Source organism: Stegodyphus dumicola, chromosome 3 (assembly GCF_044657685.1).
Source record: "Stegodyphus dumicola isolate Sdum_Otavi_A_Nest chromosome 3, ASM4465768v1".
NCBI classification, from domain to species: Eukaryota; Metazoa; Arthropoda; class Arachnida; order Araneae; family Eresidae; genus Stegodyphus; species Stegodyphus dumicola.
Window position 1 is genome coordinate 46,842,731 of NC_140770.1, and position 520,714 is coordinate 47,363,444.

At 35.0% G+C, this 520,714-nt stretch overlaps 3 protein-coding genes, 1 long non-coding RNA gene and 1 pseudogene across 10 annotated transcripts; 3 read left to right on the top strand and 2 right to left on the bottom strand.

Moving 5' to 3' along the window:
• The first annotated feature begins 539 nt into the window (after positions 1–539).
• LOC118202040 (cytochrome P450 2J6-like) lies at positions 540–52,525 on the top strand (annotated as a pseudogene). Its single transcript, XR_015040185.1, has 6 exons — positions 540–965; positions 9,113–9,427; positions 16,399–16,598; positions 17,310–17,573; positions 41,325–41,501; positions 52,286–52,525. The product of XR_015040185.1 is annotated as a cytochrome P450 2J6-like (transcript).
• Positions 52,526–66,203: 13,678 nt separating this feature from the next.
• Positions 66,204–101,139, top strand: LOC118200988 (uncharacterized). Of its 2 annotated transcripts, none has more exons than XM_085812850.1 (5): positions 66,204–66,292; positions 72,847–72,944; positions 73,635–73,733; positions 81,408–81,574; positions 96,865–101,139. In XM_085812850.1, the coding sequence occupies exons 1-4, from the start codon at positions 66,230–66,232 to the stop codon at positions 81,442–81,444; spliced, it is 297 nt and encodes a 98-aa protein (XP_085668976.1). In that variant the 5' UTR covers positions 66,204–66,229; the 3' UTR covers positions 81,445–81,574; positions 96,865–101,139. The 2 variants fall into 2 exon arrangements, with proteins under 2 accessions (XP_085668976.1, XP_085668974.1); XM_085812848.1 differs by having other exon boundaries at positions 66,210–66,292; positions 72,847–72,977.
• Positions 100,644–257,721, bottom strand: LOC118200989 (uncharacterized). Of its 5 annotated transcripts, none has more exons than XM_085812844.1 (22): positions 257,595–257,721; positions 242,411–242,709; positions 232,920–233,224; positions 216,177–216,437; positions 200,731–200,991; positions 194,946–195,008; positions 194,753–194,818; positions 188,299–188,361; positions 188,116–188,181; positions 177,414–177,515; positions 176,073–176,156; positions 165,708–165,791; positions 156,822–156,905; positions 149,465–149,542; positions 143,512–143,562; positions 141,968–142,027; positions 134,561–134,701; positions 128,612–128,714; positions 123,908–124,005; positions 116,542–116,659; positions 107,121–107,208; positions 100,644–102,185 (listed from the first exon to the last, which is right to left on the bottom strand). In XM_085812844.1, the coding sequence occupies exons 2-22, from the start codon at positions 242,694–242,696 to the stop codon at positions 101,975–101,977; spliced, it is 2,673 nt and encodes an 890-aa protein (XP_085668970.1). In that variant the 5' UTR covers positions 242,697–242,709; positions 257,595–257,721; the 3' UTR covers positions 100,644–101,974. The 5 variants fall into 5 exon arrangements, with proteins under 5 accessions (XP_085668970.1, XP_085668969.1, XP_085668971.1 ...); XM_085812843.1 differs by having other exon boundaries at positions 257,471–257,609; XM_085812846.1 differs by lacking the exon at positions 100,644–102,185 and adding an exon at positions 102,192–102,456 and having other exon boundaries at positions 257,471–257,609.
• A 4,262-nt stretch (positions 257,722–261,983) lies between these two features.
• Positions 261,984–264,028, bottom strand: LOC146997979 (uncharacterized). Its single transcript, XR_015040186.1, has 2 exons — positions 263,761–264,028; positions 261,984–262,899 (listed from the first exon to the last, which is right to left on the bottom strand). It is a non-coding gene; the product is annotated as an uncharacterized LOC146997979 (long non-coding RNA).
• A 227,714-nt stretch (positions 264,029–491,742) lies between these two features.
• Positions 491,743–493,914, top strand: LOC118182959 (vacuolar protein sorting-associated protein 51 homolog). The gene is made up of 2 exons (XM_085812421.1): positions 491,743–492,497; positions 493,029–493,914. The coding sequence occupies exons 1-2, from the start codon at positions 491,743–491,745 to the stop codon at positions 493,912–493,914; spliced, it is 1,641 nt and encodes a 546-aa protein (XP_085668547.1).
• Positions 493,915–520,714: the final 26,800 nt, after the last annotated feature.

Below are 520,714 nucleotides of genomic sequence, written 5' to 3' on the forward strand. Positions count from 1 at the left end.
TCTTGTAATCAATGGAATTTTGGAGCCGTTAATAATAGTTATCTCTTGGGATGCCTCTCGCTATCGTATTCCATGAATCTGTTACTTTTTATTACATATTTTGTATATAATTAAATGACAGGTAAGAGCTATCTTATCAAGCATGGAGGGAAAAAATTTAATTCTTTCCGTTAATGGCATTTATGAATTTAAAGTATAAGAGAATAGAAATGAGGTCATTAAATTTTAACGTCAGCGAACTGAATGCGGGGAGTTTTCAGTTTAGACGATAATTTTATCTGTACATAAGATTTCAAACCAATCAGCGTTTTATTAGCGTCTGTTCCTCGTTCCAATGTTTGAAATAATACTGGAATATTTAGAATTAGTATCCAAATGGCAGCTGCTTAAACAAAACGAACTGATTGCCGTTATTTGTTTTTTAAATTTCAGTAATTATTGATTATAGTGAGAATGATAATTTTCGGAAAGTTTTTGTTTTTCTGAAATATGATAACATTATTAAGAGATTATGATTTACTTATCACAGGTTACTCATCGATAAATAAATGTATATGTAACAATGCATCATCTCTTAGTTAGTTTTAAAAACCTCTGTGTGTCTCTCATGTTCATCATGCTGTTTTCTCAGTATTTATCTCTGCCAATAATTTTAACCACTGTTGCAATCTTTCTGATATGGCTAACCGTGAATTGGTGGAAGAACAATCAAAATCTTCCTCCTGGTCCTTGGGGCCTACCATTCTTTGGTTACTACTTTTTCCTTTCTTCGAAACCTTATTTAGAATTTGACCATCTAGCAAAACGTTATGGTGATGTTTTTAGTTTCAGAACTATTGGTGGAAAGCTCTTTGTTGTACTTAGCGGTGCGAAGCTTATCAAAGAAATTTTAGTCAACAGAGCTGAAGAATTTATAGGCCGTCCTCAGGAGAGTAATTTGTTGGAATGGATATCAGATGGATTGGGTAAGTGTTTCGAGCATATCGTTTCCAATAAAATATAATTATTTTACATGTTGTACCTTGTTTTCTGGTTTTCTTTCTTTTTTCTGCAACATTCTTTATCTACATCAATCACTACATCTCGGAAAATTGTGTTGGGTTCTTTTGAAATATTTTATGGCTCTCAATGTTTAATCTTGGCCACTGTCAGCTTCGAAGTTCGTGGTATTTTCTAAATTATAGGTCGTGGTAGAAGAATTTTAGATGATAAAATATCAGTGAGAATTTACACAGTTAGAAAACATTATATATATATGTACTACCGAGCTAAAAGAAATGAATAGGGATTTAGTTGCAAATGTATATCATACTTCAAAATTTTATTCCTTGCTTAAAATTATATTCTAGAAAACAAAGAAAAGCATACAATTTCATTTTTATTTAAACAGTAGGTACAACTCTGATATACGCCCTAATTTCACCAAATGTGGCGATATGTGTTCTGCGCTGGTTTTTGGTGCGATTGCGTGTTGTATGGTAACCCTGTTGACATTGAAAAATCTTTCGCTGGAGTTCGTTGGTTCGCGTCATGTTCTGTGTCTGAGAAGCTAAAATGGTGGAAGTTGTTGAATTGAAGTTCGGCAAAAGGAAATATCGTCGTGGCCATCCTGTTAAGGGGCAGTGGGTATTTGGAGGTGTGGAAAGAGGTTCTGGGAGATTATTTTTAGTGGCTGTGCATGATAGAAGTAGGGATTTGTGATTATTTGTTATTTTATTTATTTGTGAACCATAGTATGAATTTTCTGGATAGTGTGCCTGGCTGACATATATAAATACCATAGTGATTACGTGGCGGCATGTTAAAGGTTTTGGTAATTCTGCTGTTCGAAAAAGCATTAATGGTAAGTGCATTTTATTTTGTTCTTGTTCTTATTTTGTAGAATGTTATGTTCATTGTTTTTTTAGTATGAATTTCTGTCGTTATTGTTGTTTTTTTTAACTGTTTGAAGTTTATTTTAGTTATTTTGTTGATTAGTGCGTACCGTCTAAATTGCGTAGATGTTTTTTAAAGTTGAAACAGAACGCTGTGTACATGGTATTCTTTGAAATGTATTGTTGTTATGTTCATTTATTAAGGTGAGGTGTGCGTAGTTCGTAGATTCGTTTGTTGCCTAATATGTGCAATTCATAGATGTTTTTTAAGTTGAAACAGAACGCTGTGTACATGGTATTCTTTGAAATTTATTATTGTTATGTTAATTTATTAAAGTGAGTTGTGCGTAGTTCGTAGATTCGTTTGTTGCCTAAATTGTGCAATTCGTAGATGTTTTTTTAAGTTTAATCAGAATGCTGTGTACATGGTATTCTTTGAAATTTATTGTTGTTATATTAATTTATTAAAGCGAGGTGTGCGTAGTTCGTAGATTCGTTCGTTGCCTAGATTGTGCCATTCGTAGATGTTTTTTTAAGTTAAGACATATCGCTGTGTACATGGACTCTTATCAAATAATTTTGGTTAGAAACTTCACGGTTTTTGCTATCTAAATTTTTTGTTTTTGTTTCGGATTTTTAGCTTAAATTGTGTGTTCAAAACGTGGTTTTTGCATTCTCGAAAACCGTGTTTTTGGAGACATTTTAGGCTTAAAGTTCGAAATGTAGACAAAAAATTTAGATAGCAATATGGCAGCGTGGAGTTTCTCGCCAAAAATATTTGGCGAGAAATTTGGCGACTTGAGGGCGCATATCAAAGTAGTTCCAAACAGTACTTTTACGTATGTATGATTATATCTTTATTTATTTTCTTAGATGTTATATATTATATTGTTCTATAAATACGACATGAATAATTTAGTCCTATTATTCTGTTTGTAAATGATTTCTCACAAGAAGCATTGAATTTCATTGTGTCTATGCATTTCAAGTTTTAAGTTTTATGTGTGAGAACAAACTCACATACTTGTGGAAAACAATGTTCTAAATCAGTAATTGTTGAGGTATATGTTGAAAGTTTTTTGTTCTTTTAAACCTAGCTCTCAGAATTGAGTAAAAAGTACACATGCTTTCAAAGAAAATTTTAAGCTTCATTCTGAAACTACACCGGTGCACTTAAGATAATAAAAAAGTACTTCCTACGTGCTAAAAAAATGCTGAATTGAAATTGGAAAGCATATACAATTAAACCACACTAATTTTAAATTATACCTTGATTAACTTTTGCTATGGATGATTTATCATCTTTGCACTAACCTGAAGTCTAGATTCGAAGAAACACGGACAAGAATTAAAACTTAACCGAGTTTATTTACACTATTATATTTAGGCGTAACTAATCTGGTTTCAATTATTCGCGACTTTAAAACACAAAGGTTATTAAAATACTGGAAACATTCACAGAGCCTAGTTCGCACAACAGGTGATTCTTTCACGATAGAAACAGTTTTGTTAGTGCATTATTACCAAATCGTCTCCACATTACTTAATCGCTTGCTATTTAAATACATCTAATTTGAATTCTGGGAGGTTAGCAAGAGAAAAAGAAGAAACAGGAAAGTATTAAGATAAAAATAGCATACCAATTAAAATAAAACTTGCAAATGTATGATCAAATAACAATGAAATAATCTAGATCAGGCGATTTGCGTCGAATATATAATTCAACTTGTGGCACTAAGACAGCGGTAGATCTGTAAAGCAATCTTTTGCGGTTTCGCTTTTACTTCATACACACAAGGGATAACGATGGCGTTTATAAAATTTTATTAAATAACGTGAGCAGTGAGGTAGAATGAGTAACCAAAAACGTTTAGATGACAGAATGACGTGGAGAATCGGCTGTAGATTACACGAAGGGATATCCCAAGTGTTAATTGAAAGAGATTTCAGTGTAAAATTTAGCTTCGTTTGAAAGTTGTAGAACAGTTTCAGAAGATTGGATCTATATCCAAGTATTCTGGCAAGAGAGTTCAAGGGTAACGGTGATTAACGGAGATAAAAAGACAGGCACTTCCAGCTGGAGCCCGAAGACAGCTACAATATACTGCTCTCTTGTGAGCTCTGTGCTGTCACTGAAACCTTAGTTTTAAAGGTTACTATTTCCCAAAGAATTGTTTTCTGCTCTTTTTATGTTGGATGCTGAATATAATAATTTATTATTCAAAATCTTTAAAACTATCTTTGTAATATTAGAATAAATGAAAATAGAAATATTGATTTTTCTAGGCTTAAAAACTATTTTTCTCTTAATCTAATAATAGTCAAGCAGAAGATTTATTATTTATTATTTATTTATTTATCAAATGCCTGGCCATTGACCACCAGGTCATTTGCAACGAGTTCTCTAATACTTCTTTACAATACAGTCCAAACTCTTAAGTGCATAGCACACGTCCAGATTAGCAGCGCCCATGACTTGTCCAGAATCACACAAAGCACATAAAGGTGAGGCAGTCAGATTAAAACGAAACAAATGAGCACCAAGGCAGTCATGTCTAGTCAATAGTCTAAATTCAGCCACAGCAGTAGCACAAGGAGAGATCGAGATACAGTCGGCTTTTAATAGGATCCTCCATGAGGTATTTTCAGTAGGACTAACAGCAGCATTACAAAGGGATTTTTTATAAATCCTATTGATTTCAAGTTTAGAAGAGGGAAGAGATAGGTATCTGGAAGACCTTTGGAGAATATCCGTACCTTGTTTTGCCAAACGGTCTGCCATCTCATTTCTCCAATAGCCACAATGTGATGGCACCCACTGGAAAGCAACCTTTATCTGAATTCTGCTCAACAGTTCTCTGCATCTCTGGACAGGAATACTTTGTTTTCCTAAGTCACTTGCTATAGCGTGAAAAGCAAAACTTGATCCCGATAAAATTACAGCCTTATCAAAAGGAGAGAGACGTGCAGAAAGCTGTTGAAGGGCTAAATGGATGGCCTCTACTTCACCGTCAAAATGGGTTGTATCAGAGCCAACATGTAGGTAAAAGGAAAACAGATCACAGAAGACACCAGCACCAGCACCCTGGATGAAATCCAAAATGTAACCATCAGTGTAAATATGAAGCCACTCGCCAGGAGGATACCAAGTATTAATGTTTTCCAAAGCGATGGCACGAAGAGCAGTTGTGCATAGGTCGTTTTCCCTCACATTCAAAGTCAAGTCCAGTCTGACATCGAGAACCATAAACTCCAGTGCATTTATGTGAGTTAACAATTCATCATTATATTGAACGTTATCCTGGACGTATTGAATGAAGCTCTTCTGAGTCTTTAGATTACGTACTCTGTTAAAATCGTATTGACGCCAAAAAGAAATATTTGGGAATCTATTAAGACTCCCAAATATTTATTTACTTAAGTCTATTATAAAGGATAGCTGCATTCCTCCGAACCAGGTTAGTCACTGGCTGTAGGTCACAAAGCAGATGCATAGTAAGTACGGGAGTAGTTTTAATACCTCCAGTGCGTAAAGCCTGGTCAAGCATAAGATGTTGCATCCCCTTGTGCGATTCATATCGTTCTATTTTTTAAAATTTAATCTGAATACAATTAATAACTTTTCACAATTTTTCCCTTACAATATACTTTTGCAATCATTTATTCAATATCCTTCTTAAAAAAATGCGTAAAATTTAGAAGCATTTTATTTCAATTGAATGGCAAGTATCAATCTTATGATCAACTAAGCAGTAATAACTTAATTCTTAAAATTAAACTAAAGCAAATCGAAACGGCAAATACACTCATATAAGTTATATTTATTTATTAATTATCACTAACTTTTTAATTTGAAAATATTATCGTCATTAAAGTTATTTTCAGCTTGCGTTATTATACTTTAGAGTTAATTATAGTTTTTTCATTTTTTAGATGACTTTATCAGTCCATTGACTTAAAAAAAATCTCTGCCCATTTTTCGAATACTTATGAATCCAACATTTATTAAGAAAGGATCGAAGCTATGGGTCTTTCAATACGTTATTACCTAAGGTAGTGGTTTCCAGTATGACGGTTACGTCCCACAAATGAACAGAAGACAAATTTTCTGGGATCGCAGAAAGTTTTAAAATTTTTATTATGCAATATAATTCTATATACTTGTTCAGAGTGATTAATTAATTTATACATTTATTTTCAAGATATCTATACACACACGCATTTACTATTATTTCACTATTCCATTCTTTCTTTCTTTACTCTCTCTCCTTTTCTTAAAAGAACTGCATGTATATAGGTCCTGACAAAACTGCAGTTACATGCATATGCGGTGCAATAAGTAAACATTTGGGAACCACTGACCACCATGCATCATAAGGGTTAATCGATATGAACCTTTCAGAGTGGGAAACAAAGCATGAACATTTGGGATTCGATTTTATGCGCACTAATGCTGAATTGTTTCTGCTAATCCCCATACAAACCGGTCAGCTCCTTTCAAGAGACTAATATACGTTATTTTTTATGCATATCTAATTAATAATTTTTGACAACATAAAAAGAACGAACCGAAAGTTTGCATGAACAGGTTTCATGAAGTTAGTTCGGATGAAAACACTGTTGATAATAGAAACGAGAAGCTATAAAAAATTATTCATGATTTAGGAAAAAAATTCAGTAAAGAGAAAAAAATTAAGACGATTACAGTTCTTGAAGTTTATGTTCATAAGTGGATATTAATAATACCTTAACATAATCGAAATTCTATAAAATATATTCTCCTCTCCAAATGTTAAGCAGCAAAAAGTTTTTCCTATAAATTTATCAAAAAGAAATGATAAGATTATGACATACAATTTACGATAAGGGGACTATCGGGAAAAAATTTACGACATTAAAGATAGTAACTCACATTTTTTTTTAAAATTAAGTTCATAATTTGTGAATAACGAAACTGATAATGTTTTCTGCTTAAACGCTTTGATTTCGAAAATGTCTTACTAGTTATTGAAACTTTGTGTTTGCATTAATTATGCGCGATATTTCAGCGAAATCGTTTACGTGATGGTGATTAAATGGCTGAGTAGAAAAGGATCTATTACAGGCTGAAATGGCAGAACAATTAAACATTAATTGTACTGCTGTTGATGGGATATGGAATCAGATTCTTAACAAGCCTGCCGTTTCGTTACCAACAGTCCCTTTAGTTCACTATAGCTACAGAGGTCCCTTATAATTTGTTATGAATTGATAGCGCCTGCCGTTAGGTGGCGCTCCGAGCATTCTTTCTGGAGTTATTCGATAAATTTATGTGTATTAATAACGAGGAGAATCACCACTTGCCTGTGGATTTGTTTTGGATGCATTTGTTTTAAAGAATGAGAATTACAGTTTGATCAGAGATAATGCATTGAAATTTTATTTTAGAAGTCACATAATTGAACTAGTGGTTTAACAAGTTTTGTCATAAAATAGTAAGTCATATGTGCATTTACAGTTTAAAATAGAAAGTCATATGCGCATTTAGAGTTCTACCTACGAAGACAGAAAGCTGTCATGTCCGCTCTTCCAAAATCACTGAACGGAGCATAATAGGAGTTTGGTTTCCAGGGCTTAATTTCTAAAATTAGTACGCTAGACCGTCAGAAAAGAGGAATAAGAATAAATAAGTAAAAAAAAAAAAAAAAAAAAACCCTGAATGTTTTCATATTTTATAATACACACAAAGGGACATTTTTTAACGTTTTGTGTATTACCTTTATTTATTATATATCATGTCCTTCGCACTTAAATCATAAAATTCAATTCAACAGCAATATCGAAAAATAATTTTAAAATTAGCATATCTTTAGTATTTCCGATACACAATCTCGCTCGCTGGAGATAAAACTCTTTCTTTTTTCTTCTTTCGTACAATGTTGCCATTACTCGCTTTGAAATCTTTGAGTTTGTTAATCAAAAATTCCTTAAAATGTTACAAAATATGAAATGTGATAAAACAAATTTCAGATTCCAAATTAGGACTTCCAGATACCCATATTCTATGGAAGCTTACCGTTACTAAGAATTTGATGGCTCTAGGTATATCTGTTTTACCTAGATGAGTCTAGGTCGAGAAACATATATACATTTATGCAGATTTTTCATTATTTAATTTCTTTAACTATAACATAGGGCTCTAATATTTGGTGGCATCAATTTGAAAAGTGAACAGACATTTATAGTGAACCAACGCAAAATGCCAAAGCGAAATTAATAGCCCTTCTGGGCTAACTCCCTTTTGGCTAATAATATTAATAATAAAATAGTTAATAATTAAAAAGTTAAAAAAAATTAATGATTTTAGTAACAATTTTATTACTAAAAATAAAATTTTCGACATCAAATTTCTACTGAAATTGTTGTTCAGTTAAATAAAAGAAGTGCCTGAGCTTTCTTATTTAGGGCTCCGGTGCGCTCCGGTTAGAATTACGATTTATCGCAAATCGATTTATCGCAAATTTCGGAGCCGGGCTCCAGTGGGCTCCGGCGCAATTTAAGCTCTGTTGGTTTCTCTTATTTAAAGTGTATGATAGAAGAATTGATAGTATGAAGAAATGTCAAGACTGCATTTACACTAGGAGTGAAAATATGCTATACTCATGTTTAGTTTTTCAGTTGTACTTAGAAAAGTTTATAAAGCCTTTTTTTCTCTCATGTGATGTTTTCAAAACAACATCTGGCAATTTTCAGAGCGTACAAGAGTTACGAAATATGATGAAAAATTGCATTATGTGTTAAAGTATCACATGTGTTAAATTTTATGTTTATATCTTGTTTGATCTGAAACAGCTATGGCATAAAATCTATTCCTTACGTAACTTTTGGAGGGAAATATATTTAAAAACACATTATTTATTTATTATGTATTATATGTATTTGTTAAAATTATCGATAAATGAAGTAGTAATCATTTTACTTTACAACAATTTTGAACGAAACCTAAAAAAATAGTTAGCAGATGTTATCTGTGATACCGCATTCGAACACCTTTTGGTTCCATTCAAAGTTGAATGTAAAGCAAAGCAGTTAAGATCTTTTATCTCATTTGCACTACATTTTTCTTATACATTAAATTTATTTTAATTAACAATTGCTTTGTACGTTTATTTCCTTAATCTTCATGTAGATAAACTTTATTTTGTAAACCCTTGCTTTGGACATGCACATTTATGATGAATATTATTGTTTACGAAAAGGTGTGACTCAAGAAGAAGGATCATCGTGGAAAGAACACAGACGGTTAAAAATTTTGGCTTTGGAAAACTGGAGATTGAAGAAAGCATTCACGACCAAATCAGAATTTTAACTGAGGATCTGAAGAAAATGCAAGGAAAACCAACTCATTTTGAATTTCATGTAGCTTATGCCGTTAACAGTATAATCTCTCAGATTCTTTTCTCCAGAAAATTCGAAAAAAATGGAGAATTCTTCCCTAAACTTGTTAAAGGAGTTCATCACCTAATCAAAATTTTTGCAGATAATCGCTTTATGTTAGTTGGACCATTTTTTCAGTAAGTTTGAATGAACCTTTTCTAAAGTTCTTGTATGTAAATAGAATTTTGATTGAATTATTAAATTTATACTGCTCTTTCTTAATTTAAGTAAAACTGTTTTTGTCAACTCTTTTCAAACTTTCATGATCCAGGATTCCTTTCGCTTGTGCATAAATTTAGCAAGCCCACCCATTCACACACACACACACACACACACACACACACACACACACACACACACAAAAAAAAAAAAAAAAAAAAAAAAAAAAAAATCTGAAATGTTTCAGATTTTAAATTACGTCCAAAGGGGCGTTTTTTAACATTTTGTGTGTTACCTTTCTTTATTAAATATCATGTTCCTCGCACTTAAACCATAAGATCCAGTGCAACAGCAATATCGCAAAATAGTTTTAAAACGAGCATATCTTTAGAATTTCCGAGCGCTGGAGATAAAAATGTTTTTTCTGCACAACGTTGCCATTGCTCGCTTTGAAATCCTTGAGTTTGTTAATCAAAAATTCGTCAAAGTTTTAAAAAATAGGAAATCGATCATAAAACAAATTTCAAATTTCAAATTTGGTCTTCCACATGCTCATATTCGTTGGAGGATTACGTTATTCAAAATTCGATGACTCTATGTACCGTTGTTTTATCACAATACGAGAAATATACATACATTTATGCAGATTTTTCACTATTTAATTTCTTCAAATATAATGCAGGACTCTAACATTTTGTGGCAACAGTTTGAAAAGTGAACCGACATTTATGAGTCCGACGCAAAATGCCAAAACGAAACTAATAGTCCTTCGGGATTCAAATCCCTTTGGACTAAAAAAAAGTTAATTAATTGTAAATAAATCCTTTAAAATGTATAAATTCGAAGTTTTTCATAACGCGACTATACACGGCTTGTGCGGTATAGTGACTGTTGCAGAATGTTTCATGATAAAAACATATTAAATTCATTTTTGTTATATCATCCACTCGTTAAAACTCCTTCTTCTCTGATCATTATAACGAATATCATTTATATATACGTAGCTGAAGATATATTTTACAGGGCTTGAGACTTTAATATGTTAGGGAAAATTTTTCTAAAATTCCAAAAATCTTAAGGGAAGAAGATAATTATTCAAACTATAAATTCATGCATGTTTATTTTATAGAAAATTATTTTTATAATCCTACAGTTCTAGATAAATTTTGTATAAAATCTGGCATTGAGGAGTAAGTGCGAGCTTTATTAGGCTTTCAAATTTCGGCCCTTTGTTTAATGAAAGTTTAGAAAATGCGACTTCAGAGTTCGTACGGTCCTTAAAATTCCTTAGGGTATTTTAGAAACTATTTTTGATTCTTAAAAAAATCTTAATTTCGGTCAAAATTGGCAAAAGATTTTTAATTTTACTCATCTAACTTTGCTGTCTGTTTTCTATTTCTGCCATTTTGAAGCTGAATCAACATTTTGGGGCAATATTTTAATGACAAATATGTATTTGATAGGTTATAGCTTAAATTCGTTCGTACTTCTAATATAAAGAGTGCGTTACTTGAGTTCGGTATCGCAATTGAAGAATAAATATTTCGAAATTATTTCTTTTCTTGGCAATCAAGAATTCATAGAATACATTAAAAGCACTTTTTGTGGTTTCGAATATAAATTCTTTTGTTATGTGTCGCTAAATTTGCGTTTTATCAAAAGTTCGCTGCTAAAATCATTTGTATACGAAATTTTGATTCGGAGATTTGCGAATTTTCCGACGACTTTTTTTTTCGGGAAGGGTGTAAATATAATAACATAGACAAATATCTTTAAAAGAGTCATAATATGTTGAATTTATACTTAAGGAATAACATTAAAATGAAACTTTTTAACTTTCTTCTGTCATATTTTAAAACTGCATTACTTTTTGGCGACTTAAGGACATTAGATTCTAAAAATAAGATAAGAAATGCTATTATTTTAAAATTCATTTATTTTCTTTTATATTTTTAAATGAGTGCTTCTGGGTGTAATTTCTTTGGAATATTCAAATGTATATCAACTTTGCTTTTAAAATTCAATTTATCCTTGTCTTTTCCGAATGGTTTTATACTATTGGTAGGGATAATTTTTCTTTTGAATTTCAGACCTTGCATCTCTGAAGGCTTAAGAAGGATTTGAATGCATGATTTATAGACTCGCGGTTCCAGAAGATTCGGAAAAATATGAATGAAATTTAGTGATAAATTTAACAAGATTCAGAAAAATATGAATGAATAATGAAAATTGCTTTCATGTATTAACATGGTAATGGACGTGTTCTACTGGAAGTTTGTAATGAATTTGTTATTTTGGGGAGAATTTTTGGAAGACCAGTGAAAACAAAATTATTTGAATTTTCTTCCTTTGATCTTTAAGTCTTAACATGTTCATTTTCCTTTTATTTCCTCTTCTTTTCACTAGACATAAGCTTGGAAATAGCAAAAAATTTTCTTATCTTGTTACATGGACAGGTATCTCTGTAAAGGAATTTTTCTGTTAATAAAGAAATTGAAAACTGAGAATTCAAAAGATTCATCTCATATATCTCAGTGCACTATATACAGTGATTTATTATGTTGTTCATTTTGCCGCTAGGTGAAAACTTCTACTGCTTAATGTCTATCCTAAATCATAAAATTTTTGCCATCCTTAAATTTTATTGATTGTTGATTCATGTAAGTTTTAAAAATTCGGTCACACCGGCTTTTACCATACACTATTTCATAGTTATATTTAGTAATGAAATAAAATTACTGTTCTCCTATATATCCTTAATAAGTGCAGTTTTCAGATTAATAGAAGTCTTTAATTAAATTTTAAAACGAAGAGGAAACTTACTGAGATGAAATTTAATTACATAAAAATATATATAGCTAATTATTCTTCAAATGTATATTGTCAAAATTTTAACAAATTAGGAGATGAAGCAGACACTACTGAGAACATTTATTTGTTTCTTGCAGTAAATAAACTTCGAAAAGATGCTAAAGAGAAGGAAAATGATATAAATTAACTAAAATATTTGAAAAATTTTCGAATTAAAAAGACACATAAATGTTTTTTGTGTATTTGTTGTTATGAAACACACGTTTTGTAGCTTTTAATGCATTATTTTCCTAATACGGTTTTACAATCAATGTCATAAATTACATTGTTGCGTATTTACGAGTTCGTAATGGATTGAATACACACAGAAACGAAGATAGCTCGGTAAAATTTATTTTCCCAAAAGAAACACTTTACACTATTGGAACATTTCACAAAAATACTCGTACAGCTCTTCTCAAGTGACAGAGTGCAATCAGTAGTTACCACTTCAAAGTACTAAGAACATTAAGCCCAGAGCAATGCAAAGTGCATCTAAAAAGACAAAGCTCAACGGAGCTCAACGCTCAGTATTCCGAAGTTGACTCTGAACTGAAAAATTGAGGGCCCCGGTTATCTATTGTTTTTTCTAGGCAACCTAAAAATGCCCCTTTCTCTAAATTACTAAAAGCCATATACTGGTACAGTTACATAAAAAGGCGGGGGACGGTTACAGTTAAATGTAAGGATCAATTACAATTATTCAATTACAATACGAATTATATTTATACAGGAACGGTACCCAAACACCACCAAATGTTAGCCAAGCTTCGCGACTTTTGACGATTTCTTACCAATTTTGGAGACTTAGTCGCCAAAACAATCGCCAGAATTAAATTTTTGGTTACTTCCTCTTCACTATTGTATAGAATTATGGGAAAAAATCTGACAAAAAATAGCTTTCAAATGAAATCTGGATCAGATACCAAAAGATGTTTCTTGCTGATTGGCGCTGAGGGATACTTGATATTCAGGAGGTCTATGTTTTAACTGTGCTGCTCAACTGCTTATGAAAGGGCCTAATCAATGAGGATAATAAGTTGTGACAATTGTCAACAGATATGAAATTTTTTATCTCCATATAAGTTATTTACCGTAAAAAATATGCAAATAGGAAAAGAATCTTTTAAATTTTCCTCTTACATTTTTCGGTCTTCTGTTTAAGGGTGTAATTTCATCTGATTACTGTAAAATGATGGTCTCATAGTTTGCCTAATATTTAAATCTCTCATTAACTAAGTCTCATTTTATAATACTATGAACTCTCGAATATTCGGCATTCAAATATTACTATCAGAAAATTATAACAGAAAACATACCAGAAATACAAAAAGGAAAATAAAAATTCATCGGATAATTGAAGTAATAGCAAGTAATGTCATAATCGTTTATTGGGTTTATCAAGTGTTTTCAGTTCTTATAATGTTTATTTTACCGTTATTCACAGTATGTTCCTTTTTTTTTTTTTTTTTTTTTCCGAAGGTTAATTTAATTTATGTAACCAATGAACTATTTTCTGGATTAAAATGCTTGAAAATTTAGCTGAATTGTTAATAATCAGGTTGTAGTTCTCTGTTAATTATGGTATGTGTTTTTTCCCTTTTCTGTGTTTCCCAACTACTCTTGAATGAACTGTTACTTCGAGTTAACCGTTGACATCCTCTTCGGCATTACCACGTTTAATCAAGAACTACGTTCTTAATGACAAACATAGAGAGACGTAGATGTCATATGCAAGACAATCAAGATATAAGGGTATATATATATAAACAGGTACGAATAGACATATTTAATTAAGCTGGAAACATACTTAATAAATATATTGTTACGTTTTTTTCTGACACCAGTTGTTACGTTACGTATATACGGGGTTCGTGAGGATTTGGAGTGAATAATGACGACACCACTTGATGCGTTACAGTCATCGAAGAACTACTATAAACACGCTGACACAATCAGCGACACAGCCTTCACACTATCAGGCTATAACGGTGGAGACAGCTTCATTGCAAAGCACCAGAGTACAGCTCCCGACTCTGCTAGGTCGTTCTCAGAACTCCACATACTCTCGAGACTCTCCACGCTACAATGCACTCGACGACACGCAGAGCACAGCTCCCGACTCTTCGGTTCAGTCGTTCCCGGAGCTTAACACACTCTCTCGACGATGCACTAACCGCGATACGCTAAGAGACTCTCGACGACCCACTCGGTACTCACTGGCCGGCTGTCAAATCGATCGTCTTCCGCACGGACTAACTAGATGAGACACACTAACCCGATACTCTAGACGAGGCACCCTCTGACTGTGGACCATCAGGGTTTATATAGCTTTCGGCTTGTGTTCGAGAACATTCTGGGCTAAATCGGTAAGAATTCGTTCCAGAAGGTTCTCCATCCATTCATGGCATATCACCAATTTTGTTGACAATCGTCGCCAAATAGGCGATTTCTCGCCAAATGTGGAAACCCTACCTTCTCTTGCCATTTTATGGCAACCCTAAAACTGCTTTGCGGAGAAGCTATCTTACCGCGCTTGTACAATTCGTAACAATATTTTTATAAATATTTAAATAAGCAACTACAACAAACTTTGAAACAAAAACATCATTTTCTACGTTTCGTGGAGCCTCCGATAAAATACTCCAATATTTCAAGAAGCTTCGACCCATAGTTTGAAAGCTACTGCTTTATATGGTGAAATAGTTCTGAATTTAAGCATTCAAATTGTTAAAAGATTTGCTTTTATTAGCGGTTGTCTCTATAGCTTTTATTCTATTCAATAGGAGAATTCTTCTACTATGCCAATGAAGACCTTTAAACACATTTTTCGCACTTACTGAGCTCCTTAGACTAGATGGATCCATATATTACAATTATTTAATCACTGCTATCTTAGTTTTCCTCAAATTTCACAATTTTGCTTCTTTAATATCATAGACAGTTTTGCTTTTTAATGCTTCAAGTTGTTCTAAATTATTCCTTCATTTGCATGAAAAAATTAAGAGAAGTAGAAAAGATACAAGCTGCCATACTCACGAAATTTTCTTTAAAATTTCCATCGTACATAAGAAGTATGTATTTTGTAAATTAGTTAAGAAATTAGTTATTATTTTAATAGTTAGTTAGTATTAGTAATTATTTTAATAGCAAATTAGTTAATAAATTAGTTCCTTTGTAAATAAGTTATTTCACTGAAGATCGATGATACATCATCTTCTCTAAGGTACGAAAAAACTATAAATATCTTAAAAAAAACTGGTCTAAAGGAAGAAGAGGCAAATTACTTTTTCATAAAGTCAACCCATACTTGCACATTTGCTGTAATTCATATAAAAATCCAATACCATACATAATTTGAAAAGGTATTACACTGAAGTTTCTATTATTCTTATGGGGATTATGTAGGAATCTTTATCTCTTCTCTTAAGGAAAGAAATTAAAAACAAAATTTTAAATTATCATAATAAATATTACTTTTTCCTTGCAGTACCTTAAAGTCCATTTCAACAGAAAGAGTGTTGTTTTGCGAGAATGAGTTTTGATAGGTCTTCCGATACTTGTCTGTAAGATATTAACTTGCGATATGTTATTGGATATATATTCGTTGTTTCTTGTAAACATCTATGTAAGTTTTAAAGTTTTAATATCATTTTAATTTAACTGAATTTTAAAAGCAGCGTAAGATTAATAGCTTTGAAAAATTTATATTTTATGGTTTAAGGGACCATTTTCGGATTCCGTTTATCTGATTCTCTATACATCCCTAATTTATTGATAAGGATAGTTACTTAGCATATTTCTCAATAAATCCATCATTTCAAACCTCTAGTGATTTAGAGAAAGGGGCTTTAAGTATGGCTTAAATATAAAGATTGTTCCTCCGTACTTTAATATGAAAAATTAAAAATCTTATATTTATCATAACAAATTACTTTCAGTTATTCTTTCTTTATCAAATCGTAAGTTACGCAGCACTTTAGTTGATTGTTAAATATAAAATGCAATCAATATTCATTACATATTAAGATTTAACAGCTCCAAAGTTTAGTTGGTTTTCAGTGATAGTGTATTTCATCTAATTATTGTTGTATTTAAGGTACATCGCAATGATGCTATTTCCGAGTTCATCTGAAGTTCGTAAGGGTAGGGCTCTCTTGAAAAGGACCGTGGAAAATATTATAGAAGATCATGTAAAGACTTTCAATCCAAGCCATCTTAGAGATTATGTCGACGTATATTTGGATCAACGGAGAAAGCTGGAGAAAAGTGAAGAGCTGCAAACAAGTTCTTTTACAAGTCAGTGTTCTTCTTTTTAAATTTTTTTTATATAAACTATCCACCTTAGTTTATAAATGACATGTGATATTGAATTCCTGAAAACTAAAACTGGTAGACAGATATAACTCAAATGCTTTAAATCAGCGGTCTCATACTCAAATTCTATGCGAATTGAATGCACGAACAGAGCATAACTTCATACTGGAAATGAGGCAATTTATTAGCACTTGTGGCAATGTTTCCACTGCTTCAGCAATATTTTGGAGGTTTCTGGGAGCGGAAAGGCGAATTGAAGCTGCCTTCACTACAGCGTCCCAGATTTGTGCTAAAGTGCTTTTGTCTAGACTGGTTAATCCTTCCGTTTAATATCCTCAATTTCACGAAAATCATCCACTTTAAGTAGTTTGCACTCGCATTATTTCCTGCAATAAATTATTTATTCATCTGACAAGAAGCGGAGAGAGGGTTTGATAAGGTGTTTTTTTACCGTTCCCCCCCCCCCCAATGACAATTACTCTATACGCATTTTAATTGGGCAAAACAGTATACAGGTAGCAGATGAAGCTCTTCGAATAAATCGTCATTATTAATTTAATATTCTAATTCATTATTTTTATTCACCATTAATCTCTTTTCAGATTACAATGCTTTCTGTATTTTATATTAATAATAAGCAACGTTCTTGATTAATGCCGTCTGAAGGCACACTCACAAACTATTATCTTTCAGTGGATAGACTAACAGCAATATCAATGAATATGATGATGGAAGGAACCGAGTCTGTAACTTCGGCTCTTACTACCCTGTTAACTGCTATCAGTAAACATCCAGTGGAGCAGAAATTAGCCCAAGAAGAGCTTGATGCTGTGGTTGGAAAAGAACGGCTACCTTCATGGTTGGATAGACAAAACTTGCCTTACTTGGAAGCAACGATACAAGAGCTCTACAGGACAGACATGCCATTTTATATATCTACTCATTATTGTAATTTTAGTGAGTATTTATTATTTTATTACTTCTACAGTTTCTAAAAAAATTACGTACAATTTACATTTAATTATTTTTACTTATTTTACTCGTACAATGATTTTGCCAATTCATATAAACAAATTCTGCTTTGTCTGAGAGAGCTTGTAATCCTTTCATTTTGGGTAACTCTGGATACAGCACATATGACAGCAGATGTTCAAATGCGATTAATAATAACATTTCTTCCGCTTTCACTTTTGACAAAAGCGATACTGTTACGAGTTCCAGATTTAGAGGAATTCTTTTAATAATTACGTCAGATGAGAAAGAAGAAATTGATATTTTGTTGAAATAAATCACACCTCGTACATCAAGGTAAACATGTAAGGATCCTAAGTTTTACTAACGTTTATTTTATATTAAATCTTTACTATCACTTCTTATTTTCTACTTCCGGCCAGAATTAAAAGCTTTAACTTATTTATGCAAATTTGTCTTGCGAACGCCAAGTACTTAAGTTGTGGCTTTTTGCCAAGCAAGAGAGAGGAAGGAGCTATTAGAAGCAGGCCGCTTGCCATAGTAGTGTTACTCGGTTCTGGTTGCCTTCCAGGCCAGAGGTTTAATCCTCTTGATAATTTTAAACGTATCGTAGTGTTAACAGTTCTCTGTACTACATACGGCTTCCTGTTAATATACGGCCAATCTTCTCGGAGGCCCTTGTTTGTTATTCCAAAGTTAAGTTAGAGTTTAGTTAATATTTTTATAATCTTACGTTCAGACCACAAGTGGTTGGTCTCTGTATTCCGAAGTCCGGAAATCATTGTAAAGAGAGAAAAATAAAGGGTTTCGTATACCGTTCCTGTGTGTATTGTCTACTTCCCAAATTTATTGAACATAGCTTTAGTAAGCTCCCTGTTCCGAGTCAGGACATTTAATGTTCCCAAAGCAAGTAAGGAGGAACACAGAACCTTATAGTGGCGCCCGACGAAGAAGAATAACCATGGTCGAGTTTCAAGAAGAACCTGTGCTGCCTGCAGAAGCGGCTCAGAATCCAGAAATGCCAGCTGCCGCCCTGGAAGGATTTGGTTACATCGTCCAGACCATGCGCGCATCGATGAAACCAGAAGCAACATTTAATGGAAACTCACCGGTAACCAGTTTTTTGGAAAAATTGGATGACCACTTCATGCTGTATCCAGTGCATGAGTTCCAGAAAGTCACCTTAGCTACCAGCGCTTTGAGGGGCCAAGCGCTTAATTGATTCAAACGTATAGGCAGAAGCCTCTTGGGTCAAGCGGGAAGTCCATACTTACGAAAATTTTAAGACCGCCTTAGTAAAAGCCTTCCCTGTCGTAAGAGATCGTGCAAGATTAGAAACAGAACTTTTCAGCATATATCAGCAACGAATCGAAAATTTTTCCACCTTTATTTTAAGAAAAATTCACGTCTTTAAACTCTTGTATGGAAACCGTCCGGATCCTGAGATAATTCAAGTGATTTTGCCGAGGTTACTTCCCCAAGTACAAGACTTTATTGAATTAAGGAATCCGACTACACTGGAAAAGTTATTTGAGCTAGCAATCCAGTTTGAAAGTAGAAGAACGGCGGACATTGAAAGAAAACGCCAGTATGAGCAACGAAGCCAATTTGGTGCGCCAAGACCACAGCAAAGTCAAGAACACGGCTACGGAAGCAAAGCGAATCAGTGGGCAAGGAAACTCGAGTATCCAAAAACAACCGGCGAACGTCGACAGTTCAATAGTAAGCCACAAAAAAAGTCTGAAGGCCAGTGGAAAAAGAAGGAAGGCATGGAAAGGAAGAAACAAGATTTAAACTAAAACGGATTTCTGCTGACGGGAGGGTGCGAAAATCCGAAGACCAAGAAAAACCCTCTTCCTTCAAGTTAAATACAGTGATGGTGAAAAATTTGACTCTTCCAAAGATTGAAGTGTAGGTGAATAACATCCCAGCCACCGCACTCCTGGATACAGGCGCGCAGTGTTCCTGTGTGGCAGAAGATTTTTTTAGGAAGTATTTCCGTAAATGCCGCATATATAATTCGGATAATACGACAGTGTTAGCTGCGCAGGGAGAAAGATGCAAGTGCATAGGTAAATTACCGTTATACGTTCGTATCAAGGACGAACAAGTAAAGATTATGTTTTTTATCGTAAAGAATTTGCAAGCACACGTCATCTTAGGGATAGACTTTCTTTCAGAGGCAGAAGCAACGCTAGATTTTAACGAAGCGTCCCTTAAGCTGACGATGAAACCAGTTCGAGAAGAAAAACAGAACCACCAACGTTAAACCTCGACCACCTGGCTAAGGAAGAGCAACAAAAAATTCGACAAGTGGTAAGTGAATTTGCTTCGTTATTTAGTGATATTCCAGGATTTACTCAAGTTACTAACCATAGTATCGACACCGGAGATTCACTGCCAGTTCGCCACAAACCATACCGATATGATAAGAATAAAGAAAAAATTATAGAGTGGCACATTAGAGATATGTTACGTAAAAAGATCATAACGCCCATCTCAAGTAGTTATGCTAGCCCGGTTGTGTTATGTAAGAAAAATAATGACTATTCGGTAACACATCCAAAAAGGTGGCGTTTTGCAATTGACTATCGTAAATTAAACTCCATGACTAAATATCCGGTATATCCGTTACCTAGTTATCGAAGAAATTCTAAGGAACATAACTTCTACCAAATACATGACTACTTTTACACTTAACGACTGGTTATTTTCAAATAGGGGTTAGACCGGATGATGTGCCTAAGACTACTTTTATAACCAAGTCTGGCACTTATGCATTCCTGCGTATGCCGTTTGGCCTTTCAGGGGCACCGGCAACATTTCAGCGATGTATGGACATTGTGCTAAGGCCTGTTCTTGGAAAGTCCACATTTATCTATTTAGACGATATCATTATTACTAGTGATAATCTGCACCAACATGTACAGGATTTAAGACAGGTGTTTTCATTATTAAATGACGCTCTAAAAGTTGATGTTGAAAAGTGCAAATTTGCAGCCCCTGAATTAAAATACTTAGGTTACAAAATATCTCAGAAAGGAATCGAGACAGACGAATCAAAAATAATCGCTGTACAAAAGTATCCGACTCCAAACACCGCGAAGAAGCTCTCTTCTTTTCTAGGACTTTGTTCATATTATAGGTCCTTTATAAAAGATTTTGCAGCTATTGCTGAACCATTGTTAAAATTCAAAAGGAAAAAGGCAAGATTGCTTTAACGAAAGCCCCTGTTTTGAAATTTCCTGAAAATGATGAGAATTTAGAAATTTCAGCGGATGCTTCGGATTATGCGGTAGGAGCGGTACTTTCCCAAAATCAGCAGCCCGTGGCATTTTTTAGTCGAACTTTAAATCAAACACAAAGAAATTATTCCGCGACTGAGAGAGAGGCACTTGCAGTTCTGTTAGCAGTGCAAAAGTTCCGAGTCTATTTTGGAAGGGCGGCAATAACAGTGTATTCTGATCATGCGGCGGTAACTAGATTGTACTCAGGGAAAAACTTATCCCCAAGGTTAATAAGATGGGCACTCAAGTTACAAGAGCATAATCTGGTAATCAAGCACACCCCCGGAAAGGAAAATATCGTAGCAGATGCCCTGTCAAGAATAAAAATAGATGAAGAAGGTAATACTGTAAAGGAGGGAATGCTCACAGCATGTACGATAAATTTCCGAGAAAAGGTAATAACCGAACTGGGTAAGGATCCTGAATTTAAAAACATTAATGAGTATTTAAAGGATCCTGAAAATTTTAGCCACCAAGATATTGTGGCGATAAGAAATAGGGCGGCCCATTACGAACTAATAGATGGTCTATTATTTTATACAAAAACTACAAATTCCAACAAAGAATTTCGACCTGTTATCCCAGCTAGTCTTAGATTAAATATACTGCAGGAGTTACACGACTGCCCTTTAGCTTCTCATGCTGGTATTCGAAAAACCATCCAACGCGTACGCGAAGCAGTTTATTTTCCTGAACTGGAAAAGTTAACAAGGGCGTATGTCAAGTCCTGCCCAACATGTCAAGCAGTTAATTATATTAATTTCCGCCCGTCCGGGTTTCTAAATAGCATTAAATCCGAATTTCCAAATGAAATAATTGGCATCGATTTATTGGGCCCTTTCCCAAAAAGTCAGTTAAATAAAAGTCGGTATCTCCTTGTTATGGTTGATCATTTTAGTAAGTGGACCGAAATTGTTCCCTTAAAAGGTGCCTCCGCGAAATTAGTTACTGATTCTATTTTAAATAAATATATTTTAAAATACGGGGCGCCCCTAAAAGTTATATCGGATAATGGTCCTCAATTTGTAAGTAATATATTTGAAGACATGTGCCAAAAAGTGGGCATACGTCATTTAAAAATGGTCCCGTATCGGCCGCAATCAAATATAGAGGAACGGGTCAATAGAAATATAGTGAAAATTATCCGTAGTTATGTTAAAAATTTTCATAAAAGCTGGGATAACTATGTCAATGAATTAGCTTTCGCCCTTAGGACCGCAAAACATGATACAACGGGCAAAACTCCTGCTGAGTTATTTTTAGGCAGAAAGATTCTAACGCCGTTAGATAAATTATTTTATGTTCAACAAAGAGCCCCAGAATTTAAAATGGGCGATATAGAAAAATTAATTAAAGAAGATTAAAAGAACACTGAAGTAGCACAGAGAAAACAGAAACTTTATTATGATATGAAACGACGGGGAGTAACTTATAATGTAGGAGATGAAGTGTTAAAAATTAAGCATTCACTTTCTTCAGCACCAGAAGATAAAACTGCCAAATTTTTTCCACGATTTGAAGGACCATATGTCATAGAAAAAATAACTCAGGCTGTAGTGGTGTTAAAAGCCAGGAATGGTGAAACATGCTCCGCAAACATTGACCAGATAAAACCATTCTATAATCGTAATAAAATGCAAATATTTAAAGATCTTTAGCAGGATCCGGCACGGCAGGCACTGCAGGCACAAGCTCCAGAGGTGGAACAACGACAATCACAAGGGTAAGCCATTAGGAGGCACAAGCAATTGAAAAGAAATTTTCCCCGTTGGAAAATTGAAGGTAAAAAGAAAAAGAAGCCGTTCCACCGACCAGAAAAGAGAGAGCACGACCACCCCCAGAATGAAGAAGGGAGAAGTACGACGAATGCAAAGAGAGCCAGGAGAAATGATGGCAACTATAACCCGGCTCCGAAACGGAAGATCTACCCATCGGACAGGACTCTACGCAGCAAATGTCGTCGAATTGATGAAGTAACACCAGCTGCGGTGGCAAAGAAACAAGGAAAATTTGAACAGCCAGCAACGAGATCCAAGCAGGAACGAGAGAGAGTTGTCCCGGTTCCGCCAAGACCAGCTGCCATCAAACGGCCGAGACCACAGGCAGAGGCTAAAAAGAAGGTTTTCAGGGGTGACCAAAATGGAAGGAAAAGAAAGCTCATGGAGGAAGGAACTGAAGGGCGAACCTGCACAAGAAGGAAGATAAACCAAACCGTAATCTTCGCTACCTTCCAGGACTAGGCAGAAAAAAGGATGTCCGAATATCACAAAGATAAGTAAAACTTTATGTTACTTTGAAACCTTAAGTTAATCTTTCATTCTTACTGCAAGTGGCAGAATTCAAGACGTTTTACCTCATGTGAGGTCTACCTTTATCGCCAAAAAGGCGAGAAATGAGTTGTTACCTGTTTTGGTATTATGTTTTTCAATTACTCGCGAGTAAAACTAAAATTAATGTATAATAGGAATGTGTAAATACTTGAATATTGTAAAAGTTATTGTATAAAATTTTATTTAAAAGATTCTGGCAAGAAAGAAGTTTTAGTCTGAAAGACTTTTGAAATGTAGTATTTCAATGTAGAAGAATTGGCACTTGCTTGGAAAAGAATAGAAGTTAACAATGTACTACTAATGTATGTTTTAAAATGCGTAAAATTAACGGCATGTTAATATGTCCTTATATACAATGTGAACTGTTATTTTAAACGTTAAGAAATACTGTGATATGTTAAAAGTGAAAGTAATGCCAAAAAATTTTAAGTTATTCGTGTGACTGTAATTATTGTGAATATGTGTTAAAGGTTGAATGAATGTAGTGAGGCTCTCTGACGCTACACTTCAGAGTTAGCCACTTTCAGAAAAGTACCTCAGGGTTTAGAGATGAATATAAGGTGTGTTTTGAGGTCTTGTTATGTTGAATTTTAACACGTTAGTGTTTTGATTGCAGGCGGTAGTGTTGAACACTTGTACATAAACACGTTCGTGTTTGGTGTTTTCCTTTACAACACATGTCAGAGAGCACGGGGAGATAATTAAATAACGTCATGAATGAAATAAGCATGTTAAGAGAAATATAAGTATTCATGTTATCAGGTTCAATGTTTCTTCTAACCTTCTTCGGAAACATACAATGACCTGACTAGAACAGAGAGCTTACTAAAGCTATGTTCACTAATTGTAGTAAGTAGACAGGATACAGACGAAGGGTATACAAAACCCTTTATTTTTTTCTTTATATACAATGACTTCCGTACTTCGGAATACAATGACCCTCCACTCGGGGTCTAACTTAAAAGATATCAAAATAAAACTAAACTCTAATTTAACTTTAGAATAAGATTGGCCTTATAATAACAGGAAGCGTATGTAGCACAGAGACTGTGAACACTACAATACGTTTAATTTATCAAGAGGATTAAAACCTCTGGCCTGGAAGGCAAAGTAGCAACTGCGTAACTTCTAAGGTAAGCGGCCTGCTTCGAACTCACGGCTTCCTCTCTTCTGCTTGGCAAAAAGGCCACACTTAAATACTTGGCGTTCGCCAGACAACTTTGCATAAACTCCTTCACGCTTATAATTCTGGCCGGAAGTAGAAAATAAGAAGTGATAGTAAAGATTTAAAATAAAATAAACGTTAGTAAAACTTAAGATCCTTACATACTTCCCGCCAGAGTTAATTAGTTTGAAACTGAGGTCTAAAACGACCTTGTTGAAAACTTTTAGCTCTAGAAACTAACGCGAGGCCAACCTTTTACAATCATAACTTAGCTAGAAACTAGAAAATTTTAAAAGAAAGAAATTTGTTACAATAGCAGCTCCCGGAATATACAACAATCTTTTTTCTTTTTCATCTGTACTGCATCAAAACAGGAGCTTTATTCAATTCTGGTTCCTTCCAGAGATCTGGAAGGAAAACTAGTTTAATGAAATGTTACAGAATGACATTGCAAATAACATATAGAATATACTTTTCTTAACATTCTTATTTCATTCATGACTATTTTAATTATCTCTCCCCGTGCTCTCTGACATGTGTTGTAAAAACACCAAACACGAATGTGTTTCTGTCTATGTGTTCAACACTTCCTCCTACAATCAAAACACTAACGTGTTAAAATTCAACATACGAGACCTCTTAACACACCCTAATTTCAACTCTAGACCCTGAGGTACTATTCTGAAAGTGGCTAACTCTAAAGTGTAGCGTCAGAGAGCCTAACTACATCATTCAACCTTTAACACATATTCACCATGATTTAATCTTTACAGTCACACGAATAACAAATTTTTTAACATTACTTTCACTTTTACCATATCACGGTATTTCTAAACATTCAAAATAACAGTTCACATGTATACAAGAACATATCAAGATGCCGTTAATTTTACACATTTGAAAACATACATTAGTAGTACATTGTTAACTTCTATTCTTTTCAAAGCAAGTGCCAATTCTTTCTACATTGAAATAATACTACATTTCAAAAAGTCTTTCAGACTAAAACTTCTTTCTTGTTAGAATGTTTTAAATAAAATTTATACAATAACTTTTTACAATATTTAAGTCTTTATACAACGCTATTATACATCAACTTTAGTTTTACGCGCGAGTAATTGAAAAACATAATAAGAAAATCGGTCACAACTCATTTCTCGCCCTTTTGGCGATAAAGGTAGACCTCGCATGAGGTAAAACTTCTTGAAATCTGCCACTTGCAGTAAAAATGAAAGATTAACTTAAGTTTGTAAAGTAACATAAAATTTTACTTATCTTTGTAATATTCAGACATCCTTTTCTGGGCCCAGTCTTTAAAGGTGCTGCAGACCGTAGCTTGGTTGATCCTCCTTCTTGTACGGGCTCGCCCTTCAGTGCTTTCCTCTGGAAGCTTCCGTTTTTCACCACTACGGCCACCCTTGAACATCTTCCTTCTGTCCTCTGCTTGTGGTCTTGGCCGTTTGAAGGCAGCTGGTCTTGGTGGAATCGGGAAACTTCTGTCGTGATCCTGCTTGGACCTCGTTGTTGGCCGTTCAAATTTTTCTTGTACTTTTTCCTCCGCCGCTGATGGCCCTTCCGCAGTTCGGCGACTTTTGCTGCGGAGAGTTCTGTCGGATGAGTCAATCTTCCGTTTCACAGCCGGGTTATAGTTGCCGTCCTTTCTCCCGGTCTTTTCCACATACGTCGTCCTTCTCCCTTCTTCATTCTGGGGGTGTTCGTGAACTCTGTTTTTTGGACGGTGGAACGGCTTCTTTTTCTTTGTACCTTCAATTTTTCCGCGGGGCAATTTTCTTTTCACTTGCTTCTGTCTCTCATTGGCTTGCCCTTGTACTTGTCGTTTTCCCACCTCTGGAACTTGTACCTGCGGTGTCTGCCGTACCGGATCCTGCAAAAGATCTGAAAAGATTTGCATTTTATTACGATCGAAGTAGGGCTTGATTTGATCCATATTTGCGGAACAGGTTTCACCATTTCTTGCCTTTAACACTACAACAGCGTGAGTTATTTTTTCTATAACATATGGTCCTTCAAAGCGTGGAAAAAATTTGGCAGTTTTATCTTCTGGTGCTGAAGAAAGTGAATGCTTAATTTTTAGTACTTCATCCCCTACTTTATAAGTTACTCCCCGTCGTTTCAAGTCATAATACAATTTTTGTTTTCTTTGTGCTACTTCCGTATTCTTTTTTGCTTCTTTTATTAGTTTTTCTATATCACCCATTTTAAATTCTGGGGCTCTTTGTTGCACATAAAATAGTTTATCTAACGGTGTTATAACCTTTCTGCCTAGAAATAACTCAGCAGGAGTTTTGCCCGTTGTATCATGTTTTGCGGTCCTAAGGGCGAAAGCAAATTCATTGACATAGTTATCCCAGCTTTTATGAAAATTTTTAACATAACTACGGATAATTTTCACTATATTTCTGTTGACCCGTTCCGCTATATTTGATTGCGGCCGATACGGGACCATTTTTAAATGACGTATGCCCAGTTTTTGGCACATGTCTTCAAATATATTACTTACAAATTGAGGACCATTATCCGATATAACTTTTAGGGGCGCCCCGTATTTTAAAATATATTTATTTAAAATAGAATCGGTAACTAATTTCGCGGAGGCTCGTTTTAAGGGAACAATTTCGGTCCATTTTCTAAAATGATCAACTATAACAAGGAGATAACGACTTTTGTTTAACTGACTTTTTGGGAAAGGGCCCAATAAATCGATGCCGATTATTTCATTTGGAAATTCGGATTTAATACTATTTAGAAACCCGGCCGGGCGGAAATTAATATAATTAACGGCTTGACATGTTGGGCAGGACTGGACATACGCCCTTGTTAACTTTTGCAGTTCAGGAAAGTAGACTGCCTCGCGTACGCGTTGAGTAGTTTTTCGAATACCAGCATGAGAAGCTAAAGGGCTGTCATGGAGCTCTTGCAGGATATTTAATCTAAGACTAGCTGGGATAACAGGTCGAAATTCGTTGTTGGAATTCGTAGTTTTTGTATAAAATAATAGACCATCTATTAGTTCGTAATGGGCCGCCCTATTTCTTATCGCCACAATATCTTGGTGGCTAAAATTTTCAGGATCCTTCAAATACTCATAAATACTTCCAAACTCAGGATGCTTACCCAGTTCGGTTATTACAGTTTCTCGGGAATTTATTGTACACGCTGTCAGCATTGCAACTTTTACGGTATTACCCTGTTCGTCTAATTTAATTCGTGACAGGGCATCTGCTACGATATTTTCCTTTCCGGGGGTATGCTTGATTACCAGATTATATTCTTGCAGCTTGAGTGCCCATCTTATTAACCTTGGGGATAAATTTTTTCCAGAGTACAATCTAGTTACCGCCGCATGATCAGAATATACTGTTATCGGCGCCTTTCCAAAATAGACTCGGAACTTTTGCACTGCTAACAGAACTGCAAGTGCCTCTCTCTCGGTCGCGGAATAGTTTCTTTGTGTTTGATTTAAAGTTCGGCTAAAAAATGCCACTGGCTGCTGATTTTGTGAAAGTACCGCTCCTACCGCATAATCCGAAGCATCCGCTGAAATTTCTAAATTTTCATCCTTTTCAGGAAATTTCAACACAGGGGCTTGCGTTAATGCTTGTTTTAATTTTTCGAAAGCACTATTGGCTTCGGCCGTCCACGAGAATCTTGCCTTTTTCCTTTTTAATTTTAACAATGGCTTCCGTACTTCGGAATACAATGACCCTCCACTCGGGGTCTAACTTAAAAGATATCAAAATAAAACTAAACTCTAATTTAACTTTAGAATAAGATTGGCCTTATAATAACAGGAAGCGTATGTAGCACAGAGACTGTGAACACTACAATACGTTTAATTTATCAAGAGGATTAAAACCTCTGGCCTGGAAGGCAAAGTAGCAACTACGTAACTTCTAAGGTAAGCGGCCTGCTTCGAACTCACGGCTTCCTCTCTTCTGCTTGGCAAAAAGGCCACACTTAAATACTTGGCGTTCGCCAGACAACTTTGCATAAACTCCTTCACGCTTATAATTCTGGCCGGAAGTAGAAAATAAGAAGTGATAGTAAAGATTTAAAATAAAATAAACGTTAGTAAAACTTAAGATCCTTACAATGTTACTTGCCATTTAATTGTGTAACATTTCATTAAACTAGTTTTCCTTCCAGATCTCTGGAAGGAACCAGATTTCAACTAAGAACTCCTGTTTAGATGCAGTACAGATGAAAAGTAATTGTTCAAGGAGTTGATAATGTAAAAACGACTTTTTTTAATTTCTAGTTTCTAGTGAGAAATGTTTGTTAAAGATTGGCCTCGCGTTAGATTCTAGAGCTAAAAGTTTTCAACAAGGTCGTTTTAGACCTCAGTTTCAAACTAATTAACTCTTCCGGGAAGTATGTAAGGATCTTAAGTTTACTAACGTTTATTTTATTTTAAGTCTTTACTATCACTTCTTATTCTCTACTTCCGGCCAGAATTAAAAGCTTTAACTTATTTGTGCAAATTTGTCTTGCGAACGCCAAGTACTTAAGTTGTGGCTTTTTGCCAAGCAAGAGAGAGGAAGGAGCTATTAGAAGCATGCCGCTTGCCATAGTAGTGTTACTCGGTTGCTGGTTGCCTTCAAGGCCAGAGGTTTAATCCTCTTGATAATTTTAAACGTATCGTAGTGTTAGCAGTTCTCTGTACTACATACGGCTTTTTGCTAATATACGGCCAATCTTGGACTAGGCTTTGATTGGAGTAGGCTTGGAGTAGGCTCCTACTTTGATTAATCTATAACGTTGCGCGCCTCTAACTAGCACGCAACCAAGAGGTGACTGTGAAAGCTTGTATAAACCACAGAGTCTTATAAAGGGTTTAAGTCCCTTTTTATTCAACGTAATAAATTACAATGGCGTCCTCTTGACGCTTACAGACTGTGCCCACTAGGCAGTCAAATAAAAATAAGAACCTGAAAAGAAAGTAAAGACAATATTCTAACTACGAGGCTCTCTAAAATAACTAACTCACCGCGTTTTACAAATACCGCAGCTAATTCAGCAGACTTGAAGCTCACTGGAACAATTGCAACTACTTCCCGCCAAGCACATAGGCCGCAACGCGGGGTTCTTCAATTCTCGATTTCTACCTCCGCGCTCACTAAGTAAGAATAACTCTCTCACCGAACTTGTTTCCTTCTATTTAAATCAGAATACTTCCGCTGATAATTTGAATCCTTGCGCGTTCTACTCAAATTTACATATTCTGGCATTGGCAATTCCAGGGGAAAGTAAGGCTTGACAGGAAAGATAGTTTAAACTTAAAATAAATGTTAGTTAAAATAAATATAAACCCTACATTTGCCGCTGCCAGAATTTGGAAAACTTGGAAGCAGGTCCTACAAACGACCTGTTGTAAGTTTATCTAATTCTGAACTAACTGGCGAAAGCCTCGTTTACACAAAAAAATCTTATGTAACAATTATATATTAAAATTCTGTTAGTCGTTACAAAGCTTTCTTCTTACAGCAACTTTTCCTGGACTTCATCAATCAATCTTGGTCTTTCCTTCCAGCATCTGGAAGGAATAAGTATCAGTATCTTTCTACATACATTATAATTTACACTTCTTGACACAATAAATTTTTGTTTTTAACGTTTCGTTTTTCTTAGTTATTGCTTACTTCACATTCATTCAATTTTTCAAGCATTAATTTAACTTTACCCTGGCTCTCCACCGTGTGTGGTGTCAAACGGGAATATTCGTGTTTTAGTCTTGCAACACTTCCCCTAACCACCATGATTTGTTAGAATTCAACAACCAAACAGACACACCTTACTCGACATTCTACAACTCAATGAGCTACTTTAATATTCTTAAAAATTCAAATGTAGGTGGAGAACCCTACAAAACACATTCATTCTAACTTCCCCCTCATTCATCTTTAAACATGCAGGCTTTCGCTCTAAAGCATGACTTTATAGTTTAATACTTAAATTTTGACTTCATTGCTTTTAAGCATTCACTTTTAGCATCTACAATTTTATGCTTCTAGACTAAATTCTACTTTTACATAACATGCAAGTATTTACATACATTTACAAAAGTTTAATACATATGCTTTTTACAATTTACCATAAAATGAATAAGAGAAAATAAATTTTTACTTTACTCATTCTTCGCCAAACTGGCGGCACTGAAACTAAAATTCTTATTAGTACAAGAATACGAAGTTATTTTTATCTCCGGCCAAATTTTGGCTTTAACATAACAGAATTAGTCTTTCGACCAACAGAAAATGCTTGTTTTTAGCTTTTACACTTAAAGAAAATAATACTTTTGCCTTAGCTAAATAAAGTAAAACAAAACTAAGTCTCAACCGAGACATATTGACTTTCGTCAAAACATAGAACTTCGTACTTATGCATAACATTTCGGAACAAAAGAGAAAAATATTTATAGAAGGTTTTAACTTATCTTTGAGTTTTCGATGCTTGAAATTCCGTCATCCGTTTTTGGCAAAATTGATCCCAAGTTAGAGGTTTCATGGATGTCAATCTTCTCCTTATTGATCTCCGAGTGTCGTCCCCGTTGCTTTTTCTTTTGCGTCCTCTACATGCTGGCCTCTTGACGGAGTAATCGTCTGGTTGTTGGCCTTTGCGTTTCTGCCTGGGACGGCTGGTCGTGACGTCCTCCGGTCTGGAGTACTTCTTGAATTTCTTCTGTTCGTCGTATTTTGGTGCCTCCTGTTGGCGTTTCAGTTTCCGGAACGGCGGCCTTGCTGGCACCTGACTCTGTGGCCGTGTGCGCGTTCTCCTTGATGTGTAATTTCTCCTGCCATCTTTTGTAGGTGGTGTTTTCGTCTTTACCACGGTTTCTTTACCCGGTTCATCTGTATTTTTGTTTTTCTTAAACGCCGGAGTTTGAAAATCCTTTTTTCTTTTTGATACCGACGTCCGGGTTGTAGAAGTGCTAGGTCTCTCTTCAGTTCTCCGTTTCTTGGGTGGTGGAACAGTTGTTGCAGTCTCTGGCCCTTCTATTTCGTTTAGACTTGAGTCCTGCAAGAAACTTTTAAGGATTTCAAAATCATTTGGATTATAGTATTTTTTCACCTGGTCGGGACTTGCTTTACAGATTTCCCCTCTCTCGTTTTTAAGATATAAGACTACTCCTTTGATTTCCTGAATTACATAGGGGCCTTCAAACTTTGGAGCTAGCTTTGCCATAAAATTGTCTGGGGCACTTGATAAAGAAAATTTCCGTTTCAATACTTTATCCCCAACTTTAAAATCTGCTTCACGGCGTTTTCTATCATAATATAACTTCTGTCTATTTCTTGCAGTATCCGAGGTTTTAAGCGCCTGTTCAATCAACTTTTGCACGTCTTGTTGTCTAAATTCCTGCTCTCTTTGTTGCACAAAGAATAATTTATCTAAAGGCATAATTAACTTTCTGCCTAAAAATAATTCTGCTGGAGTTTTTCCCGTAGTATCATGATGTACCGTTCTTAAAGCATAAGCTAATTCATTTATGTAGCCATCCCAGCGCTTGTGATGTGTGCTAACGTAACTGCGAATTATTTTTACAATGTTTTTATTAACTCTTTCTGCTATGTTAGCCTGTGGTCTATACGGAACCATTTTGATATGGCGTATATCAAGTCCATTGCATATGTTTTCAAATATTTGACTAATGAATTGTTTTCCGTTATCGCTAATGACTTTTATCGGTGCACCGTATTTTAAAATGTATCTGTGTAAGAATGCATCTGCGACTGTTTTGGCTGACGCGCGTTTAAGTGGAACAATTTCTATCCATTTTGAAAAATGATCTACTATTACTAAAAGAAAACGATTTTTATTTAACTCGCTCTGGGGGAAGGGACCAAGGAGATCTATGCCTAAAATTTCATTCGGAAATGTAGCGCGAATGCTATTTAAGTACCCGGCCGGGCTGTAATTAATATCATTTATTAACTGACATTGATTGCAGGACCTGACATACGCCGTTACTATTTTGTATAATTGCGGGAAATATACCGCCTCGCGTACCCTTTTTATAGTCTTTCTGACCCCGAGGTGGCCCGCTGTTTTTTTTTCGTGCAACTCCTTCAAAATGCTTAATCGAAGCGAGGCTGGGATGACTGGCTTATACTCAAGATTTTCGTTTGTTGTTTTCGTATAGAATAATAAATTATCTATTATTTCATAGTTTTTTGCTCTATTTCTTATCGCATCGATATCTGTATGCTCAAAGCTTTCGGGGTCTTTCAAATAAGCATAGATATTTCCAAATTCAGGATCAGCTTTCAGTTCAGTAATAACCGTATCTCTAGAATCTAAAATTTTTGAAGTCAACACAGCGCATTTAAGTTCATTACCTTCATCGTCCAGTTTTATACGAGAAAGTGCGTCAGCTACATTGTTTTCCTTACCCGGTTTATATTTTATTGTGATATTATATTCTTGGAGTTTTAAAGCCCATCTTATTAACCTGGGCGTTAGGTTTTTTCCCGGGTAAAGTCTACCAACAACCGCATGATCCGAAAAGACTGTTACTGGCGATTTGCCGAAATAAACTCGAAATTTGTGTACAGCCATTAATACGGCTAATGTTTCTCTTTCGGTAGCTGTATAATTCCTTTGTGTCTGATTCAATGTTTTACTAAACAATGCCAGCGGATGGTTATTTTGCATAAGAACCGCGCCCACCGCATAGTCTGATGCATCTGCCGCAATTTTCAGGTTTTCGTCCCCCTCAGGGAATTTTAAAACTGGGGCATTAATAAGCGCTTCTTTTAATCTTTCAAAAGCTGTGTTCGCTTCCGCTGTCCACGTAAATTTACTCTTTTTTCTTTTGATTACTAAGAGTGGTTCAACAATATTAGCGAAATCTTTTATGAAAGATCGATAGTAAGAACATAATCCAAGGAAAGACGAAAGTTTCTTGGCGGTGTTGGGCGGTGGGAAATTCTTAATAGCTTTTATTTTTGAATCTTGCGTTTCTATACCCTTTTGCGAAATTTTATAACCGAGATATTTAAGTTCTTTAGTTGCGAACTTGCATTTTGAGGCGTTAATTGTAAGACCGGCCTCTTTTAATAATTTAAAAACTTGTTCGAGGTCATTAATGTGTTGTTCCAACGTACTACTCGTTATAATTATATCATCTAGATAAATTAAAGTTGATTTTCCTAGGACAGGCTTTAGAACAATGTCCATAGCTCTCTGGAATGTTGATGGGGCCCCACACAACCCAAAAGGCATGCGTAAAAATGCATAAGTGCCCGATTTTGTTATAAACGCGGTTTTATGTATATCTTCGGGTCTCATAGCTATTTGATAGTAGCCAGACGTTAAGTCCAAAGTAGACATATATCTCGTCGATTTGATCTGTCTAATGATCTCGTCTATAACCGGCAAAGGGTAAACTGGAAATTTAGTTATGCTATTTAGTTTTCTATAATCGATAGCAAACCTCCAAGCCCTTTTATCCGAAGGAGGAAACTCGTTCTTTTTCCTACATAGTACGACTGGACTCGCGTACTCACTATTTATGGGCGTTATTATTTTATTCTTTAACATCTCCTTAATATGTTCTTCGATGATTAAGTCTTTTTGTTTATCATAGCGATACGGTTTAGTCCTACAAGGTTTTTCGGCATTTAATTGAATCTTGTGAGTCACGATCTGACAGTTTTCCGGTTTTTCTGAAAACAAATAAGAAAAATTACTCACCACTTGCTGTATTGCTTTACTTTCCTGGTCATTCAAATGGCTAAGGTCCAATTCAGGTGTCTCCACCGGTTCCACCACCCTCTGGTCCATCTCCAGCACCACGGAACTATCTTGAAAATTTAATTTGGCCCTCGCGGCCCTTAAAAAGTCCATACCTAAAATAAGAGAGTGTTGGAGGTCTTTCACCACAAAAATTAATACTTTGAGATTTTCCTCTTTTATCTGTAAGTTTAATGATACTTTCCCGATGCAGTGACATGTTTTTCCTTGCGCCGCTATAATTTCCGTATTTCTGGTTTTAAAGAGTCGTATCCTAAAAAAATTCTTTTTGAAGGACTTTTCACTCATGAAATTTCCTTCTGCCCCTGTATCGATGAGGGCTTCTACTGGTACATCGCCAACCAGGACTTGTATAATTGGTAGCTGTGAGTTTTTTACGATGACTGTATTTAGATGTCTATTTGAGGGTTTTTCTAAAACTTCCGGGGTCTGGACCCTCCCTTTCACAGGCCCCTCTAGTCGTTTAAAGCTTTCCTTTCAATCTGTGTCTTCTGGGTACGCGGATGCTTATTTTCAAATTTTCTTTTTGGGCCTTGACCTTCGAGTTTCGATGCGTTAGCTTGATAGTTCTTTCCCCCATACGAGCGATTTCCATTTCTGGTTTCCTCCTTCCTTCTGGTACTTTGAGAATATGTTTCCCCTCTCGCTCTTTCCGCTATTCTGCGATTTTGAAATTTCACCGCCAATTCGAAAAGTTCCTGCAATGTGGTTGGGTTTCTAATTTCAAAGTAGTCTTGAACAGCGGGTAACAATCTTGGTAATATTATTTCAATAATCTCCGCATCGGGTTTCTTGCCATACAGCATATCCGTTAGCTTGATTTTTCGTAAAATAAAGACCGTCAATTGTGCTGTATCCCGTTGATAGAAACTATATAGCTCGGCTTCCAGCCGTGCGCGATCTTTCACTATGGGGAAGGCCTTTACTAACGATTTTTTGAAATTTTCAAATGTATACGTCGGGCTTCCAAATTCACCTAGAAGAAATTTGCCTATATTTTTCCACCATAGCGCGGCCTGTCCTCTTAGTGCTGATATGGCAATAGCAACTTTTTGTCTTTCAGGCACAGGATAGAGCTGAAAGTGGTTTTCTATACCTTCTAAAAATACGGACACCGAATTTTTTCCGTCGAAATAGACGTTTGGCTTGATAGATGCTCTCAAAGTCTCGACCAGGTATCCAAATCCTTCTAACTGCGTTGTCATTTCTTGGTGTTGTCCAGCGGCTTCCATCCAGTTTTCGGTCATTTCAGTTCGATAAGTGTTCGGGCGCCAATATAACGTTGCGCGCCTCTAACTAGCACGCAACCAAGAGGTGACTGTGAAAGCTTGTATAAACCACAGAGTCTTATAAAGGGTTTAAGTCCCTTTTTATTCAACGTAATAAATTACAATGGCGTCCTCTTGACGCTTACAGACTGTGCCCACTAGGCAGTCAAATAAAAATAAGAACCTGAAAAGAAAGTAAAGACAATATTCTAACTACGAGGCTCTCTAAAATAACTAACTCACCGCGTTTTACAAATACCGCAGCTAATTCAGCAGACTTGAAGCTCACTGGAACAATTGCAACTACTTCCCGCCAAGCACATAGGCCGCAACGCGGGGTTCTTCAATTCTCGATTTCTACCTCCGCGCTCACTAAGTAAGAATAACTCTCTCACCGAACTTGTTTCCTTCTATTTAAATCAGAATACTTCCGCTGATAATTTGAATCCTTGCGCGTTCTACTCAAATTTACATATTCTGGCATTGGCAATTCCAGGGGAAAGTAAGGCTTGACAGGAAAGATAGTTTAAACTTAAAATAAATGTTAGTTAAAATAAATATAAACCCTACAAATCTAAAGTTAAGTTTAGTTAGAGTTTAGTTAATATTTTTATATTCTTACGTTCAGACCACAAGTGGTTGGTCTCTGTATTCCGAAGTCCGGAAATCATCGTAAAGAGAGAAAAATAAAGGGTTTCGTATACCCTTCCTGTGTGTATTGTCTACTTCCCAAATTTATTGAACATAGCTTTAGTAAGCTCCCTGTTCCGAGTCAGGACATTTAATGTTCCCAAAGCAAGTAAGGAGGAACACAGAACCTGATAAACATATGTAAATAGCTTAAAGCAAACAACAAAAAATAAGGCAAATTCTCCTTAGCGCACGAAGAATGTCGTAGATTGCAAGAATCATTTCCAAAGCAATGTCTAAAACAATGATCACAGAGCAGACATTGAGAATAGTAGCAAATTAATTATTCGGCTAAAACTAATTGAATAACTGGCCCTCAGATTCAACGTAGTCATATTTATATAAATCAGTGCTTGTTGTTAGTGCTCATATCTCAGGATTTAACTGAGCTATCTTTAAAATTCAAACGTTAATCGATACAAAATAATAACGCAATAAACACTCACAAGCGAGAACCACATAACATTTCCTTCCCGGGTGATAATTAGGCCATCCCTTGGCGATAGTATCACGTTACTAGTTAATGCTAGCCCGTAAGAAAAAAACGCACTCTCATAAAGAAGATCGAAAAAATGGATCGAGATAGAAACAAATATACATTACACGCACAAAGTTTTTTATTACTTAAAATCTATTAGTTGTGTCTCTTCTCTTTATGGTATTTATTTCACTTAACACGATTTTTGACACTGAATTTCGTCCACCAACATATGTACGTTAGACGCATAAGCTGAGGTTCCCGCATGCAAGCAATTGTCAAGATGCGAATCAGTAAGCTTATTCAGGTTCTTTGACTTGATAATGTTTATGGTTGAAAACAGATATTGGCGGAGGTGGGTAGACCCAAAATAAGATTTGATTTTACATGTAACACTTCTTAATAATGGAAATCTGTTCTTTTCCACAAGTTTCCAGAAGTCTACATCTGTGGCATTGTGCTTGCAAAATAATATCATTCTTCAATTCCAGCTCGAGGTTTTCCACTTCTGCGGCAATAATTCTTGCAGTTGCTGTGCCGGTTTCAGTTGCTTCGTGGTGAATGGGTTGACAAAAAGATCACAACTGGCTCCAGGCAACTGAAATCTTGGAATTTTTTTTCAAATTGGTCCAGAAGCGTCTCGAAATGTCCAGAAAATCACAAGGACCCAAAACTGTCGTCATTCGCCATTTTTTTTTTATATTTGGAAAATGAACCAGGGACTTTGATCTCATATGAGACATCCATAATGTCGATTTGGCAATGAAAGCTTTCACAGATTCCATCATCTGAGCCAGCTCCTTGTCTTTATCCTGAAACTCAAATCCAGATTTAAAATGTTGAGTTTCTCATTGATATTGGCGAGGAAAGCCAGATCAAGTAGTCACAAAGAGTCACTTAGTTTTTCAATGTGTTTACTGAATTTGTCAGGGTTAGATTGCATGAACTCTTTTGTCTGCTCGATTAGAGATAAAAACCTTGATAGAACTTTACTTCTGCTGAGCCATCTGACTTCTGCACGCAAGATGAGGTCGACTGTTTTATCTCCGGAGTCTTCCAGCAGTGCTTTAAAAAGCCGGTGTTGCGAAGGAGACCCACGAATAGAATTGATAATTGACGTGGCAACATTCATGACATGTTCAAATGGAAGTATCTTTGCGCACAACGCTTCTTGACGAATGATGCAGTGATAAGACATGAAGTTTAGAAAACACTCGTCTCTTTAACAGAAAAGTCGTTAAATACCATTCTTATCATAACAGCTAACTGCGACGAGTCGGAAATATCAGTGGACTCATCAAATTGGAGAGAAAACATTAACATGTTTCCAAGTCTGTCTTCAGTTGAGATTGCATGTCATCAGCAATTGCTTCTATTCTCCTTAAAACAGTGCAGTCCGATAGTTGAAGGTCCTGAATCGCATTGATTATTTCACGCTTGTTAGAGAATACGTCAAAGAGGCTTTCGGCACCTGCAAGAAATGCTTTCTTCAGCAACTCACCATCTTGAAATGTTTTTTCTTCTTCTCCAGCAAGTGAGCAATTTTAAACGGAGCCGTTGTTGCATTTTTGGACTTTGAAACTGACTTAACAAACACTGATTGCTGCGCTGAAAGCTTCAATTTCAGCTCACATGCTTTCTCCTTCCTAACTTCCGAACCCTATGGGTAGTTCGTTCCATGATTTGTCTGAAAGTGACATTCCACATTATATTTCTTGGCCAATGCTACAGAAGCACCGCACAGCAAACACATGCACTTCCCTTTCACAAAACCAATACATTTCTTCCCAGGTGAAATTGTAATTGTATATCTTCTGCCTTTTGCTGGCCACACTCATTGTGCTGCAGTGGTAAAAAAAAAAAAAAAAAAAAAAAAAAAAAAAAAAAAAAAAAAAATTGCTAAGCCCCGACAATGAGAATGCTGAACAAGACTGGGTGCACCACTAACACTGTCACTGCCAAAAGCTCAAAGAAGACTGGCGAATAAGTTGGTGAGTCAAAAGTAGCCCTTTGCACCTTGTTAAATCCTTAATGTAATTGTGTCATATAGTCGAGTCAAGGGTCGACTCTGACCTGCAGTTCCCTCCACTTTTGTCACTCTTTGTGAGGCCTTTTTGGTGTGGTGAGCCTTATAATATCATGCCCCCAATCTTAAAATTTTATCGTCCTATTAACCCGCGAGCACGCGCGTCGGGCCTGTCAGAACCCGTCGTTACTACAGAAATTACTCCTTTCGATGAAATAGTTCGAGCTTCTCAGTAGCTGCGTTCAAGGTCATGTACGTGTCATTCACAGGCATTTCCGGAATTTGGTATTTTTTAGAAATTGGGTAGCCGGGCTTCCCAGGCCGGAGGCACGCGTTCGCATTGTCATTTTAAACCAGACAGAGGCGATAAGAAATATCAAGTTAAGACACGCCATCACCCTCTATGTTTTCGAAACCCAAGACAAGGCAACCAAGTTTCTAACCTATTCAACCGTCGAACCCCTTCTACATGCAATCCCAAGAAACACTGTTGCAGCAAAAACCTGCAACCGAAGCTTAGCGGGCACTATGCAAGGTCACCTTGAGCACGGGGTTGAGTACCCAGCCTTAAGATATCTACAGCAAATCTAAAATGAAATTTCAGGACACAATGAACTGATATTAGTGATAGTTTTTTTTTTTTTTTTTCTTTTTCTTTTTCTTTTTTTTTTTTTAAACCGCAATGGCGGGCACTTGCCTATTACGGCATTGGCCATTACTAAGGCCAGAAGTAGTTATTGTGGAGGCACCTTATAGGCTGCCAGCCTTACCTCCTATAAGGGGACAGACAACCACGCCTTCTCCGGGATTAGAAACCAGGCCCTTCGGTATCGCAGTCAGGCTTCCCTGACCACAGTACCGTCTGGGCGGCTCAATGAAAGTTCAAAAGCGAGAAAGAATGCGTACTAATGAGATGCATTAGGATTTTAAATAGAAATGTAATTTCTAATCGAGTCTGAAATTATTGCTTATATATCAAGCTATGCTTACGTGTAAATGCTGCTGATTGTTCAAAATTTTTAGAAAGAATAATTGGAATGACATTAGTTGACAAATTGTATTCGTATTGAAAATTAGCTTAATAAGAACCTTAATTTTGTACATAACATGCTTCGTTTTGTGCAAAATACTTAGCGAAAATGACTAGATTTTTGACATTGCGTGCAATAATGCGTACTAGTTTGCTAAATTCCTATATATAGAGACTTCAAGATTCTAAAGTTAAAAGTAAATTGGAGTCAAAGCAAGATTATTTCTCAACAATAGTAATACGTGCATAAGAGGTTAACACAAAATCCAAACATATCAAAATTAAAATAAAAATTCATAGTAGTACAAACTCTAAAATTAAAAATGAAAATGCAAAATGGAAAAAACGCAAGATAATAAAAATATAAAAATAATAATTAATCTCTTTTTATTGAAACTCCAATTCAGAACTCATCAGGGGAAAATAAATTAAAGCTTCGCAAAAGTCACTTAGTATGTTTCGAAAACGTGTTTCGTTCTCCTGGTTCATTTGAGATCAAAAACCGAAAAAGAATCTATTAACGTTTCTTTTAAGACACTAAAACTCATATAAAAGCGGAAACTCGGATCTCAAATACGCCAGGATTTTCCCTATTTGAGAAATAGATTTTCCCTATATCCCGTCTCCTATCCCCCCCATACACCACAAAAAATTACTCTACAATTCATCTCAGACAAAGAAGTAATGTTTAAGAATCTCAAATACTATAGTCATCACCAACAGCCGAAGCTTTAAAACCCCTGAATGTTGGTAGTTCGACCCAAGATTAAGCCCAGATAAATGGGCTAGCCGCATGATTGGTTTTCGTGCTTTTTGTCATGTGTATCATGGATACAAGCTAGACTTCCTTAGAAAATTTTTCTCCAAGAAGGCATCCCTTTCCTTAGGTAGATAGCCCTGGTAAACGTTGCCATATTCAAACAGGCAAATTAAGTGTCAAGGTAATATATAATTGTTTTCTTACAGTAATTTAGAAATGCACCAATGAAAACGTTGAATACGCTTTAAAATGCGTCTTAATCTTTCCAGGATCGTATAGAGTAAGATACTGGGAGACATGGGAAATAATGTCAAATATTAGTAAGCATATTACCGAATATCAGAACGAGAAATCTCTTGAATGAAATTATTATTGAACATTTTAATATGAAATAATGATTTTAAAGAACATTAAGAAATAAACTTCTCAGTTACAATAACAGTAGTTCATTGTGAGGAGAAAGTTAATTATGCATTGTGTTCTTAAAAGTGCTAGAAAAATTAAAACGCTTTGATTTGAATATTTGCCATCCAATTTATTAAAATGAACGACTGATAATTTTGTGAAATATTAGGTTTACATTTTATGCTAAAGTGCAACATAAAACTCAAATAATTTTAGGAAAATTCCGAAAACGACTCCATACACGCAGAAATAATTACTTATATATTTTATGTATAGAGTAATTTTTGAAGATTTAAAGTTATCGCTTTAAATATTAATCAGATTCTTTTCAGTTTAGAACTAAATTGCTTTCTCATCGTACTTTCAAAAGTTGTTTTGTAGCAAAATTATAATTTTATAGTGGATAAGGAAAATGTCGGAACAATATATCGCAATGTAATTAAATGTAAAAATTTATTTTCACTTCTATTTTTAAAAAGTGTTTAGATAATTGTTTGAAATTAATACTAATATATTCTTCCAGATGAAACTAATATCAATGGTTACAGAATTCCACGACGAAGCATCTTGATTGTGAATTTGTATACCATCAACAATGATCCTGACATTTTTCCAGATCCAAAGCGATTTGATCCGAAAAGATTTTTAGGAGAAAATAACAAGAAATTAAAATTAGTTGGACCTTATCCCTTTGGGATAGGTGAGTAAAATGCGATAAGAAAGCATTTTTAAAAAAGAATTAGTAAGTTTGCTCTGATTAGTAAAATATTCACATATTAGCTTCTATATCTGTATGTAATATGCCAGCGTTTCCCAAACTTTTTTGACCCCGGCCCGGTACGAGGTTTTAGATTTTTCGCGACCCACCTTATATAAAAAAAATTATTTACAAAACAAATTTTATTTGTTAATAAAAATCAAAATTCAAAATATTTGTTTGTTTATTTCATACACAAAATTGCAAAATAATTATATAACAAAAACATAAGTAATTAAAGACAATCCATTATCTTCATTTAAAACTTAAAGTAAATTTTGTTTTACATATTTTGACCTTAGTGCGAAGGATGATGTTATTTTTCATCACATAGTAATTTCAAGTTAGGACTTAATGATGTTAATTTTATTCTCAAATTAGGTTCGACATCCAATCTGTTTCGATACTTATTTTTTAAGTACATCAAGGCTGAAAACGCAGTTTCACACGTATAAGTGGTGACAAAAGGCATTAAAAATTGTATCGCTTTTTCGCTTATGTTTAAATATTCCTTTTGACAGCGCAAACAAAAATTAATTGGTGGTACAGTTTCAAACACTGTTTTAAGATCGGTGTCGCATGAAATTTCAATTAAATTATCAACTTCTTGTTCACTAAGATTAAGCATTTCTTCCTTTTCAATATCGACAGAAAAAGGATTTTTAATCCACATATTATTTGAAGGAATATCCGGAAAGTAGTCTTTAAAACTATTTATTAGCTCCGAAAGATGGTCTTGAATTGAAGCTGATAATGTTTCAAGATATAAATCTTCTTCATCGTAGTTTGAATTGGTTTCGATAAATTTATGTAATGTTTCAAAAGATTTAAAATTTCCTTTTGAAAGTCGTTGTTTCCGCAGAGTCATTTTTTTAATTATTGTAGCGACATTTTCCGATACTTTGAAAGTATTTAAACCAGAGTCTTGCAAATTTAAATTCAATTCATTGAATGTAGCAAATATGTGGCCCAAATAAGTTACTTTTGTTAATCACTCGAAATCGTGGAATCTATCCTTAAATGGAAAAATAGCATCTTTTTTAGATGGTGGGTGTTCATTCAGAAATACCAAGGCTTCGTCTTTTAGCTCAAATAGACGTTTTAAAACGTTTCCTTTTGAAAGCCATCATGAATTACAATACAAAGGGAGATGTTTATGATCACTCCTCATTTACTTGCATAATTCGATAAAAAGTCTGCTATTTAATGGATGAGACTTTATGTAGTTTTCAAATTTGACGCATTCTTCCAAAGTCATGTTTAAATTTAAAGGCATTTGTTTTACCGCCAACGCTTGTTTATGGATATTGCAATGCACCCATACACAATTAATTGCTAATTCTTGAATTTGCTTAAACAAACCTTTATGACAGCTTGCCATTGCACGTGCTCTGTCGCTACTTAGCCCAACACGCTTCATCCAATCAATACCGTGACTAGTGGCAAAATCATTAGTAGCCTTAAAAATTTCATCTGAGGTCGTACTTGTCGGTAACCTTTTACAAAACAAAAAATTTCCTTGTATAGTGTCTTCATCAATATATCTGATAAAATACATTAGATATGCATTATCATTGATATCTGTGCTTTCATCTATTTGTAAGGAAAAAAAACTTGCTCTTTTTTACTTGAGCAACTAGTTCTTCTTCTATATGTTTCGCGCAATCATCAATTCTCCGTTTAACTGTATTATTTGATAATGGTATCGCCGAAAAAAAAAAAAGCATTTTTTTTTATTCCGCATAAATTATTTGAGACAATTTTCAAAGCGGGAAGTATTAATTTTTCTCCAGCACTAAGAGGATACCCAGTTTCAGCTATTAATTTGGAAATTTCAAAAAAAAAAGATGTCAAAGAGAGGTTTTTATTTGACTGGTGAGGTAAGAGTGTGTTTTTCATTTTTTTTTTTAGCAGCAATCAATTCCTTTTTCTTATCAGTAAAAAAGTTAATCGGCTTATCTGAGTACTCAGAATGGAGTGTGTTTAAATGCCGTTTCAACTTTGAGTGTTTTATACTTTCATTTGAAAGTTGCTCATTGCAAATAACACATAGCGGCAAATTATTCTGACTGCCGCCGGCAATGAACCCAAAGCGTAAATATTCGTCACAATAGTTGCGAGTGCAAGTAGCTTTACGCTTGTTATTTTTGGCGCTGTATATCTGCTTTAGGTGCTTCAGGCACAGTTTCTTCACGATCATGATGTCCAGCTTTGCTCGTGCTCGGTTGATCATCATCATTTAAATCTGTGGTTTTCTTGATTAACCATTTATCCATTTTAAAAAAGGTTGAAAGCTTTAATAAACAGAATTTGTTTATTAATGATTTATGAGAAAAAGTATTTTTATTACTTACCAATATGAAGTTGCTATTAATAATAGGTAATAATAATTATTGTCAAATAAAATAGGTAACAAAAATTCAAGCATAACCTTGTTTTGATACACGTGAGTTTACGGCGCATGTACCAGAGAAGGCATTGAATGACGAATCAAAATCAGCCAATCAGAGCATCCGAATTTAAATGGTCCGCTAGGAAACGGTGGTAAAGGCTTGCCAGCTGCAATACTTGAAAACGTTTCGAAAAATATTAAATTTAGAGCAAAATGTCATAGATTTTTTATGTTTTTACAATTTTTGCCACGAACCCAGCTGAATTTTTCTGCCACCCGGTGCCGGGTCGCAACCCATACTTTGGGAAACGCTGTAATATGCTACAGCAGTAGTGGCGGTTATGTGAATTAACACGCGCTGTGCAAAGTAAGCTAGAACTCAACCCTTATTTCGAATTTAATTCTTTAAGTAAGTAAGACATGCCAAATCAAATGAAAGAGATTGCGCAGCCCACTAGCGGGTGATTAGTTAAAAAATCTCACTTGTTATGAAAACAGAGAGAAGAAAATATTTAGTTATAAAAATCATACAGCATCATTTAATTATTATAATTAGCATTCAGATGTGCACTAATGCACAGTAGTTACCTATAATATGCCATCGAATGTAAATGAATTATGGAATGCATTACTTAATGCAAATATCGTAGCAGATATTAAAATCTTCCTCTCGTATCTGAAGATATTTCAGTTATGTGTTATAAAAATGATGCTCGTTCAAAATACTTCAAAATACAAGCTACTGAAGAGTTAATCTACATATCAGTCTTATCGTCCCAATGTTTAGACTTATAATGGCATAGGTATATTCACGACGGAAGAGAGTAGATTTGGAAATATTCGGAACTCCGAGCATCTAGACCTGTCAAGCGTAGTAGTCAAGCGCAGTACTACATTACGCATTTCCTTGAGACAGCGAACTTGGCGGAAATGTTCTCTGTCAGCTTTTAAAATTTTTGTGGTGCCAAACTTGCATTGCTTGTCTTTGAACTTAACGGCTGTCCGCAGAAATCACGTACGGTGACTGATGAGTTATCATCTCTGATACTACTTAATCACTAGTACACAAGTCATAAGGTAATTCAAAGTTAAAATCTAATATAAACTTAATAATCTTCTAATTCTAATATGAACCACGATTTTTGGATATTACAATTAAAATGAAAATAAACTTAATTTGAGACTTCTCTTCAACTTTCAGCAATAGCTGCTTACAGGTATACTAAGATTACAACGTCCTATCGATCTGATATATCTAAACATTCCCGTGTTCGAGTGACTATGAAGATTATGCTTCAAGATTTGTTTCCGTTATTCCATACTTGAATGCGTGAACTAAGACTTAAATGCATTTGGCAAATTTTGATCAAGCATAGTGTTCATCACATGCCACAGAAATATCCTTAAATATAATAGAAATTTACATATGATTTTATTGATATTAAATATATTTGTGCCAAAGTAATGTGTTTTATAATTAAATGCATATCAATGTATCAAGCATTGAAAGACATTGGTTATTCAATCATCAGCATATGTTGTTGTGTTGTTGCTTATCGTTGAAAGATCTGACATATGTCAGGTCAGCTCCAGAAGGTTGTTGACCGTCAAAACATCAATAAATCGAGCGAGGGAATCGGATGTTAAGTCCTTAGAAAGTCCGATGCAGCAAGTATGTGATCCGGTGAAGCTGGATGGTCACAGCATTTTTTACAAGCGGGGTGGATTTTTCTGCCACTATCTAAGGAAAGACATTTAAGGTGGCCTCTTGTTAGTTTAGTCAGAGCAGTCTGGGAGCCACGGTCACATTTCATTTCCAGTAGGGAATCCGGGGATGTTCCTGTGTACCATTGGCGCGTAGGTGGAACACGTCATATTATATTAAGTTTAGATCTTTCATTTGAGTAAAGTTCTTGGTAAGTGAGGAGCCAGTGACCGTTTCATTTTCACTACCCAGTTTTGTGAGTCTATCAGCGACCTCATTACCACTAATATTAACATGTGATGGGATCCACTGGAAGGGGACGTAGTGGGTGAGAGAATTTAGTTGTTGAACTTTAATTTGAGCAGAATAGATATGCTGGTTTCATCGCATGCCGACGACCAGCCATCACGATGTTGTAGTGCACTGCGGCTGTCCTATAAAATCCATAGTGCCCCAAAATCACAATCATATGCCAAGATGATATCAAGCACCACATTAATCGCAATTAACTCGCTCCTGAAGACAGAGCAAGTGTCAGGGTTGCGTTGCTTTACTGTAGTTTCAAAGTGAGGGGTCTTAATACAGATACCACTGCCAGTACGATCTTCTTTACGACTACCATCAGTATAGACCTGCATTGCATCTTTAGGAATGCAACTAATAATTTCCAGAGCCAGTTGCCTGAGAAGGTCTTCATGGTGAGTTTGCTTGTTTGCAGTGGATTTCAGATCAAAATGGAAGAAAACTCTCGGTAGTCCTACTGAGAGATCAATAAAGGATCTTAGAGATAGAAGTACAACCTCCCGAGAGATCAGGTTCTGAGTTTCTGCCAAGCTAAAATGGGTGTATTTTTTGAGTCTTTGATTATTGTGCCAAGTATGGAGATACAACGAAGTACGATGTTGAGGGCCGTAGCTGTATATTTTATTGAAATACTTAACTAAATTGGCTCTTCTTCTAATATGCAGTGGCTGTAAGTTGGTCTCGAACAAGGCTGTACCAGAAGGGCAGATATTTCTGAGTCCAAGAATAATTAGAGCGGCACTCAGTTCTACACATTCTAATTTCTGAAGATTGGTTTCAGACGCGTAGGGAATAAATTGGGTAGCCATATTCTAGAATAGGTCTTATTAGCGCAATATATGTGGTTCTAAGAGTGTTTGATTCCGCTCCCCAATCTCTGCCAGCTACATATTGAAGGATGTTTAGGCGCTTACGGACGTTCGAAATCAAATAGTCTATATGTCTGTTGCTATTAAATTCAGGATCAAGGATTAATCCTAGGTATTTGGGATGTTTTTCATACGTGAGCTTCGAAATACAACTTTGGTTTCTAGTTATACAGGTGTTTATTAGTAGTAAAAAAGGTCACTATTGATTTAGATTGCTGGATTGAAAGTCAATTTATGTTCTGTTGCAAACTCAGAGAATGCTATCAAATTGGTGTTAAGGATCGTTTCGATGTTACTCGCATCTGCGCTTAAATACCAAAGAACAATATCGTCAGCAAAGATAGCAATATCGACAAATTTGGGTTTCCTTTTCTTTACACCGGCCAAAAAGACGGAGAATAGAGTAGCGCCGACTGTCACGTATACGTGCCAGCAACGAACACACTTATCTACCCACCGACACGCAGGTGCCCATCCCATGCCCATCCCATAAGTGGCTGCACAACCTAACTGCTTTAAATACGTGTATTTAAATGTAAATGTCGCATCGGATGTACTGAACAGTCAAAGGACAATATCTTAGAATATGTATGCAAAAGCATATGTACAGTACAGTCTGCGCATACCGCAGTGACATAGCAAGATGCTCCTATGAACAGTAGAAATGTATACTCACATGCCCCGCCATGTCAGACATCCTAACCTCATTTGCATAACTGCCAGAGCAATTATATTGCTCAATATGTATCAAAATCTAATGTCACGTTGGACATAATAAAAACACTGCTGAATCCGAACGCTGCACAAACTGTAAATGTAATACCACGTAACGCAGGTGTAACGTCATTTCTGAATAGTAATGTAAAGTCATATGCAATGTTGTATTGAATTACGTAACATAATATAGAAAATACTTACAGTACCGCATTATATACAAACACTGTCATAAATAAGCATCTATGTGCCTGTACAAAAATCTCACAGGTACAGCAGGACCTCTGCCTTGAGCACCTATAATGTCTATATATCAGGTCTGCCTGTACGCCATCCTGAAGTTCAATCACATAAAAGCAAGAGCAAATATATGCAATGTTGCTCCTGACAATGTGTCTACAGAGTTGAATCTGCATAATGTAATTCGTAAACGTAATGTCAATAATGGTAATGTAATACCACTATTATCTCATACCTCATATATAATGTCAATGCCGTATCGCATAGTGTCTATATAAGACATGCAATGTCATAATTATGTAAATATGTATATGCACAGCACTATTTATACGTGCACTGAAGTAATTTAGTTGCAACCGCCTTCTGCACACATGTAGTGCATATGTACTAGCCCTGCATGAAAGCTCTCCCAAGTTCATTTGCGTAATTACAGGAATAATTATTATGTTCTATATGTACCTATATGCAATCTCTAGCCAACTTTAGATAAGGGTGGACGTGGTGCTGCACTGATTAATCTTTACGGCAAAGGGACAGTGCCCACGTCCACCGTCACTTATCACTTATCACCGACACGCAGGCGTGCCAGAGCATTGTTGCATTCTCTACCGACTGTCACGTATTTGTGCCAGTACCTTGGAACGTTTTTCAAACTATAATTTCTGCCACAAGATGGCCCTGTATGCCCATATGGATTCAGATACATGTACATTAGACTTTCTACTCGAAATGAGAGAAGCATGACTCACATACACGTGTTTTTGATTATATAAACAAACGGGGAACTAAATGTTTCCGAATGGCGTGATTTATGACGTCTCTTTAAATCGCACTTTATTCGCACGTGGTAGTTGTTTATTGTAAGTGGAAGTTTTATATGCGCTAAAGCGTTGAGTATTTCGGTTTACAGTTCAGTTTTTAGAAAATAATTAGATCTTGTTAGACATGAATTCTTTCTGTTTTTACCGTTTCAATGTCGAAGCGTCGAAAATGTTTAACACAGCATGAAATAGCAGAAATGATGCAAAATATTTCAGATATTGATTCTGAAATTATGATATTCTGATATTGATTCTGAAAGATTAACTGAAAGACATTTTCCAAAACTTTGTTCAGAAGAGACTGATAAGAAAATGAGACGACGATGCTTCGTTTGTTCACATTCCCGGAAAAATCCTCCAAAACGGCAAATGAGTTATTACGAGTTCAAGGAATGTAACGTAGGACAGTGTGTAGATCCCCGTTTTCAAATTTTTCATACGAAAAGAGAATTTTAAGTAATATATTTAGTTTTCAGATGTATAATGTTAAAAGTCATAAAATGGTGAGTAATTAAAATAAAATGTGTAAAATATGCATTTAAACAAGAAATAAGGTAATTAAAGTATATATATAAAAATATCTATAAAGCATAGGCCGTTTAAATACTCTATAGAGCATTATTAAACAATGCGTTGATACTTCGGAAATTTCATGGATTTAGGCTTAGTAGCAAAAAAGCCCCCGGCCCTGGAGAGACGCTCGCGGAAGACACTGCCGGCCTCCGCGATAAGCGCGCATTTTCGCTACCCGGCTCGAAGGGGTTAAGACTGATCCCTGAGGAACGCCCTGTCCCAATCTAAAAGGATCCGAGTAAGTCTTATTAAATTTAACTCTAATGGATCTCTAGTGCAGAAAAACAGCTATCCAAACCAAGGCAGAACTCTAAATGTTGAAAGTGTCGTTGATTTTAAAAATAAGTTTGTCTTTCCAGGCAGTATCAAAGGCCTTACATAAGTCCAGTAAGAATGCCACGGAATGTCAGGTTTTGGGCGTCCCTGATCTTTTGGCAAAAATAAAGCATTTGATCCGTGGTATTATACCCTTTTCTAAAACCATATTGTTCAGGTGGTAACAGATGATTGAGATCCATAAAGCAATGAAGTCTTGCAAGAATCATTTTTTCCATTAGTTTACAAGTCACACTGGTAAGTGCTATAGGTGTATAACTCTGAAGAGAGCTTGCTTCTTTGCCTTGTTTCCTGATAGGAATAACGGTGATCAACGGATGTAAAACCATCATAGCCTTACTACCAGCTAATTTTATTCTCCTCAGAAGATTACGAAATTCTTCGTCTTATCTACTGTTAACAGCTCTCATTACTGGCAATAGTTTATATGTTTGGACTAATCCAGAGATTCTGTCTTTCATGGGATACGCCTATGTCACTCCAAACCTACGAACATATATGACAAGCCTAGTACGTTGATTAGCATTTCAGTATCTATGGCAAATTTTTAATAGCATCTTATTAATTACTAATGATTAAACTGTTATCAGAAAATAGAAAATTTTTCTGAAATCATATTTTTAATAAAATAATGAATTAGCAATCGATTTTGTATTCGTTGAAGGAAAACTGGTAACTGGTGTTCCTTCGTACATTTCAAAATGCCGGTACAAATAAACTGATTTTTACAATCAACATGATAGTCAGTAAATTGAATGATATTTTCAAAATTTTATTATAAGCTTGTTGTTGAATGATTATGACAAACCGGTTATCTAAAAGTCTTCAAAGCATATTTAATTTTGTCTCGGATAGGTTATGATGCTCGGTACATTACGTGTGTGGTATTTATTGTCTATGTTTGACATTTCAACTTGTAATGACTTTATCAAAAAATAATTTGATTCTAGTCGAGGAATATCTGTATTGAAAATCTGTTCCTTCAATGATAAAATTATCGAAGTGCCTATTCATCGGACAAATAAGGTTACTGATTATTCTTACTTTAACAAAATAAATCAATGGATCTATTAAAATCCGTATGTTTTTGGACTTTAACGTGAATATTCTACTCAGCATCTGTTTCAACACAGTTTTGTCCAAAATGTACACTGAAGTGACAAAAGTCATGGGATACCTCCTAATATTTTGTCGGTCCTCCTTTTGCCCGGCGAAGTGCAGCAATTCGACGTGGCATGGACTCAACAAGTCGTTGGAAGTCTCCTGCAGGAATATTGAGCCATGCTGCCTCTATAGACGTCCATAATTGTGAAAGTGTTGACGGTGCAGGGTTTTGGGCACGAACTGACCTCTCGATGATGTCCCATAAATGTTCGATAGGATTCATGTCGGGCGATCTAGGTAGCCAGATCATTCGCTGGAATTGTCCAGAATGTTCTTCTGACAAATCGCGAACAATTGTGGCCCGGTGACATGGCGCATTGTCATCCATAAAAATCCCATCGTTGTTTGAGTACGTGAAGTCCATGAATGGCTGCAAGTGATCTCCAAGTAGCTGAAGGTATCCATTTCCAGTCAATGATCGGTTCAGTTGCACCAGAGGACCGAGTCCATGCCATGTAAAAACAGCCCAGACCATTATGGAACCACCACCAGCTTGAACAGTGTCTTGATGACAACTTAGGTCCATGGCTTCGTGGGGTCTGCGCCACACTCGAACCCTACCATCAGCTCTTACCAACTGAAATCGTGACTCATCTGACCAAGCCACGGTTTTCCATTCGTTTAGGGACCAACCGATATGCTCACGAGCCCACGAGAGTCGCTGCAGGCGATGTAGTGCTGTCAGTAAAGGCACTCGAGTCGGTCTTCTGCTGGCATAGCCCAAGGAAGACAAATTTCGCCGCACTGTTCTATCGGACACGTCCCTCGTACGTCCGACATTGATTTCTGCGGTTATTTGACGTAGTGTTGCTTGTCTGTGAACACTGACAACTCTAAGCAGACGTAACTAATCTCGGTCATTAAGTGCAGGTGGTCGGCCACTGCGCTGTCCATGGTGGGATGTTATGCCTGAAATTAGATACTCTCGGCACACTCTTGACACTGTGGATCTCGGAATGTTGAATTCCCTAACGATATCCGAAATGGAATGACCCATGCGTCTAGCTCCAACTACCATTCCGCGTTCAAAGTCTGTTAATTCTCGTCATGTGGCCATAATCACGTCAAAGCTTCTTCACATGAATAACTTGAACACAAATGAAAGCCCTGCCAAAGCACTTCGCATTTATACATTTTCTACGCGATACTACTGCCATCTGTATATTTGCATATTGCTATCCCATGACTTTTGTCACTTCAGTGTATATCTTTCTATTTCAGTGAAGTTGACGAGCCCTTCCGAAATTTTTTAGAAGTAGAACATACAGAATCTGCCGCTTTGCTATTCATCTTTCTTCTCAGTTGATTTAAAAATGTTTTATATTCAGGGAATAGTGTCGTTTCCCTTTCGTAAAAATCTGATATTGTTACTGCTACCTCTCATATTGTATCGGAAGTATGCTTCTTTCTGCAAATAGTTTTTGGAAATCTGTACTGATAATTTGCCAGCTTCATTAGGAAAAGCACATTATGCAAGTGCTCTTTGACCTTGCATTGAGTTTGTCCCTGATGGATTCATGTAATCTGAAAACATTAGAATGCGCTAACCATTTCAGACTTTCAACATATTTGGTAGAACTTTAATATAAACTTTTAACTTTTTATTTCAGGCAAACGATCTTGCATTGGAGAATCTCTTGCCCAGATGGAGGTATTTCTTATCATTGCATCTTTGCTTCAAAATTTCACTTTACTACCAGGAGATGGCAATGGAACACTAAGAGCTATTCCAAGGAATTAATCATTGAGAGGTTTTATATAATACGAACAAGGAAAATCTGAATGGATTATCAAAAACGTTTCTGTAACAATGAATACTTCACCTAAATAAATAATACTCTGGAAACAAATTTTCATAAGTTATGAATGTCTTTTATGCAATAAAATTTACATTTCATTTGGGTTATATAATCTAATTATATGCTGTTTTTTTCGCCTAGAACAATGTAAATATTTGCGTCTTTTAAATGAATTTCATATATATAAATATTTATATCATATTTTGTGCTTATGAATGAGTTTGAAGATTTAAATGCTGAGTTTGTAAAGTAACTATTACAAAAAATTCCATTTAATAGAATTTTAGTTAAAAAATTATTTTATTTGAGAGAGTTTTAAAGTTAGGATAAATAATATCCACAATAATAATAATAATACCAAAATTTAAAAAAATTTTCTTTTTCTGTGTGCGTGTTATGCTATTCTAGACCTAGAATTACGAACTTTAGCACAAATATTATAAAGGTGGTGAAGGTGTGTATCATGAAATTCGATTTAATATAATTTTCCCTCCCGGGGCTTGACGTAGAGATTCAGCGAAGCTACTGCCTCAGTCTCGGCTACGGGGGCTATACAGATTATGAACCTATGGTTCTGGAGGCCCCAGAAAGATCATTCATTGGTCGACCCCAGGGTCTGGCAGTCCTAGAGCTTAGGGATCAAGGATCAAGGATCAAGGAAGTTCGTGTTACGGAGTTCTTAGGCATAAACGCCTTTACCTCCACATCTCTGAAGAATAAAATGTCATCATCAAAAGAGGGAATATTCTAATAAGGTAAAAATTTTTGTTAAGCCGAAAAAAGCTTTTAAGAATAAGTGCCTTCACACTGAAAACAAATAAAAAACTCAGAAGGTCTAATTTTGCGCCAAAATAAGAGCCAGAATAAATTTGATAGGGGCAGTCATCTTAAACAAAATTTTTGCTAAAGACTAGAAAATAAAAGCAGGTGTTTCCTTGATACTTGATCTTTCTTTGCGAACGTCAACTTCGCGGAGGGGAAAGGACGGGGGGAACGCTCTTACGCGTCGAAAAAAATTGCTGTGTCAGTTGGTCAGCTGACGGAGGGAGCAGTTTCGTTTCCGCCCGCTATTCAGTGCGGTCTTTAAGGCCAAATGATTGACACCTCTTAAGGGGTGCTAAAAGCAAGTAAAAGCCCTTTTAGAACTGAAAGAGCTATTTTGAAGTAGAGAAATAGTCAATTGACTTTAGATTTAAAAAGTTAGGTTCAGTCGCCTGCGACTGTAAAGCTTCTTCTTAAAGAAGCAGGAGGGGTTCCTCTGGTCAATGACTTAAGCATTCAAGACTCGAGAGGCGGGAAGGGGAAGGAACGAGAAGTAATTATTCACATGCATGTCAGTGTGAGCATACCTTGCCCGTTTAAATGGGTTTGCAGCATAGTCCGGGTTGAGAACCGATCTCGGTCTCTTCCTAGATGAGGCGACTGCAGGATCATATACAGGTAGCATATGCAGCACAGGATTTGCAACATGTTGAATATTTTTGAAAAAGTTTTCCGAAAGTCGCTGTATAAAGCGATTAATGGGCATAATTTTGAGATCGTTATGAATCTTTTCGTTCCTTATATACCACGGAGCTTTGAGTATTTGCCGAAGCAATTTAGATTGAAAAGTTTGGACATGTTTTCTGTTAGTCAGTGCTGATGGGCCCCAAATGGGGCATGCATAGGTCAGAACAGGCCTTATGATAGACTTGTAGAGCAAAATCTTGTTGTCAATTGACAGGTCGCTATTTAAAGCGAAGAAGGGACGCAGATTGGATTTGACAGCCGTCGCATTCGCAATGACTTTTTGAATGTAAGGTTGCCAAGTTAATTTTGAATCAAGTAATACACCAAGATATTTATATGAAGAAACCCAGGGAATAGGTTCACCGAAGAGAATTAAGTTATCTAAACGGGGGATATTTCTTCGGATGAACAGAGTAGCAGCACATTTTGCGACATTGATTTTGATTTTATACAAACCGAGCCAGAGTTCTAAGGCTGAAAGGTAACTCTGTAGTGTAGAGATTACCGTGAAGGTGTTGGAATGTTGTGCGATGATGGCTGTATCGTCCGCATATAAAGCAAGATCGATACTAGGGGCCTTAGGAATGTCATTTACGTAGAGGTTGAAAACTGAAGGCGCGACGAGACTGCCCTGTGGACAGCCGGCATAGATTGGGCGGGGAGTGGAGAATTCGTGGTTAACTCGCACACGGAAACTTCGTCCGGTCAAGTACGAGTTAATAATTTTAATGAAATGAGCCGAGAAACCAAGCCGCATGAGCTTGTAGATAAGTCCGTCATGCCAAACCCTATCAAAGGCTTTGGCTACGTCAAGATAGACGATACCAGTTTTCTCTCGCTTGCGAAAGCCTTCATGAATGAATTCCACTACACGTAATAACTGGTGTACAGTGGAGTGTTTAGGTCGGAAGCCGAATTGTTCCGGGATGATCAAATTTTGATCTCGACAGAATTCATTCAGGCGATTAAGCAAGACATACTCGTAGATTTTTGAGAGAGACGAGAGCAGACTAATTGGTCTGTAATTGACGGGTAAGTTTAAATTTTGTCCCGGTTTTGGAATGGGCACGACAGCTGCAGTTTTCCAACAGTCGGGAAAATAGCTTCTCCTGAGCATTAAATTAATAAGGACCGTAATCCAGACAATAAACATTACGGGGAAGTTTTTGATCATGCGATTCGAAATTGAATCTATGCCGGGGGCCTTGTCAGGTTTAATTTTATCAATGTAAACCATGACTTCAGTTGGATCAGTTGGCCTGAGGTCAGGCGTGAAAGGTTGTGATAGAAAGTCTTCAACCCGTGAATGTATGCGCCCCTGTGTAACCGGGCGGTTACAGTAGGAGTCGTTGTTTGGTGTGAATTGAGAGCAAGGCTGTCAGCAATAGCTTCGGCCTTTTCTGAGTCTGTGTAGGCCATCTGTGCGCCATCGGCCGTTTCAAGGGGCGGAATGAGCTTGTAATGTTTGCGTAATCGGGCGGCTGCACGCCAAATCGATTTGTTTTCAGTCGTTAGGGACTCAATATAATTTTTCCACTCCGCTTGTTTTAATAAGCGGGTTTCAGTCCTTATCTCGTTTTGTATCTTGCGAAATTGGACGCGGATACTGGGATCGCGCGACCTTTGCCAGATTCTTCGCAAGTAGTTCCGCTGCTTAATTTTGAATTTAGTCTCAGGTGGGAGTCTAGCACCAGGGTGCTGAACAGGTTTTGAAGCCGCAGCTCTCGCTTCTTTAAGTAAAGACTCCAGATTTTTAATCTGCCTGTCAAAGTCCGCATTGCTGGAAATTTGTATGGGAGGGAGTGCAGTGTTTTCCAAAATAAATCGAAAATCGTCCCAATTTGTTGAGACTCGCTCCTGTAATTTTGAGTAACGATTTTGAACATCTAAGGTTATCAAAATAGGATAGTGATCAGAGTCTAAGTCTTGTATCACTTCAATTTCATGCCTAAAGAAAATATTATAGAAAGCAGCCAGATCGAGTACTGCAGGGGACCCTCTTACAGGGTAGTAAGTCGGGAGGGTAGGAGCTATGATCTGTACATGGTTACTCTGGCACCATGAATTTAGACTAATGCCATACCTGTTCCTGTTAGGGCAAAACCATGCGGTATGACGTGAATTTAGATCGCCAGCAATGATCAGGTGATTTGAAATATTCAAAAGTTTGTCAAAATCACTGACAGGGAAAGAAGGCCTTCCACGTGCAGTTGATTGTGGAGGTAAGTAAGCTGAAACAATTGTGAGTGGGGGAGAATTTTGAAGGAAAATTTGGATAATAGTCGCTTCCAAAGTATTTAAATCAGGGGACGGTATTATGTGATGTTTGATCGAATGTTTCACATAAATACAAGTGCCACCACTCGGATTTCTGCCTTGTGACACCCTGTCCGTCGAGTAAATGTCATAATTCCCAATTTTGGGAGTATTCCCTGAGTTTAGATGAGTCTCTTGGACTAAAAACACGTCAAGATCGTGTTCTACCACAAAGTCTCTTACTTCATGGATCTTGTTTTGAAGTCCATTGGCATTCCAGGAGCCAATGGTTAGTTCAGAGTTGGTAAATGAACTTTTTCTGACACAATTGAATATTAGGCCGTTTAAAAAGATTCCTGGCTGAAAAACAGAAGACATGGGTCTAATGAAGGTCGAAATTAATTTGAAAGCTCGATATAGCTTTCATATAAGTAAAAGGCCCTCATCAGAGCGTCTGCCTGCCTAAGCTTTGGCATAGCTCTTTTGAAGGCTTGGAGCAGAATATGCTTGTCTACCGTAGGGTCACGGGAGATTTCAATCAAGCATTTTAGTGTGGATGCGAAGACATCTTCGGAATCATTTGCACACTCTGCTGAGGTTAATACTGCTGGGGCTACAGGTTTTTCTGCGGCCGGCAGTCTTGGATTCTGAGCTCTGAATCCGTGCCCGGTGGCGTTCTTCACCGCCGTTGCATACGACGGTGAGTTGACGTCGTTAGGGGGAGCAGGCATGGGACGTGCTTTAGTAGCTTGTGCTTTGGGCTTAGAAGAACCTTGAGGGGGGCTGTCTGAGCAGCTTCCCTATTTTTAAGCGTGGTTTTCTTTCCACGAGACCGCTTATTAGCTGGGTGTCGAGGACAAGATTTATATGAGGCTGGATGACTTCCACCACAGTTGCAGCAAGTTGCAGGTACATCAAGCCCCTTGGTGCACTCACGTGCCCAGTGGGGTCCAGAGCATCTCACACAACGGATTGGCAAAGTGCAGAGTTGCGAAGAATGGAAAAATCCCTGGCACCTAAAGCATTGAGTAGGGCCCTTTCGGCCGCGATAACGCTCAATGCTGACCTCTGTGCCCCACATGTCAGTGACGGCAAACAGTTGGTCGAGGAAAGGGTGTGGGATGACTTGTACATAAACAAGTGGCATAGGATGTCTGGAGCCTGGCTGGTAAAGCCGAACGCAGCGATGCACTTTAAATCCCAGTGACTCGATTTCCTCTTTGACGTCCTCGACATCAGTTTCCACAGGGAGGCCTCTGACTACAATTTTGACTGGCCGGTCCTGTTTAAGATCAAAAGTTTTGAATTGGATGCCGGCTTGCTTCATCCAACGTGTGACCTCCCTGAACTCCAGTTCAGTCTGTACAGAAATTTTTAAATATGGTCCAGTGAGAGTACTCTTAAGGTTTGGGGCAATTTCTCTTAAGAAAGACACCTGGGTCTTCCAGTTCTTGCTACTCCTCATATGAATAGCCGGGATTTGATTTTGAGGCTGTGGTGGAGGGGGGGAACGCTCCGTGCCTGCTCGGAACTGGTTTCTCCCTCGGGGGTTTGCTCCTTGACGGGGTCACCGCCGTTGATGAGCCATTCTTTAATAGCTTCATACTTATTTTTACTGTTTCTTCTAGTAATATTAGTACTAGCTAAGTAAGAATTTGAAATAGGAGTATTTGAATTTTGAATAGTATTTTGGTTACTGTTACTATCCACAGTTAAATCAATTATGGGAGGTTTTCCCATTTTTCTGGTGGCGGGAGTAATAAACCCCTCAGAGTCCACTGTTTGCGTCTTGCGCTTACGGGCAGAAACAGGTTTTCCTCGGATCTCGTGGGTCGTTTTCGCCTCCGTTTGGAGAGGGAGAGGATTTTCAACGGCTGTAGCGGCCATTTTGGCTAACCGCTCAGTCTCGATGATTTTCAGAAATTCATCTCTGGTCGGAGGCAAGTGAAAGATAGGAACTTCTAACACGTTCGCTATCTCGTTGATCTTATGAAAAAGTACTTTACCAGCATTGTCAAGCTGATTGTAGCTGGCAGTATCCACAGGAGTCGGTGTTCGTCTCATGAAGTTTTTCTGCTTCTGAATTGATTCGAACTGATGTTTGAGTTCGTAAAACTGACTGACAAGTCTTCCCCGTTCATCATCCGGTGCAGGGGTGATTTGCTCTGGTTGCGAATTGCACACTGTAGTACACAATTGCACAGGCGAAGTATCCAATTTGGTATTTTGCACATTTTGCTGTGAAGAATCACAAAATTCCATAGTTGAAGGCTGTGTCGGCGGGAGCTCGCAAAGCGAGCGACCGTCCTCGTCCGCGTCCATACTCGGAATCTAGAGCTTAGGGCTCTAGTAGCCCGGAGGTAGCGTCCCGGGTCGTCACCATCGAGATAGATAAGGCCTGCGCGCTGAGTTACTACGTCACTGCTAGGGGACCGGTCTTCGCGCAGTTTAGCTTCCTTGCTAAACACCCATTTTTCTAAACCTATTCTATGAAATTGGTATCTAATACTATAAAATCAGTCTAAAACAAAATTACAAGCGGCAATATAATGTTTTATAAAGCTTATACGAATATGAAATATTTTCATTTTCTTTTGTTAGTATTTATTTTCAAAACAAAATTATTTGAGAATGGTGTGGTGCTTTTAAAAGCAAATCATTTCTTTGAAGAAAAATTGGTTTTAAAATTTAAGTAGCTAAAATTTTTACTTTGATTTTTCTGCACTGTCTTTGTGTCTCTCGTTGATTCTCATCACCGCATCAAATTTTTTTGTTTCACCCACTACTTTAACAAAATGTTTGCCAGTGGGAACACATGTTATCTCTCATTCTATAATTATTGCATATTTTTTATAACTATCTTATTAATGTAGCAGGATTATAAAACATCAAACGAAAGCAAGAGACTACTTAATATTTAGACTAACATTTAAATGCCTTATATCAGTCAGAAAATTTTTCTGAATGTAATAAATTACTAAATAGTTTAGTCTTAAAATTATTTCTTACTTACATATTGTATGTTAATCTGTATTACAGTTAATGTTTTCCTCTTAATGCTACATAATTATTCGACAGAATCTGTAGTTAAATTGAGATAATGTTTATTACATAGCTCTGAAGACTATCAATATTAAAATTCCAAATAAGACAGGAAAAAAGTTTTTTAAATAAAGTTATACACAATTTTTTGAAAATATTTTTAAAATATACGAAATACTTAAAAAACTTTTAGAAACTGAAATTTCTTGCAAATATTTACATCATACCTATTTAACTATAAGCGTTACCTCTGTTCTGAAAATATTTTTTCTATTAATATCCACATGAAAAGAAAATATAAATCCTAACATCATGTTCAAAACTTTTCTGTATAATGTAAGCAATTTTTTTAACTTAACTTACATAGCTTTTGGTGGTGCCACGTACTCAAATTAAAGATTGTAATTTAAAAGATAATTAAAAAAATTGTTTTTGAAATTGCATTGAATTGAAATACAATGAAAACAAGTATGTCTACATATGAATTCAATTACTACTGCTTCTTCAATAACTGTATATTTTTAAAATTTCATTTTGCAGTTTCGCAATTTAATTACCTTAATATGAATCTTACATACATTACTTTAGAAACTTTTCTATCATTCTCAGAAAGATTTATATTGCATAACAAATTTTAAACAAACTGATTGCATGATAATAACATATATAAAAGTGAACAGAAGCTATATTAGCTAAACATATGCATTTAAGTTTCATCATGATAAAATGATATTTAATTATTTGCAAAAAACATTGATATTTAAATTTAAGAACACAGTACTCAAGAATCAAATTTACTCTGCATTTGATATTCTACATATTATGTAATGAAATAAGTGTTATGCTTTTAACCCCTTAGGACAGTTATTTCATATAAAATTAGTTTCCAATTAAAATAAATAATCATAAATTTTGCTGACAATTTTTATATTACTAGTGTTAGTAATTATTACAAGGGATGATGCTTCAGGTGTCAAAAGTAAACATAAATTCAATTCTTAAAACATAATGAATAAAAAATTACAACTTATAAAAGCCAACAAAAAGTTTGCTGAGGGTCCCTTAACCGTGACGTCACAAGCCAGTTTCGTTTCAGAGCGCAGGCCTTATCTATCTCGATGGTGACGCCCGGGTACGCTGGGTATTGTTCCTCTGCGACGGGCAGCCTGAGCAACTGGTGGGTAGCAAATTGACGACCAGTGACACTCTGTGGTCTGTGTTACACCAGGGGTGTTTGCGCCAATCCCTCCAAGGTTACAGGACAGAGGTTGCCAGGAGGTGCGCAATCGTAGTGCTTTTTATTGCAGAGGAACGAGAAATGGCCTATAGTTAATAATATTTTCTTTAAAGTGAGTTTTGGAGAAATTTCTGCTCTATCTTCGCTTAACGAAAATGCTAATAATCTAAGACCTTTAGTGTATGTACCTTCGGATAGAGTAGGGGGAAGAAGTCTTTTAAATAATGTTTGTTATTAATATATTAACACAGTCACCGATGTTTGTCATTTTTTTCCAACTTTCCATGTAAATTATTTTAAAATGCATCCGAAAAGGTAGTAGTTCTAAGACTAATATTTTCAGATTACAAATCATAATTTTCTCCTTCTTTTAAAACAAGAACTGCAAAAAGATATTAATTAGGTAATTTTTCACATTACACACACACACATATATAATAGTTTCCGTGGATGATCTGGGGATTTGAATTGAACAATTGCTTATTATAAGAGAATGGAGAAAAAGCATTTTTAGCCTTGGCTGCTGATTTGAATATATAATTCTATTTTTCTAAACAGAACAAGCTTTGATACATATAAACAAATTCACGCAGCCTCATTTATGGGGGCGAGATCAAGGCCAACTAGATATCTAGTTGGCCTTGGCGAGATGCATCGCACAATTTTATACAGCTTACATTTCCAAAATACAGAACAACAGCTAGCACTAGAGCAACGGCTAGTTAAGTGACACCTTAAGCTGCGTTCAGACGGGGGCGTAAAGGGCATAAGTGGTTAAAGCCGAGCACCGTTGCCAAGGCAACCAGTCTGTGCTACGTCACAAAATCTGGTTTAGGGCTCGTAGCATAGGGTTCAAAGTTTTCAACTTTACGAAGAGTTTGGGATAAGCGTCGATCAATCAGAGTGAAGCTAACACGAAGCGGCGTTTTACAGAAGATTTCGCTGTCACAAAACAAGCAGAGCGAACGCGGGAAATTAATCGAGCAGGAGAACAGCGCTGGAAAGTTGTAGACACATCCACGCATGCGCAAATTTAGCTTCTCTCATTGGCCACGGCTTACACCCCGTTCTTGCAAAGTGTGAACGGAATTCTCTACTTTATGTTCTTATGACTATGCCTCTATGCCCTTTACGCCGCCGTCTGAACGTAGTCTTAAGCAGCAGGAAGGCGAAGTAGAAAAAAGAGGCTGCATAGTGGTAACAAGGGTACTTATAAACTCGATTCCTTTGTTAAAATTTTAAGCTCTGCCATTGAATAACAGGACAGAGCTGCCTTGCACTACGAGTTGCCATTGAGTAACAGAATTGATGCAGTTTAGATTCCAGGAAGGCGAAGTAGCCAAATTAAAATTAGTAATTTTGACTTTTATATTTTTTTATCTTACGTATGTATTATAATATGATTTTAACACAGCTTTGTGTGTGATCATGTGATATTAACGGAGAACGATTTTCAAGCCAGGGCACATGATTATAGATATTTTTTTCTCTCTTTCGCGTGTAATGTGAATTATTTAAATCTATTAGTATGCAATACCATTCTTTTCTTGTTCTAAGAACTTGCAAGATTTGAAGGTTTTCGCCGCTATTGTACACTGTGACCAGACCTCTGATAGATGTATCGCTATGTCTGTAAATGCAACAGAGACTTGGAAAAATGTATAAGATCCTTTATTTTAAACTAAAATAGATGAACAGAAGGCACACCAGGTGCTTACAAATCCACCAGCATTTGTGGTGAGAACTCAAAATAGAAATTCAAATGTAAAACTAAATTTAAATATTAATAGCCAAAGGCTTCACAGAGTAATTTAATCGCGAAGTTGACTCGCACTTCACCGGCGTCAATTTAACTATCGGTAAGAATAATGCAAAGCCGAACACAAGAACTCCTATCTTAGAATAGGAAACCTAATAACATCGCCTTCAAGAGGCGAAATACACTCTATCTTAGCAATCTCAAGCCCTCACTTAAATACACGCAAATTAATTTGCATTCTGGCGGAAAAACAGAAAGAAAGAAGCGACAATAAAGATTCCAAACATAAAACAGCTAATTAAAGAAATTATGCACACTTCATAAATTATTTTCGAAGAAATTACAATACTCATATATCATTTTATAAATGTAGGGTTCTTCCAATAATTCATTTTAGTAGTTGATTTTCTTAATTTTTTTTTATTATACACAACACCATTATATTTTTTTATTCGGAATTGAATTTTATTTATTTTTTATTTTTGTTTATTCACCCCAGTTTCAAGTGCAATGTGTCATTTTCCGACTTAATAGGCAAACAAACAGAATTTAAGGACTAACTAGCGTTAAAATGATTTTTCACTGAAATTTTTGCATGCCATTTATAAATTTTTCCATTGTATATATATGTGTGTGTGTGTATATATAAAATGTAAACTAAGAAAATAAGTTTCTAATAACTTACTAATTTAATTAGCAATAGCTTTTTTAATTTCTTTTGTGGCATAATTTATGTTTCTGTTCAATTCTACGATTGGAGAGCTCAAAAGTTTATTTTCGTCATACTATGCACTTTTACTTTGGAAAATTAAAGCCTGTTAGTCAGACTGCTCGAAATATTTGTGCTGTATATGGACAAAGTGCTATTTCTAATGACACAATTCGAAGATAGTTTGAAATATCAAAGTGCAGAAAATTCAGTCTCGATGACGATGCCCACGCTGGACGACCCTCCCTTGCAAACAATGGCCTATTAAAAAAAGCTATTGCTGGAAATCCACATTGTTATCATCTATTATCCACATCATTATTTCCAGCTACTGCTGAAAATCCACATTCCAGATAAATATTCCGACAAGTACAGTATACGATTATTTGGAGAAATCAGGCATGTAAATTGCAAAGTATGGGTACCACATACTTTAACAGAGCAGAATATGCTTGGTAGAGTTTTGGCATGTGATTCTTTGCTGAAACTAAATAATAAAGGAGCTCCATTTTTCAAATGGTTCATTACTGGAAATAAGAAATGGGTACTATACGACAACGTCAGAATGAAAGAATCATGGGCTAAGCTAAAAGAAACTCCGTTTTTACATCGAGAGGAGGTTGCATCTCAAAAACGTAATGTTTTAGGTATGATGGAATAAAAAATTAACTGTTACACTGTTAATTATTGCCACCGAACTAGATATTAAATTATGGAAAATACAGTTCCCAAATGGCAATTTAAAAGCAGAATCGAATCAAAGCTTCCTAAACTGATTAACTATCCTAACAATGCTTGGCTTCACATTTCGAAGAATGCCACACAAATGTTTACTGAAACTGAAAAAGTGCTTTATTTCACACCTTTTATTAACCAGTAATTCAGCCAATCTACTAAATACATGCCACTTTAAAACTCTTTTGCGGCTTCTTTCACACAGCAATGACGCCTGATGGATGTTAGTAAAACAGCGTTTATTACTAAATCCGAAGTATTTTCTTTTCATAGATTGCCAATCGAACAGTATGTAGATTCCACTGCACTTCGGAAGATAGTGGGTATTATTTTTAAGGCAATGCTGAGGAAATCCGTGTTTATTTATGGGAATGATGCATCTGATTATACAGTTGCCTTAATACTCATGCAAAATAATAAGCTTATCACGTAATTCAGTATGACTTTGAATGACATCCAAAGACGATATACAACAGCAGACAGAAAGACTTTCGCCTTCTTCATCTCGGTCCAGAAATTTGGAATTTATATCGGGAAGGACAAAGAACCTCTAAGTTCCTCTAACTCTTCCTTAAAGGTTCTTGGGGAAGGAGCAAGTGACATGTTTCATAGATCATTCGAGAAATTCTATATTCCGAGAAAATGTTTCCCCCAGGTTGATGAAGTCGAAGTTAAAAATACAATAAAATAATTTAATTTTAAGATCCAGCATATAAACCAGGAAATGAAAATACTGTTACCTACGTACATTGTAGAATCAAATTAAGTAAGGAGTGTAACCAACTTTAATGCTGGCTTCTACAAATTTGGACTCTCTTTTAAAGCATGACTGAGAGAGTTAATCTTAAATTGAGTTAAAAATTGTTCATGCATATCTAATGGATACGGATCAGTTTGAACATGTGGACATAACAAGACTTAGAATAAGGTCAAGCAAGTATGAAATAATTGACCGGCTCTTGTTTTCCAAGAAATATATAAATATTAATAGCGAAATTAAGTAAGTAATCCTAGTTAAGATTCAATATATTCCATGAACTGCGTGACTTTCTTTTGTTTGGCAGCGTAATCATAAGAATGACATTGGGAAGCAGTGTACTCCCTCAGTTTCATAAATTCTTCACTGAATACATCAAATCTTCAGCAATGTGTCAGTTCGTTAATGATTTTAATTATAGGCTGACAATATTTAAGCAAAATGAAATCTGATTTTGAAATGAATTAGATAGAATTAATTTGTTACGCACTTGTCCTAAAAATAAGTTAAATAAGCATAAATTTCTGTTAAACATCAATAATAGTTTTTAAAAGAGGGCAGAAAGGATTCTATTTCGCCTTGCTTTTCCCCAAGCAGTTTAATTTATTCTTTCCTAAATAAGTTAATTTTAAAATATAGATCTCCATTAAAAGTAATTGCAGATGATGATTATTAATCAAGTATTTAAGGATAATTATTAATCAAGTATTTAAGGAAATGCATACTGTCCTTGACATAAAGCATTTAAAGACGTTTCCATATTGGCCTCAGACCCACATTAGAGCACGTGAGTAGAAATATAAATAAAATTATCTACTCGTATGTTTAACGCTTAATGAAAGTTTGGAATGTTTAATGAAACTAACATAAATTAGTTTGCGTGTACATTAAAAATTGCAAATAACCATGGGGAAAACAATCGCTGAATTATTCTTGGGAACAAAATGAGTTACACATTTGAATTAGCTTTTCATAAGTTTCCAAGTTAATTTGTGTATTTAAAGGGTAGGGATGGTGTGAATTCATCACAAATAAAATCAAATAAAACAATTTTATGTTTCGAAAGCAATGTCTATGATAAAAGATGGAAATGGCAAGTAGCCCGGTATTTCGGCTAGGCTTTTTAGAGAAAAGTCCAAATAACGATATGGATCTTCTAGCTGGCAATATAAAAGAAACGGTCGCAGCCAAACATCACGAAGTTAACAAACCACCCCAGAACGAAGGCACCGAAAGGTAATATGTCAAGGCAAATGAATAACGGGTGAAAGCAAAATTGCAAAGCATAGAGCCAAGCAATTTACGACATCTAGATAATAGAGCCAAGCAATTTACGAGTGCTGTCTCACATTAGAGAATTAAAAACATTTGTTTTTTTTCCCTGTAAAATATTCTTTCACGAGTCATTTTTCAAAACAATCATTATAAATTTTTAAGAAACAATTATTTATGTTTTTCAGTCAATTAATCTCATTTCCAATTATATTGACTTAGTTGGCAATATATTATTCTCTTATTAAATAGCATGAGTCACATAAATAAACTTAGAGAATTCTTCGAAATGTTGTTTGTTCTGTGAAGGTCCAAAATACCAATATGGGAAAACTTAGTAGCTCTTTCAAAAGCTAAAATGAAGAAAGGTGGGGGGGGGGGGAGACAGCCTCCTGTTTTGCATTCAAAAGCAGTTGGTCATGCTACTTAATAAGGAACTAAACGATTACGTGATGATAGCTAACTTATAAAAATCGAAAATGCTTTCACAAAGCGATAGAAAGTATTTTGGTTGTAAGATCAGAAGCACTTGTTCAGCAAAGGTGAGAGAAATTCATTTAAAATATTTGTAATATTAATTTACTGTTCATTTATGAAAAAAAGTATATTTATTAAAATAATTTGGAATATTATTAGTCCAAAGGGGCAATTTGCCCCAAAAGGACTCTTAATTTCGTTTTGTCATTTTGCGTTGATTCACTTTTTAAATTGTTGCCACCAAATATTAGAGTCCTGCATTATATTTAAAGAAATTAAATAATGAAGAATCTGCATAAATGTATGTATATTTCTTGCGTTGTGATAAAATAATGGTACCTAGAGCCAGTAAATTTTGAATAACGTACGTTTCCACCCGAATATGGGGATTTGGAAGCCCAAATTTAAAATTTGTTTTATTATCTATTTCATATTTTGTAAAACTTTAATTAATTTTTTATTAACAAACTCATCGATATCAAAGCGAGCAATGGCAACACTGTACGGAGAAAAAAAGAAAAAAAAAAAAAAAAAAAAAAAAAAAAAACACTTTTATCTCCAGCGCGCGAGAGTGTGTATCGGAAATTCTAAAAATTATGCTCATTTTAAAATTATTTTGCGATACTGCTGTTGAACTGAATTTTATGGTTTAAGTGCGATGAACATGATATTTAATAAATAAAAGTAACACACGAAACGTTAAAAAAACGCCCCTTTAAGCGTTATATAAAATCTGAAATGTTTTCAGTTTTTTTTTTTGATACTATTATTAAACAATATATCTTAACCCTCTGACCGAAGCCACAAAAGTAATAAAAAGGAAAATTTGATCCAAAGGTAATCATAAATTCAATTACAAATTGGAAATGTGATCACAAATTGATGAAGAAATAGGGACTGTCGCATTAATGTACGTTGAGCAAAAAAAAAAAAAAAAAAAAAAGACAGTTCTACAGCTCCCGTTCTACTGGGCCGATTGACGAAATTAAAATTGTGTTTTTCTTGTCTCGAAAGCGCGACTTAGGATATGTATTAGATTTATATACAGAATTGTTCTAATACAGGTATTTTGACACAAAATCGGACATTTTCTGAAATAACATGCCAATTTTTTTCACATTTCGATCTACGACTCAAATTATGCCAAACTGCCAAGTTTTGTAAAAATCGCACGAGTAGTTTTTAAAAAATTACCTCTCAAACTTTTAGCTCATCAATGTTAATTGAATTTGATATATATTGATTAATATTTCTTTTTTTTATTAAACTTACCTGATTCCTTCTTCCAGAATTCGAAATTTAGGGTTAATCCAAATATAACTCGCAGATTTTTTATGATTTATTTTTATAACGTATATTTTTAATTATTTTTTATAAATTTTCCCAAAATAATTTGGTATTATAACCTATAAAATTTTTAATATCATCTTAAAGTAGTGTATTTCTAGGCACACGTGCAAAAAATTAGAGTTTTTTATTTTAAGATATACATTTATTTTTCATATTTAAATTTTAAGGTATACATGAATTTACATGTTAGAGAGTTTTGAAATCTAGCATCTTTTTTTTTTTTTTTTTTTTTTTTTTTTTTTTTAATGTTAATTCGCATTTCGTTAAAATTATTTGAAAGTATGAACGATGACTTTTTCCCCGGTGGTCTACAAATAAAAGAATTAAAGGAAAATAGGTTGCTATAAATTAAGAAATTCGCCAATTAAATTATTCTTGACGAAAACTGAAAAAAATATGCCAAGACAAATTCCTAATTTTTCTCCGTAAATTTCGCACCAAATTTTACAAAATTTAATATTTAGTCGTAGAATGTTATTATGTCGTTATTATGTCGTAGAATCGAAATATGGAAAAAATTGTCATGTCATTTCAGAAAAAGTCCGATTTTGTGTCAAAATACCTATGTTAGAATGATGCTATATATAAATCTAATATGTATCCTAAATCGCGCTTTCGAGACATGAAAAACGTAATTTGAATTTCCTCAATCGGCCCAGTAGAACGGTTGATATAAGAACTGTACAATTTTTTTTTCCCCCCTTGGTGTACCTCTGAATTTTAGTGCCGATGCGATAAGAACATTCTGATAAGATAAGAACATTATCATATTTAGTATAAAATGTTCACGGTTTCCCTGTCAAATAAATGCGTTCACGGTTTCCCTGTCAAATAAATGCGTTCACGGTTTCCCTGTCAAATAAATGCGTTCACGGTTTCCCTGTCAAAGCCTCAAAATGTGACATGAGAATCTTCAAAAGTTCTCACAACATTCAGTGCTTAATTATTGTTGACATTATTCATTTTATTTTATAAATTTCAAGTAAATTTTGAATCTAAGCTACAACAAAACTATGTGAGGAAGAAACTGTAAGTGTTAATAATCTGGTTAGATAACTTAATCGAAGAGTAATTCATTTGTTCAAATAAAGCTGCAAACTTGAGTTTCTCTCGACATCAACAAAAAAAGTGACGATTAATGAAAACATTGTTAATCAATACCTTTACAAACTTGCTTCCCTTCGATGTTATACTGGAATGGAATATACTATCTTATCTATAGAAATGGGAAATGTACGACTGCAACTGTAAAGCGAAATGAATGACGAATAAATAATTTCAATTGTTGAGATAAAATTTCAAGCTACAGATAAAGAAGCCCACAGTGGCCAGTCAAGAATGAATTTTAAAATATTTAATTACAACAAAAAACAAAACGCCGAAGAACAAAGGTTAAAGATACTATGGCAACAAGAATCAGCTTAAATTGCGTAAATTTTTAGGATTATAGTTTCCACAGCTGAGAAGTGAAAATGACGAAGGGTAAACATGTGCTCAAGCGATAAAAAAGCACAAAAATTCTCGAAAATTCCAGCCAAGGAAGAGGAGACGAAGACACTGGAGTAATCTATTGACAAAAAGTGAAAGTAACCATGAAATAATTTCTTCAAAAACTGAAGGTAAAAGCAGACTAGCATTGGGATTATTAACCAAAAGTGTAAGATTTTTATGAATGCGAAATGCTTCTAAGAAATCTAATTCTTCAACAGAAGATGTTTTGTGAACAATTTCGGGCTAAAAAAAGGGGGAAAATGGGATTTGCTTTGGCCAGCAGTTTTAGGAAATGGGGGTGGGTGGGTTAATGCTTTTTTTTAAACATATGCACTAAGAAGCATGAAACATATAACCTTATACCATTTTTGGGGACTAGAAACGTTCGTCTTCAGAACAGACTTTCAAAAATTTTTGCAACGATACATAACTTCATGGTTACCATTGCATTGTATTACGCTACTTTGTACTTATCATGCACCTATTTGGAACATTTTAAGGGATAAGGTGAAAATACAGTGCTGCCACTGCAACATATATTGCTGTGCCTTAGCTTGATGAATAAAAACTCACAGTCGTTGGTAATAATATGATTATGAAGGTTATGCTCCATTTCAGGCTACATTAGAAGAAGCGTTTTTTAAAAATCGCCCCATTTGAGGCTTCATTGCTGGAAAGGTGAGACTTCTCATATCAAACATTTCATTCAAGAACAATGTTGAATCCGAAAATGTGATCGGAGGTCACATAACTGTGAAATAGTATGAAATGTTATTATTGTCGTAATGTCGTGGGCGAAGATGACAACCTTGAACGTTGCCACTCATGCAATGTAAAACTGGAATTTGATGATCTAAGAAAACCGGACAAGATATGTATCCATTAGAACTTTGAGAATAAAATAGTTGCTGATAACTGATTCATTGGAATATTTCAAAAACTATGATTTATAATTGTCATAAAACCCTACATTTCGTATTATTATGATCCATCATTACTGTTTAGTTATTTTTTACTGTAATAGTGCAGTTATTTTTAATGTAGTATTGAATAATGGTCATTATAAGTAGTTATTGTGTTATTAATAAATTATATTTAATTTATGAAGTTATAGTTTATGAGGGGTAGGACGTTGTGAATTCCTTTTGATAGCTGTAAAGAAGTACCTCTGGTATCCTAACTCTTCGGAACACATTTTGAACTTTTGAGAGAGAAATGATGTTAAGAAACGAGAATTTTAAATTTAAAAATTCTGAAGAAGCATGTCCAATAAGTCTTGTTGTCAAATTCTGTATTAGTTAAACAAAATGAACATGTTTGTTAGTGAAATTCATCTGTAGATTAAACGTTTTAAATAAACTTTTGTGTTAGAAAAACTCAGAACGTCGTAAGACGCGTTGACAGAAATCGATTACCGTGGGTTTGTGTGACCCATCAGTGGTGTTCTACAGCTTATCCTTAGCAATGCATCGCATTGCCTTACGTTAGTAATCTTTTTATTGACCGCCAATACACACAGGTTACCGATTACCAATTGCTTTGATAGGCTGAAAGTTCTATAGTTTAATTACGATTTAAAACTTTTTCTGTAATCATAGGCGGCACAGATTGAACAGGTCAAAACTCAAAGTAGTTGTATACCTGAGGTGAATCAGACCTAAATGCCTAAAACATTGCTCATTTTCCCATCGGTGCCTTATATATTGAATACCAGTGACCATCAGCTTCTAGGTAACTTGTGACTAGAGCTGGATTAACCATTAAGCAAAACGAGCAAATGGTCAAGGAAAGAAGACACTATAAAAAATTATCATTCCTCGTTTTACCAAGGAATGTATAGCACAGCTACACTAAAATCCTGAAGAAATGGAAAAAAAAAAAAAAAAAAAAAAAAAAAAAAACAGGTGTTATACTGTAAATATTACGGGATACCAAAACCTTCTAAGCGCCTGCGGTCTCCATCAGTATCAATTCGGCCCTGTCTGTGACCAACAAAAGTGTCAATGACACCGGTGCACTCTGAATTAGATTTAATGGAAAAATCTAGTTAACTATATTGCAGCAACACCAATGATCTATGACTTGATCGAAGATGACAATTCTTCGCAAATATTGCATCGTCAAAAATGCAACAGCACCCATATACAACTTATTCGTTCTCACAGGTACACTCAAGCATTACTGTTGCAGTTTTTGAAATTGATATAAAAATATTTCATTTGAAGCTATATTCGTCATATCATTTCTTCCAAGAACTGATTTTCTCATAATTCAACTAATTACATATCTCGGAAATGCTTATTTCGGCGCTCTATTGAGGCTATTCGCTCTATTCGGCTTCTAGGTGTGATACAGATTTTAAACTCATAGAGTGTAACAGTCAAAAGAACACTGAGGAAAAAGCTACGCTGGATGCCCTTACTGGACTTAACATTCCTGCCAGAAAGGTCCAGCAGTTATCAAGAAAGAATCATGATGTACTCAAAAAACTCCCTATTTATTTTGTGGAGCTCTCACGTTACAGAAGGCCGAAAAATTTAGAAACCGTAAACTACTGAATAGAATCGAGAATTATAATGCCCGGTGTTTACTCATACAGTTTTTTAGATGTCAAAAGTTTGTTCATGGACATATAACGTGACGTGCGTTAACCTAGGTGTCTCAAGTGCTCTGGAGAACTTTTGACACAAACTTACTTGTGAACTGAAATGAAAATCTTACTTGTGAACTGATGAAGAGCCTATCCTCCTGAGATGCCATCTTTTCCATCCCAGAAATTTTCTGGATGTGAAAAATTACGTAAAAGGTCAAGATAACAGAGAAAATTTCCAAGAACCTCGTCTTCAATATTTACTACCTCTAGCGATAAAAAATGCTCAATCAAAGCTGAGGCACCCGATCTTACGCGAACCTAGAAACAAGATACACAAAGGCAAACACAACTGAGAATTTACTATAACAGTTCATCACAGAACCATCCTCAGAATAATCCTTCAGGCAAGCAACGTCGCCATTTTCGCATGCGCTGTGTTTGTTGTATTGCAAAGGTTTTTATACAGAAATCGTGATATTTTATGCCTTACGTATTTTAAAATATGCGCTTGGATTATTTGCAAACAACGGAAGAACTGCGGTAAAATTTCTTCAGGAATACAGAATTTTGATGCAAAATCTCTAAAGGGAAACAACGAGGAGATGCGGTTGGTAGATGGCCGATGTTATCGGAGTGTGTGAGATAGTTTATTCCTGCAGTTCTCTGCTGTTTTAATTGTAAACCGATCGCTAGGTACTTGGAGAGAAAGATAGTCCAAAAAATTACAGAAAGATTTAGAAAAAAAATCTCAGTTTTTATTTTTAATGTATCACGCAATACTTATCGAATTATTTAAATTTGGAATTTTAAATTACTGAAGTATATTTCCTTTTTACATATTGATAACGTTTGGCAACTTACCATAAATATCAGAAGTTTGGGAATCTCCATTAAAAAAATTCGCGAAAACCACTGGATTTCATCGATAAGTAACTTTTCATCTGCACAAAAGTTGCCAGATTGCGCCAAGGTGATTGCGTTAATACGTAAATACCAATTTTTTCAACCTCCTTGTTTATTTAATCCCCTTACTGCGGCACATGATGGACTCGATTTGCAGAAATCTTTTTCCCCCCTGACTGACAGTTCGACTGCCTTTCCCTTAGGTATGAGTTTATTATTTACTTAATATTAATTCTCCTAGGCATGGGTCTTTTATTACTTAATATGCATTTATTCTTTTAGAACTCTCATCTAAGGTTGTGTATTCATCGTTACTCCACCTGGCGATTATCTGATGCGCTGCCAGTCCATATCCAAATATCAAAGCATCGAAGTCAAAGGTCAGCTCCTGTTGACTCTGCATTAAAGCACTGGTAACTTTGTCTACTCTCAATTAATTATCAGCGTGTGAGTTACTGATGATTTTAAGACTGAAAATCTAAGTCTTCGATGACAAGTGACAAGTCTTCTTAAGACTGAAAGTCTAAGTCTTCTTAAGACTCTTAAGTTCTTTTTCTTAAGTCTTCTTAAGACTGAAAGTCTAAGTCTTCGATGACAGATCTAAGTCTTGACGGTCACCGATGGCGTTCAGTTTAGTTTGAATTTAGTGGTGTATCTAATGATGTATTTTTAATTTAACGGCGTACTGCGTTGCTTCACATTATAGGGCTAACTACAGGTGCCCAACGATCCTGAATGTCTTTTCCCGTTTAATGTTATTTTTAAAATCTGCATAAATGATGTAATTATAAATACCTTTAGTTTATAAAATGGTTTTAAATATATTAAATATTTAACATGATTTTAAATACATTTAATTTATAATATGATTTTAAGTACACTCCATTTTATAATTTTAATTACATTTAATTTTTAATAATATTTAAATGATAATTTGATTAGATATTTTCTAATTTTTTAATAGTAAACGATCTTTCTAACGTCATACATGTCGTACTTGGTTAAAAAAAGATTTGACTTTTAATTTACTCTTTGTTACACACTAATTCGGTTGATAATTTTTATTCTAGCTTTATTCTGCTAAAGTTAATTTTCTTTCTTCAAAAAGAATATGAAAAGTATGAAATTCTGTGCTGTAGCTCTTACTTTCCTTTTTATAGCAACATTGGGTAAGTCACTCCTTTTTTAAACTTTTAAATTCGTAATTATTTATCTAATGACTTCAAACTTAAGCAATGCTCTTAATACTTTATTTTGGAGAATTTATTTTAGAGGGGACCGAGATTAAAAAAAAAAATTGTAACGGAATATTAGTGCAGAAATCTTCATCTTCATTCCCTGCTCGTTTTTGAGCATGCATCTTTACATGGTCCCAGAGCTCGCCGATATGAATTTTTATCTATTTATAGGGCTATATAACTATTTATGGGACTGCAAATGGAAACGGATCAGCTTACATAAGAGATACACAAGAATAGTTCTATGTACCTCTTTTGAGTAGCTGGTCGGTTTTAGCGTAGTTGATTTTCAAGTGCTTGGAAATATGCTGCAAGCTGAATAAATTACTTTGTACAAAAGAACCTGAACTCAATCAAAATTAAGGTTTCGTTATAAATTGGTTTTTATGTAGCGGACTTGACTGTTAGTAATTTAAAATCAAGTGCAATATTTACAATGATACAATAGTCTCAAGTAGATAGAATTAGTGTCAATGATACAATAGTCTTAAGTAGATAGAATCTTGTTATATATGTTACTCTAAATCGACGCATAATCACACAGAAAGAAAAAAATATTTTTAATGAATTGCACAATTTATAAAGTTAACCAACATACTAATCTTGCTTTAAATTTGCTGTAGGAATTCTTCAATTTTCTAAAGAATCGAATAAGCGAACGCGTGAAACTCGCTGCAATAAAGTCCCGGACCCATTTTGATGTTTAATAACTCATAAAATAAAGAAGATATAAACAAACTTATCGCATTTATTGATGGAGTAACTTATATATTTTCCTTTTCAGGTTTGAATATCTTTACTTTTGTATATATCGTCTGCGCGTGTGGTTAATTTCAGATAATTTCATTTTTCATCTGTACTTTTCTAAATATCGTCTGCTTATTAATTGCATTTTCTCTCTTTTGTTTTTGGCAACTATTGCAATGTTTTATGTTTACTTTTGATGTGTTTGTTCTAGTACTTTTGCATGTGATGTTTTATTCGACCGGATATTAAGGAGAATGCATATACCACAACACATGCTTGCCGGTACCTGGCGTGAAATTGAATATCGACTTGATATTCTCCGTGCGACGAAGGGGGCACACGTGGAAGTTCATTGACAAGGGTCATAAAATTTTTGAGTCTATCTAACCATTTATGTTATTAATTTTAATCTATCTTTATTATTTTATGAGTTATTAAACATCAAAATGGGTCCGGGACTTTATAAGCATCCTGCATTTTGTGACTTGAAGATAAGATTAAACGAAAGTAAACAATAATAAATAAAGATTAAGCGAAGGTTGATCAATTGCTTTATGGTTTTACTAACAGCTTCGCTGCCAGCCTTCGTCTGACTTTTAAATGTACCGGGAAAATGGCTGAAGGAAACACCAAACGTTAAATTTAAAAACTGCGTAGAATTTTACTCTGCAGAACAACTTTATAAAAAAAAAGTTATTACATATAACAATATTACAATGAAATAAGCAATATCCCTTAATACAAATATTAATTATCCTAATAAATAAATTAACCAACTTCCCTTTGCAAAATCTTAAGAACTCAAATGGTATAAAGGAGGTTAAGAACTTTGTTTCCTAAAAATATCACTCAAAACTTTTCAATATCTTAAAAACAGTGAAATGAGCAATAAATAACATAAAAGAATACAAAAAACAAAAATTCTGAAGAGCAAAGTATAATTAATGATATTTTATCTTATATTTTCAAGAGAAAAAAATTACAATGAAATAAGTTATATCCCTAAATACAAATATTAATTATCCTAATAAAAAAGTTAACCAACTTTCCGTTGAAGAAAAAAAATCATGCAAAACTTTTCAATATCTTACAAATAGTGAAATAAGCAAAAAATAACATGAAAGTAACTCAAAAAACAAAAAAAATCCGCGCAAAATTTTACTCTGCAGAACAATTTTATTTAAAAAAAAATCAACAAAAATGTATTATATATATAAAAAATGACAATGAAATTTGCCAATCTCTTAAAAACAGTGACATAAGAAATACGATGAAAAATTGTTGCCAAACCCATATTTCTAAAAGAATGAAACTATTCAAAATGATGCGATTTCATCCACAATCTATCAACAACAATAAGACAGGAAAATTGTTGCCAAAATCACATTTTTAAAGATGTGAGAAGTGTACTCGGAAGCTTCGTTTAAAATTTTTTTTTAAAAAATATAAAATATTATCATTTTTCCAAAATTCTTTTTGTAAAAGCAGTCGCAAGGATGAAAGTTTAATGTGTCCAAAAATCAAAGAAAAATAAACTGTACATATTTAAAAATAAACTTTTTTAGAAAAAATCCCGTTAGAAAGATGTTAAGCTCCCTTTGTTAAATAAATTCGTATTTAATCGACTTATTGAAACACGAAATTTATTTTAAGTTCGTAAAATAGCTAAGTGCCTACGTTTCATGACGATGTGAAAATGGAGTGTGTAGAGTAAAATCTTGTTTTCCTATAGCCCATTATGTCTCAAAATGACGCGATTTCGTCACAAAACATAAAATAAAAAAAATTCGAATTCGAATTTTGAAAAAATCGCTTCGAGGTGCAGTGGCTCTTGTCAAGACTAGATGCACCTATGTACCAAATTTCGGGCGAGTCTATTAGCTTACGCGCAGCGCGAACGAAAGACACACACACAGACGCTTTCTTTTATTATATGTAGAGATTTTGCAACTCAAATTTTGCGCAATAATGAGCAATATAAAATTAACAAAATAAAGCAATTCATTCTAAAGATGTAGCGAATGAGTTGCGGACTTGAGTAGAATCGGAGCGTGGTGACTCTAGGAATGTAATCGTAAGTTCATTTTCCATGTTCGCTGGCGTTTCATTCACTTTGCCATCACTGCTCTCAAGACAAACGTGGGCTCTGACCCAGCGGAGACTGATATGGAAAGCTGCGTTTCATCTTAATCGTCTCTGGATATTTGTAATAAGTGGGGACAGCATTACAATTTGAGCAAAGAGATTCACTTCCAGCTTTTAGAAAATAATTAAGAATAAGTTAAAAATGATCAATTCTAACACAATTAAAGGGGATCCCTTCGTCCGGTTTCTATGGGTCATCCAATTTTCCATTCAAAACATTGCAGTTCTTAACTAGTTATGAAGTTACAGATGAAGCCATGGCCTTCATTCCTCATACTAATTTAAGATCTTCTACTCGATGGTAATGCTAATATCTCAGGAAGAAATGAATTGTCTAGACAGTTCCACAGCAAACTTTGCTGTGATATCTGATAGGTCATTACCTTTCACTCTTACATGCTCAGGAATCCAGCAGTAAAGAATCTGATATCTGTTTAAGTATAAATTTAGCTTTAAAACTTCAGGAAGGTTTAGTCCTCTGATCGTCAGAAAATGTTTGCGAAGTTTTAATGCACTAAACGAGTCAATATAAATTAAGAATTTCCTATGGCATAGCTTAGAAATTACAAAAAGAACATAATATACAGCAATTCATTCAAAAGTGAAAATTAAGCAGTCATTATACAAAGGTATGCTCTCCATATGACTGCCAATTGCAAATGATGCTCCAACATGATTAGTTCCTTTCAATCCGTCTGTATAAACAGAAATGCATACCAGCTGCAGTTTTGTCTGTGCCAAAGAAAGATCTGTTTATATGATCTTGTTAGCGTTTTTCCCCGAGAAGCTAAAAACGCGCAGAAGATGAACTAGTGGGTCCTTCTAAAGCGGAAGTTGTTTGTTTTTGCATAGCTACACAGATTTGTAACTAAACCTGTCAAATGCTGAAGTACTTTACAATTAATTAACGGCATTAATTATAACCAGCGAGGCACTTAAATAGCTTAAAAGCCACATTCCCTAACGAAGTCATATAGAAATTCATTTAAAACGTCTTTACATTCGTAGTTAAAAAAAATAATAAATAAATAAATAAAAACGGATATTTGGTTATCATTATAGATTATTTCTCAAAATTTATGGTAGTTCCCCTCAGAAAGACGTCCATTAAAATTGTTGCGAATTCGTTTTTAAATAAATATATATTATACCAGCAACAAGCAAATATATAAGTGATTTAAGTGGCAGAAGGAAAGCAAACAAACGACTAGACCAGTGGAATCAAACGTCCTTTGCAGTACGTGCTGTGCATTATTCAACAAGAACAGTGGTCTTCTATTACATTTTCGATCTCCCTGCCTCATGACTTGATATCCTTATTTTGCTAGGGAAGAGTGAGAGCATTAAAATTTACAAGAATAAAAAGCTTCAAACAGCTACTCTGTAATGTCATTTAAATCTCAGGCTCGGTGTTGCTGTTTGGAAGCAAATAGGAGGAACCGTTAAGGGGGCTCATACACCTTAAACCCCTTATGATCTTCGAATATGCAACTGTTGCAAGAATTGGCATATTTTATTTATTTTAAAAGCAATTACTTCCAACCTTTTACAGCTGACTACGTAATATAGCTGCTTTTGAAACTAGTAACCAGAAAGTTTGTGTTGCCACAAATATTTTTGTAATTTAATCCCCTTTGTGACAAAATATTTCGCCATGTTTCCACCTTGCGCGCATGATATTTTAAAAATGGCTAATAGTACATCCTTGAAATTGGATGGAATTTTTTATATAGGCACTATTTTCTAACTGAACCCAAAATCTGATGAATATTTTAATATTGAAAAAATTTATGGACGAAAACATTACAGATTTTTTTAACAAAATACATTTTATAAACTCAACTCAAAATAAAATAAAAATTTAACATAAAATTTTTAGAATTTTAGGTTTCCAATAGTTTCCAAATGTTATAAATGTTATATATTAAATATAGAATTAAATTATGCAACAGAATGTTTTAAACTGTGCGCGCAAGGTGGAAACAGGACGAAAACTTTTGTCAGAAAGCGGAGTAAATTATTAAAATATTTTTGGCAACACAAACTTTCTGATGACTATTTCAGAAAGCAGCTATATTATGTAGTCAGCTGTAAAAAGTTGGAAGTAATTGCTTTTAAAATAAATAAGTTATCCCTATTCTTGCAACAGTCACATATTCGAAGGTCTTGCTAGTTTTAAGGTGTATGAGTCCCCTTAAGGTATTGTCCTTGGAATAATGTCAGTTAATATCTTTGGAAGAAAGAAAAGCATGTTATCAAACACATGTGTAGAGTGTCGAATATATAATTCTGAGTAAGTTCCAAAGAAGGTAAAGAATCAAGATACCAATGAGAAAAAGAAATTCAACAATTAAATGCATCTCCGTTCTAAGAAAAAATAAAACACGTTTTAAAAGCTACTGGAACTGATATCATTAAACGCATTTATCTCCTACAGAACGTCCCCTCATTGCATTGCATTTAAAAATCGAACAATTCTGTATCAGACGCCTAATTTTTTGCCTTGGAATCATCAGTTATTAATAACGATTAAGGTGGATATGTTCATAAAAATTATCAATCGGAATTATTATTAATTAAATAAATTTAATTTAATCCAATTACAGCGTTATGAAAAATATATAAAATAAAAGTTTAAATTATCAAGAAATGCGTTTATGCCTTTTTAATTGCTTATATTACACGTTAATTACAGATTGATAATTTTTGCTGAACGCCAGAGCTATGAGAACTGATTATGCACCATGACACGTATATGATGAATAAAAGATTTTATTCTTCGCTCAGTGGTGCCACATTTCAGTATCTACGGATGTCATATGAATGATGCTTAACATAATGTAATGGGTTTTGTGGCTTAAACTTTTAGAAATACTGTGGTAAGGATATTTCTAACATCAATGCAATTGCTTACTTTTTAGGTTTTTGTAATATAGGATCGCTTAATGATGTACATATTAATTTTTCGATATAATTTTGTTTTTCAGGAACTGTCTGTAAATATTTTAAAAACTGATGAAGCATATTAATTAAAAGAATTATATTTTCAATTATACATTTAAATTTTAATATAATAATTATTTTATGTCTCACTGTACAACATTTTAAAACCTGATTTTAATACGCTGCTATCCATCCAAATTGTAGCAACGTTAAGAGCCGGAGTTATCAAAGCCACATTTACTGGACAGATAATAATGTACAAGGATGTATTCGATAAAATTACGGCCTGTTTGACTTGCAGAACATAAGGAATCAGTATTTTGTATAGCCACAATCGATGGCAGTTTTGACACAGTTTGGCAGTGAAGGAAAGAAGCTTTGCATATAGGCTTGGAGTCTTTCAGTCTTTATGCTGTTTCCATACGTTGCCAAAATTCATTTAGCATAGCTGAAGGTACTGTATGCTGGCATTTGTTTTCGGTAATTGACTTGATGAATTGGTAATTGGTAATTGCTAGTTGTCCTACTGAAATCTAGCCGCAGTCCAGCCTTGACGATAAGAGAGATAACTGGCTCCAGAACTTTAAAGATTAGAGATGGGTTCTGAGTGTGCTGACAATGCCTATTACACGGGTGTGGGAATAAACGCTCGTTATTCCCACACCATAAGTTCAATCACAGAACCGGTATGGCGATACAAAGAGCAAGAGTTATAATATTCGCAAAGCTCCGCCAGACTCGAATAACCATAGCGGTGTTATAAGCAGAATCGAGATTTGTCTGAAAAGACAATGTCGTGCCTTTCATTTGTCAGTGCCCGGTGTTGAACGCACTGATTGCAGCAGCATACGCTTATGGTACAGAGTCAACGGTAATCCCAGTAATAAATATCTTCAAAATATTCTCCTTTTCTGCAGACAGATCGACAAGGGACCGAATGGTGAGTGATTAAGATCGTCGATTACTGAAAGTTTGAGGGGAGTTCAAATCCTGGCTGACTGCAAGGACTTTTTCGTAGATTTTTCATAATGTAACGTAGATACGAACCATTTTCCCTCAGTAAGTCTTCGACGAATGCATCCCTCTGTTTAGGCAGATAGCCCTCGCGCACTTTAAGGTAAGTGAAAACTAAATCAATTCTATGGACAGCATCAAATGATACTAGCACAGGTTGTTTTGCAATAAATCCTAATTCCTGCATCAGGGTTCTTGATGTTACTGTGAGATCTTCCATTGCCATGCGCACAAGTCTGTCCTTTGATTCGCGATCGCATGCAATCGTTCTCTTCTGTCAATTATTCCGTCTTGAACTCGCCGATTCCATAGTCATATCTGTCCTGCTTTATTTCATCCAACACCAGCCCTGATTTCTTGGAAGGATCATTTCACTTATAAGCTACAATTTTTTTTTTCTGTCATACTCAGAAATGTTCTTACATGATTGCTCTTTTTTTCGGCAAGACATACTGAAGCTTATCACAGAATATGAACAGCAGAAAACTACATAATTCCAGTATTTAAAACAGACTTCTGATCTCCCTTTTTATAGTACTTCTAGGTTGCAGCACATGATTTGTATACACACAGTACACTGAATGCCCTACTGAAAGTCTATGCGTTGTGCAAATTTCTATAGGTTTTATGAAAACTTCCTTAGTGATGCTGTAATTTGGATGATCAGTAGTGTATTTTATTTTCTCACCTGCTGTTGTCAGGTCTATTTTATTGACATTATGCAAAGTAGAACAATTATCTTATGACGTTTTATAGCCATCATCGAAACTATAACAGCTTATCGATGCCATGAAGAAGAAAGGGACTGTATTGCATTCTGTATAAGGAACGATTTTCCCAGCGGTAGATGTACAGGTCCAACAAGATCGGATTGCGAGTGTTGTTTTTTTGACGATTGCCCTAAATGATATACAGCGAAACTGGTAAATATCTTCCAAACTAAAACTTTCAAATATTTTGGTAAAATATTGTAAATGTGTTTCTGTAACCTACTGTATTGAGCAGTGGCGGCTCGTAATAAGCACTGTGGAACTGCAGCACCCCCTATTTCCAGTTATCATTAATTTTATTATTTAATACAGTGTGTCCTTTAGTCTTTAATTCTTTCTTTATACTTTTAGAATACATAATCCTTAAGCTTAATGTCAGTAGCCATCCCCCACTTAGTGAGAAACGTACGAAAGTCTTTGGAACTGTGCGCTTCACAGTTCCAGCGACGTAATGTTTGGCTGTTCTGCGCATGCGTACACAGAAAACAGCACGCGAATCAGGCAGAGAGAATTGCACTGTCGCTGTTGCAGTGCCGAAATTCTGGCATGTTGTTGGAAGCGTGACTTCTTTTTACTCCACGCGTGTGGTATTTCTCCACAAGGAGGAACTTCATCATACGGACCACAGAGTTCATGAAAATTTTCAACCTTTAAAAAATTGCCTTACTGAAATTCAATCAACATCAAATGCAAAACAACAACAACAAATGAAACAATTGTTCCCATTGCAAAAGCAACAGGAATTTTAAAATATCTAAATGGTGATAATTTCAAGTTTTGGTTAGAGCTTTTTTATCAGATGCCTCATGTTGAAATAATATACAACTAAATGCAATCCAGAGAAATTAATGTGTTTAAAATTAACGAATATATAACAAATTTCAAAACTACTATTTTAGAATTAAGAATTTCAAAGTACTGTGAGAATTTCTGAAAGACATCGATGGCAGAAGCTAAGGAAATATGTGACTTTATAACTATGTATTGATATAATGCACAGATATTCTTCCACTAAACACTTATCAGCTGCTAAATTGTTAAACAAGAAATGTTTCGCTAGTTTTAGGAATGAACATTCTACAGAAGAAATAGTACGGACCACTAAAGCATATCCAATAATTGACAAAAAAAAAAAAAAAAAAAAAAGCTTGAAACTGAGTTAAAAGTATTCTGTTGTAGGTCTGATATCCATGAATACTGCGCTACTGAAATTTATCTTCGAAAATAATCTAGATGATGTTCTTAGTGAAATTACGAAACTAATAAAAATTCTCTTGAGAGGTCCCATGACTACATCTGAGGCAGAACGCTGCTTTTCAACATTGAAAAGAATAAAAACTTTTCTAAGAAGCAGTAGGAATTCGGAAAGACTAAATGCGCTTGCATGGCTTTCAATAAAGAAAAATTTCCTCAGTTATCATCCAGAGATCAAGGAGAAAATTATTGATCTTTTCGCGCAAATTAAAACAAGAAGAATGGATTTCATTTTTAAATGATTAGACAAACACTGAACTGTAACAATTTTGGTTAAATTAATTAAGAAATGTTTAATTTTTTTTTTTTGTAAGATTTCATGAAGTTTCAAAATAAATTTAGTTTTTATAAATGTTTGTTTCCTTTTAGACAATTTTAAAACAAAGGTTAAATTTTTTTGGAACAGCACCCCCATTAATTTTAGCCACGAGCCGCCACTGGTATTCAGAATTAAATGTCGTAACTTCTTAATTCGAATTTTTATATTTACCTCTATTGGAATTTCGACTGATAATTTTATTAAGCATCTGCCCTGTATGTAACAAATAAATAAAACTTATAAATTAAGTGAATGTCAGTATAAAGGGATGAAAGTAACAGTATTGGCTGAAACTCTTCATTAATTTCCTTAATTAAACTAATCGAGTTAATTCCTTTCACAGAATTTTTATTTCCTTCAGCCTCCGTATTTGTCTTGTTTATAAAAAGGTTAAGCTACTTTTACTGTAAAATTGATCAGATATGGTTAAACAGAAAATTATTATGAAATGTTTTTCAGAAGAATTTTTAATACTTCATATGATAAGAAAGTTACATGTTTTGCCCGTGTCATCAAAATAAATCTTTAAAACCATTTGACAATTTATAGGACTTTCATGCTATAGCAACCGAAATTTTGATATTGTCACTTGACACATTTTTGTATCTCAAATTCAGTATCGCTTAAAAAAGTGGTTCATTTATTTATTTATTTAAACTTTGAAAAAAGTAACATACAGTTACTGTCAGTGATTTAAATGCCAACAATGAAAATATCATGGAAAAAATTAATAATATCGCCTCTCAAACTCCGACCAAGTTACCTCCGTACAGTGGATTAAAAATAGGCTGTTATGCGGCGTAAGTACTTGGAATTGGAAAGATCTCTATTTTAATTATAATAATGACCATTTGGATTGTGGCTAAGTATGTGAGGGCTCTCTGCGTAAGGGAAAAGATACCTTTGTGAAGAGCTTTATAAGAGAAACAAGCTTGCATTTACGCTGCGAGGAGAAAATACAAGAAAACTCCTATGGAGACTGAACATTCGTCGGATCTGAACCTGGGCTATTCCGCTACCGTTGAGCATGAAAATGGTGCAGATGTTTGTAAATATCACCAATTACACTCATGTCCATAAATTAAGGATAATTCTGAGTCACGCAGAACTGGAACTCTAAAATAATTATATCACCTGTAAAATCACTACACACATCTTCAAGAATCATATGCAAATTTCAAAAAGTAACCAGATGACACCGGTACGTCACAATGACGAGAGTGTAAGAGTGTGATATATAAGGAATACAGGCAAAGAAGTAAAATTGTTCGCAGGCGCTTTATAAGCATTTCAGTGCAATAACCGAATAGTTATGACACAAAGGACGCATTTGGATGATTTTTTACGTGGTAGAATTATCGGCCGTCTGGAATGTGGGCGTATCCAACTGGAAGTATCAGACGAACTTGGAATTGCCCAGAGTGTCATCTCCAGGCTTTAGCAACGATTCCAAGATGATGGTAATGTGAGTAGACGTTACAGCACAGGTCGCCCCAGAGTTACAACGCCGAATGAGGGCCGGTATTTGGTAGTTACTGCCAAAAGAAACAGGCGGAGCACAGCCTCAGACCTGTCTCGTCAGCTCTCTTCAGCCACTGGTACGACAATTTCAAGGCAGACCGTGTACAGACGCTTAGGGCAGATTGGTTTATATGCTCGTAGATCTGTCAGATGCGTTCCACTTACTGCAACTCACTGTCGCCTGCGGTTAGCCTGGAGTAGAGAGCATGCATTGTGGACACCGCAACAGTGGGCTTGTGTGATGTTTTCCGACGAGTCCAGGTTTAGCTTGCAGTCTGATTCTCCCCGGACTTTCATATGGAGAGTTCCAGGTACCTGTTACCACCAAGAAAACATCATTGAACGACACCGTTACGGTGGTGCAGGAGTGCTTGTTTGAGGTGGAATTACGATGGCTTTCAGAACTGACCTGCATGTTCAACTTGGAACCATGACAAGCCAAATCTATCTGGACGTCATTCTGGAACAACATGTACGTTTGTTTCGGGGCGCCATGTGCACACAATTTGTGTTTATGGATGACAACGCCCGTCCTCACCGTGCAAACATCGTAAGCGAATGCCTTCAATCGGAGGATATCACCCGTATGGACTAGCCAGTATTCTCACCGGACTTGAATCCAGTAGAGCACGTGTAGGCCATGCTTGGCCGACGAGTTGCAGCCCGTCAACCTCCTCCTATATGTCTACCGGAACTTCGGAGAGCATTGCTTTTTGAGTGGTGTAATATCCCCCAAGATCAGATCGATAATTTGATACTCAGCATGCCTAGGCGTTGTACGGACTGTATTGCATCGTCTGGGAGACATACAATGTATTAACAATCATACCAACCATGTAATATTGGTTTTTTGTAAATAGGGGTTTTTTTTTTTTTTTATAATTTGCTCCAGGGAGAAAAAAGCGCTAACTTTTTAATAATATCAAACATATAGCGTATTTTTTTGTTCTTTACCTTTTGTTTAATACATAAGCTTTACAAATAAGTCAAATTTGTTTTGCTTCTAACTCTTCTTTTGCCTGATTATGCATTATCCTTAATTTATGGACATGAGTGTAGATGCGTTATAAATTTCATGCATTAAGTGCAATGTGAATAACATTAATTAGAGACATTAAAATAAAAGTATAATAAAAGTATGTTTGCTTTTTAACTTATTTATTAACATTTTATAATTTTAGACTTAACTATAAATTCGAAATTTTATGCCATTCTAATGGAAACCACCGTGCTCTTTCAGAATTGAAGTAAGCCATTGTGGCAGTTGGTAGGGCGAGGTTGATTTATAGCCCATTGTTGTTCGGTGCTTTCGGTGTTCCTAGAGGAGGCTTTTGCTCGTATCGACATCTGTAAAACCACATCCGAGCGGATTTCTTCACCACTAGCGCAAAAGAGCTCTTCCGCGCTAAATTCAAGAATTCCGAACCTTTCAAATTTGTGAACTTTGATCTGCTCTGGGAACGCCTGATACCCTTCCCCAGCAGCTGTATTCTAATGACAAGGGGCGATTTTTTTGCCATACTTCGAACCCATTGCGCTGATGTGATTGGTTGTTGCTTTTTTGAGATCTCCAGCTTCATTGGGCGTGGCTAGTTAGGCCAGGCTTGTGGAGTGAGGCGCCTTTGGTGGCGCAAAGGTGGCCGAAGGCCAAAAGAAATGTATTCTTGGGCCTCAGCCATATCCCAAACTATTAATATATACAGGGTGTTTCATAGATCATGAGACAAACTTGGAGGGGTAGTGCAGCGTACTGAAACATGCATTCTTTTATAGGAATGTAGGGTCTAAAGTGACGGGTTAAGGCAGGAACGCAAAAAAAAAAAAAAAATTACACGAGAGGAAAATGTGCTTATGTACAAAATCAACGCAAATCAACTTCTTTGTAGCAATACAGTATTCACAATAAATGTTCAAAATTGCGACCACCAGCAGTAATACTTGCTTGGTAACGTCGCAGAAGGGATTGACGAACATTTTGAAAAACGACAGGCATTTCGCGCATGCTTTCAGCCGCAATGGTTAGTCATGCAACGAGGTCCTCCAGTGAGTCAACGGGAGTTTCGTAAATGATGCTCTTCAGATGGCTCCATAAAAAAATCCAAGGTGGATAAATCGGGCGAACGGGGTGGCCATCCCGTTCCCCCGGAAATGTCCCATCCAAGTAATTGCGGATCCGCATGTGGTTATGGGCTGGTGCACCATCATGTTGGAACCACATGCGATCACGAACGACAGCCGGAACATCCTGCAGCAATTCCGGTAGCTTCACTTGCAGAAAAATATGATAACATAAGCCATTTGTACGTGCAGGTAAAAGATATGGGCCTATGAGGTAGTTGTTAACAATACCCGCCCACACATTCACGGAGAAGCGGGTTTGGAATGCATGTGGACGTGTGCCGTGTGGATTATGAGTTGCCCACACATGCATGTAATGGCTATTGAAGATGCCGTCCTGTGAGAAAGTTGCCTCGTCCGTGAATAACATATCCAATGGAAAATCCGCCTGTTATGCACACTGCTACAAGAACCAATGACAGAAATGAACTCGAAGAGGGTAATCTGTCTCTTGCAAGGCTTGGACTCTCTGCAAATGGTATGGGTGCAAACCATTTTCATGCAATACCCTCCAAACGGTGGAATGACTCAGCTGCAGACGAAGTGCAATAGCTCTTGTACGTGTCTGAGGTGATTCATGCACAATGTTCAAGATGGATTCTTCAATGCTAGGTTGTCGTGCACTTCTTCCACTCCTAGTGTCAAAGGTGGCTTCAAATGACCCATTTTCACACAGAGACCGATGCAACCTCTCGAACATTGTGTGCTTCCGCATACGCCTGTTCGGAAACCGTTCCTGGTACGACTGTAGTGCTACTCTGCCGTTCCCATTAGCAGCACCATACATGAGATGCATGTCAGCTCTTTCCCTGTATGTAAACACACGCATTATGCTCGACATCAGAGTTGCGAATGATCCTCTGATCTTATCTTATCTTATGAAACTGGCAAGAGCAGCCTTTAGTAGCCTCTGCTACTTTTACTGCCTAACTTGGAGATTGCCCGTAGGGCTGGGGAAACAAAATTATTCATAGGAGATAACCTCCCCGCCTAGAGAGGCGAAGCTGGAAAGGTACAATAGTACCTAAATTGAAACAATTTAGAAGCAGCATCTGAGAAAGCTGTTCGAGCTGTGAATATGAAAATACTTTTACAAGCTGATAGGCTTGTACTACAATGCGGGTAGCGCCCACCTTACTATTTTCAGATTGAAACATAATAAATTATTTACTTTAAATTCAGTTAGAAACTTACAAAAGTTCATTAAATAAATCATATAACACTTGAAATAAGGTAATTGATCAACGTGAATGGCACACTAGAGATGAATATGCACGAAATTTTCAGAGTTTTTATGAAGAACGCAAACGAATGGGCGGAGTCCGTCACGAGGAGGTCACTCTCTCGAGAACTGACCTCTACTGCTTCATCTTGATACTGAGGTAATGTTCTTGCTTCACAGAAGATTCTTGCTCACAGAAGTACTTGGAATCGTCAAGTACTTCTAACTCAATAGTAAAGCATATTTCTAACAGATTGTTCATTTTGTTACTTACTTCACAACGTAGTGGTGACGTTTTTAGCACAATATTATACATTAAAACAAAACGCACAGTCCAAAAGTCCCTCTTTGCAGGGTATAACATCGCAAAGTCCAAAATCCCTTCTGTGCAGAATAAGATAAAAATAAAGAAATACAAACACTAAACAAAACTACTAGTTGAGTTGAAAGCAAAGTCTATAAGTTCTTCTTTGCAGAGAAGTCTCTCATGGTCGGAAAAATGCACACAAAATTAGAAATTGAAGTTAAAATATATACATATATACAGGTCACCATTAATCGTTGTGAGAAATTTCACAACTTTTTCTCGAATTTTCAGTAGTAGGATCATAGTTTAACAGTTCCCTCAGGTGGTCGTAACTCGAATTTTCTGTCTTACTGAAGAAGTTGTGGCTTGTACTTAGAATTTGGTATGCTATCGGTCGTATTATAAGTTCCTTGTGTTAATTTGAAGTTTTGGTATAAACCATGGAGCGTTAACAATCTCGCGAAGAATTTTATTCTGAAAAACTTGGAATCGATTTCTGTAAGTTTTAAAGACAGTTGCCCAAACTGGAATGGCATATAAGAGAATAGGGCGTATCAAAGTGATATAAATTCTTTTCTTAATTCTGATGTTTAGTTTTGATTTTCTATTAATTAAAGGTGGACAGCAATTTTGGCAGTTGTAGCTTTTCTTAAAGAATATTCTGGCTGTTCCTTGAATAAAAGTTGGGAATCGAAATTAACTCCAAGATATTTAGTGATGGTTACAATAGGGACTGGATGGCCATTAATCTTGATATTGATAATAACAGGCTTATGTCTTCTGTGTCTCCTGAAAAGTAGAATTTGACTTTTGCTCGGATTGATGTTCAGTTTCCAGAAATTTAAGTAATGAAGTAATGTGATTTACTGCAATTTCGAGTTTTTTCACGGCCAATTGTGATTTAAGAGACTTAATGAAGATGGCTGTGTCATCCGCATATTTAACAATTTTAGAATTAAGAGGAACTGGCATGTCGTTTGTATAGATATTAAATAAACTAGGTCCGAGAACACTTCCTTGAGCGACTCCGCTTCTGATACATATTTTTAGTAGAGTAGCTATGGTTAATTTTGACTTGGAAGGTGCGATTTTTCAAGTAACTTTTGAGCAGCTTTATGCAATTGAGGGGCAGTCGAGCAAGGTGTAGCTTGTATAGCAAACCCTTATGCCACACCTTGTCGAAAGCGTTCTCTAGATCGAGAAAACAACTTGCAACTGTGTTCTTTTTCGAAAGAGAATCGGCAAGATATTCTGTGTTACATTTAGAAGTTGATGTGTGGTGCTATGTCCAGCGCGGAATCCATACTGCTCGCTTCTGATTATATTGCGATCTTTTAGATGTTTAGTAAGTCTAGTCTTTAATATTCTCTCAAAAACTTTACCCATACTTGGGAGAAGGCTGATAGGTCGATAAGAATTTAGATCTTTAGGATTTTTCCCCGGTTGCAGAAAAGTAATAATATTAGCGTGCTTCCACTGCTATGAAAAGTAATTTTGTCGGAGGCATGCATTAATAATATCTGTAAGTAAAACTATATAATTCCTTGGAAGCTTTTTAAGAATTCTGTTAGAAACTCCGTCAAACCCTGGGGCTTTGCGGTCTTTGAGATTTTTAATTATGTCTTTAACTTCGGTTGGGGAAGTAGGGTTAATATGATTAGCATCAATTCTATCCGCGAGATGAATGTTAAAGTTGTAGACTTCTTCCTTAGTATCTTGGTCTTGAAAACTGTTGTTCACAGTGAAGGTATTCTCTAGGTGGGAAGCTAAAGCCTCAGCCATATCCTTTTCAGAATAAATTAAGCCATTTGCGGAATTAAGAGGGCCTATATTATACTCGTGATTCTTCCTCAGGGCTTTTGAAATTCTCCAGACTGTGTTATGATTATATTCCGTATTGTCAAGTAAGTTGCCCCATTCTTCTGATCTGTATTCTTCGAGGGCAGCTTTGACTTCACGGATTTTCCTGTTTAAAATATTTTTAATGGCTGGGTCCGCGGTCCTGCGCCAAAGTTTCGCAGAACGATTTTTGTATTTAATTTTATTACGAATATTTGCTGGAAGTTTAGGCTTCTTAAATTCCTCAGTATGAGTAGATTTTTCTAGGGCATAGTTGATACTGCGGTTAATTTTTGTAATCTGCTCTTCAATGTAAGAGATATCGGTTAAATCCGGGTGCGCTGGTAATTTGTCCAGGTTTTCAGTAAATTTATCCCAATTGGTGATGTTTCTTAATGGAATTGAGTTCTCAAAACTGTAACAAATGAAGTTAACAGGGAGATGGTCCGACTGTAGTTGATTTTTAACTTTCAGATAAGGAATTTGCTGAATATTTTTGGTAATCACAATGTCCAAAACTTCACCCCTTCCTGTATGGTGATATCTCGTGGGGCTATTTGGGCCATAAATTTTTAGATCATTAAGAAGTGCATAATTATACAGAAAATTTCCGTTTGAGTTAGGTCGTCGAGAGTTCCATGTGTGATGCTTGGAGTTGAAATTACCTGCGATGATGACTGGAAGAGTAATATTGTTGAAGCAGCTTTTAGATCGCTGGCACTTACGGTGTTGTTAGGGGCATTGTAAGCAGAGACGAAAATCACTGGATCATTGGTGCGTGAATGCACGATAACTGCTGTAAATTCTATGCTGGTGATGCCTGTGAGGTCGTAACGTGTGGACTGCATGTAATTTTTAACCAAGATTAGAGTTCCACCTCCGCGGTTATGCTGGCGATCGTTTCTAAAGGTCTTGAATCCTTGTATTTTAAATTTATCGCTAGCGTTTAAGTGAGTTTCGTTGGCAAGAAAGATATCAATGTCGTGCTCATTAATATAGTTAAGGATTTCGGCATTTTTGTATCTTATGCTATTCGCGTTGAAATACGTGATATTCAGACTACTAAGAGCAAGTAATATGAAAACTTGTAATATTTCTATATGGTCTAGAATTCATAATTAATACTCGAAATAAGTTCAAGAACTTCACAGCCAATTTGGATTTTATGCATTATGGATTTTGCTTTAAAAAATCTTCGAAATAGTGTTTTTCCCTGGTTAATAAGATTTATGATCCATTTTAGGAACGATTGGACTGAGCTACTATTTTCATTTTCCTTGTTCTGTGTTCTTATTGGTGTTGTTATTTTCTTCCTCATCATCATTTCTTTTGTTGCTGTTAGCAGAAGTCTTGGTCAGTAACAATGGAAAATTTTCGAAGTCCTTGGCTGGTGGATTGTTTTTAGCATTTTTATCTTTGTGAATTGTTTAACTGATTTAATGGGAATCCCATTTTCTTTTAATTCCTCCATCATGATATCTTCCGGTTTGGTGTATGCGGACAATCTTTTAATAACTGCTCTAATGGGTTTTTCGTTAGGCAACGGAAAAGTATGGTACGGCATGGTTTTCTCATCCAAATAGGTAGTAGTATTCCTATAGTCATCCGAGGTTTTGACTTTAATGTGAAATTCATCACCTTTTAGATTAAATTCTATTTGAGTAGTTCACTTTTTAATTTCCTTTCTTAATTTTTTCCAGTTTTGTACATCTGAAACTATGATCGGGGTATCCTTTTTGTGGTTTTATAAGGTTTAATGAATTCTCCTGCTTCATTTCTCGTATCTTGTGAATTAATAACTTGTACCTCCATGTCATCCTCATTAGGCAGAAGCACGTATTTATTTTTAACCGAGGTAATTGAAATATCACTAGATTCACTTAAATTTCGTTTACGAGTCTTTTTTGGTTTAATCCACTCATCTTTTAGGCTACTATTTTCATCTTCCTAGCCGTTCGAAGTATTAGTTTATCATTAATGAATAACTTCGTTAAGTTTGGTTTTCCCCTTGAAAATTTCCTGAAGATCGTCAGAGTTAATTTTATCTTTATGTTTAATAATAGCTCTTCTAGAGCATGAATTTCTTCTACGCTATCATTAGCTACTATCGCTAATCCATTATCAATTTGATTACGTTTTATGCTAACATAGGCAATTGTGCCATCTATAACCTCAGGTGTGCCGTTGGCGCAAATATATAAAATTTTAGGTTTTTCCTGAGCCAAATGGAATTCAATATCTGCTCCTAATTTTTCTCTGCTATCCATCTTAAATATTTTACGCAAAATATTTAATCCTATCCTTAAGCAAAGCAATGTCTATCATGATACTCCTCCTAGAAAATCCTAGCAAAATCCAAACACAAAGAGATGCAAAGATATTTACGAACCTGAGACTGCTGCACCAAGTACGTCCTTCTCTCCGCAAATCCAAAGCTCGAATTTGATCGTGACCAAAGCGATCCAAAACCGCCAGGCCTCCTTTCAATTCACCAAGTCTCGAACAATCCTTATCTAAGATAGCAATCTAACTTGAGAAGCCGAAACGTCCGAAAAATTAGGAATGAAGGAAAAAACGTTTTATCAACTAAGTTAAGATGTCCTCGAGAGAGTAGACTCCGAACTGAGAGTATGCCGATGTGCGAGAGCGACCGACAGAGTGAGAGTGCGAGAGGCGTTTGATGATCCTCTGATGCATCGGATCGTGGTTTGTCCGGCTACCTACCGCTGCATTGCCAGCCAATCACAGATGCAGTTCTTATTACTGCTAGTGTTTCCTTCTTTGAACATTTATTGTGAATACTGTATTGCTGCAAAGAAGCACTTTACGTTAATATTGTACATAAACACATTTTCCTCTCATGTCGGTTTTTTTTTTTATGTTCCTGCCTTGACTCGTCGCTTTAGACCCTACATTCCTATATAAAAAATGCATGTTTTAGTACACTCCACCACACCTCCAAGTTTGTCCCATGATCTATGAAACACTCTTTATGTATTGAACGCAAAGATAGCATTTCAGATACTATATGATAAGCATTTCAAAGTGAAATAGCAATAAGGTAATAATAGGAATAAGTTTGTAAGTGTAAGACAAAAGTGCAAAAGTCAAAGTTCGGAGTAACAAAATGATGCAGGTAGATGCCGATGGGACTAAAGAGGGAAGGCGTGCAAGTTGGCAGGCGAGGCTTGACGGAAAAGACAACAGTGGAGTTGCTATGTCTATATCTTATCACTTAGTAAGAGGCAATCGGCCATTAACGGCCTTTATCAATATATTATACTTGACTTGAAGTGAATAAGTTGAAGAAGTGAATAAGTTGTATCCAATAATATAGAAGTACTTGTGCACATGCTGTGCTAGAACTCAGAGGTTACTAACGACGGAGACTCTTGTGCCCCCGTCTGTAGAATAAGTGAATTTTGAAGAACGAGTGATGTGGTCAGTTGTCACATGAGCAGTCGTGATAGGAGCTTAGCTATTGGCTGAAAGAGAGGGGAGTAACAGAGTAAGAGGAAACTACAGGTTTTGTTCCGGTAGTAAATGAAAATAAGCACTTTGCGAGTAATTTTACATAGTGTAACAGAATAAAAATGCAGTGGGTATTTAAGTAAAAACAACTAAACAGAATACTACAAGCTGAAAGCAAGTGGAATATAGAGAGGAGAAAGGCTCAATTCAGGTACCATACTCTTAGAAAGGGATAACCAAAACGGAGGGAATTAAAAACACTACATAAACAAACAAAATTAATCTAAATTTCTGAGTATGGCTCGTTTGCATACTATTATTTACATGTTATGGATCGTAATTTAACAGGAAACAGAAGTATTATTGACATAAGAGATTCCATTAAAGAATTTTTTGGCGACTTTTTCCGTAAAAATAGGTGGTTTTACACGAAACATCATCTTACATATGAATAACTTGATATCTGATGACAGAACAGAATTCCCGCGAACTAAAGGGGCAAGAGTAGATTTACACTTACGAAACTTACGAAATTACCTGTGCAATCCTTCTACGCTAATCTTTAATCTAGGATAACGCAAGATAGTTTACTTGCTTGGACCACAGTATAACAGTATTATACATACTGATATTAACAAGGATGACTCGTCGATTTACGAACCTCATTACCACCTTCTTGTCCACACAGATCTTGATTTTTCATCTCTGAAGGCAGATCTAAAGTGCATGTATATGATTTTTTAGTGCATGTGTAACTGAACACAAAGATGCATTTCGTACAAAGATCGCAATAACATAAGCATATATGGTAAGAGTAGTGTTGAGAGTGCGAGGTACATCGTTCACGAAAAGTAAGAATAAAATTGGGCTGATAATTGATCCTTGTGATACGCTAGCATTGATTTGCCGGCCTGTGGAGTACATATCTTTTAAGAGAAAGACAAAATTTCTGTCAGTAAGAAAGGAATTTTTTCTGTGTATAAACCCAGAATGATAAATTTGTATGTGATTCCTCCAGCCAAACAGCCCACCAGCGGCCGAGCGGTAAAGTCGCTGAACACTGGTAGTTCGGTCCGAGGTTCGAATCCCACGAACGGGCTGGCTGCATGGGTGTTTTCCCCATGTGTAACGTGTGTACGAGGGAGTTTCGCTTAGAAAGTCCTCCGCGAAGGCATTCTTTCTCTTAGGCAGATAGGACTAGTGTGCTTTGCCAAAATTAAATACACCAACACCAACCTCCAGCCAAACACGATCAAAAGTATTTGAAACATCGAGAAAGAGTTCACCATCTGATTCATGATTGTTAATTATTTGCGAATTGTTTTCAGTGACACTATAAGGTATTTCTCCCGCCTTCTCAGCATGCCTTCGTGGTCAGCACACTCGGCGCGTCTTCGATTGTTCCGATGTTCGATGCCCAGCTGCATAATTCAAAAATACACATCAGTATCGCCACTGAGGGGAGGGATTCCATTGTAGACCAATGAGCTTCTATTGCTCTTCAGATGCTGAATCTTTGAAACTGTGAATATGAGCGAATGTTGCTGTTTACGTTTTATTTTGCATTTGTTCCCCAGTTGTATTGTATGGCGTATAAATTCTGCTACAATTTTAGTAGAAAACCTCATAGTGAATTTATAAGTTTAACTTTTTTTCTCTTCTAACAAATTTCACTTTCGTGAAGCTTATCCCACACTGATTTTCAGATTAATGTTCGTGGCATATTATTGCTCTTAATATGGATTAAAATGACTCAAGATCCAATTAGCTTTCAATATTATTCGTTTACTAACACCTGAGTATTAAGAGAATTCAAGTGTATAATTTTTTTATTCAACTGAAAATAAAAGTTTTGCAATGACCCGAGTCTTACAATGAATCTAATATGCTTGCATTCCTTTGACTTTGAAAGTGTAAGATTCAAGTTATGTATTCCGAATGATTGGATTATAGCTATTGTTAAAAGTTATATATGAATAGATTAAAAATATTCGTTGTGAAAAAAGATACATCCATTCTGTTTGAACAGTATTTCTTGCGCATGAAATACATTTAAGAGTGAACAGTTACAGATGTGAAATTTACCACACTGAATATATACGATTGCAAATTATGAAAATTCACTTTGAATAAAACTGTGCATTGGCTATTATTATATCATATAGACTGCAATAAAAATTGCTAAGACTTTTATTATTTACATATGTAAATATGTTTACATTTGAGTTAATTTCACATTGAAAATTTTTACTAGAAATCTAAAATGCATTAATTATTGTACACAAGAAAACTGTGTAGAGAAGCATTTTCAACCATTTTGCTTAAACCACGGCAAAGGTCATGTAAAAGGCCAGAAATATTATTGGAAGCCCACTCTCTCGGTGGCTATACAGAAGTGCACTTACGAAATAAACTGCCCGCCGGCGAGGGCATTGCTCATTTTTTACATCTCCTGCTTCTAAATAGCCTAATGTATCCCCAGTGGCACCCGAACTAAAAAAGGGAGGTGGTGAATGATTCTCTAGCACCAATATTTGGCGATTCCCTAATCTCCAGTTGCCCTTTAAAAGGGGAAGTAGATATGGTATTTCTTTCACCTTCCTAGCATGCCTTCATGGCATAGTGGTCAACCATGGACCTCTTGAAGATGCGCCGAGTGGGTCCGGTTAATAGGGAGTTCACTATAATCGAAAAAGTTACGTATTTCAGAAAATCAGGAGGTCTGTCGATCTGTACTTAATAATAATAAGATTACATGAAATTAATAATAATAAAAGGAATGCAATAAAAGAGGAATGCAAGAGACTTCAAGAAGTCTGTGGTTTAAGTCCTGGAGAGGGCACTGCTCATTTTTCAACTCTTCAGCTTCGAAATATTCTAATGTCTTTAGAGTGCAAAGAAAGTAATGAACTGTAGAATGCCACAAATGAAATCCACGTTGTTCAGGAATGACGATTGCTCTATTCTGAGGGAAAGTCCATTAGGCTCTTATTCTATTACGCATATGGCGATCTTACTGAGTTCGGGTGGCAAGTTGATTGGCTGATATGAGGTAGCATTGTCCAATGGTTTGGGTTTCGGTGAAATAACAGCCGTTTTCCAGAATTAGGGGAAATATGCCTTTTCCACGATTAAATATACGATAGTCATAAATTTGGATAATAATAAACATTATATTAATTGGCAATGTGAAGTTTCTCCGCTTTCTTGAATCATAATAGTTTGAATCATACACTTTTAAAATCTAAAAATTCGTTCTCTGTAGCAGATGCTTTGTAAGTAAAATGAATATGCATTCAATGTTTTTGACAAGCATTTATTTGTATGTACCTGTTGCAATGTTAATTTCTTTTAATGTTCAAAATTCATAAAATGTTTTGCTTTTTCTTTAGGTGATGTGGAGAGAGAGTATATTCTCTAAATTCAGAAGACTGAATGGAGTGAAAAAATGCATGCTTTAATTAGGAATTTTTAGAAATACATATAGACTATCTATGAATAACCTCAGTTCATGATTAATCTAGTTAACTCAAATCAGCAAAGAGAAATAACCCGTACCGTAATTAACAGACAAATGATTTTAACAATTTACCTACATTTTAAGACAGTTTAGTCAGGAAGAAAGTTCCTTTGATTATGAAAATTAAATACGAATTCAAAACAAGAACACACTTTAAAATGGGAAGAACAATATTATAGTTTATATAAATTTTGTTAAAAATCAATCGGAAAGAAACAAGCTGAAGCTATATAATTATTTTATTTTTGTGATTCAACAATTCATTTTCAAAGTATTATTGAATTAATAAAAATAAATGAATATTTGAAAATGAGTACATATATTCATTTTCAAAGTATTTATATGTATTCCAGTTTATGTGCAATTAAATTACGTCTACTGTGAATAAAAATAATTTCTGAATATAATGACATCATCTGCTAACACTGCTGTTATTCAACACAATTTTGTCTACTTCTTGGATATCTATAGAAATTTTATTTTATTCTGATGATCTGCGTTAGTAATTTTTCCATCGTTCTGCAATAAACAAACCTAATTTCTCTAGTGATAAGGCCCTGTTAATCTACAGTCTAATTAATGGGGAGTTCACTATATTCGAACAAGTTATGTATTTCAGAAAATCAGGAGGACTGTCATTTTGATCTGTACTTAATAATAAGATTACATGAAATGAATAATAATAAAAGAAATACAATAAAAGAATGAATTAGTAAATTAAATGCACAAATTCTCACGAACATTGAAATAAAATTATTTTCATTATCATAATACTCAAATTAAGCAAAAACTACAAGTAACAGAAAAGAATAGTGGATAGTTTTAAAAATAACCGCAATATTCTTATCATAAGATTCCATTAGTTTGCTTTTTTACTTTACTGAGCAAATTTACAAATTTTATAGAACATATTTCATAAAATAAATAAGAGTTTGAGCATTACAGTTGAAAGGAAATGGCTATTTAACAAAGATAAATGGAAATATAAAAATTTATAAGCCATTTCAAGTAATTCAGTTGGCAGTAGGTTTTACATTTTTTCTGTAAATGAATAAATATTTTTTACTTTTGGAAGAATTTCTCAATTAAAAACTAAACTCAGTAGCCGTGTTACAGGAAACCCCAAGCAAAAGTCAAATTTCACTCTCTTATTGATGAGTATAGGCAAGAATTAAAGTGACTAAATATCTTGAATTGTGCAAAATATAATAGTGAATCTTAGTATAGTGGTCAATTTTAGAAAACAAATATATCCCCCCTTAACACCCTGCAATCTGTTCATTTTCCTGCATCCATATAAATAGTCTTTGAAGTTTTCAAATGATTTTTCACCATTTTTATAGGATCAAAACAGAAATGGGTTGAGTTTTACCTAACACTTATTTTATACAAGACAGAAATTTGTCATGTGTGTTCCATTCGAAATTCATCATACATTCCTTCAGGAATCATTATTTGATTAATAGTTCCTTCTGCAATGAAGTTCTTCATGGTTCTAGCATTGTGAGTGCTGCCAGAATTCCAAACTAGCATATCACTCTGTGAATACCAAAATACATGTAGTGTGTGCACTTTCTTAATTAGGGGCGGTAATGTATATCACAGAAGCTCCTTTCTGATCAATGGGAGTTTTAGACACTTGACCCATGAATACTGCAGTTTCATCCAGAGTAATCATGTTTGAAAGTTGGTACTTACCGACGTTAATGCCATCAATGAAGCACTTGAATGCAAATGCAAATTTAATCACTTCAGTATCTTTCAATTTGAATAGTGTTGTCAATCTTCTTAGAGACAGTTTATATCACTGAAAGAAGAAATCTACCCAGTGTTGTGATGCTTGAATTCATCTAGCGATATATATGTAGACCCATTACAAGGTCAAATGCTTGAATATCAGCATTGTGAACAACCAAACTCTTCTACTGGCAATCTGTTCATAAGTGATATGATCCAATTCAGGAAATAATGGTTGCCGATTTGATACACATTTCTTTGCATTTCCTTCGTCGATCTGTTGAATAAGGTTATTGTACTGTAACTGCCATTTTTGGACTATTCATAGATCCAACTCCTTCTCTTTGGGAAAAGCTGTATGATTTTTAACCCAGGAACCTTCCTTTTTGCACTCATTTTATCTGAGCATCGTATCTTCTAAATTTATAACTAAATCAAGTGCTAATACAACATACTGAAGATCCTAATTTGCCACAACCACATCTGTTTCAGATCTGCATGTGTGTTTCGTCTGCACTTGGTCATTTCGCAATAAGATGCCCATCTGGCTGGTGATCTTAACTATGGCTTAATTTAGAAGTACTCTGGAAAGTTATGCTAAGACTTTTTTTAGATTAGGTATTATTTTCAGGGAACCCTGGTGCACATAAATTCCCACAAATTTTGTACGATAGCAATTTACATCTTATGAATAAAACAAAGCGGCATGTTCGCTATCATCAGGCAAAATGGGAAAAAAAAGGAATGTGCAGTCACAATGGTATTTATGATAAAAAATTATTTAATCTAATTGACTGAGATTTTATTGCATTGCATGAGTGATTACATAACTGTACAGTCAAAAGTCGTTAATTCGGACACCCATAATCCGGACCTCAAAGCTACAAACTCTCTGTGCATGCGTCGCATTGACACATGCGCATAGGCGTTTATGCAAAAGACCTTTATGGCTGCGAATATGCGTTTGCGCATGCGCATAATACGGTTACACATGCGCGTTTAATGTATAACGGACGGTATAAGCTAGGCTAAAATTATCTAATTCAGTTAATGTTGCAGATTATGTTGTTCCTTAATCTTCGAATTGGATCCGGCTTATTATTTTTTGCAGACTGTTAGAGCAATTTTATAAAAGTAAGCTTGGTCGGTATTCTCGACACAGCAATTATAGGACTTGAACAGCAGAACTTTGTAACTGAACAAGAAATTATGTCTGTTTATAGAATTAAAGAGAAAGTATTATCACATAAAACGAAGCAACTTAAACAACTTACATTGAAAGAAATGTTTAATAAAGTAAACAAATAAATATTAAGCTTTCTCTTTTTGTAAATTTTGATACCCTTTAGATCATAATTGTTCTTTATTTCATAAATTACGGTTTTATATTTTTAATTTTGTAATTTCTGCATGCCATCTTACCAGATTTAAACTGATGACTGCAAAATGAATGTTTTATTTTTGATATTACCATAAATAACATGAGAACTAGTCAACAAAATTGTTAGAAGAAATCGTAAGTACATTACAGAAACTTCAGAAAATTGTTTATGGAAAACAGAATAAGAAAGTCTCTTTTTCTCGGTCTACATGTCTGCACTTTCTTTAATCTTATTTTCAGATCACTGTGCAGTCAGAATGAAGATATACACAATCATTGGTTAACAATTTTTAAATGAATAAGTCATAACTGTTAACAATAACTTTATGAGTTAAAACTATTTAAAATGCTTACAATTTTCTGAAGTCATCTGTATAGAAACAGACAAATTACTAAAAACCACTTTCTCAAGAAGCTTGTGGCTATAAGCATCTTTATAAAAAATCAGCATACAATATATAATTATTAAGCATTTGATTAAAAAATTCCTTTTTGACGAATTTTATAATTATAGGCACAAATACAAAAGCATATACTAAAAAAAATTTTTATTGATCGTACATAAAAGTAAAACTACAAGTTAAGCTGCTAATGACCATTCCAAACAAAAATTTTAAATCATTATTACAAAGATGAACTAACTGAAAAAATGGAATGTGACTGAATAATGACGTCAGAAAAGATCAATACCAATACCATTTTACAGGTAAAAGCTCTTACAAAAGAAAAACCTTATTAAAAATTTTAATAACAATTGCATTTAAAAGACAACACACCAGTCTATAAAAAGACACAATGTCAAATGTAAAACTACAAAAATTATTTCAAAGAATAAGCTTATATTAAATATTAACACACTACAGATACCAGTAGGCATATATTTGATACAAAATTTTTTTGAGCAAGGAATTATATAGCTCATATTATCTCAAATATCTATTAAAAACTTTTGTTTAAAACCTTTATATGTATGTTAAAAATTTTCGGCAAGATAATTAAATATAGAAAAAAAAAAAAAAAAAAAAAAAATTGAAATAAGATATTTTTGAAAAATGAATCATGTCTACAATGTTTTAGTTCAATTTGATTTGAACAGGTCTTTTCTGTGTATAAAGTACACACTGCACAGTTTTTTTAGCGTAATTAGCCAACTTCGCTATTTCCTTTAGACACTTAACTTTTTTTTCCTTCCTTTTTTTTTTCCCCCTTTCTCTCTCTCTCTCTCTCTTTTTTTTTTTTTAAATTAAAATCATTTCTGGTTTCAACACTTCAAAGCATACAGAATTTGTATTTGTGAACATTTAATATTGTTATATTTTTATTTGACAAAGTTTATTAGGTGATATCTGACTTTAACCCTCTCAGCGTTACGGCTGGAAAATTCCATATAGAAGACTGCCTTCTATATTTATTACAAATGAAAATTTCTGCTAGCTTTTAATGCATTTGATTTCGGTTTGGATGTATATTGGAAGAAAAGGGAATCAAGGTACAAAATGAGAGATTCATTTTTTAACTAAAATCACAAAAATACCACTTATTCATGACATTTTGAGGAACTTTGAAATTTCAGGGCTAAACTCGTAATGCTCGGAGGGTTAAAATGCTGTAACATATTCCAATTAACTCTTGATAATATATATATATATACACGCAAGCACATATACACACATATATTATACATATATATGTATATATACATATCCAAATACATTTAAATACAATAACAGAGTCCTTTTGATATTTTTTAAATCAGTAACAGACAGAAAAACAAGTAGTATCACTGTTAATTTTTATTACAACTGTCTGAAGCAGTACGAAAACATCCACGAATAACGTAACAAAATATGCAAGGAAAAAACTCCTAGTTAGCAAAATGGTCATCAACATGATACAGAAAGTATTTCTGAGGAAGGCTCATGCTATACAATCGACCACATATTGGGCACATTTGTTGCTGATGCACTTTTTCTAAATGCTTTACCATGTTTTCATTAAAGGTTGAAGATATTTTAATAGGGACTTCACAAACCACACATGGAACAGAATAGAAAATTTCGTCTTCAACTGCATAACTGGAAAAAATAAATAAATAAAAAGAGAGAGAAAGGTCACTTAAATATATAAAATACAAAAAGATACTTTTCTGTTCACAGGGCATCAATGGCAAATTGCACATCAGAGTGACAAAAAGTGGTACTTCTTTGTATCATGACATGAATGTGCAATGAAATTGTTGCAAGTAATGAGAAGAATGAATATCAATCTAGAAATTATCTCTACTAGATTTTCAGTTGCTTTGGTAGATAGATGACTCAGGTAAATGCAGCTGCCACGTACTAACATCTGCAAGTTAACAACAAATACAGCATTAATCTTGATATGTGATGACATAAAATAGCAAAATAACTATCAGGGCAGCACTGGCTACCACCATCTAGACTTCTGTCTCATCAGATTAATGTGGTAGTGACTATATGAAGGGATGCAAATATTTTTGGCAATGCTAAATGAAATTGGCTATTTTATGCCACCTGTGAACTCTGAAATCAATCCAATAAAATCTATTTAGTAATTGTCTTTATTTTTTGTATTTACTCTAGAATTTAATAAAATAGTCATTCTTCTCATGAAGCTTCCCAAATTATAAGTATTAGGGTTACCAACATAGGGTTATATTTCCAAGTCAATGTTTACACCACTTGGTGCCAAATTAAAAGGGGGAAAAAAAAAAAAAAAAAAAAAAAAAAAACTAACTTTACTACACATTTAAATGGGGGTAAAATTCACAATTTGGTTAGATTATTTTACATACTTGCCAACTTCGTATGAGTAAAAACTGAAGATTTTTTTAAAATATCCAGAAAAAGTTAACATTACAGAGAAAACTTACACATATTTGAATATTTTTAAAACAATTATATGGGGGGGGGGGAGTTTTCTTAAAAGTGGAAAATTAGACAAATCACAACAAAATTTAAAAATATCTGCAGCAACTTTTTTGTAATGCTAAAAAGTAATTAAAATACTCAGCTTTATATTATTTACTATCTTGCTTAAATTTCACAATCTACATATTCAATACTTGACAAAATTAAAGGCATTTTAAATGATGACAAATGGAAATTAAAATGTTTTATTTTAATATTGCTTTTCTAAAAAAATCTAATTTTAATATGCTATCACTAATGTAAAGACATTGCACAATAATGTTATTATGGTTGTTAAAAAACTGTCATGTAATTCCAAAAATAAAAATCCCCAAATTTAGTGACAAAATGAAAACATTTATATTCCAGAAAGAGAATAAGTCGTTTTTTATGTAATAAATTCAAATGCTTACTAAGAGCACATATTACGATATAAACCGGGTAACAAATCGGCAAACTGGTTCAACTTTGGCATGTTTATAGAAAATTTCAAAATATATAGAAAATAAATACTGCATGCAAGATCATAAAACTTCAACATTTTCTATGAAAATTATGGTTTCATATTTTTAATTTTATAATTTCTGCATACCATCTTACCAGATTTAAACTGATGATATATAATCCAGAAAAATGGATAATCAGGAATCGCCAAAGTCCCAACGAGTCCGGATTATCGACTTTTGACAGTATAACCTTTTTTGGCTCTAGTGTAGAATTGGGTGCCCCTTCGATTAGCGACAATTTTTTTGGTAAAATTTTGGCGATGAAATCTCATTTCTGGTTACCATGATAGTTGAACTTTAGCCTCCTGATTTTTTTTAAAATAAAAATAGATTGATGTGTACCTGGTGAAATTTAAAGCTGTGCGCAATGCCTAGTTTGTGCAATTCTGGGATTTTTTTTAAGTGAAAACAGATCGATGTGTACATGGACACAGAGCTTATGCAATTCTTTGGCTTCTTATTTTGGTTTTGTGTAGCAGCCATCTTGAAATTGTGTCTTCCTGGCATCGATTTTGGTGTCAAAAAAGAATCGCCAAAATACAAGAGGCACCCAAATTGTAAACTTTTTACCTTTTTTTTTTTTTTTTTTTTGTTTGTATTGCAAATAATTGAATTTTGTGTTTTGTATTGAATTCAGTCATAAATTCTCTTTAAAATGATCTATACAAGTTCGCATTTTGTGAAACGTAACATTTTCTGTACGCATACAAAGTTCAAAAACATAAAAATTTCCAAAAGTGTCCACAATTTTGGCCACCACTGTATACACTGCATTTTCCGTATTTTTTCAATTAAATCGGCTTCTATTTCCATTGTTTAGGATCTCACAAATGCAGCCATCGCCATATTGAAAATTACCCGTGTTCCTTCAGAAGCAGAATTTTCGTCCAATTGGTTGATCTCTATGTGGTACACAGCTGCGAATAAAACATTTTGGGAAAAGTTTCAAAATGTTCCTCATAGCCGGAACACCCCTTCCTCGGCTAGACGAAACATATCTCGGAAACCTCCCGTTTAAACCAGTCCTACTAGAATCTCGTTTTTCGGAAATGCCTCGCCTAGCCACTCGCGTCAACTAGATATGATTGCCCCTTTACAGGGAGAGATTCAGGGAGTTTCCAGAGAGCAACTGAGTAATCAGCAACGGCAAGTGAAAAGCCAAGGCATGAGGAGCCAGTAGCTAAAAGGCATTTGCAGTGATGAGAAAAGCATGGTAATCCCACCTGAAGTTCATGTGTGAAATGCCCAGTGAACAATGAGCTGCTGCAATGAAAAGTTCCAAAAGAGCCATACAGAGGTTCCATACACCTGTCAACAACAAGCCCAGGCAATGATGGCTCAAGAATGCCAAAGGAGGTTTCTAAACCAAGGCCAGAAGCCACAAAGCAACATCTACAGAATTTCCCAGTTGGTCAGAAATGGAACATGCACATGGGAGACTGATTTCCCAACACCAGCGCATGTGGAAGGTAAGCAAAGGCCCCCTCCATCGGAAAATAAGTATTCACCAGTCCATTACATATCCTTTCTGGAGTCAATTCATGGAGAAACTGATTAATAATTACCACCAAAGCAAAAGATAAATGAAATTTATTTTTTAAGTATTCAATTTTTAGTTTGTCTAAAGTACAACAATTGCTATTTACGTTTTTGCCTCAAGCAAGGACATTTTAGAATTACGTATAGCAAGAAGCTTTTAATTTAATTGTGTATTATTTCAATGATTTCATTTTTAGTATGAAAATGAGATTTTGATTTTAGTCCATGAGACTGTTTTGAGAAAAGTTTGACTTATTTGTCGAATAAATTCTAAGCAACTTCTGTGCATTTTGATGAAAAGTGCAAAGTGAATAATCTTTTCAATATAAATGAATTGTCTTATGAAGTATGTTTGCTAAATTAATGCTGTACACATAAAAGTTTTCTGTTAATTACATGTTATATGCAAAAGTAATCTCTTGGAAACTAATACAAGTTGAATCGACAATGTGTGTATGGGATACCAAGTTCAAGCTAGCAAAGGATAATGAATTAAAATAAAAGATAGTAGTCAAATGCCAGTAATTAAAAGTTAGGCTCTTCAGGCAATATTAAAGTTTTGCTTAGCACATTAGGAACAGTTTTTAAATTTAAGATGTTTGTGAAGCATAATGTGTCTAAGTTATTAACATGTGGATTTCAGTCAGGTTATTAGAGTTGGAACATATGTACAATGATACATGTTCTTACATTCAGTACATTGCTGGAGAGCTGGGGTGTGTGAAATAAAACTATAGAGAGTGTATGTGAGTGAGTTGAAATACAGTGTGAACTTTATGAAATGTGCAAGCTTTGGTTGCTAAAATGTTTTTCCCTCCATATGCCTGGAAGGAGAGAAGTTTTCATGGTTAAACTACTAGCACGCCTTAAGAAATCTTCCATGACTTTAATCTTCTGCAAAATTAGTTTTAGTTTAGAGCTAAAATTTTCTTACTCGTAAAAAGTTGGCTCCTGTTTAGGTTAAGAATTTAAAAATCTTACCAAGATTGTTAAGACCTTCGTTGTGATTACTTCAATTCCCGTGGGGGAACATTATAACATTCTATTATGTTTATTTAACCATTTTTATGATTTAGATATATACTGTCACTTTTAATTTTCCTACCAGAATGCACACTGAGTTTAAAAGTATTTAAGCTGAGGTTTTCGGGTTGTAAGACAAAGCAAGACCCCTCAAGGCCACATAACTAAGTTCTGTTAGCTCTAATAAGATTGTAATTCTTCGGCATTGCTTAATAGCTGCCAATATTTAGTTAAATAGATTTTGTAGTCTTTGGCTCCTAGACTTATTTTTAATTAAAATTTCACTGTTACTTTATGTTACTTCGCCACACGTGGTGGTGGTAAAGCTTGTCAAGCACGAGTTGTACATTTATATTAAGTTCTGATTTAATAAAAAGGTTGTTTTAAGACATTTCCAGGACTCTATAGTTCATTTCAGACAAAGCAATAATTTGCTCTCCGGCTGTTAGGAGTTTGATGCTAGTTTATATTACCACAGAAAACAAAACTCTATACAGCTTCTATTTATATTTGGTTCAGAGTTTATTTACAAATATTATCAAAGAATTGCAGTTATTGGTGTTCACAATAGCGAGTAGAGTGCATCTGTTTGTTTTAGTAATAAAAATCCATTTTTTAAAATCATTTACTAATGGCACTGGACATTAATTTGCTCTGTCCAAAAACTCATCTCCTCACAAAAACATTCGAGTTTTAATATTGCAGTTTGAAATTGCACAAGTAAATCATTTAATATTTGACCAGCTAACAGTTTTCAATATTTTATTTTAAATAATCATATTTCCCATATCAATTGAATGTAAACACAGTCATAAGTAGTTTTAAAATAACAACTCAGTTGGCATAATTGCCATGGAAAAATTGCTTAAAAAACTAATAAGAACCTTTTTGATAATTTTTTTAATTTGAATAACATTTCTGTTAAATTGATATTTTTTGCTTAACTTACGGAGGGCAATCAGAAAAAAATCATTAAATTGGAATTAATGGAGAAAAAATTATTTATAGATACCATGGCCTTTCTACACATTGTTCAAATGCTTTGTGGCAAGCTGATGAAGTGGCCATCTGCTGTATAACTACATCCTTTTTGGTGGTTTCTAAAAAATGAAACATATAATTAATACAAAATTTAAATTAAGAATTTAAAAAAAAATAGTTAAACAAAAAGAGGTCTATGTTAACATGAATGTCCATTATTATGCATGTGCTATGTTATTTATGTAATAACAAAGGGGATAAAATATTTAGTTTAAAAAAAAAATCTGTTACACGATGAAATTACTATTAATTTGATAATATAAGAAGGAAAAAAAAAAACTGTCATTCAATGCTTTCAGTCCCATAAGTTAAACAATTTTAAGATTTTATAATCTCAATGAAATGGTGAGCTTTTTATTTCTTAACTCTTTAAGGGGCATAGGTATATAAAATATACTAGGATGTTTGTCAATTTTTTAACCTCCTAAAAAAAAAAAAATGCTAATTTTTCTACACCAAAAGCTGTAATTGTAAGTTTCTAGTATTTCCTTTTGATTCTAAATGGCAGCACTACCCTATGAATGCTCAATATTTTGCAGTTGTGAAATAATATAACTTGCTCTATTGGAGGAAAACAAAAAAATTCAAAATCTACAAATCTGCAAATGACATACACATACTAAATTTTATATATTTACTGAATTTAAGTCAGAAATGATATTAAAAGAAGATTATTTATATGATTTAAAGATCAGTATATAACATATATCGGTGCCCAAACTGAGGTACCACGCCAATATATGGCAGCGCCAAACTTCTTTTCTACTCTGTGAGATGACAGAATTTCTTTATATTATAATAGTTTATGATGTAATACTTTTTACTTAAAAGTTATTTAGGAATTCAGTATTATGTTCATAGAGGGATGGGGAGTTTACTTACTGTGTTAGGACTGAATACAAGTATATTAGTTTCTTTTCATTCCTTGTTTATTCCACTCAAATTTCTCAATCGTCTCTGTTTAGCTAAAATTTTAATTTCAGCACTTCGCCCTTTCCCAGGAGAAAGACTCTCTATTTCAAAATAGTCGTCTGGCGTCAAAACCTTACACAATTGTAGGAGTTAAATGTGGCATGTTAGCCCCAAAAGATAGCCATTGCTTCACATTTTCCAAAATCTTAGAGTGCAGGGAAAATGAAATGAGGTGATTGACAACTAATTTGGCATTTAAGGGTCCCACCATCTTCACAAAGGGGCTGTGATAACATCACACAAAGGGAAAGTTAATTTAAAAATACGAAAAAAAGAAATGCACTTTAGGTCCATCTCCTGCAGGAACGGAAAAACTGCTGATTTGAAAGCCATGCTTTTATTCTTTAGGGTATCGTCTTTGTAAATTTTAGATGAGAGACTAGGGAAAGAGAAATCTTCCCCTGAGTTGGTTAGGATAAAAATAGGTGGTTTTTAAAATAAATTTTCGGTTGGTGAAAGGAGGGAAAATATTTCCAAGGCCAGTTTAAGATGCAAACCAAAATTGATCTAAAAGCTGAAAAGATGTCAAAGAGGCTGAAATTGAAATAATAGCTTTGAGGTGCATCAAATAAAATCATTTAACAGCATTTCTTTCTGAACAAAATGACATATTATAGCCTATATTTATAAAAAATTAAAAAGAGCTTGATAATAGAAAGTGTGTATTTGTGGGGGGGGATTTTTGGTATCATAGCATGAAGCATGCTCTTTTTTATATATTAAAGCATAAAACAGGGTTCGTAGCCACATTTTATTTAAAAAAATAAGCATCTATAAGCACTTTTCAAGCACATTTTAAGGAAAAAATAAGCACCTGTCTAATTACATTACACACAACTACATAACCTTAAAAGAAAAATTAGACTTGTAATTTAAAATATGAGCAATGCAATATTTATTAAGAGAATGAGAATTACTTCAAACGTGGAAAACAATTACCCTTTTTTTTTTTTTTTTTTTTTTATTTTTTATTTTAAATGAAAGTTCAATTTACAGAATTAGTTTACAATGAGAGGGAAAAAAAAAAACTATGCAGAACTTAACTATATTACAAGATTTAATGATGAAATTTCAATTCAAAATATAGAAAATAAATAATAATAAGTCACATTAATTGTATTCGTTTGACACCTAATAATAAATACAATTTATTTTTCCACTTATATTAATATTTAAATAATTTAATTTAAATCAAAATTCTGAACATTTTCGAAATTTTCATTGCATAGCAGTTTTCCCTTAACATATATTCCAAGCAAAGTAATTTAAGTAAAAAAGAGACACATTTCTGAAATCAGATGACAAGAAATTGCTTTATGCAGTCATCCTTTAACAGTAAAAGCTTAACTAATCCGCATACTTGGAAATTGCAGAATATTCCGGATAGTAACTGGAAAAAGAGGAGTAGGGAGATTGTAACCGTTCTTTAGATTTCTCTTCTCAGCTAAATAAATTATTTTGACATTTCGATATGTGCATCATATAAAAATAGACCAAGGGAACTGAGAAATATTCTGCTTAGAAAGCACAGTAAAACTCTTTTAAGTGTTCATAAACAAATTTCAGACTGAACATCAAAATTAATTATCTCTACAAAATACCGCAAACGTTATTGTGCAATACATGCCCAAACGTTATTGTGCAATACATGCAGCATAATCCTTCCACATGTGATATTACGCAATCGGAATCAACAGCTGTGGGTATTCGGAGAATAAACTTATAAGCAGTAACTTATAAGAACTTGTAAGGACCGTACTTGCAAACTTGCAAAAAAAAAAAAAAAAAAAAAAAAAGCAACGTACTTGTACTTTTTCAGCTGAGTCGTGTCCTTGTAACATTTATACTAGTTCAGTTACAGCATGATACAGTTTACACATGCAGTGATATATATTTGCTAAATTTTTTCATAAAATAATCATATTGAACTTAGATAAACTTTAAAAGCTTTTTGCCTATATTTTACATAAGTATGTTTAGCTGGGTCATTGAAGTGCCAGAATTTTAAATTTCTACGAAATTAAAAGTTTTTGTCTTCAGACTTGCATATCTGCATTCAAGCACCCATCTCTATAGACAAACATCAAAAGTACGCAAAATTAATTTTAAAAACAAAAATTAACAATTCGAAGTAACCTGGAAAAAAATATCTTAGAGGCACTGGTATAAAATATACGAGGGCCATCCAGGAAGTAGATTACGTTTCCGTCTGTGTCCGCTAGGGGCGGGGCTAGCGCGGCCATCTTGGGGTCAGAGCGTTGCGCAGCTCAGTCTGCATCTAGCCGTGCTAGTGAGAGGTTCGTGCTGTGCTCCGTTCAGATACTGTGACGGTTTGAAATGTCTGCGTTAATTGAAAATCCCGCGAGCTGCGAGGTGCGCTCAGTAATAAGGTTTCTGACTGCAAAAAACTGTAAACCGATAGAAATCTATCGGCAGCTTCGTGAAGTGTATGGGGACAACATTATCACTGAAGGTGGAGTGCGTCAGTGGGTCATAAGATTTCAAAATGGCCGAACCAATGTTCACGACGAAGATCGAAGTGGGAGACCCAGCATAGTGACCGCCGAACTTCTCGAAAAAGTCGATGCTAAAGTCCGTGAAAATCGAAATTTCACAATAACGGAACTTTCTTTGAGTTTTCCACAAATTTCGCGAAGTTTGTTGCACGAAATCATCAGCGAAAAGCTTGGTTACCACAAGTTTTGTGCAAGATGGATTCCAAAAATCTTGACAGAGGACCACAAAAATCAGCGAATGGCTGCAGCGTTGAACTTTTTGGACGCTTACCATAAGAATGGTGACTCTTTACTCGATCCCATCGTTACTGGTGACGAAACATGGGTGAAACATGTGAACTGTGAAACGAAATTGCAATCAATGCAGTGGGGGCACACAAGTTCTCCCCAAAAACCCAAGAAATGCATGCAAACAATGTCGGCAAGGAAGATGATGGTGACTGTTTTTTGGGACAGAAAAGGTGTAATTTTGGTGGACTTCCTGGAAAGAGGCACTACAATAAACTCTCAAAGGTATTGCCAAACTCTCCAAAAACTCAGAAGAGCAATTCAAAACAAGCGCAGAGGAATGTTGAGCTCTAAGATCTTGTTGATTCACGACAACGCCTGGCCCCACACGGCAAATGTCACTCGTAAAGTTCTTGAATCTTTTAAGTGGGAGTTGTTTCCTCATCCGCCGTACAGTCCCGACCTGGCACCGAGCGACTTCCACCTATTCCCAGCAATGAAGAAGTGGCTGGCTATGCAGCGTTTTGATGACGACGCACAGCTGCAAGAAGAGGTAACGAAGTGGTTGAAGGCGCAGGCGGCCAAATTTTTCGACGAAGGAATTTCCAAGCTCGTACATCGCTACGATAAATGCCTTAATTTGTATGGTGACTATGTAGAAAAGTAGTATTTGAGTGTGGCTTTCATCTGTATATAATAAAATTTGTTTCCTATACTTTGTTTATTTTTTTATTCCAAAACGTAATCTACTTTCTGGATAGCCCTCGTATACCGGCTCTCAAAATTCAGGATTTTGCTCTAGATTTTTTTAAGTCTCAATTTTGTATTCTAAGGGTCCATAAGTTACAATTCATGCAAAATTTTACCACAATTTTAATTGTTTTATATACTGCCCTTCAATGGGTTAATGCAGTGGCTCCCAAACACTTTCAGTTTGTATTACCCAAATTCAGAACATAAGCCCAGCTAACAGAATGAGGTTTTACTTGATTTGGAGCAGCTAATGAATCCAAAAGCCATTATAGACATGAAGTGAATTATCGTTATGTCTAAAATAACTACAAAGTCTTGGAAAAGTTTAAACAACCTTTTTATTTAAACAGCCCTTAGATGCACCTTCTTATGCTAACAAAATCTACCACACTTGTGGTGAAACAACTGAAGGAAGAGTCACTGAATCGCCTTAATCATCGAACCATTCTCTTGGGCTGGCATGCTAACAGGATGTTCTGTCTTATGGTGATGGGCAATTTGTTCTGCTAAGCCCAACTTCGGGAAAAATTTGTATAAATTAAATTTATGGTCCAATTGTTGGCACTTTACGTAATTGTCAGAAAAGATTTTAAAATTTTATATTTTCCTTACCATATAAGTACGAAAAAAAAAAAAAAAGAAAAGAAAAGTTTTCCTAAACTTGTTGGACAGTTTTTAACTTTAAGTACAAGTACTTGTTGGATAGTTTTTAAGAGGGGAAAATTTTTTAAAATGGCACCTAAACGGCACAGAAGCTATACTGCTGGTTTTAAGCTTAATGTAATTTCACGTGCTGAACAAATTGGAAATAGAGCAGCAGCTCGAGAGTTTGAAGTGGACGAGAGATGTATTCGATGTTGGAGAACTGAAAAAGAAGAACTTAAAAATATACCACAACAGAAATGAGCCAAAAGAAGTGGTACTGTAAGGTGGCCAAATCTAGAGGACGACCTTGCAAACTGGATAAAGGAGCAACGAAAAAAAGGAATGGCAATTTCGACTGTAAAAATTCGTTTACAAGCAAAATTTACAGCAAAGCAAATGAACATAAATGATTTCAAAGGAGGGCCTTGCTGGTGTAGCACATTTATGAAAAGAAAAAATATTTCTGTGCGTACTAAAACAACAGTCGGGCAACAATTACCAATGGACTGGAGGGATAAAAAGGCATCTTTTCTAAAATATGTGACAGATATTATTGAGAAAAGAAAACTTCTTTGGTCACAGATAATAAATATGGATGAAATGCCGTTAGCTTTCGACTCTCCTGCAAACAGAACTGTTGATGAAACTGGTGCAAAAACTGTATCTGTGCTTACGACAGGGCATGAAAGAACGTCATTTACATGTGTATTAGCTTGTGCCGCAAACGGTGACAAGCTAAAGCCAATGATCATTTTTAAACGGAAAACTATTCCGAAGGGAGATTTTCCTAATGACGTAATTATATGTGCAAACGAGAACGGCTGGATGTGCGAAACAATCATGCATGAGTGGCTACAAAAAGTTTGGCAGTATCATAAGGGATCTTTTTTCCACACAAAAGGGTTATTGATAATGGATTCCATGCGCGCGCATTTACTTGAGTCAGTGAAAACCAGATGTCAAAAACTGTCTATGACCGTAGCAATAATTCCTGGTGGTTTGACAAAAATCTTACAACCATTAGATTTGTCAGGTAATAAATCTTTCAAAGCTGAAGTCCGAAAGTGGTGGAAGTATTGGATGAGTGAAGGACTGCATACATATACCAAAAGCGGCAAAATGCGTAGACCATCTTATGAAGAAGTTGCAAAGCGGGTAGGAAATGTGTGGAAATCGGTAAAAACATCGTCAATAATAGCAGGATTCAAAGAAGCTGAATTTATATCTTTAGATAAAGAGACTGTAAACCAAGAGGATGAATGTGACGAACTGGAAGACTTGGACTTAGATCAGGATTTACTAAATCTTTTTAATTCAGAAAGTGAAGAATCAGATTTTGATGGCTTCATATGATGTATTGTTTGCTGTAATTCCTTTTGTAAGTAAAATTTAAAATTTCCTTTTGTAATCCAAATTTAATAGTTCGTTGTTGCAACATTTTTTATAATATAGTCTGAGTATTACAAATATGGACTTCTTTAATGGATATATATAAGTATATTCGTGAACGCAAATATATTTTCAACATTTCTTACCTTTAATTTATTTTTGAGTTATGATTTCATTTCATGCATTTTTCTTAACTTATATGTCATATATCCAGACATAGGTTGAGATTTTCCATCTATATGGCCCACGACGATGCCACGCACAATTAAATCTATTGCGGCATTTCTGTGTAATTTTAATTTTTTTCCTGCCATTTTTCTTGAGTGTGGCGTTTACGCTGATGTGGCCTTTCTTCCGGAAATTACGGTATATATTTTTCACAATCTGCACAGAAATGCTCGTCACATAATCTTTTAAGATAAACCTTTTCCCCTAAACAATATTTTATTTTTAGTTACATAAATATGTAAACAAATCTAAAATCTCTTCAAATATCAAATTAGCCCCTGAATACAATTCCTGATTATTATATTAAATATTTCGGTGAATTTTTGTTGAACAGGAGTCAACAACAACAACAAACAAAAAAAAAAAAAAATAAATAAATTGTGTTTTAATTTTTATAATGACAATAAAATTCTCCTAAAAATAAATATGGAGACTGGAAGAACATATAAAAAGTTAGATTTCATAATTTTTACAAAACTGATTTCTTGAAATTTAAAAATGCTAAAACAGAAATCTTTTCATCATTTTAAAATGTTTCTGTAGCTAGAAGTATGTGTCAATGACCAACAATTGTAAATATAAAGACCAGGTGAGGACTTTTGTGGACATGATGCGTGCTTAGATATATCTGACCAAAGTACTTCTACTAATTACATATTTGCTTTCTATGAAAACAGAAACATAGCATTCATGATTTTGCCATTGTCAAGTACTAAAAGATTTATTTAGTGCTTATTTTTCCAAATGAAAAGTTTTTATTTCTGCTTACTTACTTTTTATGTATGCAATAATAATTTTTTATAATTAATAGAATTTTATTTTTAATGCGAGGTTTCCAAAAATTAGGGTTACTTTATTGGCAGCTTGTTACAATGCAATATTAATTTAGATTTAATTTTTTTGGCTTTGTATAGAAGTGTTTTCTATGAATTAAAATTTTTCTCATTATAAGACACTGATTTTTTAAAAAATTCTTCAAATTTCATTTTGCAGTAAATTAAAAAAAATTCATAAAAATTGTTTAAAATGCAATTTTATTTCATATTTCCACACTTTACTTCCATTTTTTACAGTATATTTTCATTTCCACCCTGTTAGAATTGGGCTGGTGGATGGCCAGGTTATTTTTTTTATTTAAATTGTATATTAAGTTTAATAGTTCATCTATTGGCTCAAAAACAGGTTTATTCTTTTGCATTTTTCGAAATACCAGCTCACTGAAGGGATACAAGGAAATGTAAATCAGTACTCTTTTATTTGCTTATTTTACAAACATTATACGGTGGTATTTGTAATATTTATGCTATTTCTTTTTCACTTTAAACAAACTGAGTGTGATATTTGAATCTGCTTTACCACTTTATACAAATATATAAAATAAAACAATAAAGAGACTTCAAAAGTAAAATCCAGCACTAATGCAGCTGATATTGTTAAATAATTAAATTAATATTCCAGGATATTTAGTAAAAAAACAATGAAAAATACAGAACGTACTAAAATTACATGCAGTAACTTGTGTAGATGTTATACACAGCCTTTGATACACCTTGAATGTATTTTTTCAACATTTCTTGGCACCAATCGACAGGAGCCTTCTTTTGAGCATTTGTAAGATTATAAACAGATTAATTCTAATTCTTGTGAATTCGTTCTGCAGTGAACATTGACCATGATTGAATTTGTTATACCAGTTTTTTTACAGTGCTGTAGAATGGTGCTTTATTGCTGTATAAAGAACTAAGTTCACTGAAGCATTCTTGTCCTGATAATCCAAGTCAAAAGTTATAAAAATAATCACATAAAAATGTTCACAAGTCAATTCCATTTTTTGCCCGGGATGAATTTTTGAATTTACTGTAAACAACACAAATCATGCTAAAATGGCAAAACGTTCTGAAGAAGTTGCATTTAAAACTTTTGAGTGGAATTTTCTGCGGTTGCCTACCAATATTTACTGTTGCCAAGGCTAGAAGTAAAAATAGCAACCTTCATAGCATTTTAGGCCCCTTTATTAATATATATGTAACTCACAGTAAAATTTACATAATTTTTTAATCTTAATTAACATTTATTAATTAATTATTTTAATTTTAAGTAATCGTATTATTTATAAATCTAGAGCTCTAAATTGTTTTTATAGTTTTTAAGAATTTTTGCAATTTTTAGTCATGTTTAGTTTTTTTTTTTTTTTAATATTTTGTAGAAATGGTTACAATTATTTCTCAGAGTTTGTTATAAATATGTGTAAGGCTACTTAAAAGGCGCCACTTAAATTAAAATTTATTAACATAAAATATAGAATAAAGGAGTGACTTTCAGATATCGACACGGACAGAAAAGCTTTATAAAGGGTTCCTAGCAATTAACTTATGGAAGAACTTCAGATAAACACCTCCTGGTGTTTCTTGTGAATTTGCTCAATTGGGTACAATCATTAATTGTTTAACTTTTCAAACTTTCATTTGTTTCCTTTAAACTATCATCTTGAATCATTTTTAGCCAAAGAAGTTTAGCAGTTTGCATAAAAGCATTACATGCAATTTTAATAACTTTTTTTTTATTTTTCACTGTTTTTATTCCTGGGATGTATTAATTTAAGTATGTAATTTCATTATATATATATATTTCCTGGTTATTATAAAGAATAATATACTTTACCCGTAGAAGGACATGCATTTGATTCATTCACAATGCTTTTTTGATTGCTTGGCTTACAAGATACATTAGGTTGTAATTGTTGTTTAACATGCTCTGCTTCAGGAAAAATATTTTGAAACTGTGGGGAAAAAATCAATTTAAGAAAGAAAATGACACAAATACAAATCTAAAACAATCACATGGAGAAAAGAAAATAATGCAACTCTTTTTATATAACCATCTATAAAATAACAAATTTATAAAAATTTAATAAACAAAAGAACTGCTGAAGAGTTTTTAAAATTTCTGCAGAATATTGTCCATTGAGCCAGGTGTAAGTAGACAAATTTGGAGGGTACTAATCAAGTTATTCTTCAAGAAAAGTGCTTTGGTTAATACTTGAGAACTGGATAAATGTTAAACACCAATCTATATTCAGGACCATTAGATTACAAGAAAAATAACAAATGCTCAATTATGAACATTTGAACATAGAAAGCCTACAGCTTTTAGTTTGAGAATTTATATTTTCAAATGCTACTATCATCATATTATAGGAAGAAAAATGTTAGTGAGTTTAGAGACTTATTATGTAAAATTTTATTTCTTGTTACAAGAATTAGGTAATCAGATAAACATATTACAAAAACACTGTATGAAAAATCATAACTGTATGAAACAATTTCAACTGTCATTTTAAAAAATGCTATAACTTATTTCTGCAAAAAGCACCTTAGTAAACAAAATATAATCTGGACAAGACATTAGGCTAAATGTAATGAAGCATTACTGAGGAATTTGGGATCATAAAAACATATTACACTAAAAGATTCAAGTGCTAAAATGTGGTAAAACAGTGCTAAATTTTGATAGACATGGTCTGAAGATGATATAAATGACTGCTCCTTACACTAAATTCATAGGAATGGACTAATGAAATTCTGCTGGAAATTACTGCAGAACAGTTTCAAGTGACAGTCTAATCAGAGTTACATTTTGAGAGAAAATCAGAAGCACTTAATATTATAATATAATCTCCAATAGTTATGATAAAAGACTGTAACAGGCACTGCAACTGAAGACCCTTCATTCAGTGAATTAGGAATTAGATCAAGATTTAGATTTGTAACTAGATCAACCTAAAGTAAATGAAATTTTGGACTTTTCTTATCATTTTAACACTTATACCATTTCAATAAATTTAACAGATTTTAAGCCAGTTTTCTTAATACCAACACTCTTTTCTGATGAACTTAACATTGATATTTACAAAAGGAAACAAAATGATTAATAATTATATAACCTAGATGCTAATAAAAAATTCATAAGAAAGGATGTCATTTTTATATGAATGATTGTTTTTGTATGCATATCTTACATGATATTACTAAATATTTTATAATTTTCCTTTTTATACATTTTATAATGAGAAAGATACAAGTATGTGAGTTCAAAGGGCAAACAGGATAGTACACTTTTGGTTCGCAGAACAATGAAAAATGCAACATGTTTCCAAATTTTAGTTATATAACTTGAATTTATTCTTTTCTATCATAGTAACAAAATATACCAAAAAGTCCAAAAATAGTGAACATATATTTAATTCAAAAAATTCTCAATTCAGAAAGAATAAATAATAATATTTTGTAAAGGGCATACAAGTTTAAAGCCTAAGTATGATGTAAAACCTGTAGCATGACAAAGCAGTGAAATGGTTGCAACATCCTTGAAAGTATAAAAAAGAATACATACACAATGTTAATGAAAGCATACACAGCATTCTTAAAAAGCTGTTAAATATCAGTTAGTCAATGATAATCTGTTAATATGATAATTATTAATTAATGCCTAAAAAAAGATTGTCATAGTTAATATGATGATCTGTTAATCAATGATCAATCTCTTAATAATGAAAGTTCAAATATTGTTTAGTGACTAAGCAGACATAACAATTACTCATGACCACAAGGCTGCAGGGTGTGGTGATATGCAACATCTTCCTGTGACACTGTCTTAAGGTGGTCTCCCATGTTTAAACAGGGAACAGCACCACTCAAAAATAATCCCAGATCACGTTGCAAAATGGCTACGACCACAGAAGAAATTAGTGCTACTGCTCAGGAATACAAGGTAGGAAATATATGAAAGCGACAGTTTCTGAGAATAGGCATGTGTTCGATGAGTGGAAAAAATCTTGCATGAAATGCTGAAGATGTCAAAGGTCTGTGCCATATGCGTGCCCAAAATGCTGATGCCAGAAACGGAGAAGCATGTATCAAATATTCTCGAATTTTATTCATAGCTAATGGCAGGAGAATAAACATTGTTTCACTACACTGATCTTGGGGGAGAGAATAATGTGAAAACAATAATCTTCTCAATTCAACATGTCTGGAACTGTGTGATATTAAATATAAATTATGAAATACATATAAAATACATATTTGTGCCAATGTATGGATTTTAAATTGTTTTACTGCTGTTATTTCAGTACTTTCATCGAAGGGTCAAAATGACCCCTTACCGCCGTTCCAGTAGGTCAGATTTTCCCATGTTCTAGTGTTTAATCATAACAGGCATTTATGATGCTAGCCTGGTAACTCAAATTTGAGATGGCATTACAAACTCAGCTGAAAAGTGTTGCTTTTCCATGTCATTGATCTATCACAGAAGCTCAGATTTCCTATACAGCTATTCAAAAATGAAGGGAAGGTTTCAGTTTCTTCCCTAATCATCATATTCATTAGATTTGGCTCCAACAGACCTCTCTCTCTCACACACACACACACTTTTTTTCCCTTCAAACACTGAAGCAACATTTGTAAGGTTCACATTCTAGCAGCAATGATGATTTGAAGGATGCTGTTCAGGAATGCTTAGAAAAACCATGGCAAAATAATTTTTAAGCTTAAATTTGATGATTAATGGATTGCTAAATGCACTGAAATGAAATAGAACCAGGGTTCGTATACTTTTCGGCACACAGAAATTAAGTACTTTTAAGGACCATTAATGAAAAAATTAAGGACCTATGAGCAAATGGGAACTTTATAAATTCAATTAAAAATATTATCTATGCCTGAATTTCACTTTTGTAATACCATCCTAAAAATAAAATAGATCCCTAAGTAGTGTGCATCATTACTAAACATGAATTACTGAACATAATTATAATTAAATCTCAGAATAAAATAAACTTTATGCAATTTATCAAGCAACATTAAATATTTTACACTTATAATAGTTGGTCATATTTGAAAGAAGATACACGACATTTACGTTTTACTAACAGTTAGCTTTATGCTGATTTTTTTTTATTTTATTTATTTATTTATTTTTTTATTTTTTTATTTTATTTATTTATTTGTGTGTGTGTGCGTGTCTCATTTTGTCATATACTTGCTCAGTCTCGAGCAAGGTTTCTTAAACGTCTTTCCGTTGTGACCCCCTTTTATCACTGAGATTTTTTTGCGACCCATCCCAATACCTCATAATATTTACAAAAATTTTGTGGGACCCCATAAGTATTGCGCAAATCCGACACACGAGTGAGTGAAACTATCAATTTTTCACTTTACTGTAATATACTATTCCAGTTTTAGGTCATTAACTTTAATTTCTAATTTTAAGACATAGAACACTGTGAAAATATTAAATAAGTAACAGAAGAAATGACAGCGTCACGTGCAAAGCAAAGAAAATGAACATTTATATTATAAAAAGAGGGCATTGAAATACTTTTTTTTTTCCCATCAGCATTGTCTTCTTTATCTATTTTCAGATACATTGAGTAAAAATATTTGGCAACTGTAAAATTATTATAATAAGTTAAAGAAATATTAAAACTGCTAAAATTTTTGGCGACCCCCTGCTGCAGGTCCCGCGACCCTCTTGGGGGTCACAACCCACAGTTTAAGAAACACTGATCTAGAGGTTTAGTAAATAGCAGGTAGATTTTATGTCAAGCAGCATAGGTTAAAATAAGAAGTAAGATCATAATCAGGACGATTCATAACAAAAGACTGAATGTTGTCACCACTGTTGCTTGTCTAGAGAGAGAGACCTGCTGATTAGAATAAAAATGAAAGGCCTGATATAGGCACAGTTGGCAAGCGTTTAAAGTTAGTCAGACTCTGATGTAGTTAGTGTCAGAGCTTTGTGTAAAGTTCCAGGGGTTGTAACACAGTTAATATACTTTAAGGTTTCAATAAGACTAAACCAAGAGAGGTGATAAGTTGTTTTGTAATATTTTAAGTCTCAGCAGATGCAAAGAATAAGTTTTACATGAATTTTTATATTTTTGTATTTTATCTTGTGACCACAGTGAGTATTTATGAAAGACAATAACTTTCTTTAATATGTAGAGATACTTTTTAAGGGTAAGCAGTTAGTTATAAAGGTAGTTTGATAACCTTAGTCATTATGTATGACCACTATTAAATTTTATTTTTTTACAGTTTAAAATACATGTAATTTATGACATTGATTCTTAAACGATATTAGGATAATTACACATTAAAAGCTACAAAACATTTATGTTTTATAACAACACTCAACAAAATATTTATCCGTCATTTTAATTTGAAGCCATTCCAGACATTTTGGCTAGTTTATATCAATGTCCTTCTCTTTAAGCATCTTTTCTAACAATTAGAGGATTTGTCTCAATATGCATAGTCTTACTAGTTTCTTCGTGCTTTATCTCCTAACTTGTCAACCTCTACACAATGTACCTATGAGGGTTTACTTGATCTGGTAAAAGTTAAATAGTCCTAAACCCCTGACAGACGTGAAGCATATTATCGCTATGTCTGAAAGTAACTACAATATCAGAAAAGTTTAAAAAGAACTTAACATAAAGGCATATTCTGATGCTAACAAAATCAATTACAGCTGTTATGATGAATTAAACAAAATTGATGTAATTAAACAAAAGCAGTCATATTCAAACTAATAATGTGGCCTAGTGGTCAAAGATTATATAATTTAATTTTAATTTAATCTGGCTCAGTAACTCTATCATATGAGGAAATAGAAATGGGAAAATTATAGTAAAGGCTGAGATCATAAACAATTGAGTAATTTACATAATAATAACTGCACATATCTTTGAAGAATAATTTTCTTTATATATTCAGTTTCTTTCTCCAACATGTTTCCTTTTCCTTTTAGAATTTTTGGATTTAATTACGGATTTCTGTTATTCTAAAAAACACTAAATGCATTCAGAATGTACAGAAAATGCAGCTAATTTTATTTCTTTAGTAATATGAACATTCAGAAGAAATATGAAATATATATGATAAAGGCTGGTTACAGAGCTGACGTGGCAGAATTTTTAGAATTTAGTGACACACCGAATTACAAAATCTAGAAATGGAAAAATTTTAGAATTTAGAGCAGGCATTGGAAGCAGAATTTAGAAAGGCACTAGGCAGCAGAATTTAGGATCCACAGATTGCATCATGTGAGAAAATACCTAGTGCCAGCTATGTGTATGATGCATTAAGACATATTAGATGAATCTTTTAAATTGTAAGTTTTCAATTTCTTTGTAAAAAAAAATCCCTTTCTATAATGCCTGCCCATATGTGATAAGATTAGAAGGATTTTGATATTTTCCATGCTTGTGTCTAGTGAAAAGTAGAGAAAATAAAAGGAAGATAAACATGTTAAGATTCTAGTATCAAAAGTAAAACATTCAAATATTATGTTTTCATTGTTCTTCCAGACATTCTCCAAAAAGTAAGAAATTCATTGCAAACTTTCTGTAAAATACATCCATTACATGTTGATACCATGGAGACATTTTCCATTTTGTCATCACATAATTTTCGAATCTTCTAGAATCATGGATCTATAAATCTTGCATTCAAATCCTTCTAAACTTTCCAAGCTGCAATGTCTAAAATCCTTAAGAAAAATTATTCCTACCATTTCTGTAACAGCAAAAAGCCAGAAATATTTTGGGAAAAAAGGGAGGGAAAAAGTATAAAATTAATTTTATAGAGGAAACTGATGCCCATTCTGAGAATTTTGAATATTCTGAGATAATTACATGGGAAAATCTCTTACTATGAAAAAATTAAAAAGAAGACATTTTTAATTAATTACATAGCTAATTTTGCTTTTGCTAAGAGCTGTTTCGTAAATTGTGCTTTACAGCATTATACCTTGTTTATTTTTCAGATTCAAAATATTGTACAATAAGTTGCCAAAATGAAACTTCATAATATGACAGCGAAAAACAAAAATGTTTACTTTTAATGTTATTTTTTAAATATATTTTCAATATATTACCATTATTTTACTGAAATTTACGATGTTTTAAAAAAAAAATCGTCAAAAAACTCTCAGATCTCGGAATTAAAAAGTTTCTATAGAAACTGATCTTAAAATCGCCAAAATGTTGAAAAGTCGCCAAATTTTGAACTGTTTCATAAAAGAATTCACATCTCCAGAAACGAAAAGTTGTTTAAGAGCTCATTATTAGAAAAATTTACTTTCGAAATGCTTACGTTTCACTTCTTGCTTAGAAACGCAAGTATCCTATCATTTATATTAGAAATAGAAAAAAATCATAACTCATGAACACATTCAAAAGATAACCATATACCTCAATGAGTCGCCAAAAAAATTCCTCCAAAATGCTAATTCACACTCAAAATGGCAGTCGTAAAAACAGACAGAAATTTCAAATGATTAAAATTAAGGACCTTCTGCTGATTTTGGCCAAAATTAAGGACCAAAAAATCTAAGGACTCTTAAGGACTGTAAGAACCCTGAGAACCATGTAAAAAAGCATTATAAAAAAAAGATGTAAAACGTAATTTTACACCTTTATTTTAAACAAGCATGGCACACTTAAAACTTACTGAACTACCCTGTATTAAATTTGGGTAGGAAAATTTTAGGATATTTTTATGATTTTACAGTAGACTTCTGAAAAGATTTAAGGCAAATCAATCATCTGAAATATTTTACAGAGTAAGTAAACAGAAAGATCATTTTATTCAAAATATTTCAAGATTTTTGCCATTCAAGATGCCAACCACTTTGCATTACTATATATTCTAGAAAACAAAATGACTAAATAATGTATATATAAATGTATTTTACACCTCCCTTGCATGATATAAACTTGCATGATATAAATTTTTTCTCCCTGTTACACCATTTTCCACATGCTTCCCGTTTTTTAAAAAATAAATTATAGGAAAGAAAGTACTCATATACTGACAATTAAATATAATTATAGTATATCTAATGGCTCCATTATATATTATATTACTAATCAAGGATATTATCCTTGAATTAAGATTACTAAGTTAATTACATACATAAAATGCTGATGTGTTTTTAACAAACAGCCTACGAAAATACACACCTGTGGATATAAAGGAACAGTATTGCCTAAAACATGTTCTCCAGTATCAGAATCACTAGAGTCTTTCACAGACGGAACTTTCTTAGTTAGTGATCCACCTAAAAAGATAATTAATAAATATCAACAAAATACTTTCTCCACATGTTAGTCACAGAAACTGTAATTTATAAAAGTGCACTTTTGCCTTATCTATAAACTGCATGGGGGGACATTTACAAATCAAAGTCCTTAATACAAATTATTACATGAAAGAGAAGAAGTTTAATTATTTTATACACATATATATATTCATAATACATGGACTTTTTAAGTAAAACTGTCTTAATCTGAATAATTAGCATCAGTCAATTTTTGCTCTTTATTGCGATATTTACATTAGCAGTTCAATAATTTTACCTGACTATTAAAATAATTAATCGTGTAACTGATTGTGGCAAAGTACACAAGGACTATCTCCTCACAGGATGCTTTCATGGAAGAATTTCTAAAGAAAACAAGTTTATATTCATATTACAAAAAGAAAAAACATTAAAACATTCAAACAGCTCATTTGTTTGCCAGATTAAAAAGCTTGATATAATCTATATTCAATAATCCTATGAAACCATAAATACTAAATTGTTGAATTCACAATCAATGTTAACTTTTCTTCATGTTATATTCGTCATAACTTGATTTTTCTTTCTTTCTTTCCTCTGCTTTTATCATTTCAGCTTATCATAGTATGACTATATATTACTTTATCACACATAAAAATTCATGCATTTTTTTCCCTGTTAACTAGCATGCTGATCTCAACTTAAAAGTTTGGATTTTATCTACTGTAGCTGTTGGATATTCTTTTTAAATGAATCCTACAAAAATGTTACGAAAATACTACCATTTACCATATATTTCTGTGCATAAGAGGAAAATTTTTAGCAAATTTTTTGGTACTCATATCTGATAGGCTTACACATAAGTTCAAATGTCTTACTAATAATTTGATCAAAAAATGAATAAATGAAATATTAATTATTGAAATAACATGAAATTAACTGAAAAACACTACACATATTTGAATTAATCTTCCAGTAAATTAACCATACATCTAAAATCAGTAAAGATTTGGAATTTTCAAGCAATTCACAGAAATTGCTCTCTATTGCAGGTAAATGTGAATGGCACTGCCCTCCATTTCAGCATCAATAGCATCTTGAAGTTTACTTATATTACTGACACATTATTTTTTAACACGTTGAGCACCACGTCAGCCATCTGTGGTGGACACTAGACTTTCCGTTTAGGCTGCGTCGACCACCTCTGGCTGACAGTGTGTAACATGATATATAACTATAAAATTTACACTGTTTTATGGAATTACAGAAAATTTATTTAAAATTTACTTAATTTTGATTCATTACAGGTCTAATAAATCTCAATGAAACACTGTAAACATGAAAACGGTTCTCCATTACAGCTATTACAGAATGTGACAACTATCTTAGTCTTTTTTTCTGGCCATTACTGCACCAGCTTCTGTTGCATTTTTATAATAACATAATTTACAATATTTCCGTACTTCAGAGGCTTTTCCTGGTTTTTTTTTGGAGTTTATGTTGTTGATTTTAGATATTCATGCATTTCTGTTTGATGGAATGTCTTCTTTTTCACAACTTGAAATCGGAACTCAATAATGCTAATTTTCTGCTTCGTAATATATTTGTATAGAATGTAACTATTTATAAAACAGACTTGGTGCGTAATGTGTTGAATGAATGCCTATAGGAATCATGTTCCAAATGTAAACTATCTTCTACTGTGATAAGAATCACTAGCCCTACAATACCGGGGTTTTTAAGTGGCACGCGTGACCTGAACGATATTGCCTAAAAAATATGCGTGGCACTCAACGTGTTAACAAAAAAAATAATTTCTCCCCCATTCTATTAAAAAGATGAGAAGTTTGCACCTATCTTCAGCTCATTTCATAGATCTAGCTGCATTTTATGTTTGATTATTTTTGATGACACCTGGCTATGATTATAGCTTGATTTTAAATTTAACTTTTATGCAGGTTTTAAAGGTTTGCAATAAAATCACCTCTCTCAGTGTACATAGATACGCTTATGATCAGAAATATATGGCCTGTCTTTATACAACAAAATATATTGTAAGGATCCTAAGTTTTACTAACGTTTATTTTATTTTAAATCTTTACTATCACTTCTTATTTTCTACTTCTGGCCAGAATTAAAAGCTTTAACTTATTTATGCAAATTACCAAAATACTTAAGTTGTGGTTTTTTTGCCAAGCAAGATAGAGGAAGGAGTTATTGGAAGCAAGCCGCTTGCCATAGTAGTTTTACGAGTTTTCACTCGGTTGCTGGTTGCCTTCAAGGCCAGAGGTTTAGTCCTCTTGATAATTTCAAATGTATTGTAGTTTTAGCAACTCGGCGTACTACATACGGACCTTTGTTAAATAAAGGCCAATCTTAATGCTAGGCACTTGTATACTAATTCAAAGTTAGTTTTAGTTAGTAGTTTTATATTCTTACGTTCAGACCACAAGTGGTTGGTCTCTGTATTCCGAAGTTCCGGAAATACCTGTAAAGATAAAAAAATAAAGGGTTTCGTATACCCTTCCTGTGTGTATTGTCTACTTCACAATTTATTGAACATAGCTTGAGTAAGCTCCCTGTTCCGAGTCAGGACAGTTCATGTTTCCAAAACAAGTCAAGAGGAACCCAAGTCCATATAATATAAAATGCTGATATCTAGAGTAAAATGTTTTAAATACCTATTTAACATCAAACTATGATTAAATTAATATTTAAATATTCTACATATCCTAAAATCATTCAATCACAGGAAGCAGAAACATAGGCACAGGGCAGCACTAGTGCTTATTTCATAGCCAGCAGCAAACTGTTGATTTGCAGAGTTTATTAGAAAATAATTTTTTCGAGTTTTTATCATCCAGCAAAATAATCATGAAGAATAAATACTATGAGCTACTCAACAAACTCAAAACTCAATGTGGAAATTCACAAAAATCTGATTTTAGTCACTTGAAAGGATGTTGCCTACCCTATGTTGTAGAAATAGAGAGAAAATTTTCCAGACTACTTCTTTCAGTCTTTCATTTGTTCTGATCTCAGCAGAACAGTTTGAATGGTTAGAAATTTGATTTCATAGAAGTTGTCAAAAATTACTCACAACTTTTTGAAGAAAAACCAAGTAATTTCCAACAAGAAGAAATCTATAAGCTTGTAAAACTAAGAAGAAAACTGCTGAAAATTGAAAACAATTATACCATGCATAAAGAAACATATTTTCTATCAGATATGGCTGCCTGTACTTTTTATTCAAACAAGACCAAAAAAAAAAAAAAAAAAAAAAAAAAAAAAAAAAAAAAAAATCCAACTATTTATTAAAATTGGAACCCCTGGACATTATAAAAAAACATGAATTCATATTTCACAATTACCATAGCTGCCAACCTTGAATAATGAAAAACAAGGAAGTCCTCATTTCTCAAACCATGAGTTTCTGTATCGTGTGAGGATGCTACTTAAAAAAAAAACTTTAAATTGACTTCAATTAATTTTATAATACATGATTCATGGTTACTGAATTTCTTATAATATGACACTAATGTAAAATATACTAATTTAATTTTGTAATTTTACTTGACACTTAGAAAATTACGAGTAGAGAAAGAAAGAATTTTACTTTCCCTTTCAATTACTTTGTAATTTTTCTTAACACTTTTATACTGAGAAAATTCCGAGTAGAGAATTAAAAAATTTTACTTTCACTTTTAATTTAACACTTTTATACAATGAAAATAATAATTAATTATGCACTATGATGTGGAAAAACTTAGTAATGGAACCAAATATTTATGTAAAATAAATAATACAGATATTAACTGATTAAACATGGGTGAATCATCATATAAAATTTCAAATGTGTCTGCAGAGAGTTAAACGTTTCAGATCAAATAAAATTTAGTAAGAAATATTATGCTGAAAACCATTATGAGAAGGACAATGGAATTTGTACGATTTAAGTATCATTAATTCAATGAATTTCATTTACTGCAAGGGAATGCTTTCCTACGTAAAGGCTAAAAATTAAAAACCAGGAGATTTGTTAATTTGCCATATGCAATGAAAAATTGGGAGAACTGGTAGCTATGACTTATATCACATGCAGATACGATATTTAAAAAAATATACAAAATGCTGACATTATTTCTTTTAGAAATAATAATTCACAAAAATGTTTAAAATATATCAAGAAAACTGCCTCAATTACTGTTTAGCATCAATTGCTTTGCCAGTCACATTACAGTCTCCTTTGTATGTTATTAGAGAATGATAAGGTAATTTCTGATTATACATACCCCTTCCTTATAAGTTGTTAAAGGTTAGTAACTAATATTTTGGCAAGCTAAGAAGCAAAAGACAAAAGCCAATAAAAAGGAAGCATTAAGCTTGTGCATGCACCGATTACTTTATCCAATTAGATTAATAAACACAATATGTCAGACGAATTATAAATCATATAAATATCACAACTATTTTTTAACACAAAGGATTCAATTAACTCATTTCTTTAAATGCGCTACTAGAATTGAACATCGCATAATTTTTTTCCGAACTATTGAAAAATTACGCAAAATGCACTTTCAAAAAGAATTTATAAATTCATCATTACCTGGAGAAAATCCAGTGGCTTCAATAGAAGAAAAAGACTTCTCTTTAACTTCAACAGAAGAAAAAGATTCAGAAGCTTGGGAGCATGATTCTGATAGAGTTACCTAAAAACACACCCATTTAATGGACTTGTACAGTTTGTGAAATTAACTTTATATACAAATATTTTTATTAAATACTTAAAACGAACACTTTATTGCAAGAATGAATGTACAGTCTTACAAGCAGACTACTAGCAGTCAAAACTAATCATCAATCACAAAGTTTAAGAATTGAATCCTAGAATTTATTTAAAATGCTGAATATGTACAACATCACTTTCAATAGATACTGTAATATAATTTAAAAATATACCTTCCTCATCCCCTCCAAAAAAAGAAAAGGAGAAAAAAAGAGAAGTTTTTTAAGCATTAAAAGTTTTTAAATTTTTAACATACTAAAATATCCTTTAAAAACATGCAAAATTCTGTAGGGGCAAAAAACCTATCAAACCTTAACAGAGTTATAATGATTCACTTAGATGACAAAGCATGTAAGAGGTATGTATTTCTCAAAAGAAAGGATGCCTGCATGAAAGGCTTATTGAGTAAAACTAACTTGCATTTAATTTACACACAAACAAACAAACAACCCCCCCCAAAAAAAAAAAAAAAAAAAAAAATCCATGCCAACTTCTGCTCAAATTTGAACTGTCAGTGTTCAGCAGTCTTACTGACCAGGAAACTGGTGGGAACATAATTATTATAAAACACCTATCAATGAAGCAGTTTTAAAAATCTTCACACAAAAGAAAATACTATCTATTATGCATTAAAAAAAGGCTTAAGTAGCAGTGAGGCTTAGCAGGGTAACAGTTTTTGCAAGATATTATGAACATTCAATAAAAGGCTTATATGTTTCTTAGACAGGAAAAAAACTATTAAACAGAGTGATGACAAGAGCATTTATGACTTTTGAGCTCAATAAAATATACATATTCATACAGCAAAGTGACACCATGCATTCTTGGAGTGATCAAAATAACTGATTTATAGCTAGTAATCTGAAGAAGATGCACATAGTTATATTTATGATTACAGTAAAAAATACATATTCACAAAGTCATAGAATGCATCTGTAGAGTAACTAAAATAGTTGATTCATAGCTATTAATCTGCTGAAATGATACATGAAACGGTACTTACATGAATGTGTGATAATACCTTAATGAAATGGTACTTGATGAAGATACACACAAATTTACAAATACTGAGTTTGGTAAAAAAAATACATATTCACTTAAGAAAGTGATAGCATTCATTTGTGGAATAACCACAACAGATGATTTACATATAGTAATTTGCTACAATGATACATGGAATGGAATGGTACTTACATGAATATATGATATTATTCTAATAAACAGTAGTACAGTCAAATCCCAAAAATCCGCCGACCTGAAATCTGCGTTGCTTCTCAAAATATAAACATTGACTTTATAGGTTCCGGAAACCACAACATGCAGTATAAAATATCGAAAAAAAAATACTTACCGAATAATGACATCATAAGTACTGAATAATGAAATCATAATTACCGAATAATAATGAGTCATAACGTAAATAGTAAATTATCGACATTATGATAAAATAGAAGGGTTTTCCACTGCAATCTGCATCGAGGTAAAAAAGCAGACGATTCACTCAACTCTTCTTTCAACTTCATGATTCACGTTGTTGTATTTTCTGAACTTTGTTATTTCACGAGATTGTTTAGTGCTGCCTTTTTTTATCTGCTTATTTTGTGGATCAATTAAGAAAATTTTAAGTGCTTTACAATGACAGATAGGAAATGCACTCATGATTTTACTGTTTGCAACGTTGAAAAACGTATACACGTTGCATTGACGGTAATGCAAAAAGTGGAAATTCTGCAAAAGATGGAGGCAGGTGCTACTCCTCGCTTTATAGCAAAATCATATGGAATAGCGACATGAATTGTGTATGATATACAGAAAAATAAAGAAAAACTGTTGAAATTTTACAGCAACAGTGATTCTAACATTGGAATCCGAAACCAGAAATCTTTGCACGAGGTGAAATCAGCAAACCTCGATGCTGTCTTGTACGAGTGGTTCTGGCAGCGGCGGAATGATGGAGTACCGATTTCAGGACTGTTCCTGAGAGAAAAGGTGAAGCAGATTCATGCTGATTTAAAAATAGAAGAGCCGTGCAATTTCAGCAGCAGTTGGCTGAACAGATTCAAACAGAGACACGGTATAAGTTATCAGAAAGCATGTGGGGAAAAACTTTCAGCAGATAAAGATGTTGCAGAGGAGTTTATTGATGAGTTTTCTGTGTTAGTGGCAGAAGAAAATCTTAGCCCAGAACAGGTTTTTAATATGGACCAGACTGGACTTTTTTGGCGATGTTTGCCAAGAAAGACATTTGTGATAAGCTAAGAAAGTGCATCGTCAGGGGTGAAAGATGCTAAAGAAAGAGTTACCATTTTAATATGCAGCAATGCAGCTGGAACTTACAAAATGTAAACCAGTGGTAGTGGGTAAGAGCACCAATCCCAGAGCTCTGAAAGGAGTAAAATCCTTACCTGTGATTTACAGGAGTAATAAAAATTCCTGATTCACAAAACAACTTATGACTGAATGGTTCATGGAGCATTTCATTAAAGAGGCATTGTAAGAGTGTGAGGTTACCATCAAATTGCAAGATTTTACTATTGTTAGACAACTGCTCTGCACATCCAGATGCAAATATTTTAACACATGATAATGTCATGGCTCTTTTTTTGCCCCCAAATACTACATCATTGATCCAACCAATGGACCAGGGCATAATACACAGTATTAAATGCCACTATAAATCAGAGTTTCTGAAAAAAATTCTTTCATGTGATCCTTCTATTCCACTTTGTGATAATAATAATAAAAAAAAAAATTCACCATCAAATACTGCATTTATTTGTTAGCTGAATCATGGAATTCTGTTTCCCAAACGACATTAGTAAATGCCAGCATAATGTATGGCCATCTTCTCTGTTTATTGAAACTGAGAGTGATGACAGTGATTTTTCTGGTTTTAGGGTCAGTGCAGCAAGGATTAAAGCAAGAGAATTAATTGCTTTTATTTTCAAAAGAAAAAATAAATGAGGAGGCTTTGCATATTGTTGAATGGATGCTGTGTTCAGATGAGCTAACGCTGGCATATCAGATGACTGATGATGAAATCACTGGCTCTGTTTTGAACTTGCCACAGCAAGAAGACAATTCTGACACTGACACAGATAGTGAATTTGATAGAAGTGAGAAAATATCTTTTAATGAGAGTCTGGAACTTGGTGAAAAATACCTAAAATTTTTCGAACAACAAAGCTGTGTCACAGAGCAAGAGATTATGACTCTATATAATTTACACACACACACACACAAAAAAAAAAAAAAAAAAAAAACTTACTCTGGAGCACCCTAAAGTTTTAAAACAAACCTCCATCAGAAAAATGTTTGAAACATGCAGAAAAAAATGAAATATTTTATGCTTTATTACATGTCAGAACTATAAATTACTTATAAAATTTTTTTTATCATTTTCCAGCATCATATACAGTCAAAAGCCAATCCGGACTCGTCGGGACTTCGGCAATTCCGGATTATAGATCATCAGTTTAAATCTGGTAAGATGGCATGCAGAAATTAAAAAATTAAAAATATGAAACCGTAATTTATGAAATAAAGAGCAATTATGATCTAAAAGATAACAAAATTTACAAAAAAAAAAAAAAAAAAAAAAAAAAAAAAAAACTTAATACTTATTTGTTTACTTTATTAAACATTTTCAATGTAAGTTGTTCAAGTTGCTTCATTTTATGTGATAATACTTTCTCTTCAATTCTATTAACAGACATAATTTTTTGTTCAGTTAAAAAATTCCGCCGTTTAAGTCCTATAATTGCTGTGTCGAGAATACCGACTAATTTGTCGATTGAAATGTTTTTGTTTTCCATAACCTCTGTGTCACTTTCTTCACTATCGGAAGCGAATTATAATGAGGAATTTGATTTAAATCATATCAAAGATGGAGTACATAGAGATGAAATACTACATTTAGTAAGGAATTCTAAGCCAAATAAAATAAATCATCTGCCCTGAAGATAAGGATAGTGCTGACAGATCAACTTCCAATTCATTGTGCGCTGCGGCAGTTTATTCAACTTATCTCTGCCATTTATAAAACTCAAATTCTCAAATTTTTCATTGCTGTGTTATGTTACTTGTAGCATCACAGATTTTCGTAATTCATCCATTTAATGTATTGTGGACTATGGCCTAAATGTTAAGGTATGAATACATACCTTAATATTTAAGCCATGGTCCACAAGTACTGTACTCCAATAAAATGGATTTGACTGAAATTTTCCTAAACCCCACTCTCTGCATCAACGAGACACTGTTCTTCATTTGCACTGGATTTCAAAGCCACAGAATTTGTCATGAGCTTGACAAAAACAATCCTCTACAGCAGCAGTTCTCAAACTTTTCACTAATGCGACCGTCTAACTAAACAAAAATTGAAAAACTTTAGTACCACTACATTTTACAATGGTTATTTTCCAATTTCTTAAATATTAAAAAAAAAAGTATATTTTGCCATTTGCACAACCTGTTGGCTATTTGTATTAAATATGCACACATAATAATATTCGATTAAAAATTCGTTACCATTTTAATTATCAAAATTTAAGTCATAATACTTTAGTTCTAAAATTTAGTGTGAAATCTGGGCCTATTTAAGAGAGATCAATTTCTTTATGTTTGGTTTTCTTTCATTTAGCTTTAACTGTAAATTAGGATCCACTTTTAATTTTGTTTTGTATTTATTTTTCAAATACAACATGGAAGAAAATCCTTGTTCACACAAATAGGTTTCACAAAAAGGCATTAAAAATTTAATACCTTTATTCGAAATGCCTTTATTTTTTTTTTTCCTTTTCTTCCCCCCCCCCAGTTTAGTCAAAAGTTAAAAAGTCTTATTTTTGAAATCTTCAGTTAGAGTACGATCAAAGGACATTTTTATCAATTGTTCTTCTTCTTGACAAGATTTTTTGAATTTAATAGTGAAAACTACTTTGATTTGAGAATCGCTGCCCTACAGGCTTTATAAATGAGTGGAAGGATCCTTCTTGAATACCAGCTGATAGGAGGGAGAAGTGCAACTTCTGTATCCCATTTTTAAAAATTTCCCTGTTTTGGACTGACACAATATCATACATATTATAGGAATATCTTATAGGAAATTTCATGAAATGCTCCTTAGTACTACCATACATCAATAGTTTTTGAATAAAAGGAAGTGATGAAAAAGATTTATTTAGGATATAAATGTGCATTTATCTTAGTGGATCAGTTTGCATTGAAGCCACAAATATTTCCCTAAAGTCAGGATACTAAATCTACTTACAGGAAGCAATACTTAACCCTCCGAAATATTTCATTACCACTGATCCATAAAAATAATAATAAAATAAAAAATTGAAAATTTTTGAAAAATAATCTGGAAGTGCCCATACTATATTAAGCACTTAGAAACTGAGCTATGCTTGATGTCAGTAACCATGACATCAATGATACCTGCGAATTTTTGACATAAAAAACAACAATGTAGAAATAAAAGTTTATTATTTTTTGTGTATTAACAGTTTAAAACAGATAGAAATCTAATTGCATAGAGTTGTTCATAATTAAGACACAATAACACACCGAACGAATACTAATTCAGGAATAATAATAATAATAATAAAAAAAAAAAAAAAAAAAAAAAAAATCAGCATTATATTTTCAATCAGTGTTATATTCTAGTCCTGTGAATTTGAAAATATAACGCTGATTTTTGTTGTTTGACTTCTGAATTAGTTGTTCATAGTTTTTAGCAATTTTTAAAATTTTAAGCATTTCACTTACCTTTTGTTTTTTTCCACATTTATTTTTAAACTTTTTTTTCAGTTTCGAAATTTCAAGAAATTGCTTTTTATATAATTCCTCTGCTTCTTTTAACCTGCTCACAGATTCAGCTAAGGCTGCATGCACACTTGCTTCATTATTCTGATAATTAAGAAATACACAAAGAAATACAACAATTACAGAGAATAAAATGTTTTAAAACAAACGACCAATAACTTTTTCTTGTAAGTAAAAACAAAAATACTGGCATTTAATTAATACATATTTTTACATAGATTTCATATGCCTTTATAAAGCATGTTTGTTTTTTATGTAGCATTTATTTTAACCAGTCTTTTTTTTTTTTTTCTATACAAATGCAATAAAATCAAATACATTTGGTGCAACATGTAAATGCATAATATTGAAAAGTTTCATCACTCATAATGAGCAGGATAATTAGTTTTATGTGCAGTTTAACAATGCTCACTTATGCACTATAATCATGATTAGAAAATGCCACACTCATCACATTATTTTTGTATAACAGTTAATAACAATTCATCTCCATTATTCGTAGAGCAAAATATAATTATTGTAAACATAAAACAAAAAATATTTTTTATAAACTGTCAAGAATAGAAATGGAGTACACATAGTTATAAAAACTATGTGTTTTTTATTAACTGTCAAGTAACTGCAAAATTTTTTTATTAACTGTCAAGAATAGAAATGGAGTCACATAGTTATAAAAACAAGAAGGAAAATATTATTTATTAACTGTATATTAATATTTTTTATTAACTGTCAAGAATAGAAATGGAGTACACATAGTTATAAAAACAAGAAGGTAATCAAAATCTGTTGCTGTGGCTATATTAATAAATATATGGGTAACATTCAAACAAAATATACAACATGTACGTGGCAATAATTAAAATTAGAAAGACATGAATACTTCTTAATCCCTTGACATACAATGGTGTGTGGGAGACATCATTCATTGTAAACTCTGACATCTCCGAGAAAGCAAGAACATTCTTTGGCGAACGATGCACTGATGTTTCCGAAACAAGAAGAACTTTCTTCGGCGAATGCAGCACTGCAGCAGTCATGCTTTGATCCTGTTTCATATGTTTTCCCCCTCTCAACAGTACCGATAAACAAAAACGCATCGGCTAAACCAGTAAACAACACACGATAACAGTGGTAATCAGTAGAGTACTGACCTCGCACAACGAATGCTGTAGTACATATTTCAATTTAGTAAAAATTTGAAATAATGCTCCCAACATGTCTCAGTTGGATGAATTATATGAAAGTGACAATGGAAATTTATTAGGCGACTCTAGTGATGACAATGAGATTGAAAATGGTCATCAAAGTGTTTATACTTTTTTGCATCATGCATTATAATGTCGCAGATAAAAAAAATCTAAAATAGATATGTATTGTTCAAAGCAAAAAATAATAGAAACACCCATATCTATGAAAATTATGAATCATAAATGTTTTTCTGGCCATACTGCACTATCTTCATTTTGTGAATAATGAGATGGTTTCTCAAGAAGACAAAATACAAAAAGTTCGATCTCTAGTGGAGTGCTTGAATGCCAGATTTCAACAGTTATTCTGGAAGAAAAAATTGTCATAGACGAATCTCTAATGAAATTCACAGGTCAGCTAAAGTATACACAATTCATAGCATCCAAATGAGCCAGATTTGGAATTAAATTTTATAAATTGTGCAAATCCAATTCTGGATATTATTATCAATTTAAAATTTACACAGGACAAGGCAAAACTCCAAGAAGTGATGAAACCTGTATTGGAAAGTGTAGTATAAAAACTAGCTGAACACCTTTTAGGGAAAGGATATACTATGTTCTCGGATAATTGGTATTCGTCTCCTATATTATTCAAAATTTTGCATGAAGAAAAACACAAATGTTGTTGGAACAGTGAAAAAAAAATCGGAAAAATATGCCAAAGAAGCTGGCATAGTATAAGCTAAAAAAAAGGAGAAGTAAGAACACACTCTTGTACAGGTATTCTGTCCTTATGCTGGCATGACAAAAAAGATGTGTATATAATAAGCCAGAAAAAAAAAAAAAAAAAAAAAAGAAAAAAAAAAAAAAAAAAGAAAAGGGAGGGAAAATAAGAAGAAAGAAGGGAGGCAAAGAAGAACCTGTGCTGAAACCGACCTATGTTGTGAACTACAGTCAAGGAATGGGATGTGTCCAATACCAATGTCTTGCATGTTTCCCTCTCATGCAAAAGCATGTAAAAGCATATAAAAAATGCTTTTATATATTCAATATAGCTATTTATAATGCTTTCGTCTTATATTCGAAAAACTTTACAAAAGCAATCAATCGTGAACTTTCAAGACAATATTGCAGAAGATATGCTCTATAATTTGAATCTTCTGAACTATCTGACATCTGGAAGACCATCGCAAGGTAAATGCCCAACTCGGTTACAAGAAAAAAATTGCGCACATTTTCCTGAACATATACCTATGAAGGATAAAAAGCAACATCCTTCAAAGAGATGCCATGTGTGCATAATATAAGAAATGAACAACTTGGTAGTATAAAACATGTCTAGTTCCACTACATATTCCAAAATATTTTGAGATGTATCATGCTTTAAAGAACTACAGTCAAAAGCCGTTAATCCGGACTCGATGGGACTCCAGAGTATCGATTTTTCCGGATTATAGATCATCAGTTTAAATCTGGTAAGATGGCATGCAAAAATTAAAAAATTAAAAATATGAAACCGTAATTTATGAAATAAAGAACAATTATAATATATAGGGTATCAAAACTTACCAAAAAAAAAAAAAAAAAAAAAAAAAAAAAAGCTTAATATTTATTTGTTTACTTTATTAAACATTTCTTTCAATGTAAGTTGTTTAAGTTGTTTCGTTTTATGTGGTAATACTTTCTCTTTAATTCTATAAACAGACATAATTTCTTGTTCAGTTACAAAGTTCCGTTGTTCAAGTCCTATAATTGCTGTGTCGAGAATACCGACTAATTTGTCAATCGAAATTTTTTGTTTTCAATAACCTCTGTGTCACTTTCTTCACTATCGGAAGCAAATTATAATGACGACGAATTTGATTTAAATCATATCAAAGACGGAGTACATTGAGATGAAATACTACATTTAGTAAGGAATTCTAAGCCAAATAAAATAAAAACATCTGCCCTGAAGATAAGGATAGTGCTGACAGATCAACTTCCAATTCACTGCGTGCCGTGGCGTCCCTCCCCCTCCCGCAAAGCAGCATGAAATTGATAAACAGATTTCGGAATGGTTAGAGAAACAAAGGATATGCCTCTATCTATTTTTTGCAGCAATATTTATTAAGAGAATGAGCATTACCTCAACCATGGAACACAATTAACTTTTTTAAAAATTTTAAATGACAGTTCAATTTACAGAATTAATTTACAATGAGAGAAAAAAAAACTATGCAGAACTAAACTATATTACAATATTTAATGATGAAATTTCAGTTCAAAATACAGAAAAAATAATAATAAGCCATATTAATATTATTCCTTTGGCACATAAAAATAAATACAATTTATTTTTCCAGTCATGTTAATATTTAAATAATTTAACTTAAATCAAAATTCTGAACATTTTCTAAATTTTCATTGCACAATAGTTTTCCCTTAACATATATTCCAAGCAAAGTAATTTAAGTAAAAAAGAGGCACATTTCTGAAATCAGAAGACGGAAAATTGCTTCATGCAGTCATCCTTTTTAACAGTAAAAGCTTAACTAATCCGCATACTCGGAAATTGCCGAATTTTCCGGATAGTAACTGAAAAAAGAGGAGTGGGGGAGATAGTAGCCGTTCTTTAGATTTCTTGGCTAAATAAATGATTTTGACATTTCGATATGTGCATCATATAAAAATAGACCAACGGAACTGAGAAATATTCTGCTTAGAAAGCACTGTAAAACTCTTTTAAATGTTCATAAACAAATTTCAGACTGAACACCAAAATTAATTATCTCTACAAAATAACGCAAACGTTATTGTGCAATACATGCAGTGTAATCCTTCCATATGCGATATTACGCAATCGGAATCAACAGTTGCCGGTATTCAGAGAATAAAGAACTAAATAAAGGAAAAGAGACTTACTAATCTGGGGTGTTTCTGATTCTAATTTTCAACAGACTGCGTTAAATTTCCGGAATAGAATCAATCTTCGCTTGGGTTGAGTAGAGCGCAAAAACTTTTAGTCCTATTCAATCCAGATTGGACAGTGACAAAAAAAAAAAAAAAAAAAAAAGGAGTCTGCTCCTTCAATATTAGAGATTTGTGGAGAAAGGGGAGAACCTCCCAACCTCCGTACTGTATAATGTATTGGCAGGGAAAAAAAATGAAATTATTTTGACTATTCGATTACTTTCCTTTTATTTAAGCCATTCGAATATTATTCCTTAGAAAGCTAATCTGTGTAAAAACACACCCATTTTTTGGAAGTTTATCTATACTTCACCAGTTACTGCAACTATATTATTATAAATATTCATGCATATATGCTCATAATATAAGCATAACGATCATAACAAACACGAATATGAACTGACCATGCTGAACGAGAATGCAAATCTTGATAGAAATTCAAACGTGTGTAATATTTGGGTGGGAGGAAAATATTACCGAATGTATCGGAATTTTCTACCGTTTTCGTAATTCTTTGACCAATAGAATGACGTGCACCATAGGTTACGTTAATGCAGAGAAAAGGGGGAAAAGCAATTTCGGGAGTATGTTTCACCATCTAACGTTGCATATAAGGAAGAAAAGTGGTTTACTTAGCTTCGGCTTTGGTACAGGGAAAAAATGCGCGTTCATTAAAAAAAAAAAAAAGAAAGAAATTAAAAAAAGTACTAAAAGCAAAAAAAAAAGCACTAAAAACAAAACAAAAAAAAAAAAAAAAAAAAAAAAAATAAAAATAAAAAATAAAAAAAAGGCTTTAAAGAAAATGCAAACACCTATAAGGGCTTTATATTTTATTTTCAAATATAAGGACTTATAAGCACTTGTAAGGACCGCTACGAACCCTGCATCGGTTCTTCCAACATGCGAAATAAAAAATTGCAATGACACAGTCCACATCACAAATGTCTATTATTTCCAAGAAGAAATAATAGACTGCTACCAAAGGACGGGGAATTTTGAACCGAATGCTTTCCTCCCTTTAAGAAATCACCTCCTATTTGCAATGAAGATTCTTGTGTGTAGTTTAATGGATTCTCAGAGGGGTGCATCTATGTCGCAAAAGAAAGACCTTTGAAAGAGATAAGTGGTTAAAACCCTAGGGACGTCAAATTTGACATTTCACCCCACTTTTCAGCCTGGACGATGGGGGAAAAAGACATGGCCACGAAAGTGGACAACCCCGTCTTTTCAAAGAGGAATCTATGGCCACTATAATGGCCATCCCGTCTTCAAAAGGTTAAACTATTTCTCGAAAGCAAGTGCACTCACACCGGTCAATGACAAGATGAACAAAAATAACAGCCCTGATCTTAGTTTGTGTTCAATGGTTAATATATGCCAGATGATACGCATTGGTGCTCGATGCTGCTTGGAGAACTGGAACACAAAATTTTCGAACACATATGCTCTCACTCACAAAGCAGAAGCGTGGCATAATTTCTCACTGTTGAAACGGGTTCGGTTTTCTTTTAGATGTAATCGACAGAAAAACAAAGTGATGCCCAGAACAACTTTTTTTTGGCACAAAGAACGAAGTATTAAGCCAAGATATATAAAAATTGTGAGAAATTTTAAGAATAAGAAAAAGTCGGGAGAAATCTATTGAAAATTGGGTTGACGGGAGAATAGTCATAAATCTCGAGAGTTGGCAAATCTGCTTAACTATTGCACATTAGCATTATATATCAGCTTTATTAAATGTTATATAGCAATGTAAACTTGAAAATAAAACCTCCTTTTTTAAAAGCTTGTAAATGAGTGTCCACAGTTGAGCCAAATTAAATAGTATTCTTTGGACACGTCGTTGCACATTTTATTTGTATCTCAAGGGGTCAAAGCAAGTTCCCAATACGCTTTATGAAGTTTGTTAAATATATTTACTACATCAATAACTGATCAAAAGGTTTTCCTCATCGTTACTAACTGCTATTAGAAAAAGCAATTTTCTTTTGGTAAAATAGCCTCATCTTCCAAATTTCCTTCCACAGCATCTTGAGATAAATGTTTTGTGCAGGTCTCTAAAATTTTATACTTTCAGCAGAAGGATCTTCATTTAGAAAATATTGCACTAGTGGTTCAACTAAGTCTAGGCTTTTATTTATGCTGTTTAGGCAATTGTATTTGTATTTCAAGGGGTTAAAGCAAGTTCCCAATATCTTTGAAATTTCCTTCAACAGCATCTTGAGATAAATGTTTTGTGCAGGTCTCTAAAATTTTATACTTTCAGCAGAAAGATCTTCATTTAGAAAATATCGCACTAGTGGTTCAACTAAGTCTAGGCTTTTATTTATGCTGTTTAGGCAATTGTATTTGTATTTCAAGGGGTTAAAGCAAGTTCCCAATATCTTCGAAATTTCCTTCAACAGCATCTTGAGATAAATGTTTTGTGCAGGTCTCTAAAATTTTATACTTTCAGCAGAAAGATCTTCATTTAGAAAATATCGCACTAGTGGTTCAACTAAGTCTAGGCTTTTATTTATGCTGTTTAGGCAATTGTATTTGTATTTCAAGGGGTTAAAGCAAGTTCCCAATATCTTCGAAATTTCCTTCAACAGCATCTTGACATAAATGTTTTGTGCAGGTCTCTAAAATTTTATACTTTCAGCAGAAAGATCTTCATTTAGAAAATATCGCACTAGTGGTTCAACTAAGTCTAGGCTTTTATTTATGCTGTTTAGGCAATTGTATAATCATTTCCATCTGCATTATTTATTGTCTCTGAATTGATCTGTTTATCACAGATTTCATTTCTATCAAATCTGCTTCATCAATCTCTTCTTCCGATATCTATTCTTCAATATTTTTGGTAGACTTATTAATACAACTATCAAATATATAACATGACATATATTAAAAACTTTAGCAGTCTCATTAGTTTTATATATTATGCAAATTGCATTTACAGTTCCTATTAATTTAAGAAGAAATATTAAAATAACTTTTCTAAATTATATCAGAAAAGCACAAATTTTAAACTTCTGAAATTAACATGAATTTTAAATTTATAACTATATGACAAAATCTTATATTTTTTAACAATATTTCAAAATTTGTAGAGTTTAAAAACTGCACCAATTATGTAAGACTCTTAGAACACTTTTATGTATATAAAATTTTAAACTTTGATTACCCCCCCCCCCGCCCGAATAAAAAACAAACTTATACGCACCTCACTTAAGTCTTCAGACTGATTTCTCATACCTTGTAGCTGAGAATTTTCCATGCTCAGCTATAAAAATAATAAGATAAAACATGATTCTATTTCCATGACTCATATTTTAAATTATTTAAAACATTAAAATGGGTTAGCAATCTAAGAATTAATAGCACATCTATCATACTATTTTTCTCGGTTAATTTCTCTTTTAAAGTCTTCTTTACATTCATAACCATTTAAAAGGAAAAACGAGAGAGGAGACTTTTTTCATCATTAATAATAACAGACTTATTACCTGCAGGAGAGAAGGGCAGATTTTATAGGATAATACAAATTTAAATGCCAATGAAGTAAGAGAATTTCAATAAATTGTCCTAATTTTTGGATGTAAATAAAAACAAATTTTGATTCACAAAAATTTCAGAAACAGGTGCAAATAAACTTTTTTAATATAAAAGTAACAATGCATTTTTAATTTGTATGATTAACATATATAAGAAATTTAGGAACTTTGTGATTATCTGTACTACAAAAAAGTATTTATGAGGCAACGCATGATGTAGCCAAAAACAAAAAATATTTATGTGACAACACACTGATGCTGCCAACAGCAGTGGACTATATAGCTTTCTGCATGCATGAAGCTTAATGTGGCTCACTTTTTTCTTCTCATTTTATGATTCTGGTATCAGAAATGTATGTGATGCCACGTTTAAACAATTCTCTTATTTTTTTAAGCAGAAAAAAAGCACACAATACAGCACAATACAGCTGTGTACATGGCAAAAAAAGGGGGGTATAAAAAAATGTAGGTTGCGCTTGATGCATCACTGAAATAGACTCAAAGATGGTCAAACAAATGTTTCTCTCGAAAGCTGGCAATGACATTGTAAATGCTCGCCAAAGTTGACAAATGTGCCAAAAAGAAGTATTGGACCACCAGTTTATAGGCATAAATTCCTAAAAGTAACAGCTGAAGAAATTTTCCTTGTGTAAAAAAATGACAAAACAAAGAAAAGAGGGCTGAAAAGAGACCATTTTTTAAAAATAAATTCAAACTTTCAGTCCTAACCCTTTATATAAAATGCTAAGTATGTTATGTATTCAATTGCACATGCAAAGAACATAACTACAATATATGCATAAGGATTAATTTTAGGAAAATCCAACTTGCCTCAGATTGTTTGTAAATAATAAATTTGTTTTTGTTTCTGTTTAAAGGGGAAAAAAATTGTTTTTAAGTAATTTTGCATGTAAAAAATAATAATGAAATATTTTTAAAACTTTTCAAAAATAGATTTTTTTCCTCAAATAATTTCTCTGTCATTTTATCTCTTTCTCTCGACTATGTTTTGCCCTAATATTGACACTATTTCATATGTAATTGAAATAATGCAGAATTCTACACATTAAAGAGAGCACATTAAAATAAAGATTACAGAAATTATAACAAAAATTAAACAGACTTCAATAAAGCTGTTATATACTTTTAATTTAAAATATGATTATATCAATAACTAATATTAATAGCTTTATCTTTGAGTATTATTTACTACCTTTTTAATTAAGGCTTCTTTTCCTGCCACTTCTTTTTCAAAATCACTTTTCTGAAAAAACATACAAAGTATAAAATAAGTTTAACAACATTTCTCAGCAGCTAGAAAAATACTTTTATTATTAGTATTGGGAATTAACCAAAAGTGAGTATGTATTATTGTGATAATGAGCATTTCTAATTGCACATATTTTAAATTTAAAAAAAAGGCTGAATTACAAATATACTAAATGTAAATTTCTGTAACTATTTCAATACATTTGATTGCATTATTATTTTTTTGTATCATTATAATTTGTTATATTTTAGGTAACAATTTTAGTATGTACTTCTGCATAATTTCTACATTTTCTTAAGATATTTACATCTGCTAGTTGCATACAGTTAATTACAATAAACTGTCAATTTCTTTCTGCTGCCTGCAGTAATTAATTATATTAAGTCCACAAACATACGATCTGCATGTTCACAATATGGGTATGTATATATAGTATGTGTATATATACAAACACATACAGTCAAAAGTCTTCAATCTGGACATCCATAATACGGAATGATCTATAAACTGGACCTCAAAGCTACAAACTTTCTGTGCATACGTAAACGCATTATGCGTTTATGCATGCGCGTTTAATGTATAATGGACGGTATAAGCTAAGCTAAAATTATCTACTTATCTAGTTCAGTTAATGTTGCAGATTGCATTGTTCCTTAATCTTCTAATTGGATTTGGCTTATTATTTTTTGCAGACTGTTAGAACAATTTTATAAAGGTAAGCTTGAACTTTTGACTATGTCAAAAAGAATTTCCGGCTGCCAAAGGATCTACAAAGTGAAAGCATGTTTCGATGTCCATCAAACAAAAAGTGGAATTGCTGCAAAAAATGGATAAAGGCATATCCTTTGTTTCTCTAACCATTCTGAAATCTGTTTACCAATTTAACGCTGCTCTGCGGGGAGGGGGGGGGGACATTGCGGCACGCAATGAACTGGAAGTTGATCTGTCAGCACTATCCTTATCTTCAAGGGCAGATGTTTTTATTTTATTCGGCTTATAATTCCTTACTAAATGTAGTATTTCATCTCGATGTACTCCGTCTTTGATATGATTTAAATCAAATTCCTCGTCATTATAAATATCACAAATACACATCAAATAGTTTTCTGGTTGCAATTTTCTAATTTCGACGCATGTGCACGTTGAAAGAACTGTTTAATAAAGTAAACAAATAAATATTAAGTTTTTTTTGGGGGGGGGGTTGTAAATTTTGATACCCTTTAGATCATAATTTCTCTTTATTTCATAAATTACGGTTTCATATTTTGAATTTTATAATTTCTGCATGCCATCTTAACAGATTTAAACCGATGATCTATAATCTGGAATTGCCGAAGTCCCGACGAGTCTGGATTAGACTTTTGACTGTATATACTAAAACTCTCAAATGTTGGTCAGTTCTAAAAATGACTTGTATTTCTAAAAAGTATGCATAAACACTTGCATACTTGCCAACCAATGACACTCAAAAATCAGGAGATTTTTTTAAGAAATCAGATTTTTCACAATGTTAAAAAGACTTTTTAAATGATAAAAATATAGTTTTTAATAATGAATTAACTTTAAATAGTTACTAATTCTTAAATGCAAGCAACACAAAAATACCTTACATATAAAAAACATTTTTATATTATTTGCATCGTAAAAAAAAAAAAAAAAAAAAAAAAAAAGACACTTTAATCAGTTTTTGTACAAATGTTATGAACAGTGGCAGATTTTACTTTCGTTAAGAAAGAAACTTGATAGTTTTGTTCATAGCAATTGCCATGTAGGCCTGCTTTCGCTAATAAAAGTTTTTCTAATGTGTCATCACTAATATTAGATCTAAATTTAGTCCTCGTTTTCGCAATACTGAAAATCCTCTCACACTCTGCATTACTATGGGGAACTGTCAAGATGGCCAACATAATTCTAGACAGTTTCTTTATATTTTAAAATTCCATCAGCTCCTTTCAGTTTTCCAATTAAACTCCTTTAGGTGTCAATCCTAGCTGATTTTATAACTTCATCCAAGTTTTCTAATTGTAAACTGCAAAATTACGACTGCAATATTATCAGTGGCAACATCAATATCATGTTCCATGACTAAATGAAGTAACACAGGAAATCTGTTCAAAAATTTTTTGTTCATATAACCAAGTATTAAGCGAAGTTCCATAAAAATCGTGAGAAATTTTAAGAATAAGAAAAAGTCGGGAGAAATATATTGTAAATCGGGTTGGCAGGAGAGCGGTCGAAAATCGGGAGAGTTGGCAACTCTGCACTAGTATTAGATAATACATTATAATATTCTTCAAGAAGACTGACTGACTTGCAGTCATCTTGGCTTGTTCCACAGTGATAACATAAATTATTAATGATAAATACTATAATACCCAGTCTTTTACCATCCTATTCAATCAATAAAACAGACACTACTATTGAAGAAAATCAGAACATTTCCCAAAAAATTTAAACTTATGAATAAAGTTTCAACAAATTTTCTATTTTTCTGCCATCTAAACTAAAAGCAAATATTTTAAACAGTAAAATATATGCAAGAAATGTTTAAGAAACACACACAATCCTCCCCCCAAAAAAGATATATACATAGAGAGAGAGGGGGGGAAACACGTGGGAGGCATTAATCCCTTAAGAGAAACCTAACTGGAAAAGAAACAAGCGAACCTAAAATTTAAAATCAAGCAAAAACTCAATATTAAGATTTGTGTCCAATTACTCCTTAAATAATAGTTTTATTCAAAATCTACACTAATCTAAAATTGAATTTTTGCCAGTTTTAAACTTTTCAATAGTAATATTATTACAAAGCATATTTTTCCCCTCCTGCTCACTGTATTATAGGGTTCGTACACATTTCTGCACACGGGAATTAAGTACTTTTAAGTATTATTAATAAAAAATTGAAGGACCTATGAGTAACTGGGACATGATAAATTCAATTAAAAATATTATCTTTGCCTCAATTTCTTTTTTGCAATACCATCCCAAAAATAAAATAGATTCCTAAGTAGTATACATTATTACTAACTAGGAATTAATTAACATAATTGTTAATACGTTTGAGAATAAAATAAACTTTATGCAATTTATCAAGTAGCATTAAATATTTTACACTTATAATAATTGGACATATTTGAAAGAAAATAAGTGACATTTACGTTTCACTAACAGCTTTATGTTGATTTTTTTAATGTCTCATTTTGTCACATACTTGGTCAGTCTAGAAGCTTAGTAAATAGCAGGTAGATTTTATATCAAACGGCATAGGTTAAAATGAGACATAAGATCATACATAATCAGCATGATTTATAACAAAAGACTGAATGTTTTCACCACTACAGCTTGTCTAGAGAGATCTGCTGATTAGAACAAACCTGAAAGGCTGATGTAGGTACGGTTGGGCAAGTGTTGAAAAATCAGACTCTGTTTGATGCAGTTAGTGTCGTGGCTTCATGTAGAGTTCCAGGGGTAGTAACCCAGTTAATATACTTTATGGTTAAAATAAGCTATTATACAGCACCAGAGGTGATAAGTTGTTTTGTATTACTTTAAGTTACACTAGATGCTCTTTGCATCTTATTCTTTAAAAGTCTGCAACTTCTTATAAGTTTACAAACTTATTCTTTAAGTTTTACTTGAATTTTTACCTTTTTGTGCTTTATCGTGTGACCACAATGAGTATTAATGAAATGTAATAACTCGTTTTAATATGTAATGATAATTTTAAGGCTAAGCAGCTAGTTACAAATAATTGAATTATGTAGTTAGATAACCCTAGCCATTATGGATTTACATGGCCACTATTAAAATTTCACAGTTTAAAATACATGTAATTTATGATATTGATTCTTAAATGATATTAGGATAATTACACATTAAAAGCTACAAAACATAAATGTTTTGTTTGTAGCTTTTAATGTTGTTATGAAACATTTATGTTTGGTAACAACAACACTCTACAAAATATGCATCTTTTTAATTTTTAGCCTTCTCAAACATTTTGGCTAGTTTATATCGATTTCCTTCTCTTTAACCATCTTTATTTGATGGATCTTCGAAAAGCTCATCAATTAAAAAATCCTAATGTTTATGATGATCTAAAAGTTGATGATCTTGTATTAATTGAAGGCAACAATAAGTGCAAACTTTTGTGGAATTGTGGTAGAGTGATAAACGTTTTCCGTGGTCGTGATAAACGTTTTCCGTGGTCGTGATAACAAAGTTCGTTCTTGTGAACTGCTGATGGAACAATAATAAAGCGACCAGTTCAATTATTATATCCTTTAGAACTTTAAAAATATTTTTTATTGTTTAATAATATGAATAAGATTGAATATGTTTTTATGCAATTGTTTATTTTGTTAATTTAATTTCATATGATTAGATTAAGAATAGTTTAAATTTACTGTGTCAAATTATATTTGATAACATACCTTTTTTAGAATTTAGTATAGTGATTATAATTTGAATATATTTTCTATTCATTTAATATACTTATCAATTGTTTCATAATTATATGTTAAAATACTTATTGATATAAATTTGATTGTTGTTAGATTAATGTGAACTCTTGACAGAGTTCAGGTGGGGAGTGTGTGGAAATTATTTTGATTAATTGATAGATGGCGCTAGCGTTGCGTGTTAACACGACGTGCCTTCTGAATTTCCATAGGCTCTCCACCGGCAGTTCGCTAGATGGATGTCTGATGCTTCGCACACTATTTGATTAGGAACACTTCGGTTCCTATTTAAAGGATTTCGATTATGAAAGCATATAGATTTGTTTGTCAACTGAACCACCATATTTGATTAATGATCTGTAAATATTGTACATATTAAAACTTACATTTTAAAGTGATTGATGTTGATTTATAGGTCTTAGAATATTTTGAAACAACATGTATAGCATAGGCTTTTGGATCACAGCGTCTGCAATGCACATTACAATGTCTACTTATGAACAGTCCATAGGGCTAATATAGGCTGGATATGACTACTTCACATAGCCTGGATGTGAAGCACTGCACTATTACCTTAGTCAGCCTGTACAAGTATTAACAGTCAATACTGATTAAGTTTCGGTGGCCACCTTTTATCAACTCTTTTGGTACACTCATCATTGTAAAAAAGCAGCAGATGCAGTTTTTTTATTTATGACCATACAATAAAGTATAAATAATAAATTTTTAAATTCATTAAAACAGAAACAATTTTTTAACATTTGACAGTAACTCATTCCTTGGAAATATTAATACAGCTAAGAACTTAAGGCTTACATTAACAAGAAAAAATAATTTAATGTTTGTTGGCTTTACCAGTGACCAAAAAATACCTTTTTTTCTACTATTTACTTTTCAAGCAACCATAAACCAACATTAACTTACCATTATCAGCAATGTGATTTTTAAAATAGTGAACCAGCTGTCCAATTTTTTTTTTTTTTTTTTTTCCTGGTAGTTTTTCACACTATGTCTCTATATAACTTTAATAGTATATAACTCAATTTCATGTCCATTTTTGTAAATTCAGGTGGAGTGCAAAACACCTCTCTCTAGTAAAAATAAAATAGTGTTTTTTTTTTTTTTTTTTTTTTTGTTTGTTTGTTTTTTTCACTTGATGGTAAATTGAAAATTATCACCATTCTGAGCCTATTAAAAAAAAAAAAAAAAAAAAGAGAGAGAGAGAGAGAGAGATTTTATGAAGAAAAAAATGATTTCACAATTCTTATTATAAGGTTTTCGTTGTGGTTAACTATATGGTTTGTAATAAATATTGCTAAATTTGGCAATTAATCACTGGTAAAACCAACAAGTACCAATAATTTTCAATGCAGTCATAATTTTTACTGATTAAGTAATACAAACTGAAATAATGAAAAAAAAAAAACTAGTACCATTTGTTTTGATGTGTAATCCAGCATTAATTTTAAAGCAGTAATTTCATAGTCCTTTTCATTAGATAATTGTTTAAGCTACAAAAAGAAAAATACCATTACATTTATATCAAAATTCAAGTCTAGTAATAAAATTATATAAAATCAAATTACTATCATGCTATATATAAATGAATTCAAGATTTGTTTTAATAAAAGTTTATAAACAAGATCAATATTTGGGGAAGTTATTGTGAAACTTTACAATATAAAATGTCTTACAAAAAGAGGAAATTAACACTGTTATACAGAAAAATAAAGGCTTCTTCAGAAGTATAAACACCTAAAACACTGAAAATCTGTTTTACATTAATAAGCTCTTAACATTTTAAAGAAACAAAAATACAAATTGTAATCATATAAATTTACTGCATTTAAGTAAAACTTCAAAATTTAATACTATAATAATGATGAAACATTCAAACTCTCAGATCTTGAAAAAGATACAAAATTTGAAAACTGGAATGTCCATGCCTTTTTGTTATTTTCAATCCTAATGTTTTTTTTTTTTTTTTTTTTGAAATGTTTGAAAAATTTTGGAAAGATTAGTTCTATTCAAGTCCAATAAAAATATCCATTAAAAAAAGAAAATGACTGTTTCAATACCAACGGTCTTTGAATCATTAATATCACCTAAAGGCAATAATATTGTAAATACGCTTTTATAAAAATCATACAATAAATATACTTTTAAAAACTCTTAAAAAAGTGATTTTTCTTAATGGTTTATGGAGAGAATTTAGCATTTCATCTTAGGTGTTAAACTGGGCTAATTTTGAAATAATCCTCTTTATCCAACAATTGTTTTGATTTAAGTTTCTGGCAGACAATCACAAGTTTGAATTATTACTCAAAAACTGTCCTACCCAAAACTATGTTGAGAAAATGAATCTCAAGATTCAAGATACTGAATTTCATTTGCATCTTCTTAATTAATAAAGATGTATTTACACAAACTGCATTCTTAACCCACTGCACACAACTACACATATACACACTGAATGGAAACTTGGAAGAAAAAAAAGAACTAAATTGCTGTGATTGAAAATGATCATGCCCTGTATGATCATTTTCAGTCACAACACTTCAATTTTTTTTTCATTTCCAAACTTTCAGAACTTGACTTATTCATTAAATTTTACATCCTTTTTTTTATTACACTTCTTTTTATACAATGGAATTAGAGCCTATCCCTTCTAAATTGCAGTGCATGGACCTATCCGGTAGATGTTATTTTTGCTAGGTTGTTTCAGTAGCTTTTCATTTTTTTTTTTTTTTCCTTTTGTTACTTTCAAGAGACTATTTTTGTCTGTATTCAGCAATATTAAATACTAGGATAAGTACTTCAGAATGAAAATAAAATTTTATTTGCCACAAGACGAAATTTTGTTTAAGAACCAAACAATTTTGAAAGTTAACAGATAGGACAAATTATTATAACTTTATTTCTGGCTGATATCACAAAGTAAATGAAGACTACTTTGCAAATCAACACAACTTCAATTGATAAATTTTACACATATGAAGGGTGGCTGATCATTATAAAGGATCTCCTTCTTACTTGCCTTAGAGCCTCAGGATTAAATACTTACGTTATAGCATCAAAACTACGTTTCATGTGTTATATAGAAAAATATACACAGTATTAAATCAAAATAAAGACATCCACAAAATAAAGACATATACGAAATGATCTCTGGATCTTGGTTTATTAGCCAAAATATAAATAAAATGAAATAATAAATTCCTGCCCCCTCACAAAATTTAGGAATGCATAATACTCAACAAAAAGAAACAGGTATGCCATAAATGTGATTTTTCTCCTAAGTGAGATTCCTGCATATAATTTTCAAGCACCAAAATGGAAGTCACACTGTAGATAATGATAATGCATCGACTGTGTTATATTTATGTTGGCCAGGAACACACTTTCAGCTCGAGTGGTTGTCCGTGCGAGGAGCTATGCATTTGCTGCCTGATGCAATATCTGCAAATCCTAAATTCTGCTATTATCTCCCTAAAATCTAAAAACTTTTTTGTCCAGTTTCTGTCCTAAGTTCTAAAAATATTGTCATCCCTAATTTTTGCTGCTGGTTGTTCTTCTAAATTATATAATTGTTTCCTACTTTTGAATTCTGCTGCCCATTCTTCAGTCTGATCAAACAATAAGTGGAGCTGAAATGTTGCCATGTCTACATGTGATCTCATTAGATTTACACTGAGAAATTTCCGCAATTCGGAATTGCTAATGATTCTGGATCTTGAACTTTGTATTGTATTTCAACTAATAAAATGCATTTAGATAATTAGTACTATTTTTTTAAATCTTTCTACTTTAAACAATGGGGATAAGGGAAAGTGCATGCTTAAACTAATAAATTAAACTCTGAAGAAAAATAGCCAACCATGTGATTTAGCACCAATAATGCATAAGCACAACGTTACAACACAATCATAAAAAGTTTATTGCGGTTTAATGTAAATTTGATTAATTCTTGAAAAGACGATTTTAAATGTAGGTTTTTATTATTCAAGTTGGTAACAAATAAGACGACTTTTTCATAATTTTAGAATGGAAACTTTCCACTCTGATTTGTCTTTTTTGACATGAATTTCATTTTTTAGATAGCCAAACCATGTGATTTAGCACCAATAATGGATACGCAAAATGTTACAACATAATCATAAAACGTTTATTTTAAATGTTGGTTTTTATTATTCAAGTTAGTAATAAATAACATAACTTTTTTAAAATTTTAAAGCAAAAACTTCCCACACTTGTCTTTTTTGACATTTCTTATATGCTCAATAATCCGGAATTTTAACATGTCTGGAATTCAACATTTCCCAAGCTTTTAATGTACACCCAAATACAAATATAAACTCCAGCACACATAATTTTAAATGATCTAATTTATCTTCCGAAAGACATTTATAGAATATCTTCCAACAGATATTAATAGATTTGATTAGATCAATTTCTTTAAACATCATCATTTTGCAGATCAAACACTTTCAACTGAAGCTCTGACAAAAGTTCTGCAATTGTACAGTCAAACTGGTTTTGAAATATGAAAATGTATCAAAATTTAAAAAATTCTGTTTAACTGTAATTCAAGTTCAGAAAATATATCCACTGTGAATTTTGGGGGGAGTGGAGATTTTGATAATACACTGGTTTCCAAAAATTAAGGAAAAATCACAAAAGTACTTAGGATAATTCATTCAAACATTCAAAAATAAGCCAATCCATATAAAATTTTAATATGCTATCAAATAAGAATTGCTGGATAAAATTGCAGCATGCAAATTAGTGGTACTGCAATCGAAATATGTCATCTTAGAGCAGCATAAAATTGCATGCTTCAGAGTAAACCTACAAATTTTTCTGTAATACTGAGATAAGCAATCTGGGATAGTCAATTTATTACAATGACCTCCCCAAAGAATTGTGATGGAGAGCTATTGGGAATACTAAAGGCAGGACGAAGAAGTGGCCAGACAGCTAAATGTGAGTAGCTCTGTGGTTCATAAACTTCGGCAACAATTTTTAACCACAGATTCGACGTCCAGGAGTTTCAGCCAAGGACAGCCTAAGCTACAACAAGCACTGATGACCGTTATTTGTTGTTATGAGCATGAAGGAATAGAATCTCTACTCCAACTCAACTCAGATTCTCCCATGCTGCAGCCAATGGATAGTAGGTGTCAAAGTCAGCTGTGTATAGAAGGCTTCGCAAAAGAGATCTGTACACAAAGTGACCAGCCATTTGTGTGCCGCTCGTGTCATATCATAGAAGAGAACGCTTGAGGTGAGTCTATCATGTCCACTGGACAGCTGATGAATGGAGGGCTATTCTCTTTTCGGGTGAGTCCAGGTTTAGCCTCAAGGCAATAGCAGGCGCTATTTGATTTGGAGAGAACCTGAAACCCATTACCATCCCTCAAACATAAAAAAAAAAAAAAAAAAAAAAAAAAAAAAAAAAAAAAAGAGAGATGGACAAAATGCACTGATTGTGTTTGGGGTGGTATCTCTTTGGGTGGATGCACAGACCTCCCTGTCTTACCACATAGAACCATGAACACTCAGGCCTATAGAGATGCCAACCTTGATGCTTATGTGTGCTTTTAAGCTGGGTCAATCAATAAGTGATAATTTCTTGCTATAGGACAACACTAGATTGCACAAGGCTCACATTGTGGATAATTGTCTTCAGCAGTAAACAATTCAGCGCATGGAGAGCCAGTTTAATCACCAGACCTGAATCTATCGAGCATATTTGGGATGACATACAGCTGCTCTCAATTCCCCTCTTCAGACCTTTGCTATGCTTGCAACTGCTTTTCAAGAGCAATGGCTCTCACTTCTTACAGAACTGATAGATTGCATAGTTGACAGTGTAGTATATCGCTGTATGTGTTGTATATTGCTTCTACAGGGCATCATACTCCATATTGAAGGTAGTTTTCCTATACCAAACTGACACATCCAATTTGTTCATTTTATACTTAAGCTAATTCTATAACACCATAGTTCTCTAATAATTTCTTTGCATGTTATTTTATATCTTACTATGTGTTGTATACTGTGGGTCAGTTTCATTATATTCTACATGTTAACTTTTTGAGAAATTGCCATTTATGTGATTTTTCCTTAATTAATGATAGCCAGTGTATGTGAAATTTTTTACAGCATAGAAAATAATCAAACTTGTTCAATGGGATTTGTGATTAAAACAACGCAAATTTTCAGCAATATTATACATACATTTTACATACAAGCACTGTTTTTCCTGTAATTTTAACATAAATTCATTAAGATATCCCACATTGTCTGCAGCAAATGCCCATTTCCATAGTCCTTCATAATTCAATAATAATGGTTATGGGCAATTTCTCTCTAAGAAAAAATTACATTAATTCTCTGAATTAAAAAAATGACAATAAAACTTTCCATTGTTTACCCATTCATCAAACTGTTGCATGGTTGTGCAAGTCAGGATATTCAATTTTGATCTATAATTGGGGAAGGGGAACATGATCCTGATCACAGTTAAGTTCCTGAGAGCACATAAAATGTGTGTGTGTGATTATGGCAAAGCCTCGAGGGCTATCTGCCTAAGGGGAGGGATGCCTTCATGGAGGACTCTCTAAGGGAAACTGGCTTGTATACACGTTACACATGGGGAAAACCCTGAAAATGCCTATGCAGGCAGCCCGTTTGTGGGATTCGAACCTTGGACCGAACTACCAGTGTTCAGCGAATTAACCGCTCGGCCGCTGGTGGGCCCCACATAAAATGAAACGTCGACACAAAGCTGGTTCAGTAACATGACACATTAAGGTATTTGACACAGACTACCTGCTGTTGAATAATACAATGAGTTATCAACGGTTTTGAGCATTTAGTTTCTTTGCAGGCCATAAAAATCCATGAAACTTGATACTTTCCCCGTTCCACACATATTACTACCACTACCAGTTTTAACACATTTAAACAGATTCCTTTGAAAATTTCACCTTTAGTTTACACTATTGATAGATATTAATTCTTCAGTCATATCAAATTCAGTACTGACCATTCGAATAAACAGCAGCAATTGGTCAGTATCTGCAATATCTGTTAACAATCAACGAAAAGCACTAGAATATTTTTGCCTTGACATTTAAATTACTTTTGATGTGGTTCACAACTTCTTTAACACTTCTAACAATTGTCCTCGCTAAAAGACCGATAGATCAAAACAAATCTATTTTCTCCGAGCACATTTTTTCTGCTACCACAAGCAAACATTATGATTAAATCAATTCCCCACTTCATTAGTGATTTCCGTGATTCATAGCTAATGAGCTATTCTAAATTTGACTTACTGCTTTATTATAATTTTTTAGTTTTCTGAATTAATTGTACTGTGATGAAACACTGTTTTAAACTTTAAATTTTAGTGATAGTTCACTTTTAGCAACTTCTGAATACAGTACAAAGTCTGTCCATTATCCGGAGTCCATTAACGTCCATTATCCGGAGTGATCTATAATCCGGACATCAAAGTCACAAACTTGTGCATGTGCGTAAAGCGTTTATGCATGCGCGTTTGATGCGCACGTCCACTACGCATGCGCATAAAGTAAAGAGTTTACACATTCGCGCTTCCGATAGTGAAGAAAGTAACAGAAAACATTATTGAAAACAAAAAAAATTTCGATTGACAAGTTAGTCGGTATTTTCGACACAGCAATTACAGGGCTTGAACAGTGGAACTTTGTAACTGAACAAGAAATTATGACTGTTTATAGAATTAAAGAGAAAGTATTATCACATAAAACGAAGCAACTTAAACAACTTACATTGAAAGAAATGTTTAATAAAGTAAACAAATAAATATTAAGCTTTTTTTTTTTTTTTTTTTTTTTTTGTAAATTTTGATACCCTTTAGATCATAATTGTTCTTTATTTCATAAATTATGGTTTCATATTTTTAATTTTAGAATTTCTGCATGATCTATAATCCGGAAAAATCGATAATCCGGAATCGCAGAAGTCCCGACGAGTGCGGATTAATGACTTTTGACTGTACATACAGTCATTATTGACAAACTTTCAACTCTACTCTCAGGAGTTAAATTATAAAATGTAATTTGATTTACTTGAATTTTTTTTAATGTAAAAAATATTAATATGCTGTCCAGTGTTTGCTGACCCTGTTTTAAAGTAAACTCATTTGTGGCAGTCTTCACATAAATGAAACTGCTTTCTTGCCAACAAAGGGTTGCGAGAATCGGCAACACTTGTTCTACAGCAACTGTAGACAAAAATATTCGACATTAGTAGTACTATATGCTGTCATTATTTACAACTTTTCAACTCGACTACCAGCAGTTACATTAGAAAAAGTGATTTGATTCATTTTTTTTTTTCATGTAAAAAATAATATTAAGATGTAGACAGTTTATTACCAGAAATTTGCCAACCCCTGCTTTTAAGTAAATTCATTTTGGCAGTCTGCATATAAGTGAAACTGCTTTCTTGCTAACTAAGAATTAAACTTGTTTGGAACTGAATTTTTATTCTTTTCTTAAATAAAAAAAATTTTTATTTAAAAAAGAATAATCATATTACGTAATTTTTTTAAAATAGTTTTTATATGAAAGATTCCAGAGTTTCAAGAAACTTTTCTTATTTGGATTTCATAAAATAGGATTTGTCCCACCTCTAATAAATAACGTCAGAAAAGTTATTTAGAAAAATTTTATCAACATAAAACTTCTTGATAAGTTTAAAATTTCTATTATAGTTAGTTAGTTTATAATGAAATACCTCAGCACAAGTAAGAGTTTCTCTCTCCAGTTCTTCTTTCAGTCTTAAATTTTCAATCTTATACTCATCCAATGAATTAAGTACCTGCAAAATATAATATAAATATTTATATACACAAAAATCAAAACAGAAAATGAGTTAAAAGTACAAAAATCAAAACAGAAAATGAGTTAAAAGTACAAAAATCCTGAAGCAGATATCATGCAGCCAGCAAAAAGCTATATACTACTGTCTTCACCATTTTAATAATATGATTACATAATTTTTTTAGAGTTAATTTATGTTCACATTTTTTCCCTGTGTTTTCATTTGACTAAATTGCTTTTTTAATTGCCTTCAAAAGTTTTCAACTGGGTTTAGGTCAAGACTATTGCTTGACAATCCTAGCAGTACAAAATCATTCCTTGATGACCATTTTTTGAACTGACTGGAAATTTGTCAAGACACACAGTCCTGCTAATTAAATGTTATGGAACAGGCTGAGTAGTTTTAATTCCGACTAATACACTGTTGAAAGTGCCTCTGTTCGTATAAATTTCTCCCACTATTTTTTTTGTCATACAAGACTATAACATTAATTCACTGATTCACAGCAGACATTATGCATTCTTGCAGGTCTGAAAAAAGTAGAAGTCTCAAGGAGTAATGTTGGGGCTATATTGTGGGTGTGGCAAAAGATCTCATTTGAATCCATATCTCTTCCAGCCGCAGCAATCTCTTCCAGCCGGTGAATGTAGAAACATGTGGTCTTGCATTATCTTGATGAAACATTACCTTTTTGTGCCAAAACTCAGTTTGACATTTTTTCCTGGACAGCAGCATCAACACAGATTAGCATCTCGCTCTACACCTTATTGTCGAGGGTTTTAACTTTTTCCAGATACTCTTGTGGATAATGCCATGGCAATCCCACCAGATACAAAACATGACCTTTTTGTTAGTCAAATTGCGCTTTGTGATGCTGCCGATGGGCTCAACAGGTGCAGACCAACCCCTTTTTTGGCCTTTGTTAATCCACTGTTCGTCGCAAGTGATGATCCAGGTCAGAATTTTGTCCTTGCGTTGATATTCAAGCAGATTAGTGCAGGCCTGAACATGTCTGCCCTTATCTGCTTAAGTCAGCTCATGTGACCGCCAGCGATTGAACTTGAATGTCAAGTTTATGCGATGCATAGTGCTGCTAATGACATGGCACTAACGTCTAACTGTTTAGCAAGCTCTCTGATCTTTTTCCACAAGTTCTCGCAGGCAGGCCTCATCAACATCAGAGGCCAGAGCACTACCAAACCTTCACAGTGTCATACAATACAACATTAGTACCTAAAGCCATACACATGACTAGGCGACATTCTGTTGTTGACCATTTTGCAACAGAACTGAAGTAAATGATGATTCTAATCTGGTAGCACAAATTCCATTTTAGACAACTTCTACTTAATAATAACGATATGTTTTTACAAATTTCACAACACAGTGTTCTAAAGCAAATCTCTTTCAAATGCGAAAAATCGTTTGACAAAATATGATTAAACATGCCAATGTGAATTGTTCGCGTAGATGATATTTGCAATGGCGGGAAACTTTTGTTAAAACCCAATATTTTTTGCAATTCATTCTTAATTTGCCTCAGTTGATTTTTATCTTCCCCACCACCTTTCTTTTCCCAATTCTTTTATCACAGTGTTATATATCTTTTTTTTCCCTTCTTTTTTATTTATTTATTTTTAATGTTTAATAGTTCAATTTTCAGTCTAATACTTATCCCATAATGTTAAAAATATGAACTTCAATTCTATTATTTCAAACACAATTTAAAAATTTTTCTTGAACTGAATTTATATTTTTTGTGCCACTGTTTGGTTTTTATTCATGGCAACAGCACAGTTGCTCTTATCATAATGTAAGCATGTCTGCAGGTACTGCTCATGATTTATCATCATGTTTTACTTAGGCTGTGTACATTTAAATAAAATGTTTTTCAACGAAACACCCAAGTTATTATTTAGTTCTCATTGTACATTGTCAACTTTTAAGACATAGTTTACAAATTAGATTTTTGGTTAACCTACTTTTCTATCAATAATAATATAATTAAAAGTGTTACATGCTTTATGTAATGCAAATTTGTGTTTTTTCCCATTCAATTCATTTTACTTTTCTTGTCATTTTGAATTTAGCTTATGTAATGAAATTATGGTTAAAAGGAAAGTTACACCATAGTTAAAAACTAAATTATATTACAGTTAAAATGAACAACTTACTGAAAATTCTGGTAGCAAATTATGTAAACTCACTCATGTACTTTACAGGACACATTTTGTGGCATTGCAACACCTGCCAGTCACAATAATTGCTCTTAATTTCAATCTGACAGTTCTGCTTCTCTTCTGCCTTCAACATCATAATAACATCTTTAAGATTACAGAAAGTTTTAAGGCAATAAGACTCAGCATAATATTCATAAATTTGTAGGACTAGCTTTGAAGGTTTATATACAGAACTTTTTTCAGAAGTGCAATTCAAAAGTTCTATATTTAAACCTTCAAACTAGCCTTGCAAATTTATGAATATTATGCTTATTTTTGCTGCCTGCGCACCTCAAATAATCATTATCCGGAATTTTATTTCAACTCGGTTGTAATATACGATTTTTTGTAAATTATTCTAAACAAATTATCAAACTGCTCTCTCCCTGTAGTGATGGTTATTTGTGGTTTTACAGCATCTGTATATTCCTTTAGACCAAATATCTTGCCTCTCATTTCTTAACGAATATCACAATCTTCATAACAAATATTAATATAATAGTTTGAGCCAAGAATATTAAGATAATTGGAAGAATGACTAATAAGTTAAGACACAATAACACGCTGAATAAATACTAATTCAGAAGTCAAAACAACAAATTTTTGTTGTTTGACTTCTGAATCAGACTAACAAGTTGTAAGAAAAAAAGAGCTGTCTTCATGGAATTTTTCCCACATCAATTCACTTTTATGCTTTTTTGTTATAAAAGCTTTCCCTTTCCACTTGAATTCCTTTCCTGTTTCTATTACTATATCCTTGGCTATTAATGTGCAATAAGCTGCAGTGTTTTTTGGAAACACTGAATTTATAGAAATAAAGAAAATAAATTCAATACTAGTGTGAATGGCTCAACAAAAACCACTTTATTACGGATATTACTCCAGCCATCTTCAAATATGTAACAATTTTACAACTAATTTTCTTTACAGTTTCTGACTTCGATTGGTTTAGCAATTGTTCATCAGGTTTCCAACTAGTTACCTAAAGGGGGATGCATAATCTGATCTTAACTGTAACTAGTAAACTGATCACAAAAGTAAAAAACGGATGTTACTAGCAAAGAATGCAATTATTGTGGATGTAAAAGAATTTTGGGTATTTCCTTATTATTACAGCCCCCATTTTTTTTAAACAGCAAGTTCATATTTAATTTTCACATACATTTTGTGGCTGCCATATTTCTGTGATGGCTTTTAATACAGCATCAGACTTATGATGATGATGATGACGACAAACCGCGCCTCATTGATTTTTACTTTCATTCAGTGGAACACTACAGGTTTTCACTATCGCCGAGTAGCTGTTGCTGGATCAACAAACTGAAATTTGTGGTTCCCAATAAAATGTGTGTCTAGCTTACTTTTTTAGTTCCTCAGTTTTATATGCTATCCAATAGTATAAATATATCGTCAGTCTTTCTTGTGCATGATTAATGCTTTCTACCATGAGTACGGGTGTGCCTCTAAGTCAGAACTTGAGTGAGAAAGTCTGTAGTCCTATTTTCTTCTCCACAGCTTAATCCAAGTTAATTTCTCCGTCCAATGATAAATAAATTGCAGCACTGTAACAAACAATATTCTGAAACCAGTGAACCACCTATCACAGCAAATGCTTTTCCTTCATTTAACTTTACATGCTGCACCTACAAATGTTTTTGATGACAAGTATGAGGGTAAGTTGAAAAATAAGTTTCCTCTGTCGACTGTGGTCAGAGTTGTGTATGAAAGTCAAAAAATAGAATGAGACATTAAAGATATGATGTACCTTGATTTTTCCACATAGGTACCAAGTACATTGAGACATTTGTCATATCGCTTGATAAGCTTCAAAAAGCCCTCCAGGAAAAAATCAGGGCTTTGCATATGGAAGAAGCGTTGAACGGCTTGTTTCACTTCAGTATTGCTTCCAAAGCGCCTTCCCCCAAGATTTTTCTTCAAAGCCGGAAACAGATGGAAGTCGCTTGGTGCGAGATCAGGACTGTATGGCGGATGATGTAGGCGCTCCCAACCAAGAGTTGCAATATAGTTTTGCGTTGCCGTCACCGAATGTGGTCTGGCATTGTCATCCAACAGCAGAACGCCAGATGTGAGAAGGGCAGGCCGCTTTTTCCGAATCGCCCCTTTCAATTTCGACTGGGTAGCGCGTAGCATTGATGGTTCCAACCTCCAAAAAGTCCAGCAACAAAACTCCTTTTGCATCCCAGAAAACTGTGAGGAGCACTTTACCTGCACAGGGAGTTGTCTTGAACTTCTTTCGGACAGGTGATGACGGATGTTTCCACTCCATAGATGCAGCCTTCGATTCTGGCGTTAAATGGTGGACCCACGTTTCATCCTCCGTTAAAATCTGAAACAGAAAGTCATTGCCATCTTCATGGTAACGCACGAGATGTTCCAGGCTGACCCCCATGCATTTTTCCTTGTGTGTCGAGGTCAAATGTCGAGGCATCCATCGTGCTGACACTTTTCTGTATCGAAGAATGTCGTGGATGATGTTTTGAGCTCGCTCATGCGAGATTCCAAGTTCTTCCGCTACTTCATCGATGGTGATACGCTGGTTCGCTCTAATCATGTCATCCACCTTCCTGACATTTGCATCTGTAGTGGCCGTGCGCGTCTGTCCAGCTCTCGGTATGTCCTCCATTTGCTGACGTCCATCACTGAATGTGCGACACCATCTCCGCATCATTTGCTTCGACATCACACCTGGCCCATAGACTTCCACGAGGCAGTTATGAATTTCTGTTCCTGATACTCTACGTGCCCATTCATAGCAGATAACCGCTCTCACTTCCTCATTTGACCACGAATTCAAAATGCACCTTCTCTCCATACCTACCGGGGCTCAAATGAGAGGCTGGTCTCCGCTTTGCGCAGGCACTGCAACAGCGTCATCTGCTTGATTTGCAGCGACCTCTACCCAATGGTGTATCGGTGACTTGCGCGTTTTCCTGCTGTGTCGCCTTTCGCCCATAGCCGTTCAACGCTTCTTTCATATGCAAAGCGTGAATTTTTCTTGGGAGGACTTTTTGAAGCTTATCAAGCGATATGACAAATGTCTCAACGTAATCGTACGAGAATAATAAAATCAAGGTATTTCATACCTTTAATGTCTCATTCTATTTTTTGACTTTCATACACAACTCTGACCACAGTCGACAGGGGGAAACTTATTTTTCAACTTACCTACGTAATTTTATTTAATGACCATTTTTACACATTTGAATGTTAGGTTCTTAGAAGAAAGGTACAGCGTTCTCAGTAAATAAAGCATTTTAAATATTTTTAAAAAAGAAAATACATTACATGTGGAATAATCACAGCTGTTTTCATGACAGAGTCTACTCGTTACAAGCTAACTGAAAATAATAATGCTTAGGATTGACAGCCATTTGATGATGGTTTAGGTTGATAATTCATTAACAATCTTGGACCATTTACAAAATGGGGGCTGTAACAATAAGTACTGGATTTTCTTATTGCCACATTTTTGTCTTTGGAAGTTATTTTAGCGACAAAGGTCTCTCGGTCTCTCCGCTTGACCTACTGTGCTGAGAGTCTTGTGCAGCAGGAGAGCATTCAAAATACATGTCAAGCCAAAAGTCCTTTTGAGAGGTTGCTGGTAGGGAAAGAGGGGTGGAAGACCCTCAAACCACCTTTCAGGATGTTCTTCAAAACTAAAGAACCATTGGTGAAATTCTGGTGTCCTGCCAATTTCTACCTGCACCATTGTTGAAAGTCTGAAGTTTTGAGGTTCTATTTCCCTCTCCCTGTTTAATTTCTTTGTGCATGAAGTTTCAATAAGTTATTAACTCCATATTCCCATAACTTTTTTGTCAGAAGATATGTCCAACCAGTTCTCATTCTTACTTATAATTTGATAGTCAGGTGTTCACTGGCTCACATACAACACAATACTGGTGTTCATTGGCTTATCAGTAATACATATCAATAATACAGCTTATCTGATTGGTAAACTTTCGAGAGTAAGCTAATAAAGATCAATTTTTATTTTATTTTTTTAATATCAGGGATTAATTTCTAAAATCAGAAGTGCCGGAGCACTACATAAGACCATCACGTAAAAGGAACAAGAGTAAATAAATAAATGACTAAAAAATAAATAATATTAAAAATTAGATAATTATTAAGATAGCTACGTAATTAATTATTAGAACAATTAAATAATTTAAATTTAATAAAATGCAAAGAGATAAATAAAAATTTAATAAGTTATTAAATAAATAGTAAATAGTTAAATAATAAAAAAAAAGGGAATGACTTATTCGTGGTTCCAGCTAGAATTAAAAATTTCACACATAAACTAAGAAATAGCTCAACCGGTTTTTTGCTGAAATTAATATCTGGAATGATAGAAATAAAGGCCATTCTTTTTCCAGCACACCAATGAAAAATGTTAAAATATTTAAAGTATCATTAATGATACTAGAGAGAATGCTATAAACAGAACAGTATACAGAAAAACTTTTAGGAGATGGTGTACAGATATGAAAATAAAAAGAAAAGAGTCAAACATTTTCTGACCATCTCAATAAAATTCTACCTATCCAGCAGATGGTGACAGCAGAACAAAATTTCTCCAAATCTGAGGGTTGGCTGAAAAAAAAAGCAATAAGTGACAATTTTCAAACCCGTCTTTGGTTACACCATTCCAAAAAGCCTGCAGGTGCTTTTTTCCACAAGAAGACACGACGAGGGCAGTCCGATAAGTACTTAGCCTCACCGCCCGATGGCGCCACTATCGAAAGAGAAATTTATTATCGTGTAGTACATCCTTGTAGACGGCTACTGTCAAAATTTCAGCCAGATTGGATTTATAGTTTTTATTTGACCGCGTGTAGAAGCGGGCGTGTCCACGGATTTTAGAAAAATGGAAAAAGAGCAATATCGGTCGGTGATTCAATTCTTGTTTTTGGAAGGGAAATCGATGCGCTTGGATGTTGTGTACAGCGAATCTTCTCCTTCAACGGCGACCATCAAAAATTGGTATAACGAATTTCAACATTGTCGCACATCAGTTTTTGATGAGCCAATTGGGCATGAGAGAGCTGTCGGCTCGATGGGTGCCGCGTTTGCTCATTCCGGACAACAAGCGCATCCGTGAGACCACTTCAGAGTAGTGTTTGACACTGTTTAAGCGCAATCCGAAGGAGTTTCTGCGTTGTTTCGTGACCGTTGACGAAACATGGATTCACTGGTACACACCAGAGACCAAGGAACAGTCAAAACAGTGGACTTTGCCAGGCAAATGTGCTCCGAAGAAGGAGAAGACGGTCCCATTGGCCGGAAAGGTGATGGCCACCGTTTTCTGGGATTCACAAAGTGTGATCTACATCGACTACCTGGAGAAGGACAAAACGGTCACAGGGCTCTACTATGCCAAACTGTTGGGCCGATTCGACCTTGAATTGCAGAAAAAACGGCCCCATTTGGCGAAGAAAAAAGTGCTCTTCCACCATGACAACACACCGGCTCACACCTCCGCCATTGCGACGGCCAAATTGGTCGCATTAGGATAAGAACAGCTACCCCAACCACCGTATTCTCCAGATTTGGCCCCGTGTGACTTCTTTTTGTTTCCAAACTTGAAAACGTCACTCGCCGGGCAGAAATTTTAGTCGAATGAGGAAGTTATCACCACCACAGAGACCTACTTTGCAGACCTCCAGAAAACATTTTTCAGACGGGTTAAAGAAGTTGGAGCATTGCTGGGTCAAGTGTATCGAGTTGAAAGCAGACTATGTTGAGAAATAAATCGCCACTTTTCCAATATTTTCGTTTTTCTTTTGTAGGCTAAGTACCTATCGGACTGCCCTAATAGTGTTGGAATAAGAAAATTTAAGCACTGTCACAAATTCATTGTACTTTCTGGAGAATAAGCCTCTGAAATGTGGGTGGAAGCTTTTCTTACCTTAGAAGTCTCGACCTTTGTCCAAGGGTTTATTTTCCAATGAAGGAAAGGCATGCCTTCAGAAGTTAAAAATCGGTTTTTAGTACAATTTTATTATTAAAAATCAAATTTGAGATCAAATTTCTTCTGAATTTGTTATTCAGTTACATAAACATAATGGCAGAGCCTTCTTATTTAGAATTCCACTGCGCTCCGGCTAGAATTACGATTTATTCCCAAAACTAAGAAAGAAGTACTGAAGCCGTGCTCTGGTGCAAAGCCTTGTTTAATATTAATCTAATTCTTAACATGAATTTTTGAAGAAATATGATGACATTAATTAATAAAACTGAATAAATTTTGAGCTAATGTTCAAATTCAGCTTTGGTATATTGACATTATGATTCAATACATTTTGAGCTAGTATTCAAACTCGGACTTAAAATTTTAACAATGTGACTCAAAGTGCTTAGTTTCAAATTATTAAGTCTTTCTAAATAATAATTACACTTTACAAGCAACCAACTCCACATAAAAATCAAATCATCTCAAATGATGAATTGTCGCCTTAAAAAGATTTCCCTGTATTTAATTCTAAAAGCACTTTTGAATGATTCTCTAATTTTTTTGTCCTCACTAATACCTTTATTAGAAATAATTTAATATTACCTTATTAAGAGAAATAACTTTTTTCTCCAACTCTGACTTCAAGATCTGGTATTCATTTTTTAATATGCTGTAGGATTTCTTTTCCTAAAAAAACATATACACACATTTTATATGATAAGGAATAGCCTTAATTTTTTTCCATTTTATTGATTTCATTAAATAAAAAAAGACATTTAATAATCACAGAATGTTACAACATTAAATATCCCTGCATTATGAAAAATATGATATGTCTAATGACACATGCAATTACTTCACTGATGATTTTACAAATCTGCATAAACATTTGCATCATATTTCTACATATATTGGCACATAAAGTACTGATATAAATTTGTATTATATATGAAAAGAATGGAGCAATAATTGGCATATAAATAATAATGGGATGAGTTCTACATATGTTAACAGCTACATTAGTTTGTTCTATTGAAGGTTTAACAGATGCTAGCCCCTTTTGTCAGCTGGAACTTAAAACCAGTGTCTTCCTACATAGGTTTTCTTCCCTCCTTTCCAAAACCCTAATACAGTAAACAAATTCAAAGATCTAAACTTTGGGACTTCGGCGATTCCAGATCATTAGTTTAAATCTTATAAAATGACATACAGACACGATAACATTGGGACTGAACTTATTATTTAGGTCAGACAGAGAAACACCAATCCCCCACAACAACTGAAGAGCCAAAAAAGTGATCCCGGCAAACATTAATCAATGCATTGTCATCGGCCAGGATGATACATTCCTCACCAGCAGGTACTTGAATGCAGGGTTAGTCGGAAGAAAAATTGCATTTATGGCAGACCTGCTCTTTTTGTTGAGTATTATATTCTCCATTCCTAGACTTAAAGAAAGGGAGGGATTTTATTATTATTATATTATTTGAGTTGATGGTCTGAAGGGTCAAGTATTAAATCATTCCAGATACTGGACATTCAGTATCTGGAACTGTACTAATTAAGTTTGCAATTACAATACAAAGTATGATTGCCTACAGATTCCATCACCTTACTTAACCACTTCCCTTATACATTTTTTTGAAAAAAAAAAAAGCAAAATATCATCACTTTTTTTATTTTATTATTAAATACAAGGAAATGAAACAAAACCAAATATATAGGTTTTAAGTTGAATTTTTAATTTTTTACAGGTGTAAGAGCATTTAGTTTTAATATTACTTTACTATCCCGAGTTATCTCGGGCACATAAAAAAATTCAATATTAGTTGTTGCATGAGAGTTTTTGAAACAAGGGGCAATACAAAGTGATACCTCACATTCTATACACAGGGTTCATAGCCACACTTTAGTTAAAAAAAAGCACCTATAAGCACTTTTCAAGCACATTTTAAGAAAAAAAAAATAAGCACCTGGCTAATTACATCATACACAACTGCATAACCTTAAAAATTAGAATTGTAATTTAAAATATGAGAAATGAAGTATTCTTTAAGAGAGAATAAGCATTACCTCAACCATGGAAAATATTTTTTTTTTTTTTTAAATAATAGTTCAATTTACAGAACTAGTTTACAATGAGAGGAAAAAAAAAAAAAAAAAAAAAAACTATGAAGAACTAAACTATATTACAAGATTTAATGATGAAATTTCAGTTCAAAATAGGAAAAATAAATAATAATAAGGCATATTTATTGTATTGGTTTTGAACCTAATAATAAATATAATTTATTTTTTCACTCATATTGATATTTAAATAATTTAAATCTAAATTATGAACATTTTCTAAATTTTCATTGTATATCAGTTTTCTCTTAACAGAAATTGCAAGCAAAGTAATTTAAGTAAAAAAGAGGAACATTTCTGAAATCAGAAGACAGAAATTTGCTTCATGCAGCCTTCTTTAACAGTAAAAGCTTAACTAACCCGCATACTTGGAATTGGGGAATATTTGGACAGTCGAGCGTAACTTCAAGGAGTGGGGGGGGGGGTAGACTGTAGCCGCTCTTCAGATTTTTCCGCTAATAAATGCTTTTGACATTTCAATATGTGCATCATATAAAAATAAACCAACGGAACTAAAAAATATTCTGCTTAGCAAGCACAGTAAAACTCTTTCAGTTAGTAAGTAAGTGTTCATAAACAAATCTCGGACTGACCATCAAAATTAATTATCTCTGCAAAATATCGCAAACGTTATTGCGCAATACGTGCGCCGTAATTCTTTCCTACGTGATATTACGCAATCGGAATCAACAACTGCAGGTATTGGGAGAATAAACAACTAAATAACTGGGGTGTTTTTCATTCTAATTTTCAACAGACGGCATTAAATTTCCGGAACAGAATCATTCTTCGCTTGGGTTGGTAGACCGCAGAACTTTTAGTCCTATTCAATCGAAATTGAAAAGTAAACAGAAAAAAAGTCCGTTGCTTGTTTTGCAGCGAACTGTAACAGTTTCAATATTCAAGATTTTGCAGAGAAAGGTTAGACCTCCCAACCTTCGTACTGTATAATATATTGGCCAAAAAAATGAAATTATTTTGACTATTCGATTACTTTCCCTTTATTTAAGCCATTCCAAATATTATTCCTTAGAAAGCTAATCTGTGTTAAAACACAACCATTTTTGGAAGTTTACTATACTTCGGCAGTTACTGCAACTATGTTATTATAAACATTCATACATATGCTCATAATATAAGCATAACGATCATAGTAAACACGAATATGAACTGACCAAGCAGAACGAGAATGCAAATTTTTAAGACCTTGATAGAAATTCAAACGTGTGTAGTATTTGGGTGGGAGGAAAAAGAATGCCGAATGTAGCGGAATATTCTACTGCTTTCACAATTCTTTGACTAATAGAACAACGGGTACCAGTCTGTACTCTTCGTGCACACCAAAGGTTATGTTAATGCAGAGAAAGGGGGAAAAGCTATTTCCAGGAGTATGACTCACCATCTGACATTCCATATTAGGAAGAAAAGTTGTTTATTTAGTTTCGGCTTTGGTACGGGGAAAAATAGTGCGTTCATTAAGAAAAAAAAAAGCACTAAAAGCAAAAAATAAGCACTAAAAACAAAAAGATAAGGACTTTAAAGAAAAAGTAAGCACCTATAAGGGCTTTTATATTTTATTTTCAAATATAATTACTTATAAGCACTTATAAGGACCGCTACAAACCTTGTATACACTGGTATCTGGTCTCTTTTCTTACTGGCTTACCTCTAGAATCTCTTTTACGGGAGCATAGAGAACACTGTCTCATTGGATTTGATTTTTTTGTCAGTAGCAGGAATAACATCTGGAAAATGCCTTGAGGTTATAATCACTATCGGAAAAATCATCGCTTTCGCTATCTTGCATCATTGCCATTATTTTATTTTTTTTCAAGGCAACTATCATTCTTTATACATTACTAATCCACAAGCTACTAGACGTATACTAGACAAAACAAACACGTGAACAAAAGAAAACACGTGAACAGTCCCGCCAAAAGAACCGTGAAACCAACAAAACTTGGCGAACTTCCAACAAAAGCTGAATATTTCCTTTCATTTCCACCAGGTCGAGTAAAACCGTGATAAAACAAATCGTATTGACAAATTCTGCTTTGCCCGAGTTTTCTCGGGATGATAATTAACTGCAATATATACGAACACGAGATAATTCAGGATAATCAGGCAAGCGGTTAACCCCTTGGGTACGGATTTATTTGAGAAAATATTTGCATGTGGAACGGATATAATTTTAGTTGCGATTCATCAATAGCTACTTCACTATCAGGAGTATAAAGGTAACAAAATTTATTATTTAGGTAATACACTATATTTCTAATCTTTCCTATTCTGTTATCTTTATTTTCCTTTTCATTATCCGTAAAATGTAGAAAGCTTGAAATATCAAAAAATATATCGCGTGGCATAGTGCTGGCAAAAATTGGAGTACTTATTGCATATCTTTTTAACCAATACATATGCATTTTTGGCTTCTTCATTCGCGACATCAAGATGCATAATGGAATTATAAGCTTTCATTTATTTCATCAGAACTTACAGGAAACCACCTTTTTTTTTTTTTTTTTTTTTTAATACAACCTTTTTTTTTCTATCATTTGCCTGGCATATCTAATTGTCTCTTCTACTACAGCGTCCCAAAAATCTTCATTTAAGACACCTAAAGGTGTAGGATTACCACCTAGTCTACGCAGGTTCAAAGGATTAATTCCAGATATTTCAGAAAAACTTTTTATATCGGCTACATTTTCTTATTCTTCCCAAATCCATTCCTCTGATACTGGTTCACGATCACTGCTCGATAGACGTCTTGTGCGTCTTCGAAACCTTGGTCTTACATTACAATTGTCATCATTTTCTGGTTCACGAGAAGATTTACCATCACTGCTCGATAGACGTCTTGTGCGTCTTCGAAACCTCGTTTTTATATTACAATTGTCATCATTTTCTGGTTCACGAGAAGATTCACCATCACTGCTCGATAGATGTCTTGTGCATCTTTGAAACCTTGATATTATATTACAATTGTCATCATTTTCTAGTTCAATATCGTCTTCATCATCTTCGCTTTATATTTCATTGTAATTGTCAATTTCAGGATCACTAAACAATTCTTCTTTAGATTTCTTAAAGTCACTTTCGCTATCACTATCATAAAACATATTCCTTGTTTTTGACATAATGGGGCAGTGTATCACAAATAATGTTCACCGAAACACTGTAATTGCCTCTTCTATTAAGACTGATACAAGCTACAATGAAATGAACAGAATTGTGCCTAACCTTAAATAACATTTTAGACACGTCATCCACTCCTAGGAAAAACAAGTGAATGACGTCTCTCAGATGTCAAATGTACCCAAGAGTTTAATTTTTGGTTTGACGTCTTAGACACGTCATTGGCTCCTGGGGGGGGAGTGAATGACATGTCTCAGACATCAAATGTACCCAAGGGGTTAAGGACAAATGTAGCTTTACACAGGGTTCATAGCCACATTTTAGTTAAAAAAAAATAAGCACCTATAAGCACTTTTCAAGAAGATTTTAAGAAAAAAAATAAGCACCTGTCTAATTACATTGCACACAACTGCATAACCTTAAAAATTAGACTTGTAATTTAAAATATGAGAAATGCAGTATTTATTAAGAGAGAATAAGCATTACCTCAACCATGGAAAATAATAACCTTTTTTTTTTTTTTTTTTTTTTTTTTTAAAATTTAAATAACAGTTCAATTTACACAACTAGTTTACTATGAGAGAAAAAAAACTATGCAGAACTAAACTATATTACAAGATTTAATGATGAAATTTCAGTTCAACATAGAGAAAATAAATAATAATAAGGCACATTTATTGTATTCGCTTGGAACCTAATAATAAATACAATTTATTTTTCCTCTCATATTGATATTTAAATAATTTAAATCTAAATTCTGAACATTTTCTAAATTTTCATTGTATATCAGTTTTCCCTTAACAGTTTTTGCAAGCAAAGTAATTTAAGTAAAAAAGAGGAACATTTCTGAAATCAGAAGACAGAAATTTGCTTCATGTAGTCATCCTTTAACAGTAAAAGCTTAACTAACCCTCATACTTGGAAATTGGCGAATATTCGGACAGTTGAGTGTAACTTGAAAAAGAGGAACGGGGGGAAGGGGGTAGACTGTAGCCGCTCTTTAGATTTTTCCGCTAAAGAAATGCTTTTGACATTTCGATATGTAAAAAAAGGAGCGGGGGAGGGGGTAGACTGTAGCTGCTCTTTAGATTTTTCCGCTAAATAAATGCTTTTGACATTTCAATATGTGCATCATATAAAAATAAACCAATGGAACTGCTTAGCAAGCACAGTAAAACTCTTAAGTGTTCATAAACAAATCTCGGACAGAACATCAAAATTAATTATCTCTTCAAAATATCGCAAATGTTATTGCACAATACATGTACCATGATTCTTCCCTACATGATATTACGCAATCAGAATGAACAGCTGCCTGTATTGGGAGAATAAAGAACTAAATAACTGGGGTGTTTTTCATTCTAATTTTCAACAGATGGCGTTAAATTTCCGGAATAGAATCATTCTTTACTTGGGTTGGTAGACCGCAGAACTTTTAGTCCTATTCAATCCATATTGGGGAAAAAAAAAAAAAAAAAAAAAGACGTCTGTTGCTTGTTTTGCAGCGAACTGTAACAGTTTCAATATTCAAGATTTTGCGGAGAAAGGTGACAACCTCCCAATCTTCGTACTGTATAATGTATTGGCCAAAATAATTTCATTATTTTGACAATTCAATTGCTTTCGCTTTATTTAAGCCATTCCGAATATTATTCCTTAGAAAGCTAATCTGTGTTAAAACACAACCATTTTTGGAAGTTTACTATACTTCAGCAGTTACTGCAACTATGTTATTATAAACATTCATACATATGCTCATAATATAAGCATAAAGATCATAGTAAACACGAATATGAACTGACCAAGCAGAATGAGAATGCAAATTTTTAAGATCTTGATAGAAATTCAAACGTGTGTAGTATTTGGGTGGGAGGAAAAAGAATGCCGAATGTAGCGGAATATTCTACTGCTTTCACAATTCTTTGACCAATAGAACGACGGGCACCTGTCTGTACTCTTCATGCACACCAAAGGTTATGTTAATGTAGAGATATGGGGAAAAGCTATTTCCGGGAGTATGACTCACCATCTGACATTCCATATTAGGAAGAAAAGTTGTTTATTTAGTTTCGGCTTTGGTACGGGGAAAAATAGCGCGTTCATTAAAAAAAAAAAAAGTACTAAAAACTAAAAAATAAGGGCTTTAAAGGAAAAGTAAGGAATTATAAGCACTTATAAAGACCACTATGAAGCCTGTTTACAGTTAGAAAGTTAACAGAAATGATGACTAGGTCATAATGGAATATTTCCTAATTCTACTAATAATCCAATAATAATTTAATTTTCCATTAATAATTAAAATTATAACTTTCATTTAAGTTTAAAAGGCATTTAAATAGCTATTTTCAAAAATAAAATAACTGAGCCAAAGACAAACCACAAAAGGTAGTATGAATGAAGAAAGAAAAGAAGTTCAAAGAATAAAGAATGAAACAATGTATTTTACACAGTTGTTGGGCAATTCAACTCGAACACCTGTACCTGAAGTGTAAGACTTGATTAATGTAGATCGTCTTTGGATGGCAAAATTACAGTATTTTTTCTTCAAAATGTAATTACTATTCAATCATTAAAAGAACTTTTAACCATTCCCCTTCTAAAGTCAGTTCTATTTTACTTTATAACTGTGACATGGGAAAATGTTTCCAAACTTTGTTCTCTACCATACTCCAAACAGGCTCAATGGTTTTGAGACCATGTTATCATGCAAGATATGAAAGATATTCAAGTTCACCTTTATGCTCTTGAAACAACTCTTTCAACAGTTTTGTGCTAATATTCCATAAGTGGGGTAAGTTGGCGCCAAACTATTTTGGCAGATTTTTTTGGCGGCAATGAAAGCACCAAGATGTGATTTTTAAACGTAAACAGAATAGTAATTTTTAAGTGAAACATGGTTCTTTTATGTCAACAGAATAGTAAAATGAGATGATAAAATATTAGATGAGTAAAACAAAGACCAACAGCTTTGCGAGTAAAAACATAGTCCTATCTATGTAATTCATCATAAAATAGTAGAATGAATAATTCTTTTAAATAATTATTGAGTAGATAATATATTATACACTTATCAGGTCAGAGCACTGCAAAGTGAGTTTTAAATGTAAACAAAATAAATTTTTGTTTACAGTAGTGAACAGCGATTATGTGCAAACAGAATAGTAAATGAAACTGATTAAATGATAAAACAAGTGAAATTCAACACACTAAACAACTTTCGATTATGTGCAAACAGAATAGTAAATGAAACTGATTAAATGATAAAACAAGTGAAATTCAACACACTAAACAACTTTCGTTCAAAGCTTTAAATATTCCACATCATTCAATTGCCACATGCAAGAAACAAAACTAAAAAAAAAAAAAAAATTAATTAATAAAATTAAATGAAAACATTCATAAATTATAAACTTCATGTCATCCGACATCAAACGTTCTCCCATCAACATCCCCTTAACCTTCTGCAAATATTTATATAAATATAATATTAAACATATATATAATAATAATGTTAAACAGTATAACTTTTAAAAGCAAACACAATATTTCAAAATTAAATTAAAAAAAAATCTTCTGGCTTCACTAAATTCACACTCTTGCAATAACCGAAAAAAAGCTCTAGGTTTGCCACAATAAAACATACAGCCGGAAACCACAAACAAATCAAAAAATCGCGCCAAATAAAAATACTCTCACCAAGTTTGCCACTCGTCCCGATTACGGGATATTAACTCAGTTTTGCAGTGTGAACTAGATCATCCTGATAGACAGCACATCCATTGAGGTATAAAATTTGAACAAGATGGGCAAAATCCATATTTGAAAGTAATGTGACTTTTCAGAGAATTAATCAATCCTCTCAAAGAGACAATACTGAGGGCCAAAATCATCATCAGATATCACTTCTGTGCTCCACTTTGGGCTTCAGACTGCCCAGATAAGGGATTATTAACATTTTTCTCTAGCATGTAGTTATACAAACTAATCATAACACAGATAATTTAAAGATAACAATTAAACTATGATTATGAACAAAAGTTTTTTTTAAAAAAATAGTTTACTTGTATTCATTTATTATTTTTGGATTATTATTGTTTGTAATTTTACAAATATAATGAAATTTTCAGAAACAAAAATCACAGAATTTTATTGAACAAAAGTTTGATTTTAATATGGCTATGCTTGATATAAATAATTTTTTTTTAAACCTTGCCAAAAAAATTGCTTAACTTAAATTTTAAATCCCTTTGTTCAAAATATTCAATCTCCTTGTTTCCCATACTAAATTATTAACTTGACTAAAGCCTGCTTACACTAGGCGAAATGAGAGAAATGTCAATATGTAGATTTAATAACAACTTTAATTTGGGGAGATTTCTCTTGGTTGACTTCTAACTTGGTGTTAATTAAAAAAAATTAGCACACTCATGTTTCGTGAATCAGCTACACAGACGAGCCAAAGCATTACGACCATATGCACATTTTTCAATGAACTCATTTGGATCATGTGCAGGGCACATGATTAAGTGGGAATGGTATTTAACTGCTGTTGGAGAAGGTAAGGAATCATTCTTGCACTTACTTTTGTGAGTGACAGGAAAGGCTGCTGATCTAAGCGAATTTGATAGAGGATAGATTATAATGACTCAAAGACTCAAATAAATGAAAATTTTCAAAACCAGACAAATGGTAGGTTTTTCACGATCTGCCATTGTCAGTATTTATGCAAAGTGTATAAATGATGGTGAAACCAGCAGTAGACGACAAGATGCCATTAAAGAAAAAGACATCAGAGACTATCCCACTTAGTACATCAAAATTAGCAACAGACAGTGGCTCTGCTGAGAGACCAATGCAAGCCTAAGCATTTCAGAATACACAGTTCAGTGGACATTGTTGAATATGGGACTGTGCAGCAGATGTCCCACTCATGTGCCTATGTTGATTAAGCGTCATTGTCAACTATGCCTACGGCGGGCCTGGGAACCCAAAGACTAGACAACACATAAGTGGAAGACAGTTGCCATGGATACGTAGAAGACAGTTGCTCGAATCATGATTTTTCATTCATCACATCAATGGTTGTGTCAGTGCATGTTGACTTCCTGGTGAACAGTAGCTCCCTCCTTGTACAGAGGTGGTCATACACAGACTAGTTATGGCAGTCTAATGCTACGGGCAACGTTCTCATGGGCATGTTTGGGACCATCAGTTGTGGTAGAAGAGACCATGGAAGCTGTGTACTATCTGAACAAAACTGCAGATCAGTTGCACCCTTACCTTACACGATGTCCGTCTTTCCAACTGGAAACTAAATGTTCCAGCAGGACAAAGCCCCATGTTACAAGACTCATATTGTGTAAGGAGTGGTTCGAGGAGCATATGGATGCATTCCAATTAATGTCCTGGTCATTTAACTCGCCAAATCTTAACCCGATAGAGCACACTAGGATATCATTTGGCTCTTCAGAGGTCAAACCCACCATTTCGGAATATCTTGACTTTGCATGACCATTACGTTGACATTTTACTTTTTTGTGTTTGGCACTCATTGCATAAAAAATATCACTGATTTTTAAAATATATTAATTAATTTCTATATTCCCCTTATTTTATAGGATTTCTTCTTTATAGGGAAAAAAAGCTTTTTTTTATTTCTACCTCCAGGAAGTTTAGATTAATTAAAATATAACAAAATGTCAGTACTTCAGAAAGAGCAGTTGTTTTCTCTGACAATTTCAAGGCCAGACTCAAATTTTCACATTTCAACTCAAGTGCTGATTTTTCCTTCTAGAATGAAGCAGAAAAGTATAAAAATTAAAAACAGCCTATATATATATATATATTTAAATATAAAATACAAGATTCAGTGAAAGAATTATTATTTAAAAATAGGATCACATATATGTTAAGATAACTGTTATGCATATTATAAAATTTACGTTAAAGTTACTACATAACTTTCAACTACATCAATTAATTCCTTATTACATGCTTTTAAAGATTCCCAAAATGAAGAGCTCGGTTTCACACTTGCATGCTGCACAATTGAAATTTTCTCAATATATTTCCATTTTAGCAAATCAACGCAAAATTAATCAATTAGGTATCAATTTCTTCGATTTACAGGAATAAATCACACGTTTCTCCTGAAACACACTCCTGTTACATAAACCAATAATAATTCTTCACTTCTGGATAAAGGGTTTCAATATCCATAACATTAATGCGAGCTTTTAACTCCTTATTAAATAGTTTAGTCTTTAAATAATTAAGTGTCATTAATTTAATTATTCTGCCACAAGCATTCTCTGAATGCTCAAATAAACAACAAAATTCTTTCTTATTTTATTTTATTTATTTATTTATTATTATTATTATTATTATTATTATTATTATTTTTTTCAAATCCTTGTTTCTACTTTGAATTATTGTTTTAATTTTGCTTGATCATTTATGTTGGTAACCTCCAAATTTAAGCTCAATGCAAGATATCTCCTAAAAAAAGCTTCACTTACTAACACATCTTTAAAATTCAAACAAGTTTTTAGATGATCAAAAGTATTGCTCAATGTTTAATTTAAGCAAGTAATTTTGAAATGTTTTCTGATAACAAAGATGATTCTCATTAAGAATATCTTTATAAACATTTCTTAAAACAGAGCTTATTATATTTGGTTACTCAATAGGAATTTTACCAAACAATTTATAAATACTATTCAGACAAAATTTGTAAGAAATGTTTCAAAAACTAACTTTCTTACAAAGGCATTTAAAATAAACTTTAGAACAAGAAAATAATGCCTATTGGTTTCCAAACACATTTGCTAAATATCAGCAATAGTTAGAAAACTAAATTAAAACTACACACTGAAGTATTGATATTATACCAGCATCTGTAAATGAAAAATAAACTTTCATCAATGTATGCATTATAAGCTTAATTGATGAACATATGAAGAAAGACTATGCACAAAAGATATGTTGATAATCATATCCCTTATTTCAATATAAAATGATAATTTTATTTAAAAAAAGAGAAATTACGTTTTTTTCACAATATGACTTCACATCAAGGCTTAACGAAGGTTCTTCTCCAGAAATAATGTTTGATGATTCAGTATTAGTCTGGATAGCTTCACGGTACACCTTAAATGAAATAGCTATCAATTATGCATAATTCAATGAAGAAATTTTCAGATAACTTGAAAATTAAATCATTATATAATCAAGTATTAAACCTTATCTCAAGCTATTTCAAATTATCTATGAAAGAGTTAAATGTTTGAAATGAACAATATATTTTATTACCAGATATGTAATTAAAATAGATTAATGACAAAAAAGGAACTGAAAATTTTATATTTTAAATCAGTGATAGTCAGCTTTTGTACCCTTTATAGCTTGTGTGTCAGCTGCATATTATGCTATGCTTAACCAATATTGATATATACATTCTAAAATAACAAATGCTTATTTTCTCAAGATTCATATAATTTCTTCAAATAATCTTAATGTAGAAAATGTACATAAATGTAGTTCTAAAGCTACATCTAAATGAAGCCACATACTGTTAATTCTTCCAACATCCACAACAGCCTGCCCACACAGACAAACTCACTCAAAACATGTTGTCACTGCTTGCATCAACAATACTAACCAGGAAAAAAACAATGAGCATGTTTCTCACGATTTGACCCACCAGAACGCAAAAGCATACAAGAATCGTATGTCCAAACAGCAATGACAAATCCAGTTTCTCGCTTACTGAATAAATGCAATGAATTACTTGGGAGCTTTTTTCTGTTATTTCAACAGATGTAACTTATGGAATAGCATTCATTTTGGATAATAATCATGTAATTATAGTGTGAATAATAATCATAACCAGACTAATACTGAATCATTGTTACATTTTTTGTATTTATTTAGCTATTTTAGAAGAATTTGTAATTAAAATTGTTTTATATTCCCGTGCAATACACCACGAGACTTATTTGAAGAGAAAGCTACATCGGAAAAGTGAAAATACAAGAGCACGCACATTTAATAAATAAATTGTACTTGCTTTTGCTATCGAGAAAAATCGAGAATATTCTCATGCATGATTAAATAGGTTAGAAAAGTTGGAGGAAAAGATCTCAATTCAGTTGTTTACTTACTGCTTGTGATTGATTGCAGCGAATTTGCAGTGAGATCGGATTAGCTTGATCTGGAATAAATTTTTAAGAACATTTTTTTCCCTAGAATTTTTTTTATGAAACAAAAGTTATTTTATTATACTTTTTTTATATTTGAATTATTTAACAACACATAAAAATGTGTATCATGAAGAAGTTAGGATAGATATTCATCTTGCATACTTGCCAACCTATGACACTCAAAAATCAGATTTTTTAAAGAAATCGGGAGATTTTTCACAATGTTAAAAAGACTTTTTAAATGATAAAAATATAATTTTTAATAATGAATTAACTTTAAATAGTTACTAATTAAATGCAAGGAACACAAAAATACTTTACACATAAAAAACATTTTTATTTTTTGCATCATTTTTATTACTTGATTCGTTTAAGAAAACAAAACAAGAAAAGAAAGAAAAAGACACTTTAATCAGTTTTCGTACAAATGTTATGAACAGTGGTAGATTTTGCTTTCGTTCAGAAAGAAATTTCATAATTTTGTTCATAGCAATTACCACTAAGGCCTGCTTTCGCTAATAAAAGTGTTTCTAATGTGTCATCACTAATATTAGATCTAAATTTAGTCCTCGTTTTGCAACAATACCGAAAATCCTCTCACACTCTGCATTACTATGGGAAACTGTCAAGATGGCGAACATAATTCTAGACAGTTCACTATATTTTAAATTTCCATCAGCTCATTTCAGTTTTCCAATTAAACTCCATTAGGTGTCAATCCTAGCTGATTTTATAACTTCATCCAAGTTTTCTAATTGTAAACTGCAAAATTGCGACTGCAATATTATCAATGGCAACATCAATATCATCATCTTTTATGACTAAATGAAGTAACACAGGAAATCTGTTTAAAAAAAAAAGTACCTTATATCAGAAAAAGATGCATTTGCTAGAGCACCAAACATCAGCAACTTTAGCATGTATTGCAAAACATGAATTAATGGAATTCTGCTTTGTAGAACTGTGTTAAAAACATCAAATGATGGCAAAATGAATTGTAAAAAAAGCAAAAAGCTTTGTTAAGGTCTGAAGAAAAAAACATAAATATTCGTTCTTCACAAGATGTTGTCATTGATAATATTGCAGTCGCATTACAGTAATCGGAAAACGTACTCACACAACTCAGGACAAGATGAACGAAATAACTAAAGAAAATCCAAATAACAGCCTTGAGCTTGCTTTGTGCTCATTGGCTAATATATACAAGATGACGGGCAGTGGAGCTCGATGCCCATTGGAGCCTTGGAGAACGACGTTTTTGGATACGTATGCTTTCACTCATAAAGCAGAAATTCTCATCTGATTCAGAAGGTTTTGTTTTAGATATAATCCAGAGAAAATTCAATTGCTTTCAGACGCCCAAAATCACTTTCTTTTTGTTCATATAACGAAGTATTAAGCCAAGTTCCATAAAAATCGTGAGAAATTTTAAGAATAAGAAAAAGTTGGGAGAAATATGCTGTAAATCGGGTTGTCAGTAGAGCAGTCGAAAATCGAAGTCTCCCGCCTAAATCGGGAGAGTTGCCGACTTTGATCTTGTAATGGTTTTGATTATTTTCAGAAATGAAATTATTGTTTTATAAATGCATGCAATGCTTTTAAATTATTAATTAGGATAATTTTAAGATTGAACAGTTTTTTTGTTGTATTTCATATAACGAAGTATTAAGCCAAGTTCCATAAAAATAGTGAGAAATTTTAAGAATAAGAAAAAGTTGGGAGAAATATGCTGTAAATCGGGTTGTCGGTAGAGCAGTCGAAAATCGGGAGAGTTGCCGACTTTGATCTTGTAATGGTTTTGATTATTTTCAGAAATGAAATTATTGTTTTATAAATGCATGCAATGCCTTTAAATTATTAATTAGGATAATTTTAAGATTGAAAAGTTTTTTGTCGTATATACTGTAAGACAAAACACAAGCCTCATTTCTCTTCAGAAATTCTGCTATACTAAACAGTTTTAAATTGATACTAATTTGCTTATTTTAACAAAAATTTAATACTGAGGTAAAACTACTGAATAAAAGCTGTACAAAACTGTAATAAAAAAAATTACGAAAGAATATCGAATAAAAAATGTTATAACAAAAGAAATTATGATAATATTTTATAGAATAAATGTTTTTTCCCAGCTCAAAATTATCATTAACTTTCCTTCTAATTATTTTTTTTTTCATTTTTTTTAAAATCATACTCCTATATGCCTCCATTGAAGCCCCCTTTAGTATTATTACTACTACTACTACTACTACTACCATTACTTACTTTTTAAACTAAATCCTGAATTAATAAAAGTCAGTGTAAATTTTAAAAATCATGTCTACTCTTAGTGTAATGGAAGTTTCTTATTCAACAGAAATTAACTTCATACACTTTAACCCCTAATACTGGTTTAGTAAATCAGAGTAACTTCAGAGTATATCGCCCTCTGTAGGCATGATTTGCTGTTTTATGACAAAACTCTACGGCAAACAAACTACTAAACTGCAGGGACTACAGAGCAACAAATGATCTTTTGTAAATCCCGTTTCACCTTCTGAGCATTATGGACTTATAAAATCCCATAATGAAGGATGGCTTTCTCACTTCTTACACGTGAAAATTTTTGCCTGAACCTAATAAATCTAATTTCGGGGTGGATGTATAGTGGAAGAAAATAAGTCTATATACAAAGGGTCGTTTTAGAATTATAATCAAGAAAATGCAACTTATTCATGACATTTTTGGGAACTTCGAAATTTCAGAGAAAAACCTGTAATGCTGGGAGGATTAAGATGGTTAAAAGTATTAAAATATACAGAAAACTACAAATTTATTCAATAATAAACTTTGTTAAAGTAGCTACAAGTAACAGAAAAAGACCTCATGAACAACATGGCGCTAGCCATTACTGCAGTAAATAAAATAACAGCAAAATAAATGTAAGTTGTAAATAAATATTACAGTTGTAATACATGTTTATTTACAATTTACAATAAATAAGTGTTACAGTTATAAGTAAACAAATAATTACAAATATAAATTGTAAATAAATAAGTAAAACAGTACAAATCTCTTATTATACAGCAAAAAGGGAAAGGCCGAATTCTGGATTTGCAAAAATTCCAGATAGTTGAGCACATAAGAAATGGAATTCATGTAATGAAAGGAAAATTAATGGGTAAAATTTCAGTAAAATTATAAAATCAATAATCTTATTTGTTATCAACTTGTATATCAAATGCCTGCATTTAAGATTAAAATTTTCTGGAGGAGGGAGGTATTTTAAACATATAAAAGTCGAGGTATTTCACAAGCCTCACTAATTGAAATCCTGCTAAATATGAAAATTGGAAATGTTGCCAATCATTTTGGTAGATGTATATATAAACAGTTGTTTTTTATTAAGATAATAAAGAGATATAAATTATGGATATAGCATAAAAAATTAAATTGCCTATCATGATTTGTCATGTTACATTGCCATTGTCTATCTATTTTGAAAATGGCATATCATGGCTTTTTTTATGCCACACAATTTTGAAAATACCCCCATTTAATACAGTACCAAATATTAATCATACTTTTTTAAATGTAAGGGAAAAAATAGAATTTATATTCTTCTTTACAAAAATTAAACCAGCTTATTGAGAATTAATTGACTTTATGTTAAACCAAAATGAACTTTTTACGATTGTGTTGTGACATCATGCTTACTCATTAATGGCTCTAAATAACATTAGCTGGTGACAATCAGGGCTCGTACACTTTTCTGCACATAAAAATTAAGGACTTTTAAGGACAATTAATGAAAAAATTAAGGACCTATGAGCAAATGGGAACTGAACAACTTCAATTTAAAATACTATCTGTGCCTGAACTTTTGTAATACCATCCTAAAATTAAAAGTAGGATACATTACTATTAAACATAACTTAATTAACATAATTATTAATAAGTTATAGAATAAGATAAAACTTTATAAAATCCATCAAGTAACATTAAATATTTTACACTTATAATAGTTGAACATACTAGAAAGAAGATAAGTGACATTTTATTTACGTTTTACTAACAGTTAGCTTTATGTTGGTTTTTTTTCTTTTATGTCTCTTTTTGCCACATACTTGCTCAGTCTAGAGGTTTAGTAAATGGTAGGTAGATTTTATGCCAAGCAGCATATGTTAAAATTAGAGCTCTAGTGTAGAATTGGGTGCCCCCTTCGATTAGCAACTTTTCTTTTTCTTTTTCTTTTTTTTTTTTTTTTTTTAATCTTGGCGATGAAATCTTACTTCTGGTTACCATGATAGTTTTAACTTTGTTTCAGCTTCTTGATTTTATTTAAATGAAAATAGATTGATGTGTACATGGACAAATTTAAGGCAGTGCGCAATGTGTAGTTTGTGCAATTCTAGGATGATTAAGTGAAAATAGATCGATGTGCACATGGACACAGAGTCTGTGCAAATATTTGACTTCTTATTTTGGTTTTGTGTAACGGCCATCTTGAAATCGTGCCTTCCTGGCTCCAATCTTGGCATCAAAAACGAATCGTCAAGAAACAAGGGGCACCCAATTGTAAACTTTTACCAAAATTAGAAGTAAAATCATAATCAGCATGATTCCTAACAAAAGACTGGCTGTTGTCACCGCTTGTCTAGAGAGATACCTGCTGATCAGAACAAACCTGAAAGGCCTGATGTAGGCACGGCTGGCAAGTTTTGAAAATTAGTTGGGCTCTGCCTGATGCAGTTAGTGTCGTAGCTTCGCATAGAGTTTCAGAGGTTGTAACCCAGTTAATATACATTAAGGTTTCAATAAGCCAATAAAGCATTAGAGGTGATCAGTTGCTTTGCATTATTTTAAGTTTCACTAGATGCGAAGAATAAGTTTTACATTAATTTTTACATATTTGTGTTTTATCTTGTGACTACAGTAAGGATTAATGAAGGCAATAACTTGCTTCAATACGCAGATAATTTTTAAGGGTAAGCAGTTAGTTATAAATAATTAAATTAAGTAGTTAAACACTCTAACTCATTATAGATTTACATAGTCACTGTTAAATTTATCTTTTAAAAATATTTGTTAAAAAAGCACTATTAAAATCACAATCTATTAACATGTCACAGGTTAAAATATATGTAATTTATAACATTGATTCTTAAACGATACTAGAATAATTACACATTAAAAGCTACAAAACATGTATAGCAACAGTACTCAACAAAATATTTATGCGTCTTTGTAATTTGAAGCCTTTGCAGACACTCTGGCTAATTTATATCAATTTCATTCTCTTTAAGCATATTTTCTAACAATTAGAAATTTGTTTCCAATATGCAAACCTGTGTTCTCACTAGTTTCTGCATGCATTACCTCCTAATTTATTAGCCTATCCACAATGTACTATGAGGGTTTACTTGATTTGATAAAGTCCAAAACCCCAGACAGATGTGAAGCAAATTATCGCTCTGTGTTAAAGTAACTACAAAGTCAGACAAAGGTTTAAATAAACATCTTATTTAAAAAGGGCTTACAACATAAAGGCGTGTTCTTATGCTAACCAAATCAATTACAATTACAATTAAACGAGAAGCGTCAAATTCAAACTAAAAATGTAGACTTAGTGATCAAATACTATACAATTTAAATTTAATTTAAGCTGGCTCAGTAACCCAATCTTCATAACAAATTCAAATGTCAGAACCGATAATGCAAAGACGAAAAATTACAAATTATCAGAGCTGACAAGAACTAATGCAGCGAGTAAGTGGAGATAAAAAACACACTCTGTCTTACATTCCATATACCTCAGTTTAAAAACTATCTAAGCGATTTGCATTCTGGTGAGAAAACAGAAATGGGAAATTATAGTAAAGGCTGAAATTATAAACAACTGGGTAATTTACATAATAATAACCGTATATAATAATAGCAGTACATATCTTTGAAAAATAGGTTTCTTTTTTCAGCACATTTCCTTTTCATTTTAGAGTTTAAATTAAAGATTACTGTTATTCTAAAAACACTAACTTTAGAAAGCATAAAAAAAGCTGCTAATTTTATTTCTTTAGTAATATGAACATTCAGAAGAAATATGAAATATATATGGAAAGGGCTGGTTACAGAGACAGTGTGGCACAACTTTTAGAATTTAGTGACACACCAAGCAACAAAATCTAGAAATGGCAAAACTTTTAGAATTTAGAGCAGGCATCGGAAGCAGAATTTAGAAAGGCACTAGGCAGCAGAATTTAGGATGCACAGAAATTGCATCATGTCGGAAAATGCCTAGCGCCAGCCCTGTGTACGATGCATTCAGACATATTATATGAATCATTTAAATTGTCAGTTTTCAATTTCTTTACTAAGAAAAAAATCTTTCTATAATGCCTGTCCTTCTGATAAGAATAAAAGCATTTTTGATATTTTCCATGCCTGTGTCTAGTGAAAAGTAGAGAAAATAAAGGAAAGATAAACGTGTTAAGAAAAAGATTCTAGTACCAGAAGTAAAACATTCAAATATTATGTTTTCTTTGTTCTTCCAGACCTTCTCCAAAAAGTAAGAAATACATCGCAAACTTTCTGCAAAATACATTCGTTGCGTGTTAATAGCATGGAGGCATTTTTCTGTAATGTTCTAGAATTATGGGTCTATAAATTTTTCCTTCAAATCCTTCTAAACTTTCCAAGGTGCAATGTCTAGATTCCTAAAAAAAATTCTGTAACAGTAAAAAGCCAGAAATATTTTGAGAAAAAATATCACAGGGAAAAGATGTAAAATTAATTTTATAGAGAAAGCTGAATACTCTAAGAATTCTGAATACTCTGAGACAATTACATGGGAAAAACTCTTACCAAGAAAAAATTTAAAAACACGTTTTAAATTATTTACATAGCTATTTTGCTTTTGCTAAAACTGTTTCGTTAATTGAGCTTTAGAGCATTATACCTTCTTTATTTTGCAGATTCAAAATATTGCATAATAAGTGGCCAAAGTAGAACTTTATAATATGACTGCAAAAATTAAAAACATTTTATTTTAATGTTATTTTTTAAACATAATTTCAATATTTTACCACTATTTTAACGAAATTTATCCATGTTACAATGTTTTAAAAAAATTGCCGAAAAATTCACAGATCTCAAAATTAAAAATTTTTTACAGAAACTGATCTTAAAATCGCCCAAAATGTTGATAAGTCGAAGAATTCAGAACCGTTTAATAAACGAATTCACATCTCCAAAAGCCAAAAGTTGTTTAAGAGCTATTCATTAGAAAAAATGAAATAATTTTGAAATAGTTATGCTGCACTTCTTTAACTATAAAACTCGAAAATCTAACGATTTATATTAGAAATAGGAATGAATTATAATCCATTCACCCATTCAAAAGATAACCATATCTGTCAGTTGAATCACCAAAAATATTCCTCCAAAATGCTAATTCACACTCAAAATGGCAGTCCTAAAAACAGATAGCTATTTTAGATGATTAAAATTAAGAACCTTCTGCTGATTTTGGCCAAAATTAAGGACTTTTAAGGACCAAAATCGATTCCAAAAAACTTAATGACTTTTAAGAACTATTAAGGACCATACAAACCCTGGACAATGCATACATGTTTACAGTATTATAAACTCTATTATGGCATTATAAGCCTCTCATTTATTAATTTTTTAGAGTAAAAATTTGTTTTAAACATGCCAGTTGTTAAGAGTTTTCTGATCAGCTGAATACTGCACAGTTGGGATTTTACTATACTATAAATCCTTGATTAAAATAAGTAAAGATTTGACAAAAAATTTATTAGACATATCCTGTTTATTGGATATAAAAATTTTCAGGATCACAATTTCATGCTAACAAAAAGCCTAAATTGTACTATTCTAAAATTAATAGTAGTAAGGCAAATGAAATCTATTTATGTAACACTATACAGCATTTTCTTCCTCCTTTCCACATGCGTTTCTGATGTATTTGAAAGCATACTGTCAAGTATGCCAAATTATATTCGAGGAGTCCAGGATTCGAGTGCTGGAGAGGGCACTGCACATTTTTCATGTCTCCTGCTTCAAAATAGCCTTATGACTCTACACGCTAATTAAATACCACATTTTCTTAAACACACAGCCCATTAGCTTCATTTAGTAGGAAATACTGCAGCACAGGATTTTATCTACAAGCTGCATTGTATTTAAATTTAGAAGAAAGAATTTGGATATTTTACATTGCATAGCAATAGGAATGCTTTAGAATCTAAATTTGTCAGAAATGAAATATATTTCACTATTAAGACACGATGCAATTCTATGCGGTAATGCTGAATAGATGCAATAAACACAATCTAAAATGAATTATGTAAAATACTAAGCTTTTTACTTCATTATATTCAAAGTGAATTATAAAATTCTTATATTCAAGGCAAAGAAAAACACCCTGAGGATAAAATAAGAAAACTAGTGTTTATTCTTATTACTACTACTTGAAACAAAATATTGACAAGGATGAATCCATCTTTCAAATCCTTACAAAATTCTAGTAAAAACGTCTGAATGTGCATAAATGTGTTACAAAGATTACTGCAATACATACACTACTTAATGTTTAAATGTAATGAAATCTAAAATAAGCAATATCAAAATTTATGTTAACAGTCAAGAAAGACCTCATAGGAAACAGAAATGACTTTTTGACGAAAATTAAACAGATGAATATTTTACTGAGCAGAAGTAAAATTAGATCGTTAATTAAGACATATTTCTACCAAAATGATAAAAAAAAACGTATAGCAAAATTTATATGAAATATAAAACATGCCAAAAAATTATAAAAATATTTTAATAACATTTTACAGAATTTAAGAATTTTAAGAGTAAGTCAGATTATACAAATGATCCCCCCGAAAAAAAAGGATTGTTTCAGTGACACGATAATGAAGATTCAGACAGTAAGATCATACAATTTATTGCAATGGGGAACAAATTATGAAGCCTGAATGATTGTACCAATTTATAAAAATTAATTAATTTCCAAATAATGAAATATTATTAAGAATTTACTTAATGAAGACTAAGTAATGCAACAAGAAAGCAAACTTTTCCTATTTTAAAACTAGTTTAAAAATTCAAAAGGACAGGAAAGGCTAAAATCTTTAGCAATTTTTGCCATAGAATACTTTCAAACAGCTAGATTAGATATCACGGATTAATTTTCTGAAATGAAAATCAGGAAATACACTGTTTAAATCTTTAAGAAACTGATTAATTGTGATAATTTTACACATTTTTTCTTATACCAGAAACTGTTTTTGTTTATATTATCCATTTTTAATACTAATTTTAAATGACTATTTAAGATTTCATTAGAAGATGGCTCCATACTATAAATGGGGGCTTAATTTACATTTTGTCAAGGGCCAGCACTGAATGCTTAATCCAGCTGGATGGATGGGATGCTTAATCCAGCACTGAATTTTGACACTTGCACAATGGCATGTCACTAAAACTAATAACTAAACCTTACATAAAAAATTAATTTTTTATGTAAGGAATGTGGTACATACCTTGTCTGCGTGATCTTCGGAAGAATTTTTTATACTACTTTGCAGTGCTAAAATTTCACTTTTCAACTATAAAAGTGAAAAGAAAATTTTAAAATATTCCCACATCCAGTTTTTATTAGATTTTTAATATTTAACATCATTCAAAAATAAAACAAAAAAATCAAATAAGTTAAAGAATACTACCTTATCTATCAAAATATTCTTCTCATCTAGTTCTTTTTCTAAGCTATTTATTTTATTCTCATGCTAAAAATAAAAAATAAAAAATAAATAAATGCAACATACCTTGGTGATTAGAATATACTATGTATATCAAGCAGCAAAAACTGCTATATTACAGTGAACATCACATATTAACTTTTAAAACATTTAATAAAATTCTAATAACCCACAACTATTTTTACTCTGAAAATCTCTATAATCACACTCATTTTTTGATGAAAACTAATCTTTTTAGAAAATCTTGCAGGATAAATTTTAAATTTATTTTTTTCTGTATATAAAAGAGATTAACTTTTTTTTAACAAAACTATACTATGACATGTTTCAGCTGAAAAAGTGAATTATTGAAATTATTTAGCATTTTTGCATATGCATTAACACTTCTTTTAATATTAAATGCAGATTCTAACTTTAAGAAAATTTTCAGTTTTAGATAAACCATTACTTTTGGGTGCATGTTCTGTTGACTTGCAAAAAATATTGGTTTGACCGTCAAAGAAGAAAAATCTTATTAATTATAAATAGTTAAATAAAATAATATAATATAGGACCTCTTCTTAACTGGGGCTCCGTCTTGAATAACAGTTTCCCCCTGAAACTAAGAAACAGCTCCACAACAGTATGTATTACTTCAAGGGACGATAAATACAAAAAACATTCTTTCTGCAGCACACCAGTGAAAAAAGATAATAGGGTTAAAGTGTCACTAATGAGAATAGAATGCAATGATAATTTATGCAAAATGGTACTGAGAGACTGTTAAAATAGTACACATATTTCTTCAATTTTTGTCAATACTGAAGCATGCCTTTTCTATTTTTTAGCAATACTTCTGGACGTCTATTGTATGTCTTCTGCTGTTAAATTGAATTCTACGTGGTTTAAGTGCGGCCTTCTTATTTAATAAATAAAGGTAATATACAAAATGTTAATAGGGGCAACCTAAAAATTCCTTCCTTAATTCTGGTTTACTGCTCACAGAAAACAACATTCTAATTCTTTTCTACCTATATCCTTACATGAGATTATTCTTACAGTATGAGAATGCTAGAGAGAATAGTAGAAGAATATCAGAGAGAATGCTAGAAAAAATATGAAAATATTGGAAGGAAGTTTTAATGGAGAAGTGAAGCTTGAAAAAAAAAAAAAAAAAAGTTTTACTTAATTTGCTTCATTATTATATTCATTATTTTTAGAATCTTGTTTGTAATTTTACAAGCATAAAGAAGTTTTCAGAAACGAAATCACACACTTTTATTAAACAAAAGTTTAATTTTAATATGGCTGTGCTTGATATATTAATGCAATTTAGTATAAAATTGCTTAAATTTTAAATCACTTTATTTAAAAATATTCAGTCTACTTGTTTTTTATACTAAATGAGAGCTCACTATGTTGATTTGATAACAACTTTAATTTTGGGAGATTTCTCTTGGGTGACTTTCAAATTTCAAAACTTAGCACACTCATGTGCTATAAACTAAGGTTATGAACAAAAGTTTTGAAGGGGGGAAATGGTTTAGTCTGCTTTGTTTTGGGATTATTATTGTTTTTAATTTTACAAATATAAAAAAGTTTTCAAAGATAAAATCACAGACTTTTATTAAACAAAAGTTTGATTTTAATATGGCTGTGCTTGATATATATACATTTTTAATACCTGGCAAAAAATTACTTAACTTAAATTTTAAATCACTTTGTTAAAAATATTCAATTACTTAAATTTTAAATCACTTTGTTAAAAAATATTTAATCTACTTGTTTCCCATACTAAATTACTGACTTGACTAAACCCTGCTTGGTAAAATGAAAGAAATGCCAAAATGGTGATTTGATAATTTTGGGAGATTTCTCTTGGTTGACTAATAACCTGGTGCTAAATTAAAAAAATTACAGTCAAAAGTCGTTAATTCGGACACCCATAATCCGGACCTCAAAGCTACAAACTTTCTGCGCATAGGCGTTTACGCGTGCGCGTAATACCTTTACGGCTGCGAATATGAGTGTGCGCATGCGCGTTTAATGTATAACGGACGGTATAAGCTAAGCTAAAATTATCTAATTCAGTTAATGTTGCAGATTGCGTTGTTCCTTAATTTTCGAATTGGATCCGGCTTATTATTTTTTGCAGACTGTTAGAGCAATTTTATAAAAGTGAGCTTGAACTTTCGATTATGTCAAATAAAATTTCCGATATATATTTACTAATATGTAAAGGATCTACAAAGCGAAAGTATGTTTCGAAATCCGAAATCTGTTTATCAATTTCACACCGCGGCGCGCAATGAGTTGGAAGTTGATCTGTCAGCACTATTCTTATCTTCAGGGCAGAAGTTTTTATTTTATTTGGCTTATAATTCCTTACTAAATGTAGTATTTCATCTCGATGTACTCCGTCTTTGATATGATTTAAATCAAGTTCCTCGTCATTATAATTCGCTTCTGATAGTGAAAAAAGTGACACAGAGGTTATTGAAAACGGAAAAATTTCGATTGACAAATTAGTCGGTATTCTCAACACAGCAATTATAAAACTTGAACGGCGGAACTTTGTAACTGAACAAGAAATTATGTCTGTTTATAGAATTAAAGAGAATGTATTATCACATAAACAGCAAAGCAACTTAAACAACTTACATTGAAAGAAATATTTAATAAAGTAAACAAATAAATATTAAGCTTTTTTCTAAGCAGTTTTTAAATTTAACATTTGGTGTTCCCTTCTATTTTTCTGGTACATTTAAAAGCCAGACGAAGGCTGGCAGCGAAGCTGCTAGTCTGGAATGAATGTTTAAGAACATTTTTTCCCCTAGAAATTTTTTTATGAAACAAAAGTTATTATACTTCTTTTATATTTGAATTATTTAACAACACATAAAAATGTGTACCATGAAGAAGTAAGAGTAGATACTCATCTTGTAATGGTTTTGATTATTTTCAGAAATGAAATTACCGTTTTATAAATGCATGCAATGCTTTTAAATTATTAAATAGAATAGTTTAAAGATTGAAAAGTTTTTTGTTTGTATATCCTGTAGGACAAAACTTATTTCTCTTCAGCAATTCTACTGCTATATTAAACAGTTTAAAATTCTCTTCAGCAATTCTACTGCTATATTAAACAGGAATCGTTGTCTGATAACAAAGTTTTTGGAATGCCAAATCTGGCAAAATAATCATTTAAAGATTTTATGATGGATTGAGAAATGCAGTTGTTTAACGGAACTGTTTTCAAATATCTGGAATAATGATCAATGATAGTGAGTACAGTCAGAAGTCTTTAATCCGGACTCGTCGGGACTTCCGGATTATCGATTTTTCCGGATTATAGATCATCAGTTTAAATCTGGTAAGATGGCATGTAGAAATTATAAAATTAAAAATATGAAACCGTAATTTATAAAATAATGAGCAATTATGATCTAAAGGGTATCAAAGTTTACTAAAAAAGAAGCCTAATATTTATTTGTTTACTTTATTAAACATTTCTTTCAACACGCAGATGCGTAAAGCATACCTTACGCATAGCCGAAATTAGAAAATTGCAACCAGAAAACTATTTGATTTGTATTCGTGATATTTATAATGACGAGGAATTTGATTTAAATCATATCAAAGACGGAGTACATCGAAATTAAATACTACATTTAGTAAGGAATTATAAACCGAATAAAATAAAAACATCTGCCCTGAAGATAACGATAGTGTTGACAGATCAATTTCCAGTTCATTGCGCGCCAGGACGTCCCCCTCCCCCTGTGCAGAGCAGGGTGAAATTGATAAACAGATTTCGGAACGGCTAGATAAACAAAGGATATGCTTTTATCCATTTTTTGTAGCAATTCGTTTTTTGTTTGATGGACATCGAAACATACGTTCGTTTTCTAGATTCTTTGGGAGCTCCAGCATCGGAAATTCTATTTGACATAATCGAAAGTTCAAGCTTACTTTTAGAAAATTGCTCTTACAGTCTGCAAAAAATAATAAGCGGGATCCAATTCGAAGATTAAGGAACAACGCAATTATCAACATTAACTGAAATAGATAATTACATAATTTTAGCTTATACCGTCCGTTATACATTAAATGCGCACGCGAAAACGTATTCTGCACTTGCGCAGACGCATATGCCCAGTCGTAAATGTCTTGCGCGAACGAGTAAAACGCCGATGCGTTTTACTCGTGCGCGTCAATGCGGCGCATGCGCAGAAAGATTTTAGCTTTGAGGTCCGGATTATAGATCATTCCGGATTACGGGTGTCCGAATTAACGACATTTGACTGTACAATAAAACTTATTATCTATGAATCTTGGTAGTTTAACAACTATGTCTATAGCTATCATCTCTCCAAGAGCAAGATCTTTCTTAGAAATTAGACGTGGCAGTGTTGTGAGGTCTAGACTTATTTTGTAACCAATCTGAACAATTTTCTACAAAACTTTTAGTATCACTGTACTTACCTTTCCAACAATACTTTGCCTTTACAGACTCGTATGTCTTTTGAACACCAAAGTGAGGCGCATGAACTGTCTGTAATACATCTTTAATTAATGCCTTAAGAATTAGAATTTTATTCTGGATACTTCTGTCTTTCTTTCTAGCATTTACAGGTTTTAATTTTATCAACACTACATCTGTATGACTATCAATAAAGTATTGTTCTGCACTTTCTTTGTGGTTATCCTGTAATTTTTTTATAATTGATTTTATGTATGGATCACTTTGCTGTTTACTAATTATGTTTTGAATAGACAAATTATCATTGGTCCTAAATATATTTACATCGTTTACCACTACATCCTCTGAAACTCTTGACAAGTAATCTGCTGTGTTTTTTAAACCAGGAATATGCTCCATCATGTATTAAAATTCCTGTAGATATAACAACCAGTGTGCTACAATATCTGGCTGTTTGTCAAGATTAATATGGAAAGTCAAGAGGTTTAGCATCCGTTAATATTATAATTTTTTTTCCATACAGATGTTCATGAAATTGTTTTACTGATCTGAAGATTGCATAAAGTTCTCTCCTAATTGCTCTGCTCAGGAATACTGCTGCTCAGGATTTTATAAGCTGCATTGTATTTTAATTTAGAAGAAAGAATTTGGATATTTTACATTGAATAGCCACAGGAATGCTTTGGAATCTAAATTTATCAGAAATGAAATATATTTCACTATTAAGAGACTATACAATTCTATGCAGTAATGCCGAATAGATGCAATAAACACAATCTAAAATGAATTATGAAAATACTAAGATTTTTACTTCATTATATTCAAAGTGAATCATAAAATTCTTATATTCAAGGCAAAGCAAAACACCCTGAGGATAAAATAAGAAAACTAGTGTTTATTCTTATTACTACTACTTGAAACAAAATATTGACAAGGATGAATCCATCTTTCAAATCCTTACAAAATTCTAGTAAAAACGTCTGAATGTGCATAAATGTGTTACAAAGATTACTGCAATACATACACTACTTAATGTTTAAATGTAATGAAATCTAAAATAAAGCAATATCCAATATCAAAATGTATGTTAATAGTCAAGGAAGACCTAGGAAACAGAAATGACTTTTTAACGAAAATTAAACTAATGAATATTTAACTGATCAAGCAGAAGTAAAATTAGTTCCGCAATTAAGACAAATTTCTAGCAAAATGATCAAGGAAAACATATAGCAAAATTTATATGAAATGTAAAACATGCCAAAAAATTATAAAAACATTTTAAAAACATTTTACAGAATTTAACAATTTTAAGAGTATGTCAGATTATACAAATGATCCTCCCCCCCCCCAAAAAAAGGGATTGTTTCAGTGGCATGATAATGAAGATTCAGACAGTAAGATCATACAATTTATTGTAATGGGGGGAAAATTATGCAGCCTTAATGATAGTACCAATTTATAAAAAATAATTCATTTCCAAATAATGAAATGTTAATTTACTTAATGACAACTAAGTAATGCAACAAGAAAACAAGCTTTCTCTATTTCAAAAGTAATTAAAAAGTTTAATTCAAAAGGACAGGAAAGGCTAAAATATTTAGCAATTTTTGCCACAGAAAGAGTACTTTCAAACAGCTAGACTAGATATTATAGATTAATTTTCTGAAATGAAAATCGGGAAATACACTGTTTAAATCTTTAAAAAACTGATTGTGATATTTTTACACATTCTTTTTCATACCAGAAACTATTTTTGTTTATATTAATCATTTTTAATACTAATTTTAAACAACTATTTAAGATTTCATTAGAATATGGCTCCATACTATAAATGGAGGCTTTATTTACATTTTGGCAAGGGCCTGCTGGATACTTAATCCAGCACTAAATTTTGACACTTGCACAACACATGCTACTAAAACTACTAATTCTTTATGTAAGCAATAAGGTATATACCTTGTCTGCCTGACTTTCAGAAGAATTTTTTATAGTGTTTTGCAGAGCTGAAATTTCTCTTTTCAACTATAAAAGAAAAAAGAAAATTTTAAAATATTCCCACATCGGGTTTTTTATTAGATGTTTAATATTTAATATCATTTAAAAAATAAACAAAACAAAAAAAATCAAATAATTCAAAGAATACTACTACCTTATTTATTAAAACACTTTTGTCATCTAGGTCTTCTTTGAAGACAGTTACTTCCTCCTCAAGCTAAAAAAAAGAAATGCAACATATCTTGGTTATTAGAATATACTTCCAATGAATACCAAATATATATATATATTAAACAGCAAAAACTGCTATATTACAATGAATATCACATATAAACTTTTGAAAAATTTCATAAAATTCTAATAACCTACAACCATTTTTACTCTGAAAATCTCTACAATCACACTCATTTTTTGATGAAAACAAATCTTTTTAGAAAATCTTGCATGACAATTTTAAAACTTATTTTTTCTTATATATAAAAAGAAATTAACTTTTTTAACAAAACTATACTATAACATGTTTCAGCTGAAAAAGTGAATTATTGAAATTATTTAGCATTTTTGCATATGCATTAACACCTTTTTTTTTTTTTTTTTTTTTTAATTTAAAAGCAGATTCTAACTTTCAGAAAATTTTAAATAAACCATTATTTTTGGGTGCATGTTCTGTTGCTTTGCAAAAAATACTGGTTTGACCATCAAAGTAGAAAAATACTATTATAAATAGTTAAATAAAATAATATAGGGCCTCCTCTTAACTGGGGCTCCAGCTGGGATTAGAGTTTGCCCCTGAAACTAAGAAATAGCTCAGCCTCCGGCTGAATTCAAGCCTTGATTATACATTACGTATTATTTCAAGGGATGACAGATACAAAAACCATTCTTTTTTGCAGCACACCAGCAAAAATAAATAAATAAATAAAATGTTTAAAGTGTCACTAATGAGAAAGCTAGAAACAGTATGAGAATGCTAGAAAGAATAGTAGAATATCAGAGAGAATGCTAGAAAAATTATGAGAATATTGGAAGGAAGTTTTAATGGAGAAGTGTAGCTTTGAAAAAGAAGAGAGAGTCTTACCACTTTCTGACTGCCATGGCTTGCTGATATAATTCTACATTCAACTCCTGATTTACCAGGGGGCATTAACCAAGGCCTGGCTTTTAAAAAAAAAAAAAAAAAAAAAAAAAAAAGCACTTGTGGGGAAAATATTACAAGAATCATCAGCAGGCATACTAGTGAGAGAGAGAGCAGACATTGATATGAAATTTTAGTTGATGAATTTTCAGGCTTATTCCCCCTTCTTTCTTTCTAATATGTTTTCAACAAACTGTCTGTAGTTACAAATCCCTTCCTGTGGCCTGAGCTCTCCTTACAGCTGATAATAGGCACACTCTTAATTTGGCAATACAGTAATTGAAGAAGTTCTAGTTGGTAAATAATTTTTATACTTTCGCCGAAATAGAAATTGCAACTAGCTTGAATGCTTCAAGAGAATGCGGGTTTTACTTTTTCAATGACCAGGTGGTCGTGAATTACTGTAATCTGTATCGCCTGCAAAATGTCAGGAAAAGAATAGAAATGGTGTTGTTCTCTCCATTCATCAGAAGCTTGAAACAATACGTAAGTAGAGAATGGATCAAGTGTAAAATCACTGTCTTTGCAGTAAGGAGTTGGCAAGCAGATTGTGCAATTTATTAAGGGCATCCAATTCTGCCTGGAAATGAGGGAAAGGAAAACAATGAAAAAGTCAACCTACAAGAAATTGGATAAAGCCATGTTGGAGTGGTTTAGTCAGGAGGTAGCACAAGGAAACCCATTGATTTGTATAGAAAAAGTTAAATAATTTTTTTTTTAGCAATTAGGACTTGAGGGCGAATTCTATGCATCATCAGGATGACTTATTCATTTCAAACATGGTATTTGAGAGCTCTAAATACACAGTGAACTTTTGAGTGGTGATCAGACTGGAACAAGATTTTTGCAGTGATTTTAAAAACTTTATTTAGACTGAAAAGTTGCTTCCAGAGCAAATATACAATATTGATGAATCAGTTATTTTGGAAATGCTTGCCAATAAAGCTTCCTATGTCTGAAAAAGAAAAGAATGCTCCTGGTCACATGATCAGTAAATCTTGCGTGACAATTATGACCTGGCAGGAAAAACACAAATTGAAACTGTTTACCATTGGATAAGCGATCAAAAGGTCTTTTAGAGGCATGTTGCACCTTCATACACCTAGACTGAGCCTAAAAAAACAAAAAAAAAATTATTTTATTTTTTTTTTTTTATTTGAGGCTCAGACTAGATGCGTGAAGGTGCAGTTGCTCCTCACTGCTTATTTTTGACTTCGCTGATTTTTTCTTGCATTTTAGTCTACTTATTATATGTTTGATCAGATAGCCTGGCTCAGTAAAAGTAGGCGGCTAGTGTAACTCTTGATTCATAAGTCCGGTTGCAACCAACCACATGCAATGCTGATAACGAGCATGTATTTCTGAGACTCCTTTTGCCAATGCTTTATTTTCTTCTTCCCCCCCCCCTTTCTCGTAAATTAGTTCTGATGAGGAGAGACTTTTAGCTGCCCTCGAAATCGATTGAGTGTTGTAATATATGTACGCCAAACACAAGGTTGTTATTGCGATTTTAATTGTCACATTGGCGTGTTTCTCATCTATTCTAGTGGATTTGAAACTTTATTTAACCACAGTTCCTAAAAATATTGTACAAGTAAATTTCCTTGTAGTATTTTTTTTTTCATATATTATAGTTATTTACTTCAGCTTACTGTTTTACTGGCTTTGAATTTACCATAGTTTGAGTTAACCATGCATATCCTCCCCTATATTACTCAAATAAATTGGGAGTTGACTGTAGTTGTCGAACAGAAATGTTCTCTAAAGCCGATCCGATAACAATGTGAGAATAAATGTTAGGCTCCTCTGCACAAGTAACAATTGTGGTCCCCTATGTTTAGTTACACAGTTCAAAAAGTCTGCAAGATCTCTGCAGCGGAAGTTCCCTAGTGCGGCGCATGTAGGATCGTGGTGATTACCTTTTGTACTTTTAAGACTGAAAAATTTATCTGCAGTCATAAATTCACTGCACTTTCTGAAGAATAAGCTTTTGACATGCAGGTGGGGGTTTTCTCTCCACAAAAGTCTCAACTTCAGTCCAAAGTTTGTATTCTAGTGGAAGACAGGCATGCATTTAGAAGTTTATTTCAGAAAATCTATTTAAGGCATATTTATTATTAGAATAAAATTTGTCAGATGAAAGATTCAGTTGCATAAAAATAATGCCAAAGCACTCCAACTAAAATTATGATTTATTTCAAAAACTGAGAAGTACCAGAGCTCAGCTCTGATGAACTCTGCTGCAATTTAACCCGTTCAGGACCAGTGTCGCATATACGCCATGCAACGATTCCACTCCTACCAGCCTAGCGTCCCGTATACGCGACGCAACGATTGTGCTCCTACAAGCCCAGCGTCTCGTATATGAGATATTAAAATGGAACGAATTATTTGAATTGTTAAAAGCCAGTAAATGGAGCTAAGTGGTAATTGTTTTCACATAGATTGATTCATATGGCTTTCTGTTTTGTGCTTCTGGTCTTGAGAGATTTATTGAAATAAACAAACTGGACATCACGGCTCTTTATAAGTGCGCCTGTGAATTAAAGGGTGTTTTTGTTTATTTTGTTAGGATTCTTTTTTTGTTGGTTTTTCTATTTATTTTGAAACTTAACATAAGCTTTATTGGTTAATTAAAAAGTAACATTACAAAATTATTACAGAAGGGAAAATACTATCAGCTTTCTCGACACATAATGCGTCTTGCTCGCATTTCTCAGGAAAGAGCCAGCATTTTTGTTTTTCTTACTCAATTTAATAAGTCATTATATATAATGCCTTGAATGGTCATTATATATAATGGCACAGGCATTATATTTTGGTATATAATGTATTTACTTTACATATAATGTAATTATATATATATTGACGTGATCAGTAACGGATATCCTGCCAGTGGGGGGGTCTTTACTTACTTTCCGGTAATCGTAGACATTTTCGATTTAGAAAAACAGGAAGCCTTCCAATATAAACCTGATGTCATACAGTATTTGAGGATGAAATATTTCTGAGTGTCTTTTGAAGTTTTGTGAGATGTGTTGGGGTTATAATTACTTTCATTCCGTTAGCCATGGCTAAAAGACCTTACTTAAAAACTTTAAAATTTGTTCAAAATCACTGGACTCTCCACCTTTCCGTCTAAATGGAAGACAGTTTCCAAAAATTTACATTGACGGAGGAGGTAATAATAAAAGTAGGAGAAGATGCGTTGTGTGCACTAAAACCAAGGAAAAGCGAAAGCAAACAACGTATTTTGAGTGTGAAATATGCAATGTAGGACTGTGTGTCGATTCTTGTTTTGAATTATTTCACACACAGCAGAATTTTTAAACTGGAATTTAATTACCTATAGGTAATTCTTGTTTAGTTTTTTAAATTTCGTATTTGTAAATTTTTTTTTTCATGTTTCTAGTATTTATTATTTTGCCTGTTTAATTTATTTCTATTAATGTGATATTCTTTATTTTAATACACATTAAAAAATCAAGTACATTAAATATGCAACTTCAAAAATTGAAGTCATAATATCAAAATGCTGATTTTATATGATTTTTTTTTTTTTTTTTTCCCCCACAAAATTAGGCTTAAGTGCTGAAAATGCGGGGGCCGGTGGTGACGATCCATTTTAGAGGGTCTGGTCCCGTGACAGTGCTTCGTTCTCCCGGCACTGGTCCTTATGGGGTCCTGTCCCACCCAACTAAAACAAGTTGTCATTACAGCAAGCTCTTGCTGCATAGTGAAAAGAATATAGCAAAAATTGCATAAATTCCAAAGATAATTTTATTATAAAAAGAAGAAATTCAGCTAAAAATTAAAAATTGAGGACTCTTATAACACAAAATTCAAAATAATACTATATAAATAAAATATACTCAATATAAAATTGAGGATTACTATAATTACTACGCCCACTGTTTCCAAATAATAGGTAATAATAATAATAATAATAAGTGAATATTTAAACAGCAATTATTGGCGAATGCAGCTGTTATGTTGTAGTGCAAAATTGCAAAGCCTTCCATTAAAATTAATGTTTCATTACATATGTCAATTGTTTTCACATTTAAATTTTTAGATTAACCTTATTATTAAAAATTATAACTATTTTTTTAATTTAATCCATTGATAAAAACAAGTGCTTTATATCAGTAAAACATTGTGAAAGTAAGATTAAAAAAAAAAAGGTTTTCGAACAAAGATCACCTTCTAATTGTCTAAGTGCAATGGAATGATCATATTAAGAATTTGGAAATGTGCTTCCAAAAATTGTTGGCAAGATTTATCTCATGCTAATGTTGACTCTGAATAAACAAAACAGTGGAGGTAAATGCAAAGAATATAGAGAAAAATTTGAAAAACATTGACATATTCCTCTTAGCAGATAAGGCAACATAAAAGCAGTAAACATGGCGCCTTTGATAATATGTTTCTGTCACTTTAACAAGTTATGCTGAAAGCAATGAAGAATGACAGCTCCAATAATTTTACGCTCATGCATGTAACAAGCAAAGCTTCACAGCCAAGTTATTCTACTTGCAAGTTTAAAATGCAGTAAAGAAATTACTGAAAAATCAAAAAAATTATCTGAAAACTGAAAATACAAAATTAGGAGTAATATTTTAAATTTATTGCTCAGTTTAATTCAGTTTTTTTTATAATAAATGCTACATTCTATACTTTTTTTTTCTACTATTACTATGGGACAAATTAAATTCATCAACTGCTATTATTATTTTTTGGACACATGGAAGAATAAAACATAAAAGAAATAATTCATAATTTTTTATCATTAGAATTGTTGTACCTCTTCAATTGTGGAATTTTTTTCTGCTAGTTCTCTTTCCAACTCAACCACTAATATACTTTTCTCTGATATTATCTTGTCATACCTTACGACCAAGGTATTTTTCTCTCCTAGTTTTTTTTCAAGCTTTTCAATGAAGACTTTATTCTCTGCTAGTTCATGTTCAAACTTTTCTATTAAAACCTTATTCTCCGCTATTTCATTTTCAAACTTTTTAATTAAAACTTCCTTCTCTTCTAGTTCCTTTTCAAAAGCCTGTTGCTAAAATGAAACAAAAAAAACTTTTTTTCAACAATTTAGCTTTCATAATCTATACTAAAAGTTAATACAGATTTTAGAAATGGCAATTACAGAAATCTTTTAGTTATCCATTAAATACAAAATCAACACTACAATAAATACTTAAACAGTAAAAAAATTGAGCACATAAAATATACACCTATGAACTTACAGTGAACCTATCATTGCTTATGCACAGAAATAAAGCACAATTTAATGACACTCACATTAACATCAGAAAATAGGACTATACATTTCCATGACTGACGCCTCAGTGCTTTTTTGTTAAAGTCATCCATTCAGATATTTTCATTTTTACTTATTTGATGTGGGTGTGTTTCCTCAATGATGAATTTATAAACATCACAGCTGGTTGCTCATGCAGCCATGTTACTCATCTAATCAAAGCTGTTTTTCTTGAATGAATTTCATGATTTAGAATTTGCCCAAAAAGAGACGAACAAGTGGCCATTCTATATTTTCAAGAAAAAGGTATTCTTCACACACACGCAAAAAAAAGATTGTGCTTGAATAACCACCTCATGAAATTTAAATTACAACTTAAAATTGAAATGGCTTTGCAGCTTTGTTCATACCAGTAAGAAAAAGGGTGTTAAATGTGTTTTGCGGAATCCCCCATTTTTAATTCCTTGTACAAAGTAAAAAGGAAGTATTGTAATCACGAAAAGTTTCAGGCAGCACATTTCAACGAAAATATCCCTTTTGGCCGCTATCGAATGCAATTTAACAATGTTTTTTCGTTATATCTGTACGTAAGGACAGAATATAATACTCTTTCCCTCCCAAAAAATTATAAAACTGCTTTAAAATGAATTCTGAAGAGAATTTTTCATGGCGTCTGTACGAACGTATGTATGTACGTATTTCGCATAACTCAAAAACGAGTAACCTCAAAACATTGAAATTTTGTATATAGGACTGCTTTAACATGTAGATGTGCACCTCGTATTTTGGTTGCAATCGGCCGCATCAAACGTATATAAATATATTTTTATATATATCCACTCTGTTACCCGAACAGTGATCTCAGTTTCTTTACTCTTTGTAAATTGTACATTTTTTGCTTTAAAAATGATTGAATTATGTTATTTTTATCTTATACCGGTTAAGGTTATTATTACCGGTTAAGGTTTTATGCCTTCAGTATATCTTTATAGAAAAATTTTAGAATTATCAACAATTTTAAAGTTGTTTAAGAGCCGCAAAGCCTAATAATTTTTTTTTTATGGCGGACATTGCTTGTTTACATTTGAAACAGCAGGATAGTGGATTTGTTGCCAATCTAGAGAAACTTAGATTCGCAACAATAAAGGTAACGCCTTCATTTATTATCCCAAATTAAATCATGCTTAATCCTTTCTGGAATTTTTTCGAGGAAATAAGTGTTTAAGTTTTACTTTGTAATTTTTAATACAGATATTTTGAGTTTTTATGTATTTTTGCCTTGTCACGAAGTGAGAACTGAATTAATTGAATGAGAAATACTCAATCGTCTGTGAAAAACTGTTTCTTTTTTGTTTTGTTTGCTCAATTTCTTTTATACGTCATTCTAGCTTTATTATAATATTTGAATAGGACATGTGGCAACCATTAGATAATTCTTTAAATGATATAAATTTTGTGCATTCCGAGTTATAATATGAACGAAATATAATACTGTTAGGTGAACCTAGACAGAGTGTTGCTATGGTAAGCAAGTAGAGTGAATTTTAAAGAATCCATTTATTCTATTGCGGTTTATGCGCTGTCGGCGAAGTAGATTTAATTCCAATAAGTTTAAACGAAATGCAAGAAAAAATGCGCATAATTTAATATTCCGTACAAGGAAGTCATGTGGTGTACACATCAGATTTTTTTCATTATGGCCATACATTAATTTGCTGATGTTTTCAACGGTTAATGTCTATTGAGTTTGACAAACTGTAGCTTCAAATGAATCACAATGCAATGGGTAATTGAAATAATTACATACAAGAGGAGGGATTGGCACGTTTCCTTCCACAGTTGCAGGTGGGGGGAGGAAAAAAACTGGCTGAAAGAAATAGATTTGTTTCATTAAAGTGGAAGAAACTAATTTTTGAGCGTATTAATATATAATATCTATATTTAGCCGCTGTATATACATAGCACTATAATAAGGTTCATGATTCAATCAATAAGTACATTAGATTGTGTAATATACAACTGATTAACTGATTGTACACTGTGAAAAAAAGGGGGGACAGTTCTACATCTCCCATTCTGCTGGGCCGATTGACGAAATTCAAACTGCATTTTTTATGTCTCGAAAGCGTGACTTAGGATATGTATTAGATTTAAATATAGCACTATTCCAACATAGGTATTTTGACACAAAATCGGACCTTTTCCGAAATAACATACCAATTTTTTTTTACATAGTTCGATTCTACGACTCAAATTATGCCCAAGTATTAAATTTTGTAAAATGTGGTGTGAAATTTATGGAGAATTAAAAAATTTATCTTGATGCTTTTTTTTTTTTTTTTTTTTTTCCCAGTTTGCACTAAGAATAGCTCACTTGGCAAACTTCTTAATATAAGGCTACCTATTTACATTGTTCGAGAGCGGAAAATAAGTCACATCGATCCTTCAAAAAATGTTCCTTATATTAAATTTTTAATTTTAATTGTTATTATTTTAAATAAGTTTTTTTCTTTTTCAAATTTCATTTGTTTAAGTTGCATGGCTTCTTTCAAATAACTGTTTTAAAAATTTCTATTTACTCATTCGAACTGCATAGTTTAAATAAAAGGTGCATAAAATGTTTATTTTTTTTAAATAGTTTTCGTTACACTATTTTTCATCATAGTTATTATTTTAGGTAATTTTTAAGTTTAGACTTCTATTTTAATTGTTTATGTTGCATTGTCTCTTCAGATAACTGTTTTAGAATTTTCTATTCACTTGAACTGCGTATTTTAAATATATTTATCAATATGAATTTTCCAGAATTTGATTTTATTTATTTGAATTGCATTTCATTTGGAAGAATACTTTGTGACCCAGACTACGAAGCATTTGAAAACTGCATATATTAAAAGGGAAAATACAGTAAAGCACAGTTAACACGCCTTTCATTGTTCCATTCAGAGAAGATATATAAATAAGAGTAATGTATATCCGACATTTGAACTTAAGAAGACTTGCGTGCACTGATTTAAACAGTTTTATCATTGTTTTATCATTATAAATTTTACACAATTTTACCATCTTACATTTAGTTTCTTAAAATGTCATTCATATTTTAGTCAAATATTTTATTTTTGTAATTGCAAGAATCAAATATCATGAAATTAAAAAATTTTTAAATTAAAAGAAATATTAAATTTAATGTAAAAATTTATTTTTTCTTCTTAATGGCTTGCTCTTTTTCTTCAGACATTCTGCAAGTATATTAAAAAGCACCCAACTTTTTGAAACATTTCTATATTTCTGACATTAATTTTTAATAAAGTTATGGCCTTCCATTTCAAAAGGGCCCACAAATAGCTCAGCGGTAAAGTCGCTGAACACTAGTAGTTCGCTGTGGGGTTCAAATCCCAGCGAGCGAGCTGGTTGCATGGGCGTTTTTGTGGTTTTTCTCATGTGTAACATGTATACAAGCTGGTTTTCCTTCGAAAGTTCTTCACAAAGGCATCCCTCCTTTTAAGCAGATAGACCTGCTTTGCCATAACTTAATAATCCAATTCAATCCATTTCATCAGTATTTGGTCAGAACCTTTACCAGTCTTTAGAGGCTAGACATCTTGAAGGTATTAGATGAAAGAAAAGACTGGTTTTATCAAGAGAGAAAACATCTTTAGATGATATCCATATATGTACGTCACTGGATAAATTTTTAATTTGACTGAGAAATCACAGGATGCTCCGGTTTCAACACGATATGATATTCTATGACGTATTAAATTTATACAACCATACAGTCGTAAACCAGTCGCTCTTCACTTTAACCTGCAATGATATTGTTTTTGTCTTTTCCGTTAGTACAAACTGCTGCTATTTGCTGGTGTACACATCCAAGTGTTTTTTCTCTTTGCTTTTTTTATTCTAATTTCCTTCTACATTTGTTTTCAGTGCTGACACAAGAAAATTAAGATTGATTGTTACACTTCCATAAATTTTGCATTCTTGTCAATTTTTTTAAAATATCATTTGAATCAAATGCATTTCAGCTGAAGACAGCTTTTCATTTTCTAGACATTTTAACTATAAATAAAGTTTAAAGCAGTCCAAAGGATAAATATTTGAATTAAAAGATTTTTGTTAAATGAGCAAGAAATAAACCACTCCAGCAGCGCTTATCCTGTACCACCAAGTGGCCCATTTTTATATCGGGTGCAAGCAACCTAAATCATAATATTTAGAGTTTTTAAGCCTAATAATTTCTATATTAAAAATATGTTTTTTATATAATCTACAATGTGAGAGAAAATTACTATTTAAAACATTCTTTCTAAGAGAATTAATGTAAAAATTTATAATTATACATATATTTCTTAAAGCTGGGACATGACACAAACTGTTAACATTCTGTTTACTTAAAAACATTGTGAAAATAAACATCAAATAAACTTTCTCAGTTTTAGACAATTCAGTTTAAATGAAGTTAAGGTGAAGTAGCAGACGATAACACAGCGAAAGTAAAAATTTACTCTTACAAATAGTTAAAAAAAAAAGGATGAAAAAGAAATTTTAATCAGAAAAGATATTTAATTTCATTTACAATTTTAAAAAATAGCTTTTTATATAGTATCAATAAATATTTATTACGCATCATCGAGGAAGAAAATTTCTTATAATTAATTCTCCATCAAAATTAATTTGAAATTTAAGGTCGAAAATAGCTGTGGCAATTCACTATAACAAAATCCATAAGCCACATTTGGCATTATTATCGCTAAAAAAAAAGGTACCAAATTTCAAAACGTGCCAATATGTAAATTTGTGTATATCTTAGAAAATTTTGAATAAAAACTAATTTTTTGCAGGTATGCTTAGAAACACACCTACTTTAAGATGATGGTAAAAATTTTATAGGTTATAATTGAGAATTTTTTCAAAAAATTTATAAAAATTATTTAAAAATAAATCATGAAAAATGGGCAAATTTTATTTAGAATGGACCTGAAGTTCAAAATGTGAAACGAAGAATCAAAAAAGTTTAATAAAAAAAGAGATATTAATAAATACATGCCAAATTCAATTAACACTGAAGAGCTAAAATTTTGAGAGCTAATTTTTTAAAAACTACTTGTGCGATTGTTAGAATAATGCTATATATAAATCTAATATATATCCTAAGTCTCACTTTTGAGACACGAAAAACGCAATTTGAATTTCGTCAATTGTCCCAGTAGAACAGGAGATACAGAACTGCCCCCCCTTTTTTTGCAGTGTACAATGTATTGATTGAATCAATGGACAGAGAAAATTTTGAATAGTGTCATCTGCCCTTTTTTTGTTACCAACTTAAATGTTTCATTTTCCTGTCCGTTCATAAAAGGCAATGGTGGCCCGCCTATTAGGTACTCGCATAATAAAGTGAGCATCACTTCTGGCTTTAGTAATAAACAAAGCCCACCTAGTGCTCTCAACTGCAGGAGGATTACAATTTTTTAAATAACTTTTTACAAAATTTAATCTTATTTATAAGATCCCAATGACCTTTTTTTCAGTAATTAATACATGAAAGATAAAGTGGAAATATAAGTTTTTAAAAATGTGAATATAAATTATAATTTAAATTAGCAACAGACCCTTAATGTTAATTTTAATTTAAGTATTTCTCCTCTCTGTTCTAAAAATAGCAATATCTTTTCCTGCACTGCATTATTTTGAAACTAAACCATGTCTCATGGCTCTTGCATAATAGATGTAAATAGAACTAAAACTCACAGCCAATAACAAATTTAAAGCATAATTATCCAGTCAAATGAAACTGAAACTAACTCATCCTGAATTGAGATTTCATGCTGAACGCAGAACACTTTATTTTCTGTACTTCGGCTTAGATAGACTGCTGCTAGCTTCTTCTCACCAGAAAGCTATCAAAAATATAAGCATTTTGAAATAGGTACCAATTATAGCGCCAAGCTGTTTGTGACCGCAGCGTGTTTACTGAGAAAAAGATGAGTGTTTAATCTGCTTCGGTTCCCAAGTTTCTCTTCACTACAGATCTAAATCTACAAAAAATGCAGTATTTCTCTATCTACAACATCATTACATCTATGTTTACTTCATTACATATGAAACAAAAACAAAGACATTTTTGTTAGAGATAAATAAAATTCAGCTTCAGAATCTAAATTCACAGAAGTGAGCGCAGAAAAATATATGTGGAAAAAATAGAAAATAAAATTAAATTAAAAAAGGAAATTAAAAAATTCAATTTATTTTCTCATAAAAACAGTGCAATAAATTAAAAGTTTTTGCTGTTGCAGGTAATGACGTATTTTGCAATTTTGATTGGATAAATTTAAATACTGAACTTTAATCTTAACTGCATTACATAATTAAAAATTTCAGAAACAATGCATTCTTTTCTACTAAACAAGGTTTAATATATTACAGCCAGCATCAAGTTTAAATAAGATTTTGGAAATGATGCATTCGCTGGAAGGTTGGCAAGTTTCTTCCCAGGTAAAGAAAATCATCCAGAAGAAATCAATTTTTTATTTATAATAATATTATTGGGAGTATAAATAAGTCTCCACCACTTGACAAATAATGGCACCACCAGTAAGTTATAATTAAAATTGTCTGATGTAAAACGTCATATCATAAGCTTGAACATCTGCTGACAATATAACCTTGAAATGTTAGCAATTTTGCACCCGTATCACATATTTTTTCATGCGAAAATGCCAAGTTACAAGACAAATGAACGTCATTTGCAGGAACTTTTAATTTAATTCTTTATTTTGATGAAATCTGCAACAGAGGTGCTTCAGTTGCTTACAGAAGCATATGGTGAAAGAAAAGTCATGAATGAAAGAACAGTCATGTTTGAAAGAATTTGTCATGAGTGGTTTCAAAAATTTAAGATGCATGCATAATTGGAAGCATTATTGGATGAATATTCGTGCAACTGATGGTTTAAGCATGTGGTAACAGTGATGCAAGTAGAACCTGCACTTACATTAGGAGTGACTCAACAAACAATTTCAGATCATTTAAAATCATTGGGAGTGATTTAAAAGAAGGAAATTGGGTTCCATATGAACCGATGCCAATTCTTTACATGTGAAATACTGCTTGGTAGGCATAAAAAAATTTTTTTCTTTTTTTGCATTCCGTAATCACTGGTGATGAAAAATAATCCCATTGCGATAACTCAGAGAAGAAGAAATCATGGGGACCACCTGGCCATGCTTTAAAATCGACAGCTAGGCTGAAAATTCATGGGGAAAAAATCATGCCGTATATATGGTGGAATCAACTTGGTGTCGTATAAGTTGCTCAAACTGAACAAAACCACCAATGGGATTCTTTACCAAACAAAACTGATAAGACTAAATCCAGTAATCAAAGAAAAATGCACCTACTACTACTCAAGACATGACAAAATTTATTCCCCTGCATGATTACCAGGGCTGTGGAGTCTGTAGGGAAAATGACCAACTCAGAGTCCTGGAATTTTTATCCCTTAACTGGTTTGCCCGTACAGTGTACGGGCTACTGATCATTGGGCACATCTGGTTTGCCCGTATGGTGTACGTGCATCGATATTTCCCCCTTTCTTATTTTGATTTGCCCGTATTTTTAATATATTGAAAGAGAAGCTTTAGTATTAGAAGATTTCAATAGATGGCGTAGCTTGTCCATACTATTTAAAATCATTCTAACCAGTTTTTTCTTTTGTTACCGAAGTCGAAAATATTTTGCATTCTTGGTTCTTGAAAGCTTTGCTACACGGTTTTTTGGTTGTGAATTCAAAGCTCTTTAGTTATGGATGATACAATAGATGATGATACTCTATTGTTAGATGCTTCTGATGATTCGGATACAAATTCAGAACTGTCTTGTAATGTTCTGGATAATTCTTCAGATGACACGTGTAGTGAGATCAGCTCCGATGAAGACTTGACTTCTGCTAGAAATTTTATTGAAATTGATGTAGAAAATCCGCCTCTTCCGTGTCCCAGGTTCAATTTTACTGGTGTTCCAGCAGTAAATATACAAATTGTTTATACTTCTGATGAACTACAATTTTATGAAGCATTTATTGATTCTTCTTTGATGAATAAAATTGTGGAAGAAACAAACAGATATGCGACACAGTGCATCCAGTCAAGCACTGCAAAAAAATTCTCAAGAAGTAAATTTTGGGAACAAACAACTCAGGAAGAGATGCATATATTTTTTGCTCTGGTTATACTGCAAGGAATTATAAGGAAGCCCGCAGTTGATCAGCACTGGAGTAAGAGACATTCCACGTACACGCCTTTTTTTCCCCAAATAATGACTCATCGTCAATTTCACCTTTTGCAACGATACTTACATTTTTCGGATAATTCAGCATTTGATGCACAAAGTCACGAATGCCCAAAATTAGTGAAATTGTGGCCAGTTTTGAAACATCTGAATGAGAAGTTTCGCTCGACGGTGACACCACAACGTGATGTAACTATAGATGAAAGCCTTATGCTTTTCAAAGGAAGATTAGAGTGGAAGCAGTATATTCCCCTAAAAAGAACAAGATTTGGAATAAAATGCTTCATGCTGTGCGAATCGATTTCTGGTTATGTATGCTCTGTAATAATATACACAGGCAAAAACACTATTCTGAAACCAGAGTCTTCAAATCTATGTATTTTGTCACAAGTTGTTATGACAATGATGCATCCGTTACTGCATAAAGGATATTGTCTTACAACGGATAACTATTATTCGTTGCCAGAATTAGCTGATAAATTAATTTTGTGTCGAACGGATACATATGGCATCCTGAATCTAAAGAGAAAAGAAGTCCCAAAGGAAATGCAAAAGAAAAAACTAAAAAAAGGAGAAATCATTGCATTTCAAAGAGGAAAAGTTACTGTTATGAAGTGGATGGACAAAAAGAATGTTTCATTACTGTCTACTATTCATAATACTGCAAAGGTAGAAATACAGGTCCGCTCTGAAATGAAACACAAACCAAAAATTGCTATGGATTACAATAACACAATAGGAGGAGTAGACTGCATGGACCAAAATTTGAAAAATTTTGAAGTCATTAGAAAGAGAGGAAAAAAATATTATAGAAAAATTTTTTTCCACATTTTTGATATTGCCGTATGGAACTCGTATGTCGTATATTGTAAAAAAGGTAGAAAGAAAACTCAGTTACATTACAAACTCATTTACAGTTGATCTTGTTGACAGAATTATCGAGAAATACCATTCTGGGATGACTTGCAAATATGGACGACCTGGTTCTGAGCCTAATCCTTTGAGATTGACCAAGAGACACTTCATAGAAGTTATTGCTCCAACAGAGAAAAAACTTAGACCTGCCTGACAATGTGTTGTATGCTGTTCCAGGAGGAATGAAAGTGGAAAGAGAATCTGAAAGGAAACACAGTATTTCTGTCCTGATTGTGATGTAGGACTTTGTCTGACACCGTGTTTTACATTGTATCACACAAAAAAGGACTACTCAACAATGGTATTGGAAGTATGAATTTTTAACGTATGGTAAGTTTTCTTTTAGATTCGCAGTTCGTGAGATCTGTATAATAGGCTTCACTGCATAAACTCCGTGATTACAAAAAGCCAACATGTAGGGGCATTTGTGTTACAAAGTTATAAAATAAAAAAATGCTTAAATTCATTATTTATGAAAATTTTTTAAAACATTCTTTCATTTTCCTTTTATACTAAGTTAGGCCTTTAATTATATGCAATAAAAAAAATATGCTTTTTTTGGAACATTTCTGGAAAAAAATTGACCAGTTAAGGGGTTAATGACTCCAACTCCCTCATGTATATATACGTAAACATATACACATGGGTTACAGCTTATTTTTTTTTAATATAAAAGAAGTAATAGATGCTACAGAAAAAAAATGATGGCATAGCAAATTATTGATATTAGGTAGCATTTATTATGAAATGGAAAAACTGGCATTAGTTATTTCTAAGAAACAGTATAGCTTCAGCAAGATTTTCTTTGTTGGAGGGCCATAGATCCAATTTGATAAATTTTTAGCTGAGAAGAGTGTCTTTCCACACTAACTTGAGTAGGAGGAAGAGCTGTTACTGTTAGAGCTACTTCTTTTAACGTTTCAGGATATATTTTTATAAGTTCTAAAAGAGGTGTCTTGAAAGCATAATCATATTTTTCTATTTCTTCAAAGGGCGTGTAGAAATCTTATTTGTATTTTTTCATTTTTATATCTAAAGGCTCTTGTTTTTTATTTTCATTTGCTTTGCCTTAGCCCTTTTCAATATTATCAAAAAATATTTCTCAAAATCTAATTCATCATTGGGAAAAGAATGATAGAGACTCAATTGCAATGTCTGCAGTTTGACTGTACTGATTTGAATTCTCCAATTATTCTGAGAATAATTCCATTCTTAATGAAAGTTCATAGATGACTATCCTTGCCTTTTTAATTTGTTCGTCATCCAAGAAAATTCGGTGTTTCGGATCTCCATACATTGAAACCAGCAAGATCTCATTGTCTAGCAAACTAGTTTCTTTTTTCTAAATTGAAGAAATGATTCCTTCTGCAATAAGCCCTCCATTTCAGAAAGAACAAACATCCCATTCTCACTTCTTGTCAATTCTTCAAACTGCAGCTTTTTTGTGGCTATATACAGTGCAGAGTTTCAATTCTGAAAGTTCATTCCACAGTCTTTCTGTTAGTGAAACATTAGGGTTATATACATCTTCTAAAAACGTTCTTAATTCTAACAGCCATTTTATCATCAAATATGCACTTCCTTATCGCACTGTTTGATCAATAATTGCTCCTTTTCCTGCTCGCTTCCTAAGAATAGCATCAATTTTGGGAGTTCTTGCTGCTATTGCTGCTTACCTAAATTTGCCACCGAGATTTGTATGAAGTAACTAATGAATCAGTTTAATCACTAATGGCAAATATCTCATCCATCCTCCTCCTTTATGTTTATTTATTACTAGGTCAATAATGTGGCTTTAGTTTTCCTTATGCAAATTTTGATCGGAGGTCAATCGGTGGTAAGCTAACATGGTTGCCGCTGATTGGCCGATGACGTCGAGATCGGCAGGTTGGCCAAGTATTATATGTACGCCGATATCGGCGAATGTTTATTATGAGTTAGCATAATGCTAATTTTCTTTCAATCAAATGATTTTAAATGTAAAGGCAAGTTAGCTTATTTTATTTTAATTTACAGAGAAAAGCATGAATTTGATTTAGATTAGTCTTAGTTTTATTTAAGGGAAGCAAAATATGCTTTGCCTTTATCGCCACTGCCAACAAATAAAATAGAAAATAACATTTATTAATGTATAGTCCATAAATAAAAATAACTCAGCTTGTTATTAATTTTTTTCAATTCATTTTAATTTAATTTCAAATTCAAACTGTCCAACAAAAACTGGAGTTGGAGTCGACGTGTTTTTAGCGACTCCACCTCCGACTCCTTTTACTCCAAAATTTGCCAGACTCCGATTCCGACTCCACAGCCCTGATGATAATGCTCATCCACATATTGCGGCTCCAGTCAAAACCTTACTTGTTTTGACTGATGACTCATGGCCTGTCTAAGCAATGCTTCACATCATAAGAAGCTACAAAAATAGAGTTGATTAGTAGATAGCCATGAAAGATGGTATTCTATCGACACGGTACCCATATGCTTCCAGAAAGTCGGGAAAACTTAGTGGATAGCGATGGACAATACCATACCACTCTTTTGCAATAAAACAGCATACTTAAATGTACTCCTGATATTATCAATTTCAATATTATCTGTATATTTAGACTCATTTGCATGACTGTAACAACTATCTTTGATAACATGCTTGTATATATTTTTTGTACTTGTTGAAAAAATCTGCTTTCTATATCTATGAATATGAATGGAGTTGGCGGCAATTCCATTCATATATATTTTCCATATTAAGCTTCCTGGCTAGTGTGCATATGTTTAACTTAGGAGTTTCTTCCATCCACCAAAATATTTCATCTTCTTGTGTTGGCTTAAGCACACTATGCATTTTCCCACAAACACTGTGGAGATTATGTATTGGGTGGAAGCTTTCAATATTTCCCAGTCTGTTGTCTAAACTCTGAATAACTTTGGGAGGATGGCATGATGGACAGTGACGGGCCTACATCCTAGCACTTCATAAAGGCATTACAATTAATTACACTTACTAAAAGTATGTGTCGCATGTTTAACAAATTTTTGATTAACAAACTCAACGATTTAAAAGCGAGCAATGGCAACACTCTATGGGGGAACAAAAACCTTTTTATCTTCAGCGCACGGAACTGTGTATCGGAAATTCTAAAGAAATGCTCATTTTAAAATTATTTTGTGACATTGCTGTTAAACTTAATTTTATTTTTTAAGTTCAATGAACATAATATTTAATAAATAAAGGTAACACACAAAATGTTAAAAAAAGGCCCCTTTAGATATAATTTAAAATGAAAAACATTTTTTTTTTTTTTTTTGGTTAAACATTTCCTTCAATGTTAAAGTATTAAATCTGTTTCTTCTCCCCGCTTCCAATACTTCCTCTTTAATTTTATAGACAGATATAATTTCTTGTTCAGTATAAAAGTTCCACTTTTTCAAGTTGCGTAATTGTTGAGAATTCCCACTAAACTGTCAATCAAAATTTTAATTCTCAACAAAATGTTCATCACTTTTTTCACTATTAGTAGTCACTTGTATCATCTTCATTTATTAGCACTAAAGAGAACTGCGCAAACTCCATCAAAAGGAAAACTATCTGAAAACCTTCAAATTCATGGTTATCATCACCATTAAATATGATAACGAGTCATAAGTTATGCAGAGCATTTTAAAAAATATCTGCAGACAAGTCCTCCCACGACTTCACTATCCTCCACATAGCAGATTTCATGTTAAAGTATTTTAAGCATTAGAAAATTTAACACAGATTTTAAAAAAGGTTACTTTATATCTGCATTTCAAAAAGTACAGGGCTCAAATACCCATAGGTTTAATGGTGAATTTATTATTTGCAGGAAAGAATAAGACAGAAACACCATTTTTACTAAAACCTGAAGTGAAACATGAGCCAAACAATTGTCTACAACCAGGTAATCATCTGGTGTAGACAGTTCATCTACAACCATCTGGTAAAATAATCATTATGTTGCCAAGCTTTGGATATGGAATTATTTTCAAAACAAACATTCATTAATATTTATGACATCCACACTCTTTTACTTTAACAACAGATGACAGGGAAAACCTATACTCCTTTAAATGCCTGATGTCTTATTATTATTATGAAAAGTGCAGCCCTGCAGCATCTTTGCATGTGCCAAAATTGTTAGTCTTACTTTGGAATCTTTGACAACAGTTGGTTTCTATCCTGAAGAGATGGTCAATATATTTCAGGACACATATGCCAGAACAGACCAATTTCACCATTTAAATCTGTTCTGGAGATAGCTTTGAGTATGAATACATCTGCAAATTGTTTAGTTGTTTCATGCTTTATATGATAACGATTTTTAAATCTGGTTCACTAATTTGTCAAATGCGTGCACTCAGGCTTCGAGTCTATTTCCCCAAGAAATACTTTGGCTTGAGCCATTAGCATTGAACCCATAAATGGTATGCCCTTGCTGTAATGTTGTCTTATCCATCCAATCATCACTTTGTCATGATCACTACCTTTAGTATAAAGAATGATGTTCCTGTTATTTATTGCAAATAGGGTGTTAAAATCCACATAAAAAAAAATTGTAAATGTTCCTTTTCTTTAATGCCATATACCTTACCAATGTATACTCATAGAATAATTCTGAGATGGATGAGTTCCTTTATTAATTTATTGCAGTTATTCCACTTTTTACTTCCTTGGCATTGAAAAGTGATTTCGCTTTGAAGATCGTGCTGCAGTCCAGAGCTAGACACTCTTTTAACGTAATGGAAAATTCACACTTTAATTTTTATAAAACAGCTGCAATAATAATACCTTACAAAAAATAACAAGTTGGACCAAATTAAAGGAAGAATGCAATTTGCTATATTAACTGAAGTACAGTTTGTGTATTTAATTACGGCAAAGCACACTAGGGCTATCTGCCTAAGGGGAGGGATGCCTTCGTGGAGGACTTTCTAAGGGAAACTGGCTCGTATACACGTTACACATGGGGAAAACCACGAAAACACCCATGCAGTTCGGGATTCGAACCTCGGACCGAACTACCAGTGTTTAGCGACTTTACCGCTCGGCCGCTGGTGGGCCCTGAAGTACAGTTAACATAACAAGTTCCTTGGAATCTCTCTTCCTTATAAGCTTCTATGCTAATGAAAGCAAAAACGTATAAGCAACATTCCATTCCATATAGAAGCTTCAGTTCTTATTTAAGTTGGGCAGAAAAATGCCAACCTTGACCTCCTACAACTGCTCACAAAAACTAAAAGTGTGGTCGTGGCCAGCTTCAATCTATTTATTATTATTGGCCACAACACAATTCCCTAGCCAGATGGTGTTTGAAAGTGACATGCATGAATCTGAGTTAGTTTGGTGGAAAAAATGGTTTTGTGGCACACCTAATTTATCTTGGTATTCTCCATTACTATACTCTGCAAGAAAAAAAAGAGGGGAGGAAAAATCACTGTAAAATAAATAAATAATTTGAAGATTCAGCATTTAGTGTCACCTCAGAGTGCCTTAACAATTTTATGCTCTAGCTGAGCTTGCAATTTACCAATCTACTCCTGGACTCGCTCCTCCTTTTTTTGGGGGGAGGGGGGGTCTTTTTATCTTTATTACTAAACATTGCTTTCTTTGCACTTATGAAAATACACTTTTGTTTAAAATACATAAAGTTAATAATCTTTAAAAAATTTCGGGATAAAGCATGGCTGAATATAGAAGAGAATGAACATAAACTACGTTTTTGTTAAGCATATAAAATAACTGCATGTAACATAATTACCATCACAGTAAGTTCTTCCAAGTATTTGCATTTATCAGCAAGCTCCTTTTTTGATGAATAGGCAGACCACAGCTCCTCTGTTACTTCTTTTAATTTTGCTTCTAATTCTACTTTTTCCTGATTTTTAGCCATTGCAGAATCTTCAAGAGCTTTCATGTGCGCTTCGTTAAGAGCTTTTAACTTTTCCTCTGCCTTTAATTCTTCCACATGTCTAGCATCTTGTAAAATCATGATTTTTTTTCTCATGTTGGCAAAAGTTTCCTAAAATAATTAATGCATTGTGAAAAAACACTATGTATAACAAATATAACGGAAAATCAAACAAAACTGAAAATATAACAGAAATACAATCAAAACAAGCTACACTAAAAGGCTATTGGTTTTTAGAACAGATGTCTTTATGGAGAAAAACTTGCTAAATTTGGTGACATGGAAGAGACATAACACTCAACCTCTCCCTTTTTTTTTTAACTATTGTATAGGGAAAAAAATATGTAAGATTAGTAAGATAATGAACATTTAGCTCTCTCTCCTAAAATTACATACATTTTTAGGAAACCTCATTTCTTTTAAAAGACACCCCCCCACACACACACACACACAGATCTTAACTTTTCTACAAAGCATTGTATCTAAGAGGAATTTTATAAATTATGACATAGTTTCTTATTTAATACTTAATATTCAAAGCAGTTACCTATTTTAATAGATATATTTATTAATAATTACTCTTTACTCTTAGACTATTTGCATTTCTGGCACTAAATTTCTAACTTTAAAACAGCTATTTTTTGCATTCAAAATCAGTTAAATTACATGGTTAAAAAGAGGAAGACCGCATTAGAACAAACCCCTTGACACAGTTTGCAGTTTTTTACAGCATAAATATGATGGCTGATAATTGTATACATATATTCATTATACGCACAGATACTTAAATATTATCCTGTTGACCATGCAACTATCGCCAAGCAGCACCATTTAGCACCAATTATGGATTAGCATGATGTTGCAACACACTCAAGACATCTGTGCTTTCATTTGATGTAGCTCTGATCGATTCTCAATAAGGCATACAGAATCACTTTTGTGACAGCACCACAGTTAATTTCCAGCTCATCAGGAGAATTACCACCTCTTGAATGGGAATATGAACAGCTGGGACATCGCTGACAAAACAAGAATACTAATTACGAAGACAAACAACAAAAATCAGCGTTATATTTACAAAATTTCCACAGGACTGGTTTCGATGGTTTTACCGAACCACCATCCTCAGCTGCAAAACCGCAAATGAACAAGATAGGAAAAAATGATTAGATAAGATAAGAAAGCCTGGACAAGAATAAGCAAGTGGCGCCATCTGTTGGTGAAACCAGAACTAAAACATAATTTCTTTAAAGGCCGAAGGCAAATTTGGATTGGAATTAGGATCATTAACTAGAACAGTAAGATTTTTATGAATGTGAAATGCCTCTAGAAAATCCAGTTCTCCAATGGAAGAAGTTTTTTGAATAATTTTGGCAGCAGAAAAATTGAAAGTGTGATTTTCGGACCAACAATGTTGCGCAACAGAAGACTTCCGTGTTTCCTTTTTTCTAACATATGCCTCACGTTCCTTGACGTGAAATTTTAAGGCTCTCTTAGTTTGGCCAATGTAAATTAAACCACACTGGCAAGGAATCCTATAAATACCCCAGGAATTCATATCCGGAATGGAGTCCTTAAGTATGGAACTTGGAATTTTATTGATGGGAGAATAAACAACCCGAAAGTTAAATTTCTGCAAAATATGTGCAACTTTATAGCTAATTGATGGAAAGAAGGGAATGACAACAGAATTTTTATAATCTCCTAAAACAAGAGTGTGCCTTTTAGTGTGTTGAGATGAGAATTTTTTAACTGCTTGATTAATAATGTTGGGTAAAAAGTCCCTGTCAATAGCTATTGCTTTTAAATAATTTAGTTCTTCATCAAGGGCTAGTTTGGAGGAGCAAACTTGAAGAGCACGGAAAACATAGGAATAAAATGAAGCTAACTTTTGTTTAGTCAGATGACATGATTTAAAGTGTGGTGGAAGGCAAACCGATGAAGGTTTACGGTAAACTGTAGCACTGAAGTTGGATGTGTTATGTGTGACCAGAATGTCGAGAAACAGAAGAGAATTGCAAGTCTCAAGTTCAAAAGTGAACTGAATAGCAGGATCAATAGAATTCATTGTTGAGAGAACTTTATTTAAATCATAATATATCAATAATAAACCTTTAAAACCAAATCTAACTGCGAGAGAAAGAGCTACAATGCGCGAAATTCATTCTAACCCGGATATTATCATTTCAAAGGCCGACAAAGGTGGCCAGATAGTCGTCATGGGTAAGAACACTTACATCGATGGTGTCACTAAACTCTTAAACAAAGGACCATATAATCCGATCCCTAAAGATCCTTCACCTTCCGACATGTCAAAAATAAAAACTGCAATCAAATCTTCGCAAATCATTTCAAGCAACTTAAAACATTCGCTTATCCCATCTGTTGTGAATTGTGCCAGATTATATGCTCTTCCCAAAATTCATAAAAGTGCTATTCCTTTCCACCCTATTGTATCAAATTTAGGTACTGCCTCGTATCCATTAGCTAAATATTTGGTTTCTAGATTTTCCACTCTCTTAGACAATAACATTTACACCATAAAAAATTCAATAGAGTTTGTTAAAAAGGTTAAAAACATTTCTCTTAGTAATTTACTCATGGTTTTTTTTTTATGTAAAATCATTATTCACCAATGTCCCGGTGGAGGGTGCATTAAGATGTCTAGAAACCAGACTTCGCGAATTTCATTTCTCTTGCATCGAAATTGATGAGCTAATTTCTCTCACTCAACTCTGTTTGAAACAAACACATTTTGTTTTCCAAAATAAATATTACAAGCAAACTGAGGGATTAGCCATGGGAAGCCCCCTCAGTCCCATCCTGGCTGATATCTACATGCATTATTATGAATCAAAATTGTTTGAAACTTTAAACTTCCCGGCATGGTTCTGCTACGCAGACAATACTTTTACTCTGTTTGAAGGTAATAAAGATGATTTAAATAAAGTTCTTTCAACAATGAATTCTATTGATCCTGCTATTCAGTTCACTTTTGAACTTGAGACTTGCAATTCTCTGGTCCAGGCTTTCTTATCTTATCTAATCATTTTTTCCTATCTTGTTCATTTGCGGTTTTGCAGCTGAGGATGGTGGTTCGGTAAAAACATCGAAACTAGTCCTGTGGAAATTTTGTAAATATAACGCTGATTTTTGTTGTTTGTCTTCTGAATTAGTATTTATTCGGCGTGTTATTGTGTCTTAAAACAAGAATAATTCAAAACAGTTACCTGGGGTACTCATAGCTTTTTAAACAGCTTCTGGTAAGTTTTGAGGGTCTAATAAAACAACAGCAATCATCAAAAGCTTTCTACGAAGCATAAAAAATGAAATGGGTAAAATATTTTCAGAGCAGTAACTACTTGGTGGATTGTGCAAATATACAGATGAATTTTTTTATTTAAAGACTTGTAGATATAAGTATCGCTCAGAATTTCGTAAGAACCATTGGCGCAACATTGGTGGGTCCTTCACCAATATTCATGGTTCTATAATAACTAACTTTCACAGTTCTTAGAACACATGCATACAGATTTTGTTTCCATTACATATTTATACTGAAAAATCAATAAACCTATTTACAAGAAAATTTTTGTTTCTTTTCTCCTGGTAGAAATTTCATGACAAATGCTTTAAGAATATTCAGGAAAATTATGTTCTATAATAATTTTACAGCAAAGTATTGTATTCCTTTAAAAATTTTAATGCAGTTTCTGCCACTGCAGGCAAATGCACACTTAATTGAATTTAAATCAAACACTCAGATCTTTTTATAAAAATCATTGGAACTTGGAATACAACAAAAAGAACGTGTATGAAAATCATATTGCTTGTTAAAATGGAAGAATTGTTATGCCCATGGTTGCAAGAGTTTAGCACACTTGAAAATCTAGCAACGTGGTTGCATTGATACATTAATTATATTTCCAAAAACATTTATTTTTCTCGACATTCTGGTCACACATAACACATCCAACTTCAGTGCTACAGTTTACCGTAAACCTTCATCGGTTTGCCTTCCACCACACTTTAAATCATGTCATCCGACTAAACAAAAGCTAGCTTCATTTTATTCCTATGTTTTCCGTGCTCTTCAAGTTTGCTCCTCCAAACTAGCCCTTGATGAAGAACTAAATTATTTAAAAGCAATAGCTACTGACAGGGGCTTTTCACCCAACATTATTAATCAAGCAGTTAAAAAATTCTCATCTCAACACACTAAAAGGCACACTCTTGTTTTAGGAGATTATAAAAATTCTGTTGTCATTCCCTTCTTTCCATCAATTAGCTATAAAGTTGCACATATTTTGCAGAAATTTAACTTTCGGGTTGTTTATTCTCCCATCAATAAAATTCCAAGTTCCATACTTAAGGACTCCATTCCGGATATGAATTCCTAGGGTATTTATAGGATTCCTTGCCAGTGTAGTTTAATTTACATTGGCCAAACTAAGAGAACCTTAAAATTTCGCGTTAAGGAACATGAGGCATATGTTAGAAAAAAGGAAACACAGAAGTCTTCTGTTGCGCAACACTGTTGTCCGAAAATCACACTTTCAATTTTTCTGCTGCCAAAATTATTCAAAAAACTTTTTCCATTGGAGAACTGGATTTTCTAGAGGCATTTCACATTCATAAAAATCTTTCTGTTCTAGTTAACGATCCTAATTCCAATCCAAATTTGCCTTCGGCCTTTAAAGAAATTATGTTTTAGTTCTGGTTTCACCAACAGATGGCGTCACTTGCTTATTCTTGTCCAGGCTTTCTTATCTTATCTAATCATTTTTTCCTATCTTGTTCATTTGCGTTTTTGCAGCTGAGGATGGTGGTTCGGTAAAAACATCGAAACTAGTCCTGTGGAAATTTTGTAAATATAACGCTGATTTTTGTTGTTTGTCTTCTGAATTAGTATTTATTCGGCGTGTTATTGTGTCTTAAAACAAGAATAATTCAAAACAGTTACCTGGGGTACTCATAGCTTTTTAAACAGCTTCTGGTAAGTTTTGAGGGTCTAATAAAACAACAGCAATCATCAAAAGCTTTCTACGAAGCATAAAAAATGAAATGGGTAAAATATTTTCAGAGCAGTAACTACTTGGTGGATTGTGCAAATATACAGATGAATTTTTTTATTTAAAGACTTGTAGATATAAGTATCGCTCAGAATTTCGTAAGAACCATTGGCGCAACATTGGTGGGTCCTTCACCAATATTCATGGTTCTATAATAACTAACTTTCACAGTTCTTAGAACACATGCATACAGATTTTGTTTCCATTACATATTTATACTGAAAAATCAATAAACCTATTTACAAGAAAATTTTTGTTTCTTTTCTCCTGGTAGAAATTTCATGACAAATGCTTTAAGAATATTCAGGAAAATTATGTTCTATAATAATTTTACAGCAAAGTATTGTATTCCTTTAAAAATTTTAATGCAGTTTCTGCCACTGCAGGCAAATGCACACTTAATTGAATTTAAATCAAACACTCAGATCTTTTTATAAAAATCATTGGAACTTGGAATACAACAAAAAGAACGTGTATGAAAATCATATTGCTTGTTAAAATGGAAGAATTGTTATGCCCATGGTTGCAAGAGTTTAGCACACTTGAAAATCTAGCAACGTGGTTGCATTGATACATTAATTATATTTCCAAAAACATTTATTTTTCTCGACATTCTGGTCACACATAACACATCCAACTTCAGTGCTACAGTTTACCGTAAACCTTCATCGGTTTGCCTTCCACCACACTTTAAATCATGTCATCCGACTAAACAAAAGCTAGCTTCATTTTATTCCTATGTTTTCCGTGCTCTTCAAGTTTGCTCCTCCAAACTAGCCCTTGATGAAGAACTAAATTATTTAAAAGCAATAGCTACTGACAGGGGCTTTTCACCCAACATTATTAATCAAGCAGTTAAAAAATTCTCATCTCAACACACTAAAAGGCACACTCTTGTTTTAGGAGATTATAAAAATTCTGTTGTCATTCCCTTCTTTCCATCAATTAGCTATAAAGTTGCACATATTTTGCAGAAATTTAACTTTCGGGTTGTTTATTCTCCCATCAATAAAATTCCAAGTTCCATACTTAAGGACTCCATTCCGGATATGAATTCCTAGGGTATTTATAGGATTCCTTGCCAGTGTAGTTTAATTTACATTGGCCAAACTAAGAGAACCTTAAAATTTCGCGTTAAGGAACATGAGGCATATGTTAGAAAAAAGGAAACACAGAAGTCTTCTGTTGCGCAACACTGTTGTCCGAAAATCACACTTTCAATTTTTCTGCTGCCAAAATTATTCAAAAAACTTTTTCCATTGGAGAACTGGATTTTCTAGAGGCATTTCACATTCATAAAAATCTTTCTGTTCTAGTTAACGATCCTAATTCCAATCCAAATTTGCCTTCGGCCTTTAAAGAAATTATGTTTTAGTTCTGGTTTCACCAACAGATGGCGTCACTTGCTTATTCTTGTCCAGGCTTTCTTATCTTATCTAATCATTTTTTCCTATCTTGTTCATTTGCGTTTTTGCAGCTGAGGATGGTGGTTCGGTAAAAACATCGAAACTAGTCCTGTGGAAATTTTGTAAATATAACGCTGATTTTTGTTGTTTGTCTTCTGAATTAGTATTTATTCGGCGTGTTATTGTGTCTTAAAACAAGAATAATTCAAAACAGTTACCTGGGGTACTCATAGCTTTTTAAACAGCTTCTGGTAAGTTTTGAGGGTCTAATAAAACAACAGCAATCATCAAAAGCTTTCTACGAAGCATAAAAAATGAAATGGGTAAAATATTTTCAGAGCAGTAACTACTTGGTGGATTGTGCAAATATACAGATGAATTTTTTTATTTAAAGACTTGTAGATATAAGTATCGCTCAGAATTTCGTAAGAACCATTGGCGCAACATTGGTGGGTCCTTCACCAATATTCATGGTTCTATAATAACTAACTTTCACAGTTCTTAGAACACATGCATACAGATTTTGTTTCCATTACATATTTATACTGAAAAATCAATAAACCTATTTACAAGAAAATTTTTGTTTCTTTTCTCCTGGTAGAAATTTCATGACAAATGCTTTAAGAATATTCAGGAAAATTATGTTCTATAATAATTTTACAGCAAAGTATTGTATTCCTTTAAAAATTTTAATGCAGTTTCTGCCACTGCAGGCAAATGCACACTTAATTGAATTTAAATCAAACACTCAGATCTTTTTATAAAAATCATTGGAACTTGGAATACAACAAAAAGAACGTGTATGAAAATCATATTGCTTGTTAAAATGGAAGAATTGTTATGCCCATGGTTGCAAGAGTTTAGCACACTTGAAAATCTAGCAACGTGGTTGCATTGATACATTAATTATATTTCCAAAAACATTTATTTTTCTCGACATTCTGGTCACACATAACACATCCAACTTCAGTGCTACAGTTTACCGTAAACCTTCATCGGTTTGCCTTCCACCACACTTTAAATCATGTCATCCGACTAAACAAAAGCTAGCTTCATTTTATTCCTATGTTTTCCGTGCTCTTCAAGTTTGCTCCTCCAAACTAGCCCTTGATGAAGAACTAAATTATTTAAAAGCAATAGCTACTGACAGGGGCTTTTCACCCAACATTATTAATCAAGCAGTTAAAAAATTCTCATCTCAACACACTAAAAGGCACACTCTTGTTTTAGGAGATTATAAAAATTCTGTTGTCATTCCCTTCTTTCCATCAATTAGCTATAAAGTTGCACATATTTTGCAGAAATTTAACTTTCGGGTTGTTTATTCTCCCATCAATAAAATTCCAAGTTCCATACTTAAGGACTCCATTCCGGATATGAATTCCTAGGGTATTTATAGGATTCCTTGCCAGTGTAGTTTAATTTACATTGGCCAAACTAAGAGAACCTTAAAATTTCGCGTTAAGGAACATGAGGCATATGTTAGAAAAAAGGAAACACAGAAGTCTTCTGTTGCGCAACACTGTTGTCCGAAAATCACACTTTCAATTTTTCTGCTGCCAAAATTATTCAAAAAACTTTTTCCATTGGAGAACTGGATTTTCTAGAGGCATTTCACATTCATAAAAATCTTTCTGTTCTAGTTAACGATCCTAATTCCAATCCAAATTTGCCTTCGGCCTTTAAAGAAATTATGTTTTAGTTCTGGTTTCACCAACAGATGGCGTCACTTGCTTATTCTTGTCCAGGCTTTCTTATCTTATCTAATCATTTTTTCCTATCTTGTTCATTTGCGTTTTTGCAGCTGAGGATGGTGGTTCGGTAAAAACATCGAAACTAGTCCTGTGGAAATTTTGTAAATATAACGCTGATTTTTGTTGTTTGTCTTCTGAATTAGTATTTATTCGGCGTGTTATTGTGTCTTAAAACAAGAATAATTCAAAACAGTTACCTGGGGTACTCATAGCTTTTTAAACAGCTTCTGGTAAGTTTTGAGGGTCTAATAAAACAACAGCAATCATCAAAAGCTTTCTACGAAGCATAAAAAATGAAATGGGTAAAATATTTTCAGAGCAGTAACTACTTGGTGGATTGTGCAAATATACAGATGAATTTTTTTATTTAAAGACTTGTAGATATAAGTATCGCTCAGAATTTCGTAAGAACCATTGGCGCAACATTGGTGGGTCCTTCACCAATATTCATGGTTCTATAATAACTAACTTTCACAGTTCTTAGAACACATGCATACAGATTTTGTTTCCATTACATATTTATACTGAAAAATCAATAAACCTATTTACAAGAAAATTTTTGTTTCTTTTCTCCTGGTAGAAATTTCATGACAAATGCTTTAAGAATATTCAGGAAAATTATGTTCTATAATAATTTTACAGCAAAGTATTGTATTCCTTTAAAAATTTTAATGCAGTTTCTGCCACTGCAGGCAAATGCACACTTAATTGAATTTAAATCAAACACTCAGATCTTTTTATAAAAATCATTGGAACTTGGAATACAACAAAAAGAACGTGTATGAAAATCATATTGCTTGTTAAAATGGAAGAATTGTTATGCCCATGGTTGCAAGAGTTTAGCACACTTGAAAATCTAGCAACGTGGTTGCATTGATACATTAATTATATTTCCAAAAACATTTATTTTTCTCGACATTCTGGTCACACATAACACATCCAACTTCAGTGCTACAGTTTACCGTAAACCTTCATCGGTTTGCCTTCCACCACACTTTAAATCATGTCATCCGACTAAACAAAAGCTAGCTTCATTTTATTCCTATGTTTTCCGTGCTCTTCAAGTTTGCTCCTCCAAACTAGCCCTTGATGAAGAACTAAATTATTTAAAAGCAATAGCTACTGACAGGGGCTTTTCACCCAACATTATTAATCAAGCAGTTAAAAAATTCTCATCTCAACACACTAAAAGGCACACTCTTGTTTTAGGAGATTATAAAAATTCTGTTGTCATTCCCTTCTTTCCATCAATTAGCTATAAAGTTGCACATATTTTGCAGAAATTTAACTTTCGGGTTGTTTATTCTCCCATCAATAAAATTCCAAGTTCCATACTTAAGGACTCCATTCCGGATATGAATTCCTAGGGTATTTATAGGATTCCTTGCCAGTGTAGTTTAATTTACATTGGCCAAACTAAGAGAACCTTAAAATTTCGCGTTAAGGAACATGAGGCATATGTTAGAAAAAAGGAAACACAGAAGTCTTCTGTTGCGCAACACTGTTGTCCGAAAATCACACTTTCAATTTTTCTGCTGCCAAAATTATTCAAAAAACTTTTTCCATTGGAGAACTGGATTTTCTAGAGGCATTTCACATTCATAAAAATCTTTCTGTTCTAGTTAACGATCCTAATTCCAATCCAAATTTGCCTTCGGCCTTTAAAGAAATTATGTTTTAGTTCTGGTTTCACCAACAGATGGCGTCACTTGCTTATTCTTGTCCAGGCTTTCTTATCTTATCTAATCATTTTTTCCTATCTTGTTCATTTGCGTTTTTGCAGCTGAGGATGGTGGTTCGGTAAAAACATCGAAACTAGTCCTGTGGAAATTTTGTAAATATAACGCTGATTTTTGTTGTTTGTCTTCTGAATTAGTATTTATTCGGCGTGTTATTGTGTCTTAAAACAAGAATAATTCAAAACAGTTACCTGGGGTACTCATAGCTTTTTAAACAGCTTCTGGTAAGTTTTGAGGGTCTAATAAAACAACAGCAATCATCAAAAGCTTTCTACGAAGCATAAAAAATGAAATGGGTAAAATATTTTCAGAGCAGTAACTACTTGGTGGATTGTGCAAATATACAGATGAATTTTTTTATTTAAAGACTTGTAGATATAAGTATCGCTCAGAATTTCGTAAGAACCATTGGCGCAACATTGGTGGGTCCTTCACCAATATTCATGGTTCTATAATAACTAACTTTCACAGTTCTTAGAACACATGCATACAGATTTTGTTTCCATTACATATTTATACTGAAAAATCAATAAACCTATTTACAAGAAAATTTTTGTTTCTTTTCTCCTGGTAGAAATTTCATGACAAATGCTTTAAGAATATTCAGGAAAATTATGTTCTATAATAATTTTACAGCAAAGTATTGTATTCCTTTAAAAATTTTAATGCAGTTTCTGCCACTGCAGGCAAATGCACACTTAATTGAATTTAAATCAAACACTCAGATCTTTTTATAAAAATCATTGGAACTTGGAATACAACAAAAAGAACGTGTATGAAAATCATATTGCTTGTTAAAATGGAAGAATTGTTATGCCCATGGTTGCAAGAGTTTAGCACACTTGAAAATCTAGCAACGTGGTTGCATTGATACGTTAATTATATTTCCAAAAACATTTATTTACCCTAAAACTGAACTATGGTAACATGAAAGCAGACATCAAATCCATTTTATCTTGTTTGAAATTCATTGCTTGACCAAGTTTATAAAAAAGAATAAATAATAAAATGTGGATAAATTAGTAAATGATTACTTGACCTCTTAACCTTTCAGTCACAGCGATTTAACTGCAATGCATGGCATTGCCATAAATAGCCAAACACCTAATGAAGGAAAAAAAATTACTAGCAAGTCATTTATTTGCCACAGGTACAACTGAAATAAAAGACTGGCGTAATGATGAAATAGAAGAGAGTTACAACCCTATACCAATCAGAAAAGGAAACAAAAAATTTATAGCTAGGGCCTGTTAATACCTTTCGTATTGAAGTCAAACCCACAAGCTTTGTTAAGAATAGTGACTAGAGAGCTTCCATTGGCATCTAGAAGTGATGCCAGCACTCTTACCATTCATCAAAAAATATCTGTATTTGGATTTCATAGTCAAGCTCTAATATATAAGCCAAAGATAGTTAAAACTAAATGTTCACTTCTAATTACAGTAATGCAGAACACATGACATGCACATTCTATACAAAAGAGGAACATTATATGGAATCATAAATCATACTGCATGTTGTGGCATTTTATTCAACATGTGTGGACTAGTGAATCGTGGGTGAATATTACTTACTAAAATACTCAGCGAATATAACTTTTCACATTGTGAAAATGTTCCGCACTGTGAGGCAGAATTGTGGTATGGTTTGTTTTCCTCGGTTTGGTCTAGGCCCAATGCCTTTTATTACCCGAAGCCTTGAATGCTGAATGCTTTTGTAAATATTGAATAATTCTGTTCTATCCATCTTGAGACAAAAATTTAGAACTGGCCTTTTATCATTTTCATGTGACAGTTCACTTATACATAAAGTGAAAGCTGTAACCAAGTGACTCAAGGAAATGGGAGTGAATGAACTTGAGTACCAAATTCAAAGCCCAGATTTCAATCCAACTGAATATACTTGGGATAGCATAGCATTGTTGCAAGTCAGCCAAACCTCACCAAAACTACCACAGCACCATATATTGCAGGAGTAATGGAACAAAATATCTAATACCTTCAAAAACATAATGGTAAGTCTTCCTCTAAGGCAGGGATGTCAAACTCATAGGTACACTTGGGCCAAACAAACAAGGTTTAAGTTTAGGCGGGCCGCAAAAAAAAAAAAAAAAAAAAAAAAAAAACAATATTCATAGAAACGTAGATTTATTTCGAATAATACAATAATAAACATAGATATATATATTTATATAGAAAAGAACAAGAAAAATTTAATGTTTACGTCCTGATACTTGACATCTCTTCTCTGCTATTATCTTTCCTATTTCGGGAGAAATTTTGTTTGCAGTGATAACTTTCAACGCTGACCGAAGGTGAGCATCATTAATACGGTTTCTAATAGGAGACTTATTACCTTTCATGACCAAAAATAACTGCTCGCAAGAATAAGTGCTACCAAACATGGAAATAATTTCATATGCGAATTTTCGAGTATTTTCAAATCTGGCTGGTAAATATTTGTAAAATTCAGGCACGCCCACTTCAATGAATTTTCCTTTCAAATTTGAGTTGCATTGAATCTCGATCACCTCCATTTTCATATGGCTAGGTACTGAGTCAACACTTATTGAGAAAATCGAAGAAAACAAAAAAAATTTGTCTTCGAGGGAACTAAAATCATTAAACCTCATTTGAAATTCAGTTGTTAAATTTGCAATTTTTTCTGCGTATTTTTGATACAAACAAGTGTCATCTAAACTTGATTTGTTCATGCTGCACGTCGGGAAGTGCATCAAATCTTCATTTTTAAGTTGTTTTTCCCAAAGAACTAGTTGACATTTGAATGCTTTAATTATGTCAAACATGTTCGTAATGATATGATCTTTTCCTTGAACGATAAATTTAAATCGGTTAAGCGTTTGGTTATATCAACCAAGAAAGATAAATCTTGTATCCATATTGGATCGTAAAACAAACTTACGTCTTGATTTTCGTTTTTAAAATCTGACATATTTCTTCTTTCAAATCCCAGAATTGTTTGAGAATCTTGGAGCAAGATAACCAACGTACCTCAGTATAGTAAGACAAACCCGAATATTCACTATCTAACTCACTTAAGAAAGCAGTGAATTGACGCTGATTTAAACCTCGAAATCTTATAAAATTTATAACTTTTTTTATATATGACAATTCTCCATATTTATTACTTTCGTGCATAGAACTTCTTGATGTATAATACAATGCATATGATGAATGTTTGAACCGTGAATTTCACTAAGTTTTTTTCTTAGTAATGCTACGAAGCCCTTGTTTTTCTCAGTCATTGATGGAGCACCATCTGTAGCTACAGAATTTAATTTTGCCAAAGGTAGATTGTATTTCTGCAGAAGTCCAAAAACACAAGTAAATATATCTTCTCCTGTGGTAGTACCAGGCATCGGTATTAGTTCCAGTAATTCCTCAAAAATGTTAAAATTCTTGTCACAAGAACGAAGAAACACTGCTAATTGAGCTTTGCCACTAATGTCCATGCTCTCATCACAGGCAATGGAGAAACTTTCGAAACTAGATGATTTTGCTTTGATCTGATCACTTAAATTCGCGGCTAAATCAGTAACTCTTTCCGCAACTGTATTTCGAGAGAATGAAATTGATTGAAAAGCCTTCACATTTCCAGGACAAACAATTTCTCCAGCTTTCATTAGGCATTCCTTGATGAAATCACCGTCAGCAAAAAGCTTCGAATGTTTAGCTATCAACTCGGACAAGACGTAGCCATGTACCGCCGCTTCACTTTCTTGCAATACTTTACTAAACATGGACTGTTGCTTTTTCACTCCTAACTTGAGCTCTTTCAACTTTTCTTCTCTCATTAATCTTTCGTAATTGTTATATTTCGATTTGTGTTGTTCGTAATGACATTTAATATTATATAACTTTGGTACATTAATAGTATTATTGCATATCAAGCAGATTATTTTATCTTTTATTTCACAGCAAAAATATTCTAATTCCCATTTTACTTGGAATATTCTATGTTCGTCAGCGATTTTTCGTTTCATTTTACTACCACTTAGTTTTGATATAGATATACTGAATAAAAAGGGCTGGAATAAACATGGTTAACGTTAAAAAGTTAACAAAAATTTATTCTTTCCACAAGAGATAAATCAAAATGCTGAAATATTTCTTCAAAAATATTCTAACAATATCACAAAATGTCAAATGTTTAGCAAAAATCAATTCAAAACGGAGAAACTAATTCTATCTCACAGCGAAATTGCTACAAATCAATCACAGCATTAAGTAAACAAACAGTTCGCTAGAACTACAGCTACTACTGAGATGAGTTATTTGTTCTCGGCTTTTAAAAGCTTTATAATTAATTTCTCGAATATACTGGAAACATCTATAAATATCTGGATTTTTGTGGATGGCAACAGCAATTACGAGATATTTATTTATTAGGTATTGAATGCACGCGCTGTTCTATTTTTAACGCAGTTGTCTTTTCAAAAATCGTCTGCGTTGCTAAGGCAACATGAAGCAAATGTAATTACAATTCTAAATAAAAAAAATAAATAAATAAATAACTATGAAATCTGTAACAATATGAATTAAGTAATAATTAATAATAAAGCAAAGTGCATGCACATGCATGCACCAATATATCGTACAAAACTATGATTGGAAAACTGAGACCATGAGTTCGGCCACATTCGGCTATCGGGGGATGCGTACAAGTTCTGAGTGCACGTGTCCCCCAAAAGCCGAAGGTAGCCGAACGCAAGCTACTCACATGCATTTGTAATTTCAGTAGTGTGTGTGTGTCAGCTCGCTGTGAGTAATCTAACAACACTGAATAAATTATCGTTAATTACTTAGCAGTAAACATTTCATTTTTTTCTTTGTCGATATGTTATTTTATTATTATGTATTATTGTTTGCCGATATATTGGCCGGGCCGCAAAAATATTTGTTGTGGGCCGCGAGTTTGACATCCTTGCTCTAAGGCTACAAAAGTGATGAATGTCAGACCAGTATCAAACTGACACCATACTACCTACATTTGAGCAATTTTATAACCAGTGTCCAGTCATTAATGGCAAAATAGCGATATCTGCATTAAGCAAAAGAAAATTTTTAAATCTGTAACACCTGAAGCCTCTTTTATGGCTGTGACAGAACAGTGGTTAGCCTTTCTATTTTGACTTATCTAACGTAAACAAGTAAATAAACCTACTGAAATACATTTTAGGATCTGAGTCTACTAAAGATACTACTGAGTGGCAAGAGTTTAGCTCCCTGAATATAAAATAAGATTTTATAAAATATTTCAAATGACAAACCTCCTCAGATGGGAATGTCTTACACAAATTCTATAGTACACATAATAATAAAAAATAACAAAAATTAATTATTTTCAACTTACAACTTAATTAAAAAGCAAACGACAAAATTTTATATTTTTTCTGGACATCCTCCTATAACATAAAAAAAAAAAAAAAAAAAATCACGAAAATCAATTCACATACAATTATTTTAAAATATAAAACTTCCACATTCAAGTTATTTACTTTTTCCCATATAAATGCTGATAAAACTTAGGTATATTTTAAAATCAATGGCATCTCAGAACTACAAATCTTTCTGAATTCCTAAAAATTCCAAATTAATTATTCCAATATATTATTATCATTAATAAATCAAAATTGGTTAATCTTCGGATTATGGTAACTTAATGATTTTTTGGCGAAAATTTGGCGACCAACCCTGCTACAGCAACCTGCTAGTTTTTTTTTTTGGGACGCCATTTTGTTTTCACGAAGTAACGGCATTTTTTTTTTACTCAACATTTTTTTTCAACAAACTGCTAGCCAAATTACACTTATGCTAGAACTTTTATGGAACAAAAGTGCTTAATCATGACGAAGATTAGGTGCGAAATTGGGAGAAAGTGCAGAATTGCTCACTGCTTGCCGCTTTTTAAGAATTGCACAGACACGGTATCCATGTACACATCGACTTATTTTCACTTAAAAAAACATCCCAGAATTGCACAAATATGGCATTGCACACACTCTTGACTTTATTTATGTACACTGCAAAAGTCCTAGCTAGTAACTTTTATTGCCTTACCAAAATGTCGCCAAACTACCTGTTATCATATTCCAAAGATTAGCCTCAAACTTAAATAGTACAAAAAATTGATTTCTGATTATCTGCAATGCCAAAAAGTTGTCAACAACTCATAACTTGAGTCGTCAAGATTCGACTATGTAAATTGGAATAAAATTTTTGTTTGGCTACCTTTATGGTTCCTGCGTACTGTTCTACTCATAAATGAAAAAGCAATTCATAAGAAATTAGATGTCATGAGGAAAAACAAATCTATATGGGAAATGCTATTCAACAACATGACAGGTAACTAACTATAAAGTATGAATAAATATGTACTCAAACACTTGCGTGACATGTGCATACATATATTGGTTATTATAGTATGTATATTCCAAAATACACCAAAAACATGGCATTTCTATGGTACTTGGAAATCAGATATGCAGATAATCAGAAAGCACCAAATAAAATAGAATCTGACTCCTTCACGTTTCTAGCACTGAATAAGGAGTAAATCTTAGATTCAAATACAATATTAATGAGACTACTAATAAACTTACTTCATGTTCTTTCATCAATTTTGCTTTTTCTTCTGTACATTTTTCCAGTTCTGATGAGAGGGTGAGATTTTTTACACGATATTCATCGAGCAAACTAAGCAACAGAGTAACTTTTTCTTTTGCATTCGATTTCACAAGAATATAATCATCTTCAACATTTTCAGCCACTATATCTTCATCAGATGAATCATTTTGGGCATCAGAACCCCTTATTTCAAAAGGCATGCTGGCTCCACAGATTTCTTTATCACATGTGATATACACAAATTGATAAAAACCATGTTCAAGTTTTGGTAATTCATCCCCTAGAAAAATAATGAAAGTGTTATATATATATATATATATACATGTATATGCAATAATTTTCAAATGTTAATAAGAATGCAGAGATGGATAAAGTAAAAGCTTTCAATCATGTCCAATTTTTAATTATCTTTTTTACTCTAGTTAACACAAATTTTTTAAAACAATACAAAAAACTACAAATCCAGATATCTGGAGCACTGAGCCATTAGCCTTGATCTTGCTTACTAATACTTAAGAACAATAGAATTAAAAGACAATAGTGCAGTGCATTTGTCGATATGCTCCTTATCCATTTTTAGGGTGTAAGGTGACAGGCCTTCTCATTGTGCACCCTGATTAAAACTAAACCTGTCACAGCGTTGCCTCGCTTCCATGTTCTTTTGAGCTTCTTCTAGAACTTTTTACACTTTTGAAAATGGCAGGTGGCAGCAAGTTGAGAAAAGCAAAGCAAAAAAGCTGATGAGAAGACTAGGCAAAATAAAAATTATGCAAATCAAAATACTTACCTTATTTTAAAGAGTCCTTTAATTATCCATTTCAGCAATAATAATTTTACACTCTTAAAACTAACCAATAAAAATTAAATAAAAACTAAATTATTCTGAGCAAAAATTTGAAGAGCTGGCTGAAATATTATGCAAGCACTGTATAAGTAACTTTGAATTTCAGTTGAGAAATGACTTTTAATTTTGAAGATGTACTTTATGTTGAATTACACAAATGTATCCTGTCAACTTGATATATCAATTTTGGAATGTTGATATGAACATTAAGATGAAGAAAGAAGCTTGTGGTCATGTCTTAATTAAAATATTCCTTTTTATTCTAGCAGACACACATTTTTAAGCCATAACAAGTAACTTGACATAATAACCACATTTTTAAGAACTTTTTACATTTTTTATTGACAGCAGCCAAACTGGCAGTAGTGAGGTTAAAAAGCGAATGCAGTGCCTCCAGGGTTGAATTTTTGCTCAGAATGATTGTGATTTCAGTTTCCATTTAATTTTTGTTTGAGGTGACCTACTACTCACAATAGGTGACCTACTACCCATGAACTGACTCATGATCAAAACCAAACTGATAACATTAAAGTACTAAACCATAATAAAAAGCAACAGTACATAAGTAAATACAGAAATTATATACATACCTTTATTACTGAATCAAAAGACTCATTACATTACTAGATTATTATATTAGTCAACATCCAGAAGAATGTATTGATGTCTTCCTGAAGAGAACCTATCATATCCCTCGATGGTTAACATGGCACTTTAAAGACATCAAAAAAGCACTTCAAACAATCTTATTTGACAACTGTCAACTGAAGCAGTCCACACTTGTTAATAGTCATCATTCTACTACAGCAATCAGATATAAAAGAACACTGATAGCCATTCCTATTTCCCAATCACACAAATGCTATCATGATGTCTCTCATCAAGGCCATAAATTTGTCCTCCTCATTCACTGGTTGCCATCACAATTCAACAAAGAGATGAGGCAGCACTGCGGGTGTTGTTCCTCTAACATTCCACACAATTATTTAAGATATTCCCATAGAGCAGTGGTCTCAAGTTGGCAGCCTGCGGGCCACATGCGACATGCAAATGCATTTCTAGTAAATTAATTAGAATTATTATGACAATAATTTAAAGAAAAATTTTAGTATTTTGATTGTTTGGAATCCAGTTTTACATTATTTTTGTTACCAAAAGCGAATGTGAGTAGTTCTTAAAATCTAGAAATGGAGCTAATTTACACTGCAATACTATAAATCTTATTCAAAGACTTGAAGATACAAATCTGATAACTTTTATTAATATCTGTTGAAAGATAAATATCCCAAATTAAGAATTTTTGCAGTAAGAATAATCACTTTGGGAATACACATGCGAACAGTTTTTTTTTTTTTTTTAGCTTAGCTTTTTAAAATTAGTAAGTTTACCAAAAGAACTAGACTGCCTATGACAGTCTGTGATGAAGATGCTTTTTAATAATTTTACTTCAAGATTAGATACAGAAAATTTTATGAAAGTTTATCCATTTACTTCATGAAAATGTATCTGAAGTCTGTCGTAAGAAACAAACAAGCTTATACTTATTTACATGCAAATACTACTTTTTTAGTTGGCACCATAGAAAAGTCTAATAAATTCAATAAGAGAATAGGCTGACATTACTTATTCTCAAGTTTTGTCCCTCTTGGGAAGTTTTCATATACAGTGGAGCAGCGTTTATACATCTTGCAAGAGACCATTTACAAACAACGTATGAAGAGAAAGACCTACAAACAAAACTTAACTTTATGATGAGAAACACGCACACACATGTATACATATATATATGTGTGTGTGGTATATATGTGTGTGTGTGTCAGTATTTAGGTGCCTAGTTAAAGAGATAGATGCAGAAGCCAGCAACTTCCAGATGTGGCCGTTTCTAAACACAACTTTATTCCATGATAATTCGCATCAAATCACTTTTTGGTAGACTAGGTATTTAGCCAATCGTAGTTAAAAACAATACATTTTATATACACAGGTTTTTAAAGGAATGATGTAGGCAGCAAAGAATAGCAGCGCAGAGTTGTCAGCATGGTGGAAGCTAGGCAACGACGCAGTTATTTAGCAAAGCAGTATTTATACAGAGTAGATGCATAAAAATATCTAAGCTGCTATTGGTTAAATTTAGGTTGTTACATAACATGGAAAGACCTCAAATTTGGGAGAACAAATGACTTTAGGGAAGAACATAAAATCTAAAATAGTTAATTTTGAGGTTGCCATTCGTTTCTTAAAGCGGCCATCATAATTTGTCATCCAAAGAAGGCTAATCCAATCTCACCGCAAATTCGCTACAGTCAACAACAACAAATAAGTAAACAACTACAGCTCAATAAACAACTCAACTAAGATGTGTTTCTCCAGCTTTTGAAAGCTTTTTAATCATGCAGGAGAACATTCTGTTAATTTTATTTTCGAGAGAAGAATTACAGTTACAACCAACACAAAATTGTATTTATTCAATTTAAATATAAATTACGAGACATTTATTTATTAAATGTTAAATGCACATGCTCCAGTATTTTTACTTTTCTGACATAGCTTTCTCTTAAAATAAGTCTTGTGCTGTATTATATGGGGATATAAAACCCTTTTAATTACAATTCTAGTAAAATTAATTAACTAAATACAAAATCCATAACACTGCCCCCTTCCCAAGACATTCGCTCCTGTATTGATCGTCATACTGCAAGAAACCCCATAGTTATGTCCCATGATGAAAGTCCTTTACTGACATTACTCGCTGCAGAAATCTGAGGTGCTTTAAACTGGGGCTTTTTATTATCTGGCAACCTCTACCCCCTTAAGATGGCCATTAATTAGTTTCTTGTGCCGTTGCTGGGAAATGGTCTTATTTTCCATGCCCTGGGGTGTTCTGCAGTTTCTACATACGTGGCCTTCAGCTCCACAGTTCCAACACTGGTTTCTTGTCAAAACTGGTTTCCGTCTTATTTTTCGCACTCTGGGGTGTTCTGCTGCTCCTCTGTATGTGGCCTGCAACACTACAGTTCCAGTACTTTAGGATTTGTTTCTTTACAGTCCTATTCTGTTTCAAGGCACTGACTGAACTTGTCAAATCATCTGTTTTATTTTCCGTGCCCTGGAGTGTTTTGCAATGATGTCTATGCGGCCTTCAGTACCATATTTCCAACACTTTAGAGCCAGTTTGCATTCACTTCTACTCTGTATCAAAGCATCGACTTGTCTGGATAAATTATCTAAACGAGCCATCAATTCACTGACTGGCCTGTGGACCCGCACAGCTCTGACTGGATAGCGATCTCTACAAGTTGCTTGCTGGGTTGCCTCGAATTTTAGGGCGTACACTAGAACGATTTTTATGTCCTTGACACCCACCATTTGCAGGGCTTTCTGTATTTCGAGATCCTGGATGCTGTTGATGAAGTATTGCAGGGACAGGATTTCTTTGTTTCTGTCAGACACAATGTAAAGGCAAGGTGAGATAGCCTTTCAACATCCGTGGCGGGCTCCTGGAGTGTTTCCGTGGGCTTTTGTTGACAGGATTTTAATTGAAGCCTACTGTTGTCTTTTAAACATTTCTCGCCAAAGCACACTTCCAACACACCGGATACAGCTTTGAAATCCAGTCTCTGGTTCTTGAGAAAGAATGTGGATTTGAACCCCACTCCATAAAGTGTTGTGTGGGTATGGCTTCGAAACAGATTAAATGCACAAATCTGATGAAAAGTTAATAAAAAATTTATTCTTATCACAAGAAGCATCACAAAATGCTGAAATTTTTCCTCACAGCTATTCATACAATATCACGCAATATTATCAGTAGCTATATTTGAACTACTGAAACATTAAACAGAACACAATTCAAAGCACAGAGAAAGCTAATCCGATTTCACGGCGAATTCGCTACAGTCAACAACAAATAAGTAAACAAATACACCTCACTAAAACAATTCAACCGAGATGTTTTTCTATGGGTTCTTAAAGCTTTTTAATCCTGCACGAGAACATTCTGGTAATTTTTATTTTCTCGAGGTTTCTGGAAAGCAAAAGAGAAGAATTACAGTTACAACTACCATACAATTGCATTTATTCCATTTAAATATAAATTACGAGTTATCTAGTTATTAAATGTTAAATGCGTGTGCTCCTGCATTTTTCCTTTTCCAGCTTAGGTTTCTCTTAAAATAAGTTTTTGTGCTGCATTGCACTGGGATATAAAACAATTTTAATTACTATTCTACTAAAAATAGCCCACCAAAAACAAAATCTGTAACAATATATATAAAATAATGCATGTTTCTAAGAAATTGCAGTCCTCTTTATCTATCCTTACTTCATCATCACTTTTGCTGATTCTGGATTTGAAAACCGAACTCTGATGAAACAAGTTTTAATACTTTCTGATAACTAGAGTTATAGCCAGAAAGATTATATTCATAGATTTAAAAAAGGTTTATGATTTTTCCTGCAATGACATTCAGGCAGGAAATTTGAATTAATCTCTCTCAAATAACATTTTAAAATTTCTGATTTAATTTGTCTTAAAATTGCAATCCTATGCACTGCAGTGAGAGAAGAAAGCAACTTTTCTGATAAGCATAGAAAGAAAAAAAAAAAAAAAAAAAATTGGGGGGGGGCAACATCTTTCAACTTTGAGGCAGTTTTCAAGTTTGGGAGGGGGAAGGTGGTTAAATTACGGATGGATATAAGAGATAACCAAAGTTTTGAGGTTTTAACATATCTTTACATAGTCCATTTTCTTTTGCCCCCATTTTTTTCCTTTCTTTTCATATTATCACAGCAAGCACATCTGAATCATTTTAATGTCTGTGACTTTAATTGTAACTAGTAGCACATTCTTTTTCATTTCATCAATATCTGCACAGAGTTAAATAATGTGGTAATCAACCTTCTTTTTAATTGCATTATACTGATTACATTTAAAATCTACAGTTCTTGGAACTATGAGATAATAGAAGAGATCAGTTTAATCCACCTATATTTAATTACGTAAATTCTTTAACAAATGTTTAATTTGACTATTGTCATGTGTATACACAAAAATGCACCTTATCCTATAAGTCTGTTTTTCTATTAAACTTGTAATTGCCTTGAATTTATTTGTGGATGTGACTACAACTTGTTTTTCTTTAAATATCATGTGTCTGGTGCTAATAACCTGTCCAGGTTGTGCACCATAATCATTACCATTACCATTATTACCATTTACCCAAAAATGCACCAAGAATGCATGGTGAAACCAGAAATACGGCTCATCAGAAAGCATACCAATATTTCAATATTAACACAAACACAAATAAATCAGGACAGATAAAATGTCATAAAAGTGTAAGAGACATAAACATAAAAAATGCATAAACTGTTTCCCATTTTTTCACTTACTTTATTCAGAGTAATAGTTTTTAATTTATTAAAAGTGAGTACGAAGTAAAATCTTTACCCTGCTCTCTAGTAAATGTTTACTACAAATTTACTGTTTTAAATATTAAAACAGAATTTTAAAGTTTTTAATTAATACATATTTATTCATTTAATTACTTTTTTCTCAAAACAACAAACAGAAGCAAAAAAATTAATATTTATATATATTTAAAGTTTTTAAACATTTTACACTAAAACATAAAAAAAAGTGTTAATACACGAAACACATTTTCTATCAAATCAGTTGGTGAAGATAAACAGTTTTTTGAACATGAACTAGACTAAAAATTAAATTCTTATTTGCTAAATCTCAAAACATGAAATCATCAAAAGCCTAATTTAGCACTCATATATATATTCCATAATCTCTGAGAACATATATATTTCATATTCTGAATTTAGAACAAAGAACATAAATTATAAACAATTACCTCTGATATGAATAAAATAAAAAATCATACCTTTAAGGATACAGATAAATTAAATCAGCTTCACTATAAATCGTAATCCAACAATACACTGATGAACAACTGAATTACAGACAATAGTCTGGTGAATAGAAAAGTGCAGTGAGATGCATCACTTGTTCAGATCTTGTACTATCTGTCAGATTAACATCTTAACTCCTGATAGGTAATATCTCAGTATATTTGATAATAGAAAGGATGTTGGAGTATTACATATGAGGCAATTCATCTCCAGAATTATGCAGGAATTATTCATGAACCCACCATGCCACAAATGCATATAATGGGGATTCCGACAGACTTCCACTAACAGAGTTAAATTATATGGTAAATAACGTGAAAAGGCTCATCACCCATAACTGGATAATACCAGATAGATGCCACAAATGCTTGAAAACACTAAAGTATTAGAAGTCCAGAACTATAGGATGCAGAAGTCACCAACCCACTAAGATACCTCTGCTCATCATGTCACAAGGCACAGAGTAATGTGGATCATGAAATACTGCCCCTGGATCTTTAAAACATGAGAAAAAGTTACTTAGACAACTCAGTTAATCAATCAGGCAATTCAGTTGGCATAGTATGAGCTCATCAAAAAGTTGAGGTGACAGATTCCTACTGACAATAGGGTACATTTCAAACAAATAAAATTAATATTTTCATAAGGAAACTCTTTGGAAAGCAATAGATCCCTTGATGGCTTTGTCACTCTAATACAGATGAACAATAATAGGATTTGGTGCCAGCTCAAGCACATTCATTTGTTTGTCTACACCACCATTCAGGAGATCTGTATCTACAAGACAGCAAAATATCGGTTCTGAGATACTTCTCGATGGTTTGAGGAACATAATTCTAATAAACACATTTGGAATGCTAATGAATGAGATACGCATGCACTGGACCTTGCTATGACCATCTTCATGCACTATGAAATACTGTGCAGCATATATTAATTAGCTTCCCAATGTTTCTTTCATTTTAAGAAGTCTATTGGGTCACTATACCACCACTCATCAGAGTGAAAGAACATGTCGCATATTACCAAGCAGTATCTCTAATTCAGTTGGTCATCAGTGTACAAGGGGTGATCAAATGAAAAGGTACGAAATGACACAGTGGGTACAAATGTAAACTTTATTCAAAATATACACCATAGGCCTGAGCACAACGATCCCACTGATGAACAAGCTGCAGGATTCCTTGTTCTCAGAATTCCTGTGGCCGTGACAAGACCTAGTCCTTCACAGCGTCCTTGAGTATGTCATCCGAGTTGAAGCGCTTCCTTTCAGGTGTTTCTTCAGTGGACCAAACACATGGAAATCACAGGGGGACATGTCTGGACTGTAGGGCGGATGGTCTAACGTTTCCCACTTGAACTTGGCCAGTTCCATGTGTGCGACTCTAGAAACGTGTGGACGCGCGTTATCATGGAGCAGAACCAAACCCCCGGTCTTTTGATCTTAATGGGCCTGTGTAGGCATCGAGTGTCTCAGAGTACACATCGGAATTAATGGTTTTTCTGTGATCGAGGACTTTCACAAGTAGCGGACCCTTGACTGTCGAAAAAGACGGTGAGCAACAGCTTGCCTGTTGACAGCATGGCTTTGAACTTTTCACGGGGAGGTGATGATGCACGTTTCCACTGCATGCTGTCCCGCTTTGTCTCTGGCTCGTAGTGATGGCACCAGGTCTCATCACCTGTGACGATCTGCTCCATGAAAGCAGAGTCTTCCTGATTACCAAAAAAGATGTTACAGTGCTAGCCCCATACGCAGTTCCTTTTGCTGGTCGGTGAGCTGCTTTGGAACCCAAGCGGCACACACCTTCCGATATCGCAACCTGTCGTGAACAAGTGTTCACACAATTCCATAACTGACATCCACCTTCACCACCAGCATTCACAATGTAACACGCCAATCACTTCTCACTAGGTCGTCCACCTTGTCGATGAGATCGCTTGTGATGACAGTGTTTGCCTGGCCTGGTCTCGGGTCATCACCCACACTCTCACGGCCTGCACGAAAACGGGCACTCCATTTTCTGACAGACTTGTCAGAGACACATTTCTCCCCATAAACTGTCACCATCCAGCAATGAATAGCTGCCGGTTTCTCACATTCTGCCGTCAGAAATCGGATAACACCTTGCTGCTCCTCAGTCATCAAATTTTGCAACGCGAACACTATCCTGTCCTTATACGGACAGCCACATCATTTGGACGCCGCTTTTGATAAGAGCCTCTGCTCTTTCCTGCACATGCAAGCATCCGCACATGCTCTGATCCCAATCGCAGAGATACCAATCGCATCCCGAGATGTCTCGCTATGTTCTCCCGTGGCAGAATATGTAAATATTTAACAGTTACGTTTTTACGTCATTTCGTACCTTTTCATTTGATCACCCCTTGTACAACACAATAATCTGATATCATTTATTTACCAATGTATAGCAATCTAATGAAAGTTGAAAAATTATATACAATTAATCCTGATGTACATACATGATTTGAAAAAATATTACATTTCATAAGCGTTGTGGTTTCAAGTTTAAACACTGAAATTTCATATTGCTCATTCTAGCAGCCAGAAATGTCTTTTGAAAAATTCGAAACACCTTTACATGCATTACCTAACACATTTTTGCATCCTCACACACTTTACTAATATACAACTAAAATTACTTTACTTTAAAACTATAAAGTTAAAGAATATGTACATACATTTAAATTCACAGCAAAGTTGTTTTCCATCTTCTTCACATTTTGTTTCAGACAGCAATTTAAAAATAAGGCACTGTGAAATATTGTCATATCCAACACGAAAAAGTCCAATATAGTCACAGGGGTCTTCATGCACATTATCTGTGATCTGGAATCTGCATCCAACTTTGTTGCGATGTAAATTATATAAATCACAGAAAATAACTTTGGCATAGTCTGACTTACTCAAATCATGCCAGCTAACTCCACTTCTATCATCATGAATACTTTTACAATTTGATTCCATTAAGACAATTGTTCTACAAGAAACAAAAAATGCTATGACATGAATTAAAAAATATATCTACTTAAAGCACAATAACATACATTTCTTTCTGAAAATTGAAAATAAATAAACAAAAGGTAAAAAGATAATAATAAAGGTAATAACATTTTTAATGATAATGGTAACAGCATAAAAATTTAATTAGGATATAAGCATTTTAAAAATGACTTGGACAGTTATAATATAAAAACACAGTACACAAATATAGTTTTTTTTTACCCCTTCAATAAAATTGGCTTCCATTTCTAACATCCAAGATGTCAAACTACAGCTGTCGCTATATTGGAAATTACCAATGATCCTTTAGAAGCAGAAATTTCATCTGATTGGTTGATCTCTACATCAGACACAGCTGCAAACGGAACATTTTTGGGAAAGTTTAAAAATATCCCACATAGCCAGGACATCATGTTCTCGGCTAGACAGAGCATTGCCTCCAGTTTTTCTCAGAACCCTGCTGTTTAAACCTAGTACTACCAGAATCTTGTTTCTCAGAAGTGTCCTGACTAGGCGCATACATTGGTAGAAGTGATAGGGGTTTAATTAGTAACTGCAAGCTGAATGCAGTGCTATGACTGATTTCAACATTTTACGAGAAGGCAGAAGTACAGATGCCAAAACAATTTCCTACATCAACAGACCATCAATATAATACTTTATTTTTTACCACATATTTTTGACAACTATGTTTTTAAACCGCTTTATTTTCAATGATATTTTGCACCCCGATGCTTTCTCTGCTTTCTTTTCTCCCACAATGCTTTGCACCACTACATTTTTGCCTTGCATTGTTTTCTACGCAACATTTTCGCCTGCGATGTTTTGCCTAGATTTTTTTGGCTGGCACCCTCGGGACTTGGCCCCAGCACACTTTTTTCTCTTTCCCAAACTTAAAGTACTTGCATGCCCTCAGATTAACAGATTTTCAGCAAACATTGCATAAGTGGAAAAAAATGATGGCAACGGTGTACTGACACTAGAGAGGTGCACTTTGAAGGGCATAGTGGTTAAAGTTTATATAAATAGCAATAAAGCAAGAAAAGCAAACTTTCGGTCTTTTTTTAAAGGCAGTGTACATTAAGTCACATTAGATTTAGGAGGTATTTATCCTTTATCAACTTAGTGATAGTCTCCAAAAAGTCCAAGGAACATCGTAGGCATCTGAAAACCTTATTTTCAAAACTCCTGGAAGACTTTGCATAATGCTTCAAAATGTGCCTTTGGTCAAGCATCTATTAATTTCTTACATTTTCATATATGGAAATGAACTTTTTCCTGATAAAGTCAAATGTATTTTAGGTTTTCCTCAATCAACCACCCATACTCAGCTTTGCCAAATTTTAGGCATGTTTAATAACTAAAGCAGCACACATTCTTTCTCCTTAAATTGTTAGAAAGACGTATAAAAATGTTATTAATGTATTTGGGATCCATCTATTTAGTTAAATTGGAACGAAAATGCCAATGCTGAAGCTACCCTTTACATGCACCCTATTTCTGGAGCCAATAAGGGTCTGGATAGATGCTTCAGACATCAGAACTGTTATGCAAATGTCTCAAGACACATGAGAACCAACAGCATTTCTCTTTCTGGAACTCAATAAAAGTCAACAGAAATGGTCCACATGACAGGAAATGATTTTCAATTTATTCTGCAATTAAGAAATTCCAACACATGTTTGAGAGCAAGAATTTTCAAATTTATGCAGATCAGAAAGTGTTATAGGCTTTTATTCAGAACTCCCATTTATGTTCACTTCAGCAATTGCATCATCCCCCCCGGTATTCTTGTAACATTAGGCATGTGCAAGGTTCTAAGAATATTGTTGCCAATGATCTTTTGAGAACTGAAATCGATTCTCTCGCAAAATCTCAATTTTTACATTTTCAAAAATTTGATATAAAATTTTTATATTAAATAAAAAAACGAGACAAAAATTATTAAATAAAATAATTTATATATTAAAATATATATAAAAAATTTTATTTAATATATGCAATTTTTGAAGCTCAATAGCATGATATAGGGGTACAAATCTATCTGAAAGACTATGCATCATTTCTGAAGCAGGAGTTTCAGCCTTGTGAGTAATGATTGTAATAATGCTTGCGGCATCTCTCTCATGATCCTCATCCTTTTATTCCAAATTCCTCTTGCAGACTCATTTTTAATCATCTGCATAATCTCTCAGTTCTCCAGGATTACAGTTAGTACACAGGTTATTTGTTCTGATGATGTATGGCCTGATATGAAGCCCAAGATAAAAAAAAATTGGGTGAAATCTTGCAAAAAATCGAAAATACACATGCACACTAAAGTAGGTGCATTCTCTCATCTTGATGTAGGCTTTTCAAAAATTCACTTGGATATTGTTGGCTCATTACCAACATCAGAAGGTAACAAGTATCTTTCAATACTAATAGATAGGTTCCCCAAATGGTCTGAAGCCACATCTGTCAACAATACGATAACAAACTGTTTGCAAAGTTACTTTCAGCACATGGATCTCTCACTCCTTCTGCCTATTGGTCATAACATACCATGTTCCTCACATGAGTTCTGCAATATATTCAGAGTTTACATGCATTCTGGCTACAAACAGAATTACAATAATGGACTATCACTCTTTGTCAAATGGCTTTGTAGAGCACTTCACTAGCATTTATAATCCTCCCTAAAGGCTCTTGAGGTTAATAATATGGTCTGAAATCATCTTAGTTGTTCTGCTAGGTATTCACATAGCAATCAAGGAGGATCTGCAGACTCTTTGCACAGACCTGGTGTATGATACAACTCTAAGGTTGCCTAGTAATAAAATATCAAGATCTAAGATCTCTCCATAATGACCCTCAGTTCATCACTAGTCTCCACATCAAAATGCAGTAACTAAACTCAATAGCAATATCTGCACACTATCACAATACATTCAGCCTTAAAATCATGTACACATACATACTTATGTATCAACAGAATAAAGTTTGCTGCTGTGCCAGTCATACTAAGTCTACACAAAGTCCTCACCAGAATGGACAAAACTTTTACCACTGAAGTAAATGCATTGAATTTACTGTGTCTACTGATCTTGTAAAACCAGCCTATTTTGCTTATACCCTCATTTGTCTGAACCCAAAGCAAACAAATACTTAAAGACAACACAACAGAATAAAAACTGTTACCAAACTTTCCATGACACAATACTGTGATAAGGTTGGGCACATACGTTCATCTTCCAAAGAAACTTGCTTCTTGCATTACAATTTTAATTTTTTTTAATTTGCTTTGCAATATATTTAATGTTACTCCTGCCTATAAATATGGCAACCCGAAGGAGAAGTTCAAACAAGTGCAGAGCACAGAGTATGAACTACAAAGTAATGGGCATATTAAAGTCTTGAAATAAAGATAAACATTTTAACATGTATCTGATTGAAGTTCTTGATGAATGATGTGAGAATATTTGATATGCCATAGACAATAAGGACCTAGAATCTTGCTCTATTCATAACCGAGTTAAGAAATCATCATTTATCTGGAATTTTTTAATTAAATGATAAATAAAACTCAGCCGCTATCCATAAATTTGAATTCTAAATGTTATCAAAGACAATTTTTCTACTAAGCAGTTTTGTTTCTGACAATTTAGAATACACATCTTCTCTAGTTTGTAAAAAATAATGACCATCTAAGAATCAAAATAAATGAAAATAAAAAGAAAATCTGAAAAGTTTCAGATTTTAAATCGCGTCCAAACGGACTTTTTTTAACATTCTGTGTGTTACCTTTATTAAATATCATGTTCTTTACACTTAAACCATAGAATTCAGTTCAAGAGCAATATTGCAAAATAATTTTAAATTAAGCATATTTTTAGAATTTCCAACACACAATCTCACATGCTAGAGATGAAAATGTTTTTTTTCTACAACGTTGCCATTGCTCGCTTTGAAATCCTCGAGTTTGTTAATCAATATTCTTTAATGTCTGACAAAATATATCAATAATAAAACAAATTCTAAATTTTAAATTTGGGCTTCCAGATGCCCACATTCGCAGTAGGATTACATCATTCAAAATTTGATGGCTCAAGTTACCGTTGTTTTATTACAATGCGAGAAACATACATACATTTATGCAGATTCTCCATTATTTAATTTCTCAACTTTAATACAGGGTAATAATATTTGGTGGCAACAATTTAAAAAGTGAAACGGACATTCAGAGCGATTTGACACAAAATCACAAAACTAAAGATATAGCCCCCCTGGGACAAAGCCCTTTTGGACTAAAATGAAATTATAGCTATTTTCTGGTAAAAATATACACACTTTAAATAAATATATTAAAGTTTTATACAGAAAATATATATATTATATCCAAATAATACTGCTATATTTGTTGTAAAATAAAATTATATTGTAACGAAATTTTTCAGAAACAAAATACTAGCAGCACTTTTTTAGAAAGGTTACATTAAAATTCCTTAATACAAACAGTTGCAAAAAATAAATACACCCAGAAAAGAACTACGAAACTTGGCAGTGGTATAGTGTTTGGGTAGATACACAAATGATCAAAACTGAGGTGAAAAAGATTTTATTTACCAGTAGCAATACAAAGACTGTGAAAATCAGTAGGTGGTAAAGCCATCTCTGGCAGCTATACAAGCCAAAACTCAGTTGGGCACTGAATGTATAAGTTTGCAATGTCCCTTTGGGGTAGATGGAGTAACTGATCAGGGAGTTGGGACGCATTTGTACATGACTGTATATGCCTGCCCGACATGTTTGATGGCGACAGCAATTGATGTTTGATGGACAATAGCCTGGAGATCAGACAGGCCAGTCGAGGATATTAAAAAAAAATACATCGTTGGGAAAGTCGTGCTGTGTGTAACCGAACATTGTCCTGGTGGAAAACAGAATCTGGACGACCTGCCAGTATAGGCAGTACGATCAGCTGCAAAACGTCGTCAAAATACCGAACATTGTCTTGATCAGAGTACTTGGCAGAGTACTGGTGAATGACTCTCCCAGTTCATCACTCCCTAGACTATCACACCTTCTGTTCTGGCTGTGTGCCCCTTGGTAACAAATAGTGCAGTATACCGCTCACCTTTCCATCTCCAGACATGTATGCAGCGATCATCAGATATGAGAGAAGAGTGATTAATCGCTGAAGATAACATTTCTCCAATCGGACACTGTCCACCTGAGTGACCGTGACATCATGCAAGACAACACTGCACACTTACCCCTTTAATTGACTGGAACTCTGTTCTATCTATTGATAATAAATTACTCATTTACACGACCATTTTGCATCCTATTCTGACTTATCCCTGCCTTGTTTGGGGATACGCCTGCGAAACCAACCTGATGAAACTTCAAGTTCTACAAAATATTGTACTCAGGCAAGCAGTGAACTGTCAGTGGTTCATTCGAAACTCGGCAGTTCATCGTGAACTAGATATTCCTGAACTCAACTGCTACATTGCAAAACTTGCTGAGAAATTTTTTAATGATTACAAAAGTGTATAACCGGAATGGTGCTATCTTATAATTATGAATTCGATGCTAATCGCAAAAGATTGCTTGTGGTCCTAAGATACCTCGGCAATTAACTCTGTTTTTATGTATTAGTTCATGCAACTAGTTAATCTAGTTCCAGTCACTTATACCTTATTAATACCTTATTACTCCTGTACATCATCCCATTACAAATTGTCTTTTCTCTGGTACCCTTGCTACATATATACTTACTTTGTAAATATTATGTATTTCTAATGTATTTGTTGTACTACGATTGTATCCCACGTATGTCACAATGCCATTAGGACTCTTATACTAGAGCAATACTAGACATTTCTTTAATACTCTGCCATAATAATTGCATATGCAAGTTCATTACTTACGCACTTACCTTCGCCTCATGTTTTTGTTCGGACTCTCCTATATGATAACTCCGCATATATTGACTTTCATATCCCGTTGGACTTTTTGTGTGTTATTTTCTGATCCCAAGTGCTCGTACAACTCAAGGAATCGGAAATTATGCCGGTTAGCGATCATACGCGGCACAATTTTCTGCGAACTTTTTCGAGTTTGCCTGAGCCGACAACACTGCTTATGATGAAGTATCAATGGCAAGTATCTTAACCCGTTCAGTATGGTTTCAAGTTTGCCTGAGCCGACAACACTGCTTATGATGAAGTATCAATGGCAAGTATCTTAACCCGTTCAGTACGGTTTCAAGTTTGCCTGAGCCGACAACACTGCTTATGATGAAGTATCAATGGCAAGTATCTTAACCCGTTCCGTACAGGCGTGTCATTTTTGCATAAGCAGCGAACATTACCTCACGGCTGGGTGTGTCACATTTGAATCGCCATTTAATTCACTCTATAGCCGGGTGTACTACATTTGACTTTTTAGATAGAACGTTTAGTTAATATTTTTTGTTGCCGCTATGTAGCTGTATGTTATGGGGAAATATAACAAAAGTTATGTGTACCTTCATTCCCATGCAATGTTTTTTATTTTTGGTATTTTGTTTCAGAATGAGAATGTCGTGGAGAGGGAGATTCGTGGATGGGTGTTGAGCAATGTAATGTCTCCTTAACTGCATCATTTGACATAAACAAATGCACCTGTTCTCGATGCTTTGAGGTACTTTTTATTTTTATTTTTGCGATATAGGTATCTGATCGTAGAAGAATGTACACAAATGCTAATTCGTTAGTGTTGGGCAAGGTGATGTCTCTTACATCGTAATTTCATATAAACAAATGAACATGTTCTCGATGCTCTGGAATACTTTTTAATTTATTTATTTTGTTTTTATTTTATTTTTTATCACCGTATAGTGGAGTAGATGTTCTATCATTAGAGACTTTTTATTACTCTTAGATTTTTCCGACATTGAGACGAATATTTTGTACGACTTAGCGAAAGTTTTTTTTTTTTAATGTTCTATTGCTGGGGTTCTCTTTTTTTAATGGCAAAATGAAAGCACTATCTGACCGTAGAAGATACACAAATGCTAAATGAGTCAAATTTGCCGATATTCTATGTGACATTTGCAACGTTGGACTTTACGTACACCCAGGTTTCAAAGAATATCATACACTGTCTCTTTTTCGAAATATTGTTTTTTTTTTTGTTTTTTTTTTTCATTATTTGCACATTGAATTTTTATGAAAGACAGTTTTAATATTTTTTAATTTTAATTATGTGTTATGTTCAATAAAATCTGCGACTGTTTGGATATTTTTCCATATATATTTAATTGTGGGATAAAGGAAAAATTATATTATTCTAGAATGAGTATTTTATAAAATTAAGGAAAATATAACAATAAAGGTTTAAAATTAATTCTGACAACTACCTGAATGTTCTCATAATGTACCAAAAATTGAAACAATTGGATGACAAATTTAATTTACACGAATTTTTTTTCCAAGTTAGGCTTAGCAGCGCAAATTGCCCGTCCCCACAAGACGACGTATCTGGTTCACGCGCCGTCTGAAGAGAATGCTTCGGTAACAAAGGTGCCTGTCGTGAACGGGTGAATGGATGTTGAGATCTGAGCCCATCATCACCCAGTCTTCTGCAAATCATATCTCTAGATTGCAAGTATATCTAGCCTTGCAAACTGGAAAATGGCTGAGGACAGCGTACATGTTGGTGTGGAAGTGGCAGCTCTTCAAATAACATGATAATCTAGTGTATTGGTAGCTTGGAGACATTCCGAGCCACTACCGCGGCTGACTCCTTCACTGAGCTACTGGTTCCAGCAATGGACAATGACCATATAGTTTCAACCAATATGCCAGCCACTCTACGTACTTGACCAACTGGCCTTTTTTAGCCCTACGATAAGACCCCTCTCAAAATCTGACAATAGTTTGTAATGCCGTTGACTATATATCTGTTTTTATAACATCGTATATCCAAGACATGAGCCTGGTTGTAAATGCTCGTCACATCTTTTTACATGCTACCAGCTGCTCACTTAAGACGCACGCTGTCAGCGGCGTTTCTAGACCGTCGGCTGGCCACGTGCAGAACTGCAAATGTAAATTCTCCGCCTTTTTTTTTTTTTTTTTTAAACAGAAATGGGTACTTATGGAAAATCCTGTCGACCTTTTTTGCCTATTAAAGAAAAGGCTCCAAACTACGTGATTTTTCGCCAAAAATGGAAAAGTCTTCTTCAAACACGGTTTTGTGTAACCTTGATTACATGTGTTATCATTCTACTCTTCCCCACCCCCCTCTATCACATATTTTCAAAAAAAAAATTATTAAAATTTGGGACCTGCCTACTACAGAAGAGCATTTCCAAAGTTATGGAATCTTATGGGACTCAAGAAAATGTGTTAATGGCCATGAAAAGGTGCTTTATTTAAAAACAGAGAAGCGATATTAAATAATGGAAATTTTTAATGAAAAATCAAATATATATAAATGATAATACAATAAATTTGTAAGAAAAATAAAAATAGGACTTTTTTTTGTATTTAGTAAATGAGATTTTTTTTTTTTTTTTTGTTTGTTTGGCACTGTCTCTTGAATTTGGTTGCTCAAGTGTTGTGCACAATTGTACCCCCTGCTATTTTACCCTTATGACTACACGATTACGATTTGTGATGCATATTTAATCATTTTCACAACTCGGCAAACCACATTTGCATGCTGCATTTCGTAGTGAAGGCTCAATTTTTTCTGGGTGCATACATGTGTTTTCAAGAGAGTATTTTCTTCAGAAAATAGTCTTTTCATTAAATCCCTCACTCCTAAAAAAATAATGAAACTTTAAAACTTATTGGCTATACTGGCATTGCCAAAGGCCGAGCCATTTTAGTTTTTATGAGTGAAACACAGCCCAATAATCACATGTTATGGTTTGCAACCTTTTCTAGAGCTCCCAATAATCACATGTTATGGTTTGCAACCTTTTTTAGAGCTGTGTGAAACAATATGATAGATGACATTTTTCTTCAAGTACATTACCTGGCTAAAATCATTTTTCATAGGGGGAAAAATGGATTTTCCAATCTGGAAGAAGATTCAAGATGATGAAAAGGCAATGAAATTCCTACAGGATAAAAGAATTTTTCATAGCAAAAATTTGCCTTAAATCTTGCCAAGGGGGGAAAAAAAAGAGGCGCCAGGTCTCGCATTTTGTTTGAAGGTTCGTGCCTAAATTTCCTTACAGGTGTATAATTTGTGCCATAAACTGACCTCAGTTGAGTTTCGTAACAAGGAATAAAAAATGAACCACAATACAGTTATCAACTGAAATGATTATGTTTACGTCTTGTTATGTAAACCTAATGTTAAAACTGGTGAAAATGACAGAACAGTAGAAGCTGACAATTTTTTTTAAAAAGAAAAAGTAATGCTGGTTATATTCTTCCTTCACAGTGGATTCTGAGAAGTGTACGTAGAGAAACAAAAGAATATTTTCTTGTACCCATTCCAGAGATCACTCAGCTAAAACTGAAAAGTGTTACTTTAAAATAATTTGCTGAAGGCAGTACAGTTTTTTCTGCTTGCTGAAAAGTATACAAAATGAGGGATTTGGAAGAATCCGGATATGATCATCTCGCAGTTAACCACGAAACATGAATCATTAGAATTTCAGTAAATGTTAAAGTCAAAACTGATATCAAGTTACATGAAATGCTTAAAGAAAAAATCATCAAAGAAATGAAGGAACAATAACAGCTCAGTGATTGCTGTGTGCTGTCAACAGATAGTCTTAGTAGGCAACAAAATGCCCCAATTCCAGCAATGGTTTCTCATGGAAGCTAATTCAAACAATCTGTAATCACTTACAAGATGGTTCGTAAATATGTAGATCAATGTTAAATCCATTTAAATGCTTTATATATTAGTTGTAGTATCATAAATACAAAACTTGTAAATAAGACAAAGATAGGCTGAATGATTTAAGTTCTCCAACATGTAGAAACCACAGGGAAAGTGCAGAATCGCACACTGCTTGGCACGTTTTTAAGAATTGCACATACTCAGTAACCATGTACACATCGACCTATTTTCACTTGAAAAAACATCCCAGAATTTCATAAAAATGGTATTGTGTACTCCCTCGACTTTATCCATATACACATCGATCTATTTTCACTTAATAAGTCAAAGAAAATAGACAAAAATCCAATTCTTCTTACTCTTGCAAAAAGCGCTAAACAAATAAGTGGGCGATTGTGCACTTAGTCGAAACCATAAATTAATGTAAATTTAATTTCATGTTTCTTAGCATTTAGAAAATACAGAATCATAAAAAGAAGGGGTTCAACAGGAAGCTTTAATCTACACTGCATAATATTTTTCCCCAACTGAAAATGAAGAAGAAAACAAAGTAATCCGAGTTTGTTGTAATAATAAATTACCTAAGCTTATGTTGACAAATAGAAGAATCAGGCAATAAAACTATAAATTTAAGGATAAAGTGTTTAAAAAATTTACTGAATTTAATAACATGCTTACTATCAAATTCAGAATTTGACAGTGATTTCTCACACGTTTCCGTAAGCAGCAGCACTTTGCGAATTAACCAGTTAATTTGAATATAAATATGAAAATAAAAGATTAGCAAACAGGATAAGAAAAGTTACTACACTGGTCATCATAAATTAAGGAAAAATCACGATTACTGAAAAAGTTACATGTAGAATTTTATGAAACTTACCCAAAACATACAACACAAAATAAGGTATCAAATAACATAAAAAGAAATTATCAGACAATTATGGTAGTATAGAAATTAGCACATGTATAAAATGAAAAAAAAATCGAAGATGTCAGTTTGCTATAGTAAGAGCACATTCAATATGGAATAAAATCACTTCTAGAAGCAATACAGCACATTCAGTGATGTGCGATGCTTTCAATTTTGTGGTCTATCAGTTCCATAGGAAGCGAGAGCCATTGCTCTTGCAAAACAGTTGCAAGCGTGGCAAGGGTCTAAGGGGGCGGATTGAGAGCAATTAGACGTCTCCCTAAAGCATCCCAAACGTGCTTGATAGGATTCAAGTCCGGAGATCAAGCTGGCCACTCCATGCGCATAATTGTTTCTTTTGAAGATAATCATATACGATGCGAGCCCTGTGTGGTCCTGCATTGTCATCCTATAACAGGAAAACATCACCAATTACCCCAGCATATGGGCGAATTTAAGCATCAAGGATGTCATCTCTATAAACATGAGCATTCACGGTTCCCCTTGGAAAAACATGGAGGTCTGTGCGTCCACCCAAAGAGATGCCACCCCAAACACAGACACTGCCTCTTCCGTATGCATCTCTTTCATGGATGTTTGATGGATGATAACGGGTTCCAGGTTCCCACCATATCAAATAACACCTACTATCGCATTCTAGACTAAACTTGGGACTCATCTGTAAAGAGAATAGCCCTCCATTTCTCAGACGTTGTCCAGTGGACATGTTGTTGTGCCCACTCAAAACGGTCCCTGCTATGGCGTGACTTAAGTGGCACGCAAATGGTTGTTCACCTCGCATACAGACCACCTTCGTGAAGTCTTCTACGCACAGTTGACGTTGACACCAACCTTCCAGTGGTTGTAGCAAGGGACGATCTAAGAACAGTCAGAGTAGCGGTTCCATTCTTGAGTGCACATAATGTCAAATATTGGTCATCGGCGCTCGTCGTAGCAGTTGGCCATCCTTGGCTGAACCACCTAGATGTCGAATCTGTGGTTTGAAATTGCCCCCAAAATCTATGAACCACAGAAGGACTCCCATTTAGCCATCTGGCTACTTCTGTTTGACTCTGTCCTGCCTCTAGTCTCCCAATGGCTTTCTATAGTAGTTCGGCAGGCAAATGATGCCTGTAGATCATTGTTACGAATCGGCTATCTCAGATTTCTTATGTCACTATCACAGTGAAATATGTGGGCTTGCTCTCAAACATGGACTTTTATGCTCCTCGCAGATGACGTATTCCAAGTGCAACGCCACTAATTTGCATATTGGAGTTTTACTCAGCTACTCTTACTTGGCAACATATTCAAATTTTACACGATTTGGCTTATTTTTGAGGGAGTTATCGCTATTGTGATTTTTACTTAATTTATGATAACCAGTGTACTTCCTAAATGATAAACAATTTATTGGCATTTTGAAGCAAGCTTATAAGAACGCGAGTCAAGTGCTAAAAGGCACGTTTTTATTACATTTTTGCCACAATCAAATAAAAACAAGTTAGACAGTTAAACTCATTTCAATAAATTTCTTGATAAATTAAAATTGTGATTTTAACACACCAGGTATATTCGAAAAATATTTCGGTTTAATCCTAGTATCCGGTGCACACAGGATTTGGATACTTTTGGCGACTTTATGATGAGCAGTAAAAACGGAACATACACGATGAGTAGTAAACGGGTCATTCACAGAATATATATAGTTATATATAGTATATACTATGTATATAGTGATAGTATAAAGTATATAGTACATACATCTTTGGGTCATTTTGGGTGTTGGCAATAGTTTTCAAAATCGTGCCAAGGTTGCACTGTATAAATATTTCTTTTCTGCTCTACATAGTTGCAAATATAGGATACTATTAGTATAAGCAAGCAACATCTAATTTTCACAGTTACTAATGTATGTGCAGAACAAAAAATTTCGGTTGATTTTTACAATATGGTAACTGGTAGTTTGGCGACATTTTGGAGGCGATAAAGGTTACTACCTGGGACTTTGGTAATAATGTGAGCAGTACTCAGTTCCGATTACGCATTATTTTGCGTGAGGGAAATGAGAGATCATGGGATATGTCATGGGATATTAATGGAAGAATTACGGTTCTTTAATCGGAAAAGGGGGGAAATCGGGAAAAAATGTGGAAATTTTGTATTTAGCTTTATTCTGTGTTGTGTGAAACAGTTTTGTTTAATTTTTGGATCCCATGGCCCTAACTAAAGTGAATTAGAAATGGGTATTTAGGCATTGTGATAAAGAGAAGTTTGCTTTTTATTTAGCGGAGGAAGTATGGAAGAAAAATTCGCAGAAAAAATCTTTCAATAATTTTATTGAATGAATTAGAAAAGTGTATCCGCCACGTAATCAAGATTCTGAAGAAGATTAAGTAAGTTAGTATTTTTAATTATTTGAGGATATTATTTTTATGCATTGTTCTAAATGTAAGGTGGAAAGGAATTTGGTATTATTGGGAAAATTGTTATTAGCAATGATTTAGTTTAAAGTAATTAGGATTGTAAGGTAATTTTTATTAATTTAATGTATGTCCTCATTTATATTTTAAGTAGTGTTTTTGAATTTAATTATATTTTAATGAAATGATAGTTATTTTGTGAATTTTACGTTTGTAGGAATTTGGTATACGTTTAAGTTGAAATAAACGTGCATGGAAATAATTTAAATATTTGATACTAAGTATTTGTAATGCTTGCGGTATGAATTCGTTGGAGACGTGTATAATGTAATAGATGATTTAGAGGTAAAAGTTTTTGGATATTTTATTTATTTTATATGTGGAAATGTTCATATTTGTAAAGGATAAATACTTTTTCGCGATCAGGTAATTTCATATATGTTCTTTTTACCGGGTTTAAAGATTGAGAAAATTGTCATGTATTTTCGTGAAATTTTTCTAATTTATGAGAAAAAAGCAGTGTACATGGATATAGTGAAGAGTGTGCGCAATGCCATTTTTGTGCAATTCTGGGATGTTTTTTTAAGTAAAAATAAGTCGCCGTGTACATGGTTTATGAGTATGTGTTATTTTGAAAAACGCGTAAGGAGTATGGTATTGTGCACTTTTTCCCAATTTTGCAGTGAATATTTGTCATGATTAAGCAGTTTTGTTTGATAAAATTTCTAGCATAAGTATAATTCGGCTACTAGATTGTTGGAAAAAGTGTTCAGTAGATAAAAAGAAAAGAAACATGTCTTTACTTCGTGAAGACAAAATGGCGGCGGGAAAAAAAATAGAGGGTTGCTGTAGGAGAGTTGGTTGCCAAATTTTCGCCAAAAAATCGCCAAGTTACCATAATGCAAAGATCAACCAAAATTTCAAATACTGTTTTTAATGCAATGTAATGAATTTACTTATCCTTTGTGTTATACATATCAGTTATTTTTTAAATTATAATAAAATAATCTGACTTTTTAATCCGACACATGAACAAATTAAAATTATTATATTCCAAAATTTCATTTTCTAGAAAATGGCCGGCATTGTAACAAAACATACAACCCATACCAAAATGTAAGCTAAATATATTTAATTTCACCAAATTTGAAAACAAATGAGAAATATGTTTGTAGCCTCATTAAAAAATTTATCTGCAACTTCTCAAAGTTAAATTCTTTAAAGTGAATGAATAAATATATAATTTAACAAAGGAATACCTGACACCGAAAATCTGCGTCAATAAGTCAAAATAAAATAATAAATTCATAATTTGTAGCGACTTACGGATAGCAGAATAAACGATCACGAGTTGTACATAAGAACGAATACATTCCTTACAAGACAGACCTTTATTTCGATATTATAATATACCGCATGTAAATATACATATTTGTAGTATTATTAAGCCTTAATAATAATTAAATGCATCATCGTAATTTAAGAGACTAATTATATATCACAAAATACTTAAATTTATCGCAATTCAAAAGAACAATTCATATACAATTTTAAGCTCTTTGATGTTTTACCTGACCAATAAACCAGAAAAGCAAAGTCCGGATCAAACTTTTTATGGTCCAAATGGTCACTCAAATTTACTACGATGGAACTTCAATAGCAATCTCAACCAGGAAATAACAATTTAACACTCACTATTATAAACAAGGAGGTTAGAATACATGGAGATGGCGTCTCTGCTGTCGCAATACGAGGAGAGTGAAGCCGGGGGAAGCAAATAAGCCACGCCTCGTGAGGGCAAGAAAACGCTTCCCTTACTATGTGAAGTGAGGTTAAACGTCAGCTTGTTTGAAGTTTTGAGTGTGTTTTCTGATTTCTTATGTGAAGACGTGAGAGGGTTATAAGGTACTGAATGGTTACATTGAAATAATGTCTACATTTCGGATTTCATTTCCATATAAAAGAATGTTTTTTTAACATGCATAAATAAGTAGAATAATTGAAATGTGCGTTTGAAAAGCCGTCAGAAAAGAGTTTGAGTATTTTCTCGGTGTGACGTGCGCGAAGAAACATCTATAATTCTCAGATTTTTCTTCAATTAATGGTTTGAGTATTATACTCGTAATTAACTGAGTTGTAAAAGCAAAACGGTAAGTAAACAAGGGAAGGGGGAGTGGTCAGCTCATCCTGGAAAAGAAAACGCGTCATTTTAAAGGTGTGATCATATTATATTACAAGTCATATTTTATGTATTTAATTTTATTTTCTGTTCAAGTAAATATTTAATAACAGGATTTAATTTGGGGTGAAATTTGTGGGAGTTTTAAAAATAACAATGCAGAATTTAAATACTATTTTTTATCATTGTTCATGCAATTTAATATTTTTCAAAACGTACGTAGTATTTATAACATGGAAAATTGAGAATTATACCTGTATATATTTAGAATAACTAAAATATAATCAATTAATGGTTTGAGTATTTATTTATTTATTTTCACAATACCTTTATTGCTAGCATTCATTAATGACAGCATGTAATTACATAATGCATTTCTCATTTAACTCATTTTAATGGAATCAGTCCCTTTGTACATATATTTTCCCTCTGCATATCCTGATAATCATTAGAATTGATACAATTATCAGCACTTGCAGCCGTTTCCTTGGATATGTTTTAAACATGCACAGCAAACTTTTATCTAACTTTGAGCAAAGTATAATTAAATAAATGATAGTATATATGTTAAAAGAATATTTACCTGTGAAATGTAATACCGGATGCTGCTATTCTGCTATTTGTACAGCCGAAAGCGACGCAGGAATTTACCATTTTGGCAGGAATAAAAATTGCTTCTCGGAACAATATTGCAGCCGTCTACAAGATGATAGAAAATGTAGAAATAAAATGAAATGGCGGGAAAAAGTGAAGGAAAAAGCGCGCGAAGAATCCACGGTCTTTAATTTACGAAACTGGGTGTGGCTAGGCTCTGCCTCATTGGCTGAAGAGCTCGTCAATCTTTCTAAAGCCACGACTACTAAGGGCATGCTTTCCCCCACTTTTTGGCTTCACTTGGACTGCGCGCAGGGCATCTCCCTGTATTCTAACCTCCTTGATTATAAAAACAAAATTTTCAGAAAAGCTGCATGAATAAATTTTAATCGAAAGTCATCGATATATATAATAGATGACGACTTCCGGTAAATCAAAGACAGGAAAATTTTTAATTTAACAAATATTCTCTATTCGTATAAAGCAAATATAAAAATAAAATTTAATTAAAAATATAAATTGCAAAGAAATAAAAATAAAAATAATTGTTATTGCTGAGAAATAATTTACAATATCATTTAAAAATCTAAGAGCAGACTAATTTCCAATATCATTTAAATTCTAAGAGCAAAATTAATTGCACGTATCTAAAATTATGAAAACATATACTGTTCCAAAAATTTAGTATTCCAGAAAATTTCATAAGTGAATAATTGTTGAGCAGTCAGGAGACAGATTTATCAAGGGAAAGTTGCCTCCAAACCTAACTCTTCAATGAGATGCATTCCGGTGACGTCGGAGGTCACGTGATGTAAGAACTGCTAATGTAAAGAAACAAGCTTGTGCTGTGGTAGATGTGTTGAAAATGCGGAAACTTTGTTTATTTTTAATTAGTTATGAAATGCCCATTTCATCTTTAATTATTATTTCATTCATTAATTAACTGGGTAAATGTTTACAATTGGGTGCACCTTGTTTTTTGGCGATTGTTTTTTGACGCCAAGATCGGCGCCAGGAAGGCACAATTTCAAGATGGCCGCTACACAAAACCAAAATAAGAAGTCAAAGAATTGCATAAACTCTGTGTCCATGTACACATCGATCTGTTTTCACTTAAAAAAACATCCTAGAATTGCACAAACTAGGCATTGCGCACTGCCTTAAATTTGTCCATGTACTCATCAATCTATTTTCAGAAGCTAAAACAAAGTTAAAACTATCATGGGAACCAGAAGTGAAGTTCCATCGCCAAAATTAAAAAAAAAAAAATTGTTGGTAATCGAAGGGGCACCCAATTCTACATTAGAGCCATTTACCGTTCTGCTTGTTAAGCTGATAAAATTATGACTTAAAAATATTTATAGTAACTTTCTTTTCAACGTAGAAGAGCACTCTATGTAAATATGATTTAATATATTCATTTTTACATTATTTATAAATGAATTAATTATCAGAGCAAGGAAAGAATTCATAAATAAATATTAACAATCAAAACATGGTAAAGCAGCAAGCAAAAAGGTATCATGAAGATAACAATAACATATGAGTTACCATAATTATATTAATGAACCCGGTAAATATAAATAGTTGGTTTCTAAAAATCGTAATAGTCAAATTTACGGAGCACTGTAATCTAGCGGGGGGCGGCAATCAAGGCCAACTAGATATCTAGTTGGCCTTGGTAAAGGGCATAAGTGGTTAAAGCTGAGCTCCGTTGCCAAGGCAACCAGTCTCTGCTACATCACAGAATCTGGTTTAGGGTAAGGCTCCTCTAAACCAGGCTGAATCACCAACTTTTCTCTCTTGGCGAGGGAGTGAACGCGCTGCCAATTTTGGCGCGTTTATCGCACACGCTGGCTCAATGTCTGCTGTTTTTTTAAAGATTTATTTTATAGACGCGCGGCATTCAGCGCATATAAACTTTTCGGATGATTTATTAATTCTCGAATAGTATATAGACGTTTTCACTTAAATAAAAATTTCGCGTATATTTTGTAAACATATTCAAAATAACTTATTCTTTAGATGTTTCAGTTTCGTTAGCAGACTAAAATAAATAAGATATGAATAAAAACTTTCAATAGTGTCAAATGGGGAAATAGTTAAAGCGTAGAGTGTGCAAATAAATTTATCTTAATGACATTTTAACAAAAATTTCCATAAAAACACTGTAAATTCATACTAAAAAAATATGTTGTCATTTAAGTCTGAGGTATATGGAAATAATTGTGCAAGATTCTGAAGAAACACTTTCTTTTAAATGTGTGAAATATTTCATAACATATATGGAAGAAGAAAGTACAGCATTCTCTGTTTTGGATGCTTTTCATCAAATGTAATATAAATACGAACTAGAAACCGTAATAAAAAGTCCTTCCTCTTCAATCAGATCACCTTTGTGTTGCATTGTATTTGTAATACTTCTAAAAATCCAATTTTTACCTAAATTAAAAAACAGTTATTCCATAAAAGATAATAACTTTGAACGTATATAGAATGAATTTTGTAATTTGAGTTATGTTACAAAATAATTCATAGTTTATATATTTTATACTAATAATTTAGATAAAACCTGTCCAATTTAAGAATGTGTGTTAACCACATTCTTAAATTGTAAAAGGACGACTTAATCAAATGTAATTCATTTCAAAGCATAAAAGAAAGCTTATTTTTTATTTTACACAGCAACAGCATTTTCATGCAGTCAAGTTTTTTTAACTGCTAGTTATTATACATAATACTTAATTTTAAACCCATTCTTATTAGAAAGCATAACTAAGAAACTTCTTTTTAAAGCACCACAGTGATTGCAAAGAATGTCGTTAAATTTACAAAAGTATTGAAGATATATTGAACAGCATTATAACAAGAAAGTACTGTACAAAATATGTAAATTTAGCATAACTTCTTTTTTAGTATTTGCATAGTTTCCTCCAAATGAACCTTAATGGGAAGTTATCTTGCGAAAATTTAAAAGTATTAAAATGGCCTCTATTTAAGATGTAACTGCATTTATAATTATTTTGTAATTGCGAATAGATTATATTATTGCAATTAGATTATGCACTTACAACATAATTGCATAAAGTAATGAAATTAAGAGTTCACAGACACAATGTAATATAATTACAATGCAATTATCTAAATTGTAATTATAGTCACTTATTTAATACCACAATATTATTACAATCACAATGTAATTTAAATTGGGTACTATATTTGCATACCCTCCACTCAAAAGGAGGTACTGATAAGCCTGGAAGTTATTATCAACAAAAAGCCTGTTCAGGACAGTTTGATGACAATTTCCACCGGGCGAAAAGTACATTCTTAAGCCCAGGCAAATCATGACAATAAAAATCATTTAGTCTTATGATTCACTATATTTTAAACCCTAAATTTGAATTCTGCACCAAATTATTTACCTATATTTTAACATATTTTATGAATTATTAGAAGCGATATGGCAAATATCTTCTAAAAATAACTGTAAAATATTTGTATCCATTAATTGATTCAGATACACACTTTTATTATTTAAGTATATCAAAATAACAGTTTCATGTTCCTGAAATACAAAAATTATGGAAAAAGTTAAAGTAATATTCTTAGAAGCATATGATATTAGTCATCAGATGCAAAATTATAGTTAATTTTTTGCCCTAAATACAATTTTATTACACAGTAGTCAAATGTGTAACTTAATAACATGTTATATAAAAACGTAATGATAATAAGTTTATCAGAAATGAATTAATTCTGCAAATAAACTTTCTGCACTTGAAAATTTTCTACACCTGAGGGGAGAGAGAGATCTAGTAAAATTAGATTTATTATAACTTTAGTTGGACCAAACACCTTCTCTATATATATATGCATCACTAAAGAAATAAATAAAATTATCATGCTTAAAAAACAGATATACCATACCAGTTTTTTTCCCCTTGTTACCCTTTACATTGAGAAATAACAAACACTGAAAAATACTATCCTTGAAATTTTGTTTAAATGAAGAAACACACACAATCTTTTTATTTAAGCATTACACTTCAAAAACAGATACACATACCAATTTATTTTCACTAGCCTTTATACTGATAACATGCCATATAAAAATGAAAAGAATTACCCTTGAAATTTAGATAAAATGAAGTAACACAATGGGAAAATTTATGCACACGGACATCTTTTTTCTATTGCATATTGTCTGACATGATCCACAAGTGCCTAAAAATGTACCCAAAGAAACGCATTTCAATATTAACAAAAAATTGTTTACAGATTAAAATTCATTCATTTCATACCAGTATTATAAAGATCATGCATGAAACAAATCTGCTTTCCCATACTTTTAAGTAAAACTTTTATACTGGAAAATAGACTATATTTCTATATATTAGAAACAAGAAAATACTAATTTGAATGTTCTGCATTCATTTCTAAATCTTTACTCCATTGCCAAATTGTATAATACTGTGATTATAAATAAAATTGCACAATCCTTGCAGTTATTGAAGTCAGATTATATATATTTTGTCTCACACTATTCAATTTATTCTATTGACTTCAGATGTCAATGTCAAAATTCTGGAAGTTATTTTAACCAAGAAACAGTAGTGGGTTCCGTGCATAAACAACTCATCTAACTTTTTAACAATAGTGATTATAAAATAAAGGAAAAAATTATATATCATTCCAACGATATTGCAACTATAGTGTAATGTTACATATATCTTTAGCAAACATTCAGATTTTATCTTGACTTTCCAAATTATTATTTATTTTTTAATAAATTTCAATATGCTAATGATTTTCATGTTACATTAGTATAAATTCCACAATTAGCACAGGAAAACAAAATCCGCGCTTTATATTAGAAGAGAAATTTCTTTTCCACATTCAAAACATCTACATTGGCGATGTTTGGCGACTGGTACATTAACCCTAGACTAATTTAATTATAGCTATTATTACAGAAATTAGCAAATACTCAGGTTATTGTACACAAGAATTTCACTTTACTTGCACATTATAAACATCAGAGAAGATATAAACTCTAAATGAAGGCGTAATTAACATTATACTTACTAAGCAAAGTTCAGCGCCTGGACCAGGTTTCCAATTTTCTCTTCGGCAATTATTTACCCATATTTTTCTTCTTTCTTCATTTTTAGGAAATTTTACCAATGTATGACTTTTCCGTGAATGATTTGAACAATTAACAGCTGTACATCCGCCCATTTTACACAAAAGAAACACAAAAAATTGTTGCACCGTAACTACACAGCCGCCATTAAATCTCCCACTTGGGAGCGCGAATGCCTGATGATTCAGCCTGGTATATAGGAGCCTTAGTTTAGGGCTCATGGCATAGGGTTCAAAGTTTTCAATTTTACGCCGAGTTTCGGATAAGCGTCGACCAATCAGATCGATGCTAAAACGAAGCGGCTTTCTTTAGACGATTTCGCTATTAAATCGAAGGCGACATTTTTTTTTTAATGTGGAGCACATCGTATCCGAATGAGTTGTAATCGTACCCGAACGAAATAATGAGTTGATCTCGCAAGAAATCTACGATGATGACATGCATTTTTTAATGAGTTTTCCGTGCATTTTTTAATGAGTTTTTCAAAATATTGAAAAATATGGATGAAACTCGTAAAGTGAAAGTTAAGCTCAGGATTATGCACGTTGTGTATGATCCTGTAGATGATTGATGTAGATGATCCCATCCAATATTTTTCATTATATTATGAAAATTCTTTAAAAAAATGCATGCTTGCAAAAATTTTATTTTTTCTGTGTAAATTATTATTATTACTTTCTTTCTGTTTATAACTTTTCAAAAATTATTATTATAATTTTTTCCTGGTTAATTAATTTTGTATTTAAGAATAAATTTATTGAAAAAGCCGGAAATATTTTATTGTTATTTGATTCAAATACTGATTTTCTTTCCAAACAAACTTCATGAATTAATTTTACTAAAACATCAAATCAATACCAAGAATCTGCTGTTATTTTAACAGTAAAAATGTTACCTTAAAAAATTATTTTCACTTATTTAAGAATAGTCACAATAGTCAATTCAATAGTGTAAGCTTTGTATAAGTAATAAAAGATTAATCTTTTGAGAAAATGCTCTTATGAATTCCAAGAAAAAAAGTGCAATGAAATAGCCTTAAAACAACAGTCTAGACAGTTTTGTCTCCTGTTGAAGTTCTGTTGTGTTTTTTAATTACGTTCTCCATGAAAGGAATTTACTTTTAATGAAACTGAATAGCACACATAATTCATAACATGGATTATAATTTAATAAATAGTATTTGTTATTATTATCCACTCTTTATTACTATCATTTGAATGGAATTTTGATCATTAAATTCATGCTATTTCTCTGGTAGAAATTCCTGGATAAGGTATGAATGTTTATAATTTTGTTGTATTTGAAGACTTGGGAACCTAAAATTTGTCAATGTGAAATTACTTTTGAGATTTGGTCGTAAATAGAAATGACAGCATATGTTGAAATTAAATTCAGGGGTGCGGCTTATACATGCAAATTATTAGAAATAGATGTATACACAACACAGCAAAACATATTTAATGATTGAGCATAAAATACATTGTTGGGTGAACGTTTCCGATTATTGCACTAGTTGTGGTTGCTGGTTATTGTGACCAGTTGTGGGATACTAGTAGTAGTGATAATTGATACTGGTAGTGCAGCCAACTACTATAGTGATCGACAGGGACAGTGAATAAGGAGTGCTAATCACACATGTTTCACTGTCACAGAAATATGTTCCGTTTGATTGAAAATTAAAAAATAATAATAATGTATGGTAAGTACTGTTTTTAGCTTAACTGCTTTTCCACCACAAAATGGAAAAATATTGTTACGAATTTGGTATTTAAAAAGCTAATATTAGTTCAATTATAAATTAAATGGTTTTATTTCTCGCGCAGTGCAGCGCGTGACGAATATTAAAAGAAAGCTAAGCCGGGAAAATTGAAAATACAAGAGCGCGTGCATTAAATAAATAAATATCTCTTTTTGATTTCCAGAAAGTACTGGAAAATTCTAGCGCGTGATTTTAAAATCTTATAAAAGGAGGAAAACATCTCAGTTTGTAGTAGTTGCTTAGTTTGTTGTTGTTTAGAAAACTGCTCTTGTTGATTGTAGTGAATTCGCGGATTAGCGTTCTTTAGCTGTTTTGAATTACGTTCTATTGGACATTTGAGTAGTTAAAAGATAACTACTGTGAGATATTGTAATACTGCATGATAATTTGAGAAAATTTAAGCATTTTTGTTGTGATAATAATAAATTTTTGTTCATTTTTCATCGGACTTGTGCATTCATTTCATAACGAACCCGTACGCACGCAACAATATTATATACAGGCTATCTGTTAGTTATCCTCAAGATTTCTTTTTAATTAGGCATATTTAGAATATCGTATTTCTCCTAAGAGAAATTATATATAAAAATTGAAGAAGGTTTTGTATATATAAATATGCATGTGCATGTTTATAGTATAGAGAGTACTACAGTACAATGCAGCAATATTCCATACTGCTTTCACAGAAATATATGTGCCAACCAAGTATTGGTCTTTCAAAAAAATATCTCTAGACCATTTCGTTCTTTTTCTATTTTTACCTTCTTCCGTTGCCTCTTGGCTTATAATAAGGGCAGATAAAAGAGCATTTTGTTGAACCAGTAAAACTTTGTGATGAGCTGAAAAAGCCATGTCACAAAATAACGAAAACAAGCAGCGCGAGAAATCAATTGAGCAAGAAAACAGCGCGCGAAAGGTGTAGACACATCCACGCATGCCCAAATTTACTTTCTCTCATTGGCCACAGCTTAGACCCCGTCTCGCAGGTGTGAACGAATGTCCCGTATTTTATGCCCTTATGACTGTGCTCCTATGCGCTTTACGCCCACGTCTGAACGCAGCTTTAGTCTCACCTTTGGTTTGACTCGGAACGGTGGAGCGCATGTTGGATTTTAAAGCTAGATTTATTATTTCTATTTTTTTTTTTTTTTTTTTTTAAATTTCAGGTCTCTTTTGCAATCTTTTTTTAAAAAAAAGATATGCTTGCTTTTAATAGCCCGCACTATATTTAGCGACACACGACAATTTATTTAGGACTATTCAGTGTAATTATGTCAATTCTTAGTTATTCTTATTAAGGCAATTCATAGTGAATTTCATTTAGATTAAAAGGAACCATCTGCGCGTCGAGGGGGAGAAAAGCGGAATACAAAAAAACGAGCCAAAGGTAAGGCCAACAGAGAAAACATATTTCAGCTAAGATGAAAAAATAACTTCACGGAAGAAATAAACCGTCAGATCCTGCCGCAATTGCGATTGTGCTGAGATTCTAGAGGGAATTAATATTTCTTGCAATTTGCACGACCAAACATGACTCCATATATTATCCCCAAACAATCTACAAGTCAGCGTTTGAAAGAATAAACTTCTTCATCGACATCAAACGAATAGCTGGAGGACATGAAACCATGATATAAAGATCTCTTCATTTAAATGGGGGCGGGCAGCAGAAAGACGAAATACTAAATATTTTTGATTTGTTGGATGCATGCAATTGGCTTGTCATAAAAAAATGAACGATCCCCAACAATCTTTCTTAAGTAGTCAATCACTATTATTAGCCGATAAACATCCGCGAAAATGTAAACCTCAATCCCATTGAACGTCATGGCAGACATTTGATATGTTGTACAGAACATTAGTAAATAATCAAAAGCTTAGCATGCAACAGGATTCATTAATTGGAAAAAGGTTTTAGCAAGATTAACTGAGCGTGAAGCGTCTGGAATCCACAAAAGTGCATGATTAAGTGGAAAATTCGAGTACAACAAATGAAATCGTGACAAGGCATTGATTACGACACTGAGCGACTCATTTATACAGAGAAAGAAAAATGGAGAAAAATTCTGTATAATCATGGATGCGGTACTATATCTTTCAACAATCTGTCGTTCTTTTCTTGGGTCTGATGAAATCCCAAGCAGCCTGTTCACAAAGTGTCCTAGACCTAGCGAGGGAAATTTTCTGAATTATATCTCTCTGCTTGCCAAACATAATTCAACTCTTAAGTACAGTCGGTCACAAAAGTATTCGAACACCGGTACCCTATCCGAAAATGACAAGATGGCGTTTTTTTTTCTCTTTCTCTCTGTGTGTCGTGTTATTCCATCCTAGGTTTTCTTCTCCCCCCCATCTTGGAAAAAACTGGAAAAAATTGGTTACGATCTCTTTTTGAATGGGGAGATGCCATTTTGAGAAAAAGCTGACGACCCTATCTTGGAGAATGAACATGACCGCTCTACACACCCTTTTACTCTCTCTCTCTCTCTTTGAATTCGGAAGCCATTTTGGGAAAAATGCAGACGACCCTATCTTGGAGAATGGAAATGAACGCCTCTCCCTCTCTCTTTGAAATGGGAAGCCATTTTGGGACCCTCTATTCTTGGGGAGGGAGAAAACTGAAGTCTGCATTTCGCTGTCTCTGAATGCGGAAAGCCCTTTTGGGAAAAGCGGACCCTCTTCTTCTGATCTTGGAGAACTGGAAATGAACGCTCTACACGATCTCTCTTTGAATTCAGAAGGTTATTTTGGGACCTTCTAATGTTGGAAAACTGAAATGAACGCTCTACGCATTTTCTCTCTCTCTCTCTTTAACATGAGTAGCCATTTTGGAGGATTCTCTACCACCATCCTAACCTTGGAAAACTGAAATGAACGCTCTACACCTTCTCTCTCTCTCTCTCTCTTTCTCTCTTTCTCTGAAATGGGTAACCATTTGAAAACTCCCTAACTTTGGAAAAAAACAGAAATGAACGCTCTACACCATCTCTCTTTGAAAATGGGGGGTGTCATTTTGAGACCTCCCTCCCCTAAACTTGAAAAAAAAAACTGAAATGAACGCTCTACACTTTCTCTCTTTGGACATGGGTAGCCCTTTGGGGACCCTCTCCTCTTGGTAGGAAAAAAAGAACTGAAGTGAAGGCTCTACACAATCTCTCTTGGAATGGGATCCATATTTCGGGAAACGTGGATCACCTCATGCTAGAAAACTGAAGTGAACCACCAAGATTGGACTCTATATAATATTTTTTAATTGAAATCATGACCCTCCTCCAATTTGTTATTAAAAAAAATTTTTTTTTGTTTTGGTTTTTATCCCATTTCCGATGTGATTTCAGAAATGCAATTCCATAACAGTTCAATTTCATTCGAGGTTAAATGATCTAAACAGTCTTTGACCCACCCATCCGTATGATTATTTTCTTCTCCTTCCTGTTGCACCAAATTTTGTAAGTCCATATAATCATTCCATACGGGAAGGGCTGGATCCTCACAAGGCTGTCTTGAAACACTTGGAGTCTCTTTGGGATGAGTGGAGGGATCTAGGATGTCTGGACCCGGCTGCGATTCTACCTCCATGATTTCTGGACCCGTTGGAACTTGTTTACCCGGCTGAAATTCTACCTCCATAATTTCTGGACCCGTTGGAACTTGTGAACCCGGCTGTGATTCTGCCTCTACGATGTCGGGACTTTTTGAAGCTTGTGGACCCGTCTGACATTCTACCTCTACGATGTCGGGACAGGTTGGAGGAGGAGAAGAAGAAGAGGATACTGGAAGAGGTTTTGCTGTGAGGAGTCCGAAAGAGGTTGCCTGTTGGAACAAGTCGGGGAAGAAGAAGAAGAAGCTTCTGGATTCTGAAGCGGATCTTGCACGCCAGGTAGGTTCCGGTAAGTCGACCGTTTTTTAAGAGGTAATTTTTTTTCTTCCTCCTCATCTTCAATTGTGATGACTTCAATTTCATTCCGTTGCCAGGTCGATTTTGTTTCGGGCCATGACGACGGTTTGGTCCAGCTCCTCTTATCATCTAAGGAAGGGATGGGTAAAGGTGGCAGAGGGTTTTCTTCTTCTTTTTCTTGAAACATCATCGGCGATTGGAAAGAAATCTCCTCTTTCAATTGTTTCCAAAGCGAGTACGAGCACCGATCGACGAGAAAGAGACTCTTCTGGGTTGTGACGATGAGATATTGCGTTTTCGGGGGAACAACATAGTTTTGAAAAGGTCTTAGAATATATTTCTTATATTTCATCCTGTCGCTGACTTTAAAACTTCTTTCCTTCAGATTGGGGGACGATGATTCATAATAGGCGAGAGGAGCGGCTGTGGTCTGAACAATATGAACTTCGTCCTCAGCCGTCGTTCTCACTCCAAACGTAAAATATCGTTTCGTGAGAAAAATATTCTTCCACCGAAAACTCGTGCGCGGATCCGTATATCGCCGGTCTGTTTGAATGGGCCGTCACAAAGCTCGATCCATCCGATTCCAAGAGAAGGGAGATTCCTCTTTCTTTTGTTGCGATTCGAATAAATTTCTGTATATATTCTGAACGAGCAGGTTGGAGGATTCGACATCTTGGTTGAAAGAAACGATCGCTTGATGAGGTGGTAAATGCGGAATAAATGTCGCACAATGACACGCCAAAAAAATTTTCAAGTTGGAGATTTGCTTTAGCGTCTTCAAATCCTCCCCGTTCGAAATCCGTTGAGTTGGAAAAACGTCTAATAGCGACATGGCTCCCAATGGAAAAGAAATGATCTCGCCCAGTACTCTCGCCTTTTTATATATCTATACAGACACACACAGACACATATAGAGGCTCTATGACGTCCGTTTTATTTGTTTTTTTTTTGTTTCTCTCTCTCTTCTTTCCAAGAAATCTTATCTCCATGACCTCTTTTTCTTTTCTTAAAAAGTTGAATGTGTGTGGGAATGAGGAAGTGAAAGTAATCATTTAATAAACAAAAAATTATCCAACCATGACCTTCTTTTTTTTTAGTCCAAAGGGGCATTGTCCCCGAAGGACTATTAAGTTCGTTTGGGCATTTTGCGTCGGAAACCGTAGACGTGTCGGTTCACTTTTCAAACCAACGTAAAACGGCCGAACGAAAGTAATAGCCTCCACTCTCCTCTCCTCCTCGCTCTTTTATCCTCCTGCACTCTCTCCTCCTCCTCGCTCTCTTATCCTTATCCACTCTCCCCTCCTCCTCGCTCTCTTATCCTCATCCACTCTCCCCTTCTCCTCGCACTCTTATCCTCATCCACTCTCTCCTCCTCCTCGCTATTTTATCCTCCTCCTCTCTCTTATCCTCCTCGCTCTCCCATCCTCCTCCACTCTCTCATCCTCCTATCTCTTGTTCTCCATTTCCATATAGTTACCATTTCCCGTTGTATGAAACAATAATATAGTAATCATTCTCAATAAAACGGTAGTCAAGCAACCGCAGTAAGAAGAAACCATTGTAATAGACCTTAGTAAAAAAGCTATTGTAAAAATCATTTGTATTGAAAAACAATTATCATATCATTAACGACAATCAAAGTCCTTCGGGGACAATGCCCCTTTGGACGTAATCTAAAATCTGAATCCTTTCAGATTTTTTTTTCAAAGTCACCCTTTCCAATCCAAGGACGTCCAGAGATAGAGGAAGCAGGGAGAGAGGAGGAGGAGGGAAGGGAAGGTCACACTCTCTTTCTCTCTATAAATAAAAGGGGAGAGCCCCAAAGTCGTATTTTTGTCCAAGTGGATCATGAGGAGGCATCCCCAGCTCACTACGTGTATTCCTTTCAAATATAAATATGTTGATCTTTCCTTTTATATCATCCAAGGAGTCGTTTACCTGAAAGCCTCCGATTTTTCAAAATGTGCGGGTTATCATACCGTGGGAAGTTATCAAAAGATGAGGGACGAATTTTTATCCGACGAAAACGTGTTGATGGCTCGTGACATTCCACCTTTGGATGCACAAATTTTGTTAATGAAACGAGCCAAATATTTTTACACGTCCCACTTTCTAACCGTCTCGCAAATGAATAGGATTATGGATCGTCTTGAGAAGACAAAAGGGATTCTCGTTCATTTTAGTGAATGGTTGCACAAATGTTTGCACGAACCTCTCTCGATCGAGAAGACTGGGAAGAATACCTATTATATTCTTCTTGAGGACTCTCCTCCTTCGTCTCATCTTAAAGAGGCTACGACTTTTGAAAAAAATCCTCGAGCAAGAAAAAATAGAATGGTGGAACAACTACCCCATCCCTCTCCCCGAGCATCAAGAGGAGCGTGTTCAGAAGAAAAAGAAAAAACCTTTCCAAAAGCCTATCCTCATCCTCCTCGATAATGATGGGGATGAGGAGAAGCCTGTTCAGATTCCTCTCAGTTTGTCAAAACCCGTATAGGATGAAAAACCTCTCCCTTTTTCAAGACCCCTTGAGGAAGAGAGACCCCTCGAGAAGGAGAGATCTCTCCCATTGTCAAACCTCCTCGAAGATGAAAAACCTCTCCCTTTCTCAAGACCCCTCGAGAAGGAGGGACCTCTTCCTTTATCAAACCCCCTCGAAGATGAAAAACCTCTCAATTTATCAAACCCCCTCGAAGATGAAAAACCTCTCAATTTATCAAGACCCCTCGAAAATGAGGGACGTCTCGATTTGTCAAAACCCCTCGAGGATAAGGGAACCAAAACTTCTCTCTCTTTCGAAGAGGAGGGACCTCTCAATTTGTCAAGACCCCTCAAGAATAAGGGAACCGAAAATCCTCTCCCTTTCTCAAGACTTCTCGAGGAGGAGAGACCGCTCCATGTCTCAAGACAGGACCCCCCTCTATCTCTTGAGGATCTGAGGGAAACGATTCCTATTGAAAAACCATCTATCGACGATCCCCAGAAAAGGTCTTCGGAGGAGATTAGACTTCCATGTAGAAAACGAATCTGCCACAATCATCATCATAATAATAATAATATACCCCCTTCTCAACAACAGAATCCTACAACATTTGCAGATAAATGCATTCAAACCAATCCCTTTATATTAACCCTTTTGATTGGAGAACCCGTGCATTAGCCTCGAAAATAAAATGAGATTCTAGACTGTTTCTATGACCAGAATGTTAAGCCAATAGATAGGTCTAGTCAGAATTTTTCTTTTTAAAAGAAAATAAATAAATAATCCAAAGACTATTCGTAAATATAAATGGTAAAGTCTCGAGTCGGCTGGAAAAAAAAATTTCAGAGCTGAGAAAAATTCTATAACTCAAAAAAAGAAAAAAAAACTTTTTGTTAATTTTTATCATGTCTTAGACATGATAAAAATTAACGACCCCCTTCCCTTTTCGTCTGGGAATGTTGTCTCACTCTTTTGAAAAACAAATCGTGATTCATTTATGGAATGATTGCCATTAGAGAAAGGATGAGTCATGGTCTATTTTTAGAAAGGGTGAGACATCCTTCCCAGACAAAAAGGGAGGGTCATTAATTTTTATCATGTCTAAAGACATGATAAAAATTAACCGAAAGTTTTTTTTTTTTTTTTTCATTATAGAATTTTTATCTCAGCTCTGAGAAATTTTTTTTCTCCCAGCCGATTCGAGACTTTACCATTTGTTAAGAATGATTTCTCCCTGATCTATTATTTCAAAATTCCAAGTTTCGCTTCAGAACCATCTGTGCTGTTGAAGAAGTAACATGATATATGTATTTTTTTTAATGAGTTCTGTCAAGATTGAATTGTGCAGGATCGACCTTGCGAATTTCTTCTCTGTGTCTTTAAATAATAATGATACCGAACCGCTTTTTGTAGAGCGCAATGGAAAAAACCTTTTGTATGATTAGGACAATTCATGTGTTCGATCCCATTGTATTTGAGAATCTCTTGCGTCGATCCCGAAATGCAATAAATGGATCTTTGCAACCAATTTTCTAAAAACCGCCGTTTCATTTCTCCTCGCACCCAAATCATGGAAAAAGTTTCCGTCAACATCGTTAACACCAATGGAAAATAACTGTATGGAATTTCTCCTTCGTACCACGACAAGCCGTGATAATAATCACTCGCCCACACAGCGGTTCGTTTTTCTTTCTCGGTGAGCATTTGCCATGGAAACGGGGGTTTAAAAACAAATACCCCTCGAGACGTACCGTCCAATGTGACGTAAGCCAATTCTTTCACAATAAAGGCTCCTTGAGAATCGTAGAAACCTTCAAAGTCGAGCACGAGTTCCATGTTTTTTATTTCTTTTTCTTTCCAAGGTGACCTTTATTATTATTATGATGGATGTGTATTGAGATACGCACGATATTATTTAAAAAACAAATATGTATACGAATGTGACCTTTCCCAGAATTCATACGACCTGTCACGTGCAACCTTCTCTCTCTATATATAAAAGAGGAGACGGCGAGAGAACGCTATCCATTTTTTCCTTCAGGACACACAGCGAGAGAGAGAGAGAGAGAATTTTGTTTTCTTTTTTTCCTCAATTGAAGAAGATGGACATTTTCAGTGCCAACCCTCTCAAAGATTTCTACATTGTTCTGGACATGGAATACTTTCACTGTTATGATCCAAAGACGGGAGATATATGTTTCATCTTGAAAGAACTGGGCTACATCACTTGCGATTTAACCTTATGCGGATCCATGATTTTTCTCCCTCCTGTCCATTACGATGACTTATCGTCCCGCAATCAAGCTGTGGTCAACCAGACTACAAATAACTGACACGGCCTGCAATGGACCGAGGGTCGTCTTTCCTACGAGCATCTTCCTACAATCCTGAAAATACTGACCGAAAATGTGGAGGTGATCTACGTCAATGAATACGATAAAGCCGAATTTTTCAGCAAGCTCTGCCAGCGATCCGTTTACGAGTTTTACATCCCAGGGAAAACCGAGTGGCGGAACAAGTCGAAATGCACGCGACACCAATATTTCCAAAAGATGATTCATTGTGCCGAGAACAAGGTGAGAAATTTTCGATACCATTTGATGGAGGGTAGTTACGTTTTCCGGAAATTACATTGTTACCCCTCCGAAAGCAAAGCTGTCGAAGACGAAGAGGAGGCGGAAGAATCTCCCCAGAACTCGTGCGACGATGAGGAGGAGGAGGAGGAGGATGAACTTTCTAATAATAATAATAAATGTCTAAGTTGGGATGCTTTAGAGACCCAAGAATATTGGTCTCAACCCTTATCTCACCTAGACCTGAAAGAGGATCCTCAAGTGTGCTCTTTGTGGTCCTCTTCTAAAATTTGGTCTTGGAGAAAACCCTTGAATGTTCATGAATGAAATGGTATGTAAATCCCTAGAGAAAAAAATAGAAAAAAAAGTTCCTTTTTTTTGTAATGTGTTGATTTCTTTCCAATCCCATTTCTTTTCCATAACTCCAGCCCAATCGACGAGAAGAAGAAGAATTTTCCAAGTTACACAAGACGAATCTTCCAAGTTACACAAGACGTAGAAAGATTTCACAAGGATTTATAAATCACACGCTCCCACATGATATATGTATAGAGAGAAAAAGACCCTCTGTTCTCTAGCCAATACGTCAAGACTTCCCTAAACTAAGAGAGACCATGAGTACCGAGGAAACCTTAGCAGAGCAAGTGGAAAGACTTTCAAAGAGATTAGAAGAGTTAAGACGGGATAGATTTACAGTTCCGCCGACTAAAGAGGAAACTATCATCGATTTCAACAAACCGCTGTACTTTCATCCCCTACCCCAAAGAATGAGACGAGTGGACTCGCCGTTGAACAGTTCCAATGAGAAACAAAATGTCACTTATTTGAATAGTCAATTTTAACACATGAATATTTCATAAGTGTTTTTTTGTTTTTTTCCCTAAAGCGTAGGGAGATCGGATCAGTAGTTTTTCCCTTTTCATCGTCGAAAAAGATTGGGAGGAAAAATCTTTCTCAGCTCTCTCAGAAAAATTTTCAGCCTTTAAAAAAAAAAAAAAAAAAAAAAAAAAAAAAAAAAAAAAACAACTTTTTGTTAATTTTTATCATGTCCTAAACATGATAAAAATTAACTCTACCCCCCTTTTGTCTGGGAATGTTGTCTCACACTTTCTAAAAATAGACCATCACTCCTCCTTTCCTAAAGAATAGAATTCCAAGAATGGGATCTGGTCTATTTTTAGAAACGGTGAGACCCTATTCCCAGACAAAAGGCGGGTAGAGTTAATTTTTATCATGTCTAAAGTTCAGGGTCCATCCATCTTCTTATGTGAAACGGTGACCCGGACGAGATCGAGATAAACAAGTCCTGTGAGTTGTTTTGTAATCTTGACGCGATCCAAGAAAGAATTTTTTTTTGAAATAGGCGGGGGGTGGGGAGAGAAAATGTTCTCACGACCCTCAGATATCTTTTCATAAATATATTTTTTATCAAAGTGTTTCTTTCATTCCGATCCTTTTAAGAGGTTGGAATGACCCTGACATTTAGATGGGGTCGCGATCCCGACAGATGTCGCGCGAGTATAAAAGTGTGTGTCCTCCGCGAGATTTCTTCAGAGAACAGAAGAAGACGTGAACTGAGCTGGTAAGTCCCTTTGGTCCTATGAATATGGTTTAATCATAACTTCATTTAAAGAGACCTTTGAAACTTTGAAACTTCTTAACCCTTTGAAAAGAAAAATGTCTCTTTCAAGACGACGACTCTAAAACGTTTTATTGTTTTTTTCCTTTCTAGATCTTCCCTGTTATACATATATACCTTTTCGATTCTCTTTTTTGCTCCTGTTTGTGGGAGACATCACCGTATTCATCGCCATGGCGTGTTCAGAAAACTTTATCGTGCTCGATCTAGAGGGTTTCCAGTCCTACAACCACAAGAAGGATGAATTTACCTACGTTTTAAAAGAATTGGGCTATGCGACAAAAGATTTTTTGACCGTGGGATCGTTGACGTTTGCTCCTCCTCACCCCTTCCACCAACTGAGTGAAAAAAACCAAAAGACGAATGCCTGGCTGACGAGAAACCGGCACGGACTTCGTTGGAACGAGGGTCATATTCTCTACAACCATTTAGGACGCATTCTCCAATCGCTCACTCACAGCTTCTCGACGATTTATGTGGTGGGATGCCAGAAAGCTAAATTCTTTGCTAAAGCCTTGGATTATCAAAACCCCGTGACGGAAATTTATGTGCCAGATGGAATCATTTGGAAGTATCGGGAAAAATGTGCCCGACATCATCAAAGGAGGAAATATTTCCATTGTGCCGAAAACAAAGTGCGCAACTATCGATGCCATATTACGGAAGGAGATTTTCATATCAATCACGTCTATCCAGACGGAACGGAGAAAGAGGAGAGGATTCAGGAGGAAGCAGACAATCCTCTGCAAGCTTTTGATAAGGCCTACGATCAGTTAGAGAAGGATCCGTCCCCAAAAGCGTACCATAACCTCATCCAGAAATGGGATAATCTGTCCTGTTTCCAAGTGATGGAACATCCGGATGAGCATACGCCTTTAAACTTGATGGGTTCTTCTACTTCGTCAACTTCCTCCAATAACTCGAGGAAGACGGAGGGTTGGGGAGACATACCTGAAAATATTCCCCATTACGATCCAGCAGCCTGTTGGGACGAACCTTCCAAAGAATCTCATGAGACCCCCAAAATATCTTCAGAGGATCCAAAGACAAAATCCGCTCCGTATTGGGACAATGAACGGACGACTCATGATCCAAAATCTACTAAGACTATGTCCACTGAGTGTTGGGACAATGAACAGACGACTCATGCTCCAAAATCTATTGAGACTATGTCCACTGAATGTTGGGACAATGAACGGACGACCCATGCTAAAAAATCGACTGAGACTATGTCCACTGAGTGTTGGGACGATGAAACCGAAAAGACGACAGAGAATTGGGATGACCGTTCTCAAAAGTATTTGAATTGATATATACATAAACTCAGGAGAAAAAAAAATAAAGAACAGATTTTTAGAAATAAGTAGGGAAAGGTTCTCCGCTTTCCCTATATTTATGGAAATGGACTGAGAAGAGAGAGAGAGACGAATCAGGAGACCAAAAAAAATGGGTCTTGGAAGGAATGAGTGCAAATGCATTCGATTCCTTCCGAGACTCATTTTTTTCGGTCCCTGTCTCATCCAATCTTGGAAAAGAACTTTGTCCTATTTTTCTAGGTCCATTCAAAAAGAAATGAATCTATCCATAAATTTTCTTAAAAGAAAAAAAAACAAAAAGATCCATTACCTCTTGGCGGTCCAAAGTCGAGAATCTTGGAAAAAGTTATCCACTCTCTCCATCCAGTCAAGCTTCTCTGTAGAAAATCTAGTAGGTGCATCTGCATTCTTGAACACCCGGCAGTTATTATTGGACGCGAAACGTCGAATGCTGAAATAGTTAACAGTGAGCCCATTCTTAAAGAAACGGGGATGTTTCATTCATCCAGTCGAGTGCGGAAAAATTTCTGAGAGCCGGAGAAAAATTTCTCTGGCTGAAAAAAAAAAAAAAAAAAAAAAAAAAAAAAACCCTTTTAGTCTGAAAATTGATGTCTTCAATTTTTCAAAAATTGACGACATCAATTTTAAATTTTCAGACTAAAAAGGGGGGTAATTTATTTTTCAGAAACTTTTCCCAGCCGACTCGATGTGAATAAAACTTTACTTTTTTTTAAGAATGTTATTTAATGGATCGATTTCAACCTATCGAGTTTCGCTTGAGTTCTGGCCGTGCTGTGGGCCCACCTGGATACAAGTTTTCTCCTTTTGGAATAGAATAAAATTTTACTGTTTTTTAAGAATGTTATTTAATGGATCGATTTCAACCTATCGAGTTTCGCTTAGTTCCAGCCGTGCTGTGGGCCCACCTGGATACAAGTTTTCCCCTTTTGGAATAGAATTTCCGTCAAGGTAGGCTACTTTTCCTCTTTTTGCATTTTTCATGTCATTTCATTTGTATTACAATATACTGAAAACGGGCGTTCGAACTGATTTCTAGGCTATTTCTATACAAATGAAGCTCGATCCAAGAAAGAAATGATGTATTTTTTTTATTTTGTGGACTGCCAATTTGTATTGGAATATACTGAAAACGGGTGTTTGAGTCGGTTTTTAGTATATTTCAATACAAATAGAGCTCGATCCAAGAAAAAAATGATGTCTTTTTTTTATTTTGTGGACTGCCAATTTGTATTGGAATATACTGAAAACGGGCGTTTGAGTCGGTTTTCAGTATATTTCAATACAAATAGAGCTCGATCCAAGAAAAAAATGATGTCTTTTTTTATTTTGTGGAGTGCCAATTTGTATTGGAATATACTGAAAACGGGTGTTTGAGTCGGTTTTCAGTATATTTCATTACAAATAGAGCTCGATCCAAGAAAAAAATGATGTCTTTTTTTTATTTTGTGGGCTGCCAATTTGTATTGGAATATACTGAAAACGGGTGTTTGAGTCGGTTTTCAGTATATTTCAATACAAATAGAGCTCGATCCAAGAAAAAAATGATGTCTTTTTTTTATTTTGTGTACTGCCAATTTGTATTGGAATATACTGAAAACGTGTGTTTGAGTCGGTTTTCAGTAAATTCCAATACAAGTGGAGCTGGATCCAAGAAAAAAATGATGTCTTTTTTTTATTTTGTGGATTGCCATTTTGTATTGGAATATACTGAAAACGGGTGTTTAAGTCGGTTTTCAGTATATTTCAATACAAGTGGAGCTCGATCCAAAAAAAAAATGATGTCTTTTTTTTATTTTGTGGACAGCCAATTTTGTATTGGAATATACTGAAAACGGGTGTTTGAGTCGGTTTTCAGTATATTCCAATACAAGTGGAGCTGGATCCAAGAAAAAAATGATGTCTTTTTTTTATTTTGTGGATTGCCAATTTTGTATTGGAATATACTGAAAACGGGCGTTCACGTCGGTTTTCAGTATATTACAATACAAGTGGAGCTCGATCCAAGAAAAAAATGATGTCTTTTTTTATTTTGTGGACAGCCAATTTTGTATTGGAATATACTGAAAACGGGCGTTCACGTCGGTTTTCAGTATATTACAATACAAGTGGAGCTCGATCCAAGAAAAAAATGATGTCTTTTTTTATTTTGTGGACAGCCAATTTTGTATTGGAATATACTGAAAACGGGCGTTCACGTTGGTTTTCGGTATATTTCAATACAAATGGAGCTCCATCCAAGAAAAAAATGATGTCTTTTTTTTATGTTGTGGACTGCTCTATTTTGTATTCGAATATACTGAAAACGTACGTTCGAGTCGGTTTTCAGTATATTCAAATACAAATGGAGCTCTATCGAAGAAAAAAAATGATGTCTTTTTTTATGTTGTGGACAATAAATTTTGTATTGGAATATACTGAAAACGGGCGTTGTATTCCTTTTTCCGACTATTTCTACACACATTCCACTATATTAAAATGACGTCATGGTTGAGTCCAAACAGTGTCGTCTCCGGACAAAGTCGTCCCCGGACAATTTTATACCGAATTTGTATAGAAATATACTTAAAATGGGCTTGGAAGGGAGGGCGCTTTCTAGTATATTCCTATACACATTCGGTTGCATTCAGAAACAAAAAGAATGTCTTTTTGAATGGACAGGATGACTATGGAAACCGGATCTCTCACTCTCTCTCTCCCAAGATTGGATGAGAGAGTGCCTCCTATTTGTATTGTAATATACTGAAAACGGGCTTTCGAGTCAATTTCTAGACTATTTCTATACAAATGGAGCTCTATTTACGAAAAAATGATGTCTTTTTTTTATTGTGTGGACAGCCCTATTTGTATTGCAATATACTGAAAACAGGCGTTCGAAAAGAGAAGAGTTGAAAGTGAAATTCGAAAAACGAAATGAGATCGGCTGGCAAAATATTTTCAGAGCTCAGAAAAAAATTCTGAGATGTAAAAAAAAAAAAAAAAAAAAAAAAAAAAAAAAAAAAAAAAAACTTTTTGTTAATTTTTATCAGGTCTTCTAGACATGATAAAAATTAACTCACCCCCCTTTTGTCTGGGTATGTTGTCTCACCGTTTCTAAAAATAGACCAGAACCCAGTCTTTTCTTGGAATTCTATTCTGTAAAAGGATGAGTCATGGTCTATTTTTAGAAAGTGGGAGACAACATTCCCAGACAAAAGGGGGGGTGAGTTAATTTTTATCATGTCTAGAAGACATGATAAAAATTAACAAAAAGTTTTTTTTTTTTTTTTTTTTTTAAATCTCAGAATTTTTTTCTGAGCTCTGAAAAATTTTTCCTAGCCGATCCCATTTCATTTTTCGACTTTCACTTTCAACTCTTCACTTTTCCTATCCACTGTCGTTGGAATTGTGTTCACTGGAGGCTATTTCTTTTTTTGCAATCTCGCTTTTAGTTTTCTCTGAGATTCTTTAGAAATGGCTATACCATCTATATAGAAATGATGTCCAAACAAAGCCGTCCCCGGACCATCTTGATGACCGAATATGTATAGAAATAGTCTGAAAATGGGCTTGAGGGCCGGTTTCTGGACGATTCATCTACAAATTCGGCCGCATCCAGAAAAACAAAAATACATAGTTTCTTTTTGGGTGGACAGGAGATGATAAATTTCTTTTCTCTCTCTCTCCCAAGATTGGAGGAGAGAGTGGCCCAAAAAAATGGGTCTCGGAAGGAATCGAATGCATTTTGAAATGCACTCATTCCTTCCAAGACCCATTTTTTTGGTCTCCTGATTCAACTCTCCAGTCTATGGTATAGGGAAAGCGGAGAACGTTTCCCCTTCTTTAAGCGACTGGAGACCATATCGCATCATCATCATCATCCTCTTTCTGATACTTTTCAACGAAGGCTTGATGTCTCTGGATGATTTTGGGGAGATGATGGATCCCGAATTGAGTGATGAAAAAGAGAGGACTCTTTTTCCTTTCTTGTTCGTCTTGCACAGTCTCTCGGAGGGTGATATACGTTTCCCCGTCCTCCTCAATTTTCGTCAGAGGTCTCATGAATATTTTACACATCCAAAGGAAGAGCGACTTGTTATGCAGGGATTTCGAAGCGACGAAGGCCGCTTCATTCGAAGTGAGGACAATCTGGTTCGGTTGACCCCATTCTTTGGAGTAGTTGTCCAAATCGCCTAGTCGAAGAAAATGGTGTCGATTAGGAAAAAAGACTTGGAGAACACTCGTCGTATGCGAGACGTTCGTAGGCAAGAGAGTCAAGATATCTTTGGCATTCCAGTACAGGAATCCTAGATCCACATACGCGTGCACGTAATAGTCATCGTTATATTCCAGTTTGAGAAGCATGGCTTTTGTATTGTTTTTTTCCGTTCTCAAGGCGAAAGACTCGTCTGATATGAACAAGAGCTCGGTGGCGATCCGTTTATATAGACTCCTCAGAGAGAGAGAGAGAGAGAGAGAGGGGAGGAGGAACAAGGTTGATGAATTCTAAAATTAAAAAAAAATGATAACGAAATGAGATCGGCTGGCAAAATATTTTCAGAGCTCAGAAAAAAATTCTGAGATGTAAAAAAAAAAAAAAAAAAAAAAAAAAACTTTTTGTTAATTTTTATCATGTCTTCATCCCCCTTTTGTCTGGGTATGTTGTCTCACCGTTTCTAAAAATAGACCAGAACCCAGTCTTTTCTTGGAATTCTATTCTTTAAAAGGATGAGTCATGGTCTATTTTTAGAAAGTGGGAGACAACATTCCCAGACAAAAGGGGAGGTGAGTTAATTTTTATCATGTCTAGAAGACATGATAAAAATTAACAAAAAGTTTTTTTTTTTTTTACATCTCAGAATTTTTTTCTGAGCTCTGAGAAATTTTTCCTAGCCGATCCCATTTCGTTTTTTGACTTTCACTTTCAACTCTTCACTTTTCTATAAAAGCTAAAAGCATTCCACGTTTCTGTTCAGAACAGTGTCTCTCTCTACCCAAATCTTAAACCCTAGTCACGAGAGAATATGAGACTAGAAAAATAGTTTAGCTTATTGATCTAAAAAATGTCCCATGCTAGAACTCAGAATAATAATCAGAGCGGGGCTTTCCAGTATCCACTTCCAAGATTTTAGATTTGCCATGGGTGACATGTTCCCAAATTCATAAATTCTTCAATTATAGTCCCCTTCTTTGACAAATGGCTAAGAAATTCTTAAAGAATATCATGCTAAAGATTTAGCTATCTATATATAACATTATGTTTTCTTTTCTAAAACAAAATCCAGTCTTGATCGAAATGGACTTGACGCACAATTTATTGTATCCCCCCCTTTCCAAGATTGGTTTGAAGAAGTGATAAAAAAAAATGGGTCTGGAAGGAAAAGAGTGCATTTCGAGAAAAGAAAAGAGGACCCTCTTTTTCTCGCAATGCACCCGTTTCCTTCCAGACCCATTTCTTTTGCCTCCTCAGAACTCTCTTTCTTTTCTCCTCCCTCTCTCTCTTAAGAGGGATTGAAAGAAAGAGGCTAGATGGAAAAGTTTCTTTTTTTTTCTTTCGAGAAGATAAAAAAAATTTGGAGGAGGAGCAAAATTTTTTTGGGTGGTGGTGGTTGTTTTTTTTAGAAGGTGATGACTTTAGTGACATTTAAAGAGACCACCAGAGGATCCGTTTGAGTCTCGACGACCTTTTCTTGACGGGGGTTTGTCTGGCAATAAGCGCTGGCATATTGTTTAGGGTAAGTAGAAGAATCCGTCATGCCTGGATGAGGCGGTATGTAGCGCACTCCCAGATTAAAGAGGGTGATGAAGGGAAATTTCTCCCCCGGATAGAGCAGTCGGTAAACGGGTTGATTGGGTACAACTCGAACCAGCGGCTGAGTTAAAATGCTATACACCCAGGCCAGAAGCTGATTATTTTTAGGATTATTTTCGGCCAGATGTAACATTTCTTCGCTGGAGAGGACATATCCCTCTTGAGAACTGCCGAGACTCTCAAGATCTTTTATTTTCCTGAAGACGTGGTGTTCGTCGAAAAACACGGAGAGAATGTCCCAGGTTCTTTTACTGGAAGTATGAATCAGAGGCAAAATGTCCGTAGCGTTCCAAAACAATCTTCCGTCATCCACATAACAGCGAATGCTCACAAACTCATTATATAAGATGCGGATCATCATCTTGAGTAGAAATATGGATACGCACAGCAGTCTCTCTCTCTCTCTCTCTGGGAAATAGAGTCTGTCTTCCACTCGCCTCTCTATATATACGACAAGACCACGTGATGGGCGACGTGACGGTTGACTTCTAGAATAAAAAATCAACTTTGTCTACCTCTCTCTCTATATGACCTTCTATTTTTTTCCTAAAGGACACCCCGTCACCTTCTCAAAGGTCATGGGATTGAGAGGAACGAAAGAAAAAAAAATAACTATTTTTGTATACTACCTATGACCTTCTCCTAGAGACCCCTGTCATTTTCTTCTCGAGAGCTACGTGATGAAAGCTTTTTTTTATTCTAGATTTTATCAACTTTGTAGACACATGACCCCCGTCACCTTCTCAAAGGTTATGTCGTATGGAACGGGACCCTTTTGGTTTTTTCTTTTGAGGAAATAAAAAATAAAACAACTTTATAATCATCTCTCTATGACCTTCACAAACACTCATTTCGTTATCATTTTTTTTTATTTTAGAATTCATCAACCTTGTTCCTCCTCCCCCCCCCTCTCTCTCTCTCTCTGAGGAGTCTACATAAACGGATCGCCAGCGAGATCTTGTTCATATCAGACGAGTATTTCGCCTTGAGAACGGGAAAAAAAACACAAAAGCCATGCTTCTCAAACTGGAATATAACGATGACTATTACGTGCACGCGTATGTGGATCTAGGATTCCTGTACTGGATTGCCAAAGATATCTTGACTCTCTTGCCTACGAACGTCTCGCATACGACGAGTGTTCTCCAAGTCTTTTTTCCTAATCGACACCATTTTCTTCGACTAGGCAATTTGGACAACTACTCCAAAGAATGGGGTCAACCGAACCAGATTGTCCTCACTTCGAATGAAGCGGCCTTCGTCGCTTCGAAATCCCTGCATAACAAGTCGCTCTTCCCTTGGATGTGTAAAATATTCATGAGACCTCTGACGAAAATTGAGGAGGACGGGGAAACGCATATCACCCTCCGAGAGACTGTGCAAGACGAACAAGAAAGGAAAAAGAGTCCTCTCTTTTTCATCACTCAATTCGGGATCCATCATCTCCCCAAAATCATCCAGAGACATCAAGCCTTCGTTGAAAAGTATCAGAAAGAGGTGATGATGATGATGATGATGATGCGATATGGTCTCCAGTCGCTTAAAGAAGGGGAAACTTTCTCCGCTTTCCCTATTCCATAGACTGGAGAGTTGAATCAGGAGACCAAAAAAATGGGTCTTGGAAGGAATGAGTGCATTTCAAAATGCATTCGATTCCTTCCGAGACCCATTTTTTTGGGCCACTCTCTCCTCCAATCTTGGGAGAGAGAGAGAAAAGAAATTTATCATCTCCTGTCCACCCAAAAAGAAACTATGTATTTTTGTTTTTCTGGATGCGGCCGAATTTGTAGATGAATCGTCCAGAAACCGGCCCTCAAGCCCATTTTCAGACTATTTCTATACATATTCGGTCATCAAGATGGTCCGGGGACGACTTTGTTTGGACATCATTTCTATATAGATGGTATAGCCATTTCTAAAGAATCTCAGAGAAAACTAAAAGCGAGATTGCAAAAAAAGAAATAGCCTCCAGTGAACACAATTCCAAAGACAGTGGATAGGAAAAGTGAAGAGTTGAAAGTGAAAGTCGAAAAATGAAATGGGATCGGCTATGAAAAATTTTTCAGAGCTCAGAAAAAAATTCTGAGATGTAAAAAAAAAAAAAAAAAAAAAAAACTTTTTGTTAATTTTTATCATGTCTTCTAGACATGATAAAAATTAACTCACCCCCCCTTTTGTCTGGGAATGTTGTCTCCCACTTTCTAAAAATAGACCATGAGTCATCCTTTTAAAGAATAGAATTCCAAGAAAAGACTGGGTTCTGGTCTATTTTTAGAAACGGTGAGACAACATACCCAGACAAAAGGGGGGTGAGTTAATTTTTATCATGTCTTGAAGACATGATAAAAATTAACAAAGAGTTTTTTGTCCATTCAAAAAGACATTCTTTTTGTTTCTGAATGCAACCGAATGTATATAGGAATATACTAGAAAGCGCCCTCCCCTCCAAGCCCATTTTAAGTATATCTCTATACAAATTCGGTATAAAATTGTCCGGGGACGACTTTGTCCGGAGACGACTCTGTCCGGGGACGACTCTGTTTGGACTCAACCATGACGTCATTTTAATATAGTGGAATGTGTGTAGAAATAGTCGGAAAAAGGACTCGAACGCCCGTTTTCAGTATATTCCAATACAAAATTGATTGTCCACAACATAAAAAAAGACATCATTTTTTTCTTGGATGGGGCTCCACTTGTATTGAAATATACTGAAAACCGACGTGAACGCCCGTTTTCAGTATATTTCAATACAAAATTGGCTGTCCACAAAATAAAAAAAAGACATCATTTTTTTTCTTGGATCGAGCTCCACTTGTATTGTAATATACTGAAAACCGACGTGAACGCCCGTTTTCAGTACATTCAAATACAAAACAGGGCAGTCCACAACATAAAAAAAAGACATCATTTTTTTCTTGGATCCAGCTCCATTTGTATTGGAATATACTGAAAACCAACGTGAACGCCCGTTTTCAGTATATTCCAATACAAAATTGGCTGTCCACAAAATAAAAAAAAGACATCATTTCATTCTTGGATCGAGCTCCATTTGTATTGAAATATACTGAAAACCGACGTGAACGCCCGTTATCAGTATATTCCAATACAAAATTGGCAGTCCACAAAATAAAAAAAAGACATCATTTCTTTCTTGGATCGAGCTCCACTTGTATTGAAATATACTGAAAACCGACGTGAACGCCCGTTTTCAGTATATTCCAATACAAATTGGCAGTCCTCAAAATAAAAAAAAAGACATCATTTTTTTCTTGAATCGAGCTCTATTTGTATTGAAATATACTGAAAACCGACTGAAACACCCGTTTTCAGTATATTCCAATACAAATTGGCAGTCCACAAAATAAAAAAAAAGACATCATTTCTTTCTTGGATCGAGCTCTATTTGTATTGAAATATACTGAAAACCGACTCAAACACCCGTTTTCAGTATATTCCAATACAAATTGGCAGTTCACAAAATAAAAAAAAAAAGACATCATTTCTTTCTTGGACCGAGCTCTATTTGTATTGAAATATACTGAAAACCGACTCAAACACCCGTTTTCAGTATATTCCAATACAAATTGGCAGTCCTAAAAATAAAAAAAAAGACATCATTTCTTTCTTGGATCGAGCTCCATTTGTATAGAAATAGCCTAGAAATCAGTTCGAACGCCCGTTTTCAGTATATTGTAATACAAATGAAATGACATGAAAAATGCAAAAAGAGGAAAAGTAGCCTACCTTGACGGAAATTCTATTCCAAAAGGGAAAACGTTGTATCCAGGTTTGCCCACAGCACGGCCGGAACTCAAGCGAAAGTCGATAGGTTGAAATCGATCCATTAAATAACATTCTTAAAAAACAGTAAAGTTTTATTCACATCTAAAACTCAAGCGAAACTCGATAGGTTGAAATCGATCCATTAAATCACATTCTTAAAAAACAGTAAAGTTTTATTCTATTCCAAAAGGGGAAAACTTGTATCCAGGTGGGCCCACAGCACGGCCGGAACTCAAGCGAAACCCGATAGGTTGAAATCGATCCATTAAATAACATTCTTAAAAAAAAAGTAAAGTTTTATTCACATCGAGTCGGCTGGGAAAAGTTTCTGAAAAATAAATTACCCCCTTTTTAGTCTGAAAATTTGAAAATTGATGTCTTCAATTTTTGAAAAATTGAAGACATCAATTTTCAGACTAAAAGGGTTTTTTTTTTTTTTTTTTTTTTTTTTTTTCAGCCAGAGAAATTTTTCTCCGGCTCTCAGAAATTTTTCCGCACTCGACTGGATGAATAAAACATCCCCGTTTCTTTAAGAATGGGCTCACTGTTAACTATTTCAGCATTCGACGTTTCGCGTCCAATAATAACTGCCGGGTGTTCAAGAATGCAGATGCACCTACTAGATTTTCTACAGAGAAGCTTGACTGGATGGAGAGAGTGGATAACTTTTTCCAAGATTCTCGACTTTGGACCGTCAAGAGGTAATGGATCTTTTTGTTTTTTTTTCCTTTTAAGAAAATTTATGGATAGATTCATTTCTTTTTGAATGGACCTAGAAAAATAGGACAAAGTTCTTTTCCAAGATTGGATGAGACAGGGAACCAAAAAAATGGGTCTCGGAAGGAATCGAATGCATTTGCACTCATTCCTTCCAAGACCCATTTTTTTTGGTCTCCTGATTCGTCTCTCTCTCTCTTCTCAGTCCATTTCCATAAATATAGGGAAAGCGGAGAACCTTTCCCTACTTATTTCTAAAAATCTGTTCTTTATTTTTTTTTCTCCTGAGTTTATGTATATATCAATTCAAATACTTTTGAGAACGGTCATCCCAATTCTCTGTCGTCTTTTCGGTTTCATCGTCCCAACACTCAGTGGACATAGTCTCAGTCGATTTTGGAGCATGGGTCGTCCGTTCATTGTCCCAACATTCAGTGGACATAGTCTCAATAGATTTTGGAGCATGAGTCGTCTGTTCATTGTCCCAACACTCAGTGGACATAGTCTTAGTGGATTTTGGATCATGAGTCGTCCGTTCATTGTCCCAACACTCAGTGGATTTTGTCTTTGGATCCTCTGAAGATATTTTGGGGGTCTCATGAGATTCTTTGGAAGGTTCGTCCCAACAGGCTGCTGGATCGTAATGGGGAATATTTTCAGGTATGTCTCCCCAACCCTCCGTCTTCCTCGAGTTATTGGAGGAAGTTGACGAAGTAGAAGAGCCCATCAAGTTTAAAGGCGTATGCTCATCCGGATGTTCCATCACTTGGAAACAGGACAGAATATCCCATTTCTGGATGAGGTTATGGTACGCTTTTGGGGACGGATCCTTCTCTAACTGATCGTAGGCCTTATCAAAAGCTTGCAGAGGATTGTCTGCTTCCTCCTGAATCCTCTCCTCTTTCTCCGTTCCGTCTGGATAGACGTGATTGATATGAAAATCTCCTTCCGTAATATGCCATCGATAGTTGCGCACTTTGTTTTCGGCACAATGGAAATATTTCCTCCTTTGATGATGTCGGGCACATTTTTCCCGATACTTCCAAATGATTCCATCTGGCACATAAATTTCCGTCACGGGTTTTTGATAACAGGCTTTAGCAAAGAATTTAGCTTTCTGGCATCCCACCACATAAATCGTGGAGAAGCTGTGAGTGAGCGATTGGAGAATGCGTCCTAAATGGTTGTAGGGAATATGACCCTCGTTCCAACGAAGTCCGTGCCGGTTTCTCGTCAGCCAGGCATTCGTATTTTGGTTTTTTTCACTCAGTTGGTGGAAGGGGTGAGGAGGAGCAAACGTCAACGATCCCACGGTCAAAAAATCTTTTCTCGCATAGCCCAATTCTTTTAAAACGTAGGTAAATTCACCCTTCTTGTGGTTGTAGGACTGGAAACCCTCTAGATCGAGCACGATAAAGTTTTCTGAACACGCCATGGCGATGAATACGGTGATGTCTCCCACAAACAGGAGCAAAAAAAGAATCGAAAACGTATATATGTATAACAGGGAAGATCTAGAAAGGAAAAAAAAAACAATAAAACGTTTTAGAGTCGTCGTCTTGAAAGAGATATTTTTCTTTTCAAAGGGTTAAGAAGAGGGTTCTTTTTAAATGAAGTTATGATTATTATGATTATTAAAAAAAACTAAGAATCAAATCAATTTTATAGATAACCATATTCATAGGACCAAAGGGACTTACCAGCTCAGTTCACGTCTTCTTCTGTTCTCTGAAGAAATCTCGCGGAGGACACACACTTTTATACTCGCACGACATCTGTCGGGATCGCGACCCCATCTAAATGTCAGGGTCATTCCAACCTCTTAAAAGGATCGGAATGAAAGAAACACTTTTATAAAAAATATATATGAAAAGATATCTGAGGGTCGTGAAAACATTTTCTCCCCCCCCGCCTATTTAAAAAAAATAAAAAGTCTTTCTTGGATCGCGTCAAGATTACAAAACAACCCACAGGACTTGTTTATCTCGATCTCGTCAGGGTCACCGTTTCACATAAGTAGATGGATGGACCCTGAACTTTAGACATGATAAAAATTAACTCTACCCGCCTTTTGTCTGGAAATAGGGTCTCACCGTTTCTAAAAATAGACCAGATACCATTATTGGAATTCTATTCTTTAGGAAAGGAGGAGTGATGGTCTATTTTTAGAAAGTGTGAGACAACATTCCCAGACAAAAGGGGGGTAGAGTTAATTTTTATCATGTCTAAGACATGATAAAAAGTAACCAAAAGTTGTTTTTTTTTTTTTTTTTTTTTTTTTTTAAAGGCTGAAACGTTTTTCTGAGAGAGCTGAGAAAGATTTTTCCTCCCAATCTTTTTCGACGATGGAAAGGGAAAAACTACTGATCCGATCTTTCTACGCTTTAGGGAAAAAAACAAAAAAAAAATACTTATGAAATATTCATGTGTTGAAATTGGCTATTCAAATAAGTGACATTTTGTTTCTCATTGGAACTGTTCAACGGCGAGTCCACTCGTCTCATTCTTTGGGGTAGGGGATGAAAGTACAGCGGTTTGTTGAAATCGATGATAATTTCCTCTTTAGTCGGCGGAACTGTAAATCTATCCCGTCTTAACTCTTCTAATCTCTTTGAAAGTCTTTCCACTTGCTCTGCTAAGGTTTCCTCGGTACTCATGGTCTCTCTTAGTTTAGGGAAGTCTTGACGTATTGGCTAGAGAACAGAGGGTCTTTTTCTCTCTATACATATATCATGTGGGAGCGTGTGATTTATAAATCCTTGTGAAATCTTTCTACGTCTTGTGTAACTTGGAAGATTCGTCTTGTGTAACTTGGAAAATTCTTCTTCTTCTCGTCGATTGGGCTGGAGTTATGGAAAAGAAATGGGATTGGAAAGAAATCAACACATTACAAAAAAAAGGAACTTTTTTTTCTATTTTTTTCTCTAGGGATTTACATACCATTTCATTCATGAACATTCAAGGGTTTTCTCCAAGACCAAATTTTAGAAGAGGACCAGAAAGAGTACACTTGAGGATGCTCTTTCAGGTCTAGGTGAGATAAGGGTTGAGACCAATATTCTTGGGTCTCTAAAGCATCCCAACTTAGACATTTATTATTATTATTAGAAAGTTCATCCTCCTCCTCCTCATCGTCGCACGAGTTCTCCTGGGGAAATTCTTCCGCCTCCTCTTCGTCTTCGACAGGTTTGCTCTCGGAGGGGTAACAATGTAATTTCCGGAAAACGTAACTACCCTCCATCAAATGGTATCGAAAATTTCTCACCTTGTTCTCGGCACAATGAATCATCTTTTGGAAATATTGGTGTCGCGTGCATTTCGACTTGTTCCGCCACTCGGTTTTCCCTGGGATGTAAAACTCGTAAACGGATCGCTGGCAGAGCTTGCTGAAAAATTCGGCTTTATCGTATCCATTGACGTAGATCACCTCCACATTTTCGTCAGCATTTTCAGGATCGTAGGAAGATGCTCGTAGGAAAGACGACCCTCGATCCATTGCAGGCCGTGTCGGTTATTTGTAGTCTGATTGACCACAGCTTGATTGCGGGACGATAAGCCATCGTAATGGACAGGAGGGAGAAAAATCATGGATCCGCATAAGGTTAAATCGCAAGTGATGTAGCCCAGTTCTTTCAAGATGAAACATATATCTCCCGTCTTTGGATCATAACAGTGAAAGTATTCCATGTCCAGAACAATGTAGGAATCTTTGAGAGGTTTGGCACTCAAAATGTCCATCTTCTTCAATTGAGGAAAAAAAGAAAACAAAATTCTCTCTCTCTCTCGCTGTGTGTCCTGAAGGAAAAAATGGATAGCGTTCTCTCGCCGTCTCCTCTTTTATAGAGAGAGAGAGAGAGAAGGTTGCACGTGACAGGTCGTATGAATTCTGGGAAAGGTCACATTCGTATATATATTTGTTTTTTGAATAATATCGTGCGTATCTCAATACACATCCATCATAATAATAATAAAGGTCACCTTGGAAAGAAAAAGAAATAAAAAACATGGAACTCGTGCTCGACTTTGAAGGTTTCTGCGATTCTCAAGGAGCCCTTATTGTGAAAGAATTGGCTTACGTCACATTGGAAGGTACTTCTCGAGGGGTATTTGTTTTTAAACCCCCGTTTCCATGGCAAATGCTCACCGAGAAAGAAAAACGAACCGCTGTGTGGGCGAGTGATTATTATCACGGCTTGTCGTGGTACGAAGGAGAAATTCCATACAGTTATTTTCCATGGGTGTTAACGATGTTGACGGAACCTTTTTCCATGATTTGGGTGCGAGGAGAAATGAAACGGCGGTTTTTAGAGAAATGGTTGCAAAGATCCATTTATTGCATTTCGGGATCGACGCAAGAGATTCTCAAATACAATGGGATCGAACACATGAATTGTCCTAACCATACAAAAGGTTTTTTCCATTGCGCTCTACAAAAAGCGGTTCGGTATCATTATTATTTAAAGACACAGAGAAGAAATTCGCAAGGTCGATCCTGCACAATTCAATCTTGACAGAACTCATTAAAAAAAATACATATATCATGTTACTTCTTCAACAGCACAGATGGTTCTGAAGCGAAACTTGGAATTTTGAAATAATAGATCAGGGAGAAATCATTCTTAACAAATGGTAAAGTCTCGAATCGGCTGGGAGAAAAAAAATTTCTCAGAGCTGAGATAAAAATTCTATAATGAAAAAAAAAAAAAAAACTTTCGGTTAATTTTTATCATGTCTTTAGACATGATAAAAATTAATGACCCTCCCTTTTTGTCTGGGAAGGATGTCTCACCCTTTCTAAAAATAGACCATGACTCATCCTTTCTCTAATGGCAATCATTCCATAAATGAATCACGATTTGTTTTTCAAAAGAGTGAGACAACATTCCCAGACGAAAAGGGAAGGGGGTCGTTAATTTTTATCATGTCTAAGACATGATAAAAATTAACAAAAAGTTTTTTTTTCTTTTTTTGAGTTATAGAATTTTTCTCAGCTCTGAAATTTTTTTTTTCCAGCCGACTCGAGACTTTACCATTTATATTTACGAATAGTCTTTGGATTATTTATTTATTTTCTTTTAAAAAGAAAAATTCTGAGCTAGACCTATCTATTGGCTTAACATTCTGGTCATAGAAACAGTCTAGAATCTCATTTTATTTTTCGAGGCTAATGCACGGGTTCTCCAATCAAAAGGGTTACTATAAAGGGATTGGTTTGAATGCATTTATCTGCAAATGTTGTAGGATTCTGTTGTTGAGAAGGGGGTATATTATTATTATTATTATTATTATTATGATTGTGGCAGATTCGTTTTCTACATGGAAGTCTAATCTCCTCCGAAGACCTTTTCTGGGGATCGTCGATAGATGGTTTTTCAATAGGAATCGTTTCCCTCGGATCCTCAAGAGATAGAGGGGGGTCCTGTCTTGAGACACGGAACGGTCTCTCCTCCTCGAGAAGTCTTGAGAAAGGGAGAGGATTTTCGGTTCCCTTATTCTTGAGGGGTCTTGACAAATTGAGAGTTCCCTCCTCTTCGAAAGAGAGAGAAGTTTTGGTTCCCTTATCCTCGAGGGGTTTTGACAAATCGAGAGGTCCCTCATTTTCGAGGGGTCTTGATAAATTGAGAGGTTTTTCATCTTCGAGGGGGTTTGATAAAGGAAGAGGTCCCTCCTTCTCGAGGGGTCTTGAGAAAGGGAGAGGTTTTTCATCTTCGAGGAGGTTTGACAATGGGAGAGATCTCTCCTTCTCGAGGGGTCTCTCTTCCTCAAGGGGTCTTGAAAAATGGAGAGGTTTTTCATCCTCGACGGGTTTTGACAAACTGAGAGGAATCTGAACAGGCTTCTCCTCATCCCCATCATTATCGAGGAGGATGAGGATAGGCTTTTGGAAAGGTTTTTTCTTTTTCTTCTGAACACGCTCCTCTTGATCCTCGGGGAGAGGGATGGGGTAGTTTTTCCACCATTCTATTTTTTCTTGCTCGAGGATTTTTTTCAAAAGTCGTAGCCTCTTTAAGATGAGACGAAGGAGGAGAGTCCTCAAGAAGAATATAATAGGTATTCTTCCCAGTCTTCTCGATCGAGGGAGGTTCGTGCAAACATTTGTGTAACCATTCACTAAAATGAACGAGAATCCCTTTTGTCTTCTCAAGACGATCCATAATCCTATTCATTTGCGAGACGGTTAGAAAGTGGGACGTGTAAAAATATTTGGCTCGTTTCATTAACAAAATTTGTGCATCCAAAGGTGGAATGTCACGAGCCATCAACACGTTTTCGTCGGATAAAAATTCGTCCCTCATCTTTTGATAACTTCCCACGGTATGATAACCCGCACATTTTGAAAAATCGGAGGCTTTCAGGTAAACGACTCCTTGGATGATATAAAAGGAAAGATCAACATATTTATATTTGAAAGGAATACACGTAGTGAGCTGGGGATGCCTCCTCATGATCCACTTGGACAAAAATACGACTTTGGGGCTCTCCCCTTTTATTTATAGAGAGAAAGAGAGTGTGATCTTCCCTTCCCTCTTCCTCCTCTCTCCCTGCTTCCTCTATCTCTGGACGTCCTTGGATTGGAAAGGGTGACTTTGAAAAAAAAAAAAAAAGAAGGTCATGTTTGGATAATTTTTTGTTTATTAAATTATTACTTTCACTTCCTCATTCCCACACACATTCATCTTTTTAAGAAAAGAAAAAGAGGTCATGGAGATAAGATTTCTTGGAAAGAAGAGAGAGAGAAACAAAAAAAAACAAATAAAACGGACGTCATAGAGCCTCTATATGTGTCTGTGTGTGTCTATATAGATATATAAAAAGGCGAGAGTACTGGGCGAGATCATTTCTTTTCCATTGGGAGCCATGTCGCTATTAGACGTTTTTCCAACTCAACGGATTTCGAACGGGGAGGATTTGAAGACGCTAAAGCAAATCTCCAACTTGAAAATTTTTTTGGCCTGTCATTGTGCGACATTTATTCCGCATTTACCACCTCATCAAGCGATCGTTTCTTTCAACCAAGATGTCGAATCCTCCAACCTGCTCGTTCAGAATATATACAGAAATTTATTCGAATCGCAACAAACGAAAGAGGAATCTCCCTTCTCTTGGAATCGGATGGATCGAGCTTTGAGACGGCCCATTCAAACAGACCGGCGATATACGGATCCGCGAACGAGTTTTCGGTGGAAGAATATTTTTCTCACGAAACGATATTTTACGTTTGGAATGAGAACGACGGCTGAGGACGAAGTTCACATTGTTCAGACCACAGCCGCTCCTCTCGCCTTTTATGAATCATCGTCCCCCAATCTGAAGGAAAGAAGTTTTAAAGTCAGCGACAGGATGAAATATAAGAAATATATTCTAAGACCTTTTCAAAACTATGTTGTTCCCCCGAAAACGCAATATCTCGTCGTCACAACCCAGAAGAGTCTCTTTCTCGTCGATCGGTGCTCGTACTCGCTTTGGAAACAATTGAAAGAGGAGATTTCTTTCCAATCGCCGATGATGTTTCAAGAAAAAGAAGAAGAAAACCCTCCGCCACCTTTACCCATCCCTTCCTTAGATGATAAGAGGAGCTGGACCAAACCGTCGTCATGGCCCGAAAAAAAATCGACCCGGCAACGGAATGAAATTAAAGTCATCACAATTGAAGATGAGGAGGAAGAAAAAAAATTACCTCTTAAAAAACGGTCGACTTACCGGAACCTACCTGGCGTGCAAGATCCGCTTCAGAATCCAGAAGCTTCTTCTTCTTCTTCCCCGACTTGTTCCAACAGGCAACCTCTTTCGGACTCCTCACAGACAGAACCTCTTCCAGTATCCTCTTCTTCTTCTCCTCCTCCAACCTGTCCCGACATCGTAGAGGTAGAATGTCAGACGGGTCCACAAGCTTCAAAAAGTCCCGACATCGTAGAGGCAGAATCACAGCCGGGTTCGCAAGTTCCAACGGGTCCAGAAATTATGGAGGTAGAATTTCAGCCGGGTAAACAAGTTCCAACGGGTCCAGAAATCATGGAGGTAGAATCGCAGCCGGGTCCAGACATCCTAGATCCCTCCACTCATCCCAAAGAGACTCCAAGTGTTTCAAGACAGCCTTGTGAGGAACCAGCTCTTCCCGTATGGAATGATTATATGGACTTACAAAATTTGGTGCAACAGGAAGGAGAAGAAAATAATCATACGGATGGGTGGGTCAAAGACTGTTTAGATCATTTAACCTCGAATGAAATTGAACTGTTATGGAATTGCATTTCTGAAATCACATCGGAAATGGGATAAAAACCAAAACAAAAAAAATTTTTTTAATAACAAATTGGAGGAGGGTCATGATTTCAATTAAAAAAAATATTATATAGAGTCCAATCTTGGTGGTTCACTTCAGTTTTCCAGCATGAGGTGATCCACGTTTCCCGAAATATGGATCCCATTCCAAGAGAGATTGTGTAGAGCCTTCACTTCAGTTCTTTTTTTCCTACCAAGAGGAGAGGGTCCCCAAAGGGCTACCCATGTCCAAAGAGAGAAAGTGTAGAGCGTTCATTTCAGTTTTTTGTCCAAGTTTAGGGGAGGGAGGTCTCAAAATGACACCCCCCCATTTTCAAAGAGAGATGGTGTAGAGCGTTCATTTCTGTTTTTTTCCAAAGTTAGGGAGTTTTCAAATGGTTACCCATTTCAGAGAAAGAGAGAAAGAGAGAGAGAGAGAGAGAGAAGGTGTAGAGCGTTCATTTCAGTTTTCCAAGGTTAGGATGGTGGTGGAGAATCCTCCAAAATGGCTACTCATGTTAAAGAGAGAGAGAGAGAAAATGCGTAGAGAGTTCATTTCAGTTTTCCAACATTAGGAGGTCCCAAAATAACCTTCTGAATTCAAAGAGAGATCGTGTAGAGCGTTCATTTCCAGTTCTCCAAGATCAGAAGAAGAGGGTCCGCTTTTCCCAAAAGGGCTTTCCGCATTCAGAGACAGCGAAATGCAGACTTCAGTTTTCTCCCTCCCCAAGAATAGAGGGTCCCAAAATGGCTTCCCATTTCAAAGAGAGAGGGAGAGGCGTTCATTTCCATTCTCCAAGATAGGGTCGTCTGCATTTTTCCCAAAATGGCTTCCCAATTCAAAGAGAGAGAGAGAGTAAAAGGGTGTGTAGAGCGGTCATGTTCATTCTTCAAGATAGGGTCGTCAGCTTTTTCTCAAAATGGCATCTCCCCATTCAAAAAGAGATCGTAACCAATTTTTTCCAGTTTTTTCCAAGATGGGGGGGGGAAGAAAACCTAGGATGGAATAACACGACACACAGAGAGAAAGAGAAAAAAAAACGCCATCTTGTCATTTTCTGATAGGGTACCGGTGTTCGAATACTTTTGTGACCGACTGTCTGATTAAACTGGGAGAACCATAAAATCGGAAAAGCGATGGGTTTCACAGTTAACGAGGCAATCGAAGACAGACTGGGAAAGAGAGATCCTTTTTTTTTAGCTGAGAAGCAGATTGCCCTGGAAATCCGTGACTCTGACCATATAATTTCTCCATAGACTCTTTGAACGGTATTCAGGAGACATCCTCCATGAAGGAAAAAAAAATCTCCCCTTCCCCTTCTAAATCGACTGGAAAGAGAATGAGGTGGAAGAGATCCATCCACGAGAGACTTAGCTTAAACAAAAAATGCTTGAAAAGTCATCGAGTCTCGAAAATCTAGGCCTCTCTCTCTCTGAAGGAAATGAGAAAATGGGAATCTGCGTTTTTCTTCCTCAACGGCTGACATTCATCTGAAGTGACACTCGAAATGCTTAAATAGATAAACGAGAGTCCATTCTTAAAAAAAATGGCGCTGTGTCGTCAATTGGAGAATCGAGTCGGCTCGGAAAATATTTTGAGAGCCAGGAAAAAAAATTTTCTAACTCTGAGAAAAAAAAAAAAACTTTTTGTTAATTTTTATCATGTCTTTAGACATGATAAAAATTAACTACCTTCCCCTTTTGTCTGGGAATGGGAATGTTGTCTCACCGTTTCTAAAAATAGACCATCACTCATCCTTTCTAAAAAGAGTAAAATTCCAAGAATGGGTTCTGGTCTATTTTTAGAAACGGAGAGACAACATTCCCAGACAAAAGGAGGGTAGAGTTAATTTTTATCATGTCTATAAGACATGATAAAAATTAACCAAAAGTTTTTTTCTTTTTTCTTTTTTTTTTTTTTTTTTTTTTGAGTTAGACAATTTTTTTTCCCGGCTCTCAAAATTTTTTCCCAGCCGACTCGATTCTCCATTGACAAGACAGCGCCATTTTGTTTAAGAATAAACTCTCGCTTATCTATTTAAGCATTCCCAGTTTGGCTTTAGATGAGTGTCAGCCGTTGAAGAAGAAGCATCCTGTCACTTGGGAGAGACATATTTTGAGGAGTCAACATGTTGTGTGGACCGTTGAGATCGATTTTTCTCTTCCCATTGTGTGGACATTGTTGAGCGTTTTGTGAAGCTTTGAAAGAATGGAGGGGTTTTGATGGAGAATATTTCTTTTTATTGAATTTTTAAAAAAGATTTAAGATTGACATTTTATAACAGGTTTTACATGGAAAGAAGGTTTTTCTTCTAGTTTGACGATTTCTTTTCCTTGGGAGATGTTTCTATTGGAAAGATGGAAGGAAAGACGATTCCCACATTGAAGAAGGTTCATGAGAAACTCGTACGGATCTTGGTTCTCTTCTCGAGCCGATATATCATACGGAATCCGGGACATGTTTTGCAATCGCTCCAGTTCCTCCTCGTATTTTTGCTTGCTCGCCAATTTCATGCGGGGACGAAACTGGTCCAGAATATACAATCCCTGGGGTTGAGTCACTCGAGAAAAAGCGACATATTGCTGAAATCGATTAAAAGGTCCGTGCATGTAAATTGCGATCGACGGAAAGGTGGCTCCTTGGGCTTTATGAGCCGTGATCGCTTCGGCTAACATCAAAGGAAACTGTTCGCGATAAAATGCGAGTGTTTTCGTCGAACAGGTGTCAATACGAATGGAGACGCGATCGATAGGAGCTAGACTATTCGAAAATTGCAGCCAGACTCGCGTCACAACTCCGTCTTCATCCTGGTCTATTTGGTGTAGTGTTCCAATCGCTCCATTCATCCATCCTTTGGATCTGTCGAGCGTTTTAGTCAATTGATATCGCGCTCCTCTTTGTAAATGGAGGACGGATTCGAGATTCGCCATCTGAGATCGATGTAAATGTCGACTCCGTTTCATCATCCTCTTCCGCAATTTTTCGCTCTCGGAATAAATCACGTCTCGAGCCAGACACGAACAGTACGTCCCTCGGGATTGGAGACGTTTCATATTATATTTCTCTGCATCCTTGCTCGAAAAACAGAGAATAATAGCTTCGCGAGGAATTTCGTCGAAACTGCGAACGCGGGACTGGAAAAATGCCACATCGTCCGGTTCTAAAAAGTGATTTCTCGTTAAACGATCGAGTCTCTCCTCGTAATCCAAAGAAAATCGCATACATTCGACTAGTTCATAGTAGAGCGTGGATTGAGGCGTCCACCACCCTTCAGAATAAAAAATGGGCGTGTCGCGAATCGGTTGGAGCTGCTGCAAATCTCCAAATTTAATCATATGCACATTCCCAAACGGCTTATCCGGCACATGACACAATTGTCGAAGTTGCTGGTCGAGGCGCGAAAATAAATTGGATCCGATCGTGGAAACGTCATCCAAAATCACCATCCGTAAAGGAGCATACAGGGGTCTGTAATAGTCTAAAGTCTTTTGGGTCAGAGGTCGAACAAAAGTCCCGTTCATTTGAAGACGCAGGGCATGATGCAAAGTATCTTCCGTAATGTAAACCGCTCCTTGAGCACTGAGTGCGAGTTTGAGAACCGAGCACGCTTCGCTAAAATGAGGCGTTCGAATCAGAGTTTGGTATAAAGCTTGGATCAGGAATGATTTACCCGTTGCGGCAGATCCTTGCACAATAATATCCAGAGGAGGGGGACGTTTCGATTCAGGTAACGCGTAATAAGTGTACAAACGGACGAGAACGTAGATCAGGAAATTGTATTGCTCTTTATTACATTGTCGAATACATTTTTGATAGGCTTCTTCGGACCACATATCCTTATACTGCAAATTCGTATAGCTTTCCCACTGCTTGGGAGGAAGATGTTTCTTTCGCGGTCGGGAGTTTTTTTTAAGAACAGCATAACGTTCCCTTTGAAGTATTCGTTCTCGCTCTCGATTAGCTGAATTGCTTCGCCAGCGTCGTTTCTGTTCACGCATTCTTTCCCTAAGACGTTCTCTACTGGATAGGCTCATCGTGACACCACTCAAAAAGGTGAAGTGTGTGTATAGAAAATCACTTCCTTTAATTTATATACATACACTTTTTGAGGAGGGGGGATGTGAAATGACCTCGTCTCAAAACGAACCAATAGCACTTCGAGAAGACTTGGAATGAGATAGGTTTCTTAGAGAGAGAGCGACACAAAAAAAATATAAAAAATCAGAATGATTTATCCGTCGACCTCTGGGCTAAAAGTAAACAAACAAAATTTGAAAAGGTCAAGGTGAACTCACTGAATTCATCTTAGAAATCAGATAGGAAAAAAAAATGGGGGTACCCATGTTTCCTCTTCAACAACATAGACACATCTAAAACGAAACTCGGAATGCTTACACAAATAAACAAGAATCCATTCTTAAATAAAAAATGGGGACGTCTTGTCGATCGAGTGGGCTGGAAAAAATTTCTGTAACTCTGAAAAAAAAAAAAACTTTTGGTTAATTTTTATCATGTCTTCTAGACATGATAAAAATTAATGAACCCCCTTTTTGTCTGGGAAGGGTGTCTCTTTCTAAAAATAGACCATCACTCACCCTTTCTAATAGCAACAATTCCAAGAATGAGTCATGGTTTGTTTTTTTCGAATGGGTGAGACATCCTTCCCAGACAAAAAGAGGGGACAGTTAATTTTTATCCTGTCTATAAGACATGATAAAAATTAACCAAAAGTTTTTTTTTTTTTTTAACTCAGAAATTTTTTTCCCAGTCAACTTGGCTGGACAAGACATCTCCGGATTCTTTCTGGAATGGACTCTATGATCTATTTAAACATTTCGAGTTCCGAGTTTCGCTTTAGTTGAGTGTGAGCCGTTCTAGAAGAAGAAACCATCCTGTGACTAGATAGAGAGAACTATTCCTTTTTTCCATTCACCCGCTGTGTTGAACCGTTCAGATATTTGCTTTTATTAATATTTTTTTCCTAACCCACCCGTCTTTAAACAATAGAATAGTTTGAAAGGGTCAAACCATTTTATAGATATCAACCTCATACCTTCATCTCAACGGGTCTCGAGTGGGAGGAAGGAAGGAGCAGGCGACGAGAACTAAGCATGTCTGTTTATCGAGTAGACGCATCGGGGAAAGAACGATACCCGACCGACCCCCAACATCCTCATTACGAATTATACGTTACGGATCCTGAAGGAAATTCTATCTTGGCTCGAGACGAAAACGGTCATGAGTATTACGCAGTAGATTTAAACGGAAACCAATACATTTTAGCTCCTCGACGGTATGCCCGAACGTCTTTTGGACGAGAATACTACCCGAAATTTCAAAATGGGGACGAGTATTCGCTTTATACGTCTGTTTTATTCCCTTATGCCAAAGACAAATCGGGGCATGAAATGTATCATAAAAAGGCGGATGGAGTCGAATATTGTTTAACGGCCGGCGATCGAATTCGTTATGCTCGCGATGCTTGGGGAAACGAGTTTTATCCTCGAAGAGCGGATCAGCAAACGGAATACCTCTGTGAAGAAGTGGGGTATGCGAAAAGAGCCGACGGATCCGAAACGTATCCTAAATTTTATATCTACACTTCTGGTTAAGATCTCTCTCCCTATCGAAAGAGAAGAAAATAATAAAGACTGTGTTACTGCAATGGAGCATTCTGACGCGGAACCTGTTTCGTATTCCATTTGGTGTGTGAAATGCCGAGCCAAGACCGATACGGTCGATGTCCACTATCGCATGTCGAAAAATCGACGGCCGATGGTCACGGGAAAATGTCAGGCGTGTGGAACCAAGAAACAACAGTTTATTACAAATGCTTCCGTTCCACCTGGAATTCAGTTCCTGGATGAGGAGGAAGAAAAAGGAAAATGTTCCGAGTAAGAAGAAACAAGTATATTCAAATCAAAAATTGAAAAAAGATGGATCTTACTATTATCTGCTCTCCTAAAGCGGGTGGTTCACCTTTACAGTTTGGTATACAGACGGATTCGCATAATCCGGTTCCAAGACTCGTGAATTTTCCTCAACCGGCAACTCCACCCTTAGATACTTCTTCTTTGAATGAGTTTTCTAGCATTCTGAAAGAATATCTAAACGTCGTGAGAGAATTGATTCTTCCCCTGCATCGAAATGTTGAAGAAAAGAGCTCTGAATGTGGAAGCAAGGACATGGATCCAAAGCCAAATTCGGAGGGTTGAAAGGGATAGGTGAAAATCCATTATTAAAAAAAAACAATGGTCATGTCATGTCTTGTCGATCGAGTCCGCTAGAAAAATTTCTCTAGATCAGATTGAAAAAAAAAAAAAAAAAAAAAAAAAAAAAAAAAAAAAAAAAAAACCTTTTGGTTAATTTTTATCATGTCTTACAGACATGATAAAAATTAACTCTCTCTTCTTTTTTGTCTGGGAAGGATGTCTCACCCTTTCTAAAAATAGACCATCACTCACCCTTTCTCAAGGCAATTATTCCAAGAATGAGTCATGATCTATTTTTAGAAATGGTGAGACAACCTTCCTTGACAAAAAGGAGGGACAGTTAATTTTTATCATGTCTAGAAGACATGATAAAAATTAACCAAAAGTTTTTTTTTTTTTTTCATCACTCAGAAAATATTTTCCAGAGCTCTGAGAATTTTTTTTCCCAGTCGACTCGATGATCCAAACAACAAGACATCCAAAATTGTTTCTAGAAGAAACTCTCGCTTCTCTATTTAAACCCCTCGCGTTTCCAACTTCAGATCCGTGTGTGCTGTGCACTCAACCTAGAATTGCGCTTCTCCTCCCTCCTGGAAAGAGCCTTTTTTTTCCTGAGCTCTTAGCATTTTTTCTTAGCTTCATTTCCATTCTCCAGGTTTCTGTCTCCTCCTTTCCGTTAACACTGCAAAATTTCTAAATTTCTCATCACTCGGAGCTTGGAAATCTGTCATCAAAAAAACATGACATAGCTCTGTTTTCAAGGAGTCGGTTTAGATTCGTCAGGATCATGGCTGATTTTCCATGACGGCTCTCCAACCGCAATATTAGAGTTTGAAAGGAATAAGGTAAAAAAGTTCGTCCTAGATATCCAACGAAACGTAAAAAGAGCGACGAGGATCTAAAAAAGCTACGACCCTTTCCAGAAGGGGGAGGGAGCAATGGATATTCAGGTGAGTCCACAGCATGGACTGCACGAAAATGAAACGACTTCCGCAGATAACAGAATGTTCGAGATGTCTCTCGTCGATCAAGTCAGCTGGTAAAATTTTTCTAAGAGCTGAGAAAAATGTTCGCATACCTTCACAGAAATTCTTTCCAGGAGGGAGAAGTGTGTATCCAGGTTGAATTCACAGCACAGACTGAACTGAAGTTGGAAACACGAGTGGTTTAAATAGAGAAGGGAGAGTTCCTTCTAGAAACAATTTGGATCTGTCTTGTTTGGATCATCGAGTCGGCTGGGAAAAAATTCTCAGAGCTTTGGAAAAAATTTCTGAGTGATAAAAAAAAAAAAAAAAACTTTTTGTTAATTTTTATCATGTCTTCTAGACATGATAAAAATTAACTCTCTCTTCTTTTTGTCTGGGAAGGATGTCTCACCGTTTCGAAAAACAAACCGTGACTCATTCTTGGAATAATTGCCATGAGAAGGATGAGTTTTGGTTTCGTTTTCGAAACGGTGAGACATCCTTCCTTGACAAAAAGAGGGGACAGTTAATTTTTATCATGTCTATAAGACATGATAAAAATTAACTCTACCCTCCTTTTCGTTTTGAATGATGTCAACATGTTGTCTAGACATGTTTGTAAACAATAGACTTCCAAGAAAAACATGATCATTCTTAGAAATCTATTTTTGGGAAAGGTGAGACATCATTCAAAACAAAAAGGAGGGTAGAGTTAATTTTTATCATGTCTAAAGACATGATAAATATTAACAAAAAGTTAAGTTTTTTTTTTTTTTTTTTTTTTTTAAGCCAAGAATTTTTTCTACCCGATTCGATTGACAAGACATCCCAGTTTTTTTTAAGAATGGAATTTCTGTTCTATATATTTCAGCATTTCAACTGTTGCTTCAGATCCCTCTGTGCTGTTGAAAAAGCCTGCACTTCAACTCTCCTGGAAACAGTTTAAGCCATGTCTTCTCTCAAGATTCTCTTTAGATCCAGCAAAGATGTGGATTGAGTCTCGTGAAAACAGTTCATTGTTCAAGAAATTCATAGAAGGATGGGGAGGTCTTTTTAAATGTACTATTTCTTTTTATTAACTCTTTTCTTATGTTTACGACCTTGACAACTTGTTGCTTTCTCAACTTCAGGTTCTTTGGTCGGCTGTCTAAAATCAGCTCTTACCTCAGTGGACGATGCATCAAATTCCATTGTACTGAATTCTCCATTTCCCGAAAACACTTCTTTCAACATGTGGATGGCTTCTTTGGTCAATTCTAATGTTTTATCTATCGTCTTATTCTTTTCATTTTCTCTACGTTGGAGGATAGCGGGAGTTAAAAAAGGATTTTGACAACAGGGTTCAAATTCTTTCGTTTTGTCTTTGCGATCATGACGATGTATTTCTATAATCTTGTCATCCGTATCATCGGGGTTTATCCATATTTCCAAATCTAACTCTTTACCTTCAGAATTTTTGGGAGATAGATGAATAAGTACAGGATCCATCGCCATGGTTAAATTATTACTTCTTCCTTTTTTATTACTCTTCTCCCTCTTCATTTTTTTTCAAAGTTTTTTTTATATAATCCACTCTTCAAGTCCCATATTCAACGAATATATTTCTGGCTTTCTTTAAAAGCTTGCAATAGCCACTGAAATCGGTATCGTATCAAGTAGGCCAGAGCTCCAAAGTAAAATAATAGAATTAAACAGACGACATAATAATGAATCTTCAATACGTTGCCCAGTAAAGCGAAAAGAATCGTAGGACCTGCCGTTACCAGTAGTAAATGAATGGCGAACGTTTGTCTCTTCGACCATCCTTCCTCTTTGGGGCTTTCGTCTTCCTTCTCAAACCGACTCAATTCTTGGTCCGTTTGAAAATTTTTCTCGATACGTTTGAAATGAGATGTCATTCTTGACCTCTCGAAATTTTAGGAACACTTGTTCCATGTACAATGACATAATCGTACGCTGTGTTGTCTCGCAAGATTCGTTTTGTGAACCGTAAAACCGACTGATTCTCTGGACAATAAATCGGTCGGAATTCAACAGATTGGTCGGTCATACATTCTCGTTTTCCCGTTAACCTATGCTTTTCGTCTATGTGTGTATATTCCAAAACACAGGGGGAAGATAGATCGCCCAGAACTCGATGCACGTAGGGTTCACATTCACAGACGTGTCGTTCGGCGTCCCATCCTAGTCCGGGCACGTTCCACAAATCTCGAACGCAGTAATCGACAGAACAGACCCACGGAGATGTTTGAATCATTCGATTACCTCGTCGATCTAAAGAATGGCATTGACACTGGTATCGGAACGATCCATCTTCTAACGTTTCGTAATAATCGGCTACTTCTTGAGCGGGTTGTTGGGTTCGACGATCTATTAAAACATTGAGAGAAGGATCACGGGCTTCTGGATGTTGACAGGGATGGGTGAAAGAGGAACGAGGAGCACAGAGCCATCCCGAGGCCGAAAAAATAGGAATTTCCGAGGAAGAAAGACAAGCGGTCCGAATTCCTTGGGGAATACAATAAGTACCCGGTTCGAGATGATTCCATGTTTCATCAGAAAGAGTGAGTTTTTCGTAAAACGTGGGATTTGTTTCACAGAGCTGAGAACAATCGCAATGGCTATCGGGACACTGAAAGATTTGGAAAGGGCAATACGTCTCGGTTGAAATTTCTGGTAAGGCTAATGATGATGAGGGAGGAATAGAAGGCATCCGGAGATCGGGTTTATAAAAAAGATTCAAGAGAGTCACTAGAAATACAATGCATAGAATGATCGCGCTCGGGTGTATCATTTTTCTTTCTTTCCTCCTTTATAAATTAGAACCTGTTCCGATCCCTACGAGTTCTCATTATACTGTGATTCGACACTTTTCCAAGGACAAGTCGCTTCTGCAACTGTTTCCTCAAGATGTTTTCGTGTTCGTCGATCAAGGTATTTGTTATTTGTACGAGAAAACCAAAGAAGAAAAAACCTATATTTCAGCTATCCGGCTCGATACGCTGAAGCGGCACGATCTTTTACATTATAAATACATGCTAAAATGGCCTCATACGATTGAAATCGTGTCGTATCCGAATCATCTCACCCATCCGATGGATATTTTAAATTACAGAGTTTAAGGTTCGGTTTTGATGAAAGGAGCCGTATTCTTCACGGCAATATCGTTTTTATTCTCCGTACCTTGGTGAACGATCCGTTTCAACATAAACGTAAGAAACAAGCGACGTTTTCCAAAGAAAACCAGCGACTCTTCTGTATGGGTATCCATATCCGGATGAAAAAGTGTGAAATGGCGTCCTTTTTGGGGATCCATCACGTATTGGATGACGATATGATGATACCAATCGCGTTGCCGCATTTGCGAGAGGAAGTGAAGCCGTTGCAATTGACGAAAATAACGTCGGGTTAGACGATACGAATCCATTCTGACTTACTTTTTTATCGCGCCAAGATCTTTCTTTTTTGTTGACAGGATAAACATTCACGATACAGAGCCGGCATTTCATCCAACGCGCGATCTTGTTTTAAAAAATGTCGATAATTCGGTTTGGAACAACACGCTGCTGCGTCCTTTTTCGGAATTTTTTGCTCTTTCCATAATTGGCACATCTCGTTTATGAATAAAGGCTGGATGCTCGCCATACTTTTATTCGTTTTGGGTTTATACTGCTGCTACTTGTATTTCTATAATTTTTCGGTCCCGTCCCCGAAAGTTCCTTCTTCTCCTCCGACGACAACGACGCGTTTCCAATATTAGATCGAGACCTCAAACGACAACGAGGTTTCGTTTCACACCTCCACGGGAAAAACATGGATGTTTCCTCTCCCACTCGAATATTATTTCGCGGAAGGACGGATTTGGGAAAAAGATGAATGTTTTGGACAGCCCGATGATACTCAGCTCACCGCAACGGGGAAAAACCTCTACCTGTTTTTATTACGATCGCAGAGTTTTGTACCCCGCGAAAAGTCCGTGATGTATTATTATTATCGATGTCGGCACGGTCGTGTTCTAGACGTGCTCATGTGTCAAGAAGAACATTCTCCTTCTACCTGCATTCCCCTAAATCCCTGCATCGATCAGCATGACGGATCGGTTTTACCCGATCCAACCAATCGACGTTTTTATTACGAATGCCAGAACGAACAACCGATTCGAATCGCCTGTCGGCCCAAGACATTTTTCTACTACGACGCTTGCACTTCGCGAAAACATTTCGTATCTTACTGTGAAGACGGTCAGCATTTTCCGATTGACGAGGTGACGTATATCGAGTGTCGTGGCCATCGACCGAAAATGATTCGATGTTCGCCCGGAGAAAAATATTCGACACATTATCGGCGATGCGTGTCTGATCTCTGCGACGGATTTCCGGATAATACGCAACGACCTCTCCCCATCGTCCAAAAAGGATCTTTTCTGTACTCTCCGGGTTACGCGATTTGTGAAAACGGAATGGTTCGAGACACTATATCCTGTCCTCTTTCCTGGGACACATGGACCGGCGATGCCTTATTCCATTTACCGATGGTGTACGACGAAACGTCCCAAACATGTCAACCGCCTCTTTTCTGTGAAAATGTTCAACCGAGCTCAAAAGAAATTGTCGTTCCCGCTCACGAGTATACGAAACATCTCCCGTCCTATCCATTTTCAACATCTTTGGATCGAGCTGTAGCTTACACGTGTGATCCAACCCGAAAACGTACGGTTTTAGAACCAGGCTATCGAGTGTCGGATCAATATACGGTTGAATGGGCTTGTGAGGATAAGTCGTCATCGTCAAAACTCGCGATAGGCGATACGAGCGATCGATATTTTGATTGCGCTCGGAGGGAAATTCAAACGTGTCCTCCTCAAACATTTTTTGACGGAAATGAATGTCGACCGCGCATCCCAGGCGCGTTTCAGTATCGGCATCTCGATGTGTTTAAATTCGATCATTTATCGATTGTTGCGAATTGGATTCGGCCCTGGACGACTCTTGATCATGAACCTCGTGCCTCTTGTGACGAAATCAAAGAAGAAGTTTATATTCCCGGCTATAATATTTGTTCTCATCCCGACTGCACGCCGTACCCATTCCTCAAACAATTGAAAACGGCTATTTATTTACCCACTTCTCCTCACATGTGTCTTTTCGAAAAGGGAAAAATTCGAAAAAAACGCGTTCGACGGCAAGGTTTGAAATTTTGGTCGCAGCGATTCGTGAAACAGGCTTCGACTTATAGCGTTCCCGAAACGTGTCGTGAAGGCCATCGCATACGATCGGGACGATTTATTCCCGATTCCGTATTATACGCCACTTGTAATTGGCGTCAACCTTTTGTCTTTTGTCCTTCTTCCTCCACAGAAGGAATTCGAGTCACTCCGTACGGGTATCACGTATGCGTACCCAAAGAAGAAGCCTATGAAGGGATTTTACCGGCTGGATTAACCCTTCGGCTTGAAGTTCAAGAGCTGAGTCGTATTATACCGGAACATGGAGCGCGATATAAAATAGATGGACGAGAAGCTGTTTTTGATGCGACGCAGCATCCCGAAGGTATCCCCCTCCTCACTTCAGTCTATGAAATTTGGACCGAGCGCGACATGAAATTGTTTTTTAGAATTCTCGTCACGCATCCTCGTTCAGCTTACTGGGAAGACCGAAAATTAAAAGCCCTCCCCGATCCTGACATGACGTTGTTGTACACGGGTGAAATGACCGAAAAGCCCGTCACGACCGATGACTATCCGGTCTCGGCCGACTCGTTGATTCAAATGGAATAAAGTAGAAAAAAAATGGATCGTTATTTAGGTCAAGGCATATTGTTTTACTCTACGGTTTATATCAGCATCATCCTAGTCGCAGTCACCCTCTTAACGAACCGGCTCATCTTTTTATTTTTATTAGTCCTCACGTTTGGTCTAGCCGCTTACATGGCTTATTTGACCGTTCATAATTCCGAACATCTCAAAACGACGGGCCAATCGATTGAAGACTGGATTCGAAAGATGTATCAAAAGATAACTGGATAATCAGAGGTGACTCATGTAAATATCATGGTAAAGGAAAAAAACATGGTTTCGGTTTACACCATAGATGAATTTGGAAAAGAACGATATCCGAAAGATCCTAAAAAACCTAAACAGGAGCTGTATTATTTCGATAATGACAATCGACCTATTTTTGCCAAAGACGAGCATGGAAATGAATATTACGCTGTGGAATATCGGGGTCATGAATATATAGCGCTTCCTCGTCGGTACGCCAAATCCAATTCCGGAGACGAATTTTATCCTAAATTAAACAATGGAGGAGAATACCCGTTAAATTCATTGGATGTAAATGTGAAAACGTATGCTGTCAATGCGAGGGGAGGAGAGATTTATCCTAAATCCAGCATTGGAAAAGAATATTATATACAGGATAGAATTCGGGAAAAGCCAGAGACGAATTACATCCGATATGCACGAGACGAAAATGGAAATGAGTATTACCCGAAAGATCATAAAAACGAGGAATTTCTCTATATCTATCTAAGTTATGCTAAAAAAGCGAATGGTGATGAATTTTATCCGAGAAAGTGGTATTATTGAAAGATCTTCAGGAGAACAGTATCCGCAGCATGGACTCATCTGAAACGAAACTTGGAAAGCTTAAATAGATAAACGAGTCCATTATTAAAAAATGGTATCTTGTCCATCGAGTCGGATGGGAAAAAATTTTTCATAGCTAAAAAAAAAAAAAAAAAAAAAAAAAAAAAAAAAAAAAAAAAAACTTTTGGTTAATTTTTATCATGTCTTATAGACATGATAAAAATTAACTGTCCCCTCTTTTTATCTGGGAAGGATGTCTCACCCATTCGAAAAAACAAACCATGACTCATTCTTGGAATTCTATTCTTTAGAAAGGAGTGATGGTCTATTTTTAGAAAGTGTGAGACAACATTCCTAGACAAAAGGGGGAGGTAGTTAATTTTTATCATGTCTAAAGACATGATAAAAATAAACCAAAAGTTTTTTTTTTTTTTTTTTTTTTTCAGCTCTTACAGTTTTTTTCCAGCCGAGTTGATCCAGAAAACCAGACATGTTAAAATTGTTTCTGGAAGAGACTCTTGCTTATCTATTTAAACTCCAAGTTTCACTTCAGATCACTCTGTGCTGTGAAAGAAGAAACATCTTGTAATTTGTAAGTACTAACTGATTTTTTAGTTTATTCACTGGTTAGTTACTCCCCCTCCAAGTCATTCGTTTTTTTTTCCCTCCAAAAATCTTCAGCTTTCATTTAGAATGACGATAAAAATAAAACACAAATAGGAAAAAGATGGTCACGCATAAGTAATGCATGTAGGGTTGAAATAGGAAGGTGAATCCTGTTAACAAATAAACAATTATCGTGAAATAAATCCAATTTTTCGAAGCTCTTTCGTCTGTTCGTGATTTTTGGAGAAATGACATTCGCGTTTGGGGTCGATCGGTCATGGGCACTTTATGGATAGCATCTAAATATTCTTGCACTTTCTCGGCAAAGAAGAGGTATCGATCGCTCGCATCTTCTTCTAACACATCCCATAGAAGATCGGGTGTGATTTCTAGAACATGGTCCGTTTCCGATTGATAAAACTGAACGTCTAATCGCCAGTCGATATCGTAAAGAGTTCGAGCGGTCAGCACTTTATTGAAATGAAACGGATCCAATATATCGAGTACGGCGGACAGAATACTTATACCCGTTAGCACATTGGAAGTAACCGAGAATCCTGTCGCGGCGATTCTGGAAAGTGTTGCGAGCGTACTTAATTGGGTCCGAACGACGGCTTGAAGGATGGCCGATTGAATGGGAAGAGACTGCATACTCAATTTGGTTAAGAGTTTAGGCATCCGTTTTTCAAGGATTTTTTGCGCGGCTTCTAATCCGATATCGATCCCTACATCAATCGCCAATTCATGAACCAAGGACCGTTTCACATGTTTCTTGGGCCAGTTTTGTACAAAGTCGGGAAGATGAGGAGGATATGGTGGTAACGTATGATTTTTTTGCAGAGTGGAAATAGATCAATAGATACTGCTTCCCAAGAACAATTCGCCAATATCTTGCCCCGTCGTCGTCACACAATCAGACCCGTTGAAAACAAGACCGTACGCTTCACAATAAGGCTGGTTGAGTCGTAAATGACCCTCGACGAGATTGAGGCCGGCATGATGACGAGGAAGAGAAGGATGATTCGATTGAAAGAAAACTTGTTCGGGCAAGAGAGCTAATAATTTCTTGGCGAGATTTACGGCTACACATTTTCCATTTCGATATTCCGTGTCCATACTCTGCTGCGTGTTGGAATATAAACGATCGCAGGCGGGTTGGCAAGCTAAACTGAAACCCGTTCCGAGTCGAATCCATCGCGGTTCATCTTCCGGGGAACACGATTCTAAATTTTCTTGGAAAGGGAAGCAGGCAATCATGTCACATCCCGTTTGCTTAAAAACAAATTTTTCGACGACGTGACATTGTTCCGGATCGAGGGTTTTAGGTATGTAGTAATCCCGTTTGGATTCGGCTTTTCTTATTTGGAAGGTGGTATGTTTAAAAATAAAAGGGTACCGACTTTGAAGAGCTTGTTCGTAAATATAGAGTTGAGTCGCTTCTTGAGCATACCGAATAGCATGATCGAGATCGTAAGAAGTGACAGTATATTCATTTCTATTTTGAAACGAATCCCATTTCATCTTGAAGGAGGGCTTTGTTCCTATATATTGAAAAAATGTTCGATGTTGTTGCTTTTTTAACAGCAAAAATAAAAGGATTCTTTTTTTTTATATAGTAACAAGTATAAAATGAGATTCAATTCAGTATTTACAGTTGCGTATGGAACATATATAAAAACCAGTTCCAAAAAAAATTTTTTTTAAATTAAAAAATAAATTGTCTCAACTATAAAATCCTATAAATTTTAGTTTTTACAGTTGCGTATGGAATAGCGATAAAAACCAGTTCTCAAAAAAATGTTTTAATGAACTATCTTATCTATAAAATCTTGTCAAAATCAGTTTTTACAGTTGAGGATGGAACCTGATGAAAAAATATTTTGGAAAGAATGCTATTCGAAAAACATTTTATCATGGTTAGTAGTTCTTCTTGTAAAGGACAAAAACAAGTTCATTTCGTCTAATATTTGTGCATCTAAAGTATTTAAATCTATTCCAAAAAATATATATATAGTCTCCCACATACCTTCAATGTATTATTGGACTGTCCACTCTTTATATTCCATTAAAGAGCCATGGAAAAAATGTTCCGAGTCTCTAGGGCTTCATTTTGCCTTGTTCACTACTTGTAGTTTCTACATTTTCGTCTTCATACTCTAGTCTTTCGAAGGAAGCTTCTACAGGATCTTCTCCTCCTCTTTCCGATGGAGGTGGACTCTCGGGAGAAATAGGATCTTCTTCCCCCTTTTCCGATGGAGGTGGACTCTTGGGAGAAGGATAACGAACAGGTTGCAAATCGACAATCGAAGGGTCGAAATAATCACTCGAAGCTAAAGTAAGGTCCGACATATTATTTCTGTTTTTCTTCTTGATTCTAGGATCCTCTCTCACATTCTTTCTCTTTTGAGAATTATTTTCTTGTTGATTCTTTTTCGCCTGATATTGTTCCAATTCTTTCGTCTTCCAGACTTTAATTTCGTAAAATATATTTGAAAATAGATCCTCTCCAAGATACTTTAAATACAATGCACCCCATTCGCTTACTTCATCACTGGTAGAAGGTGTAGTGTTTATTATTTCTTCTATAGTACGTCGAATCACATCCACGTAGAGAAGAGATTCCGATCGTTTGGAAACTTCGTGATATAAACAACGGACGATTCGAGCATGAACTGCTTTAAAATCTAGAGCTTCTTGTTCGTTTAAAGGTGTTTTTTCATCTCCTCCGTACTGTAGATTAAAAACATACTTTTGCAGATCCTCGCCCAGCAATCCGTCTACGGCAAATAATTTATACACTTCTATCTTAGGTATTTCCTGTCGTTTGAATAAGATGTTGGAAAGTCTTATTAGATCGGTCGATCTAGAATAGTCTTTAGATAAAACTTTCTCGATCATATTCCATTCATCTGGCGTGGAGATGGTTTTATTTTGTACCAACTGCTGTTGCACATCCATCCATAAACGCCAAATGGTATTTAAACAGTATCGATGGACGGGTACAAGAGGTTTCAAATCTTGAATCAAGGTCCACGGAAACATCATCATATTAGCTATTCTTTTTAAAACTCTCAACTGAACGGTGGTTTTAGTCGTAAACAAATTAGATTGATTAAATTCTTCCAGCACGACTTCATCCAACACGTACTTGAGACGATCCTTCAAGGGTAATGTCAAAGGCTCCAGGGTTACAGTGTTTTCCTGATCCATCTTGTCCTCAGTATGAAATGAGAAAATCGTCTCAGCTCCAGCTGTTTATATACTGTGAAACGAAAGGGGGAGGAGGTAGAAAGGAGAAGCAAAAGTTGGGTAGTAGGAAAAAATTAGCTTCGAAAAGAAAAAAAAAAAAAAAAAAACTTTTTGTTAATTTTTATCATGTCTTTAGACATGATAAAAATTAACTCTCTCTTCTTTTTGTCTGGGAATAATGTCTCATCTTTTCGAACATATTTCTAAAAATAAATTTCCAAGAAAGAAATGAGTCATGTTCTATTTTTAGAAACATATCGAGACAACAGATTAACATCATTTGAACAAAAGGGGGGATAGTTAATTTTTATCATGTCTGAAAACATGATTAAAATTAACAAAAAGTTTTTTTTTTTTTTTTTTTTTTTTTTTAAATACAGCTCTGGAAATTTTTCCCAGTTGGTTCGATCGATAAAACCAGAAAAAGGATTTCCACTTAACTATTTAAATTACTCGAGTTTCGGTTTCAGATCAGTTTGTGCTTTGGATACCAGCCTCGAAAGATCTTCAGTTAAAGTCTATTATATACACATTTTGGTAAGTGAACTTTATTATTTTGTTGAATTGTTTTTTGGCTTTTGTGAATTGCTTGGATATTGTTTCTTTTTCAACTCGTTGTGTTTAAGCTCTTTTCTTTCTCAAAACAATACGAGCTTGTCGTGGCAATCGATCTCGAGCTGTTGGATGCCGTCGTGAGCAATGACTTAATAGATATCGACAAGCTTTATTGGAAATTTTCTTATTTCGTATGTGTGCCCCACCTTCGGTCACAAACGTAATGGAATGGTTACCATATTTATGAAACAATCGATTAGGACCCACACGAACGGTTCGAGATCCAAGAACGTATCCTCGACATTTTCTCATAGGTCTTCTACGAATGGGTCTTTGTGTTCCTCTACGATTGATATTGGAAGGAGAGGAAGAAGAAGATGCAGACGATGAAAAGGAAGCCGAACGACTTCTTCTTACAGGACTTCTTCTTCTAGAATGACGTATTTCTAAACTACGACTACGATTTCTCTGACTTTTTCTTCTTCTTGGACTTGGACTTCTGCTTCTGCTTAGACTTGGACTTCTGCTCCTTCTTGGACTCGGACTGCGTTTTCTTGGACTTCTTCTTGAACTTGGACTCGAACTTCGAGAAGAAGGAGAAACGGACGGTCGAATAATGTAAGGGCTAGTGGTTACATCGGATTTGGCATACGTGTGGAGAGGAAATTGAAGTTCGAAATCGTCGGGAAGGTCGACTTGGTTTTGAATTTGTGAAGGTAGAATATCGTCATAATAAATAACTTCGGGTGTTCCAAGAGGTGGAATTTCCTTCGAAACATCATCCTCGTTAGGATCATTCATTCTGACTTTATTTCAATCGAAACACGGATCCGACGACAGGATCTAAGTTATATCGCATAGAAGCTCGATACGCATCTTGAACCGATGTGCAAAGAATATATTCCAAAGGTCCGAATCGTTTCTTTTCTAAAATAATGGGAAGATTGAGCGTCCCTCCTCGATAAAAAGGCGTGAGGGAGAGAATTTCATTCAATTGTAACACGTTCCCGTGCTGGAATTCCCTACAACAGAGATAATCGATCCATTTCTGAACGAGTTTCTTATAAGCACGAGCTTCCGCGGACGTTTTAAAACACAATTGCCAGCCTTCAATGCGATCGATATGATTCAGCATGTAATCAAAAGCTGTCCAAAAATGAAATAACAGTGACGACGTATTCCGGAAGGACGTGAGATCGATTAAAATCCATGACATGTTTTCTAAGGGAGTCGGATCGGGATTCTCGGGACTGATCCATCGATCCAGGGTAGGACTAGGACCGATCGAAAGAGCTTTCTTGGACTCTTTAACTTCGGGTAGATCCGTTTTGTAAAGGAACGTTTGTTCCAAATCCATCAGATGTTTGGTTTTTTCCATATACCTTTCTAAACTTCCCGGGAAATGAAAATAGGATAAATAGGAACACGTATGGTATCGATCGATAAAAATCATGTGGCTCGTTAAAATGACGAGGTGTTGAGCCGTTTTAATGTCGTGGTGTAAAACGGCATGCGGAAAAGGTTCAATGTAGAATAATAAATCGCACGTGTTCGTGCTCAATTCTTCCGGTTTAATCACACGCACATGAGGGGAAGACGGGTACGTATAAAAGGGACAAATGACAAAAATGGTGAGGTGGGATAAATGTTTGGAAATGTAATCGTTGATCACATAGGGTAATCGACTCAGGTTCCCAAACACAATTGTTTTCTTGTGTTGGAGAAGGTACTGAAACAATTCGTCTAAATGATTCATTCTTTGCTCTTCTTTTTCTTTTTCTGAAATAAATGAAAAAAAAATATTTAAAAATAAGGAACCATGAATTCAGAAACGATTATGAAACAAACTGTAGCTTGCATTTCTTGGTTTTTGAATGAAACGTTCGGTCCCTCGATTGCCGATCGGTTCAACCAAGAAATTCAATGTTGGCCCGAGACGTGGAACCGGTTACGCGAATGGTTAGTTCATACGCCGATGCAGAATCCCAAAGACTGTATTTTATCGTTTGCTCAAACTCTGCCTCAGTACGAAACGTTCCAGGCCTCTTTAGAAAATTCGCTCGCTGTTCACGAAGAATTTTGGAATAAAGTATTTACTAACTTGAGAGTTGCCCAGTCGCTTTTAGGATCCCCATGAATATTTCGAAGCTAGAACCGTTCGGTATCTTTGCTTTAGCGGGCGGATTACTCTATTCCATTTGCGTGTTGATTGTGCATGAGGAAGAAACTCACTTTAAATTTCATTTCACGGTCTTAACGCTCGTCATTTTTCTAGCGCTCATGGCCATCACATCTTTCAAATATTTAAAATACCGCTATCAATGTGAGAGAATGGAAGATATAATGTCCGCTTTGAAAATTCAATAATAATAATAAGAAGAAAAAAGTACTTCCATCATGAATTTTGTCGAACAGTTATACGAAATGACGTTGGATGAAATGGCCACTTATTTAAGTGAGAAAGATCCTATTTTCCGGAAATTGTTCACTGAATATGTGGAGTATGCCAATTTATTACCCGAAGAACAAACTCAAGCCGAAACGCTTTACCGACAATATTTTCCAGAATCGGAGGATACTCTCGACGCGTTTATTGACAATTGGCGACGGTTTAAATTACAGTATCGTTCCGACAATGGCCGACAGGTCGAAGAAGATGTTGAACCGGACGAGGTGGAAGTTCGTTCTCAAAAAGGTGGACCTTGTCCGGGTTTCGTCTTTGATCCGAAGGGGAAACGACTTTACAGTCCGAGAGTCCTGAAACCGTTCAAATCCGATCGCCGGCCAAATGAATTTGATGTGTTCAAGTTTCTCATGGACAAAGAACGCAATCATGAAGTGTATCACCTAAATATTGAACCGAACGCCAATGAGCTGTATTTAGATATGTCTTATGAAGATAGACGCAACATGGACACTCTAGCAGATCAAGCGCTACGGAAAATGGCGAAAATGGTGACCATCTTAAATCAAAATTGCCATTATAAAATATTGGATCTCTATAGCGAAAGACGAATCACATAAACTAAAAGCGAAAAGCCAAAGAAACAAAAAATATATTATTAACATACCTGAACAGAAGCTTGTATTCAGGTCATAGCACAGACTGATTTGAAGTGAAACTGGGATGGTTTAAATAAATAAGTGAAAGTTCATTATTGTAAGAAAATGGTGATGTCTGGTCAATTGAGTTGGCTGGGAAAATTTCTGAGAGCTGAGAAAAATATTCTCTAGTAGTAAAAAAAAAAAAAAAAAAAAAAAAAAAAAAAAAAAAAAAAAAAAAAAAACTTTTTGTTAATTTTTATCATGTCTTCTAGACATGATAAAAATTAACTCTACCCTCCTTTTCGTTTTGAATGATGTCAACATGTGTCTAAAAATAGATTTCCAAGAAAAGTATGATTCATTCTTAGAGATCTATTTTTAGAAACATGTTGACATCATTCAAAACGAAAAGGAGGGTAGAGTGAATTTTTATCATGTCTAGAAGACATGATAAAAATTAACAAAAAGTTTTTTTTTTTTTTTCCAGCTCTTGGGAAATTTTTCTAGCTGACTCTGATCATTCTTGTTCTTCCTTCTTGAGTGGGCAAGATGTCAATAAAAGCAGTTGTTGGTATATTTCTTCTTGGATTTAAGTTACGCCCGTCCATCACCTTGAACGTGTTTATGAATACGAGTGACTCATCGTTATCTATGAAAGTATTTCTCTGAAAGATTTTGGATTCATCTTGGGTAGGTCTTGTCATATTTTTTTAATTAAATCATTACTTTTTCATAAAAATGCCTCCACCTAGCATCAGAGCTATAATATGTAACATTATATTTCCGTAAAACATCCAGTTGCGTTGATTAAAATGTTCGGCTCCTGTTTTGGGTGTCGCATCACTGTAAATAGCTGTTGCCAGGTAGCCGAAATTGAGTAACGAGACAAATACAATTCCTAATAAGATAATTACCATGATAGCCTTTGTATCCATCGTGATGTATTTTTGAATCTAGTCTTTATTCTCTTTTTGGTTACACGTAAAGTAATAAACCGACCATTAGTATATTGATCACATTGACAACTGTTGGAGCAATGAGCAACATTTTATTGTTGGCCCAGAAATCGCTCGCTGTCCTTCCTTTGGTCGTGACTTTATTCGGATCAGCAGCATCGTAAACGAAAGCCACACTGCCGTAGGAGAGACGATATACGATGAGGGCCATGATGACCAGTGTTGTCACCAGACATATTAAAATGGTTATGGCGAGAGTCGAACGAAGATTAAAACCAAACATTGTTTTATCCACTAATGATTCCTTTATTATGTGATTTCTTGATGGACTTGTCGATACCATTGAAGAAGATTGAAATGAAAAGGGATCGATTGTCCCGAATAATAGACGAGTAAATTTCGGTACATGAAACATTGGAATAGGTAAAGAAGAAAAAAAACAGAGTAGATGAAATAATATCATGATGGAAACGATTCTTGATCGTTCATCAGCTTGGATTCCTTATCAGGAAGAATTTCTAAGAAGTCAATTGTTATTAACGTATCCCAAAAATATTATTTTTACAGCTCAACTCTTAGACGCGCATTTACGATATGTAACGGAACATGTTTATCCCAATTACCCCTCGGCAGAAAAATTCAACGTGGATTCTTTAAATGAGGTGGATTGGGCTCATTCCGTGATTCTGGTGAATCAAGACAGACAATTATTAATCGCTCCTGAACCGGTTAAACAGCTCGTCAACCTTGATCGGCGTTTACGGTACCATGAAGCGGCCGAAACTATATTCCATGGATTTCATTTCTTTCCTAAACTCTTCTATATATTTCAGTTTCGATGGATTGTGTTTCTGGTGTTGGTTGCGTGGTTTATCGAAAGGAGAATAGACATTCAAAAAAGAAATTCTTTTAAGAATATGGACCCAAATAAGAAGGTTTTTCCTATGATGGAGTATAAGCTTGGATCCAGGCCACAGCACTGACTGACGATTTAAATAGTTAAGTGAAAGTTTATTCTGGTTAAAAAAGCGTAACTTCTTGTCCACATCAAACTAGCCATTAAAAAATTAACTTTACCACCCCTCACCCCTTATTTTGGTTTGAATCAGGTGTCAACATGTTTCTAAAATAAATTTCCAAGAACGATATGACTTATTCTTTTGCTTAGAAATCTAGTTTTAGAAAGTGTGAGACATCATTCACAACAAAAAAGAAAAAGGGGGTAGAGTTAATTTTTATCATGTCTAAAGACATGATAAAAATTAACAAAAAGTTTTTTTTTTTTTTTAAACTCTTAGAAAAATTTTCCAACTGACATTGTCATGTTTTGTTACTAGTGGACTTTCGTATTCCTAAGCTTTTTTTTTTCATTGGTTATTTTTCTCCTTTTCTAGGTGTTCCGATCATTTCAAAGTCAGGCGTAGATGCAGTTGCATGATTCGCCGCGATCGCCATTAATATACTTGTCACGTATTTACTGACGGCATACATTTGCTGCGTGAAACGATTATACAAAGGATTGGGGACTTTGAGAGGTTCCTTCTTTGACAATTCGTCTTGAATCAAAAACGAAACGCAATGGAGTTCCGTGGATACGTTCGTATCGTCTGCTTGCAGAGTTTCTTGGAATACGGCAAAAGCCCGATTCAAATCATGATCGGTGACTAGTTTCGTTAAATATGGAGCGATATATTTATCGTGAATGACTTTCCAGATCACGCCATTCAACATGTCAAAGATGGAATTAAACGCCATCAATTTTTTTAACTGAATTTCCGAATGGACGCATGTTTTAGCGATACTGTACATTTTTAAAAATCCTTCGTAGCCTTCTGGAATTTCGGTCGTTGAATCTAGAACATGTTTACTCATGGGCAGTTTTTCAATGACTTTCCGTAGATAAGAAACGAGATATTTTTCGCGAGCCGTTTCCAATTCTCGATTCATTTGCTGACCGGGATCTGTGTGTTTATTTTGAAGCTCTAATAATAGAGACACGTCCGACTGTTTAATTCGTTTATGGGTAGGTTCTTCTTCCTCCTTCTCCCCCTCTTCATGGTCCATTTCCTTTTCGGATTCTTCATGAGCGCGTTTCATTTTTATTTTGATTATATGTCTCCCTTTCTTTTATTTTGATTTTCTCTCTCTTTCTCTTTAAAAGAAATGACCTTTTTCCAACGCTTTCGTGGGTTCTCCTTTAATATCGGGAAAGACGGCTGGATCTAACGTCGCCGCATATGTTTCTACATAAGGAGCTCGAGCAAACGTGACGTGCCACATGCCTTCCTCATTCGGTTTCATCTGAATACCGTTCGATCGAAGAAGGTTTGGGAGGGCTTTCAACAGTAAATGGAAAGGATTGAGAACGACATGGCCTTGATAAATTTCGGGAACGCGTCGATCCTCCTCTGAAAAAAGACATACGGGATATCGATACAGGAGCGTGTAGGCGTTCGCGTGTTGACTTAATTTTCCATCCAGTTCTTGCTCGATCAACTGGCAACGCGTGAGCTGGTTTTGTCGAATAATAGTTTCGTAGCACGTTTTAACATGAAAAACAGGATCTTCGTGGCAGTGACGCGTATGCACCGTAAAGGGAAGATACTTAAAAACATATTGCATGTAGTCAAAAGGCCACGTTTCTTCGATTTGTAGATGGTGTTTCTTGGATTGGACCACGTAATAATTGAAAGGATAGGATAATTGAGTCGGGTCTAAATTCTCAAATTCGATGAACGCGACCGGCGAATAATCAAACATGTAGAAATAGGCAAACAGTTTCACATGATGGATCGGGGAATCGGGTTCGCTTTTAAAAATATTCGCGCAAGCATTATAGCCCTTATCGTTATTTTTCAAATAATAGGGATGATCGAGTCGCACCCCGATATTCCCATACCTCGGATCACACACACAACTTCCAAATTCTGCATGATAAAAAGTATGTTTTAAAGGCTGACCTGTAAAAGCATCGAAGGAACAGGGCTGCTGGAAGTAACCGGGTTTTTGGAAAGACGCGAGATACTTTTCGGAAAATATGGTCGGATCCCATACGTTGTTTTTTTCTTCTTCCTTCGAAAATGCTAATCGTTCGTGAGCGGTCATTTCTTCACACCCGAAACCTTGCAAAAACGGCTTGTATCCAAAATCGCAAACACATTTACCTTCTTTCAAAGGATCTTTGTCTAAACTTTCTAATCGGCCGTGAGGTCCGCAAGCAATGTCTACGTCACAATTCCCCCCGCGTTCTTTTTGCGTGACGAGATGAGGGTATTTACAAAAACAGGTCGCGAATTTCAATCCTTTTTGATTCACCAGAACCCACTCTCCCGTAGCTGAAGAACAAGTAGCATGGGGAAGGAGTTTGGGAAGACATTCACCCCGAAAACATATTTGATCGTCGTCACAATCGGTTGCGTGAATGCAAGTCGAATAAAGCGTCGTCCGCTGAGGAGGGTGGTAAGAAATGGATTGCCAAGGAGGGGTTGTAGTCGTTTGGGACTCGTTTCGAACAGGTAGATCATGATCAGGTAAAGATAAAAGACGAGAAGAAATATCCAAAGCGTCATCTTCTATTTTTCAATAGAGGTTCACAACTTTTATTTTATCGCCTCGATTTTCATGCACCAGACCGGCATTATCTCGTTGGGCCCCTATTTGTTCAAAATATTGCAAAAGTTTATATTTGGTTTGTAGATTCTGGATCGATAATAAATATTTTCGAACACTGTAGACCATATCGTTTCGTTGAACCTTCACCATTTTGACAAGGTCGTCCATTATTTTTTAAATTACTTGTTTACGCCAAACATTTGATTCAGTGCATCCTCCGTAGAGGTTCCTGGACCCCCCTTAATAACACTTACTTTTCTAGCATTTGGATCCTCTATTGGGTCTTTAGGAAGTCCTCTTGTGTCCATCGGTAATTCTTTCTGTTCCGTTTTCACCTTTTCCGCGATCGAGGTGGCTATTAACTGAAGGAGGAGAGGTTGATTAAAATTGCGGCAAGGAACGATTTTGTTCAAATATTGACTGTACTGAGGATTTTCTTTTCGGTGTATAATGCTGGAAAGCATATGATCGGTAATCACAAAACTGTTACTCAACAGCGATTCCGATAAACCTCGATGAATAAACATATTATGAGGGGTGAGATAGGGAAGTTGATCCATTTCTTTTTGAGCCATCTTGGCAAAAAATCGGTAACGTCGTTTGGATAATAAATGTCGACGATGGATTTTCCATAAATCCATTTCTAAATGCTTTCTTCTTATTTAAAAATGAGTAACGGGTTTGAAGTAATTGGGAATGCCGATAATTTCGGGACACTTCTCTTCCCCTTCTTCCATCTCTTCGACTACAGGGAGGGAAAGAGGAGTTTCAATATCCAGATCGGTCGAGAACAGAACAGATTCTTTAAATAAGATAAATTCGCGAACTAAACCTCCTATCTTGTACGAATTTTCTCCGAACGTGTACCGGTTAGAAATTTGAAGGTTTAGAATACCTAGAAAAGAAGTCGTCGTACCAAACATATTTTCAATCGAACACTGAAAAGTATTTTTTAAACCCTCTCCATTAAAGATCCGACTCTTTCGTGTACACCACATATTTCTATGAATTTGAAATTTATCTTGGGCTCCTTTACAAGCAGAGCAGAACGCGGGATCGCACCGGTCCATGAAAAAACGACAATTCTCCGCAAATTTGTGTTGCGGATTCTCTTTCATGCTTTCGCCAATTTTAGTTAAAGGAGCACACAGTCGAGTCATGAACGAAGTTCCTGTTTTATTATTCTCCCCCGGTTTCAAATACCAATAACCAGCCACGAGAACATTATAGCAATTTTGTAAACCAATAATGTTTCGGATGTGAACAGTATCTTTTCGAGTTCCTTTGGAAAATTGAACTTTTTGTTGACAATGTGTCTCGTACAGCGGATCGTGATTTAAAACATCTTCCCAGTTGGGACATATTAAGTTGAGAGCACCTTGACGTTCTTTTAATTCGTCGATAGCTTTCTCAAGGATGGGAGAAGAAAGAATATTCTTGATAATCAACGAATAATCCATTCTTACTCAATAGATTTCTTCTTTTCGAACAAAGTAGAATGTAGTATCTTGGTTATTAGACTACTGGCCTTAGGAGATGTTACCTCTTTAGCAGCACAAACTGATTTGAAGCGAAAATGGGATGACTTAAATAGATAAGCGAGAATTCATTCTAGAAAGAATTTTGCAATGTCTTGTTTGATTAATGAAGTCGAGTGAAAAAAAAATTTTGTGAGAGCTGGAACAAAAATATCTGGAAAGTAAAAAAAAAAAAAAAAAAAAAACACTTTTTGTTAATTTTTATCATGTCTTTAGACATGATAAAAATTAACACTACCACCCTTTTGTCTCTGAATGATGTCTTACCATTTCTAAAAATAAACTATGACTCATTCTTTTGTTGGAATTTTATTTTTAGAAATGGTGAGTCGTGTATTTTAGAATAATGATGCTGAGACATCATTGAAAACAAAAAAGGGGGGTCATTAATTTTTATCATGTCTAGAAAACATGATAAAAATTAACAAAAAGTTTTTTTTTTTTTTTTTAATGGTTGTAAATTTTCCTGACATATTTTTTCCAGCCAGATTTTCAACCGACCTTTTCCCAATCATCATTTTTTAAAACTGGCTTACTATTGGTTTGTTTAAAAATGACGTCATTGCTTCAAGAACTATATACACATAACTTTCTCGTACTCACTTCTCTATACGGAATGGGGTTCCCAGCTGACATAGCAAAAACCCTATCTCGCTTCATCTACAACTCTCGTTGATGATCTTGGGTAATTTTTTCCACGACTTTATACAGTTCTTGATCACGGGGATCTATCTGCTTGTACGGCTTCACGTGAATTCTTAAATCATAGCGCTCGTCCATATTTTCATTGACGTTATCATCGACCCCAATTAAAAGAATGTCGTAATCGTACAAGACTCTGATATGTTCCGAACATTTTGAAATATTATACTTTCGGCACGACTTTTCACATTGCGTGCGGCCAAATATCCGATACGCATATCGTGCAATATCGTGCAATGAACTGTTGATCACTCGCTCGACATAATCATCCGAACCTTTACTCCACAAAATTATATCGATATTGCAAAGACGTAAAAACTGGATCAGGAAATTGGTTTTGGGTCGAATTTGAAATGTTTCTCCTTCAAAGTATCCAAGCGTCTCATCCATATCTAAGACACAGACCACCACCATCTTTCTTTTTTAAAGAAAGAAGAAGATGAGTCGATCCTCCACTCATACTATTATTGAACACGTGAAAGAAATTGTTTATTATGCTCCTTCCAAATGTCCTTGGCATTTTGATTATGCCTGTATTCTCATTTTAAATAATTTCAATCAAAGACGATTCCACTGCCTGTTTACTTCCCACTCGATGCAGTGGAGATCTTACAGTGCCAGCAGCTCTTGTGACTTGCCCGAACATTTTTTCGATTTGATCCTTCTTCATCGACAATTGAGTTCGGAGTATGTGTTGCCTTTTGCAACGCATTTCCGAGAACGTTCGGGATATACAATAGGTCTCTTTGAAATGAATCCTGGACTTTATAGTGCTCGCATTCTTCAACCGGAATATTTAGCAGAAACGTTTTACACGTTCATTGTTTTCTTGTGTAGTATTTGTTATCGACTCGGAGGAACGGCTCCCGTTTTAAAATTATGTTCTTTTGTGTACACGGACCATCATCCCGTGCTCGTGGATATTGGAGCTCTGAATGTGGAAAAGAGAGAACGCATCGGTCATCGAGAATTTTTAAACGAGAAGAAATGGCATCGGTTCTTGAAACGACGAACGACTCGAGACATTATTCGGTACGTGAAACTCATGCATCCGGATTATTTTAAGAAGAAATGTCGCGGTCAATGCATTCTCTCCGAGAAAGTCGTCTTTAACGATGTAACGCATCAACTGATTTGTAAAAGTCGACAACGCAGTCTGGCCGAGGTTTTAGATACTTTTCAAGAACTCATGCCCCATGAGCCTATTCGTCAACTCATTCGAACGTGGCTTTCTGCGAGATAAACAAGAAGATGGATTATAAACAACTCGTCCTCGATTTATTGAAACAGAAAAAATATCCCATTTTATTGGGTTATGTGGTCATGGATATTTATTACAAAGAGGTTTATAAATCAGACGGGAAAGTAAAACGATTTGACTCCCCATGTTTCGAGTTGAATCAAAGATATTTAGAAGAACCCAATCCATATAAACTGGAATTTATCACTTCGGACGAGAGTAGTAAATTGGTTATTCGACGACAAATCGATCCTAAAGATTTTAATATAAATCAATATCCGGAAAAATGTTTTCGTGTTAAACTGTCCAGTCACCATCTTGCTGAATTTGATATGTTTAAATACAAGATGTTCGAAGAACAAATTTATAATTTCATAATGTATCTGAATAGTAACATTCCTGCCATTCGAGAATTTTTGAACTTAACTCACGACGAAAGTACTCGATATTTACCCCAGTCCATACGACTATGGGTGTATAACTATAAAACGGCCAAGATCACTCATCAAATTATAGATCCCGAATATTTTGGACCTCGTTCATCTCTTTTACTGGAAACACGCATGATTCAAGGTTTATTGTCACCGTGCACTTCTAAATCAGTATTATTGTCCCTTCGAGATGATTATGCTTGGAAGAATCATACCGATAAAGCCATTTTACCGTCTTATGTATATGATTATGATCCTTATAATTTATATTATTCGGATCACTGGAAGGCTCTTGTCCCGCTGGCTTTTAATCCGTTAGAAAATCCCATCATTTGTTAATATTCCAGTTGCAGCACGTACTCATCGTCTTCACTCCCGTCACGAACAAAATTGATGTAACGTTTCGTTTGAGGATCCTTGTAGCGACAGACTTGGCGAATACCCCGACAAATAGATCCCAGCAAATTTAAATCTCGATCCATTCCTCGAGTCGGTTTTAGAATCAGACCCGATTCGTTTGTCTCGAGGGCTTTTATAAACTTTTGATCGTAGCCAACACGAGCTTTGAGTTTAGACTTTCTCTTTCTCCCTCTTTTTTTGGGTAGAGGAGCCAAGTAATGCCGAATGGGTATATCTATACTCGAAGAGCGACTTCGGGATCGATTTCGGACTCTTGTTGGACTTGGAGATCGACTTCGGACTCTTGTTGGACTTTGAGATCGTGTTCGGACTCTCGTTGGACTTTGAGATCGACTTCTCGATCGACTTCTAGAACGTTGACGTTGAGATCGACGCCGCATATTTGGATTTATTTCTACTTTATTACGGTTTAAGAAACGTTTTACATAGTCTTGGACACGAGGTTCTTCACTCATAGCGTCATACCAGTAATTTCCCGGAATGATTATAAATTTATCGTCTCGAAACTTTATAAACTCTTCTGGACTATAGCGGGGAAAAAATTTTTGTAAATGAGACAAGTCGAATAAAACGTGCCCCAACGAACATGTCCCTGTCAATTCAGAACGACTCCGTTTCGATTTAATTCCTCTTCTAACACTTTTTGAACATACTCAATAGGAACTTTGGAAGGATAAGACATTTTTTTTTTGCTTTATATTCCCCAAATGACTTGTCCATAGAAATATAATCGGAAGAAAACTGAATCTCGAACGTGCTGGTGTGTATCATAGTAAGCGTGATCGTATAAATCAAACACATCTAAATGAGCCAAGGCATGTAAAGTAAAAATGAATAATAATTGCCATGTCGTTTCATTACGATAAAATCGAGTTTGATCTACATTGACCTGATTAGCATAATAGGTGTTCATATTGATCGTGCCCCTGTTTTGATCTACTAGCATCTTGTTCGAAGTGGAATAGTTTAAGCAGTAATTGCGATGAATTTTAATAAACTCGAAAAGATTAAAAATAACGTAGACGGGAATTTTTCCTTCCTCGGTTTCGGTTTCATTAATATATAACTGAATAACCTCTTTGGGTCCTCCTGGCTCTTCACAATAATACATGGACATTTCGTAACGGTCCAATCGACGAATTGGATTTTCCAAGATACGATTGAGAATCGAGACCCATCGTTCAAATATGAAATGGAATTTTTTAAAATCGATCGTGGCCCAATCATCCATGATTTTAAAGCATGCCGTACAAGCATCTCGCCAAGTATTAATTTTAGACTGAAGAGCCGTTTGACGACAAGATCGACGTTCTTCGTGTTGATCAACTCGTCTTTCCATATCCTTATCCTTTGTTTTTTGTCCAAAGAAAAAAAAAGATGGCTGAAATGTATATATTCTTGATGATGTTTGGTCTCTTTCTATTTTTCTTTCCTACTTCTGTCATAGAATCGGATTCCATCCCCATGAACGAATCTATACCGCTTAAAGATTGTCGACGAGAAAAAGTCTGGTGTGTGGATACATGTGATTTTCTTTGCACAAACGGGGAAGAAATGCAATGTGTATGCCCAAACTGAATCCTTACCCGTGTCAAACTGAAAAAGGGGGTATGATTATTCTTACCGAAAAAAATGGATTCTATCAGTGGTCGTGTTACTGTACGGATCCAGCTTTTTACAATGGACCGGATTGTGGAGAATTGGCGAAAGACGTTTGTCAAAATGGTACATTTATCTATAGGGGGTTCAATCAGCATGAATGCATGTGTCAATTTCCACAAGTAAAGGCTATGATTCAAGGAAAACCTCAGTGTGTGCATAGGAATATAGCTCGGTTTTATCGGGATCCGTAATGAACTGGATCATTAAAAAATGTAAGGACCAAATCAATTGAGTAAGTTAAAAAAAAATCGTCTGAAAATGTCTCAAATTTTTTGAAAAAACAAACCGTGACTCTATCTTACATTGGATGTAATTAGAAATTACCCCCCCTTTTTGTCCGAAAATGATGTCTCACAATTTCGAAAAATTAAAGACATCAATTTCAGACGAAAAGGGGGATTTTTTTTAAGTTTACAGAAAATTTTTCCTACCAATTCGATCGACTTGATCCTTGTGGTTTTTTAATTATCCAGACTCTCACTTATCTATTTAAACAATCCGACATTCCCTACAGATCAGTCTGTACTGCTGAAGAGGTAACATCTTTCAACGCAGCTTCTACGTTACGACAAATGCTTCAATAAAGGTAAGAGATTTTTCCTTCTATATTATTTTTTGTTTTACTAGAAAGAAATGATTATCCTATTTTTTGAACCTATCTAAGTGTTTTGAGTTCTACCATTTGGATCTTTTCGCCTTTCTCGAGATCTCAATCGATTTGCTTCTTTTACTTTTTCCTGTGACCAATACCATTTCATATACGCTTTTCTTTTCCTTTTCCTTTCAGACAAAATTGTAGATGACTCAATATTCATCTTGATTCCCATTAGTTACACTGATTTCATCTCTTTTTTAGCTTCTTCTCGTATATATTTACGATATTTTGCAATTTTCATGGAACGTTTAATGATGGTATAGGAAGGATTAAAGGGTCGATACGGAAAATACTTTCGAAAGAATCGTTTTAATTTTCTTAAGCAACCATCTAATGATCGAGGGAAAAGTGGGCCGGCAATAACCCAAGCCAAAAATTCATATAAAACCCGATTACGTTGATCCCATATATTGGACGATGCCAATTTCTTTTCTGCATAATGTCGTCGAAGATCTGTTTCGTTCAGAAGTTTTAAAATTTCGTTTGCTTTTAAGTCAGTTTCAAGAATGACAAGAATAAATAAAGCCATCTCTTCATATTCATAGCGATCTATAACTATTTTTCTAAGTTTTTTGAGATCATTTAATGTAAGAAGAGGACCTTGACATCTTTTAATATGAATTTGTTTCGAGCGCTCCCTTTTTTCACCGAGCAAACGGTATAAAAACACGATTTTATTTTTTATTTTATTATACGATTTCCTCTTTTCCTCAGTCAGATACTTTTCATATATCTCTAGTGCTCTTTTATAATGATATTTTATACCGTCACCATGTTTTTGATACCAATCATAGAATTCATTAAAATAAAATTCATACTTAGCTCGTGTTCCTTCCGAAATATTCATACGTTTAATGATATTTTGACATTCCTCCATCGACGGACATTGTTTGAATACTGTATTGTCAGGCTTATGTCTATGTTTAGGTAGAGCGTTATCCCAACATTTCCATCGTCTCATTCGTTGGTATTCTTTTTCTTTGAATCGAACGTTTGGATCTTTTCGCCTTTCTCGTTTTCTCCATCGATTTGCTTCTTTTACTCGTTCCAGTGACCAATAATGTTTCAAATATGCTTTTCTTTTTCTTTTCCTTTCAGATAAAGTTGTAGGTTCCTCAGTATCCATCTTGATTCCTACCCTTCATTATTAATTATTATCTATTATTTTTCACTTCGTCTTATATTTTTTAATCTAATCCTTTTTTGGTACCTAAAAAGTAAATTGATTAAAAAAATATAAGGATTCCATAAAACTTTTAAATTTTCCTTGACCGTAAAATAACAAAGATCCTAAAATCCTTACCTTTTAAATGTAGTGTGTCCCATAGGACAAACCGGTTTGTCCTATGGGACACACTAGATTTAAAAGGTAAGGATTTTAGGATCTTTTTTATTTTACTAAAAATTTGATAAAAAGGTTTATACTAGAAGGTTTCAAAATTTTATTAATGATATTAAATTATTATTAATGATTTTTTGAATGGGTGCCAGGATCTGACGCTATTGATAAAGAAATAACTTAATCCATAATATATATGTCTGAAAAACAAATACCATGAAGGGGGAACATAGTTTTCCTAATATTTATCTTGCTGTGTTTCATAAATCATGTAGATGGTCAGACAAATTACTAATGTAATGACAAATAAACAGTAAAGCTGAATAGTATGAATAAAAGGCATAAATGTCTTAAAATTAGATCCAAAAACGGATCGGAGAAATGATTCATAACTCATTTTATCTTGTTCATTCCTTTCTCTCTAATTACATACAAGTTCTATCAATATCCTTAATGGATCCAAGATTCTACTTCAACTATAAAATTGACTCATCGTAAGATTTTTTACTTGCAGATACTCCAGGCAGTTTGGTCTGTTTATTAGAATTCCAAATACATTTCCCGCATCTGTTCTAACCAATGGATTCTGGATTTACAACGAGCTGTTTTTATCAGAAGCATAAAAGATTTTCCCCATCTATTCTCTAGCCATGGATTTTAGATTTTATTAGACCCCTTAGCGAATGTCAGTTCGGATACTACGCCAACTATAAAATCGGCTCATCGTAAGCTTTTCCACTTGCGGATACTTTCTCAGATGTCTATTTTCTTCTTTTTTTAATCCGACCCTCTCAAAAACAAAGGATAATGAATATTCATAAATACGCTACACTTTACAGCCAATTTCATGGCTTGCATTTAGGAGGATTCAATGTGATTCAAGATACGATTTTTTTTCCCTTAGCCCATATGCGGCTTCAACCTTCTGTGATTCGAAAACTCGCTCATTTCGATAAAGTCGTCCCGAGTCAGAAACCACTCGTTCTCGCCCTAGCCGCCTATTGTAAAATGTCGGACTTGTCGTGTACCGTTTTTCTTCAACGCAATGCATCATGGATCCTTCTTTTAGAAAACGAACGGGTCATTTTCCCCACGATCCCGAATTCATCGGAATCCTCCCACAATCTTTTCAAACTTTTCGCCACACCATTTTTTGTGAAAGATCCTAAAACGATCGAACGGTATTTACAAAATCCCGTGTTCGAAAACGTGTACCGCTCCCAAAATAATCACACAATTCTCTATTTAGACGAATGGGATATACCGTATCCAGGAGGACATTACTTTGATGATGATAACGGGCCCAGATTACATTTACCAGAAGATGACGGAGGGAAAAGGTATCGTCTTTGTTTTTTGTCCAACCAGGTCCATCACGAGAACGACCTCGTCCATAATTTCATCAACGAATGGAAAGATCGACCGGACGTTTATTATGATCCTCTGAAAACGCGAACGGCTTTTCCGTCTTCCTTTATTGAATTTTTACCGTCCGTGAATCCTGAGAAACCCATCCCGTTTCCCATTGAGTACAATAAGAGTACGGCGCTCATTCAAAAACAATGGACGTATCAGCACCATCCTCAATATATTGTCCAAGATATTTTGAATACGTACGATCAGAGAAATTCGCTTGAGAAGGTCGGACTCTTGATCGAATACCCGTTTCAAATCGGGTTCGAAAATGCTACTCGATCGAATCCTAACGGGAAATGCATTGGACTCGTCGTCAACGGTTCTGAACCGGAAACGATTTTATATGTTCGATCACCGTATCAGCGGTACATGGAATATCAAGCCATCCCCACGACCGTGCACTGGATTCCTATTCTTTACGAACCAGAAACCACGTATCCACTTCAACCGGTCGTACTCTGTTCGACGATCATCGGGTTTGAATACAAAAAGGCTTTCTTATGTTTAAGTTATGTCATGCTCGAATCTCATCCGAAACAACCTGCTAATAGAAACACAGCGTGTCTGTTCCATCCCGTCACAGATGTGAGCGAATTGACGTTTCTCGAGAGTTACGAATACGATTGTCAGCATGCGCTTCACCGAGTTCGATATGCTTCCATTCCTCATGATTTATGGTGTCTGACCAAAATCGAAGAAGAAAAACCAGTTCCACTTGCTAAACCCTATGCTCATCTACCTTACCTGGTTCAATCATGGCTGGAGTTTTATCATCAGAATCGTTCCACGGATCCAGAAATCAGGTACGGCAATCTGAAACTCTTTCAATTGGCTCTAACTTTTGCTCGACATAAAATATGCTTTTCGGCCGAAACGGTCGAAACCGAAGAAGAAGAAGGTATCATTGTACCAAGAAATTCATCGTCTCCGATCGTCATTCGCCTAAGTCGGGAAGCTCGAAAATTTCTCGATATTGTCCGGTTAAGAATTGAATTTATGGAACGACCAGTTTCCTCTCCATGTGTTCTGTTGTAAAGAGAAAAAAAACGAAACAAATATCTGTAGATTGAGAAATGGTGATTCCCTTAGCTCAGCTAGGAACTCAACTCACAAGAAGTGCGAAAGTTATCCACTGATATACACAATTCTTGAAACGATGACGTTATCTTGAGATGTCTTGTGAATCGAGTCGGCTGAAAAAAATTTCTGAGAGCTAAAAAAAAAAAAAAAAAAAAAAAAAAAAAAAAAAAAAAACTTTTTGTTAATTTTTATCATGTCTTTAAGACATGATAAAAATTAACTCTCTCTTCTTTTTGGCTGGGAAGGATGTCTCACCGTTTCGAAAAACAAACCGTGACTCATTCTTGCAATGATTGCCATGAGAAAGGATGAGTTATGATTTGTTTTTTTCAAACGGTGAGACATCCTTCCCAGACAAAAAGAAGAGAGAGTTAATTTTTATCATGTCTTAAGACATGATAAAAATTAACAAAAAGTTTTTTTTTTTTTTTTTTTTTTTTCATCTACAGGAATTTTTTTTGGCTCTCAGAAATTTTTCCTAGCCGACTCGATTGGCAAGACATCTCAAAATTCTTTCTAGAATGGACTCTCGCTTATCTATTTAAACATTTCAAGTTTTACTTCAGATCGCTCAGGAGGGTTGAAGAAGAAGCATTTCGTCACTTGGAGATCATATTGTATTCTTTTCCATTTCGGAATTGGTCAAGATTCGATTAGGAGCAGCAATCAAGTAATCATACATCTGATTACATCGTAGCAAATAATCGACCGTGATCCAATTGAGTTGAATATTCACAATCAACACTAAAAAATAGAGTATTTCAACGCGAGTTATTTCGTACGTCATATCTCCCCGTTGAGCGAACTGGTCGGCTATCTGATCTATTTCCGTAATGATAGTAAAAAAGTTCAGTGGATCCACGACCAATGCTGTATTCCATTGAATTGTAAATGGAAGTACGAGGTTTTGTTCACTCAAAAAATACAAATAGCCGTATTTCTCTTTTTCTCGAAACAGCGTTTGAATATAGTCTCGCACCGCTTCCCGTACTTCTGGATCGCGCACCAGTTCGAGCGTGACGAGGCTCGTGAAGGGCGGAAATTTATGAAATTTGATATATTGAGGTACCACGGTATTCAGTCGAGGACGATATTTATGTTGAAGAAGGTGATCGATAGGAGTCTTCAAGGATTGAAGTGTAACGATATCCATCTTTTCTTATACGAATTTCCAAATAATAAGGCCGATGATGACAAGAACGATTCCCAACAAGATTGGTTTTAGGTACGGTATATTACCCAAAACATCTAAAATACCACTCGTGATGGAACCCGTCACGTCTTGACTGAAATGCGTTAAAGCTTCTCCGATCGTGGGTCGACGGCATTTCAATTCTTGCGTCGGTGTACAATCGTGATATTGACAATCACATAATCGACAACACGCATCCTCTTTCTCGTTGTCGTACCCTTCACACGCATTCCATTGCTGAATAGGAAATCCCGTGCACGATTCGATCCCGTGAACAGGTTCGGGTTGACAACAACTCAATTCTTTAAGTTTACAAACCATGTCCCCTCCGTTGTAGAGAAAACAGCCCGAATTGTCCCGAATGTATTGGTTGACATATTGAGAACCGAGCGCGACGGCCGACACCCCTCCTGCGGTCAGAAGAGCTTTCTTACTAAACACTTTATCAAAAGCTTTTTGAAGGGGTTTATTCTTCGCGACGACTTTAGCGACCTCCCCTCCTCGTTTGACAGGAATGTCGAATTGTTTAAATTGTTTAGCGACTTTGCCTCCAGACTTGTTAAAAAATCGCATGTCTCTTGACCCTTGCCGGATTTTCAGAAACCAAGACAATGAACGAATCCAATTGTATTTTTAGTAATCGAAAAATTCCTTGTGGGTCGGACAATATTTCGGCGTTTCGGAATATTCTCTGCCTGAACCATCTTCGAAATCCTTATGGATTGCAAATTTATTATCATCGAATGGAATCGGAATCGCATACCAAAGTCGTTGGACCTTTTCTGATTGTGAAGGAAAATTTCTCGTTTCCGAAAAATACTGTCATTTTACCGACGCGCGAGTTCCTGGATAAACATTTCCGACCCGATTTACACGACGTCCAGTTGGACGATCTCACGTTTAAACTCAACCCGTGCATCGAGCACTATATCAACCACCTGTATTCTCAAGACCCGACCGACTTGAAACGCAATAACGCCATGGATGTGTTTGATCGGCGTTTCCATTACGAACTGCTACGGAATTTAAGTGTTGGCAACACGAACGAAATTGGTTTAGGCGTGAACAATACTACGAAGATGCAAGAAGAAATGATGGTTCATTTCAAGAGCACGCTTCAGCAACGTCTTTGCGGTTTATACCACTATATTAATAATTCAAATGTAGCGACGCTCTTCGACAAGATAAAGGTATGCGACATGGCGAATGGAGGTCTCTTTGTCGACCCTAAAACGGAATTCTCTCCTTTTTACAATTTCCTGCTGGCGCATTGTTTATTCGATTTTCATAAACTACCCAATTTAGACGTCGTTCCCGAAACCGTCATTTCGAATGTCGCGTACAAGAAAGGGGTTGGGTTTTATACATTAGAAGATATTTGTCACCCTGAACCGATTGTTGTGATGGGAGAAGAAACAGGATCTTCGTATCTCTATCAATCCAAATGCATCACGTATCCCAAAGAAACGGCTTTAAATAAACAATTGACGAGAAAGGATTTGCCCGATAATCTCATTATGAAAAATGCCATGCAGTTTTCTGATACGCGTTTCCTAACTTGCTAAATGCGAAAAGGTTTGGTGAAAAAAATTGATTTGGTTGGGGGGTTAAAAAGTCAGTACAGAAAAATTTCTATTATGTAAAAAGGAAAAAAAAAACAAAATGGTAATATACCTTGACACAGAATCTGTTTTCATCATGTAGAAGCTTGTACACAGACCACAGCATTAAACGATCTGAAATGAAACTTGAATGGCTTAAATAGATAAGTGAGAACACATTCTTGAAAAAAAATGATGGTCTTGTTGATCGAGTCGGCTGGAAAAAATTTTTAAGATCTAAAAAAAAAAAAAAAAAAAAAACTTTTTGTTAATTTTTATCATGTCTTTAGACATGATAAAAGTTAACAACCCCCTTCCCTTTTTGTCTGGGAATGTTGTCTCACACTTTCTAAAAATAGACCATAAGTCATCCTTTCTAATGACAATCATTCCAAGAATGAGTCACGGTTTGTTTTTCGAAAGAGTGAGACAACATTCCCAGACAAAAAGGGGAGGGTAGTTAATTTTTATCATGTCTAAAGACATGATAAAAATTAACAAAAAGTTTTTTTTTTTTTTTTTAATTTCTAATCCAGATCATCCAGATCACGACGAGACCTGAGAGCGTACGGTTTATACGCAAATTTACTAAACTTGTTCTTCATAGAACTGGCAGAAACCTCACCTAAATAGACTGGATCCTCATTGCCTTTTACATCCTCAGCCTCCTTCTTAGGCTTCTCTTTCTTGAATGGTTTGCACAGATCTGGATTGATCTTGCTTTTGATGGGAACCTGGTCTGGATCCACCTTTTCAGTTTTGATTTTCTCTTTATCGAAGGTAGTGGAAATGGTTTCGTTAATAATATTTCTCGAAGAAGGTTCTAAAATATTTAACTGAAACACGGGTTTTTCAATCATATTCAGAGCATCTTCTTGAAAGAGAATCATATCTCTACAAATGCCTCCTACTCTACAATACAAAGCGTCCGTTTCGTAAAAGTACCGCGAATTAATTTTAATATTTAAAATACCAATAAACATATCGTTATTCACAAATTCTTGGTCCAGGGTTTCTTGAAACACGTTTAAAAGGGTCGTTCCATCAAACACTTTGGTTTTGCGTAAACACCATTGATTTTGAGACATCTGAGAATTCAGATCATTTCGTTGACTCATTTGCCGACACGCTTTACAGAGAGAAGGTCTACATTTTTCAATGAAGAACCGACATTGTTCTGAAATCAGCATTTGGGAATGATCGGCGGCCACGGCTTTGGTAATGTCCACCAGAGGAGGACAGAGTTTACATATGAAAGAATGGGCATTCAGATTCCTCTTATAATTAGTAGCGCAGAGAACCCAATACCCCGCTACGAGAATATTATAATGATGATTGAAATCTTTAATATTTTCAATCTTAATATAACCTTTTTCTACGGGATGCTGGAACGGGATCGCTTTAGCTTGAAAATCTTGAAACTGAGGATTGTTGGCTAATATATTTTTCCATTCCCGGCTCACGAGGTTTAACGTTCTCGGGTTATTTTCAACGATTTCGTCAATCCCCGCTTTTAAAATCGGGTGCGCAAGAATACGATCGATTAACTCTGAATATTCCATAGTTCCCCTTTATTATTATTTTATGGACTTCTAAACATCTCGGTCTGTTTCCTCAATTCTTTCGCGTACCGGTCAATGATTTCAATCGTTTGATTCATGCAATAGGTTAAGAATTCATCTTTAATGTAGGCTGTATGCGACCCCTGCCAATCTAATCCTCCTGTCAGAGTTTGTACGTCCCATTTGATGTATTGCAATAAAACATCGGTCCATTCTTTCACAGTCATATTGGATCGAATGCTTCGATCCACGAAATCCAATTTATTCAGCACGGATCTAATATATTCCTCCGACGAAAAAACGGTTTTTCCGTACACGACATCAAATCGTAATCGAAAATAGGACACGTATAATTGATAAAACAGGTCGCTGAGCATTTTGAAATCGGACGATACGGAGGGAGAAGGGGTTGGTTCGGTTTTAATGTGTTCCAATTCCTTTTGCAAGTGGGCTTTTTCGTCCAGACATCGATCTAAAGCGTGTTTGGCCTCTTGTAAATCCAATGACAGACCTCTTACATAGTCTTCGTCGACCGTCGATACGTGCTTTCGTTTATATTTCGAAGTATCGGACATTTCTACATCCTGCGGAGCTACGAGAGCTTTAGCCAGTTGGTTTTCTAAAGTTTGGTTTCGAGACCGAGACACTTCCAGTTGGTTTTGTAAATCTTTCACTTCCCGCTGTAATTCCTCCACTTGATCCGTAGGATACGTAGTGGCCGGTACAGTAGTGGGTTCTTTCACTTCGGTAATGTGAGGACGTTCCTCCAACTGCCGTCGGTATAGGTCTCGTTCCTGCTCGAAATATAAAATCACCGAATTCGCCAATTCTTCAATGGGATCCGGTATGTTCGGAAACTGGGCTCGAAGCGTGACAATTTGTTTATAAACGAGATCTTGAAATTGTCGATGCTCGTGAATCACGTTTTGGAGTTGATGAACAACGGCTTGCGGCCAATCTTCCCTCTGATCACTAGGGTCATTCTGAAGGATCGTTTTTAGGAACGTGGTCAATTTCGTTTTGGCGTAGAGGAGGTACTCATTACATTTCGTATAATTACTTTCGACTTGATCGAGTTTCTGTTTCAATTCGAAAAGTTGTTTTTTGGTTTTACGGAGCTCGACTTCACAATCGTTGTGATTCTCGACCTGTCGAGCCCATTCGATCATGCTGTAGGGTTTATATTTATTTTAACTAACATTTATTTTAAGTTTAAACTATCTTTCCTGTCAATCCTTACTTTCCCCTGGAACTGCCAATGCCAGAATATGTAAATTTGAGTAGAACGCGCAAGCATTCAAATTATCAGCGGAAGTAGTATGATTTAAATAGAAGGAAACAAGTTCGGTGAGAGAGAGTTATTCTTACTTAGCGAGCGCGGAGGTAGTTATAGAGATTTGAAAAACCCCGCGTTGCGGCCTATGTGCTTGGCGGGAAGTAGTTGCAATTGTTCCAGTGAGCTTCAAGTCTGCTGAATTAGCAGCCGTATTGTAAAACGCGGTGAGTTAGTTATTTGAGAGAGCCTCGTAGTTAGAATATTGTCTTTAATTTCTTTTCAGGTTTTTATTTTTATTTTGACTGCCGAGTTGGCACCGTTTGTAAGCGTCAAGAGAACGCAATTGTAAATTAGTACGTTGAATAAAAAGGGACTTAAACCCTTTATAAGACTCTGTGGTTTATACAAGCTTTCACAGTCACCTCTTGGTTGCGTGCTAGTTAGAGGCGCGCAACGTTATATTGGCGCCCGAACACTTATCGAACTGAAATGGCCGAAAACTGGATGGAAGCCGCTGGACAACACCAAGAAATGACAACGCAGTTAGAAGGATTTGGATACCTGGTCCAGACTTTGAGAGCATCAATCAAGCCAAACGTCTATTTCGACGGAAAAAATTCGGTGTCCGTATTTTTAGAAGGTATAGAAAACCACTTTCAGCTCTATCCTGTGCCCGAAAGACAAAAAGTTGCTATCGCCACATCAGCACTAAGAGGACAGGCCGCGCTATGGTGGAAAAATATAGGGAAATTTCTTCTAGGTGAATTTGGAAGCCCGACGTATACTTTTGAAAATTTCAAAAAATCGTTAGTAAAGGCCTTCCCCATAGTGAAAGATCGCGCACGGCTGGAAGCCGAGCTATATAGTTTCTATCAACGGGATACAGCACAATTGACGGACTTTATTTTACGAAAAATCAAGCTAACGGATATGTTGTATGGGAAAAAACCCGATGCGGAGATTATTGAAATAATATTACCAAGATTGTTACCCGCTGTCCAAGACTACTTTGAAATTAGAAACCCAACCACATTGCAGGAACTTTTCGAATTGGCTGTGAAGTTTCAAAATCGCAGAATCGCGGAAAGAGCGAGAGGGGAAACATATTCTCAAAGTACCAGAAGGAAGGAGGAAACAAGAAATGGAAATCGCTCATATGGGGGAAAGAACTATCAAGCTAACGCATCGAAACTTGAAGGGCAAGGCTCAAAAAGAAAATTTGAAAATAAGCATCCGCGTACCCAGAAGACACAGACTGAAAGGAAAGCTTTAAACGACTAGAGGGGCCTGTGAAAGGAAGGGTCCAGACCCCGGAAGTTTTAGAAAAACCCTCAAATAGACATCTAAATACAGTCATCGTAAAAAACTCACAGCTACCAATTATACAAGTCCTGGTTGGCGATGTACCAGTAGAAGCCCTCATCGATACAGGGGCAGAAGGCAATTTCATGAGTGAAAAGTTCTTCAAAAAGAATTTTTATAGGATACGACTCTTTGAAACCAGAAATACGGAAATTATAGCGGCGCAAGGAAAAACATGTCACTGCATCGGGAAAGTAGCATTAAACGTACAGGTAAAAGAGGAAAATCTCAAAGTATTAATTTTTGTGGTGAAACACCTCCAACACTCTCTTATTTTAGGTATGGACTTTTTAAGGGCCGCGAGGGCCAAATTAAATTTTCAAGATAGTTCCGTGGTGCTGGAGATGGACCAGAGGGTGGTGGAACCGGTGGAGACACCTGAATTGGACCTTAGCCATTTGAATGACCAGGAAAGTAAAGCAATACAGCAAGTGGTGAGTAATTTTTCTCATTTGTTTTCAGAAAAGCCGGGAAACTGTCAGATTGTAACTCACAAGATTCAATTAAATGCCGAAAAACCTTGTAGGACTAAACCTTACCGCTATGACAAACAAAAAGACGTAATCATCGAAGAACATATTCAGGAGATGTTAAAGAATAAAATAATAACGCCCATAAATAGTGAATACGCGAGTCCAGTCGTACTATGTAGGAAAAAGAACGAGTTTCCTCCTTCGGATAAAAGGGCTTGGAGGTTTGCTATCGATTATAGAAAACTAAATAGCATAACTAAATTCCCAGTTTACCCTTTGCCGGTTATAGACGAGATCATTAGACAGATCAAATCGACGAGATATATGTCTACTTTGGACTTAACGTCTGGCTACTATCAAATAGCTATGAGACCCGAAGATATACATAAAACCGCGTTTATAACAAAATCGGGCACTTATGCATTTTTACGCATGCCTTTTGGGTTGTGTGGGGCCCCGTCAACATTCCAGAGAGCTATGGACATTGTTCTAAAGCCTGTCCTAGGAAAATCAACTTTAATTTATCTAGATGATATAATTATAACGAGTAGTACGTTGGAACAACACATTAGTGATCTCGAACAAGTTTTTAAATTATTAAAAGAGGCCGGTCTTACAATTAACGCCTCAAACTGCAGGTTCGCAACTAAAGAACTTAAATATCTCGGTTATAAAATTTCGCAAAAGGGTATAGAAACGCAAGATTTAAAAATAAAAGCTATTAAGAATTTCCCACCGCCCAATACCGCCAAGAAACTTTCGTCTTTCCTTGGACTATGTTCTTACTATCGATCTTTCATAAAAGATTTCGCTAATATTGTTGAACCACTCTTAGTAATCAAAAGAAAAAAGAGTAAATTTACGTGGACAGCGGAAGCTAACACGGCTTTTGAAAGATTAAAAGAAGCGCTTATTAATGCCCCTGTTTTAAAATTCCCTGAGGGGGACGAAAACCTGGAAATTGCGGCAGATGCATCAGACTATGCGGTGGGTGCGGTTCTTATGCAAAATAACCATCCGCTGGCATTTTTTAGTAAAACATTGAATCAAACACAAAGGAATTATACAGCTACAGAAAGAGAAACATTAGCCGTATTAATGGCTGTACACAAATTTCGAGTTTATTTCGGCAAATCGCCAGTAACTGTCTTTTCGGATCATGCGGCTGTTGGTAGACTTTACTCGGGAAAAAACCTAACGCCCAGGTTAATAAGATGGGCTTTAAAACTCCAAGAATATAATATCACAATAAAATATAAACCGGGTAAGGAAAACAATGTAGCTGACGCACTTTCTCGTATAAAACTGGACGAGGAAGGTAATGAACTTAAATGCGCTGTGTTGACTTCAAAAATTTTAGATTCTAGAGATACGGTTATTACTGAACTGAAAGCTGATCCTGAATTTGGAAATATCTATGCTTATTTGAAAGACCCCGAAGGCTTTGAGCATACAGATATCGATGCGATAAGAAATAGAGCAAAAAACTATGAAATAATAGATAATTTATTATTCTATACGAAAACAACGAACGAAAATCTTGAGTATAAGCCAGTCATCCCAGCCTCGCTTCGATTAAGCATTTTGAGGGAGTTGCACGAAAAAAAAACCGCGGGCCACCTCGGGGTCAGAAAGACTTTAAAAAGGGTACGCGAGGCGGTATATTTCCCGCAATTATACAAAATAGTAACGGCGTATGTAAGGTCCTGCAACCAATGTCAGTTAATAAATGATATTAATTACAGCCCGGCCGGGTACTTAAATAGCATTCGCGCTACATTTCCGAATGAAATTTTAGGCATAGATCTCCTTGGTCCCTTCCCCCAGAGCGAGTTAAATAAAAATCGTTTTCTTTTAGTAATAGTAGATCATTTTTCAAAATGGATAGAAATTGTTCCACTTAAACGCGCGTCAGCCAAAACAGTCGCAGATGCATTCTTACACAGATACATTTTAAAATACGGTGCACCGATAAAAGTCATTAGCGATAACGGAAAACAATTCATTAGTCAAATATTTGAAAACATATGCAATGGACTTGGCATACGCCACATCAAAATGGTTCCGTATAGACCACAGGCTAACATAGCAGAAAGAGTTAATAAAAACATAGTAAAAATAATTCGCAGTTACGTGAGCACACATCACAAGCGCTGGGATGGCTACATAAATGAATTAGCTTATGCTTTAAGAACGGCACATCATGATACTACGGGAAAAACTCCAGCAGAATTATTTTTAGGCAGAAAGTTAATTACGCCTTTAGATAAATTATTCTTTGTGCAACAAAGAGAGCAGGAGTTTAAACAACAAGATGTGCAAAAGTTGATTGATCAGGCGCTTAAAACCTCGGATACGGCAAGAAATAGGCAGAAAATTTATTACGATAAAAAACGCCGTGAAGCAGATTTTAAAGTTGGTGATAAAGTATTGAAACGGAAATTTTCTTTATCAAGTGCCCCAGACAATTTTATGGCAAAGCTAGCTCCAAAGTTTGAAGGCCCCTATGTAATTCAGGAAATCAAAGGAGTACTTTTATATCTTAAAAACGAGAGAGGGGAAATCTGTAAAGCAAGTCCCGACCAGGTGAAAAAATACTATAATCCCAATGATTTTGAAATCCTTAAAAGTTTCTTGCAGGACTCAAGTCTAAACGAAATAGAAGGGCCAGAGACTGCAACAACTATTCCACCACCCAAGAAACGGAGAACTGAAGAGAGACCTAGCACTTCTACAACCCGGACGTCGGTATCAAAAAGAAAAAATGATTATCAAACTCCGGCGTTTAAGAAAAACAAAAGTAGAGATGAACCGGGTAAAGAAACCGTGGTAAAAAGAAAAACACCACCTACAAAGGATGGCAGGAGGAATTACACATCAAGAAGAACGCGCACACGGCCACAGAGTCAGGTGCCAGCAAGGCCGCCGTTCCGGAAACTGAAACGCCAACAGGAAGCACAGAAGTACGAGGAACAGAAGAAATTCAAGGACTCCAGACCGGAGGACGTCAAGACCAGCCGTCCCAGGCAGAAACGCAAAAGCCAACAACCAGACGATTACTCCGTCAAGAGGCCAGCATGTAGAGGACGCAAAAGAAAGATCAACGGGGACGACAATTGGAGATCAACAAGGAGAAGATTGACATCCATGACACCTCTAACTTGGGATCAATTTTGTCAAAAACGGATGACGGAGTTTCAAGCATCGAAAACTCAAAGATAAGTTAAAACCTTCTATAAATATTTTTCTCTTTTGTTCCGAAATGTTATGCATAAGTACGAAGTTCTATGTTTTGACGAAAGTCAATATGTCTCGGTTGAGACTTAGTTTTGTTTTACTTTATTTAGCTAAGGCAAAAGTATTATTTTCTTTAAGTGTAAAAGCTAAAAACAAGCATTTTCTGTTGGTCGAAAGACTAATTCTGTTATGTTGAAGCCAAAATTTGGCCGAAGATAAAAATAACTTCGTATTCTTGTATGTACTAATAAGAATTTTAGTTTCAGTGCCGCCAGCTTGGCAAAGGATGAGTAAAGTAAAAATTTATTTTCTCTTATTCATTTTATGGTAAATTGTAAAAAGCATATGTATTAAACTTTTGTAAATGTATGTAAATACTTGCATGTTATGTAAAAGTAGAATTTAGTCTAGAAGCATAAAATTGTAGATGCTAAAAGTGAATGCTTAAAAGCAATGAAGTCAAAATTTAAGTATTAAACTGTAAAGTCATGCTTTAGAGCGAAAGCCTGCATGTTTAAAAGATGAATGAGGGGGAAGTTAGAATGAATGTGTTTTGTAGGGTTCTCCACCTACATTTGAATTTTTAAGAATATTAAAGTAGCTCATTGAGTTGTAGAATGTCGAGTAAGGTGTGTCTATTTGGTTGTTGAATTCTAACAAATCATGGTGGTTAGGGGAAGTGTTGTAAGACTAAAACACGAATATTCCCGTTTGACACCACACACGGTGGAGAGCCAGGGTAAAGTTAAATTAATGCTTGAAAAATTGAATGAATGTGAAGTAAGCAATAACTAAGAAAAACGAAACGTTAAAAACAAAAATTTATTGTGTCAAGAAAGTGTAAATTATAATGTATATAGAAAGATACTGATACTTATTCCTTCCAGATGCTGGAAGGAAAGACCAAGATTGATTGATGAAGTCCAGGAAAAGTTGCTGTAAGAAGAAACCTTTGTAAAGAGTAACAGAATTTTAATTGTTACATAAGATTATTTTTGTGTAAACGAGGCTTTCGCCAGTTAGTTCAGAATTAGATAAACTTACAACAGGTCGTTTGTAGGACCTGCTTCCAAGTTTTCCAAATTCTGGCAGCGGCAAATGTAGGGTTTATATTTATTTTAACTAACATTTATTTTAAGTTTAAACTATCTTTCCTGTCAATCCTTACTTTCCCCTGGAACTGCCAATGCCAGAATATGTAAATTTGAGTAGAACGCGCAAGCATTCAAATTATCAGCGGAAGTAGTATGATTTAAATAGAAGGAAACAAGTTCGGTGAGAGAGAGTTATTCTTACTTAGCGAGCGCGGAGGTAGTTATAGAGATTTGAAAAACCCCGCGTTGCGGCCTATGTGCTTGGCGGGAAGTAGTTGCAATTGTTCCAGTGAGCTTCAAGTCTGCTGAATTAGCAGCCGTATTGTAAAACGCGGTGAGTTAGTTATTTGAGAGAGCCTCGTAGTTAGAATATTGTCTTTAATTTCTTTTCAGGTTTTTATTTTTATTTTGACTGCCGAGTTGGCACCGTTTGTAAGCGTCAAGAGAACGCAATTGTAAATTAGTACGTTGAATAAAAAGGGACTTAAACCCTTTATAAGACTCTGTGGTTTATACAAGCTTTCACAGTCACCTCTTGGTTGCGTGCTAGTTAGAGGCGCGCAACGTTATAATGCTCGACGCCAAATTATCGAATTGAACGACCGGTATTTCGGGAAAATGACCTTTCAGTTGCGCCAATTGCGTTTCGAGGGTCCTCTCTAGATTTTCTTTGAAATGGAATACTTTTTCGAGTTCCGAGAGAATCTGATCGTAATCCGTGGCCCCAAAATACGCATTCCATTTAGTCCGTATCAGAGTTACCAAATTCGTTTTCAGGACCTCCAGTTTCTTTTCCAAAGCGACGCGTTGCCGTTTTTCATGTTCTAGACTCTGCTGTAATTTTTTATGTTCTTGGCTACGATCCCGATGGAGTTGAGCTTGGATTTGTTGTAGGACCTCCTTCGCTTCGTTCTGGTTCTCAATCGATTGTTGAAGATCGTGCAATCGTTGCAAGAGGGTCGTGTCTTCCATCATGCTTTTAGAGGAAGAAGGGAGACTGTGAAGAATGGTATGAGCTAAATTGTCGGGCGTTAGCGATTAATTTAAAGCATTCCCGAGAAGTGTTAATTGGTTCAAAAGCTGGGTTTGCCAATTTTGTAAATACTGGATATACGTTTGAATTTGCTGGAAGAAAAACGTTTTCCAATCTTGGTTCGCACCTAAAGGTTTCCAAAATGAGGGGGGAAGGATCGTCTGTAAAAACGTCATAACTGCGTTTCGTGGAACTCCTTCATTTGTTTAGCCATTTCGTCTCGAAGAATCGTCTCGATATGAGGATTTTTCTTTTGCAGCGTGTCAAGGACGCGTTGAATACCTTCCTGGAAATGTGTTTCGGACTCGATTTTCCATTTTTGCAGGAGGTCGGTTCATTCTTTCTGACCCTGCTCCAACTGCTTTTCCAATATCCGTTTTTCGTTTTGACAAAGGGTCAATTATCCTTTCAGTTCCTCGTTCAATTGCTGGACGTGCTGTTTTTGTTCCGATTGATACGATGTTAAAAACTGGTCGAGGGTTTCTTGTAATTGCTCTAATTTAGATCGCGACGACTCGATCATGAGCTGCTGAGAAGGAGGCGATTCGAGCGGTAAAGTTTCAATGACCGTAGTCGTAGAAGAAGGAGGAAGTTTCAGTTGCTCGATCGTTTCTTGTAAAGCCATTTGCAAAGGGCGGATTAAACTTTCCGTTCGTTGCATCCATTCTTCAAGTCCCGTTTCGTAGCGTTGGTGGAGCATTTGCCATTCGTTCATCAAACGGTTTGGAAACTCGATATTATTATTATTATTATTATTATTATTATTATTCAATTGTTGTTGTTGTTGTTGTTGTTCTACTATTTGCCTCTGCCATTGTATTTTTTCAGACTCATGCGTTCGAATTTGTATCTGTAAGGTTTCGTGATCTCGTTTCAATTGCTCCCACTGAGTTTGTAAGGTTTCGTGATTTCGTTTCAGCTGCTCCAACTCAGTCTGCAGGGTTTCTTTCTCCCATGTAAGGCGTTCCAATTGTCGTTGCAAATCCACGACTGAATGCTCTTTTCCGAATCGAGCGGTATTCACATATTGTTCTTTTTCCGCTAGAAAATAACGCATTTCGTTCCTGTGCTCTTGTTGGAGCGTCTCGATTTGTTTCTCAAAAGCTTTCCGATCTGCCTCCAATTGAGTTTCCAAAGAAGCGATTTTGTTTTCCAGGTCCTGCGATTCCATCGGAACAATCTCTTCCAAATGCAAGCCCGAAATGCGAAACAAGAAATCGATGATGCTCGAACTCTTTTTATACAGTTGAGGATAGAGATGGAGTAAAGGTCGACTCAGGAGAAAAGCATCGATCACGTCGTCTCGAAGATTTTGTTTGAGACCATCAACGACATTTAAAGATATAAAAGTGGGGTCGGACTGGTATTGAATAAGACATCGAACCAGTTCTCGTAACATTCTTTTCTTTTTGCTTTTTTTTAAATCATTAAAAGGTAGGCTACTTTGTTCAAATCGAGCAACATATATTGATATTTTTCTTCGGAGCGGGACGATAACCAAATCATGACTTCTTTCAAGTAGCGACGGTTCTTTCTAAAGTGGGAAACGTATATTTTAAATCCTTCTCGGGTCCATAATTCATTATTTCGGTAAAACGGTAGCCAATAATTACATTGTTCACGATTCACGTCGAGGAACGTTTCATGATGGAATGACGCAATCATGAGCGAAACATACATCACTAAAGAAATATTCAAAACGACAAACCAAACACCGGTTAATTTCGTGTCGTCAAAAGTAATTTCACAAGTATAAAAGTCCGATGGAATAGAATCCGTATGCAGGTAAGGTGGAAGGGAGCGTTTCCACAATTCATGAAGTTTGGCAGCCAATTGAGCACTCGCAGCTTGTCCCGTTAAATGTATGAAGTGGAGGATGAGCATGGGATGTAAATAGTGATACCAGTTGGACCACGATTCCCAGACGTGCGTATTTCGTTTGAAAAATCGGAGGCGCATGCAATGCTCTAACTGGAAAGGTTCTCTTTTTATGTAGGTCATCGTCAGATCGCTTAAGGCGCGAAAAGCCATATTGCGAGGAACTACTTTCCAGAACAAGGAAAATGGATTGATGGTCGAACAAACAAATAAGGTATTATTTTCATAGGAGACCTTGATAAAATCTCGAGAGGGAAATAAACTTTGTAAAAACTGATCGGTCGTATCTCTAGAGACGTTAATCCAACGAGGATCCTCTTTTGTTCCATGCACGCAAAAGACTAAAGACCCACGAGGAAACGGATAGTCTTTGTCTAAATTTTCTCCTTGGAAAATGAGTCGATTTTCACTGACCACGAGAATGCAAGGTGCTCGTACGAGACCCGGGCTAAAATGTTTCAAAGTATCGACATGGAAGATGGGTAGTTTGAAACGAACAGCTATAAAATAATATTGTCTATAAACATTTCCATACGCTTCCACATAATCTGAAACATTGTAATACTTTTCATTATCCATGACAGAGCTTACTTTATCTCGCCTTCTTCCTCGAAAGGAATAAGTCTACAGAGCCAACTTACACGCTTTATATATACATGAGAGATGACGTCATTCAAGGACATAAGCAAGGACGTTTATGTCTAGAAAAGTAAAAGCTGGCTGGGAAAAATTTCTCAGATAATCTGAAATAAATATTAAAAAAAAAAAAAAACTTTTTGTTAATTTTTATTATGTCTTTTAGACATGATAAAAATTAACTGTCCCCTCTTTTTGTCAGGGAAGGATGTCTCACTCTCTAAAAAATATACCTTGACCCATTCTTTTATTGGAGTTCTATTTTTAGAAAGGATGAGTCATGTTCTATTTTCCGAAAGTGTGAGACAACATTCCCAGACAAAAGGGGAAGGTAGTTAAAATTAACAAAAAGTTTTTTTTTTTTTTTTTTTTTTTTTTTTTTTAATATCTACTTTAGAATTTTTTTCTGAGTTCTGGCTAGAAAGAACTCTGGTTTATCTATTTAAGACGTGCGAAACGAATTTCACTTTAAATCATTCTGTGCCGTGAATTCAACAGTATATAGGAACAGACTTTATGAAGGTAAAAGTGCTCAGTTTATTTATTCTTTAGAGGAGCACGTGGAGATTTTATAGGATATTTACTTACAAAGCATTGCTTGTATTTTTTTAAGAAATATTAATCAAGTTAAAGATATATAATCATGTCGCAGAGCCTCCATTATTTAACAAGGATTAATTCGGTTGGAGATGCGCCCAACGATGCTTACATTTTCTACCAGATGTCGGGAGGAATCTTTTACTGTAACCGAAAAGACTACGCACAATTTTCTCGATTTTATACTCGAACGTCTGCCGAAAATCTTTTTTTAACGATGGATCTTTGCTCGACGACCCATCATTCCCTTATCCTAGATATTGATATTAAAACCGAATGCGATGCATCCCTTCCTTCATCTATGCTCTACGATTATGTAGATTCTGTTATTCTCTCAACCTTAAAATTTTACTTTTTATCCCTTAAGCATTTTACTTTTATTGTGGCTGTTCGTCCAGGAGGTGGTATTCATGTCCATTTGCCGGAAATCTCGATCGCTCATGATGATTATATTCAATTCTGCAGCCAACTTCAACCCCGGTTCTATCACGAAACATCTGAATTTATTTTCCAGTTGGACGTTTTAGCGAATGCGACGCTTGTGAATTCGTCCAAGCCCTATACGAATAAATACGAACCCATGCTGATTATTTATGTAGACGAACAAACCACCTGGCGTTTAGATTTGACCAATCCTAATGCTTTGAGCATGCGATTGTTAGGCATTCAATCAAAATTTAAACGTCGCAAGGATAATACCAATTCCTTTTTTCGTAAACTGCTCCACCTCCAGCCAATGGATATTCAAAAACAACTTTATGAATATATGATGCCTGTGGTGACACTGTACGATCCTTTGTATCGAGTATCGTATCCCACGCTTATTAGCAAAGATGAGGAAGCTGGACCCGACGATGAAAAAGTGGCTACATTTGTGTATAAACTAAAAACCCCGATGTATATTTACAAAGGGAAGGATTTTGGAACCGAAGGTCATCATTGGTTAAAAACGTTTTACTTTATCAAGTTTAACGGGTTTGTGATTTCAGACTTTGAATCGAATAACCGGGCTCTAAAACGATGGTACCGGGAAAGTCAAAATTCTATCGTCATCGAAAACGATGTATTCCAGACGGTGAATCAAGCTCTCAAGTTAGACAATCCTAGTTTGCATTCCGATCCCAATCCCCTTCGTACGATTATGCAGTACAATCAAGGTTACTATTTTTTACCTGTCTTTTGTGCCTTGTGTCAACATTTACGAATGTCCTCCCATACACTCGCATCCCATTTGCGTACGATATTAGAATCTCACGAACTCATAGATTCTGTAGAAAAAATCAACAGTAAAATTATAGATATCATTTCCCAAGATTTTACTCTCGACACGATCCTCTTTTGTGGTTCGAATCTCAATCCTAAAATTTACAAATTTAAAGATAAACTGGAAGCTATTATCAAAACCATGAAAGGCGTTATTTTATATTCGGTGTCTGGAGATCAGCTCGTGGAACAAATTCATCGAATTCAAGAGCGATATTTTCCGATTCTCGTCATTACCATGCACAATTCCTGTAAGAAACCTCAACGCTATATGTGGAATAATATCCACGAGTACTGGCAAGAAGTGCCCCACCAGATAGAAATTCTAAACCTGATGAATGCCATCTGGTCCTCCATTCAGGCCTATGCTCGGAATCAGTTTGCCGATAAAACTAAAAACATGTGTCCTTTCACAGACATTATGAAACAGGTCAACATTAATTATGTGGTCTCGTCCATTCTGAGTCGAACCAACATTGATCATAAAATCATTCAAATGGATCGACATAAAGGGCATATTCGAACCCACGATGGGGTTCTGAATCTCTTGACGGGTCATGTAGGAGGGACGGTTCCGGAATTTTACCTATCGGATCGACGTCTGGGCATCAATTTTAGTCGACACGAGTTGATGCAATTTCGTCACGATCCGGATTTGATAGCCATCTATCGTTTATTAACCGACCGGAAATTTTTTCTACAATACCTGAAAAGCTGTTTTCTCGACCTCACGGACGATTTACTGGATACGCTGCGGGAAAAAGTGCGCGAGTTTCATGACAAACTAGAAACCAACCCGCTCATTCAAAGCATGCTTCATTTTTATGTGCACATGTGTAAATATACGTGTTTCGAATACGATCTGTTCATGTACCTTTTAGATGTCCTGGCCAGTCTTCTCATTGCGACCAATTACGGTCGCAAATTTTTTATTTTGAAAGGCAACACGCGCAATGGAAAAAGTAAATTCTTTCAAATGATCTCGAAGGTCTTTGGAGGCTATAGTCATGGTATTCGAGCCGTCAATTTACAAATGACGAGTGGTCAAGGACTATCAGCCCAACCCGAACTGGCCTCTTCGTTATTTTGTTGTCGGGTAGTGACTGTTGGAGAAATGTCGGGAAAATTAAACGAAAACCTCGTGAAAGAAATCACGGGTAATTCGACCACCAGTTTTCGGAATTTGTACGAGCAAAATGTAGGAGCGATTCCCAGTGCCAAACTCATGGCTTCTACCAATACGTTCCCAGTGTGTACGGCCACAGAGGCGTTTAATGATCGCGTGGTAGCAATTCCTTTTGACGCCGTGTTTACGAAAAATGCTCCATCCCTCACCTCAGAACAAGTGATGCAGGATCAATATTTACTCGAAACCAAAAATTCTATCGTCGAAGATTCCTATAAAGGTTTCTTTTTAATGATTTATCTGCATCTGGCTCACAATATTAACATGGAGGACGGCATGATCCGTTACCGTTCCGAACCTGAAATATTAGTAGAATTCAAAAAAGAATTTTTATCTTCGACCGATATTTTTACACAATTCAAACAGTATGCCGATGTACAAATCATTCCCCGTTCTGTTACGACCTTTAACGAACTGAAATCGGCCATTCGACAATTTTTGAAAACGATGCGCGACACCTCCATCCACGAAACGGAACTCATTATGCGTTTCAATGATGAATTTGGACATTTGAAACGGACCGAAATGGATTTCAGTTCCTTTTCAGCCGAAAATAATATTTCCTCTTCTTTGGATATAGTAGAACCCCTTCAGTTTAAAAATGCCGAATTGAATTCGTCTCTCAAACGAAAGCATGACGACGAAGAGGGAGAACACTCAACCACGAAACATTTAAAAGTGGACGATGAACCCATTGATCTGCCTCAGCATAAAAGACAAGTTATTTATTACGATAATGTTATCATCAAAAATCTGAAAAAAGACAAGAATTACTAACCTTTTTACATATGCATGAGGTAGGTTCCCAACATTTCATTGTGTAATGACTTGGAAAAAACAAAAGTTGACTGAAGAAAGCCAGATTTCAAGATGTTTCTTCTTCAAAAACACAGAATCATGTAAAGTGAAACTCGCAATGCTGAAATATATAAGTGAGAGTCCATTCTTAAAAAAGGGTGATGTCCGGTCGATCGAGTCGGGTTGGAAATATTTCTAACAGCTGAGAAAAAATTCTAAAGATTTAAAAAAAAAAAAAAAAAAAAAAAAAAAAAAAACCCTTTTAGTCTGAAAATTGATGTCTTCAATTTTTCGAAAATTGAAGACATCAATTTCGGAAGAAAAAGGGATTCTTTTTTTTTTTTTTTTTTAGTCCAAAGGGGCATTGTCCCCGAAGGACTATTAGTTTCGTTTGGGCGTTTTGCGTCGGAAACCGTAGACGTGTCGGTTCACTTTTCAAACCAACGTAAAACGGCCGAACGAAAGTAATAGTCCTCCACTCTCCCCTCCTGCTCGCTCTTTTATCCTCCTGCACTCTCTCCTCCTCCTCGCTCTCTTATCCTCATCCACTCTCCCCTCCTCCTCGCTCTCTTATCCTCATCCACTCTCCCCTCCTCCTCGCTCTCTTATCCTCATCCACTCTCTCCTCCTCCTCGCTATTTTATCCTCCTCCTCTCTCTTATCCTCCTCGCTCTCCCATCCTCCTCCACTCTCTCATCCTCCTATCTCTTGTTCTCCATTTCCATATAGTTACCATTTCCCGTTGTATGAAACAATAATATAGTAATCATTCTCAATAAAACGGTAGTCAAGCAACCGCAGTAAGAAGAAACCATTGTAATAGACCTTAGTAAAAAAACTATTGTAAAAATCATTTGTATTGAAAAACAATTATCATATCATTAACGACAATCAACGTCCTTCGGGGACAATGCCCCTTTGGACGTAATCTAAAATCTGAATCCTTTCAGATTTTTTTTTTTTAATAGAATTTTTTCTCAGCCAGCTTCGAGTCATTCTTTCTCTTCTCACTGACTATATATAAGAACGTTGTTCTTACAGTCCTGGTATTGACATTAACGTAGCTGCTAGAATAAAAGCCATTGTAGGTATTTCAGCTAAGCACAAACAGAGGCATGGAAACAACTTTTTAAGAATTTCTTCAACGGGTACCGTGGATTGATAAACGCAGTTTCCTGCAGCATCGCATGTGCGTTTATAATGTTCTGAGAGAAGATACTTGTACTGTTCAAAATAATTCCAGGGAATGAGGACTTTTCCACTACATGTTTTAGCAAAGTAGATTTCACCTTGGGCATCTTTCAGGACGTAAGGTTCTTCATTTTTCACTAAATAATATTCGTTCCCTCGGGAATCCACCGGGTATCGTTCTTTTCCGTCCGCGTATTTGGCCAGAACGAATTCGTTTTGAATTTGAATAACGAGGGATTTTTTACGTTGTAGAGGATATTTTTCATTTCCTTTGCGATCTTTGGCATAATATGGAAGGCCGTCTCGGGTTTTAGCGAAAGGATCACCTTTGTCGGGATAGATTTCCCCCTTTTGGGAGTGAATGGCATACCTTTCATGACCATATTCACTTTTCACAAAGACTGGATATTTTTTTCGATATTTGTAATATTCACTACCATATCGATTCGGATAAAATTCCATTATATTGCTTTATCTTTTCAAAAATAAATTTCTCGTCTAATGATTTTATTTTTACTTTTCTTCGTGAGGATGTTTAGCTAATAAATATTGATGATATTTATTGCCGTGCATTAAATAATCCATTGTGATCCAAGTATATTTCGGATTCGCGAGTAGTGCGTAAAAATATAAGAGATAGATGCAAGTGATATGGTAATGAGCAGAATCTTTAGAAAAAAACTGACTGGCCATTTTGCGAATAGGGTCTAAGACTTCTTCATTCGATAAAATAAATTCTTCATCATTCCATTCCAGGGCATTAAACAGGGGCTGCTGATCGATTAAAAGATATATGTGTCCATATTGCGACATATTATCTAACACGTGACGGATATGAGCAACGGCCTGTGATTGAAAATCTCGAACGAGTCGAGGCGTAATCTCAAAAAATAAATTCAGAAACCGGTACGTCGCTTGATAGTTTTCAAGTTGAGGATTTTGCCCAATCACGAATCGGATGAGTCGATCAATCGGTAATTGAATAGTTTTCAAAACAGAAATATCGTAATACTCTGCCATGCTTGTTTAAACCTTCGAACCGAAGAAGAAGAAAAAAAAATTAAATTAAATTGAAAAAAAAATGAATCATTCAACCTTTCTTCCATGGCGAATCACCGACCTTAATACCTTCATGGTCCTTAATACAATTTCTACAAAAGTTTCGTCAACATCGAGTGGGTATAGAATATATAACTCTGTTCACTCGCAAGGATAAGATACGTCTAGGACCTATTGCAGTACAAGTATCAGAGCAGATTTGTTTCCAACAATTAAAGAAAAAATATGGAACTCAATCCATCCACTTAGTTGGAGCAACCTATCTAAAAGGCAAATTGAGAGATTTTCATGTGATAACCGTAGAGGATTTTAGATTCAGTGTTCTCCTGAAACAAGATGACCGATAAAAATAAAACATGGAATCCTATATCGTTCTCAATTTCGAAGGTTTCGAATTGAATGGTGATCCTCTCTCCAAAGAACTCAATCTTTCTTATAATGATGACTTTTCCGACTATATTATTAAAGAAGTGGCTTATATCGCCCATGATCGTTCCCAAGGCATTATCTATGTGGAACCACCCATACCGTGGTCTGAATTATCCTATTCCGCCAAACAAAGTATATCGAGTGTTCATTTACCGTTAGCGGATATAACGCATGGCTTTTCATGGAATGAGGGTCATTTGCCGTACGATCAATTAAAACCGTTTCTCGTAGCTCTAACGGCAGGATTAAAAAACATTTACTGCCCTCATTATTGGAAAATTAATGTTTTGTACCAGATACTGGCCAGTCCTATTTATTTCAATTTCGTCTCCAAGAACAAGGAGGCGTTTCATACCGCGCCCATACCAATGAACTATGAATACTCATCGTTTTGTCCGAAACATATAGGTCGGACCAAATATTGTGCTTTCCAAGAAGCTTTGTTTTATTTTCATCGCCTTCAAGAGTACAAGAAAGAAACCTTTCCGTTTGTCATTCATAAATCTTTAGAAAAAAATGAAAAAGAAAGAGACTTACCTCCAACATAATCCAACACGTTATAGAATACTTTTTTTTTCCTTCCCCATGAATGAGTCAACTAGGATCTAGGTGGGTCCCTCTTCAATAGCACGTACACATTTGAAGCGAAACTCGAAATGCTTAAATAGATAAGGAAGAGTTCATTCCTAAAAAAAATGGTGATGACTTGTGAATCCAGTCGGCTGGAAAAAATTTCTCAGAGCTAAGAAAAAATTCTGTAATGAAAAAAAAAAAAAAAAACTTTTTGTTAATTTTTATCATGTCTTCTAGACATGATAAAAATTAACTAACCCCTTTTGTTTTCAATGATGTCTCACCATGTTTCTAAAAATACACCATGACTCATTTATTTCTTGGAATTTTATTTTTAGAAAGGGTGAGTCATGGTCTAATTTTCGAAAGGGTGAGACATCATTCCTAGACAAAAAGAGTAGATAGTTAATTTTTATCATGTCTAGAAGACATGATAAAAATTAACAAAAAGTTTTTTTTTTTTTTTTTTTTTTTTTTTCAGCTCTGAAAATTTTTTTCCAACCGACTGGATTGAAAAGACATCCCAATCTTTTTAAGAATGGATTGTTTCAGATATTTTTCTTTCTCTCACGACTTTAGTTTTTAACAGTATATTAATGTAGATTAGGAACGCAAGTATGACCAAGATACCTATCATAGAAAGAATGATTTTAGTCCAGTTGGTGGTGGATTGATGATTATTTTCGTCAGACTGTATCGGGTTGGCATATATTTTCTTTTTTCTTTTCTTCTTTTTCTCTTCCTCTTCCACTGGATCTTCCTGTCCTGGAAGACCGCTTTCCACTTTCTCGACCACTTTACCCTCCGAGTTATTATATATAACTTTATAGGGTTGGAATCCGTGTCGAGAAGCGCGTTTAGATCTCAAATTGGTCAAATAATCCATCGGTTTCGAATGCAATCGGTACAAGTAGCCTATCAAATTTTCGGGTTCAATTCTAGGGTCTCGTATAAACGCAGGCATCCAGGGCTTGTCATTTAAATTGGGAACAATGATGATTTGATCACACGTGATGGGGTATCCACTCGCAAAAATTTGTTCCTCACTCACTTTCTTGAACTGGACAATGTACTCGTTATTGTATCGATCGACCGGGTAGTAATATTCACCCAATTTATTTTGAGCGTACCGGTTTCCTAAAGGTTTTTGGGTAATGCGCTTATCGGCATGAATAATTTCCGGATAGATTTCATTATTGTCTGCATCTTTGGCGTATCGTTTCACGGCCGGATCTTTCATCAATTGATCGTACGATCCTTTGTCCGTCACTAAATATCGTTCGTTGCCGTGTTGATCGACCGGGTAAATAATGACCCCGTTCTTATCATGAGCATAAAAGAATTCTTTCAGCCTCGTCATGGCGAATTGACCGCTATCCGGGTAAATTTCGCCTCCATCCGCTTTCCGCGCATACACTTGGTTCTGATCGGTATCTCTTCCAAAGATGACTTGCTGAGTGAAAGGGTGAAGGATTTGATAAAATTCATCGCCTGTAGCATTTTTAGGATAGATGGGTTTACCCTGAGAATTGATAGGATAGAACGGAATACCGTTTTTATCGAGAGCGTAAGACATGTATTCGGGCTTGTGTTCCGTATCGTCGGCCAACAAGGGATATTTTTCATTTCCTGTCTCATCTTTAGCATAATAATACCGCCCGTCGGCATCTCGAGCAATCATGTCGTTCCCAAACAAATCTTTGGGATACATCTCGGCCCCGGAATGCTCTTTGGCATAAATTTCTCGACCCTGGTACTTTAGAAAGACGGGCAAGTTATTGATTTTTCCATAATACTCCTCAAATTTTTTTTCTCCACCGATATATACGGGGTTTTTAGCATAATGGGGAACTTTATATTTGTCTAGGGCATACAGTAAACTGGGATCGTCAGTGGTAATATATGTTTCAAATTCCCTTCGATCCTTTCTATATCGTTGATTTCCAAGATTTTCGACTGCATAATACTCATCTTTTGCCATCGAAGATCCTTTGGTAATCGTTTTGCTTTATTCGTCATTGTCGTCGTGGTAAATTCTCGGATAATATTCGTCCAAGTTTTCATCTTTCGCATAAATGCCTCCTCCTAAAGCATCTAAGGCCGGTTCGTCCCTATTTCCAATTCGAATATACGTTTCGAGACCGTTGAGTTGCTTGGGATAGTATTCGTCCCCACTCGCTCTCTTCGCGTAATAAGGGGTTCCATCGATGTTCCTAGCCGGCATTTCATTGTGCAAACGATCTCGAGCGTAAATTTCATCGTTGAATTCGTTGACGGGATAATATTCGCCTAGCGTATTGTTTCGGAAATACATTTCGTCCTGATCCGGAGAGAGTTCAAACAGCGGTCGTTTTGTGACGAGATTAAACGGGTATTGGAATTTATTGTTCTCTAAGGGAATATAGATCCGTTGACCGTTGGAATCGAGAGGGGCATATTCGATAGGGAATTGATTGACATCGAGTTTTCGAGCATAGTAAGGCTTTTGATGCTCGTCTTTGGCAAAATAGGGTCGATGGTGCTCGTCTAAAGCATAGATTTGTTCTTTGGTCTGAGGATTTTCCGGATACCATTCTTTTCCTCCGTAGAACAGATACACCATTTTTCCGTTTTCCATGGGAAACATGGGTTCCCCATCACTATCAAATCCATACACGGGATGGTTTTGGGCGTCGACGGGTAAAATAGAACGGTTCAGATGATCGACGGCATAGACAGGGGTTATTTTACCGGTGATGGGAGAGATTTGTTTTGCAAACACAATATTTCCATCGGGATACAGCATATAAAATTCATCTCCTTGTCGATTCTTAGCATAAATCTCATTTCCGTCAGCCAATTTGGCATAGCGCTTATCTGATTTCATTCGATCGGGGTAGTATTCTTCGTAATTCAGGAGATCTCGCCTATGCCGACGAATTATTTCCTCATCCACGTCCATGGGAATATTGCCTACATTATCATTATTAGGAGGATTGTCATGGATTGGAGGAGGATGGTTAGATGGATTGCTTGGAGGGTGATTGTTAAGGGGGTTGTCAACGACTGGGTCTCCTACATGATTAGGAGGAGCTGCTTCCATTCGAAGCAATTTTCGTTCCGCTTTATCAGATTTGGATTTATCCCTTCGAACCATTTTTTTAAATTAATATGAGTTACTTTATTATTATCTCTTCTCTTCTGACTCAGAACAAAGAAAACAAAAATATGGTATCGATCCTCTTATGGATTTTATTATTTCTCCTTATCCACCATCCCGTTTATAATGCTTACCAGAATATTACGTATCGGACCCTTTATTACGAGATATTAGGTCAAGAATAGAGAAGAAGAAGAAAAAAACAAATGGATTCCTTAACATTAGGAACGCTTTTAGTCGCTGGAGCGTATACGTCCTTCGTGATCCTGTTTTGTCTCATTTTAACACAAAGCTGGTTCTTTCTCCTTTTCCTCCTCATCAACGGACTCATTTTTCTCTTTCTGGCTTTTGGATACATTCGCAAGCTGACGATTTTTACAACTTTCGGCGAATTGCTCGGCAGTTTGGTGCAAAACAAAGACGTGGGAGATTGGTATTGCCGTTTTCGTCAATGGTGGTTTAAGTAAAGAGAATGGATGCTCAAACCTTTAAACGTTTAAAACGAACTTATTTAGAAGATGAACCGATCGTTTCGAACGAACTCCAAGAAAGCCAGGCTCGTGTTTCACCGTTCGTGGCTCATAAAATTCATGAACTTTTACACTTCAAAACCCCTTCTTCTCCACCTCCTCCTCCGGGTATTGACGTCACCCACTTTACGACCGCTTTCCGAGAAGAAGAGCCCCAACAACGATTAGATGAAGTCGTCGTCACCTATTTATTATTCATGGCCAATTTAATGAACCAAGATAAATGGGGACGGACGTTTCTACGACCTGGAGCTTGGGTAGGCGAATACAGTTGGATTCAACTCTTTAAATTGACTACGTACTGCGTCTTAACGCTCCTGTACCGTATTCGATGGAAGAGCGAATACTTTTTCTTTTTAGACGAAGCGGTGATTGAATTACTCCAGGGGAAAAGTCAGGCGATTCGAGACTTGATGACCCGGATCGGCATTTCCGTATCCCCACAACCTTTTTCAGCCGAAGATTATTTTCATCACATCAATTACCACAACACGTTGGTCTTTGGTCCTTATTACTGGCGGCTTTTACATTGGATGGCCGAAGCGTTTTCAGTTCAGGACGAGCAGGACGAGGATATTCGTCTAGCGAAAACTCTTTGGAGAGACTTTGTGACAGAATCTTTATATCGAACTCTCCGATGCGGGATTTGTGTGTATCATTACTTATCCAAACTCAAAACGTATAAAGAACGGTTTTTAGGCGAACACTTTGCCCACGTCTGGTTTCAATTTCATAATGAAGTGAATGCCAGTCTTCAAAAACCACCTTATCCTGAATCGGAATTCCAAAAAGATCAAGAATATATGCAAGCTGCGTTAAAAAAATAAAGAATAAGAAGCATGGGATCTTTTGTGACTCGTCTCGGGAATCAAGTATGCGGAACAACCAGCATGGGTTCCATTCAAGATCTTTTCAAGAAATGTCAAGACGCACCCGTGACCGTTGTATTAGGTAATTTAGGAAGGCATCCTTCCCTCTTATCCTATCATTTGGAAACCCTTTTTGTTCGACATCATAAAACGGTTCATATTCTTCTCGACGATTCCAACGATTGGTTCGTCAGCGGGTTAGATCCGTCTTACGAATGCGACGGCACGCATTGCGATCTTCTCATCTGGATCGAACCGAATTTTGGAGACTCGGTGGTCAAACCAGCCTATGCCGATCGTCTCATTGTTTTCACGAGCCATCTTCATCTCAATTTATCTAATTGTCAGTTACTGAATTATCATTTAGGCGATCCCTACGACCTTCCTTCCAGTACCATGAAACCGTGGATCGAAGATGAGGCTGAAATATATCCACACAATGAAGTGCTGTACCCAAGGAAATATCAAACTGGGAGATGGTGGAAGCAAGTCGAGAATGAAATGGATGTTGTCTTTCATTTGAAACTGTGTCGTACAGCTCAAGAATGCTATCTCAGCATGTTAAACGCTCTCGAGATTGTTGGAAAGTATCGTCCCAAAACCTGGCGATTCCTTCTTTCCGAATATATGAAAAAGTCATTGGCTTTAAATCTTCGGATGGGATTAAAGAAATGGGATGAATATCAGTCCCAATCCATTCCATCGGTTCGAGTCCGATCCCTACATCCGTCATCGGCTAATTTACTCAAACCCATCTATGGTCTCGATTTCTTTTTCCAGTCTCAATTAGTTTCCTCACTCTGGTTTTCTTCCTCAGGTTCGATTGATTCTGTTTCCTCCTCCTCTTCCTCCTCAGAAGTTTCCCAAGGTCCCAATAATTCATACATGAGTAAATCATCTAAATCAGCCTCATCGTCTGAAAACCTGATGCGGTTTTCATAATCGTAAATTACATCATATAAAAAAGAACGTCGCAAAGGGAGAAACATAGAAATTAATTTCTGCAGGGCATCTTCAAACGGTTCTCGGCAGATAGGACACGTCAATGCTTTTTCTCTCCAAATGTCAATACATTTCGTGTGGAACTGATGTTGGCACGTTAAAGTAGAAATGGTTTCTACATCTTCGGCGATGAGTTCGTCTAAGCAAATTGGACAACATTCGGCCATTTTGTTTCTACTGTTTCTTCTTCTTATTATAAATATTTTTTTTGATTCAAAAACCTATTAAAAATTATAAATAAGTAAGAGTTCTTCATTATACCAAAAATAAAAGAAGCATCATGTCTCGCTCAAAAACTAGTAAATTAGTCTACTCTATTTATGAAAATCAATATGAAACTTGGTGTTTACAAATGCATAAAGATCTAAATCATACCGAAACACTTCAAGAATATCACCAATATCTTATCGATCAAAAACAACGTTCCGCGAAATATATTTCAAACGCTTTAAATGCTATTCGACGAAAATGGTTCTTACCTTCTGCAGATGAGGTGGTGGTCAAGAAACCTCGTCGTCGAAAACACCAACGTTTTACTGCAGAGCAGATGAATCAAATCCGTAATCACTGTCTCTCCAATTATGAAACAGATGAACTGTCGCTGATAGTCTTATTACTTTTAGAAACGGAATTGAGGATGATTCACATCTTGGGCTATCTAAACGATGATCCAGAGAAACGAAAAGCGTTTGCGTCTAAATCTTTAGAAGTCTATAAGGATCCAAATCAGATAAAGTTATTCCAGTTTCTTTTCAATGCTCCTCCATCCAAACTATTTGGAAAAAATCATTACCAGTATTTATTTAATCTAAAGCGACGATTGAAGAAACAGTATAACATCAAAGGGGCTTCCTTCGAAATGCTGAAGCGGTCTCGATATCTCGTGAAAGCAAAGGCGAAAACGAATGAATCAGAACCCAGTGAGTGAAACTTATATATCGACTTATATATCGTTATCAACATCTCCAAAAAAAGAAAGTAAAACCGACCGACTGGTGGAAAATATTTCTCAAAAAAATCTAATGTGGTATTAAAAAAAAAAAAAAAAAAAAAAAAAAAAACTTTTTGTTAATTTTTATCATGTCTTAGACATGATAAAAATTAACTCTACCCTCCTTTTTGTTTGGAATGATGTCAACATGTTGTCTAGACATGTTTCTAAGTATAAATTTCCAAGAAAAGCATGATTCATTCTTAGAAATCTATTTTTAGAAAAGGTGACATCATTCAAAATAAAAAAAGAAGGTACAGTTAATTTTTATCATGTCTAAAAGACATGATAAAAATTAACAAAAAGTTTTTTTTTTTTTTTTTTTTTTTTTTTTTTTTTTTTTTTTTTAACTATCAAATTTTTTTGAGAAATATTTTTCAACAGTCGGTCGGTTTTACTTTTCCATTTGGAAATAGATCTGTTGATATAACGATGTATAGGAGATGGATCTGTTGATAACAAAATATTATACACCAGTCATGAGTCTTACTTTTCCATTTTTGCGTACTGTATTTATTTTTATTTTAAGAATCATCTAATTCCTTCTACTTCGTCTTTGTCGTCTCATTTCTCTCCAAAATGCATTCGGTCGACCAAAATAAGGGTTGACTTCCCGTTCTTCATCATCTGAGGTAGGTGAACTTTGTCTAGGTGTATCCATATAAGCATAATCTCCCACTAAATCTTCTCTTCTCTGTCTTCTGGGTCTCGTCTGACTGGTACTAGGCCCTGAAAAAATGAGACCATGGCCTCCCAGATCGACTAATTCTTCTTCGGGTCTTCGTCTTCGTCGTTGCCTTGGCGGTTCTTCCACCTCTGGTTCTTCCTCCTCTTCCTCTTCATCCGAATCTATTCTTAAATGTTCCATTTGCAATGTTCCGCTGGTAAAATAGAGCATATCATCCTGGCTGATACGAGTCCGACAGGTCGGGCATTTCTTTTTACCATACTCTCGAATCCATTTCTTTATACATTTAATATGAAAGGAATGCTCACAATCGAGATTGTAGACTTTATGGCGTTTCGTTTCTTTGAAGGCCTTCAAGCAAATTCCACAGATTTCTTCCTCTGCGTCTGCCATTTTTCCCAATTATTTACTTGATTATGACATATCCATCTCTTCGCCATCTTCGTTTCTTCTTCCTCCTCCTCCTTGACATATTTCTTGACGAGAGGAAACTTGAGATTCCTTCGTCGCTACATTGAGTAACATTCTCAATTCTTTTTCCATATACCCGTCGGAACATAAGAACAGTTTCACCATTTCCATCGTCCAGAAAATTTCTTCGTCGGATTTTTCAAATTCACGTATTTTCAAGGCCACTTTCTGTACAAGACGGTAAAATTTCTTACCCGTAGCGATCGAACCTTTCACTAATCCTTTACCTTTGAGCTTGGAAATAATAAACCCGGTCCCGAAAAGACATCTGAGGTACTCATCAATTTGGGTGGCTTTTTTCGTCGTCTCTTCGTCTTCTTTCGGAACAAACAGAACGTAGGGGAAATTTTGTTTGAACGCAAACTGCTTTATTCGATCATCCGCTTTTCCTAGAAACACTTTCGCTAAAAAGGTTTCGATTCGACTCATTTTTTCAATAAATTCTAGTGATAAGGCATCGCACGTGCCGCCTTGTTGAATCTCTCGAAGGAGGTAGTAGAATTCTGTATTCCGATGGTACGTAATTTGAGAAGTGACCAGTTTTCGCAATTGCTGGGTCAAGAACGATTCTTTGAAGAAGAAGGGGCGACGACAAATGCGAACTCCAAACTCAAACACGAAATTCGCCACCACGTTGAGTTCGTTCCGGCATAAATTGCAATAAATCATGACGTGCACAAGATCAAATAGGGTCGTGTAAGGAGAATAACGAGCCCGAATTTGATTCGAGGCTTTCATTTCCAAACATAATTGATAAGCGGGATCCTTTTCAACATCCTTGGAAGTAGGAGGTAGAAGGAACGAAGCATCGTCGCCGTCACATATTTTTACATAGGGAGCTAGGACTTTGTGATAATAACTTAAGAAATTGAAAGGTTGGTCCTCGTCTTGATGGACATTTTCCATGAGTGATTTCATGTTGGTGAAAAGAGCGTGCAGAGCCGCTTTATCGACTTGGGAGTGATTCTCTTCATTGGCGATTTTTTCAATATGCTGGGCGTATTCGTCCATGTATTCGATCATGAACCGTTCGAGCGATTCATACGATTCAAAAGGTTCGGCCTGGGATCGAAAAGGGGCATTCACGCATTGTAATAATCGAATCCCGTTTAATAAAATACGTAACGTGACGGAAACATTACGGATCGGTAAAATACCAGGAATCCCTATGAGAGGAAATGTGCAGGGTACGTTCAAATCTCCCGTCCAATTCGCATATTCTCGAGCTAGACGAGCTGATAAGAACGGATCACTGTCATCAGGAAAGGACGCTTGTAAAATAAAAGCATACGCATCTTGAATTTGATCACATTCCGTGCACTGCAATTGACCATTGACACCTGCTACGATTTTATCGGGACCGTGACACGTTGAAATGAAATCAAGGAACATGGTAACCAAGATCCTACTTGTATTATTCTTATTCTTATCATGCCGTATACACCTATTGAAATAAGACGGGAAATTCGTCGTTCGTATTATGAACGAGGGCAAACGGTTCGTCAAATTGCTCGACACTTGAATGTCGCTCCTTCCACAGTTCAATATTGGATCTCCCGCTCCTCGGAAAATGAGGAGAACTATCAAACCAAACACAAATCCGGCCGACCTCGAGCCACGACCCAAGAAATAGATCAACGTATTTTTGAAATGTCGACGGGTGATCCTTTTTTACCCGCGACGGATATTGGTCGTCGATTACAAGTGCCTTGCACCGCTCAAACGGTTCGTCGACGATTAAAAGAAAAAGGATTAGTGTCGCGCATCCCCGTCCGAAAAGATTATTTGCGGGAGATTCATCGTCAACGACGCTACGACTTTGCTTCTCAGCGTGCGGAATGGACGGTCGATGATTGGTCCCGGATTATATTTTCCGACGAGAAAGTATTCAGTTCGATCGAGTACGGTCCTATTCGCGTATGGCGGCCTCGACAGGTCCTGCGTTATCAAGACGAACGTTATTTTTCTTCTGCGTTAGAAGGCCGTCAACGTTCCGGTCGTTTTAATCTCAGTGTCTGGATGTCCATGAGCGGAAAATTTCCCAACCAAATCCGTCGAATCGGGATCCAGCATTTAAATGCCGACTATTACCTCTCTAATATTTTAGAGCCGGTGCTTCTCGATCATAGTCAACCTCCCGATGTTTCTTTAAACCCTTTGATCACCGAACACCGTCTCTTGTTCATGCACGATCTCTCTCCGATCCATACGAGTTTACGCGTCACACAATGGATTCGAGAACATGAAATTCCTATGGTCGAAGACTGGCCTCCTAAAGGAGCTGATTTGAATCCCGTCGAAAATGTTTGGGCGGAATTAGAACGTCGATTAGCGAATCGGGTAGCTCGAAACCGATTGGAATTATGGGACTTGGTCCGCGATGCTTTTTATAGTTTGGAAGAAACTTATTTTGAAACATTAATCGCGTCCATGCCTCGACGAATTGCATCTGTCATAGAACACAGAGGAGGTTGGACAAAATACTAATCATCATCTATAAAAAAAAGACACTTCATTTGGTTCTTCAATGAATATATTTATTGACACCATATTTCACTATTTGTTGCAGGGCGATCATAGCCATAAATCGATGACAATATTTCGTTCCACAATACTCACATTTCTGTGGACGACGAGAAGGTTTATAGCTTACTGTCCATACAGATTCAACACGGAGCAATTGATAAATTTTTTTTCGACAATGTTCATTCGCGACATACAGTCTTTGAATATGAAGTTTTCGCAGATCCTCATTCAATTGCTGAATCCATTTGGTATGCGGTTTCATGTCTCTAGAGGCAAACCGGACACTGTTTGTCAGAGTGCATCCATCAGACGTGATGGCCAGCACACCTATGACACTCGGATGAATTTCAGTTCGATATTTCTTTTTTTTAGTAGAAGAAGTAGAATGAGATGAGGAGGGAAGATCTTCTTCGATTGTACAACGCATGTGTGGTGGAGAGGATTGGTCCATTATTTCTGAATAATGAGAGGAAGAAGACGAAATGGGCGATAACGGCGGATTGAAATTCAGAGAAGGAGTATCACGAATTGGATTAGGTTTCTTCTTTTTGATCCTACGGCGGACAGGTGGAGGAGAAGGAGTTGGCGATATATCAGACCACGACGTGATATACTCATTCTCCGAAGAAACACATTCATATAAAGGCGAAGAAGGTTGCAAGTCCAAACAGGGTTCATTATCGTCTTCACACGTCATGATTAAGTCTCCCGTAGCCATCTGTTCTCGACCTATCTGCTCAAAAAATGAGCCGCGATTCCTTCTACAATCGTTTATATAGAGAAAGAGTGAGAGGGGGGAATGAAAGTAGGTAGGAGTAAAAAAGATAAGTCGTTGGGAAAAATATTTCTGTCAGAAAATTTTTCAACCTTAAAAAAAAAAAAAAAAAAAAAAAAACTTTTTGTTAATTTTTATCATGTCTTTAGACATGATAAAAATTAACTATACCCTCTTTTTCAAATGATGTTGATAACCTGTTGTCTCGATATGCTTCTAAAAATAGAACATGACTCATTTCTTTCTTGGAAATTTATTTTTAGAAACATATTCGAAAGGATGAGACATCATTCTCAGACAAAAAGAAGAGAGAGTTAATTTTTATCATGTCTTAAGACATGATAAAAATTAACCAAAAGTTTTTTTTTTTTTTTTTTTTTTTTTTTTTTAAGGCTTAGAAATTATTTTCTTGGCTTTCAGAAATTTTTCCCAGCGAACTCGATGGACAAAACTATCCAATTTTTTAAGAACGGACTATCGCTCATCTATTTAAGCATTCCAAGTTTCGCTTTAGTTCAATCCGTGTTTCCTTTTAGAATGAGTGTGTGCTCTCCAACATGGTTCTACCCTCTCTTCTCAAGAACCCCGTCCAGTGAAGAATTTAAGGATATCTCCTACCTATCTATCAAAGAAGCTACGCGTAAATTTAATAGAGTTGAATTCAATATGAGTTTTTCTAACATTTTTCATCAATGGATATTCACAAAATTAATAATAAACGCGGAACCACCCGTTTTTTATGAACACAGATTAACGAAAAGAAATGCTTTACACTTCGCTATTTTGTTCTCAATGGATGATATCGTTCGGCAACTGATTCTTCTTGGATGCGACATGAACAAACATGATATTTTTGGTTTTACCCCTTTACACTATGCCTGTCAATTACGATGCAAACTCATCGTGGATATGTTGTTGCTTGCTGGTGCGAATGTCCGGTGTTGCGATCCCAAAACCGTTTTAGAACGCTGGCGAAAAAATGGAAAATTGGAAGAGGAAAATATGCGGTTACTCAATTATGCTGTTGAATCACGTATTCTTAGCCTGGAAAATTTATGTTACATAACTATTAGAAAACATATGAGGCATGTCAAAAGGAATGCTCATCATCTCGGATTACCTGACTTAATGGTAAGACGTCTCACCCTCGAAGAATGGTAATAATATTCTTTAAAATAAGATCCCTTAGCCACCCCGCATTTCTCATTTGAAGAATCCATCCTATCTATTCTTTTTTTAAATGTCTAGGGATGTCATCCGACGCATTCTCTCCACCAAAAAAAAACGAGTTCCTCCCACCTACCCCAAAAAGAAGAAGAAGAGGAAATTTCCCATGAGTCTTTTCGAGAACCCTCCCCCCTCTCTCTTCCTATATATAAAAGAAACCGAGAGAAAAGTTGTCTTTTCTTTTTTTTCCATCTCGTCCTCAGGAGAGAGAGAGAAAGAGAGAGAGAGAGAGAGAAAACCAAATGCCATGGAGTGGTTACGGCAAGAGTCTTTTTCCCTCGCGATTCGTTTCCGTTTCGCCAAGACAATTCCCCTCACGTTTTACTTGGGGTCGGGCACGCTCTATGTTCGAGGATCGGAACTCGTGACTTGCCTTTCCCAGCAAGGGACTTGGATGAGTTCGAAAGGTCAACGGACTATTCAGCAATGGATCTCTCGAGCCCCTTTTCGCCCTTACCGATCCTTAACGACGGATCTCTGGATCGATACGTCGGACCGCCCTAGCCGGATTCTCCGCCATACCCCTTTTATCACCTTCGATTCCCTGGAAAGACTGCTCAACGATTTGGGTCCAGACGCTCTCCTCTTTTCGACCTGGCTTCAGAGTGTGATGAGATAACCTCTTCAAATCCAAGAAGATTCTCAGACCGGGGAAACTTTTTTTAGTCCCGTGGAGAACAAGGTGATGGACTTTCAGTTTCAAAATTTATCGGAACTGTTTCAATGTGCTTTATGTTTTTATTCTTCTTAAAGAGTGTGGGGGGAAAACTAAAAATTGTAGAATAATCATAAAAAATAATTTTGTTTTTCTTTAAAAAAAATATTGAGATAGTCCAATCTTGTGGAGGAGGTGGAAAATTCAAAATTATTATCTAAAACAGATATGGCGGTCAGTCCATTTCGATCCACGGAGGAGGATATGTGTGAGATTCTCTGATCCATAGAGGGTTTCAGGAAAAAAAACTGCGAAAGTTCCCCCCCTATCTCCAAAGAATGGGTATCCAGGTTGAATGCAGAGTACAGACTGATGGGAAGCCGAAACTCAAGTTCCTTAAATAGAAAAAAATGAGAGCTCCTTCTAGAAACAATTTTAGATGTCTTGTTTGGATGAGTGAGTCGACTGGGAAAAATTTCTCAGCGCTGTGGAAAAAAATTTTGAGTTAAAAAAAAAAAAAAAAAACTTTTGGTTAATTTTTATCATGTTTTATAGACATGATAAAAATTAACTCTCTCTTCTTTTTGTCTGGGAATGATGTCTCACCGTTTCGAAAAATAGAACATATCCCATTCTTGAAATTCTATTATTTTAGAAAGGATGATGAGTGATGGTCTATTTTTCGAAACGGTGAGACATCATTCCCAGACAAAAAGAAGAGAGAGTTAATTTTTATCATGTCTATAAGACATGATAAAAATTAACAAAAAGGTTTTTTTTTTTTTTTTTTTCAGAAAATTTTTTCTCTGAGCTTTGCCAATTTTTTTCCCAGCCAGCTCCATCCATAAAACACCTCTCAAAATCTTTTCTCACTTATCTATTTAAACCACTCGAATTTTTTTGCTTCCAATGAGTCCACGCATCTTGGCCTTTCTTCCAATCTGCTCTGAGAAAGATAAGGTAGATTGTTTTCGGTGGACCGTCCTGTTGACGCTTCCGATTTATATAGAGAGTTATATATAGATAGGGTCCCTCCTAACTCCCTCTATTATGACTATTAGTCTTTTTTTTCCAAGAAATATACAAAGAATGATCCACAGTTTTTTTTCCGTTAATGAAAAAACAAATATGCTTCTACCTTCCGACTTCTTTTTAGTACCTCTTTAGGTGTCTCCTCCTTCTGGATCTTTTCCTTCTCCTCTCTTCCTCGCGAGCAGGGAATTGGAAATGCTGTTCAGGATGCAACGCTCGTAAAGACTCCATTTTCTTCCTGGAGAGGGCGTCTACGGCAAACACCGTCTTGTCATGAAATTGGAGTTGGTAGTAAAGAGGTCCGTGAATAATATACACGGAGCGAGCTCGCAGTCGATAGGGAATCATACGATACCCGTCGGCTTCTGATTCCATTTCCCATCCATAAAGACGGATAGAAGCTTCTCCGGTTTGAAGAATATGAACCCACTCGGGTGAAACGTAAAACAGTTTTAAAAAGGTTCCAGCATCGACGGCGATCACATTTTCCCATCGCAGATAAGCGTGTAAGCGAAAGGTTCCTGCCTCCATCATCGATTGGAAAGCAAAGTGCTTGAAAACTTCGATGGACGAAAAATAATGCAGGATTTTTCCATCGTAACAGGATAAATAGCACATGGTTTCTTGGACTATTTGTTCCATACGCTCCGGGTCCCGAAACCATTCTTCGAAACGGGAGAGCGGTTAAAATTGATCAGCTACTTCGAGATGACAGACGGGCGTGATTTCCACCAGGGTAGGTAGAACTGCAACGGCATCGGTCGACATTTTAGTTTTGCTCGGTTGAGAAGGAAGAACGAGAATGAACCCTGTAGGCAGAAAAACTCGGATCTATATAAATACTAGAGGAAAAAAGGCGGGGGGAAGGGAAGTTCTTCCTTCCTCCCAAAGAATAAGAAAAGTGGGTGGAAAGAAAAAAATCATTTCACTCTCAGGAAAAAAAAAAAAAGAATTTTTTTCTTGTCAACATGTTGTCTAGACATGTTTCTAAAAATAGATTTCCAACAAAGGTTCATTCTTTTCTTAGAAATCTATTTTTAGAAAAGAATTGACATATCCTTCAAAACAAATTTCTTTTTTTTTCCTCCCTCCAGCAGCCAACTGGATGGGCAAGCGTTTCGGGTCAGATCAGTCCGTGCTGACATTATTTTTTATAAATACAATGGAATTAGTATAGGAATGTACTAGAAACTGACCCAAGGTTGAAAAGAAAATATCAAAATCAATACTCACTTCTTGACGATTTCTTTTTCCAAAAACCTGTCGAAGAATTCTTGATGGGTTATCCAATCTCTAGACCTGTCTGAAGGGAATTCAATCTAAGGTGAGCGCGCATTTACCTGACGCGAAACTCGGAATATCTGCATAAATAACAAAACGTCCATTCTTAAAAACTCATCGTCTAGTCCATTGAGTTGGTTGGGGGGGAGAAAAAAATTCTCAGAGCTCTGGAAAAAATTTCTGAGTAATAAAAAAAAAAAAAAACTTTTTGTTAATTTTTATTATGTCTTATAGACATGATAAAAATTAACTGTCCCCTCTTTTTGTCAAGGAAGGATGTCTCACCGTTTCGAAAACGAAACCAAAACTCATCCTTCTCATGGCAATTATTCCAAGAATGAGTCACGGTTTGTTTTTCGAAACGGTGAGACATCCTTCCCAGACAAAAAGAAGAGAGAGTTAATTTTTATCATGTCTAGAAGACATGATAAAAATTAACAAAAAGTTTTTTTTTTTTTTTTTTTTTTTTTTTTTTTTTCCATCACTCAGAAATTTTTTCGAAAGCTCTGAGAATTTTTTCCCAGCCGACTCGATGATCCAAACAAGACAGATCCAAATTGTTTCTAGAAGGAACTCTCCCTTCTCTATTTAAACCACTCGTGTTTCCAACTTCAGTTCAGTCTGTGCTGTGAATTCGACCTGGATACACACTTCTCCCTCCTGGAAAGAAATTCTGTGAAGGTATGCGAACATTTTTCTCAGCTCTTAGAAAAATTTTACCAGCTGACTTGATCGACGAGAGACATCTCGAACATTCTGTAATCTGCGGAAGTCGTTTCATTTTCGTGCAGTCCATGCTGTGGACTCACCTGAATATCCATTGCTCCCTCCCCCTTCTGGAAAGGGTCGTAGCTTTTTTAGATCCTCGTCGCTCTTTTTACGTTTCGTTGAATATCTAGGACGAACTTTTTTACCTTATTCCTTTCAAACTCTAATATTGCGGTTGGAGAGCCGTCATGGAAAATCAGCCATGATTCTGACGAATCTAAACCGACTCCTTGAAAACAGAGCTATGTCATGTTTTTTTGATGACAGATTTCCAAGCTCCGAGTGATGAGAAATTTAGAAATTTTGCAGTGTTAACGGAAAGGAGGAGACAGAAACCTGAAGAATGGAAATGAAGCTAAGAAAAAAATGCTAAGAGCTCAGGAAAAAAAAGGCTCTTTCCAGGAGGGAGGAGAAGCGCAATTCTAGGTTGAGTGCACAGCACACACGGATCTGAAGTTGGAAACGCGAGGGGTTTAAATAGAGAAGCGAGAGTTTCTTCTAGAAACAATTTTGGATGTCTTGTTGTTTGGATCATCGAGTCGACTGGGAAAAAAAAATTCTCAGAGCTCTGGAAAATATTTTCTGAGTGATGAAAAAAAAAAAAAACTTTTGGTTAATTTTTATCATGTCTTCTAGACATGATAAAAATTAACTGTCCCTCCTTTTTGTCAAGGAAGGTTGTCTCACCATTTCTAAAAATAGATCATGACTCATTCTTGGAATAATTGCCTTGAGAAAGGGTGAGAGATGGTCTATTTTTAGAAAGGGTGAGACATCCTTCCCAGACAAAAAAGAAGAGAGAGTTAATTTTTATCATGTCTCTAAGACATGATAAAAATTAACCAAAAGTGGGTTTTTTTTTTTTTTTTTTTTTTTTTTTTTTCAATCTCATCTAGAGAATTTTTTCTAGCCGACTCGATCGACAAGACATGACATGACCATTGTTTCTTTTTTTTTAATAATGGATTTTCACCTATCCCTTTCAACCCTCAGAATTTGGCTTTTGGATCCGTGTCCTTGCTTCCACATTCCGAGCTCTTTTCTTCAACATTTCGTTGCAGGGGAAGAATCAATTCTCTCACGACGTTTAGATATTCTTTCAGAATGCTAGAAAACTCATTCAAAGAAGAAGTATCTAAGGGTGGAGTTGCCGGTTGAGGAAAATTCACGAGTCTTGGAACCGGATTATGCGAATCCGTCTGTATGCCAAACTGTAAAGGTGAACCACCCGCTTTAGAACAGCAGATAATAGTAAGATCCATCTTTTTCCAATTTTTGATTTGAATATACTTGTTTCTTCTTACTCGGAACATTTTCCTTTTTCTTCCTCCTCATCCAGGAACTGAATTCCAGGTGGAACGGAAGCATTTGTAATAAACTGTTGTTTCTTGGTTCCACACGCTTGACATTTTCCCTTGACCATCGGCCGTCGATTTTTCGACATGCGATAGTGGACGTCGACCGTATCGGTCTTGGTTCGGCATTTCACACACCAAATAGAATACGAAACAGGTTCCGCGTCAGAATGCTCCATTGCAGTAACACACTCTTTATTATTTTCTTCTCTTTCAATAGAGAGAGAGAGATCTTAACCAGAAGTGTAGATATAAAATTTAGGATACGTTTCGGATCCGTCGGCTCTTTTCGCATACCCCACTTCTTCACAGAGGTATTCCGTTTGCTGATCCGCTCTTCGAGGATAAAACTCGTTTCCCCAAGCATCGCGAGCATAACGAATTCGATCGCCGGCCGTTAAACAATATTCGACTCCATCCGCCTTTTTATGATACATTTCATGCCCCGATTTGTCTTTGGCATAAGGGAATAAAACAGACGTATAAAGCGAATACTCGTCCCCATTTTGAAATTTCGGGTAGTATTCTCGTCCAAAAGCCGTTCGGGCATACCGTCGAGGAGCTAAAGTGTATTGGTTTCCGTTTAAATCTACCGCGTAATACTCATGACCGTTTTCGTCTCGAGCCAAGATAGGATTTCCTTCAGGATCCGTAACGTATAATTCGTAATGAGGATGTTGGGGGTCGATCGGGTATCGTTCTTTCCCCAATGCGTCTACTCGATAAACAGACATGCTTAGTTCTCGTCGCCTGCTCCTTCTTTCCTCCCACTCGAGACCCGTTGAGATGAGGGTATGAGGTTGATATCTATAAAATGGGTTGACCCTTTCAAACTATTCTATTGTTTAAAGACGGTTGGGTTAGGAAAAAAAAATATTAATAAAAGCAAATATCTGAACGGTTCAACACAATGGGTGAATAGAAAAAGGAATAGTTCTCTCTCTCCAGTCACAGGATGGTTTCTTCTTCTTGAACGGCTCACACTCAACTGAAGCGAAACTCGGAACTCGAAATGTTTAAATAGATCATAGAGTCCATTCCAGAAAGAATCCGGAGATGTCTTGTCCAGCCAAGTCGACTAGAAAAAAAATTCTCAGAGCTCTAAAAAAAATTTCTGAGTTAAAAAAAAAAAAAAAAACTATTTTTAGAAAGAGTGAGACATCCTTCCCAGACAAAAAGGGGGGTTCTATCATGTCTAGAAGACATGATAAAAATTAACCAAAAGTTTTTTTTTTTTTTTTGAGTAACAGAAATTTTTCTAGCCGACTCGATCGACAAGACGTCCCCATTTTTTATTTAAGAATGGATTCTTGTTTATTTGTGTAAGCATTCCGAGTTTCGTTTTAGATGTGTCTATGTTGTTGAAGAGGAAACATGGGTACCCCCATTTTTTTTTCCTATCTGATTTCTAAGATGAATTCAGTGAGTTCACCTTGACCTTTTCAAATTTTGTTTGTTTACTTTTAGCCCAGAGGTCGACGGATAAATCATTCTGATTTTTTATATTTTTTTTGTGTCGCTCTCTCTCTAAGAAACCTATCTCATTCCAAGTCTTCTCGAAGTGCTATTGGTTCGTTTTGAGACGAGGTCATTTCACATCCCCCCTCCTCAAAAAGTGTATGTATATAAATTAAAGGAAGTGATTTTCTATACACACACTTCACCTTTTTGAGTGGTGTCACGATGAGCCTATCCAGTAGAGAACGTCTTAGGGAAAGAATGCGTGAACAGAAACGACGCTGGCGAAGCAATTCAGCTAATCGAGAGCGAGAACGAATACTTCAAAGGGAACGTTATGCTGTTCTTAAAAAAAACTCCCGACCGCGAAAGAAACATCTTCCTCCCAAGCAGTGGGAAAGCTATACGAATTTGCAGTATAAGGATATGTGGTCCGAAGAAGCCTATCAAAAATGTATTCGACAATGTAATAAAGAGCAATACAATTTCCTGATCTACGTTCTCGTCCGTTTGTACACTTATTACGCGTTACCTGAATCGAAACGTCCCCCTCCTCTGGATATTATTGTGCAAGGATCTGCCGCAACGGGTAAATCATTCCTGATCCAAGCTTTATACCAAACTCTGATTCGAACGCCTCATTTTAGCGAAGCGTGCTCGGTTCTCAAACTCGCACTCAGTGCTCAAGGAGCGGTTTACATTACGGAAGATACTTTGCATCATGCCCTGCGTCTTCAAATGAACGGGACTTTTGTTCGACCTCTGACCCAAAAGACTTTAGACTATTACAGACCCCTGTATGCTCCTTTACGGATGGTGATTTTGGATGACGTTTCCACGATCGGATCCAATTTATTTTCGCGCCTCGACCAGCAACTTCGACAATTGTGTCATGTGCCGGATAAGCCGTTTGGGAATGTGCATATGATTAAATTTGGAGATTTGCAGCAGCTCCAACCGATTCGCGACACGCCCATTTTTTATTCTGAAGGGTGGTGGACGCCTCAATCCACGCTCTACTATGAACTAGTCGAATGTATGCGATTTTCTTTGGATTACGAGGAGAGACTCGATCGTTTAACGAGAAATCACTTTTTAGAACCGGACGATGTGGCATTTTTCCAGTCCCGCGTTCGCAGTTTCGACGAAATTCCTCGCGAAGCTATTATTCTCTGTTTTTCGAGCAAGGATGCAGAGAAATATAATATGAAACGTCTCCAATCCCGAGGGACGTACTGTTCGTGTCTGGCTCGAGACGTGATTTATTCCGAGAGCGAAAAATTGCGGAAGAGGATGATGAAACGGAGTCGACATTTACATCGATCTCAGATGGCGAATCTCGAATCCGTCCTCCATTTACAAAGAGGAGCGCGATATCAATTGACTAAAACGCTCGACAGATCCAAAGGATGGATGAATGGAGCGATTGGAACACTACACCAAATAGACCAGGATGAAGACGGAGTTGTGACGCGAGTCTGGCTGCAATTTTCGAATAGTCTAGCTCCTATCGATCGCGTCTCCATTCGTATTGACACCTGTTCGACGAAAACACTCGCATTTTATCGCGAACAGTTTCCTTTGATGTTAGCCGAAGCGATCACGGCTCATAAAGCCCAAGGAGCCACCTTTCCGTCGATCGCAATTTACATGCACGGACCTTTTAATCGATTTCAGCAATATGTCGCTTTTTCTCGAGTGACTCAACCCCAGGGATTGTATATTCTGGACCAGTTTCGTCCCCGCATGAAATTGGCGAGCAAGCAAAAATACGAGGAGGAACTGGAGCGATTGCAAAACATGTCCCGGATTCCGTATGATATATCGGCTCGAGAAGAGAACCAAGATCCGTACGAGTTTCTCATGAACCTTCTTCAATGTGGGAATCGTCTTTCCTTCCATCTTTCCAATAGAAACATCTCCCAAGGAAAAGAAATCGTCAAACTAGAAGAAAAACCTTCTTTCCATGTAAAACCTGTTATAAAATGTCAATCTTAAATCTTTTTTAAAAATTCAATAAAAAGAAATATTCTCCATCAAAACCCCTCCATTCTTTCAAAGCTTCACAAAACGCTCAACAATGTCCACACAATGGGAAGAGAAAAATCGATCTCAACGGTCCACACAACATGTTGACTCCTCAAAATATGTCTCTCCCAAGTGACAGGATGCTTCTTCTTCAACGGCTGACACTCATCTAAAGCCAAACTGGGAATGCTTAAATAGATAAGCGAGAGTTTATTCTTAAAAAAAATGGCGCTGTCTTGTCAATGGAGAATCGAGTCGGCTGGGAAAAAATTTTGAGAGCCTGGAAAAAAAATTTCTAACTCTAAAAAAAAAAATGAAAAAAAAAAAAAAAACTTTTGGTTAATTTTTATCATGTCTTCTAGACATGATAAAAATTAACTCTACCCTCCTTTTGTCTGGGAATGTTGTCTCTCCGTTTCTAAAAATAGACCAGAACCCATTCTTGGAATTTTATTCTTTTTAGAAAGGATGAGTGATGGTCTATTTTTAGAAACGGTGAGACAACATTCCCAGACAAAAGGGGAAGGTAGTTAATTTTTATCATGTCTAAAGACATGATAAAAATTAACAAAAAGTTTTTTTTTTTTTTTTTTTTTTTCAGAGTTAGAAAAAAATTTTTCCTGGCTCTCAAAATATTTTCCGAGCCGACTCGATTCTCCAATTGACGACACAGCGCCATTTTTTTTAAGAATGGACTCTCGTTTATCTATTTAAGCATTTCGAGTGTCACTTCAGATGAATGTCAGCCGTTGAGGAAGAAAAACGCAGATTCCCATTTTCTCATTTCCTTCAGAGAGAGAGAGGCCTAGATTTTCGAGACTCGATGACATTTCAAGCACTTTTTGTTTAAGCTATTCGACTTCATATTTGTCTGACGTTCAAGAGTATGATCTCTCGTGGATGGATCTCTTCCACCTCATTGTCTTTCCAGTCGATTTAGAAGGGGAAGGGGAGATTTTTTTTTCCCTCATGGAGGATGTCTCCTGAATACCGTTCAAAGAGTCTATGGAGAAATTATATGTTCAGAGTCACGGATTTCCAGGGCAATCTGCTTCTCAGCTAAAAAAAAGGATCTCTCTTTCCCAGTCTGTCTTCGATTGCCTCGTTAACTGTGAAACCCATCGCTTTTCCGATTTTATGGTTCTCCCAGTATAATCAGACAGTCGGTCACAAAAGTATTCGAACACCGGTACCCTATCAGAAAATGACAAGATGGCGTTTTTTTCTCTTTCTCTCTGTGTGTCGTGTTATTCCATCCTAGGTTTTCTTCTCCCCCCCATCTTGGAAAAAACGGGAAAAAATTGGTCACGATCTCTTTTTGAATGGGGAGATGCCATTTTGAGAAAACGCTGACGACCCTATCTTGGAGAATGAACATGACCGCTCTACACACCTTTTCACTCTCTCTCTTTCTCTGAATTGGGAAGCCATTTTGGGAAAAAAGCAGACGACCCTATCTTGGAGAATGGAAATGAACGCCTCTCCCTCTCTCTTTGAAATGGAAAGCCATTTTGGGACCCTCTATTCTTGGGAAGGGAGAAAACTGAAGTCTGCACTTCGCTGTCTCTGAATGCGGAAAGCCATTTTGGGAAAAGCGGACCCTCTTCTTCTGATCTTGGAGAACTGGAAATGAACGCTCTACACGATCTCTCTTTGAATTCAGAAGGTATTTTGGGACCTTCTAATGTTGGAAAACTGAAATGGACGCTCTACGCATTTTCTCTCTCTCTCTCTCTCTCTCTCTTTAACATGAGTAGCCATTTTGGAGGATTCTCCACCACCATCCTAACCTTGGAAAACTGAAATGAACGCTCTACACCTTCTCTCTCTCTCTCTCTCTTTCTCTGAAATGGGTAGTCATTTGAAAACTCCCTAACTTTGGAAAAAAACAGAAATGAACGCTCTAAACCATCTCTCTTTGAAAATGGGGGGGTGTCATTTTGAGACCTCCCTCCCCTAAACTTGGAAAAAAAACTGAAATGAACGCTCTACACTTTCTCTCTTTGGACATGGGTAGCCCTTTGGGGACCCTCTCCTCTTGGTAGGAAAAAAAAGAACTGAAGTGAAGGCTCTACACAATCTCTCTTGGAATGGGATCCATATTTCGGGAAACGTGGATCACCTCATGCTGGAAAACTGAAGTGAACCACCAAGATTGGACTCTATATAATATTTTTTTTAATTGACATCATGACCCTCCTCCAATTTGTTATTAAAAAAATGTTTTTTTGTTTTGGTTTTTATCCCATTTCCGATGTGATTTCAGAAATGCAATTCCATAACAGTTCAATTTCATTCGAGGTTAAATGATCTAAACAGTCTTTGACCCACCCATCCGTATGATTATTTTCTTCTCCTTCCTGTTGCACCAAATTTTGTATGTCCATATAATCATTCCATACGGGAAGGGCTGGATCCTCACAAGGCTGTCTTGAAACACTTGGAGTCTCTTTGGGATGAGTGGAGGGATCTAGGATGTCTGGACCCGGCTGCGATTCTACCTCCATGATTTCTGGACCCGTTGGAACTTGTTTACCCGGCTGAAATTCTACCTCCAGGATTTCTGGACCCGTTGGAACTTGTGAACCCGGCTGTGATTCTGCCTCCATGATTTCTGGACCTGTTGGAACTTGTGGACCCGGCTGACATTCTACCTCTACGATGTCGGGACTTTTTGAAGCTTGTGGACCTGTCTCACATTCTACCTCTACGATGTCGGGACAGGTTAGAGAAGAAGAAGAAGAAGAAGAGGATACTGGAAGAGGTTCTGTCTGTGAGGAGGTTGAAAGAGGTTGCCTGTTTGAACAAGTCGGGGAAGAAGAAGAAGAAGAAGAAGAAGCTTCTGGATTCTGAAGCGGATCTTGCACGCCAGGTAGGTTCCGGTAAGTCGACCGTTTTTTAAGAGGTAATTTTTTTCCTTCCTCCTCATCTTCAATTGTGATGACTTCAATTTCATTCCGTTGCCGGGTCGATTTTGTTTCGGGAAATAACGGTTTGGTCCAGCTCCTCTTATCATCTAAGGAAGGGATGGGTAAAGGTGGCGGAGGGTTTTCTTCTTCTTTTTCTTGAAACATCATCGGCGATTGGAAAGAAATCTCCTCTTTCAATTGTTTCCAAAGCGAGTACGAGCACCGATCGACGAGAAAGAGACTCTTCTGGGTTGTGACGATGAGATATTGCGTTTTCGGGGGAACGACATAGTTTTGAAAAGGTCTTAGAATATATTTCTTATATTTCATCCTGTCGCTGACTTTAAAACTTCTTTCCTTCAGATTGGGGGACGATGATTCGTAATACGCGAGAGGAGCGGCTGTGGTTTGAACAATATGAACTTCGTCCTCAGCCGTCGTTCTCACTCCAAACGTAAAATATCGTTTCGTGAGAAAAATATTCTTCCACCGAAAACTCGTGCGCGGATCTGTATATCGCCGGTCTGTTTGAATGGGCCGTCTCAAAGCTCGATCCATCCGATTCCAAGAGAAGGGAGATTCCTCTTTCGTTTGTTGCGATTCGAATAAATTTCTGTATATATTCTGAACGAGCAGGTTGGAGGATTCGACATCTTGGTTGAAAGAAACGATCGCTTGATGAGGTGGTAAATGCGGAATAAATGTCGCACAATGACACGCCAAAAAAATTTTCAAGTTGGAGATTTGCTTTAGCGTCTTCAAATCCTCCCCGTTCGAAATCCGTTGAGTTGGAAAAACGTCTAATAGCAACATGGCTCCCAATGGAAAAGAAATGATCTCGCCCAGTACTCTCGTCTTTTTATATATCTATATAGACACACACAGACACACATAGAGGCTCTATGACGTCCGTTTTATTTGTTTTTTTTTTGCTTCTCTCTCTCTTCTTTCCAAGAAATCTTATCTCCATGACCTCTTTTTCTTTTCTTAAAAAGATGAATGTGTGTGGGAATGAGGAAGTGAAAGTAATAATTTAATAAACAAAAAATTATCCAACCATCACCTTCTTTTTTTTTCAAAGTCAACCTTTCCAATCCAAGGACGTCCAGAGATAGAGGAAGCAGGGAGAGAGGAGGAGGGAGGAAGGGAAAGTCACACTCTCTTTCTCTCTATTAATAAAAGGGGAGAGCCCCAAAGTCGTATTTTTGTCCAAGTGGATCATGAGGAGGCATCCCCAGCTCACTACGTGTATTCCTTTCAAATATAAATATGTTGATCTTTCCTTTTATATCATCCAAGGAGTCGTTTACCTGAAAGCCTCCGATTTTTCAAAATGTGCGGGTTATTATACCGTGGGGAGTTATCAAAAGATGCGGGACGAATTTTTGTCCGACGAAAACGTGTCGATGGCTCGTGACATTCCACCTTTGGATGCACAAATTTTGTTAATGAAACGAGCCAAATATTTTTACACGTCCCACTTTCTAACCGTCTCGCAAATGAATAGGATTATGGATCGTCTTGAGAAGACAAAAGGGATTCTCGTTCATTTTAGTGAATGGTTGCATAAATGTTTGCACGAACCTCTCTCGATCGAGAAGACTGGGAAGAATACCTATTATATTCTTCTCGAGGACTCTCCTCCTTCGTCTCATCATAGAGAGGCCACGACTTTTGAAAAAATCCTCGAGCAAGAAAAAATAGAATGGTGGAACAACTACCCCATCCCTCTCCCCGAGCATCAAGAGGAGCCTGTTCAGAAGAAAAAGAAAAAACCTTTCCAAAAGCCTATCCTCATCCTCCTCGATAATGATGGGGATGAGGAGAAGCCTGTTCAGATTCCTCTCAGTTTGTCAAAACCCGTCGAGGATGAAAAACCTCTCCCTTCCTCAAAACCCCTTGAGGAAGAGAGACCCCTCGAGAAGGAGAAATCTCTCCCATTGTCAAACTTCCTCGAAGATGAAAAACCTCTCCATTTATCAAGAACCCTCGAGAAGGAGGGACCTCTTCCTTTATCAAACCCCCTCGAAGATGAAAAACCTCTCCATTTATCAAGACCCCTCGAAAATGAGGGACCTCTCGATTTGTCAAAACCCCTCGAAGATAAGGGAACCAAAACTTCTCTCTCTTTCGAAGAGGAGAGACCTCTCAATTTGTCAAGACCCCTCAAGAATAAGGGAACCGAAAATCCTCTCCCTTTCTCAAGACTTCTCGAGGAGGAGGAGGAGAGACCGCTCCATGTCTCAAGACAGGACCCCCCTCTATCTCTTGAGGATCCGAGGGAAACAATTCCTATTGAAAAACCATCTATCGACGATCCCCAGAAAAGGTCTTCGGAGGAGATTAGACTTCCATGTAGAAAACGAATCTGCCACAATCATAATAATAATAATAATAATAATAATATACCCCCTTCTCAACAACAGAATCCTACAACATTTGCAGATAAATGCATTCAAACCAATCCCTTTATAGTAACTCTTTTTATTGGAGAACCCGTGCATTAGCCTCGAAAAATAAAATGTGATTCTAGACTGTTTCTATGACCAGAATGTTAAGCCAATAGATAGGTCTAGTCAGAATTTTTCTTTTTAAAAGAAAATAAATAAATAATCCAAAGACTATTCGTAAATATAAATGGTAAAGTCTCGAGTCGGCTGGAAAAAAATTTTCAGAGCTGAGAAAAATTCTACAACTCAAAAAAAAAAAAAAAAAAAAAATTTTTGTTAATTTTTATCATGTGTTAGACATGATAAAAATTAACGACCCCCTTCCCTTTTCGTCTGGGAATGTTGTCTCACTCTTTTGAAAAACAAATCGTGATTCATTCATGGAATGATTGCCATTAGAGAAAGGATGAGTCATGGTCTATTTTTAGAAAGGTTGAGACATCCTTCCCAGACAAAAAGGGAGGGTCATTAATTTTTATCATGTCTAAGACATGATAAAAATTAACCAAAAGTTTTTTTTTTTTTTTTTTTTTTTTTTTTTTTTTTATTAGAGAATTTTATCTCACCTCTGAGAAATTTTTTTTCTCCCAGCCGATTCGAGACTTTACGATTTGTTTTTTAAGAATGATTTCTCCCTGATCTATTATTTCAAAATTCCAAGTTTCGCTTCAGAACCATCTGTGCTGTTGAAGAAGTAACATGATATATGTATTTTTTTTAATAAGTTCTGTCAAGATTGAATTGTGCAGGATCGACCTTGCGAATTTCTTCTCTGTGTCTTTAAATAATAATGATACCGAACCGCTTTTTGTAGAGCGCAATGGAAAAAACCTTTTGTATGGTTAGGACAATTCATGTGTTCGATCCCATTGTATTTGAGAATCTCTTGCGTCGATCCCGAAATGCAATAAATGGATCTTTGCAACCATTTCTCTAAAAACTGCCGTTTCATTTTTCCTCGCACCCAAATCATGGAAAAAGGTTCCGTCAACATCGTTAACACCCATGGAAAATAACTCTACGGAATTTCTCCTTCGTACTACGACAAGCCGTGATAATAATCACTCGCCCACACAGCGGTTCGTTTTTCTTTCTCGGTGAGCATTTGCCATGGAAACGGGGGTTTAAAAACAAATACCCCTCGAGAAGTACCGTCCAATGTGACGTAAGCCAATTCTTTCACAATAAAGGCTCCTTGAGAATCGTAGAAACCTTCAAAGTCGAGCACGAGTTCCATGTTTTTTATTTCTTTTTCTTTCCAAGGTGACCTTTATTATTATTATGATGGATGTGTATTGAGATACGCACGATATTATTCAAAAAACAAATATATATACGAATGTGACCTTTCCCAGAATTCATACGACCTGTCACGTGCAACCTTCTCTCTCTCTCTCTCTCTATAAAAGAGGAGACGGCGAGAGAACGCTATCCATTTTTTCCTTCAGGACACACAGCGAGAGAGAGAGAGAATTTTGTTTTCTTTTTTTCCTCAATTGAAGAAGATGGACATTTTGAGTGCCAAACCTCTCAAAGATTCCTACATTGTTCTGGACATGGAATACTTTCACTGTTATGATCCAAAGACGGGAGATATATGTTTCATCTTGAAAGAACTGGGCTACATCACTTGCGATTTAACCTTATGCGGATCCATGATTTTTCTCCCTCCTGTCCATTACGATGACTTATCGTCCCGCAATCAAGCTGTGGTCAATCAGACTACAAATAACCGACACGGCCTGCAATGGATCGAGGGTCGTCTTTCCTACGAGCATCTTCCTACGATCCTGAAAATGCTGACCGAAAATGTGGAGGTGATCTACGTCAATGGATACGGTAAAGCCGAATTTTTCAGCAAGCTCTGCCAGCGATCCGTTTACGAGTTTTACATCCCAGGGAAAACCGAGTGGCGGAACAAGTCGAAATGCACGCGACACCAATATTTCCAAAAGATGATTCATTGTGCCGAGAACAAGGTGAGAAATTTTCGATACCATTTGATGGAGGGTAGTTACGTTTTCCGGAAATTACATTGTTACCCCTCCGAGAGCAAAGCTGTCGAAGACGAAGAGGAGGCGGAAGAATCTCCCCAGGAGAACTCGTGCGACGATGAGGAAGAGGAGGATGAACTTTCTAATAATAATAATAAATGTCTAAGTTGGGATGCTTTAGAGACCCAAGAATATTGGTCTCAACCCTTATCTCACCTAGACCTAAAAGAGGATCCTCAAGTGTACTCTTTGTGGTCCTCTTCTAAAATTTGGTCTTGGAGAGAACCCTTGAATGTTCATGAATGAAATGGTATGTAAATCCCTAGAGAAAAAAAAAGTTCCTTTTTTTGTAATGTGTTGATTTCTTTCCAATCCCATTTCTTTTCCATAACTCCAGCCCAATCGACGAGAAGAAGAAGAATTTTCCAAGTTACACAAGACGAATCTTCCAAGTTACACAAGACGTAGAAAGATTTCACAAGGATTTATAAATCACACGCTCCCACATGATATATGTATAGAGAGAAAAAGAACCTCTGTTCTCTAGCCAATACGTCAAGACTTCCCTAAACTAAGAGAGACCATGAGTACCGAGGAAACCTTAGCAGAGCAAGTGGAAAGACTTTCAAAGAGATTAGAAGAGTTAAGACGGGATAGATTTACAGTTCCGCGGAGTAAAGTGGAAATTATCATCGATTTCAACAAACTGCTGTACTTTCATCCCCTACCCCAAAGAATGAGACGAGTGGACTCGCCGTTGAGCAGTTCCAATGAGAAACAAAATGTCACTTATTTGAATAGCCAATTTCAACACATGAATATTTCATAAGTATTTTTTTGTTTTTTTCCCTAAAGCGTAGGGAGATCGGATCAGTAGTTTTTCCCTTTCCATCGTCGAAAAAGATTGGGAGGAAAAATCTTTCTCAGCTCATTCAGAAAAACTTTTCAGCCTTTAAAAAAAAAAAAACAATTTTTGGTTAATTTTTATCATGTCTTAGACATGATAAAAATTAACTCTACCCCCCTTTTGTCTGGGAATGTTGTCTCACACTTTCTAAAAATAGACCATCACTCCTCCTTTCCTAAAGAATAGAATTCCAATAATGGGATCTGGTCTATTTTTAGAAACGGTGAGACCCTATTTCCAGACAAAAGGCGGGTAGAGTTAATTTTTATCATGTCTAAAGTTCAGGGTCCATCCATCTACTTATGTCAAATGGTGACCCTGACGAGATCGAGATAAACAAGTCCTGTGAGTTGTTTTGTAATCTTGACGCGATCCAAGAAAGACTTTTTATTTTTTTTAAATAGGCGGGGGGAGAGAAAATGTTCTCACGACCCTCAGATAACTTTTCATAAATATATTTTTTATCAAAGTGTTTCTTTCATTCCGATCCTTTTAAGAGGTTGGAATGACCCTGACATTTAGATGGGGTCGCGATCCCGACAGATGTCGTGCGGGTATAAAAGTGTGTGTCCTCCGCGAGATTTCTTCAGAGAACAGAAGAAGACGTGAACTGAGCTGGTAAGTCCCTTTGGTCCTATGAATATGGTTATCTATAAAATTGATTTGATTCTTAGTTTTTTTTTAATAATCATAATAATCATAAATTCATTTAAAAAGAACTCTCTTCTTAACCCTTTGAAAAGAAAAATATCTCTTTCAAGACGACGACTCTAAAACGTTTTATTGTTTTTTTTTCCTTTCTAGATCTTCCCTGTTATACATATATACCTTTTTGATTCTTTTTTTTGCTCCTGTTTGTGGAAGACCTCACCGTATTCATCGCCATGGCGTGTTCAGAAAACTTTATCGTGCCCGATCTAGAGGGTTTCCAGTCCTACAACCACAAGAAGGGTGAATTTACCTACGTTTTAAAAGAATTGGGCTATGCGACAAAAGATTTTTTGACCGTGGAATCGTTGACGTTTGCTCCTCCTCACCCCTTCCACCAACTGAATGAAAAAAACCAAAAGACGAATGCCTGGCTGACAAGAAACCGGCACGGACTTCGTTGGAACGAGGGTCATATTCCCTACAACCATTTAGGACGCATTCTCCAATCGCTCACTCACAGCTTCTCCACGATTTATGTGGTGGGATGTCAGAAAGCTAAATTCTTTGCTAAAGCCTTGGATTATCAAAAACCCGTGACGGAAATTTATGTGCCAGATGGAATCATTTGGAAGTATCGGGAAAAATGTGCCCGACATCATCAAAGGAGGAAATATTTCCATTGTGCCGAAAACAAAGTGCGCAACTATCGATGGCATATTACGGAAGGAGATTTTCATATCAATCACGTCTATCCAGACGGAACGGAGAAAGAGGAGAGGATTCAGGAGGAAGCAGACAATCCTCTGCAAGCTTTTGATAAGGCCTACGATCAGTTAGAGAAGGATCCGTCCCCAAAAGCGTACGATAACCTCATCCAGAAATGGGATAATCTGTCCTGTTTCCAAGTGATGGAACATCCGGATGAGCATACGCCTTTAAACTTGATGGGCTCTTCTACTTCTTCTTCTTTGTCGTCAACTTCCTCCAATAACTCGAGGAAGACGGAGGGTTGGGGAGACATACCTGAAAATATTCCCCATTACGACCCAGCAGCCTGTTGGGACGAACCTTCCAAAGAATCTCATGAGACCCCCAAAATATCTTCAGAGGATCCAAAGACAAAACCCACTGAGTGTTGGGACAATTAACGGACGACTCATGCTCTAAAATCCACTAAGACTATGTCCACTGAGTGTTGGGACAATGAACAGACGACTCATGCTCCAAAATCTACTGAGACTATGTCCACTGAATGTTGGGACAATGAACGGACGACCCATGCTCCAAAATCGACTGAGACTATGTCCACTGAGTGTTGGGACGATGAAACCGAAAAGACGACAGAGAATTGGGATGACCGTTCTCAAAAGTATTTGAATTGATATATACATAAACTCAGGAGGAAAAAAATAAAGAAAAGATTTTTAGAAATAAGTAGGGAAAGGTTCTCCGCTTTCCCTATATTTATGGAAATGGACTAAGAAGACAGAGAGAGAGACGAATCAGGAGACCAAAAAAAAATGTGTCTTGGAAGGAATGAGTGCAAATGCATTCGATTCCTTCCAAGACCCATTTTTTTGGGTCCCTCTCTCATCCAATCTTGGAAAAGAACTTTGTCCTATTTTTCTAGGTCCATTCAAAAAGAAATGAATCTATCCATAAATTTTCTTAAAAGAAAAAAAAACAAAAAGATCCTTTACCTCTTGACGGTCCAAAGTCGAGAATCTTGGAAAAAGTCATCCACTCTCCATCCAGTCAAGCTTCTCTGGAGAAAATCTAATAGGTGCATCTGCATTCTTGAACACCCGGCAGTTATTATTGGATGCGAAACGTCGAATGCTGAAATAGTTAACAGTGAGCCCATTCTTAAAGAAACGGGGATGTTTTATTCATCCAGTCGAGTGCGGAAAAATTTCTGAGAGCCGGAGAAAAATTTCTCTAGCTGAAAAAAAAAAAAAAAAAAAAAAAAAAAAAAAAAAAAAAAAAACTTTTAGTCTGAAAATTGATGTCTTCAATTTTTCAAAAATTGAAGACATCAATTTTCAAATTTTCAGACTAAAAAGGGGGGTAATTTATTTTTCAGAAACTTTTCCCAGCCGACTCGATGTGAATAAAACTTTACTTTTTTTTTAAGAATGTTATTTAATGGATCGATTTCAACCTATCGAGTTTCGCTTGAGTTCCGGCCGTGCTGTGGGCCCACCTGGATACAAGTTTTCTCCTTTTGGAATAGAATAAAACTTTACTGTTTTTTAAGAATATTATTTAATGGATCGATTTCAACCTATCGAGTTTCGCTTGAGTTCCGGCCGTGCTGTGGGCCCACCTGGATACAAGTTTTTCCTTTTGGAATAGAATTTCGTCAAGGTAGGCTACTTTTCCTATTTTTGCATTTTTCATGTCATTTCATTTGTATTACAATATACTGAAAACGGGCGTTCGAACTGATTTCTAGGCTATTTCTATACAAATGGAGCTCGATCCAAGAAAGAAATGATGTCTTTTTTTTATTTTGTGAACTGCCAATTTGTATTGGAATATACTGAAAACGGGTGTTTGAGTCGGTTTTCAGTATATTTCAATACAAATGGAGCTCGATCCAAGAAAGAAATGATGTTTTTTTTTATTTTGTGGACTGCCAATTTGTATTGGAATATACTGAAAACGGGTGTTTGAGTCGGTTTTCACTATATTTCAATACAAATAGAGCTCGATCCAAGAAAGAAATGATGTCTTTTTTAATTTTGTGGATTGCCAATTTTGTATTGGAATATACTGAAAACGGGCGTTCACGTCGGTTTTCAGTATATTCCAATACAAGTGGAGCTCGATCCAAGAAAAAAAAGATGTCTTTTTTTTTATTTTGTGGACAGCCAATTTTGAATTGGAATATACTGAAAACGGGCGTTCACGTCGGTTTTCAGTATATTCCAATACAAGTGGAGCTCGATCCAAGAAAAAAATGATGTCTTTTTTTTTTTATTTTGTGGACAACCAATTTTGTATTGGAATATACTGAAAACGGGCGTTCACGTCGGTTTTCAGTATATTTCAATACAAGTGGAGCTCGATCCAAGAAAAAAATGATGTCTTTTTTTTATTTTGTGGACAGCCAATTTTGTATTGGAATATACTGAAAACGGGCGTTAACGTTGGTTTTCAGTATATTTCAATACAAATGGAGCTCGATCCAAGAAAAAAAAATGATGTCTTTTTTTTTTATTTTTTGTGGACAACCAATTTTGTATTGGAATATACTGAAAACGGGCATTCACGTTGGTTTTCAGTATATTCCAATACAAGTGGAGCTCGATCCAAGAAAAAATGATGTCTTTTTTTTATTTTGTGGACAGCCAATTTTGTATTGGAATATACTGTAAACGGGCGTTCACGTTGGTTTTCAGTATATTTCAATACAAATGGAGCTCCATCCAAGAAAAAATGATGTCTTTTTTTTATTTTGTGGACTGCCCTATTTTGTATTGGAATATACTGAAAACGGGTGTTCACGTTGGTTTTCAGTATATTACAATACAAGTGGAGCTCGATCCAAGAAAAAAATGATGTCTTTTTTTTATTTTCTGGATTGCCAATTTTGTATTCGAATATACTGAAAACGGGCGTTCACGTTGGTTTTCAGTATATTTCAATACAAATGGAGCTCCATCCAAGAAAAAAATGATGTCTTTTTTTATGTTGTGGACTGCCCTATTTTGTATTGGAATATACTGAAAACGGGCGTTCGAGTCGGTTTTCAGTATATTCAAATACAAATGGAGCTCTATCCAAGAAAAAAGTGATGTCTTTTTTATGTTGTGGACAATCAATTTTGTATTGGAATATACTGAAAACGGGCGTTCGAGTTCTTTTTCCGACTATTTCTATACACATTCCACTATATTAAAATGACGTCATGGTTGAGTCCAAACAGAGTCGTCCCCGGACAGAGTCGTCTCCGGACAAAGTCGTCCCCGGAGAATTTTATACCGAATTTGTATAGAGATATACTTAAAATGGTCTTGGAGGGGGGGGGCGCTTTCTAGTATATTCCTATATACATTCGGTTGCATTCAGAAACAAAAAGAATGTCTTTTTGAATGGACAGGATGACTATGGAAACCGGATCTCTCTCTCCCAAGATTGGATGAGAGAGTGCCTCCTATTTGTATTGCAATATACTGAAAACGGGCTTTCGAGTCAATTTCTAGACTATTTCTATACAAATGGAGCTCTATTTACGAAAAAAATGATGTCTTTTTTTTATTGTGTGGACAGCCCTATTTGTATTGCAATATACTGAAAACAAGCGTTCGAGTCGGTTTCTAAACTCTTCCTATACAAATTCCACCATCTATATAGAAATGATGTCATCGTTGAGTCCAAACAAAGTCGTCCCCGGACCATCTTGATGGCCAGACATATTGCCTTTTCAACAGCCCACATTATTCTGAACAAAAACGTGGAATACTTTTATAGAAAAGAGAAGAATTGAAAGTGAAAGTCAAAAAGCAAAATGGGATCGGCTGGGAAAAATTTCTGAGAGCCGAGAAAAAATTCTGAGTCAGAAAAAAAAAGAAAAAATATATAATATATATATTATATAATATATATATTATATAATATATATTATAAATACTTTTTGTTAATTTTTATCATGTCTTCTAGACATGATAAAAATTAACTAATCCCTTTTGTCTAGGAATGTTGTCTCACCGTTTCTAAAAAGAGACCATGACTCATTCTTTCTAAAGAATAGAATTCCAAGAAAAGAATGGGTTCTGGTCTATTTTTAGAAACGGTGAGACAACATTCCCAGACAAAAGGGGGTACATTGATTCTGTGCTGTAGACCCTGAACAACCTATCGGTCACCGGTAATATATCTGGAAGGACCCCAAAAAGCTATCCACTGTCGTTGGAATTGTGTTCACTGGAGGCTATTTCTTTTTTTCGCAATCTCGCTTTTAGTTTTCTCTGAGATTCTTTAGAAATGGGTGAAGATGGGTAGCGTGAAGCGGGGAACACCTGGATCAGGATTCCCGATTAGGGTAGAGAGGGAGGCGTGTTGCCTTTTCAACAGCCCACAGTGTTCTGAACAGAAACGTGGAATGCTTTTATAGAAAAGAGAAGAGTTGAAAGTGAAATTAACTCACCCCCTTTTGTCTGGGTATGTTGCCTCACCGTTTCTAAAAATAGACCAGAACCCAGTCTTTTCTTGGAATTCTATTCTTTAAAAGGATGAGTCATGGTCTATTTTTAGAAAGTGGGAGACAACATTCCCAGACAAAAGGGGGGGTGAGTTAATTTTTATCATGTCTAGAAGACATGATAAAAATTAACAAAATTTTTTTTTTTTTTTACATCTCAGAATTTTTTTCTGAGCTCTGAGAAATTTTTCCTAGCCGATCCCATTTCGTTTTTCGACTTTCACTTTCAACTCTTCACTTTTCCTATCCACTGTCGTTGGAATTGTGTTCACTGGAGGCTATTTCTTTTTTTGCAATCTCGCTTTTAGTTTTCTCTGAGATTCTTTAGAAATGGCTATACAAATTTCACCATCTATATAGAGATGATGTCCAAACAAAGTCGTCCCCGGACCATCTTGATGACCGAATATGTATAGAAATAGTCTGAAAATGGGCTTGAGGGCCGGTTTCTGGACGATTCCTCTAGAAATTCGGCCGCATCCAGAAAAACAAAAATACATAGTTTCTTTTTGGGTGGACAGGAGATGATAAATTTCTTTTCTCTCTCTCTCTCCCAATATTGGAGGAGAGAGTGGCCCAAAAAAATGGGTCTCGGAAGGAATCGAATGCATTTTGAAATGCACTCATTCGTTCCAAGACCCATTTTTTTGGTCTCCTGATTCAACTCTCCAGTCTATGGAATAGGGAAAGCGGAGAACGTTTCCCCTTCCTTAAGCAACTGGAGACCATATCGCATCATCATCATCATCACCATCATCCTCTTTCTGATACTTTTCAACGAAGGCTTGATGTCTCTGGATAATTTTGGGGAGATGATGGATCCCGAATTGAGTGATGAAAAAGAGAGGACTCTTTTTCCTTTCTTGTTCGTCTTGCACAGTCTCTCGGAGGGTGATATACGTTTCCCCGTCCTCCTCAATTTTCGTCAGAGGTCTCATGAATATTTTACACATCCAAGGGAAGAGCGAGTTGTTATGCAGGGATTTCGAAGCGACGAAGGCCGCTTCATTCGAAGTGAGGACAATCTGGTTCGGTTGAACCCATTCTTTGGAGTAGTTGTCCAAATCGCCTAGTCGAAGAAAATGGTGTCGATTAGGAAAAAAGACTTGGAGAACACTCGTCGTATGCGAGACGTTCGTAGGCAAGAGAGTCAAGATATCTTTGGCATTCCAGTACAGGAATCCTAGATCCACATACGCGTGCACGTAATAGTCATCGTTATATTCCAGTTTGAGCAGCATGGCTTTTGTATTTTTTTTTCCGTTCTCAAGGCGAAACACTCGTCTGATATGAACAAGAGCTCGCTGGCAATCCGTTTATATAGACTCCTCAGAGAGAGAGAGGGAGGAACAAGGTTGATGAATTCTAAAATAAAAAAATGATAAAACATGAGTGTTTGTAAAGGTCATAGAGAGATGATTATAAAGTTGTTTTATTTTTTATTTTCTCAAAAGAAAAAACCAAAAGGGTCCCATTCCATACGACATAACCTTTGAGAAGGTGACGGGGTCATTTGTCTACAAAGTTGATAAACTCTAGAATAAAAAAAAAGTTTTCATCACGTAGCTCTCGAGAAGAAAATGACAGGGGTCTCTAGGAGAAGGTCATAGGTAGTATACAAAGGATGGTTGTTTTTTTTTCTTTCGTTCCTCTCAATCCCATGACCTTTGAAAAGGTGACGGGGTGTCCTTTAGGAAAAAAAATAGAAGGTCATAGAGAGAGAGAGGTAGACAAAGTTGATTTTTTTCCTAGAAGTCAACCGTCACGTTGCCCATCACGTGGTCTTCTCGTATATATAGAGAGGCGAGTGGAAGACAGACTCTATTTCCCAGAGAGAGAGAGACTGCTGTGCGTATCCATATTTCTACTCAAGATGATGATCCGCGTCTTATATAATGAGTTTATGAGCATTCGCTGTTATGTGGATGACGGAAGATTGTTTTGGAACGCTACGGACATTTTGCCTCTGATTCATACTTCCAGTAAAAGAACCTGGGACATTCTCTCCGTGTTTTTCGACGAACACCACGTCTTCAGGAAAATAAAAGATCTTGAGAGTCTTGGGAGTTCTCAAGAGGGATATGTCCTCTCCAGCGAAGAAATGTTACATCTGGCCGAAAATAATCCTAAAAATAATCAGCTTCTGGCCTGGGTGTATAGCATTTTAACTCAGCCGCTGGTTCGAGTTGTACCCAATCAACCCGTTTACCGACTGCTCTATCCGGGGGAGAAATTTCCCTTCATCACCCTCTTTAATATGGGAGTGCGCTACATACCGCCTCATCCAGGCATGACGGATTCTTCTACTTACCCTAAACAATATGCCAGCGCTTATTGCCAGACAGACCCCCGTCAAGAAAAGGTCGTCGAGACTCAAACGGATCCTCTGGTGGTCTCTTTAAATGTCACTAAAGTCATCACCTTCTAAAAAAAACAACCACCACCACCCCAAAAAAAAATTTGCTCCTCCTCCAAATTTTTTTTATCTTCTCGAAAGAAAAAAAACGAAACTTTTCCATCTAGCCTCTTTCTTTCAATCCCTCTTAAGAGAGAGAGGGAGGAGAAAAGAAAGAGAGTTCTGAGGAGGCAAAAGAAATGGGTCTGGAAGGAAACGGGTGCATTGCGAGAAAAAGAGGGTCCTCTTTTCTTTTCTCGAAATGCACTCTTTTCCTTCCAGACCCATTTTTTTTATCACTTCTTCAAGCCAATCTTGGAAAGGTGGGGATACAATAAATTGTGTGTAAAGTCCATTTCGATCAAGACTGGATTTTGTTTTTGAAAAGAAAACATAATGTTATATATAGATAGCTAAATCTTTATCATGATATTCTTTAAGAATTTCTTAGCCATTTGTCAAAGAAGGGGACTATAATTGAAGAATTTATGAATTTGGGAACATGCCACCCATGGCAAATTTAAAATCTTGGAAGTGGATACTGGAAAGCCCCGCTCTGATTATAATTCTGAGTTCTAGCATGCGACATTTTTTAGATCAATAAGCTAAACTATTTTTCTAGTCTCATATTCTCTCGTGACTAGGGTTTCAGATTTGGGTAGAGAGAGACACTGTTCTGAACAGAAACGTGGAATGCTTTTATAGAAATGTGAAGAGTTGAAAGTGAAAGTCGAAAAACGAAATGGGATCGGCTAGGAAAAATTTCTCAGAGCTCAGAAAAAAATTCTGAGATGTAAAAAAAAAAAAAAAAAAAAAAAAAAAAAAAAAAAAAAAAAAAAACAACTTTTTGTTAATTTTTATCATGTTTTCTAGACATGATAAAAATTAACTCACCCCCCCTTTTGTCTGGGAATGTTGTCTCCCACTTTCTAAAAATAGACCATGACTCATCCTTTTAAAGAATAGAATTCCAAGAAAAGACTGGGTTCTGGTCTACTTTTAGAAACGGTGAGACAACATACCCAGACAAAAGGGGGATGAGTTAATTTTTATCATGTCTAGAAGACATGATAAAAATTAACAAAAAGTGTTTTTTTTTTTTTTTTTTTAATCTCACAATTTTTTTCTGAGCTCTGAAAATATTTTGCCAGCCGATCTCATTTCGTTTTTCGACTTTCACTTTCAACTCTTCTCTTTTCTATAAAAGCATTCCACATTTTCCCTCTCCTTCTCTCCCTCTCTCTCTCTGAGGAGTCTATATAAACGGATCGCCAGCGAGCTCTTGTTCATATCAGACGAGTGTTTCCCCTTGAGAACGGAAAAAAAATACAAAAGCCATGCTGCTCAAACTGGAATATAACGATGACTATTACGTGCACGCGTATGTGGATCTAGGATTCCTGTACTGGAATGCCAAAGATATCTTGACTCTCTTGCCTACGAACGTCTCGCATACGACGAGTGTTCTCCAAGTCTTTTTTCCTAATCGACACCATTTTCTTCGACTAGGCGATTTGGACAACTACTCCAAAGAATGGGGTCAACCGAACCAGATTGTCCTCACTTCGAATGAAGCGCCCTTCGTCGCTTCGAAATCCCTGCATAACAAGTCGCTCTTCCCTTGGATGTGTAAAATATTCATGAGACCTCTGACGAAAATTGAGGAGGACGGGGAAACGTATATCACCCTCCGAGAGACTGTGCAAGACGAACAAGAAAGGAAAAAGAGTCCTCTCTTTTTCAACACTCAATTCGGGATCCATCATCTCCCCAAAATTATCCAGAGACATCAAGCCTTCGTTGAAAAGTATCAGAAAGAGGATGATGGTGATGATGATGATGATGCGATATGGTCTCCAGTTGCTTAAGGAAGGGGAAACGTTCTCCGCTTTCCCTATTCCATAGACTGGAGAGTTGAATCAGGAGACCAAAAAAATGGGTCTTGGAAGGAATGAGTGCATTTCAAAATGCATTCGATTCCTTCCGAGACCCATTTTTTTGGGCCACTCTCTCCTCCAATATTGGGAGAGAGAGAGAGAAAAGAAATTTATCATCTCCTGTCCACCCAAAAAGAAACTATGTATTTTTGTTTTTCTGGATGCGGCCGAATTTGTAGAGGAATCGTCCAGAAACCGGCCCTCAAGCCCATTTTCAAACTATTTCTATACATATTCGGTCATCAAGATGGTCCGGGGACGACTTTGTTTGGACATCATCTCTATATAGATGGTGAAATTTGTATAGCCATTTCTAAAGAATCTCAGAGAAAACTAAAAGCGAGATTGCAAAAAAAGAAATAGCCTCCAGTGAACACAATTCCAACGACAGTGGATAGGAAAAGTGAAGAGTTGAAATTGAAAGTCGAAAAACGAAATGGGATCGGCTAGGAAAACTTTCTCAGAGCTCAGAAAAAAATTCTGAGATGTAAAAAAAAAAAAAAAAAAAAAAACTTTTTGTTAATTTTTATCATGTCTTTTAGACATGCTAAAAATTAACTCACCCCCCTTTTTGTCTGGGAATGTTGTCTCCCACTTTCTAAAAATAGACCATGACTCATCATTTTAAAGAATAGAATTCCAAGAAAAGACTGGGTTCTGGTCTATTTTTAGAAACGGTGAGACAACATACCCAGACAAAAGGGGGTGAGTTAATTTCACTTTCAACTCTTCTCTTTTCTATAAAAGCATTCCACGTTTCTGTTCAGAACACTGTGGGCTGTTGAAAAGGCAACACGCCTCCCTCTCTACCCTAATCGGGAATCCTGATCCAGGTGTTCCCCGCTTCACGCTACCCATCTTCACCCATTTCTAAAGAATCTCAGAGAAAACTAAAAGCGAGATTGCGAAAAAAAGAAATAGTTCCAGTGAACGCAATTCCAACGACAGTGGATAGCTGTTTGGGGTCCTTTTAGATATATTACCGGTGACCGATAGGTTGTTCAGGGTCTACAGCACAAACTCAATGTACCCCCTTTTGTCTGGGAATGTTGTCTCACCGTTTCTAAAAATAGACCAGAACCCATTCTTTTCTTGGAATTCTATTCTTTAGAAAGAATGAGTCATGGTCTATTTTTAGAAACGGTGAGACAACATTCCTAGACAAAAGGGATTAGTTAATTTTTATCATGTCTAGAAGACATGATAAAAATTAACAAAAAGTATTTATAATATATATTATATAATATATTATATAATATATATATTATATAATATATATATTATATAATATATATATTATATATTTTTTCTTTTTTTTTTCTGACTCAGAATTTTTTCTCGGCTCTCAGAAATTTTTCCCAGCCGATCCCATTTTGCTTTTTGACTTTCACTTTCAATTCTTCTCTTTCTATAAAAGTATTCCACGTTTTTGTTCAGAATAATGTGGGCTGTTGAAAAGGCAATATGTCTGGTCATCAAGACGGTCCGGGGACGACTTTGTTTGGACTCAACGATGACATCATTTCTATATAGATGGTGGAATTTGTATAGGAAGAGTTTAGAAACCGACTCGAACGCTTGTATTCAGTATATTGCAATACAAATAGGGCTGTCCACACAATAAAAAAAAGACATCATTTTTTTCGTAAATACAGCTCCATTTGTATAGAAATAGTCTAGAAATTGACTCGAAAGCCCGTTTTCAGTATATTGCAATACAAATAGGAGGCACTCTCTCATCCAATCTTGGGAGAGAGAGATCCGGTTTCCATAGTCATCCTGTCCATTCAAAAAGACATTCTTTTTGTTTCTGAATGCAACCGAATGTATATAGGAATATACTAGAAAGCGCCCCCCCCCTCCAAGCCCATTTTAAGTATATCTCTATACAAATTCGGTATAAAATTGTCCGGGGACAACTTTGTCCGGAGACGACTCTGTCCGGGGACGACTCTGTTTGGACTCAACCATGACGTCATTTTAATATAGTGAAATGTGTATAGAAATAGTCGGAAAAAGGACTCGAACGCCCGTTTTCAGTATATTCCAATACAAAATTGATTGTCCACAACATAAAAAAGACATCATTTTTTTCTTGGATCGAGCTCCACTTGTATTGTAATATACTGAAAACCAACGTGAACACCCGTTTTCAGTATATTCCAATACAAAATAGGGCAGTCCACAAAATAAAAAAAAAGACATCATTTTTTTCTTGGATGGAGCTCCATTTGTATTGAAATATACTGAAAACCAACGTGAACGCCCGTTTTCAGTATATTCCAATACAAAATTGGCTGTCCACAAAATAAAAAAAAAAGACATCATTTTTTTTCTTGGATCGATCTCCACTTGTATTGGAATATACTGAAAACCAACGTGAATGCCCGTTTTCAGTATATTCCAATACAAAATTGGTTGTCCACAAAAAATAAAAAAAAAAGACATCATTTTTTTTTCTTGGATCGAGCTCCATTTGTATTGAAATATACTGAAAACCAACGTTAACGCCCGTTTTCAGTATATTCCAATACAAAATTGGTTGTCCACAAAATAAAAAAAAAAGACATCATTTTTTTCTTGGATCGAGCTCCACTTGTATTGGAATATACTGAAAACCGACGTGAACGCCCGTTTTCAGTATATTCCAATACAAAATTGGCAATCCACAAAATTAAAAAAGACATCATTTCTTTCTTGGATCGAGCTCTATTTGTATTGAAATATAGTGAAAACCGACTCAAACACCCGTTTTCAGTATATTCCAATACAAATTGGCAGTCCACAAAATAAAAAAAAAGACATCATTTTTTTCTTGGATCGAGCTCCATTTGTATTGAAATATACTGAAAACCGACTCAAACACCCGTTTTCAGTATATTCCAATACAAATTGGCAGTTCACAAAATAAAAAAAAGACATCATTTCTTTGTTGGATCGAGCTCCATTTGTATAGAAATAGCCTAGAAATCAGTTCGAACGCCCGTTTTCAGTATATTGTAATACAAATGAAATGACATGAAAAATGCAAAAAGAGGAAAAGTAGCCTACCTTGACGAAAATTCCATTCCAAAAGGAAAAACTTGTATCCAGGTGGGCCCACAGCACGGCCGGAACTCAAGCGAAACTCGATAGGTTGAAATCGATCCATTAAATAACATTCTTAAAAAACAGTAAAGTTTTATTCTATTCCAAAAGGGGAAAACTTGTATCCAGGTAGGCCCACAGCACGGCCGGAACTCCAGCGAAACTCGATAGGTTGAAATCGATCCATTAAATAACATTCTTAAAAAAAAAGTAAAGTTTTATTCACATCGAGTCGGCTGGGAAAAGTTTCTGAAAAATAAATTACCCCCCTTTTTAGTCTGAAAATTTGAAAATTGATGTCTTCAATTTTTGAAAAATTGAAGACATCAATTTTCAGACTAAAAGTTTTTTTTTTTTTTTTTTTTTTTTTTTTTTCCAGCTAGAGAAATTTTTCTCCGGCTCTCAGAAATTTTTCCGCACTCGACTGGATGAATAAAACATCCCCGTTTCTTTAAGAATGGGCTCACTGTTAACTATTTCAGCATTCGACGTTTCGCATCCAATAATAACTGCCGGGAGTTCAAGAATGCAGATGCACCTATTAGATTTTCTACAGAGAAGCTTGACTGGATGGAGAGTGGATGACTTTTTCCAAGATTCTCGACTTTGGACCGTCAAGAGGTAAAGGATCTTTTTGTTTTTTTTTTCTTTTAAGAAAATTTATGGATAGATTCATTTCTTTTTGAATGGACCTAGAAAAATAGGACAAAGTTCTTTTCCAAGATTGGATGAGAGAGGGACCCAAAAAAATGGGTCTTGGAAGGAATCGAATGCATTTGCACTCATTCCTTCCAAGACCCATTTTTTTTTTTTTGTCTCCTGATTCGTCTCTCTCTCTCTCTTCTTAGTCCATTTCCATAAATATAGGGAAAGCGGAGAACCTTTCCCTACTTATTTCTAAAAATCTTTTCTTTATTTTTTTCCTCCTGAGTTTATGTATATATCAATTCAAATACTTTTGAGAACGGTCATCCCAATTCTCTGTCGTCTTTTCGGTTTCATCGTCCCAACACTCAGTGGACATAGTCTCAGTCGATTTTGGAGCATGGGTCGTCCGTTCATTGTCCCAACATTCAGTGGACATAGTCTCAGTAGATTTTGGAGCATGAGTCGTCTGTTCATTGTCCCAACACTCAGTGGACATAGTCTTAGTGGATTTTAGAGCATGAGTCGTCCGTTAATTGTCCCAACACTCAGTGGGTTTTGTCTTTGGATCCTCTGAAGATATTTTGGGGGTCTCATGAGATTCTTTGGAAGGTTCGTCCCAACAGGCTGCTGGGTCGTAATGGGGAATATTTTCAGGTATGTCTCCCCAACCCTCCGTCTTCCTCGAGTTATTGGAGGAAGTTGACGACAAAGAAGAAGAAGTAGAAGAGCCCATCAAGTTTAAAGGCGTATGCTCATCCGGATGTTCCATCACTTGGAAACAGGACAGATTATCCCATTTCTGGATGAGGTTATCGTACGCTTTTGGGGACGGATCCTTCTCTAACTGATCGTAGGCCTTATCAAAAGCTTGCAGAGGATTGTCTGCTTCCTCCTGAATCCTCTCCTCTTTCTCCGTTCCGTCTGGATAGACGTGATTGATATGAAAATCTCCTTCCGTAATATGCCATCGATAGTTGCGCACTTTGTTTTCGGCACAATGGAAATATTTCCTCCTTTGATGATGTCGGGCACATTTTTCCCGATACTTCCAAATGATTCCATCTGGCACATAAATTTCCGTCACGGGTTTTTGATAATCCAAGGCTTTAGCAAAGAATTTAGCTTTCTGACATCCCACCACATAAATCGTGGAGAAGCTGTGAGTGAGCGATTGTAGAATGCGTCCTAAATGGTTGTAGGGAATATGACCCTCGTTCCAACGAAGTCCGTGCCGGTTTCTCGTCAGCCAGGCATTCGTCTTTTGGTTTTTTTCACTCAGTTGGTGGAAGGGGTGAGGAGGAGCAAACGTCAACGATCCCACGGTCAAAAAATCTTTTGTCGCATAGCCCATTCTTTTAAAACGTAGGTAAATTCACCCTTCTTTTGGTTGTAGGACTGGAAACCCTCTAGATCGAGCACGATAAAGTTTTCTGAACACGCCATGGCGATGAATACGGTGATGTCTCCCACAAACAGGAGCAAAAAAGAGAATCGAAAAGGTATATATGTATAACAGGGAAGATCTAGAAAGGAAAAAAACAATAAAACGTTTTAGAGTCGTCGTCTTGAAAGAGACATTTTTCTTTTCAAAGGGTTAAGAAGTTTCAAAGCTTCAAAGGTCTTTTTAAATGAAGTTATGATTATTATGATTATTAAAAAAAACTAAGAATCAAATCGATTTTATAGATAACCATATTCATAGGACCAAAGGGACTTACCAGCTCAGTTCACGTCTTCTTCTGTTCTCTGAAGAAATCTCGCGGAGGACACACACTTTTATACTCGCGCGACATCTGTCGGGATCGCGACCCCATCTAAATGTCAGGGTCATTCCAACCTCTTAAAAGGATCGGAATGAAAGAAACACTTTTATAAAAAATATATATGAAAAGATATCTGAGGGTCGTGAGAACATTTTCTCTCCCCCCCCCGCCTATTTCAAAAAAAAAATAAAAAGTCTTTCTTGGATCGCGTCAAGATTACAAAACAACTCACAGGACTTATTTATCTCGATCTCGTCAGGGTCACCGTTTCACATAAGAAGATGGATGGACCCTGAACTTTACACATGATAAAAATTAACTCTACCCGCCTTTTGTCTGGGAATAGGGTCTCACCGTTTCTAAAAATAGACCAGATCCCATTCTTGGAATTCTATTCTTTAGGAAAGGAGGAGTGATGGTCTATTTTTAGAAAGTGTGAGACAACATTCCCAGACAAAAGGGGGGTAGAGTTAATTTTTATCATGTCTAAGACATGATAAAAAGTAACCAAAAGTTGTTTTTTTTTTTTTTTTTTTTTTTTTTTTTTTTTTTAAAGGCTGAAACGTTTTTCTGAGAGAGCTGAGAAAGATTTTTCCTCCCAATCTTTTTCGACGATGGAAAGGGAAAAACTACTGATCCGATCTTTCTACGCTTTAGGGAAAAAAACAAAAAAAAATACTTATGAAATATTCATGTTTTGAAATTGACTATTCAAATAAGTGACATTTTGTTTCTCATTGGAACTGTTCAACGGCGAGTCCATTCGTCTCATTCTTTGGGGTAGGGGATGAAAGTACAGCGGTTTGTTGAAATCGATGATAATTTCCTCTTTAGTCGGCGGAACTGTAAATCTATCCCGTCTTAACTGTTCTAATCTCTTTGAAAGTCTTTCCACTTGCTCTACTAAGGTTTCCTCGGTACTCATGATCTCTCTTAGTTTAGGGAAGTCTTGACGTATTGGCTAGAGAACAGAGGGTCTTTTTCTCTCTATACATATATCATGTGGGAGCGTGTAATTTATAAATCCTTATGAAATCTTTCTACGTCTTGTGTAACTTGGAAGATTCGTCTTGTGTAACTTGGAATATTCTTCTTCTTCTCGTCCATTGGGGTGGAGTTATGGAAAAGAAATGGGATTGGAAAGAAATCAACATATTACAAAAAAAGGAACTTTTTTTTCTATTTTTTTTCTCTAGGGATTTACATACCATTTCATTCATGAACATTCAAGGGTTCTCTCCAAGACCAAATTTTAGAAGAGGACCACAAAGAGTACACTTGAGGATCCTCTTTCAGGTCTAGGTGAGATAAGGGTTGAGACCAATATTCTTGGGTCTCTAAAGCATCCCAACTTAGACATTTATTATTATTATTATTATTATTATTAGAAAGTTCATCCTCCTCCTCCTCCTCATCGTCGCACGAGTTCTCCTGGGGAGATTCTTCCGCCTCCTCTTCGTCTTCGACAGCTTTGCTTTCGGAGGGGTAACAATGTAATTTCCGGAAAACGTAACTACCCTCCATCAAATGGTATCGAAAATTTCTCACCTTGTTCTCGGCACAATGAATCATCTTTTGGAAATATTGGTGTCGCGTGCATTTCGACTTGTTCCGCCACTCGGTTTTCCCTGGGATGTAAAACTCGTAAACGGATCGCTGGCAGAGCTTGCTGAAAAATTCGGCTTTATCGTATCCATTGACGTAGATCACCTCCACATTTTCGGTCAGCATTTTCAGGATTGTAGGAAGATGCTCGTAGGAAAGACGACCCTCGGTCCATTGCAGGCCGTGTCGGTTATTTGTAGTCTGGTTGACCACAGCTTGATTGCGGGACGATAAGTCATCGTAATGGACAGGAGGGAGAAAAATCAGGGATCCGCATAAGGTTAAATCGCAAGTGATGTAGCCCAGTTCTTTCAAGATGAAACATATATCTCCCGTCTTTGGATCATAACAATGAAAGTATTCCATGTCCAGAACAATGTAGGAATCTTTGAGAGGTTTGGCATTCAAAATGTCCATCTTCTTCAATTGAGGAAAAAAAGAAAACAAAATTCTCTCTCTCTCTCTCTCTCTCGCTGTGTGTCCTGAAGGAAAAAATGGATAGCGTTCTCTCGCCGTCTCCTCTTTTATAGAGAGAGAGAGAGAAGGTTGCACGTGACAGGTCGTATGAATTCTGGGAAAGGTCACATTCGTATATATATTTGTTTTTTGAATAATATCGTGCGTATCTCAATACACATCCATCATAATAATAATAAAGGTCACCTTGGAAAGAAAAAGAAATAAAAAACATGGAACTCGTGCTCGACTTTGAAGGTTTCTACGATTCTCAAGGAGCCTTTATTGTGAAAGAATTGGCTTACGTCACATTGGACGGTACTTCTCGAGGGGTATTTGTTTTTAAACCCCCGTTTCCATGGCAAATGCTCACCGAGAAAGAAAAACGAACCGCTGTGTGGGCGAGTGATTATTATCACGGCTTGTCGTAGTACGAAGGATAAATTCCGTACAGTTATTTTCCATGGGTGTTAACGATGTTGACGGAATCTTTTTCCATGATTTGGGTGCGAGGAGAAAAGAAACGGCAGTTTTTAGAGAAATGGTTGCCAAGATCCATTTATTGCATTTCGGGATCGACGCAAGAGATTCTCAAATACAATGGGATCGAACACATGAATTGTCCTAACCATACAAAAGGTTTTTTCCATTGCGCTCTACAAAAAGCGGTTCGGTATCATTATTATTTAAAGACACAGAGAAGAAATTCGCAAGGTCGATCCTGCACAATTCAATCTTGACAGAACTCATTAAAAAAATACATATATCATGTTACTTCTTCAACAGCACAGATGGTTCTGAAGCGAAACTTGGAATTTTGAAATAATAGATCAGGGAGAAATCATTCTTAAAAACAAATGGGTAAAGTGTCCCTGAAGGACTTTGATTGTGATTAATGATATGATATTTGTTTTTCAATGCAAATGATTTTTACAATAGTTTTTTTTACTAAGGTCTATTTCAATGATTTCTTCTTACTGCGGTTGCTTGACTACCGTTTTATTGAGAATGATTACTATTCTATTGTTTCATACAACGGGAAATGGTAACTATATGGAAATGGAGGACAAGAGTGGAGGATGAGAGAGTGTGGATGAGTAGAGAGAGGAGGAGGATTAGAGAGTGGAGGAGGATGGGAAAGCGAGTAGGATGGGAGAGCGAGGAGGATGAGAGAGTGGAGGAGGATGAGAGAGCGAGGAGGATAAGAGAGAGGAGGAGGATAAGAGAGACGAGGAGGAGGAGAGAGTGGATAAGGATAAGAGAGCGAGGAGGAGGTGAGAGTGGATCAGGGTAAGTGCGTTATTTTGAAAAGTGATTCGCCGTCTACGGTTGTCGACGCAAAACGCCCAAACGAAACTAATAGTCCTTCGGGGACAATACCCCTTTGGACTAAAAAAAAAATTTTGGTTAATTTTTATCATGTTTTTAGACATGATAAAAATTAATGACCCTCCCTTTTTGTCTGGGAAGGATGTCTCACCCTTTCTAAAAATAGACCATGACTCATCCTTTCTCTAATGGCAATCATTCCATGAATGAATCACGATTTCTTTTTCAAAAGAGTGAGACAACATTCCCAGACGAAAAGGGAAGAGGGTCGTTAATTTTTATCATGTCTAAGACATGATAAAAATTAACAAAAAGTTTTTTTTTTTTTTTTTTTTTTTTTTTTTTTTTGAGTTATAGAATTTTTCTCAGCTTTGAAAATTTTTTTCCAGCCGACTCGAGACTTTACCATTTATATTTACGAATAGTCTTTGGATTATTTATTTATTTTCTTTTAAAAAGAAAAATTCTGAGCTAGACCTATCTATTGGCTTAACATTCTGGTCATAGAAACAGTCTAGAATCTCATTTTTTTTCGAGGCTAATGCACGGGTTCTCCAATCAAAAGGGTTACTATAAAGGGATTGGTTTGAATGCATTTATCTGCAAATGTTGTAGGATTCTGTTGTTGAGAAGGGGGTATATTATTATTATTATTATTATTATTATTATTATTGTGGCAGATTCGTTTTCTACATGGAAGTCTAATCTCCTCCGAAGACCTTTTCTGGGGATCGTCGATAGATGGTTTTTCAATAGGAATCGTTTCCCTCGGATCCTCAAGAGATAGAGGGGGGTCCTGTCTTGAGACATGGAGCGGTCTCTCCTCCTCCTCCTCGAGAGGTCTTGAGAAAGGGAGAGGATTTTCGGTTCCCTTATTCTCGAGGGGTCTTGACAAATTGAGAGGTCCCTCCTCTTCGAAAGAGAGAGAAGTTTTGGTTCCCTTATCCTCGAGGGGTCTTGACAAATTGAGAGGTCCCTCCTCTTCGAAAGAGAGAGAAGTTTTGGTTCCCTTATCCTCGATGGGTTTTGACAAATCGAGAGGTCTCTCATTTTCGAGGGGTCTTGATAAATGGAGAGGTTTTTCATCTTCGAGGGGGTTTGATAAAGGTAGAGGTCCCTCCTTCTCGAGGGGTCTTGAGAAAGGGAGAGGTTTTTCATCTTCGAGGAGGTTTCACAATGGGAGAGATCTCTCCTTCTCGAGGGGTCTCTCTTCCTCAAGGGGTCTTGAGAAAGGGAGAGGATTTTCATCCTCGACGGGTTTTGACGTACGGAGAGGAATCTGAACAGGCTTCTCCTCATCCCCATCATTATCGAGGAGGATGAGGATAGGCTTTTGGAAAGGTTTTTTCTTTTTCTTCTGAACACGCTCCTCTTGATGCTCGGGGAGAGGGATGGGGTAGTTGTTCCACCATTCTATTTTTTCTTGCTCGAGGATTTTTTCAAAAGTCGTGGCCTCCTTAAGATGAGACGAAGGAGGAGAGTCCTCGAGAAGAATATAATAGGTATTCTTCCCAGTTTTCTCGATCGAGAGAGGTTCGTGCAGACATTTGTGCAACCATTCACTAAAATGAACGAGAATCCCTTTTGTCTTCTCAAGACGATCCATAATCCTATTCATTTGCGAGACGGTTAGAAAGTGGGACGTGTAAAAATATTTGGCTCGTTTCATTAACAAAATTTGTGCATCCAAACGTGGAATGTCACGAGCCATCAACACGTTTTCGTCGGATAAAAATTCGTCCCGCATCTTTTGATAACTCCCCACGGTATGATAACCCGCACATTTTGAAAAATCGGAGGCTTTCAAGTAAACGACTCCTTGGATGATATAAAAGGAAAGATCAACATATTTATATTTGAAAGGAATACACGTAGTGAGCTGGGGATGCCTCCTCATGATCCACTTGGACAAAAATACGACTTTGGGGCTCTCCTCTTTTATTAATAGAGAGAAAGAGAGTGTGACTTTCCCTTCCCTCCTCCTCTCTCCCTGCTTCCTCTATCTCTGGACGTCCTTGGATTGGAAAGGGTGACTTTGAAAAAAAAAAGAAGGTCATGGTTGGATAATTTTTTGTTTATTAAATTATTACTTTCACTTCCTCATTCCCACACACATTCATCTTTTTAAGAAAAGAAAAAGAGGTCATGGAGATAAGATTTCTTGGAAAGAAGAGAGAGAGAGAGAAACAAAAAAAAAACAAATAAAACGGACGTCATAGAGCCTCTATGTGTGTCTGTGTGTGTCTATATATAAAAACGCGAGAGAACTGGGCGAGATCATTTCTTTTCCATTGGGAGCCATGTCGCTATTAGATGTCTTTCCAACTCAACGGATTTCGAACGGGGAGGATTTGAAGACGCTAAAGCAAATCTCCAACTTGAAAATTTTTTTGGCGTGTCATTGTGCGACATTTATTCCGCATTTACCACCTCATCAAGCGATCGTTTCTTTCAACCAAGATGTCGAATCCTCCAACCTGCTCGTTCAGAATATATACAGAAATTTATTCGAATCGCAACAAACGAAAGAGGAATCTCCCTTCTCTTGGAATCGGATGGATCGAGCTTTGAGACGGCCCATTCAAACAGACCGGCGATATACGGATCCGCGCACGAGTTTTCGGTGGAAGAATATTTTTCTCACGAAACGATATTTTACGTTTGGAGTTAGAACGACGGCTGAGGAAGAAGTTCATATTGTTCAAACCACAGCCGCTCCTCTCGCCTATTACGAATCATCGTCCCCCAATCTGAAGGAAAGAAGTTTTAAAGTCAGCGACAGGATGAAATATAAGAAATATATTCTAAGACCTTTTCAAAACTATGTCGTTCCCCCGAAAACGCAATATCTCATCGTCACAACCCAGAAGAGTCTCTTTCTCGTCGATCGGTGCTCGTACTCGCTTTGGAAACAATTGAAAGAGGAGATTTCTTTCCAATCGCCGATGATGTTTCAAGAAAAAGGAGAAGAAAACCCTCCGCCACCTTTACCCATCCCTTCCTTAGATGATAAGAGGAGCTGGACCAAACCGTTATTTCCCGAAACAAAATCGACCCGGCAACGGAATGAAATTGAAGTCATCACAATTGAAGATGAGGAGGAAGAAAAAAAATTACCTCTTAAAAAACGGTCGACTTACCGGAAACTACCTGGCGTGCAAGATCCGCTTCAGAATCCAGAAGCTTCTTCTTCTTCTTCTTCCCCGACTTGTTCAAACAGGCAACCTCTTTCGGACTCCTCACAGACAGAACCTCTTCCAGTATCCTCTTCTTCTTCTTCTTCTTCTTCTCTAACCTGTCCCGACATCGTAGAGGTAGAATGTGAGACGGGTCCACAAGCTTCAAAAAGTCCCGAGATCGTAGAGGTAGAATGTCAGCCGGGTCCACAAGTTCCAACAGGTCCAGAAATCATGGAGGCAGAATCACAGCCGGGTTCACAAGTTCCAACGGGTCCAGAAATCATGGAGGTAGAATTTCAGCCGGGTAAACAAGTTCCAACGGGTCCAGAAATCATGGAGGTAGAATCGCAGCCGGGTCCAGACATCCTAGATCCCTCCACTCATCCCAAAGAGACTCCAAGTGTTTCAAGACAGCCTTGTGAGGATCCAGCCCTTCCCGTATGGAATGATTATATGGACATACAAAATTTGGTGCAACAGGAAGGAGAAGAAAATAATCATACGGATGGGTGGGTCAAAGACTGTTTAGATCATTTAACCTCGAATGAAATTGAACTGTTATGGAATTGCATTTCTGAAATCACATCGGAAATGGGATAAAAACCAAAACAAAAAAAACATTTTTTTAATAACAAATTGGAGGAGGGTCATGATGTCAATTAAAAAAAAATATTATATAGAGTCCAATCTTGGTGGTTCACTTCAGTTTTCCAGCATGAGGTGATCCATGTTTCCCGAAATATGGATCCCATTCCAAGAGAGATTGTGTAGAGCCTTCACTTCAGTTCTTTTTTTTTCCTACCAAGAGGAGAGGGTCCCCAAAGGGCTACCCATGTCCAAAGAGAGAAAGTGTAGAGCGTTCATTTCAGTTTTTTTTTTCAAGTTTAGGGGAGGGAGGTCTCAAAATGACACCCCCCATTTTCAAAGAGAGATGGTGTAGAGCGTTCATTTCTGTTTTTTTCCAAAGTTAGGGAGTTTTCAAATGGTTACCCATTTCAGAGAAAGAGAGAGAGAGAGAGAAGGTGTAGAGCGTTCATTTCAGTTTTCCAAGGTTAGGATGGTGGTGGAGAATCCTCCAAAATGACTACTCATGTTAAAGAGAGAGAGAGAGAAAATGCGTAGAGCGTTCATTTCAGTTTTCCAACATTAGAAGGTCCCAAAATAACCTTCTGAATTCAAAGAGAGATCGTGTAGAGCGTTCATTTCCAGTTCTCGAAGATCAGAAGAAGAGGGTCCGCTTTTCCCAAAATGGCTTTCCGCATTCAGAGACAGCGAAGTGCAGACTTCAGTTTTCTCCCTTCCCAAGAATAGAGGGTCCGAAAATGGCTTTCCATTTCAAAGAGAGAGGGAGAGGCGTTCATTTCCATTCTCCAAGATAGGGTCGTCTGCTTTTTTCCCAAAATGGCTTCCCAATTCAGAGAAAGAGAGAGAGTGAAAAGGTGTGTAGAGCGGTCATGTTCATTCTCCAAGATAGGGTCGTCAGCTTTTTCTCAAAATGGCATCTCCCCATTCAAAAAGAGATCGTGACCAATTTTTTCCAGTTTTTTCCAAGATGGGAGGGGGGGAGAAGAAAACCTAGGATGGAATAATACGACACACAGAGAGAAAGAGAAAAAAAAACGCCATCTTGTCATTTTCTGATAGGGTACCGGTGTTCGAATACTTTTGTGACCGACTGTACAAGCACCTAATAAGGCAAAGCACCTAGCAAAGGGAAAGGAATCATATTTACCCCATATGCGTCTTATACAGAAAAAAATGAACCAGGTGACTCAATACGTAAAAATGTGTAGTGATTGTGTGAGATAAAGGAAAATTTAATTGATTTCATAGAAGTTGGTGGAAAGAAAGGAGAATGTATTTCTGAACGCATTGTAGAAAATTATGTCTTAATTGGCACTTGATGGTTTAGATATTGGACAATGTCGGTGTCAGTCTTACGAAAACGGGTCTAATATGGCTGGCATTTCTAAAACAGTACAAGCTAGAATTACAGAAATGAATAAGCTGGATGAATTTGTGCCATGTTTGGCTCACTCCTCGTATTTTGTCAGTATGCATTCTGCTTCTTCGTGCCCGGAAGCAGTTAATCTGTTTGTAATTAGTCAGAAAATACTTCGCTTTTTTATCGGATGCACTACTCGACAGTATACTATTAAAAATGTACAAAATGCAACTTAAAAGGAAGCAGCCAGACGAGATGGTCGGAGCAATATGTGGCTGTGAGAGTCCTTCTAATCAATTTACCGGAAATATACAAATATTTAAAAGAAATTAAAGATATTTCTCTTGATGCGGAATCAAAGAATGAGGTAAGATATTTGTTACATGCTGTGAAAAATTTGAATTTACACAACCTGAAAATTTGAGCAAGTATTTTTCCAGAATTCAGTCGAGTAAGTATAGAAATTCAAAAGGAATTCCTCTTCCGCGTTCTATGTAGTTAACGAAAGAACTGATCAAAACTGAGGAATTGTAAAAAATTAGAGAAAAATCCTATGGAATATTGGATACAAGAGTCTAAAACAGTAGCCGAAAAAATTGCAGTTGAGTCTATTCTGACAAATAAAGAATTCAAAAGCACAAAAAGCAATCTGATGAACTCTTTGAGGATGAATCACGAACACTTCAACCTGTTCAGATCGAAGTTTCAGCAAATTAAAACATATTAAAAAATATCTACAATCAGCGGTGAGAAAGAGCGTTTATCAAGTCTCGCGATTCTGGCAACCGAAAATCAAACCGCAGACCAAATTATGACGATTCCATGCACTTATTTGCAGAACAAAAGGCTTGCAGTGTAAAATTTTTATTTTCGTTACTAATTCCGTGATATTTTAATAGCGTTAAGGCAGGTAAGAACTTAAAATTACTTAGTATGGAAAAACAAGTTAAAAGTATGGAAAAACAAGGCAGGAAGCACGAATACTCTCAGTAATAGCTAATATTCTGTATAATCGTTTCAGAATACTTCCTTTCGTCAATAGCCCATATTTTGTATGCAATGGTTCCATTAGTGGCTGAGCAATAAAAGCCGCTGAGCACTGGTAGTTCGGTCCGAGGGTCTCACCTAGGTGAATGAGCTGGCTGTATGAGTATTTTCGTGATTTTCCCCGTGTGTAACATAGATACAAACCAGTTTACCTTACAAAGTTTTTTCCACGAGATATTCCTCCTTTTCCATGCAGAGCCTAAAGGCGAAACACATAGTAAATAATCAGACAGATGTCCTCAGCAGTGGTCGAGTGATTAGGATCGCTGTATACTGGTAATTCGACCTTGCCTGGGTTCAAACCCAGGCGAACGGGCTGGATACATGGTTTGTTTTCGTGGATTTCCTCATATGTAACGTGAATACGAGCCAGTTTCCTTTAAAAAGAAATTAACGTTAAAAAGTTCCTCCACGAAAGCACCTCTCCTCTAAGCAGATACCAGTAAGTCTCCTTAAAAATTTTTTCCACAAGGCTTTCCTCTCTTTCCATGCATAGTAAATAATCAAACAAATGTCCTGAGCAGTGGCTGAGTGATTAAGACCGCTGAATACTGGTAGTTCGACCTTGCCTGGGTTCAAACCCAAAAGAATGGGCTGGCTGCATGGTTTCTCTTCGTGGATTTCCTCGCGTGTAATGTGAATACGAGCCAGTTTCCTTTAAAAAGTTCCTCCACGAAAGCACCTCTCTTTTAAGCAGGTAGTCCTCCTCTCTTTGCCATATTCATATAAGCTAACCCAACCTAATTTAACCAGTAAGGCAATAATACGGAATAGTGAGAAGCTATTCCGTATTATTGCCTTACTGGTTAGGGGTTGCCCGTTGTCCCTAGAACGGAAAACGAATGGTGGCGAGGACTGGAGGGTTAGAAGCATTCAGGATTAGAGTTGGGATTAGGCTTGAATCCGAAAGTAAGCTCGCCAGAAAGGCGATTCTCCTAGGGAGGGGACGAATTTCTAATTATGTAACTTCGTTACGTTTTTTTCCTTTATAGCAAAAAAAAAAAAAAAAAGCACGTTAAGAATTTAGTACAAAATTTAGCTTCGGTTTTTACCTCAAACCATACCTATTTCTGTATATATTAAAGAAATTAAAACTTTTTAGGGAAACTTAAAGGATGATGGGTGAGGGCGGTAGTTTTAGTTTTTGCTCCACATCAGAAAAATCAAAGATCCGGCGCTGAACTGTAAATGCAGTTGGCCCTTAAAATCATGTAAGAATAACGATGTTAATGTTCTCCTCAGTTTAAAATTAATATATAATTTTATACAACTTAAAATTTAATTTTTAGCAGCTGACTTTTATCCTATTGATAGTATAAACTGCAAATTAACACATTTTGTATGCTATAATATAAATGTCACAAAGAAAAATATACAGATTTCTGCAACTGAGTTCACTGCAGTACTAGCTGTGAAACTAATAATTTTTCATAATACATTTTTCTTCATTTTATAATAATAAATAATGAAAAAGTAATATCTGTATACATTTTTAATATTCAAAAAATAAATTTGAAGTTATTTTTAATCTTGAAAGTTACATAATTTATGTGCAGAATTTTTTATTTTAAAATCATGTAGCTCAAAAAGATTTTTAAGTGTATTTATTGAAAAGATTTACCATAGAAAATAGACTAGTGTAATTCTAACGCATATACTTAAGGCACATGTTATGGACTGACACAACCAGTGATTTTCAAGAACTAAATATACATGCTGATTTAATATTTAAACTAAAAAACTCAGCAATCTCACATCAAAATTTAGAATTAAATATACATTTTTATAAAAGCATCTTTTTATATTAAAATGTTTAAGTACTACTGATGTTTCTAATATTACAGCTGTTGGTATCCTTAATATCTACAATGGAAGGTATTAAAAAATCAACATTCCGATATTTATTAAAAATCGATTACAACAGTTAAAATATTAAAACATAGCCTGATGAAATTAATAAAATTTTAGCAGCATGAAATGTTCTATGTCGCTAAGTAATATTAATCAGAGAAAACTGGCTTTGTATTTATGTACTATCAGATAAACAGATCTTTATTAATACTGGTAAGCACCACACATAAGAAAAATTTATAAATCTTACCTCGATTTCTGCAGAAATTTGCACAGATGTTTCATAATTAATTGATTTCTTCATTTCGGCCTTAACACGACTTGTTATAAGTACCGTGGTATCCGGCATTACTTTAAACAAATATTGTTCACGCGTTTTTCCTTGAATAACAAAAGACCCTACTTTTTGACATCAAGAAAGAGAAATCCTTTCCAAGCATATTTTTTAATTTCTCGTAATAGCCATAAGTTTCTAAATTCGAAAAATCAATTAATTTCAGCGGAATATCTGTTATCGATTCCATTGTAAACATAGCACATGCGGAGATCGGAGATTATCATTCGTTAAGTGGTGTTCAACCCCGAAGGCCTTTACCACTACATGTTTATCAATCCCTTAAGGACCTGTAAAAGTTCGTTAAATTCCATAAAAATGGAAAAGTACTAAAGTTGTAATAAAAGCGCAAAGTCTTCAGTAGTAAAGAAGTTGATCAGGGGTGACGCCATATATCGGCCACAGAAGTCTTCGTTAGATAAGCAATAATAACAACTAATACCTTTGACATATCTTTTCGCAATGGCATAGCTTTTACACATTATCGTAGATTTGACACAGTATCGTACATTAAAAATAGAAAATAATATATTCAATTCCCAGAAATTTTTGTGCTTTCGTCTGAGGCAAAAGTACCTATATCTTAATACTCATAGGGAAGTAGATTGTCACGTGATATACGAATTTAATGATGATAAAGTCAGCAGCTTTGGTACCGAGCAAAGTCCATAGTAAGATGAAAATGATGATAAAGATGAGACAAAATCTAGATTAAATAGTTGAAATTAATAAAATATATACAAGAACTACCCTCTAACATTATGATGTATAGTTCTGGGCCGTTTATGCGGCTGTTCGATTAGATAGTCGTACTCCCCTATGTTTTTAATAACTTCGTGAGTGGAGGGATCACATTTTTCGTAGAATTTGAATGTAATCTTTAGTAATTCGGCATCTATGGATAAAATCTTTAGAGAATTATGGATGACAGTGTTCCTAACGAACCACGGAGACTTCGATAGGAATCTGAGAGTTTTATTCTGAAAACTCTGAAGCCTTGATCTGTTTGAGTTTTGAACAGTGATAATAAAGAATATGTCCTCATTGCTGTTTATAAGCCACCCAACAATAGCCTCAACACTCAAGATCTTGACTATATTCTCAACTTAGGTTATCCATCTGTTATTGCTGGGGATCTAAATTGTAAGCACGTTAACTGGAACTCCAGGCGAATAATCCAGACGGAATTATCCTTAATAATTACATCATCAACAACCCTGATATCAATATTTATAGTCCAGATGAACCAACGCATCTTCATCAAATTTCAAATACTTCTGATGTATTTAGACATCTAAATTACTTTCAATGTTCCTCAAATACCTTTTCTCCAAGTGGATAATGAAATTTCTTCATATCACCTACCAGTAAGCTTCACTACCAGTACGAATATGGCTTAAAGCATGCTCTTCCGACTATAAAGTATCGCATTAATTTGGAAAACTATGCTTATCACCTTAAAGAAAAACATATCTACTACCACTAAAATGAATAATAACAGCAAAATTCATGATGTCACAGTCTATCTTAGCAGTAAAATCAACGAAGCCATGAACCACACCAAATTTATTCCAAAACAGACTAAGTATACTCTCTCACACAATATTGGACAGAAAATTACAGAGAAAAATAGACTAAGAAAAATTTATCAACGTTCCCACTCCACCCAAGACAAAAGAAGATTTAATGTTGCCAATCAAAACCTCAGAAAAATTATCCAAGAGCACAGAAACAATTGCTGGGATAATTTCATTGAAAGTCTTTCTCACACCGACCACTCTGTGTGGAAAGTTGCTAAAGCTCTCCGAAGCACTCCTTCCAATATTGGATCCATTCTAGATGATAATAATAGTAAAATGTACGATCATAAGAAAATTGCCAACCTCTGCGCTGATAACTATGAACAACAGTTTACTATAAATAACTTCCCCTACCCGAATGATATCAATATTATCAATCACGTGACCGACTTCCTCTGCAAAGATCCTGAAAATCAAAACAATCCGACTTCTCCCAAAGAAATACAGAAAATTATAAAGAAACTTAACCCAAAGAAAGCATCAGGATATGACAATATCACTAAAAAGGCCCTGAAATACCTCCCAAGGAAAATCATCGTCCTTATTACAAATATTTTTTACGCATGTTAAAGACTTAATACATTTTCAAAAATTGGAAACATTCTAACTGTCACTAAAAAGCCTGGCAAAGCCTGAAATCTCACAAGTAACTTTAGACCGATCAGTCTTCTGCCTGCGATTGCCAAACTTTTCGAAAGGCTTAAGAGTCTCCACTCACCACTTTTATTAATTAAAATAACATCATCAAAGACCATCAATTCGGATTTCGCCAGGGATTCTCAACGACTCAGCAGATCGCCCGAATCGTGGAATTCATATGCGAAAATTTTAATAATAAGGAAGTACAGTGGATGGACAAAAATATGGAAACACCTTGTGAAATGCATGTTTGAAAAGAAAGATTGATTTTAATGAAATATGTAGGTGGCGCTGGCGTTTTTGACTACTGACGCAACCTATACAACTTCGTAAATGTGCTAAACAGTTCAGTTGTTGTCGGAGTACTTTATGTGAGGTTGTCATTGAATTATGTCAGAGTTAACAGACTTCGAACGTGGGCAAATTGTTGGAGCACGTATGGTAGATGCTTCCGTAAGCAAGGTAGCCGAGGTGTTTAGTGTTTCAAGAGGTACTGTATCGAAGATTTATTCCGCATATTTGAAAAGCGGAAAAACATCATCTGCTAAATCACAGCGCGGACGAAAGTGTGTCCTGAGTGATCGTTACAGACGATCATTAAGGGCAATTGTGACGAAAAATAAGAAGACCACAGCTGCAAAAGTTACTGCTGAAATGAATGTTGTGTTACCGAACCCTGTGAGTACCAAAACAATTAGAAGGGAGCTTCATAAACAGGGAATTGCTGGCCGTGCTGCAATTGAGAAGCCACTCATCAGTGATGCTAATGCCCGTAACAGGAAAAGGTGGTGTTTAAGTCATAAAGCCTGGACTATAGAGCAGTGGAAGCGAGTAATATGGTCTCCTTTTACATTGTTTCCCACTTCTGGCCGAGTTTACGTCTGGATAACGCCATCTCAAGCCTATAATACAGACTGCTTGTTGCCAAGAGTGAAACATGGCGGGGGTTCTGTTATGGTTTGGGCAGCCATATCGTGGTTCTCTGCTAGCCCCATGATAACTGTGTCAGGGCGCATGACTGCCAAGACTTGTGTGAACATTTTGGCCGATCAAATTCATCCCATGGTACAAACTTTGTTCCCCGATGGTGATCGTGTCTTCCAAGACGACAAAGCCCCTGTTCACACAGCTCACATTGTCCAGGACTGGTTTTCTGAGCACGAGGATGAGTTGTCCCATCTCCCCTGGCCACCACAGTCACCAGAACTGAATATTATCGAACCTTTGTGGTCTACATTGGAACGGAAGGTGCGTTCTCGTTATCCATCGCCAACATTGTTATCTGAACTTGTCACCGTTTTGAAGGAAGAATGGTATAATATTCCCTTGGCAAACGTACAGGAACTGTATTTATCCATTCCGAGAAGACTGCAAGCTGTTTTGGATGCCAACGGGTTTCCTACACCATATTAAGCAAAGAAACATGTTTTTTAAAGGTGTTTCCATATTTTTGTCCAACCCCTGTAGTTGCTGCTATTTTTATGGACGTAAAGAAAGCCTTCGATGAAGTTTGGCATCACAGTCTCATCATCAAGCTGATAAACTATAATTTCCCATATGCCATTATCCATCTAATCGGTGATTTTTTAATGAACAGATCTTTTCAAGTTGAGATTCAAGATAACTATTCCACCACAAGAAAAATTCACGCAGGTATACCACAGGGGTCGGTAATTTCCCCGCTTCTCTATAATTTATATATTAATGATCTTCCTAATATTGAAAATATTCTCACTGCATGCTATGCCGATGACACAGCACTTTTATGTCACTCACTTAATCCATATCATGCAAGAAATAAACTACAGAATGCCATTGATTACATTTCACCCTGGTTTAAAGGATGGAAAATAAAAATTAACCCCGAAAAATCAAAAGTGATTTACTTTAAAAAAAGGAAATATCCCTCAATATTTAGAAGAAATTACGATGGACGGACAAATCGTGTTACGTGACAACCAAGTAAAATATCTAGGTGTTTATCTCGACCAGAAGTTAACTTTCAAATTTCATGTTAATTATATCAGAGACAAACCACAATGTTCCTTAATGAGTATATACCCTTTAATGTGCAAATATTCGAAGTTAAATATCAACACTAAAAGAACACTCTATCTACAGGCAATCCTACACATAGCACATGCGGTTGTTGTTCTTAAACACATGACCACGTTTTTCCTCTTCTTCTCTTGCGGAATGTATCTCATTACTCAATTCGTAGTAAGAACATATAGTGAATTTGAGTTTCAGAAAGCAGCGCCTCCTTTTACTCTGTATCAGGTGAAAAACATCGGTAAAATAAAAAGACAAAAGTAAAAGTCACATGGCCGCCATCAGTCGTCGAATAAGGTGAGTTTCTGGTCGAAGGTCCAATTCAGTGAACTGAAGAATCTAGTATGAATAAAAAATTTTAAGGATGGAGAATGTTAGATGGATATTTGTGCTATTCTCTGGGAAATGGAGAACATCTAAGAGAGTTGATGCAGTTGTTAGCACTCAATTCGTGTTACTAAAGGGCACAATTGCAGCGTATGCGAGACTAAGGCTCAGGAAGCAATGGTTGGCTAAATAGGCCAATGATCATAAACTAATTGCTAACTCAAAAATACTAAATGTAAATACAAAAATACAAACTTATTCTTACCAACCCCGGGAGGCGTCATCTTCGAACACTTTGCATCAATCTTCATGGCAAAAGTATAAAAGTAGATAGAAAAATGAGGTACCTTGGGGTCATAATTTATGACACACTCAATTTAATCCCATACCTAAAGGAGGTCATGAGACGATTTTATAGGTTATCTCACTCCATTCTTCGGAGAACTGCCCGAAAATGGAAAGTTTCTTCAACGAGGCTTAGAACAGGGTGCACAGTAGATATAAACTTCATTGCACTACATGGGATCCAATGTTGTGTATAATTGTCACCATCAACATAGAGAATCTGCTAGTTCAGCAAAAAGACCATTCCTCTTAGCATTTTCCTGGAATACCAAACATCGCCTTACTAATGCGTTAAATTTGCTTTCAGGCTTTCCTACTCTGCATCTAATAGCATAACGTGGAAGTACAATACTACGTGTGCTCCGATTTACAGAGAAAACAAGTTTTGGGGGTAGAACGTGTATACACTGATTATGAGAAAGCTATCACTGAATTCAATATTTTGACTAACTGCAAGTCGCCGGCATGACTAAAAAACAACACAATCTGCACTGTTGCATCAAAATGCTTTCTGGATATAGCATACTGTGTGGAAGCCAGATCATAGAGACTTGGGAAAGAAAGCTCAGGCAGCACAATTCAATTTTTCAGTCCCAGTACTTGTCTATGTATTGGCTAATGACTATCTCAATATACCGGGTGCGTCATAAATTTGTGCAAAGTTCAAAAATTCGTAATACCAAAAGTAACCGACAGAGGGCCCTCACACGTCATACTGATATTTTTATGCAAATCAGGCCATCAATAAAACACTTGGCTGGAAACGGATCCGTCATTCGAAACCGGCAGCATACTTTCTGTACCAGATCGGGCGTTGGTGGTTAAATTGTTCTACAAGAATGGTGAATCCACAACTGTTACATTGGGAAAGTTTTGCAAGGAAAAAGGACTGAAGGCGCAAAAAAGCACTATTCCATTGAATGGGATACGGAATTTAGTACGACGGTTTGAGGAAACGGGGAGTTTGGAGGATCGTCAAAGAAGTGGCAGACCACCCTTGAGAGCGAACCGTGTCCATGTGGTACAAAGTGTCATGAAAGATATGGCAGCCGAAACATCAACAGGAAGTAGCAGTGCTCGTGAATCTGAGAGAAGAACGGGAGATTCCGGAAGAGTCGATTCGACGTCATCTGCGCGGAATCTTGGATCTGTATCCGTACAAAATCCTGCGACTTCACCAGTTATTACCGGCAGATACAGATGCAAGGCAAAAGTTTGCTACATGGGCGCTGGCACAAATGGAACGTAACCCACAATGGTTGCTGAACGTCATGTGGACGGATGAAGCCCATTTTTCACTACATGGTGACGTCAATACTTAAAGCAGTTGTATTTGGGTGACGCTAAACCCTCGTGAGTACCAGACCCAGGCACTGCATTCTCCTCATATGACTGTTTGGTGTGGTTTCACCGCGTCTTTTATTCTGGGCCCTTTCTTTTTTGAAGAACCCTGTTCTGGATCCGGGGTGAAAACCTGTACAGTCACTAAAGCACGGTATCTTACGCTTTTGCGTGACGACGTTGTGCCTTCATCGCAGGAAAGACATGTATTACCTGTTGTCACCTTAATGCAGGATGGTGGCCCTCCCCACATTGCACACGACGTCAAGACGTTCCTGTCGAAATCTTTCACCGAAGACCTAGTGACAAGTCGCGGTTGTAAGATTCATTGGCCCTCAAGATGATCAGACTTTACCCCGGAGATTTTTGGTTGTGGGGGTACTTAAAGTCTCGTGTGTACCGTGACTCCCCAACCACACTAGTGAAACTAAAAATACCGTTTCACTGACCATTGCTGCCATCGATGGCGACATGCTACATTGCGCTGTAATGGGCGTAGTGACGCGCCTCACTTGCCTATTACATTATGGTGGTAATGTTGGACATCTGTTACTATAAAATAAATGCATAGTGTCATGTTATTGTGATCTGTTTGATTGTCTGTTTCTGTTTGCTTGATTTAAATAAAACGTCTCAGTGTGATGAGTGAGTGCCCTCTGTCTGTTACTTTTGGAAACATTTTTTCTTGCATGGAAAAAATCCAATGTCTTTCTGACCATATTGGAACAAACAGAAAATTTTTTCGTGCATTACTTCTTTTATTACGAATTTTTAAGCTTTGCAGGAATTTATGACGTACCTGCTATATACGACTGAGTCTTTAGCCTTCAGAAAATTCAAGCCACATACTGTAAAATTCCGTTCGTAAGGAACTTACAAAAACTCTCAAGTAGTATACCAAACCAGTTCCAAATTCCAGCGGATATCTGCCCATATCGGAATTCTGGGTGACCAAATTGCAGATGCTACAGCCAATAAAGAGAGCAGCGACCGTGCCACACATGATGTGTCCCTTTCAGACTCGCTCTTAAAAGCTTAACTCAGCAAAAAATTATTGAAACTATAGAAACATATGCGGGAGATTATTAGTGAAAACATCGATTGGTCTTTCCCCAAATAGGCTAGTTTCTAAGTGGCTTGCCTTATCTTCAGTTTCTAATGAGTATGGGCACGTCATAATTTGATTTATCAGCACGGCTTTCGACGATGAAGAAATGGCCAAGGCTTGCTGCAACTCAACCGTTTCTGTGATCCAATGTTGCTGTGTGACGTCATTACGAATCATGAACTAACGGGCAGATCGCTCGAGAACTCCAAAATGAAAAGTTTCACGCTGTGTCTTGCCAGTATTTTAAACCTTTTTATGTATCTGTTAATATTACATAACCTTTCCGTTGTATTAAATGTGTTTTGTGCAAAGATGTATTGATAATTTATGTATTATGTCCTTCAAAGGATTTGAAGATGAAGAAGAGGATCAACCCCCTGGCCCGAGCACGTACCCGCTGAGAACAAGGTAAGCATCTTTTTTATTTTGATTAATTAATTGAATTAAAAATACAATAAGGCTCATGTGAGACGGCAGGGCATCCGGATCACTATATATTCAATTGGCAGACAGTCTGCCGAACATAACCTTTGACAGTCAGCATAGGAGCATATCTATGATTACTTACTATTTTTTTCTTTTTTTTTTTGAGAGGACAGGCCTTTAACTATCTTATTCTTGTCATAGTTTAAAAAAAATACCAAATGTCCTATACTTCGAAATGTAAAATCTCATGAAGTTCAGGGATGACATTCGGTATACAACTACTCTGTCAGGGTTTCTGCGTTTCATTAAGCACAATCTCTTATATAAATATTCCCATCCAGTTCCTTCTTGTTTATCTAGTAATAATGTATTTAGTGATCTTAGTTCAATTAGTAACATAGCTTGTGCAAATACCGTAGTCTATAATGTGTTTTAAAATTTGTATTTGACACGGTCGAAACTCAGTCTTTTTGGGCAGATTATTGTAGAAGTTTTATATTAGCATATGCAAGATACCTCATCTTCTTTCACCAGCTGTCACTTTCCATTTTTTTTTGACACTCACAGCTCAGGACTTTACAAAACCAGGCCAACCAACATGGTTTATGCATGTACCGTACTCTACAATATGTTATAAAATTTGTATTCTTTTACACGCTCAGAACTCTGTCTGTTTAGACAGCTTTACTGTAGAAGTTTTATATTCGCATATGCAAGATACATCTCTTCTTTCACCAGCTGTAACCGGCCAATCTTTTTTGGGACCCATAGCTCAGGTCTTTATAAAGTCAGGCTAATCTACTAACGTGTGTAGTTACAATAGAAAATGCCAAAAAAGTCTATTTAGCGAATAACATTAGTATCAGTAGTTAACTCGATGCCTTGAGACGAAATATTAGTGACAAGAAATCGACCCTAAAGTATTGGAACTGTGGTGCTGAAGGTCACATATGACGGAACTGCAGAACACCACCGGGCATGGAAGTTAAGACAGTGTCTATCAACAAGGAGGGGAATGTGGTCATCTCGCGAGGCGGAGGTTCCCAGATGACGAGAAGCTCCATTATAAAGCATTTCAGATTTCTGCAGTAAATGGCTGCTGAAATGGATTCTTCATCATGAGAGACATCAATGGAGTTTCCTAAAATATGACGATCGATACAAGAGCCAATGTTACTTAACACCGGAGTCGAAGCCACTGCCCTGAAAGACTCGGGCCACCCTTTTCAAGGTTTGTAGAACTGAGACTCCAGATTCGATCAGAAGGGGCACCACCTCCCGGTCGATACAGAGAGATTTATAAAAATTCCTAGATTATTTTCTAGAGGGAAGAAGGCCGACGGGCGACCATCACGAAGAGATCCACAGGGCTGACCCTCAACGCGCGGCTACTACGACAAAGATTCTTTCCCCTGATCGGGGCACCACTCCCTCTCACATTACTAAAATTTCAATTCTCAAGTTACAAGTCAGACATCGCCGTCCCTCTGTACCGACCGAGGGGAGCCAATCCCCCTCGGAAGGTCTTCGATATCTGACCATGTAACGTCCCCACAGGCAAGGTTGCAGACACGACAGTACCAGTACAGTCCCTACCAAGCCTTAACCACCACCGAATAAACAATGGCTATCGTCTTTTATTGTGAAGACTATTTATTTACCCAAGAAATCGAAGCTGTCTGAACAGAAGTCCAGAAGAACCCAGGGTCTCCTCCCACAAGTATTTGGTTCTGGAAATTCCACCCAGTCGATCCCAAGGGATGTCTGTCCAGAACCGTTAGCTTATGCAAGCCGAAGCCGACATAGTTACCAGCGAGCGCCATGAGGAGGCCGATGCTGACCTTATAAAGTGTAATTTCTATAGTGTAATTTCGATTGTTATTGTGATATATATCACAATAACAATATCACAATAACCGCCAGCGATCGGTTCCCGAAATTTGTCCTTAGGTACGGGCGCCACCCGCCAGACGACGTTACTATCATCCGAAAAGATTTGGTTTAACAACTGGACGATAAAATATCTGGATGCAGCCCTGCTTTACCCTCTACACTGTGCCCGGCGTGAAGCTCGATATCGACGGTAAACTACACATTAACATCATGTTCGGAAGTGCCGCCTACCATTGCACGGCTTACATGGCAGAGATTACAGATCCTTGCATACTGGGATTGCGCTACCTAAGGAAATACGATTTTTCGTTGGACTTTCAAAACAACGAACTGTATTCTGCCTCTGAGGACACTGCCTTCTTTGGAATTAATGATCAAGGAGTTAAAGATGTCCATCAAATCATAGTTCAAGACGGTATCATAATAACAGCATGAACAGATTTTATACTTCCTGGTTCCATAGCCGAAATCAGAAATTTCGTGTACAGTGTACTGGAATATCCCAAGGGCGGAGAGTACTAGTAGCCTCGGCACTCATCGATTTATGAGATAGTTGCCCCTGTGAGAGTTGCCAATGTAACTAACAAGGCGAGAGTTATTAAGAAGGATGAAGTACTCAGTATGTACTCTGACCAGCGTTAAACCAATCAATAACATTCCAGAATCCGTGCTTTCAGAGGGCATTATATAGGAGATACTGCAGAGTGTACAATCAAAGGATGAAGGGAGAAATGCTGCGCAAAGTGTCATTCAAGATCTTCAAGATGTTTTCTCCCGCTCATCTTCAGACATGGGTAGAACAGGTTTGACACAGACAGGTATTACCGGGATTCAACCACCAATTAAGCAACATTTAAGACGTTTACCGATAGCTAAACAAGATGAGCAAAGAACACGTTTAAAGGACACGCAAGAAAGCGATGTCATCAAGCCTTCAACAATTCCATAAGCATCTCCCATCGTCCTGGTCAGAAAGAAAGACGGTTCAGCTAGATTTTGCGCTGACTATCGCCGGTTGAATAAGGTTACCAAGAAAGACAGCTACCCTCCTCCTAGTATTAACGACATTCTTGGCACTCTTTCTGGAAGCAAGTGGTTTTCGACACTCGACCCAAAGAGTGGGTATTGGCAGGCAGAGATACTTCCTGATGACCGAGAAAAGACGGCACTTACTACCAGACAAGGACTTTGTCAGTTCAATCTGATGCCATTTGGACTATGTAATGCGCCAGCAACATTCGATCGCCTCATGGAGACAGTGTTGAGAGGTGTTTCCTACGATGTCAAGTACCGAACTGAAGAATCCAAAGAAGTCCGCAAATGCCCTTGCTGGCATTTGAACTTCGGACCTCCAGAGTATCCGTCCAGTGTGCTTCCAGTTACATCAAAGGCACGCAGAAAGAAGATGAAAAATTCCTTTTTAGCTGACTAAGTATTCTAAATACATCTAATTATATAGGAGATACTGCAGAGTGTACAATCAAAGGATGAAGGGAGAAATGCTGCAATTGCTTTTAACTGGTGATAATTCTATAGAAATTACACTGTTTAGTGGAATATGTTTATTATTCTCGAAATATTTAATATAGGCATTCAGCTTCTAAAAAAACTAGAGAAGAATGAAACTTCTTTTCCCTAATTTTTCAGAGATTTGACCAGCTTAAGAAATATACTTAAATCTAGATACAATGAGGAAATTTTTCGCTTGCACGTTCATCAACACCTGAAAAAATTAGATAATGGAGAATATTAAAAAATTAAAATAACTTTAAATGATTTCTTCCTTCAGCAATTATTTGTTTAGAAGATTACTTTGATGAAAATTCTACATTTGGCAAACTGTCAATTTTAAGTCTGTTAAAAAATTCATTTCCAACATTCCCCCCCCCCGAAAAAAAAAGAAGAAAAAATCTGAAAGGTTTCAGATTTTAAATTACGTCCAAAGGGGCGTTTTTTTTTTTTTTTTTTTTTTTTTTTTTTTTTTTTACATTTTGTGTCTTACCTTTATCATGTTCTTCGCACTTAAGCCATAAAATTCAGTTCAAGAACAATATCACAAAATAATTTTAAACTGAGCATATCTTTAGAATTTCTGATACACAGTCTCACGTGCTAGAAATAAAAAAGTTTTTTTTTTTTTTTTTTTTTTTTTTTTCCCCGTGCAATGTTGCTTTGAAATCGTTCAGTTTGTTAATAAAAAATTCTTTAATGTCTGACAAAATATGAAATCAATAATAAAACTAATTCCGGATTTCAAATTTGGGCTTCCAGATGCCCATATTAGCAATAGGATTACGTCATTCAAAATTTGATGGCTCTAGGTACTGTTGTATTACCCCACATGCGAAAAACATACATACATTTATGCAGATTCTTCATTATTTAATTTCTTCAAATATAATACAGGGCGATAATATTTGGTGGCAACAATTTGAAAAGTGAAGCGGATATTCAGAATGATACGTCGCAAAATCGCAAAACGAAAACAATAGTCCCTCAGGTGACAAAGCCCCTTTGGACTAGAAATTGTTGAAGTATTGAGATTAAAAGTTAAAAGGAATGTTGGATTTAAATTGGATGATATTTTTGATGAAGTAACATCAATAAATAAATAAATAAAGGCTTTGATCCTCTTCAAAGCTGTGAACATTTTACAAGAACCAAAACATCAAGTAGCAAATGACACATGGATTTAAAAGTGCTGATTGCAAATGTATGAAGATTTAAGTAATACTTTTGTATATATTTCAATTCCTGCAACTTCGGCATACATTAATGGACTAATGGAAAAATAAAAGAAATAGAAATTCGGTTGAACTTATAAAAATGCATTATTTATATATTTTAATTTGAAAGAAAATTATCCTGAATTTGCCGAAAAAAAATGATGCGTGATTTTTTTTAAGTCCTCTAAAAGTTAGAGCAATTGTCAGTACGTCTAATCAGAGTCGAGGAAGCAGTGTCTTATGAGGAGAGGGAGCGATTAAACTATAACAAATTAACGCGTTAAAGGGTCATGGCCGAAATATAGGTCAGAGTTGTAATGTCTAAAAAAAAAAAAAAAAAAAAAGGCTCCGACTGAAATATTTGGTGATAGAATTCTGCTTCCTTAAACCCTTAGACTTTGAGTGTATTTATTGTCCGATGACGTTCCTTTATAATATAATATAATAATCCATATTTATTTTAAAACTAAATGAGAATATTAAAAAGAACACTCAAATGAAAAGAAAAAAGATAATATCACATAAAATCAAGGAAATTTTGTTGATATATTATATATGTACATGTCTAAAACTGTTACTCGATTTTCACGGAAAAAAAAAAAAAAAATCTGAAATGTTTCAGATTTTAAATTACGTCCAAAGGTGCGTTTTTTAACATTTTGTGTGTTACCTTTCTTTATTAAATATCATGTTCCTCGCACTTAAACCATAAGATCCAGTGCAACAGCAATATCGCAAAATAGTTTTAAAACGAGCATATCTTTAGAATTTCCGATACAGAGACTCACGCGCTGGAGATAAAAATGTTTTTTCTGCACAACGTTGCCATTGCTCGCTTTGAAATCCTTGAGTTTGTTAATAAAAAATTCGTCAGAGTTTTAAAAAATAGGAAATCGATCATAAAACAAATTTCAAATTTCAAATTTGGTCTTCCACATGCTCATATTCGTTGGAGGATTACGTTATTCAAAATTCGATGACTCTATGTACCGTTGTTTTATCACAATACGAGAAATATACATACATTTATGCAGATTTTTCATTATTTAATTTCTTCAAATATAATGCAGGACTCTAACATTTTGTGGCAACAGTTTGAAAAGTGAACCGACATTTATGAGTCCGACGCAAAATGCCAAAACGAAACTAATAGTCCTTCGGGATTCAAATCCCTTTGGACTAAAAAAAAAAAAAAAAAAAAAAAAAAAAAAAAAAAAAAAAAAATGAAAGCGAATTGCCGATTTGTGCGTGAAACAAATAATAAAAAATTATTTCCATATGTAAATTAAACCTGTTAATCAATACATGTAATTCTAAACTATATTCAGTTTAAAAAAGTAAACTAAAACTGATTAGAATATATATATTGATGATAGGCTTAGCTAGGAAATATATGCCACCAAGGCCTATTTCTAATATAAGGCAGTGCTTGCGAAAGTTTCATCACTCAGCTATGAAGTAGCAGTAGCAGCTTCGTGAGGTTTCCTAGTTTAGGGATAAGAATCAGCAGAAAACAGAAAAAGCTCCTTTGTATTCTCCAGTATCTTACCTGAAAACCAAGAAATACGACCCCCTAAAGGTAAAGGTTTCAAAAGTCTTTGGTCGTTTCCTACAAAGTTGTTTCCTATTTTTGCGAATTCCAGTTCAAAGTGTGTGGGGGGGAGGGGGGTTGAAGTACATTTCCATCAAGGAGGTAAGAACTTCCTATCTCCATGTCTGTTTCCGGTCTTTTTAAGGGAAACGTCAAACAATCCTTTAAAGGTTAAAGACGCTGAGGGACAACTATAACAAAGAGAAGGTCACCTAGTTTGAGCAAGGTCACCTAGTTCGTCAGCTATCGAATCTTCGCGAATTTTTCACGTAAAAGTATGGGAATAATGAATGGTTTATTAATTAGAAATATACCTCTATGAGATCCATATAAAAATTTACTATTGTGTTTATTAGTTTTGTGTAGGGAGGGTGGGGAGTGTGTTGTGTGAATAATTTACACAACACTACCCATTATGCACAAGCCGTTTTCAAATTTACGCAAGTCTACTACTGGGGTTCTTAAATATACTCGTACTTAAAATAATCCACGAAAATCCTTAAAATAATATTATTATTATTTTAAGGATTTTCATGTTTGAATGTATAAGCACAGAATCAATATGTAATAAAATAAGTCTCCAGAGACCTTTTTGAACATTCTCTGTTATACTGTGAACAAATTAAAACTTCCGGTCTTTCCAAATTTGTGAGAAAACTCGTCAGTGAATTCGAAATCGATATTCAGTATCCTTTCAGTGCTGATAATTTTTACAAGAGAAATTGGCAAATTTCTTTAAACGATTGGTTTTATTTGTATTGCATCCATTCACTCCACAACCGAACTCAGGATGAACCTAGGAACGTTTAGCAATCACATTTTCGCAGCAATTAGTTGCATTTAATACTCATAAAATGATTCGCAAACCTGTAAGGTGTGGTGTATTTAATTATGGCAAAGCATACGAGGGCTATCTGCCTAAGGGAAGGGAGGGCTTTCTAAGGGAAACTGGCTCGTATACACGTTACACATGGGGAAAACCACGAAAACGCCCATGCAGCCAGCCCGTTCACGGGACTCGAACCGAACTACCAGTGTTCAGCGACTTTACCGCTCGGCCGTTATTAGGCCACGCAAACCTGTATGACGTTTAATAAAATAAAACCACAGCTACAAGAAACTGACATCATTAACAGTGCATTTTATACAAAAAATTAAATTAATTATTTTGCTTTGCTAAAAAAAAAGACTAATCATAGTACAAAATTTACAAGATTCCTGAAACAGATATATTATTTTTCTATTATACAGGTATTACTTTATTTTTATGCAATACAATACTGGTATTACTTTATTTTTATGCAATCATTTTGTGCATTAATTCATTATTATGATCGAATAATCAATAGACACATTGTTTAAATATAAACCAAAGTAGCAACTAGGTACGATTTGGGTACTCAATTTGGAATACACTTTGCAAATTAAAAGAGAAATCTTGATATGATACTTAAAGTTCTCAGTTCTTGGAACATATCACTTGAAAAGTTTAATTTTGTTCATATATTTAATCCGTTACTAGCATTTCCATTAAATCAAAGTCTAAAAATCTGTCTTATTATTAAAATTAAAATTAAATTTATTAATATAAATGATTCTTACAGTTTAATATAACGTGTATTGCGTTAGTTCACTATAAAAGGCATATCACTTTTCAAGTTGTTACCACCAAATACTATCGCCCTATATTACTTTTAAAGAAATTAAATAATGATGAATATGTATGCATGTATGTATATTTTTTGCACTGTGAAAAAATAACGGTACCTAGAACCATCTAAGTATGAATAACGTAGTCCTCCATCCGAACATGTGCACCTGGAAGCCCGAATTTTGAATTTCGGATTTTATATTTCATATTCTGTAAAACTTTAGCGAATTTTTGATTAACGAACTCAACTATTTGAAAGCAAGCAGGGCAACAAACACTATTCGAAATAAAATAATTTTATCTCAGGCTCGCTAGACGGTTGCCATTTGGAAAAATGTAATATATTTATGTTTCAATTTTATTAACAATCTTGACTCTATGAAAGCAACGTGTTGCTGCTGCCGAAATTAAAATTCTTTCATCTTCCACGCGTTGCCATTCAGTAAAGCCTAAGATACTTTCAAATTTAATATGAAAGCTACTGAGTAATAAACTAAGTGATTTAAAAACAATAAACACAGTTCTTGAAAATATTTTTTCAATTTTTTAATGTGATTGATTTATATAAACATGTATTGAAAGCATGAGAAGTGTAATTAGAAATATTCAATATTTTTATAAAATTACACTAGCTGGATTCATTAAAATCATTATATACTTTTTCTTTTTCATAATAACTCGTGGCCAGTTTTTAAAGAAATAACATAGCAATTATAAAAATACGCATGGCGAACTCTGACACTCTATCGGGAATTCTAATGATATACTATTTTAAAATACAGTCGATTCCGCTTAATTGGGACACATCGGGACCGGGCATTTTGTCCCAATTAAGCGGATGTCCCAATTAAGCGAATTTCACAGTTTTTTAAATAAATTTATTTGGTTTTGGAAACTAAAGTCAATAACCGGTAATAAATTAAACAATACATATTTTTTTCAATAATTTTAATAAATGTAAATTACAAATGGGAAATTATGTATTAATATTTATCTAAAATTAATATGAATCTAAAATCCTAAATTAAAATTACAGAAATAAGTCAAGTGTAGTCTGTTTTTTTGTTTTTGTAGCATTTCTTTTCTACAAAATCAGCGCAGATATTCAGTGCGGTTTCAGGGCTCCCTTCATTTCATTCCTGCATAAAATAACGCTGTAACGTGGCAATACATTTTTTTGCTTCCTGGTTAGTCACAGGCACAGGTGACTCATCATCATCATCGTCATTTTCGTCTAATTTTATTTGTTTTGATTTAATACCTTCTACGATTGAACCCTCACAGTTTTCATTATCATCGTAACATGATAAATTGTTATCTATTGTTGAAAATTCTTCATAGTTAATACAAATAGGAACTTGCAACATATCCTCATTTTCTTCGTTGCTTAAATTTTCGGAAGTTTCTAGGGGTTTAAAGCCACAATTAGTAAAACAGTTCTGTATCGTAGTGGCTTTTATAGCTCGCCAACTATCAGCGACAAACTGTATTGCTTGCAAAAGGGAAATTTTTGAACTTATCTCTCTGGCTGTTGTGGAAGTTGTTAATAAATTTTCATCAATGGATTCTAATATGTAATTAACCAATTTCCCACGATACTTAGTCGATAAGTCTTAAAATTTTTTATTACCCTCATGTCCATTAGTTGCATTAGAGATGTGGTATTAGGAGGAAGAAATTCCAGCTGTATATTTTGTAGATTGTCTGAGGGTGTGCCGCACAATTGTCAACAATCAGCAAAATTTTTCTTTTTTTATGTTGTAAATTTCGGTCCCAACTGGTAAGCCAATTTCGAAAAATTTCAGAAGTCATCCACGCATTTTTGTTTGCATGGTACTCCACTGGTAAACCTCCATGCTCAACCCCTTAAAGCATCGAGGTCTAGCACTTTTTCCTATGATCAGTAGCTTTCGTTTGTCAGTACCTGACATATTTGTACAGCATAACACAGTAATGCGGTTTATCGCCTTTTTATAACCAGTCAGTGCAATGTGTTTATAGCATAAGGAACCGCCTGGCGTAGCACGATAATAGAGGCCGGTTTTATCAGCATTGTAAATGTCATCAGCACAAAAATTCTCTTAAAAAGTAGGAATTTTCGTAGTTTTCCACGGTTCGGAACTTTCCTTGTCGGCACTGCCCTTTTCACCGTGCGCTTTTTTAAATTTAATGTTGTGTCTTGTTTTCCATCGCGATAACCACCCGTCAGTTTCTTTGAAATCATTGCGGCCCAGTTTTTTAGCTAACTCCTCTGACTTCGCCTTCAATACCGGGCCGTTGATATTTACGCCTCTGCCACTAAACAATAGAAAACCATTGATCTAGTGCTTCTTCGACGTCTGGATCCTTCCCTCGCGTTTCCTTTTGGACGTTCCTGGTTGTCCTTCTTGTAAAACCAATTCCTCACGCAGTTGACTTTCTTGTCGTAAGACACGCGATATGGTAGATTTTGGTACTCCAGTTATCTCAACGAGCCGGCGATAACTTGTATTAGGTGGCTGCCTCTTTATTTTATCTAGCAAAGCAATTTTGCCAGAAAGTGTCAAATCATTTCTTGGCATTTTGGCAAGGATTAAATTTTTGAACAATAAGTTTATGCACTGTTCACGTGCGATGTGTATTGTGAGTGAATAAATATGCAACAATCGACACAGTCGTCACGTACGAGGTGTAATGGTAACTGAATAAGAACTCCATTGCGCTCGCCTGTGATGCAACGCATACACAATCAGCTGCAAGGCAACGCATGCGCAATAAGCTGTAAGACAACGCTCCGTAACAAACTCGTAATATGTACTGTGATCTTAAATTTACTGTCCCAATTAAACATATAAATTTTCTATTGGCTTCTTAGTTTGGTATCTGTTCTTTGAGATTAGTCCCAAATAAGCGGCTGTCCCGATTAAGCGGTGTCCCAATTAAGCGGCATCGACTGTATTTTGTGATTGCGTGATTGAATTGAATTTTATACGGCATAAGTGAGATAAACTTGATATTTAATAAATAAACTTAACAGATAAAAGATTAATAGAGAAAAGACAGAAAAAAAATTTACTAGCGATCATACTAATAAAACTGAACATTGATATGATAAACTGAGAAAAGACTGAAAAAATATAAAAATGTATGCCAGCACTTAACACTGCATCGGAAATTCTAAATATATGCTACTATTTAGCTTTCAACTTTTAAAAATTTTATGATTTTGGTCTTGAAATGTCCATGGCGTAGGTGCGAAGAAAACGGTGTTTAATAATAAAGACAGACAAAATGTCTTGTTTTGCAACCGCTAAGTCTTTCTACTCCGATGGGCGAAAAATCAAGCTTTGGTGCGAAGGAAAGGTATATAGAAAGCTAAAATGAGTGAAAACAAGAGCAGGTCGGTTACAGTGGAAGCTCAGCCAAAGAATCTCTTAGAGATTCTTTGGCTCAGCGAGAGATAAAAAACTTCAATCCTTTTTTGGCCGGCAGTTAAAATCAAAAACCTTTCATATTTTTTCTTCCCCCCCTCCCTTTTTTTTTTTTTTTTTTTTTTTTTTTGAGTATTGTAAAGTTAAGATACTATAACACGCCGAACAAGTATTACTTTAGAAGACAAACAACAAAAATCAGTGTTAGATTTTAAAATTTTCATAACGCTATTTTTGTTGTTTGACTTCTAAAATAATATTGCAAAGTTAATTGGGGACCCCCCAATTTTTTGCAAAAAAATTTTTGCATGGGGTCTTAAGAGTTGTAGCTACGCGAGTGCTTCTACCCCCTGATTTTCAGTGTTGCTTTACAGTTCAACTTTTTTCTGTCTTCCCTTTGTTTCATCTTTTGTGTTTTATCTTGGCAATTGCCATTCCTATGGGAAAATTTCTTTCTGTTTTCAAAACTTGGCCTCTGTTTCCCTACAGATCTACGAAAATATTCATTTGACCTCCGGCCATATCCTGATGTACGTGTATGTTTATAATTCAACACGGAAGAAACGGTGTATCATGTCTGAGTTAGATAAGAACACTACACCTTGTAGAACAATAAGCAATTGCGAATAATATCAAGAGATAACTTATACATAGACATAACATGAGTGTACATATTTAAATGCAATTTTTTTCTTTTTCTTTTCTTTTTTTTTTTTTTTTTTTTTTTTTTTAAGTTTAAAGTAATTCTTATATTAAGGGAAATTAGGTATTGATCCTAATAGAAAAGACTAGGGTATACCGCATATCAGATTTTCATAGATAAAAAAAAGAGCAATCTGAGAAAAGCTGTAAAGGGGGAAGAGCTGGTGATGAACCTGTAATGACACTTAGCATCTAAACACAACAAAAGACAAATAACAAGTGTGAAACCCACGGTGCTTTGAGAAAAAATATATAGATACAATACAACAAGAGTGCATATATTCACAGACAGAGGAAAAAAATAATTAATATAATTACTGAGAATGGCCATCGGGCTCTTATTATTAATCACATTATTTACATCGTAATTATACACCCGAATAACTGGGTTATTAATACGACTAAGATTATCATAGAATTTCCGGGCAAACCGGCAGTAATAATGCCTTAACTCCTCTATATTTAACTCCTAAGGCGCATTTGCAATTTGCTTCAAGATGAGGTTTTGTACCTGCTGTAGCTTTTTCCTAGAAGTTTTACAAGAATACGCCCAGATCGGGCAAGCATAGCATAGGATGAGACGCAAAACAGTTTTGTAAATAAGCAACTTGTTGTCTATTTAAAGCAAGCTGTTTCCAGAATTTAGGGGGTGAAGTGTAACTTTACTAATTCAAATCTTTTAAATGATAGACGTAATGTGTGGGGTCCATGTGAGAGTTTTACAGAGGATTACCCCTAACTAAAGGACTTGCTTGGCCCATGGGATTTCTTGTCCGTAAAGTTGAAGCTTTTTATTAAACTTGTTCTTTTTGGGGAACAAGATTGCCCGCGTCTTGTCGACGTTGACTTTGATTTTCCATTTTTTAGTCAAGTCTCGAGTATGTTAATATAATCTTGTAACTCTTGTATTGCTGGGCTGAGAAATGCACTTTAAGGATCGCAGTGTCATCAGCATACATTGCCGAGTGTTGTGTTGTCTTTAATAGGAATGTCGTTCACATATATATTGAATAAAGTAGGTCCGAACAAAAAGCCCTGTGGTACACCTGCAAGGATAGCTCTGCGTATAGACAGTGTGTTTGATACTTGAACGACAAAGTGTCTACCTGTCAGGTAGGAATTAATTGTGTTTGTGATGTAACCTGGGAAACGCAGGTTGTGTAACTTGTAGATGAGTGCGTCTAGCCATACACGATCAAAAGCCTTTGCTATGTCAAGAAATAGTCCCCCTGTAACTTTTCTCTACTGGAATCCCTCACTGATATACTCAACAACTCTGTAGAGTTGATTCAGAGTAGAATGCTTGCTTCTGAATACAAACTGGTATGGTATGATGATGTTATTCTGATCCAGATGTTCATTGACTCTCTTCAGCAGGACAGCTTCTATAATTTTACTCAACGAGGACAGCAAGCTGGTGGGTCGATAGGACTCAAGGAGGCAGACTGACCTCCTAGGCTAACTTCCTATATGAACATACGCTTTCATATCAATACACCTTGCTGGAGAGCATGGAGGAGTTTTAAATTTTGGAGAGAATGAAATGAGTAAACGCACTCCCATATGATATTAAAAGAAATATATTTAATTATCTAAAACCTTGCAAGCTAAATGAATACACTAAATATATGGAACTCGTTCTAAACTATTTTCTTTCGAGATATCTGGAAGGCGTCAAGATGGGAAAATTTAAGAAGAATTTTATGGAAGTGACACGATATTTTGTCTGTAATAACTTATAAGGTACTTTTCCCGCCTTCTTAGCATGTTTTCGAGGTCAGCACATTCAGCGCGTATTCGAGAGCCCCGCGGTTCGAGTCCAGGCGAGGGCATTGCTTTTTTTTTTTTTTTTTTTTTATCTCTGCTGCTTCGAAATAACCTAATTTCTCTACAGTAGCGTCCAAACTAAAAAATGGGGGGAGGTCATGATTCGCCACCACCAGGATTTGGAGATTGGGTCCTCTAATCCCCAGACGCCTTTTAAAAAGGGGGAGTATATAAGGTATTTCTGCCGCCTTCTTAGCATGTCTTCATGGCGTAGTGGTCGGCACACTAGGTGCGTATTCGAGAGGTCCGTAGTTCCAGTTCCAGCGAGGGCATTGCTTATTTTTCTTCTCTCCTGCTTCGATATAACCTAATGTCTCTATAAATTAAATTAAGAAAATTAAGGTTTAAATTTGTAAAAAGGTTGATTCACGGTTAGGTTTAGAATTTAAAATATCTTATCCAGGCTTAAGTCTTGTTATGCGATAATCATGTTCTGGCGAAGGAGAATGTAGGATTCCCCTTAGTTCACTGCTATTTTAATTTTGGTATCTTTCCTGATTTCTATAATTTCCCCTCGTATTTTCTCGCCAAGGTGCAAATTAAGTAAGTAAACAAGAGTATTTAAACGGGTGAAATGAGAAAGTTAGACAGAGCCTGGCTTCGCTAGTGTAGTGCATATTTGCTATTTTGTTCTCCAGCTGTTAATCTTAGTTTGGTTATTTTATAGTAATTTATAATGCGTAGAATGAGGAATCCGGTACTTTTAAGTTAACTTCTGGCTGTATACATGGCTGAGAAGACAGTAATGGCTGAGAAGACAGTAATGGCTGAGAAGACAGTAATAGCTGAAGCAGATAAGAAGACTGAATTAAAGAATCATCATATTTTTACACATCTTAAATCACCTCTTTGGCAGACAAATTTACTTTTCAATTATATTTGAATACAATAACTTCTTATATACACAGATAGAGGGAACCTGCGTCATTTCAGGCATTAAATAATGAGATGATTTCGAAGCACAGTCGCAATGGTTGAGTGGTTGGGCGAGAGGAAGAAGTTGATACCAAATTAAGTTCATCCAATTATCATCTTTATTTCCCGATTTTCAATCACACTAGACTAATTCTTCGTAGACAACATACGCTTTAATCATACATTTACGATAATTTTTTATACACATTGGTTTTTTAAAAAGAAATGAGGCAGGCATTTTACAGAAGCAAAGCGAGGAGATATTAGCAAGGTAGAAGCTAGAAGAATAATGACATAGTTATTGTGCCAAGAGTTGAGGTATAAGTATGTAGAGTCATTAGGTTAATTGGAAGCGGAAAAGATGAAAAATATGCAAGCGCCTTCGCCGGGAATCGAACCATGGACCTCTGGAATACCGGACCAGCGTGCTACCGTTACACCACGAAGGCAAGCTAGAGAAGTGGGAGAAATACCTTATATACTCTCATTTTTAAAGGGCGACTAGGGTTTTAGGGGACCTAGTCGCCAAAGATGAAGAAGCTGTGGCGCCATCTGTTAATGGGAGCAGGTAATGAGATGAAACAAGTACTGTTGCGGGAAGTGACACGTGAGTTGCAGCGACGAATCAGGAACAGGACTGATTGCGGGTAACTCGGACCTGGGAGAGATGTTTGCGAGTAGCTTAGAGTCTGCCATCTTGAACTTGAGAATTCCTTGGATAATAAAACATAAGTTAAAATATTTATAGTACTTACAGGGTGCAGAAACAGTTGAAAAGTGATTACAGTAGACAATTGGGTGCTGTACAGTCATTTAAACATAAGGCAAAATCTCCTTAGGCTCTGTCTTGCAACTGTGATACTGTTTCTTAGGCTGGTCTCAGCGCGAACTTCATCTCGCTCTTACCACCACCTCAGGTGCCCTTTAACGAGGATTCCTCGTGTATGTGAGACCTTATATGGATTGCCATTAATGGATGAACTAGATGGGGAACTAATGGATGAACTAGATGAAAAAATAAAGGCCCTTGCCTGTAATTACTGTGGTGCAAGAACACGGCAATGTGAGGATGTCATAATATGTCCTATGTATGATATTTCTGTGTGAAATTCCTACGTGAAACAAAAATTGTCCCTTAGGGCCTTTGTGAATATGAAAAGATGAGAAATAAGAAGTGACTAGGCAAAAGGCAGGAATCAAATGTCAAATGTGAATAGATGGGTGGCATATGGGCGGAGGTTGAAATCATGTTCTAGGAGTTCATACTTAAAGTTATTGGCAAAGTGAACTGTATCGTTGCTGACACCTTTGTTGAAAAAGTTATTGTTAATCTTTCCGATGTGAATTTTGATATCTTCGATTTTAAGATCTTTAAATCCTCGTTACTGATGAACCAGGGTGCTCCCGTGATTTTTCGCAGGAAGGAATTTTGGAATGTTTGGAGTTTTGGGAAATCAGAGTTAGATGCGGTACCAGGCCGGTGAAACATATGTGAGTATGGGGCGAAGAATTGATGTATAAATTCGCTTTTTCCGTGCGAGTTCAAGTTTTGAGGATGCATTGTTGATCGTGTTGAGTTTGCGGGCAATACCAATTGTTTTGCCGACAGCACTTGAGGTATGGGGGTTCCAGGGAGTATTGTATTAAATCGCACAATCAAATAGGTTGATTTGTTAACTTTCGTAATTTTATCATTAAACAGTGTGAGTTCAGTGTGTACGCTTTTCTTTTTATGTTGTCCGATAAGCAAAAGCTGTGATTTGGTGGCGATGATACAGGTTCTCCACGTACGACACCATTTTTCAATTTCTTGCATAGGCCCCTGTATGAGTTCAATTGCATTGTCAGGATTTAAGGAACAGGAGAGGATGGCTGTATCATCACCATAACATGCTGTGATGTAGTTAATGTTACGTCAAAAAGCGGGAAATCCATTACATAAATCAGGTACAAGAGAGGACCTAAATTTGAGCCCTGGGCGACGCCTGCCTGAATTTGTCTGAGGGAGAGTAGAAATTACCGTATCTGATTGCAAATGTGCGATTTGTGATAAAAGAATAAATTAGTAGAATTGTCTCTCAAGTGACAGTGAGATGAAACATTTTATCAATAAGTAAATTACGGCAGACGCGGTCAAAAGCTTTGGCCACGTCTAGCATAAGAAACGCCGTCGCCTGATGTTTATGGATTGCATAACTAATGAACTCCACTATTCTAACCAGCTGCGTGGTGTTGGAGAGTCCTCTTGTAAATCCGAAACAGGCAGTGAGCTCAGTATTGAATCCAGACTTTTATAATTAATTCTTTTGAAACTTTTGCCTAGTGTTGGTAACAGGCTAATCGAACGGTAGCTTTCTACCCGTTAAGATCTTTCCCGGGTTTAGGAATAAGAATAATAGTTGCATGTTTCCATGCAGTTGGTAGTTCAAATACAGACAGGCGTTAAAAATCCCACACAGTTTGGGGATGTGGCGACTCGGTAAAATTTTTATCATTCTATTCGAGATATTTTCCTTGTCGGAGGCTTTGTAATTATGCAATTTTGAAATAATGGTGTTTGCTTCAGTGGGGGCAATGAAATATGGGATGTTTCGAGCTAGTAGGTTGGAGCAGCCAGCTTTCGATAGTGTTATTAACATGCTCTGTAAAAGTAGGACCAGAAGCGTTTGTGTTTGGCTTAAATAGTTCTGCGAAGTGGTTAGTAAAAGCATTTGCTTTTTCTTCATCCGTGTATAAGTGCTCAGTGTTGTTTTTCAATGGCATGGTTTAAGTTTTATTTGCTTTTTGTCTTCTGATGTATTTCCAAAATGCACCATCTTCGAAGTTAAGATTGTCGATCGTGTGGTTGCAGGTGGTGACGCGGTGCTCGTCAATGAGATTTTTAATCTGTGTGTTCGTTTTATTGACCAATGACTTAACAGCTGGGTCACGTGAATAGATGTAAAGCTTATGGAGTCTGTTTCTTTCTCGAATCATGTTTTTTTATGTTGGAGGGGAGTTTTTAAATAATCTTTATTTGTTTTTATTTCCACAGTAGCATTTTTGAAAGCATCGTTTATATGTTCAGTAATATTTTGTACGGCGTTATAAACACCCTCTGTGGTACTTAAGGGAAACGTACTTGGGATCTGAATGTTTACCAAATTTTTTAATTTATTCCAGTCTGCTCTTTTAGAAATGTGCTTCTTCTCCACCTTGTAGATTCCATTTTGCCAGTACTGGAACATGGTCTGATGATCAATCGTCTATCACTTCCGTGGCTAGTGGAAAATTCGTGGATGATAAAAATAAGTCCAGAATATCTGAGTACTGTCTGGTATTTGTCGGTCGGAAGGTGAAGTAATTTGGGGATGAATGTAAAGAGAAAATATAGAATGTAAAGAGAGAATAAAGAATTTCGGCGTTTTTGTTAATTCTACGACAGCCGCAGGCTGGTGTGTTTGGCATTTAGGTCTCCGGTGGCTTGGCAAATGCGGTCAAGAGCGAGAGACTGACGTTAATTACGGAAGGGGAAAGTAAACGGCTGTGTCGGGGATCCTAAGGGGACATATATTTTAAAAGAAAAGTGTTTTTAGGTCTCATTCAGTATCAGTAGCTCAGGAATAAAATCTTGAATGGAGCTCTCCTCTGTTTTTCACTGTAAGTCAGTAACGCGTACAAGGATGCACACGGTACCGAAAGAGACAAATTACATAGGATACGAAAAGTTTTGAAATGCTCTTTTACGTATTTATTAAACAGCTTAATAATATTAGTATGCACTTTTTTGGTTTATTAATAAATAAATAATTAATATTGATAAATTATAATAAATTTATTAATAAATTAATAAATACGTTTTTTAATAAAATAGTACATAAACATATCAGTAATAAAGTATTTACAACTATTTTAGTAATAGTAATAATTAGTTAAATATCCATATCATCAATGTAATTAATGAAAGGCATTTGAAACCAAAATAGGATTTGCATTAATAAATTATAGTTAAGAACAGTGGCCCCCATTGTTCTGATTATTATTGGAATAATTTAAAGATTAAATCCGATAGTAGCTTAAGATGGTTTTGCAGTTGGAAAAACAAGAATATAACTCATTTTGATTGACCTTTCTTTTCTTTATGATTGACGAATATCCGTTTGCCATACACGTGATCAAATAGGGAGTAAGTGTTTAATCCATAAGATAATAAGTATTGATTAACATTTCCTATAAATACTTCTAATTAAGGCTTCCTAAGAGCAACTCCCTTAATTTTGACTCGCAGCTTTTAATTGTAGACTAGGATACGAGCATAGGATCTACCTTTAAACAATGGGATTTTTTTTAAAACACTGAGCAATTACAATGCCTAGTAATAATAGTTTTAGAGTCACTAAGAATCATTTTCTGGATTTCCATACTGATTTTTTTCCAAGAGATATTAAAAGTTGTAATTGACGAGTATGAGCAATGCATAATACATACATATATAACGTAAGCATACCATAAAGAAAAATGAACCCCAACAAAAGCTGATCGACTGTTATTGAACTCTAAAGAGGGGTTTATCAGAGGGAAAATGGCAATTAAAATTCCCTTTAATTGATTTTAATTATTTATTTACTGTATCGATTTATTACTAATTGTAATGGATTGGAGTATTTGAATATGAATTAGCTGAATATTTAAGAAAAATATTACGACTGCGAGAATAGAAAAAACATTTTTTGAATATCTGCTTTCTTATAGAATGCAGATGAATTCATTTTTACTCAATGAAAATCAAAATTTAGTAGCTGATTGATCTGTCCTGTATCGAGTACCTTAGTTCAGCGATCCGTATTAATGTGCGCTTTTTAAAAAAAATTTAAATGCTTCAAGAATAATTAGGAAAGGGCATAATTCTCTTCTTACCCTTAAATTCTTCAATTAAAAAAAACTGCATTTTCAGCTATAACCAAGTGAAATAATTTTCTAAATATAATTCAAAGCATGAAAAATAAGGTACATAAACAGCTTGGAAATGGAATCAGCATTGAGATTCTCTTTAAGAAATATGGTGAAGCTTAACAAAAAGTCTACGAAGTGAGGTAATTCCGTAGAATATTTTCTAAGTCTTTATGATTAAATTGCACTCAATATACTTTATAAACAACATGTAAATATAATTTAACGTATATGTGTGGATGTGTGTGTGTGGCTTACTAGCGGCTGAGCGGTAAAGTCGTTGAACTCTGGCAGGTCGATCCGGGGTTCGAATCCCGGTGAACGGGATGGCTGTATTGGCGTTTTCGTGGTTTTCCCCACGTGTAACGTGCGTAAGAGTCAGTTTTGCTTAGAAAGTTCTCCGCGAGGCACCCTTACCCTTAGGCAAATAGCCGTCGAATGCTTTGCTATAATCAAACAAGCCAGACCAAGCAATAAATATATAAATAAGTAGCTTAAAAAACTGCTATATTTTATGTATACTTATAAAGTAGTATTTAAATATGTATAATGATTAAAAGAAAGGAAAAGTCGGATCTTAACTGATTGCATATAATGTAATCCCTATAAATGCCCTAACAATTCTTTCGCACTTAAAGTCGTAACCCAAAAGGAGAACAAGTAAAATTAAACTTCAGATATGTATAATACAAAAAATACAAAATATAAAAATAAATTATATGTTTACGAAACCTAACTAACCATTTATATTGATATTACGTAAACATACGTATGGTAATGAACATTGTATAATAAAGATATTTTTCTTTGATATTTTATACCTTGTTCTATATTTTGTTCCGTTTATATACACCTTCCGTTTATACATTATTGGTGCACTTTTGGGTTTTATATGTAGTAGTTAATATGAAATCCTTAAATTATATACATAGATATATATAATTTAAGGATTCCATATTAACTACTACATATAAAACCCATAAGTGCACCAATAATGTATTTTTAGGTATTATTTAACTTCATTCTGAAAATTTTTTGAAGTCTAGTTTACGTTATTTTATTCATAAGTCTCAAAAAAAATTATTGTTTATATGTCATTAGAAAATTAATCAAAAAGCAGCGACCACAATGTAATTGAAAAACAGTCCTTAGACGTGAAAAGGGTGAGGGACATTTGAATGAAGACTATTTTTTCAGATACTCAGCTACTTCGCATGCACGTAACATAGCATTCGAAATGAAAAACTCAATATTTACTACAAATTCATTCATGTAACAAATATCTGTCTTTCTACTCCTATGACTTTAAAAAAAAGATGTTATTTGCCTTACAGTTTATCGTTCAATAATAAATTTCCATTGTACAAAATTCCATTCATTAGAAAAATTCAATTTGTATTTTCCTCTGTATAAAACTGAATGTAGAGAAGTTACATGTTTAAACGCCCCCCCCCCACATTTTCTCAAGACCCCGAGCAAGATTATCCCCTCCTCGTCATCTCTCCCCCTGAAAAAAGGGATGGTAAATTTACGACCTGACCGTATATGAGGTGATTTCAGGTCTCCGCATAATAAAGTGGGAAATCAATTATTTAAAAGACTGAGAAGATGTTGGTCTTGGAAGTTCAGTACGGGGTTTGCAGAGGGCGCATATTGTTACTCCTCCTCGGTTTGGAATGTAAACAGTAGCCCTTACTTCTTCAAATTCGTTACTGTTATCCGAAGAATGAAAGCTTGAGTTAAAACTGCTCTTTACGTAAATAAGAGCGCCTCCTCCTCTATGCTGAATTCTATCACATCTGTATGTCTTGCAATCCGAAAACCTCGCCTTAAATACCTTGGAATAAGAGAGTGAAGCTTCGCCGCAAAATTAGGTTGCAGGGTAAAATCCATTTAACATTGAGGTAAATGGCTGTCTGGCCAATTTAACGAAATGGCGCCAAGCTAAATGTGTTTGACAACTAATTTTTGTCGCCAAATTTAGCGATAAATCATCAGAAGTCGCCAAACTTGGCAACCATTTGGTGACATTTAGGTTCATTTCCTATACAATTGCAACTGGTTCTTCCTTACGTAACTGTACTATATACGTGAAGATTTCACTAGCTGGTTGAAACTGTTGGATACTCTGCAAAAATATCCATGTGAAGTATTGCTTATTATATTATATATTAAGTGGTAAATAAGATGTAGGAAGAATATGTGATAAATACGTTAGAAAAATATTTACACCAATTATACATGTAAATAGAAGTCAGCACCTTCTTTTGCAGTCTATATGAAAAAGATGTGCTATAATAATAGCCAACGCAGAATTTTATTCAAAGTGAGCTTTACTAATTTGCATTCGTATACATTTAGTGTGTTAAATTTCACTTTTAACAACTGCTCATTCTTAAATGTAATGTCTTCACAAGAAATACTCATTAAACAGAATAAATTTATCTTATTTACAATGAATAAATTAAATTTATTATCATATAACTTTTAATGTTAACAATGGATATAATCGGATCATACACAATATGTATTTTGAATTTTACACTTTAAAAATCAAAACAATGCAAGCACTGAAATAAGAGAATACAAGATTCATGGTAATACTTCCAGTCCTTCTCAGCTTAATTTAAAAAAATATATATATACATTTGAAATCTCTTAATTCACAGGTGTTAGAAAATGCATAATATTCGAGGATAATTGTAGCTTGAAACATTTTCTCGATGTAAAGAGCGATAATACACCGTTAACATCAATCCAAATATTAATGCGTGATAAAAATCGCGAAATGTCAGCGATTAATTAAACTCATAAAACGAAAGCACTACGAGATTTCCCATTATTACGCCATACCTTTATAACTGCGAAAAAAATGCAAATTACAACATACGCTCACATCACATGCACGAAGATTTAGCTTCACAAGAGCAATAGACTCTCATTTGTCCATTTTCGAAGCCCCTCCCTCAGTGGCTACGCTGATGTAAAACTTGTGAAATATGCTGACGGGTTCGAGTCCTGATAGAATTGTTTAATCACTGTAACGTCTGAACACCCGTGATGGATGAAGGAAAAAGAGCAGTTGTCTTTTCAAAATTTATTTTAAAACTTAATAATGTTTCCTTGAATAAACAGGAGTAAATAATCAAAAAATTACAGCCATAATACAAGCCTCTCTCTGTATAAAATCCACATAAAAGCCCTTTTCTCTCCCTTTTGTTAAGCATCTTTAAGAAATGCTTTAGGAGGGGGTTTTTTGACTACATCCTTTTTGTCTGGAAACCACACCAGGGGATTTCCGTAACTCATTTTGGCAAAAGTTAGCTCTAAATTAATTTCTGGACAAACAGGAAGTTCTTCTAATTAAGCGAATGTTTACCAGAGGTGTGAATATTGTTACAGCACATATACCTGTGCAAAATTGTTTCTCTTTTTTGCAACTTATTTTTATGGTCTTTTTTAAGCAAAATAGAGTTTGCCTTAAGAAACTATCTCAAGGAAAATCTACTTCTTCAAAATTATGCCATAGATATGCCATTGCTTATGCTCTATCCCATGACATCAGATGGCGCCACATGAACGTCACTCCAAAGCTATGCCATTACTGAAGATTCTACTCACACGAATGTAATATGAAGTCAACAGATGGCGCCACAAAGGCGTCATACTTTTTTCTCTTATGAGATCCGCACCCTCAGCTTTAAGACTTTTCGTTTGTTCGGATTTCTTTTTTCACATCTTTATACCATTAGGAACTTAAGAAATATAGACTGGTAAAGGCCTCAACAGGCCGCATGCCTTTTACACGAATGATGATCTTTGATTTGTGATCAGTCCTCAAATTTAGTTCAGAGTTTAGCTCACAGTATTTCGCATTCAACGCTTTGTTTTATAATGTCTTGTGTTTAACGTCCTTAGTAATTTGAAGTGGTAACTACTGACAGTTTTCTGTCATACTGAAAAGAGCTGTACAAGTACTTTTGAGGAAAGTTCCAGATTTGTAAACTCATTCTTTCGTGAAAATAAATTTCATCAAACTATCATTGGCTCTGTGTACATTCAATACATTGAGAACCCGTACGCACGGATATACACACGCAATATACTATATGTACGTAAGGTAAAAACATATAAAGCAAACGTTTTGCTTTAATTTTCGAAAAAAAGAAATCGGTTGAAAAGCGGGTTTACCTGAATCGTTTGGAAAGTCATGTTTATTGTTTCATGCCAAATGTTTATTTATAATAATTCAATTAATAATAATTCTTCTGTGGGTATGATCGTTTTAGAGAGAAGATGTTCAGATTAATATCTATTCATAATTTCTAAATATTAGTCATCTTCGAAGGCAGACTTTCGTGGAAGTGGTCCCCACAAGAATGTTATGTGGTTGTGTGTGATGTGACTTATCTCACTTGTCTGATAATAACATCAGAACAAGTCCCCCGAAATTCATAGTGGTAAGGAGTGCAAGACTGCACCTATCGTTTGCAACAGTCTTGAGCACCATACAGGTGATGGTACGACTTCGTTCAGATCCGCTCCCAATTCTGATGGACGGCACCTCAGGGAGAACGGGCCCTAGGGTCTCCTACTCCTCTTTCCCTACCAACAACCTCTCAAGAGGACTTTTGGCTCACCACATATTTAGAGAGCCCCATGCCGCACAGACAATATGCATTTACAAACATCCATGCCTTCTCTGGGATTCAAACTCGGGCCCTACGATACGGCAGTTAGCGTTGCTGATCACTATCCAGGTTGGGAAGCACAAGAGTATTATTCTAAATGTAAACGAATTTAGTAAAATATGTCTTTAATGGCTGAATGGTATATTATTTGTTAACCACCTACTTGTAGTGGCTTAGAATTCTGTAATTGTATATCTGATAATTTAGTTGTGCTTAGTGTCTAGTTATTTTAGTTCACATAGCAAAAATAAATAATAATCATGTATAGTGAAGTTTATTGTTACTGACTCTTTTAATTGTCTGTGGGAATCATCATCGTAGAGAGGTGATGTTCAGTCCCGATATTTATTTATAATTTCTGAAATAATAATCAGCTTCGAACGCAAACCTTTATGGAAGTAAGATGTCTTCACAAAAGTTCACTATCGTAAATGTAAACAAATTTAGTAAGAAATGTCTCAAAAGAAATAATTATTTATAAATATCAACTTCTTCATGCTAAATTTATAATGTAACTTACCGTCCAATAACTGTTCATTTGATTAGTTAGTTATGGAAGACCATTCCGAGAATGATTTATGATAAGAGAAAGGACAATCTACATTAGTACTCTGTATTCAATACGTAACACGCAACTTAGTTCTGAATTTTTTTTTTTCTTTTATGATATAGATATGAAACCATATACATCAGGACAATTTCGTGTCCTATATAATCGGCACTTCCTATATATCGGCACTTCGTTGTTAGAATATAGTAAATGTTATCTTCTATCCTGCACTATATTTTTCTATGTCACGGAGTACCAAATCAACTCGATCCCAAAAGTTCAAAAGCGAAACCAATAATGCTTTCCATCTTAAATCCGGTATCACCGCAGTGATAGATGATCCAGGAAATCGATTGTAAAAGGTACTTAACTACCGTAGCTGAAGTCGTTTTCGATATACATCAACCTGTTAACGCAGTTCAGATATTTGAATTAAAGTTATCTTAAAAGTATTCCTCTATTTCTCGAATGAGCGGGGGGGGGGCCTGCGCAAGAAGGGCAGCAATTCACTCCGGTTAGACCAGTTGCACAAGCTGTCTAAAAAGCGTAATGCAAACGTGTCATTAACAGTTTTCCCGCAGCGAAAATAAAATAAAAATGCAATGGATACGAGGCTCCTCGTTATCCCCCCCACGAGACGAGACGAGGGGTTGACAAAGGGTTTGTCCCGCCCCGTAGTCCCACCAGGGCAATTACTTCAACCAAAGGAGGTGTGAGATTAAGGTGTGATTAATTGAAGAGAAATACCCGGGATAACAAGTATCCTTGATTATAGACCTCGGACGTTACGAAATGTGAGAGGGAGGGATGAAAAAAGAAAAGAAAGCGAGGAAAAGATTTTTTCCCCTTTGCGAAAGGGAAAATGTGGAAAGAAATATTCTTATGAAATTGTGTAGAACAAAAAGTGTTCTACATTTTTATGTCCCTTTAGGTATTTACTTTTTCTTAAACTGATCATGTTCCGCTACCATAAAATTACATGTCTAATAGCATAGATTTATTAATGGATTTTCAGCAGTGTATCAGTGTAAATTAACTTCAAAGGATTAGATTTGGGAGCGATTTATTTTGCCTGGTGTTTATTAAGAGAATGAATGCATTTTGCCGAAAGGAAGATTAGACGCAGATTTTGGCTACATGAAAAATTTAATAACTAAACAAATAATTAAAAATCAAAGTAAGTAAATAAATAAAACTAAATTTGCTTTTCATTTTTTATTATAAGGGTATCTATAGCTTAAATAAACATATATCAAGTTCTCTAAAGAACTCATCAGAAAGTATGAGATTTTAAAAGCGTGCTATTGAAGCGAAATGGAAGAAATTAAGGGGAAAGCACGGAATAAGCATAGATTTGATAAAATTATTAAGATAATAAGAAAGCAAATAACGCCTATATGGACATTTTCTTCCTTGTGAAAAGAAAAACCAAAATTATCAATTAAATTAAATTGTAAAAATTATTTGACTGTGGTAAAATCTATAATGACTTATGCCTTTTTCTTTTCAGTTCACAATTGTGGCATCACGCAGGAAATGAAAGCCAGTCTTTCAAAATAAGATTCTCAGATAAACGCTTCGTAGCTCCTAAAAAATTCTCATATCCACGTTAATTTATCTGGAGTAAATTCTATCCATAATTATATTTTAATTAACATAGCACATTTTTTAAGCGCGTACATAATTCTAGCTATGAAGAAACAAGGAAACTTTCAAACTATGACCCTACTCTGGACAAAAAATTCAAACATCGTCGTATCATTTTTCCTTAACATTAACATTTTCTTCTTAATATTTTTCCTAACATTTAATTACTATGAAAGTAAATTGATAGTAATAACCATTTTATCTTCAATGCCAACATCGTTGTATCATTTTTCTTAACATTAACATTTCCTACTTAGCATTTAATTACAATTAATGTAAATTGATAGTAATAACCATTTTATCTCCAGTGCCACTTTATAGAGACTTTAGGTATTTTTTGAAAGCGGGAGACATAAAAAATGAGCAACGCCTTCGCCGGGACTCGAACCACGAACCTCTCGAATATGCGTCGAGCATGCTAACCAATACACCACGAAGGCAGGCTAGAGATGCGGAAGAAATACCTTATAACTTTTACGCTTCCCAAATTTATACAGACTCTTTACTTCGCTGTGTTAGTAACAGGAACCGTTACTAATTTCACTAATTTAGAATTTTACCAACAATACACTGGAAAAGTTGTATTTATTGTCACAGCTGATAGCATGAGGCTACCAAAAATAAGATAAAAATTCTGCAATTCAGTTCGAACTTTAGACCGATATCGCCTTGCAAAGGTGCTTTGCGTATCATTTATAAATCACATAATTTCATCTCATATCTTATTTCAAATACTAGATTTCACTGTAAGCTAAGCGTCACTTCTGGTCCATGTTTCAGGCTAAATGATGCGGTTTGGCTTTCACTTCCATCATCATTTTTTACCATGATGATAAGATCACGAAAACACGCTTTGCTTGTTAATTTTTTTATTATTATAACCTCACTAGAGTTTTTGTGTACATGCTCACGATAGCCGAGTGGTTAAACAGCAGAAAACTCATAATTCGACCCGAATTCGATTAACAGCGGTAAGAAATAAATGGCTCGGCTACCAGCAATTCTCGCTGTAGGACTGATTGAAACCTCTTCGCTGATAAGCTTTCCTGCTTCATTTGTTTTTATTGACCCAATAAGATCTCTATTTACAGCTCTTTCAATATTTTATGTCTATGCGTTCTTCACAATTTTAAAACTTTTTCCAGGGGGATGGGACATATATGCCTCGTAAGTTCCCTGCTTTAAATGTGCCTCAAGAAATTTCAATAATATACGAAGATTTAAAATTATTCCTTTAATACGGAGTAGGTAGTGTAAAACCACGTCAATTTGTTTTCTGCTCTTTCTTGTTAAAATAGTTGACTAAATGGCCCTAATACGTAAAAATTGGTATATTTAGCCCACAGGAAGAAGTTAAATAAGCTAATAAAATATGGCTTTGCATATAAATTCCTTTTTTGGCACATTATTAAGATACTTTAAAAGCCATCTTCTCCCTTCTTCCAGCATGCCTTCGTGGTGTAACTGTAGTACCCTCGGCGCATATTCGAGAGGTCCATATTCGATCCCTGGCAAGCGCACTGTACATTATTCAAATCTCCTGCTTCAAAATGACCTAATGATTCTATAACTTTTTAGACCCAGTTAAATTTTAGAAGTATTAGCAGTTTGCAATGAACATAAAATAAGCTAGTCCAACAAATTCCTTCAAATAACAATGATAGGCATGGAGATGTAATTTCAAAGCAAGTAATTTTTTCTGTGCTACTTAACAATGGATGGCTAATTAAGGAGAAACAGTAAAACTGAAATTGTATACAGATATAGCATTAATAAATGGTACTTTAATAATAACAAATGAAAGTAAACGTAACATAATTTTTTCATAAATCCTCCACCTGACAAATAATCAGAAACAAAAATTGAAAAAAGTAACAGAATGACTTCTGGATAAAATAATAAAACTTCTAAAATTATTTTCTGCACTTAATTAAAAAAGATGTAACAAATTATTCCATGAAGCATCTACAGTACTGATTTATAAAGAAAATATGAATTTCAAAAAATTAGATTCCATGAATACATTTTAATTACATAACCTTTTGTGTCCTCATGCATTTAAATGTATATTTACTATATCTCAGCCATATTATCAAAAACATAATAAAAAGTTATTAAATACATTAAGGAAAAAATACAAAATTTTTAAACAGAATTTTTTAAAGTTTTATCTTATAATTTTAAGAAAGATATAGATTGCTATTGCATCCATAATGCAAATAAAGAGGTTGGACAAAAATATGGACACTCCATATAAAATACATGTTTGAACTGAAATGCTTATTCTTGCAAAAGTTGTGGGTGGAACGCAACCTGTACAGCAGGGATGTCAAACTCATAGGTACGCTTGGGCCAAACAAACAAGGTTTAACTTTAGGCGGGCCGAAAAAAAAAAAAAAATCAATATTCATAGAAACGTAGATTTATTTCGAATAATACAATAATAAACATATATATATATATATATTTATATAGAAAAGAACAAGAAAAATTTAATGTTTACGTCCTGATACTTGACATCTCTTCTCTGCTATTATCTTTCCTATTTCGGGAGAAATTTTGTTTGCAGTGATAACTTTCAACGCTGACCGAAGGTGAGCATCATTCATACGGTTTCTAATAGGAGACTTATTACCTTTCATGACTGAAAATAACTGCTTGCACCGATAAGTGCTACCAAACATGGAAATAATTTCATATGCGAATTTTCGAGTATTTTCAAACCTGGCTGGTAAATATTTGTAAAATTCAGACACGCCCACTTCAATGAATTTTGCTTTCAAATTTGAGTTGCATTGAATCTCGATCACCTCCATTTGCAAATGGCTGGGTACTGAGTCAATACTTATTGAGAAAAATCGAAGAAAACAGAAAAAAAAAAAAAAAAAAAAAAAAAAAAAAAAAAAAATTGTCTTCGAGGGAACTAAAATCATTAAACCTCATTTGAAATTCAGTTGTTAAATTTGCAATTTTTTCTGCGTATTTTTGATACAAACAAGTATCACCTAAACTTGATTTGTTCATGCTGCACGTCGGGAAGTGCGTCAAATCTTCATTTTTAAGTTGTTTTTCCCAAAGAACTAGTTGACATTTGAATGCTCTAATTATGTCAAACATGATCGTAATGATATGATCTTTTCCTTGTAACGATAAATTTAAACCGGTTAAGTGTTTGGTTATATCAGCCAAGAAAGACAAATCTTGTATCCATATTGGATTGTAAAACAAACTTACGTCTTGATTTTTCGTTTTTAAAAACTGACATATTTCTTCTTTCAAATCCCAGAATTGTTTGAGAATCTTGGAGCAGGATAACCAACGTACCTCGGTATAGTAGGACAAACCCGAATATTCACTATCTAACTCACTTAAGGAAGCAGTGAATTGACGCTGATTTACACCTTGATATCTTATAAAATTTATAACTTTTTTTATATATGACAAAACGTTCTCCATATTTATTACTTTCGTGCATAGAACTACTTGATATATAATACAATGCATATGATGAATGTTTGAACCGTGAATTTCACTAAGTTTTTTTCTTAGTAATGCTACGAAGCCCTTGTTTTTTCCGGTCATTGATGGAGCGCCATCTGTAGCTACAGAATTTAATTTTGCCAAAGGTAGATTGTATTTCCGCAGAAGTCCAAAAACACAAGTAAATATATATTCTCCTGTGGTAGTACAGGCATCGGTATTAGTTCTAGTAATTCCTCAAAAATGTTAAAATTCTTGTCACAAGAACGAAGAAACACTGCTAATTGAGCTTTGCCACTAATGTCCGTGCTCTCGTCACAGGCAATGGAGAAACTGTCGAAACTAGATGATTTTGCTTTGATCTGATCACTTAAATTCGCGGCTAAATCAGTAACTCTTTCCGCAACTGTATTTCGATACAATGAAATTGAATGAAAAGCCTTCACATTTCCAGGACAAACAATTTCTCCAGCTTTCATTAGGCTGTAAGGATCTTAAGTTTTACTAACGTTTATTTTTATTTTAAATCTTTACTATCACTTCTTATTTTCTACTTCCGGCCAGAATTAAAAGCGTTAACTTATTTATGCAAAATTTGTCTGGCGAACGTCAAGTACTTAAGTTGTGGCTTTTTGCCAAGCGAGAGAGAGGAAGGAGTTAGTCGAAGCAGGCCGCTTACCTTAGAAGTTTTACTCAGTTGCTGGTTGCCTTCCAGGCCAGAGGTTTAATCCTCGTGATAATTTTTAAACGTATTGTAGTGTTAACAGTTCTCTGTACTACATACGGCTTCCTGTTAATATAAGGCCAATCTTCCACGTTTATTATTTCAAAGTTAAGTTAGCGTTTAGTTATATTTTTATATTCTTACGTTTAGACCACAAGTAGTGGGTCTTTGTATTCCGAAGTACGGAAATTATTGTACAGAGAGAAAAATAAAGGGTTTTGTATACCCTTCTTGTGTATCCTGTCTACTTCCCACAGTTATTGAACATAGCTTTAGTAAGCTCTCTGTTCCGAGTCAGGTCCTTGCATGTTCCCAAAGAAAGTAAGACGGAACATTGAACCTGATAGTGGCGCCCAACGAAGAAGAATAACCATGGCTGAGTTTCAAGAAGAACCTGTGCTGCCTGCAGAAGCGGCTCAGAATCCAGAAATGCCGCCCTGGAAGGATTTGGTTACATCGTCCATGGTTTGGTTACCAGACCATGCGCGCTTCGATGAAACCAGAAGCAACATTTAATGGAAACTCAGCGGTAACCAGTTTTTTGGAAAAATTGGATAACCACTTCATGTTCTACCCCGTGCACGAATTTCAAAAAGTTACCTTAGCTACCAGCGCTTTGAGGGGCAAAGCGCTTAATTGGTTCAAATGTATAGGCAGAAGTCTCTTGGGTCAAGCGGGAAGTCCCACCTATACTTACGAAAATTTCAAGACTGCCCTAGTAAAAGCCTTCCCTGTCGTAAGGGATCGTGCAAAATTAGAAACGGAACTTTTCAGCATATACCAGAAACGAATTGAAAATCTCTCAAGCTTTATTTTAAGAAAAATTCACGTCTTCAAACTCTTGTATGGAAACCGTCCGGATCCTGAGATAATTCAAGTGATTTTGCCGAGGTTACTGCCCCAAGTGCAAGAATTTATTGAATTAAGAAATCCGACTACACTGGAAAAGTTATTTGAGCTAGCAATCCAGTTTGAAAGTAGAAGAACGGCGGACATTGAAAGAAGACGCCAATATCAACAGCGAAACCAATTTGGTGCGCCAAGACTACAGCAAACTCAAGCACACGGCTACGGAAGCAAAGCGAATCAGTTGGCAAGGAAACCCGAGCGTTCAAAAACAGCCGGCGAACGTCGACAGTTCAATAGCAATCCAGAAAAAAAGTCTCAAGGCCAGTGGAAAAAGAAGGAAAGCACGGAAATGAAAAATAATTTAAACTAAAACGGATTTCTGCTGACGGGAGGGTGCGGAAATCCGAAGGCCACGAAAACCCCTCTTCCTTCAAGTTAAATACAGTAATGGTGAAAAATTTGACTCTTCCGAAGATTGAAGTGTTGGTGAATAATATCCCAGCCACCGCACTCCTGGATACAGGCGCGCAGTGTTCCTGTGTGGCAGAAGATTTTTTTAGGAAGTATTTTCGGAAACACCGCATGTATAATTCGGATAATACGACAGTGTTAGCGGCGCAAGGAGAAAGATGTAAGTGTATAGGTAAATTACCGCTGTATGTCCGTATCAAGGACGAACGAGTAAAGGTTATGTTTTTCATAGTAAAGAATCTGCAAGCACATATTATCTTAGGAATAGATTTTCTTTCAGAGGCACAAGCAACGCCAGATTTTAATGAAGCGTCCCTTAAGCTGACAATGAAACTAGTTCGAGAAGAAAAGGCTGAAACGCCGATGTTAAACCTTGACCACCTGCCTAATGAAGAGCAACGAAGAATCCGACAAGTGGTAAGTGAATTTGCTTCGTTATTTAGTGATATTCCAGGATTTACTCAGGTTACTAACCATAGTATTGACACCGGAGATTCAATGCCAGTTCGCCACAAAGCATACGGGTATGATAAGAATAAGGAAAAAATTATAGAATGGCATATCACCGATATGCTACGTAAAAAGATCATAACGCCCATCTCAAGTAGTTATGCTAGCCCGGTGGTTTTATGTAAGAAAAATAATGACTATCCATTGACACATCCAAAAAGGTGGAGATTCGCAATTGGCTACCGTAAATTAAACTCCATAACTAAATATCCGGTATATCCGTTACCTATTATTGAAGAAATTCTAAGGAACATAACATCCACCAAATATATGACGACTTTAGACTTAACGACTGGTTATTTTCAAATAGGGGTTAGGCCTGAGGACGTGCCTAAGACTGCTTTTATAACCAAGTCTGGCACTTATGCATTTCTGCGTATGCCGTTTGGCCTTTCAGGGGCACCGGCAACATTTCAGCGATGTATGGACATTGTGTTAAGGCCTGTTCTTGGAAAGTCCACATTTATCTATTTAGACGATATCATTATTACTAGTGATAATCTCGACCAACATGTACAGGATTTAAGACAGGTGTTTTCTTTATTAAATGAGGCCGGTCTAAAAGTTAATGTCGAAAAGTGCAAATTTGCAGCCCCTGAATTAAAATATTTAGGTTACAAAATATCTCAGAAAGGAATCGAGACAGACGAATCAAAAATAATCGCTGTACAAAAGTATCCGACTCCAAACACGGCGAAGAAGCTCTCTTCTTTTCTAGGACTTTGTTCATATTATAGGTCCTTTATAAAAGATTTTGCAGCTATTGCTGAACCATTGTTAAAATTAAAAAGGAAAAAGGCAAGATTCTCGTGGACGGCCGAAGCCAATAGTGCTTTCGAAAAATTAAAACAAGCATTAACGCAAGCCCCTGTGTTGAAATTTCCTGAAAAGGATGAAAATTTAGAAATTTCAGCGGATGCTTCGGATTATGCGGTAGGAGCGGTACTTTCACAAAATCAGCAGCCCGTGGCATTTTTTAGCCGAACTTTAAATCAAACACAAAGAAACTATTCCGCGACCGAGAGAGAGGCACTTGCAGTTCTGTTAGCAGTGCAAAAGTTCCGAGTCTATTTTGGAAAGGCGCCAATAACAGAATACTCTGATCATGCGGCGGTAACTAGATTGTACTCAGGGAAAAACTTATCCCCAAGGTTAATAAGATGGGCACTCAAGCTACAAGAATATAATCTGGTAATCAAGCATACCCCCCGGAAAGGAAAATATCGTAGCAGATGCCCTATCCAGAATTAAAATAGATGAAGAAGGTAATACTGTAAAGGTGGCAATGCTCACAGCATGTACAATAAATTCCCGAGAAACTGTAATAACCGAACTGGGTAAGGATCCTGAGTTTGGAAGCATTTATGAGTATTTAAAGGATCCTGAAAATTTTAGCCACCAAGATATTGTGGCGATAAGAAATAGGGCGGCCCATTACGAACTAATAGATGGTCTATTATTCTATACAAAAACTACGAATTCCAACAACGAATTTCGACCTGTTATCCCAGCTAGTCTTAAATTAAATATCCTGCAGGAGCTCCATGACAGCCCTTTAGCTTCTCATGCTGGTATTCGAAAAACTATCCAACGCGTACGCGAGGCAGTCTACTTTCCTGAACTGCAAAAGTTAACAAGGGCGTATGTCCAGTCCTGCCCAACATGTCAAGCAGTTAATTATATTAATTTCCGCCCGGCCGGGTTTCTAAATAGTATTAAATCCGAATTTCCAAATGAAATAATTGTCATCGATTTATTGGGCCTTTTCCCAAAAAGTCAGTTAAATAAAAGTCGCTATCTCCTTGTTATGGTTGATCATTTTAGTAAGTGGACCGAAATTGTTCCCTTAAAACGAGCCTCCGCGAAATTAGTTACTGATTCTATTTTAAATAAATATATTTTAAAATACGGGGCGCCCCTAAAAGTTATATCGGATAATGGTCCTCAATTTGTAAGTAATGTATTTGAAGACATGTCCCAAAAACTGGGCATACGTCATTTAAAAATGGTCCCGTATCGGCCGCAATCAAATGTAGCGGAACGGGTCAATAGAAATATAGTGAAAATTATCCGTAGTTATGTTAAAAATTTTCATAAAAGCTGGGATAACTATGTCAATGAATTTGCTTTCGCCCTTAGGACCGCAAAACATGATACAACGGGCAAAACTCCTGCTGAGTTATTTTTAGGCAGAAAGATTATAACGCCGTTAGATAAATTATTTTATGTGCAACAAAGAGCCCCAGAATTTAAAATGGGTGATATAGAAAAACTAATTAAAGAAGCAAAAAGGAATACCATATGTCATAGAAAAAATAACTCACGCTGTAGTAGGGTTAAAAGCCAGGAATGGTGAAACCTGCTCCGCAAACATTGATCAAATCAAACCCTACTATGATCGTAATAAAATGCAAATATTTACAGATCTTTTGCAGGATCCGGCACGGCAGACACGGCAGGCACAAGCTAAAGAGGTGGAACAACGACAAGTACAAGGGCAAGCCATTAAGAGGCAGGAGCAAGTGAAAAGAAAGTTTCCCCGCTGGAAAATTGAAGGTAACAAGAAAAAGAAGCCGTTCCACCGTCCAGAAAAGAGAGCTCACGAACATCCCCAGTATGAAGAAGGGAGAAGGACGACGTATGCAAAGAGAGCCAGGAGAAATGACGGCAACTATAACCCGGCTCTAAAACGGAAGATCTACTCATCCGACAGGACTCTCCGCAGCAAATGTCGCCGAACTGCGGAAGGGCCACCAGCGGCGGAGGAAAAGTTACAAGGAAAATTTGAACGGCCAGCAACGAGGTCCAAGCAGGAACGCGAAAGAAGTTTCTCGGTTCCGCCAAGACCAGCTGCCATAAAACGGCCAAGACCACAGGCAGAGGCGAAAAAGAAGGTATTCAAGGGTGACCGAACTGGAGAAAAAAGAAAGCTTCTAGAGGAAGGCCCTGAAGGGCGAGCCCGCACAAGAAGGAGGATAAATCAAACGAGAATCTGCGATACCTTCCAGGACTGGGCTCAGAAAAGAATGTCCGAATATCACAAAGATAAGTAAAATTTTATGTTACTTTGCAAACTTAAGTTAATCTTTCATTCTTACTGCAAGTGGCAGATTTCAAGAAATTTTACCTCATGCGAGGTCTACCTTTATCGCCAAAAGGGCGAGAAATGAGTTGTTACCGATTTTGGTATTATGTTTTTCAATTACTCGCGCGTAAAACTAAAGTTGATGTATAATAGCGATGTGTAAATACTTAAATATTGTAAAAGTTATTGTATAAATTTTATTTAAAACATTCTGGCAAGAAAGAAGTTTTAGTCTGAAAGACTTTTTGAAATGTAGTATTTCAATGTAGAAGAATTGGCACTTGCTTTGAAAGAAATGCGTAAAATTAACGGCATGTTAATATGTTCTTATATACAATGTGAACTGTTATTTTAAATGTTAAGAAATACCGTGATATGGTAAAAGTGAAAGTAATGTTAAAAATTCTTTATTCGTGTGACTGTAAAAAGACCAAATCATGGTGAATATGTGTTAAAGGTTGAATGAATGTAGTTAGGCTCTCTGACGCTACACTTCAGAGTTAGCCACTTTCAGAATAGTACCTCAGGGTGTAGAGTTGAAGTTAGGGTGTGTTACGAGGTCTTGGTATGTTGAATTTTAACACGTTAGTGTTCTGATTGTAGGAGGAAGTGTTGAACACGTATACATAAACACATTCGTGTTTGGTGTTCTTTTACAACACATGTCAGAGAGCACGGGGAGAGATAATTAAAATAGTCATGAATGAAATAAGAATGTTAAGAGAAATATAAATATGCATGTTACTTGCTATTTCATTGTGTAACATTTCATTAAACTAGTTTTACTTCCAGATCTCTGGAAGGAACCAGATTTGAATAAAAGCTCCTGTTTAGATGCAGTACAGATGAAAAATTGCGTGTCCTGGGAGCTGCTATTGTAAAAACAAATTTCTTTTTTTTTTTAAATTTCTAGTTTCTAGTGAGAAATGTTTGTAAAAGATTGGCCTCGCGTTAGATTCTAGAGCTAAAAGTTTTCAACAAGGTCGTTTTAGACCTGTTTCAAACTAATTAACTCTGGCGGGAAGTATGTAAGGATCTTGTTTTACTAACGTTTATTTTTATTTTAAATCTTTACTATCACTTCTTATTTTCTACTTCCGGCCAGAATTAAAAGCGTTAACTTATTTATGCAAAATTTGTCTGGCGAACGCCAAGTACTTAAGTTGTGGCTTTTTGCCAAGCGAGAGAGAGGAAGGAGTTAGTCGAAGCAGGCCGCTTACCTTAGAAGTTTTACTCAGTTGCTGGTTGCCTTCCAGGCCAGAGGTTTAATCCTCGTGATAATTTTTAAACGTATTGTAGTGTTAACAGTTCTCTGTACTACATACGGCTTCCTGTTAATATAAGGCCAATCTTCCACGTTTATTATTTCAAAGTTAAGTTAGCGTTTAGTTATATTTTTATATTCTTACGTTTAGACCACAAGTAGTGGGTCTTTGTATTCCGAAGTACGGAAATTATTGTACAGAGAGAAAAATAAAGGGTTTTGTATACCCTTCTTGTGTATCCTGTCTACTTCCCACAGTTATTGAACACAGCTTTAGTAAGCCCTCTGTTCCGAGTCAGGTCCTTGCATGTTCCCAAAGAAAGTAAGACGGAACATTGAACCTGATAAGGCATTCCTTTATGAAATCACCGTCAGTAAAAGGCTTCGAATGCTTAGCTATCAACTCGGACAAGACGTAGCTTGCATGTACCGCCGCTTCACTTTCTTGCAATACTTTACTAAACATGGACTGTTGCTTTTTCACTCCTAACTTGAGCTCTTTCAACTTTTCTTCTCTCATTAATCCTTTGTAATTTTTATATTTCGATTTGTGTTGTTCGTAATGACATTTAATATTATATAACTTTGGTACATTAATAGTATTATTACATATCAAGCAGATTATTTTATCTTTTATTTCACAACAAAAATATTCTAATTTCCCTTTTACTTGGAATATTCTATGTTCGTCAGCGATTTTTCGTTTAATTTTACTACCACTTGATTTTGATATAGACATACTGAATACAAAGGGCTTGAATAAACACAGTTAACGTTAAAAAGTTAACAAAAATTTATTCTTTCCACAAGAGATAAATCAAAATGCTGAAATATTTCTTCAAAAATATTCTAACAATATCACAAAATGTCAAACGTTTAGCAAAAATCAATTCAAAACAGAGAAACTAATTCTATCTCACAGTGAAATCGCTACAAATCAATCACAGCATTAAGTAAACAAACAGTTCGCTAGAGCTACAGCTACTACTGAGATGAGTTGTTTGTTCTCGGCTTTTATAAGCTTTATAATTAATTTCTCGAATATACTGGAAGCATCTATAAATATCTGGATTTTTGTGGATGGCAACAGCAATTACGAGTTATTTATTAGGTATTAAATGCACGCGATGTTCTATTTTTAACCTTCCAACGCAGCTGTCTTTTCAAAAATCTTCTGCGTTGCTAAGGCAACATGAAGCAAATCTAATTACAATTCTAAATTTAAAAAAAACTAACTAAATAAATAACTATGAAATCCGTAACAATATGAATTAAGTAATAATTACTAATAAAGCAAAGTGCATGCACATGCATGCACCAATATATCGTACAAAACTATGATTGGAAAACTGAGACCATGAGTTCGGCCACATTCGGCTATCGGGGGATGCGTACAAGTTTTGAGTGCACGTGTCCCCCAAAAGCCGAAGGTAGCTGAACTCAAGCTGCTCACACGCATTTGTAATTTAAGTAGTGTGTGTGTCAGCTCGCTGTGAGTAATCTAACAACACTGAATAAATTGTCGTTAATTACTTAGCAGTAAACATTTCATTTTTTTCTTCGTGGTTATGTTATTTTATTATTATATATTATTATTTGTCGCTATATTGGCCGGGCCGCAAAAATATTTGTTGTGGGCCGCATGCGGCCCGCGGGCCTTGTGTTTGACATCCTTGCTGTACAGCATCCTCTATGCGCTGTAAATGTCATTCGTTATCGAGATGGTGTTCTGTGCAGTTGTGCATCATGTCGGAGCTAAATGAATTCGAAGATGAGTAAATTGTTGGGACTCGTATGGTGGATGTTTCCGTACCCAAGTGGCTGAAGTGTCTGGTGTTTCAAGAGGCACAGAATCTAAGATTTTAACTCATACAGGTAAACCGGTAAAACCGCATTCACTAACTCACAGCGCGGACGAAAATGTGTGTTGAGTGATCAGGATAGACGAACATTGAAGATGATTGTGAAGAAAAACAAGAGGACTGTAGCCACAAATGGGACTGCTGAACTGAATGTCGCCCTCTCAAACCATTTCAGCACCAAAACAATATGCAGGTATAACCAGGGTATTTTTTGGCGAGCTCATCAGTGGTCAAAATTGCCTGTAAGAGGAGAAAGGATGAGTCTTGCCTCACACAGTTTGAGTTCTTGGCTAGTTTATGTTTGACGACCGCCGTCCCAAGCGTATGCTAGAGACTTTTTGCTGCCGAGAGTGAAACACGGTAGGGGTTCGCTCATGATTTGGGGAGCCATATCATGCTATTTTATGGGACCCATCATTACTGTGCAAGGTCTCATTATCTCATTACAAGGATTATGTGACCATTTTGGCTGATCACTTTTATTCCATGGTACAAATTTTGTGCACCAATGGTGATGCCGTATCCAAAGACGAAAGAGCTCTTCTTCACTCAGCTCACATCTTCCAGGACGCGTAATGGCAGACCGCACATTGAGTTGAACACTGTTAAGCGAATTTCGCTTACTGCGCATGCTTGATGATGTACCTTTGGCGCGGGGCGAAATATTGGCGACTAAGCAACCCTACGCTAGCTTATTCGTGATTTCCATGGCTGTCGAGTGATGTGTACAACTGCAATGTTGTGGAACTTTGTTTATTAGTTATTTTAACCTTCATAACGATTGCACTTGCCTATTTTTCATTATTTTAGTTTGTCAATAACAGTGCATTTAATATCTGTTAACATACGTTGTGCGTAATAATTCGTTATTTAGATGTAATTTGTTTACATGTTATAATTCAGTAATTGTAAACTGGATTTTCTCGCTAAGTTTGTTAACATATATTCCGCTTTCGTTTTCTTATTTCAAAGAATTAAATAAACAACATTAAGGAAAAGTAAAATTTCATCAATGTTATGTACAAACACTTGCTATATTCCTCCGTATGTACGAATGGAACGTATGGTAAATCCTGTATTTAACTGACTTCCTTTACCCATTTTTTGCACTCTTTAAAATCGAATTTATACTTGATCCTATCATTCAACTTTCTAGTTGTTGGAGCAGTTCAGGAAAAAAATCTTATTTTAACAGTAATTAACTTTGCACTGCACATATACTCTACGAAGACTTAAACGCCAAATTTGTTTACAATCAGATGGCGGTACATCTACCATATACCGTATTTATCTTCTTTTCAAATCGCGCCAACATAATAATTACGCCAAATTTTTTTCTGGGCATGCGCAATATGCGACATTCGTTTAACACTGTAACTCAATGTGCGGTCTGCCATTACGCTTCCAGGACTGGTTTACTGAGCATCAGAGCCACCATGGCCATCTTAATCACCAGATACCAATATTATTGAGCTTTTGTGGGATATTTTGAAGATAAATCTCCGTGAGCGCTATTCAATGCTATCATTGTAAACTGAACTCACCAATGTTTCAAAGAAAGATTTTTCATAAGATTTCTCAAATTTTCTTAAGATTCCCTTCCAAAGCATAAAAGACCTTTCCCCCCCCCCCATTCTTAGAAGACTGCAAGCAGTTTTGAATGCCAACGATTTTCCTACACCTTGTTAGTCATAGTAATGTGTTTTTATCTCGGTGTTTCCATATTTTTGTCCAACCCGAGTAGCTTCTTTCGTTATTATTTTTATTATGTACAAAGAGATGCACGTTATAATCCTGAAGAAGGGCGAAACAGAAAACTTACATCGTTATAAAAATACAATAAACTTGCATATTTATTTGTATTCATGGAGGAGCAATAGAAAAATCATAGAAAAACAAAAGCATTTAGGGAAAATAATATGGAAACTAGTCATAATTATAACAAAAATTGAATTAGTTAATGAAATTCACTAATAAGACATTTAAATAACTGTTGTTTGAAAAGAAAATATCAACGTCAAGCAACAAATAAATCGCAGCAGACATGGCTAAGCATCTTTCCAATTGCTACATTTAAGCCTTCAAATAAATATCCTGCACTTACATAATGATCACAAATCGCATTAAAGTGTTCAAAATTAATATTAATAGGTATAATTCACAATACTAAAATAATTCACAATACTAAAATGTTATTTGCTTTTGAGCTCTCTGCGTTACAACAATTTAAAGAAGTGTCAATGTGTGGAATTTCTTAGGAATATTCACGGTTTTGAATTATGCTAATTTCATTAACATTGACATCTCAAGAGAAACATTATTTTTTACATGCAATTCAGTAGCTTTCTTTGAGAGAAAAATGTAAAAATAAAATTAACAAAACCTTTATACATAATTTTGAAAACTATTTAAATAAATTACTGAAAAATAAAACTTTCAAAATGCACCCTAGCTTAAGAAATAATAAGAAAAGAATTAAAAGATATTAACTTTTGAGACACGAAACATATTTTATTAATATTTTACGATGTTTATCAACAAGTGATTAACATAAAATATAAGAATTACTTAATTTTATTTACTTGTAAAACTATTGATTTCAATTAGTCTAACTAATATTTAGTAATTTAAAATTACGTAAATAAAATCACTATAGTTTTCCTTTTCAAATAATCTTTCAAATAATTATAATCAAATTATACAGTCATTAAGTTATGGTGATGCAGGAACGTGAAAAATGAGCAGTGCTCTCTCTGGGATTGGAATTGCGGCTTCCGGAACACACGCCAAGCGTGCTTCCAAGTAAAGCACGAAGGCATGCCGCAAGGAAGAAGAAAATACCTTCATATGCTACTTATGGGAACTATGAATCTCTTAAAGGGCGACTGGAGATGAGGGGACCCAGTCTCCAAATACTGGTGATGACGAATTATCCTACACCAACTCTTTAGTTTGGGCGCCACTTGTCTTTTAGAGTTTTTCGAAGTTAGGGAATTGAAGAAAGCCGCAATGTCCTGGTAAGGAATCGGACTCCGGATCTCCCGAATACGCACTGAGTGTGCTTTCAGTTACACCGCGAAGGCATAAGAAAAGGAAAGAGAAACTATCTCATGAAATAATTATAATTCCATCATGCTGTAAGATATTATTTTACGTATATTATCCGCTGAAACTTTAATAAAAGACATTTAGATAACATAACATTCGTTCTAGACATTCTATAATGATCTAATCTTCAACAAAAACTACAGATAGTTAGTTATTTTCAGTATAAAAAATACCATGCCTATAGGATTCTAACACAGATGCGTAGAAACAATGCTAATAAAAGGAAAATATAAATTACTTTATGTATAAATCTGATGTATCTATGGAAATTTAAATTTTTATTTTTGATGCTTCAGATCATTCTCATACATGCTTATAGTAGTACCCCATTGTAACCAGAGACAAGTCGCGAGCCGATAAAAGAAAGAGATTGTGGAGGGGAAACTGAATCGTTTCTTGCCTCAAGTTTGAGGCACGATGTCTGTTCATCTACTTTTCAACGCCATGGTTTAAATCTAGGTGGACTGTCTGGCTGCACGTGTATTTTTACGGTTAATCGGAATATGCAGCAATTTCCTTTAAAACGTCTTCCAAGAAGGCATCTCTGTCTTAAGGCAGATGTTCTTCTTTAATCTAACTAAATTAATAAAGGAAATTTCGGTATTTGAAGAAGCTTTGAAAAGACACCACAGGGGTTTATTTAAATTGGTAATACTAAAGAGTCCAAGCCCTGACAGACGTGAAACAAATTATCGCTATGTCAGAAGTAACTACAGAGATTTGACAAGGGTTAAACAAACCTTTTTACTTAAACAGAACTAAGAATATAAGTGCACGTTCTTGTGCTAACAAAATCAACCATAACTTGTAGCGATATAACTAAAGTAACAGTCAATTGAAAATTTAAAACGTATATTAGTAGTCAAAGACTGTTTGTAGATCTGCGATAAGTATGTTGAGAGAATCCAAAATTGTTGAAGTTAACATTGTATATTTGAACTCATTCCCCTCGTCAACTAATTTTACTTTTGACATCCGTGACGACTTTTTCTTTTCCGGGAACATGCTTAATTATTAAATTGTATGCTTGCAATTTAAGAGCTTGTCCAATGAATCTTGGTGATAAATTCTTCCCGGCATACAAACGAACCACAGCCACATGGTCCTTATAAATATTTATGAATGTATTCTCAAAATAAACTCGAAGCTTCTGAGCCGCCAAAAGAACTGACAAATTTTCCCTCTCCGTAGGGTATACTTTCTTTGAAATGCATTGAGTGTGTTGCTAAAATATGCAACTGGCTGTCCGTTTTGCATAAGCACGGTTCCCACAGCTAAATATGATGAGTCTTCCAATATTTTTAATTTGTCATCCTCTTCAGTGAATTTTAAGAATGAAGGTTGAATAAATGCCACTTTCAGTCTTTCGAAGCCCGTGTTTACTTCGGCTAACAAAGAAAACCCAGTTTTCTTTCTTTTTAAGTTTAATGTCGATTCTACTACATGGGAAAATCTTTAATAAAATTCTTATAATAGGAGCACAAGCCCAAAAATGAGGCCAAGGTTTTTGCTATATTAGGTGGGAAGTAATTTTTAATTCCTATAATTTTAGAATCTTCCCTTTGTCCTCCTCTTTTCACTTCTCTTTGCTCTTTTGAGATATCTTATAGCCAAGTAAATGTTCTTTGGCAGCAAATTTGCATTTGGTCATATTTATTTTCAATTCTGCTTCTTTTAGAAGCGAAAATACTTCGTGTAAATCCCGAATATGTTCATTTGTTATCTTGTTATTTGTTATCTTGTTCATTTGATTTTTGTTAGTAAAAATTATATCGTCTAAGTAAATAAATTTAGATTTTCCAAGGACAAGTTTTAGTATGATATCCATAGTCCTTTGAAACGCCGCCGGTGCTTCTCATAATCCAAACGATATTTCCAGGAAGGCACAAACTCCTGATTTGGTAATAAATGTGGTTTTTTGGTATATCCTCTGGTTTCACAGATATCTGAAAATATCCAGACATGAGGTTTAGCTTCGCCATGCATTTTGTTGATTTAATTTTTCGAATAATTTCCTCAGTTATTGTAAATTGATAAACTGGATATATTTTATGCTGTTTAGTTTTTTATAGTCAATGGAAAAACGTCATGCTTTAAAGTTCGTCGATGGGATATTATTTTTCTTTCGGCACAGTACTGTCAAGCGTGAGGGCTACTTGTGGGAATTGTAATTTTATTTTTCAACATTGTAGTATGATTTCCAACGATTTCTTCTTGGACTTTATCACAGCAGTACGGTTTTTCCCGGCAAAGAGGTAATTTCCTGTATCAATACTGTGGTTTGCCATAGGAGTTAGCCTCGGGTCTGTCAAATTAAATTTGAAAATTTTTCTATCAACTATTCCAACTCGATATTGTAGTTTCAACTCGAGCTTCAATTTAAATTCTCTCTACCCTCATTTACAATCTGGTGTCCTCACCAGATTGTAACGGAAGCAGGTTGAACGGAAAGCAGAAGTTATCGAGAAAAGTGGAACAAGATACAACATCGAAATCTATGGCAAATGCTAGTGTCTGGCGAAAGCTTTCGATTAAACAGTTTCAGAGTTCACAATTTTCTTCAGAACATCTTTCGTTATCATCCTTACAATCTTTCATCAAATCGTACGTACTGTTTCATTATACGTCAGAAAATCCTAATTCTTCCGCCGAAGTTCCATTACATTCAACTGACGTAACAGTATGGTGGTGGTTTTCTACATCATACATTCTCAGATTCTTTTTTTTTTTTTTTTTTCTTTTCGAAACGTTCCCTTCCACAGATCCCGTGAAGTACTTCATCAAAAGGCATCGTCGTTACATAATTCAGTCATTCTAAAAAACAGACACATCAGTGTCTTGGAATAACCATCTTTATTCAGGATAATACTTCTCCACATATAAGCAGTTACGTTAGAGTTCAGAAACCATTTTTCAGGCAAAAAATAGCCATCAGTCGCTACTTCCCTGCTGCTTGACTTGTAAAGTCTTTTCGAAACATGAAATACGAAACATCGTCTGAATTCGAACTCAGAACCTTCTGACTGCCAGCTAGACATGCGCCCGATTAGCCTATAAGAGCGCAATGGAGAAGGAGGAAATTCATTCCGCTTTAAAGAGCCACTGGAAAGGGAGGAAAACTAGCTGTCAAATCCAGGTGTTGATGAATTTTTTCCACCACATTTTAGGTCGGCTGCCGCTTGCAGAGTCAGGTTTTTAGAAGCAGGAGTGGAAATTAATTTCATGCACCGTGGATTAATAAAATATTTATTAAGCGAACAGAAAAGCATTAACACTACAGCGATCAACGTTTCAATTACTGATGTTCAGACTGCCAAAAACATAACATGACGTTGGCAGACTGCCAGAAACATAACATGACGTCCCATAACGTTCTCATAGGTGAACAAAAACAAATAAAGAAAATCACATTAATCGCTAATCTCGGGTTGGAAAAGCAAAATAACAACACGTCTCCTCAATGATTAATCCTTAATGAAAGAAAATAACTTATCACTTGGGATGCATAAAAGCAACGTATTAATACATAATATGAAATTACACCTTTAACATATTCCAAGGTTTTAAGTAAATGTTTTCAGTTTGTTTATCCATAATGGCTTTGTTGAAATGTCTGCAGTCATTTCTTCAGTGGGCAAATGTCAGAGTTGATAATTTTCATCTTTAATATGATCTTTCACAAAATAATATTTAGTGTCTGTTCTCCGACTGTCTTTTATTTAACATTTTGATGCAACTTTGGTTATTTTCACAGAAAATGCAAACAGTTTTGGTTTCATGAAAATCTGGCAAAAGCTTTTTAAGCCAAACTGCCTCCTTACTCCTGCGGCAAGAGCAATAAATTCCTCTTCAGTCGATGAAAAAGTCCAGTTCCATGTAACGCATTGCCTTAAAATGCAAAAAATTATAATCGGTAGGATAGTTTCCCCAATCTGTATCCACATAGCATAACAGGGAGTTGTTTCCCTTCTCGTTTATATTTCCCAGACACGGCTTAAGATTTTGAGTTAATTTCAAAATAGTATTTGAAGAGCCTTTTCTGGCTAAGATAGAAGCAGCAGCTGCTATATCTGGTCTGGTATTGACTGCTAGTCACAGCAGTGATCATATTGCATTTTTATATTCCTCAACTTTACTGTAAGCTCTTGAAATTTTCTTTTGCTTATAATATCCTGAATCAGTAGGCAGATGTTTTGCTATCATTCATGTGATATTGTTTCGTCATTCTATAAATGTAGCTTGGTTGGTCTATGTAGAAGATTCTCTCGCTGTCAGATTGAAAACATATGCCTAAATAGCAAGAAAATTTCCCAAATATTTCACTGCGAAATAGTCCCAAATTTCGTTTCCAAAATTGTCAAGTAAATCTTTTGATTAACGACCATATTATTTCCATGTACAGTAATGTATACAAATCCTTCTTTATTTTGTGTTTCATATTGTGGGGCTCCACCCTTTTATCTAACAACTAAATGTGGAGGAACGTAGTCAACAGCTAAGCGAATAACCGTTTTAGTTCAGTAACAGAAACGTAAACTCGAGAAGGGTTAATTACCCTTTATTGCTCAAAATAAGAGTTTACAGAGGGCCCCCTTCACTTAGGCTTGAACTCAAAATAATAAGAAATAAAACTACTCAAAATAATAATAAGTAGTTTTTTGGGAATTTATTTAATAAAAATACTATTAAAAAGATTTTTATATTTTACTATAACTTTTATTTAAAACGGGTATCATAAGTAATGAACTGAAAGTTAAATAATTTATCGTATAGTTTAATGGGAATTCATCTAAAATTTCATACCACGAATAATAAAAGTGTGGAGCACCCATGATAAATTACAAAGAATACGGCTCATACATTTGACAATGCAGTTAAATTAATAGAATTCGTTATTTAAGTGCCTACGTTTTTGTTATTCGCGATATAAAATTCTAGACGAATTCTGTAAATAGAATCATTTAATCTTATTCCTATTAAACTATACAATAACATTTCCCTCCTTTTAGTGCATTAATTGCCATATCGATTTTAAATAAAAGCTTATTTCATAAAAACTTTTCCTTTATTTTATTTTCTATTTTTTAGTCTCAGTTACACGTCACGATGGTGAAATTTTTAGTTATAATTAAAACACACGGAATAAATTATAAGAAAATTACTAAATAAAGAAAAAAAAACTGAACTGAATGTTATTCAGAGAATGAAGAAATTGCTTTGAATGTCCAGTTTCGGGTGATGATACAACAAGCAATTTCCTTGAACCTAAAATTATAAAATAAATAAATAAATAAATAAAAAAGTAACGCCAGTTTATTGCCAAACGAGCCAAGATGGCGAACTCAAAAGCAATTTTTCCTAAGAAATTCTTTTCTCTTTTGTCTGCTTCAGACTGCAACACACTTTAAAGAAAAATGTAGAAAATCGCTTAAATAATATTTTCAATTAATACGACCAACTGAAAGTTAAGTCAAAAGGATCTCTCCTCTCCGATTTATGTGGCCTCCCAATATCTATTCTAGGTCTGATGTTTCTGGATGCATTCAGTATCAAAAACTGGACCTGAATATACCTAGTTACTTGTTATACCTTTTCACGGGGTTAAACGTCTAGAATGGTCCATGGACTGAAACTTCGCTTAATTTATAAGATGTCTTGTTATGGAGATGTTAGAAGTTGGTGCGTAATAGGATACGCGGTAGCCAGCCAAAAAAGCGTACTGGATTTAAGTGAAATAAAAGATTTTTTTATTAATGCTTCCCTTGAACTAAACAGAATAGATGAACAGGGTGTACGCCAACCTATGACATATGAGAAAAAGCAAAAGATGGGATAACAGGGGGATAATTTGACTATAACTGCTGCAGCATATCCAGCATGTCTATTTGGCATTTCATTAGTTGGTCAAGCATTTGACTACGAGTCGATTCATTACTTCATATAGTAGATACTGTCCGGGATTTGAGCCTTACACTTTGTTGGATTCCTACTCCTATTCTTTTCTTCGAAACCTACATCCCACGTCGAGATTCTGTACATCACATAGCCGCATCACGCTGGAGAAAACCACGGCTACAACCAGGACGGTGACTTCACGGGTAGCCACATCAGGACGATACCAGGAAGACACAGTCTTGGTTTCTATTGCGGGATTGTATAGTGCTGCACTTCTCATCCTCTTCAATGCTGCGCGAACGCAAGGGGGATGCAAATTTTCCAACATAAAATTCATGACAAAACTATTTTGAGTATTCTGAAATAAATGTTATAATCAGTTTTTTTTTCCCTTTTCTGCTCCCTCTCGTTTTTCTAATTTTGCAGTTTTAAACCTTTACGTCTCAAATCAATTTTCGTAATAAAAGTGATGGTGAATATATTTAAAAGCAAGAAAAGCAAAATCTTACCAAGAAAAGATAACGGTTTTCAAATTATATTCATGTTGCTTAATGAGTAATTCGCTCTCGATTGTTTTAAAGAAGTGCTCGCTGCTACCATATTTTAGTAACGGGAAATACTCGCTTAAAAAGTGTTGAAAAGGAAACTGAAAATACACTATTCTTGCATAAAATTTATGGGAGAAATTAAAGTAAAATCATTATTTTGTTATAATTTTTTTGAACAATTTGAACATAAGAAAAGTTATTTTATCAATCATTACTATATTATATAATTTTAATGTTGGAGATGTAGTGGGCTATTACAAATGAAATAGTCCATATTAGGTAGGGATAATAGGAGGAAAAAGAAAAATATCTCTTTATTCAAAGTAATCTCCAGCAGCATCAATGCATTGTTGCGAACATATGCCAAGGCCATTCACATCACATTTGTAAAAATCAGTGTTTTTGGAAGTGACTAAATTTTCCACTACTCGAGAAATTGCTGCATCATTGATAAAGCGCTTAATTGACTAGGTCCTATGATTGAATTGATGTTGTTTAATGTTTAATGCTTCCTGAAAGTAAAAAATGTTAGAATTGCATCAAAATGTAACGCTTTCACATGACGTAAGAAATCTGATGTGGACATCTCATGACTTCACTGCACGGTCTATTAAATTATACATGCTTTTGGCTTCACTTTATTTAAAATTATTTTCTCGAATTATTATAACTTGAATAATCGATTCCTCAAGCGAAGTTGAAAATGACATCAAAAATTGAAAAATTTGAAATTCAATATCCCGGTCAATTTTTGTCGTATGGGAGTCAAACTTACTGTAATTTTACTTTTGTATAATGAGAATAAACTTACCCAAATATGAGTACTTTAACCTGAAGATCACATTAAAAGTGAAATTGCCCAAAATTTGCCCAAAATTAATTTTTCTAAAAATTTGATATTGCCAAAACACGAATATTTTCGTCATTTGAAACACTTCTGTATCTGAATACTACCGGTTGTTCAATAAGTTCGAGGAACGGAAATGAAGAAAGCAATTTTTATTTGTAAAAATGACTTTATTTTTCAACGTAGTTTCCCTCAACTTCAATACACTTATTCCAACGGTCTTCTAATTTATGGATCCCTTGACTGTAGTGGTTTTTCGGCAGCTCTGCAAAATATCCCTCTACGGCCGTTTTCCACGGAGATATTGTTTGAAGTGTGGGAAGAGCCAGAAGTCGGAGGGAGCTAAATCTGGCGAATAGGCAGGATGTTGCAACAATTCGTACTTCAATTCAGTTATTTTAGCAATGGTTTTTTGAGCTGTGTGCGCAGGTGCGTTATCTTGGTGGAAAATGATTTTCTTCTTCTGTGATCCGGGTCTTCTTTCATGAATTTTTTCGTCTAATTGATTCAAAATGTTACAATAATAATTCGAATTAATTGTTTTGCCAGTTTGAAGGTAATCTATGCACAAAATTCCTTTCGCATCCCAAAAAACTGATGCTAACACCTTCTTGGCTGATTTTTGCACACGAACTCGCTTCGGCGCCGAAGATCCGGGTTCACACCACTCCTTAGCCTCCTGTTTTGATTCATGATCATGATGGTACACCCAAGTCTCATCCATTATGATAAATCGCTTTTATTCTTCTTAAAACGCTCCAAATGTTGCTGGCAAAGTCGCATCCGAATGTGTTTTTGCTTTATCGTTAGAGAATGTGCACCCATTTTTCACAGAGTTCTTTGAAACCCAAATTAACACTCAAAATATTGCTCACTGTGCCCAATGAAATGCCTAAAGCCTCTGTTAAATCTCTTTCAGTCAATCGACGGTCTTCCAATACCATATCTTGTATTTTTCCGATGATTTCCGGTGTTGATGCAGGTTTTGGACGTCCCTCTCGCGGATCGTCTTCAAAGCTGATACGACCACTTTTGAATAAACTAGCTCACTTGCAAACCATTGTTTTTGAAGGAGCAGATTCACCCAACACATTCACCATTTCGGTATGAATTTCCATTCCCTTAAACCTTTCTATACAAAAAATTTGATAACTGCACGTTGCTCAATTTTATCTATACCTGAAAAAAGGCACAACACGTTAGATATAAAGGGCGGTTAAACAATGAATAAATTAACAGATCGAAATGAAACTTTTGACTTGTTCCTAAGAAAGAACAAATATGAAAATGGCGTCGAAGTTTTAAGTCTAATATTGACGAATAGATGGCGCTCCGCGAACTTATTGAACAACCTTTATATACACACACGTTTTGTACTGCCGACTGCAATAAGAAAAGGAAGGCGCACTAATAGATGTTACAACCGTCAACTTACAAAATTTCAAAGTTCCAAGGCGAATCATTTTTGAGGTATGCGTCATATATACATACATACAACGTGTAAGTACGGACGTACAGTAGTCAGGAAAAAATCCTTTTAAATCCACTTTTTTTTTTTTTTTTTTTTTTTTTTTTTTTTTTTTTTTTTACTTTGAAAAATCCATTTTGCAATTCATTTTACAAAAACGAGTCCCATATTCCGCACGTAAGTACAGACGTCCCACTACAAAAACTCGTCCAAATAGGTTCGAGAACGGTTCAAATAGATATTTTCCGTTGAAATATGATACTTCCTTTACTTTGTACAAGAAAGTATAAATAACAGAAACCTCAGAGCTTGCTTTCTCCTGCAATCAGTAAACAGTTGGTGTTATTTAACAGGTGACAGCAAGATCCGAACATGCGAGCGGCTTTCACTCACTGTTCGAGTATTGTTCGAATACCGCAACTGTCCAGAAAAACAACACTGCCGAAAAGGCGCAGACGTATTGCAGATTCTTACAAAAACCAATGCTTATTATACAATATATGACAATATACCTTACATCACAAAGTGATGTTACTCCTAGTAATTGTATGTTTTACATTTTCAAGCACGTTGGACATTTAAAACATAGCATTAAAACTGAACTACAAGAAAGTGCGCTATGCTACATTAAGAACAGTAGTAATACATCTTTGTACATTATACATTCGATATATTAATACACAGAATACATTAATAAAATTTCCTAAACTCTACAAACATATTGCAGAGCAGTACCAGTGAGAATTATGCAACTTATAACTATATAAAAGTACGTTAATCGATGGTGGTGGTGATTATTAATTATACATACCTTATACATGCTTATTATTTATACATACATTGTACATGCTTATTAATTACTAGCCACTACGCGGCCAGCCTTCGTCTGGCTTTTAAATGTACCGAAAAAATGCTTAAAGGGAGCACCAAATATTAAATTTAAAAACTGCACAGAATTTTACTCTAAAGAACAACTTTAAAAAAAAAATACTACACATAAAAAAATCACAATGAAATAAGCAATATCCGTTAATACAAATATTAATTATCCTAATAAATAAACTAACCAACTTCCCGTTGCTTTCTCTCGACAAACGTCCAGTATCCAGAAGAAACATTAAATTTAAAAACTGCGCAGAATTATCGGCCTCATTTTTTCGAATGCCAACAGTGCTGATATCAGCAACAATGGCAACAGCGATGTATCAGTAACAATGGCTGCGCGCCATTGTTGCCGATATAATAAGAGATGCGATTTCATCAAAAAACATTAAAAAAATAAATAAATAAATAAATAAAAATAAAAAATCTGAAATTTTTCAGATTTTAAATTACGGCCAAAGGGGCGTTTCTTTAACGTTTTGAGTGTTACCTTTATTTATTAAATATCATGTTCTTTGCACTTAAACCATAAAATTCAGTTCAAGAGCAATATCGCGAAATAAAGTTAAATTAAGCATATCTTTAGAATTTCCGATACACACAGTCTCGCGAGCTGGAGATAAAAGTATTTTTTTTTTTTTTTCTATATAATGTTGCCATTTCTCGCTTTTAAAGCATTGAGTTTGTAAATCAAAAATTCGTTAAAGTTTTACAAAATATAAAATCTATAATAAAACAAATTCCAAATTTGGGATTTCAGATGCCCATATTCGCAGTAGGATTTCGTCATTCAAAATTGGATGGCTCTATGTACCATTGTTTTATCACAATGCGAGAAATAGACAATCATTTATGCAGATTTTTCATTATTTAATTTCTTCAAATATAATGCAGGACTCTAACATTTTGTGGCAACAGTTTGAAAAGTGAACCGACGTTTATGAATCCGACGCAAAATGCCAAAACGAAAGCAATAGTCCTTCGGGACTGAAATCCCTTTGGACTAAAAACTCATTCGAATTTTGAAAAAATCGCTTCTAGGTGCACTGGCTCTTGTCTAGATGCACCCTATGTACGAAATTTCGTAGCCCTGTGTCTATTAGCTTAAGCGCAGCACTAACGATAGACGCATACACATAGACAAACTCTTCCTTTTACTATGTGCAGAGATACATATTAAGATTTCAAGTTCGTTGAACATTTAACCAAGCCATTAGTAATATTTTGTTATGCATTATACATTATTAATACATTTAATACATTGGCGTCATTTAACAACGTTTGATTTACTACAACTCAACACTTGCAGTTTTTTGCTCAAAATACCAAGGAGGTTAGAATAGAAGGAGGGAGAGTTCGCAGTTTCCTCCACTATCGGGGAATGAAACTCCATCGAACAAGCGGCGTCCATGTTTGTAACTTCAAAACATTGCGTTACAGCAGTGAAACGTACGTGTTTTTAAGCTGTTCCGTGCATGTATTTTTCACTAAAAATATGTAAAATTTATAATGAAATGCTTCGCTATTGTTAGTTTTTTGTTTTAAAGTTATAAAGATGATATCCGGAATTTATTACGTATAGAAAATCATTAAGAAATAGTTCGAAATCTAAATGCATGTGCATAACATTAAAGCCTTTAAAAATAATGTTTCTGCATATTTCAAGAATTTGTTTAGGTTTTACTAGCAACCTATTGGGTGTACTTTCAAATTTTTCCTTTAAGAAGTGATATTTCTGATTTATTCAAAATACTGTAATTTGTTAAAAAATCATTTAAAATAATTTTAACCTGGAATTAATAGCAGATAATTATCTAAAAAAATAGTCACAGGTTGCATTTTTTTTTTAAATGAAACTTTTAAATAGATTCTTTTCACAACCAACAACCTTATAACAACAAGAAAATAAATATTAATAAAATGAAACAGATGTATGTGAATTCAGTGATTTCAGTTTATGCGCATTTCATATTTATGAATCTCAAAGAAATTGCCTTGAATTAAGCTCAATTATACCTATACCTATATTTTTGGATACATCTTTCCACATGTTCAGTTGTGTAAATATTTTACTTACAAATTTATGAAAAAAAATTAACAACAGAAAAGTTAGATTATCTTGATCAAATGCCCAAATTATATTCCTAACAGTTCGCAAAACTTAAAAATGAATAATACACAGCAATAATTAATACATAAAGAAAAGCATTACTTTGTTTAACACCCTTACAATTCATAAAAATAGTAACAATTGGTGTCTTACTTTTCATGAAAATTATCAAACGAATTACCTAAACCGTTCAAATTATACAGTTTCAATCCTAGCATACATCATTGTATGTTAAGGAACAAAGATGCCAGCTATAAACAGAAACATTAAAATGTATTTAACATATTTTAATTATTATTACGTCCTTTTTTTCACATCTGGAAAGAAAACAACATGGCATTGTGATATTTTTACCTAAGTTATCAAATTACATAAAAAAAATAAAAAAAAAAAATAAAAAAATACTTACGCGTGAATAGTAATCCCAGGAATCTTTTTCGAAAATCTGTTTGTGCATCCATATACAACACAAGCTCATATCCTTCAAAAAGAAAAGAAAAAAAAAAAAAAAAATATTGCAGTTACAGAATTCCTTGCACACGTCACAGCGATAACAGGAACATGGCCGCCAAGCTTCACCGTTTGAGTTGAACCTTCCCTCCTTCTATTCTAACCTCCTTGCAAAATACCGATTCCTGATTACATTCTGATTATGCCATTTTTTGCAACCGTATTTCATAATCGGTTTTCAAACTGCTTCTATATTTTCTTTTCGTTGCTAAAGCAATTTTCGCTCAAATAAGTTATAAGGAAACGCGCCAAGACTTTCAAGGTTTTATATAAATTTCGTGAAATTTTGCCTGAATTTTTAACCAAAATCAAGTTTTAATTCTTGCCTGGTATTCGTTTTGTAATTTCGTATTCTGTTGAGATATCAAATAATTGCTCTGCTTCTTTCATTGCAAAACTGATCTACTGTATTCCGAAGGAGATTTTTAGATAGGTCCCAAGTTTCAGTAGTCATACCGAAATATTTTCTTGTTGACATTTAAACTAAGAAAAAAGTTCTAAAACGTAATTTTTAACACTGCCGCCCAAATTTAATGTATTTTCCGTTAAGAACTGTACAGTTTTTCAGAATATTACATGTTGATTTACATTAATATATATATATAATTTTTTTTTCAGCAATTCTATGTACTTATTGTCTTCTTAATTTCACAGGGTTTTAATTTCTATTACAAACGATGATTTGCTTATCTTTGTATCCGAATAAAGGCAAATGCTGAAGCCTAATTTCAGCCTATTTTCGGATGTTTTAAAACTAACTCTGGCGATGGAGAAACTAAGAAAATTGCTCTTATATACCTTACGATTGAAATATGTTTTTCACTGTTAACAGAGCTGGGACAAAGACAAGGTGAATGGCTAATAAGGGCGCCAAATAAGCTAAGAAATATTACAGCGATTTTTAAAAAAGAAATTATGACTTAAAATTAAGTGATAATTTCTTTTTATTTTTATTTTAAAGGGCAAAGTCAACTGTTTCAACAAAAAATCATGTTCTCTGTGAGTCAATTTTTTCAGTTAAACACTATAAATTAATAAAAGCTGAAGATTTTGATTAATTAATTAATCAAAATCTAGCTTGATTCTTTTCTCTTTTGCTTATCTCTTTTGATTAATTAATTAATTAGTTATGGCAACAAATTATTACAAATTTACATGCTGAAGAATATGTTCACAGTATAATACGGGATTAAAAATTGAACTTTTTGGAAGCAGTAAATAAAGCAGTTTATTTGATGTAAATTTAAATTATTTATTATAATATTTCAAATGGAAATTCTTTAAACTTAGTCGAATTGCAGAGAATTTAATGCCAAGTTGAAAAGTAATTAATTTCTTTAGCGGCAAATGTGTTGTATATATAAAACTTGCGGCTAGACGTAGCATGGCAAACGAAATGATATAAATCAAGAACTGATACTGTCCATTTTTACTTCCTTGTAAGAAGCAAAGGAAGTATTGTAAACATGAAAAATTTCGGGTATCATATATTTTAACCCCCCCCCCAAAAAAAATCATTTTGACCGCTATCGAATCCATTTGAATGATTTTTTGCGTGACATCTGTACGTAGGAACAGAATAAAGGATTCTTTTTACTTCCTTGCACGAAGTAAAAAGGAAGTATTGTAATCGCGAAAAGCTTCAGGCAGCATATTTCAACGAAAATATCCACTTTGACCGCTTTCGAATGCAATTTAACGATGTTTTTGCGTGATATCTGTACGTAAGGACAGAATAAAAGACTCTTTTCCTCCAAAAAAACGAAAAAACTGCTTTAAAATGAATTCTGAAGAGAATTTTTCGTGGCGTCTGTACGAACGTATATACGTACGTATCTCGCATAACTCAAAAACGAGTAGCCTCAGAACGTTCAAATTTTGTATATAAGACTACTATAACATGTAGATGTGCACCTCGTATTTTGGTTTCAATCGGCCGCGCCAAACGTATATAAATATATTTATAAATATATCCACTCTCTTACCCGGCTCAGTGATCTCAGTTCTGTACTCTTATATGTTTGTAAATTGTACATTTTTTGCTTTAAAAATGATTGAATTACATTGTTCTTATCTTCCGGATAAGGTTTCTATGCCTTTAGTAAATCTGTATGCAATATTTTTAGAATTATCAACAATTTTAAAGTTGTTTAAGTGCCGCTAAGCCCAATAATGTTTTTGATGGCGGCCATTGCTTGTTTACATTTGAAACAGCAGGATAGTGGATTTCTTGCCAAACTAGAGAAACTTAGCTTCGAAACCACAAAGATAACACCTTCATTTATTATTTAAATCATGCTTAATCCTTTCTGGAATTTTTTCGAGGAAATAAGCGTTTAAGATTTACTTCGTAATTTTTAATACAGATATTTTGAGTTTTTATGTATTTTTGCCTTGTCGCGAAGTGAAAAATGAATTAATTGAATGAGAAATACGCAATCGTCTGTGAAAAACTGTTTCTTTTTTGTTTTGTTTGCTTAATTTCTTTTATACATAGTTCTAGCTTTATTATAGTGTTTGAATAGAACATGTGGCAACGATTAGATAATTCTTTAAATGATATAAATTTTGTGCATTCTCAGTTATAATATGAACGAAATATAATACTGTTAAGTAAACCTAGCGCCAGAGTGTCGCTATGGTAAACAAAGTGAATTTTAAAGAATGCATTTATTCTATTGTGGTTTATGCGCTGTCTGCGAAGTAGGTTTAATTCAATGTAATAAGTTTAAATAAAATGTAAGAAAAAATGCGTATAATTTAATATTCCGTACAAGGAAGTCATGTGGTGTACACATCAGATTTTTTCCAAAACGAATTGCAAAATGGATTTAAAATTGATTCAGAAGAAATTTTTTCCGCGACGTCTGTATATATATATATATATATATATATATATCTGTAAGATAAAAATATATGAATCAAAATTATAGATTAAACTATAAACATTAATTCTTCCTCTCTATTCTAAAATCGTAATAACTTCTTTGCATTGCGTCATTTCTACATCACTCTATGATCTACATCACTCTGATGACGTAATAATTAAGAACTGAAACTGTCGTTGTAAACCTAAACTTTTCTCTTCACGTGCTTCCATCCTTCATAACTACGCACTTCAGCTTTGTTCTTTACTCTGCTAAGATGTAATTTCGCTGGCTTGCTTTCTATCTTAACAATATATAAAAATGTAAATCTTGTGTGGAAAGGCACGACTAGTGCCAAGTGATTGTGGCCACAAATATCAATTGGAAATAAAAATGGAATTAAAACTGCCTCGACTGCCAAGTTCTTTAGATATTACCAAGTTAGCATTACTAGCATACTACGCAATCAAATTCTTCTTCAGTATGGGTCTAATCACGCATCTACAGTGTTCCGTTATTTCCTTTTGCTTTTATTATGACATATATATATATATATATGTGTGTGTGTGTGTGTGTGTGCTGTTTCAATGCATAGATGAAGGCATCCGATACTTTTATCAGCTTGCGGTTGTAGACCGGGCTGAGCGGAAAGGCATGATGATATATTTTACACAACTGAGCGTGAAGTGTCACAATCTTTATTTTTATGCATATCACATCATCCTTCTACAGACAAGATATTTTTAAAATCATATTTGAATACAATAACTTATTATATACACAGGTTAACGGGGGGGGCAACATCATTCTAGACGAACAAGCAGGGCAGTGGAGATATGTTAACAGTGGCGAAGCTAGAGAAAGGAATAAAGTAGTTAATTCCCCAGCGGTATTTATACTAGTGATGTATAAGTACAGCTTATCTGTGATTGGTTAATTTTAGTTTTAGTTGCCCTTTTAGTTATCGTATTTTCTTATATCTTACATATAATATGTAAGATATAAGAAAATATAGCTGCTTTAAGAATAATTGGCCACCAGAAAATAAACATTCAAAGCTAACATTTGGAAAGGAAAATTACCGGGCTTTACGACAGTCATCACTAATTTTTTATGATCAAACATATGAACAAAACTATAGATACAAGTGGACCAATTCCCAATCGCCCGCAGCTCCCAAAACAAAGTATGTAAAACGGCACGTGCGGCTTCAATATTTTCGGATATTGGCAAATGTGGGAAGCTGAGAGGGAATGTAGGATATCTTTGAAGCAATTTTATCGTCAAAAAGTCTATTGCTACACACTTTTCGGAATATGAGTGAACTTTGATATATTTATGCTAAAGATTTCGTGCCTCTTTCTTTTTCCATTGTATCGGGTGTCAAAAGCCGTGACAACATGCCACACTTCATTCGGTGTTGTATTTATTGCATTTGCAAGGATACGCTGCTATGAATTTTTGCAAATAACTTCCGTATAAACTGGCTCCCGTACAAACTATCATTGGAACGTGTCAAAGAGTGCTTCTACTTTCCTTCTGTCGCTAACATTTCTACGACAACATGAAGATTACAATTCGATTCGGCTAATCCTATCGTATAGTTATTATTCCAACACAATACTTGTTAGTTGTGGATCATGCTAATACTTTATATCATACTACTCAAGCAATAATCACTACTATATGGCATGCATACCATCTTTCAAGAAGGCGCGTAATCTCTGAAACTGTAAATCAGAAATACATTGCTGTCAATCTATGGTTGCAAATACTGTGAAAGCAAGCGCCACTTTATACACCCTGTTATGCGATGGGTAAGCCGCTGTGAGCCTTATGGTGGAATGTAGGTTTGGCTATGTGGGCTGGAGGCTGTGCCCTTTTCAGTTATCCTGTTATGTGGACTGAAAACCATTACGAAATGCCATATTTGGCATCGATTGATTTCTTTATTTGCTTAATCACTTTCGAAAATTTTGTGATGTTAGTCGCGAGAAGTCCGGTAGTTTTCTTTGTGGGATCTGCTATTATAATGAACCCATTTTCCTTCTATACAGAAGGGAAAATGTTAATTAGGTAATTAGTATATCATGATACTTTTAAAATGCACTTGGGCTTATTTTGATTCACGAACATTTATAGGATATAATTACATCTACTTTAATTCACAACACTTTTGAAGTACAGTTACATATAATTCGAATACGAAACGAAACGCAGTCATTACGGCAAAACGCGAAATCTTGCCCTATTGAAATTGAAAAGAGAATTAATTAATTTGCAGAATTAAATACACGTAACTGATGGAGGATGATTCATCGATACCTTCTTCGAATATAACTTTTATAAAAATATGCGAGGATTAATTTCACAGCGTAAATGAATATTGTTTTAAACTAGATCCGCATGAACAGTAAATTATATCAAGCGAAAGGAGAAACTGGTTTCCATAAATAAACTCTGGAATAACGAGCAGTTAATTAAATAAATATGAAAATCCGTTGCGCGCGTTAGGGGAAAAACGAGAGGGAAAAAATTTTTCACCCCGCGTGGTGCAAAGCGAGGAAACCTAGTTGGCGTCTAAATTATAGGGTAGGGAACAGAAGACGGATAGTCGACGCCAGAGTTTTTCAGCGCTGCTGTAATTAGTCGATGATTACACGCAGTTTAAACATAATTAACCCTCTAGAAGGTGTTTCGATTCACACTTCGGGCCGAGTTGTAGCCGGTCGTGATTGTCTGGTCCGGTCAACGATCTCCTTTAGACTTACAACACCTACCATAGCTGGAAGACGAATGATGCTCCTTCTGAAGAATCATGCTTGCACCGTTAGCCAAATATGCGAGAAATTAGGGGTAAGGGGGGGATAGATTCTTTACGTTAATGTTTGCTTTATCAATTGGAAAGATCCGGATCATTCTGAAAGTTTTTGTATCAATTGGCAATCTTTCATTTTTCTTTTTTAATACATTTCTTTTGTCAATTCATTTTTTAGACTGCATCTGCAAAAGTTAAGATTTCTGTGCAGTTGACTGTGTTAATTCTGTTCATTTACTAAAAGATGAGAGGTGTTTGCTGCTGATGCTAAAATAATTAAGTTTGCCTCTGAAGATGAATAATATAAATCAAGCTTTTAATTTGTTATTTCACTAAATAATTACTGTTAGCCAAGGGAATTTATAAAAATTAACTTTTTAAAAAGCTTTTATTAACCTGTAATAGGTGTCTCAGCTCAGTCTAATGAAATAAAATTTCACAGAATATGTAATTATGTATACAAAATACCATAAAAAATGGAAAAATGTTTGCACGAGCTTCCACACTTCAAAATGTTATTGTGTACTGGAGGTTCGATTAAGCATTTTGGGAGACACGCGAGTGCTGTTTTCCTAAATTAAGGAACCTACTTCGTGAAACTTTTATGAGTGAAACAGATCAACATTTGGGCTAAACGTTGCGAAAGCATAATATCTCCATACAGGTAGCCCCACAGAATGATACTCGAGGCATGCTACCAGTATTTTGTAATTTTAATCAAACTTTAGCTTATTATTAGGTTAACTAATTACTACATATGGCAAAGTACTTAAAAGGCCTATATGCCTTACGAAGGAAAACTTTCAGGAAGAACTTTCTTTCACGTTACACATAGAAAAACCTCGAATGTCCCGAGCAGCCAGCCCAAAGAAGAACTATTAGTGTTTAACGGTCTTATCAAACTGGCAAATGATGGGTGTTAGTTTAAGCATTGCTTTATTAATTGAGATCAAAAGAGAAGAATCCGAAAAAGAAATTACTTATACGTTATGCTACAGTTTAAGCTTTATTTTTTTAAAGCAGTTTTGATGCAGTCCAACTGATGCAGTCTGCATACTTTTTATATATACGATATTTAAATATCCATCAATTATTACACAAGGTTTTTTCTTTTTTTTTTTTCCCAGACGTTAACAATTCAAATCGCTTTCGAATCACAGGAAAAGTAACTGCTCAGTTTCGATAATATGTTTGTATCCAGAATCTAAACAACCAGTTGAGCAATTAACCAGTCGTTGATAATGAACTGGAAGGATTTTAAGGAGGAAAGTTAGTTTATGATCCCTATCCTTCACATATCCCAAAATTCAGTGAAAAAGGAAAGAGGCGGTTTTTTCCAATTTTATATAGGGGGGAAATGCGCAGCCACTTAACGAAATATGGACAAATAAGTAAAAAACTCTCGAATTCGGGCATGACTTTTGCAGTTTTCCGTCTTAATTCAAGTTATGTGTATACTAATTTTCCTCAAAGTCCGGCCCAGCGGTGGCCGAGTACAAAGACTCCTGAATACTGGCAGTTCGGAAACCCCCGAGCGGTAAAATCGCTGAACACTTGAGATTTCAGACGAATAAGCGAAAGCGAGCATACAGCATTTTGATAATTATTTTCATTTGAGTATCTTTACTTTCGAGTATCCACATTTCAATAAATTTCACTTTTATTTCTTTGTACGAAGTAAAGGAAATAATGTAATCACGAAAATTTTTGGGTGTCATATTTCAACGAAAATATCCATTTTGACCATTCGCAAATCCATTTGTATGATTTTTTTGCTGACGTCTGTACTTAAGCACAGACTAAAGGACTGTCTTCTCCACAACGGATCGTAAAAGGGATTCAAAAGGGATTTTTTCGTGATTTGCCTGTACGTAAGTTCGTATGTGTTTACCTCACGTAACTGAAAAACGATTAGGCGTAGAAGTCGAAATTTTGTACATGAGATTGCTATAACATCTAGTTATTCACCTCCCTTTTTATTCTAACAGCAGTAACAAAGATATTATTAGATTAGCAAGCATTAATAGTATAGAACTTAGAATGTTGAATGCGTAATGGACAGTAAGAATTTTGATTGCATAGAATCTTGATCTACAATGAATAGGAAGCTGGCAGGCGAGGCAGATTAAAACTCATTTTTGTTTCAATAAACATGTTGCGACCGCAGAAAACTTACACACAACTTGGGCCTACTTCAATATGTTTACATTTTTGATGGTTTTGCAGTAGGAAGAGAGTAGTAGGCGGCAGTCCAGCTAGGCCGAAGTGTAGAAAGAAAATACAATTGTGTTCAGAATGAAATCTGTAAAGATCGTAACTTGTAAAGATCATGACTTGTGAAGATCGTGACTTAAAGAGAACGTGAAATATAAATAATAGGACAAGAACTTGCATTTTACGGTGTGGCAACAAGAAGAGGATTCGAAAGATTTTTATATATTTTGTTTTAGAGAGTTTAAGATTTTTTAATATTTTAATAGTTGTAAGAGTTTTAACTGCAGTAGTTAACAGTTTAAAATTTTGATAGTTTAGAGCTGCAGTATTTATTTTTTTTTTGGTTCTGTTTTAAAATTTAAATAAAAGTATTTTGTTTATTCTGAAAAATTAGCTTTATTCTTCCTACAAGATTCAATATTCATTATATTGAAATGAGGAAAGGATTTTTACTGGCGCAGTCGACAGGATCGGGATTTACCCGCATATAATTACGAACCAAAATAACTCAGGTGAGAGCTCAATTTACCTTGTAAACGTAAAATAATTAATTAAGATTATGAAAAGTTAATTATTGTTTCCGTCATGGAATCTTAGTTTATTTACTTGTCAAAGTAATGAATACGCCAGTGTTCAAATGTAATTTCGTTTGACTCGCCAGAGTAGGTGAACAACACATTAAGTATTGATTCTACTGATTGATTTTCGTGCCGAATAAAATTAAATTCATTGTGAATTATATTTAAATAGAAAAAGAAAAGAGAAAAAAATTGCTTTTCATAAAACTAGAGTCTATTGGCTGAATAAAATCGAGACATGGCTTTTATGGGACGTGGGAAAAAAGAGGATTTGCTGGCTTTAGCTGCTGAATTAGAAATCCAAGTAGATCCAAGTATGAAAATCGTGGCGATAAAAAATGAAATAATTCAAAGTGATACATATGATGAAGCATTTGCTAAAGAAGTGTTTTTAACGATTATTGAAGAGAGGAAAAGAAAAGAAGAGGAACAGCGAAGAAAGGAAAAAGAAGAGATTGAGGAACAGCGAAGAAAGGAAAAAGAAGAGATTGAGGAACAGCGAAGAAAGGAGAAAGAAGAGCTTGAGGAAAGGCGAAGGAAAGAAGAGATTGAGGAACAGCGAAGAAAGGAGAAAGAAGAGCTTGAAGAAAGGCGAAGGAAAGAAGAGCTTGAGGAAAGGCGAAGGAAAGAAGAGATTGAGGAACAACGAAGGAAAGAAGAATTAGAAGCACAGCAGAAAAGAGAGCAAATGGAGTTTGAATTGAAGAAACTCGAAATTGAATCTCGTGTTCGACTAACACAAACTCCACCAACAAATGAAAATGGACATCATAATTTTGATTTAATTAAGTTTATTCCCAAATTCAATTTAAGACACGATGATATTGTGATTTATTTATCCTTATTTGAAAGACAAGCTAAAAGGACAAAGATTGATCCTAAAGATTGGGTTTCATGTTTATTGACTTTAATGGCATCTGAAATCATTCAATTAATTGGTAGGGAAACTGAAGAAAATTTTGAAGATTATGAGTACATTAAGGCCATTTTATTGAAGAGATTTAAATTAAATCCGGAAAGCTTTAGAAAAAATTTGTGATGCACCAAAAGAGCGCTGAAAAATCATGGAGAGATTTTTGCTACGAAATTACAAGTTATTTTGAAGAATGGATCAATGGTCTTGAAATCACAAATTTTGCCGCGTTAAAAGACTTGATTATTACTGACCAAATTAAGAAAAGAGTACCCTATGAAGTAAGAGACCATCTTCTTGACGACTGGGCGAAGTTCGTTTCTCCAACCAAATTAGCTGATAAACTTGACGAATATGACAGTGTTCGTAATATCTCAAAACGGACTGGTGGTAATCCATCAGCAGACAGAACTAATAAAAAATGGCAACCTCATTCTCCACTTCCAGAAAGAGCTTTCAGAAATAAATCGCTGTCAGAAATAAAACAGACCGTCAGAAATAAAACACGCCAAGAGTGTACCCATCCCGTAAGAGTGACGAACCACAAAAGCCTAGTTTCAAATTAACTTGCTATAATTGTGGAAAAGAAGGTCATACATCTAAGTTATGTACCAAAAATCGGATACCAAGAAGTGCTTCTGCAACAGCACAAAACAACTTAATACAAACACAAGCACCCCTTACAGAAAAAGAAAAACCAGAAGTGCTAACTGCCAAGATCTCTATTCCTGTCTCAAAATCAGTGGACGTGTCTAGAAACATAGATGAATCAAAACTTGTCAAAGTTAAATGTGGAGATATTATTTTAAATGGAATCGTAGACACGGGAGCACAAATCTCAGTAGTCCGTGAGAAATTGGTTGACAACATACCTTGCGAAGGAGAAAGTAAAATAGAGATATCTTCTGCTTTTGGTGAAAACGAAATTACTCCAGTAAAGATTTTCCAGATGAAAATTGACGATGATTTTCACGGTAGAGTGTCCATTACGTGTGCTGTTTCAAAAAAGCTAGTTACCGACTTGCTATTGAGTTCTTCAGCTTATGAAACACTCTGTGGAAATATCGAACTGTGGAACAGTGATCGTCATTGGGATGCATCCCCCTTAGAGTACAAAGAGACAGATGATAAACCCTCACCAGTTGAAGACAATACTACAAATTTGGCTGTTGTTAATCAGATTTCCCAAGAAAACATAGAGTCTCTGAAAACAACGAACAGAGTAAGACTAGAATTCAAGACACATCAAGAACAAGACGAAACTCTGAAAAAATGCTTTGAATGGGCAAATAAAAATCAAAATTCATATACTTTCGATGATGGCATATTACTTCATTCCGAATATATCTGTGGTGAAAACATTAAGCAAGTTGTGTTACCTTTAGAAAAAAGAAGGGAAGTCCTAAGAATGGCACATGAAATCCCTCTTGCCGGCCACCTCGGTGAGAAAAAGACAATTCAACGAATCAAGTACTCATTCTTTTGGCCTACTATTAAGCAAGATGTTAAAAAATTCTGTGAAAGTTGTAAAGAACTGCCCTTTACAGAAATAGAGAAAACAGAAATGATAGAAGATAAAATTGTTGAACAGGAAGCACAGAAGGAAGAAATTATAACTGAAGAAACTAAGAGGGTAGAAACAGAAGATGAACTCAAAGAGGAAAAGTTAATTGACAGCAAAATAGCAGATGTAGAAATTATTCCACCTGAAAGTAAAAACAAATTTATGGGTGAGACTGAAATCCCAGTTGAAAAAGAAACTGTCAATGAAAGTAAAACTCAAGTAAATCTTGATTATGAGAACATAGAAGAGAAAGAATATATTGCTGAAATTGGAAACGAGAAGGAAAAAGTAGATGATAAAAAGAATGACTTAATAATCCATAAGGAAAGTATGAAAGCTGACTTAGTAACTGAAAATGAAAATGTAAATCACACAGAAGCTGCAGATCTTGAAACTGAAAATAAACTTTCAGATAACAGTGAACTATTACAATTTACTGAAAAAGAAATTCTGAATGATAACAGAAACAAAAAGTACAATAAGAACAGCATAGATACTGTTGAACTGGGAGATGAAAAAGAAAGTGTGGATTATACAACAAAAATTGAAACTGAAAAGGAAAATGTCATCCACAATGAAGCTGAAAACCACAGAAACCTTTCAAGTTCAAGGGTGAAAACATGGAAGATTGAACAGAAAGTTATTCGGATGACAGCGAAGAACTGGAAGACGAGAAAGAAACGGAAGGAATTGCTGAATTAATAGAAGAGCCCGAGTCCTAGGTAGACGATCTACATCATGTTGATGAAGAATTATTAGAAAAAGCAGAAGAAAAAATTGCTGAGATTTTTTTTAGTTTATAGGACTTTCAGCAAGCACAGAAATCCCATATTTGAAGAAATTGATAAAGCTGAAACAATTGATAAATGGTATGAGCTACTTGACAAAGCCATTGGAAAGATAGAAGAGAGGAAAGATGATAAGGAACAACAGCTACTAGGATTGCCTACCATAGGTGAGAATGATAATGAACAAAAGCCATTTACAAAAGAAATGCCCATAGCATTTTTCAGCAAGAAACTAACGCCCTGTCAACAACGATGATCAACCATCGAACGAGAAGCATGTTGTGTCATCGAAGCCTTGAAAAAACTTGACACATGGATTTTCGGTGCCAAAGTGCAAATTGTGTTTGATCACAATCTCCTCACCTACTTGACCCAAAGCGCCCCTCATGGTGCTAAACTGTCTCGTTGGGCCTTATCGTTACAACGGTATAACATGACTTTGACATACCGCAAAGGGAGTTCACATGGGAATGCTGATGCTTTGTCAAGGTTAGCTGTTAACTCTTTCTCTCTCAATGAACTCTGAGCAACATTGTCTCTACGGTGACGAATGTGCTTCTTGTGAGGGGACTTGTAAAGATCGTGAGTTGTAAAGATCATGACTTGTGAAGATCGTGACTTAAAGAGAACGTGAAATATAAATAATAGGACAAGAACTTGCATTTTACGGTGTGGCAACAAGAAGAGGATTCGAAAGATTTTTATATATTTTGTTTTAGAGAGTTTAAGATTTTTTAATATTTTAATAGTTGTAAGAGTTTTAACTGCAGTAGTTAACAGTTTAAAATTTTGATAGTTTAGAGCTGCAGTATTTTTTTTTTTTTTTTGGTTCTGTTTTAAAATTTAAATAAAAGTATTTTGTTTATTCTGAAAAATTAGCTTTATTCTTCCTACAAGATTCAATATTCATTATATTGAAATAAGGAAAGGATCTTTACTAAATCTTATTCAGAATAGTTAGTTCTCAACTCTTTTGAGTATATAATTAATACTGCTGTAAAATTATTATTGACTGTGTGAGTTTTAGTTCCAATAAAATCACCAGCATTACGTTAGAGTCATATGACATGGATAATGAGCCAGTGCAGAAAAAGATTACTATTAGAATACAGAAGGGAAATACCAAATTAAGCATTAAAGGATTATCTCTAATTTATACCAAACTAAGCATTAAGAGGCTATCGCTAATTTAAATTATAGTTTATCTTACATACATATACCCACCCACATACTAGGCTTACAAATTCTCACCCGCCCTTTATTTTCGCAATCGTTGGTAGTAGTCATATTGTAATGTTGCGCGCTTCCAACCTGCACGCAACAATAGTGGTGACTGCTATGAACTGGAAATTACACTTGTAATAAGTCTTGAGAAGGGTTTAAATCCTTTTTTATTCAACTTTAGAAATTATAGATGCGTGCTCTTGACGCTCACAAACTACGCCGACCCGGCGGTAAAATAAAAATAAGAAACTGAAAATGAATAATAACAAGTGACTACCTACGAGGCTCTCTAAAACGTAACTAACTTAACCACGTTCTAAGATACCGCTGACAATTCAGCAAACTTCTGAATATCACGTTGAAAGATTTAACTATCTACCGAGGCAAGAACACAGGCCGAAACGCGTGGTTCTTCAATTTCTACCTAGCCACCTCCACGCTCGTGAAGCAAGAAAGCACACTTTCGAACTCGTTTCCCTTCTATTTAACTCAGATTACTTCCGCTGACAATTTTGAATACTTTGCGCGTTCTACTAAAATTTACATACTCTGGCATTGGCAATTCCAGGGAAAAGTAAGGCTTGACAGGAAAGATAGTTTAAACTTAAAATAAATGTTAATTAAAAATAAATATAAACCCTACAATATACTTCTAATTACAAAAATCTTTAAATAACGAAAATATTCATGTTTTAGCAATGTCAAATTTAAAAAAAAATAATTTTCGACAAATAACGAAATTTAACTTTTAATTCTATCTCCCATTCCCTATATTGATGTTTGGGAAAGTTTCCGTACGATAAAATATTTGCAGGGACATTTAATTTCAAAATTTACAATTTTGATGTCCATTTGAACATGCCTTGGGAAATCGGTAAATTTAGAATAATTCTAGGAAGTAAGTTTAAATGAAGTGTAGCATAAAATGTGTATAATTTAATAGTCCATGCAAGGAAGTCATTTGGTGTCTATATGAGATTTTTAAAATTAAGCCACTTATTCGTGTTGAATTATATGAAGAAATCAAATTTGCCACTTAAATTTCAAAACAAATTCAGCTCAAATTTGCAATCTAATTTTCAGCATGTGCAATTGCTAAGAATGATAATGATAGGAACTCCTTGTCATTATCGTATTGAGATTTTTCCTTTTTCTTTTCTTTAAATGAAAAATCGGCGAAAAATAAAACCATGAACTGCATGGATATTAAATTCGATACCTCCCAGTTACCATTTAGGTATATTAACCACTGTATTATATGGATACGTGAGAGAAATGCCTTTAAGTTCTTATAACGATATGCTAAGGGAGAAAAACTTGGAACCCATCCATGATGTAAGAATATGCTTAACCTTGGAGTCAATCAAGAAGTCTTACATGGATCATTAAATTTAATAATGAAAAAAAAAAAAAAAAAAAAAAAAGATGGATCACTAAAGACGGTTTAAGTTTTTTTATATGAGCAGAAGTTCCTGAAAATGTAAAAGGAAAACAAATTTAATTTTTACTTAAAAAAAGCTCACATACTTACAGAAAAATCGCTCGCGTATTCCTGGTATTTCTACAATATTTCTAAGCCTGCATTTTCAGTATATGATCTTCATCCAAAATAAAATGGAATAATTATTATGAAATTTTGCGGTGATTTCGGATTACAAACTTTTCTGTATATTGTTATTTTTAAAAGATTATTATTTTTTGTATTTTTATTTAAAAAACAAAGCGTGTGCACTTTTATCTACTCTTTTCGGCGCATGGAATTCTAAGCATGATAAAGAACCACAACTGACATACTTCTACTTTTACATATTTCCAATCTGTTGCCATTCCCAAGTTGCAAAACTCTAAGTATTATGCGCTGCCGTTCTTAAGTTACTAACTTCTAAATGTTACAAATATAGATTGTAGGATTTATTATTATTTTTTAAAAATTTTATACACAAAAAATTGTACTCTTTATTTTAAGCATTTTGATATTACTTCTCTTTGTACTAATTTACATCCCAAAAAACGAACTGCAAAAACAGATCCCAACGGTGTTTAAATTGAAGGGCTTTTTGAACTGAGTTTTACTTCTCTTCAGCAAAGATTTACCTTTATGAGAACAATAATAAATATTATTAGTCCAAAGGGGCAATTTGCCCTGAAGGACTATTAATTTCGTTTTGGCATTTTGCGATGAAAATTTTAAAAGGCTGTATCACTTTTCAAATCGTTGCCACCATATATAATCGCCCTGTCTTATATTTAAAGAAATTAAATAATGAAGAAGCTGCATAAATGTATGCATGTTTCTCGCACTGTGATAAAACAACGGTACCTAGAGCTATCAAAATTTGAATAACGTAATCTTCCATAGAATATGGGCATGTAGAAGCCTTAATTTGAATTCGAAATTTGTTTTATTATCGATTTCATATTTTGTAACACTTCAACTAATTTTTTGATTAAAAAAAAAAAAACTAAGCGATTTCAAAGCGAGCACTGGCAACACTGTAGGGAAAAAAACATTATCTCCAGCTCGCGAGACTCTGTATCGGAAATTCTAAAGATATGCTCATTTTAAAATTAATTTGCGATATTGCTGTTGAACTAAATTTATAGTTTGAGTACGTAAAACATGATATTTAATAAACAAAGGTAACAGACAAAACGTTAAAAAAATGACACTTTGGACGTAATTAAAAACCTGAAACTTTTGAGTTTTTTTTTTTTTTTTTTTTTTTTTTTATTTTATTTTATTTAAGATGAGAAGGGTACGTACGATTTTGTACGATTTTTTTAAGCAAAATTTTATTTGAACAAGAACGTAACATAATGTTTTCGAAGAGCAAATTTCTTAATATTTATTTATTTAATCAAAGAATTTTTTCTTCTAATTAAAGGAAATTTATTTCTATCTAGAAATTGCTCATGGTTTTCCAAGAGGCAACATATAAGAAGAGTCACATTTTATCGCAACAAAATCCGAACTGTTATTTACTGGAAGATCCTGCCATTTTTGTAACAACAAATAATGATGCATCATATCAATTACTAATATTTTTTAACCTGCATTTAGTTAAAGACGGCGTTTTTCTAAAAACTGAGTGTTTGATATCTGTTAGATATGGGAAAAGGTCTGCAAATAGCTACTTTCAATTCCCAGCATGTGCAATTTTCGAAAGATTCACAGAAATTGCTTGTAAGATAATAGCTGTATTTAAAACGTAAAAATTTATCATTTAGTTTCATTAGAATAACATTCATGGGATAACATACAGTATCCCCGCAGGGCTCTTGATATTCTTAAAAGTACTGAGAGAATGTCACATTTTGGTATTTGCCATGGACTGGCCATCGCATTGAATAATTGGATTTTTTCTGAAAATAGTTTATCGGTAAACTCAATCATACTGATAAAAGAAAACAGCGAGGCGAATGAGTAAGAAATCCGGCAAATAAGGTGATTATGACATAAAAGTAATCTATTTTTGATCAAAGAAATCAAGCTTAGTCAAAAATAGATCCCTGGTTTTGGATTATACCTGTATTTTATGTATTATTATTATTACCATTAATGTGACATAATTATTATTTTCAACTTTGTAACTATCAACATCTATTTAATATTAACAATAATTCATTTAAGAATGCATTAAAATACATGTCGTGAAACAAATTTAAGTTATTTTTTAATTTCTGTACTGAGGTTTATTCTCTTCACTCAATTTCCTTAAAGTATTTAAAAATAAACCTCCATGTCGCTTTTACGCAATAAACAACTTAAGCATTATTTATTACTATTATTATTACTGAAAATATTAACCGTACTTACAGTTTAAGAAACATAAGCTATGGCTGATCACTTTCCCGAAATTACCTGCACTGAATAACAATTTCCACTTACATTCTGCAAATGGCATTTTAGTTATCTGCTGTCAACAGCGTTACTGATTTTGTTTGACGTTTAGAAAAGATAAATGAAAGATTTGATGAATTACACTGGCGAAATTAATCGCATATTCCATTCACTTACATTATCACTGGTATAAAAGCAATAAATAAAAGGGCATTTTATTTGAATTCTTTGTTACTATGGATTAAAACACAAAATATTAGATCACTCTCAAAAATTTTATATTTTAACCAAGAAATCTCTCTATAATTTTTAATCTAATAAAAATTATTTCCGAAAACATTTTTTTTAGCTGCACGCAAGTGGCAGCTCCTAGGATTGGTAATCGTGAGTTCAATTCATTCAAATTCTTAAATTTATCGGATTTTTATTTATTTATTTTAATTTTTAAACTTTAAGAAAACTTGAAAAATATTCAATTCGTATTTTTAAAATACACTCCCTAAGAGAGTAATTAAACTGTTTTGTCGTCATTTTACAATAAAGTTAAGAACGATTTTTTAAGTATTTAAAACAAATCAAGAGGTGTGTTTTTATTCTTCATCTTCTCCTACAAACAGGATGAATGGTAATGTAATATTTTCACAAAATACAATTTTATTTTGGTTTCGAATTATATAAATAAATATAATCATTGATAAAGCAATATCCATTTAAAATGTTTTCTTTCTAAATCAGTTTATTAGGCTTTATTTGACTTGCGATAAATATTATTATATCCTACATTCATAATTCGATAATATTTGATGTTGGTAAAAGCAACTGTATGAAGTAATATTTTCAACTGGGAAGTGTTTCGTACCGTCATAACAATTCCTTTCAGCAGGATGGAATAATAATTATAAATGAAAAACAAAACACGTTTGAATGTTAATTAGATTGCGGATGTTTTAATTACGAGAATCAGATACATTCCGATGACCTCAGAAGTCACGTGACTTACATATAACTAATGTAAACAAACAAGGTCATTCTTCCTCTTCTTCTCTTGCGAAATCTATCTCATTATGTCTTCAGTTTCGGGCATAAAATATGCGTTATTTCAGCCAATGAATGATATTTCAGTTTTCGAAAGATTCACAGAAATTGCTTGTAAGATAATAGCTGTATTTAAAACGTAAAAATTTATCATTTAGTTTCATTAGAATAACATTCATGGGATAACATACAGTATCCCCGCAGGGCTCTTGATATTCTTAAAAGTACTGAGAGAATGTCACATTTTGGTATTTGCCATGGACTGGCCATCGCATTGAATAATTGGATTTTTTCTGAAAATAGTTTATCGGTAAACTCAATACTGATAAAATCATACTGATAAAAGAAAACAGCGAGGCGAATGAGTAAGAAATCCGGCAAATAAGGTGATTATGACATAAAAGTAATATATTTTTGATCAAAGAAATCAAGCTTAGTCAAAAATAGATCCCTGGTTTTGGATTATACCTGTATTTTATGTATTATTATTATTACCATTAATGTGACATAATTATTATTTTCAACTTTGTAACTATCAACATCTATTTAATATTAACAATAATCATTTAAGAATGCATTAAAATACATGTCGTGAAACAAATTTAAGTTATTTTTTAATTTCTGTACTGAGGTTTATTATTGCAGATTTTAAAAAAGGAGAATTTGATCCTTGTGACATGGACAAAGAAGAATTTAATGCAATGTTATGTCTTCTGAAATATGTGGATAACTGCAGTCTTTATCAAATGATAACAAGGCAGAATCAGCTAGATCTGCAAATTCGAATTTTACATAGTGACATGCAAAGTCTGTTGTATGATAATTATCGTAAATTTATTGAAGCGTCTAGCATGGTTTCGAGTATAAAATCGGAAATTAATAAAATGGAAGATGAAGCAACTTTGCTGCAGTCCAAAATGAAAGATTTAGAAGGAATAAGCACTGCTGTTTTAGAGAACTTACAACCCACTCAGAGTAAAATAACTAAACTTTTAAAATGGCAAGAAGTTATGAAAAAACTTGTTCTACTTACTGATCTCATACCAACCCTGAAAGCTCATGTTGAATCCAGGAAGTATGAAACAGCGGCTTTTCATTATTTAAAAGCTAAAAGTGTTCTGCAAAAATATCACCATTTTCCTTCCTTCAGAGGTATAGTAAAGGAGTGCGATGAAATTATGGATCATGTAAAACAGAAACTAAAAGAAAAATTAAGGTGTGACATTTTTAATGAGGAGGAAATGGAAGAAACTGCGAAATTAATTCTAGCTCTAAATGTGGATGCTAATCTGACATTGCAATGTTTTTTGAGTCATTCAGAAGATTGTTTGGCTAATACATTGTCAGCAATTCACAAAAAGTGTGGTCTCGAAATATCAGAAAAAGTGGAGGGCAAAACCAAAGAAGATTTAATAACTTTGGAACTCACAGGGTGCATTGCTTTGAGTTGCTACTACGTTCAGTTATTGTCAAAAATAATCATTGTAGTAAGAAATGTATTTTTAAAATGCGATAAGAAAAATATTTCTTTTAGTGCTTATAATATGTTAGAAGATTTTATAGAAAAATTTGCGCAAAGGCTGTATTCTGTTCTTTACCTAAATTTTCAATCAGCTTTCGTGTATACTAATGATGAATTTATGTCAATAATTCTTGATAAGCTTTGTCGCCGAAGTCATGATTGCAATTTAATTTTACCACAGTTAGATTTTTATACGAAAAGTATCCAAATGATGCTCAAAATCTGTGCTGATCGGTGTGAATTTCATCTTCGCAATTTAACGAATGCTTTTCTTTCCGAATCAGAACGATTGATGAAAGAGCTAAGTGAAAAATCTCATTCATTGAATATTTCATATATGAGATTTGAAACCTCTATGAAGGATAATATTCTAACCGTTCTTTTTTCTCTTAAAAATTTTGTCAGGCCAGAATTTATATTTTCTAGAAATATTCATTTCAGGAAAATATTTTGCAAATCATTTGCTCGCGAAGGTATCTTTGTTTCTTATTTTCGTTACATTAAGGCAAAATCTTTGGAAATACTGCAAAATGCTGATAAAAAGACTTTGTACTTGCCAGCTTTGTCTCTGTTGTTTTCTAAGTATATGTTGCAAATGTACCACTCATCTATAACTCAGTTTATGAATATGATAGATGAGCAATTGTACGCGCCGATCGATGATATTCCCTTGTCTCAGGCATCTGACATTGCATGTGAATTTAAAGCTGTTGCTAGAGAAATGTTGGACATGTACGTCAGAATTCGTCAAGAAAAAACTTCAGCTATGGTCAGAAAAAGCCTCGAAAACAAAAAATGGATGAGAGTTAAAGAGCCACGAAGAGTGAGCGTTGTTGTAAAAAGAGTTCTGGAAGATTTGAATAAAACTAAATCTGAGACAGAAAGTCTGTTTGGAAGCACTAAGGGTTCATCACGAGATAGAGCTAGTGATTCCGGAAGAACATTTAATTCGAAACTAAAAATAAACTCTCCAATTCAAGATCCTACGGATGAAGCTGTTTTTAACCGTATTTCTACGATTTTCATCCAGCAACCGACATTTTTCAAAACCGTTGACTTTACCAGTTATTCAATTACGAGCTGTATTGTGAATCTGACCTTGAAATGTTATAGTGAATATATCAGACAGATTACATTCAACTCTTTCGGACTCCAACAAATCCAGGTGGATATGTATTATTTTCAGACATTTTTATCGCAACATTTTGGCATCGAAGAAGATTTTATACCCTTTTTTGACAATATAATATCAAGTTGCTATAACAGAACATTCCAGCCACAGTTAATGAAACATCAGGTAGTTGCAGCTCTGTGTCAAGAATTTTAACAACTCTGTCACGCAAGGTCAGCTATCATTTGACGTATCAGCCCTAAGAAAAGATTACAATCTTTCCCTTAAGCATTGTTGTTATTGTTAGCAGTATCAATAATAAAGAATGAGAATGCAATAAAAAAGAGAATTGAAATCAAAGAATGACAGCAAAAGACACGATTGAAGTCGTTAATTTGGACGATAACATCTTAGTTTCTATACAAGAATAGTTTCAGGATCCTCATTCTGTCAATCGTATTTGACATATAATGAAAACCCGTTTCCAGTATTAGAGTTACGAAACAGATTTGTCAAAATTTCAGTTTGTTAGTAGCGTCTAAGATACTTTTAAAACTGGAACATGTATGTTTTTAAAAACTTAATTTGACGATAAGAGGTTCTAATAAATAAATAAATGAAAATATTTCGAATTTGTTTTGTAGGCTATTCTGTTTCCGAAAATATGTTATGGGATAGCTGAAACTGTATTTAAAAGCGGCTAAATCACAGAATAGGCTGCATCAGTCGATGCGGTGTTTACTTGTCTTATGCTTGGACACGCCTTTTTATGACGTAATATTGGTTACGCCTCTTCTTAAAAACAATTTATAAGTATGCTATAGCTTCATATTTAACGCAAACTTAAATTATATTTTAAATGAGTCGAATTGTTAGGTTTATAATGTTCTGCGCGAGATTTTTTTAAATTATAAATCTACTTACGTGTGTTGTGTGGTAGTGTTAGCATTTAACGCAACGAGTTATCTCTCACAAATATATTATTAAGATAAACGATTGAACGATCATTACCAAATGATTGAAAATATTGAATGCTTGAATTAAAAATTATAACCGTAACTTCTCAAAATACAGAAAAGAATTCTTTTGCTTAAAGAATGTTTTGATTATTGATGAGTGTGTCTGATTCGGTGCTTACTACAGAATGGATAAGAATCTGAATCTGGATTTTTTCTATCAGTTGGAGCGAAGAGGTAAAAAAAGCGTGATTGTGTATGAAGAAACGTTTGATTGCAAGATCGTATAAATGCTCAATTTGTGAAACTGATAGGAAACTAGTAGAGCGAAAGAATTGTATAGATGGTTTTGAGTGGATGTGTAGAGTTACTGGAGGTGAATGTAAGCATCGAATTACAAGGTCTGTTCGAAAGCACTCGTGGTTTGGGAAGAGTTAACTGAGTATGTGTGGTGTTTTGCGAGTTACCTATATGTGGTTGGGTAAGTGCGGGAATGATTTTATACGAACGGAATTACGTATTGCTAAAAATACGGTGACAGACTGGAAATGTTTTTGTAGGGAAATGTGCATAGAGTTATGCTTGAAGAAGAATGGTGTATTGGGTGGGGTGTTTGAAGGAGAATGTGATGGGATGCAAAAGGAGAGGACTGAAGGTAAGTTTCATTTAGGTATTATTCACGTAAATAAAATATCGGGTGCTTGTCAAAAAATATGGCAATTTGGATGTTCGGTAGTTACTTTATTCTGGTAGCTTTATTTTTGTTTTGTGTAATTTTTCTAAAAACATTTTTTTACAACTCGAATCAGTGGAGTTGGTTATCCGCGAGTTTCTGCAATTCTTCGATTTCTTTTAAGTGAAAGCAGATTTCTGAGTATATGAGTAATCCCGAATTTCTGCAATTCTCTGATTTAGTGAAAATAGATCGATGTGCATGGGCAAAGCCAGTGTAGTGCGCAATGCCGAGGTAGTGTCCGATGCCGAGTTTGTGCAATTATCTGATGTTTTTTTAAGTGAAAATAGATCGATGTGTACAAAGCCAATGTAGTGCGCAATGCTGAGGTTGTGTGCGATGCCGAGTTTGTGCAATTCTCTGTTTTTTTTTTTTTTTTTTTAAGTGAAAATAGATGGATGTGCACATGGACACCGAGTTTGTGCAATTCTTTGCTGTTTTTCGAGCGAATACGGATAGTTGTGTACAAGGGAAAACGAAGTTCTGTGATGCCGAGCAGAAATGTAACTTTTTTTGTGTGCAATGTTTCACATATCGTTTGTGTATTTTAAGTTTTTATTGTTGTGTTAATTGTAAATTATATTTGAGACATCTTTTTTGTTATTTTAATTGTATTTTTTAATTGTTTGGTTTTGATATGTTGATATTGCTTTCCGACTTACGGTAAATATCGATAGTCCGACGATCTACTCAACAGTAGCAAAACTGTAAAATTTGATATAAGTAACGTTTACCTCATTATTTTAAAACGTAGTGTTTGGTATCGTAATTGCACTTGATAATATGAGTTCATTGATAATATGTGTGTGTGTGCGTATGTGAAGTATTGCTTAGTATTCCAAATTCGTAGTATTTATTTTCTTATATTATTTTCTTTCATTGTGAGAAATTAGATTTTTTTTATTTATTAGTGCGTAGAATTCTAGTATGAGAACGGAGAATATGACGCGATTTAGGAGTTTTAGAAACTGATATGAAAGCTGTGTAATGATGTTCATATGCAATAAAAAATATTCTTCTTTTTTATTAATGTAAAGTTTAAAATCTTTAGAAAATAAGGAAAATTGTCTAATTACTGGTATGTAAGGAATTATGCCGTTACGTAAGCAACAAGATAAAAATCATAAAGTTGAAATGTTCCACAATATAAATTTAAATTTTAAATTTTTTTTTTTTTTTTTTTTTTTTTTTTTTTTTTTTGTATAGATGCTAAAGTTTAAAAACCTTTGAAAATATTGAAGCTGTATGAAATACAAGTATTAGAGACTACGACGTTGTTTATCGATTTAATAAATGGTAGAATTCGCTCACTGTATAATGGTAATTTTAAATATAAACAATTTATTATACTTATTTTCAGTAATGCCTAAGCTTAAATGCTATAAATGTGCATTTAAACCAAAGAATTTGATATTAACTTACAATAACAAACAATTCATTATTGTTATTTTAAAAAGAACTAGAAAGTACGCGTAAGTGTAAATGCGAGAATACATTGTGACGTCACAAGCTTAGTCTCACCTATTTATGGACGTCACGCACCTCCGCCTTTTTAACTTTGTTGATGCAGCCTATTCTGCACTTTTACCTTTAAAGCATTTGAATAAGTACACCAGTGTGTCAGCAATGAAAGGTGCAAATCCTGTAACAGGAAAAAGGTATGCTAATCTATAAACCTTTGTAATAAAGTTTAGGTGCTTGACACTTGAGCATATGAGCACGGTATTTAAATACTTTTATAAAATGCAAACTATTAAGCTATATAGAATCTAAATACAAGTGATTCAGAAACGGCTTGTGAAATTTAAATTCGGAAATATAAAATTTTAAAATTCCTCAGATAGTTGGCGTCTCTTTTACTCAGTAATGATGATTACAAGGTGCTGCGGTTAATCCGGGAAATGTCTGCAAGGAATTAATGAAAATCCTTAATACTTTGCACTCTACCTCTGTGGCATCATCATCACGATAAAAACGAATTACGCACGATAGCTGCATATATTACTACAGAGCTACTTTTTACTTACTCTTTTTTTCTTCCACCTTTTCCTTTTTCTCTACTGCGAATTTTCTATTATATGAAATGGCTAGGGATGTACAACTAAAACTGGATCTTTTACATTAACAAGAAACACTTCACGAATTGATTAAACACCAACGAACCTTCGTGCTTGCAATTTGCTGGTTTGCTATTAGTCTAATTTATTACAGATTTGTGATACTGGGCGAGGAACGTTTCACCCGAGATGTGAGCTCTATAGTGATTTGTTCCAATTTCGTGCCTACGATACTTAGAGTAATTATCATTGTAGAATTATATTTTAATGAATTAGAAATTACTTATCAGACACCTCAAACAGCAAGCTGTAATCAAAGAAAAACATCCTACACCTTTCCATGAAAATAATAAATTATCATGGACCAGATTATCAAAGCAACCATCATGATAGGAAAAGTTTTTGATAAATGTTTTAGAATGTATAGGATATTTAAAATTTTTAGGACAAAAATGACAACAGCACAGGGTCAGTGTTGAGAGTGCAAAGGCAGTGTGATATTAAGCATCCAGGTAAAGGGTGAAAAACTTCTAAAGTTTTTCTATGTTGAATATTATGAGGAATTAGAAGGCTAATATGATCTTGGGTTTGGATTTCTTGAAAGAAGTAGGACCACGAATGGATTTAAACCGGACAAGGATGAGTTAGAAATAAGCGTGGTACAGGCGTGGACCCTAAGCCACCAACGCTGCACCTCAAGCACTTACCTTCAGCCAAAAAAGAAAAAAAATCACGTTCTTGTTAACACTCTTCACGTTTCGATTATTCAGACCTTTGGATTAACGCACGTAGTCATACACGAGATAGATATGAATAAAATTTCTCCTTGTAGAGCAAAACCTTATAGATACGGTAAGGTTATAAGATATTTCTCCCACCTTCTTGGCGTGCCTTCGTGGTGTGGTGGTCTGCACACTGGGCCGGTATTCCAGAGGTCCATGGTTCGATTCCCGGCGAAGGCGTTTGCTAATTTTTCATCTTGCCTGCTTCCAAAAAATACCTAATGTCTCTACAGTGGCGCCCGAACTAAAAGGGTATTAGATGATGATTCTCCTCACCCAGGAGTTGGCGATTTGGTCCCCTAAAAACCACAGTCGCCCTTTAAAAGGGGGAGTGTATAAGGTATTTCTCCCCCCTTCTTGGCGTGCCTTCGTGGTGTAGTGGTCTGCACACTGGACCGGTATTCTAGAGGTCCGTGGTTCGATTCCCGGCGAAGGCGGATGCTAATTTTTCATCTTTCCTGCTTCCAAAAACTACCTAATGTCTCTACAAGGTTAAAAAGAGGACATAGTAGAAACCCATATTAATGAAATGATCAAGAATGAAATTATAGTTTCCCACAAGTAGTCCTTATACAAGATACGTAGCTTTGCGTCAGAGTAATAATTTAGTCTCCCACACAAATCATGGAAATCCACATTTCGTACACTACAACAAAATATTAAATAGCATAACAAAATATCTAATTTATCCGCTAGCAATCATTGAAGAAATAATTAGGAGATTGAAGTCGACTAAATGCATGACCTCTCAAAAGTAACTATTTGCACTAATAAAATCAAATATATACAACAGATCATTACAAAGAATAGGACTTCTCTTTGCACGTTTATTCTCTTTAGCTTTTAGAATCGCCAGAGTTGAGATAAAAGTGATTTATTTAATAGCCTTTCTATTATTTTCCATAACTAACAATCAAGTTTAAAACGAAAAGAGTTTGAGCGACACAAAATACAACACGGAAAAGCAATCGTCACATGAAAAGGAAACGTCACTTTCGCCAATCTGAGCGATAACTGATTCTTGTTTGGCTTTCAGCCTGTTTACTAAATGAAGATGGTAACCCTATTTCGCGGAAGCTCACTTCCCAGAATTGTTCCTTCTAACGTTATGTTTCGGCAACAAATATTGTACGTGATAGCAGCCTTAGTTTCTGCCAGTTCTAGCAGTTATAATTATTCGGCTTTGTGGTCTTTCGCCGCTGGTGCTTTAAATTTGGCTCACCGGTAAATCACTGAGGCAGCTTCTATCTTAATATTTAATTGTGTAGTCTTAGACTACTGTTCAACGTTTAAATTTATTTGACTGTTCTTATATTTTAATTTGTATTTCTACAAGCTGTGGCTGTATATGCGCAAAATTGTGCTTTTATGCTCAAAGTTGGTTTAAATAAATGAAAGAAGGTTGCTTTTAAACCTTCCTAAGAGTGTTTCATTTATCTCAGACAGAGTGATAAGTCGCTTTATGTCTGTTAGGTTTATGGACTAAAATAACAGTGCTATCTCAAGTGTGACCCTATAATGTATAGTGCTGGAAATATATTAAAAATTTAATAAAAAATTAAGCTCGAGGTTCTAGCTTCATTTCACGAATATTAATATTTTTACGTAGAAAAATTTGCAAAGAGAGCTTTTAAAATCGGAATAAATTATTTATTTATTTTAAAATGATACTATCCCAAAGGAAAAAAAAAGTCTTTAAATTAAATGTCAGATTATAACTGAATCCCAGAATTAGACAGACATGTCTGCAATAGACAGCTAGATGTAATATAGCATAGAGAATAGAAAACAAAAGAGAGACGTTATTTCTCAACCTGAGCTATTTCTGAACTTTAACTGTTTCATCTGTTCCACACGAACATGCAAATTTTGCGATTTAAAATAATGTAAGAGAATCTAAATTTAGAGAAAGAGCTTTGGCGAATTACTCGCAGACTATGAATGCAGTGATTCTCTTTCTTCCTGCTCGGGTATTAATTTATTGGTGAGTTAAATTTTCATTTTAGGTACGTGAACAAGTGCATTAATACAGCCAGGTTCTTAATATTTTGATTTGTAAATATCGAGCTACCATTTATTGCCAGGCCGCAAGTAGCTGAAGTTTTATTTCGGTATTTTCCTTAACTGTAAACTTGAAGTACCAATAAACCTTTTAGTTGTTTTCACAAGTTTGTATCTCTTGATTTGTGTATTAGAATTCTAAGTAATTCTAAGTAAAAATTCAGGCGGGATTAAAAGTCGTTTTAGTCTAGTGAGATTACTCAGTTTAGAGTTTAACTGAATATAGTTATATATATTCTATACGCTTACATTTGTATTTTTATATATTTTTATAAATAAAAACTGATTATTACTTTTAAGTTATTTATCTTGTGAAACAATATATTAACAAAATTAAAGCGGCTGCATATGTATGATCAGTTTGCATGCATTGCTCTTTAATGCAGATTTTCTGACTGTTATATGAAATTTACGCATTTCATTTATTTCGCTCCTGTTTTCTGCAACTTCTTTTAAGCATCCTTTAAGTGATGTTAGCAATCGTGAATTAAGAAAGAAATTCAAATAGGTAATTCGACCCAAGCTTACGGAAATAATATGTCAATATAAATTTAACCCAATCCAGCTATCTATGCAACCTACGCTCTGAGTAATAAATCAAGAGCCTTCTTATGTTCATCTACGTTCGATTAGATCTCCCATCCGACTCCAATCAATTAGCCGCTCTATGATTAGGCGAGGAGGAAAAGATACTATCGAGACTTATCTAAAACTGGAAGTGTAAAACATTTCAAAACACCCGGGCCTTGATTGCGGCTAATCACACATTAGGACAGCTGGGGAGATGAAGTGATGACCTTGTGGACAATTCGGGCTCTTTTTTTTTTTTTTTTTTTTTTTTTTTTTTTTTACCACAGTAATTATCTTCAAGAAGAAAAGTGGAAAAGTGAAAAGTTTTACATTTTTTTTAATGTTCTAGTTCACACTTTTTTAAAATACGAATTTCAAAATTTTCCCTTGTCGAATTCACTTAAAAGTATTTAGAATACTATGCAAATTTACGGTTTAAAATTAGCCCAAATATCATTCTCAGAAAGAAGCAACAGAATGTACTTGCTTCTAAAACTGTGATTTTTTTTCAATACAAAATCGTTCTTCACAAAGGAGGTATGAAATCTTGATACTCAAATGGTTCTAGCTGGGTCGGCGGAAACGAGCTTCAGGGTTTGCATCGCAGTCGGGCGCCACCAGTGGTTCATAATCATGCTAATTTTATTCATTTTTATTAATAATTATAAAACTGTGAAAAATAACTCGAAAATAATTAAGTTAGGAAAGATGCAAAGGATAGTTTTTACAGTGAGATTGAGGCTTACTGCACATCAAATGCAATTAGGAATTGGAAGTTTAAAATTCTGAAATTTTATAGATGCAAAACCGTACCGAAATGCCCTAGAGATGTTTAACCCTTTGCGGCACAGTGTGTCCGGTCTGGGCACACCTAAAAATTTCCTTCTGTACGCACAGAAAAATTGAATGAAAAAGGATTTATAGGTTACTATAGGTTACTCTAAACCTTCTTTATTTATAGTAAATGGCAGCTCAATACAAACCAGTTCATATATTTTAGCCATGTTTACTTTTTTAAGACCCTCATTTTTCAAAGAAATCTTCCAGTTTTTGTTAAAAGGAATTGTTTGAAAAGAAATTTCTATGTTATTTTTTTGGCTGTATGCTAATCTCCTTATTCTATATTAGTTTTAAATTTTTACCTTGAAATCTTGCCTAAAATCAAACGACGAACCCTAGGTGTGCCCAGACCGGGCTCACCAATAATATAGGACAACTGAGAGTCTGTATTCTTTGTTTCTCCGCATCTCATCAGTCAGTTTATTGACAACAATGCTCGTTTCAACACTCTTTTCGCAGCTCTATTCAATCAGTGTGCCCACTTTGGGCACACTCACAGAATTAAAACGATAAGTGCTATCTTCACAAAATTTTACTTGTGTACTCCTCTAGGCCTAATTAGACTGCCTACCTTTTTTTTTAAATCAAAACTCCAACTTTAAAAGGTAGCGTGCCGGAAAGGGTTAATGGTTGATTTTGAAAAGTCACAGCGTGCGCTACGTTGTGCCGTCTTGAAACAAAGCATTTAAAGGGTAGTTGGAAAATTAATAACTAGTGCTTTAATGATCATTGAATAATTTTGATAAGTCATACTGGGTTTTGTTTCATTATTCTGTTTTTCAATGCAAAGATGAAGATCTGTTCTTTAAAGTAAAGTTTTGTAAATATATTATCAAATACGACATTGATTATTTGGATGCAGTTTTCGAAACTGATGGACGGAAAAAAATCTCCTTACATTAAATTCTAAACTGGCGTAAAAAAAAAAAAAAAAAAAAAAAAAAAAAAAAAAAAAAAAATTCTAAACGTTAAAAAAGAACGACATGAGTCAAAACTGCTAAATATGAAATACTGAACTGCAAAAGAAATTTTCTAAAAACAATTTAATATTATTTTGAAAATTTGGTTTAGCGACAAATTAATGCTGCTTAGCCAAAGTGCTGTTAATTCAGATTAGTAAAACTTTAATTGCCTACATAATAACTAAATTTGTAGAGTAATTAGGTTATTTTAAAAGCAGGAGTGACGAAAAATGAACCATGCCCTCGCCGGGAATCGAACCACGGACCTCTGGAATACTCGCCCATCGTGCTGACCACTACACTACGAAGGTATGCTAAGAAGGCGGGAGAAATACCTTATATACCCCCCCTTTTAAAGGGCAACTGGGGTTTTTAGGGGAACCAATCGCCAAATCCTGTGTGTCGAGAATTATCATTCACCACCCTTTTAGTTCGGCCGCCACTGCAGAGTCATTAGGATTTTCTTCAAAGCCGGAGTGATGAAAAATGAACAACGCCTTCGCCGGAAATCTAACCACAGACCTTTGCAATACGCGCCTAGCGTACTGACCACTACACTACGAAGGCATGCTAAGAATACGGGAGAAATACCTTATAAGTAGTAGAAAACAGACGGTGCAGCGCCAGGAGGCGGTGAGCGGTGCAAGCTCGCAGGCGGATTGGAAAGAGTACGCAAGTAGATAAGTAGGAATGTTTCTGAATTCTTTATTTAGTGGATAAAATAACATCACCGACGGAGGCGGGATATGTGATAAGTTTATATGTGGTAATATGTGGTTTATTAGGTGTCATATATATTTTAACCAGAGAATCAAAGTATTTGCGTGATTTAGAGATATATTTCGAGAAAATTATAAATAACACTTCGCCGTAATCATGCCGATTCGTATTACTGTGTCGAATAATCGTATTTCCTGTTGCAATGAAGAAAACGTATCAAGATCAGGAACAAATCGCAAGTTTTGGAGGTTTGGATGCCTTATATCGTACTGCTCAAGGCAAAATGTCAAAGACAGCGATCAAGAAATGGTTGGATGGTGTACGCTACACATACACGCTACACAAACCCTTTCGCCACCGAATATCCCACGAAACGCGTCATGGTTTATAGTAAAGATAGCCAATGACAAGCTGATTTAGTGAATGTCTCTCATTTGCGTAAGCATAATGACGGCTTCCAATACATTTTAACATGTATAGACATTTTTTCAAAATTTGCTTGGGAGATTCCGCTCAAACAGAAGCGAGGAGAAGATGTGATAAAGGCTTTTACTGAAATTTTTAGGGGCCGTAAACCGAAAATGTTGCGAACAGACCGGGAACAGAATTTAAAAATGTGAGGTTTCAGAGATTTTTGAAAGAACATACATAATGTACAATTTTTCACAACGTTTAATTCTACAAAAGATTCCGTAGTGGAAAGATTTAACTGCACTTTAAAAACTAAAATGTGGAAGTACTTTACAAGTCAAATACTTTCAAATATATAGATGTGTTAGATAAGTTAATGAAAAGTTATAATAACACTTATCATTCGAGTATTAAGAGCTCCTGCGGAGGTGAATGATGAAAATGAGTCAGAGGTATGGTTTACATTGTACAAAGACTTGGAAGAAGCGAAACTCGGACATTGTGTTTTCAGTGTAGGAGATGTTGTTCGCGTCTCGAAACGCAAATAATTATTTGAGAAAGGGTATGAAACTAACTGGACTGAAGAACTGTTTATAGTGACGGAGTGTGTTAAAAGACGAAATCCATTTGTTTATAAAATTAAAGATTTGTTAGGAGAGCCGACACAAGGTTCGTTTTACGCTCGAGAACTTCAAAAAGTAAAAAATTTCCCGTGGAGAGGGCATGTAGAGTATTTAGTTAAATTTCGTGGCTATCCGTCTAAATTTGATGATTGGCTCCTTGTATCTAACTTATTCCCAATATAAAAAGCGAAAGTTTGTGTATATCCCACTCAGATTTTGCCATGAGTTTCTACGTGACGTTGCCGAGAGATAGCTCTATGAATTATTTTCCTGAAAACAAAATATCTCATTATATTACTCGCTTGCCTATACCCATTGAATTGCAGGGGGGAGTGGGAAGTTTCTGTGGTTGAATTCCTTTACCCTCACACTTGGTATAATATAAGTGCCAGTAATAATTTAATTGTATTTGATTTAAATGACGGTAAAATAATCGGAAGAAGGATACCTCCAGGTTTTTATGAAAATGTAGAGGGCATTTTACAGGCGATTCAGACTGATGAAATGTTGAATAAAATTTCATTTACTTACAATACTGTGACAAAGCATATCAGTGTAAGAGTTAAAAATGGAGCTCGCCTGCTATTACAGGATGGATTATGTCAAATGCTAGGTTTTGAGCCTATGGTCATTTCTTCTACGGAAGCGAATGCTGATGTAACGGTAGTTAGTCCTTATATAGATGACCCTTGTGGTACTTACCGCGTTTTATTTCTTTATACCGATGTTGTAAAACCCCAGATCGGGGGTGATGTTTTAGCCCCTCTCTTTCGAATCTTCAAAGTAACAGGAAACGACAGAGAAGTCGTGTGTGAACAATATGATGGACCTCACTACTTACATGTAAACCGAAAAAATTATAGAGACGCTTGAAATTGTTATAAGAACGCACACAGGCGAATTGACGTCATTTGAGCGCGAACGTTCATACGTGAAACTTCACTTTCGCCAAAAGTACTTGTCATGATGTATGTACCGTGTCAGAAATCTTTTGAGGATTACTACTTGCAACAAACAGGGGATGGACTTAATTTTTAACAAGGTGCTACCAGAAGGGATATGGTTTTGGCGGCTTATGTAGATCATTTTTTCGAGCAGCAGTTCCTCTTTTCAAGTCGGGCGCTAAAGCAGTTGGTAAACAAATGCTGCAAACAGGACTAAACGTATTAAATTATGTATCTCAAGGAAATAATGTGAAAGATTCGGTCAATAAATGCTTCAAAGAAGCAGGGCACGAACTTACCGACAAAGCTGCTCCAAAAGTAAAGAACCTGATTGGTTCTGGAAGAAATAAAAAGAGAAGACTTGCTAGAAAATCAGTCCTTTCACGTCGAACAAAGAAGGTGAGAGCATCACTCGATATTTTTTCTTAAGATGACTTGAGTTTATTCGTAAAGATTCTCCAGCTTGTGTGAAATCAGAATTGGATTTGTTTCTAATACCTCCTACGCATAAGGCTATCGAAAAAGGACAGTATGTTTAATATCACACTATCGAATATACGTGACGGCGGTCCAGTCGAATTTAACATTTCGGGTTACTGGCGAAGACAATCTTGACTTAAGTTCATCCTATATTGATGTTAAAGTTAAAATCGTGAAAGCAAATGGATCATCTTTAACAATCAAGGATTATGTATCCCCTGTGAATTTATTTTTACATACATTATTCTCACAAATAGATGTGAGTTTGAACGAAAGAATCATATCGGCTTCTACGAATACGTATCCTTACCGTGCTTACATTGAAAAATTACTGAACTATGGAGAAGATGCCAAGAAAAGGTTACTCACCTGTGAATGCTTCTTCAAAAATACCTGTCTCACCGAAGTGAATCCATTGGCGGAAAAATCGAACGAAGGTCTGAAAAAACGATTAGAACTCATCAAAGAGAGTAAGATTCTCGATATGATTGGTCAGCTTCACTGTGATATTTTCCAGCAAAACAGACTTTTACTTAATTTAGTGGATGTCAAGATCATTTTACAACGCAGTAAAGCACCCTTCTGTTTAGTGTCACCCGAAGAGAAAGCAGATTATAATGTTATTCTTGAACATGCGTCCATGTTTATTAGAAAAGTGAAAGTGAGTCTCTCTAGGCCATGCGAAAGCACTAAAAAAAAGTACTGCCAAATATCCCATTGACCGAGTCTTATGTAAAACATATTCCGTTTCACAAGGAAGTTGGTCATTTCTTCAAGATAATATTTTCTTGGGTGTTATGCCGAAACGTGTGATCATCAAACGTGTGTCTCTCCAATGCAGCTATGAATGGACAGTCCAAATCTAATTCATTCGTGTTTCATCATTATAACGGGAACTTTTTATTCGTGTATATCGATGGACACCCTACATCGGGCAAACCACTGGAGCTCGATTTTGATTCGAACAATTACATAAGAGCTTATCATAGTCTTTTTTCAGGATTTAGGGATTTATTTATCAAGAGACGATTTTTCTGCCGGTCATGCCTTATATGCATTTGATTTGACACCAGACTTGTGCGACGATTCTCATCTGAACTTACAACAACAAGGCAATAGAATTAAAATTTTCGAAAGCTCTGACTGAAACTATTTCGGTACTTATTTATGTTGAATTTGAAAACGTGATTGAGATAAACAAATCTCGGCACGTATTATGTGATTTCACGAATTAAATATGAATACAATTCAACTGCATCACATCCTGTCCTCGAATATTTTTACATGAGGTGCATTTTTAGGAGTGTTCCCGACCGATCACTCATCTCATATTGTGATTGAGAAATATCCATCGTGTTTCATCGCTAATGTGGATTCGACAGAAGAACCTGGAAGTCACTGGTTGGCCTTCTATATTCCCTCACGCCTGCAAATGGAGTTTTTCGATTCTTATGGTCACCCTCCCTCAGTATTTTTAGGAGAAATTTCGGATTTCGCCTCGAGATATGATCAAGTAGAATATAGCCTCATACCTATACAAAATTGCAGCCGTAAAAATTACAACCATACATTGACGAAACAGCCGTATGGGAACATTATTGTATCTATTTCCTATATTCCAGATGTCGTGGATATTCAAAGAAGAATGTATTGCATCATTTTATTCCTAAAAATATATGTAACGATAGAAAAGTTTATGATTTTGTAATCAATCATCTTCGTGTACACACTCCATTCTTTCAATAAAAATATATTTAAATGATTAATTATGTGTCTTGTCATAATTTCCCATGGAGTTTCCAAAACTGCAGCATCCTTTTACTATGGTCATCGCGGGACCCACAGGTTGTGGGAAAACATTTTTTGTGAGAGATCTGATTAAATATAAGAAAAACATGTTTTCGATCGTGCCCGATAAATTTGTCTGGTTCTACGGGATCCACCAACCTCTTTATGAAGAAATGGAAGATAATATTACATTCGTAGGAGATCTACCCAAGAACTTTCGCGAATATTTATGTGTACATATTTTATTCATATTAGATGACTTAATGCAAGAAGGAACAAAAGATAATCGTTTAACTCAGCTGTTTATTAGAGGAAGTCATCACTTAAGTATTATTTTTACACTGCTCGACATTGAAAATGCAACACCAAGAAGGAGTGGTCAGAAATTTATGCAAACTTTAAATTAGATGCACGTCACTGAGTTATGCGAATGATGTGAAATGCGCAGCTCTCCGACGCACGTGAAGTAAGATATAAGGGAAGGAACGGGCAGAATGGGCAATATTCGTGTCGTTATTTCTGCCAGACGAATTATCGAAGAAAGTTGGTTTTTGCCCGGAGGATACGTGTAATAGGAAAGAATGCCAGGCCGCCGTCAACAAAGGCACTTCCAGCCAGATAGACGATTTTACGAGGGGTATGGTGATCGGACTAGGAAGGGAGGATTGGTCCTTACGTCAAATCCCAGTTGATACCCACATGGATGCGAGCACGGTGCATCGCCTATGACGAACATAGTTGGAACAAGGAAATGTGGGAAGAGGAGGGGTGCAGGTACAGCTAGAGTGACGTCCGCACGCGTGGATCGACGCATCAGCCGACAAGCTGTGGCGGTCCGCGATTCTGCAGCATGTGCAAGATACCCTGGATGTTTCCGTGTCGACCAGAACCATTTCCCGTGGATTGGTTGAACGTGGCCTGCACTCACGGCGTCCGTTAAGAAGACTGCCATTGAGACGCCAACGTTTAGAATGGTGCCGGACTGGAGCGATGTGGATGACAGAATGGCGAAACGTCGTGTTCTCAGATGAGTCACATTTCTGTTTATCCAGTGACAGTCGCCGCATACGTGTGTGGCGTCGGCGTGGAGACAGTTCTAATCCGGCAGTAACTGTGGAACGCCCCACCGCGCGACAACGTGGCATAATGGTTTGGGGCGCCATTGCCTACGATTTCAGGTCACCTCTAGTTCGTATTCAGGGCACTATGACGGCCCAACGATACTTGGATAATGTACTGCGGCCGGTGGCAATCCCCTACCTTCAGGGGCTGCCTAATGCAAGTTTTCAGCAGGATAACGCCCGACCACACAGTGCTCGCATCTGCCAACATACTCTGCAAGGTATACAGATGCTTCCCTGACCACCATACTCTCCTGACCTGTCACCAATCGAACATGTGTGGGATGTGATTGGACGCCGTTCGCAGACTCTGCCTCCTTCAGAAGACGAACTGTGGCAAATGGTTGAAAGGGAATGAAGAGCCATCCCTCAGGACACCATCCGCAATCTTATTAACTCTATGCCTAGACGTGTTTCTTCGTGCATCGCTGTCCGCGGTTGTCCTACATCCTACTGAGCCGACGCCGTTCTCGCTTTGTATTCTGATTATCATTTTGAAATAAAGATCACTTCTTGCTGCTTGCTGTCTCTCTCTTTTTTCCAAATTTCATCACTTTCTGACCACTCCTTCTTGGTGTTGCATTTTTAATGTCGAGCAGTTTATAATACACATTTTTTTTATAAAGGTAAAGAAATGCGAGATGTGATTTTAAATGCACACTATTTAATGCTTTGTAAAAAATCGCAGAGATATGAGTCAGATATCTCACTTGAGAAAACAACTCTTTCCTAGAAAATTTTTTCAAGAAACTTATGAAGATGCAACTAAGAAATCGTATACTTATTTGTTCATTGAGCTGCGCGCCGATACACCAGAAGTTTTCGCTCAAATATTTGACCTCATCAAACGCAATACGTATATCAATCTAAGCATCATTAAACAGAGTTCATTTTAAAAGATGACCGTGACGGAAGAGCATCAAATACAGCTGCAATTACTTCGAATTTACCCTAAAAATTATTGAAAGAAATCTTGAAACGTGTTCCCTCTTTGTACATAAAAGTCATATGTTAATGCTGTCTGAACTTTAAAAGGAAACGTACCTCTTTCAAAGCATCAAAAAATACATCTTTGGAAGCATGAACAAACTATAAGAAAGTTGGCGTATGAAAAATCTGCTATTCGTGAAAAAGGCAAGTGGATTGTACAAAAAGGTGGTTTTCTCAACGTATTCATTATTGCAGCTTTAAGTGCCCTTACCGCAATCTTAAATGAAACACGTTAAAAAGTACGTTTTAATATACCTGAAGGGTCCATGACCAAACCTTCCGAAAAACATGCCAATGAATTAGATCGCGAAATGTCACGCATTCTCAACAGTTCCCTGGCAGAAGATGAAAAAGTTATATTATGAACTTTTACAAAAGAAATTAAAAATGCAGTATTTTAACCCACCTTGGATTATCGGAAAAAAAGAAATTTGACGAAGGAACAAAAAAAAAAGAAATGGAGTCTCCTTCTGAGAAACGTCAAGATAAAAGCTATGAAGATATTGTGATGAATAGTGTTTTTACAAATTTACGGAAATATGCTAACAATATTCTCGAAATTTTCAAGAAATATCCTGACGTTATCAGATGGAATGAACTAGGCGAAATTTTCTACCGAAACGAATTAGTGGAAAATTCTAATATTGTGAACTTGATGACTATGCTTTTAACAAACTCAAGTCTCCGAAAGGAAAAGATAAATTTTTAACAGCTATCGAGAATTTAAATATAGCATCTCATTATATTAAAAATAAAAATCTGTATGATGTGAAAAATGTAAAAATGGTATCTAAAGATACTTTAACGGGTGTTTCTGATGTTAAAGAATGGTTATCTTTGGAATAAACAAATGACTTTTGTGTGCCTCATACTTTCTAAACACAATACTTTTTTCGAATGACTATTTATTATCCCACCATGCTAATGAATGTTTCCTGTTATCTGTTTACAAGGATGCTTTATCTCTTGATTAGGATACCTTTTGATAATGTAAAGCAATTCATAAACCCTCACTTCCCTAATCGCTTGTTTACCAATTTAAGATAATATAATTATTCCCATCATCTCCAGATGATTCAGTCTGATAAGGTTCTGATAGCTTCAATCTAATGCTAATTCATTCTGATAGCTATATTGGTATCGTTCTGGAAAACATGATGTTACATTTCTAAAAACGTTAAGTGAATATAGGATATATATATACAATTATATAAAATGTGATTAATTTTTGAATAGTTCAATATATTTTTTAAGTAGCTCTTAAGCATTCTATTCCTGCATATAATAATACAGATTAACCAAATTTTCTTCTAGTTTGCATTGTATAACTGTACTATTTTGTGAAATTTGTATATATTAAGAGTATATATGAGCTTCGAATACGATACTTAAAATAGTTTTATACAGTAGAAAATGTTAAGTAATATGGGTATAAAATGTAATTGACTCGTTGTAATAGTTTGCGTATGAAGAATATAAACTTTTACTTTCGGAAAAATAGTATGTGTCAAATATTTTGATAAATCTGGTTTATTAATATGTTTTCAAGTTCGACTAAAGTAATATAATTTTATATGAGAATATCTAAGATTTTTTATGGGAATTGAGATTTTGAAAATATTTTTATATTTTTGGAGCTATTCATAACACGTGAAGTTTTCCAACTTTTATGACATGTCGTTATTATTCATAAATTTTTATGAAAGATGAAACAATATTTGATTTTTTCTTGAAAGTTGTAGTATCATTCAGTAAATATCTGCAGTTAAATTCGCATGGCACTCCCTAATTAGTGCGAAATTATATACTTTCTTTGAAAAAGATTGAGATATGTTCTAAGAATCTGCGAAATAGTGAAATGTTTAGTTTGACAAGCTTAAAAATCTTGCATGAAGCTCAGGATATTTTCATTCTCATTATTGAATATCTCTTCCTAAATTCTGAAATAGTGATGTTTCTATTTTTATTATTTTCAGTGTTTCTTGTTTTATAAATTAGGGAACTGAACAAATGTGCTAAATTTAGGAAAACATTAAAATACTTTTCCTCATTGGTTAAAATAATCTGTTGTTGATAAACCAACTAAACAGGAATTGTGTTAAAGTTTTGTAAACTATATGGGGCAATATGATTTTGTGCAAACATTTTGAAGTGCTTTTCTGTTTTGAAACACTGCTTAAATCTATAAAACGCGTTAAACTTGTTCAACTTTCATTTGAGCTCTTAGCGATTAATAACAAGAATATGTTTAGTTCTAAATGGTAGATCCTTCCTTGCTTAATTATGTATTTAGTATCTTAGTAAGTGGTTTACTTGTTTAACTTTAATTGAGTAATTTTGCTAAGGGGATTGATGCCATCTTGAAAACAGAATGTTATCGAAATAGATCTGATAAGATAATTACAATAGGATGAAATCACGTGATAATGAGTGTTCTAGAATGTTCCATGTGTATTAGTAAATGGAAAATATTTAATTGGTTAAACAATACTGATTTTTTATCCATATTACCTGATTGGTGATTTATGTGATTTCCTGATCCATGATATCTCATATAAATTCATATCTTCCAGAATCTTTATTACAGTGCCTTGTAAACTAATTTTACGATTGTGCGTTGTTTGCTTGGTTCCATTTTTATATTTAAAATGGATAATACTTTAGTTTCTTCAATCTCCAATGATACTACTGCTGATGCATTTATACCTAAAAAGGTAGGTTTTACTACGTTTTATGAAATACATTTTTAATATGTTTAAGGTTTATTACACGTATAATGTTTATGTTATTCAGACGTGATGTCTGTAATGAAACTAAATTTTTTAAAATGGTTTAAGATGAAAATATTATGGTGTTAACGTTTAAGATTTATGATTAATTCAGCCATTACAGTCTAAAAATGCGTACATGTTATTAGTATTCTAATAAATTCCATTTTTGGTATGCGAGTGTTTGTGTATAAGATGAGTTTATGTATATGTATTAAGCTGCTCGAATACTTACGAGTTTTCTCGTGTTTTCTCTTAGGTATGCCCCACCTGTGGTAAAATGTTCTCTTTAAAAAGGAACTTAACTCGACATCTAAAGATTCATTCCGGAGAGAAATTTTTTCATTGTGTAGAATGTGAAATGTCTTTTGCTCGACAAAGCGATTTAAATGGGCATATGGGAATACACACTGAAAAAAGACATCTTCAATGTTGTATGTGTTTCAAGCGATTCACTCTCATCGATAACTTAAGAGTTCATGAAGCGATTCATCTTCGAAATTTTACTTGTACGATATGTTTACAAGTTTTCCAGAAAACACGTGATTTGAATAGACACCTGAAATCTCATGAAACGAGCTACAAATGTAGTAAATGTCCTAAGAAATTTAGTGAGCTTGATCATTTGGAACGTCATGAAGCTTCCCATCTTAAAAATTGTATTGAATGTTTGGAAGTTTTCATAAGCCAAAGGGATTTAAGAAGATATATGAAAACACACGAAGTTGTTTATAAATGCAGTAGTTGCTCAAAGAGTTTCACTGGCGATGATGCTTTGGAATAGCATGAAGCTTCTCATGTTAGAAAATGGCCCCAATGTTCACAAACAAGTTTAAAAGAAAAAGCGATCTTTTACATCATGTTCGAGTGGAGCATGGCCTAACGCGAACTTTAGAAAAACGAAGAAATGCTGGTCAATGCATGTACGGGTGCTAAAATCACAGGTCTCAAGGAGTCTGAGTCAATCTTCTCTAATACAGAGAATGATCAAGACCTAGATGTGTTGCTCGAGTACATCAAATCGCAACTTATAGAAAAATTGAGTGATAATGTAGCAACATATCGGTGTCTGAAATGGTATGCAGTTGTTACTGTTCAAATGAGTCGCGAGTGTGAAAATGGGGAAACTGAATTACAGTTACCCACATTTCCGTAGCACCTGTTTGCAATTACTTAAAGCATATGATATAGAAAGAACAATTACTGAAGCTTTCGAAAATATAAAAAAGAGCTATGATGAATTTTTGAAAATGGCTCAGGATGGATTCTGGAAAAAGTTATTAAATGTGAACTAAATATGGCCAGATACGGAGCCTTTTCTTAGAACAGTTAATTATTTACGTGTAGTAAGAATATTAACTTGAAAATCAAAAAGTAAACTAAAATATATGCATGTATCGAATGATGATATTACATCGATTAATGTAAATAACTGATGATACATGTATTAGGATAGTGAATGCTGACTTGCAGTCTGAAGCGTTACTAAAAATATCATTCATAAAACTTTGAATTAATTTTATGTGATATATTTACGAATTTAATAGTATTTAGTAGGTTTTCCATAGTAAAAGACTAATCCTAAAAGCGTTAGTGGTTAGATATTTCATTAGATATGTAATACAAATAAGGGCTTTTTTCTCAAGAGTTTCCAATGAGGGTAGAAACATTCTTAATTATCTAGAATAGGAAAGGGTAGTAAGAAAACAAAATAGTACATTCAGGGCACCTAAAATTTAAAAATATCGGCATGAGTGCAAGCAATTGGTAAACTATATTGAACTAAAAGGTATTATATGTTAAAAATTTTGGGAAAGACTTCTGGATGAGGACATGAAATAGTGAATATGTCCTAAAATTACAGATGAAATTTGGCACTTCATTCCAAAAATCCAGGCCCACCAGCGGCCGAGTGGTAAAGTCGCTGAACACTGGTAGTTCGGTCCGAGGTTCGAATTCCGCGAACGGGCTGGCTGCATGGGCGTTTTCGTGGTTTTTCTCATGTGTAACGTGTATACGAGCCAGTTTTCTTAGAAAGTTCTCCACGAAGGCATCCCTCCCCTTAGGCAGATAGCCCTAGTGTGCTTTGCCGTAATTCAAGACACACACACCAAAAATCCAGAATCTATCAAGCTAGCTTGAAATGGAGGTTCGAAACTAAACATTGGTAACATCAAAGAGTTTAAAAACATGCGTTCAGATATGAAGGGTGTTAAAAATTATATGAAAATATCTGAATATGCATGAAATAATAAAGGTTAAAAATGCAGCAGAATCAGTTATGGTAAAAATACTACAGAATGATAAATTGCAGAATTGTCAAATTAAAATAGTACTATAAAATATAGACTAAGTAAAGGTTATTCGACGAATTGGATATGAATAATAGTTAAAGATTATAAAATAAAATGCTTAATGGAAAAAATCTCGGTTCTATGTATGTTTAAGAAGTTTAAACATGTAAAATTATGTAAAAAATGTGTAAAATTAAGTAAAATGGTAAAATAAATATGTTTTATAAACAGAAAATATGATAAATACGTTAAAATTAAGGGTACAAATGAAACAAAAGGAGAAAAATGTTAGAAAATTACATCTAAAGTTTAATACAGTTCATGCAAATAATGTGAAAATAAAATAAACCTTAGAGTACTTTGAAAATTGCGAAGGTTAAAATGTATGAAATAAGTTCAAAATTATATTCGAATTCAATAAAAACACTGTCTATGATCAGAAAATATAGGAATTAAGTTAAAATTAGTAGTATGTTATAAATTGCAAAGGTTAAAATGTATGAAACAAGTTCGAAATTATAGTACTTTCAAAACTATGAAGGGTCAAAATGTACGAAACAAGTTAGAAATAACATCTAAAATTCAATACAGCTCATATAAGGTCAGAAAATAGAGGAATTATGTTAAAATTAAGAATACATTTGAAATTACGAAGGTTAAAACGTATGAAAGTAGTTAAAAATTAAAGGAAAGTCATGTAAATAGTGTGAAAATATAGCAAATTAGTTAAAATTCAGGTTAGGTTGGAAACTAAAAACGCTAAAAAATAGGAAAGAAGTTAAAATTTACATCTAAAATTAAATAAAAGTTAGGTATATGGTAGGAAAATATAATGAACAAGTTTAAAATTAGAGTACTTTAAAAATTAAGCTTAAAACGTATGAAAGTAGCTACAAATTAAGTGAAAGTCATGTACATAGTGTGAAAATATAGCAAACTAGTTAAAATTCAAAGTATGTTGGAAACTATAAACGTCAAAAAATAGAAAAGAAGTTAAAATTTATATCTAACATTAAGTAAAAGTCAGGTATATGATCCGAAAATGTAATAAACAAGTTCAAAATTAGAAAACTTTAAAAATTACGAAGGTTTGAAATGTACGAAACTAGTTGAAAATAGCATCTAATATTAATACCTGAATCAATGATTAGATTTGAAAATAATTATCGTTAAGGGTATCTAGGAAATAACCATCTTACACGTAGTAAAATAGTTGGAACACCAAGAAAAAATACAAAAGCTAAACATCGATTAACAGAGAACTTCCGGAAAATCAATAAAAGATAATCTCTTATCAAAGTATGACGTCATCTTATCAGTTAAATGAAGAATCCTGAAGCACTCCTTCTTATCTGCAGTGCCTCCACCTGCGAGCTTGCTCCGTGCTCCGCCTGTGAGCTTGCACAGCGCACCGCCTCCTGGCGGTGAAGCGGCACTTTCACACTACTCTTATAAATTTAACATACGTATGCAGCCGCTTTAATTTCTAAAAAGAGTAGAATTTTTAGGTTCTTCTTTACTTCACTTAGTTCGTACTGCCAAGCAAGGACAGCACCAAAGCCGGTGCTACCGGTGCAGTTGCTCCAGGCGGCAAAATTTAGAGGTAGCAATTTTTTTTTTTTAGTCCAAAGGGATTTGAATCCCGAAGGACTATTAGTTTCGTTTTGGCATTTTGCGTCGGATTCATAAATGTCGGTTCACTTTTCAAACTGTTGCCACAAAATGTTAGAGTCCTGCATTATATTTGAAGAAATTAAATAATGAAAAATCTGCATAAATGTATGTATATTTCTCGTATTGTGATAAAACAACGGTACATAGAGTCATCGAATTTTGAATAACGTAATCCTCCAACGAATATGAGCATGTGGAAGACCAAATTTGAAATTTGAAATTTGTTTTATGATCGATTTCCTATTTTTTAAAACTTTGACGAATTTTTGATTAACAAACTCAAGGATTTCAAAGCGAGCAATGGCAACGTTGTGCAGAAAAAACATTTTTATCTCCAGCGCGTGAGTCTCTGTATCGGAAATTCTAAAGATATGCTCGTTTTAAAACTATTTTGCGATATTGCTGTTGCACTGGATCTTATGGTTTAAGTGCGAGGAACATGATATTTAATAAAGAAAGGTAACACACAAAATGTTAAAAAACGCCCCTTTGGACGTAATTTAAAATCTGAAACATTTCAGATTTTTTTTTTTTTTTTTTTTTTTTTTTTTTTAAATTTAGGGAGGCACTGAGAGGAACAATTTAGGAGCAGCTACAGAGTTGTACATAATTCAATTATAATGTAATTATAATTAGATTATACGACTATGTAATTATACTTACAATGTAAGTGTAATTAGATTTCACAATTACAATGTAATTATAATTACAGTTTAATTGCAACTGCACTGTAATTAAAAAAGTAGTTATATTTCAATTGTAATTACAAGGTAAGTGTCCAGTCTACGAGTAACTGTAATTATAATGTAATTGCAATTACATTTTATCCAACTATGGAGCCACAGAGATCACAGCAGGCGGCAAAATGCCTCTGCTGGCCTTATAAGCAAGAAAGAATGTATATTTTCTACGAATTGTTGAAAATAAGTGAGTAAATTCATCAGTAGAATAGCTAATGTAAATTAAGATTCCTTATACATCTATTCGCTTATATTTTTGTATTTTCATTGCGAGAATGGGGGATCCGAATTCTCTAGAAACAGTGTATTGAAATTCTAGAAAACTGCAAAATAGTTCTGCTTTGCCAATTGTCCACGTTTTAAAATACATTTTTAACTGCCTAGCTATAGCAGCTAATTTTTACTATTAAGTATTTTTAGTTATGCTGATTAATGTGCAAGTTTTTTAAAAACATTATGATTTGAAGGTTTTGCCTTGAACGTTGTTCGTATGCGATGTCCTGCTCACTGACTTTCGTAAACTTTCCAGTGTTTTATACTTTGTATGCGCAACTGTCTGCAAAATGCTATGTGTAAAGCAATCATTATGATCTAAATAACATACTCCACAGCTATTATGTTTTTGATCTATGCGCTAAATTTCTATGGCACACATTTACATATTTCTGCTTTACACAGCTACAAAAACTTTGCAGACAGCTATAAGTGCGACTGATTACAGCAAAACCTACGAGGGTTATCTGTCTAGGAAAATGGATGCCTTCGTGGAGGACTATTTAAGAGAAATTGGCTTGTAATTTTGTTAAATACGGAGAAAATCATGAAAACTGCGATGCAGCCAAGTACGTTCGCGGGTATTTAAACCCAAGTCGCACTAACGCTTCCGGAAGTTTTCTGTTATATTTGCGACTTTAACGCTCGGCCATTGCTGGGCTATAAAATTTTGATTGAATACCGGTCAGAGTATGCAAACGAACTTAAAATGTACTTATAGCGAATAAAGAAAGAATGATAACTTTCTGTTTGATTTATAGCTTAAATAGCCTGAACAATATACACATTGTAATAGTCTTCGTACACATAAAGTATTGCAAATAAATTGTGTTTAAACAATTTATTTGTTTAAGAACTATGCAAAAATTTTTAGAACTTTTAGCAAGTCAAATCACAACTAAACTGTATAAGGCCATCTTCTGAAGTAAACAGTACTTCTAAAAACGTAAATAAAATACCGTTATTGAACATTATCCGTCCACAATAACCATCTCCACAGAGAATCAAAATGATCTGGAACCGTAGAAGATTAGAGAAGGTTTGATGTGTTTTAAAATTGAACGATTTTTAGTGTGTTTTATTCCTTGATTGTACACATAATTTCTTACAAATTACATATTATTAGTCTATTCAGCAATTGTTAAATATTAGTCGATGATTAATAAATGGAACAAAAAGAAAAAAAATCTCTATTTCCAAAAACTTAAGCATGAAGCCATAAAAAAGCTGTGATCAAACGGATTGGATTATTGATTGAGGAAAAGCATACAAGGGTTATCTGCCTGTGAGAAGAAAGCATTCGCATAGAATTTTCTAAGGAAAACTGAGTCAAATTTATGTTGCACGTGTGAAAAACCATGAAACTCTCATGTAATCAGCCATTTCATTATGAACTGAACTCAAGTCGAATCACCAGTGTTCAAAAGTCTGGTCTACTCTACCACTCGTAGGCATTATTAATTAGAAGTAACTCCATACATTTAAATTTATCAAGCGACTAAAATGTTTATCTGAATTCGACTAAAACCGGATGAAAAAAAATTACAATTATTAAAAATCAGATACCTGAACCATCCAATAAATGAAATTAATCGAATGTTATTTATTCTCAAAAACATTTGGAACTAGTTAATAATCCATATTTAAAGATCCAGATTAAGGAAGAATTATTAAGAGATGATTTCAAGAACAGTGAAAGTAGATTTAGAGGACTTGGCCGGATGCTGATGATAAATTATCAGTGGATGTTTCAGAAAATGGAATCTATTCAGAAGAAAACTATAGTAGTGTAAAAAAAATATACATCCAAGCAAATTTGAGAAAATTAATATCATAAGAGAAAAATCGTAATTACATAGATGATATCAAGAACGAGGTTAATTTATTGATTTAGCGTATTTTTCGCATTTTTTACTCCCTTTTCGCACCTAAGAACTACAGTATCACGAAAGACAGTCAATAGAAGCTTAGAAAATTTTAGGTACGAATAGAAAAAGTTTGACACACATAAAAAATTTCTTGAACAGGAATAAACTTCAAAAAATTAAAACAATTAAAAGTACACCAAATTTTAAACGCAAAACATGCATGAAAGAGAAATAATAAAGTTCCTTGGTATCAATATGTAATTATTCAGGTATCAGAAAAGTAAAGGAAATTCTTAAAATTCATTAAATTCGCTAAACTATTTCCGCATTTGCCATATTATGAGTTCTTTGTCAATTTTGAGTATGAGAATTCTCATAGAAAGAGAACTTTTAGAAAAGTGCTACACTTTTCTTTAGCAGATAACTGAAAATCTGCTAAAGAAAAGTTTAAGGGTGGTGATAATATACTGGTAAAGCTGAAGGTAGCGAAATTTGACTTTTAAGGTCGTGAGTTCGAATCTCATACTCTTCTCCTCTGACCTCCCTTTACTTCGTCCGGTTTTTCCCTGTCATGCGCCCATGAGGTACATCCGTCAATCGAGCCAGACACGCCGCGTAGTTTCAGCAGTATACCGTCAATACGTGTATGAATGAATGAATGGAAGATTTTTTCTTCAGTCAGGCATTCGGAGGTGCTAACAAAATGCAGGAAAAAATTGGGAGTTGCCTTTCGAATATTTCGAGATTTTTTTCACTGTAACCGTAACCGTGAGAGCTCTATTTGTTTTCAGTCATCCTCTCGAGCGCATATCTTCAAATAACAATATCTTAAATTTCGTTTCAATTGGTTGAGCGGATAGGCCGCTAGGGGCTCATATACTGAAGAAGTTCTTTTTTTTTAACCACCCTGTAATTTGTTTAATTTGTAATTTGTTTAATTAATTTTGCCCCGAAATTCAAATCTTAAACAATTTTCATTCTCTGCGCAGCTCATGCGCTAAATTTACTTATAAAATGCTGAATGAAAAGTTAAAGGAGACAAAGTTTTCGTTTTTTCGCAGAGATTTTAGACAGTTCTTTTGAAGTTTATATCTAGTTTGAATACCAAGATAACTACGTATAAAAGGAAATTGAACTAGATCGACCCAATGATATCACTTAAAAAAACTTAATATCCACTATATGAAATATGATAATTTTAAACAAAAAGTACAACATGAAAAACAAAATTGTTGGAATAAAATTTTAAATTCGTCTTTTATTTAATAAATTGGTACCATGTTATCACTACTGATATCCTCCAACAATTCCAAAATAAAATATGAATACTGAACTCATTTTATAATTCGCTGAAAGGTTAA

Excerpts from the sequence above, each read along its gene's own strand:
- LOC118200988 (XM_085812848.1), top strand. The coding sequence starts at position 66,230 with ATGCTTTCACAAAGCGATAGAAAGTATTTTGGTTGTAAGATCAGAAGC. Across the intron at positions 72,978-73,634 it reads GACTCTGCATTAAAGCACTG|CTTTATTCTGCTAAAGTTAA; the intron begins GTAACTTTGTCT and ends TTTTTATTCTAG. Across the intron at positions 73,734-81,407 it reads CCTTTTTATAGCAACATTGG|CCATCATCGAAACTATAACA; the intron begins GTAAGTCACTCC and ends GACGTTTTATAG.
- LOC118200989 (XM_085812844.1), bottom strand. The coding sequence starts at position 242,696 with ATGGAATCAAATTGTAAAAGTATTCATGATGATAGAAGTGGAGTTAGC. Across the intron at positions 194,819-194,945 it reads AAAGTGTTTTAATAAATAAG|TTGAAAAGAGAAATTTCAGC; the intron begins GTAGTAGTATTC and ends TTTCTTTTATAG. Across the intron at positions 176,157-177,413 it reads AGTCATATTGTGAAAAAAAC|AAGGAAAAATCAGCACTTGA; the intron begins GTAATTTCTCTT and ends GCTTCATTCTAG.
- LOC118182959 (XM_085812421.1), top strand. The coding sequence starts at position 491,743 with ATGGACAAAGAAGAATTTAATGCAATGTTATGTCTTCTGAAATATGTG. Across the intron at positions 492,498-493,028 it reads ATAACTTTGGAACTCACAGG|GAAAATATTTTGCAAATCAT; the intron begins GTGCATTGCTTT and ends TATTCATTTCAG.